This window comes from Galleria mellonella, unplaced genomic scaffold, assembly GCF_026898425.1.
Source record: "Galleria mellonella isolate WM207_F2 unplaced genomic scaffold, CSIRO_AGI_GalMel_v1 utg213, whole genome shotgun sequence".
Classification (NCBI taxonomy): Eukaryota; Metazoa; Arthropoda; class Insecta; order Lepidoptera; family Pyralidae; genus Galleria; species Galleria mellonella.
In genome coordinates this window covers 4412854-4989569 of record NW_026442039.1, presented here as the reverse complement: position 1 = coordinate 4989569, position 576716 = coordinate 4412854, and the positions used below count along the sequence as shown (strand labels likewise).

The 576716-nt window shown below is 33.2% G+C and overlaps 6 protein-coding genes across 9 annotated transcripts in view; 2 read left to right on the top strand and 4 right to left on the bottom strand.

Annotated features, from left to right (window-relative positions):
• LOC113511908 (methylcytosine dioxygenase TET) overlaps positions 1-171114 on the bottom strand; it is a 177270-nt gene extending 6156 nt beyond the window's left edge. The window contains exons 1-11 of one of the 3 annotated variants that reach the window (XM_052894489.1): positions 170898-171114; positions 154191-156069; positions 146429-146584; positions 76289-76375; positions 32340-32357; positions 11342-11530; positions 3730-3799; positions 1038-3581; positions 821-960; positions 387-615; positions 1-69 (exon numbers count right to left, since the gene is read on the bottom strand). The exon at positions 1-69 is cut by the window's left edge and continues 210 nt beyond it. In XM_052894489.1, coding sequence (XP_052750449.1) covers positions 1-69; positions 387-615; positions 821-960; positions 1038-3581; positions 3730-3799; positions 11342-11530; positions 32340-32357; positions 76289-76375; positions 146429-146584; positions 154191-155324 — 4636 coding nt within the window. In that variant the 5' untranslated portion in view covers positions 155325-156069; positions 170898-171114. The remainder of the gene's footprint in view (positions 70-386; positions 616-820; positions 961-1037; positions 3582-3729; positions 3800-11341; positions 11531-32339; positions 32358-76288; positions 76376-146428; positions 146585-154190; positions 156070-170897) is intronic. The other 2 variants (XM_052894490.1, XM_052894491.1) reach the window with 2 other exon arrangements.
• A 6261-nt stretch (positions 171115-177375) lies between these two features.
• LOC113511546 (protein spaetzle 5) lies at positions 177376-245559 on the bottom strand. Of its 2 annotated transcripts, none has more exons than XM_026895173.3 (8): positions 245326-245557; positions 224922-224998; positions 184805-184950; positions 183299-183513; positions 181876-182209; positions 180668-180841; positions 180032-180205; positions 177376-179846 (listed from the first exon to the last, which is right to left on the bottom strand). In XM_026895173.3, the coding sequence occupies exons 2-8, from the start codon at positions 224970-224972 to the stop codon at positions 179675-179677; spliced, it is 1266 nt and encodes a 421-aa protein (XP_026750974.2). In that variant the 5' UTR covers positions 224973-224998; positions 245326-245557; the 3' UTR covers positions 177376-179674. The 2 variants fall into 2 exon arrangements, with proteins under 2 accessions (XP_026750974.2, XP_031769373.2); XM_031913513.2 differs by having other exon boundaries at positions 179705-179846; positions 180032-180200; positions 245326-245559.
• Positions 245560-266781: 21222 nt separating this feature from the next.
• On the bottom strand, positions 266782-293750 carry LOC113511905 (phosphatidate cytidylyltransferase, photoreceptor-specific). The gene is made up of 10 exons (XM_052894488.1): positions 293540-293750; positions 293334-293458; positions 290951-291047; positions 290164-290340; positions 282127-282319; positions 273684-273850; positions 272830-272982; positions 271857-271985; positions 271526-271660; positions 266782-270391 (listed from the first exon to the last, which is right to left on the bottom strand). Exons 1-10 carry the CDS (start codon positions 293612-293614, stop codon positions 270299-270301), a joined length of 1344 nt encoding a protein of 447 aa, XP_052750448.1. The 5' UTR covers positions 293615-293750; the 3' UTR covers positions 266782-270298.
• Positions 293751-293876: 126 nt separating this feature from the next.
• On the top strand, positions 293877-298076 carry LOC128200591 (uncharacterized). Its single transcript, XM_052894487.1, has 2 exons — positions 293877-295422; positions 295947-298076. Exon 2 carries the CDS (start codon positions 295952-295954, stop codon positions 297821-297823), a length of 1872 nt encoding a protein of 623 aa, XP_052750447.1. The 5' UTR covers positions 293877-295422; positions 295947-295951; the 3' UTR covers positions 297824-298076.
• Positions 298077-300292: 2216 nt separating this feature from the next.
• LOC113511764 (uncharacterized) lies at positions 300293-301196 on the top strand. The gene is made up of 2 exons (XM_026895479.3): positions 300293-300361; positions 300436-301196. The coding sequence occupies exons 1-2, from the start codon at positions 300320-300322 to the stop codon at positions 301099-301101; spliced, it is 708 nt and encodes a 235-aa protein (XP_026751280.2). The 5' UTR covers positions 300293-300319; the 3' UTR covers positions 301102-301196.
• Positions 301197-302063: 867 nt separating this feature from the next.
• On the bottom strand, positions 302064-548690 carry LOC113511904 (GATA zinc finger domain-containing protein 14). Its single transcript, XM_052894486.1, has 9 exons — positions 548286-548690; positions 488872-489033; positions 405015-405210; positions 356335-356432; positions 340732-340892; positions 333724-333920; positions 307928-308155; positions 306197-306351; positions 302064-305889 (listed from the first exon to the last, which is right to left on the bottom strand). The coding sequence occupies exons 2-9, from the start codon at positions 489001-489003 to the stop codon at positions 304012-304014; spliced, it is 3045 nt and encodes a 1014-aa protein (XP_052750446.1). The 5' UTR covers positions 489004-489033; positions 548286-548690; the 3' UTR covers positions 302064-304011.
• Positions 548691-576716: the final 28026 nt, after the last annotated feature.

The following is a 576716-nucleotide window of genomic DNA, read 5'->3' as shown; positions in this document are numbered from 1 at the left end:
ATCCATTGTAGTACATGGACCAGGAGCAACCGAAACTGTAGGACGCGCCGCATGTCTCGGGATCTAATCCTGCAATGCACAGTAGGAACGTGAATTAGTTCCATTCTTATAAATACTACATTTGAATATGATTTTTGAGTATATCGGAATAAGGGTGGAAGAGGATCGTTATTAAGAGGGATTAGTGGCCTCTATGTTAGCAATATAATATTCACGTATATTCCACGCGGTCCCTATCCAACCATCGTAGTTGATTCCTGGTGAATTAGTTACAATGGACCAATAGACCATCCTCACCTATGATCACTCATTGGTATTTCGCCATTATATATCGATACTTAGGTGGAGTTTCAAGTTATCGATAGCAATAAAAGTTTATTCTTTACCTTGACAAGCACAAGTCCGGTTTTCATTTGTAGCACATCTTCTAGTAGTAGGTAAACCATATCTGTTTAATTTATGTGATAACAAAGTGTAGTCCAAATCTGCTTCCGATTGCGGGATACCCTCCCAAGCGACGAGGCACACAACTATCCAAGATGTTGCGCACTTGTGCCCATTTCTATATTTCACTACAACTAAAACTTTTTCTGTGTAGTTTGCTCGCCTTATTACCTGTAATTAAAAGTGATTAAAACGTTTTATTAGCGTTAATTAGTAAAAAAAAAAGAAACCAAATACTTATATTAAAGTATAACGAGTTAGATACAGGATTAAAGATTAAGATAGGTTTTAATACCTATAATGTAATTTATTCAATTTATTAATTCACACACTAAATAACACGTGTTAATAGAAATTTTGGGATCCATACACTCACCCACTTAGCCATAGGGCAACCCTGAGGAGATTTTCCTTCTTTGCCCGTGTAGCAGACTTTTTCTATCCTCAGCTCTTTACCAGATAACCCCGTACGGGCTTCTAGATCTTTCCTTAGATCTGCCAGAGATGAAGCAGCTCCTAAAATTTACAATTTATGTCTAAATATTTGTATCTTATATAATTTAACTTGTCTTAGAAACTTATTTAGTACTCACCTAAATGAGTATAGTAACTTCCAGGTTCTGGAGGATTCTTATCAGCTGGAAAACAATTACAATCAGGCACTTCGGTTCTAGAATTATTTCTTAACCTCTCCAAATTTTCTAAGTATTCTTTTGAATAATTGAATTGGTTTTCTTTGGGATTCTTTGCTATTGGTTCTGGTATTGGGGTGCTTGGTTTTGAAACAGTTTTCGGGTCTGCCTTATCAGCTTGTTCAGGATCATCTTCAATAATTTCGTCTTTGGTTTGAAATCCTGGACAAGCGCCGTCTCTCAAGTGTTCTGGTGGAGGTTTTTTAGTAGAACCTTGACGGCAACATGAGTACCCTACTTCATTTCGAAAAATTACTGGGCCACCGTCACCCCTGAATAAATACGGTTCATTCCTTGGTGGCTGATTGTAACAGATATTCTTGTAAATTTTGTGTCCAGGTGGAGAATGTTCTGATTTTATCTGTTCTATATAGTAAGGTGGTTTTGGATCTGCTGGAGTACTTCTACCTGAATTCGCTTTTGACTCGGACTCTTTGTTAGTGTTTATACCATTATAATTTCTATTATATTTTTGAAAGCCCATATTTTCATGTAGCCTAGGAATATGCGAATAGGTTTCTGAAGGATCCGGGGTGCGCTCGTAACCTCCAAAACTATTTTGAAAATTTTGAAAGCCTTGTGATTTCGACCCAAAGTTTTCTTGTTTTATTGTTGAAATTGGTGGTAAAGCGGTACTCTGTTGAGATCTAGCTACCATACCGTTTGGGTATTCTCTATATAAATTATTTAAGGTCTGATCATTTTGTTTTGGATATAGGTTGTGATTGACCAAATGATGGTCATTTTTTATCAACCTATCATCCTTATGATACTGGTAATTATCTGAGATTTCTAATTTTGGTATTAAAGGCGCCGACGGATGTCTAAATTTAGCATCATATGCTTCTCTGTTGTCATAAGCTTTCCTTTGTGCATTCGTATCCCTTGTTGGATTATTTATTTGTTGATTCATTTCCGATACTGGTCCAATGAGCATTTTTGATTGGAAATCTTTACTATCTTGTTGATTATAATTACTATCACTACCATATGCTTCTGCGAATTTTTGCGCTTCATATGGCGCATTTGAGTACGTGCTGAACTGACTTCTTACATCCGCGTAAGATGGTAATTTCTGAGGAGTTTTGGAAACGTTTTTTGACGAAGCGTGTTTATCATATCCTCTCGGAATATTTGTCCCCCCTTCCCATACGTGGTGGCCACCACCTCCGAATTCGTTCATGCTATATGCATGAGCGTTTTGTGAATAATTACCAGCGACAGAATATACCTGTTCGCCTAAACGGTAATTATCTCGGAGATGGTGGCTATACGATAAAAAATGACCGGTATTATTCCTGTCATCGTTGACGGAGACTACCCCGCCTTTTCTATCATCGATTACTCGAGGCGGTCCCTCCCCAGGATCCCCTTTATCTGGTGGCGTATTAGTGCCATCCCGAGTATGATTTTGTTTATTTAATATCATAGTTTTCAGTCTCGAGTTCAAATTAACCCTGTCTGATTGTGAAAACATCTGCTGATCTGATTCGTCCTGCCTCTGTTGCTGCATTTGCTGGTTTTGTAGTTGATTTTGAATTTGCTGTTGTTGATTTTGCATTTGTTGTTGTTGGTTTTGCATTTGTTGTTGTTGTTGGTTTTGCATTTGTTGTTGTTGTTTTTGCAATTGTTGTTGATTCTGCAATTGTTGATTTTGAATTTGCTGTTGCTGATTTTGAATTTGTTGCTGCTGATTTTGTAATTGTTGATTTTGTATTTGTTGCTGGTTTTGCATTTGTTGGTTCTGAATTCTTTGGTTGTGTTGCCACTGACGCTGCTGCCATTCGTTTTGATTTTGCGTTTGACCATTTTCTCTGTATTGCCCGCTATTGTAGCCGCCCGGGTACCCGCTACAATCGAGTGAAGCTCGCGGACCGTTGCTCCCCTGCAGGTACCCAGGCTCGGCGTTTCCCGAATGCTGTCCATTGGGCGTATTTTGTTCTTGTCTCTCCCCTTCGTTACTCGTATCCCCCGTGCTATTCTCTTGATTAGTATATTCTTCCGTGTGTTCTGTGGTATACTCAGTGCGTTCGTAGTTCTGTTGACTAACAGTGTACACTGGCGCCGCTGTAGTTGGCACTGAATTTTGGAATGAAGCTGCTGATGCCGGTCTAGAGTCATTACCACTTGTTGCACCAGGTGTAGGGGCTTGTTGTGCATACTGTTGCTGATATTCTGTTGTGTAATGCGGTGCTCTTGGCGATGGCACTGGTGTATATGCTCCACGGTTGGTTGAAGGTGGCCTCTGAGTAGGAACAGACTGGACTCCCGTCTGGTAGTAGGTATTGTTCGTAACATCAAACGTAGTGGCGACGTTTTGGACGGCGTATGTAGTGTTAGCTTGATAATGAGGTGACGTGGTGTATGCTGTGTGATTGCCTTGATAGTCTAACGTTGTTTGGCCAGTCTGTGTTGGAAGTTGCTGGATGAACTGATTCTGCCAACCTGTTAGCAATAAATGTTAATATACATACAGTTGTCGTCTTAGGGTATTTGTAATAAATGAATTCAATAAAACAGATTTTTAATAGGTACAAAATTTATGTGCAATGTTATTAACTGTTGATGAAATTAAGGGGATAGAGAAACGTACCTTGTGAGGGATCTGTTTGCCATGCTGATGGAAATCTGTTAGGATCGCCGGCGTAGAACGGCATGGGTGCCTGGAACAATTATAATATAAAATAAGTTTATAATGACGTACTAATTAATCACACAAGACTTATTTATACGTTTGATATTATATTCACGGAAAACGTTATTAAAGAAAGTTGAAAAGAACAAGAAAATCATGAGTTATTACTCTGTAAGAATTTTTATTGATGCTTATATATTGTTGACATACCCTAATTCATTTATTATATTAAATTTATTATTTTTTACTCGTAATTATTACTTTTTACATTTTTTGCATCACTTGTCATTAAAATTTATTGTATTCATTATTTTTATAAATAGTGCAATAAAGTGTAAATAAAATAAATAGCATAATTCTAATGATAACAATATGACAATACAACAGGGTAGGAATAAATGTACTGGTCACAATTATTCACAATTAATCGTAACCCCATAGAGTTCTTTTAGAGGTTCTATGTAGAGTCTGCAACAAGAAGTATTATTAAAAAAAAATTGTTTATTTTAACAACTAGTGGCGCCACCTAGTGTCGTAGAGTCGAATGGTCATTGTGATAGTGTCCGTAACCAAAGCTAGTCGGTCGCTCCGTGTACATAATTGTTAGCTGTTTAATACATATTTACAAATATACAATAATTATGAGGGTCTTCACTCTACAAATACGGTCGACGCTCTAAATTACAGGGACACAGTATCTTTTTCCATGAAGTTTGATGTATCTATCGAGAAATAAACAATTTCTCGTAATAAAAGAGATGCGATGCGAGGATAAATACACGCACTGCCTGCATAAATCGGTCGAGGCTACCGCACACCTTGTTATTGTATGCTGTGCTACGTCACTGTCTGTCTGTTGTAATCACATGTTGACCGAGGTCGGGCGACGATGAATGTTTTACGATTTCTAAGATATTTCAACGTCTAATGGAAGCAGTCAATACAGATATGGTTATGTCATGCGCAGAAATGAGAGCCATGTTTTAAAGATTGTTGTTAAGCATGAAAGTGGATGGATGTAAAGAAAGGGGACGTCCGAAGACAAGAATTTGTGGAAGTAAAATACGTACTGCGGCGACCCTTAATAAATGGGGAAAGGCAATGATGATAACGATGACGAAGCTGTCAGTACAGTATCAAGTGTTTATTTCATAAATTTTTACAAAGGTTGCAATCAAATATGCTTTCTTTCTATGAATATTTTAATAAAAAGGCGAGAACAAAAGATCATCGAAAGGTCGCAGTGTCACAGGTTTTTTCTAGACGGGCTTTCCCTGTCTGGAAAAAGCCCAATTCCATTAATAATGAGTATCTTAAGGTCGTATATTTAGAAGTGAAGAAAAAACAAAACGATGATGATAATGTCGAAGCAATCGATTCTGTAATAAGACTTCTTCTTTATCAGTCTTTATCCGTGCTTATATTTTTAAATCAAAAATAAGTATTACCTAAAATATTTTTTTACTTTATTCACATGAGTATAGCTGAATACAATATAGTATGACTCACGACAGTTTTCCTTCAATATAAATTAATCGTTATTATCACTAAATGTTAAAAATAATTTACATTATAAACAATTGTAAAATATTAAAAGGGAAATCTGTTCAAATAGTCAAGTCATTAAACATATTACTTTTTATTATATTTTTTTTATACAACTTAGAATGGCAAACAAGCTGACGGCCCACCTGATGGAAAGTGGTAACCGTCGCCTATAGACACGAGCAGTACTATGGACATAACAGAGTATACTGTTTCGCCTATGATACCCCCCATGCGTTGCTATTCCTGAGAACTCAGGTGTTATTCCTCTGTACCCCGTAAATTCACGCCATATCCCACCCTTCAAACTGAAACACAGCCATGCAAACACAACTGCTTCACGGTTGAAACGCGAATGGGACAGAGGTACCCAAGCAATCGACTTTTGTACAAAGTCTCCCTCTGGTATAATAATGTAATAATACATAAGCCGTAGAATACAGTAAGGCCATATATGTTAAATTACTTAAATGCAACCGCTGTGAACATTATAAGTTGAACTGAGTCGGTAATATCCTTGAAAACTATGAATGGAACGTTTAAAATAAACTCATTAAACAGTAGACTGTTTCAAGGATTATGTTTTAACTATCGGATTGATATATTGCGTTCACATTTTCTCAAAATTGTTATTAATGTCAAACGTCAAACGTCACAAAAATAACCTAAAAATAACCTTGGCAACAATTTATCTATTTATGAATTGCATATGAAGTGTCATCAATATTTGTCCAGTGTTTAGTAATTAAAAACTAATATAGACGAATTGATAGCCAACTTCCAAGGCTTTATTGCAACACATAAATTGTAGATAAAAGTTTAGTACTTACTGCAAGTTTGCAACAACCTTTGTAATTTATAAGAGCTCATATTAAATATCCAGGCGCCATAAAAACCGAATTTTTTTAATTAAAAACAAACTTCCACCGCAACAAACTGAGGCAGTTAAGAACGAAAAGCGGGTAACGAACAATTTTTTTTTTTATAACGAGTCCAAAGTACATTATTTAAATTAGTAAAGTCATGAATGTGTAGCCGTAAGGCATAATCCTTACTTTCTTACTAATGTCCTAATTAGGTTTGTTTGTTACCCCTTTGCACCTTAACGAGTTGACCAACTGTCATGAAGTTTGCTACACATGTGGTATTTGGTACGGAGAAGCACTTTTAGGAGAGGCTAGGAATACTTTTTATCCGAGCCAATTACAATATGAACTGCGCCCGTTTCTGTTTTTCGTCTTTAAACCTTCGTCCACGTGACACGAACGAAGTCGCGAGATACAAACTAGTATTACACGTAGGTATCTAACTGCAATGCATTTAGATAGTGCACCGCCAATTGCACTGCTGAACAGTGTACCATTTACGTTAATTATTTTAAAACTATTTTGGAATCTCTTCACCACAGCTCCGGGAAGTATTGAAGTTGTAGAGAAACCATTACGACGTAACCCATATAATTCTGAGATGTTTATCTGACAAAGATCATATCTTTTTTAAGTCCAATCTTCATAGAACTCTTCAGAAAGACATAGGAAGTTAGATACGACAAATTATTTTAGAAAGTATAACGTAGTTTTTTCTTTCTCATTTTGAATTCAGATGCAACGATGTGCCTGCCTATGTTAATAGTGTCTATACACTGCAGTGGAGGGTAAAATTATGGTCATACAGTCAGGCCAGTCAGCCATCATTTGATTCACTTCATTCATCACTTTATTTGAAAATGTAATAGAGCGTTATTTAAAATTTAATAGATTATTTAGAAGAACGGTAGCAAGTAAACTTCAGCAGTTAGAGAATTATTGAAAAATTATTATAATTTCTTAAAGAATGCTCCGAGCATTTGAGTTTACAAATATAAGTAATTTTATAATTTTTACTAACGTTGCACGTGTGGCTGCGTAATTAAAACTTTGTTTTGTCCTCTTAATGAGATTCTATAACAAGATTATACGTTGATTACACAATTACGAATGTAATTACCAACGACTTCGGTGCGGAATTGTGTTAAATTATGCACGCCGACTCATATTCATAATAAATAGGAATTGATTTTTGAAATAAATAGATAACGTTATATTTGTTTGTTTATTACAATTCATATTTACACAGATTTATAATCATTTATGCAATTAGAATTTGCTATTTCATTGAAACTTTCGTTTAAATTAATAATCTACAAATTTTTTTTTACATCACAAAGTTGGCAAACAAGCATATAGTCTGTCTGTTGATAAACGGTCACTGTATAGATGCCTGCAAATACTAGCGACACTAAAGAAACCTTAATATATTCTATTTGAAGAAACCCACATTGTAGTCTCTAGGGAAAACCTCGACAGGGAGCTCATTCCACAGCTTGAGCATTCGCGGGAGACAACTTCTCTGAAACCGTACTGTATGAGACCATTTAGGTTCACGCGTGCGAGAATGAATTCCCTGTCGATGGCGAGCAGTGCGATGATAGGTATAGGTATAGGTGACAGGGATCAGAATACAATCCGTTATACAAGCAGTAGATGTGTGTTCTAAGAAGGAAGGCAAAGGTCTCACCTTATACTTAAGCGATACTGCTTGTGAATTTGAGATCATCGACAATAAATCATAGCTTGTGTTTGAACCGAGTCAAGAGGACCAATCTGGTATTCACGTGTTTCAGCCCACGTGATTATTACCAACTATTTGATATATTTAATACGTCGTATATAAGTAAACTATCATATTATTGTAATAATTAATAATAATAAAAGAACAGGATGATTTACCTTACAATTTATTTAAATGATAGATATATATTTTATATCGTTCAAATAAATATAAATTTTAGCAGACATTTTGCGTATACAGTAAGTATTTGTTTTATTTTGTAATGTTTTCATTTTCACCGTTCAAACCTAATAATGTACAAACGAGCCGTATCGAAAATTCAAATAAAATTAAACACGCATACACAAACAATACTAATAAAATATATCAAGTAAATACACTATCACTAAATAATTACCATCGTATGCGATTTATTATTAACGGACATAAATAACAGAACTACTCGTAATAGTTAAGTCAGTTACATTGTTTTGTTTGTGGAGCGAATCGTAACTCATCTGTAAAGACACAAGTCGATAGTGATTATTTATTGTTCCACTTTGAACAATGTCTGGTATTTCGAATAGACTCCTTGACTTTCTATTATTTGGCATATTCAGATTACAATTTCTCTACATTAATGATTTGTTGTACTTAATTAATCAAGTAACGTATTTGGAAGAATAGAATGTTAGGATAGAACGAATAAAGTTAAATACACTACACTAGATTGACATATAGGGCACTTTTTACCATAGATTAAGGATATTCTTAATCCCTTAAAAGGTTTTCCCTTAAAAATCTCCTTAAAAGTCTACCAGAGGAAGACTTTGTACAAAAGTCGTTTGCTTGGGCACCTTTGTCTAATTCGTGTTTATACCGTGAAGCAGTTGTGTTTGCATGGCTGTGTTTCGGTTTTGAAGGGTGGGATATGGCGTGAATTTACTGGGTACAGAGGAATAACATCTGAGTCCTCAGGAATGGCAACGCATGGGGGGTATCGTGGGCGAAACAGTATACTCTGTTATGTCTATGGTTCTGCTCATGTCTATACGCGACGGTTACCACTTTCCATCAGGTGGGCCGTCAGCTTGTTTGCCATTCTAAGATGTATAAAAAAAAAAGAATCAAAATGTTCCATTATATACTTGCCTATTAATAAGGAAAGGTAAATCTTATTAACTGCAGTATGAATAAAACGGGACAAAGTAATTTATAATCCAAACTTCTACGAGTACAGTATGAAAGTAATTTTGAGTACGTCGCAGGGCAAATTGAATTTTGCACGATTTTCCTTAGCAGGATGTCTCGTCCGACGAAGTTTGATCCGCAGTGCCAATTAAATTTTCAACGGCGACTGTAATAAAAATAATATAGTAACGAACGAAAAACGTCAAGATGCATTCGACTGTTGGCAGAGTGCCTAACAAGGCCTCTAGTTGAAACAATTGAATTTGTTAGCAGTTCTCGTACTGCCGACACAAGCCGCACACTGTTGATTTAAAAAAAAATTAAACGAGGATCTACGTGATAAAGTTGGAATTCGAAAATTGAAAAATTGGCTTTTAAAAAAGTGGACGTCGTTAAAAAGAATAAATTTTATTATTTGCCAGCTGCTTTTTCTATGTGTATTTGCATTTTTGTATGTAACTTAGAATGGCAAACAAGATGACGGCCCACCTAATGGAAAATGGTAACCATCGCCTATAGACATGAGCAGAACCATAGACATAACAGAGTATGCTGTTTCGCCCATGATACCCCCCATGCGTTGCTATTCCTGAGGACTCGGGTGTTATTCCTCTGTACCCTGTAAATTCACTGCCATATCCCACCCTTCAAAACCGAAACACAGCCATGCAAACACAACTGCTTCACGGTATAAACACGAATTAGACAAAGGTGCCCAAGCAAACGACTTTTGTACAAAGTCTTCCTCTGGTAGACTTTTAAGGAGATTTTTAAGGGAAAACAACTGCTTCACGGTTGAAACACGAATGGGACAGAGGTACCCAAGCAATCGACTTTTATACAAAGTCTCCCTCTGATATATATAAATTTATTTTATAGATATTTTACATTATATTCATATTTAAATTACTAATACTCTTGAACTATAATGAGATTTGAATTTAAACATCTTAAATATTTTAATATTCGTAACGTTACTAATTATTGTTTAATATAACTTTATTTTTAATATAAATTTTAACTTATAATTTTATTAAGTAACAGCGATTGTGCAGGATTCGAGCAAATTACATCGGTTTATTGACGTTAAGTTAAACTTTATAACGTCTTACTTAGTTAAGCTATAAAATGTACCTTTGTCGAAAAATTATATAATAAATGTAAGATGGAGCCAGTTTATCCGTAATACCGTACTAACGAGCGAACGGTTAAGTGAGCCGGAAGCTTTGTAGATAACGGCAACAATAATTAGGAAAACGTAACGCACTGCGTTACGTTTTAAAACTAATTTAATTAGCGCAAAAACATGATTTCACGTTTTTATCAAGTATAATGATACAAAATTTAGAAGTAGGTACATGTTAAGGACGATCTTACTGGAAAAAGGCGGTTTTAAAACGATTTATGCGTCCAATAGAAGTGAGCACATGTAAGCGTATGCATTAGGTTAAGGATAAATATTATTGATCTATCATTGACTTACTGCATTGACATATCTAGTTCATACATAAACTAGTGACGTGCCCCTGCTTCGCACGGATGCACATTACATCACATTACATTAGAAACGTCTAAAATTATCAGTTTCTCTATAATATTATGCATGCATTTATTATACATATAAACCTTCCTCTTGAATCACTCTATCTATTAAAAAAAAAACTGCATCAAAATCCGTTGCGAAGTTTTAAAGATCTAACCATATTAGGCACAGACATACGGAAAGCGATTTTATTTTATAATATGTAGTGATAAAACAATTATTCCGTGATGGTATATATACTTAATCAAAATTCAATTGTGGATTTTAATTAGGTATACATGTATGTATTCGATGCATGTACTAAAGTTGAAGTGGCCCACTGAATGCTTTCTGCCAACTATCATTATAAGGGACTGGGAATGCAGATGTGAATGAAAAGTAGATAAGATTTAAATTGGGTGTTGAAACAGGCGACTAAGGGTATTTAAAGGGCATTTAAATGGGCAACTACTGCCCCTCAGCAGAGACCTATGTTTAGCAATGGACAGTAAACGATAGATATGATGAAATCAAAGTTTAGGCATTAGGGACTTAATTAGGCTTTTGTTTTTTCACTAATAAAAGACCAGTAATAACTTAGTTTAAAATAAAACAGACGAACAAAGTTAATCCCTAATTCTGATTTAAAAAAAAAAAAAACTATATCAATATCCAATTACAAATTCATAAAAGCCATATGTGAAGGCAGATTCTAAAACTTACCATGGGCTGACTGGGGTGCTCCTGCTTCATGCCTGGCGTGGTGGCCGGGGCAGGGCTGGGCGCGGCGGGGGCTTGCGGGGCTGGACTCGGGGACGCCGCGGCAGGCACGCCGGGGCTCAGACCGGGCACGCCGGGCACGGTCGGGGCACCAGGGACGCCGGTGCCGAGTGGTTTGCGGCCACGGTAACTCTGTAACAGGGTTGCCAGTTAGATAATAATGGATGATAAATGTGAGCGAATCATAGATTGAGTCGAGTATAACGTTCACCAACAATGCTTCTAATTGCCTTATTAGGAATACGAATTATAGGCATGAGCATTTTTATCTTTATTTTTGGATAAATGGATTACAGGTAGTAAATATATGAAGTTCCTAAGATTCGAAGAGACAACCTTAATGTTGCAAAGGAAGAGAAATATGCAGTTAATTGGCTTGAGACTGTTCTATGTGGTAACCAGGTAAGAATAGGCGGGGCAATCTTTAATAGTGGATGAATATGGGTTAATGAGATTTTTAGTGAAAATAAAAATTTTTCAAAATTAATCCTACTTAAACCGTATGGTTACAAAAGCCGTATGGTCCCGGCATAGAATGGCCTACTCCTTCCTTCCTTCCTTCCTGTGCGTATCGTAAGATAGTCGCCTCTTACGACATCCACAGCGAACTTAATAGTCGAGGGATGGGCAGCAGCGTCTCAGTCGAAACGTCACCAAAATCTAATTGCGGTTGATAATTCGCCTGTCAAGCGTGGAAACTACTGGCGAAACCCTTCTTTTGGGTGAGGCCTATGTTCAGCAGTGGGCAATAGATGGTCGATATGACGATGATGATGATGATGATGATGATACTTTACATACTGTTTCATGGTCGAAACGGCTAGTGCTATAAAATTTAATAATAACTATATTATCCCATGCAAAGCTAATTAGTAAAGCAAGATTGCTGGCCAGGTGGCGTGGTATAAGTTTTATTTCGAGATTTCTTTCTTCTTTATTACTATATTGTATTGCGTTCCCATACTGTTAATTCTCGGGATTAATTGATTATTAACGTTAAGTCAATCATAAGAATAATTTCTTATTAATTAGGCATATTTTAGGTATATTACAATACTATTAAATATTACAATAGGTGCGTTTAACGATCATAAGCGTAGTTCAAACAACATCAACATACAATCATTGCATACAAAATGGGTCACTCAGTTAACTGTAGCAAATCTATCTCGGCCTAGTTTCAAATGTACTGTAAATACACCGATAAATTTCCGGAATAAAATGAAATACTATCCGATTTGCTAGAACTAACTAGAAGTTAATAACGGTAATGCTCTATCATGCACGATAGACTTCCTTTTTCGAATCGTGCGCTCTGATTGGAAGGTGTTGGAACGCGCTTCGCAATAATTTAAAATTGGAAAGGAAATTTAAATTGTAGGAATAGATTTATAAATTATAGGTTATTATTACAGAGTAATAAGTGTTATTTGCAATAATGGTTATTCGCGTAGAAATACTGAAATACGAACATAGCTAGTAAATTATTAATATTTTTACGACAGATGAAGCAATCAAGTTCATATAGTTAATGAACCTTAAAAAACAAGTTCTTTTTTTTAAATCCTCTGCAAGAACATTAGTAATTTATTTCAAGCGTACGAAGTTTCCTTCTAGTTCATAATCATCATCATCATCATTAATTGTTCACTGCTGAACATAGCCTATGTTCTCTTTAGTTCTCTTTAGTCTAAAGAACGGTCTTGAGCCAATTCATTGATTCCCCGCAAGCTATTAGCTGTTTCTTTCTTTATCTATCTCAATAATGAAGTACCGCGGTTGTGAGTCACTGTTTATCCCAAAAGTTGACAGGTGGAAAATTATTATTAAGTCCGCATTTTGTACCATATTTTCTTATTCTCTTTGGCCAAGAAAATTATTTAAATAAATAAATATCCATTTAGTGGGGAGACGCCCTGCATTCCGTCCTCTAGTTAGAAAATGAAAAATTTTATTATCCACTCCATATGGTTTCTGATTCTGATAATAATTATATTGAGATATAAGAGTATATATTATAATATATATAGGTTCCAATTCAACTACTTCAGAATTCTGTTTACTGAGACAAATTATAAATTTGCCAATATATTTAAATAACAAAACTAATAAAAACATTGATAATGATAAATAGTGGGTGATTAACATTCATATAACGGCAATATAAGTAATAATACTATATATAACTCTAATAATGAAAGCAGCACCTAGCATTCGACGTGATGCAATAATCGAAAGAGCTGCAGTTACCTAGTAAGTTCACCTGGCACAACGAATGTTCATTGCGGTCTTAAAAAGATATTACTTTTTATAGAACAGATATTAGCAATGTTATTTCAAATTAAAGATTAATACTTCTAAAGAAATTGAATACAAAAATGATTGCGCACAACTGCAAAAAAGGACGTTCGAAATTTGAAATGTTTATTTTTTCTGGCTGCATAGCACAGCCCTGTTAATGTAATTCCGAATAATTGTAATATGGGGCCTATTGTATGCATATTTGGCCCTTTTGTGTTCAACGCACCGTAATATAGTAATTTTTCATAGTTCGATGTGGTTCGATGCATCTTTTATAATGATAATCGAAATCTTTAAATTAAATCACTTTCACAACGAGGCCGAGTCGTTTTAGTAGAGTTGTGAGACTTCCATTTCTTCGGTCTAATGCATTTTAGGTTATTTAATTCTTGCTTTTACCGAGATAATTAAATTCATTAAAAAATACTAACGCTACTTACTAATACTCGTTTAAGAGGCAACGGTTTCTAGGCCATTTTCTTTATACATTAAGATATTTAGTTTACAGGTTAAGGGCCTTACGCGCCTTCCGAAGCACTAAGTAAGGAACAATCATATCGTACATTTTGTTCTATATAAAAAAAAAAATTATGCTGCGAAAAACTAATTATTTTTAACAAATAGCCACTGTCATTCGAGAAATGTAAAGATTCTAACGATCCAAATAAGTATGAAGTTACGTCGGGACAAAGGAACTACATACACGAAACCTGAAAACGTTACACTTCTTTTTTCGGCAGTCGTGCAATGACCCAAATTTGAATTAGAAAATTTGTAGGTTGGCTGGAATTTGACCTTAGAATCCCCGGACCATAGTCAAAGGTTTTCCAATTGAACTGTCACCGGATAATTCAATCAGTAACATAGGCGTGTTTGAGGTCAGGGAGGGGTGACGTATTTAGCGCCATTTTTAAAGGGCCAGGCCCGCCCTAGGAAATAATCCTAAATATGCGAATGATCGTGCGTTGCAGGGAGTCAGTGGATGCAGGTGGTTCCGGACCGTTCCTTATGGCAGTCTATGGAGGAGGCCTATGTTCAGCAGTGGACAGATAATGGCTGAGATGATGATGATGATGTTAATGATCAATAAAAAAAATTTGCTACTACAAAATAGCAGAAAGTTTCAATACATTTATGTACAATTTTTTATAATAATTCTATGCTGATATTGCTGTGGACACTATTGGTTGTTCCCATGGCTTCACCACAAGGAATCAACAAACTTGGGAAGCTGAAATGTACAATATTATAAATTCCATACGGCGTAAGATATTGTATTGTTTTTTTTTTAAACAAGTAAGTAAATGCGCGTTCGTCTTTCAATACAAGAAATACATTTTAATGTGATTATTTCGGTTCATTACACCACAATAGTCGATAACTCAACTTCCCAGAGGCAGGTTTTAGTTTCCAGGTAAAATTATTCTATTTTAAAAAGAATAAGTTTTAAAAGCTTTATTTTAAGAAATACGATAGCGAAATATTATTTTTCATAAAATTATATTACCTCTGCAGTCGGCGCTTGGATAAAAAATAATGTTACGTAGGTATTATTAAAGTTAAACGAGCTTTTTATGTTTCGAGCTAAGTATGAAATCATATTTTATTTTAAATTCTATTTATTTTTTCTAAGATTTTTTTAATGAAAACAATGTATCTCTATTATATTTTATTTTACTGTTTACATAATAAATCATGGCGGACATCATGCAGATGTTTTTATCGACTATTTATCTACACTATTTCTATTGAAATTTTTATAAAAATTAAAATATGTTTTAGTAAAGAGGCTGTCGACTTCTCTTACGAAAGTGGCAACTTTTGAGTATACGGGAGGGAGGTTATTTATTCTGCTGGGTAAAAGAGTCAATATTCTCTTGGTGAATCTGTCATGATGAACCGACTGATTTGACTTCATCCTCGCCTGTCATCTCGCACTGGCATTCCAAGAACGCAAATTATTTATAATTCTTGCCGTTTTTGACTTGACCACTATACTTATATCTGGCCTTGCAACTTGTTATGATTTGTATTTAAAAAAAAATACGTTGTATATAAACTTGAATGGTATTGAACAGTATCGATGCCTTCATGAAAAATATCCCTTCATTTAGTAAACGTTCAATCGCGGGGAAGGTACAGAGATAGCTGTTCTTCTATGAGTCACTAAATTTACAGCGGACCTACTAATAATATTTAATTTGTCAAAATCGAGGTCAACGTAGCTAAAATTAAACTTGAGATGCATCCATTTACACGTAAATTGTTGGGCGATAATTCAAAATTTGCGCTGGACGACAAAGCGCGCCGTACATTAAAGTGCAAACAAAGACCTTTTGTTGGGCGCCAAGTCCGGCGGCCCTGTAAACTCCGCTTTTGTCCAACTTGTGCAACTGGCTTCGGACTTTATTTAATTGTTTTTGGTTGTTGTGACAAAGTCGTTAAGTGGTGATCTGTGGTTGGAGGTATTGTTTCCACCAATTTTAAGCGATTTCACTCTAAAACAAATATAGCCACCTGCGTGGTGGTAAAAACCGTTAAAATATTTGTGAGATATGTCACTTAAAGAGATTTTTTAAATAAATTTTCGATGAAGTTAAATAGCTCTCACTACATTCAATTGTAAATATTGAAATTAATAATTTTATGTGATTGACATTTGCTATTAAATATTTACGAAATAAATTTGCAGCGATTGTCAATTCCAGTACAGGGATTGAACGAAATTGTTAACTATTTTAATTTTAGCTCCCGTATTCACATTTCGCATAACACTGTAACATATACATTAAGGGTAGTCAGTACTAACGTAGGTTAAACATATTTGAATTTGGAATCCAATATAGACTATGTTCATATTAGATTCTAATTTCAAATTTAAAATTTTTAAAAATCTTTAACGACCAGTAGGTGTCAATACGATCGCTCGATCGGTGACGTGTTTGTAACGGCAGTAACGCTTTGGGCCAAGGTCGTTCCCACCTTTGATCTCTTTGGCACGGAGTCAACGCGTAAAATCCAAATTTTGTACGACTCGCGAATTAATTTCAACCGGAGTTTAGAAAATAATAACGCTATTGTTTATTTTTCCCGTTGATTTATACGGTGTATTTCACGATAATGGCATTGTGTGTTGTTTTATGTTTCATTAAATTATTATTCCGTCAGTTGTGCGTATATTTTACTGATATGTTGTGTAGTATTTTGTAAAACAAGTATGTACTCGTGTTACTGGTCGTTGTTAGTACTTCCTTAAATTTTCGGTGTATTCTTTATTAAAAAAATAAAATCGTCTGATGATTTATTCTACAGTTCGATTATTTTTTCTTATTGACAATGATTACTTTTATGTTATTATTATTTATTTTGTTTATTTTATTCCTATGGAATTACAGGGAACAAAGGTATAAACAATTTAGTACTCAGGAATGGTAACGTATGAAGGGTTTCATGGGTGATACAGTATACTCTGTCATGTCCATATTACTGCTCATGTCTATAGGCGACGGTTACCATTTACTATCAGGTGGGCCTTGTTTGCCATAAAAATAAATGTAATATAAAGAAATAATTAAGAAATGTAAAATACTTTTTGGAACAAAATAAGATTATGCGTTGAGATGCCGTTTAAAATTTAAGTTTGATTATCAACGCAGCAAAGGCAAAGGCGTTAAAGTCGTGACGGTCACGTGACGATGACGACCTAATTAGATAACGTTATCAGATAAACACACGACGCGCCCAAAAATTAATGGTGTTCAGTCAACGAGCGACGTGATGATGGGACTGAAAATGGGGCACGATAACGCTTTATAGTATGTGACGGCTCAATCACCACTGGTTAATTTATTAAAGCTGGAAGAGTGGTATGAGTACGTGACAGCACAGAAGACCTATGTAAAGAGAAGATAAGTAGAGTTTAAACTATTAATTGATCTGGAATCTAGTTGTGTGGTCTCAGCATGGAATAGGCCACTCCTTCCTTTCTCGTGGGTGTCGTAAGAGGCGGCTAAGGGAGGGCGAGAGATGGACAGCAGCGTCCTTCTTAAAATACCTCCAAAGCCTGACTGCAGTTGGCAATCCGCTTGCTAAACGTGGCAATTGGCAAAACCCCCCAAGAGGGAGGTTTATGTTCAGCAGTGGACAGTTAAAAGCTGATATGATGATGATAATTAATCAGGATAACAGTAATCGTCGGGGGGAAAGGGATTGTTAGTAATGGAGTTTGGCAGCCTTATTGCTAGCAATATGCCTTATTAGGTCGACCTCCACGTGGTTTCCCCTGGAAACCATCGTGAACATTTCTTGTTGAATTCGTCACGATGGGCTAACTAACCTACTTCATCCTCACCTATCATCCTTCACTGGTGCCCCGCCGGTGTATACCGATAGCGCGGGTGGGGTTACCATTCCATTATCATCCATTAAAAAAAAAAAAACAGTAATCGTCGTCCATAAAGGTTTGCGCAGATGAAGAATAATGCTCAAATCCCTAATAATAGAAGTGTGTTTACAAGAAAATTTTACTTAGCAACAATCAGCTTCTGCTCTGCATAAAAACACACGGGGCGGGAGTCAGAATCTAATATTCGAAATCGATTCAGGAAGAATGAATTTGGTTGTCTATAAGAGAAGAGGAAGATTTAAAAAGAATTGGATGGACCTATACTATGGATGTGACTAGAAATGGAGATGGATAAGAGAGAAAAGAATATTACGCTAACTAATAAATGGGACAAGGGCAGGAAGAAGAAAGTTGAGAATCGGCACAAAATAAACAGATATTTTTTGGGCAATTTGCGCTTAAAAATGTACATACGTTATTTGATGTTATCTAACATTTTACGTGAATGTTTTACTGAATAATGGCTAATATAAATAACAAAGAGTCCATGTACATTATTACATTACACGGTCGAGTATTGTGTGACGTAGTTCACGTGGCCGGTAGTGTAATACAAACAGAATTGACTGTACAATTTGTAGCACTCAGCGTTGCCAGATGCGATTTGTTATTTCTCCTCAAATTTCAAATATTTGTCCTCTAAAATTATAACATTTTCATCTATTTTACCCAACTACAATTAAACATTTTATCAAGTAACGTAACAGCTACAAACAATAACGAAAGATTCATTATCCATCTCTGCGCTGATTTGGCACGTTTGCTACTACTAAAAAATAAAAAATAATGTCGTAATGCCATTTAGTTTTAGTTATTTATTTTAGTTATTAACTGTCATAGATTTTATATGTCAAAAAACAAGAAGATAAGATTGATAAGAGATAAGATTAAGATTTAAGATAAATAAGATTGAGAGGAGAGAGAAGATTAAAAGAGAAGAAGACTGAGACTGTAAGATTTTCAGTTTATTAGCCTAAAATTCTGGCGAATTATACTTTCATTATTATTAACTAATATGAATATTACAAATAAATTCCTAGATTCGCTACAGTGTTTACTTTCCAAAAATTTTTCCATTTTTAAAAGACGAAAGATTTTCCTTAAAATTTGAAAAAATTACCTAAACTGGCAACCCTGACAGCACTTGTAACCCGTTGTACAAGCTGTTTAGCACGTGTACACCACGTTGGCCCGCGGCTATTTTTATACTGGCCGGGTGAGATCGTGGATCGAGAAAATACCGATTGTCAAAGTTAACACTTTTTGTTAATAAATTTCAATCTACGGCCAATAATAAAAAGAAAACAATTTAGTTTGGTTCAATTAAGTACGGCACGAAAAATTATATGAACATTTTCAAGCATATACGATATCAAATGTACCTTAGGATTATTATGAATTAATTAATGAAAATTTATTTCAATAATCCACAACATTTACATACACTTAGACTGCAATTAACATCAATATTATAAAAAAAAAATAGAAAAAAAGTTTACATTTATATATAAAGTTTAATTGAAATCGGTCAGCGTTATGGAAATGTCAAAGGATGCCAATTCAGCTTAGAGTTCATGCAGAAGCCAAAGAGTTGATTTTCAATTAGCACCTCATCACCTAGCCCGGTCTATCACGATCATAAATTAACATTTAGGGTAATATAATATGTATAAACATGCACAAAGGAATAGGTTTTTATCAGAGGGAGACTGTACAAAAGTTGATTGCTTGAGTACCTCTGTCCTATTCGTGTTTTAACCGTGAAGCAGTTGTGTTTGCATGGCTGTGTTTCGGTTTGAAGGGTGGGATATGGCGTGAATTTACAGGGTACAGAGGAATAACACCTGAGTTCTCAGGAATGGCAACACATGAGGGGTATCATGGGCGAAACAGTATACTCTGTTATGTCCATGGTACTGCTCATGTCTGTAGGCGACGGTTCCACTTTCCATCAGGTGGACCGTTAGCTTGTTTGCCATTCTAAGTTGTATAAAACAAAATGTAAATACTGTGAATTACTATAATAGACTATTAGTATTAAATAAACTAACATTGCGTTCCATAAAAAAAAAAAAAACAATTTTAATCGTGACAAAACCAGTATTTTGATTTAGAATTAAACTATTGAATTTATTCTTAATCAATTTTTTTGAGACCAATCTATAAGTATAATTCTTTCAGACAAAAAATCTAACTAAAATTTTCAAATCAATTTATAACAAACGGAGTTATAAGGTAACATTTATATATATAAAAAAATACAATCGAATTCAGAACCTCTTTTCTTTTAAGTCGATTGAAAAATCTAATCTCTGACGATGTTATGTAATAAAAATAATGGTTTTATCAAATTTTATTACAATCATATACACATTAACGTTTGTTACTATGTTTGTCATGTCTTATCGGTGTTAAGTATTTAAATAACATTATTTTATCAATGTAGCCTTAATATCTGATAACGTTCATATCAAATATATAGTTTTTTTATCGACTTCTTTAGTGCCGCCACGAGATTGCAAGAATTTGGCAAAAATTAAAAACAAATCTGTGCTTATTCTTTTTTGTTACAAAGCAGGAGTTACCATCAACAATTACCACATTAATACCACTCTTTCACGATTACTTTTTTTTAGAAATTACATAAGAGGGTAAGAGTGTAAGAGCATGTGGTGTTTGTATTATTTATTTTATATTAAAGAAAAACCAACTTTTAAAAAAATTCATAATAAAAAAAGACAGTAAAGACAAAAAGCCAATTACAGGTTTTCGCAAATAAAAACAAGATTTAACTAAATGCACATGATATCGCTAATACTTACAATCAACTAAATTTAGAGTAACATTATAGTAGTACAAACATTATAGGTAGGCAGTTATATAAAATAAAAAGTTGAAATAACACGTTCAAAGATGAATTATCAAAGAACAACTGACTCGGCACGCGTCTTGCGGATTCTATCTTAGAATTAAATAAATCTAAATCGAGATCTCTACATATTTTATTAAATTTATTACTTGCACGCCAGAGATATGAATGTTTTCCATAGTTAGTGGAAAGAAATGGAAGAAATAAGGTGGCATTTAATCTTAATGGTTTGGTTTTTTTTTTGATGGGTGAAAATGGAGTGGTAACCCCGCCTGTGCTAACGGGATACGCCGGCGGAGCACCAGTGAAGGGTGATAGATGAGAATGAAAACAGGCCAGTTAGCCCATCATGATGAATTCATAAGGAATTAACCATGATAGTTTCCAGGGAGAACCGCGATGAGGTCGACCTGGTTGGGTATATTGCTAGCAATGGGATTCTCAGTCTCCATTACTAACAATCCCTTTCCCCCTAATGGTTTGGTTGGGACACGCAGAGAGAGTTGATATAACAATCAGGACAATCGATTGAACCATTGCCAATTTTCATTAAGAATAACAAATTAGCTATTTCGCGACGGTACTTAAGAGGAAGTAGGTGGTACTTCATATATAGCTCAATATATTTACTGTAATAATAATATTTATTTATTTATATTATATTATATTGTTATGTTATACATAAAGAAGAATTACGAAAGAGATTTATCGAGCAAGAATAAATGGAGATGTCGGTAGGGGTCACCCTAGACGGACGTATGTCGACCAAATAGGCGACGTGCTGAAGAAGGGCCAAATTAAAAGTAACCGGCGAGTGTGTATGAAAAGATTGATGAATGTGGAAGAAGCGAAAGAGGTTTGTTTGATTCGAAGCATTTGGCGTTCCATTGTTTCTGCCTACCCTAATGGGAGACAGGCGTGATAGATATGAATGTATGTATGTATGTATGTTATACATACATAAGAATGGTTTTATACTTGATTATATTGCTAGTATTGTTTTCTTAACCCGGTCCAAAGGCATGCCAATTCAAACATCTTACGAGAAAATCTTTATATAAGTACTATTATTAGACATTTTCCAATAATGTGTTGGAGAAAGGAGATTGTTAGAAATGGGGACTACCAACACCATTGCTAGCAATATACCCTGCCAGTTCCATATCCTCGCGGTTCTACCTGGCAACCATCGTGTTTAATTCCAGATGAATTGATCGTGATAGGCTAACTAGCCTTTTCATCTTCAACCAACCTATATCGTTAGCGCAATCGGTGTCACCATTCCATTATCACCCATTAAAAAAGCAATGTGGTGCTTGATCAAGTCCCGTACTTTAATCTTTATATATATATATAACTTTTTTCAAAAGATAACTATTTTATTTATTTATTCTTATTTGCGCCACTTAATGATAATAAAATAGCTATACCTATATTACCTGTAGTTTTTTCCGCATTATCTCGAAATTTCTACCACTGACGAAATATAAAAAACCCTCACTTCACAAAACAAAGGAAAAACAGACTTTTTATATATTGCAATAAAAATAAGCAAGAACAATGTTAAGTAAACAGTGTAAATATTAAATTAGATAATTGCTGTCATTGTGGCAATAGTTTACCATTCAATGTTATCCAAACAATTTTGAAGGCTAAAAGCAAAAAGATAATGAATCTCATTTCCACAAAATACAAAGCCATAACACATATAAATAGCATAATTACGAGCATTTTATTCAACCATAAATAAGGCTGAATGATATTCGACTTGGTCTTGTGTTTTTTTTTGTTAAGAAAAATTTATACTTCGTCTTTGAATTAAGTATTGAATATTTGTGATGCAAATACTCTTTAAAAGGTACATTTGCCAACTGAATAATTTATAAATACATTTTCATTTATGAAAATGAAAACAAAAGTATTATAGAATTCAGAAAAATGTTGTGTCGTGCCAAAATGTTTGTTGTTCGTGGTAAATAAAAAAAATGTTCACTTTGAATTAATTAAAAACATATTTTCTTCATTTTATTTAGTCTACGTATAATTTAAGTTGTATTATATATTAGCTGCCCCGGAAAATATTATAACTGCCTATTGGGTTTGTTACTTATTGGATAAAAATATTTCATCTCTCAAGCCAATCAAGGCACAAACAATATAGGTACATTTTTAAATAGAAATATTAAAATCAGTCGAGCGATTTCGGAGATTAGCGTCAGCAAATATCGCAGTACGGGATTTTAAAATATTAAGATTACCTGATCAACTGACCTATTCAGGATCTTAATCAATATTTATGTTTCAATATTGCCAAATCTATTTTTTTCCCGGTGTGCCACGTTAACAAGTACTTTCTTTGGGGGGAAAGAGATTGTTAGTAATGGAGACTGAGAATCCCATTGCTAACAATATACCCAACCAGGTCGACCTCCTCGCGGTTCTCCCTGGAAACTATCATGGTTAATTCCTGATGAATTTATCATGATAGGCTAACTGGCCTGTTTTCATTCTCATCCATCACCCTTCACTGGTGCTCCGCCAGCGTATCCCGTTAGCGCAGGCGGAGTTACCATACCATTTTCACCCATAAAAAAAAGAAACAAGTACTTTCTGTTCTGCTCTATTACTAACTCTTCCTTTTACTTTATGATTAGCCTGCACATATTCCTATACTATTCTCTTATAGGCAATACGTTTACATTGACATCGTAAATTACATATATTATATCAATATTTCACATTCACCGATCAGTGTCCAATAAATAAATCGAGACATCGTTCACGATGATTGAAACTATTGTACTCCGATTGATCTTTAACCTTCCATGTATTATGTCGAATTGTTTGCTTCCGGGCATGCTTAACGTCTCTGTCATATCTATGTGGACAGAATTTAGAAGAGGTTTCAATGTCATAGCTGATATTATAAGCCGCACGGAATTTTATTATTTGGTTAGGATAAATAATAAACTACGGAATTTGATGGCCTTTATCTGTAGCCTCCTCATAGATATTTGTTTTTGTTGGTTTTATGTCAATAATAAAAAAATGTAATGTAACGCAAACATAACTTCGTCATATAACAAATAATATGGAATGGTTGTAAATAAAGATAGATAGATAAATCTACTAGAGGGAGACTTTGTACAAAAGTCGATTGTTTGGGTACCTCTGTCCCATTCGTGTTTCAACCGTGAAGCAATTGTGTTTGCATGGCTGTGTTTCGGTTTGAAGGGTGGGATACGGCGTGAATTTACTGGGTACAGAGGAATAACATCTGAGTCCTCAGGAATGGCAACGCATGGGGGGTATTATGGGCGAAACAGTATACTCTGTTATGTCCATGCTACTGCTCATGTCTATAGGCGACGGCATGTCTATATTACCACTTTCCATCAGGTGGGCCGTCAGCTTGTTTACCATTCTAAGTTGTATAAAAAAAAATTCAGCTAAAAATGCAGCTGTTTATTCTGATATATATAAATACAGAAGTGGGATAAGTGTATGAAAGTAAAATAAAGTATTTAAATGCGAGCGCGTTTTCAATGAAAGAATTGCTTCACAGAGTCTGTAAAAACGGACAGAGTACTGAATAAATAAGGTTTTTTTTGCAACTTAGAATGGCAAACAAGCTGACGGCCCATTTGATGGGAAGTGTTATTACTTTAATCGTCGCCGATTATCTATCTATACTTATAATAAATCTATAGATAGGTCAATTCTGTACATGAAATATATTCCCAAAATAACTATCAGCGTATACTAATTTTTGTCTGTCTGCCTGTCTGTATATTCGTTATAGAAACAAAAACTACTCGACAGATTTTAACGAAACTTGGTACAATTATTCTTTATACTCCTGGGCAGATTATAGTATACTTTTCATCACGCTACGATCAATACGAGCAGAGCAGTGAAGGTAAATGTTGGGAAAACGGGAGAGTTACTCCATTTTTAAGCTTCCGTCGCGTGTGCAGCCTTAATGGCCATTTTTTAAAATGTAAAAATGTCCACCCGTGCGAAGCCGGGACGGGCCGCTAGTATTAAATATAAGGATATATTAAATTTAAAATCTGTCCATAAAATAACACCTTACTAGTGTCTGGTATAGAAATTACGTTCTACCTAGTTCGAGGATGTTTTATGAGAAACCGAACCAGGAACAAATGACGACACCACCCACACCAGGCACAATTTACGGAAGTTCGTAGATTTGATTTATGCAAAACATATCTACCACTGCGCTATGTGGAAGTGGTCCAATTTATAACGACGGTTCTATGCATGACAGTGTACAATATAATTTAACTGCCCTCTATTTATTGCTGAATATATTTCCCTCTACGGTGGTCCCGACATAGAATAATAGGCCAACCCTTCCTTTCCCGTGGGAGTCGTAAGAGACGACTAACGGAGAACGAGGGATAGGCAGCAGCGTCCCTCTTAAAGCATCTCTAAAGCGTAACTGCGGTTGCCAATACGCCTGCCAAGTGTGGTATCTACTGGAAAAACCCCCCAAGGGGAAGGCTTATGTTCAGCAGTGGACAGTTAATGGCTGATAGACCAACAACTATGATGATGATGAAATTCCCAATGATATATCAAACAACGGTTTTGCTTTTGATTCAACTGCTTAGATTGCCCTAAGAATTTTTATTTTTAATTTTTTTTTATACCACTGAGGTGGCAAACAAGCATACGGCCTACCTGATGGCCCACCTATGAACGCCTGCAATACCAGAGGTATTACGCGCGCCTTGCCGACCCTGGAGAAACTTCTTTACCCCTCTTTTGAAGAACCCCATGCTGTAGTTTCTTGGGAAAACCTCCAGGGAGCTCATTCCATAACCTGAATGTTCGTGAGAGAAAATATCTCTGAAATATACGCTATCATACAATCTTAACTCACCTATATCACATTCGTAACCACGGAAATTATCAATTAATGATCATCAACTCAGAGTTTCCCCGTCTACTGCACAGTTAAGTAGCTCACAATACTTTTAATAGAATTTACCTTGAGATCATAGGCACTAATTGTCATGTTATATTTACCTTGTCCATTTAATACATTCAATGTCTGACAACGTACTGGTTCACCGTGGTAATAATAAATAATATGTAAGAGATAAAGTACTGCGAACTTATTTACATATAAATTGATAAATTAGATAACATTGTAAACATACAGTAACTGCTTACGGATTGTAATTTTGTATGATAGCTAGCATACGTTTCTATACTAGCTGTATCCTATGGCTTCAACCAACACATTATCAAATTTAGTTCAAATCCGTTCAATAGTTTTTGCGTCAAAGAATAACACAGGTACTCTTTCATCATCATATTTATCCATCGTTACAAACGTTCGCATTTATAATATTATTATTTCAGCCCTATACTGTCCACTTTTGGACATAAGCTTTCCCAATAAGGAAATAAGGCATTTTCTCCCACGCACAACGACTCTTTGGAATCAATTTCCACCAGCAGTATTTCCGTCCGAACCGATACGACAACATAACCTTCAAGAAAAGGCCATATTCCCTTTTAAAAGGCCGGCAGCACACCTACAATGCCGTTGGTGTTGTGGGTGACCATGGGCGGTGGTAGTCACTTACCATCAGGTGAGCCGCATGCTCGTTTGGCCCCTGTGTTGTAAAAAAAAAAGTTTGGCCAGTAGTTACCACGCTTAGCAGACGGATTGGCAACCTCAGGCTTTTAGAGATGTTTTAAGGGGAGGTGCCTCTGCCCATTCCTTAGCCGTCCCTTAGTCGCCTCTTACGACACAAACGGGAAAGGAAGGGGGTGGCCTATTCTATGCCGGGACACATACGGCGATCCTCTTAATCTTAATATAGGGAGAAATTAAAATAGCCTTCATTCCATTAAAATTATGATCAAATTATTTTGACTTAAACCTTTTATATAAGCTTTTAAATAAATTCTCTTTTCTTTATATGTACCACCGGTTTCTAATTCGTTCAACTTGAAAGAAAATAATAGAAGAATAATGTCTAAGACATTACGAATTTCGAAGTAACACCGAAGGAATTCAAACCATAGGGCAGTATAGTATGACGACACATATGGCCTGATTTATGTACCCACAGATAGGCTATGATTAAATGTAGATGGATACAAAGAGAGAAGATTAAAAAAAGATTGCGAGAAAGAAGATATTAATATTAGAACAGTGTTAAACAGGATGATTAAGTTAAGATAAGGATACGCATGCAAATACAATCGAATGCAAATAATAGGAAAATGGACGAAAAAGTAATGACATAGACTGGTCATGGTACTTCGTTATGTGGGCTGCCAGCTTATTTGCATGTTCCACTAGTATTAAATTAAAATAACGAACTATACACTAGAAATGCTTCTAAAAAAAGTTGAATAGATCATGAAATAATAGATGCATTTAGACAAGATGCATTACAATTTCTACAACATTCTAATGTTACACTATCGTCCGATAACAATAGAATAGAATGTTTATCAAATAACAATTGATTACGGCAACAATTGTTAATAATTTGCCCGAATGTTTCTAAAACATCCGTTCATCATATCCAAACATGACATTGTTGATATTGCATTGAAGGTTCAAATATGACAGTTTAAAGCCAAATAATTTGATATAGATGTTATTAAACTACTGGCACTTTCTAAAAGGCAATATTAACAGGATAAATTCTGTCTGTGTACGGCGATGATAAAAGCATAAATGGTATAGTACTCGTAGTTCTAAAACTTTGATTAGGTAATTTATAAAAGGTTTTATGTTAGACGATTATGTTTTATTTCAACGAAACATCCATCCATAATAATAATTTTATCAGATGGAGACTTTGTACAAAAGTTGTTTGCTTGGGTACCTCTGTTCCATTCGTGTTTACTGAAAAACAGTTGTGTCTGCATGGCTTTGTTTCGGTTTGGAGGGTGGGATACGGCAGTGAATTTTCAGGGTACAGAGGAACAACACCTGAGTTCTCAGGAATTGCAACGCATGGGGGTATCATGGGTGAAACAGTATACTCTGTTATGTTCATGATACTGCACATGTCTATAGGCGACGGTTACCGCTTTCCATCAAGTGGGCCGTCAGCTTGTTTGCCATTCTAAGTTGTATAAAAAAAAATTATGAGTTTGTAGATTGTTGAGTGAACCACTTTCCAGGTTACACAGCTGGAAAATGACCTCTATTTAAAAAGAGATGCATAAGACAGGGACAAGCGATGTAAGCGTATGACGTCACATACTCAGACGCAGTCCCGGAACGGCAACGTCGGACCAAATGTTTTGTAAATAGAATCTTCGAAGTCGATTGTTGAACGAGAGGTTGGAAATTGGTATACAAGAAAGAAAGAGAAAGAATCACAAGACCACAAAAACAACATAAATTGAACTTTCTTGAGGGGAATTGCGGGATTTCATTTATTGTAAGATTATTCTAGCGGAAGATTTTTTACACGATCGTATATGAATTGTTTTATAAAGAATTGCTCAGAAACATGATATTTTTAATTTTGTTTATTCCATATAATTAATAGAATTGACGCTTGATTTTCGTAGCCATCGGAATAAAGTTCGACAGTTTATTTTTAATTTGCTTGGTGTATTGAACTACAAAATTGAATGTACTAAGTTCGCCGAAGTTTGTTCAATCTTGAGGGGATTAAAATCAACAAAAAAAAAATCTTGTATAAAAGTTACTTAAATAACAGTTTAACTTATTGTAAGACGGGCAGGAAGGTAGATACCTACTTTATAGTTTTTGTATCGACGATATAATTTCAAAAATACAGGAAAATCTTATTTTTCTAAGAAAAAAAAATCTTAATCATTAATAGATACTATTTATGCAGTTGTTACGCAATATCTTCGAAAATTCTGATCCGATTTTGATAATTATTTATGCAAGTGCTAGAGTTAGTTCTCAAGTCGGTCCCTGTTACACTCGAAGTAGGTACAAATTTGTTTTTTTTTTTTTAATAATAATTTTAATGTTTTAAAGACCAATCTTTGTTAGTTTTATGCAATCACATTCCATTTACGTTCAGTTAATGTTTTGGTTCGATACCTTTAAATTAACTATATATTTTTTAATTTTCATTTGTTTCATTACGCTGCCAGTCGTGCTATATAAAAGTTAACCCTTTTAAATCTGTCTAAATAAATTATTCATAATGTTATATTTTTATTTTATGCTAAAGAAGGCAAAGACCTTTCATATCCTACCTTAATTATAGGTAGGTCTCATTTACAAAACAAATTTCTTCTTTTATACATAACTAGCTGAAGAACGCACGGAGGGTATCATGGTCGACACAGTATACTCTGTTATGTCCATGGTATTGTTCATGTTTATAGGCGACGGTTACCACTTACCATCAAGCGAGCTGTTCTTGTATATAAAAAAAAAAAAAAAAAACTAAATGTAAACGACAAAGGCTCGATTTAGCAATGAGCACGACTTTTGAATTTTTACAGATCGTATGTAATTAATTAATATAAAGAGTTGTTTGATATGTATCGTAGCTAGGACATTCAGGATTCAAAGACATGCCTACAGCCACATTTCATCATCGTACTGCTCTCCATCGGCAGGGAATCCATCCTCACACCTTACAACCAGAATGGTCTTGCATCGTGCGGTTTCAAAGGAGCTTCCTTCCGCGAACAGTCAGGTTGTGCAATAATCTTCCTGCTGGGGCTTTCGCTAGAGACTACAGCATGGGATTCTTCAAAAACCCTTTTTGAAGAGTCTTATTATAGACTTCTTAAAGTTTCTTAAAAGTCGGCAACGTGCGCGCGACATCCCTCGTGTTACAGGCGTCCATAGGCCTGATGGTAACCGCGTTTACCATCAGACGGGCTATATGCTTGTTTGACACCATAGTTATATAAAAATTTTAATCTGATTTATAAATAAACCAATTACTACAGACAAAATTACTGTCTAGTTAGTTAAAATCGTCAAGCTTGTTCGAAAGCAGAAATAAATTCCACTTAATTTTGTTATATCCAATGTTTATAGCGAGTTGGGTAAAATGTTAAACATTTATTAATACGGGAGCGATATAAAGTACGAAATTTTAATAAATAAATAAGTCGAAGGCGGCACGGGGTGGCATCGAAATCCACCCGGGGTCGTTGACCCATCGACCGCCCCCCTCCCGTTGGCATGCACCCCCATCCCCCATAGCCCCCTACGACGTAGATATCGAACTTTCGCGGATACAATGTGTCTTAAAATTAGAAATGTACATAAAAATGCAATAGGCTATTGTAACTAAGAATGACAAAATTACAGAAATGTACCGAAATTTTTTATTATGATTATTTTTTTTATTCGTTATAATGTATGCGTGGATTTCAGAAGTAGAAAAACGAATTAAATAAACCAATTTTTTTATGGCTTATTAAGATAAAACACACAAACACGTTTTTAAGTTAGATCTTTAGGAACACAACATTGAAAATCGCATCCAATATGGTGCAGTAGTTTTTGTGTGATGGTGAAACAAACATACAGGCAGATTGACAGACAATATTTTTAAAAATATTGTTTCGCTTTTTATTGCTCTTATGACCATCGCTCATGTTATTTTTTTTTTATATTTCTGATATAAAGACACTTAAAATTTTATTACATATAAGTTTTGCATAAAGAGAATATCTAACTGTACTTCAAAAACGATTCTCAATAATTGAGAGTCGTAAGAGATGTCAGAAAGAACCAGAGGGAGACTGTACAAAAATTGTTTGTTTGGGTAACTATGTCCTATTCGTGTTTCTCCCATGAAGCACTTTTTATACCTAAGTCTAAAGATACAGAATACCTTAACCCTTAAAAGCCTGATTTTTTATATCAAATTAAAAATATATAAGTGCACCCTTTACTGTGTTTACTAACGGGGAAAAATAGTAAAAAAATCAAAACGATATTTTTATATATTTATTTTGAAAAAAAAAAACATTTGGTAACATGTAAACAGCCAAATATTAAAATAAAATCGATTGTAGGCGCCCAATGCGATTTATAACCTCGGTATCAAATTTGAAACTTCAGGTATTTAAGGATTAAAATATTCTTTGTAATAATGTCAAGTAAGTAGAGTATTCAATGCGATACCAACGCCCCTATTCCTTACATCATCATCATCATATGGGGCCTTAAACGTCCACTGCTGAATATGGGGAGGTTTGCCAGTAATTGTCATGCTTGGCAGGCGGATTGACAATCGCAGTCAGGCTTTAGAGATGTTTTAGGAGGGACGCTGCTGCCCATCCCTCGCCCTCCTTAGTCGCCTCTTACGACACCCACGTTAACTGTCAACTGCTAAACATAATAACGTGATCTTTCTTCTTTATATATAATAAATTAAACATTATTCTATTAATGTCATATATGTTAAAGTTTGTAATGATGTATGTGGATGGATAGATAGATGAATGTATGTTACGCCTTCACGCAATAAATACTTGTTTTTTACACAACTTAGAATGGCAAACAAGCTGAAGGCCCACCTAATGGAAAGTGGTAACCGTCACCTATAGACATGAGCAGTACCATGGACATAACAGAGTATACTGTTTCGTCCATGATACCCCCCATGCGTTGCCATTCCTGAGGACTCAGGTGTTATTCCTCTGTACCCAGTAAATTCACGCCATATCCCATCAAACCGAAACACAGCCATGCAAACACAACTGCTTCACGGTTGAAACACGAATGGGACAGAGGTACCCAAGCAATCGACTTTTGTACAAAGTCTCTATGTGGTAATTGGTATCACTATCACATTGCAGTTTATCTTCGAGTTTACTAATTTTGCCTTTCGTAATTTACGGAAAATTTGATTGGTTTATTACTTTTTTTTTCTTAAGTCTAATTTAATACTTAATCAGATAGTAGCCAGTACGTTTTTAATAAGTGGCATATATATCTAAATATAAACATGAATAATGTGCAGTACTTGTTTATCTTTTTAAAGTAAAATATTCAATTCACAATTTCACGCACAAACTAAACGCAACGTTCAGTCATAATTAAATAAGTTTAATTAAAACTGTTTATATAGTTCAATACGAGAACAATGCTGATTAAATATCAATGCAAATATTAATAAAAGTTAAAAGTAAATAATGGCGAGCAGAAAAAAAAATTAAGAATACAGTTTATAATATATTCAAAAATGCAGAATTAAAAAGAAAAAAATGTTTAGAATACGTCAGTTGTCATTAAAAAGTTAGATATGAAAAAAAAAGCATAAAAAAAGTTAGGTAAGGTATTAAATGCAGAGGCAAGTTAATTAACAAGACAAGCGAACGGTTAGGTAGGATCTATTCATATTTACCTTGATGTCTTGTAAGACCTGTAAACAATTAAATGAAAATTAGTGAGTTTTGTAAACTAAAACTTACACTAAAACTAAAGTGTAAACTACAATTTAAGACTGTGTTCTATACAACCAGTTATTTCGGTTTAAACACTAAACTATTTAACCGATTTTGTAAACATTTGTATGGGATTATGTGTAAAAGATAATAAAAGGATTTTCCAAATCCTTCTATATTGTAGAGATTCAGCAGAAGTGGAGTTAAAAATAAATAATTATGTTACAGAACTATTTATTTATTTATGTAATAAACAGTTTGTTCATTTTTGACACTTGAACGACTCAATCAAGTGTCATAAAAAAGTTTTACACTCGTAAGCAGTATGAAGCATGAAATGGAAAATTACATATATAATATTCTTCCAGTCACGCAGAAATTCCGGGAACAGATAACTTTTATCTGAGGTTTCTATGTAAAATATTTTATTCTCTTATTTCCAATAATATTTCTAAAAAATATCTCGGTGTTTCTGGATTTGATAAGCCCTGACCGCGGTATTGGTGTTATCGGCCGGATACGCTAGTTGTCGAGCCGGGTAGATAAAAAACAAGGATAACCGATACCCGGTTTCTTTTTACTTGTTGTAGGTCAGGACTCAGATTTTCTGTAAAACTATCGGTCGATACGTTATACTTAAATGTTTATTAATACAATTTATTATGTGGTACTCAATGTTACTATTGCTTAGATACTAATCTCTGAGTTTACTAATTTACGAAAAATTTGGTTGGATTATTTTTTTTTAATATAATTTAATACCTAATCAGATAGTAGCCAGTACGCTTTTTCTAAGTGGATATAAATTGATAAAGTATTTACATCTTTGTATCATTACCATACTATTATGTATATTCAGATTTATATTTGAAAATTTAATTATTATGTACAATTTTTTATTCAACTTTCCTTTCAATATAAATTTATACAAAATATACGAAAATATTTAACTAAATGTAATCTTAAACCTTACCGTTAAAGATCTCTTTCCCTAGCGCTTACTTGAGGTAAATTTAAACTTGCAATAAGCAGAAACAAAAGAGAAGTTATTAAACATCCATATATTGACTAGTGCGTACTTTATTTTCTACCGTGACTCACTTGGGTATGTTTATAGTATGCTCGATGAATCATAAAGTATTACGATTATTACGGCCGGTATGATTTTAAAATATAAATTACCGTTGTATGATATATTCCCTGTGATTTCGTCTTTTTTAAAATACTAGATTTTGAATCTGGGACCTAGGATTTTTGGGAAATACTTTCATAGCGATGAAAAGGAATCCCATTCCTGTTTTTACCGTGAAGCAGTTATGTTTACATGGCTGTGTTTCGGTTTGAAGGGTGGGATATGGCGTGAATTTACTGGGTACAGAGGAATAACACCTGAGTCCTCAGGAATGGTAACGCATGGGGGGTATCATGGGCGAAACAGTATACTCTGTTATGTCCATGCTACTACTCATGTCTATAGGCGACGGTTACCACTTTCCATCAGGTGGACCGTCAGCTTGTTTGCCATTCTAAGTTGTATAAAAAAAAATGTAAAAAATTTCAAATTTCGGTATGTAGTGGTGATGTATCAGTCTGTCTTTTTGTATTTACCCAATATAGTGTCCTGTTCGTCCGACTGTTACGGTGTAAGAAAGACTCTGTTTTTCGCACTTAGCCTCTTATTTGGGCCGTTGTGCGTAAACTGTTACGTACGTGACTGTTACGGTGATTTGCATAAAGTACTCGCGATACAAATTAAAACTTTTGAATTTGAAAAAGTTTTGTAATTTAAATTAAATTTTTTTTCGTTTATTATTGAAAAAAATAATAATAATGTAGACTCAAAAAAAAAACGGAGATCCTTACGAACATAACAATAGAAAAAGGTATAAATTTGGCTATTAATATAAGAAAAATTTTGCTACTTCAACCTATCGACCCGTGCAAAGCCAGGGTGGATCACTAGTAATTGATATACGCGTATTGATAAAGATTTTACATGTTTATGTGTACCGAAAATATGAACTCAGAACAAAGTAAAGCGAAACTGTTTGACCTCAGGAAAATAGCTGATCCAGCACTAGCTGGAAGCTAAGATATCTCGAGGGTCGCCGACCGCAGCCCAGGGACTGACCCCACTGTAATCTACAGTGGAAAGTCGAATCGGACAGATATAACCGGTTAGGGGTAGGTCGGGGATGTTTACGGACTGTTTACGTTGAAAACTTGAAATATCACTTACGTCATGAGTAGGTTCTTTATTTTTTTTACCACGTGAATTAAGGTCACACGTCAATATATTTTTTCAAAACCAACACGAAGGCGTGTCAGAGACGCATTAAGGGTTGTTGGCATGTTTTTAATTTTTACTTAACAGTTTAACATTATAAGCAAGTTAACCAAAATGTATTTGTAAAAAAAGCTATTCTCAATCATCATAATATCAGCCGTTAAATGTTCATTGCTAAACATAAGCCTTCCCCATAAGGGGAGTTTTGCAAGTAGTTGACATGACTGGCAGGCGGATTTGGCAACTAAAGTTTAAGTTTTTAGTGATGTTGTAAGACGGAAGCTGCTGAATTAACTGTCTGCTGGAGAACGTCTCCAGCAGACAGTTAAAAGGGAAAGAGAGAGATTTTTTCCGTTAATATTTCTTTTTTAAAAAACATGTAGTTCCTATGGCATATTACTGGTTTCATTTTTACCTATTTAATATTTTATAGGAATCGAAATTTTTCGCATTAACAAAAAGAAAACGGAATAAAAAGTATTTTACTCGCATTTTAAAACGTTTCTATTCCCAGGCGGCGACATTACAGACAAATTGGGCTCGATTTGTCTTTCCGACCGTTTCATGCATAGTTACACGCACAGCCGTCACCGGGTATAGCCGGGCAAAGTTCAAGGGCCGTCTGCGGCGTGTCTACGCGTATTCCCAGCCGGGTATAACAGGGTGTATTTCACCCGGACTTGGCATCCGGATTTACAGAGCACGTACGTTGTAAGAAAGCCCTGCAAGTTCACACATCGGTTTAACGGTGTTTTTATTCTTGTAGAACTAGATCTATTAGATTTTTATAATAAAATACAATTACGGCGAACACGGGAGAAATAAAGAAATTCTGTTGCAATGCATATGTAATATGTACCTATCTATATACTAATGACATAAAGAGGAAAGATTTGAACTCTTGTATGTTTGTATATTAGTAACTCCAAAACCACCCAACCGATTTAAAAAAAAAAAACTCTTTCACATATAGAAAGCTACATTATCGGTGAGCAACAATAGACTATATATTATTTTCGAAAATTTTATTTACTCGTGCGATGTCGGGTCGGATCACTAAGGTTATAAAAGGAGAAGCTGACAGACGAAAATGCTGGGTTTAGATAGGTTTTATGCGTTTTGCATAAATCCATTATAATCTAACATGTTGCATACATGTTAGATTACAAGTAATTTCTACAAAACGACCTAAGATTGAACCATCTGATAGAAAGTGTAACGCGTGATGACATCAAAAACCACAGATAATACATAATCTATATATTAATACGTGAAGCAAAAATTTACATGTAATTTTAAAAAAACTCGCTTGCTTCTCGAACTATGCATATCTTCACGTCTCTTAAATTAAAAAAATACAACATTTGTTTTTTCTTATATAATTGCAAATTTGTATACCTCGATATATGGGGTTAATCATAGAGGACTTATCTTGTTTTACCATCCATTGTTACCTACGTATCACAATTTAAATAAATAAATAAATAAAACATAACAAAAACAATATACTGAATTAGAGATGAAGTATGATGACGTGTATGAGAGAAAACCAGTTTTATTGGTCAATGTAATAGTTTGGAGAAGAGAGTATTTATTATTTGTGTGTTTTGCCATTTCTACTATCGATCAGCTGGGCTTTGTTATTGTAATGTGAAAATATCCGAGACATCTGGTGAAAGAATATCGGAATTAGATTAAACGGAAATCCCCTAAGTGCTACGTCAGTGAGTAGGTACTATATCTAACTTTGAGGATCGAGTAAGCCGATGTCTACATTAAGGTAAATGTCCCTGTTGTGGGCGCGTGACTGCGTCAAGTTCAAGGACGGGATTCACAGGAGTGGGATATCTTACGGTTGTCTGATCTCGATCCCCTGGCCCGCCGGGAAATATGAGGCGGACGCCGGCGGGAAATGAATGAAGTCATTTGGTTCTGTTTGTAAACAAGATAGGAGTGCGCCCTTTGACTGTTACGCATTTAGGGTTGGGATGAGAGTAAGGTTTTATAGACATTGATGGATTTAATTTGTTTCTGTCATTTAAACATGGCAGATTAAAGAATTTTAATAACAATAATTACATTAAATTAAGAGAACACTTGTTATAATTTTAATCAGCAATAAATTAGTCCATTCCTAATCAACAGTTTTTTTCTGATTAGAAGCATCCTTATTTACAAGAAATTTGTAGTGTAAAAGAGTGAAATAGAAAACTAAGATTGAAAAACAGTAATATCCCAATCTTCCTCATAGACGTACATTTTTCATGTAAATGTACAGTGTAAACTAGATAATTTCTTCCGAGACCACTTACAGAACATGAATGGAATAAATTGTCGTAGAATCAGATGTCATACGGCGAATGCGTGACTGCGGCCACGCCGCGCCGTCTACCAGCGCCGACAGCATTCACGCTATTATAGGAAACCTGTTATTTGTAAACGTATGAGTACTATCTCGATATAAACACGTAACGAATAATCGTAATGTTCACATGATCACTTTTTTGTATACATTTGAAGCAATTTTAGGTACTTTCGCCCTATTTTTTTGTGATTTAATGAGAGTAATTTGAGCCAGTTATTTCTGGTGCCATTGAATTCTGCCAAATACATTAAATTAACTGTCAAATATGTCGGTATGCAGATAATAATAAAATTATTCACAACCACAAACCGGTTTTCGATCAGACGAGACCAACAAACTCTACGATGGAGCGATGTTGTCGTAATTACCACGTTTGGCAGGCAAACTGGAGGTCATCGTGATAAAGCTGTTCTTTGATATTCTATTTTTGTTAACGAGAATAGATTGCAACTTTATAAATTTGGAGTTAAGTCGCCATAGAGAGGATTAACTAATTTATCATTTTGCATCAGGAGTTAATTAAGTTAGTTAATTGTTAAGAGAGGGACTGGCAGAAAACCAGCGCTATGCAGTTGTACACATTGCACTGGGACACTCACAGCATCAGCTGAGCCAGTTCCTTTTGCACAATATGAGACACTTCTTATATATGTATTTTCTGTTGTAATTGTATTTTTCTGGCAATAAATATTTTCTATTCTATTCTAAAATCACAATCACAAGTTAACATTTAGGATGTGTTCTTAGATGATTATTTCTTATAGGATAGTAAATGACTCCTTAACGTAATTCAGTCAAACGAATTTTGAACCACTGCAGTGGAGGAACAAAGACTGGGGATAGGAGTTCTAGAGTTTCTGATCTTCTTGGTCTACTGTAGGATAAAGTCTACTGTTTTCTCCAACTACACTATGTTTTTTTGTTTCAAACTACTTATCACAAGGTTTTTTTTTGTCGTAACATGGGCAATACTACGCTCCGTCGGGCTAGCAGTCTCTTTCAGAATCCCTTCGTCTTTGTTACATGTGACATTTTTGTGTTGCTAGTTTTCAAGGGTGGCTTACCGTTTGGTAATAATTGACTGGCATCCTTGTTGAAACGACTTAAAATATTACAGTATCACATCTCTCAGTAGAAAGCCGAGTTCGTCTGCGAAAGTGCAAGAAACAATGTAGCGAGCGAGACCTACATATTACGCGGAGCCCTTATGTACTCCAGCCGGCTTGTCCGCAATTTTTATGATCACGCTTTGTTCGTGCCAGCCATTGTTCTTATTTAAAAAGCAACATAGCTAATTGCATTCATGTACCAAAATACATACGAGTATTTTCGAATGAATATAATATTTTAAATAGGCGATAAAATGAATCTGTCGAGTAACGCTCGCTCCAAAACTTTTGTAGTAATTTCCAAGACAAAGTGATTTTTCGTTTAATAATTTCTCATTTTCAACATTTTCAAGCGAAATAAACACATTACAGGTGGCTGTGCCCGTGAGAGTAGCTAATTGCAGTTGATATGACTCGTAAAGCCAATTACGGCTCTCATGAAAATGTTCTGAATTGAAATTTACGTCTCGGTGTAAAAGTTCCACGTAGACACGAATGGACGCGACTTTATTTCGTTCGTATTTTTATGGTTTCATGATCATTAATGTTGTAAGAATTATGACTTTAAAAGTTTCAAAAGTATTAAAGGTATGTAAGTACCCTTGGAAACAGCGATATCTGATATTAATTGTAATACAGTGTTATGAAAAATCAAACGCACAGTAATTATTACACGTAATTATGTACAACAAATATAATTAATATAATATACATTTAGATAATATTTCTTTATTTTAGCCATTCATTTAGATCTCCAAGGTGGATATAAGAACCATTTCTTAATTCTTAAAGTTGAAATGCAACGGATGTATTTTGAGGTCGTTACTCTATTAAACAGGAGTTATTTTATACTGCCTTAAACTATATGATATTGTCTGTTGAAAACCCTTTATTTAGTTTTTTTTTTTATTGTGACTTCTGTGTGACCGGGATATGTTTACTGGTTGGAATAAAAAGTAACTATATCCTTTTTCATCCCAAATGTATACCAAACCTAGTAATTGCTTAAGACGTTCAGGTGCTATAAGAAATAAACAAACTTACTTTCATATTTACAATATAAGTACACAAGTAGTTATGCCAATAATTGATGTCCGACGGATAATAGCCGGTCACATTTTGTTCTACATATAGTTCAATAACAAGTTTAATATAATATAACCCAAAGTAACGTATAACGTATAGATCTAAGTGAATATCCTAGGGAACATTAACTAATTTACGTCAGATAAGAGCATCCCAAATAATAAATGGCAGTAGTAAAACTGGCGTCGGCCGCATGCACTCGCTTTTAATTTATCGTCCTTAATGCTACACGGAAAAGGTATAGCGCGGACAAAAGTGAAAATTTATAGCTTTCAGCGAATTTTCCAATTATACAGACTCATGTTGGCGTGGTCGCGAAACAATATTGATTATCACGTTCATGCGAGTCCGTCTGCCGGCTGTAGATAGTTTCTTCTTGCTATGTTTAGACAGACGGATACTGCGAAGCTTTGCACGCTTATGTCCTTTGTCTTTTAATTTGAATTTGCAGTTTATACGGACTTTATTTATTTATTTCTTATGCATTCCATAATATAATTAGTAGATAACATTTCAATTATGGACCCTGTTGGGCACAGCAAGTAGGAGAGAGTGGGACAACACTTTTTTCACTTTAGAAATAGTCTAAGTCTTTATATGCGACATTTCAAGTTTCTGCAGACTATTAGGAGATTACTGCGTATATCTATCATTATCATTACATCAGCCGTTAATTACTGGACATTGATCTACTTCATAAGGGGGAGATTGTCAGTAGTTGCCACGCTTGGCAAGCGGGTTGGTAGATAACGGGAATTTTAAGAATTTACTATGTCTGTCGTTTCCTACAATGGTTTAGACCTCATTCAGAAGCCTTCTTCAGAGGTCGTTTTATGTGGCGTTTTGTGTCACAGAGCGTGTCGTCGCGCACCACGAGCTGCATCTCGTACAGCCGATATAAATGGGCATTGTTAAAAAATTAACATAAGTTTTGAAAAGAAAAACAATATCAGAAGATTTGTCTTTATTATAGAAAAAAATAAAGTCATAACAAATTATTATCGATGGTTTTTTTTATCTATAAACATCTATATTGCTGGTTGTTAGTTGATTTTTATTTTAGTCTGTATGTTATAATGCTAAAGAACAGTAGAGTTATCACATCTTTGGTTTCCGAAAGTTAACTATATGAAGACGAGAGTCGATAAGGAATAATTCAATTTGTTTTTCCAGTTCTCTTATATCCAATACAATACAATACAATGTGAGATCCACGTGTTTTTATTTACAATACTATCAAACATCGACCCGGCACTCGGTACATTACTGTGGCTCGACGAGCTCTCTATGAATGGAGGCCACCACAAGAATGACCTAAATTTTTATTCACCATGCATGTATACATACTGCGTTATAACAGATACATAACACGGAAAAACATTGAACATTTTTGCGTGTTTTGGTAGTCATCTATTATGTGGCCAGGTAACTAGGGATGGGTGAGGGGAAAGGAATTGTTAGTAATGGAGACTAAGAATCCCATTGCTAGCAATATACCCAGCAAGGTCGACCTCCTCGCGGTTCCTCCTGGAAACTATCATGATTAATTCATCATGATGGGCTAACTGGCCCGTTTTCATCCTCATCGATCACCTTTCAATGGTGCCCCGCCAGCGTATCCCGTTAGCGCAGGCGGGGTCACCATTCCATTTTCATCCAATAAAAAAAAAAAACTAGGGATGGGTTATAAGGTAAGGGATCTATTAAATACCAGTTATTATATATATATATATATATATATATATATATCGAAATGGATATATGTAGATATCCGACTGATCCGAAACGAGCGATGACCTTTTTTCTGTCACCATTGTGCAAGAGGAATCCAATATGACAGATATGGTAGCGGTAGCAATATTACTTATGCCTATTATTCATACCATACAGGAAACCCCATGATTACCCCATGCATCGCATTGTAACATATTTAGAATTCACTTCTATACCTAATAGATTCTAGAGGAAAGAGTATAAATCTGTTTTAAATACATGTAAAAGGGGATAAGGGACTGTTATTAATGGGTTCTAATAGCCCCATTGCTAACAATATCAGGTCGACCTCCACACGGTTCCCCCTGGAAACCATTGGGTTTTATTCTTGTCGAATTTTTCACAATGGGCCAACTATTTTGCCTTCATCTTCGCCTATCATTTATCACTGGTGCCCCGTCGGCATATACCGATAGCACAGGCGGAGTTACCATTCTATTTTCACCCATTAAAAAAATACATGTGAAAGACTATAATACATTTTAATGTCAAATAATATTATAACAAATTTGTTTTTGGGAAACGGGGCCACGCGATAAGTCTTATCAACAGTTTACTATACCAGTTTGTAAACATTCTAACACGATAAGGATAAATATGGGATAAGAAAACTATGAGTCAGGACGTTGCCAAGGTAAGTACGTTTTGCGGTTTTTGCGTATAGCGTGGTGTATAAAATAGAATTATATGGAGTTATTAAATATTTTTTTTACATAATCTTGTTCATGTTATGCTTATTCATTTATATAGTTAAGTTTCTTTCTATTTACATATATTATATATCCAGAGGGAGACCTTGTACAAAAGTCGATTGCTTGGGTACCTCTGTCCCATTGGTGTTTCTACCGCGAAGCAGTTGTGTTTGCATGGCTGTGTTTCGGTTTGAAGGGTGGGATATGGCGTGAATTACTGGGTACAGAGGAATAGAGGACTTTTGTACAAACTTTAATTAGACTCCCCTCCATTACTTTAATTAGATGCAAATGCAAATTTTTATCCGTATTTTCTTGCCGTGTCGTCCCGGCATAGAATATACCATCCATTCCTTTCCCGTAGGTGTCGTAAGAGGCAACTAAGAGAACTTTAATGGACGAGGGATGTGCAGCAACGTCCCTCTTAAAACATCTCCAAGACGTAACTGCGGTTGTCAACCCGCCTGCCAGGCATGGTAACTACTTGCAAAACCGCCTCAATAGAGGGAGCCAATGTTCAACAGTGGGCAATTAACGGCTGATATGAAATGGTAAATTTTCTATTTATCTACCTGATATTAAGAAGTATGAAAGAGAAGAACATATCACACCAACCTCAAATGATCTGGCATAATGACAAGATGATGATTTTGTAATCACCAGTGATAGTTATGTAATGTTAATATAATAATTAAATAAATTAGGAGCGTATTTTAATCTTTACAATCGTTGATTAATATATCCATATGTAATAAAACAATAAAAACTAATTAAGGTATTTTATTGTTTTATACTGCGTAATAATTTTAAAATTTCATATGTAATAACATTTTATCAGTCGTCTGGTAATATGTTTAAATTAATATACATAACATGAAATGTACAAATATGTATACGGTAAATAAACATATTTAGGTACAGATAAAAATTGATCGGGATAAAGTAATAAACATATGAGTAATGGAGGGAAAGGGATTGTTAGTTTATATTATTATCTGTAGTAATGGGTTCTAGCAGCCCAACTGCCAGCAATATACGCTATCAGGTCGATCTCCACGCGGTTACCTCTGGAAACCATCGTGGTTAATTCTTGTTGACTTCTTTACGATGGGCCAACTGATCTGTCTTTTCATTCTCACCTATCATCCATCATTGGTGCCCTGCCGGGGTACATCAATAGCGCAGGTGAGATATGGGTAATTGGTAGGTCACCATTCCATTTTCACACATTAAAAAAAGCATGAGTTATCATCATCTTCTTACCCTTATCCCAATCATTTGGGGTCGGCGTAATATGATTTTGTCCATATTACAAAAAGACTTGGTTTTTAGTTTTACGACCGGCCACCTGCCTGACGTCAACCCTCTTTGGGAAAAAAGCATGAGTAGTTTTATTATTATTAACATTTTTCATATAAGATTATTATGACAGTTTTCCGTTCTGCTTTACCTGTACGGAACCTGTTTCGTTCCCGTGGGAAATACGGGAAACTCCTTCTTAGTGTTTATTTATTTTGGAACGGTGATGCTATTCTGTACATAGTAGTTTCAGCTGTGTGTTGATTTGTCAGCCAGTTTCTCTATGTGGTGTGATGTGGTGTGGTTATTAGGCCTTATAATAATTAAATTGTTTTTTCAGTGTTAACATTTTTTTTTTATACAACTTAGAATGGCAAACAAATTGACGACCCACCTGATGAAAAGTGGTAACCGTCGCCTGTAGACATGAACAGTACCATGGACATAACAGAGTATTCTGTTTCGCCCATGATACCACCCATGCGTTGCCATTCCTGAGTTCGGTGTTATTCCTCTGTACCCAGTAAATTTACACGATATTCCACCCTTCAAACCGAAACACAGCCATGCAAGCACAACTGTTTCACGGTAGAAACACGAATGGGACAGAGGTACCCAAGCAATCGACTTCTGTACAAAGTCTCCCTCTGGTGATCCATTTCTTATAATTGTTTGTATCTATATATAATGTTTATAATTTATTATTATTTTTTTATTTATATATATTTATTTTCTACTGCAATCTTTTGAAGGAAACAAAGAGTATCTATCTATCTATTGTATGTTATGTAATAATGTATAAACACACAAAGACCGACTTAAATATTTAAATTAAAAACTAAAAGAACCTGTATATTGATAAAATTGTATGAGACCAATCTGTAAGTATATCTTTTTAGATAAAAAGAATATTTCAAAAATGGTTTGCAACTGATTGTGTCATGAGGTAACAACAATTAAAAAAAGAATACAACCTCCTCCATTTTAAAGTCGGTTGGAAATGAAAAGAAATACTTATTTCCGTATATACCTATAAAAAAACATTATTATTTTGTATGTTTTTAGATTTTTATCTATAGGAGTCCAAAACTAAACCTAAAATAGGTAGGTTTTTACAACACGAGAAAGATTTTTTCGAAATTCGTTGTAGGGTCTTAGGTTGTATATCTTAACTGCACGGTAAAGAATTAATATAATATTTAATGAATAGAAATTCATTAAATATTATATTAGAATTCCAGTGTTCATTAAATATTACAATTTTATTCATTAAATAATACATTCTATTCTACTCGGCTATTTATTTTCGGTTTCTTGCATACTGTATTTTGTAATGCGTAATAATGTAATGGAACCTCGTCTGCGCTATCCTATTTATTAAATATTTTATTACAATTTTAATTTCAGTTCATTAAATATTACATTTTTATTCATTAAATAATACACTTTATTCTACTAGGCTATTTATCATCTTGCATATTAATTATGTTTTTAATGCGTGATAAAGTCTACCTGATAGAATATATTGCTAGTAATGGAGTAGTGGTCGTATGGTCCCGGCGTAGAAAAAGCCATCCCTTTCTTTCCCGTGGATATCGTAAGATAAGGGACTAAGGGAGGCCGAGGGATGGGCAGCAGCGTCCCTCTTAAAACATCTATAAAGCCTAACTGCGGTTGCCAATCCGCCTGGCGAGCGTGGCAACTAACTGGCAAAACCCCCCAAGTGGGAGGCTTGTGTTCAGCAATGGATAGTTAAAAGCTGATATGATGATGATGATAATGATGAATGGAGTAGTTAGACTCCATTTCTAACAACCCTTTTCCCTTCTTGATGTTAATTACGTGACAAGTAAAAAATTAAGTATTAAACAAGTGCATATGACAGAACTTCTTTTTTCTTTCACTGCATAATAATAAATATGTCTATAGTTATTAGCCTATACTCTTAATAGAAAAAAGTCTTTATCTGAGTAGGAAGTGCCTAGATAGAGAGTACTCTATCTAGATACTTCCTATTTAGATTAGATGGAGGTATCCTTCGTTCAAATTTACTTATAAGTTGTAATATGGTACACTAGGTAAATATTTGTAGCTAAAGATCTTTATTTTTGTGAATTCCATCCATAATTTTTATTAATAGGGCCAATAAAAGGGTTATCGGTTATAAATACGAATAGCTCTCAAATATTTTTTTATACTATTATGGTAGCAAACTAGTATATGACCAATCTGATGGTAAATAGGGTTACCGTAGCTTATGAACGTCTGGAACATCAGGGAAGTCACGCGCGCGTTGCAGACCCTTAAGAAACCATATTACGCCCTTTTAAAAAATCCTATGCTGTAGGGAAAACCTCGCCAGAAAGATCATTATTATTATTATTTATAATTTACCTGTAAGTAAAGCCAGTAAATATTATGATAGTAGGAAGATACGTGAATTAGACGAACCTTTTTACTAGATTTCTTACTAGAGCAATGCAAGTGCAACTAACTACTAACTTATGACCATGGGCTTAGCTCTACATCTATCGTACTCGCGTGCCACTCGGAGTATTGACCTTTTCACTATAAGCGATTTAGCGCAATCAAACCGGTTCTGTTATTCTATCATAACATGTCAACATTTATGAAATATATATAGTTCAGCTGTTACAGTAATAATTTTAACCCACCTGTTCTCTTAGCAATTTGGTATTTGCATAAAATCCAAGGTCTCAAGTCACAAAGAAATAAAAAAAAAAAAAACACAACACTCGCGACGTACGTAGGAAAATTCGAAAATTAAACTTGCGCGGGAAATTGAACGATAGTGAAGTGCAATACACGATCGATAGTTGCAACGAGAATCGATATGTTACGTAAAACACGTTATGAACCGGCGTCGTCGCACGTGACTGCTGCCAGTGTGACGGAACGAACGCGGCAACCGCGGCTACCGCCCCCGCCGCCAGCCCCTGTCCCCGCTGGCCGCTATATACAGCGGTAAAGTACACACACACTCGTTTAAAGCAGACGTTTGATAAACAAATTAGAATTTTCAATTTTTAGGTGGTTGAGTATACTTACATTATTTTTCTTATACTGAAGTTTTAAGAATGTCTTAAAAAAGATTTTGTAAATATAAAAAAGTATAAAAAAAAATCTAATACCTACATACAAATAGCTTTTAGATACAAGAGTAAATTCAGAAAAATGTTTTTGTTTTGAAGTGAAACATCGAAGAGTAAATAAATGCACTTTATTTAGTGAGTACCCAAGTGCCTATCTACCTGTGCTCCATTTAGAAATACTTATAATTCAAAGTCAATAAAATCGAAAGTAAACTAAGGATGACGGGAGACGAGTGGTAGGTAATAAATTCGACTCTACATTTTCAATCAGACAAACCAAATAAAAAACTGATGCATTGTATTTGCGGACCGCTCTCTGTCTCTTTTTAATCAATGGACAAAAGAGCATCGTTTGAACATTCGTCCTTTTCTAGCGGCCGAGGTGAGCGCATAAGCGAACGACTGCATCGGTACACATGACCGTCGACGACCGATACCTAACTTATATTATCATAATATCGGATATTCTTACACAAATGATATTCGTGAAGCGAGAGTTAAGACATTATTTTAAATCTCATTGTTTTATTTTAAAATAATCAATAGATGATTCATATTAAACCTTATTTCATCAGATAAAAAAAAAAAAAAATGGGTGTTTATAATGAATAATTTAAGTAAAGTAAATAAAGTAGGCTGTATGGTCCCGGCATAGAATGGGCCACTTATTCCTTTCTCGTAGTGTGGCAAGAGGCGACTATCATGATGATGACGATAATAATGATGATTAAGTAAAGTAGACCTTTTATACTAATAATAGGGGCTAATTACTAAGTTTCGGATTTTGGATTTTAATTTTGGATTTTTTTAACTCCTTTCAACTACCTACCACGTTTACCTTTTACCAGAGAGAGATTTTATAGAAAAGTCGTTTGCTTGGGCACCTCTATCCAATTCGTGTTTCTACCGAGAAGCAGCTGTGATTGCTTAGCTGTGTTTCAGTTTGAAGGGTGCGATATGACAGTGAATTTACAGGAGTGAAGTACAGAGGAATAACACCTGAGACCTCAGGAATGGCAACGCATTGGGGGTATCAAGGGCGAAACAGTATACTCTGTTATATCCATGGTACTGCTCATGTCTATAGCCGACGGTTACCACTTTCCATCAGGTGGGTCGTCAGCTTGTTTGTCATTCTAAGATGCATAAGGAAAAACACCTTAGCTTTTTATTTTTGCGCTAAAGCTGTTTATTTAATGTTATGAATAAACCATGCAGATGGCAATGCAATCGCTGTGACCCACAATACCTAATTATACTCTAGTGTTGTACGCAACGAGTCGGTCGTAGGGGGGTCAATTGGGTGTCAACTGTCACCGTAAATCCATGGTATTCTTTATGTTAATAAGTTATAATCCATGGACGTGTTGTCCCATTTCGTAGTCTTATTTAAATGGTACCCATAAAATAGTTTTTACGGGTAATAATATAAAAAATAATTTTAATTTGTGTTAGTGCCAAATAGCTAACTTTATGTTTCTATCACGTTATCTGTCACTAGCTGTTACCTGTGATTTGGTTTCTATTTTTTTTAATGAATGATAATAGAATGGTAACCCCACCTGCGTTAACGGTATACTCTGGTGGCGCACCAGTGAGGGATGATTGGTGAGAATGATAAGATAGGCCAGTTAGCCCATCATGATAAATTCATTAGGAATTAACCATGATAGTTTCCAGGGGGAACCGCGAGGAGGTCGACCTGGTTGGGTTTATTACTAGCAATAGGATTCTCAGTCTTGTTCTTACCCTTCACTGGTGCTCCGCCAGCGTATCCCATTAGCGCAGGCGGAGTTACCGTTACCATACCATTTTCACCCATAAAAAAAATATCTGTTATATAATAGTTGATAATATTGCTAGATACCCACTACCCACCCTTCGTTTAATATCTTTTTTTAATATATCTTTTTTATGCCATAATTATGAGATACATATTTCTAGGTAGTGATTCTCATTATCTAGTCGTTTGGCAGCACGAATACAATTTTTCCACCGGTCGGTGCCAGGCGAAGACAGTCTTCGTGTAGCACCGTCGATTATTATCAACCGACTTAAAAAAAAGAGAAAGTTTCAAATCGATTGTATTTTTTATGATTGTTACCTTAAAACTCTGTCATTTCTAAACTGATTTGGATTTTTTTTTCTAGCTAATATTGGTACTGTTAACGTTAAAACGGGCGGTTGAATGCATAAAGCTGCGATATAAAGGTTCCTTTGTACCATTTTATTAGAAGAAAATCTAAAAGTATCAAAAATTTTGATTTTAAATAAATTTATATAGAAATATTTAAAAAAAATTTGATTAAAAACAATCGTTAAATGAACTAGTTGTAAATCATCAAAATTCTTAATTTTTAAAGTTGGTTGAAAAATTATACTAAATATTGTAATAAAGGCAACATGCAGTTACCAGTAAAGGAATAATTTGGAAAAATATCAAATGAGACAGCAAATACAACTTACTGTTCTGTTTAGATTGCAAAAAACAATGAAACTAAGCGAAAACAAATTGCAAAAAAAAAAAACAATTGCATTTGAACGTTTGAAAACAATAATCGTTTCTGTGATTTGTTACATAACATGAATAATAAACTATTTTTTTTTTATTTAACATGGAATGGAATGGATGGAAAACGATAAAAATCTTGGCATATACATGAACAGCACCGTGGACATCACAGAGTACACTATGATACCCATGGTACCCCACTTATTAATAATATTTTTAGGCATTCGTACCCCGTAATTTTAACGATCAAATCCCACCTTTTAAACTGAAAGTACCGTAATACAGCCATAGCGGCATAAACACTAGTGTGACAGAGGAAACCATGTGTACGACTTATATAAAAAATCGCCTTCTATTATTTTTAACAAAATACAAAAAAAATATATTGTATAAAACTAATTAATGGAAAATTTATTTTCATTAGGGTTTCCGTTAATGAGCAATTAGTTCGCTACGGGTTCCGTTCGTAGCGGCACGACGCGACGCGACGTAGCACAACGTAGGAGCGTTTCGTACTATGCCTCGGTACTTATGCAAAAGAGGCAAATATTTCATCGTTCCGCCGTCTATTGCAGCTTGTATTATCATAACAATTGCTGGGAGATATGTACTAAACTTTCGCAATAACAATAATGTACTTGCATTTAGAACACAAGCTGGCGAATAATAATATACTGGCCAGCAACATTTTTTTTTCGGACGAGCAAAAATTTCGAAATTCAAAATTTTAACTAAAAAAGCGGGATATTTTTTTTTTATATTTTTTATATTACATCGGAAGCACGGTATTCGTTTTAATAATATTTATTTAAAAGGAATATTCTCAGTTCATTCTTTGCAAAACAAAATGCGTGTATTCATGTGTGTTTTGTTTACATTTTTTTTTTTATTTACACGCTAAGTTGGCAAGAGCGTACGCGTAAACTGCCCATGGAGTTTATTTTTGTACCAAGGCCAAAGGAGAAAACACGTTGCTATTCAGTGAGTGAGCTTATACAAAATAATAATAATATGAACAATATTATTTTAAATGCGGTGAATTTATCTAATTTACCTAAACTAAGGCGGATAGTATTATTCAGGTGAATATGCAATTAAATGGGGCCAGTTTCAGCGCCAGTTATAAGCAGAAGGTGGTTATGTGTGTGAGGGAGACAGCAACACATGCCACTCGATATTATATTGAACAAGTTTATAACTACGTGTATTAGACGAACGAGTTGCTACAACGTTTTCTCATTTCCAGGACGAAACTTTTCTAATATTATAGTTTCATTCATATTGTCGGTAGTTTCGCGGAGTTTTCTTTCGTGGAAAATGAAACACTATTTCCATAACTATTATTTCGCTTTTATAGCTTTGTTAGTTTCTTTTCCTTCAAATAGATTTGTTAAAGTCGCAAGTTTTCTACTTTATCGTTTGGAAATTATGTTAGTTCTTATAAAGTGTTATGCTATTATATAGATTGACGGAATGTCTATGTTTAATTAAAAGTAAAAAATCGTTTGTTTGGGTACTCGCGTTTTCAACCGTAAAGCAGCAGTTGTTTCTACGATTGTAACATCTGGGTTCCGACGCATGGGGGGTATCATATTTCATGGTATTGCTTATGTCTATGGCGACGGTTACCACTATCCATTAGAATCTTAAAAACAAATTCCCGTCTCTTTCGCTTGTCTATATTTTTTATATATTTTTTTAAATTCAATAAAGATCCTTTTTTAAATAATGTAAATAAGTAATAAGCGAAAGATATTTGACAGTCAAATGTTACTAATACTGCAATGATAAATATAGTATTATAATTATACATTCAATACTAATATAATTATACATTCAACATCGTTTATCAATTGGCTCTATGAATGTGACATTTTTATTATCATTACAAATCATTATTAATAATCAAAATTTTACATTAATTTTATATTGTATATACCTTTATGATGGAATAATGGATTTGGAAAAAATATTTTCATCTAATATATGTACCCCTACAATGTAACCATATTTGTACAACCAATGATTTGATTTTAAAAAAAGAATTATATGTCGTGTAACGTGTATTAATTTTGAAGATATTTATGAAAGTAGAATAAAGATGAGGGTGAAGAGATAACAATGAGTAGATAGCTACGTAGTGATACAGTACGGGGAAGATCGAATTGAATGTAAATGTTGATTTTTAATTATGTGAAGCTCTGCAATTTATGCAGGGCGGTGTCTCAGTTTTCTATGTAAACAGTGTGAACAAGCACCATTCGCGTTCGGAGACATGCTGTAATTGTAACTGAATTTTAGAAAATAACATTTCTTACATAATTATTACATGTTCAAGTAATAATTATTAATTGAAATTTATTATTAAAGAATAATGGTAAATGAAAACATATTACGTCGACCCCAAATAATAATTGGGATAATTTTTCTAACAGTTCCATCCTAAAAATAATTTAAAAATTAAACGAGAACAAAGCAAAGCAAGAACAGTACACAGGTGGCTTGAAAAGGAACCAAGACTTTTATGTTCAATTAAAATTTAAATTAAAAATATAACTGGAATAACAAGTACAAGGTTAGGAAATAACGGCGGTGCGGCGCGGCGAGGCGCGGTCGGATAAGTTTCGTTAGAAAAAGTTCTTTTGTCGTCGAGTTAAACTTTCCTCACAATGGTCGTAATTAAAAGTTGGCGGCAATGCGCCCGGTGACAGCGGCAATCCGCCATAATCTCGCCGCCAGAGGGCGCTAGTAAAAAGGGCGCTAAACTTACCGCAGATAAACAACTTCCCGCCTGCTTTGTTGTATTTAACTTTTGGTGCGGTGTAGGATAATCTAAGTGCATTACATAAGTACATAGGTGTTATAACATAACTGCAGTAGCCAATGGTCCCTCCTCCCTGTAAACTATCGTGCTGGATTCCAGGTGTATTCGTCACGATAGCCTTTTCATCTCACTTATTATCATTCACTGATGCCCTGCCAGCGCATACTGTTAGCGTAGGCGGAGTGACCACTCCGTTGTCGTACATAAAAAAAAAAAAACTGCAATAGCCAATCCGTTTGCCAAACTGGCAAAATCCCCAAAAAAAAGGTGTTCTGTAGTGGACAGTAACGGATGATATGATGATGATGATGATGATGAAAGTTATTATACAAAAACATAGAATAATGTATTAGGTATGTATATATGAGATAATCGTTTCGAAATAATCGTCATTTAGTTTTTTTTTTTGTTATGTATATATATGTATATATATATATATATATATATATATATATATATATATATATATATATATATATATATATATATATATATATATATATATATATATATATATATAAATGAAAATAGGAAATACGATTATATTTTGACTAAATTACAAATAAACGCCTACGATATATTTTGCTGTTTGTGTGCTGTAAGTAATGCAAATAAATTATCTATCTATCTATCTATCTATCTATCTATACATACTTTCTTAACAAACTCATACTGTTGTGTTTAAACCAACAGTAAAGTATAAATCTAACAATATCATATTACAAATTGCTATTGTTTTGAGAGTGTGAGTTAGGAAGTGTTCCATTTATTTATTTATTTTTTAATAATGAGTAAACAACGATTATTATAATTTCAACTCGGGATATTAAATTTAATTACGTCGAGATACATCAACGTCGAAAAGCTTATAAATAATGAGAAGAAACTTGATTACATTTTTTTCCTTGAATTAAAATGTTTTTAATTATGTACCTTAATATTTCTGTTGGGAAAATTTCTTATTGTGTTCTTGACAAGGGTGAGTCGAGGATATGTCTATAATTATTCGTCGGTATAAGATATTTATTGTTTAAAATTTTGTTTATTTGTAACAATTTATTTATTTATTTATTCGTTTCACTAACATATATTTGTCGTGTCTGACAGACGCAAGATAAGATGCTGTAACCTGTAATGTTTATTCTCTCTTAATCTGCCCTAAGGAATCTAAAATATTAATATACCTATATAATAATAATATCTAATAATGAAATAAATTTATATAAGTTCTGCTTTCAGACGAAATTAATTAAACGATTAACTTGGCGATAATATACTACCAAATATCACTTTACAAATTAATGACCATACGATACGGAAATTAAACGCTGTACAGACGGGCGAAGGTAGATTGGCCCCCATTCTGGGGGGTAGTTGGGGCGATGGAGGAGAGAGGGGGGGAGAGGGGACGTTAGAATAGCAATCTAGGGAGTCTGGGTGGTTGAATGAAATATCTAGCGTAGCGGACTGCACATCAAGCCTGCGAAAACGCATTAGGCTTGCTGATGAGACCTAGCCTACCAAACTTACAGTGCATCATTGGACATGATTTAAGTAAATAAAAGAACTTTTTGAGTACATTTATAAATTACTAATGATCCGTCCCGGCTTCATACAGTAGATACATACATACAATTTTCGAAAATAAATATACAGTCTATGTGAAAGAATTTTTAAAATTTGTTGAATTGTTTTTGAGTGTATTCATGACAAATAAACAAACAATCAAATGTATTCTTTTTATAATATGAGTCTAGATGAATTTCTTATGTAACTTGGAATGGCAAACAAACTAGCAATCCATCTGATGGAAAGTGGCAATCGTCGCCTATAGACATGAACAGTTCCATTACAGAATACACTATGAGATGAATGAATTTAATTGACCAGTAAAATGTAAACAAAAATATTATACCTATACTTATAACTAATTTATTTATATAAAAACAGGCAGAAGTAAAAAAATATATATTTAAATGGTAAGCGGCCACTCAAAACTATTCTACCAGTGAAATTATTTATAGGAAGTAAAGCAGAATTTCTTCAGAATAAACTTCATAAAAATATATTTTCTAGTCATACCACAGACAACTGTAAAGATTATAGTCTATTATGTACTACGTAATTAGAATCGATTGCAATGATAAAATTAGTGTAGTTCAAACAATTTCGATTTAAAAAAAATATTTCATGTACGAGTATAATTCCTATATAGAAGGAGACTTTGTACAAAAGTCGATTACTTGGGTACCTCTGTCCCATTCGTGTTTCTACCGTGAAGCAGTTGTGTTTGCATGGCTGTGTTTCGGTTTGAAGGGTGGGATATGGCGTGAAGTTACAGGGTACAGAGGAATAACATCTGAGTCCTCAGGAATGGCAACGCATGGGGGGTATCATGGGCGAAACAGTATGTCCATGATACTACTCATGTCTATAGGCGACGGTTACCACTTTCCATTAGGTGGGTCGTCAGCTTGTTTGCCTTTCTAAGTTGTATAAAAAAAAGGAAAAAAAAAATACAATCGACAATACAATTGAAGACTACTTTAAGCCCATTAAAATCATTCAAACACAGAAAAACACCAAATTTCAGGAGAGACAATATTTTCATTAAAAAATCAATACTCATAACGAATCTAATAAGAATGCAAATGGATTCTGGAAGTACAAACATAATTCTATTATTAGCCGCGTCGTCTACGTGATATATTATCAAGTTAAAATTAAATTAATTTTGCCAAACCGCGCCGCCCGCTCCCGCGCCCGCGCCCGCGCCCGCGCCCGCTCCCGCTCCCGCGTCCTGCGTCGCTATTCTCTGATGCGAGTAAGTATAATATATAGAGGATGTTTAATTAAAATATCTTTAAGTGATTTACTAGAGAGCCGATAATGTTAGGTTCAAGGCTGATTTATCGATGCGTCCACATATTTATGTTCGCGATAATAATTATATGATTCATTTCTTAGTTTGTTTTGAAGATGATAAGAATCCAACGTGAATGATGGCCGAGGGAAGCACAAATCATTTTATCTATATTGTAGTAACATTCATACTATTTGTGTAGTATTTCATTGTATTTATTATAATCGTTTTAGTTAGAACGTGTCGGTATTTATTAGTTTACCCCCCACAATATAAAAAGAGGAATTACAAAAACAGAAACACCACTACTCCATTCCAATGTTCCATTATTTCTACCTACCCTAATGGGAGACGGGCGGGGGGAAAGGGATTGTTAGTAATGGAGACTAAAAATCCCATTGCTAGCAATATACCCAGCCAGGTCGACCTCCTCGCGGTTCCCCTTGTAAACTATCATGGTTAATTCCTGATGAATCCATCATGATGGGCTAACTGGCCTGTTTTCATGAAACTATCGTACTAAATTCCAAGTGTATTCGTCATGATGGGCTAATTGACCTGCCTGAAAAGGTATTCCCGGAGTTGTAATTCCATTATCATCTATTATAAAAAATAGGAGACAGGCGGAACAGATATATATGTTCAAAAACGTTCCTACAAACATTTAAAAGGCCGGCAACGCACAAGCAACTTCTCTCGTGTTACAAGTCTTCATGGGCGACGGTAGCCGCTTTCCATTAGGTGCACCGTCTGCTCGTTTGCTATTTTTCATCATGAAGTAAATTATTTGATCATGCAACTGCTTTACTGCTTTTGTTAAATTTCTTGGACACCATAAAATACTCGTATACTGTGACGCTCATAGTACCCTTCACTTGTTGAGATTCCCGAGTAACAAAGCCATATAAACAAAACTTCTTGGAATTGTATGTTACGCGATATCATCGCTAATTTTGAATAGATTTTTGTAATTAATTCTGCAATTGGCTCTATGTTGATCTTCTATGAATTTAGGCAGTCCTGAGTCCTCAGGAATGGCAACGCATGGGGGTATCATGGGCGAAACAGTATACTCTGTTATGTCCATGGTACTGCTCATGTCTATAGGCGACGATTACCACTTTACATCAGGTGGGCCGTCAGCTTGTTTGCCATTCTAAGTTGTATAAAAAAAAGGCATATTTGCAGTGTAAAAATTCCTTATTCTCTATTTAATCACGTTTGCAATGGAAGAGTATCCAAAAAGTTCAATAAGTGTAATATTAGACGTAAAAAAACAAAAGACACGCGAAAAAATATACAGGTATATACTATGCTTAGGATAAATAGAGTGTCTCTATACAAAGGCTTCGAGAAAAGCCGGTTAACTTTTTTTTTTTATACAACGTTTTTTTTTTATGGAACGCAATGTTAGTTTATTTAATACTAATAGTCTATTATAGTAATTCACAGTATTTACATTTTGTTTTATACAACTTAGAATGGCAAACAAGCTGACGGCCCACCTGATGGAAAGTGGTAACCGTCGCCTATAGACATGAGCAGTACCATGGACATAACAGAGTATACTGTTTCGCCCATGATACCCCCCATGCGTTGCCATTCCTGAGGATTTTTCTAAAGACATTCTTAAGACATTTCTAAAGCTTGACTGCGGTTTCCAATCCGCCTGCCAAGCGTGGCGACTGGCGAAATCCCCTAAAGGGAAGGCAGTGAACAGTTAAAATCTGATATGATGAGAGATATAATACGTACAATAAAGTGAATATATATATGTACAATTTTAACTTACATATATTATATTATTTTATCGAGGAATACCAACAACAACAGATATTTATAGAAGTTTTATCGGGCAAATTCGATTCATTGCAGCTCCGCCGTGCCCCGGGATACCAATTTCCACAGAGAATTAAATTTGCCTTTCACCCGGAAAAAGTTAAGCGCTGCGACGAAGACCTTAGAATAATATATATATTTTGTGTAAGAACTGTTCCTAGAGTTCGCGTGTAGTTGTTTTTTTACCTTTTTCATAAATAGAGGAGATTACAGGTAGGTATAATGTTAACGATTTTGGAAAAATAAGTGCCAAATGTAAATTTGGTGCAGTGTAGATTTTCTGAATATACAACGATGTTCTTTGAGATTTCTGGATAGGTTTTTTTTACTGCAAATATCTACAAATTAAGCACTCTGTTCTTTTCAAAGATGTATGTAGTGCTGTCACAATGAAAAATATAATATATCTGTAATATATGGGAAATACCATGTTTCATTTAAGGTTTTAATAGACTTTATTTACCTTTAATTACATAAATGATTTATCTACGTATTACACGCATAAATGTTTAAATGTTTGTAAATTGTAAAACTGCATAAACATTTAAGTACTAGAGACTTATAATTTATAAATTTATTTACGTTCGAAATTGGAGGGACACGTATGCGGGCAGGTCCAGACTGACCTATCGATCAAGAATCAGAGGGAGGAGTCAAGAGTCTGCGGAATCGGCGTACATGCATGAGTTGTAAAAGTGGATGAAGCAAGAGATATACGAGTATGTAATGATAGGGTTGTAATACTTTAATAGTCGATTTTAAGAGATTTGCCCCAAACAAAGTACAAACGACTCTATTGATAGAATTGTTTCAGTTAGGACACGTATGAGAAGGACAAAGCACGTTGCCATCTCATTCTGTCTCATGAATTTGGGAGCGATAATTATTCTATCAATAGATTCGTTTACTTTGCTTAGGGTGCTAGCTTTTTACCATAGCACGGACTATGGTAAAAATAATTTAACAAGAAAAATCCATAACATACTCGTATCACTATTGGAATAAGACTTTTTCTTTTTTTTTATACCACTGAGGTGGCAAACAAGCATACGGCCCACCTGATGGTTAGCGGTTACCGTAGCCTATGAACGCCTGCAATACCAGAGGTATTACGCGCGCGTTGCCGACCCTGAAGAAACCTCTTTACCCCCTTTTGAAGAACTTTTCTTATCAGGAATGAATACTAAACTAATATTACTATATAGGCCAGGTGGCTTGGTATACCTTGAAATCTTATTTCGAATATTGCTCTTCTTACATCGGCCTATTCTGCTTTGTTCCTTTAGTTAAAAGATCCTGAGGATATAAAGGCGTAGCGACACACTTTTACTTCGTCACATATGAAGAAAATGTAGGTCAGAGAAAGAAGAAAGAAAGAAAGAAATATTTTTAATGAAGTAAACTTAAATTTTAGTATTTTTGAAAAGTATTTTTTTATGATTCTACCAATTATTAAGAATGCAGTTTTAGGTAAAAAAAAAACGGTCAAGAAACTAAGCTATTGCTTTTTTCAAAAACTAGAAAACTAAAAGATGTATTGAACCAACGGTATAACTTTAAAAGATTAAGTTACAAGCCCGGGACAATTTGATAACATAAATATTGAAACGGCAATAAAACGCACGAAGGATTTTATGTTGCATGGAAGCATAATCCCGCTATAAAACAGATTTCAAAACGTTCCCGGGTAATCCACGATATATTAAAAGTTGTCCGTTAAGCTTCTTACGGTATATAACATCGTATATTACGTAATGGTTAATTCAAATAATTTTAGTACGAGAGAATAGAAAGGGAGAGGAAGTACTTGCTTTAGACTACTTCATGTCACATCTTGCGCTGGATTCTATCACTGTACAATAATAATGGAATGGATTAAACATAATTTTTAAGGAATGGTAACAGCGTCTTGGTATTGGTATTTAGAGGGATGATCCACTGATCATATTTTACTTTCATCAATAAAAACCACGTTATAAATATCAAAATATCCTATAAATAAATATATCTAAATTTTTGTCGTATTATGTTCTATAGTATGAGAAGATTGTTAGTTTTACATTTTGCTAACAACTTTGATCTCAACCTAGTTTTTGTTTTATGCCACTGAGTTGACAAACAAGCATACGGTCCACCTGATGGTAAGCGGCTACCGTAGCCTAATTATGTCTTTCAATAGGTCTTCAGAGTCAATAACGCGCGCGAATGCCCATGTTACGCGCGCCCATGTTACCCTGAAGAAATTTATTCTTTTTTTGGAACCCGAGGCCCTATATTTTTGGAAAAAACCTTGACAGGGAGTTCACTCCATAACCCGAGCAGACACGTTTGATTTTTCAACGATAAACTTTTATTATTATAATCACAAAACAGACAGTGTACTCACGTGAGGATCAGAATAGATCAGATGTTTACTTTACCATGAAAAATATTTAATGGTAATTATATCCAAATCTGTCGTGTTGTTGCTGCCGTAATGTAAATATTTAAATTATACATAAGTTTTTTTCTTGAACTAGATAATATGTAAATATACAGTGTCGAACTTTCTGGAAATTGACATCTGTCATGAATAATTCATATACTACTAATACATAATGTATATTTTATTATGTGGAACAATGCCGCAAAGCTTTATTTTCACTGCAGTAATGTGCTTGAATATTACTGGCTTGATTGATTTTGAAATTCTGGTGGCACATTTTATTTGGAATTAATGAATGGAGTAATTACATATAGCTTTATATTATAGATTGAATATTGAAATTGTAGAAACATATATGATATATTTAATATCTGATAATTATATTTGGCAATTTTAGATTACCATCGACTTGAGATATATATTGTTCAGTGAATTTATTGTAAAAACGATTAATTTTTTAAACTTTTAGTCGGGCTCTAAAGGACTAGTTTCCAGAGCCGTTAAAAACTTGACATGTGAGTTCAATTCGCACCTGACCTTTTTAATTTCTGTAAAAGTACAGTCGGCTGCCAAATCTTAATAAAATTAGGTTCACAGAATCCAGTTCAGATAAAATCCCTACTAATAATATAAATGTGAAAGTGAATTTGTTTGTTACTTCCTAACCAATTACTATGAAATTCCATATACAGATACTATATGGTATGGAGAAGGTTCCAGATAGTGAACATATTCTGGTCACACGGACAAAGTCGCGGGTAAAAGCTAATACATAGAATAATTGTCATCCTAATTCACGCACGCTAAATGGTAGTTCACAACTAGTGAATAATCATATGCAGTATTTTGTAGCATATCGATAGTCGATAGATGGAAAAAGGGCATGAGAACAAATGAGTCAACTGTATGCATCATTTAGTATGTGGAAAATACTAAATAACTTAGTCATTGTCAGTAATTAATCATCGTATTTTGTCACAACGAATGAATATATTTCATTTTCTAAGAATCGTTATTAATATCTACTTAGAAAGTGAGCGCGAGCACAGTATAATTAATAATATTAATTCATTATCACTATAAGTCACAGTATAAGTGATAGTGTTCTTTGTTAGTAGTACTTCAATGCAAGTACAATGATGATAGAGTAATAAAAAAGTTTCTATGGAAAATTTTTTTTCTTAAAATATCTCAGATAAATAGAATGAATTTTGTCACAAACAAACCTCTGTAGTTTTAGTTATGTTTTACTTTACAATTTGGTTTTACATGGTTGCAATAAATTAATTAATTTTAATGTTAAAAAATTGAATTTTCGAGGTTATAATATATTATATGGCGTGAATTTACTGGGTACAGAGGAATAACACCTGAGTCCTCAGGAATGGCAACGCATGGGAGGTATCATAGGCGAAACAGTATACTCTGTTATGTCCATGGTACTGCTCATGTCTATAGGCGACGGTTACCACTTTCCATCAGGTAGGCCGTCAGCTTGTTTGCCATTCTAAGTAGTATAAAAAAAAAATTACGTTTCCATAAAAGATTTTTTCTCAAAAATAAAATTTACTTCACTTGTGACATTCAGAATATGGGACTGCAACTAGTGCTAATCCTTCTGATTGGAAAACACAATATTTGTAATTGGCGAACAAACCGTTTTAGTGTCAGATCGACCAATAATAATATATAATTAAAGCGTTAACTCTTGTATCTATCCTATATTACTATCAATTGGACCTTAAGTTATGCTACTGACAGTTCCCTTCCCCTCACTTAAAAGCATTTGTCGACTATTATCTTTCTAGTGAACTTAATTCTCAATATGCTTTCATTTCCAAGAGCATATTAAAACCCGTTGCGATTCTCTTGTATTTGTACTTGTAGTGGTGTATATTTATATGTTTTTCCACGGCCATCTGTACTACAGAATGTCGGTGAGTTCAAAGCGATAGCCACAGAACATGGCGTGCAATTTATAAGCTCCGGCCACTTGTTGCCGGGATTCTTTCTTCGTGACATGATTTAAAAGTTTTCTAGCGCAACACAACTATTCAGTTCTGAAACTGAAATAAATCCGATTGAAACGGCTACAAGTATACCTTAAAAATGTTTACAACATCTGACTAGGGGGTTAGTAATAGAATTTTTAGAAATGGGGATTACGCGGTACTCCTAGAAATAATAGGGTTTAGTTCCTTAGTTAATTAGCCAGGGCTAATTTGTCACGATGGACCGATTAACGTGACTTCATCTTCATCCATAATTATCATGGCCTTAATTATCGCCAGCGCAATCAAATAATGCAGGCTGATTACAGACAATTCTGTATTAATGTATTAAAAAAATGATGCTTAGAAGCCCACCTGATAGAAAGTGGCAACCGTTACCTATAAACATGAACAGCACCATGGACAATACACTGTGGATACCCATGGTACTCCTCATATGTTATCAGTTTTGAGGACCATGCCGTTATACTTCCCTATCCTGTAATTTTACTGTAATATCCCACCCTTCAAAATGAAACACTGCCATGCTATAACACTGCTTTATAGCATAAACACGAATGGGATAGCTATTCAGGCGACTTTTTTAAAATGTCTTTCTCCAGTTACTGATCTCTAGAACAAGATTGCAATATTTCCTAATTTATATAGTCTGTTACATAGAACCAACAATATCGTGTTGGTTGGATATTAATTAACGATAAAACTCTCACATGCATTCCGTTATAATGACGATGAAATATTGGACAGATGTGGTTTAGTGCTCTGAAAACTTACATCCGTTAAAATAACTCAATAAATCTCTCTGTGACTGGTGACGGAGCAGAAATACAATTTGTCATCACGTATTTTTATTTCCAGAAAAGAAAATATAAAAATATAATATTTTTTATATTTTTATTTTTATACTACTTAGAATGACAAACAATTATTAAAAATATTTAATTATTAAATTAATTAAATCAAAAATATATTAATTTTAATTCAAATTTAATGTTCTTCATAAGAGGTAACGAGAAAAGCAAAGCATTATACGTCAGAGTTCTTAATAAAATAAATTGTAAATAAAAAATTATACCATAGATAAAATTATATCTGTTATGTATATATATATATTATTTATTATGTGTAGTTTAGTTTTTTTTTATACAACTTAGAATGGCAAACAAGCTGACGGTTCACCTGATGTAAAGTGGTAACCGTCGCCTATAGACATGAGCAGTACCATGGACATAACAGAGTATACTGTTTCGCCCATGATAACTCCCATGCGTTGCCATTCCTGAGGACTCAGGTGTTATTCCTCTGTACCCAGTAAATTCACGCCAATTAATATGTATTTAATATTTTTGTATAAATTTTGTATTTTAAACTTATACAAAAATTAATATTTATTCACTCTTGTGCCACCTACCCACTTCCATTTGTTCTCCTTTACCCAAAGGTTGTCTGTTAGAGATTGCCTTAGCGATAAGACCTCCTTTTGTATCTTTATGTCTATATTTTGATAAATTCTTAATGTTGGTGTATTTCACTTGCATTTTCATTGTATATTTTTATGTTTTTGATGCAATAAAATAAATAAATAAAGAAAATCTTAAAGAAAAATTGATCTGAGGTTTTTTGCGTAAAAGAAACCAATTTAATAGTTTTTAAAAAAATTGTCTATTTACCTGTCTGTATGTTTGTTTCGGAATCGAAATTGGATGCACATCACAATTAAAATCCCTAAATGTGTAATTTAAAAATCTGTGTAGGTTTTATCTTGACACGACATTTAGAAATGGTCATATGACCAATGGCCATATCAAATAGATCATGTACTTCTAAAATCGCCACGTGTCAAATAGCGGGCAAAAATCGAATATGTAATATTAGAAACGTTTCTATGTGGATAGGTACGTTGAATTGTCTGCGTACAGACGCCGTATCAGCATATTGGCTCGTTAGTGCATCCTTACAGAATGCAAGTATATGCATGAACTGCTAGCTCTCTAAGTGAACCTATATTGAGGAACATAGACAATGAACTAGAGCTAGTTTGCGTTTTCAATGTAAGCGTATGAATGGCGTGGCGTTAATTAAATATTATTGTAGGTACCATAGGAACAATAATTAATAGAAATAGACGAGTGTTTCTTCTACCTACATTATTTTGGCTGTATATCTTATGTAAAATAAAAATTATTATTATTCCAGCTCTTAACTGTTCACCGCTGAACATAAGCCTTTCCCATAAGGGGAGTTTTGCCAGTAGTTGCTACGGTTGGCTGGCAGGTTGGCAACCACAGTTAGGTTTCTAAAGATGTTTTAAGAGGGACGCTGCTGCCCATCCCTCGCCTTCTCTTAGTCGGTTCTTACGACACCCACGGGAAAGGAAGGGGTGGCCTATTCTATGCCGGGCCACACACGGTGAAGAATGAGTAAAATACTTTTTTTTTTATTTAAGTATTTTTATAATATTAAGCTCAGAGTAATAATATTTAGATAGAGTGTCTCACTACAAACGATCTAACGAAAAAAAAACAACTTATTAAAATGACGCACATTTTAAAAAGTCGTGTTTCATAATTTAAATTTTTAAATTAAATTTGTTTCCATTCATGTTTGAATTTATTGTTTTGTAATATCGAAACTTTTTTTTAAATTTTGCCGGTATTTATTTAAATAACTTTATTTAGCAATGAAAATACGGTACAAAACGCAGACTTAATACTAGTAGCATTCTCTACTAGTTAACCTTAACCAATATTTATATTATATACCAGTTAACCAGTATTTATCTTATTGCTAGCTGACTCGAGAGACGTTATCCTCTTAAATGCGTGAACTGTAAAACGCGCGAAGTTAAAACAGTCGTTAAGTTTTTTAAAATTGTCCAATTTCCTTAATTTTTCTTTCTATTAGAACTTGCCACAAAGTATTAGAAAACATGAAAAAATTACGAATAAAATTGGGAAATAGGGATTCGTTTAGATATATAAAAATTAGAAATGAATACTATTTTGTAAATACGCATTAAACAAAAGAAAGGTAGGTGTAAAATAAAAACTTACTAATTATTCTCTATCTACTTTCTCTTTCCTAGATAGACAATAGCTTTATAGCTAAGCTAAATACCTAGTTATATATATATATATATATATATATATATATATATATATATATATATATATATATATATATATATATATATATATATATATATATATATATATATATATATTTAATTATTAAAAGAGTGAGATAGCTGACTCCACATATCATATCCAAGTTCTAGGGTTTTGGTTGTCGCAATTATTAATTATACAATGCGCACTCGGTGCCTGCTTGCATTCTGATTCTCATTCTACATACCTGCTCGAGTACATTATTAAACTAGCTATTTCCCGCGGCCTTGCCCGCCTGAAATTGTTAGCAGTAGGTAGTTTAATAGGGAAAATGAATTATTTTTCCAAAAACATATGTGTGTATATAAAGTTAGTTTTTTTACCTCATAGCGCCTTAATCAATGATTATGAGATTTGTTTTACCTTCTGCCGTTTGTACTATATTATATATTATTTTTTTGGGCAATAAAGTTATTTAAATAAATACAAAAGGATATAAGCTACTGTTCTCAGTCAGTATATAACATATCTAGGCCACGCGGATGAAGTCGCGGGTAAAAGCTAGTAAAATATGTATAATATAATGAAATATGTAAAGTAAAATATATGTGTTAATTACATTAACTCATATATAATAATTCTGTATATAGTGTATACAAAAAATAAGAAAGAATTTTTTAAAATTCAACCCCTAAGATGGTAAAACGAGGACTGAAAGTTTGTATTGAATTTTGTTACTCTAGAGTTGGACACCTTAAATTTTAAACAAGAAATCGAATATCACACTCGAGCGAAGCCTCAGGCAAAAGTTAGTATGAGAGTTTGATTCATACGTTAAGAGTGTATACATATCTATTTAAGTAAATATATACATACGTATTTACAGAATCAATTGAATGTTATTACGTTTTGTTGCCGGCAGCTGTAATCAAAGAAACAATTTCGGAACGACTGTGAGCCGAATAAAATATTTAACGATTCCTTTATAACATTGAGACCGTCTGAAAAGTTATGAAATTTTCAAATATCTGCCGGAAATTACGGCAGCGCACGGAACTTCACATAAAGTATGTTTAATTTTTCGTGGGGCCAACGACAATCGTAAAATTTCGTTTCATTTACACGACTGTAAAAATGTTAGGTGCCCACTTAATGACCTGTACAATTTAAAGTGCATCACAGTAATTAGATTTAATAAGTTATGTTAATCTTATACTTTATAAACAACCTGTAAAATTTTTTTTTTTAATTGTAGCAAAACTACCTACTCGTCATCATCATCTTCCTACCCTTATCCTGATTATTATTTTATTTTATTGATTATTTTGTGTTAGTGTAATATGTTTTTTCCTCCATTCCTCTCTACTCGCAGTCATTTCCGCATTCACTCCTATTCCGGCCATATCATCTTTCATACAGTCTGTCCATGCATTTTTAAGTTTTCCTCTACCCTTATAACCATTCACATTCATTCTTAATACCTTTTTTAAAATATTTTGGGACCAAAATACAAAATTGACGGAGATTGTGTTATGTGATAATATTAAACAAATATTATCATTAACATTAACAGATATTATTAAACTTAATTAAACAAAAAATATAATAAAATTGAGAGCCTTCTCCTTAAGTCGCTTAAAATACAACTAATTATTATATAATTACAAATAAATATTCTTAGCATTATTTTTGTGTAAATTTTATTACAAATTAATGGCGAAACTGTATTCAATTGAATGCAATTTCGCCATTGTCGTAATATTTTGTAGTTAATGATTATGAATAAATAAATAATTATAATTATCTTGAACACAACTTTCTTTCCTGCACTAGATTACCTGATAATAATTTTCTCTCTCGCTGGTTTAGGTTAATTGGAAGACATTTCTTTTAAAAATAAGCCTAACCTCGTTAAAAAAAATGTTAAACTAATCGCTGTATTTTTTTTTAAAGGCCAATAACGAATATAAATATAGAAAATGCGCTTTAGCTAGTTCAAGGTAGTGAAAATTTCTTTAATTTTTAAATTTATTCAATTTGGCAAAAGAAATAAAAGTTGCATACAAGGGGCAATAGAATGCATTAATGAAAGTTTCAGGCAATAGTTTAGAGTAACTACCCAATAGGAGCGGGTGGCGCCACCCCGCCCAGTCTGCTCACGTTTCGCTAACTATTCAAATTGAAGCGTTAAATTAAATCCTTATTTATTAAAGTTTTTTATTATTAAATTTCGCCGTGTAACGAATGTACGTAGTTATTTTTATATCTTAAAAAAATATATAACCTTACTTTAATGTTTTGGCGCGAAGTGTATTTTATAGAAAAAAAATAATATTAAAGTGCTGGCGTATTGATCGAAGTCCGACCGACGCATGCGCTAAAAGACAAAATTTGCAATTACAAGGTTCTCTGTGCAAATTTCGCCCAAGTTTATAATTCGAAGGCGGCCTCTAGCGTCGAGTTTCCTATTCGCGGGTCTAGAGAGAGAAAGAGATGGTGCTAACTAAAATAAATTTAACTTAGGTGCGGTATTTTCGAAATTTTCATGTTTTTGCACACAGTTTAGGAGCACGCTGTAGATGTGTGTTTTTGATAAATAAATATCAATTATGGAAGTTTCTGTAATATATGAACCGACATTGGTGCTTTATTTATGACTTGTCAGAAACAAACGCTCTGGGAAAATATAAAACGCTTTTAAATTTCTCTGATTTTTTTTTATAAATAATTACTCTACCAAGTCTTAACTTCTAATTTTATATAAATAATTTTGACATCAAAGGGGATATACTTTTTTTTTTTTATTAAATAGTTTTAATTTAGGAAACAGATTTTTTCACGTCATATGTTCTCAACATTTGTTTCCTTTTTTATTACGTACATTTTTATTAAATATCATCAACAATAGGTCGTGTTCAAGGATTTTGCCGTTTGGTCAGTGCAGACACGTGCTACATTATACATATATTAATGTACATTTATCGAAAATATATACGCAATAAAATAAATTAAATTTTGCTAATTTGTGTCAGGAAATAATTTATAGGAGTTAGACATCATCATCAACGTTCGTCATTTAAATGGCAATGATTAATGACTGAACTATCTATTCCTCGTCCCCTGGTGCTCATTGACTTTCTCCATAGAGAACAATACAATAAGACAAATAATGATGACACATGCAATAGCTTTAAACTTCCTGTATCCATCTACTTTTTGCAAACATTTGAAGTTGTTGCATGAGTGTTTTGAATAATTCGTTCCCTCTTTTTCTTTCTACCCCACCTTATGTAGAAAGAAAAAGAGGAAGGAGAAAATTTTGTTAGCCTATTCCGTAATTAAATAAAGATTGCGTCGCGCAAAAAAAAAAAAACTAATTAATTGTGACGATACTAGTTATTTTAATCTAAAAACTAAACCACTGAACCGATTTTGATAAAATTTTTACTCTTACAGATAAAAAAGAATTTTCCAAATCGGTTTAGAACTGACGGAGTTATGAGGTACAAACATAAAAAAAAATATGGCCGAATTGAGTCAGAATCCTTACTTTTGAAGTAGGTCATTGTGAATATCAAGTTTTACAAAAAGAATATTAAAATTTATTATTATTATTATATTATCTAATGTTTTTTTTTTAAACGAGTATGTATCCAAAATTTTACACTGAGAAAGTGAAATGCGGTAAAACGTGGATTTCCATGTAGATAGGAAATTTTTTACAACAACTCGACGTAGTTCGAGTCGGACTTGCGCATAGAAGGTAAAGGTTCCGTACCGTTACGATTCAAATAGTCAAATATATAAAAAAAAAAAACTGTTTTCGTGTTTTTGTTTTTCATTACAATGACGTTGTGTTCGGCCATTTTTTGATTTTTGTGATATGTTTATCGTTTTATTAGACAATCTGTATTACCATTTAGTACAGATATTAACTTTAGCGCCTAATTTAATTTAGGATATGAGTAGTGGGTATTAGTAGTCCAACAAATTAAATATATCTTGAACTAATTACTAGATATTAAAATAAACGTCATAGCCGAATAAGAATCCTTCAAATTCGTGTTTAGATCATATTGGATTACTTCTTTATGTGTTTCGGAGCTAAATGCTCTCAATTTATCTCATAGAGCTACTTTTTAAGTCTTCACCTAAATATACTTGATACTAGAGGGCGCTGCTTTCCCATGAGAGATATTATGCACTATCTATTTTCAATACCTTTAACAATTTTGTCCACGACGGTCGTATGGTCAAAATTAGTAATCAGTGTGTCGAATCTCATCTAGATCTACGTATAGTCTAGTCTAGCCTTTAGGAAGTGCAACGCAAGTGCAGGCGATGGGGCGGCCACGCGGGGGCTGGGGGCCAGTCTCGTAACCATGGTAACCGCAAGATGGCGCCGGTGAAATTAGTCCGTCTGCAGGCTTTATGCGCCCGTCTTCATTATGTCGGATTTCAATTTATTCCCGAATTGAACTTTCGTGTTTAGGGTATTAGTTTTAATAAGATATTAGAAAACTGTATGGAGGTTTGCGTATAATAAATAGATCACTTTCTGTCAGGTAACTGATTCGCTAACAGGAAAAAAAGACACGGACATGACTTCTTTTCTGATGAAGCAAAGTGAACTAACATTATTCTATAACGTAACTAAACAAAATAAATATTTTTTTTATATAATTATACTTTTCTGTCAAAACGTTTGGTTTCCACAAAAGATTTGACAGAAAAGTACAAGAGAGGCAGAGATCTTAAAAATTGAGTCTCTCATCGTCAATTGGAGTTGGGACAACAACAATTTAGAAGACTTTTGATTCTTTCTTTAGACTGAATATTGTCTGTCTGATTTATTACAGGATATAGATGATATGAAATTAATACTATGTATAAAGTTATAGGATGTTTGTAATTCACTGGTGATTTTTTTTTTGATGGATGAAAATGGTATGGTTACCCCGCCTGCGCTAACGGGATACGCTGGCGGAGCACCAGTGAAGGGTGATATATGAGAATGAAAACTACAACTAACTAGCCTAACTGGCCAGTTAGCCCATCATGATGAATTCATCAGGAATTAACCATGATAGTTTCCAGGGGAAACCGCGAGGTGGTTTTACCTGGTTGGATACATTGCTAGCAATGGGATTCTCAGTCTTCATTACTAACAATCCCTTTCCCCCCTTCGCTGGCGATTATGCGTATGAGTCTTTTGGGAATAGTTTAACCGAAGTCGTATACACAAAGGCATCTCAAGTCGCGGAGCTTATAAGTAGATGGTGGTGACACACAGTAGCACCAATAGCTTGGTCTTCAAAATAGGATACCTTGTGTTTTAAGGAATAAGGCAATGAACATCTGAAGAGAACTTTGTTTCCTAAATGAACCCAACCGGGAATCGAATCTCTCGACATGGGCAAAGCAACGTGTCTACCACTGCGTGATAGGGGGCGGGGGGAGAAGGGATTTTAATAATGAAGACTACCAGTCCCATTTCTAGCAATATACACTGTCAGGTCCACCTTTACATGGTCCCCCCTGGAAACCATCGTGCTGAATTCCCCGCCTCGTCAGCGTATACCGTTAGCGCAGGCGGGGTTACCATGCCATTGTCACACATTAAAAAAATCTAGTATATGGTATATAAAATAAACATAAAGGTAGGCTGTTCGTGACTCGAAATAATTTAATTATTTCAGGTGGACCATACATATTCTTCATTAATATATAGGACACTTTTTGTCCCATTTTGCGACAAAAACCGCATGTTACAACTAGTGTACCGTATCTACTACGATAAAAGATAACAAATGTATGGTAATGCAGCAAGTATAGAGCTCGAACAAGCTTCGCTTTATCGCGCCAAACTTAAAATCGAAACCTTCGCTTCGAAACATCCGGTTACCACGGAATACGAATATGCTTACTGAGCTTTCTGGAGAAGGTATTTATATTTATTTTATATTTTAGCACAACATGTGAGCACCAAATCCTGAGCGAACACTGTCTCAGTGTTCTGTGAAGGCGATCAACCGAAAAGAGAAGGTTCCACTTGGCTGTATTCTGCCGACTCACTAAGTGCTTGTTCACACTACGTTTAAAGTATTCGAAGTTTTTTTTTTTCATTTATTTAGGAAAACTAACAGTAACAAAATAAAGAATAATACATAATATTAGTCAAAGAAAACATTGAGTAAATTTGCCACCAACACCGTTTACCACAATTTCGATTCAAATATAATACAAATAGCTTAAGCAAAGAAGAACAGTTAAAAATTACGTGAATCTTTTAGAGATTAGCTTTTTAAAAGTACTTGGTTATAAGACGAAGGAAACACGTCACGGGACAGGCCATTCGTATTTGTATTGATTTTTATATTTAAATATGATCGTTTGTCTAAAATTATTTATTATAAATCACATAGAGAAAATTTGGTTCACAAAATATGTATAAAGTAGTAATTTGGATGTTTTATATTACTCACATAATTTATCATCATGTAGTCCTGCCATAGAATAGGCCACCGTTTCCTTTTCCGTCGGTGATGAAGGGAGGGCGAGGGCAGCAGCGTCCCTCTTAAAAACATCTCCAACGCCTAATTGCGGTAGCCAATCCGCTTGCCAAGTGTGACAATTACTGGCAAAACCATCCAGGGGCTTATGTTCAGCAGTGGACAGTTAAAGGCTGCTATGATGATGATGATTATAATGATATAACTTATATTTTACACGTAGTGAACCGATTGCAAAGGCGTTACCATTCCATTTTCATTCATAAAAAATCATATATCCTGGCTTTTGATAGTTTAGTCTCTACTACTTTTTTAAGTTCAGCTTATAGTTTTTAAGTAATAGCAAACATCTTATAAACCAATTTTAGAAACCATTGAAATTCCAACTTGAAAAAAGTGACAATACACTCCAAGAGTTAAAATTGGTTTATAGAAAGTTTTAGTATAAAGTATAAATTATATTATTATTATTCTTAGTCTCTCTCATACTCACATTTATAAATAAATTAAAAAAAACAGCCTCAAAGTTTTCCCCTCTTATAATATTCAAATCCCAAAACAATACTTCGCGACAACTCCACAGAGACGGAGTTTCGTACATCCGCCGTCGTGCAACAAACGAACGCCTTTGAAAAACTTTTGTCAGCTCCAGAAAGGAGGGCCGGTGCAATCTTTCCGTATCGTCGTTAGCTGAAAATGTCTCTTTGTGTTGTTTGTGTGCATGTATTTTTTTTATGTTAACAATAAGTATATGTTAAAAATATGTTGCTAAGACCGTATCGTATATCAACTCCATTACATAAAGAGGTTTTTCTTGGATTATTTTGTTCTAGAACAGCGACTACCCATTGGCATTTTCATTATATCTGATTACTAGCTGTATCACGCGGCTTGACTCGCGTGAATCAGTATATTAAATACTCTATATCTTAAGTTAGGATATAACCTACCCGTGTACCTACCGTGTTCAAATGTTAGTATATTTTGCGTGAAAGAGTAACAAATCCATCAATGCCAATGCAATGAGCCAATGGATTTAATTAAACCGTTTCAGGAACATAGATCGCCCTACGAGAAGGTCTTTGTTTAAAGGCGGATAATTAATAACTTAAATAATAATACCACAAGTGTAAATGGACCCATAACTATAAGTTTGTGATAAATATGCGCTCATAAGGCAGGTCGTTTGCTTGCCTCCGATGGTAGCGATATCCGTGTATTGGCAAGGGCAATGTGAAAGTATCTGCGGCTAGTTGGAGCATGGACATATATAGGGTTCGATAGATAGAGCGCGAAGGTGGTGCTCAGTGCTTCGGATGGCTATTTCAGTACAGAAGATGATAATGATTATGTTTTTTTTATACCACTGAAGGTGGCAAACAAGCATACGGCTCACCGGATGGTAAGCGGTTACCGTAGCTTTTGAATGCCTGCAATACCAGGTGCATTACGCGAGCGTTGCCGACCTTGAAGACACCTCTTTACTCCCCTTTTGAAGAATCCCATGCTATAGTCTCTTGGGGAAACCTCGGCAGGGAGCTTATTCTATAACCTGACTGTTCGTGAGAGAAAACATCTCTGAAACCGCGTTGCACGCGACCATCTAGGCTGTAGGGTACGAGGGTCAACTCCCTGTCGATGGCGAGCCGTACGATCGTGGAAAGTAGCCGTGGGTATGATGACGCTGATGTCATGATATTTTATGCATTATTATATTATTTATAAATTGTTCAAAGTACATTTACTACAATTTATGGAACGATCCCCTTGATACATTTCAACCTAATCAAAGTAAGTAATATTAATATAGGTCTAGAAGTGTTATTATTTTTATATAGGGACATTATTGATTATCAATCAATTTTATTAATGTTACTATAATACTTATAAGTGCGTTTATACCTACCAAATAAATTATACGTAGAGTATCTCTATACAAATGCTTCGAAAGAGGCGGGTCAACATTTTTATACATGTGTGCGTGACAGGGTTACCAGATTAAAAATTATTACTTTAGATTAAGGTAATAAGGTGAGAATCGTAATTAAAATTTTTATTAGGATTCAATAATTATTTATAATATTTCATGCGGACTACCAGTCCTATTGCTGGCAATATAATGTATATCAAGTCGATTTCCGCGTGGTCTCCCTTCGAAACCATCGTGCTGAATTCCAGGTGGGCTAACTGACCTACCTTTTCATTCTCACCTGTCATTTCTTACTGGTGTCACGCCAGGGTATACCATTAGCGCAGGTGGGGTTACGATTCCATTGTCATCCATTAAAAAAAGTCGAATTAGATTATTCAACATGACCATACGACCACGGGATAACTACGAGATAAAACTAGCTCAAAATTTCATCGTCTCGTTTACAAGTTTGATTAAATTTATCGTATTAAGTTCGATGTCGTTGTTTCCTTGAATATAATACACAAAAGCTATTTACACTGGGAATAAGATTAAATAGTAGGTAGTGCAGTTTTATCTCCAATGGAGAAGATTTAAAAATAAAAGCAGCTTGCTCGATCCCAGAAAGTACTTTTACTAATCATGATAATGGATGGGTGCTTTTTTAAAATGCATTCCTTTTAAAATCAAAGACTACCTTTGTTTTTATTTTATTTACCGATTGGATTATATAAAGTAAACTTGTCATAAAATAATGAGTAATTTAAGATTATGTTTTATAAAAAAAAAAACAATTTTAATTATGGCAATACCAGATATTTTGATTTAAAAATTAAATTAGTGAATCGAGTTTTATAAAATTTATATAGGATTAATTTGTAAGTGAACATACTTAAATTTTTGGATAAAAATGTATTTTCCAAATCGGTTTATAATTGACGGAGTTACGAAGTTAAGTTATGAAAAATAAAATACAACCGAATTGAGATTCTTTTTTTTTAAGTCGGTTGATAATTTAAATAAAGTTCATTAACAATGAAATTATATTAACAAGGAAATTATAAAGTTTACGATTATAAAGATTATGGATTGTTCTATATATTTTTTCTGTGCTGGAACCTATTTATACTTTTGTCTTTAAAATGGTGTAAATTGTAATTTGTGCCAACACCGTGGGGTGAGGACCTGGTGATCTGTAACACAGGTTTATCTTTCTCCAGAAACCAGTTCTTCACAATACATTAACTTATGTAACCTTCAAAAATAAATCTCTTTTAAACTTCTAAACTTAAATTGGATATATTAGATGCACTACTGGTATTGGGAAGAAATAAAATATTATACCACGAAAACGAGTAGTTAGTTTTTAATACGATTTTAAAATGAATTAATACGAGGCAAAATATATTTAGGATATATTTCAGAAATTATCTGTTTTAGCACGTTTAATTTTATGTAGATGACATGGACTTCTACAATCATTGGATCGTAAACGACAGATGGCGGTCTATCAAAAGCTATTAGGCTTTTGATAGAACGCCATCTGTCGAGTTAGTTACTTTTTAATATATATATACCTGATCAATACGCATACCCAAAATCGCAAGTTACCTAATTAATTATTTATAATAGTCTCTTGTTTCAATTTATGTAAATATATTGTACCTAATCATCATCATCATTCATCATTTCGCCCATTATCTGTTCACTGCTGGACATAGGCCTTCCTCATAGACTGGCCATAAGGAATGGTCCTGAGCCACCTGCATCCACTTACTCCCTGAAATGCATTTGAGGTCGTCACTTCACCTAGTGAGGGTCGTGCGTTTGCTTGTACGGGGTCGCCACATAAGAACCTTTCTTATATTCGTTATTGTACCTCATAAAATAGTTTATTTTACTAGCTATCTCGTTAGCAGTGCAGCTATGTAAATCCGTTAAATAGCACACTTTTGATTTTGTCCGTTGCCAACTGCATTCCGTATCCATTCAGTAATTACAATGCACAATTTCGAACGCACTCGAACACTGAATGAACTACAGGTGGTACGCCGGCGGCATACGCGGAAAAATCTGCGCCACCCGCCTCCGTGGGTATACGTGATTCGTTCTAGAAATTTCCATTGCTGGCTGAATGATGAATTACGTATTAAAAAAATATATGTATTTTTTTTTTTTAAATTTTAATAGTAAAAAGTTGTTCTATTTAAAATAGTATTAAGCTGTTTGGATAAAAAAATACACCAGTGCAAAATAAGAGAAATAAAAAACCTACATTAATCACCCTGACAAGGTACATAGTAACAGACTCATCAATTTGCATAGATCTATATTTGTAAAAAGAAAATATCTTCTCTTTTCACAAATAGAGGAATAAATCACTTTTACGAGAAAGTCTTAAAGAAAGTTTTAAGTCTGCTATTGTACACACTTTTTCCACGAAAACTGTATATCTTAGATTATATAGACAGAGCATCGAGCCACAAAAACGGGTCAACTTTTTGTCAGCTAATTGTCAAATTAGCTGACTCGTTTTTTTTTTATCAGTTATCTATATGCTTACGCATAAAATGTATCTTGACATTTTATTTAATAAATAAAATGAAAAGATGCAGAATTTATAAGATAGAATAAATATAGAAGTTATAAAGGAATCATTCATAACTATATTCATCACGCAAAATTGTATGAAAAAGTTGAGCCGTTTTTCTCGAAGCATTTTTATGGAGACACTCTATCTATATAATCTAAGTTTATATACTGTACTGCATTGAAATGCAAAAGAATGTCACAGACAAACTATTTAGTGAACAAAAAACGGCGCGTAATGGATGACAAGTAATCGAATACAGTCGCATTTTGATTCACTGAATGGGGTTTGTATTTACTGTAGTGGCCGTGAACCGGACGCGACGTTACTTTATTCCTACATTCGGGAGCTGGTTTCGAAAGCGAGAGTGACCTGTTTTTGTTCATAGTAGATAGATTATAGGCACGCAAATTCACGCAACTATTAGCCCGAGGTTATGTAGTTCTGGCATAGAATAGGTCATCTCTTCCTTTCCCGTGGGTGTCGTAGGAAGCGATTAAGGAAAGGCGAGGAATGGGAAACAACGTCCCTCTTAGAACACCTCTAAAGCCTGACTGCGGTTGCCGATCCGCTTGCCAAGCGTGGCAAATACTGGTAAAACCCCCAAGGGAGGCTTATGTTGAGCGGTGGACAGTTAAAGGCTCATATGGTGATTAGCCCGAGGCAGAAGGTGGCTATGACACATTTTCTTTATATTTGGAATTAAACACGCAACTATTGGCTCTTACTAGATACTGTCCATCGTAAATTTTCTTCTTCTTTGGAATTTAATATGCAACTAATAGTGTAGACTGTAGACGATGGATAAAACAAATGTTATGTTTTATAATTTAATAGTTTGCACTTATTAAAACGATTAATTTATCTTTAAACGGTTTTGGCAAAAATTTCTTCACGTCCTTTAGGTGCTATGTCACATCTAGATTATTGTTTATTTGACGTATATACCTAATTATTTCTCGGTTCTCCTCTTAGTACTGCTATTCTTTTAAGATATTTTTTATGGTATCTATTTTATAAAGTAATCCAACAACTTTGTATTCTCAATTACTTGAATTTATCTACTTACCATATTATAAATGCACGTACTTTGTATATAAATTTTTGTATATAGGTTCAAAGTAATGTAGTTTTTTGTTAGAAATTTCGATTCATAATATTTAAATTCGTAGCAATTAAATAATTGTTAAAATGTCGGCTATTAACAACTTTGTAATTAGAATTATGGGAGATTTTCAGTTCTAAACTTAGGAAAATAAGTAGATACTAAGTACTTAATATACACTTACTTACTGCTTATGTTGTTTATTTCTTTGTTCCATGTTGCTAACCATTTGATAAATAAAATTAAGGTAAGTATGCCTCTTTTGTTTTATTATTTTGTACATGTGTTATATTTTATATAAATGTTGTTTAAAAATGTTTTGTTTCATAATTAATAGGTATCTACCGTTCTAGCTATTATAAATTAATTTGTCAAGAAACAGTTTTAGTAGTTAATAACATTAGTCAGCACAAACATTTGGTATGATAATGAAAGAAATGGAAGACAACAAGAAAGAAAGATGAGAAGGTAATGATGTACTCACGGGTGTTGTAGTCGAACGCCCTCTGCCGCGTCCTCGCCGAGACTCGCTCTTCACTGTCTGCAGAGTCCCGTCCGGCCCCAAAATAAGCTATAACAACACAGACACACCACAGACTTAACATAAAGCAAAATAAAGTAAGTAAAATAAAGAGAACGTTAACACAAAAAGGGAGAAATGAATAGACAAACATGCAATGGAATCAAGGTTAGATGGCGACAGATTAGTGTTTTAGTGATATTATACAAAATTCTAATTAGTCACGATTTAATGAGGAACGAATATAATAATTTGTTTACTTCTTGTAAAAATATCAAGTACGGATTAATATCATTGCAAAATCATCATCTTCCTACCCTTATCCCAATCATTTGGGGTCGGCGTGATATGGTTTTATCCATATTATAAAAAGATTTGGTTTTTTAGTTTTACGACCGGCCACCTGCCTGACGTCAACCTTCTTTGGGAAATATATATCATTGTAAAATAAAAATACTAATTACAAATGTCTGTGAAGCGCCATCTATACGAGTAAAAATTAAATAATATGTACAAGATTGCTTTTACTTTCAGGCGCGATGAATGTAGTTTCGCTATTCGACGATAGATGGCCATATTATTGAAGATGGCGTAGATGGCGTGACTTTCAATGTTGTGAGTGTGTTAGAAAAATGTCCCAGATCTCCAAAGTAATATACATAATTTATTTTTTACTTTTTATGTAAAAATTGATCAGTTTAACAACTTATATTTTTAATAAGTGGCTACATAAACATAGATATTTACATTAGTTATACCGGTAAGAACATTTTTAGGGTTGGTTTACACTATAGTGCATAATATAAACTTAAGTAATCTTTGGCTCTGTATATTCGTATGCAATGAATTATTAAAATAAAATATATTAATAATGTCCTGTAATGAAGTTACAATTTTGACATAATATGAAATTATATCTTTTTATCAAAATAGCAATTAACATCTTGTTAAAATCTAGGCAAGTAATATCATGATACAATATTGTTCTTTAAAATAATATAGGTATAAAATAAATCGACGAGTGGATACGTCACAAACAACTTTTGACTTAATTTATACATTAGAGTAATTATTTAAGATTTAATAGTGTAAAATACAAGATAGTCTAATGTCAACAGCCATCTGTTGTCTCTAATTCTAAAATCTAACCATTACATTTCCTAGCTCCGCTAATTAAATTGGAGAAATGTGTACATATTGAGCATGGAATAAATAAATATAGTTTCTGTTACTACGCACATGGCACGGCTCACACCTGGCGTTTTAGTTCGTTACTCCTGTTTTTGTGTTAGAACGAGCACGACATTTGTTCTGTTGCCGTTTCACTCGCACAATATTGTTGTCTCACTTCAACATTATCTATTCTTATTCAAATCGCAGGTTTTGTCATTATCTCTGCGTACAAGTTGGATAGAATAATTAATAAAAAATAAGTTTTTAAATAAGTCCGACTTTGCATCTTAATTCGTTTATACTGGTTTTATTTAGACCGTGGGGTTAGTCTGAGGAGCAGATTAATGTACGACGAATAGTAGAATAGAATAGAAGTCATAAAATTTTGGGACGTGTTGACTAATGTTGGTGAGAGATTTAATAAGACATTGAATACAACATGCGGCGGTTATTTTACAACACGCTATATAGCTGTACGTAGCTATCATATTTAACGTTTACACAACGACTTTATAATAGACAAAAAGTCCTCGGTATTTGTTTTTCATAATTTACAGTATAAGTGAAAAGAATCGTTCTCGATAGGTAGCTACTAAAAGGATTTTATATTTTTGTAATAATTGTCATAAACATGTTCCTGTAACATTTAGCAATATCTACGCTGTTAATTGTGGTGTGTATTTTATATATGTTTCGATATCATGGTAAGAATCCTAAAGATGTAAATCAAAATTTTGTATAATAATCAGATATTCAATTTAAAAAAATAGATTTAAATAACTCTGGAGAATATTGGAATACTTATAACATGATAATCTCATGAAGAATTATGAAGGTAAGATAAAAGAAAAAAGTGTAGGGTAACACCAAGATATAATTACATCAGGCAGATTAAGGAAATAAAGTCGCGTCGTATCAAGATCTACCTAAAGAGATTCTTTGAAAAGCGAAGTAAACTACAGGAGTTTTACTATTAAGAGAGCAGCTTCGAAATAATGAACTACTGAATTTATCATTACAAATAATATACTGCTCTATGAGATATATTAATCTTGTAGATAGGTGGTTATAATTAATATTACAAAGAGATATTAGTAATTATATACCTCTATTATACCTATTATACCTCTCTCATAAACCTACTTTAGATATTGAACTGTTTTTTTAACGCTTTCTGTTTTGCAAAATTTTTAATTAAAGTGACAAAACAGTGTAATAGTTAAAATTAGATTTGTAGAAAGTTTTAGTTTTTATGAATAAGTGGAAATGTCTTTATAATATTTAAAATAAATTTATAATATAATTAAGTTTGAATTGCTTTTAGTTTAGCAATTACTGGTAATATAATAAGAGTGGATAGGTATTATTGCTGGTAGCATTATTTGAAGGTGACACGAATAAATAAATACTTTTATTTTCATTGTCAAATAAGTAAATTACAGTAGATTTACTACTGAAAGTAGATAAAATCTACATAATATAGAATGGAGCTTAAGATTTATAACTTTGTTTTCCGTAGATGTAGACTAAAAGAAAGAACATTTAACTGATATAAAGTAATATATTCTTGCTGTTATGCTTTTCAAAGATAGTTTAAGTTTAAGCAATTATTTATCCTTTAGTTTTATGTTTTATCGTTTAGATATTTATGATTTGTTATAGGACTATCCATAATTATAATATTACATTGTTTTGTATTAATATTTCAATACAACATAGTTGTATAAATATTCTTGATTTTTTTCAATTGGTGTTGTTATTCTTATTGAACGAGGTAGTTAATGTATAATTTTATTCTGATATGATCTATAACCAAGATCTAAAACAAAAATAAACGGCAAACAGAGACTGAATTTATTGCGTTATAAATATGTCACACTGTTTCTTACGCAGTTACCTATTTACGTTAGTATGAAAACAAGCAGTTTCTATGTTATTTATATCTATAATGTCTTTGTAATAATTAAATAATTTTGAATTATATGTAGGCATAAAGCAAGGTTAAGTATATTATTAATCGAAAATAAAAGTAATTCAAATATACTGTAAAATGTCAAAAACGCACAGTTCAAGATTAATATGTAATTATTTGTTGTGTTGTGTGTTTAAGCTGTAACACATTGGACCTGTATATATAACAATTTTTTTATTGTGTGGTTCTGGCATAGAATAGGTCACTTATTCCTTTGCTATGGCTGTCTTAAGAGGCGACTAAGAGAATCTAATGGTCGAGGGATAGGCAGCAACTTCCCTCATAAAACATCACTAAAAGCTTACCTGCGGTTGTCAACCCGCCTACTAAGCGTGGCAACTACTGGCAAAATCCTCCTTTACAGGGGAAGCTTATGTCCAACAGTTAATGGCTGGTATGCTAATGATGATTATATAACTGGTATAATAATTTGATAAAAAATAATGATGAAATTCTTTATAACAAGAAAGAATTACCAACAATAATTATTTATAGAAGCCTTCACGGTCAGTTCGAATATGAATTTTGTAGTTTGACAGAAACAGAGACCCACTTTTTGGCTAATTTAATTTGATATTTTAGATTTTTGAAAATTATGTTTTAATTCAAGAATATGTCGTCCACAGAGATGAATAGGCAGCACGTGTTAAGTTTACGAGTGCGTACTGCGTACGGCGTGGGTGCGTAGAGGCGGGTGCTTGGATGCGTGGGCTGTTGAGGTAGGTCGCGGCTGTCACGCGATCGCCTTCACTCGATTGACCTGCCTTAATCTTATATATTAAAATTAACACTACCACATACATAAAATATATTATTCTTGTTGCAAAATCTATTCCATTTTTTATTTATTCAAACTGTTAATAGAGTACACAAAAATAGGCCAGCATCTCCTATCATGTATTTGACTTTAATTAAACGATTGAGCAGAGACAGTCACAGAGCAATAACTTATGTTTTTGATGAATTACATTCGTTGTATACTTTGTAAATTCATATTTATTTACTTTAATATGTTAATATTGTAATATAAAAAAGTTAAAATTATAATATTTATATTGAATAAAAAATAGAAGAATATCTCATTTAACGGAGCTACGATATTTAGTTGTGCCAGTAGGTACGTTTTCCATAAATGTAATGTATGTAAAAGAAATTTATTTTTCAATTTTGAAATATTATTAACGGCATGTATAGCTCATAAAAAGTCATTAAACAATTCTTCGAATGTATGTATCCATTGAAATTGTGTTGCCATGATGGATGTAAATGGCAGTTATTTAAAATCGGTTAAAGGCAGGTGCATCGCATCGCCAAAGATAATAAAGGAACGAGATAATCTCGAATGTTAATCTGTACAGTAAAAATAAAAATAACGAGGTTAATTGGATCGTATTTTGTTTAGTCTCGTGCGGTTCGTTTTTGCCCGCGAACCGTTAGTAAATTACAATGGGCTTGCGTATTTAGTGCCGCTATCCAACGACAGATGGCATGCAAAGTAATTTGCGGAACTACAGTTTGTAAGTACCTAATATATGGATGAACCAATGAAATTGTTAGTTTATTTTTATTAAAATTACTTTGATAATGACACCAATTTAAAAAATAATTCGATTCTTTAACTCTAAATTAAATCTGAGAATTATATTTACAAATTTTTAATACTTGCGTAGAAAATTTAAACTATAAATGAACTTACGAAAACTCTACAGCGATAATGTTTTCAAATAGTTATTGGAATCTCCATATGCAGATTACATTCTCGTAGTCACCATATTTTCAGTCCCCTGCCGTGAATGATTTATCGCGACGGTTTACCACGAAAATACATTTATAATTTGGAAAATAGGTTTGATATTTCTTTAGGATTCAATTTAATATTAACCCTTAAATACCTGAAGTTTCAAATTTGATACTGGGGTTATAAATCGCATTGGGCGCCTACAGTCGATTTTATTTTAATATTTGGCTGTTTACATGTTACCAAATGTTTTTTTTTAAATAAATATATAAAGATATCGTTTTGATTTTTATACTATTTTTCCCCATTAGTAAACACAGTAAAGGGTACACTTATATATTTTTTAATTTGATTTAAAAATCTGGCTTTTAAGGGTTAAAGATTTTAAGTTGTTGTAAATTTTAAGTGTAAAAGCAAATATTTGTCTATTGGTTACATGCCGATATTTTAGAATCTTCAACATAACCTTCAAGAAAAGAGTATATTCCTTTTAAAAGGCCGGCAGCACACCTGCAATGCCGCTGGTGTTGTGGGTGATCATGGGCGGCGGTAGTCACTTACCATCAGGTGAAAATGTGTTGTAAAAAAAAAAAAATTACAAGTAAAGATAACAAACCTATAATTAATATTAAAGTATATTATCTAATTTGATAACAATTTCTTACGAAATTCAAATCATCTTTATTTCAAATAGACTTGTTTACAAGCACTTTTAAATCATTACTTTTTAAATATACTGCAGGGTTCAGAAAGTTGTTACTTATTGAGAAAATCCCGAAAGAAACTCAACTCTTTTAAATCTCTGTTAACATTATGTGTATTTATTTAAATGTAATATGTCTAATTACATGGTCGTTAAAAGCCTGTGCATGATCGACTAACACCACGCACGTTTGTCATTCAAGTAATCCTTTAGTATATATTATAGGCTTTGTTCAATAAGAGTTTTTTAAATATAGTTTTAAACTTATTAAATAGCACATCCAAAACTGGTCAGACCAACAAAATGAATATCCATTGACCCATAGAATTCATTAAATAGTCCACTTAAAAATGACTCTGTCTACTCTATTACAGATTATAGTGGTGAGGATATTGAGTTCATATATTTAAATGTTATATTATACAATATATTGTATAAATTTTTGAAATTATAAGTATACAATACGGTCATCATGAATGAGTAATAACAATGACTACAGCATGGGGTTTTTCAAATAAGGGCGTAAAGAGATTTCTTCAGGATTGGCAATGTGAGCGTAATGCATCTGGTATTGCACGCGTTTATAGGTGTTTATGAAACAGAATGAATCACGAATTTATAAATCCGTCATTGTACAGCGTGATATATGTTATGTTATATGAAAACGGAGATCAAACGAGAATATATTGTACTAAATCAACATTACCAATTAATAAATATAGCCAATAAGCCCATTATGCTTTGATTCACGAGTCGACACGGCGACAAATTGTACAACATTTTTGTGAACAAACCCTTTCTTACTCCAACTCAAATATATCTAATGCTATAAATGTCAACGGAGCTTTTTATTAAGCGAGATTAAGTAATATAAGAATAATAGGTTTCCACCATGGTTTAACCGTAATCTGATAAAAATGTTAAAAGAAAAAAACAAATTGAGAGAACGTTATAATAAATATAAAAATCCTTTAGACGCGATAGAGTTAAAAATTGTGGCAAAACGAAGCGAAAAATTAATTAAATATTGTTATCGTAATTACACACAGAATATAGAGAGTAATCTAACCAGTAATCCAAAATTATTTTGGACTTATGTTAAGGCTAAGCGTGGCGGATCCAGTATATATCCAGCCAATATGACGGATGGTTCTTATACTACATCTGATCCAGGGCAAATATGCGAGTTGTTCGCTTCTTATTTCTCCTCCGTGTATGATTTAGATGATATAAATGAACATAATTCCATTCTTGTACAATTTAGAAACCAATAGTCAATGCATGATACTTCCAACCATTGAATATGATATCTTACTTAAAAAGTTATTGAACATTGACTGCAACAAGGGAATGGGACCAGATGAAATACCACCCTTATTTATCAAAGAATGCGCACGCGAGTTAGTGTACCCACTTATGTTGATTTATAGTAAATCTCTTACTACAGGAGTTTTCCCTACAAAATGGAAGATGGCAAAAGTAGTTCCAATACATAAATCGGGAGAGGATGACGCGGTAGGCAACTATCGGCCAATTTCCATTCTATCTTGGTTTGGTAAAATTTTCGAATCAATTATTTGCACTCATCTGCAGAATCATCTTGCCTTATATCTGAGTAATTGTCAACATGGTTTTACTGGTTCGCGGTCTACAAGTACAAACTTGGCATCGTTCACTGAACTCCTAATATTGATGCTGGAGAGCAGATTGATGTTATATACACAGACTTTTGCAAAGCTTTCGATAAGGTCTCTCACAAAATTATTATTTATAAACTGCGCGCCTATGGTATTACAGGATCTTTATTAGATTGGATGGCTTCATATTTAATGGAAAGGACTTTCTTTGTAGTAGTAAATGGGTTTCAATCGGCATCTTGTAAAATTACATCTGGAGTACCCCAGGGATCTCACCTGGGACCGATTCTTTTTAATCTTTTTGTAAATGATATCCTTGAGTGTTTTCTTTTCTCACAAGTATTTATGTACGCAGACGACTTAAAATTTGCTAGAATTATTAAATCCTATAACGATGTTACGCTCCTACAAAGTGATCTTGATAGGCTTATTAGTTGGTGTGATATCAATAACATGAATTTGAACCCTAAAAAATGTCGTATAATAAAATTTAGTAGAAAGCATAATTTAATATATTCACAATACCGAATCAAAAATGAAATAATTGAAGAGAGTAGAAGTATGCGTGATCTAGGTGTATTATACGACCAACAATTAACGTTTGTTCCTCACCTAAATAACATTATTAATAAAGCTTCAAGGATGCTTGGTTTTGTTATAAGAACCTGTAAAGTATTTCATAATAGTAACATTAAAATTATACTTTATAATAGCCTGGTGCGGAGTGTCTTGGAGTATTGCAGCGTGGTCTGGCGCCCACATTTTGCTACACATATATTGCGTATGGAACGTATCCAGAAGCGATTCCTATGGCACTTGGCATTTTCCACTGGCATTGCCAAAAAAATTAAATCCTACAAGGCCAGGCTGCAGTACTTTAGGATGATCTCATTAGAAAAACGCAGGAAAGTCTCTGACGCCATATTTATGTATAAACTTATAACATATAAATTACATTGTCCTCAGTTATTAAGCCTTGTAAAATTGCGAGTTTCTAGATTACCTCGTGGACCTATAACTCCGTAATACCTCCATTTAGAAGAACTGTTCTGGGTAGTAATTCTCCAATGGTAAGGTTCTGTAAGATTATAAATAGCTGCAGTGACCAGGTCGATATTAATTTTGATACTCCAATTGTTTTTGTACGAAATATCTATAAATATATAAAATGAGTCGTGCTGCTGGATCTGCTTATGGATATGGTGGCTTTAGTTGTTAGTTGTTAAGTATTTAATAATAGTTGTAAGCTATATATATTTCTCTGTACTTATTGTTATACATGTATTAATATATGCTGTGTTTGCCTATAAAAAATTGTTACACTTAGTTCTAAGCTCCATAATTGTATATATATTTACATTATTTTGTGGAAACAATTGTTGGTAAACCTAAATAAATAAATAAATAAATAAATAAATCATTTAGATTAGATTATATTGAAAATATTGCTCTGAGCCGTCCACGATCATTTTCTAGAACTTATTTCATGTTTCAAAAAAAAAAGAAATAGTTTCTGATTCTTTTTTTATAATCATTCATTTAATGTATATAATATCGAATGTTATGCAGAGCAGTTATTGGAGAGCAAATTTAATGCCGTTTTATGTAATAGGTATTTATTTTATAAATGTATTAATTTGTAATCTGTTGCCTTGCTATAAATAAATAAATAAATATATTTTTTTTTAAATTCGGAAGTATATTTTGTGACATTTTTTTTATTACATAGAGTAATTCAATTTATTAACACGTCTCTTTAGTTCAATATGAATTTTAAAAAAATAGTAGCAGAATTTATTTAAATAAGAAAATAGTAAAGAGTAAGGTTTGAACTACTCATCTGTCAGAACTTAGAACTAGGTAACGATAGTGTAGAAAACTTAATAGTTACCCAAAATAATCCTATTATAACTTATTGTAAATTAAAGCTTGTAATGTTGTATTCATATAACTTTACAAACATTCGTTTGTTACTCAATCAAACGGTTGAACCAGAGGGAGACTGTACAAAAGTCGATTGCTTGGGTACCTCTGTCCCATTCGTGTTTCAACCGTGAAGCAGTTGTGTTTGCATGGCTGTGTTTCGGTTTGAAGGGTGGGATATGGTGTGAATTTACTGGGTACAGAGGAATAACACCTGAGTCCTCAGGAATGGCAACGCATGGGGGCTATCACGGGCAAAACAGTATACTCTATTATGTCTATGGTACTGCTCATGTCTATAGGCGACGGTTACCACTTTCCATCAGGTGGGCCGTCAGCTTGTTTGCCATTCTAAATAGTATAAAAAAAAAGAACAAACTCGTTCGATATTTAATATATAAATAGAACTCCTGTCCTAGATTATCATAGAAATAACGTTATCTCAAGAAAATAGAAAGAAATATTTTTGTTCAAGTAAACATAGATTTAAGCATATATATATATATATATATATATATATATATATATATATATATATATATATATATATATATATGTATGTATGTATATATGCAGCGCCTGTTCACGAGTATGACGAATGAGCCAGCCATTATTTCGCTCAACCATGTTTTAGGTTAATAACTTGGACCATCACACTACTACCTGTTTGGACATTTTAGCAAGTATGACTTCTTTAAGGCCCCCAACCACGTCACAGCCAAATTATGTTCATTCAGTAGAATGTGTAGACACTTCAGTTACATACAGTGTTGCCTGCAGCAGGTAACGCAGCCCCAATCATTTGTTAAACATTAATCAAAGTAGGGGGCGTAGGCGACGACACGAATAAAAAGCGAACTAGATGGTACACGTCAGGGGGCGCATTTTCCCCACTACTAACATATTTTCCACGCGACATTTACACTTAAATGCATGATTTATGTGTAAACACTTTGATTTTGTATTTCATATCATGATTTTGTGACAAAATCACTAAAATAACAGTTTATGGCTGTCACATTTTATTTACTTTATTTCAAAAAGAAAAAAAATGATATTAAACTGAAATGTTTTTGCTCTAAGGACTGGTATAAACTAAATTTATGATAGACTTGGGTCTTTTTTTTTTTTGATGGGTGAAAATGGTATGGTAACCCCGCCTGCGCTAACGGGATACGCTGGTGGAGCACCAGTGAAGGGTGATAGATGAGAATGAAAACAGGCCAATTAGCCCATCATGATGAATTCATCAGGAATTAACCATGATAGTTTCCAGGGAGAACCGCGAGCGAGGAAGTCGACTTGGTTGGGTATATTGCTAGTAATAGGATTCTCAGTCTACATTACTAATAATCCCTTTCCCCCCGATGGACTTGGGTCAGAATTACAATATTTTTTAAACAATTGATTATTATATTATAATAGGTTAAGTTTTTAATGTAAAATTAAAATTTTTAAAGAAAACAATGAAATAAACAAACCTTACCGTTGGTTGGTGAGATATACCGTTACAATGTTAAGATTTGAAAATCGGCGCTAGATTTGTTCAAGCCACAACGGTTTTTACACGTCCCATTTGGGATTACAGTCGTGAACATAGTGTTATTAATATTTCTGTATTCGTTCCTTCAGAAATATAATCCAATTTACTGTGTGGAATTATTGTGTTTTTTTTTCCATTTTCACAGCGTTACTGTGCACGTTGATTAAATGTGTTCACGTGTTAAATTACTTGCCAAGTTCTCACTGGTAATTTATAGGTGAACTTGGTCGTTTCGTTTGTTAGACGACCTTAAGAGATAACCTTTTGTTTTCCTTTGTTATTTGTTAATAAAATTATTTATTAACAGAGCGTACTGAAACGGCAACGTCATTGTACAAAATGCGAATTTGTGAATTGAATTATTATTACAAAGGGTTTCCAGTTGATAAAAAAAATTCTCGGAATATTTATTCAGTTTTTTTTTTTATAAAATGTGCTTAATTTTATTTCTTTTCTATGTTATTATATAAGTGGGCATTCTTTTGTATACTACGGGAATCTTATTTTATTTATATATTTTGCAGTTAAAACTCTTAACCAGTCAAAAGTACTTTTGACTGAAAATTATTGGTTATTAGTACTTTTGACTGCAAATTTGCGATTAGGTTAGGTTTTTTTTTGATGGGTGAAAATGGTATAGTAACCCCGCCTGCCCTAACGGGATACGCTGGCGGAGCACCAGTGCAGGGTGATCGATGAGAATGAAAACAGGCCAGTTAGCCCATCATGATGAATTCATCAGGAATTAACCATGATAGTTTCCAGGGGCAACCGCGAGAAGGTCAACCTGGTTGGGTATATTGCTAGCAATGGGATTCTCAGTCTCCATTACTAACAATCCCTTCGCCCCGATTAGGTTAGGTTAGGTACTTTTAACTGTTATTTTAGTTAAAAGTACTATTGACTAGCAAAATCAGTCAAAAGTATTTTTGACTGATTTTGCTAGTCAATAGTACTTTTGACTGGTTAAGAATTTTGACTGCAATATATATAATTTTCATCTAAATTTAAGAATTTCTTAAAAATAACTTTTATCGACAATTTGTAATTCCAGTTATTGAATTGAACTTAATAAGTATTACAAGTTTTTGGCATCGCTTTTCTTCGTCTATTGGTACTTCAATAGGCATATAAAAGTCTCAATTTTAATTGATTTTCTTTACCTATCTCAATTATGAAGTACCGCGTTTGTGATTCACTGTTCATTCTAAAGATCGACTGATAGAGAATGCTACTAGCATTTTAAGTCTGCTTTTTGTACCATATTTTCTTTTGGTCAATGACCTTATTTAAATAAGATAAGATTGTGAATTATTCAAATAAATTTTCATTCATTCATTCAGTAAATAAGCCGATAAATTAGAGATAGATAAAGATCGAAAGAACAGTGGAAAGTTTTCAAATTTTTTGAAAAACTAGAAATCGAAATACTACATCATCTTCACCATTATTTTCCTACCCTTATCCCAATTTGTTTGGGATCGGAGTAATATATTTTTTTCTCAAACATGCTTGGAAATGTGAGCATTATTTTGACAATCTTTTTAGAGATAAATCAAAATTGCCGTACTGGCCAGATACATGCGGGCAGCGGCCGGCAAAAGTTGTATGAAAATCCATATCTGTCGTGTTTTGCGGCCAGATAAATTACTATGTAAACTCATATCTGTCCTGTAATTTAAATATGGAATGACCATTTACTTCGAAACATGGCTACCAAGGAGGTAACTAATAAAAGGTTTTATTTAAATTTCGAACTGGTTTGAGCCATGAGCCATGATAGCTTGGACACAACTAGGCATTGATGGACTCACGTATGTGTGCCTCGGTTACGCCTCGTCCCACATTTGCACGTTCGTCCACCAATGCCTCAGTTGCTGGCTGCTGCAGTAATGTACTATTATCCATATTACGAAAAGTTTTGGCTATATATTATACATATATACTAAAAGATTTGATTATATAGTTTAACGACGGGCCGCAATTGAAATACCACATATCTGTTGGAATATTAAATGCCGAAATAATATGGTGGTATTTTGAGTGACTTATCTGGACAGAGGTATAATATCATTCCCGTTGATTGGCAATGATTATGATTAACTATTTATTGTAAGATGCAGTGAGCCATTATCTAACTCATTATTCTTATCTCCTAATAAAATAATGTGCAAAATCAAGGATACTTAATAAAAAATCTGCCGTAGTAAGGCAATCCCTGTTAGGTAGTTGAAACCAAACCTCATTAACCCTAAATTGCTATCGATCTGCTATCACCCCAAGGTTACCTACAGGTGTTATTCGGTTAGATGTACCCCAGCGACACTCGCGGCGCGAGGGTGTCTGATAGGGAGCAAATTGGCCAGAAAAGCCTCGTTACGGTCGAATTTGATCAGATATATGCATGCTCTGTGGTTTTTTAGTGAATAAATAGTCGATAGTGTTCAAAGTTAGTAATTTATTAGCTGCGATATGTTAATCAATGTTTTTTTTTGGATGCGCGCTCGATTGGTAGACCATTAGTATTTTTAGCCATTATTCAGGCTCGCGTTTGCTTCACAGCCGCTCATGATTAAGGGTCACGAAATGATCTGGAAATTAGTCGAGCTTTCTCGATCTAATTAGACGTAAGTTTAATCGGTAGTTATTATATTAAAACTTTAGTTATTCTCTTTAATTTTTACTGCCTTATTAGTGTAGTGGTTTAACATATTCCCTTACTTTCTCTTTCTTTATCGATCTCCGCTCAACATAAACATTACGCCAGTGAGGTTCTAACAGTGTGTAAGTAATTTTTTTGTAGTTTTCATATTGTGACCGTTCGATTGTTAAGTGCGGATTACCTGAACTAATTAGATTTCTGGATGTTAAATAATTGCCCTATATTGAATCACAGCCTTAAAAAAAAATAGATAGACATTGGGGCCGATTCTGAGGCGTTAATTTTTCTAAACCTATTTCTTAACCTAATATTTCAATTTTATAATTAATTAATTAACCAATAATTTCACTATCATATACATATCATCATAGACATGAGCAGTACCGTGGACATAACAGAGTATACTGTTTCGCCCATGATAGCCCCCATGCGTTGCCATTCCTGAGGGCTCAGGTGTTATTCCTCTGTACCTACCCTGTAAATTCACGCCATATCCCACCCTTCAAACCGAAACACAGCCATGCAAACACAATTGCTTCACGGTAGAAACACGAATGGGACAGAGGTACCCATACAATCGACTTTTGTACAAAGTCTCCCTCTGGTAAGGAGACTTTGATACTTTTTTGAGTGCGTTACGTCATCATCATCATCATATCAGCTATTAACTGTCCACTGCTGAATATAGGCATCTATTTTGCCAATAGTTGCCATTTTTGGCAAGTGAGTTGGCAACCGTAGATTTGGTGATGTTGCCGCCGTTTGGAGGCTGCCCGTCACTCGACCATTTAATTTCCTTAGTCACCTCCTACGATACCCACGGGAAAGGAAGGAGTGTCTTATTCCATGTTGGGACTACACAGCAGTGCCTTACGTATTTCTGTAAAAAAGTATTTAATTTTTTTTTATCTAGTACTCTTTGTACAAGCTCTGTTTAGTGCAGGACAAGATGGCGGTATTTAATATATTTTACAATGGTATTTATTTATTATTCCTAATTACTTTACGCGGTAAACATCTACTAGCAATCGTTTAGTAAAATAACACAATTATTTGCACCTTGTAATTACTAGTTGGCGTAGTTTGCGCTATCTAATTATTTTATATACACAACTCATTATAGAAATAGCTAGTGTAATCATTCCGTATTGCCCATCGTAAAGCTATTTCACATTGCACATTTACTGGAAATTGTATCATAAAACTATGAGGCCAGAATAAACGAGAAATTAGTCAGAATAAAATGCGATAGCGTTTATATCAACAACTACATTGTCGGACATTCAATAAAACTCCAATCCAATTTGTTCGTTCAGTTGAACGGCTAAATGTAGTCAGAGCTCGATTGGCTATTGTTTAATGCGCTCGTCGAGGACGCGACCGGGTTTTTTATCCTGTCGCAACGGAAGCTCAATTCAGTGCAATCACGACCGATGCCGGCAAGCACACTCGTTGTTCGCGAAGATACTAGCGCTGCAGCGGCGAGTAGCGGAACCAAATGAAACTTTGCTCTAAACAGAGATGCGATAGCAGAACTTTGCATTAATCTAATTATATTTCTGTAAATACATTACTATGTCCAGCAGTGGACAGATAATGGCTGAAATGATGATGAAATACATTACTAGGTACTTTTTACGTTGAAGCACGATAAATGATACGGAACTAAGAGAATTAGTATGGGCAAGAAAGGTTCTTGAGACCTCAAATGCATTGCAGGGAGTTAGTGGATGCAGATGGCTTAGGACCGTTCTTTATGGCAGTCTATGGGGGAAGCCTATGTTATGATATTGTTGATATGATGACGAATTCTATGGAAGCGAAAGCGTCAACTAATAATTATTTATTATGTTGAAATTTAACATAATGTGTTTACGCGTTTTGCATACGCAATAAAACTAATAACAGAAATACAATTGATCATTTTTGTTTCTACAAAAGAAAATATTTACACATTCAAATTTCATCGCTCTAAAGTATATGTAAAGTAAAAATATATTTAATATCATAGTATGTTTGTATAAGAACAAAATTTATCATTGACTCCTACACTAGTCTGTGTCAGGTGGAAGGGATTGTTAGTAAATGAGATTAAGGGTCAAATTGCTAGCAATATACCCAACCAGGTTGACCTCCACGTGGTCCCCCCTGGAAACCATCGTGCTGAAATCCAAGTGTATGCATCACGATGGGCTAACTGACCTGCCTTTTCATCCTCACTTATCATCTCTCATCGGTGCATTGCCGATGTATACTGTAACCAAACGTGGGGTCTAACATTGTCAACTATTAGAAATAAAATAACTAGACTGTGCCTGTCCTGTAGGAAACAAGATTCGTATTATATAAATTATCATAGGCTTTCTAGAAGTACAGATAATTGTTTATTTACTAACTTATATATATATATTTCCCAAAGAGGGTTGACGTCAGACAGGTGGCCGGTCGTAAAACTAAAAAACCAAATCTTTTTATAATATGGATAAAATCATATTACGCCGACCCCAAATGATTGGGATAAGAGTAGGAAGATGATGATGAACTTATATATATATATATATATATATATATATATATATATATATATATATATATATATATATATATATATATATATAATAAGTGAATCTATGTAGATCTAGCTCGTCGTTTAATTCAGCAAATTGTACCGCCTTCCGTTGGTAAAGTGGCGGATTCTATCATGCGGCACTACTGACGCTCAGTGTAGCGTCGGATGAAAACAAAGCAGCCGATAATTCCATTTATTTATTTGATGATGTAGACGAGGATCGTATCAACCGTCGACTGACCGCTGCTGGAGACAATTCTCTGCCTATTTGAGGGGTTTAGTCGGTAGTCGCCACGCTTGGTAGGCGAGCTGGTAACTGCAGTTAGGCTTTGGTGATGTTTTAGGGACGCTGCTGCCTATCCCTCAAACGAAGTTTTCTTAGTCGCTTCTTACGATATCCACGGTAAAGGAAGGGGTGGCCTATTCTATGCCGGGACCATATGACAATTTATTTATTTATTTATTTATTTAAACGTTATTACCTATAAAAATAAAGGTTAAAAAAACTATTCTACAATCCTACTATTTGGAGGTGTAAAGGTACTTGAAGGAGTTACAGAATATTTTCTATTTTAAAAGATAATAAAGTTGATAATAGGAGTAAAACACTGTCGATTCTTCTTGTAAATTTAGGATGCTAATGGTTTTGTATTTTGAGAAATTTAAAGGAAAACTCACGATTTTTTATCCTATTAATATCATAAAAGCATAATATATTTATGTAAAGATCGATGGATGGAAGAATGGATGTTAGTTACTCTTTCACGTAAAAACTATTGAACGGGATTAAATAAAATTTGGTATGCGGGTAGGTTATATCCTAACTTAGCACATAGATTACTTTATATAGTGTTTTACGCGAGCAAAGCAGCGAGATACTGTTAGTTATGAATACTCTATTCTTCTGGATATAAGGATGCGTATATATATACGTTGCATGAATTAGTTGCACCGGCAAGAGGAAACTTAAATGAAAAGAAAATATCGTCATAGTCGTAGAATACTGACGGATCTATATATGTAATATTTGTCAGATCCGTCAGTATTCTACGACTATGACGATATACATATATACGTAAATATGAAAAAAAGTAATTTACTACTTTTTCTCATATTTATAGTTGCAACCATCATAGGTATATTGTTACTATGTATTCTCTGTGGATCTGTTTCTTGTTTCTTGTCTGTTTATTTTTTAATATTTCTTGTAATTTCTATTTCGAAGTAAATAATTGTTTACTCGTATCTATGTCAAATGACAGTGCACGTGTTTTTGTTTAAAAAAAAGTTAATCTGTACTAATAAAACAAAGAAACTCCAATAAATGGAACGTTCAAATGATTTAAATTTGGAATTCGCGTGAAAAGCTCGCGTTGATTGGCGGGTGAGTCAGTACATTGTCTCACAACTCACAATTCGATGTCTGACTCACTTGTATCCGCTACAACATAGTATTTACCGTGATTTTGTATGTACAAGAACAATAAAATTATCGCCAATATGCTAAACACACGGCGCAAACAAAATTGTATTAAATTAAAAAAAAAACTTTCAATCTTACTTTTGTAGCGTTAGTCATCGGGAAACATATTGTGAACATAGATTAAAAATAAGATATGTTGTGTCGACAGAAGTGACATCAAACAGTTTTGTACTACATTTTAGATTTATATAAATTTCAATGCTGCGAAATTAAAGCTGAAGATTTGATAGTTACCCGTAAATATGCGTGGAAGCGTATTTTTCACTAATAAATAAAAAAAGACTTATTATAATTCTATTAATATCTAATATATAAAATTCTCGTGTCGCGGTGTTTGTTACCAAACTACTCCGAAACGACTTTACCGATTTTTATGAAATTTTGTCTGAGAATCGGCCAACATCTATTTTTCATATCCCTCAATCATAAGGGTGATCCACCCCTAAATATTTATGTTTTTATTTTTTTGACAATTTTTTTATTTTTATTTGTTATGATTTAGTATTGTAAAATACATACAAATTCAAATTATCACGCTTTTACGATCAACCTCTGTTTTTAATCGCGATTTTTATATGCCGCTATAGGGTTACAAGATGGCAATCGAATATAATAATTGTAGTATGAGAAATTATCATGCATACTTCTCGAAATAATGTATATGGTAAAACAACGTTTGCCGAGTCATATTATAATATGTGAAAGTTTCTAAAAAATGGAAAGATGGTTAAATGTTTGTTATTTATTTTTTACACAAGAATTATTAAATGCATTTGATCGATAGTTAGTAGATTTTTTAATTAGTATAAAATAGCCTGCGCTATCGGTATATACTGGCGGGGCACCAGTGAGAGAAGATAGATGAGAATGAAGGCAGGTCAGTTGGCCCATCGTTCAGAATTCGACAAGAATTAACCAAGGACTAACTAAATATTGCGACTTTGCCCACATGAATCAGTACTAGTATTCTATGTGCTAAGTTAGGACCTAAACCATCCATATAAGGGGGAAAGGGGTTCTAACAGCCCCATTGCTAGCAATATACCTTATCACGTGGTCCCCTCTGGAAACCATCCTGCTGAATTCCAAGTGTATTCATCACGATGGGCTAACTGACCTGTGTTTTCATTCTCACCTATCATCCCTCACTGGTGCCCCGCCAGTGTTTACCGATAGCACAGGCGCGGTTACTATTCCATCATCACCCATTAAAAAAAAAAGTACCTCTGTCTCGCTCGTGTACATATCATGAAGCAGCTTTCATAGATATTATATGAATAGAATTATTTTCTTTAATTCCATTACCATAACAGAATTAAATAAATAAATTAATTAATTAATAATATAATTAAACAAATAATATAAATTTCAATTAGTCAATACTTAATGTTGGAAAGATTTGAAATATTTGATTGTTTGTAACGGATAAACTCGAAAACTTTCCAATCGATTTTAAAAAAATCTTTCATGTATAAAAAGCTACATTATCAGTGAATAATATAGGCTATATGTTATTTTCGAAAATTCTATTTAGACATGTGAAGCCGGGCCGGATCGCTAGTGTAAAATATTTTTTTTATAAACTGAAAATCTCTTTTTAAAGTCCTATTGCAATTTTAGACTAGAACACGTGTGCGAGTCGAACATAAACAGTTTTGAGTGAATCCTCACACGGCGAAGTTCAAGGGTCGCTCCTGACCTCGGTCACGGCCGGCCCCGGGTATTTGTGACCGTTTTATTCGGGGTCGGCGGGTCCCAGCAATTTTCCTTATACGATCTCTTTATTTTCACGCGAGGTAATGTTATGGGGACCGGGGTCGGCCGTTTTCTTTAAGGACATGACTTATGACTCTTGAACGATAATTGGAAAGTAACGATATATTCAAGTGTTCGCTTTTAAAATTTATTTTAATTATTTTAAACTGTACTACGTTTGTTATTATGTTTTTTTATTCAACTAGAATTGCAAATAACCTGACGGCCCACCTGATGGAAAGTGGTAGGTAACCGTTGCCTATAGACATGAGCAGTACTGTGACATAATAAGACACTGTTTTACCCATGATACTCCCCCATGCGTGAGAGGAAGAGAGACTGTTAGTAATATGGACTACCAGTCTCATTGCTAGCAATATACCCTGTCAGGTCGCCCTCCACGTGGCCGCCCTGGAAACTATTATACTGAATATATCTGGAATGTCTTCATCACGATAGGCTAAATGACCTACCTTTTCATTCTCACCTATCATCCCTCACTGTTGTCCCGCCAGTGCACGCCGTTAGCGCAGACTGGGCTAACATTCCATTAACATCAATAAAAAAAAACCCTCATGCGTTGCCATTTCTAAGGACTAAGGTGTAATACCTCTGTACCTTGTAAATAATTCCATTATCCAGATAACTAGATAATCAAATAGATTATAGCTTATTAAAATAACAAGAAAATAAGAGATCTGTTCATGATTCTAACTCCTAATATATTAGTTAGTTATTAGGAGGATTAGGGTAGTATATCAGTCTATGTGGAATTTTGTAATGATGAACGTAACACTAGATATTTCAAAATTTTAAGCATTTCGCTTCCTAATTCCTAAAGATCTCCTTTAAAAGAAAAACTGAACATATTTTCAAATAAATAAAAGCGAAAATGACACAAACAATTTTATATGGGGGTTTTAATTTTTTTTTTATTGTTTTTCACATCATATTTCATTGTTAAATGTGGTCAGTGCCATTGACAGAATAGCACCTTAAAAAGGATGCTAACCATTTCGACGCCAGCCTGTATATCATTCCCGCAGTCACTTTACATTTTACAATAAGACAAAGTTACAATGTAACGACACAGTTGTCGGCTGCTTACAATAGATATAAAATTACATAACCAACCGGGACAATGGCGGCGCTAAATCGCAAACTCGCAGATTTGTGGCGAAAATTACAGTAAATCAACCAACTTTATATTTAATTGTTGAAGTTGTAATAATTTTTCATTTTATACTTTACTTGTGTTTCATACAGTTAGGTGATAACGTCGCCATCGTCAGATTAGCTATTATCTGTTCACTGCTGAACTATACTGCTTATTAGGGGGGGCGGGGGCTAGTAGTTGCCTCGCTTTATAGGCGGGCTGGCAACTGACTGCAGTTTGGCTTTTAGCGACATTTTTAGACGCTGTTACTCATCCCTTTTTGGGGGCGGGGGAGAAAGTAAAGCGGACTACCAGTCCCATTGCTAACAATATATCCTGTCAGGTCGACCTCCACTGGTCTGGTCCCCCCTAGAAACCATCGTGCTGAAGTTCAGCCCCGCCAGCGTATACCGTTAGTGCAGGCGGGGTTACCATTCCATCATAAAAAACCCATCTCTTATTGTCAGAGGATCGAATCCCCTATCATCCGAAGGTAGTTTATTGAACCACTACACTATCGAAACCGTTAAAAAGTATGTATAAATACATATAATAATATACATAGTATACATATTATTTCTACAACTTATCATATATTAGTCAAGAACTAAGAGTGAATAACGTGTATGTATAATTTACATTAACATAATCATGAAAAGCAATTATTCGAAATGAGTATTTTTAATATATTATAATGTTAGTCCGAATGTCTAGACTTGGAGATAAAATTCGAGGTGAAGTATCATCGAATTCTCAGTCAATAATGTCATAGCTAATAACTCAGTCTAATATTCTATTAATAGACTGAGTTTTATGTATTGCACTGAGTTATTACGAGTAACTTTGGAAAATTAGAAATATTTGTGATCATTTGGTTTTTTAGAGTTTAATATTTTTCATTTATACTCAAATATATATATATATATATATATATATATATATATATATATATATATATTAGTAGTGTACTGAACGAGTTGGTTGCTAGGATACCAGTAAAAACTCGTGCGTCAATATTGCAAAAATTAATATTATATAGTGAAATGCAATATTTGTAAAATACATAACTGTAGTTTCATAATTAATATTAATATTATAATTTTATAAGGGTACAGTAATTATGTAGTAAATTATACGGTTTAAAACAAATTTGAAATTTATGTTTTAATTAATTCATAACATAGTGGCAACTATTGGCAAAACCTCCCTTATGGGCTTACATAATGATAGTAGATAGAGCCGTGGCTGATAGGTCCTAGCATAGAATAGGCTACCTTTTCCTTTCCTGTGGGTGTCGTAAGAGGCGACTAAGGGAGCTTATAGTGGAGGGATGGGCAGCATCGTCCTTTTTAAAACAACACCAAAAGCCAAACTGTAGTTGCCAATCCGCCTGCCAAGCGTGGCAACTACTGGTCACTCCCCTCCCCCCTTATTGGGGAGGCTATGTTTAGCAATAGATAGTTAGCGGTGGTACAACATGATGATAGTGGCGATACGTGAAAAAATATTCTAATAAATTTAAAAAACTAGGACCATCTTGTTTTCGTGGAATTTAGAGCTACGTATATAAAAGTTTAATTAGGATGTATTGTACATGGAAACATAAAAAAAATAGGTCTAAATTACAGCGAAACCCGTGTCAAATACAGTTGCGTGATTTAAAAGAAGTAAGATGGAATACAGACAGACGGAGAGAGCGACATTATTTTTTGACAAACGTCGTTCTGTCAAAATGTTTGAATGAACAGTTATTAATGGTTTGTATGGGAGAGGAAAATAGGGTTTCTATATTTTTCCGGGTATTCCTAATTTTTCTCTTCACAAGGACTTCTTTCCTTGCAAATAATCAATTAATTTAATAAATAAAACACATTTTTTTAAAAAATTATAAAGAGGAAATATTGTATTTTTTTGTTTGTAAAGGAAAAAAAATGCTTAACTGGGTTTAAAAATTCTTTTGCGTAGGCGAAAAGAAAGTTTATTTATTAGTAAGCAACATGGTCTAAATTTAATTGAAAAAAAGCCATAGAAGCCAAAGCAGATCGCTCGTATAGACTTTTTAAGATGCTCCCGATAATATACCTATAACCAATTAATTATTAGTAAATCGAACAAAGTAATGTATGTATCAATTAATTCTAGTTAATTGAAGTAACTCACTATTTATGGCCGTTCCCAACATATATCTCTGATCAATAATAGCCTATCGAGCTCTCCCTTATTTGATCGCTTTGAAGAGATAAGCATTGTTCCATATAGGTTTTTTTTATAGATTTAATACACTACATAACATGCCAATAGGGAGGAATGGGATTGTTGGTTATGAGATCTAACTGCCCCTTTGCTAGCAATACACCTTATCAGGTCGACTTCCACGCGGTTCTCCCTGGAAACCATCGTGGTTAATTCTAGTGGAGTTCGTTGCGATGGGCTAACTGACCTGCTTTCATCCTTACCTATAATCACCCAATTGCCAACAGGCAATGGAGTCTTTTTACTATTTAATAGATAAAGTGCAATTTAAATAGATAAACTTGAAATGATAACTGCGCTGTGGGTTTAAATTGGCAGGACACTAGTGGGGTATGATATAAGAGAAGCAGGTCAATTATCTCACTGTAACGAATACAAAATTAACCTCTATGGTTTCCGGGGCAAACCGCGTGATGGTCGACCTGCCAAGATATATTTTACCTAGTCAGGTAAGTGTATTATCGTTACCAACAATCTGTCCATAGGTTACCCATCCTCATTACTGCCGTGTCAATGTTTCCCACTATACATTTCAGTCTACATTTCTAATCATACACTTTTTGCTCCGTACACAGTCATTCCACTGGCAAACTCCACCGTCGCTATAATAAAACGTTCTATACTTAGAAGTAAATGAGGGGGTAAAACTTTCATGAGGAAAATTCGAAAAAGTTATGGAGCGCCGCGTCATTTCGAATACACCTTTCGTTGATTAAAAATCCTACTACATATATCGCGATAGCCGAATACTTTAGTCGGTCCGCTGAAATGTTTCCAAGTTCCTTCCCAGTAAAACGTACTAAGGAATAAGAAAAGAGTGTGTTACAGCGTGACAAATAGTTAAAAGCACTACAGAAAATGAAAGCTGTGGTTTGAATATATACCTATATAGTTAATGAACGTGTTAATTAGAGAGGTTTTAGGATTTCTATTTGTAACTAGCGGCGTACCGCGATTTCGTCTATGTGAATCAATACAGGAAGTATCTTATGTGTTATAACTACGATATAACCTACTCAAAAATCTAATTTCATTCAAATCAGCGGGTCTACAATGAAATGAAATTCCGAAATTTCGGACTCAATTCCGTGTTTTTGTTTAGACCAAAATCGGACCAATAAATGGAGTTAAACATTTCGTTCGTCATACATCCTATCATAAAAGTCCAAAGAAACAATATTTTAACATTTTTAATATTTCCAAACGGCATGTATTATGTAATTTTAACATCAAATTTCTGTTTCGTTTGGCTCCGAAATTTCGGAAAACATTTCATGGTAGGCCCTCAGTTCAGTTGTTTTTTGCGTGAAAGATTAACAAACATCCATCTATCCATTGTTACAAACTTCGTATTTATTATATTAACAGCATAAGAGATTTATCAAATATTATTATAAGTTCATTTTCTATAAAATGCGTGCTGGATTATCTTTGTGTTTCAAATATCCGATTAATTATTTAAAATTAAAAAATATATATTACTGCCGTGTAGGTCCTGACATGGAACGGGTTACCCCTTCCTTTTCCGTGGTTCCCGTAAGAGGCAACTAAGGGAGTTTATAATTGAGGCATGGGCAGCAGCGTTTTAAAACATCACTAAAAGCCACCGGGCAGCTTATGTTCAGCAATGGGATATACAAAAAAAAAAAAACTATTAGGATAAACACGTGATTAACTCTTTTCATTACTAAAGAATCATTAAACGTATTTGATTATTCTTTTGGTAATAAAAATAGTTGATAAAAATATATCTTTATATAGGTACATATAAAAATACAAACGAATCAAGATTCTAATTTCAAAAATCACATAAATATGTTAAGAAACAAATATATTGGAAATACGCATCAAACATGGCGACGATAAATAAAAATTTAAATAGAACGATTATTAGTTTCCAAGGTGAATCACTCGCAAAATCTCGCGTATTCCCGAAATACACAGGTAATATATTACACAAGGAAAAGTGTGCGAAAATTTTTCTATTTTCTTCGGAAAAAAATCCTAGCAGGCAAGTGATTTTCTCCGGTTAGAAGTGGATTGACAGCGGGAGGGGTGACATTTGCCTCTTCACATCCACTCGCACGCCGGCAGCGGAGCGGAGGGAACACCCGCGGCGACGATTACTTGTCCCTTCGCCCTATTTCCTACATATACGATCACTTCTCGATTTTTATGAGTCGCAACCCATAAAATCAGTATCTCTACAGATTTCGATTCAACAACATTTTCTATTGTTTTTTAATCTGTACAACACTTGTTAATATTTAAAAATAAAAATGTATTACAAATTATCCATAACAATAACACAATTGCCAAGAAATACATTTAAAAATAGAATAAAGACATATTTTGGACACCGTCCTTTTTACAACGTGACCGAATGCCTAAATGCCAATATTAAATAAATTATAACATATTATTTATTTATTTTTAATTGAAATAAGTGTGACAATTCTAATTTTAAATACAAACCATTCATCACCATTTTTATTTCATTGTAATTATCAAAATTATTTATATCATCATCAATCATTAAAATTTTAATAAACACGGGTAATGTGATTTTTTGGAATTTCTAAAAGGAGATAGTTCCAAATTTGATTGTAATTTTGTTATGTATTTCTTCTAATGTATATATTACATAATATTTTTACAAATGTAAATTGTTTACAAGTACATTTGTGTTAGACTCAAACTTATTCATTCGAGACTGAAGTCGGTTATTTAAAAAGAAGAAGTATGTTTTTTATGTTTACCTTATATCAGTTTTAAACAGTTATGTCAGTTTTAAAAAATTTTGAAAAATTCTTTTTTTTTTTTCTAAAAGATTATACTTACAGATTGAATTTGTAGAAATTTAATCAAAATCGATTATGTGTTTTAGATTTTAAATTAAAATAAATGGTTTAGCCACAATTGACGGTGATTTTTTTGTTAAACACTATGTTAAATTATTTATACTTATAATAAATCTATAGAGAGGTCAATTCTGTACATGAAATATATTTCTAAAACAACTATCAGGGGGTGATTAGTGATCGATACTGATGCAAAAAATGCAATCAGTAAAATTTTTGTCTGTCTGTCTGTATGTTCGTTATAGAAACAAAAACTACTCGACGGATTTTAACGGAACTTGGAACAATTATTCTTCATACTCCTGGGCAGGTTATAGTATACTTTTCATCACGCTACGATCAATAGGAGCAGAGCAGTGAAATGTTGGGAAAACGGGAGATGTTATTCCATTTTTAAACTTCCGTCGCGTGTGCAGCCTTAATGGCCACTTTTTAAAATGTAAAAATGTCTACCCGTGCGACGCAGGGACGCTAGTGTTGAATAAAATCCTATTAACCATACATAAATAACATTTTAAACAAACATGGCGGTAATTATTTACAATAGAGATCCTTCACATACGCAATATATAAATTTATTGAAGTAAGAATTTACAAAAAGCAGCGTTTACAACAAAACATAAAACGGAAGACACAATTCATAGAACAGCCACCGTAAACAAGTGTACTCCAAGGACCCGTGAAAATCTTGAACCTGACCCCGGGCCCGCGGGATTACGGACGATCCCGGAATTACGGGCGGTCCCGGGAATTACGGGCGGTCCCGGAATTACGGGACATAATGCGGGACGGCAGACGGCGAACAGACGTCACTAACACCTGCATGTACTGTATAACCGTTGTGAAAAATGTTACTGTTTTTTGCATGCTTTTTTTTTATGAGCCAATATGCAAAACTTTTTGTTTAACATTTAGCTTGTGCATATTATGGTCAAGTGTGAGTCAGATGTGCTTTTATGTGGCTGTATGCAGATGTATAAAACTTGCCATTCACAATACAATTTTGATTTTGTACGTTACATAATTCATTTTGTTACAAATAAATTAATAAAATCATATAAGTAAAAGGTTTACAGAGTTACTTTAAAGTGTAATGTATTTTTACACTATTTTACAACTTTTCTTACTGATTCGCTATATTGCCTACTTAGAAATATTTAATGAAAACAGCAAATAAAGAATTTGCTTTAATACGTATTTTTAACATCTAGTATTTTTATTAGTATCTCATTATATTTCAAAGCGCCCTAAGGGCTAGGCTGTAATAGCCTTAAAATTAAATAGAATTACCCAAAAGCAATTTGCTTACCATTACGTTACGGAGATTGCATTTTTATTGTGATTACAAATGCATCTATTTATTTGTGAATATCCAAAAGTATTTGTTAATATTTTTAATGTTGAACTCCGTATTTGGTAATTCTAAATTATAAATAGTGTGAAAAATATCTGAAAATATTTTAAATTTATAAAATCACGTGTTTGTAGTAACCAGACACGTGGTTTAAATCAATTGTACATGAATCGTGTGGAGGGTCGCGACCTTCATCCCTTCAGACCTCACCCGGGTCCGTGTATCCGGGTTTGTCCCTTCGGGTCCCGCCGTCTGGCGCGCGTCTGGGCGATGCTTTATCGAGATTAATGCTATGGTTATCTATCCCTTCAAGGTCGTAAATACACTTTGTGTGTAACTCAGGACTTTTTAGCCGATTGCCAAAAAAGGAAGTTTAAACTTTCGATGCGATGTGTAGCCTATATGGCTTGATGGATATTGATACATGGGGTGTCATTAGATTCGTCTTAATTATGGGAACGCTATAGGCATATAAAATGACAGTTTGAAATACATATGGCAGTAAATTGGCAGACAATAAAGTGTCAAAAACTTTTACAGATTTTTGTAGTTAATTTTGTCTTCGCTCCATTATTGCTGAAGTAGATAAAACATTATAATTTGACAGTGAAAATGGCCAGTATTTATTATATAGGATACAAAATATTTATGTCAAAAAAATGTCACATAATATTTTAATAATTTGTGCAAGATTTCAATCTATGTCCACTCTATTATTCTGTTACACAAATTCAATATGATTATAATTCCAAATTTAAAATATATTTTTTTCTTTTATAATTTTATAGATGTACAAGTATTTATATAATAGACTAACAGTTTGCCAGCTGCCAGTTTCTATAATAAAATGTTCCTAATTCAAATTCAAAATTAACATTTTCGTTTTATTATATTCATTTTAATATACGATAAATAAATTACAGTTTATCATTAATCGATGTTTAGTGCTTTAATATTAAATAGCAATTGGTATTAGGATAACATTTTAAGTAAGTAAATACGATATAACAGGAATCGAGACTTGTTTAAGACGAGGAAAATCGTAGCAACCGACTACGACGCGCGCGTAGCTACTTATGTATTATGGAGATATTAATACCGCCGCTAATGGATTTTAGCACTTTCATGCAATTTAATACGAAATAATAGTACCTGCCAATTGTGTATATATATAATATATGTTGTACAGTAATTTTCTCTTTATAATATAATAAGTTTTATTATTAAAATTTCGTAAGCACACATTGTATTTTAATGTAATATCTACCGGTTTGATTTACGTGTAATTAGATTGACTAGTTTTGGGATCAATTCGTGATCTTTAATCATGAACGGCGGTGACGCGATCGCGAGCTTGACTTAAACTAGCCTAGCTTCTCGATTTGATTAAATGTAAGTTAATTAAAGTAATCAGTTTTTAAAAAATATTAATATGTGTCCAAAGTCCTAGGTCGATAATCTCAATTTTTAACTTAATAAGTTTTTCTTAATGCAATGCTAAACAAGTTGACGGTCCAATTGATGTAAAGTGGTAACCATCGCCATGGGCAAACATCATACAAACAAAATACTGTACTGACTATGATATTCCTAATGCATTACCATTCTTGAGAAGTTTATTGTTATGTGTGTTATAGTAGAATCGATTATTTTAAAGTAAATTAAATTTATGTAACAATTTACAAGAACAAAACAAAATGTATAATTATATTTTAAACTTTCTCTTGTTAATACAACGTTGTCCCCAAGTAAGGGGTAATTTTGTTGCCCCATCGAATTTTATAGGCACTGCAATCTAATTATCAATACCATGGTAGCTTTAGGGGATGCTATAAAATAAAATGGAAATATTTACTAACCTACAGCCATTTAATACATTATGGAGAGTTCTATAATATTATGTAAAAGTCGAATAGAATAGACAATTTGTTTTTTTTTTTCTATATTAATATTTAGTAAGTTAACGATTTTTAACAAAAATTATTGTACATTATTGTAATGTATCGCTGTGTAGTCCCAGCATAGAATAGGCTACCTCTTCCAATGCCAATCCACCTGTCTATCATTGCAACTACTGGCAAAACCCCCTAAGGGGGAGGTTTATGTTCAGCAGTGGACAGTTAAAGGCTGATATGATGATGATGATGATTGTATGTTAATGTTGCCATATAAATAAACAATAATATTTTTATACCACTGTGGTGGCAAACAAGCATACGGCCCACCTGATGGTAAGCGGTTACCGTAGCCTATGAACGCCAGTATTCTGATTTTTTAAATTTATGTAATATAATCTTTTTTTACCTGATTATGATGGGTAAAATTATTGGCCAGGGAAAGGTCGCACGCAGAAAAAGCCTTGGCTTTTTAATATCCGGGAGTGGACGGGCATTGTGAGTGCAGCCGAATTATTCTATCTCGTAAGTGACAAAGACAGATTATGTGAACTGATGGCCAACCTTCACCAGTTTTTTTTTAATGGGTGATAATGAAATGGTAACCCCGCCGGCGCTATCGTGCTTAACTCCATCCCATCGTGACGAACTCCATTAGAATTATAATTATCACGATGATATCCAGAGGGAACCGCGCGGAGGTCGACCTGATAGGGTGTATTGCCAGCAATAGGTCAGTTCAGTCAGATCCCATTATTAACAATCCCTTTCCCCCCAACCTTCACTAGTTGGAGAGGCACTATAACAAGTCTTTTTTCGCTCTTATTCAGCGCTAAGTGAAGTAGCAGAAGCGTATGATACCGATGTATGAATTCGCTTATTATTTTAATTTTTATAATTATGCTAATTTATTTATTTTTATTTATTTATTCTTTATTGACTACTTTACAAAAAATGTCTGGTACAAAAGGCGGACTTAATACTATATAGCATTCTCTCCCAGTCAACCTTTGGCAAAACAGAAATTTAATTATGCGGTGAAAAAAATTACAACACTTACAATAGAGAACTACTGCACATTATGATTATATATATATATATATATATATATATATATATATATATATATATATATATATATATATATATATATATATTGTACAGCACTCATGAAAAAACAATAAAAAATTAGGTTAGAATTAGAATCGGTTTGTAATTGTTTGTTGAAATTATCACAGAAATATTCTCTAAATAAAAATTAGTAACAAATGAAAAAAAAATTACAATCAGTCAATTTTTTATTTGTACTGCTATTGAAAATCAGTAGATTGTCTTAAAGTTAGATTATTCATTCGTGTAAATTTTCATCAAGTTCTACATTAGTATCATTCATTTACCTGTCAAATTTAATAACATATAAATTAGGTGGTAATAGTATCTCCAAATAGATCGCGGAAGGCATGTATGGGGCGCGGGGGCTCGCAGGGGCGTCACTTTCACCCTCTCTCAAGGTCACACGGACACTGCAATAGCACATGTAAATGTGTTGGCAATACATAGGTAGTTACTGATTCGCTATTCGAATTTCGTATCTGTGTAGTGTCGTGTCAGTTGCCAGTGTTAGAGTAAAAGTACATTTATATGATGTTGGCAGTAAATCTTTGTCAGAACGTTACCTTAAATTCTACTCTTTGGCACTAGTTCTATTCTTTTAAATATAGAATATAGTCTACTACTAATCACACTAGTGAGGCAGTTTAGTAGGCGTTCTATTACGAGTTTTCCTTCTCTTATGAGAATAATGCACTTTGTTCCTTATTTTATAATGGAATAAACCACTTTGTTCAATAGTGGTGACACATTGTTCTTATTATATTTTATCATCAAAATGTAAGGTAACCGTTTTTAAGCGAAACCGTTATTTTATTTTATCTTTTTTTTTTATCTTTATTTGGTCTCCTAGCAATTGTTACGCTGATAAGATTTAATATTAAAATTACTGTCTATTTATACTTAGTGTACAATCGTTTTAAAGGAAACACAGCATGCTAATTAACAAATAAACAATAATATGGTATAACAATCTCTTGAGGTATTTAACATAGGTATTTTTTTTTTATTTAATAGTTATCTCCCTTTTCTATCAGAATGTTTTCTTAATGCTCATATATGATAAATATAAATTGATTTTTAAATCTTTCTTACTAAATCGATCATTTGACTGTGCGTATTGATTCCATTATCGTTAAATTAATATGAGATTTTGACTAAGCTTCTTGGGGGAAGTTTTATGGATAATATCCATCCTTTTGATGGTTTATGCATATGCATATGGTACTCGTGGTTCTGAAGGCAGACTTAATACTAAATAGCTTTCCCTCAAGCATCTAAGTCAATCATAGGATAAAAGACAAAACTTTGAATGTAGTATAAAACATCAATTATTGCCTCTCTCTCTCTCTCTCTGTGTGTATGTGTGTGTGTGTGTGTGTGTGTGCGCGTGTGTGTGTGTGTGTGTGTGTGTGTGTGTGTGTGTGTGTGTGTGTGTGTAAGTGTGTGTATGTTAGTGTGTGTCTTTGTAGTGTTTCCATTTACAACTAGTACTATTTATTATATCATATTATTCAGTATTAAAATAATCTAAGTACATTACTATAAGGTGTATTTTCAATTGATTAAAAGAAAAGGACATTCTCGATCCGGTTGCTTTTTATTAGTTTAGTTTTTAAATGGAAATAACTGGTTTTACCATAATTAAAGTCGTTTTATTGTGGAACAAAATCTTAAATTATAATATTTTACTATTAAATATAGGTGAATTCATTGAAATGTGAAAGGAGATAATATAAAAAAAAACATTTTATATTTCTAGCCGCTTAGAACAATGGCGAAGCAATATTTTTCTAATCTCGTATTTTATTAATGCTCCAGTAACTCGATATATCCAACGAATTCTTGGAAGAACACCGCGGGTTGTAAATTTTTTTTATAACTTGTGATAGACTACAAGAATTCATTTTATTACTCGTACCCACTTATTTGTGAAATGTTTTCAACGTTTCGTTTCATTGGAATATTTCAAATTTTCATAATGGAAACGATTATTTGCACGCGACGTGTGATGTCTATGTGATTTTCGTCCAATGTCTAGAATTAAAAAAAAATGTTTTTTTTTTAATATTCTATTGTGGTGTAGGAGGACAGTTAGGCTCTTGACTAAGTTTATTTCAAACAGGCACGAGTATAGTTCAGTTCCTACATAGAAAATAGGTAGTTAAATATACATATTTAGATTTTTTTAACCGACTTTGAAAAAAAGGGACAGGTTTTTATATCGGTGATATTCTTTCGTGTGTTTGTTACCTTATAACTCTATTAGTTATTTATCTGAAACAATATGTAACTTAGAGATTGGCTCCATAGAAATATCATAAAAATCGATCCAGTTGTTTAGTTTTTATATCAAAATACCTGGACTGCCATGATTGAAGTCGATTTTTTTTTGTACAATACAATTTTATTTAAAATTCTATTATTTATATAAATTGAGGAGTATTTATGTCTTTACATTTTTTAACTTAAAAAATTAAGCAAATACCATGTATGTGGAAATGTGAATCAATGGAACAATTTAATCCCATCATTTTTAAATGAGTTTTGAACGTTTTAAAAAATGGCTGATAAGGGAATGGTAACTCTGTTTGTACTGGGGGGAAAGATTACTAGATAGATGCTATTGCTAGATATACCTTGGGTCTGTGCACGCTGTTCTCCATAGAAACCATCGTGGTTAATTCTTGTATGTCAATTCTTGTTCGTATTGAGCCAACTGACCTGCTTTCATCCTCACATATCTCTCACTGGTGCCTCGCTTGTGTATACCGATAGTACCAGTGGGGTGGGGAAGGGTAACTGTTCCATCATCATTCATTAAAAAAAAATCACTGTTTGTACTAAAATTGAGACAGTCACGACATGAACTATCAGAGATGGAAAGACAGAGCAGAGGACTAAATTAGGAGAATTTAGGCTGAATAACAATTTCCTAAAAAAAAGCAGTTTCCCTTTAAACTTAATCTTGCTGTTTAAGTCATAGATTGTCATTTGCTTTTCTATTATAGTTAATTGTTTGATATAATATTTTATGTATTTTATATATATATATATATATATATATATATATATATATATTATGTGTAGTGTATGTGTTTATAATAGTCCAATTATTTATTTATTTATTCATTAGTACAAATATGTGTACATGGCGGACTTAATGCTAAAAGTATTCTCTCCCAGTCAACCATAGGGAAGTGTCAGAATACAAATTTATAATATATGAATAATTTATAATAATGCACCGCCTATTTATTTCTCGGTTTGTCCATTGGTTGATTGGTAGAGAACACACTCTGGTGTTATGTCCGCCAAATGTTAGTCAACATAGAATTTTACTGTGCATTAAAGTTTAAATAAATAATATCTAAAATATCTTATCTCCTATACATGTAATCTGTTGCCTTGCTATAAATAAATAAATAAATATTTAAATAATCCTAAATTTATTGAAAACGCAAAATTCTAGAACACTCGATTATAGACTAGACGCGTTCGCAATTTGTCGACTCGGCGTAATTTAGGCGGGAAATTGATTTTTTATGCCATTAAAGGCGGGAAGGCAGGAGCGGTGGGGGGAGTGAGTCACGGCGCGGGGAGGGAGGAGGTAGACACGAAAGTTATCGGATTTTCGCGCCTCACGCCGTAAGCTCTCCTATACAGCCGTCACTTTGAAGGTCAATGGCTTTATTCAGAGTTGCCAATTGCTAAATATGATACTTTTTTTTATAAAAAAAAAATAGTAAACTTTTTTCATGTGTTGTTTAAAGAAAGTTTATAACTTTGCCTTAAACAAGTAAATAAAAATTTTGTTACATTCTTGCTGTAGAATACTTTTTAGAATTAGTTGCCCCGACGAAAGGAAACATTAAATTAAAACATAAAAATAAAATAAAAACATTAAATGAAAGAAAAAAAATATTATTTTTACATGTCCTGTTCAAGACAAACTTACAATAAACAAATCGGAAGTTTTGTTATACTTTAGCTTTAAATTGTAGAAGTTTTATGAAAATTGTTAGTTTCAATACTGTTTCTATGAGCGATTCTATATTTATTCATATATGTAACTATTTATTAATTATTTAATATCTGTGTTAAAATTAAAGGTTTATCTATGTGTCTATATATGTATAACACAAGCTCGTTATCTGATATAAAGAAATTAAATAAATCTTATTTATATAGATATTTACGACATTTTAAAGATAAGATTAAAATTAAACTCAAGTTGCGTTGAGAGTAAAGTGCTAACGCTATCTTATTAAATATATATATATATATATATATATATATATACATATCGGTACTTAAAATCAAGTCCGATTGTATCGAGATAGAAGCTGTGTTCATTAGTGTTGAATGAAAAAATTTACCCTCCTATTCGTTTAATAACTTTAATTGTTCAGAATCACGAAGCTACCAACGTCTGTGTCTACGAAAGTCGATCGAATACGGAAGCGAAGCAACGAACGTAAATATACCTATATTGCAACGCTCATACAAATTCGTCTGACCCACACAACGAAACAACTACGTACAGTATTCATCAAAACAAACGCACACAACAAAGAGTCGTCTGCCGAATTACACGCACACAGTCCCAAAAGTTACGAGGAGTGAACTATCCTGAGTATGTGTTGGTGTGAGTGAATGAGAGGGAGAGTGTGACGAAATTTCACTTTCCGTTTTGGCAACGTCGCGCGTCGCGCCTCCCCGTCCACCGACATTTGAACAGGGGTGGTGCACGGCTAGTTCGTTCTGAAATCGAACTTTTACGTTTTTATAATGTTGGTAGAGATGTCGTAAATAAAGTTATGTACATTTAGGTTTAAATAAGAAAATGGATATAATATTTTATTTTTTATGGGTGTTATACTAGATATCATTCGACGAATCTAAATTTAAAATAGGTATTAAGCACAAAAAGTATTGGACAAAGTTACATTAAGTCAAGTTGTCTGCATAAAAACTAGACAATAGAAACCTCGGTATTCAAAGATTATTTAAACCCCGAACAATAAATTTTTTTGAGTACTTATATTTTGCACAATTCCTGGGGAAGGATAAATAACAAAAGAAGATAGTAGGCATGAAAAAATAAATGAAAAGTGGTTTGTAGTAAACTAACGGTACTATGTGTGGAGCATTTGAAATACTTCAAAAGCTCAGACGATTCTCGGAAGTGTCATCCTTGTGAGTGCGAGCAGTACAACACATTGTCCCGTCTTGCTCTCACGACTATCGACTCACAAAGGGACGCGAGTTGAATACTTCTCGGGCAATTTACAGTTTTATAATTCCGTCCCCGTCGCGTTAAAATTGAAACTTATTTTATGTATGATGACAATTTATCATCACATAAATTATGTGATCTATATAATAGATGCAATTGAAAATATACCTACTAAGTTGAAAATGTATCTTCCGACAGATATTAAGATTTTCAAAGGCAGGAATAACAATTAAATAATATAATTATTTTTTATTCTCTGAAAGTAACAAAACAAATACATTACTTACTAATAAAGAATTAAACACATAACTAGGCCGTATGATTCACGTTCTTTGCTTGTTTGATTTAGATAATTTTTTTTTTGTTTTAATGACAGTTCTACGCCAGTTCGCCAGCAGTCGACCGATTGAGGAAAAACCTTTTTACATTTACACTTTTAGAACAAAACGCCTTCATTACACTTGACAATGAGGTCGTGCTGAATAAATTGTTTACGATTGACTAGACAAGTCCTGAAAGTATTTGTGATGGCGAATCCATTAAGATAATGCCAAGGTCTTTGGTGAATGCGTAGTTTATAAACCTTAGAACTATACTCATAAATAGTTATGTTTCTTTGCCAAATTGCCGTACGTAACGCCATAGTTCCCGTCATAGGATGCTTTTGATATTCTAAACGTTATAAATAACAACGATTTTGTCGTAAATACAAAATCTTTAGTTACTTATTGTTATGTTAATGTTATTCAATGGATTGTTTTTTCCTTACATGACTTTTTTTAGATAATTTAAATACACGAAAAGTGTAGGTGTGTAGTATAAACGTTTTATATAAATGAAACCTATAGCAGGAAATTGGATCCCAATAGTTTACAATTCATTGTTTGCTTTTATATGTGTTAATAAATTTTACGTAGATTGTCTACAAGTTATTCAGTATCTACAGTACAAGCTCTGCTTATTTTGGAACTAGATAAATATTATATAAAAAATGTATGTAAAAAAAAAATCTTATCAACATTTCAATTTCTAGGTCTGGAAACATGAAATTTTGCACAAAGCTTAGCTTAGCTATGGTATAACGTAAGAGATGAAAACATTTAAAGTATTTTTTTTTATTGTTATAAGTTGTGGAAACAGCCAGTTTTATTATTAGTATTTATGTAACTAGAATAGTAAAGCTGATGTTAGTATTGCTAACTCTATTTACTGCAAAATTGTACAATGACTGTATGAATAACTGATACGTAATCAATGTTAATAGAAAATATATAGAGATCTATTTACTTAAGTCTTTAGTTAGAATCTATGGTTAATTAATTATCGATGAACTGATGTGTAAAAATTATGACTCAAAGATTAAATAGAATTATTTAAATCATCTATCCGTTGACTTCAAAATATATATCTAATTAAAAACCAACGAAAAGTTCTATTTTTTTTTATAAAAAATAACAAAAGAATGATATTCATTGTTTATAGTATAATTATTATTTCCTTAAAATAGGAGAATTACTGTAGGGTTGGCAACATTGGCTCTAGACTCTTATTAGGAGTATCCACGTATGAATTTTAGTATCTTGCTAGTCCTAAGTGATAGAATTCTTAATTGAATCAGATCCATCTTATTTATCAAGCAGCAACTTGCATTAAACTTTAATTTAGTGACTCTACCATTAAGGTTTATACTTCCCTATTATTTTATGAAACTTTTCAGTCGATTCTGTCGATTTTTAGTTTGAGGCTATAAGTTAATACATTTGAGTTTACGGTCTTGCTAAAATCGATTGGTTAAGCCTGCAGGCTGCGCAGGAGTCGAGTTACGGACGGATGCGGCCGCGGAAGTGGCTGGCAGGCGGACGCGCGCCATCTTGCTTTTGCTCTGCGCGCGCGCGGATGTCCCTTTGTGTTTTGAGTGCACGAGCCAGTTTTTATTGATAGCGTAAAAAAATTAATGACTCGATCAAGCTTACCCAACTTTAACTAATTTACTGTGTGCAAGTATGTCGACATTTAAATATATTTTTTACCTTATAATATCTTGTCGTTTATCTAATTTGATATACCGTATGAATTAAGAGTGAGAAAATTTTCTTTCAGTTACAACAATGAACACTTCGCACCATTACGTTTGATGCATCATACATCTGCGCAAAGGAATCACGGCAAAACAGACTCTACTGTGCAAATAATAAGATTTTTATAAGACTTTGCAAACGCTCAGTTGACATTTGACAGCTCGGATAACTGAATAAAGTTCATTGTTGCTGTGCTTATAAAAACATAAAGGGCCAGGTAAAGTTTCTTTTGTGCGCGCGCATTCGATTCGCGCAAGTTTTACGCAACAAAGGCCGTGATTTTGATGCAACCAGTATAATGTTTGATAAATTATTTGCTAATTTATTGTGCACCTGGAGATGGTATGTTAGCGAACACTTTATATAGGTGTATACTACGTAATCGGGGTTACCAGATGTGATTTTTAATGTCTCTTCAAATAAAGTTTTTTTTTTAAATTAATATGGTACTTTTACTTAAATATTTACATTACATTTTACATGATTGAACCATTTTCATTGCCTCTCCGTGGACGGATTTATATTTTCCAGTATACATAATAGCTGTGTTACGGATGACGCAACGAAACAATACACATACTAACCTTAATGTAACTTTACTGTGTAGATTGTTACATTTCGAATATGTATATCATTTTGGAAATACCTAAACTAATTTACTCAAAATTCACTATGACAATTTTTTCCCCAATATATTTACTACTTCAACTATGTATTCCATTTTTCAAACATTTTCCAAATGCCCAATTTTTATCTAGAACATTCGAAAAAATACTTAATCTGGCAACACTGAGCATATTTCTGACATTTGCAATTTTTTGCATGACATGATATTAGTCCGCAAAGTAGATGAAATTAAATTAAAACAGTAATAATATTTTTTATCTTGCAAGACCTCGTTATTTAAAGATCTGATAAAATCAGTATGTTTCACATCTCTCTCATAAACCTATGCTAAAACAACTATTATTATTAAAAAAAGCGAGTATTGTATAAACTTTATTATTTTTATGATTGGTAAATTATAATATAATACGAGTACATACTTGCTCATTACTATAAAAATAAATTAGTAAGGTTGCCTAAGACGGAACGTTTTTATGTCTAAAATGGGACTAATTATAAAAAAAGAAATTTCGTCCGGCAGTGGCGTAATTAAAGAAACGGCAACAGAGCGTTTAGCGGAGAGACGGAACGGAGAAAATGCAACGTCGCATTTTCACCCTCGACCGCTTTTCCTCGCGCGACCCTTACTTCAACCCGCGATGACTCATTCAACCTTTCAGGTTATGCTTGAGTTTGCGATACCGCGTCGTACTTTCTCGAATAATTCTAATTTTAAATTAAACAAACCAGTAACATTTTGTTATGTTTGAATTCTAAATTTGAAAATAATTTTGGTAGCTAAATACTACGCTATTAATAGTGTATTATAATAGATTAAAGATGTTTTTTCTACAAATAATTATAACTATTTTTTTTTTGAGAATTTATTTAGATTTTTTTATGACTACGTAGACTTTTTATAAAAGTTTTAATACATGTTTATTTATTATGTAAAATTTTAATTTTACTCTCCGTTTATATTTTAATGGTTTAATTAAGAGAAAGTCATCGTCGCATTAAAAAAAAATCAAATTAAAAATATTAAATTAAAAACACTGCTACACTTTTGTCTATCATTCTATTACCTTATCGTTGGTCGCCACACTGCATGTCTGTTGATTCTGAAATGGACTGTGACACTTACCTGAAACAAAGATTTATTATATTTATTTTCACATTCATCCATTCGTTATAGAAACTAATGTTGCTTTATGCAAATCATTATGTACCTATATTTAAATAATGGAATACATACTTGAAGTTATGTTGCATACTGGCCAGAGAGAATCTTATATTAGTTATGTAGGGAGACGATTCAAAAGGAAAGGTATATAAATAAATAAATTATATATAATAGTGGTATATAAACTACCTATATTTATTTATTACTGGACATATTAAAAATAAATATTTTCAGTGTAACTATAACATAATACAGGGAGTAAGTGATTTATCAACTCTGATAAGAAAATATCATGTCTTCGGGGTTGCGCAGGCGTATTGAAATGGCCAATTTTTAAAGTTACTCTATAATTAATGTTGTATAATGGAACAATTCGATAAATCCATCGTCAGGCCATAGAGCAGCTGACAAGAGCTAGCGGACGGACATATGGTATCTACTTCCTACTGATAACTTGTTACCTGCGCGCGCAGATGCGCGCCAGCCTAGCGCGTGCGCATACCCACACATACACACAAACATCATACACACATGCGCGCACTCATGTACGTCGTATATATAAAAGGTTACTTTAAAACACGTGGCAGAAAGGTCAATTAATCGATTTTCTAAATGTTGTCTCGGATGTTCACCTATACACAATAATTCGCTATAAGACATTGTAATTGACACGCGAGAGGAATAATTGAACCATAAATATGACAGCCCGTATATGAAATGTGATCAACATAATATATCAACTTTAATAGGCGTACATTTTTTTATCAATTATAGGGCTTATCAAGTTTATATTATGGATATATAAGGAAGGTCGTATTAGGTCAATGTGGTAAAACGGTATTATGGAACATTTTATATACCCGGCTTTGCACAGGGAGATAGACAGAAAGATTTAGTTTATGCATTGAGTTACTAATAATTGAATGTTTTTGAATGAAAAACGTGCATGGTGTTAATCGATCGTGCACGAGCTTTTAACGACCTTCATGCGGAATCTAGTGTTAATTGTTCGGTTCTTAAACTAGGGCTCAAACTGCGAAAACCAGTGATATGAACTTCCGCAACATAAAAGCTAGTCAAGTTAAATAATTACATTATAATTTATTTTCAAAATTTCATTACGTGATTTTTATATATATTTTTATACCATCGAGGTGGCAAACAAGCATACCGCAGCAATCAGGCCACCTGATGGTAATCAGTTACGGTAACCTATAAACGCCTGCAATACCAGGGGCATGCGGATTCTGAAGAAACCTCTTAGCCTTTTTTTTTAAAAACCTAATGCTGTAGTCTCTTGGAAAAACTTAAAAAACTATACGATTACTGAGTACTGGTCTTTTCATAAGGGAAGGATATTATTCTTAATCTAACTATAAAAATTGTATTATCTCTGAATGTGCTAATATGTACATAGCTGGTTTGCCTTAATAAATAAAAAAAAAAGTAGATTCGATAGATTGTATACTTTCGTGAAGTGGAAGTGATTGTTGGTTGGTTGGTTGGCTAACAGTTACTTCCATTCTATGAATATTCTCTGTCAAGTTCACGCTTCCTTTACGACGAACTGACTGAAATGTCTTCATCCTCACTTATCACCCTTATTGGACTTCAGAAGTGTATTGGGTATACACTACCATATAATACAATGGCATTTAAATATACTTTATATATATTGAAATACATGTATATTTTTTATGCATCTTAAAATGGCAAACAAGCTGACGGCCCACCTAATGGAAAGTGGTAACTGTTGCCTATAGACATTAGCAGTATCATGGAAATAATAGAGTATACTGTTTCGCCCATGATACCCCCCATGCGTTGCCATTCCTGAGGACTCGAGTGTTATTCCTCTGTACCCTGTAAATTCACTGTCATATCTCATACTTCAAACTGAAACACAGCCATGCAAACGTAACTGCTTCTCGGTTGAAACACGAATAGGTTAGAGGTGCCCAAGCAAACGACTTTTGTACAAAGTCTCCCTCTGGTAAATATCAATTAATTTTTAATTTTCATATTTCATATATTATTGTCACGTATATTATATATATATGAACTAGAAAACGATCATTAAAGAGACTTAATTAAGACGTCTGCCTGACGTGAAGTTACTTCATCAACTTAATCTAGATTAACACCCTCTGATATCGTACGTACCTAAGGCTCGAGACAAATCTCGAGGTTTCTAATAAAATTATTCCTCTTATCTAATTTTTAACACTTCCTTAGCGATTTTATATTATTAAATGTAGTATAAAAATATGTCTGTATAATTTTATATTTCGTCTCACAGTAAGCTTTATCTGCTCAGTTCGTAACAGTTATTAGTGAAAACTTTATCGTTTACTAACAAAGATTATACCTATATATGAGGGTCGCCATACAAATGCTTCGAAATATACATATTTCATACAATTTTGCGTGACACATAGTTATGAGTGATTCCTTTGTAACTTATATATTCATTTTGTCTTATAATTTTTAAATCTTTTTAATGCGCAATAACTAATTTTATTTATTTGATAATTAAATATAAATACGTCAAGATACATTGTGTGCGTAAGTATATAAAACACTAATAAAAAAAAACGGGGGGAAAGGGATTGTTAGCAATGGGTTTTGACAGCCCCATTGCTAGCAATATGCCCTATTAGGTCGACCTCCACGTGGTTCCCCCTGGAAACCATTGTGAACAATTCTTGTTGAATTCGTCACGTAGGTCAGTTAGACCTACTTCATCCTCAACTATCATCCTTTACTGGTGCCCCGCCGGTGTATACCGATAGCGCGGGTGGGGTTACCATTTCATTATCACCCATAAAAAAAAAAAAACGAGTCAGATAATTTATAGACATTGCTGACAAAAAGTTGACCCGTTTTTGAGACTCGAGGCTCTATCTATATAATCTAAGGTTACTATTTATTATGTAATATTTTTTTCTGTTAATTGTACTATTTGTTTCCTAAATAAAAAATGGAGATTTCAATTAAACGACAAAATTAAATCAAGAACCAATATGAGAGTAAGCCAAAATTGAATTATCAAAATCGGTTCAGAAACATCGAAGATACAGCATGACATATATATATATATATATATATATATATATATATATATATATATATATATATATATATATAAAATTTTGTTATCAAAGTATATTTTGAATAACTTAAAAATTTCACGATAAAAAATTGCATAGAATCATCAAATTCGATTTTGAATTGTCAAACTTGATAATTAAATAAAACACATTATTGAATTATGAATCTCTTTGAAGTCGTTAAAAATACATTTAAAATATAAAATGACAGAGTGCTTCATATATCGAAGACTAAAATTCGCGACGGGTGAAGTCACTCAGCGATGAAACTCCTTATAATGCAAGTCATGGAGTACCAAGGAACACAATAACTGTACTTATATATATCGACCATAGAGTTTATTTTCATATTTACGGATATTTATTTCAGAAAATTTGGCGGAGTAAAGTCGATAAATCGCATTCGTAATATATAGTGTGAGAGAGAGAGTTCGAGAGAAAGTCATGATGTAGAAATGGGACAGGGATCATTTATGTGAAAATGCCGGAAGACGAACTCATATCTTTCACATGTAGAGTACAAAAGTAGATGTTTTTATGCAACTTAGAATGGCGAACAAGCTGACGGCCCACCTGATGGAACGTGGGAACTGTCGCCTATAGACATGAGCAGTACCATGGACATAACAGAGAATACTGTTTCGCCCATGATAGCCCCCATGCGTTGCCATTCCTGAGGACTCAGGTGTTATTCCTCTGTACCCTGTAAATTCACTGGCCTATCCCACTCTTAAAAACGAAACACAGTCATACAAACACAATTGCTTCACGGTAGAAACACGAATGGGACAGAGGTGTCCAAACAAACGACTTTTGTACAAATAATAAACCTAGACTAACATATTCTGATAAAAAAATTGTATACTGTCTAGGAAGTAGTCAAGAATCTCTTGAATCGGGCTTCATGCTTGAGACGAGGTAATAAGTAGATAAAGCAAGAAATGTTAGTAAGGAGGCCGTAAGCACTTGGCATCCGATTTTCTTTGCCTAGTCCATTGTAATATTGTATTAAAAAAATAAACCCACGTAAGAATTGGATTTTTATGAAAAATAAAAAAGAGATTAATCGACTAAATCAACAAAAGATTTTATACTAAATAAAATACATTATTCAATATGATTTAAAAATTCTATAGTAGGCACATAGAACAAAGTCGCTACCTGGATGTGTTATAAAAAACAGGTCAACGAACCCGACCCAACAGCTGCTCCAATTCAATATGGCGGACATTTATGTCAAAAATTAATAAATGCAAGCCTGTTTTTGTGTGATGGATTGTGTAGAGTAGGTATAAAACAGACTTGGGCCGTTCTTCATGTTGTATGCATAGACTGGTTTAATAAAAAAAGCTTGTATTTTTTATATATAATTAAAGTATAAAACCGAATTATGCCTTTTTAATTTAGTTTATTGTATACATTGGATTACTAAAATTAGATTTTTTTTAAATGACAAATATGCATTGCTTTAGTCGAACATGTACGGGATTTCAACGACTATGTAATTTTAGATATAGTACATTTAAATAAATATACATAATGTTAATAGAGATTTAAAAGAGTAACTGTTGAGTTTCTTGCGGGCTCTTTTCAACAAATAAGAACTTTCCGAACTCTGGCATTCAAAATAAAATAATGATTTAAAAGTGCTTCTGAACAAGTTTATTTCAATAAAGATGATTTAAATTTGAATTTGGAAAAAATAAACATTAAATTCTGATATCTTTTATTTCTTCACAATACATTAACTTGTGTCACCTAGAAAAATAAATCTCTTGTAATAACTTACATTGGATACAATAAACGTACTACTGGTATTGTGAAGAAAATACCACTACTTTATTATTATTTATAATGACACAAAAAGATACTAAAAATAGGAAAAATGTTGATCGCCCATCTTATGTCGCCTATGTAGATATGAAAAATATCACGGGTAACATTTGGGTTGTTATTCCAAAAATTAAGATATATAATTATGACATGCTCTGATTTATGAGTATGCGAATTGTGAATAACCTTTCCCTTCATTATTTAAATTACTAGGTCAGTTCATATTTAAATAAGACAATGCAATTTTAAGAATGTTAACTAACTACAATTATTGTAGTTATTTTAACGATAAATTTAGTCTACGTGTAGTTATGTAACATTTAAAGGTTGTTGTCTGTGCACATTACTTTTAGATAATTTAGAAGGTAATTTAACAAAAGTTTATATGTATACTAGCGGCCCGGTACGTGCTTCGCTACGTATAAAGTGAAATAATAAAAAAAAAATTAACATCAAACTCATTTATTCAAACAAAAAAGTATTTTATTAATTGCTAGCTATTTTAAAACTTAATCCAAACATCAATAAATTAAAGTTAATATACAATTCCTTAAATACTAATTATAAGTAATCTTCCAACGCACCACACCGAGGCAGCGTACCCAAGATACTGGCAGCATTACCTTTTTGGATTGCCAAATTTATCTTTTGGGCAAAGTAGCTACTAGCTCTTGCTTCAATCCAAAACATGTAGATAAACAATATTTTTGTTTTTCCATTTTGAGCATGAATAAACACACGGCTGGGGGTACCGACTCTGGAACAGGCAACATAAAGTTGGCCATGTGAAAAACATGATTCCTCCAAATTCACACCACAAACGTTAAGTGTTTGCCCTTGGGCCTTGTTGATCATCTTCTTGGACATCACAAAATGATAAACGCCCAGGATATTACAGTCGTTTGAATTCAAATGGCGTGTCAGTTGGAATCATAGGGATATGCGGTATCAAACAAACTTCTCTTTTTGATTTATCAGTTAAGATCGTAGCTTCAATCAAATTTGGCAATATCTTTTTCACTGCCAATCTGGTGCCATTACACACTTTTGGTAGACTAATATTTCGCAATAATATAATCAAAGAACCGCACATATATACATAGTATACATTTGGACAATTCAAGACTCACCGTTTGTATGAATGCACTCAACAATATGTTTTAAAATATTAACACAAAGCAATAATTATCACTGGAAATTTGCTTTAATCGAAGCACGTCCAAAATGAAATGACCGCATGAATGACATAACAACATGCTTGTACCGTCAACATTGGATAAAAATTCAATTTGACAGTACAGTCTCCATCTTAAAAAAGTTTGAATTTGACACAAAAATCCCTATTAATAAAATGATTCGCCGTTTATTGAATTAATTTGTTACAAAAAATGTGATAAATGAAGAACCGCTAGATCGATTTTGTGCAAACTTCACATAAACTATCTACTAAATAGTCCGAACAAAGCCTAAACATTTGGTTTGGATAGGTGAGCCCGTTCTTGAGTTATAAAATTACAATGAAAAGTGGCATTAATTTATATATATATATATATATATATATATATATACATGCATACATACATACATATATATATATATACATACATACATACATACATACATACATACATATATATATATATATATATATATATATATATATATATATATATATATATATATATATATATATATATAGATGAATGCTTTTAATTTATAGTGAATTGTAGTTGAATTAATATTTATTTATTTATATTTATCTGTATGGTAAGTACGAGAGTGAGAGAGAGAGAGAGAAGTATGAGATATGTGATACCTCGTAGAGATATCGCAATTTATATAATATTGATATAATAGTTGTTAAGAAATGATTTTGCATGGGTAACGCTGTCCCATTCACATTTTTGCCGTCAAGGAATTATGCCCTGTTTCCTTCCAAGGGCTATGTTTTTCGTAAATTATAGCATATTGAGATTTAACATCATAGTTTTAAGGAATACCAATCGATGCGTGTACCATGGGTGTAGAGTGTATTCTAAATGTTCATAGACAATAAATGGAGGTATTACATATTTTCCATTAGGTGGATCACTATTCTAAGTTATATAAAAATAATCTTAAATAAAATACTAAAACTTAGCATACCATAAATAAAAAAAAAAGTTTTGTATCTATGGTTAAAAGGTTTTTTTTTAATCATATATAAAAGCGACAGATGTGTATCTAATGTCTACATCGCGCGCCCATGGTGCATATACGGTTGTAATAATTATAATTAAGTGGTGGTGTTAAAAAAAAATCCAATATGAAAATATGAGTCACTGGTTCATTGTCTATGCTGTTATTATTTATGGTACTGTATTCGTTACGGATATGCTTATTTATTATGGTCTAATGGTTTAACTTATTTGTAGATTGATGTCTAGTGATAAAAAAATAATATATTTATGGGCATATAGTTGTTATGTATTTTGACTTTTCTGATTTTGGCCTCAAAATTGTGTTAAAAGATCTATAAAAAAATATTTAAATAATATTTATATTTTAATAATATATATAAAGATTTACATATTGTATATTAAATTTAAATAAAAAAATAAAATCTAATCTAGAACCGCCTTTTTTCTAAAAAGTTAAAAATATTATAGGTTAGATTATAATACCTGTAAAAATAGTGATAAGTGTAGATATAACAACTCAAAGAAATTTTTTATCTTTAAATATACATATATATTTTTAAATTTTTTAATGTTATATTGGATTAAGTAATATTTTGTTATTATTTCTTCTTGTATCTAAGAATATAATATCTATAATTTTAAACTATTATTTTAAAATATAAAATATACTTCATAACTGTAATATAAATGTATATATATTATTCTTTAAATGATGCATTAAACAGTGAATACATATATAACAACTTAAAAAAATAAAAAAAATTGAGATTAATAAATAATGAAGACGAGAGTTTCGAATTGTGAAATATACAGTCTGTAACCAAGTGTTTCCCAGGGCATTGTCGATGAAAAAAAAAATACTCTATGGTATAAATCAAATAAAGGTGGTTCGGTATAGCATTACAATGTTTGAGCGAGGCGCAGCGGAAGCCCGCGCTGGGATCCGGACTGGAATCATAAATTATACTTTACAGTTCCCGCCGGTGTCTAGTTACTGCAGTTGTCACGTAATTACGATTATCGTTCGGGACGTGTCGATTTCTGAACGATGTTTCATAAGACATGACAGTTTTTGAACGGCTTCCAAAGTAGAGAACCTCCTAATTTTATTTTTCTGAGTCTTTTATTTTTTTGTGGCTATGTTTTATTTTTGTTAATGAGTTTTACGGCCCTGGATACAACATTTTTAAAGCCTATCTTCAACGTGTCTATGTGTATAGTAAGTCCTTTTTAAAAGATCGGCAGCACACCTGCAATGCCGTAGGTGTTGTGGGTGACCATGGGCGGCGGTAGTCACTTACCATCAGGTGAGCCGCATGCTCGTTTGCCTCCTGTGTTGTAAAAAAAAGAAAGAAAAAAAAGTATTTTTCTTTGCAGAGCATGAAAAAGAACATCGTAACCTTTTATTACAACATAATTTATGTTGTAAAGTAAAATGTATAAAACTAAATAATTTGCAAGATTAGATTTTGTTATAATTAAATTCGTTTTTTTTTTATAGAGCGAAATGTACTTGTGTTAAATATAAAGAATATTTTTAAACAAAGATGAATGGAACAGTCTTTGGTTGGTTTGAATGTTGATAAGATCCGGATAAACTCATATATATACATCACTATGTATATGAGCAAACATTTCGCTTGATTGCTTATTTAAAAACTTAGGATGTTGCGTGGTAATGAATTATCAATATAGAATATTAACAATAAATTTTTATATAAACGTATAAATTACATTATGTCCAGTCTCTAATTTTTCCGACTACTTGTAGTACTCAAAAGATAAATAACTACAATTACATTAATTTTAGATCATCGTCATCATCATCATATCAGCTCTTAACTGTCCACTGCTGAACATAAGCCTCCCCCTTAGGGGGTTTTGCCAGTACCACGCTCGGCAGGCGGATTGGCAACCGCAGTTAGGCTTTGTAGATGTTTTAAGAGAGACGCTGTTGCCCATCCCTCGCCCTCCCTTAGTCACCTCTTATGATACCCACGGGAAAGGAAGGGGTGGCCTAGTCTATGTAGGGTCCATATACAGCAAGTTATAAATGCCATCCTATAGTTTTGAAATCAATTAATCATAAGACCATTACATGTAGTATAACTCTTACTACATAGTTATTATATGTAGTATAACTATTTATGCAAACTAGTGCCTCCCGGCCCTATTGCATAAAAAACTGCAATTCACCTATCACTACTTAGGTCACACAATAAACTTGGCGAAACCCTCACCAGTTTAGCAAGGGCTCCTGCGTTTCTCAATTGCTCAGAAAAATTGCAATATATAGGGTAGTACTAGGAAACTTTGCAGGTCATAGAAGACTGGTTGCTCCTGAAAGGGTACGGGAAGGCTTGAAGCAGTGAGGTCGTTAGCCTGACGTTGATTGTTCGATGAGTGGCGCAATGAGTCACTTGTTCCTATATGTAAATAAACAGGGGAATATGTGGGGAAGCAGGATATAGCGCTTGGAATTAGCGCTGGATGGCGTTCGTTTCTTGGCCTGGAGACGTTGACAATTCTTTTATGAAATTGTGCAATACAGGCCACTACAATTTTGTTTATAAAAATATTATATATATATATATATATATATATATATTCTTTATTGCACTTGTAAGTTACATATACATATATTATGCTTACAAAATTGAAACTCTATTATTCCGTTCTGTTTACCCTTCACACATACCATAAGGATTTCAGTATACTTACTCCTTGTTGTATAAATACTTTAAAGAAATTAAAAAATACTGATTAAAAAATAAAATGAATTCATTATTAAATATTACTGATAGGTGATATAAATTAGTAATAATAACATTCTAAGTATATCTTAAAAGGTATTATGATTATAAATTTAAATTTATATATAAATAATATATACCTATCTAAGGTACCTATATAGAATAGAGAAATAGCATTGTTATGATAGATAATTGTTGCATTTTTTAGTCTTAGGTGTTTTTAAATCGTTAACTTTTATTTTTTGAGAAGATTTATGATAATTTTCCAAGTAAATACTAATCTTATTCATAAAAAGAAACCTCTATAAATCTATTTTAGCTATTGATGTGTTTTGTCTGTCTGTCTTTTTTGTACTAAATTCCCAATTTGAAAGTAAGTGATATAACAGTGTAATAAACAAAATAGGTTTGTAAAAGATTGTAGCTTTTATAAATAGAAAGGTAATATAAAATAAATAATATAATAATAATATAAATAGAAGATATATTAAAATGAAGACAGCAATTTAAGTAAAAATATAGGTACACAAATTATATAAAATTATTTAGAAATTTCATTGATAATTAAATTTTAATTTCTTCATTTAGAATGAGTCATATCGGTATTCCTTACAATATGTAGTTATTATCATTTAAAATTAGACTGCGGTTTTTATCGTCCACGAATATAAGTTAAAACTTCGCACCGTTTTTATATTTTTTTTCCCTTCCAATTAAAATCTTTATGGCTGTAAGTCAGTAGAGTGATATACATACATACAGTGTATGTGTATATTGCATTTTTCTAGCACATTTAAACTAGGGAATGCGTTCAGTAGGTTACGCGTTCCCGCCCCTAGGTTCGTTTACGCCTTCCACCTCCAGGTATATTATGTACTAATCCTAAACCTAGTTGCGTAACATGACTTCCAAAGGTTTTTTTTTTTATGTTTTTAATAATTATTATTATCCATTTTATGTGTACACGTTTTAAGAATTGAAATAAAAGATAAATGAGAAGATTAAATATATAAAATATGAAAACAATAACATTAGATTAGTAAAATAAAAAAAAATGTATAAATAAATATCCAAATAATATTATAAATACGAAAGTTTGTGAGGATGAATGTATGAATGTTTGTTACTTGTTTAAGCATAAACTACTGAGCGGATTAGATTGAAAATTGGTACACGGATAGATTATATACTTAGCGTACAGAATATTTTATTTACTAACTAGCGGCCCGTCCCGGCATCGCACGGGTGGACATCTTTACTTTTTAAAAAGTGCCTATTAAGGCTGCACACGCGACTAAAGCTTAAAAATGGAGTAATTTCTCCCGTTTTCCCAACATTTCCCTTTACTGCTCTGCTCCTATTGATCGTAGCGTGATGAAAAGTATACTATAACCTGCCCAGGATTATGAAGAATAATTTTACCAAGTTTCGTTAAAATCCGTCGAGTAGTTTTTGTTTCTATAACGAACATACAGACAGACAGAAAAAAAAATATACTGATTGCATTTTTAGCATCAGTATCGATCACTAATCACCCCCTGATAGTTATTTTGGAAATATATTTCATGTACAGAATTGACCTCTCTATAGATTTTTTATAAGTATAGATTTATGTGAGCGAAGCCGCGGATTACAGTTAGTAAATAATAAATCATATAAGCACAAGTTTTTTCATAATGAGATTTTTAAAATATTAATTTTTCTAATACTTTATTATAGTGTACAATATATTTACAATGCATTTATTATCTAATATTTGTACATTTATAAGAGATAGATTCATTTAGCTTACATTTATCATACAGTCTTAGTACAGAGTTTTGAGTTATCATTCTTTTGCATCGGTATATGTTATTGCCTTTATAAATATAATCCAATGTGTTGTGTGTTGGATTGAAATAGAAAATGAGTAGTGACATATTGTATTCTTACCTCGTCACAATAAATAAAGGAATACAGTACTATGATATATTTTATTTAGATGGAAAAAAAAGAACGGAGGTCGCGAAGAGTTCAGATTTGTAGGTTACGCGTACGATCGCGATCCGGCAGCGGCGGCATGTGGGCGGGGCGGGTGCCTCTCGTCACATAGACGCATATGAAGCTTAAACACGCTTATGTGTTATCCAGGAAAAGTCTACATTTAACTACCATCGGTATACCATATGTATCCATATAACTTACTTTTTTATTATTTACAGGTTAACTTTTTTATTATTGCGTGTGTGATTAGGGATACCAGAGGGCCTACCATGAAATTTTTTCGGAAATTTCGGGGACGAACGAAATAGAAAATTGATGTTAAAATTACATAATACATGCCGTTTAAAATATTAAAAAATATTAAAATATCGTTCCTCTGGTCTATTAGGATAGGATTTATGATGAATGAAACGTTAAGCTCCATTTACTGGGTCGATTTCGGTACGAACAATAACACGAAATTAAGCCCGAAAATTCGGAATTTTATTTCATGGTAGGCCCCCAGATCAGAAATATATGTAGTACGGTTCGATTGAAAAATAAAAATAACACAATATTGTTATGTGTATATTTTAAAAATTGAATAAGCGACGGAGGAGGGGGGGGGAAGGGAGCACCGTGATCCATAATCGATGCTAGTTTTCGCTGAATATTTTAATTGTTATTTAATAGTAAAATATTTTGTTTAACACATGTTTATTTAATGTAAAATATGTTTTTTTATTACATGAGAAAAGATAGTTATCAATTTATATATATTTTTATATTACTTGTAACACTGAAAGCAAACCCACTTTTAAAAAGATGCATAAATTAAAAGTTAGTATTGGCTCCATCTTGAAGTGTATGATCTAGATAAGAGAAGGAAGAGAATGTAAACAAAGTCATATTAAGTTGTCAAGAAACGTAGTACAATACGAAAGAGAAATAGAATTTTAGATTAGATAGATATAAAGAAGTCTAAAAAAAATTAACTAACTAACCTTAACAAATAGGAGGACGGCAAAGGGTCTCTCATATTGATTACAGTTACTTCAGAGCGGAAGACCCAAAAGATGGATGAACTGCGTGAAAGAACATCATAATCTTGTTTTATGCTTTCCCATCAATCTTGTTTGTGGCATGATAAGTGACTGAGTCAAGATTGGAATGGAATGCAAAAATATGCTGTGCCAACTCTGAATAAAGGGGAAACGTCTCCAAGTAACTCGAAAAACAATATTCAGCTTTTTGTGCTATTATCCACGAGCATATTCTATTATTAATTGTTCTTCTTGCAAAAATTTGTATAAAATCATGGCTGTATTTAAAAAAAAATGTCTTCATCTGTTAATGTCATTCGCCAGGTATATGTACGGCTTAATAAGGTATCATAACAACGCCAGTTATTCGAATATTTAATTTAATCATCGCTTTTGACGTCGTTTTCTGGATCAACTGTTTTTTAATCCAATTGATAGTGACTCCGTAATTTCTTTTTTCAGTCTTTTTTTGATAGGTGATAATGGAATGGTAACCCCGCCTGCGCTATCGGTATACGCTGGCGGGGTACCAGTGAGAGGTGATGGGTGAGGATGAAATATGTCAGTTAGCCCATAGTGACGAATTCATAAAGAATTAACCAATTTGGTTGCCAGAGAGTATCGCGTAACTATAATAAGTTTACTACTGTAATTTTGTGAAGGAAATAACAAATAGGATCTATCTATCTATCTATATATATATATAAGTAGCCTATGTCGTTCCTCATCTATGGGATGAGGAACGACATAGGCTACTTTTTATACCCGGTCAATAAACATATCCCGGTCGCACGGATGAAAATCTAGGTAGAAGCTAATAATGACTTGTAGAGTATGCTACTAGCATTATCATCCGCCTGTTGTATCTTATTTTATTTAGTCAATAAAGTTACTTAAATAAATAAAAATAAATAAATAAAAGCTAATTATTCTTAAAACTGCTTGTATCAATATATAATTTCTAAATAAAAAAAAATATGTAACAAAAATCACAAACTATTACTATAAGTTTTAAAGACCCATATTTTTATGAGGAAAATTGTAGCCTGCCTGAAACTCTGTTATTTTACTATTCCAATTCACGTTATGTACTGTAACGCGTGCAGAATTAGATCTCTCTGACGTAGGGTTGGAGGGAAGGGGCTGTGTGGTGGGCAAAAGGGGGCGCCGGGTGCTTTCACGCTGCACGACTCCGACGCGTGTCAGTGGGGAAGTCTCTAATGAACTGTATGAACTAGTGTACCTAGCAGTTGCGTAAATATGTACTCGTACTATACTTAGACTTAAAAGTTTATATATGCCTACACATTCTAGAAAGGATTAGTGAAGTTAGTGTTTGTTGATAAATATTACCCACGACTGTTTATAATCTTTGAGTAAAGTTTATTTCTTCTTGTCTTTGGATAGATCTAATAATTTACGTATTCATGTCGAGAATTCTACGTGATAAGCGTGATATGTATTCTGTTTCTAAAAGTACAGTTTGTAGTCACTAATAACATAAATATAAACAAAAATATTTTTTAATGAATGTAGTAGCGAGAGAGGTTTGCTTAGATCGAAGCATTTGGCGTTCTATTGTTTCTGCCTACCCTAATGGGGGACAGGCGTGACAGATATGTATGTATGTATGTATTTTTATTTCAAATAAACTTAATTATGGTATAATAAACTCTTGAGGTAGTTGACATATTTTTATATAAATGTATGAAATTAATTTTTAGGTGTATGAACTGAAAATTCTGAGGTATGATCTTTAAATTCCTGTAAAATAATATATGTAAACAATATATTCATTGTCAGGATTTCAGAGACATAGGACAAGTATTTTTACTATGCTGTCACCAAAGATCATTAAAACATTATTTGCAAATATACATATATATATATATATATATATATATATATATATATATATATATATATATATATATATATATATATTTTTTTTTTTATGAAATATTCACCTCAGAATTAACTGTGCTAATTTTCTGCACATGGTCAATTTTTTAGAAGTCATAAGAGCATGCCACTAAAAGGAGTACTAAAGTGACATATTGGCAGATTGGTCCAACTGAATTTTCATCGTGCAATTAAAAAAAAACTTTTTTTATATCTAGTTTTTGAAGCTGTAAAGAGAACTACGTATTATCAAAGTTCGCGATAAGATAAATGTCACGTACCAAATTGTAATAGTAGCAGTAACGGTTTTTCTACATGTGGAAAGGCAAAGGTAGAATGTCATACAGCCTAATTTTCTAGGTACCAAGTTGTTTTTTTTTTCATACTCGATATTTTTTTAAATAGTGTTAAAAGCTCTTAAGTCGCAGGTCGCAGCGCAAAGGGCTCAGGGCGCGGAACTTATGCGTGGGCACGCACGATTTTGCCGCCGCGTTGCTCCCGTGCCGTGCCACCCTACCGCACATCACACATTACGCATCATTATAGTTCTAGAGGTGGGATGTGGACAAATATTATTTTATGTTCGCCACAGTACAGAGTAACATGTCAAAATAATTGGGGCGTTCTTGAGGCACCTGTTACGTTTGAATGACATTTATTTTCTTCCGCACATTCGTTAGCTAGGCGTCAAGAGTGAGTATCCTTAGCGGGGTTTCTATTGTTTCTTTTATTTTTGGAATAATAGTACACGCTTGTATGGATTTATTTCTGATATAATCGGTATCTGAATTATGTCCCATTCGCGTTTTTGCCGTGAAGCAGTTGTATTTGCATGACTGCGTTCCGGTTTGAAGCATGGGATATGGCAGTGAAATTGTAGGGTACATAGATATAATAACTCAGTTCCTCAGGAACGGTAACGCATGAAGGATATTATAGATGACACAGTAAACTCTTCTATGTCCACGCTTTTGTTCATCTTGTCATTGTAAGTTGCATAAAAAATCTGTATTATGTATGGAGAAATGAAAGATGTATGTGAATTAGGATAAGATAATTTTTGGAGAAGCATATGATCAGTATTAGACAACAATAATGGCATTATCTAAATATTGTAAAATGATATATAAAAATATGTTTTATACACCTTTGTTTAAGATCGAAATTGCTAATTCTGTCGAAGCATGAAACATAACAATTGGTAACCAATTTCTTCAACAACATTCGGCACGAAAGCAATAAAAATAATATATTATTAGATCTGTCCCGAGCATACTCAAAAATTCCATTTTAATAATAATAAAATGCAATGCAAGTCCAGTTTCGTGTTTAATGCATGGCAAGGGTGCACGAACGCACCCCTCACGCACTTGCACACATACACACTCCACATACGCACCACATATACACATACACGTAGATACACCAAAATTGTGCCGCTATTGGTTAGGAAATCGCGCATGTGTGTGTAAGTGTTTGACTGTGGAAAGAGGTCGTATGTATGCAGTTATTTATACCTACCGCGCGGCCGCGTGTTCTAGGCTCTATGAATTAGTTGCGTGCAATGGGGTAGTCTTTACTAGGAAAAAGTATTGATTTGTTGCAGTGGCTCAGCGCGAAGCTTTCGCAAATGCGTTCTGAATCATGTTCTTAGAATAATTACGTGACTGTAGAATAAAAATATATAAGTACGTACATGACATTTGACGTTTAAACATTTTCGAACGATCTTACCATTGTCAGAATATAGTAGCCGCCATTTTGATTAACACATCTAATATTAATATGTATATATTGCACGCTGACAAAAAAACATTTATATTTATTTATTTCTTATAGCATTCCATAACGTGGGTAGATATTAAAACAACTCTAATTATGGACCCTGTTTTACAGCAAGTAGGAGAGAGGAGGACAATCTTTTTATAGTTTAGAAATAATTAATAAGTTTATTACAATATTAATTAATCATTAAAATTGTTTTTACGTATTGTACGTGTTTTCTGTATTATTCACTATTTAAATATTCGTATGTATTTTATTTCGTATATAATATATTCATGTAATTGTTTATTATCAATAACCTCTTTAAGTTTAAAACTATAAGTTTAAAGTTTAAGTTATTAAACTCCATATGTAAATAGTTAATTGAAAAAATTATAAATTGGATACTGAAAAAATTATACACTGGATCTGGGAAATTTGAATCAAATTACGTACATAATTGTAAAATATTGAAATATGGCATATTGTTTCTTAACTATTTTTTAGATTTGTTTGGTATTTGATATTCCTTTTATAGTATGTTCTATATTCTACAATATGTATGTAGATAAGTTATATACAAAATAGGTAAACGAAATCAGATATGGTAACTAAATAGGTAGGTAAGTTGATTATATTTTAAACGAATGATTTGCTTAGACGCACCAAACAATATTAGATGTTAATCCAAAAAATAAGCATATCATAAAAATTATAATAAGTATATTATTTAAATATCTTGATAATGTGTAAATGTCTCGTACAGATAAATGCACACATAAACCGGTCTTGTGTAACCGTCAACTTTTTTGTTACATCAATGAACGCGAGGCCTTTAATTCTCTATTATAAATTTTATTTATCAACGGTCCAAAGCTTTTTCATTTTGTTTGTACGGCGGCCATGTTTAAGTTCTTTTTATGGTCGTAATATTTAGCTTTAGCCATAAGTATAATTTTTATTTATTCTGTTATCATTCTTTATTTTTATTATTATTTAATCTATGACTAAGTATCCGAAAGTATTTTAAATTTTTTTTTATATAATGCCAGCTTGTTAGAATATTTAATATTCTATATTAATTAAAAACTTCAGTATCACTATGAATATAAAAAGCAACTTTATTGTCTATGTTCTGAATCTATTGTTGTATTGCTAAATAAATACAGTCGCTAAATGAAAGCACAATTCAGAAACAGCATAATGGGTTGTTGCGTTGTAAAAGTGGAAAAAAATATATATCTAAATTCTAAACATTATATTCATATGAAAAAGAGTTTTGATTATAAAAGGTTTGTGTACGGTTCGCAAAGCAAAATGTTCCGTCGTAGTTGTTTATAATTTAGTATTTTATTGTGCAAAATCTAAATAATAATATAATAAAATATAATTGTAGAACTGAGTCTAGTGATTGAATCGGAAACTTGTTCAAAGTAATCCTTATATTACCCTCATAGGGTTGAATTTAATAAAAGAAGATCGAAAAGCAGGTAGTCTTTATACAGACCGCAATACTGGTATGGGAGTCAAGTAATTTAGTTTTAAATTTATCTAATATTTATTATTGACTGACTAATTATGAGATCGCTGTTTTATTTGTCTATAATGTGAAACCAACCTTAAAACCTGGGGTAAGCTTGCTAGAAGGAAAGAAAAAAAGAAAGAAATATTTATATATCTAGTAGTAAATAACTATTGCTAGCAATGTAGGGTATATTGCTAGCAATGGTTGGGTTAACCTCTACACTGTCTCCCTGGAAATCATAGTTAATTTCTAGTGAATTTACCACGATGCTCTAACCGATGTTACCTTATAAGATAATTTGTCTTTGTTAGTTACGTTTAGTATATAATTATTATTATTGTAATATACTATATCTTATTATTATTATTAATTTAATAATTTTTAATATTAATTAATAGTAAAAGAAAATTAAAAGAATAACCGTCGAGTTTTTTCACAATATATAACAAGCCTGTGAAACTAACGTAGAATCATAAAAAGTTGTATAAATTTACTTAAATACTTTTTTTTTATTTTAAAATTTGATTAAAAATATAAAACAATAAAGTTTGTTACATATTTAGTGCACACACGTCATATCGAACAAGCGGCAAGGATACATCGTTTAATACGTCAATTCGTGTTGCCCGTTACATCAGCTGATAGCACAAAAAGCACGGCCTAACATCTGCCGGCCCGTGAATCACCGGCCCTTGGCGCGTGCCGCTCCGAAAAAAAAAAAGGAAAAAAAATCAAAAGTGTAAACTCCCGCCAACCGTTATAATCGCCGCCGCACTGTGGGTGGACGCAATGCTAAGGACCTCGTATATTTGGATTTATCCATAGATTTGCGGTTTCTTATACTGCTATTATATTTGTTACCTTTTTAAAAAAAAATATTTTGTTATACATGCTAAATGACATAAGACATTTTCGATTATATAGTTTTACTTATTCTCAATTTTAAACCGACATAAAAACGAAATAGAATCGCAATTCGGTTGTATTTTTTATGTTTATTACCTCACAACTCCGTCAGTTGTAAACCAATTTGGAAAAACCTTTTTTTACTTAAAGAGATATACTTACAGATTGGTTCCATAGAAATTTTATTAAAATCGGTTCAGCAGTTTAGTATTTATATTAAAATAACTGGTTTTTCCATAACTGAAGCCGATTCTTTTTATGGAACTCAATCTTAATTATATTAGATGATAAATATAACAATTTATTTTAATTTTTTTGACGTATTTAAGATTATTTTTAAGGAGGGCCTTGACCCTTAAAAATGTGCATGCATGTCTTTGAGCATATCTGATAACTTTACTCTCGTTCTGGGGTGGGCATAAAATAATTTTAGAGGGTGGGCACGGACCATCTGTCTCTCCTCCCCTTTAAATACGACCATGTTTCATTTATTACGTCAGAATTGGCGTAACATTCTATAATGTGGTTATGTAATTAAATGATGTATTGGAGAAGGGATTGTTAGTAATGGAGACTGAGAATCCCATTGCTAGCAATATACCCGATCAGGTCGACCTCCTCGCGGTTCTCCCTGGAAACTATCATGGTTAATTCCTAATGAATTCATCATGATGGGCTAACTAGCCTGTTTTCATTCTCATCTATCACCCTTCACTGGTGCTCGGCCAGCGTATCCCGTTAGCGCAAGCGGGGTTACCATACCATTTTCACCCATCAAAAAAAAAAAAAATATGTATCTATAAAAAATAATTTATTGAAAATGTTACCTACAATAAATAAAAAATAAATGCTGTTCTTTATATATTACTTGTGTACTTTTACTTATTCTTTGTGTATTACTTGAAAATTGATAAACCGATTTGTCCAAGGTCCATTTCCTAGAAATGGTATTTGAACAAAACGACTTTTATTTGGCTGTTTTCCTTACTAATATTATAAATGTGAAAGTGAATTTGTTTGTTACCATAAAGCGCTTTAGCGGCTTGATCAATTATTATAAAATTTGGTATACACGTACTCTACAGGCTGGAGAAGGATATAAGGTAATTTTTATCCCGGCAAGTAAACATATCCAAAATCTAAGAACTAGTATAATAATGACGATTCTCTATCTAAATCGTAAAGACATGAAGATTTTATAAAGGTATTGTTAGTTAAATAGGTAGCACAATAAAATGCTTGAAGTCATAAGTGGTTTGTATTTTTTGGTATAGAAAATTTTAAGAAGTAACAGCTATTCTATAGGATTGTTAGAGGCAGAGACTATGTGACAGTTTGAATTATACTTTTTAACTAGTTCAATTGTTGCCATGCTTAATAATTATATAATTATAAATAAAAAATACAAAATACTTTATGGTCAAATTGTCATGAACAGGTATTATACCTACTTCCATAGTTTAGTAGAGACTATAGATATAGACCAGAGGGAGACTTTGTACAAAAGTCGATTGCTGTCCCATTCATGTTTCAACCGTCAAGCAGTTTTTTTTTTTTTTTTTTTTTTTTTTATAGAACTTAGAATGGCAAACAAGCTGACGGCCCACCTGATGGAAAGTGGTAACCGCCGCCCATAGACACGAGCAGTACCATGGACATAACAGAGTATACTGTTTCGCCCATGATACCCCCCATGCGTTGCCATTCCTGAGGACTCAGGTGTTATTCCTCTGTACCCAGTAAATTCACGCCATATCCCACCCTTCAAACCGAAACACAGCCATGCAAACACAACTGCTTCACGGTTGAAACACGAATGGGACAGAGGTACCCAAGCAAGTTGCGTTTGCATGGCTGTGTTTCGGTTTGAAGGAAGAGATATGGCGTAAATTTACTGGGTACAGAGAAATAACACCTGAGTCCTCAGGAATGGTATCGCATGGGGGGTATCATGGGTGAAACAGTATACTCTGTTATGTCCATGGTACTGCTCATGTCTATAGGCGACGGTTACCACTTTACATCAGGTGGGCCGTCAGCTTGTTGGCCATTCTAAGTTGTATAAAAAAAAAAGATTGTACATATAGCAAGCTTTTTATTCAGCTTCTGGCTTGAAGTATTCATGTAGTTTTACATACAATTTGATAAGTATGCGAATTCCAGTCCGCAACAAGGTTGCTTTGTAAGTCCATAAATTTCCATTGTTATTCGTTTGTAAGCAACAATATAAAGTTTTTGTGGTACTGTATTACAATAAATATGTAGAAAAAATGTAATAACGCAGGTCGTAGACATGTAAAGACAGAACTATTGATAACGAGAACTCTGAGATAAATTATTACCTTAGCTAATAATTCATATGTACTTCAAGATTTGACTTTATTTCTTTTATACCACTGAGGTGGCAAACAAGCAGACGGCCCACCTGATGGTAATTGGTTACCATAGCCTATGAACACCTGCAATACTATTACGCGTGCGTTACCGACTTTGAAGAAACCTCTTTACCCCCCTTTTGAAGAACCCCATGCTGTAGTCTCTTGGGAAAACCTCGGCAGGGAGCTCATTCCATAACCTGAGTGTTCGTGGGAGGAAACATCTCTGAAACCGCGTTGTACGCGACCATTGACGCTGTAGGACATGAGGATTCATCCTCATGTCCTAGAGCCTCTTGACCCTGTCGATGGCGAGCTGTACGATGGTAGAAAGTGACTTCACACAGTTAAATTTTGCTCCAGACAAAAAAGGAACAATCAACTTCAAATGTAGCAAAATTAGTTATTCTGATTTAAAAACTAAACTACTGAAGTGATTTTATTAAAATTTCTATAAGACCAATCTGTAAGTATATCTTTTAAATTAATAAAAGTCCAAATTGCTTTACAATTGACACAGTTATATAACAAATACAAAAAAAAAATACAACCGAATTGAGAACCTTTTTCTTTTAAAGTCGGTTGAAAATAGCATTTTCTAATATAATGTTTTATGGCTCTGGATGCAAGTTCTTTATTTAAAAAAAAAACAACATCTTATGTAGTGTTGCCATATCGTAAAGTACTTACAAACTGCTTAATATTCTTTGTGTTAGCATAATAAATAGACGTTCAATACTATTTGAATAGTATTAATTATAACGAAAATTTTTTTTTTTTATACAACTTAGAATGGCAAACAAGCTGACGGGCCACCTGATGAAAAGTGGTAACCGTCGCCTATAGACATGAGCAGTACCATGGACATAACAGAGTATACTGTTTCGCCCATGATACCCCCCATGCGTTGCTTATGGGGAGTATTAAGTATAATATGGGGAGATTGTACAAAAATAATCATTAAAATTGATTTAGAACTGTCAGAGTTATCGTGTAATATATCTACTTACACAATAGCAAGATAATCTTCGATTCGTTTAAGAGTTTAATAAACGTAATAAATATTTTGTAGCCTTAATTGGCGTGGAAAAAAACACGATTAAAGTAAATATATTAAATGGTCGAAAACAAAAAAGCCATTGAAATCAGCGATAAAAGCAAGCGAGATTTATAATCGTGTTTCTTGGTAATGTTTATTGCTCGATTGTTTGCGAGAATTCAAAGGAAAACACTATTATTCCCTTAGCGAGACAATTTTTGGCATAGATTTCACTTTTCCGTGAGTGTGTCATGAAAAACTTATTTCTCTGGCGTTAATAAATAAGCATTTATGTTGACTCTTCTACTATTTGAACATTAGTAAATGTTTATACTTTTTTTAACCGACTTCGTAAAAGGAGGAAATTTTCAATTCGATTTAATTTGTTATGTTTGTTACTTCAGAATTCTGCCATTTATATATTGTTATGGACAATTTTTTTTTAATTTGAAGGACATATTTTAAAGGATAGATTAATTCCACAGAAATTTCATCAAAATCGGATTAATAGTTTGATTTTGAAACAAAATAACTGGTTCATGATAGTGATTATACGAAAAATATATATTAGTATTAGAATAGGTCAATAGAAATAGGTCAATGTTAATTTAGTTTTGCTACAATTGCAATCGATATTTTTTTTTGTGCGGTAAATCTTCTTGTATAGGGTATATAAATTCTGGCAAAAATAACCGTGTAGTATATTTACATATAATTTTAAACAGAAATCACACACCAGAACATAGTAAAGTTTGAAATATATTTTCTCTATATAATAAATACATATGTATCTTGAGAAGGAGAGCTTTAGTTATTTTTACTTTTTCTTCTTTTTTTTTTTAGATACTTGCAACATTAGAGAAATTGCAGATGAGTTGTTGGCCTTTTATGAAGGAACGGAATGCTCTTTTCAACCGACTTCAAAAAAAGGAGGTTCTCAATTCGGTTTCATTTTTTTATGTTTGTTACCTCATAACTATGTCAGTTATAAACCGATTTGGAAAAAACTTTTTTGTTCGAAAGGATGTACTGCAAGTAATTAGTCCTATTGCTTTTTTTTTTAAATTAGTTAAGTAGTTTAGTTTTTATATCCAAATAACCGGTTATGCAAAAAAATTAAGCCAGTTTCTTTCGTGGAACACAATTTTGAATTATATAATTTTTACTCTATGTTAAATTTTGTAGAAGTATGATTCGTTTGTTTGTAGGTATGTAAAACAACTAACTGCAATATTTTTCACGAACATTTTTGTATCACTGTCCGTGGTTTAGTCGGTTGAAACTTTTTTTAGGGGACACAGGGGTAAACGAGCATGCGGTCCACCTGATGGTAAGTGACTACCGCTACCCATGATTACCGCCAACACCAGAGGCCTTGCAGGTAAGCTGAATACATTTGTAGGACGTTATAGTTTGTATGAATAAGAGGGTTTATATTTTACTAAATATATTATTACCGTCTACCTACGTATCTTTTATTTTATACAACTTAGAATGGCAAACAAGCTGACGGCTCACCTGATGGAAAGTGGTAACCGTCGCCTATAGACATGAGCAGTACCATGGACATTACAGAGTATACTATATATACTCTGTAATGTCCATCCAATAGTTTAGTTTTTAGTTAAAAATAACTGGTTTTATCACAATTGAAGTAGATTTATTTTGTGGGAAACATTCTTTTTACTGATCAATAGACTCTTAGAACTATTAAACAATGATCCATATAAGTTATTTTGCTCATTGGCGTCCGAATGTTTTCGCATGAACTGTACAGTCATTGCTAAATAAAAATCTTTTCGTCATTCTAACATAAAATAGATTATGAATCAGATTCATACAAAGCTGTCTACTTATAAATTAGAACTTTCAATAGAATATAAATTACCACTTACCAGAGGGAGACTTTGTACAAAAGTCGTTTGCTTGGGTACCTCTGTCCCATTCGTGTTTCAACCGTAAAGTAGTTGTATTTGCATGGCTGTGTTTCGGTTTGAAGGGTGGGATATGGCGTGAATTTACTGGGTACAGAGGAATAACATCTGAGTCTTCAGGAATGGAAATGCATGGGGGGTATCATGGGCGAAACAATAGGTATGTTATGTCCATGGTACTGCTCATGTCTATAGGCGACGGTTGTCACTTTCCATCAGGTGGGCCGTCAGCTTCTTTGCCATTCTAAGTCGTATAAAAAAAGACTACAAATATTTGCTCTCACCAGTTTTTAAGTTAGACCTTCAGGAATACAAAAGTGGAAATCGTATTCAATTGGATTCAATAGTTTTTGCGTGATGCCATTAAAAACATACAGACAGACAGAATTTATTGTGCCTATTAAAACTCTTTACATTTATTATTTTAATATCTTCCATGTACATATATTATTCAGTTAAAATACTATTAATTATATTAGTAAGATGTCATTATAAATAATTACATGAACAGAATACGAAATTACAGTATTATTCACGTAGTAAGCCTTATATGAGCTTTAAATTAACTTTTTCATTGTATTAGGCCATATTTCTGAAATTAAAATTTACTGGCTGACGCATAGCGTTCCCTTATAGCTACCGGTATTTCCGGGTCTGTTTTATAACCCGGCAAGGTAAAAAAAAAGTAACATTTATCTAATTTGACTTATATTATCAAATTTATAGACATATAATGAACTAACTTTTGTTTTGTCGTTTGTACTTTTAGATTGTATATTAACATTTTACCGCACGGTTTTAATGTTTCACGTCAAACATCCAAATCTCTGCAGTAGTTTTCCGCCTTATTTGCACACGATTTATTTAAATATTTTGTTCTGTTTTGTAGATGTTGAGTTAATGTTATAAAAATATATATAATATATTTGTCTGGAAGAGATTGCTTAGAGTACTACGAGGTCAGTTAATTAATGTAGGTACACTGGCATATCTCATCTTTGGTAACAATATTTAGTCAATTTTATTTTTATTTTTATTAATTTGTATGGACTTTTTTCCTATTCGGATATGCCTTGAGCTAAAATACGAGTACATATAAATTTCTGGTCTAATTTGGCAGTAAAATAATGTGACAGTTACTAAGGCAAGTTTAGAGCCAAGTTAAAAATTAACTTTGTTTTATCTGTTGAACTCTGAACCCACATTGCCAAATAACGACCCGAGATATACACCTTTTACCTAACAATAGGCACAATCAGATCGATCGATAAAATCCTAGAGGCGTTGCTTTCGAGCAGCGCCCTCTGATTGGATCGTAAAACTCACGCAGCTGGCGCGCACGTTGCGTCGACTCGTGCGCAGATAATGTGGGCGACATATGAATCGTACAATATAAATAATGCCTTCGGTGGGGGAAAAAAATAAGAAAATAGTGACGGGTGTCCAAATAATAAAGGTTTCCTTTTCACGGACAGCTGAAATGAAGCCGGTAATATGTTTCATCGGTTAATACACATACTTGACCGTGAAACGTCATGTTTTCATGACGAGAATAAGAAATGTCACCTGTTTTTTTTTTAATAAATCATAATACACATGAATGCAAATTTATGTATACGCACTATAAAATATTATCAGAATATGTTACTGAATATAAAAATCAGTTAAATATTTGGATAAAATAATAAAAAATAAAGCTATTATACGTCTGCTCAATTCCTTTTTTCATATTTTCATTTTTTTTTTATATTTTCTTGGCATCTTAATATCACTACGACTAAATAACACTTCTAAATTATACAAGGATAATTATTACACGTTACAAGTTTGCATCACTGATATTATTATTTTTTGAAATTATTTTTTGTCTAAAACTGTTTCTTACTGACAAATGTTATTACAATTTTTATCAAGGTTAGTTTTATAGTTTATCAGAAGTCCGTGAATGAGGATCTATCTATCTATCCATTTAAGAGCTGCGCTCTTGTCGGTGGAGCTCTTGCCACTCACTACGATTTTCAGCGAGTCTCTTCACCTCTTGATACGACACGACACCAACTCCTTCCTTGAACTGCCTGATGTAACTATGTCTCGGTCTCCCTCTCCCCTTCTTCCTTCTATCTTACCTTCTATTATAATGTTCATAAGTTCGTCGTGTCGTATCAAGTGTCCTAACATTTTTTCCCTTCTGTCCTCAATAGTTTTAATAATTTGTCGTTTTGCCTTAACCCTAAGCAGGACCTCCTCATTGCAGTGAATGAGGATAATAAGACAGAAACCTTTTTTTTTTACAATTTACAGATTTTTATCTCTATTCTTAGATCTGACAATATGTTAATTAAGAAGTAGGTGTTATTACAAAATGAATATAATTTGAATAAAGAAATATATATTTTTAGTATCAAATTAATAGGTAAATCAAATTTACTTTTATTTTTAGTAACGAAAATAATATTTGCCTATACTACGGGTTCTATCAATATTATAATTGTTATAAATATTACGAAATCTAAAAATACAAGTAGATACCAAAGAACCGTGTGATATTTCCTTTAAAAAAAGTTAGAAAACTTTGGGAAGGTAGGTACTCGAGTTAATTTACGGTTACAACTTACCGGCTGCGAAGTAACTTGAGCAAATTAGTTTTAAAACAAGCACCGTAAAGCTTAGCTTAGGGGAATCGGGTGCTCTCCGTTTCAGCGTTCATGTTCAGGAGTTATCATTACTTAATAACCACTTTACCGTTCTTATTATGTAGATATAATCTGAAGTTGTAACAATGACCCGCACATAGAGGTTTGCTATGTTTATTGCCAACATTATAAATATAGTTCTAGATTTTTTTCATATGGCAACCTTCTTGTTATCTTGTGTAATTTTAAAATATAGTTTGACTTCATAGTTTTATCTCTACAAGTGGTATAGATTAATCAACAATTCACTGCAGCCTATTTCTACAATATTATCAAAGCTTATAGTTTAAAATCTACAAGTTATACGGATAGGTTATATCCTAGCATAGTACATAGGATACTTTATGTATTGGTAAAGTAATTATAGAGTATTAAATAAGTGGAAATAAAATAAAAATTGAGCACGAAATTTTATGTGTATATTTTTATTTTTATTTATCATCTCTCTCTATAAATCTTATAAAATACATAAAAACATAGAAGTAGTAATGTAAGTTTATTTAATATTAAAATTAAATAACTGTGCTAAATTTTAAGAGGCAATTAGATAGACAGACAATAGAAATAGGCCAGTTCCAGTCTTAGAGACATCGAGTAAACTGACTATAGGTTAGTAGTTAGTTAATATTAAAAATTATTCCTATCACGAGGATTATCATCTTTTAAATAACGATAAGCTATTATAAACTTTAGATACCTATTAACTAAGCTCAGTTTGATTTTTTTCTAAGTAGGTATAATAAGTATAAATGACAAATGACTTAGTAAAAAAATGTTGCTATTGTATAAAAAGAACTCAATTTTTTGTTTGTGGCAGTTAAAAAACCATTAGCTTATATCATCTTTCTCACATTTTATTCTAATTTTTACTTTCATATAATTATATTCGTCCTTGTCTTTCTCGATATAGATAATAGGGATATAGATATACAAAGCTGTAGAAACAGAAGAGTGCAAGCGATCTTTTCACGGGCTATTAAATTTGCTGTTATACTTTTTTATTACTATTTTATGGTAATCACTAGTCTTTCGTTTTGTTTTGGTATAGGAATTTGCGTATTTATAGGTGTGAATCTGTGTTTTCTGTTTATTTGCATTTATATAACGAATACTAGCAAATAAATTTAATAGTTACGAAGTGACATGAAATATGTATTTATGTATAAATAAAAAGGCGAGTACTGAATAAAATATGAAAGTAAAATAATATTATTTTATGATTTCACACAACTTTGTCACACAAAGGAAGTGATAACTTTATACATACATATATATCTGTCACGCCTGCGTCCCATTAGGGTAGGCAGAAACAATAGGACATCTAAACGTCAACAATAACTTCAAACGTGACAAAATTAATTTTAAATATACATTGAAGGTAAATATATCGTATGTAAAAAGAATTATGAAAATTGTTAATTGAAGTCGAATTACGCAAACACGAACTTTCCGAAGTCGGTTGTAAATTTGAAATCGGCTGATAAATATGAAGCAGTCACTTACAAGGAAGTTTCACGTAACCAGAAGTCAAAATATCACGACAACGCAACTCAACAAAATGGCGGTAATGTATGCGATAGAATAAATTAATGCAAATGACACATACATAAAGCAAAACGAGCTATTTGCGTCATTCACAAATCGATTCAAGATTTTTTTTTTTATACGAACACATCTGATTTTGTCTGTATATATAAAATATTATTCGAATGAAACTGAAAGGCGACATTCTTCTCACTCGCCGAGTTTATGCAAATAACTAAATTTGATATAAATTTTTAAGTTACAATAAAAAAGAAAAACGTGTCAAAAATACCATCACGTTTTTGCTTATGCGTATGTCTGAACCGATTTTGATAATGTTTTGTAATTTATAAGTGTTGTCTTAAATTAATTTTGTCATAATTTATAGCTGTTTTTTTTCGGTCAATCTTAAATGATAGAATATAAATAATAAGAATTATTACCGTTTTAAATTATTGAGGCATTTTTAAATTGAACATAAATATGATTGATTTATTTAACTTTGCTTTTACTGGTAAGCTACATTTAATTCATGTGTATTAGGTACCATTAAAAAGCAACCAACAGAAAGGATGACATTTTAAGGAAGTCTACTCGCTAAATTACTTCTAAAACTTCCATAACACGAAGCAAACATTTAAGTTACAGGGGAAAAGATAAGATAATAAAATAATTACATGCATAAAAGTAGAGAAAGTATGTATTGAACAGAGTCAATTGGAGGAAAATATCTATATTTTACTATTTAGTACTCACTACTTAAGATGGATGGATAGAATGTAAAATACTTTATGTACTGATGTACGCAAGCAAAGCCGCGGGAAGCAACCAGTGAAACACAATTTAGTTGGCTCTGAATCACGAGGTAAATTGAAAAGAAACTGAGTCCTTTCACCTCGTTTTTTATAACATTCAATAAAAAAATAATATATTATTTTTTTAATATAGAGAACTAAAGACAAACTCAGACAATATATGTGACTGGAATATTTATATGACGACATATTTCTGAATCTAGCTCGATATTTGCTTGTAGGCTGAAATTTAATTATACATATATATGCATACCATATTTACGTGTCTTTCTAGAATGTCTCCTTTTACTACTAACATTCGCCTGCGATTTCGCAGGTGTGGATTTTGGAAGCGGGGGATCTCTACCAGAAAATGGAATTCTAAATTCTCGGTTTCAATTTCGTGTTTTTCTTTATATCGAAATTGGCCCACTAAATGGAACTTAACATTTCGTTTGTCATAAATCTTACTGTACTAGTTCCAAGAACGTTATTTTAACTTATTAAACATTTTTAAACGGTATGTTTTATGTGATTTTAACATCAAATTTGTGTTTCGTTCGACCCCGAAATTTCGAAATTGAAAATATTTTATGGTAGGCCTTCTGTTACTAAAACATGTAATTAAGACCTTCGAATATACAAATGTGAAAACCGCATCTAATCTGTTGCAGTATTATTAGGTATATAGAAAATTAATAATACTGCAAAAAATAAATTTATAAATACATTTAAAATAATTGTTATGACTTCTATCACGTATCAATTTTGCTTAAATTATAATAACAGAGATGGTCAAGTTACAATTATATTATATGTATATATATACATATGTAGATACTAGAAAGTAAATAAAACATCAGAAGATATTTATATAACAAACAGTGGAAATTTCATTGAAATTTCCGTTGTTTGAATGAAATGAAATTGAATTGAAATTTAAATCACATTGTTAATGTCACGTGTGCCTACTGAATATATTTTGGTGATTTTATTCAGCAACAATTAATAATCGATTTAATTTTATATTAATAACTAATTTACATATTAATGTGTAAAATACATTCTTTAGTACTTTATATGTAAAGAGGCTAGTAATTTGGGTTCACCTGATAGCATAGGATGCTTTTCGACGGTTAGTCGTAAAAAATAATAATATTCTAAATAATATGGACAAAACATTACAGTAAATACAGAAAAGAGAGCCTAGTTTTTAGATTATTCCAAATACAATTAAAAAAGTAGTTGGTCATAAATTCTTAAGCATTGAGGTAAACAATGTTTATTTATGAAACAGAGTTAAAGAGATAGGTAAATTAGGGTAAGTAAAATAGGTAAATTCTATGATTGTGCAATGATCTTTATATAGCACAGTAAATTATTTTGTAGGAAGAAGTGTAATGCAGGGTTGGTAACTAATATATAAATATGAATCAATTGTTGTTCGTTAGTCTCGCTAAAACTCGAAAACGGCTTGAACGATTTGAATATGTTTTTTTTTCTGTTTTATTCACTATAATATAGAAGTGGTTTAAAAAAATTGGAGAGACCCTAAAGATCAGTCGAAAAATCTAAAAATCAAATAGGTATTTTATATGGGAATTGTTGTTTCAGATTACTTTTAATAGATGGCGTTGTAAGTGATACGAAGTTCACCGAGTCATCAAGTACTTATAAAAAAGTTATAATTCCAAACTTTTCAGTCAACAAAATAACGATATCACAATAAAATGTCTAATAAATTGCGCTACGTATGTAGTAGCCATTTTAACGTTTTTTGTATCAGATATTTAATATCTATAGTTTATGAAACACGAAATCGAAATTCGAATTCAATATAAAAAATTTAAAAATGGAATACTGTCAAAACGTACCTTTTTCTCGGTCAGTTTCTCACACCTCCTCTGTTTGCATATCTGATGCGACTTGTCGTTGCGACATGGCGCACAGTCTCCGCAATTATCCTTGCGCTGGCAGCCTATGCACTCGCCGCATCGCTTCCTCTTCTTTTTAGTCTGTGACGCAAAGAACTGGATTAAAGTTATTTTGTTAATTTAATAGCATCACAAAACGATACCCAAAAGTACCTAGTTTCCAATTTCAAAATTCATATTTAGACATTAACAAAATAATTTCACGCAATGTTTTTTTTTTCAAGATAAAAAGTAACGTAGCATGCATACGGTGAGATGTTTTATAGACACATTAGAGAGATATAGATATACTATTTATTGTTTTCTCCAAAAGATTATTATAAGAATACACCATTACTAGAAATAATCCGCTGAGAAAACAATTTAGATTTAAAATATTTAAATTTAAAATGTGAAATCCTGCATATATAAATAAATCTTTGCTTTTTACCAGATAATATTTTGCTGCACAAAGAAAAACAGCGTTAACATAGGAATTAATTGTTTAGAAAAACAATTATTAAATTCGATTCAAAGTTAAGAGATAGTGTCGATTCTGAGACGTATTTCTCTAAACATTTTTTTTTTAAATTAGATATTTAGTTTTGTATGAAAGCGGAATCTTAATTCTAAGAACTAAATTTTGTATATTAATGCCCATAGAATAGTATTATTATTATATATATATATATATATATATATATATATATATATATATATATATATATATATATATATATATATATATATATATCATCATCATCATATCCCTTAACTGCCCACTGTTGAACATAAGCCTCCCCCTTGTCGCTTCTTACGACACCCACGGGAAAGGAATGTGTGGCCCATTCTAGATAGCCCGTGCTGAAACCACACGGTAATATAAATATAAGCAAATTGAAGACCTGCGCTTTTTAGATGTTACTTAAATCATAAGAAATATCATAGCAGAATATAAACTAGCAAATTAAACAACAAAACAACTTCAACTAAAATTCGACTCGACTTTAAAGGTTCGTTCACGTTTTTATGTTCAAACTTTATTTTCTTATTAAATATTAAAAGAAAGATAATTTATATATTAAAAACTGTTTTTATAAAAGCTCTACTGAATACAATACTGAAGAATGATGAAGAGAATGACTGAAGATAATAACGAACTTTGTTAGTTATGAACGATGAAATAATGTTAATGGATTACTTTGTAGATTTATATGTACTATATTTTATACCATAAAGGTGGCAAACAAATATACAGCCCGTTTCATGGCGAAAGCTCACTGAAAAAACTTTAATACGCTTTTTTTAACAACTCCATACTGTAAGATACGTATTTGATTTTGGATTAGACAGCATTTAGTAGTAGCTTCGAAAGCTTTAAAAAATAAAACCCCATAATTGGATCAAAAGTACATGATTAGCTCCATTCATTTCTTACATCAGAAACTTCTAGAAACTCGCTATAAATGAGTGTTGAAAATAGCTTAACATTTTTTTTTCTAATTATAAATTTGAAATATTAAATTTCATCTGAATTTTTTAGGGTTTAAAACAATTTTAAAAGGTGCTATTAAAATTTTATTAATTGGTGATTTTTAGTTCCAAAGTTTGAATATTTATTATTTAATCAGGCATAATGCAGGAGAGGTTTGAATGTAATTTGACAATTTGAAGTACTATGTTCTTAATTAATACTGTTTTTTTTTTAAGTATTTCTAAGTGACTTCTTATGTATTATATTTCTTTTATAAATTAAAACTGTAGTGTAAGAGTATTGATCATAATAAAAACATTCAATTAACGGCCAGACAACAATTTGGGTACATACTGCAGTCATTTTAATGACTCGTCTCGGTTGTGCGCCGGCGCATTCAATCGGAGCGACTGACTGCATTCTACTTGCAACTCTTTGACTTGAACTCTTTCTTGTCCTTGACCATAATTGATGTAGTTGTAGTCGAATAAATAAGAATCGAGATTTCGTTTCCCTGCTTTCATTTTTTTTAATAAAAAAACTAACGTGCATGTTTCTATTGCACTAGTAGAATTTAAAACTTTAGTCTCCTAAGATACTAATGATTTATATTTCAACCGTAATTTCATTAATTTGTTTAAGGTCGTAACCATTTACCTTTAGGAATACAATTATGAAAATCACATCTAATTTAGTGCAATTTTGTTCTTATTAAGACGTACATTTTTCTTACATATTTCACATATACAGATATCGGTAAGTTATAATTTGTATTATAAGATGACAAGTATTTTCTAATTGCATTCAATAAAAATTTAGACGTGTAAATTACGAAGTTTACATACCTAAGTGAAAGATATTGTAACACGAATGTAACCATGCTATGTAACAAGTAAGGGAAAAGAGTTAATTTCATGCAAGCTTTTATATTTATGCATTATTTTACGGAATTTGAATAAGTTTCCGCCTGCAAAATGTGTAGGTAACAGCTGTGACGCAGCAAGAGGAGTGTTGTACTCGTACCGCCATTTTTATGGTGTAATTTCATTCGTGCATGCCTCGGTTATCTTCGGTTGCAATCGGAACCAACCGATCGTAGTCCCGGCCAACAGCTGACGAAAATTTTAAAACAGAACGTAAACTGTTTTTGTTTAGAAAAAAAAAGAGGATAGAAACATTTTTTAACGGCAGACGCGTTTTTTTGTCTATGCTAGCCTATTGCCTCTAAAAAACATACACATTTTTAAAGTTTGGTGTTAACTAGCTCTTATAATCTTTCTAATTTAATGAATTACTTTATCTACGAGACCTCTTAACAAATATTACAGATGGATGTATTATAGTTAATTCTTTTTTTTTAATAGCCATAGATTACAAATTAACTATGTTTCATACTTACAAAAAGTATTTAGTTTTAGTAAAGGTTTTCAACCCTTGCACGATGTAAAAAGGAGGGGTGTTATGTCTCTATGGGTATATTCTTTAGCATAGTAGATCGTATAACGAACCCATTTAGGTTCTTTTTATAGTGAATTGCAATTAGGATTGTAATCAGTATGTTGTAACATTAGTAGCATACCTCTTAGAAATTTGGCGATACGATAAATATTATTTAGCTAATCATTTAAAAAAAAAACAGTGTAAATATTATATTATTATTATTAAGTTTTAATTACTTATTATGTAAATTTCATGATTTTTTTTTTCATTTATATAGCACAAACAGTCATTACATTTATAATTAGGTATTTACTATATAAAAGTTAGGTGTATTTTTTAAATTATAAACAATTATAGTGATAGTAAAAAATACTTATCTGTAAAAATACATATAACTTGCTAATTATCATTACTTTTTCGTATAACACTACTTTACGATTCGATTGATCACTAAATAAAAAAGAATGTACAATTTATTTCTCGAATAAAATAAAACAAAAATTATATAAATATTTTTTACACAACTAAGAATGGCAAACAAGCTGATGGAAAATGGTTACCGTCGCCTTACACATGTACACACTAAATGTCACATTATTATATTTTATTGCAGTGTAGATTATAATATTCGTATCTATAGGTAATACTAATTATTAATTTTATACAACGATCTGATAAAAATACTGGTAATAAGTAACATAAGAAAAAAAAAAGAATCAAAATCTCTAAGCTTAAGCAGGCTCACAGATGTCTTTAATATCGACTAATGAAACTAATGAGAATGACATTCAAATATTTAAAAATAGAACACTTGATAAATTCCTGTAAAGGTGTACACGTATATTACCATCTGTGTAGTATGAAAAATAGTATTAGTGTTGAAACACAAGCATTTACTCTTAAATAGGCTATTATTATCCCGACAAAAAAATAACAGATAATTAGATAAGGTATGCTTAATTAAATAATACATTGGTCGCATTTGACTGTAATTATTTGGAATTATATTTACTAAAGGATTTTTTTTCAATTTAATCTTTAAGGGGTATAAAAATGTCGTGTCACGGTTTTTTGGTCGCACTTTTCCGAAATGCTGGCCATCTACTTAGGTACCTCTTCTCCATTCGTGTTTCTGGATGTATGGAAAAGATATAATGGTGTGATATATTATATATATTTTTTATAGTTTTACATATTAATATGATTTGTTATATGTGTCTACAGAAAATATTATTGAACTATAGTTTTGCCCACTTACCCTTGTTACATTGTTCTAGGAATTACCATGGTTTTCCCTAACGCTGACTCATTCGTATGGGTAGCTGGCATTATTATGTATATCATTAATCTATGACTATCAACACAGAATATATTTCAATGATTATTCTGTTTACATGTTACAAAAGGAATGAACCTACTCCATTTTATTACATGACACATGACAAGTAATCCATATTTTTAAATATTAATTAACTTATAATAAATATTGTATGTTTAAATGACTTCAATAAGAAAGTTTCCAGTTCATCAATATTTTTGTGTTTATCTTACGCAAAATCTACGACTATTAACATAGAATATACTTCAATGATTATTCTGTTTTAAGTATAATTCTTTGAAGGGAACAACAGTTTTCGTTCATTCATTCAACAATTATTCTGTTTATATGTTGCAAAAGGAATGAACCTACTCCATTACATGACACATGACAGATAATCGCTATTTCGAATTATTACTTATTTTATAATAAATATTGTATGTTTAACCGACTTTAATAAAGAGGTTTTCAGTTTAACAATATTTTTGTATTGATCTTGTACTAGTATTGTTAGAATTGATTACTTTTTTTTTATTGAATGCATTTATAAGTAACTTTAATTAAATATGTAACTTATATAAACATAATTTATGCCTTTACAAGGGAATACTGATTTTCTACAATTGATGTTTTTATTACTACATTATAAAATATTAAATCTAATATTTTTTTAATCAATAGATTTTTAATTAAACAGGCACTTACAATTAAATATGTAATTAAAATAAATATAATTTATAATTCACATAATTAAAGCTTGTTTTCCACAAAAAAAAACCGACTTTAATTGTGGCAAAATTAGTTATTTTGATTTCAACTCTGAACTACTGAAACGATTTCGATAAAATTTTCATGCGATTAATCTGTAAGTGTTTTCTTTCAAATAAAAAAAAGAAAAATATACAACCAAACTGAAAACGTCATTTATGTTGAAGTTAAGTAGTTGAAGAAAGTAAATTATTTAATATAATCAACATAGTTCGAACCATATTTCTTAGTGTAATTGTAGTTGTTCCGTTACTGTGACTAGAGTTGGACTATTTATATTGTTTCCGTTAAACATTATAGATATGCAATTCGTAGTTTAATCGATTTCAGCAATTATTTTTTTTTCAATTACCAACTCGATTAACTGATCGACATTTGCTTGTTTAATCAACTAATGTTAAAAATAGCCAATTTATCCACCACCACCGGCATCCTATCCACTGTTTTGAGTTATTTAAATTCAAAAGATCTTCGTAAATTGTAGAAGCCTAAATTGAAATTGAAATTTAGAAAATATCATTGCAAGTAAATATTTTATTAAGAACTACCTACTTATATTAAATTACTTTCATTATTTATTTTAATATTTACTTTTATCATTTATAAGATTAACCAATCAACTAAATTAATAAACAACAATCAAGATCATTAAACTCGGGAACTTTTTGTCGTAAAATATATGTAAATACAATATAAATAGAAAAAATCTAAAGCAATTTTTATTGAATTAATTCGATGTTGTTATAAGAACGCTATGACTCTGCCAACATTTTTATTTTTATTATATCTATTTTATTGTATTAATGAATAACAAAATAATAATACCAACTTCGTTTAAATTTTACAAATGTCGAGAAATTTATTTGATCTTTTCAAAGAGTATAAATTATTTTAAATTTACATAATTTTAAGTTTCTTTAAAGTTATTTTTTCTGTAATACATCAATATTAATATTAAAGAGAGTTTATATTTATAAAAAATATACCATAACGATTTATATAACGAGCTCGTAAGTTAAATACATTAAATTAATTCTTCTATAATATAAACACCTTTAACAAATCTAATTATTAATGAAGTTGAATTCAGATAAATATGTGGTGTATAACTTTAACTACTCTATCTAGGATTACAGTTGTCATTGACTTATTTTTTTCTTTCTTTTTTGTACGAGTATAACTTAGACTGTTAAACGAGCTAACGGCCCACCTAATGGAAGTGGTAACCATCGCCTATAGACATAAATATATGGACATAACAGACTATACTGTGCCACCCATGATACCCCTCCTGCGCTGTACTTTCTAAGGACTAAAGTGTTATGCCTCTGTATTCTGTTATTTGCGTGGCGACTAAGAGAGGGTGAGGGATAGGCAGCAGCGTTCCTCTTAATCTTCAAAGCATAACTGTGGTTGCCAATCTGTCTGCCAAGCGTGGCAACTACTGGCAAAACCCTCCTAGAGGGAACCATATGTAATGTGATGACAAATATGTGATATATAAAAATATGTGATGATGATGACCCTGTTATTTCATTGCCATATTCCACTCTTCGAACCGAAACACATATTATTATATTATCTTATGTTTTATTAATATTTTAAACGCTTGATAATTTAATTACATATTTTTTTTATTGCAACTGGCTGCAAAATGTCTTAGTGTCTAAACAATAGTAAAAATAACGTTGAAAGACGGTAATTAGAGAGGCGCGCATAGACACGTAGTGCCAGCTGCTCGCAAAGGTGTTCGCTCGTGTTATTAGACTAGGAAACGTTGACATTTATTGTACAAGAATGCTGTCCCAGTATGGACCTTTCCCAGGTCTTAGATGGGTTTTTTATCACAACCCGGTTACAATTATAAAGTATAGTATGAAAAATGCTACAAAGAAATACCTAGCATCACAAAATAGAGGCATTCTATTCAAGTTTGCCTATGGTTGGTGTTGTTTTTATAATCTTGTGTAATTAGATACAATTGACACTGGAGAGTGGAATAGTAACAGAAATTACATTATAACATCAAATAACGTGATCACTAATTAAACGAGAATAAACGATAATGTGGAAAGCTTCAAAACTGCCGCCTAATTGCACTCGCTGTTAAATTTGAATGAAAGTCATAAAATTTTCTAAGCAGGACACGCGTAAATCGCCCGACTTTAATTTGTGTTTTAAACGGGAGAGGAAGTTAATTTATTGGTGGAGCAAGAGAATCGGCTAACTATTAAATTTATAGCCGCGAAGACAGAGAGTTCGGCCATTTCGAAACTCGGGAGCGGGAATAAAAACTGCTCCCCGAATAATAAAAGGTGGAATTACGGCGAAAGTTTCTCTTTTTCGGGATTTCTCGTATATCCACTTTCTACGGGCTGTAGTCGGATGAAATTCTGAGAATTCTCATATCTTTCGTCGAATATTCAGTCAGCTTTTCACGATTCCCCGGAGTCTTGTTTACGCAATTCTCCGATTCGCAGAAAGGGAGATTAGTTGTTGTGTCTGATTTTATATTGTTGCTTTTGAGTGTGCTCCATTATACTGTGTGTTGTTTCAAAATTAATTCCAATTAATATATTACAATATAATATTAAAATGGACATCGCAGCAAGAAAGTCATTTATATGATTCATCAAGAGAAGTCGAGTCGAATTAATGAAAAGTAAAAACATCGTTATTCTAATAAATAAGGCCAATTAGTAAATACATAATGGAGATCTTACCTGTTTTTCACTGGATATGTCGTCGAGCTCCATGGGCCCGGTTGCCATGGGCGGTGCTCCGTGCATTGGTGATTTGAAGCCAGCTGTAGAAGACACCGCAGCAACCTGTCCACTGCTTTCTGAGCCTACTTCCATATTGGATCCATCTGACTCAGAACTATTTGCACGCATTTTCCGCCGTTCTTTCTTTCTAAAATCAGATCTCGTCGGCGAAGAACCGCTACCGAAACCGTTTTTCTTTTCATATCCGTTATCTATTAACATTGGATTCTGGAAATTGCTATGATGTAACCCATTAGGAGTGTACTTATCCTGTAAAGCTTTAACATCAAACGGTTCATTTTTTAACACGTGCACAACCGTCGGGCTTTGTATATTCTGTAATAAACTCCCATTCTGATGAATAATTGTCCCATTTTGGTGTAATATACCATTTTGTGTTGGAAATGCATTTATTGTGGCGATGTTTGGTTGGTACAGTTGTATATGTCTATCGTCGATATAAGTCTGACCGGCTGGAGCAAGTTCCCTCGCTTGAAGTGGCGCGGGGATAATTGGATAACTTCTAGCATTTACAGCCGTTAGAGTATGGAATGTGGTTGCATTGACAGGTGATAACGTTGTAAGTGTCGTTGACAAGGGAGTTACTTGCGCTAATGTTGTTAAATGCGCTGGTGACGACGGCGTGGTTAGTTGCGTGAGTTGGGTTAACTGACTAGGACTCGCGCTAGGCGTCGGACTGGCTGTGACCGGCACTGGGGTTACGCTTGGCAGACCCGTTTCGGGGATCACAGTTGTTTCTGGAAATGTTTGGAATTGGCTTTGGAAGGACGGCAGCTTGTTGGGTATTGGCTGCAATGTGACCGGTTGGTAGTCAAGTGAGGCGGAGAATCCCGCTCGTAGGATAGCGTCTTTTGAGTTCAGCGGCATCGACTCCCATGGTCTATATTGTGGTTGACTGGCTATAACAGAGACAGTGTCGCCTGTCCGTTCATAGTACTCCCAGCCTGGATCGAGGAGGCGGCCGTCAGCTGTCAGTATGCGTTGTTCGTTGTCTGCCATCTCGCCGAATGTGGAAAACGGCGGCAGGTGCGCGCTCTCCGCGCCTGCCTCGCTGCTGAGCGTTTCGCTCATGACGTTTTGCCACGACGATGCCTCATCGCGTTCATCTCTTATGCTTTATACAAAAATAAGCTCTACTAAGTCTATTGTTGTACTGAACACTCGGAACTGCACTGGAACTTATTAATTTGTACTCTATGACCTGGCTCCGACAATTTGTTATAGTCCGCGATACTTTATTATAGCACTTAATTTATGGTTATACGGCACACTGGTTTACACTACACTAATCACAATATCTTCGTTTGCCCACTAAGAAATAAATAATGTAAAAAATCCTTTATAACAGGCAGTTAAACTTACACAAGTCTTACGAACTATGGGTTTATAAAAATCTTTGGCTGACTTTTTAGAAAATGCTCGAGGAATTGTTTCGTTATCAATGTATGCAACGATCGATAAAATATTTTGTGCACTCGTTTAACGATTTCTATTATTTTGGAACGTTTAAATACTGGTCGTTGATAGATTTCTTAATCTTTCGCTCGTTTGAAGGCTTCTTTTTATTGTAAATACCGATCACTCAGACTTAAATTAATTTGTACTGTTTGGGAGTAGCGTATACTATTTACGATTTAGCTTTGTTAACGTTAAAAGGTTAAAAAAATAGTGCTTATATTTAGATTTTCGAAACGAAAGATATGACTGGAGGCTTTGGTTTGAGGATTTCGTGGCTTTTGGTTGTTTATTTTCTTCTTCAGTTGCGATGACTTGTGTGGAGGTCTCAGTAGATGTTATCCGTACGGCCTGGACCAATCTGTAAAAGAAAAATAAATATTAGAAAATATTTATAAATTGTCAAAAAAATCGAAAAATAAATCTTTGGGACTCAGTGGATAGGGCTTGTGTTCTTAATATTCAGTATATAATACAAAGATGCACTATGAATTTTAGAAATCCCTTTTTAAATCAATAGATAAACCTAGTTCTTATACAATTTATGGACACTATGTATACATTGTGCAAAGTTCAAGATCTGTACAATATTCTTGGCTGTCGTGAACTTTCTGTATAAGAAGAAAGGTAAAAGGGAAAGTGTAAGGAAATTGTAGAGTTATGGGTAGACTTGGACATGTTTACTGCGATGTCGGCGGCGCATGCGTACGCGAATGTTTTGAATCGAGCGCGAATCGATGGCGCAAATAATCGACCATCGCGAATTATTCGCATTTGTTTGTTGTTTTCGGTTTGCAAATGTATTATTGCATATTGTTTGCAAATGTAATGTGTTTTGCAATGTGAAACAAAATTGTTTTGTACAACAAAGAAATGTTTATGTGACTAATTATATTTTAATTTCACTATTTTAGTCACAACGGACGGTGAAGGAAATTGTTGGAGTGGAGGTCGTGTACAGACAAACGCTCTGTGGGTTGATTTCTCTCATGACAGATAGGTAGAGAAGTTTGAGAAGCAAAATGGATACAAAAAAAAAAAAAAAAAAAACAGAAGGCGGAATTGGATAATAATAAAAGTAATGTTGAAAGAAACCTTAACATTAGCAGTAGATCGGAATAGAAATAATGTAATAATGAATCTATTTTTATGTAACACTTTTGGTTGTCAGGCATTCGGTAAAAAATAGATAAAGTATCGTTCATGCATTTCCAAACTTAATGACTTGAAGCTTTCAGTTACATTACTCAGTAACTTGCCATATCAACATGCAAACAAGCTGTTTAGCAACAGAATTCATTGGTTACACACTGCTGGCTACCTGTACAAGCGACTTTACTGTTCTCGTTTGACTTTTAAATTTATATTTTTTTTTTATTATTAAGAAATTTAAAGATGTATCACATCATCAACATAAACATTGACATTCCGATTAAAATTAAATTAAAAAGGGAAATTATGGAGAAGTATAGTTTACGCAAAATAACCCATAATCTGCGGTCGCAAAATCCATTATCGCTTGATGCCGCATCCAATGCCAGTCGAGTAGGCATCGCAAATCGGTCGTGCCATTACAGGCAGTAGATAAAGAGTTCAGGCGATAATCACGTTGTTCATAACGTTGTGACGTCACGCCTACCTCGACCTGACCTGGTTATACTGTGCGTAGTATGTCTAGCTGGTTGGTTGGTTGTAAATTATATTTATAAGCGCAGAAAAAATTATATATTATTTATTTTTTATTGCACAATAAAATTTGTACAAATGCCGAGCTTAATGCCGCATGCAACATTCTCTACTAGCTGTTTGGTAAAAACAGAAAGCGTTTGAAGGCAGTGGCGGTGAAGATACATGACATAAAAATATATATTTATCTATTAATATAAATTAACATAATAATAAATATAATATCGAATAGTAATATGTTTAAATTCAAATCAACTTTAGTCAAATAAAATTGTTTACAAGCAATTTTAAATTGCCATTCTTTTTTTAAATTTACTGCAAGGTTTGGAACGTTGTTATCTGTTGAGAAGAGCCCGCAAGAAACTCAACAGTACTCTTTTTAAATAGTGTTTTTAAAAACAGTCTGCGGAATAGATAAAAAAAATACTCATACATAAAGGATACAATGAAATTAAGTTACATAATTAATAACTACAACTAAACAAATCTTAAAAACAATTACGGTATAAACCATCAAAATTGGGAAGCTTCAAAACTTGATGGCTACTCTAGATATTTTGATACTTCGTAACATGGTAGCAGCACGGATCATATACGAGAGTAAACATAGTCTATTATTAGAAAGGTACGCTAATAGTAAAGCTACGCTCTATTTCGGTTGTACTATTTTAGGGGTAACTATTTTTGTGATGTTACAATTTGAAACTGTGTCTTTTCCCATTGATCGATATGCGATAAGGCAGCTTTCATAGACAACATTTTTACTTAAAATTTTTTGTAGGTAAATAATGGGACTAGAAATAAATTTGATAATCCATTCCTATGCCCATTATTTTTACATATATATAATATTATAAAGAGCTAACATTAGATTATTTTATATATCTTTTATTATAGAAAGCAGTATTATCAGCATAAGTAACATAGGCCATATATTATTAAAAAAAAATTTGAGTTCTCTACGAAAAGTATAATAACTTAAAATGCCTATTAAAGTTAATATAAAATACTAATTTATCTTTCTATTTATTTGCTCATATGAAGCCGGGATGGATCGCTAGTCATATATATTTTGTTATTCTGTAGTATAGATGACATTATTGTCTATAAAAAGCCATGCTTGAAGCTTATCTAAAAATAATACAACAATTCCCCACAACAATAAATAGTAACTGTCTATCAAGGAATTTATATATATAACCTTCTTATTTATAGGTGAAACGAAACGTATCCAATGAAAAAGAAAATAAAAGATTCTATATTTAAATATTATTCATGAATGGAATGAATCACGTGTTTCTGCAGATATGATAGATCTAAATACGAATCTATTATTGAATTGACATTTTTTACCAGTCGTGTTCTTGTCATATTTTACCAAGTATAATTATAAATGCTAAGTATATTTTATTTATATCGAATCGATATCGTTTGCAGGACTTGTGACGTCAACACAGTGCTTTATTTAATAACACGGTTGGAATGTAGTCGTTTGTCAAAAAAGAATGTTTCAATTTCAGCTAAATTAAGAGCGTACGTACACAGCACTAATATATATATAATATACACAAAACATAAGTACAGATAGTATGATGATCCGTCTGCCAAGACCTTTTTCTTCGGAACGCGTGGAGGTATCATATACTCAGGTTTGCAATTTCTTAAAGTAATGAAAAACTCAAGCTTTTAAATCGACGCAATCAAAATACGACTGTTTATGTTCCATTTGTATCACATATTTTTACAATTGTAAAGGGAATTAAAACCTATAGGGTACTTCTCGTTGACTTAGAATTATAAAATTTAGCAAGAAGCAATTTGCAAAAGCACAAGTAAAGGAAAAAATCCGAAAACCATAAATTAGTAAAAAAAAAAATTACCTTGAATTAAAAAAAAAATAACAGGGTAACATAACACCTCAGTCCTGAGATGAATTTGACACTTTCTTTGAAATTGAACATAAGAGTAAGATATAAAACAGTTTAATAGCTAAAATACGTTTATGAGAGGGATATTCAAACATTATTAATATTAAAATTATAAATAACATCAGTGTTTATACATTTATTTTAAATGTATAAAAACTATATATTTTAAGTGTATATGGTTCCAGTGCTACTTCGCTACCAAAGGTTCTACCATGAAAAGTTTTTTTGAAATTTCCAGGCCGAACAAAAGAAAAATTTTATATACAAGTAAATGGAAATGTTAAAATCCGGTCTTTTAGACTTTTAGGGTTATAATGAACAAAACGTTAAGCTCCATTCACTAGGTCAATTTCGGTATAAACGAAAACACGTCAATGAATCCGAAAATTTAGAATTTCATGTCATGATCGACCCCCACTTGATCACTTCGACTCGATCGATCACTTTTAAATGATTATTGAGAGTTAGGTAAAATTTAATACTATGTTTGAAGTTTTTGACAGGCAATAATAACAGAGATTTCTAATTCGACTGAACGAAACTACTACAACATTTTTTAATTGTCACACTAAGGTAGAGGCATCCTGAATAATTACAATAAGACTTTTTTCATGAAGGTTTAAATAAAAAACGTATTTACCAATGTAACTCTTTTTTTCTGGAACGTATTGAATATTGAATTGAAAAATTATGCAATTACCGTCTACGAACACCTTACGAACGAACCTTATTCATAAAAACTAAGACGTTGCACAAACCTATTTAAACTATTAGAGTGTTTGGTCACTGTCTTTCAAATTGAGAAATTAACGCAAAAGAAAGGAGCAAAATATTTCAATAACTAAAATAAGTTTATAAGAGGTTTGACATTTTATGAATAGGGGGTAATTCTGCACAACAAAAACATTTACAATTGGAATGTTTTTATCACCACATTTATCCCTTTATTCATAAAAACGTCAATGTTTTCATAAAATCTATTTTAGTTATAGAATTATTTTGTATTATTTCTTTGTGCTAAATTCCCAATTTAAAAAGCGACAAAATTTTGGAATAGTTAAAATAGGTTTGTACAGTAGAATCTCAATTATCCGGATATTCGATTATCCGGACAAGACAGGACCAATCGGTTCTCATACAGTTGTGACAACCGAAGCGCATTAGGGACTTGGCCGCAATGAAAAGGTGTGATTCATTACGTTAAAAATTAATAACTAATTATTCCTAACCAAAATTTTAAATCACATTGGTATTATGTAATCTATTATTTCTATAGCTCGTATTTTTTATATACTATATTGTCTAAATGATACATGTACGATAAAACCCTTTACATAATAAAAAAAATATTAAAATTTAATTATTGTTTGATTTGACTTTGAAATTGATTATCCGGATTTTTTATTATACGGAATTCTTTTTTTATTCGAATAATTGAGATTCTACTCTAGAATGTTTTAATTTTTATGACTAAGGGTGTTAATATATAAAGATCATCCAAGTTCAAGGTTGCATAGGATTGATTGATATCCATAACGTCTGGCTCGACTCAACATCAAAAGATGTCTTTTGTTTAGTTTACAAACAGGGACTTTAATTGCAATGAGCTTGTTTTCATTTTTTTTTTTTTCTCGAATACCTTCACAGATTTTCGTTTCGAAAAAGTTTCAGAATCAGTAAATATGTTATGTCTTTTTTGGCAGCAAAACGTTTTTATTTAATATTATTTACATAAATAATATAGTAAAATTATAACTAGATGATGTTTAATAAATATTTAAGAAAAATTAAAAAGTGCCCTTAACAGGAGCAATCAAAGCTAAAACTGCATTTTTAAATCTTCGCTAGTCTGTCGGTCTTTTCCTTTTTGTTCATGCAAAAACTGCGACATCACATTGAATGTGATTTTTATAATTGTGTTCTTGAAGGTATAAATTAAAATATGATGTATGCTTTATTTTGATATGTCTGATCTTGATATGTAAGTCGGCAATTATCTCATTAAACTAACCCCATTACTAAGGATGTTAAAAGAAGATAGGTATTGTTTAATTATATAGTTATACATTTTGGCTACATTATATTTCGAGTTTTTACTTCTTGCAGTGATATACTGAGTGCTGTTCCTATACCAGTTTATTTCTTTGAATTAAAATAATATACCAATATCGACCATAAAAACTTCAAATCAACAATCACGGCGTAAAACTCTTTGTGGAGTTGCACAAAGAACGCCCGTAAAAAAATTAAAAAGCTTCGGAACGGAACGCAACTTCAACTCTTGTGTGCGTGGACTTAGCGCTTTGCGTATATGCATTGCAAGGATTCGTCTGAAGCATCAATGTGTTGGTGCAGTTGTGGGCGTGTGCGTGGAACGCGATTGTATCTGGGTCTCGGTTGTCAAGGGCAACCGTACAACCGCTGCAGCGAAAGCGTTGCGCTTTCAGCTCTGCGCTGTAATTATACGGCTTATTTTTAGAATCGGATGTTGTCGCTTTTTTGTGCAGAGAAGCTCGGTGCAGCGCGTTCTGTTTAGATGACGTTTGGAAATCTTTGAATTTTGTAAACTTGAATGAATGGAATTTAGTCCTTACGATTATTGTTATGAAAAATGTTCCTTTTTTCATTATGTGCTATTTATTAAGTGAAAACTATCACAAATAAAAGTCCCTTAGTGTAGTTTTTATTCGTATTGGAATTCATATTAAATTTAACATAAATTATATGGAACAGCCATAATAATCTATCGTTGTTACAAAAATTGATTATTTATTTATTTATTTATAGCAAGGCAACAGATTACAAATTAATACATTTATAAAATAAATATTACATAAAACGGCATTAAATTTGCACTCCAATAACTGCTCTGCATAACATTCGATATTATATACATTAAAAGAATGACGGCTATAAATTTAAAGTAACAAATTGACAGCCTTAATGTAACATTGCAAGGATTGTTGGATTATACTGGGCAAATTTTATAAACATTGTTGAAATAACCAGGGAAAGAACAAATTTTATTTATTTATTTATGGGTTTGGTAGGTTATAGCTTCTCACATATACAAATGTTTATATGAGTTTTCTTACCTTAAATTCTGAAATTTCGTAATAGTGTATTTTTTCATGTTTTCAAGTTCATTCATGCATTTTTTTTATTCAGTATTATGCATGAATAGTTAATTATTATTAAGTTATTATAGCTGTGACCTCTTTAAAAAAATAATAAATAAATAAATAAATAAATTTTCCTTTTACCAAATACCGTAGTAAGTAGTCTTGAGTTAAAATTTAGTAAATTTGCAGATAAATTTTTAATTTAAGTATACTTTTCTCATTTAATTCTGTATTATTGTCATTTGTCTGAATTCTGATTGGAATTGAATTTTATTCATTATTAATACCAATATATCTAATAACTGTATCCTCCTTATTATCAATCAACAATTTTGTTATTTTTTTATAGCCATACACAACTATTACATCCGGCGCCTAGGTATAATACCTGCCGGAAGCCGATATCTCTGTCGCGGTGATCACTCTGATAACAATCACTGATAACGTATCGATCACTTCGTGCGATACACTCAGAAGCTTTAAAGCATGCTATTGATTTGTATTTATATTTTAAGATGGAGGGAGACTTTGTACAAAAGTCGATTGCTTGGGTACCTCTGTCCCATTCGTGTTTCAACCGTGAAGCAGTTGTGTTTGCATGGCTGTGTTTCGGTTTGAAGGGTGGGATATGGCGTGAATTTACTGGGTACAGAGGAATAACACCTGAGTCCTCAGGAATGGCAACACATGGGGCGTAACATGGGTGAAACAGTATACTCTATTATGTCCATGGTACTGCTCATGTCTATAGGCGACGGTTACCACTTTCCATCGGGTGGGCCATCAGCTTGTTTACCATTCTAAGTTGTATAAAAAAAAAAATATTGAGGAAAATAAAGTATTAAATAAAATCTTCTACAGTGAATAAAAATCTTGATTAGAATAGGCATGGTAAATAAATTGATATGTTATTCATAGTTGCCATGTTAGTAATAATATTCAGAATACAGTAATGTACTTACAATACAAGTACTTTCAAAATGGCCGGGAGGACTATAGCGACATTGATGTTTTTATACGATCTGGCTCGAAAAACTATTATATTCATATACTCTCAGAGCAGCACCAGAGGTTCAGGTTTTCTATTGAATGCGCGCGTTGCGGTGTTTTTCCGTATGTGCTAAGTACAAATATAATACTGTAATTAATATATGTATATTATATATATATATATATATATATATATATATATATATATATATTGTTAATTATATTTATATAGTCATCAAATTTTTTTGCTAGTAAAAGTCTTTCAACTGTAATTAAATTGTATTTCAAACTATTATTTAATGATAATGTGTCTCCAAACCATATCATTAGAAGCATAATTATATTACCTGTCTCAAAATCCTAAATACACTTGATAAAAAAAAAATTAATTATAATTTGGAAATTGATTTATTGTTTTCCGCAGATCGTTTACAGATTTTCATCCATATCACTTTAAGCTCAAAGTCAAATAGACTCTATCTCATGATCAATAGGAATGAGATTGACGAAATCCGCTAATGGCATTAACACCGATGTTTTGTGTGAAATATTGATGATCAGTCCAGTAGTGTCGTGAGTATTGTTTTGAATAAAAATACTTCATACTCAAACGTACTCGACGTTTGTAATCGTCACAAAATTAGGTTTTGTCTGAGCACTCGAATTATACTTGATTATCCAAATGTAGTCAGTTTTTAATCTCAAATAAGATATTGGGTAGTTATTTAATTTATCAGATATTTTTGCACTAAGTCTCATGAACCAGCTATCATCGTGCTAGTATCGCTATATAGTACCATCGTGCGTAAGAGCATGATTAATCCAAATCTTCCGAGGCTATTCGCTCTCTTGCAGGCGAAAAGGCGGTCATGATTATTTTATAATCTACTTCCTTTGCTCTACCACGATCCCAAATTTATATTTGCGATTAAACTTGGTTTAATGGAGTGTTTATTTATTAAATTTTAAACATTGATTTGATTAAGGAAGGAATAGATACAATTGTTTCTAATCTTAATGTGTAATGGTAATTCTTTTCTTTTAACCCAGCAGTTTGAATTTATTATCTATTATAGAATATGGTACTTAAATAATAATTTTCTATTCATTTTAATTTCAAGCAATTATAAATTAGATTAAATTATCAAATTTTAGTCAGCCAATTATAACATGAACATTTCTGATTAATACAATAACACGACGGTTAGATTTTAGCACTATAATTATTCTTAAGCTAACTGGAGTTCAAAGTATTTATTTATATTTGCATAAGTTGGATACTGTATAAACTTGTATTTATCAAATAGTATACAAAACGTTTCTCACAGTTCTGCGTTCTAGATGACTGTAATGTTCAGCTTAATGATAACGTGCACAGGATACGTGCATCAGCGTGATTGCCGGTAAAGCGACTGATGCCGATTCAATTCCAGGCTATTATTTCATAAACTGTTAACCAATTGTTATTCCTATGTCTGTTATTTGAATTCATGTGAAATTACTAGATTTCTTTTTCTTCTTTTCTTTTCAATATTTAATTATACTTTTATTATATTAATAAAATGTAATATAATGTGAATTAATTTTATTATTAGTTTTACAAAAGTTTTAAAATATTTAAATATCGCAGTTAAAAAACAACAGCATAAATTTGATAAATCTAATATCAAAGTACATTAGAATGATAAGGTCTCGCGAGTATCCCGATATAGAGTTACGTCCCATCCTATTCAGGCACTCGAATCGAGTTGAATAGCGCCGCAGATGTGGCGTTTTTTACAACCATCTTTCCCACACTACCACTTTTTCTGATGCCTTAATACATCGACACAGGCCACGGTGCACTTTCTCGAAAGACTTGCCGCGCAATTTTATAACTTATATCTTGGTTATACGGCGTCTGTCTATGAAACAATATGGAGTTCAAAAGCAAATTTATGTTGGTCGATACAGTTTTGTAAAGATTTTTTGTGTACACGTCTGTCTGTGCTATCGGATGCGACATCGGAAATTGAATATTTTTTGTACTTGCACCTATGAGATAGAATTGTTTGAAGGAAGTCACATGTGTATAACGCTGATTGTATGATTTACTATTGTTTCCTCTTTAAACGCTCACTTTGCTTAACTACCAAGTTCACAACGCTCGGGAGCATCATTTGTTCATTGACTTTCATTTGACAAAGGACTATATGCATCAAAATCTCTATCAAAGGAAAACGAATATAAAACTTTATAAATACTCTTAAATCGATAAATTTTAAAGTTAAATTCTTCATACTTAATTTTCTATAAATTCATTATGTTGTTACCTGGAAGTTAAAATAGACTCTTGCAAAATCTCCGATTCAAATTTTAATAATATTCAAACATTTTCAGATTAGTAGAAAATAAGACGTGCATTGAAAGCGTGCATTCACCGGCGCGACTTTATTGAAGCTAAATAAAATATTCCCCACAATTAGATTTTCACCAAAACTTTATTCTTCTGCAGCGTAGGTATTTACTCTACTTTAAACTTTTACCTAGACGAAAGTAAGAGTTTGCACATACAGCTATTGACGTTATGAAAACTGTAAGCGTCTTTTGAGTTTACTTTGAAGCAATAAGAACGGGATTATCCCACAGAGAAAGTATGAATCAACTTAAGATATTACTTGCGGCAATAATAGGGATATTGGAAAGTACAGGCGGCTTAAACGTTAGATCTTCAGGTTTAGATTTAGGCGTCATATAAAATAAAAGCACAGATAAAAGTGGAATTGGATTTTAGAACTAATCTAACTTCTTAAGTGTCTGGAATCTGCTCATAATTCGTAAAAAGTTTCACAAGTCAATTTAAAATTCTCGAATTCCGGAAGAAGCGAAAATAAAATTTCTGTTACCAATTGAAAAAAAAAAAATTATTGTATTTAATCCAGTTAATAATGAGAAAAATAATATGCAAAATGTTACTAAACCAGAAAAAGAGGAAACGTAACTGGCCCGTTCAACTAAAAAGGAAGCGTATGGTATTGCACAATCCGTAGCGTTGCTCTCGTTATGTACCAACAGTTAGCTGGGATGAAATTGGCCAATTTGTTTATTTGTTTTCATTGGCCTCACTGAACTTGACTCCCCATTATCGCATTCACGGGAGGAAGGCGTATTATTTATTCGATTATTCCGTGGGACCGCGCCGGCTCGTCTTCGACATCAACTTGCCAAGTATTAATGTCAAATATTTGATTTCTGTAGAGCTAATCAAATTATAATATTTTAATAATTCTCAATGTGAAAGTTTATATTCATATTTCCTTATCTTGTTATCTTGACATTCGACTTCAAAAGTAAAGTTACAGCGATAATTGAAGCAATATTAAAATTACCAATCAACAAACTGAATTTGTTGATGTTTCTATTACAAGATTGAATTCTACGCAGTGGAAACAAATTGTAAAACATAACTTCTGTTTATATTTTTATTATTATTAGATTATAATTTGCGAATATAGGTTCTAAAATAGGCAAAAAATAATCAGGAATCAATACTGAAAAATTATAAATGCATTTTTTATACGACGCAAAGAAATTTATGTATATAATTACATAATTTTTCTTTATTTCTTATTGTATTTAACAATGTGGTTGGTAGATACCAAAATAACTTCAATTGTAAACCCTATTGGGCACAACAAGCAGGAGAGAAGAGGACAATCTTATTTTACTTTATAAATAGTTAATATATATAATGATATAACTTAGTAATCCATTGATTACATTTTCTTCTATTTATTTACATACATATATAGATATTTTAAACACGTTAGTTGGTAAATTAACATACCTAATGAATACAAAAGCTTCTTGATTATGGGTAAAGTTTAATTCGCAGACTGTGACAGAGTGAGTAAAATAATAACAACATGTTAGTATGTGGCATAAGATTATTAATACATGCTACATTATTATAATAAATGAATTATTGATGACGATTCTTCTGTAAATAATATTTATGTTTTCATAGAGACATATTACACTATTAACTCAAAAGAAACATACCGAAATCAATTAAGCACAATTGCATTTAATTTGCATGCCATTTTTTTACCATAAAGTAAGTGTAACAAAACTTAAACGATACAGTTTTTTTTTAATGGACGATAATGGAATGGTAACCTCGTCTGCGCTACGGTATACGCTGGCGAGGCACCAGTGAGGGACGATAGGTGAGAATGAATAGGCAGGTCAGTTAGCCCACCGTGATCAATACACCTGAAGTTCAGCACGATGATTTTCAGGGGGACCACGTGGAAGTGGACCTGACAAGATATTGGTAGTAATGGAACTAGTAGTTCTCATTACTAACAATACCTTCCCCCCAATGATACAGTTATTACATACCTATAGAAAATTAATATTAAAATGATATTAGAGAGTTCAGACAAAAGAAAACATTACAAGTGATATATTCGAGAAGATTTTGAACTTGGCAAGAGTTCGTTGTCAATAAATAATTTTTGTACTCTTAATATTATGTTGAGACTTTATTAAAAGTAAACGTTTTATCTTTATTACATTTAATAACTTTTTTCTCAAACATGCTTGGAAATGTGAGCATTATTTTGACAATCTTCTTCGAGATAAGTCAAAATTGCCGTACTGGCCAGCTACATGCGGGCAGCGGCCGGTAAAAGTTGTATGAAAATCCATATCTGTCGTGTTTTGCGGCCAGATAAATTACTATGTAAACTCATATCTGTCCTGTAATTTAAAAATGGAATGACCTTTTACTTCGAAACATGGCTACCAATGAGGTAACTAATAATTTAAGAATTCTCTAAAGAGCTTACTTTTCATTATAATCATTTTTGCTTATGGTCTCTCTTTATGTCTTTAGTACTTATATCCACATGATCTTATGTATTTAATAGTGTAATATACGCCTTATGAATACATTTTACAATTGAGTCCTATTTAGAATACAGTGATCAGAATATCCTTTTGTAATTCTCTTGTAGATTTACAATTATTATTTTTATAACAGTATTGTGCATACTCGAATTTTGTAATACTACAGTTGATATATGTAGTTAGATTTAGAAAACTATCGAGATTACATAAAAGATTTAAATAAACTATTAGATTACTAGAACTCCTGTTCGCGTTATATCTTTCGGCAGCTGTAACCAACAACATAATCCGTGTTGCAGTAAGTTTGGCCTATTTCTTCAGTATCGGGCAATAACTAATGCAACAATACAATGTAGAGCGTATTCACCTAATAATATAGAATATTACTCTCTATATTGGCTGAAATCCAAACCAATGTCAATTCTAAAGTACTAAACTTCGATTCGAACTCAGCGTTTGATATTTTAGTAACAATAAGTCAAGAATTTCGTCCGAGAATAATATTGAAGAAGTCAAATTCTTGTGAAGTACCGAAAAGCAGTTGTGTTTGCATGATTGTCTTTCGGTTTGAAGGGTGGAATATGACAGTGAATTTACAGGATACAGAATAACACCTGAGTCTTCAGGAATGACAATGCAGGAGGGGTATCAAAGGCGAAACAGTATACTCTGTTATGTCCATGGTACTGCTCATGTCTATAGGCGATGGTTACCACTTTCCATCAGGTGGGCCGTCAGCTTGTTTGCCGATGCTTGTTTGTTTTCAAATGCAATGAGGTGTTCATGAGGTATGGTTTCTAGTGTAATATTACAAAAGGTATCTAGCTGTAATAAATATTAAGTATGAGAATTTAGCTCTATCATCATAGCAAATGTAAGTACTTAGCTAACATATTGTATACAGGTCTCACATATTATGCAGTTACGATAGAACTGCAATTCGAACTGGAATGTTGAAACTGTAAAGTTTTCTGTATGTGCACGATCAGTAACATGTACACAGAGACAACTTTCAAATTCTTTTTTTGAAGTTATAAGTTACATAGGGGTCTGTAAGGTCCGTCCTCGCTTTTGGATACGGGCGACGAACCTGTCGACTTTAGTGGAAAGAATAGTGAATATTGAAGGAGCCAAACTAAACGTCAATAACAACAATCGAAAGATTTTCCTGTTATCTCATTGTATATATACTATATTTATCATTACAATTCGATCTGTAGAATGAATCGTAACATTTTATATTTACGTGAGGCCTGCGTGTTAGATAACAAGGTACAATACAAGGTACAGTAAAGACAGTTTTTTTTTTATACAACTTAGAATGGCAAACAAGCTGACGGCCCATTTGATAGAAAGTGGTAACCGTCGCCTATAGACATGACCAGTACCATGGACATAACAGAGTATACTGTTTCGCCCATGATACCCCCCATGCGTTGCCATTCCTGAGGACTCAGATGTTATTCCTCTGTACCCTGTAAATTCACGCAATATCCCACCCTTCAAACCGAAACACAGCCATGCAAACACAACTGCTTCGCGGTTTCAATTCTATAATTTGTATATTTACCTTTTAATTGACAAAGATATAGATATAATCGAACGTTCGATTCGTTACGAGTAAGATACACACTACAACAAATCGTTATATGCTGTACAATTCGAATTATGACTATAAACTAAGCGTAAAGTATGTAACAGAAAATTGTAAAATTTTCTATAAAAATACTTTACGATTCATCGCTGCATTACCAACTATACAGTTAAAAAGTTATGTTGTAGTGAATGTAACCAGCATTAGATATAATATAGAACATAGGAGCTTAACATAGCAGTTTAACCCCTTATTTACAATAACTACAAACTTGTTACCTATTTTAACTATTCAATTAGTTAGTCTCTTTTTTTAAAGGAAATTTCTAACATACAAAACATAGTTATAGTCAAAATTGGTTTGTAAACAACTTTAGTTTTCTTAAATAATGTAACTTTGGGATAGAAATTTGTAATAGACAAAAGAAAGCGCGAATGTTACGTTTCGTTTCACCAATGAAAATTGTGCTGTTTCCGTTTCGAATTCGCTCATATGTATAATTAAAGGGCTAAATTACGTGACATCATGCACATCACCGTCAATGGCAGGCCGATGCGTCATCGCGAAATGCCATCTCTTTGACGCTATCCCCTATTTCCCGCTCCACTTTGACACAGAAGAGTGACGTTCACGGAACGCGCCCTTCTCTTACTATCTGTCTATATAGTTCCTGTAATAGTTTCGTACGCTCGTACTTATCTGTACATCTGTATATCTATGGCCTCATCGTCAACACGATGTAGTTGTCATATGCGTAGCAGGAAAATGGGGATCGATTTGCGAAAGCTGCACACAACGAAAGCATTAGCGGAAGCACGCGAACGCACCGGACCTCGCTTCACGGTCTGCTGCCATCGCTCTATATCTATACCTCTAACAAAACAATCCACAAAAACCAAAAGCTTCCACTATTAACTGTACACTTGCACATACGAAAGCTCGCACGAAACTTTGGAATTGAGCCGCGAACTTGTACCTTCTCTGGTCGCTCGATCCATCCGCGCCTCCTTTTTTTCTTCGTACCGCTGCCTCGGAAACACAAAACGGTTCGAAGGACGCAAGCGAAAAATAAACAAAAAGGGAATAAGAGTTCGCGATCGCGTCAGTTGTGCGCGTGTCGCGTCGCGCGGTGCTAGGAGCGCGCGCGTAAAAACGCGACGGCGGTCGGCGGCTGACTGGCGCGCGCGTCGGCCGACGCAGCTGCCGCGGCGGCCAATGGCGGCCGGTCACGTGACGCGCCCCGCGCCCCGCGCCCGCACACGCTTGTTTACAAATAATAATAATAGAGCCGGTGGCGCCGCCTCTACACCGCGGCCGGCCGCCGCGCGGCTACGCGCTACGAGCTACGCACAGCTGTCGCTGCATTTGGCGGGATTCGATTCGAAGCACATTCGCTCAAAGCTTCGATCTGTTTTTGGTGCTTTCGCGTCGGCGTTCTATCGATCGGCACGCAACGCAACCTTGCAGCCGTCCGTTAGATTCTTTCGCTTTTGTAGTAATTAGTCGGAATTCATTTCCACATTATCTTCCGACTACCGTCATAATTTTATCTATCCGAATACGAGTACATTCGACAATTAACAAGTCTTATATTTGTGCTGTTAATTACTTGAAAATGATTAAAAAAGGGTTGACGGTAATAACTGGTAATGAAATTGTTTCGCAATTTTTGCGGAGGGTGCGACATTCCCCATTTGGCGACAGGTTGATGTTTCCGATTGTTTTGCGTTCAGGATGTAAGGTGCAAGAGGGTTTGAACCCCAGTTCATGTAGTACACCATAGCACACTCCCCTCGACCTAAATCTGTGATCTGAGGAGCCCCATGGACTCAGTACGGGCCGGGACACTTGACAGTCAGCTTTAATTGATCCCCTTTCCTATTAACTTCACACCTTAATATTGTCCCAGTTATAATGAAGGTGAACCACGAAAAGGTGCCTGTTTAAAATGGCCCAATATATTTTTTGACTTTTTTAAACGAACTTAAAATATTGTTATTTAGATACCTGTTTATATATAAATAAATAAATTTCAAATTCAAGTTATCTTTATGCAAATAGATTTATTTATATTTTTTTTTGTGAGTGGCGACCACGTACAGACAAAAGCAGTGTAGGACGACTGGCCACTCGATGTAGTGACGACCTCAAATGCATTGTAGGGAGTCAGTGGATGCAGGTGATAGTCTATGGGGAGGCCTATGTTCCGCGGTGGATAAATAATGAGATGATGACGAGATGATTATAAACTCTTTTAAATCATCATTTTTTATGTTTCTACCGCATAAAATAATTATGCTCACTGCTATTATCACGAATGAGGTAATAAGATGTATTAGTTGAACGTAACCTTGATTAGCCCATATTCCGTCGAGCATAACTTGAATCTAACTTGGAAAGGGGCGAGCCTACCGTCATTATAAGTGTTAATCAACGCTCAGTGAGAAAAATTTAAATTAACACATAAAGTTAAATCGTCGGTCTGCTTTCAACTCACGATCATGTTGGTACAATTGTGAATGTCATTTATTAACCGACTTCAAAAAGAATGAGATTATCATATTTTTTTTATGTTTGTTACCTCACAATTCCGTTATTTCTAAATCCATTTGGAAAATTCTTTTTTTATCTGATAGGATATTTTTACAAATTGGTCCCATAGAAGTTTTATGAAAATCGGTCCAGTAGTTTAGTTTTTAAATCATAATAACTGAGTATGTCACAATTAAAACCGGTTTCTTTTTTAAAATACAATCTCAGTTTTTTTTTTTCGGAAATAACAAATTATTATTAAGAGGGACCATACAGTCTAAATTATCGTATTGCTAATTTTGCATCACCTACTTACATATATTAAGTTTGTGTTCCATAAAAAAAGCTGATGTTTGGTCCCGGCATAGGGTGGCCACTTCTTCCTTTCTCGTGGGTGCTGTAAGAAGCGACTGGAACTTGACGGTCGAAGGACGAGCAGCTGCGTCTCTCTTAAAACATGACTAAAGCCTAACTGCGGTTGTCAACCAGTCTGCCAAGCGTGGCAAATACTGGCAAACCCCCCCATTAGAGGGAGGCCTGTGTTCAGCATGGGCTCGGTGTAGTGATATCAAAAATAAAAACTGTTCTTAACATATTTTTTAATTTCTGTTAAAAATCCGAATTGAAATTAAGTCGGAATCAGAGAGTTTAGATTTTATTTATTTATTTATTTATTCTTTATTGTACACAAAAAAATTACAACATATAATATATATAAAATAAAAATGTACAACTCTGTAAGAGTTCTCTTCCAGCAAACCCTGAGTGGAAAGGAGCATTAATTACTAGCGGGCAGTATGCGTACAATAATAATAGAAGGAAACATTATAGATGTTTCTATTAAAAAAAAATATATGTTGACATATATAAGTAACTCATACAATTAAAATCAAAATACATACATATCTGTATACAATAATACATATACATATATATGTTTTTATATAGATGATTCATTTCATATATATTGTTTTTTTTAATTCTTTGATATAAAATTTCTAGTAGCTAAGAAACTGGCACGATTAAATGTATAATATAGTACGGATAAAGTACAGTATGGACACAGTATATGGTAGAGTACCAGTATAGTATAGCATCTATACAAAATTTAATAGTCAGTAAGACGTAAAATTCAAATTAAATTAAAATAAAAACGTCCTTATGACGACTTCATAAACATCATATTACGACTTTTACTTGTTAGTACCAAAGATAGCGTTCCTTTTCATTATTTCTTTAGTTATATTAGTCCTTTTTTCTTTATCATATGCATTATTTATTCGAACTACATGATATTGCAAGTAAATAATTATGACAGAGGGAGACTTTGTACAAAAGTCGATTGCTTGGGTACCTCTGTCCCATTCGTGTTTCAACCGTGAAGCAACTGTGTTTGCATGGCTGTGTTTCGGTTTGAAGGGTGGGATATGGCGTGAATTTACTGGGTACAGAGGAATAACACCTGAGTCCTCGGGAATGGTAACACATGGGAGATATCATGGGCGAAACAGTATACTCTGTTATGTATATGGTACTGCTCGTGTCTATAGGCGACGGTTACCACTTTCCATCAGGTGGGCCGTTAGCTTGTTTGCCGTTCTAAGTTGTATAAAAAAAATAAAATAAATAATTAATTATACATAGAAACAGAACTTAATTCTAAATATAGTTACAGTACGATGTCACTGTAAAATTATCTTGTATATAAAAATTTGAAACGAGTAACTGTTGAGTTTCTTGCGGATTTTTTTCAATAGATAACAACATCCCGAATCCAGCAGTACAGTCATAAAAGAATTGACGTTTTAAAGGAGCTTGTAAACAAGTCAATTTGAGTATACGAGTAGATCTATTCTATTCTATTCTGTGCAATTATCTTCTAGAAGAAGAGTGTGGAATAAAAACAATTTTCGCCATATTAGTATTAATGGTATTGATCATGTAATTAAACATTATATATTACTATTTAGTTATGTAGTAATTGTATAGTAAATTTGGTATTTTTTTTTATATAATCTTTTACTTAATCTAACTTAGTCTTATCCCCTATTTGGCATTGTAATTTTACTGCAGCTTTGAAATTAGAACTGGACTAAAACGGATTCAATGACATAACATAGTGATACAGGGGAAAGGGATTATTAGTAATGGAGTCTAACTGACCCATTGCCAGCAATACACCCTATCAGGTCGACCTCCACGTGGTTCCACCTGGAAACTATCGTGGTTAGTTCTAGTGAAATTCGTTACGATGTGCTAACTGACCTGCTTTCATCGTCACCTATCATCGCTCACTGGTGCCCCGCCAGCGTATACCGATAGCGCAGGCGGGGTTACTATTCTATTATCATCCAATAAAAAAAAAACATAGTAATACGTTCCGTTACACACTTTTTCTTCTCCGCGCACGTTTTAACATAATCAAATATTATGCCTAATAAATGCAACATTTTGGTTGAAATTTAAGACAATATTATTCTTGATATAGCGTGTGTGATACGTGAAAGTGAAATGGAACGCCTGGCGGTTTTCTGAAATAGAAAAAGCAATTCTGAGAAAAACGAATATTTCATCCCGATCGCACCCCTTACCACTGTGACTCATCAGAATTTCACTGCCAGCGCCACCCAGTATTACTCATTCTCTGTTTAGTTGTAACATCATTATTTATCAAATTCATTATAATCGGACATCTGGCTCTATTATTATATTAATTACATTTTGAAACTTTTATAGTTATATATAATTATAGTTGTTTTGGATGATATATTAAATTTTTTGATAATAGAAAATCTCCTTCGAGATTAAAAATAAAAATTGAAAAGATTGCAATGCGTGCAAAACTGCAAACGGCGTTCTTGCATCGCACCGCGCCAATTTCATTGCTACAAAAGTGCGTAATATCGATTACTGGCTCCCTTACCCCATCCTCCGTCTCGCTCGCGCGACGCACACAGCCACCGCGGAAGTGAGAAAAGCGTAAATCGGAACGCACCGCGGATGCTACGACTTTACGCGGGGCCAGTAGACGCTATTTTAATGTTTTAGTTTGACATAGGCCATTTCGGTCGCGGCGTACGCGTCCCCCGCTGTCGTCGTCATGACAACCGATCTGTCACACGCACAGAACATAAAACGCAAGCATTGATTTTTTCCCTGCTTCCTCTTTTACTTTTACGCGTGTCGAGCGACTTTTTGCTTGAATTTTTATTTTTAAAAGCGCGAGTTTCGCCGCTTCTCCGTAAGTGCTCCCCGCTTTATTGACGACACTTTCAATTGTCCAATTGAAATTTAATTAACGAAAATATATATTTTTATATTTTATTTTATATGTCACTCTGTATTGTATTCTTAGTGATCAATAAAATAAGCAAGTGTTATATTTCGACAAATTAATTATGAGAAGTTGTAGAATAATTAAAAAGTTTTTTAATTTTTACTTTTGTTGACATTCTGTGGTCACCTATTTGAGATAGAATTGCTTTTATTTTTTATTTTTTTTTTTTTAATTTAGAATCGTATTTATTTTAATTTAAAAAAAAAACTAAATGAGTATTATGGATAATGACAATACAAACATTATTGTTGGTTACATAAAAAAGATCAAGTTTCAAGCCTAAGGGAAAATTTGTTAAGGTAGGCCCAGTAAGCCCAAGGGTGCGGGTCTAAGGGTTGAATTTTCTATCCCTCACAGATGTGGCGATTTTCACCCTCTCACTCTCTCGTTAACTCAATAAGAGGAAAATATGTTGTCTCGGAGGGCGCTATCGAGATTAATCGCGATTTTTGCAAAGATTTATTGCTTTCCGTACAAATTATATTATGTATTAAAAATATATTTTTTTTTTAAATGCGTCACTGGCCAAAGACAAAATATACAGTCAAGGAAAGACTATAGTATTTACATGTAACGATTCATATTTTCGTCCCATTACCGGGTAGTTGATATTGATTGACCAGGTCAAAATGCTAAATTCCCTATTTACTAAATGTATGCTTTGTATGATATAACAGTGAATTTACAGGGTACAAAGGAATAACACCTGAGTCCTCAGGCATAGCAACGCATGGGGGGTATCATGGGCGAAACAGTATACTCTGTTATGTCCATGGTACTGCTCATGTCTATAGGCGACGGTTACCACTTTCCATAAGGTGGGCCGTCAGCTTGTTTGCCATCCTAAGTTGTATAAAAAAAATTACCATCAATATTAGTGTTCCAGGGGTTTATTTTTTGTATTTTTTTTTATGAATGATAATATTGGGGTAATCCCCACTGCGCTATAGATTTATGTTGGCAGGACATCAAGTAGGGATGATAGGTAAGGATGAAGTGAGGACATTTGGCCCATCGTGACGAATTCACAATGAAGTAATGAGGAGAAACCACGAAGAGGGACATGGTACACCCTTTTTAGTGGACCTCTTTCTTCTCTATTGCAATCAATATTGATGATTGATGGCAAAGGAGTTGATGATCCTTATTCCTAATACTCCCTTCCCCCTAATGTTCCAGAGGGAATTGCGTAGATGTCAACCTGACGGAGTATATTGCTAGAAATAGGACTATGGGGTTTACCCGTGACTAAAAATCAGAGGGGGAAGGGATTGTTAGTAATGGGAGTCTAACGTCTCCATTACTACTAATATAGGGTATATTCAGGTCAGGTTAATCGTGATTTCCCCTGGAAGCCATCTTGGTAAATTCTTGTAGAATTCGTCACGATGGACTAACTGACTTGCTTTCATCCTCACCTATTATTCCTCACTGCTGTCACGCCAGTATATGCCAAGAGCGCAGGCGGGGTAACCATTGCATTATCACTCTTCAAAAAAAACTTTTTGAGGGGGTTATCCTGCGTCGTTTGTCGATACGAGGTCGCCACATTTATTGGGATCGGTGAAAATAAAAACGAATACAATAAATTATAATTTTCATCAATTTATTACTTTAGGAATAAACGTTACAATTATGTATTAAATAACTAACAACCACTTGTACCTAATATTTACATAGTCACAACTATACTAGTATTAATACTTGGTTAAATGTTTAGTGCCAAATCTAATTTTGTTACTTTACAATTATAATACTCTGCCTAGGACAATTGCGGTTAGCGTTATGTAGATACGAAACAATGTAGAGACACGTCGCCGGTGATTATAAAAAAAAAAAACTAAATATATTTTATGGTACTTTTTTGATTACGGTTTTTTTAAACTGAATGATACAAATTTATATCTTCATTTGCTTCGGGCTTCGGTGGCTGTAGTAAAGCAATGTTGGAGATCTTTGTAAATAACAACAACAACAAGGCATCTCATTGCCCACCAGATGGTGTGGGCGGGCGAGGTACGGGCCTCGGGGCGTACCCCACTACCCCGGCTTCAACTCCGGAGGCAACAACCTCCGGGTCACTGGGTATCAAGCCGACATATACTGCTGGTCTGTGTATGTCGGCGTGGCGCTTTTTTGTAAATAATAAAGGCGGTCTCTTGACATCAGAGGGTGACACAAGCAATAGTTCTGATTATAATAGGCAAATCATTGTTATCATCATCATCATAACGGGAATGACGTCGTGTCTCAACATTGTTGACAAAAAAGTATTTGTCTGATTTGCAATACCAGGCCCTTATGGAGAATAGCCATTAATTAATTTTAACTTAATTATCATTTCACACTACTTACTTCACCGTCATCACATTCTTGTACAGACATGTCATTAATCGTATATATTCACTATCAAAATAGACAGTCTCACACAATATGGATGAACTCTGAGCAATCATAGTCCATAGTACGAGATCTTTATTAAATTCTTAGCCTCGGTACAGTTTTACTACAGAGTGGCTGGTGTGAGTTGTACAAAGATTTACGTTACGATTGCTTTCCCATAAGTTGATACGAAAGGGAGAGGAGATAGATTCCTCGTCATTGCTAGAAGTCTTTAACAGATCGACTTCCACGCGGAGACGCCCGGAAAACGTCGTGGTTAATTCCTGGTAAATTCGTCACCATTGTATTATAATGGCGCAGTCAATATTACCTATTCATGTTTAGAAACCAAAGTTTCCGCAACTATCCGCTAGAGGCGCTGTTTTGTTGTCATTACAAATTATCGACAAAAAAGTAAGGCAGTTATATCGTAAATATTTGTACAAACTCATACTGCTCTCACACTGTATTCTAGTAGGATTAGGTATACTTTATAGTTTAACATTAGTTAGAGCTTGTGAAGTTGTGAGTTCAAGTTATGGATTGTAGTTCAGCAGTGTTTATTATGATAAACACAATAAACCTCGCGGTATGTACGGGGATGCTGCGGGGAAAGATACCTGTCCCGTGGGATCATGCATTTTAGATTTTTTTCATTCAATAAATATAATGATTCAGTATTTAGTTCATTGTAATATTGAATATTGTTTTCTTTTATTAAACCAAGTTTAATAAAAAGTTTAAAAATCAACAATTAATAAAGAAATCTCAGATACTTTTTTTTATGCATAGCATTATACAATGAAAAAATAATCCTATTTTGATTACGTATAAAAGAATTCTGCAATACGAAAAAGTGCCTGTTATTTTAAACATACATTATATTTTTGATAAATTCTCAGGCACTTAAATTTAATACTTAATAATTATACTTATAATTACAAAAATAAAAATAATGATATCACCCAGTGACGCCATCTATTATCGCATAGTAGGCACTAGCAGCCAAAAGTGAAAAATGATTTGTAGTTAGATATAATAAAATTTACTTATATTAATAGATTTAAAAAAAAAACGTCGCTGTATATAGCGACAACTTTGTTTTTGTCAGTAATATTTATTCTTTAATATCAATTAAATTCTTTACTAGCCTTATTAATGGCTAATGTAATAATTCGGAATATTATAAAAATAAACAAAGATCGCAAGTTAAAAGAATACGTTGAAATAAACAAAAAAATTTTTATAGAAAACAGAAATGTTATGACATCATGAATGTAAACTTAAAACTATGAAGGCAGTGTTATAAGGGGAAAAGCTGGCAAAATATAATGTTGTTTACTATTATAAGGTCTTTTTAATGTTTCTTGGTATTAAAGTCAATTATAGTAATATAGTGCCATCTAATGATTAATAGCATGAACATATAACAGTTTTATTTGTTTTAATACCTTATAATTCAATCACACATTATTCATTTATATAACAATATTAATTCATATTTAGTTATTAGCTATAATAGTGCATTGGCAACAGCTAGGTATCCAAAATATGTCAGTGTAAAGATTTTGTCCGCTTGCTTCTAGTGCCACCAAACGTTTTTGGATATATTTTTGTTCACATCTAGAACTGTATCCCGATGGTAGCGAGCACAAACCACTGCAATCTGTTGATCTGTATAATAAGAATGAAAAGTATATTAGAGTTATAATTAAAAATTTAACTTTTAGAACTAAATATCAGTATTAATAGTTATTCTATTCGACGCTAGATGGCGCACAGACAGATATCTTTAGTTTCGTGGATTTTAATTGTATTAAAATAAAATAAATATCTTTAATAAATAAAAATATACTCACGTGCAGATTTCAGCGCGCACCAGTTGCGTCATATTGTCGGGCATGTTGACGACGTAGCGCCAGTTGCCCTTGTTGTTGAGAGCTGCTCGGGGAGTGATGTATTCGGTCCGTACTCGGCATAGTTCTTGAGTATTTGCCGCTTGACGTCGGGGGCGCTCTGCTGAAGTCTCTGCACTAATACAAAATGATAATAGACATTTCAAGAAAGTTGAAATTTAAATATTTGACCTGAGTGCCTAGCGAGAGTTGCACAAAGATTTTCTGAAACATGATTGATTTTATTATTTAGTTGGTCACTGAATAAAATTGGACACGAAATACTAGATGGCGCTAGAATTCATTTTCTCCCGCGAATGCTCAGGCGCAGGTTTCCTTTCAACGTTTTCCTTACTGACTACAGTAGTGGGTTTTCATAAAGGGTATTTTAAGGTTTCTCCAAAATTGGCAACGCGCACTTGACACCTCTAGTGATGCAGAAGCCCATATGCTATAGTGAACGTTTATCATCAGACGGGCTGTATGCTTATTATGTAAGATAGCAAACCTATCTTCGTGGTATAAAAGAATATATTTCAGAGGTATTGTTACATGTGACCTAGTCACAATTATTGTTATTAATATACTGTTATAATTTACCTAGCCAACCCCAAAGCTATTCTGAGTGCTTCAGCTCCAGTGAGGGTCCTCTTCGCGGATTCTTTCACCAACTCAGCGTTGCGTCGCCGCCGTGTGCGGTGGACAGTCGACGAGCGGGTCGGAAAAGTCACGGAACGTTGCACTGTCACGTCTGAGCGAGACGGAGATATGTATCTGGATAGAAGCGAAAAGGAAAATAATCATGAGTCATAAAATATAAAAATAAATTATTTATTGACCGCATTACAAAAATGTTTGGTACAAAAGGCGGACTTTATGCTATATAGCATTCTCTCCCAGTCAACCTTTGGCAAAACAGAAATGTAATTATGCGGCGAATAAATTGAAAATTGTTAGAGATAATCACTTACAGACGTATATAGATTGACTTAATAATATAACAACACATACAATATGATTGAATCGAAGCATTTGGCATTCCATTGTTTCTGCCTACCCTAATGGGAGACAGACGTGACTGTAACATATGTATATATACAATATGGAACTACTGCATATTATGATTACATAAATATACTTACATGAATACATTAAACAAATATTATTTACATATAAAAATATATATTATAAAAACAAACAAACATCTTTATCGAATAAAACTTTGTACAAGTGGCCATATGGCATTTTGTATCAGCTAACCATTAGGTAAGAACAGAAAGCGTATGAAGGGCAGATGTGGTGCAAATATGTGACATAATTACATATATATAAATTTGACGTATGTATATTGGATGTAGACTCCCAGAGGGAGACTTTGTACAAAAGTCGATTGCTTGGGTACCTCTGTCCCATTCGTGTTTCAACCGTGAAGCAACTGTGTTTGCATGGCTGTGTTTCGGTTTGAAGGGTGGGATATGGCGTGAGTTTACTGGGTACGGAGGATAACATCTGAGTCCTCAGGAATGGCAACGCATGGGGGTATCATGGGCGAAACAGTATACTCTGTTATGTCCATGGCACTGCTCATGTCTATAAGCGACGGTTATCACCTTCCATCAGGTGGGCCGTCAGCTTGTTTGCCATTCTAAGTTGTATAAAAAAAATGTAGTTGGCAATATTGATTGTAAAATATATTTATTATTGTTATTCTAATATTGAATACTTCTAATATTGAATTTAGAACTTTTTTCTATGATCATGCATAATTTCAGACGCAATGTACATTGTTTATTTACTAGTATACTCACTTCCACCATTCGCTGGGGTTATAGTGTGTGACTCCGCTGGAAGCCTGCCGAAACCAATCGGTCGAGTCGTAATTCGGGTAAGCATTATTATTTGGAGTGCTATAGCCGTTTTGATTGAATCCGAAATTTTGATTAATAGCCGTCTGCCTGTAGACTTTCTTGTCGTAATTGTTCTCGAACTGGTTGTGAGTAGGGTTCCAGAACCCTGGTGATGAGGTGTGGTAGCCGTGGAACCCGAATTTCGTGAAGTTCGATGATTGGAATGTGTTGATGTTGTATGGGGAGGGGTCTGCCGGCGATGGTGGTTGCAGGGGTGTTTTTTGCGAGAAAATATCTGAAAAAAATATATTATAAATAAATTAATATAACTATTTAGTAGCTACAATTTCTGTTTTTTTTTAATTTTTATTATCGCTTGCTATAAAGAATATTGTATTCCACAAAAAAACCGATTTCAATTGTGACAAAACCAGTTATTTTGATTTGAAAACTAAATTACTGAACCGATTTTGATGAAATTTTTATGGGACAAATCTGTAAGTATTTTATTTCACATATAAAAGATTTTTTTCAATGTGAGGAGTTCTGAGGTAACAAATATAAAAAATACAAGCAAATTGAGAACCCCCTCTTTTTTGAAGTCGGTTGAAAAAGATAATGTTTATTTCTAGCTCATATTTCTGTTCCACTTGTATCCCTATCATGAAGAACTTTATTTATTTATAAAAAACAGGTTGTCGTGCAATTGTTCTTACATTTATCTAGGTTGGTTGAATGGATGATAATGGAATGATGACCCCGCCTGTGCTGTCGGTACACGCTGGCGAGGCACCAATGAGGGATGATTGGTGAAGATGAAAAGGCAGGTCAGTTAGCCCATCGTGACGAATTCAACGATAAATTAGTCACGATGGTTTCCAGGGGGAACAGCATGGAGGTCGACATGGTAGGGTACATTGATGACAATGGGAACTAACCTCCCCATTACTAACAATACCTTCCCCCCATTCATCTAACTTTGGAGGATAGTACATATTACAATAAAACTACAGAATTCGGAAGCGTAACACCATAGTCCTCAGCAATGGTAACACAACTAGAATGCACAGAGAAATAACAACTGAGTCCTCAGGAATGGCAAAGCATGGGGGGTATCATGGGCGAAACAGTACACGCTGTTATGTCCATGGTACTGCTCATGTCTATAGGCGACGGTTACCACTTTCCATCAGGTGGTTCTTTTAGCTTGTTTGTCATTCTAAGTTGTATAAAAAACGAGCATTTTAGTTTATTCTGTGAAGTGGATAGTGCTTTTCATTACTATAGGTGGCCGTTACCACTTTTTATCGAAAATTTTCTCATTGAGAACTTTGACTAATGCTTATTTAAACCTTTTTTCTGTAGACAAGTTTATTAAACTAACCATGGTTAAATCTGGTGTGATACTTCGTATTAAAATTCTTCTGGTATATCCCATCGTTGACCAACGAGATCTGGTCCACGTGTGGGAGCGAATTGGGCCCATAACCGTATGGGTAGTCAACTTTTTTATTAGAGTTGAAGTCATCGCGACTCTCGTCTGATAGAAGAGTCCGGATGTCATACTGTCCAGCTTCTATTAATTGCCGGATCACGTGTCTGAAAATAAATTGTATAATATGTTATTTGTATGATCCGTTAACTGTCCACTGCTGAACATAGCCTCCCCCATAAGGGGAGATTTGCCAGTTGCCACGCTTGGCAAGCGGGCTGGCAATTGCAGTTAGACTTTGATGATGTTTTAAGAGAAACGCTGCTGCCTATCTCTTTACCATTAAATTCCTATAGTCGCCTGTTAGGACACTCACGGAGAAGGAAGGGGTGGCCTAATCTATGTTGGGACCACACAGCAATATGTTAGTTATAACTACATTTGTGTAAGTACTTTATAATTATATGAGAATAAATAAGTGTATTAATATATAATGGGTGATAATGGAATGGTAAACCCACCTACACTACTGGGATACTTTGGCGGGGCACCAGTGGAGGATGATAGATAAGGATAGAAGAAGTTAGCTAGCCTATCCTGACAAATTTCACAAGAGTTAACCGATACAGTTTACAGGGGGAACTATATGAGGGTCGACTTGATAGATCCCCATTATTAACCATCCCATCCCCCAGTATAAATATATTTTATTAAATTTATTATTAATAGTATGTATCATAGCATGTTGCAATTTGAGGGATGGTATATGTCAGTGAAATTGCAGTGTACGGTGGCATAACATCATCATCATCATCACATCAGCCGTTAACTGTCTATTGTTGGACATGGGTCTCCTCCCATAGACTGTCTTGAAGAATGGTTTCAAGTTATCGACATTTATGCATTGCAATACATTTAAGTTCGTCGTTCCATGTAGTGGGGGTTGTCCTAAACTGCGTTTGCCTATACGATGTTGCCATTCAAGATCCTTTCTTCTACATCGGTTGTTTTTTTTTTATACCACTGAGGTGGCAAACAAGCATACGGCCCACCTGACGGTAAGTGGTTACCGTAGCCTATGAACGCCTGCAATACCAGAGGTATTCCGCGTGCTTTGCCGACCCTGAAGAAACCTCTTTTGAAGAACCTTCGAGCTATGTGATCAGCTTGTTGCCATCTCAGCTTATATATCTTATGGGCTATGTCGGTTTTTTGTATTTTTCGGTACCACATCGCACAAGTGTGGTATAGAAGTATAGAAGCCAATAGAAGCAAGTGGAAGGAAAGTCAATGGCACTCCATTGGCATCATAGTGTATTCTGTAATGTCCAAGTTACTGTTCATGTCTATAGGCGACAGTCACCGCTTTCCATGAGGTGGGCCGTCAGCTCGTTTCCTATTCTCGAATGTAATATAAGCTTCTTGTTTTTTTAGCGTTCTAATTTTGAGATAACTCACTCAGGGTACGGATCAGGATATAAGCAGTAGGTGAGGCCGGGCTGCGCGCACGCAGGCGCCCGGCCCGGTGGCGCAGGTTCAAACCCACAGTTTTGTCCGTAAGGGCAGCTGTATCCATCACCGCCACGTGTAGTAGTCCATATTAACTGAAATAAAAAAAATGATAAAATAATATAATACTATTTTTCTATGAGTATAACGCTTGATAGGAATCAATTAAGACATAATAAGAGAGAGGACATAGTAATAAGTAGAGTGAATTCCATTCGATGGATCGAACCTGCATTTAAATATCAGAGGAGTTAAAAGAAGTAGTAAAGAAGTGAAGTTATTAGCGATTCCGAATATGAGGTGTCAGAAGGCCGAAGAATTCATCATCTAGTGAAAATTATGAAAATTTGGAAATTTAACATGGCGGCCGAGCTAGGGGCGATTAAATTTTTGAACAAATTATCGGGATATTTTCAAATTTAATTAAGGGATACATGGCAATCCAGTAAACTCGAGCGCTAAGTATTGCCAGCATTAAAAAATCTTCCGATTTTTTTTGGAAGTTTGAAGAGATTCTCCAAAAGGTGAGAAAAAGATTTTTTTTCACATTTCAAATGAAATCAAGGACTAATGTGATTATATTTGAAGCTACCCCCTTTGGGTATATTTTTTTGACTGACTTGAAGATTTTAAAAGTAGGCTATAACAATTATAGAAATTGAATTTTATTTATTTATTTAACTTTTTATTACCCCAAAAAAATTACATATAAACAATTTAACTGAAATACAGTAGCATGGGGTACAGATCAAAATATACATATAAAGGTACAAAAAGCGGTCTATTATTAATTTATTATTAATTTTCCACATATTTCTATAATATAGAAAAGGAGATACGTAAGTTGTAAAAAGATTACAATAATTTTATAAATTTTGGTTAAGAGGAATTTGTTGTTAACCGTCGAGGTAATTGACATAATTATAATCTCTTTAAGACTAGTGTTACTGTATGTGCCTATTTTTATCTTTTAAGCCTACACTGTGTAAGGAAACAAACATACTGCCAATTTTCATTATTTTATCAACTACATAATTGTCTTATTGTTATTATTATACTGTCCATTCTTGTGCCATAGATAAATGTCACATAAAATTGGATTTAAAAAAAAAGTATCTAATTTATATATTATAATTACACCAATATAAAAATTCTATCTAAAAAATTTCTAATTAGCACACTGTTTTGCGTTTTTCCGAGACATTATTACAATTTTTCTCTTCATAAGAACGTTCCTCGGGCTTCAACAATTGTTAGTAAAAAAATTCTTAATTGGTTCTTAAGTTATGCATATATTTAGTATCATATTTATTTTTATTTATAAACATTGGATTGAAACGTCGGTATATAATTTCGTTTCGCATTTGCTGATTTGCATTTCGTAATAGGTACCTCTGCTACGTGGTTTCTCTATAAGTTTATTGCAGGACAAAATGTTCTATACATTTGGACGTTTGAGGTTGCTTCATCTAATGAATGGAAGGATTTATCACCAGCCATTCATAGCTAATGTTACATAATATGGTGTCGGTGGCTCAACTTATAATACCAAGTCATAAAACATTAATATTATCTTAGACATACAGCTAATCTGGTAGAATTACTAGAAGGAGACTTTGTACAAAAGTCGATTGCTTGGGTACCTCTGTCCCATTCGTGTTTCTACCGTGAAGCAGTTGTGTTTGCATGGCAGTGTTTCGGTTTGAAGGGTGGGATATGGCGTGAATTTACTGGGTACAGAGGAATAACATCCAAGTCCTCAGGAATGGTAACGTCCATAGTACTAACAATCCTTTCCTATTGTGAGTATATTTGATATTTGCTCAAGGCCCAAATTTATGACTAGTACTTAATAAATTATTCTGAATATTAAATGTAACAGATGGTATGAAACGTCGCGAACACAGCTCGCAGTGAGAATTTGAGCTGTTTAATCAATCATACTTGTTGTTAATGACTCTATTCAGATTGTGTTACAACATACATACATACACACAGGTTGTTATGCAAATAGTGATTATAATTTCTCTTTCACATCCTCTGCATAATCCTCTATGATGTTATCTATCCTGAGATTATGTAGATGGAGCAGCGAGTGTTAAAAAACGGGAGAGGGAAACATTATCAGAGGGAGACTTTGTACAAAAGTCGTTTGCTTGAGCACCTCTATCCTTTGCAGTTGTGTTTGCATGGCTGTGTTTCAGTTTGAAAGGTGAGATATGGCAGTGAATTTACAGGGTACAGAAGAATAGCACCTGAGTCAAGACTGGCAACACATGGGGGATATCATGGGCGAAACAGTATATTCTGTTATGTCCATGGTACTGCTCTTGTCTAAGTTACCACTTTCCATCAGGTGGGCCGTCAGCTTGTTTGCCATTCTAAGTTGTATAAAAAAAAAACAATCTGTCGTGTTCTTTGAGACAAAAAAATAATTTTCCAAATCAGTTTATAACTGACGAAGTTGAGGCGACAAACATAAAAAAGACACAACCGTAATTAGCACCTCCTTCTTTTGGAGTCGGTTAAAAATGAAACTAAGATAAAGACGTCAGCATAGAAATAAAAAGTACTATTTTATCCAATGACATCAGTAAACTCTTTTAGAATTTTTCACTTTTGCTTTTATTGTTACGTAAATGGATAATCGTGTAGCGTTCATGTCATAGTTTAGATGAATCAAACCGCCTCACTTGTAAGCGAAACACGTAATGGAAAGTGGCGGCCGCTAATCTAACTCGCTCGTGGAATCGAACGGGTACTCAGTATACAGTGGGAAAATTTGTTCTTTTACTGTTACGTAATGAAAGGAAGTTTAGAATATATTATAGGAGGAATTATATCGAAAAGTCTTAGATCGGTTCCTTCTAAAAATATGATGTCTATGTAAAATTATATTGTTTTCATTCTATGACGTCCATTTTATAAAAATATAAGAAAATATTAACATATGAAACAGATGTACCCAGTCAATTCACGCCATATCCAACCCTTCAAACCGATATACAGCCATGCAAACACAACTGCTTCACGGTTGAAACACGAATGGGACAGAGGCACCTAAGCAATCGACTTTTGTACAAAGTCTCCCTCTGGTCCCACAGAAATTTTATCAAAATCGGTTGAGTAGTTTAGATTTGAAAACAAAATAACTGGTTTTGTCTCAATTGAACTCAGTTTTTTTTTTTGTGTAATACAATTTTAAATTACATGATTTTCAATCTATGGTAAATCTTGTAGTAGTATGATTCGTTTGGATGTTTGAAGTACTAGTATATAATATTATATTCTCTGTGTTTGTAGATATGTGAGATGGTTAACTGTATTAGAGAGATACATATGGCAAGTAGAGATACATGACTTTGGAATACATGGAATTTTTATAGATTTATTTATTTATTTATTCCTTAGTACAAATATGTGTACATGGCGGACTTAATGCTAAAAGCATTCTCTCCCAGTCAACTATAGGGAAGTGTCAGAATACTCGAATGCGAATAATTAATTTTTATTTTTATATTTTATGCACGAAAAGTTATTAATTCACTCTTGCGCCACCTGCCCATTTCTATCTGTTCTCCTTTAACCAAAGGTTGTCTGTAAGAGATTACCCTAGCGATAAAATCGCGTTTTGTACCTTTATGTGTATATTTTAATCTGTATTTATGTTACTGTATTTCACTTGAATTATTCACTTGTCATTGTATATTTTTATTTATGGTGCAATAAAGAGTTAAATAAATAAATAAATCTTTATTTGTATAATTTTATTTTTTATTTTACTATAACAGGGAAACATACAATACCTAAAACATATAAATAGTAAACACAATCATAACATAAATCAGTGAAGTTTCCACAATAAACCAAACAAAATAAACGAGAACAGATGACTAACATAAAAAAGGAATATACAAAAAAAAATACAAAAAAAGGAAAAGAATTATTCAATAAGTATTAACAATTTAAACAAATTTTTTTCCTGTCCTTCTCAAACGAAGTTTGCCCGAAGTTCTTCTCTACCATGGTATAAAATAGACTATTCTATAGAGAATGAAACAAAAGTCTAAAAAAAGCATATTTATCGCAAACGTCAAACACACGAAACTGTGTCAACATCATCGTACTCATATTAATTGCCCATTGCTGAACATAAGCCTGCCTCTTGGGCGGTTTTTTTTTGATGGGTGAAAATGGTATGGTAACTCCGCCTGCGCTAACGGGTTACGCTGGCGGAGCACCAGTGAAGGGTGATAGATGAGAATGAAAACAGACCAGTTAGTCCATCATGATGAATTCATCAGGGATTAACCATGATAGTTTCCAGGGAGAACCGCGAGGAGGTCGACCTGGTTGGGTATATTGCTAGCAATGGGATTCTCAGTCTCCATTACTAACAATCCCTTTCCCCCACCTCTTGGGCGGTTTTGCCAGTAGGCGCCACGCTTGGCAGGCGGATTGGCAACCGCAATCAGGCTTTAGAGATATTTTAAGTGGGACGCTGCTGCTCATCTCTCGCCCTTACTTAGTCACCTCTTACGACACCCACGGGAAAAGAAGGGGTGGTCTATTCTATGCTGGGACCACATGGCTGTACAAAACTCTGTATAATTGTTTAATCTTGTATTTGGGATTAAAAAGGACATTTGTTGTAGACTATGAGTTACCTGCATAATTTTTTTTTGTAAAACAAATATTAAGTTATATTTTAATAGGTGAAAATTGAATGGTAACCCCATCTGCGCTATCGGTATACGATATAGGTGGGGTACTAGAGAGAGAGAGAGAGATGATACGTGAGTATGAATGTAGGTTAGTTGGCTTATCATGACGAATTTAACAAGAATTAACCATGACAATTTCCAGGGAAAACCGCGTGGAAGTTAGCCTAATAGGATATATTACTAGCAATGGGGCTGTTAGACCCCTTTACTAACAAACCCTTTCCTCCCTATAAATATTGAGTTAGAAGATAACATGTTAATTATGTAAAAAATGTTATAACTTTAAAATTTATTTTCGACGGTACGGCACATTGTGTTAAGGCGGGAACTCGTCCTTAACTATGTTTAACTTTTTTTTACTTCATTTTTAATAAGGCACAGATAAGGTCGCTATTAATCTATGTCAGATCAATGTGGTGCAAGGCCAGAGCAATAGCTGATGAGGTGTCGACAAACTACAATTGACACCTTGGCAATTGGCACAGGCCTGTTAGTTTGATATGCATGTGATTATGCCACAATGGACACTAATACTCGACATTAGACGATTTCGTGTCAAGATCTTCATTTAGAAGGTTATATGGGTTGTATAGTCGGCGACAAAATTTGTTGAATATATCCGAACTTTCAAATCTCTTGTACACTGTTGTACATTTAGCTAATTGGGATCTTTTAAGTTATTTATTAAGCGATTTATTATTATGCGTGTATTTATGCAATAGTTTTGTTACGTGTGATTTACAGTACAAAATCCATCAGAGGGAGATTTTGTACAAAAGTAGTTTGCTTGGAGACCTCTGTCCCATTCGTGTTACTACCGTGAAGCAGTTGTGTTTGCATGGCTATATTTCGGTTTTAAGGGTTGAATATAGCAGTGAATTTATAGGGTACTGAGGTATAATGTATAGAGGAATAACATCCAAGTTCTCAGAAATGGCAACGCATGGGGGTTATCTTGGGCGAAACAGTATACTCTGTTATGTCCATGGTACTTACTGCTTATGTCAAAAAAATACATTATATAGTGTAATGTGTTTATCAATTTTACTGTGTAAATCTACTGTAATGTAACTAACTACATCTGTAATCACTACATCAACGAGAAAGTCAACTAATAGTGATGGGTAAAAAATGTTTAATACCAACATTTCCACATTGCATCACATATCTATCGTAATGACAACGTAACCAACTTGCCGACTACGTACATACTTCCGATTTTTTCTTCAGATAATCATCTTGTTCCTTTCTTTGTAAATTGTGACTACTGTTATTGGATAATATCAAGAAGTGGGGGGAAAGGTATTGTTAGTAATTAAAACATCACCAAAAAGCCAATTGCCGTTGCTAGCTCGTCTGCCAAGCGGGGTACCTACTGGCAAAACCCTTTAATAGGAAAAGGCCTATGTTTATCAGAGGACGATTAATAGTTTTTTATATGGGTGAAGATAGAATGGTAACCCCACCTGCGCTATCGGCACCAGTGAGAGATGATAGGTGAGGATGAAAGCAGATCAGTCAGCCCATTATGACGAATTCAGCGAGAACTAATCACAATTGTTTCCAGGAGGAACCGCGTGGAGGTCGACTTAATAGGGTACATTGCTAACTATGGGGTTATTACACCCCATTACTAACAATCCCTTTCCCCCCAATGGTTGATATAATGATGATGGTCATCCCGTCTAATAAATCGAAATAGCCATACAAGCGCAACTACTTCATGGTTGAAATAGAAACGGGACAGAGGTATCCATGCACTTTTATACAAAATCTCCGTCTGCTTATTATGTTTATTTATTTATTTATTTTTTAATGCACAATAAAATTTGTACAAATGGTGAGCTTAATAATAATGCAGCATTCTCTACCAGGTAACTCTTAGGAAAAAACGAAAATCGTTTTAGGTGGCGAACATATTATACAGAAAATTACGTTTACCTATTAACATAAATTGACATAATAATAATAAATATGGAATATATACAAAATACATATATATCGTATAGGGAGATCAAAGATATGGCTGATATAAAATGTATGAGTTATTCGTACATGCACCGACAAGAGGAAACTCTTAAATGAAAATATATACGTATGTATATATATATATATATATATATATATATATATATATATATATATATATATATATATATATATATATAGCAAAATGAAAATATTTTATAATTATGTAATGATGCCACCTCATTCTTCATTACGCAGAAAGAGTGAGAGAACATTGCAAAATATGTAATTGTTTAGAGACGCGAAACACTCATATTATGTGGTTCAAGGGTACCGCGCAACTATTCTTTTGTTATTATATAACAGTAAGTCTGCCTGCCCGCTCTAGTTTTGTTTAATCAATGGACTTAATAATGATCTCGTCTAGTTCCTGTAGATCCAGTTTTCACGAAAACAAGTACATTATTATGTCAATAAAAAGTTTACACTGAGTAAACACACTGTCTATGGTCTAAACAAACTTTGGTTAAACAAAAATATGGATTTTGTATACTTAACTAAAATTAAGAAGATAAGGGATTGTTAGTAATGCATAGCAATATACCCCATCAGGTTGATTTCTACGCGGTCCTTCCTGGAAACCATCTTGGTTAATTCTTGTGAAATTTGTCAACTGTTAAAGTTTTCATTCTCATATATCATTCCTCACTGGTGCTCCGCCAGCGTGTAACGATAGCGCAGGCGAAATTACAATTCTGTTGTAACCCATTAAAAAAATAATTAATGTTAAGGTACTGCGCTTGTTTTCTTTTTTTTTTATACTACTTAGAATGGCAAACAAGCTGACGGCCCACCTGATGTAAAGTGGTAACCGTCACCTATAGACATGAGCAGTACCATGGACATAACAGAGTATACTATATCGGCGATACCCCCTCCTGAGGACTCAGGTGTTATTCCTCTGTACCCAGTAAATTCACGCCATATCCCACCCTTCAAACCGAAACACAGCCATGTAAACACAACTGGTTCACGGTTGAAACACGAATGGGACAGAGGTACCCAAGCAATCGACTTTTGTACAAAGTCTCCCTTTGGAAAAATAATTTCTCTTATAAATAACATTTAATTTTAATGCAAAATCTATATTTATAATTTTTGTACTTGTAAAGTGGTCTTAAGTAATAAAAGTATTCAATATTCATTTGAACCGGTACTTAATTATTAGAACTAATGTTATATATTTTAAATAATGACTCATCACATTAAAATAATATAATTAACACGATGCTATAAAGAAAAAAAACTAAAAAGCTGACTTTAATGAAGTGTATCAATTAGTAATTATTATATGTCATATATATTTGTGTAAAAAAAATATTGCATACATAAGTATATTGTATATTGTAATACTAAATTAACTAATTAAAAATCCACTTATGTATAAAATTGAAAACGTTCAAAATTGGTTAATAAATTAGAATAAATAAATTATAAAAAATCTAATAAATTAAGCCCTTAATGAAAATAACAATTTAATCGGTCATAAATTTTTGTATATGTTACGTTATTATTGTATGTATTTATTATTAAACGCTACTTTAGTCATTATATTTTAGTTAAATATGTTTGTTTCTAGGATATAGAGTTTAGGCTTTAACCGACTTCAAAAAAAAGTAGATTCTCAATTCGGTTGTATATTATTTTTGTCCATATACCAATCCATAGATATCCATAATAGAGAATAGAAGAGGCGAAATGCTGAGCCACCTTATACGACATGACGATTTTTTTAAGAGCATAGTAGAAGGAAAGATAGAGGGCAAAAGAGGAAGAGGAAGACCGAGGAATAACTACATGGGGCAGATAAAGGAAACACTAGGTGTCATGCCGTATAGGGAGATAAAGGATATGGCCTGGGATAGAGCTGGCTGGAGAAAAATGCATGAATTAGTTGCACCGACAAGAGGAAACTCTTAAATGAAAAGAAAAAAAAGACCAATCCATAGGTCGCTGGTTCATATCCGGCTCAAAGAACCACAAACGCGTGTTAGAATCAAAATGCGCTGAAATTGCTTTAATTAATTTATTTATTCTGCAAGAATGAGAAATTCATAGTGGCCCGTATGAAAGTTGGTGGAGGAAGTGCGCGGAAACACATCGCCGTGTTGCAATGCTATATTAATCAGTGTTTCCATATACAAAATTTACATTCTTAGTTTATGGTTTTAGAATAAAAAATATTTTATATTAAGATATAATATTGGATTCTAACAGTTACCTCATAACATAACATAAAAGTTGTAAATTCTTTTTTTATAGTGAAAGGACATGATTATAGGATTAGTCCCATTGTAATTTTATCAAAATCGATTCAACAGTTTAGTTTTTAAATCAGAATAACTGGTTTTAATACAACTGAAGTCGGTTTTTATTTGTGGAACACAATTTAATAATTAATAGTATTTTATCCCCCTTCTTTCGAAATTTTCGAGATAAATTCTTAATTAGAAAAAGAAAGTTACAATGGACAGGCAGTTACATAGTTTATCATCAGACAAACTGAATGCTTATTTGCCACCTTTGTGGTATAAAAAAAAGTAATATAATAAAAAGAAGACATATAAAACAAAACAGGCTTTTTATAGAGTTTATGTTCTTATTAATAGCAGAGTATGACTATTAAACGTTTGCGTAAAAAAATTATTATGTCACTATTTGTCACCTAGTGTTTATTCCACATTCAAACGGGTTGCAACTTCTTCAGAATTTCCTTAAATGGTTAATATTCTTGCCAAACTAGTTGCGATTCTATTATGTTACAAGTATAGAAAGTAGCCGAAAATGTGCAATAAACACAGATCTAAGTGAAATCTGGAGATAACATCGTGGCATAATCGGCATGCCAAGTGTATCCTGGGTACGTGTTGCGCATGCGCCAACTGGTTATACATTCGGCCACGCTGCGGTTTGAAATTTTTTAACACACTACTTATGTTTTTTTTTTCAATGGATGAAAATGGTATGGTAACCCCGCCTCCGCTAACGGGATACGCTGACGGAGCACCAGTGAAGGGTGATAGATGAGAATGAAAACAGGCCAGTTAGCCCATCATGATGAATTCATCAGGAATTAACCATGATAGTTTTCAGGGAGAACCGCGAGGAGGTCAACCTTGTTGGGTATATTGCTAGCAATGGGATTCTCAGTCTCTATTACTAACAATCCCTTTCCCCCCACACTCCTTATGTTTACTGCTGCGTTTTAAGGATGAATTATGTTATCGTTGGCTAAATCATCTTATAGTCCCCCGTATCCCGTCCCGTCCAGCGTATCCCGTTAGCGCAGGCGGGGTTACAATACCATTTTCACCCATCAAAAAAAAGGCTAACTGTTGTTGCTGATCTACCCGCCAAGTATGGCAACTACTGGCAAACCACCTCAATAGGAGGCCTATGTTTAGCAGAGGACAGTTAATGGCTGATATAATGATGATGATGGCGAAGGTGAAGACGTAAAAATAACAATTAGGAAAAACAAATAAAAATTATTATTAGTTTAATACAAAGATGTTTTTGCATCGACATAATAACTAATCATTCGATAGTGTGTGTGGGTAGGTATCGAACATGTCAGGGTTGCTACTTGAATTACACTTCAAGTAAAATAACAAAAAAAAATACATTACTTTTGAAATAGGAAACACAAAATTGCAATTACGAGAATAATCACGAATCGCCGTGTGGTCCCGGCATAGAATGAGCCACCCCTTTCTTTCCCATTGGTGTCGTAAGAGGCGATTACGGGGACTTAATGGTCGAAAGATTCTTTAAACATCACCAAAGCCTAACTGCGGTTGCGAACCTGCCTGCCAAGCGTGGCAACTACTGGCAAAACCTCTCAATAAGGGCTATATTCAGCAGTGAACAGTTAACGGCTAATATGACACAATAAAGACAGCAGGAAAAAACTGGACAAGTATTGCTATAGATAAGGAGAAGTGGAAAAAGATGGGGGAGGCTTTTACCCTTGGGGACCACTGAAGTGGATAAAATAAGCTATAATAATAATAATAATAAATGATGATGATGATTAATGACAAATGTTAAAATTTGAGTTTTTTTTTATGCCACGAAGGTGGCAGGTAGAGTAGCGGTGGTGAGAGCTCAGTCAAAGAAGACTCTTGACTAGAAACCGAAGGTTATTATATTATTTACTCGAAATCCAATCTTAAAGCAATAAGCAATCTCAATAGTTCAGATTATTCAAATTCTTGTTTGATTTTAATTAAAATGATAATATAATATAAAAAATTATAATATAAATGAAGTATTTCGAGTTCCAAAAAAAAAAAAACGCTATATACACTGAATATATATACTGAACAAACATTTCACTTAAATAATATCATTCATTAGATAAGATACACTGTCTTTTTAAGAAAAAAAAATGTATATAAATTATATTAGTGCCAATAATTTGAATTATTATTATTCGAAAAGCTAACTTAGACTTATGTTAATTATATAAGATATAAACTAATAAATAGCGTATAAAAAATAAATAATGGACATATGTCGACTAAACAGGCGAGGTGCTGAAGAAGGGCCAAATTAAAAGTACCCGTAACCGGCGAGCGTGTATGAAAAGATCGATGAATGTGGAGGAAGCGAAAGAGGTTTGTTTGAATCGAAGCATTTGGCGTTCCATTGTTTCTGCCTACCCGAGGGATACTTTGTACAAAAGTCGATTGCTTGGGTACCTCTGTCCCATTCGTGTTTCAACCATGAAGCAGTTGTGTTTGCATGGCTGTGTTTCGGTTTGAAGTGTGGGATATGGCGTGAATTTACAGGGTAGGTACAGAGGAATAACATCTGAGTCCTCAGGAATGGCAACGCATGGGGAGTATCATGGACGAAAAAATATACTCTATTATGTATACCACTAATAATATACCACTTTCCATCAGGTGGGCCGTCAGCTTGTTTGCCATTCTAAGTTGTATAAAAAAATACCCTAATTGGAGACCGGCGTGACGGATATGTATGTATGTATGTAGAAAAATAAATAAAGCATAATTAAGCGATGAGACATTAATGGTTTGCATCGATATAAAATAAATCGATCTAGAGTTCGTGTGGGCATGTATCGATTGTGTCAGGGTTGCTACTTGAATTGCAAACAAGCAAGCAAAAAAATGGCAAACAAGCTGACGGCCCACCTGATGGAAAGTGGTAACCGTTGCCTATAGACATGAGCAGTACCATGGACATAACAGAGTATACTGTTTCGCCCATGATACCCCCCATGCGTTGCCATTCCTGAGGACTCAGGTATTATTCCTCTGTACCCAGTAATTTCACGCCTTATCCCACCCTTCAAACCGAAACACAGCCATGCAAACACAACTGCTTCACGGTTGAAACACGAATGGGACAGAGGTACCCAAGCAATCGACTTTGTACAAAGTCTCCCTCTAGAAAATAAAATAACAAAATAATTAGATGAGCTATTTTTGATGCATGATGTACCTACTTGCTATTAGACATTATGTAGTTTTTTATACATAATTTGTCATAATTATGTCAAGTTCGTACAAGTCACGAAATCTAATAGAGAAAATAATCTAGCGTCTAGCAAAAGTATCATAATTGGTTACCTCGATATAAAAAATATATATATATATATATATATATATATATATATATATATATATATATATATATATATATATATATATATATATATATATATATATAGTATTTTTACTGACTGGCATAACGTGTAGTCTACGTATATTAATGCTTTTAATGAATTGATTAAGATTTATCTAAATTATATGAGTGTTGTAGGCTAGGTAATGATATTGTAAATTAATACAAATTTTCCCATGTAAAGCAAAATATCGATCTTTTAAATTTAATGAATGAAAATTAAAGGTCAAATTATTGGTTTTATTAAAATCAATCGTTTGAATGTCGATTTTCGATCTCGATTTTTACAGTGCATGTTAAAAATAGTAAATCTACCTAGTGAAGATAATAAAAAAAAACACAGAAAATAAAGTATTATATGGAAAGGAATATATCAATCAGTTGATTTTTTCTATTCACCAATCTTAAATAAATATCGATCCAAAAAAAATTAAGATCGAATTGAAAACGTCATTCGTTTGGGTTATCGTATTAAGCTTGAATATCTTGATATAACTAGGTATATATGTTCACCATAAATTGTCAAACTTACAAATCTTTGTTAGCCTGGTTTTCTTAGCACCTATTTGGTTTTAATTCGATTTAGTTTTTTGTTTGTATTTGTTACCTCGTAACTGCGTCTTTTATAAACCAATTTGGAATAGTTTAATTTTTAATTCAGAATAACTGGTTTTGACACAATAGAAGTCGATGTTTTTTTTTGTTTTTTTTTTCTGTGAAACAAATTCTTACATTATGATGAGTGTCACGTCCATTTGTTTTTATTCTGTGAACGTAATTATTTGGGTGGACTCAAAATATTTCCTGATCAATATGTTACAATACGTATGACAAGAAACACGACCTCGTCTGTCAATCGTCACCTCCACTCAATACTTGCTTACTACAAGTACATACTTGTTGGCATGCCGAGTTGTTTTTGGATTAATTGGACCGAATGTATCAGAGACAATAAAAAACATACGATGAAGTTTTTTGTCGACAGTTCATTGAATCGTGAGTGTCGACATTTATTAAATTATTGAGCTCAGAATGTAGGTAATATAAGAAAGTACATAACTCTTCTGAGTTATACACAATTAGTACATAAAACTGTGTGTAATTCAGGATATTCTTTATGTAACTTTAATATGTTTTTTACTATATTTTTTTATATACAACATAGAATGGCAAACAAGCTGACGGCCCACCTGATGGAAAGTGGTAATCGTCACCTATTAACATGAGTAGTATCATGGACATCGATTGTTTCGTCCATGATACCCCCCATGCGTTGCCATTCCTGAGGACTCAGGTGTTATACCTCTGTACCCTGTAAATTCACGCCATATCCCACCCTTCAAACCGAAACACAACCATGCAAACACAACTACTTTACAGTTGAAACACGAATGGGACAGAGGTACCCAAGTAAACGACTTTACTACTACGCAACGGATTTTGATGCAGTTTTTTTTATTTTGAAACACTGATATGTTTAGAGGTTTCTAATGTAATGTGTTGTAATGTGCACCCGTGTGAAGCCGGGGCGGGTCGCTAGTTATTAATAATATAGTGTGCCCAAATATTTATTTATTTATTTTACACTTTATTGCACCAAGTAAAAAAAAAAATAACAAATACAGAAAATAATAATGCTAAGCAATCTCTTCCAGACAACTTTTGGGTAGAGGACATATAGAGAGGACATGTAGAGGAGAATAGTGCGCGGGTGTTTCCCTGGAGCCTTGAAGTCCGGCAGACTGTGCTTCTGTCAGGTTGGTTTATCATATCTCTTTCTTAAGACGGGATATATAAATAACAATAATAACGTTTTTTTAATTAAGTAAACTTAATTTTTCATACTACAAAGTTAGCAAACAAGCATACATAGACGGGCTGTTTTATGATAAACGATCACTGTAGCCTATGGACGCCAGCAACACTAGGGGCGTCACGTGCGTGTTGCCGATCCTAAGAAAAAAATATAAAATACCCTATTTGAAGAACCCCATAGTGTAGTCTCTAGGGAAAACCTCGGCAAGCAGCTCATTTCATAGCCTGAACTAAAACTCCTTTGAAACCGCACTGTACTTGACCTTTCAATTGGGTTCAAGCATGTGAGAATAAATTCCTTGTCGACGGCGAGCAGTGCGTTGATAAAAGGTAATTATAAGCATTTTTTAATTTAAAATACAAATAGTCTTTGGTATGGAAAAGTAAATAAGTTACTTTTTATTCCAGTCACGCGGATGAAGTCATGTATAACCACGGGTTAGTCATAAAAATAACTTGCCTAAATACTTGAAACATTACTTTCGCTCGCAATAGTCCAACCTCGATCCGAATGCATGTCATTAAGTGACAATAGAGCGCCTGTGTCATTAATTGTTTGTACGGCCCACGGACGAGCATGACATTCCTCGTTTACACTTACCCGACATCGTAAAAGAGGAATCGTGTTTCGGCTGTGGCCTTGCGTAACATCCTTTACAATGCATGCATTTTTGGTAACCTTTCGTCACCTTTTTAGGCATTGCCGTGTACCTACTCAAACGGACAAATTGTTTGGATGGTTATTGACTTTCCCTTTTTCAAACAATGCACTGTTATATTTACTAATATTTGTAATTTATCTGCTGGTTTAAATATGAGCTTTATTCATATTCAATACTAAAGATTATATTAAAATGGGATTAAATTAAGATGGGTCAGTAAAGCGCACGTGACACCCCTGGTATTGCAGGCGTCCATAGGCTACAGTGACCGTTTACCATCAGACAGGTTATATTCTTGTTTACTACCTTCATAATATAAAAAATAAATAAATAAAAAAAGAGCGTAACAATAATATTTTTGTTTATTATTAGAAATAAGTGTTATTAGTAAATGCAGTATCTTTTTTTTTTATATCACGAAGGTAGCAAACAAGCTGTATGTTATATGTATAAAAAAAGATTTTCAGTAATTTTGCAAAATCTAGAAGAAATTGGACATACTAATATTAATTTGTAACTATAATAATTTAATGACTGTTTGTACCAATATAAAATAGAATAAAAATATAATTTAAAAATAATTTAACAAACTAAATGTAAAAAAAAATACGTATACAAATAATTTGTCTGTAATTCTAGGTAAATTAGTCAACATTCATAAGTGATATAAACACAACAATGTGTTTAATAGAAAATACCATAAAACCAGACACGTTTAACAAAATTGCCTGCAAAAATCGAACAATAAAACAATGCTCTTGTAAAGATTGTTTGCAAAATGCTCTTAGTATATTTAATTTACACATACATATATAGGCACTAAAAGAAATAATGAATTAGTAAAAGAATAGTTAGGATTTCAATATCGTTCTTTGGATTACTATCAGGCTGGATGTATGTTTATTTATTAGATACGTAAACTGTCCAGTTACAGTTGGTTAATTCGATTAGCAATCAAACTTTTTGCTATTGTCTCAACATTGCCACGCCCAGTTGATTCAATTTGAATTGTGATAAAAAATAAACAAAGACGACATGTTGATCGATATCGGTTTATATCTGTGGTATAATTATGTCATACGCTGGCTGTTGTTTTATCCGGGTACAATTAGACGAGGTCAATGTCTCTTTACACTGTCATATAATACGTTCAATTTATTTTATACTTTACTAGTAAAATAAATAATCTGTGCTCACGATTTCTTTCAAGTGACTATATTATGTAGGTTAGGGGTAAAAGGAATTGTTAGTTACTATCAGTTCGACCTCCATGCGGTTCCTTCTGGAAACTATCGTGGTTAATTATTGTTGTATTCATCATGATGGGAAAACTGCTCTGTTGTCATCCTTATCTGTCATCCCTCATTGGTGGGGGGCACCACAGCGCATACCGATAGTGAATGCTGGGTTACCATTCCATTATCATTTGTTGTGTAGGTTATATAATATTAAATAGAGCTGATATATTATTTGTCTAGATCAGGGGTCGGCAACCAGCGGCCCGTGAGCCACATACGTCTCTGGATGTGAAGTTGTGGCTCTTTAGTTCCATACGCAAATATTAGATATTAAAAAAAAAATTAAAATCGTTCTGAATCTATTAACGAGAATTACTCATCAAACTTTATTTATACAAGTACTAGTAATAGTAGGCAAAAGGTTGCCGACTTCTGGTCTAGATAATTATCACGAAATTACAAGGACATCCTTCTTTAATATCGCCACAGAATTTCAATAAATATATATATGCATAAACTCATATTATTAAATATTGTTTTCATGAGTAAAAGTAAAAAGTTTAACAAAAACAACATTTTAAGAAATATATACAAAATAAAATTTATTTATATAAAGATTTATACAATAGAAAAAGAATTATTGAGATCTAAGACTAAGCCGTCAAACATATCAAAAGTGCTATCGTATTTTGCATAATTTCTTTATTAAACAATTATAATAAAAATACAATGAGTATATTATTTTATAATAAATACTTTAATGTTTAATTATTAAGTAATTATTATTATTTAATTATGTTTTATTGTTCATTTATTTTTTTGTTTATTTGATCATAGCATTACAACGCCAAATATATTATTTTCTGTTATTCTTGTCTTCGGTTGATTGGTAGATAACGCCATCTGGTGTTAAGTTCTTCTTTTACATTGTTTATGTGTATTAAAGTTCTATAAATTAATGAAGAATAAAATAGGTTTTCGATAGTACGGAACTTTGAAATGTTGGTCCAACCCAATTGATCATGTTTTTGGCTACTTACTAATTCATGATATCAAGTCATTGTCAACAATCATGACAGGTTCTATTGTGTTGTTCATATATACACACACATATATATAATGATCTGATTGTGTGTCTGTTTGATTGGAACGCCTTATTTTTAGAGCAATGACCACAAGGAAATCCGGCAGTTGCGCTGGTATTTATGATAATAATTGCCATGTCTATGAATTATAATATTATCATACCGACTCGACCGTGTGTTTTGCTATAGTTAATTATGTAATTTGAGATCGCGTACACGAGAAGACGTGATCATTTTGGCAATCGTTTCAACTTATCGTACTATTGTATTTTGAACATTTTCGTGTAAAAAAAAATGTAAAAAGAACTAAATATTTTGTCATGAAGATATTATTTAAAATCCTTACTAATATTATTAATGGAAAAATTTGTTTGTTTGTATGTTATTTTTAGCTTTTGCTGTAATTTATTATGTAATTTGAGATCGTATAAAAGAAAAGATGTGATCATTTCTGCAATAGTTTCAACTCATTGTCCTATTGTATTTTGAACGTTTTCGTGTAATTATGTGTAAAAAGAACTTAGTACTTTGTTATGAAGACATAATTTATAATCCTTATTATTTTATAAATGGGAAGATTTGTTTATTTAAGAATTATTTTTAGCTTTTGTTGTAATTTAAGTTCGTGTATACGAAAAGATATGATCATTTTGCCAATCGTTACAACTCATCATTCTCTTGTATTATGAACATTTTCATGTAATTTTTGTGTAAACAGGATTTAGTATTTTGTCATGAAGACATTGTTTGCAGTTCGTACTATAATATTCATAAGAGAGTATGTTTGTTTATTAGCTTTTGCTGCAGTTAATTACGTAATTAATATCAATCACTAAAAGAAATTATTTTAATTCCTTAGGTAAAATAGTACCTACGTCTGATAGTTTCAGATATTATAATATCCTTATACACAAAACCTCAATGTATAAAAGAACAGTCTTAAAATTCTATTTAAGTATTATATACCTATGTTACGTATTAATTTATACATAATATGTTTAATGACCGAGATAAAAAGCAACCTATGTCTTTCTTCGACCCATATACTCCGTATATACTAAATTTTATAGTGATTGATCAAGCTGTTAAGGCGTAGTACCTTATAGGTAATAAACAAACTCACTTTCACATTTATAAAATTAGTAAGAATTTTAAGACTTTTTCCTAAAAAAAAAAAAAACTATTATAGTATTGAAAAAATTTGTATGAAATCACAATGAGAGTACTTATACTCTTTTAATAAAAAAAGAACGATCAAATTAGATACATAAAAATACACTCAAAAATTCCGCTCATTTCGAAGTCGGTTCAGAAGCCGACAGTCCGAAATAGTTAATTAATTCCTAATTGATCACACGTCTCATTTGAATAAAACGTGTTAATCTCAGAGCTCTGATTACACAGAACTCGGTTTAAAAACCAGATTCATAAAATCCGAATTGTGATCTAATAATATCCAAATTACACACCTGCAGTCTTGTTTTGTATACAATGTTAATTTGTTATTATTATTATACACTTGGTTATTTTAATCAAACAGATGGCCTCTCGTAACAAACCTGATGGTTACTCATATTATCCTGTGAGTTCAAAGCAAGTAACAGGTCGTATATACTTATTAACATAATGTCTCAAAGTTTAATTAATTTTCTTTCAATATAAATATTTAAGATTGTAATTATTTATAACGCCTTTACTTACGTTTTGATTCGCGGATGCGCGACTAATTTCGAACTCAATGGGACCCCTTATTCATGAGCACAATTTACGGTTGTGTCGAGAGTAGCATTGAACAATCAATACGCTGTTGAATGCATTAGTGAATAAGGGCTTGTTTTGAGTGTAACTCACGATAGTTATTATTCAGCAATATTTAGGATGTTAACTGTGACAATATTTATAAAAATAATACAAAAAAAAACATTAAACACGTATAGGAATAAGCGACTAAGGGAGAGCGAGGGATGGGCAGCAGCGTCCTTCTTTAACAATCTCTAAAGCCTAAATGCGGTTGCCAATTCGCCTGCTAAGTTACTGGCAACCCCCCCCCCCCCTCAAGGGGGAGGCTTATGTTCAGCAGTGTAAAGTTAAAGGCTGATATGACCATGATGATAAAATAATAAATGTTTGTATGATAAAAGAATAAACGGATAGTGTTTTTTAATATTTCCTGCAAAAAAAAGTTGAACGGATTTAAATAAAATTTGGTACACGGGTAGGTTATATCCTTAACTTAGTACACAGAATACCTTATATACCGATTCATGCAGTGGAAGCAGTGGACACAGCTAGTATCTAATATGTACAGTCTGATATAACTTATAAAAAATATCTTAAATTATCATAAAGCCAATAAAATGCATTAAATAATAGATATTATATATATTTTTTTTATTTTTTTTATACAACATAGAATGGCAAACAAGGTGACGGCCCACCTGATGGAAAGTGATAACCGTCGCCTATAGACATGAGCAGTACTATGGACATAACAGAGTATACTGTTTCGCCCATGATACCTCCTATGCGTTGCCATTCCTGAGGACTCAGGTGTTATTCCTCTGTACCCAGTAAATTCACGCCATATCCCACCCTTCAAACCGAAACACAGCCATGCAAACACAACTGCTTCACGGTTGAAACACGAATGGTACAGAGGTACCCAAGCAATCGACTTTTGTACAAAGTCTCCCTCTGGTAAATAATAATAATAATACATGTCACATTGCACCTCCAGTTAGAATACCCAAGCATCATCATCATTCTGCTCTTAACCCAGTTATAATATTAAGTTTTTATCCGCCATTCCTATCAACTCGCATCTTTCACACAGTCCATCCATGTCTTTTTAGGCCTCCCTCTGCCCTTATAGCCATCCACATTCGTTCTTAATATCTTTTTTAACACATGCTCATCATCCCTGTGCATCAAGTGTCCATACTAGGAGAGACGCCGACTCCTTAACTTTTCTGTCACTGGCGTTACTTTTATACTTCCTCTGATTCCTTAGATTATGCTAGAATACCCACGCACGTTTCTTAAATTGTTTCGATCGGGAATCGAACCTGGGACCTCATTTACGCAACGTAACGTGTCAACCGCTGCACTAGCGAGGTCTTCAAAGTTTAATAACGTGTTGAAAGACTATTAGAGAGTTACTGCGGTGTAACATTATAAATCTGTTTGTTACGGAAATTTCTTATCAATCCATTTTAACTGGTTGAGTTTAAGTAATACATTTTAAATGGTTTTCGAATGTATATTATAAGTTTCATTTAAATAATCGACACGTAAATCAGACAATTTTTTTAAAACTATATGATGCTTTGATATCGGGATAATTCTTTTGGTTCTAAACTTACTATTATTATAAATGTGGTAGTAAGTTGGTTTGTTAACACACATACATGCCCCCCCCCATGTATGTGTGTTAACAAATAGTTATGAGTGATTCCTTTATAACTTCTATATATATTTTGTCTTGTAAATTTTGCACCTTTTTAATGCGCAAAAAGTAATTTTATTTATTAAATAATACATCAAGATACATTGTGTGTATAATATAGAACAATAATAAAAAAAACCCTGTATTATTAGGTTAGTGAACCTTATCCAATTACGCGAACATAGTTGCAAATAAAACCTAGTTTCTAATGATTAGAGTTAATGAACATTTCTTGACTCTTATCAATTATCAATAAGAGCCAAGAATTGTTTAAGATTTTTTTTTTTATAAATAATGTAATATATCTCGGGATTTTATCCACGTGAGTCAGTATATACTTGTAAAGTATTTTATGTGTTAAGTTAGTATATAATCCACCTGTATACTAGTATTGAATTCCTTTCAAATCTGTTCCGTAGTTTAAGCGTGAATAAGTAACAAACATCTGAACATTCAAACTTCTTTATAAACTTTCACATTTATAATACAATATTAGCAGGTTTTATTTGGTAAACAGCATTAAAGCAATAATGCGCCATAAACATATAAAATTCTATTTTTAGTTGAAAAGATCAACAGCCGTGGGTTTTGTTCGTGTATTCATTTTATTTGTATCTGCTTTCCTTAATTGGAGGTAGACTCGTAAAATAGATTGGAATGTTGGAATTACAGCATTTCGCCGAAATATTTGTGACACTGAATTCATTATGTAATATGTATAATAATAGATTTGGGTAGCGTTATTATACAGTTATGCGTGTGCAGTCTAGACATAGTAATATTATAATGTTAATAAAAAAATAATAAATTATAAATATCAAACGATTTCTCAGATTACAATCTATACGTATTAAAATTATAATATATTAATTTTAGTCATTAGGTACAATATATATATATATATATATATATATATATATATATATATATATATATATATATATATATATATATATATATATATATATATAATATAAAGGAGGTCCTGGGTTCGATTCCCAATCAAGACAATTTAAGATACACACTCCACTGAATTGGTTTTTTTTAATAGACGAAGATGGAATGATAACCACGCCTGCTCTGTCGGATTATGCTGACGGGGTTCTAATGAAAGGCGACAGGTGAGGATGAAGGCAGATTAGTTTGTCCATAGCGACCAATTGAACAAGAATTAACCATTATGGTTTCCAGGGGGAACCGCGTGGAGGTCAACCTGATAGGGTGTGTTGCTAGCAAAGGAGCTGTTAAATCTCATTACTAACAATCCCTTTCCCTCCTTACTGAATTGGTTTGCGTCTAGATATTTTGGATTGTGCCTATTATCTGGTTCCTCATAGCGCAGGGTATTACAGCTTGTAGTTCAGGCGAATGGTGTAATTGTGTACTGTATATTGCTCTTATTAATATTGTTATGGTATATAAAAGTTATTTTTACTATCCTACAGGATAAGCAAAGGCCACTAAACTCTATTTGATAGGCTTCCATTCTCAAGATATCTCCCTTCCTTCTACTTTGTGAAATGAAAAAAAAAAACAATTATTTAGTATTACCTAATTTTAAAACTATTGGCAATTAAAATTAAAATACATATGTATATGTAAAAATTATGCTTATCGAAAATGGGAAACTGTGTTTTAATTTTATGGATATAAATTTTTTTATAGAACTCTTAAGTACTCTTCGAACTCTTTGATTAGTGTCACTGGCTGGTTAGAAATAAGTACATAATTTTGTAGTTTGCACATTGTTATAAAAGCGTTTTTTGTTTATAATTTTGCTTTTAGCTATGTATTTTTGTATATCTTATTTTATTCTTATGATTTTTCATTACACAGAATATTATAAAAGTATTTATGTATCAAGTACTTATATCATGTACAGATACAATACGAGTACACCTGGCCGTTCATAAATATTTAAATTAAGAATATAAGGTTTTTAAAACATTTGACTTTTCTGGCGGGAAATTCTATTTTGTGCTTGGTCACAAATTGAAAATCGAACTTTGTGATTTATAGTGGAACGTGAATGTAATTTTATATGATAAAAAAAATGCAGAATATAATAAAAGTACTTATATATCAAGTTCCTATATCATGTATGGCTACAATATATGTACCTGGTCGTTCATAAATATTTAAATTAAGAATATAAGGTTTTCTGACGAGAAATTCTGTTTGGTGCTTGTCACAAATTGAAAATCGTACTTTGTGATTTATAGTGAAACGCGTGAAAGTACTACAAAAATTACATTAAATCTTAATTAATCAAAAATTGATCACAGTAAGTACCTTAGGAGTTTATAAAGAGTGTCTCCATATAAATTCTTGACCAAAAACATCAAGTCAACTTTTTGTTTTTGATTACCTGATTACAAATTATTACTTTAAATTAAGATAAGTGGGTAAAGGTTACATAATATGTCTTTACTATTATTTATTTAGTTCTTTATAATATTTAATTTTATTTATATACTAGCAGACCGTCCCGGCGTCGCACGGATGGACATTTTTAACATTTCCCGTCACTGCTCTGCTCCTATTGATCGTAGCGTGATAAAAAGTATACTATAACCTGCCCAGGAGTATGAAGAATAATTGTACTAAGTTTCGTTAAAATCCGTCGAGTAGTTTTTGTTTCTATAACGAACATACAGACAGACAGACAGACAAAAAAATTTTACTGATTGCATTTTTGGCATCAGTATCGATCACTAATCACCCCCTGATAGTTATTTTGGAAATATATTTCATGTACAGAATTGACCTCTCTACAGATTTATTATAAGTATACAGTACAGATTTATTATTTATATTTTTTTTATTATTAAATTCACCCCATTTCTTGATTCAATTTCAATTTTGATTCCATTACGAAGTTTTTTTGCAATATTTCCATATTGGAAAATGGTAATTCTTTATTGTATAAAATCATGTTTTCGCCATGAAGTCCCGACATAGAATGGACCACACTTTCCTTTCTCGTGTGTATCGTAAGTGGCACATAAGAGAACTTAATGGTCGAGGGATGGGAAGCAGCATCCGTCTTAAAACACCATTAAAGCCTAACTCCTCTATGCAGTTGGTAATAGTCGCTATCCATAAGGTGGACTGTCTGCTCGTTTGCCTCCCTAAAAAACAAAAAAACTATTGGCAAAAGCCCCCAATTAGTAAAGGTCTATGTTTAGTAATGAGCAGTTAACGGCTGGTACGACATGATGATAGAACACTGTTTAAAAAAATATCAATTCAACTAATTTGACAGTTGTTAATTTAATGTTGACCTGTTTTTGACACGCGATGCTCCAACCTTAAATTATATAGATAGACTAGCTGACTCGGTAAACGTTGTTTTACCAAATACATTATTTCGAGAACTAGACATGAAAATTTCTCGTACAACAGTTATTATGTTCGATTGCCATCTTGAAACCCTATTGCGGAATATAAAAATTGCGCTTAAAAAACAGGGGTTGATCGTAAAAGGGTGAAAATTTTAAGTTGTATGTATTTTTCAATGATAAAACATATTTAAATAGAATAAAAAAAAAATTGTCAAAAAAAAATTTTTAGGGGTGGATCACCCTTATCATTGAGGGTTATAAAAAATAGATGTTGGCCGATTCTCAGACCTACCGAATATGCACACAAAATTTCATGAAAATTAGTAAAGCCGTTTCGGAGGAGTTTGGTAACAAACACTGTGACACGAGAATTTTATATATTAAGTTTGTCTCCATACAAATGCTTCGAGATAAACAGGTGAACTGTTTCATATAATTTTATAACTTCTATATTTATTTTGCACCTTTTTAATGCGCAAAAAGTAATTTTATTTATTAAATAATACATCAAGATACATTGTGTGCATAATATAGAACAGTAAAAGAAAAACGAGTCAGCTAATTTAAATAAAAACAGTTAGTTGACAAAAAGTTGACCCGTTTTTGAAGCTAATATAATATATAATCTAAGGCTCCAGCTATATGATCTAAGATTAGGAGATAAACAAGACAAATTTAAATACGACCGTAAGTAGCTACTTGGCGCCAGTGTTGCGATATTTAATTTCCATTTAATAGCCTTTCTGGGTCAAATACGGTTATAATATTATTATCAGCTGGTGACTTTATTCGCATATACATACGTGTTGTTGATACAGAATTTAGAAATACTTGTTTACAAGCTTTTAAATCATCAAGTTTTTAATTGACATCAAAAAGAATGTTCTCAATTTACTTGTGTTTTTTCTTTTATGTTTCGTTACTTCATAACTCAGTCATTTATAAACCGATTTAGAAAATTATTTTTTTATCTGAAAGGAAATACTTACAGATTGCTCTCACAGAAATTTTATCAAAGTCGGGTTTAAAAGTTTTTTAAAGTTTAGTTTTTATATCAAAATAATTAGTTTTGCCACAATTAAAGTCTGTTTTTTTCTAAATATATCATTTATACGCACGAAGCGCCCTGCGTCTCCTTTCATCATGCGTACGACCAAGGAGTGGAACTCTCTCCCTGTTTATGTCTTTTCATCCAAATAAAATCTGCACCAATTTAATGCTAATGTGAATAGACTATTCGTGGGTCGGCGAGCCCCATGTTAGACCACATAACATCGCTTTCCATCAGTGAAGTTTTGATTAATCGCGGGACCCATCAACAGTAAAACAAAATATGTAGTGAGAATTATTAGGGTACTTGTCACGTTGACCTCAACGTGGCTCCCTCGTGTTAAATTTCTTACGAATTAATTACGATGGGTTAACTGACCTGACTTCATACTCATATTTCTTCCCTCGCTGGTACTCCGCCAGCATTAATTGTTATAATAAAATAAATAAATAAAAATATTTTTGCACTGCCGTCTGAGTGACGTCGATTACGTAAACAGTTGGCGGTCGATGCACGTCTCAGACGAAAGTAATTAATCTAACATCATAGATTTATTGTATTTCCGATGATATATTTTATGAAATTATTTACATTAATTTTATTTCATAACATGTAGAATTTAATAGTAAGATAATTTATGATTTAGCTTCGCAAAAATGGCGACCTCATTCGTGACAAAATTACTGTGAGACTAACAAGGCAGTAAACTTTATTCGTTGTTAAAAGTATTGTCTAAATCGATTCAGAATTTAGCGATAACTCACTCTCCCTTAAAAAATACAAGTGATCTAACCAGTTCCATTTGGAAGTTGGTTGAAAAATGAGTTACTATTACCCCAAAAACGATGATCAGCGGGTTGTAAAAAATTTATAACTATTTCATGTTTTCAAACTTACCAATTTCTTTTATGACTACATTATATTAAATTATAGTGAAGGTACAGAGGTGTAAAATTTTAGTTCCCAAAAATAGTAACACATTAGGTGAATCATAGATGGCACAGTGCGTGTTGTCTTAGGTGTAGTGATCTTCGAATGACGATTACTATTTACCATTACTAACTGTTAACTAGTTCTTAAAATTTAAAAAGGAACTTTTTAGCTATTTTAAAAAGTTTTATATATTTTTATGCAAATTAGAATGTCAAACAAGCTGACGGTCTTTCTCGTGAAAAGTGGTAATGGCCTACAGACATGAACAGTGGGCATAACAGAGTATACCGTGTCCTATGATACCCTTCTTGCGATGCCAATCCTGAGGATAAAGGCGTTATGCCTCTGTTTCTTGTAATTTATTTGCTATTTTTACATTTATATGATTAGTTTTAATTACTATACTGAACTTATAATGCTTAACTTCTATATTGTTACAATATATAAATGCAATCATCATCTTCCTACCCTTATCCCAATTATTATTCGGGGTTGACGTAATATGTTTTTATCCATATTACAAAAAGATTTGGCTTATAGTTTTACGACAGGCTGCCTGCCTGACGTCAAATGCCTAAATGCAATAAATGATTAAATTGTTGTTCAGTTGCATATGAACTGATTGCTATTTTAATCTGCATAAAAATTTTGATAAAAGAATTTTTTTTTTAATATATTTAGAATAGTCTCTTTATATATTTTTCTTGTAAATAGTATTTAATAGAACTGACTAATATGTATATTTAGACAAATGTTCAACATGAGAATCTGGTATTACAAAAGACAAATGTAATTTTACATAAGCACTATTATTGTCTGAGTGTAATGACCTGCAGCAGACGTTGGGTCATCGCATAATTTTATGAAATACTTAATAGGTTAAAAGATACCCATCTAAATAAAGGAAAAACAAGTTGTTTACGAAAAAAATTGTTGTTCTTAATTAGCGTACGTCCGATAGATGTACGAGTATTATTATGTGACTTCCAAACGAGGGAAGACCTCAATTAGTCTATTTTTAGTAGGTACATATATTACGTGGTTATGTTGTCAATTGTGAACCGTTTTTTATTGTTCTTTTTGAAATTGATAGGGTTTTTTAATGAAAATTAGAAAGGCAAACAAGCTGACGGAGATGGATCTCCATCTGATGGAGAGTGGTAACCGTCACCTATAAACATGTGCGACTAAAACCTCTGAAACCGCAGTGCGGTTTGATACAAAATGATAAAAGGTAGATATGGGCATGATTTCGAACAATTCTTCAGTACACAATCTTTACAGTTTGTCTAACCAGCGTTCTAATTGTTGCATTAGTAAAATCCCAAGGTTCGATGAGCGAATAAAATGATCCATACAAATGGCGATTTAAAAAAGGTTATTCGTGCAATAAAACAAACATTATAAACGGTGTTTCATACACATTTCATACACTTACAAGCCCGCTTGTGCAATTGACGCTTCAATGAGCATTGGATAGTGAAGTGTGTGCATGTTGAAATAAATATAATTGAAATGTTTGTAGATTCTTGAATCCGAAAAGTTTATTTTTTGTAACCTTGAGATTATAGTTATGCGCTTTTTACCTAAATACAACAAATCAAAAGAAGGTTACGATGTTAGATAGTATAATATTGAACGCGTGTTTGATGTAGTCAGATTGTTCAAGTTTTTTTTATGTTACTCGGAATGGCGAAGAATCGGACGAAAAGTGATAATGATTGTTAAAGGCATGACAAGAATCATGGCGTCAACAAATAAATTTTATTGCTAACCATTTATGTATTTATTTATTCTTTATTGATTATATTACAAGAAATTTCTGGTAAAGGTGGATTTAATGCTATACTTATAGCATTCTATCCCAATCAAACTTTGGCAAAATAAATGTAAATGTACGGTGAAAAATTGAAAATTGTTGTAGAGGGAGACTTTGTACAAAAGTTGATTGCTTGGGTACCTCTGTCCCATTCGTGTTTCAACCGTGAAGCAGTTGTGTTTGCATGGCTGTGTTTCGGTTTGAAGGGTGGGATATAGCGTGAATTTACTGGATACAGAGGAATAACACCTGAGTCCTCAGGAATGGCAACGCATGGGGGTATCATGAGCGAAACAGTATACTCTGTTATGTCCATGGTACTGCTCATGTCTATAGGCGACGGTTACCACTTTCCATCAGGTGGGCCGTCAGCTTGTTTGCCATTCTAAGTTGTATAAAAAAAAAAAGATAAATAATTTCACGTACTTGAACATAAATAATTATATATACGTATTCATGAGTTCATCCGCGTGGTCCCGGCATAGAATAGGCCACCCCTTCCTTTTCCGTGGGTGTCGTAAGAGGCGACTAAGGGAAGACGAGGTATAGGCAGCAGCGTCCCTCTTAAAACATCTACTGGCAAAACCCCATAAGGGGGAAATTTATGTTCAGCAGTGGACTATTAAGGGCTAATATGATGATGATGATTCATGAGTTACCACTGTCGAGGATTGAGGTAATTGTCAAAATTAACATTTTTCATATATTTATCATTATAGATTTCAAAATTAACTTTTTTCATTTATTCATAATTATAGATTTTCGTAGAAAAATTAAAAGATAAATGAATAATAACAAAAATATATGAGATCACATCAACAGACAGTATTTTGATTCAAAATTAATATTAATAAATAAATAAGATTATAAATAAAAAGAAATAGCATATTTGTAAACAGGTATTATGCGTTCGTGCCTTGAAATTTCACTGCTATATCCTGCCTCGTTGTTTGGTGGCTGAGTAATAAATATAGAATGTAGATATTGAATTAGGCGCATAAGAAAAGAATATAAAAAGAAAAATAATTTATTAAATATATCTTTAAATTTCTTTCTTTTAACCCATTCGTGTTTCTACCGTGAAGCAATTGTCTTTGCATGGCTGTGTTTGGTTTGAAGGGTGGGATATGGCAGTGAATTTACAGGGTATAGAGGAATAACCCCCGAGTCCTCAGGAATGGCAACGCATGGGAGTATCATGAACGAAACAGTATACTCTATTATGTCCATGGTACTGCTCATGTCTATAGGTTACCACTTTACATCGGGTGGGCCGTCAGCTTGTTTGCCATCCTAAGTTGCAAAAAAAATCATGTAACTGTTGAAGATAACATAGATAAATTTGTTATGTGCTATTCAAAATAAATTATATTGCTAATGGAAACATTTATCAATTTATATACCTTCATCCTTATTATTATAATTACTAAGTATATATATTATATATTTTACAAATTTTTCTTGATAAAATAGCTTTAGTTTACTTGAATCTAAAATATGATTATAGATATATTCTATTTAATCCATAATTAAGGGGATATATATCAATAACTTCTGTTCTACTTCGATAATATTGTAAAACTGTCATTATGACACTGTAATATTCAACTAGCTATAACCAAGTCGTTGTACTTCCTAATGTATGGTTGAATGCATTGATAACTAACTCATTCCTCATATTTTCAAACGAGTATATACGGCTTATGCCTTATGTTAACAGAAAAGGCCTTCTTTTCCCGTGTGTATTGTAAGAAGCGACTAAGAGGACTAAATTGTTAAGGAATGGACAGTAACGTCCCTCTTAAAATGTTACTAAAGCCTAACTGCATTTGGCAACTGCCTGTCAAACGTAACAACTACTAGCACAACCCTCCTTATAGTGGAGGCTTTTATTCAGCAGTAAACTGAAAAGGATTTGATTTAAAACGTAACCTACTGAAGCGATTTTAATAAAATTTCTATAGTATACCAATCTGTAAATGTATCTTTTGAGATAAAAAAAATATCCAAATCGGTTCACAAGTGACGGAGTTATGAGGTAACAAACATAAAAAAATATAACTGACATCTTTTTTAAGCTGATTGAAAAAAAAATCTGACGACACAAAGTAACATTAAAATAAAGTAATTTTGACAAAAGATGACTCTGTTCTACTACCGAATAATAATATTTGGGTCTTGTGTATGTCAGCGATTATTAGCATAATAATAAACATATTGCAGGACAATAGTTGGTGACCTTGTAGCTTATTTCAGCCACGAGTGTGAGTGAAAGAAAATGTTTGGTATTTCCGTTCATGTTTCTAGTCTTACTGCACAATTGTTTCTGAGAAATTATGAGGTAATGCATACAATACTTTAAAAGGCAGTTCTCATGGATTGGTGTCCTCATTTATTTTAATATTTTTTTTTATACAACTTAGAATGGCAAACAAGCTGACGGCCCACCTGATGGAAAGTGGTAACCGTCGCCTATAGACATGAGCAGTACCATGGACATAACAGAGTATACTGTTTCGCCCATGATACCCCCCATGTGTTGCCATTCCTGAGGACTCAAGTGTTATTCCTCTGTACGCTGTAAATTCACGCCATATCCCACCCTTCAAACCGAAACACAGATTTAGAAGATATGGCATGGGATAAAGCTACTTGGAGGAATATGCATGATAATTTAAAAGTTTCCTCTTGTCGGTGCAACATTAGTTGCACAAACTTTTAAATTACAGATAACCCATGATAATTTTCCCGAATTATTTCGACGTTTTGATCAGGTTACACCGCCCGTGGTCACGTGTGGTGTTAATTTAAAATTTCAGCTAATTTTCTAGAACCACATTGTGATCTTACTATTTTATCATTATCATATACATCTCGGCTATTATCTGTCCACTGCTGTACATGGACCTCCTCCATGGACTGCCATAAGGAACGACCCAGAGTCACCTGCATCCACTATATTGTGTTGAACCTTAAATCAATTTAATAATCGTAATTTCATAATGCATCGGTAGGAATTGACTCACTCCGGGTATATATACACTTGCATAGATCACGAGAATTTTTGTCTAGTGGAATAGAATATATTGAAACACATGTACTACCTTAGATTATATAGATGGAACGTCTCCATAGAAAGCGTTATATATATGTGTCACCGTAAGATTGTAAATACCGTTAGATTACAACGTATCTCGCGAGATTGTAAACTGTCGAAAGATTGTAAACCGTCGCATACTGCTTACAATTTGACACTTTATTTTTCGGTAGATTATACTATCTATCGAAGTGAAGCTGTTAACAGTTTTCAGGCTCGATGCTCTATCTATATAATCTAAGGCTACTACATATATGTTTGTCAAAGTAAACGGTTTGCATAAAAGAAATTTCGATTTACGGTCACAAAGTGCTTTTTAATTGCTCAGACTTATATAGAATATATAGAACTAGTTATAAATAGGTAAAGTTGTATTGTTTCAAAAGTTCGCTAGCAAGTCCTCCTCACCTCTGCCCTTGACACTGTTTCAGTCGTGGCACGTTACGGAAATAACACAGACTTGTCACCCAGAGTTGCCAGATGCATTATTTTATTTCTACTCAAATTATAATTTTTTTTTTTTTTATAATTATGTAATTCATTTGATTGTATGAATTCAGTTGTTAATTTACGTGTGTTATAAATGACTCAATGCGTTTATCTATCTATCTAGTTAACAAAATATGTTTCTCTTTATTTATACTTCTCTTTAAGTCAGTAATAAACTTGTATTCGTTATATCTGCGTTTAAACGTTTAAAATAAAGTAACCATTATACGAATGACGATCTTCTGTTACTAAATATGTATAATAATAATAATTGTTTATTCGGTAAACATTGTTACACTTACAAAAAGTTTCATACAGAGTAAAATATCATGTATTGGAAGTGAAACTGTCAGGTACCGTTTGCCGAAATAGATCTCGCTCAGCGTAATGCTGTAGTCGAGAAGCTACAGCGCCGATTTTTAGCAGAAGTCCTTTGGGTACATGTATATAGTAGAATATGCTAGGTTATATAAAATAGATCAAAACTGTCAAATTATTTAACCGTCCATTTTATTTTTCTTTAAAAATTTTTCCAACAATTTTATTTCTCCAAAACTTAAGCAACACAAATTACTTTACCCCAAATTGCAAAAAGATACCTTATCTGGCAACACAATTGTCGCCATGTCCTTTACGCCCATCATCTATCATCCCCTCCACAAGTACGTAGGTACTCTGGCGTGTAAGTAGTAAAATTTACTTCGATATTTCGTTAATTTTTCTTGCAACATTATCCAAATAAAACATGTTGCGAATCCAACATTCTTTAAAGTTTCTTTCAACTTCTATGATTGGTTTAAATACTTTCGACTGCAGTGATTTGGCTATATTTTTAGGCGACTTCAAAAAAGGAGATTTTTTTTTAATGGATGATAATGGAATGGTAACTCCATCCGCGCTATCCGTATACACCGGCGGGGTACCAGTGAAGGATGATAGGTGAGGATCAAGTAGGTCAGTTAGCCCATCGTGACGAATTCAACAAGAATTGTTCACGATGGTTTCCAAGAGGAACCACGTGGACCTGATAGAAAAAAGGAGGTTCCCAATTCAGTTATATTTTTTTATGTTTGTTAACTCATTATTCCGTCAACTCAATATCGATTTGGAAAATTCTATTTTTTCTCAAAGGATATACTTACATTTTAATGTAACATAATAATTAGACTTATAGATTAGTAATATAGACATTTTATCAAAATCAATTCAGAAGATTAGTTTATAATTCAAATTATCGTTTTGTGGAACACAATCTTAGATATTTAAAATACAGTAATATTTAACATGCCCGCCTGATGGTAAACAGTAACCGGAACTTTTATAATTCTAGAAGACTCACTTGCTTGTTGCCTTGCCTATTTTCAAAGGGAAAAAGTATCGTTAGCAATAGGGTCTGACTGTTTCATTAATTCAGCACGATGGTTTCCAAGAAGAACCAAGTAGAACTTAACCTAACTGAGTATATTGCTATTAGTGAGACTGGTAGTTCACATTACTAACAATCCCTTCCCTCCATAGAGCGTGGTGGTCCACTTCAAACTCACTATTCACATAAAATGCAAGCAAACTGGTTTATATTTAATGGTAGAATGTATAATAGTTTCAAAGTCGTTGTATATTATAATAAGTTTGAGTCATATTTCCAAATACAAATCTTATGCAATGGCCAAAAATCATAATTATAAAAGTCAGATCTCAAATTGGTAGTTGATTTAAATACGCGAACACTTTCTCACGGTCGAGATAATAAATCAAAGATTTTGACCAATACAGAAAGTTCTAACTATTATTGTTTATATAATAATGTCTAAAATTACAAGTAAACTTTTTTGGGTGGCAAATAGTATATATATATACATAGTATAGTCTATCCTATAGAATGCGACTACTGCAACCGGTGTTGCCAGAACTAGTTATAAAAATCCTTAATTATAGTAACTTACTAATTTACGTGTACTACCATGTCCTAAACAGAATATGTAATTTTGTATCTTGTTTTCTTTTGGTAAATAACCTATTTTCACACATTAAACAAATATGTCTTAAAAAAAGTATATCAATTACGACATGTATTGATTTTTTAATGATAAATAACATAGTCTCTCCGATAGAACGCGGCTACCAAAATCAGTGTTGCCAGGATTTAACTTATAAAAATCTTAACTCTCAGTAACTTAAGATATGGTAGTAAATAATCGGAGTATGTAACGATAGGTAATTTTGTACCATGTCTCTCTTTTAGTACATTACCTACTTCCAAATATGAAACAAAAATTTTAAAAAGTATTTAAAAAAAAATTAAGTAACATATGTTGTTTCTCAAATACTTTAAGTTGAAAACATTAATATAACGTACAATAATTTCTTCATTTTTTTAAATAATGCAGGTTCTAAGAAAAACACTGTTTTTAATGTCACAAAATTAATATTGAATCGCAAAGATAGTAAAGTCTTAAATAATAAGTAGATTAAAAAAAAATCTGTTTAGAATTCATAAAAAGCCTCTCCTTTCAAAACTAACCAGTTTTGTGTCTCTACATAGAAAAAAAAATGATATCTTAATTATTTTATACTATTATGGTGGCAAATAAGCATACGGCCCATCTGATGCTAAGCGCTATCATCATTTCTGACGATACATTATGTGACTCTTTGTTATATGGTATATTTATTTCAACATATTGAAATAATAGTCTCGTTAAGGCGATCCTCGTATTTAGATCGCTACAGCCGGATGCACCTTCTCTCTGATCCATACTAGGTACTACTGGTGTCTTACTAGAGAAACTTCACGGTTCATTGACCTTACCCTAAACATTAATAACATCAGAATGCAGCCTCACCAAATATACCTCGATGGAAATTTCGGTAGCGGATGTCTTTTACTAAGAAAACAAACAATTTCAATTATCGATTGTTATTCGTACATTGCTCGGTGGAGAACAGTTTCAAGTACAACCTTTCACAATTTCCGCGTAATGGTTAACGCGAATCGCGCGAATTTGTATTTATGAATGAACTCGCTCGTGGGTGGCGCTTGCATAATAGGCACGCGCGCGACTTTTTTGGACGCGACGTGACGCCGCTGTTTGCAATCGGCGAAGCTAATATAGTTTATAGCATGCCAATTAATAAGTAGACTACAGTGAGTCAACTGCCCTCTTGATATACTAACACGCATGTATTGTAAATACTAGACATTTATGAGTGACTCATACACCAGAATTGACGGTGCAAATTCTCAATTTATATGAACACCAAAAGTATTACTATAATGCAAAAGTTATTTATTGATAAGTTATTAAACACTGGAACACACTCCCGATTGATATAAGATCTACACTAAGCAAGCTAGCTTTTAAATACAAATTGGGCACCTATTTCTTAGAAAAATCACTTTCCCTTAAAGCTTCTCCTGCTGGTTACTCTGTTTGAGTCATAGATTACTATTTGCTCTTCTATTGCAGTTGTTTTATTTAATTGTTATATAAAGTAATATTTTATGTATTTATTGTATATATATGTATATATATATTTAATATATTATGTGTAAGTTTATATTATATGAATTTATCAAGTAATGCTTTATTTTTCCTCTATTCAAATATGCACCGCTTACGTATTTCTCGGTTTACCTAACGGTTGACTGGTAGAGAACACCGTCTGGTGTTAAGTCCACCAAATGTATATAGAATTTTACTGTGCATTAAAGATTAAATAAATAAAATAACCAATCCCTTATACATTAAATACAACCTGCAGTATCTGTTACTGACTATAGGCCAGTAGCAGTATTGTCGGCATTTGGTAAGTTACTTGAGTCGTTTTTACATCGTCATATCACTCAACAAATTAGGAGTGTACTTGCAAACGCTCAGCATGGCTTTAGAGAGGGACGTTTCACTACCAGTAATCTGATGTCATTCTGGACGTACGCAAATGGGACTGTTGATTCCGGATCTCAGGTTGATGTGGTTTCCTTTGACTATAAAAAGGCTTTTGATATGGTAGATAATGATGTGCTTAAAGAGTTAGCTTTTATTGGTTTTTACCCCATCATTATTGCACTTTTTGCTTCTTACTTGAGTGATCGGAAGCAATATATTCCGTATCGTGGCCATAATTCTGAACCTTATATATAATATTTTACTTATTCCGGCGTGAGCCAAGATTCCAATCTTGAACCGTTGCTAGAGTAAGTAAAAACAGCACAATGTCTACTTTTCGCTGATGATTTCAAATTTATTCTTAAAAGCTAATAGCAATTCTGATTGCAAACTTCTTCAATAAGATATTGATCGGGTGCAATACTGGAACGTTAAAATGGCTTTACGTTTAATAGAGATAAATGTTGGGTTTTGTCACTTAGTAAAGTCTGGATATTTCCAAAAGGCTCTTTGTGTATTTATGTACTATTACAATCTTATTCTTGAATCCAGTGTGTTATCTTATCCTTTAGTTACATATGAGGTCAACTAAGTCGTTGCACTTCAACTCATTGAGACCTTTCGTATTTTCCCCTGCCTTACACCATACCATCATTTACCTTTACGATATTTCGCTGTATAAATATCTATAATCATCTAGCTCCAACAAAGCTGTTCCCAGTAAACTCACACGCATACTAGTGTTCCATGGATGCCGATTAATCACTGCACAATTTTCACAGTCTATCAGAGGATCCAGTGTGTTTATTTCAACATATGCAATTGAATAAATAAATAAATTAAACATTGTTATTTAACATACGAATATCCAATGTTTCTTGGAAGGAGAAATTATTAGCGACTCAAATGAATCCATAATCATGTAAAGAATGTTTCATGGCGCGACAAACCTTGCTAATTGCTATACACTTTGACCCGTGTTCTTTTGCAGAAGTGTGTGTCAATATTGGCATAGTGGTGTCAAGTGCGCGCTCGTGGCTCTGACGCAACGCTCCCGCAATACGAAACGAATAAACCGTTAAATGAGTACACATAGCTGCACGACAAATGTATGGGAATCAACGGAATGGGAGTGACGATTCATATGGAATTAGAAATTGCAATCACTCTAGTGATGTACTTGTACATAGATAATTAAATTGTACCACAAAAAAATTATCGTCGATTGCGAGAAAAACCAATTATTTTAATTTAAAAATTAAACTACTAGACCGATTTCGATAAAATTTCTATGGGACCAATTTGGAAGTATATGCTTTCAGATGCGAAGAGAATTTTTCAAATCGGTTTATAACTGACGGAGTTATGAGGTAACAAACGTAAAAAAACATGCAACTGAATTGATAACGTCCTTTCTTTTGAAATAAGGAAAAGGAAAAATGTTTCTGTACTAGTTGTGCTTATGTTTACAATGAAATCATAATATATGGTTCATATCCTCTCAGTCCTCAAGAATAGTAACGTTTGACAGACACTAGGGTCGATTATGAGAACTATTTCTATAATTATAATTTCAGTTCGTTATCATAGCCAAAATCTTTGTCATAGGGACCAATATAAACTAATTTTCTAATACTTTTATTGTAATTTTAGTTAACGATAGTGCGTAAAATAGTAATTTCGTAAAATAATCAATTTAAAATATTGAGTTAAGGGATAGATTAGAGACATGGCGTCTGAGAATTGACTAATGTCGAGCAGCAAAATATATATATATGTGTGTGTGTGTGTGTGTGTGTGTGTGTGTGTGTGTGTGTGTGTGTGTGTGTGTGTGTGTGTGTGTGTGTGTGTGTGTGTGTGTCTGATTGTACCTATTAAGCATACGAGTACTTCATAATGTATTTATTAATGTATGTTCTACTAACTTTGTAATTATTGTATCGTATTTATAAAAAATGGCAATAAGCAAATATTATTATTATAATTGCTAGTTTCTATCCACGATAAGGATTGCCTTTTGTAAACTTCGCATCAATAATTTACTGTATTTATTATTTTTATAACTAATGTAATAAAGTGTAAATCCTATTAATATAATAAATGCAAAAGTTTATAACGATGGATGAATGGATGGATGTTTCTTACTCTCTCACGCATAAGCTACTAAACGGATTTGAATAAAATTTTGGTATATGAGTGGGTTATATCCTAACTTAGTACATAGGATACTTATGTACTGATTCACCAGGATGGAGCCACAGGATACAGCAAGTAAATAAATAAATCAAAACTTACGATTATATTATTTAGAATTTAATATAATATTAAATTGGCATGAATCGAAGGTAGATTTGATAGCATTTCTTTTCTCACTTAGAGAGTAGAGCTTTTACTTTTGTTGCAAATATTTTTTAGCGTTCTAATTTCTGGTATTATTCAATGAAATATCCACTTTAATTATGAAATGTAATTTATTTAAAAACGTTTGCTTGGTTACCTCTGTCCCATTCGTGTTTATGCCGTAAAGCATTTGTGTTTGTAAGGCTGTTTCCGAATGAGATATGACAGTGAAATTACAAGGTACAGCGGCGTAACACCTTAGTCCTAAAGAATGGTAACGCATGACGGGTATCATGGGCGACACAGTATACTTTTTAATGTCCGTGATACTGTTCAGGTCTATAGGCGACGGTTACCACTTTCCATCAGGTGGGCCGTCAGCCTGTTTGGCATTCTAAGTTGCATTAAACAAATATTGACATAAACGTATCGAAAATCATCAGTGGCCTATTTCTATGTTTTTTTTTTTAATGTGTGATAATGGCATGGTAACCCTGCCTGCGCTGTCGGTATACGCTGGCGGAGCACAAATAAGGGATGATAGATGATTATGAAAGCAGGTCAGTTAGCCCATTGTGACGAATTCTGCTAGAATTAACCACAAAGGTTTCCGAGAAGGATCTCGTGGAGTTCGGCCTAATAGGGTGTATTGCTGGCAATGGGTTAGTTGGACCCCATTACGAACAATCCCTTTCCCCCTCTTATCAATATGTTAAGCAACGTTCGCTTAATATCTTAATATATTTTTGATCGTGTACATTATGAATATAAGTAAGTTTACTAAATGCTAATGGGGCACTGTATAAAATGGCGGAGCGTTTGTAATAATGGCGTATAATTTGTCTATAATTCGTTATGCTCTCCCGCAGTGTGAACTCCGACTTATTATGTTTTTTGTTACACCAAGTGGCGCCTGTAGTCTATATACATATAGTAAAGTTGTAACTAGACTGTGTATATTATTTATTATTATTTACTTTATTCTCGGCTTATTTGCCGGTTTTCTCAGACAACCCGTCCCAAAAACCTTTGGAAAAAAGAAAGCTGAGATCCCAACCCCTTTTATTGCCATATATGTGTATGCAAATTATTAATATTATATTATATTATTATTAAATCAGTTGTTAACTGACCACTGCTAAACATAGCTCATATTGGTGATTTTTGTGAGTAGTTGCCACGCTTAGCAGGCGGGTTGACAATCGCAGTTAGTTTTTGATTGATGTTTTAAGAGGAACGCAGTTATCCTTCTTTCGACAGTGGAAATTTCTATCATAACATTGAATGCCCAAAAATTATATAGAAGAACAAGTTGACTTTAAGTCTATCGTGTCTGGATACCTTTTTAATGTGCATTGCAGAAAAAAAAACGTAGCTGTCAATTATTTTTTAACCATTTTTTCTTTAATTTTGAACATGAGTTATATCACCTTGATTTATTTCATCAATAAAAAAAATTATACAAGGAAGGGTTAAGATCCCTTAGTTGTCTTTACGATACTCACGGGAACGGAAGGGCTTTGTTGATGCGGTACTCACTTGCCAGCAAGCGAGTACCGCTACGATTTAAGTAGATGGAAAGAAAGAGTTGGTCCATTCTATGCCGGAACCCCACGGCATACTGTATATATACTAGAGGATATATAAAAAAAAATAGAGGGGCTTAATGAGATAAATAGAAGAATTTTTTTAATCTGTCTGTCTATATGCTTGTACAGGCATCACGAAAAAACTACTACATCAAATTAGATATTATAATCATACAATTTTTCATACTTGTGTTCGTGAATGTTCGTTGCCCTTAGAAATTTACTTGATACGCCATTTAAAAGTAGTTTAAAATCCACATGTATAAAGTTGCGGTCAAAAACTAGTATATAATTATAGATCTAATTTCGATTGGTTTGTCACAAAAGTATCTAAATATTTTAATAAAAACTATTTTTATAAGTAAGGATTAGTCGAGTTACCCTGAAGATAATTTTTTAAATAAATCATTATTAAAAAAAAGTTTATATTCACCGTAACGGCGACATTCTATAAATATCTCTGACCATTCTATTAAGATTTATAGCCGTAGGTATATTTATTTATTTATATTATTAAGACTAAAGAAAAAAAAACGTTACGCTCAACTGCATTCTTTAATACTACGACGAATTACATTTTATATTGGATTTATCGGTTTGAAGGGAGGAATAACACCTGAATCCTCAGGAATGGCAACGCATGAGAGGTATAATGGGCGAAACAGTATAATCTGTTATGGCCATGGTACCGCTCATGTCTATAGGCAACGGTTACTACTTTCCATTAGGTGGACCGTCAGCTTGTTTGCCATTCTATGTTGCATAAAAAAACCTACGTTTTAATCTATATTTCAATATATAGATTTATACCTATTGTAGTCTATTAATGGCTACTAATTCTAGTATAATAGTAGGCTGTACTCACCAATAAGAATGTTCTAAAATGTAAACTGTATCGTTTCATTTTACTGGCCATTTGAATTTCAAATTGCGCCAACACTTCTGTAACAAAAATTTTAAAGGATTATTAAAGATATTTAAATGACATGTAACATTTTAACTAAATTAATAATTAATTATATATAAATCAAATTAAAAATAAACTCTATTAGAGTAGACGTATATGCACATACGTAACATTGTTTCACAAAAAAACCCGACTTCAATTGTGGCTAAACTAGTTATTTAGATTTAAAACTAAACGACTGAACCGATTTTGATAAAATTTCTATGACAAAAATCTGTAAGTATATCCTTTCAGATAAAAAATAATTATTCAACTCGGTTTATAAATAACGGAGTTAAGAGGCAATCAAATACAACTGAATTGAGGATCTTCTTTTTTTATGTCTGTTTAAAAGATTATAAAGGATAACACTTTAGATAAAGGAGCAATTATCTTTTTAATCAAATAATAAATAAGTTTTATTTGAGTAAGCTTATTCATATATAAAAGATATTTTAAAATATATATTTTTTGATTCAATTGTAATTTCAAAACCTTATCTGTTTAAATGAAATTTGAAGAAACTCAAATTTACTTACATTAAAAAAGATTTGAAAAGATAAGTATTTATTAAAATGTAATGTTTAAAATAACATGGTTTGGTCATTAAACGCCCGTACGTGATTAACTAACATCAAATACGTGTCAAAGCTGAGTGGAGCCATTTCAGTGCATTTTTGGATGTAAAAATGATTATTTTATGTTTATTTTTAATTATGGTAAATTAAGTTTAATTATATGTACATTTTATTTGCTCATTTTTTTTCTCGTTTGTTGTTTATATTGTATTTTTTACATTGCACTGAATAAAATATTTTTCTTTCTTTCTTTCTTTCTTTCAAACAATGTCATCTGTATAATCGTTTTGAGTTTATTTATATCATTTTAAAATACTATAACATATTTTATTATAATTTGCATATTTTGTGTGGTTTTTGTAAAAATAAGTAGACCACTTACAAAAGAAAAATAATAGTAGGTGCCAATAAAAAATTTCAGTACTAAAAGACTCAATTTTAAAATTAATCTTAAAAATGTATGATGTTAAATAATTTATATTTTTTTTTTCTGAATTTAATTATGCTCAATCACGAACTAGAACACTACCTGACTATCATATGGTTGTCTAAAATATTATTTATTTATGTAGAAAGATACGCTTTCGACTTCGTATCTTTGTACTTTATCCGCTTTCATTAAAAAAATAAAATAGCTCTTATCTAGGAGGGAAGGAAACTCTGTTAGTAATGAGGTTTTATAGCTCTATTTCTAACAATTACGTCGACCTCTACGATACGGTCGTTCTTCACGAATTAAAGTCGTAATCATCACGGTGTACCAACTGGTGGGTTACTCTTGAAATAAATTCCAATAGATCGATATTAAAATTGAGACGTTTCTCTCTCTCTCTCTCTTTCGAATTGCAGTACTAACAACATAATAGTTTCATATTGTTCTGATACATGGATATTATCTTATTTTATATTCGCATATGGGGTCAGCTAAGCTGTTGCACGTCGACCCATTAGGATCTTTTGTGCTTCCCCCTGCCTTATACCATCATTTCATAGATCCTTTGTGTTACCTTAACGATATCCCGCGGTTTAAGATATCTGTAGTCCCTTGCCTCTGGATAAGCCGTTCCCAGTAGACTCATACGCATACTTGCCAACGAATCGCAGTTGCACATCAAGTGTTCCATGGATTTACATGGATATTAGTATAACTTGTCAATGTAAACTACTGTAAACCGACTCCAACTATAACTTAATTCTTAACTGTTATCTCATGAGTACAGTACAAAATTAACATTGATAGTAGATTGGATTTATATCGAATTTTAATTCAAGAGTAGGTATGCGGATCTTCCATCTTCACCTATCATCTGGCACAGGTACCCAAGCCAGCGTTTACCAATAACGCAAGCGATGTAACCATATCATTTTCACCCATTAAAAGAAGGCCCTGAACCTTGTTTAGTAACGTCTAATTATTACAATAAATTCAAGTTAAGGGCGCAGTAAAACTTTTGACACTGTTACGAAATCGAAGCGCGACCTTTAGGGCTAATCCACTGTACTGCATGTGGAACACGTATCGCTACGTAATAGTTAAACAGTAAAACATAACTTACTAAATCGACACGACCGTGCGAAGGTTAAATTTCACATCCTTCAAATTTAAATTGTACATAGAGTAGGTAAGAATTGTAGACTGTGTTCTTTGTTTTTTTTTTTATATATATTTTTATTTAACTGGAAATAACAAACAGGCCGACAGTTCACACCTGATCGGAGGTGATAACAGTCGCCTATTAGTGATTAATGATTATTTATTAATGATTAGAACCATGATTATTATACTATGCTGCCCACAGTACCCGTCACGCTTTTTAGGATATTATGTATACCTGTAATTTCACTGATATATGACATACTAGTGTTTACCTGCGACTTCGTCCGTATAACCAGTATATGTTTACTAAAACTTGTTAGTTAGTTATATACCAATAAAAAGTAGTATATGTTTTTCTCATGACTTTAGCTGGGGGGGGGGGGGGGCATTGAGGGGCAAAGCTCTACCATAAAATGAAAGGCCCCAAGAAAATTAGATTCGCTTTTTCGAAGTCACTTAATTATAGCTTCTCTACTACTACTACAATTCTACCAAAAAATTCTTTGGACCTATTCTAAACATGGGTCTAGCTACGGCCCTGGTCTTTTTCCATGCTATATAACATTAGTATAGTATGAAATTTGACATACTTCAAATTTCATAGTATTTGGTTAAGGCATTAAGACGCTAAGATGTAATAAATAAGCAAAGTCGCTTTCACATTTATAATATTAATAATAATACCAGTAAAGTACGAATTGAGATACCTTATAACAGATATTATCAAATAATGAGATTGAATTAATCGAAATTACTAATTTCATAGAACAAAATTTACGTATGTACTTTATAAGAATGTATTCAGGGGAAACACGGTGGGAATATTGTGTGACGTCAATCAGTGTTCGTGGTGTCTTAACCACGTCGATTGTTATCTCACAATGTTTGGTATAAGCTAATGCAAGCGTCTCTCATAGCGCATACGTTAGCATTATAATTTAAACATTAAATAAATCATTTAATCTTCGCCGTCGTGAATCCTTATTAATGTTATAAATGTGAAAGTGAATTTCTTTGTTACTTCTTAACGTTTTAACGACTGAATCAATCGCTATGAGTAATTTATATATACCATATGAGATAAAAAAGGACATAGAGATAGCTTTAATTATAAGAAATAGGTTTATTTTTATAACCGCCACACGGATGAAGTCACAGGTAAAAGCTTAACTTAAATTAGTCTCACAAAAAAATTAAGTGCAATAATTTGGTTTTATAATGCTGGCCTATAAAAACGACGTAAGATCGGCAATATCTGTATTATCTCATAATAAAAAAAAAAACGATATTCTTGTTTTAAAAACTAAATCTATAACAATTTTTAAAAATACCAAATATTTGCAAATGCCTCTATGATATTTCCGGTAAAACTAACACCGCATCGTTTTCGGCCGTGAGCCAAAGTTCACCAAATCGACATTATCAATAGATTCCATTATGCAATGAACGGAATCCATGTCTGGGGGTCAAGGTTCATATATTTCATTTGTAGTGTATGCTAATTTACTCAGCAGTTTTGTTATACCTTCGTTTAATATCACTCACATAGGTAAAACAATTTTTGTTGCTATGAGGAAACGCTATCCTGAGTTTGTTTGTTAATTTATACAATTTGTCTTAAATGGAAAATGTTAACGACACAAAATTGTCTATAAATCAATATTTTACTATTATAATAAAATTTGTAACTGGACGATGTCTTTAAATAGAAAATATTTTTAATAATCTGTATCAACATCAACAAATTGCTCCTATCAAGCGATTACCAGACGGAGACTTTGTACGAAAGTCGATTGCTTGGGTACCTCTGTCCCATTCGTGTTTCAATCGTGAAGTAGTTGTGTTTGCATGGCTGTGTTTCGGTTTGAAGGGTGGGATATGGCGTGAATTTACTGGGTACAGAGGAATAACGCCTGAGTCCTCAGGAGTGGCAACGCATGGGGGGTATCATGGGCGAAACAGTACACTCTGTTACGTCTTTGGCACTGCTCATGTCTACAGGCGACGGTTACCACTTTCCATCAGGTGGATCGTCAGCTTGTTTGCCATTCTAAGTTGTATAAAAAAATATAAAAAAAAAAATAAAAAAAAACAAAATTTCTTAAAACTTTGTCTGTTTGTCTGTCTAAATGTTTGTTCGGATATGACACAAAAACTTAAAACACTTTTACATAGATGATTAGGTAATTCTACGAATTACTCATTCGAATACAAGCCTGTATTGTGTAATTCAGAAATGCGATTTAGCTATGGTGATACATTAAAAGTTTAGCTGATGATAGATTATTTAAGATATTTGAAAATATTTTAAGCTATTATTTTTAAAACTTATGTTAATTTTTAACGATGTCTATATATTTCATCATATCTTTTTTTTAATGGATGAAGGTGGAATGGTACACGCTGGTAGGGTACCAGTGATGAGTGACAAGTGAGGATGAAGGTAGGTTAGTTAGCCTATAGTGACCAATTGAATAAGGATTAACCACTATGGTTTCCAAGGAGAACTGCGTGGAGGTCGACCTAATAGGGGGTATTGCTAGCAATAGGGCTGTTAAATCTCATTACTAACAATCCCTTTCCCCCTATATCATTATATCAGCCATTAATTGTCTACAGTTGGACAAAGACCTCCTCCATAAAAGGGTTTTTCTAATAGTTGACATACTTGACAGACGGGTTAGCAACCATAGGCTTTGGTGATGGTCTAAGAAGGGCATTGCTGCCCATCTGTCGGCTATTAAACCTTAGTAGTTTCTTACTACATCCACGGGTATGGAAGGGGTAACCCATTCTATGCCGGGATTTATTAACGTAAAAACAATTGGATAACATACAAATATCTATAGGCGACGGTTACCACTTCTCATCAGGTGGACTGTCAGTTAGTTTGTCATTTTAGGTTGCATAAAAAAAAACTGCTGAATCTAGAATTTTGTAAATTTTGCAGGAAGGTTTATATAGCGTCGTTTAATAGTAAGAAAGGAATTTTGTATATTTTGCCCCTAAGAAGGTACTTTTTTTTATACAACTTAGAATGGCAAACAACCTGACGACCCATCTGATGGAAAGTGGTAACCGTCGCCTATAGACATGAGCAGTACCATGGACATAACAGAGTATACTGTTTTGCTCATGATACCTGCCATGCGTTGCCATTCCTGAGGACTCACGTATCCCATTCTTCTAACCGAAACACAGCAATACAGAAGAAATGTAGGAGTAACATTTAAACGGCTCAGAGCAAGAGGGTTAAAATCGTTTCGAGTTCATTTTTTAATTGCCCCCCTCAACTATCAAATTGCCTTAAGCTGTTTACGTAAAAATTGGTATTCTTTATTTATGTACTTATAAAATAATTTATTTTGGATTAATTTATTTTTCCATACATATACATATCTGTCACGCCTGTCTCCCATTAGGGTAGGAAGAAACAATGGAACGTTTATATAGCGTCGTTTAATAGTAAGAAAGGAATTTTGTATATTTTGCCCCTAAGAAGGTATTTTTTTTATACAACTTAGAATAGCAAACAACCTGACGACCCACCTGATGGAAAGTGGTAACCGTCGCTTATAGACATGAGCAGTACTGTTTCGCCCATGATATCTCCCATGCGTTGCCATTCTTGAGGATTCAGGTGTTATTCCTTTGTACCCTGTAAATTCACGCCATATCCCACCCTTCAAACCGAAACACAGCCATGCAAACACAACTACTTCACGGTAGAAACACGAATGGGACAGAGGTACCCAAGCAATCGATTTTTGTACAAAGTCTCCCTCTGGTAAAATTTGTATGGCATTTCATCACCTTATAAATTATATATGTGAAATTTTACAGAACAAGAAATCCAATATCACACGCGAGCGAAGCCGCTGATAAAAGCTAGTATAAAATTATTGGATAAATAACAATGTTAAGTACACGTAACATTATATAATACCATAATACACTTGCCGTCTGTGAGAAATATTCACCATTGTAACAGCATAATGCCGTTTAGCGTCTTCTTATTAGGAAACCTTGTGGGGAATTATAGCTATTGTCTCAACTTTATGGCCCAAATAAAAGTGGTACCATTATCTGCGCCGATATTATACATTGATAAATGTTTTTGTCTATTTTTAAGGTCATGGCTAAAAGAACTTTTTTATTTATTACATCTGTATATTGTAATTCAAATATTGAAGTTAAATAAAACGAATTGTATCTCGTAGTTTTGCTCATTGTCGTTTTATCTGTGTATTAAATTTAACTTAATTTCCAATCTGTGATGGTGTCGCGAACAAATTTTCAAATTTAAAAAATAGAATATATAAACTTATATATAATTACAGGCACAGGAAAAAGGAGGTTTGAGGTTTGTTTGAATCGAAGCATTTGGCGTTCCATTGTTTCTTCCTACCCTAATGGGAGACAGGCGTGACAGATATGTATATGTATGGAAAAATAAATTAATCCAAAATAAATTATTAAATAAAGAATACCAATTTTTACGTAAACAGCTTAAGGCAATTTGATAGTTGAGGGGGGCAATTAAAAAATGAACTCGAAACGATTTTAACCCTCTTGCTCTGAGCCGTTTAAATGTTACTCCTACATTTCTTCTGTATTGCTGTGTTTCGGTTAGAAGAATGGGATACGTGAGTCCTCAGGGAATGGCTACGCATGGCAGGTATCATGAGCAAAACAGTATAATCTGTTATGTCCATGGTACTGCTCATGTCTATAGGCGACAGTTACCACTTTCCATCAGGTAGGCCGTCAGCTTGTTTGCCATTCTAAGTTGCATAAAAAAACATATATACGTGTATTAAAGACGTAAATACGCAAGTCTCAAAAGAGCATTAAAAAACTAGTTTTAATGTATGATGAAATTATTTCACTAGCCCAGAATATGTGAAGTGTCGTGAAATATACAAGTGTAGTGTAGTGATACAAGTCCCCAGTGACATCAAAACTTTCTCGAATCTAATTTCATGTCACGTTTACTTACATAACACTAACTTTATTTAATAACTATACAGGTAAATTTTATTTCACAAAAAATAGCAAACTACATTTTAATGAAATTCCTATGGAGCCAATCTGAAAATCTATTTTATCTTTATTAATACCTAAGTCTAAAAATAGCCTGTAGATTTTAAAACATTAACAAATCCTACTGATGTCTTTATTTTTTTTTTATACCTCAGAGATGATAAACAAGCATACAGCCCGTCTGATAGTAAACGGTCATTGAAGTCTGTAATACTAGGGGTATCATGTGCTTGTTACTGAGCCTGAAGACACCTTAATATACACTTATTTAAAAACCCTATTCTATAGTCTCTAGGACGATGTTTCCCAACGCGGGGCCCACGCTCCATAGGTGGGCAATTTGATAGTTGAGGGGGGCAATTAAAAAATGGTCTTGAAACGATTTTAACCCTCTTGCTCTGAGCCATTTAAATGCTACGAGTTGATATCGGTGCCAAATTTAACAAAAAAAGTAAATAAAAAAAAAGTGCTGTAAATATTTATTAGGTATAATTTTGTTTGACGTTACTAAAATACATATTAACTGGACGATTAGAGTCGTCAAGTAAACTGTGTCCAGAAAAATTATGGAGCCATAAGAATTTTTAAAATATTCAAATAGGGCATGACACAAAAAATCTTGGGAAAATGCTCTAGGGAAAACCTCGGCATTGGAATTCATTCTACAGTTTAAGCATTCACGGAACAAAATTCCTCTAAAACCGCACTGTACATGACCATTTAAATATTATTTAGGTCAATTTCTAGGTCTACAATAAATTATTACCCGGTCCCTAAAGCGATAATTTTAACACTGTATCGTAAAGCGACGGCAACATTCACAAGAGCTTGATTTATATGCTTTAAAGTTTATTATTATAGCACATAATAATATTGTTGCGTTGGTTGGCAACTCAATTTTAAACTCGACGTGATCTACTCGATTGTAATACATACTTTATGGTGATGTCATATTGTCTAAGGTAAGTGACTAATACCATAATTTATAGAACTCTCCGTATAGATAGATAGAGAAAGATATCTATCTATCTTTACAAATGGATAGAAATTGTATATACAATTTTAACAGTCGTACTTAAGATAACACAAAAAACGCCTACTTCAATCGTGGCAAAAAAAGTGTTCGCGACATTATTTGTATATATCGTAATTTATAGTTGTTAAGTCCCTAGTTAATCGTTTCTGTATTCTGTTATTTTATATAGATTTACATAGATTTAAGATAGTGTAAGTTAAATAAAGTATTCCTTTGCGTGTTGTCGTTATTACCTACGAATAGAAATTGTAACAATAAATAGAATTAAGAAATTGTAAATTGAAATAAAATAAATAAATAGACGCTATAGAGTACCGATCTGAAGAGACACGCGTCTCGTTCATTTTCGCCCCGTCCCGCTCGCACAGATCGCTATCGCGAGTTGGAAACATTATCGTGCGAGCGGGCGGGTATAAAGATAGGCCGCCTCCCGTCGAGCGGCATTCGCTTCCGGGCAGCGACGCACTACACTCGAGAAGAAATAGGACAAGAAGAAAAAATACTCTCTTCAGACGGTACCGGAGGCTTCAGAATAGTAATCCCTGTGTTTCACTCCAGCCTGAACCAACGCCCCTACAGTCCACGCTCACCGAACGGCAGTCCACACCGTTCATCGTGGTCCTTCGAGAAGCCGGATTGCTGGAGGAACACCGTTGGTACATCGAGAAGCCGGATCGCTGGAGGAAGACCATTCTGAAGCCGGATCGCTGAAATGCCGACTACGAGAAACATGAAGTCGTCGCAACAAAAAATCGCCGTCACCGAAGCCACAACGTCCGCCGCCACCACGTCGACTACGGCCGCCGGAACGCTGTCCGTCGCTGCCACGCCGTCCGTTGCTGCCACCACGTCGTCTGCGGCTGTCAGAATGCCTTCTGTCGCTGCCACGTCGTCTACCGCCGCCACCACATCGACTACGAACACGTCCGGCGATACGACGACCACAGGAGCCACGGAGACTACCGAAGCCACAGGAACGACAGAGGAGACAGCAAGGAAGAAGGAACCGAAGCACGGCACGGCACGCACGGTTCGCACCACGGCCTCGCAGAAGAAGAAGGCTCTGGCCAAGGCACGGGAGGAGCTACTTCGAAAGGAGGTGGAATTGGCCGCCGCACGTGTCGCCGCCCTGGAAGCCGAATCAGAGGACGACGAGGAAGTAGAAGACGACGACGCTACCGTCAGAAGAGAACGAACGTCGGATTGGGTTCATCGAAGCACGCTAGCACTCACGATGGAGCCGCATGTACCAGAGATAGAAGAAGTCACCGGCAAGCGTCAGGGGTTCGTCCCATCGAGACCCGTTGAAGAGGATTCGAGAGCGCCGCCGCCACAGCCGAGCAGCGACGCACTTCACCGGGACCACGCACGCCACGTTGACCCACATGCCGCCATTCCTACGATAGCAGCAGCGATGCAGTCGATGAAGAAAGAAGAACCGGTGCTGAAGGTGGGCATCGATTGTAATGAGTTTGCGATCGCCATGCAGATGGCCGCTCGCAACATACTGCCCTCCACAGCGTCAAGAGTCACCGAGTTGCCAGTCTTCAATGGATCGTCGAGCGAGTGGTTACCATGGAAGATGGCCTATGAAGAGAGCGCAAGTCAACTCACAGAACAAGAGAACCTAGCAAGACTGCGCAGAAGCTTGAAGGGGGCCGCAAAGGACGCGGCACGCTCCCTATTCGTCGGGTCTACGACCGCAGAAGAAGTAATGAAGATGTTAGCCGCGAGGTTCGGCCGCCCTGGAGCACTCGTCACAGCCGAACTGAACAAACTCCGCGCGCTACCACGACTCTCGGACAACGCAAGAGACGTCTGCCTCTTCGCAAGCAAGGTGCAGAACGTCGTCGCCACGATACGAGCGCTGAACAAGAGTCACTACCTATACAACGAAGAAATAGTGAGAAACGTCACAGAGAAGATGCCGTCGGTACTACGCTTCAAGTACTACGATTTCGCCAACGACCAACCGGAGGGACAACCGGACCTCATAACACTCTCTCAGTTCCTGCAAAGGACCGCCGCACGATGTGGAAACTTCGCCCCCGCCGAGGAGATACCGTCCGAAGACCGGCGGGAGTCCGCTCCTAGGAAGACGGCGAAGACATACACGACGCAGGAGAAACCCGCTACACCACCGTGCCCGATGTGTCGACGAGAGGGACACGCTCCATCGGACTGCAAGACGATGAAGGAAGCGGACACATCGGCGAGATGGGAGTTAGCGAAGACTCATAGGCTGTGTTTCCGTTGCCTCAAAGTGAGAAGATTTCGCCACGCCTGCAAGAGCAAGAGATGTGGAGTAGATGAGTGCACGCAGACTCATCACCCTCTGCTGCACACCACGCGACAACAGCCGGAGAATGAAGTAACAACACACGTCGTCGAGGACAAGTCCGCCGCAGTCACCGCATCGGCAAGGGAAAACGACAAGATCGCGTTCCTGAAGATCCTGCCGATACGAGTCACCGGTCCCACGGGAACGTGCGACACCTACGCGCTACTGGACGACGGGTCGACTTGCACCATCATCGAGACGACGGTGGCGGAGCGAATCGGTGCTACGGGTCCCCCCGCACCATTCTACATGGAAGGTGTGGCCGGGGCGCGGATCAACGCAGCTCAATCGACGCGTGTTCACTTCAAGATCCGCGGGCGGAATTCACAAGAATACACAGTGGGGGCACGGACGATGGACAGACTGCAGTTATCACCGCAGTCGGTACCACGCAGCGTCATCAAGGGCTGTCCACATCTGCGGGACATAGAGAGGGAATTGGTCTACGAAGAGGGCAAACCGACGGTACTGCTGGGGCAAGACAACTGGCACCTACTGCTGGCCCACGAAGTCAGAAGAGGATCCGACACGCAGCCGGTCGCATCACTCACCGACCTGGGATGGGTACTGCACGGTACGAGTCGCGGCAGGACAAGACAGCAGGTGCACAGAATCAGCCACATAGTGACGACACATGAAGAAGAACAATCGATGGAAGAAATGATGAAGCAACATTTCGCGCTCGAATCGCTGGGAATCGCACCGAAGAGGTCTTACAATGAAGAGGAACGTCGCGCCCTACGCGTTTTAGAGGAGAAAACTCGTCCGTTACCGGCGGGAGGATACGAGACGGGGTTATTATGGAAGAAGGACGACCCTGTGCCGCCGGACAACTACGACTCGACGATGCGACGTCTCCGACCGGTCGAAAGGAAATTCGACAAAAACGAAGAACAGTGGCCGCGTGAAGATAGTTCAAGCGACGATAGTCAAGCGGAAACGGGAGAAGAACGCGTACACAAGCTACAGAACGCGACGCAGTTATCCATAGCATTACCCGATCCGTCACGTTTTTCTAATTGGTTGAAACTTGTTCGCAGTTCAGCACGGGTGTTGCAGTTCATCGACCTCCTGCGACCGACCAGTCAACGCTGTACCGCCATCCGAAAAAGAAACAAGAAGAAAGAGAGCGCCGACCCCACTTGGACCCGCACGAAGAAAGTCGATAGAGAGAAGACGAAGATGAAAATCAAGAACAGCAATAGTCCATCTGTGTGTTTCATCCCCATAGACACACACTACCTAGATCGCGCGCGACGACTATGGATTCGCGCGATGCAACAAGAGGCGTTCGGCGACGAAATCGCAGCATTAAAACATGGAAAACAGCTGCCGTCATCCAGTCGACTCATACAGCTGTCAGTCGTCATAGACAACGACGACATTCTGCGACTTCGATCGAGAATAGCAGCCGCCGCCGATTTGTCAGCCGAGCAACGAGAGCCCCCCATCGTCGACGGAAACCACGCCTGGGTGCGCCTATACATCGCATGGGTGCATCGGAAACTTCACCACGGCGGCTTCGAGATCACCACGAACGAGGTGCGACAACACTTGTGGGTGTTGCGCCTACGACACGCCGTCCGCAGTGAACTGAAGAGGTGTCAGCTGTGCCGCCTACGAAGAGCAAGACCGGCGCAGCCATCAACGGGCAACCATCCACAGAGCAGGCTGGCGCATCATCAACGACCGTTCACGTTCACCGGCCTAGACTACTTCGGGCCTATGACCGTGACAGTGGGCCGCACTCACCAGAAACGATACGGAGTGCTCTTCACCTGCCTAACGACGCGCGCAGTCCACCTAGAAATCGCCGGCAGCCTCAGCACGGACTCCGCCATAATGGCCCTGCGGCGCTTCATAAGCCGCAGAGGGTGTCCCACTGAGCTATGGTCCGACCAAGGCACCAACCTCAAAGGTGCTGACGTCGAACTGAAGAAAGCAGCCGAGGAAGCCATCCAAGAAGAGTCATCAGTCCATTTCATCCGGTGGCGCTACATTCCCCCGAGCGCACCCTTCATGGGAGGTGCGTGGGAACGGCTGGTGCGTAGCGTGAAGACCGCACTAGCCGCCACGTTGAACGAGCGGGCCCCCAAGGAAGAGGTCCTCCACACTCTGCTGGTCGAGGTCGAGCACACCCTCAATAGTCGACCGCTAACCCACGTGTCAACATCGGCAGACGACGACAGCGCCCTAACCCCCAATCACTTCATATTGGGCGGTCCATCGCGCATCCCACTGCCAGGCAGCTTCACAGAGAGCGACGCGGCGGGACACAAGGAGTGGCGTGCCAGCCAGAGGCTAGCTGATTGCTTCTGGAACCGGTGGGTGAAGGAGTACCTACCCGAGTTGCAACACCGGCGGGAGCCCCGAGCTACACACGGAGCCATCAAAATGGACGACCTGGTCCTGATAGCTGATGGGACCTTGCCTCGCAACACGTGGCCGCGAGGCGTGGTGGTGGCGACCTACCCTGGACCAGACGGCGAGGTTCGAGCGGTCGACGTGCGGACGAACAAGGGCATCCTACGGCGACCCACTAAGAAGCTGATCATACTGCCCACATCGACATCGAGCGACGCGAACACGAGTTAACTCCAGCTACGAGAGCTGCGGCGGGAGATTATGTTCGCGACATTATTTGTATATATCGTAATTTATAGTTGTTAAGTCCCTAGTTAATCGTTTCTGTATTCTGTTATTTTATATAGATTTACATAGATTTAAGATAAGTAAGTTAAATAAAGTATTCCTTTGCGTGTTGTCGTTATTACCTACGAATAGAAATTGTAACAATAAATAGAATTAAGAAATTGTAAATTGAAATAAAATAAATAAATAGACGCTATAGAGTACCGATCTGAAGAGACACGCGTCTCGTTCATTTTCGCCCCGTCCCGCTCGCACAGATCGCTATCGCGAGTTGGAAACATTATCGTGCGAGCGGGCGGGTATAAAGATAGGCCGCCTCCCGTCGAGCGGCATTCGCTTCCGGGCAGCGACGCACTACACTCGAGAAGAAATAGGACAAGAAGAAAAAATACTCTCTTCAGACGGTACCGGAGGCTTCAGAATAGTAATCCCTGTGTTTCACTCCAGCCTGAACCAACGCCCCTACAGTCCACGCTCACCGAACGGCAGTCCACACCGTTCAAAAAGGTTATTTTGATTTAAAAACTAAATAACTAAACCAATATTGATAAATTTTCAATGCGCCAATCTCCAAATATATATCCTTTCAGATAAAAAAAGAATTATTCACATCTGTTTGCAGTTGACGGAGGTCTGAAGTAATAAACATAAAAAATTACTGTGGTTCCGGTTCATACTATAGTATGAACTAGATATTATCTTGCAGAAAATCCATATCACTGGTTATTTGATTAGAATTATTTTCTTTAATTCCATTACCATTAACTCTAAATTTAATTTTAATTCTATGACTGCCAATATTTGAAGATTAACCACCACTATTATTACTAGAAGTTCCACAACCTACCTTACCTATATTAGCGATCTTCGACAGCTATTTTGTTCGCACACGTTTTTCTTTCTTTTCAGCGTTGTAAGTGATGATTAAGAGAGCCTTATGATATAGGGATTCGATAATAGCTCTTCAAACATCACCAAAGTCTAACTGCGGTTGCCAATTCGCCTGAAAAGCGTGGCGACTACTGGCAAAACTTTCTTTATAGAGAAGACCTATGTTCACCAGTAGACTATTAAGGGCTGGTATAATAATAATGTATTTTTTATACAACTTAGAATAGCAAACAAGTTGATGCCCTACCTGATAGAAAGTGGTAACCGTCGCCTATAGACATGAGCAGTACCATGGACATAACAGAGTATACTGTTTCGCCCATGATACTCCCCATGCGTTGCCATTTCTGAGGACTTAGATATTATTTCTCTGTACCCTGTAAATTCACTGCCATACCCCACCCTTCAAACTGAAACACAGCCATGCAAACACAACTGTTTCACGGTAAAAACACGAGAGAACAACACCAACAGAGGTGCCTAAGCCAAGGGCTTTTGTTCAAAGTCTCCCTCTGTATATAACAATAATGGGTATGACACAATATTGTTCCGATGATGCCATAAACCTCGCTATAATAAAAAGTAGATATTGCCCACAAAAAAAAGATAATGTTCCGTTATTTTGTATAATTACGTATCTGATGCTTGTACCACCACATACAAGTGAATCAGGGCAATTAGGCTTTTTTTACATGTAACTCAGACCGTGTAAAGTATAGAAATTATCCAATTTGTTATTGTTAAAGGCCGTATATTTTTTCTATTTGAGGTAGGCACAGATCGTAACATGTGGAAGGTATCACAGTATATTCCGTGATGCCATTGACGCTGTCTGTAGACGATAGTGACCAGTTTCTACCAGGTAGGCCGTCAGTTTGATTACCATTCAAAGTTGCATAAAAAATCATTGAAGGGAACAATAACGAGTTTTCATTCATTCATTCATTCATTCTATCATTAATTAATTAATTCATTCATTCATTCATTCATAAGAAAATACATAGGAATCTTATCCGTTTATAAATCTTTTAAATTGTAATAGGGATTGTTAAAAAATATGCATATTAAGTTTGCATTATATAATGGCGTAGCGTTTGCAACAATATCAAATAAATTCCGCTCCACAGACGACATAACGAGGTATACACCACGATTTGTACCTTTCGTAGATCGTTATCCAGCACAGAGCTGGCCTTTTGAACTCTTAGCATTTCCTTTTATTTGTCAGTTTAGTTTCACTAAACCAACCGGGAACTACTGGTATTTTATTTAAATTACGATATTTAACTCTCGTTATATTGAAGTCAAACTATTGTGACTTCAAATTACATTAGCTGTGATTACAAATCAATAATTTTGTATTTCTTATAATTTATATATAAAAAACAATTTTTTTTATGGGTGAAAATGGTAAGGTAACCCCGCCTGCGCTATCGGGATACGCTGGCGGATCACCAGTGAAGGGTGGTAGATGAAAATGAAAACAGGGCAGTTAGCCCATCATGATGAATTCATCAGGAATTAACCATAATAGTATCCAGGGAGAACCGCGAGGAGGTCGACCTGGTTGGGTATATTGCTAGCAATGGGATTCTCAGTCTCCATTACTAATCATCAGGATCACTAAGGATCAGGATAAAAAGTACCCTATAGTATAAGTCCATCTCATTTAGTACGTATACAAGAAATTTTATAGTGATTGGCTAAGCTACTAAGGCGCTGCTTGAACGCGTTGAACTCTTTTATTTGATTGTACGAGTTTACTTTTAATTCATATTTTTACTATTAAATTAAAAGTACTTTCACAGTTTAAGTTGTTGAATTTATAATTTAAGTGTGAGGTATTTTTTAAAATTAGGGTATGATGAGGCTGACATATCCTTATAGGATAAAAGCCTCTAAATAAAAAAGATTAAAAAATCATGTAACATATAGTTTACCACAATGACTGATATTTATCGCGATTGAAAAACAGTATATGTATACAACAAATACAAATTGTATTCCATACTTGTTTTAGCTTTTACCCGTGACTTCGTCCGCGTGAGCTACAAATTAATACTACTACTATGTGAATTACTACTGATTAAGATAAAAAGCAACCTATATCCTTCTGCACTCCATATAATACGTGTATACCAAATTTCATGGTAATTAGTTAAGCTACAAACAAACCAACAAACTTACTTTCACATTTAAAATATTAAATGATTATTTATAGGCTCGCAATAATAATAGTTCAGTTGGAAAATGCTTAAGTGTGATCAGGAATCTTAGTATTAAATATCGCCCTAGATCTTTGAATTTTATAATCTACGTTAGACGTCTATTTATATACTAACGTAAATGGAAAAGTTTGTCTGTTTGAACGTGTTAATCTCTAGAACTATCAGCCGAAAATAAAAATATATTTGCTTTTGCTGTTATTGAAAGTGATAAATATAGAGGAAGACAGTATGTAAAAGTTCTAACGAGCGCTAACATTTTTACCTAGATATTTTCGTATAGCTAACGGCTTTGTACGCGTTGAACTCTTTTGTTTGACGGTACGAGACTTCTTTTAACTTTTAATTCACGTTTTACTAATAAATTAAAAGAACTTTCTACAGTTTATTTTCTTGAATTTATAATCCAAGTAACGTGTAGTTTACTACAATAATTGTTATTTTTTGTGATAGACTATACATTAATACTAACAATAAATATCGTAACTCCCGTGTTTTTTTTTTTGATATGCCAAGTGCTAGGAATAATATTTCATTAAACAATCCAATTTTAAGAATGTATTGGTCTTATAATAATATTGTAAGTGCCAAAATGGTGTAAAAATTAATGTATTTGGTCAGAAGTTCAGAAATTTTCGTCACGACGTATGCGTATTATTTTACTCTATAGTAAGCAAAATAATCTCTTTTATTATACATAAATGGCCGTGTGGTCCCTGCTTAAAATAGGCTACCCCTTCCTTTCCCGTGGGTGTCGTAAGAGGCGACTAAGGGAGGGGCAGTAACATACCTCTTAAAACAACTCCAAACCCTAACCGTTGTTTCCAATCCGCCTGCTAAGCGTGGAAACTACTGGCAAAACCCCCAAAGGCCTGTAAAAGCCTAATATGATGATTATAATGATGACTGTCCAATGAAGAAAATGAAACATTAAATTAAACATAAAAAAAATCTATTTTTATTTATTCCACTATTGGACATCAGCAGACATGTCAATTATTCATTTCTTAACGTTTCCATTAAGTTGTGTTGAAACAAATTATGCGTATAAGCGATATCACAGTTCCGGATGTCAATTTAATTTTTTTGTCCACTTTTAAACTATTTCTAACAAGTCACCAACAAAAAGGTATCATAATAAATGCAGGTTAAGTATGCGTGACCGAATCAAATTTAAAATTAAATAAATAATATTTGAAGTGGACCGTTTATAGTCGGATACACGCGGATACAGAGCCAGTATAATGTTAATTACCGTGCGATCTCTTATCGTACGTAAAAACCAACGAATCCACTACAAAGTAGACATGGGGAATGTGGATAACAATCCGATATCTATATATTGGGTTTCTCTGGATATTGATAGGGGAAAAAGGTCTTCAGCATATATCATATGGTCCATATCATTCAGATATTTATTTTCGAATATATTAAAAGTATGTTATCCAATTTTATTTTTTGGATAACAGAGGGCCTACCATGAAATGTCTTCCGAAATTTCGGGTCGGACGAAACGCAAATTTGATCTATAATTACATAATACAATTCGTTTAAAATTACATAATAGTTTTTAAAATATTTAATATACTAAAATATTGTTCCTAATAGGCGACGTGCTGAAGAAGGACCAAATCAAAAGTACCCGTAACCGGCGAGCGTGTATGAAAAGATTGATGAATGTGAAAGAAGCGAAAGAGGTTTGTTTGAATCGAAGCATTTGGCGTTCCATTGTTTCTGCCTGCCCTAATGGGAGACACGCGTGACAGATATGTATATGTATGGATGTAGGACGAACAAAACATTAAGCTTCATTTACTGGGCCAATTTCAGTATGAACGAAAACACGAAATTGAGTTCGAAAATTCGAATTTCATTTCATGGTAGACCCCCACGTTTTTAACATATTCGTTACTGGACATATAGATATTGTAACTAAAATATATAGATATTGTTATAAATTATCCACCTCTTAATTACCATGCGATCTCTTATCATACGTAAAAACCGACGAATCCTCTATAAAGTGTAATCTATGAGCCGTGCCACTGAACCTTACTAAATGTTTACTATACAGGATTTCCGACGCGTCGAGGCGAATGTTGCAAGTGTCTGCAACAATTCCCTTGAATTTTATCGTAGATATTATATACAAACAAACAAATAAATCTTTTCTGTTTATAATATTAGTATATAGACTCGCGTTCCGCCCCGGCTTTACACTAGTAGATAGAAAGATAAAGTAGTAAATAAATTTTCGATACCTTGGATTATATTATTGTAATTTTTGTAGATATTATTTTTCTTGAAAATAATATATAATCTGTATTATTAATTGATAATTTGGCTTTCTATAGGTGAAAGAAATTTTAAAACCAATTGAGGAGTTTTGGGTTTAATACACTTACTAAATTTGTACACTTTTAGTAACTAGGAAGAGAATCTTTGCCAATTCTGAATCTATTTTAATACTTAATTATATTTGCGATTGTTAGAGTTTTCTATTACTGGGATCTCATGAGCTGAGCACTTACGTTGTCTCCTGACTTTCCTTCACTTCTTGTATACTGCAGTCATACCAATTGTCTAGATGAGATACTGTTAATTGTATCCAAATATAATCAACGAAGAAGTTGAACTTGTATTACAAGTTCAACTTATCAACAGGTGTTCAATACATGTTTAGACCACTAAAGTAATACAAAAACGTGTCTGACATCTGTCTGTGTCAAAACAAAATTAAGTTTATCTTTTTAAAAATAACAAAATTGTGTTTAATAAAATTGACTTCAATTCTGGCAAAACCATTTATTTTTGTTTTAAAAACTAGTGAATCGATTTTGATATTTTTTTATGAGACCAATCTGAAAGTGTATTTTTTCAGATAAAAGAATATTTTTTCAAATACGTTTATTTAAGAGTTATGAGGTAACAAATATAAAAGAAATATACCACCGAATTGGTATCCTCCTCCTTTTGTTGAAGTCGGTAGAAAATTATTTCAAATAATAAATTTCATTGCAAATAAACACACACCCAGAATAACAACATCATTAAAATGTTTAATTACGTAGACAGAGTTTGGTTAAACACTGTTTAAATAGTGTTTTACATTATTCTTGTATTAAGACTCAACATGTTTGGTACAAATAAGCCATACTCTCGCTCATTCTAAACATAGCGTGAAATGTCAAAAAACCTCCCAAAAAACGGAACGGTTTGCGAAAGTATCATTACTGGTTTAGTAATCATGTTGATTTCTGGTTTAAATTGACATTTGAAATATTTACATCTTACTCAACTTTGCTGATGTCGAGAAAATTATATTTATTTAGCTTCACAGGAAGTAATTATTGGTTTTGACATATTACAATGTTACAAAAATTGCCATGTAACTTATTCCGTATTCGTGGTAATAGGTATACGTATATATCACGCTTGTCTCCAATTGGGGTAAGCAGATACAATGTTTAGATATGTACATTATTTATAGATTGTTTATGTTACATATTTTTATATATAATAATCGTATTATGATTAATTGTTATTTTGAAACATTTATATAATTATTTATTATTTATAGATATACTGTCATTTTACAAAATGTCATTTTGGTTTAACTGTAACAAAATTCATAAACATATGACTAAAATCACAGAACAGTTACATTAGAAGATTTTTTAACTGTTATCCAAACAAAAATTGAATTTAAAAGACGAGTTTCTCTAATTTAATTTAGTTTTTGGCGTTTGTTATAATAAAAAAATACTAAAAGAAATATTTTAATTGTCAAATTTTTTGTATAGATTACATTCGAACTTACTACCACTACAGACCTTTTTGAATAAGTAGTGTAAACCTCTAGGTCACGATGTTTTAAAAAATCAGTGATCCTTCAATTTATTCTATATTTAAATTAATAATTTTTAAAAATAAACAAAATGTTTAATTAAACAAACCTACCGTAAAAACACTGGCACTTAAGAAAATACCCAAATAAAGAATAAAACAAAATTAATTCAAAACTGGAACACTTCGTAAACGTCTCGCACGGACCTCACGAAATCAAACTTGTCGACGGTAAACGGTTTTCGTTGCATCGCTGCATGTAGTGCGGTGATACGACGCGTATGCGTTGCGTCGCGGCGCGTTCGATACTGAAGTCAGCTGGCCGGCCGGCCGAACGTGTGCTAATCGCACAAATACACCACGCATAATCAGTCGGGATTGCTATTGAGCTGTTAATAAGAAAAAAAATATAAATTATAGAAATAAAGGTTAAGTTTAGTAACATAAAGGATAAGATAGTCCAATAGTAAAAAAATAAAAATGTCTTTTCCGTTCTTTTCTTTTCAACAATCCCAAAATATTAGAGAGAATGCAGATTAGGATTGACTTTTGATGATCTTTATAAATTAGTATCAATAAGTAAACTTATAGATGCATAGAATGTAAGATCATGACAAAGTTCGAAAATTAGTCCCGAGTCGTTAGCCCAAATTATGGATTGGTCGATTCAATGGAAACATGGACACATGGAAAAGCATAGCTATTATTCATTGTCATGTTTTCATTGTTATGCTTGTTTATTTTATTGTGAATATTAGTTGATAACAGTAGTCAGTTACTAGTTAACAATACACAGATGAAATGCAAAAAATAATATAAAGGATACTCGCATTAAATAAATCTTGTTTTCGATTCTCCGTCGAAAACTTTATGATTTTTTTTTATAACACAGAGAACAAACCAGCATGTGGCTCATCTGACGGTAAGTGACTTTTTTAATTTACTCACATTATGAGTTATTTATTTCTTTATATATTTATTGCCAATGTTTCATACTACAGAGTATCCTAGCTTGATGATCTGACAATTCGTGTAATTGTATCTCATATTAAGTAAAAATTTACTAGCCTTTTAAAATTTACCAAAAATCAAACTGCGGTTGCCAACCCGCCTGCTGAACGTGACAATTACTGGCAAAACCTCTCTTATGGGGGAGCTTCTCTATGTTTAGCATTGGACAGTTAATGTCTGACACACTAACAAAACACACTAAAGTAATTTCTGTCACACTAACACCACTTTCACTGCGACACACCTGACATAACCGAATCAACCTACTTACAAGGCAAAGAAAGCAATGCCTTAGGTGACATATTGTTGTCCAAACACGGTTTATCTTCTTCCGCCTCCTTCGCACACACACGAAAACCAGTTAGTGATGGTGCGATAGATATATTTAGAGAAAAGTGGTCAGATTCGGTGATCACCCAATAAATCGTCAGTTAATCAAATTCTGTGGATAGTGTTGAATTCTCGATATCTATTACGAAATTAAACCTTTTCATGATAAAAATAAGATTTTATTTCGGTCGATAATTTAGTAAACAACTATTCACAAGCTATAAGATTATAGAAGATTATGATTTATCACCTGTTATGTCAACGTAAAATTTTGCTCAACAGCGTAATATGTATAAAATTGTATTACGTGCAAGAGTCATCTCAAATACGCAGAACGGAAAACGTTAATAGACTTGTTTATTTTTTATTATAAATTCATAATCACTTTAAAAATACTTCTACTTTTATTTACTATTTTATTTTTTACCAGAGGGAGACCTTGTACAAAAGTCGATTGCTTGGGTACCTCTGTCCTATTCGTGTTTCAACCGTAAAGCAGTTGTGTTTGCATGGCTGTGTTTCGGTTTGAAGGGTGGTATATGGTGTGAATGTACTGGGTACAGAGGAATAACACCTAAGTCCTCAGGAATGTCAACGCATGAGGGGTATCATGGGCGAAACAGTATACTCTGTTGTGTCCATGGTACTAATCATATCTATAGGCGACGGTTACTACTTTCCATCCGGTGGGCTGTCAGCTTGTTTGCCATTCTAAGTTGTATAAAAAAAAAAATTAATATTAATTTACATTTTCAAAATGTATAATACCTACTTAGATTTTTAACGGACTTCAAAAAAAGAAGGTTCACATTTCGATTGATTTTGTTTTATATTTGGTACCTCTTGACTCTATCATTTCTAAACCGATTTGGAAATTTTTTATTACCTTACAAATTGGTCTCATGGAAATTTAATCAAAATCGATTCAGTAATTTAATTTTTAGACCAAAATAATTGGTTTTGTCGGAATTAAAGTTTTTTTTTTTTTATGGGACACAGTCTTTTTTATTTTCCGTGTAACTATAAATATGACGTATTCTTGTCACAGTTTATTATGTATGTAGTTTAAAACAAAATATGATGGAATGAATGTACAAACATGTTTATTGAATAGTAGTCGGCTAATAAAGGCTTTGCTTGAGTAGTTAGATTTTTTTAAAATAAAATAATAGCTTATTCAATGATAGTGTAGCTTACTACAGATGAAAGAATTATTAAAATCGGTCGATCAATTTGTGAGTTTATCCATTATAAATAAATAATCAAATCTTTACTTTTTCTAATGTTAGTAAGGATAAAAATCATATGTAAATGTCTAGGCGTGGAGTTCCTGGCGTAGAATAGGTCACCCATTCCTTTCCCGTGGGTGTCCCGTTACTAAAAACTTTTCAACTAATTTTCCGCTAAAAAAAACGACTATAAAACAAATTATATTATTCCGGGGGGAAATGGATTGTTAGTAACGGGGTCAAATAGCCCCATTACTCGTACTATTAATATTCCCTAATCGACCTATTAGTTCCCCCTGGAAACCATCATGTTTAATTCTAGTTGAATTCGTTAGGATGGACTAACTGACCTGTTTTCATCCTCATCTGTTATCTCTCACTGGTGCCTCGCCAGTGTACAATACCATTATCACCCATTAAAATATATATATATATATTATTCCAAATTATGACGGAAGGCTCCAAACCAATTCAAGAAATCCAATGTGGTAGGAGACACCCTGCCACATTGGATAATATTAATACTCGACAAAATGTTATAGAGTAGATTGTAGAGTAGTACCTAGTTGTAAGTACATACTCTTTATTGCTCACAAAATAGAAGTATACATAAAACATTTATAGTATTTTTTTTTTATACAACTTAGAATGGCAAACAAACTGACGGCCCACTTGATGGAAAGTGGTAACCGTCGCCTATAGACATTAGCAGTACCATGGACATAACAGAGTATACTGTTTCGCCCATGATACCCCCCATTCGTTGCCATTCCTGAGGACTCAGGTGTTATTCCTCTGTACCCAGATTTCTACCATTATGCAAAGAAGGGTTAAGATAGAATCAATTGAAAGCAATTTTCATGACAATTTTATGGCCGGTTTTTTTGGATATTCACAACTTTCTTTTTGTATCTGTCTGCATATTAACATACCGATAGATAGAATGCGGTCTGTTTGTAAATTTCATTTGAGATAAGTAGTGATTTATTATTAGTAATTTAAAAAAAGTTACTAAGTCTTTTATGGGAATGGGCATTAAATGTTATAATATAACATTTAATGTATAAGATACCGAAGGATATTTTTTATTTACATTTTAATAAGTTTAAATCTGTTATTAAAAAATCTCTTATTGAACAAAGCCTATAAACGATTATTTGAATGACAAATGTATATGGTGTTGTTAGTGACCTTGTAATTCGACAAATTGTACATTTAAGTGAATACATATAATATTAACAAAGATTTAAAAGAGTAACTGTTGATTTTCTTGCAGGCTATTCTAAACAGGTAACAGTTTTTCGAACTCTGATTTAAAAAAAAAACGTTTTGAAAGTGCTTATAAATAAGTCTATTTGAATAAAGATGATTTGAATTGAATTTAAAGTTTTGTCAATTGTTTCTTTTTTTTTTAATTCGGTATGAAGGATGAGACATGGAAGTAGAATTATTAAGCTGTATCCAGCCTACAGCTCGTGTGAAATTAAACAGTGAACTAATTTCTAGATGTTCATATATAATTAAAGTCACGCTATAGTCATTATAAATTATTTATTTACTTAACTCTTTATTGTACCAGAAATATAAAAATATACAATGACAATGACATTATCTTTAAAAAAAAACGTTGATGCTCACTTTTTTCCTTTATCCAAACAATAAGTACCATATATTATTCACAATTTCGTGTATAGTTTATTTTATAAATGTATATTTGCAATTTATATATATTTATTGGTTTATATATGTAATTTTAGTATGTATATATATCAATAATTACTAGTACCGCATTCGATTATTCCGACACTTCCCTATGGTTGACTGAGAGAGAATACTTTTAGCATTAAGTCCGGCATATACACATAATTTTTATACAACACATAATTAATTGTTCACTATTGAACATAGGCCCCATAACAGGAGGTAGGCCTGTACTTGCAACGCATGGCAGTTGGTTTGGCAATCACAGTTAGGCTCTTGATGACGTTTTAAGAGGAACGCTGCCACCCATCCCTCGACCATTACATTTTCTTAGTCGCCTCTTACGACACTCAAAGGGGTGACCCATTCTATGGCAGGACCACACGATAACAAGTGAAAATTATTAGCTAACAATTATCGTACTGGTCAGGCGACTTGTGGAGTACGGTAAGTAGAGAAGTATGGTAATTTTGATTGAAATTATCACAAAAATACTCTTTAAATGAAATTAGTAGCGAATTGAAACATTTAATCAATTAGTCGATTTTTAATTTATACTACTATCGAACATCATCAGACTCGTCACTTTGCCTTTTTTACCATTGAAGGGCCCCGCAATTGATCACGATCGCACCTGATGGAAAGCGATGATGTGGTCTTAGATGGAGCGCCCAAGTCTACAAAAAACTTATTCACGTCTCTATAAATTAATCAAAATTATTCGTTTGTCATTCGCCATGTGGTTCCGACATAGAATAGGCCACCCCCGTGAGTGTCGTAAGAAGCGACTAAGGGAGGCCGAGAGATAGGCAGCAACGTCCCTCTTAAGACATTTCCAAAGTCTAACTGCGCCTGTCAATCCGCCTGTCAACCGTGGCAGCTACTGGCAAAACCGACACAGACTTATGTTCAGCAGTGGACAGTTAAAGGCTGATATTATCATATCGAAATATTATATATACGATGGTCCGTTTATTTACATTTCCATTAAGTTCAATTGAAACAGACTGTATTGTACTTTGTTCCCTTAGTCTCTTCTACAATACATATACAATACATCCTGAAAATGACCTTTTTTACATATAACTTTTCGTATGTAACTTTTATTTGTTATAATATGTAATAGTAGACAAGTAAACATCTAACGCAAACGACCTTACGCAACTTGCTTACTGAGTTATTTGTTATTTTGTTAAGTTATTGTCGCCCCATGAACAAACAGAGAAAGCTGTTGTGTCAAAGGTCCCACACAGTACGTCAAAGTTTGTTGTTCGACGACAGTATGATACTAATTAAAATAATTACCATGCATTGTGTTCTCATCGGGGCTCTCTTCGCTGTTGTGATGATCTGTATTTTAATCTCGTTTATTACATTTTAAAATTAGAACGAAATAGAGAAAAAAAAAGAAAAAATTAACATTAGCGTTTTTCATTTTTTTATTAGTTACACTTACTTCTAGTGCCAAATATTGTATGATGTGCAAAAGAGGGACTAGCTGAAAACCAGCGCTATGCAGCTGTATACATTGCACTGGGACACTCGCAGCATCAGCTGAGCCAGTTTCTTTTGCACAATATGAGACACTTATTATATATGTAATATTTTTGTATTTTCTTTTATGATATGTGTTTTTCTGGAAATAAATATTTTCTATTTTATTCTAAATAGCTACGATCTTTTTTCTTTCTAAAGAAGGATAAAGAATCCAAAGGCTTTCTGGAAGAGATTGCTTCAGCGATAAGACCGCATTTTGTACTTCATAAGTATAATATGGATTTATCTTTGTATTATTCTTTAAGTACTGTAATAAAGAGTAAATAAATAAATAAAGAGATAGAAGAAAATATATAGAACTTATTCGAAGTCTGAGAACTTGTTCAAGTCATAACAGAATTTGAACTTAAAACCCAGAATATGAGTAAGTACGTACGAAAATTGAAAAAAGAATCTACAAACAATATGCCAAATTAAATTCGACGACTTCAGTGACTTAAAATATCGCTTTATCTTTCGATGATCGCGGGTTCGATACTCATACAATACAAATATTTGTATTTTTTTTATAATACAGGGAAAAACGAGCACGTGGCTCATCTGACGGTAACTGACTACCGATGAGCACCCGTAACACCAGAGGAATTGCAGGTGTGCTGCAAGCCTTTTAAAAAAGAATATACTCTTAAGATTGATATGTCCTATCCATTCGAAAATACTGTTGCTGGAAATTTATTTGGAAGAAAGTGGCTTGAAGAATAAATGGTGGAAGACTGCCACTTATCCAGATGGTTGAGACGGAATTTTAGTTTATGGCGGATTGTACGGTGGTGACATTCAGCAGCAGGTACCAATCTAAATATTCCCTATGATACATTTAATAAAAGACGCTTAAAGATATAATATCTCTACGCAGTTCTACTGTATAATTTATTGTTTTTAAGACTATGTCTCTCAGTTTTCTAGTATAAATTAAGCAGACCATGTACTAATACTTAATAATAATAATAATAATAATAATAGGCTCTGCTTAATTTGCGACTAGATGGCATAATCTATCCAAAATTATTTATTAATTTATAAATATAGAATATTTATAACAAATTTATAAAAATAGATCATCGCACTGTTGTAAATAGCAGGATGCAGTAATAAAAAATATATGTATTTTTGATATAAAATATTAAGTTTAGTCAAAAGATACAAGACACGTTTAATGAAAATCTAACATAGAATAAACATAAAAATAATATATTGTTCTAAAAAACCTCAGTGTCAACAGCCAGTATCAAAACTCCAACAGGCACCGCTCGTCCTACGAGACTCACAGGCTTGAGTCTAAAGTGTCACGTACAGTGCGGTTTCAAAGAAAATGCCGCGGTTTTTCCTAGAGACAACAGTATGGCGTTCTTAAAAAAGTGTATATTAATATTTTATTACGTTCAGTAACGCGCACGTGACACCCCTAGTATTACAGGCGTCTATATGTTACAGTGACCGTTTATTTATTTATTTTTATTTATTTAACACTTTATTGCACCAACATAACATGATTTGTTAAAACAATTTTCAATACGATAGTGTAGTACAAAAGGCGGTCTTATTGCTACACAACCTTTGGGTAGAAAGGATTAAAGCATAAGTAGGTAGGTGGCGCGTTAAAAAAGATAGATTTGTAAAAAATAATATTTGTGACAGCATAGTCATATACATATACATACATAAATAAACACATACAACCAAACATATACATATATATACATATACATACACATATAAATATATATACATACATATATATATATACGTAAATACATACAAATATACCATATTAATAAAAATATATATAACACACATAAAACTGGAAATACGTAGTACTAAGTGATTATAAGGATAGGTAGTGGGCTTTAACTAAGTTTTTAAAAATGGGCAACGATTGAGCGCACCGTATAGGGGTAGGGAGTGAGTTCCACAAACGAACTGCTTGCACGGAAAAGGATTTGGAGTAGAAAGAGGAAGAATGGATAGGAATTATGAGTTGGAGGTTATCAGTACTATGTAAAGAATAAGAATTAGAATTGCTCTCTCCAAGAAACATAAAACGTTCTTTTAAATAATGGCTGGATTAAAGAGAATCTAAAGAAGGGAAAGGATGTGCCAGTTACGACGAAGACGGATAGAGAGCAGTGTACGATATTTACATGGTCATATCGAAGTCCAAATATGAACCGTATACATAAATTTTGAAGACGCTCAAGTTTATTTAACTGCTCTTCAGTGACATTTGAATAACAGGAATCGGCGTAGTCAAGGATGGGGAGGAGCAATGTATGAGCAAGCGCAATTTTGGTATCCATAGGAAGAACCTTACGCAACCTGTAAAAAAAACATCCTCCTGCTATCTCATCTGAACCAGGATAAAGTACTATAAAACAAATGCCGAGATTTTTAACGCGGTCGAGTTTAACTTCATTCCATTAAAAACTACAAAAGGAAGGTATTCAAAGCCATTCTGGAAATGTGGGCTACCTATGATTATAACCTATTTACAGCAAGACCATAGGATTTGCTCCAGACAGATATACGTTCAAGGTGTTTATTGTATTTACTGCAACAGAAATATTAATAAGAGGAGCCCGGCAGTAAATTTGAAGGTCGTCTGCATAAAGATGGTAGGAAGACCGAAGCTGAGACCATCAGACAGATTTACCAACAGACAGGCTGTATGCTTGTTTGTTAACTTTGTGATATAAAAAAAAAATATGATATCATTAACAAAACATAATACGTAAATGAAGTATGCAGATGTGTATTTATTATATAGATAAATGTCACAGTAAATCAGGTATTCTCTCTGCGTACCCTAACTTGATAATAAAAATAAGTAATACATTTTTTATTTTACATTTGGATTTTAAAATAGGAAACAAGTAATGCAAAATAAAATATTTATAATAAAAATTGTCCACAATAACGCCTCTGCAATAATCAAAGAATTAAAAATGTGTGAGTAAAAATATTTACAAGGTTTCGACTGTCAAACGCACACATGCGCACACTGCTATTAGATATCAAATTTAAATACAACGATTCGTTCTTGGACAAGTTGCATCCCTGATTACGAACATGGTGCTACTTAAGTGTTCTTATGAATGCCACTTATAAGCTCAACTGTCTTGGACTTTTTTTTTTACAACTTAGAATGGCAAACAAGCTGACGGTCTACCTGATGGAAAGTGGTAACCGTCGCCTATAGACATGAGCAGTTCTGTGGACATCACAGAGTATACTGTTTCGCCCATGATACCTCCCATGCGTTGCCATTCTTGAGGACTCAGGTGTTGTTCCTCTGTACCAAGTAAATTCACGCCATATCCCATCTTTCAAACCGAAACACAGACATGCAAACATAGCTGCTTCACGGTTGAAACACGAATGGGACAGAGGTACCCAAGCAATCGACTTTTGTACAAAGTCTCCCTCTGGTACTGCTGTCGTTTCGCTACTAAAGATATTTCGTTACAAACACAAATAGAGCTTAATAATAATAATAAATAAATTAAGAATAACAAATTGTTCGAATTGATACTTGTTGCTGATTTTCACCACCATACAACCCGTCATAAATTAAAGTTTCATCCCAACCATCTGGACAAGTGACGGTCTTCCACCGTGCGTTTTTCAAGTAACTTTCTTCCACGCACAATCACTCTTTGGAATCAACTTCCAGCAACAGTATTTCCAAACCGATATGACATCATAACCTTCAAAAAAGAGCATATTCCTTTTTAAAAGGCCGGCAGCGCACCTGCAATGCCTTTGGTGTTGTGGGTGATCATAGGCGTTTGCCCCTTGTGTTAGTCATATGGTCTCATCACCACTCAGGTGAAACATAGCATATATACTTAAAGTTTCACATGTGTCTACTGATTCCACAATGTTTGAGGTCGCCGCTCAATCTAATGTTGTAAAAAAAAAGAGGGGAAGATTTTACATACAATAATATAAACCACATATTAATTACACTAAATATATAAAATCTATAAATATACAAATATAAAACATAAAAAAAATATAAGTACTCATAGATATTTCAAAGAGCTTATCTCTTAAGAGATTTCTTTCGGGCAAAGAGATTGTTGCATTGCAGTAATAATAAATTAATTAATAATAAATTATTAGCTAATGAAGATCTAATAACCCTATTATTAGCAATATAAGGTTAAAAAATTGGAATATATATATATATATATATATATATATATATATATATATATATATATATATATATATATATATTATATTATTATATATATATTGCAACACATAAAAAAATAAGTAAATATAAATATATATATATATATATATATATATATATATATATATATATATATATATATATAATTTGTTACGAGGCCTGCTTTCATTCTCACCTATCATCCCTTACTAGTACCTCGCCAACGTATACCTATAGCGTTAGGTTACCATTATCATCCATAAAAAAGACATTTCAAGTTCTGTTATCCAGATAAGAGTATATATAAATTTCAGGCCTTGAAATATAAGTCGGTCAGTAATCATAAAACAAGACTTATTTCATTAAATTACGTAAACACGTTACAAACAAAATGACAATCCACTTAATAATTGATAAATCGTTTATCAGCGATTTATTTTAACATTAATCGAAACGTATTTATTGATCTAAAAGGTTTTTAATAGTAAAAGTGTTTAGAAGATATTTAACCTAGTTAATGTGTATCATAAAATGTGTAATGGTTCGATAGTATGTAATCATTTTTACTTTATTATATCGATTAGTGTTATTCTATGGATAAATTGAATTTATTGCTTCACATAGTTTGTGGGTTTTATATATTACACAAGATATAGTTAGGACACGAGTAACGAATTTTTATATAAGTGCAATAATTTGTATGTGATTTTATATACTTGAATTTGGCACGGCAAAAATTTATAAATACATATTTGTAGGTCTGTTTATATAATTATTTATATCGACGATATAGAATACCTATAACCACATAATGTGTATAAAATGACGTAGACTCTCTCACTAGGTTTTTTATTTCTATTATTTCGTATAAGTTTTAAAAATATTTTATTCAAATTTGTAATTAAGATTACAAAATTAATTAAATATAAGCACTTTTTATAATGGATCAAATTAAAAACGTTTTTTATCCACTTTGAAAGGGATGAAGTTGATAATAATTTGACTGCACTTTTGTGTATATGTCACGCAATAAAATTTTGCAACCAACTCCTTTAACGAGCATACAACGAGAGTAACTTAATAGTACGGTAATATCCTTATGAGAAGTAATCCAAACCCAACAATAGGACAGGTTTTTTTTTAATGGTGACCCATTCCATTTTCATCCAATAAAAAATAAACGACGGACCCCGTATACATATTTTAATGTGTGTAATAAACTAAACAAATACAAACCTGTCTTATTGGGGGGGAAAGGGATTGTTAGTAATGGAGACTGAGAATTCCATTGCTAGCAATATACCCAACCAGGTCGACCTCCTCCCGGTTCTCCCTGGAAACTATCATGATTGATTTCTGATGAATTCATCATGATGGGCTAACTGGCCTGTTTTCATTCTCATCTATCACTCTTCACTGGTGCTCCGCCAGCGTATCCCGTTAGCGCAGTCGGGGTAACCATATCATTTTCACCCATCAAAAAAAAAATATATTTCAGATTGTCACTCCATCTAGTGGGGGGAGGGGTAATGAATGAACATAGATATATAAAATAACCATAAGCAATAATGGGTTACAATTATTGCAATTAAAATGCTATATAAAGTAATAATGATCTAAATATATATAACATAATCTAGCTATTTATTTTTAACACTATTATTGCGGTGCCAAGATAAAAAAATTTTGACACAAAATTATTCACAAGCTAATCTATCCGTGTTGGTTTTTCCAAATACACTTTCACTGAATATTTCATCATTGCCAGTATCTCTCAGTACACACAAGTTATCTTTTAATCATAATTATGTATTCACACAGTGATCTTTGTGCTATTTACTGAAAGTAGGCGCTCCGGTTTCTTTTATCTACCAATAAAAGTCTGTAAAAGGAGTTATTGCTGTCTCTTTTCATTTAAATCACAGCCGTTCTGCTGTGTCGTGAATTATAAATGTCATCTTTGCAATAGTAATGTGTAGATCCATTGTTTTTTAATTTATTAACCTTTATTATTAAATCATCGTCATCATCATTTCAGCCATTATCCGTCCACTGCTGGACATAAGCGTCCCCCATTGACATTACAGTTCCCCCAAAGACATTATCTATATGATCTAAATTTAAACTATAGTATTTTATTACATTCGCTTTTTTGGCTTTCGTTAGGTATATGAAAACAAAAGTTAATTTATGTTAAAACTTAATTGTTTTTTTTAGCATTAATAGACATATGTATAATATCATAATATTTATTCTATATATAAATACTATATATCATAATTATTCTTTGTAGTATGCAAATTAGATAATTAAATTAAATAAGCTAAGGATATGCTGAAATATTATACTTAAGTAAATATTTATTTATACACATGTCTCAGATATAACATTTTTTTATATTAATTACCTAGATTTTTTTTTACAACACAGGGGCAAACGAGCATGCGGCACACTTGATGGTAAGTGACTACCGCCGCCCATGGTCACCCACAACACCAACGGCATTGCAGGTGTGCTGCCGGCCTTTTAAAAAGGAATATGCTCTTTTCTTGAAGGTTATGTTGTCGTATCGGTTCGGAAATACTGCTGCTGGATTTTAGAAAGTGAAGATATTTTAGGTTGTAGATATATTTTTTACGAATGTATTATTTTTAGGGTTCATGTATGTATGTTTCTTTATTTCACGATTTGGAATGAACATATGAAATTCCGATATATAGGTAATATTACATTAATATTAAATAAATAATAACTACGGTATATTATATTGTTCCCAGCGACTATATTTTTTTTAATTCAATATGGCGGCTATATAGCACTATTTTCAAATATAAAAAAGACAAATTTAGGCAGGATACTCTTTTTTTTAATTACAAAAACATGTTATTCGTGTCGTATGATCCTTTGGAGATGCGTACACCATACACCATATAATACAAGATCCACGGTTGCGCAAGCGCCGCGTGGGAACTTCGCGAATGTTCCTAGACTAGTCTGTATGTAAAAAGCATTCGTCGCGCCGGAACTCGCTTCCGAGTTTATGTAAATACATGTATACACTATATTTACCTATGCACCGTTACTAATATTGATTTCGATTATGCAAATAACATAAACTTTGTTCCACAAAAAATAGCATAACCATTCCGAATATACTCCCGTGTAGTTCTTTTTTTTGTGCAACTTAGAATGGCAAACAAGCTGATGGCCCACCTGATGGAAAATTGTAACCGTCACCTATAGACATAAGCAGTACAATGAATATAACAGAGTATTCTGTATCGCCCATGATACCCCCCATGCGTTGCCATTTCTGAGGACTCAGATGTTATTTCTCTGTACCCTGTAAATTCACGCCATATCCCACCCTTTAAACCGAAACACATCCATGCAAACACAATTGCTTCGCGGTAGAAACACGAATGGGACAGAGGTTTGGGCACCTCTGCAAACGACTTTTGTACAAAGTCTCCTTCTGGTGAGTTCTCAGCACAGAATAGGCCAGCCTTTCCTTTCCCGTGGGTGTCGTAAGAAGCGACTAAGAGAGGACGAGAAATAGGCAGCAGCGTCCCTCTTAAAACATCTCCGAAGACTAACTGCGGTTGCAAATCTGCCTGCCAAAGTGGCAACTACTGATAAAACCCCCCAAAGGGGAGGCTTATGTTCAACAGTGGATAGCTAAATATAATCCAAATAAAAACATAGAACTAATAAGGGAATAAATGCGATCCATTACAAAAGAAATAGCAAAATCGACTCAAACGCACCCCACGTTATTCTAGTGGTTACCATACCTGCGGAAGTGCTTATAAGCGCTTATTTAGTCTTGTCCAGGTTTCTCAATGTGTTTATGATGTCATAGATATGGTAGCTCTTACGGCAAGTTACTTATGGGACAGGCAGAGAGAACCAAGTGCCAGTATTCTTATATACATATACGACAACTCTTGCTTTTGACACTTTCATAATTCATACATGCACGCCTGTTCCGGAGATTCTAGGCATCATCGTCAAGTGGAAGTCGACCTATTTTATTATAACTATTTATACTTGCCGTGTAATCCTGGCATAGAATAGCCCACCCCTTCCTTTCCTGAGTGTCGTAAGAAGCGACTAAGGTAACTAAATGGTCGAGATGGACAGCAGCGTCCCTCTTAGAACATAACCAAAAACCTAACTGCGGTTGGCAACCCGCCTGCCCACTATTGGCGAAATCTCCCTCATGGGGGGGGGGGGGGGCTTATGTTTACCACTGGATAGTTAATGACTAATATGATAATAATAATGATTTATACTCAGTACATACAACGCGATTCCCCTGGAAACCATCGTGGTTAATTCATGTGGAATTCGTTACTATGGGATAACTGACCTGCTCTGGGGGAAAAGGGATTGTTAGTAATGGATACTGAGAATCCCATTGCTAGCAATATACCCAACCATGTCGACCTCCTCGCGGTTCCCCCTGGAAACTATCATGGTCAATTCCTGATGAATTCGTCATGATGGGCTAACTGGCCTGTTTTCATTCTCATTGATCACCCATCAATGATGCTCCGCCAGCGTATCCCGTTAGCGCAGGCGGGGTTACCATACCATTTACACCCATCAAAAAAAAAACTGACCTGCTCTCATTCTCACCTATCATCACTCACTAGTGCCCCAGCAGCGTATACCGATAGTAAAGGCGGGGTTACCATTCCATTATCACCCATTAAAAAAAGTACATTGTATCAAGCCAATGATTTATAACTATTTTTTATTATTCACTATGATGAGGTAAATTATAATAAAGCACATACTACTTTTTAGGTACCCAGCGGAACCCGGCAGTCGAAACGTGGGAAGTTACTTGGTAACAATTTAGACAATTTGACACGTATGTCCTTCATTTATTGGAAATAATAGGAAAGACGCATTATTGTATTAGAGAAGACATCAACTAACCATTGTTCGATAAATCCTTGATAACACAATAAACAGGATGCCTCTGTCATAGATACCGTAACGAAGTGATATCTTTTGCAAAAGCCTTGGAAGATTATAAGGGAAAAATTCGTATACACGAATTAGATACTTTTATAATAACTAGCTCTATCACGTGACATCGCCTGCGTGAATCAGTATATAAAGTCCAAGAATCCTGTGTAAGTTAGGATATAATGTATTCGTGCACAAAATTTTATTTAAATCCCATTAATCTTGGGGAGGGATTGTTAGTAATGTGGACAACCAGTCCATTGCTAGCAATATACCTTGACAGGTCGACCTCCACGTGATTCCTCCCTGGAAATCATTCTGCTGTTATTTTTTTAAAGGGTTTTAATGGAATGGTAACCCCACCCGGGCTATCGGTATACACCGGCGGGGCACTAGTGAAGGATGATAGGTGAGGATTTTTTTTTTATACATTCTGCTGAGTGTTAGGTGTATTCATCACGATGGACTTACTGAGCTGTCTTTTCATTCTCACTTATCATCCGTCACTCGTATCCCGTCAGCGTTTCAAATAAACATCCATATTGTAAACTTTTTAGCTTTACAATATTAGTAGTATTAAATATGTAGAATAAAAAAAAAAAACACAAAAGTTAGGATCCATTTATTTATTTCAATACAATTAGACACGTAACCAATAAATAATTTATTGAAAACATTTACTACTAAATTACTCATTACAATTAGGTACGAATATTTACATGTCGAAATATACCTCTCATTGGTGACATTTTAAAACATTCTTAATAAGAGATATTTCACGGCATGCTCAATAATCAATATAATCTATAAGATCTTTTTTACATAATAGTATTTATTATTTGTGACCTAATTAATACATATACATAAATCGTTTTGCAAATTTGTTCGTATTTTTTTTTCTATTTCAAGTGATAAAATAAGCTTCATCTTTTTTATACCGTATTACCAACACAACAAGAATGGTAATCCATTTTTGCTGAAAGCTTCCAATAATAAATCAAATGTAACTTAATGATTTATATAATTATCTTACATTTAAAACATCAATACTTCAATATTAATACAATGCAGCAACATACATGATATGAATAATATGTGTAAAGTCAAATTCTGTGTAAATTCATGAAGACATAATTTCAATAGAACTATTTTAAGAATTCAGTTAGAGAACGGCAAGACGATGCTATTATGAAACACCAGTGTTCATTTTAGGCCTTATTTCAATTCGCCATAGTCAACCTTTAAGATTTTGTAAATTGATTTAGGTACATTCGAATTGAGATCAAATTAGAGATGTATCTAACCAGGAGTCGAGTCCAGTCTCTAATATTATGTAAATACACAAATTATTGAGTACTCAATTAATAGAATTCGGAGACACGACATTCGAATATAGAGGGTCTACCGTGAAATGAAATTCTGGATTTTACGACTCAATTTTATCTACGTTCATACCGAAATCGATCCAGTAAATAGGCCTAATATTGCGTTCGTCATAAATCTTAGCAAAAGTTCAAAGAATCGATATTTTAACATTTTTAAACGATACGTATTATGTAATTTTAACATCAAATTTGTGTTTCGTTTGGCCCGAAATTTCGGTTATTCGAGTACGAGTAACCGTACTTGTCCTACTCATCGGACTCGAGTCAGGATTCGATTGTTTTTTAAACAAATAATAAAATATTCGAATACAAAAAAAAAATATCGACTAGGGGCCTCACTAGAGAAATCAAATCACATTTACATCGAATGAACATTAAATACTATAATGATAACTTCTATTCGATTTGATCCCTATTCGATAGCATCGAAAGTCAATTTGCGGTTTGGAATGTATATCGTTATTTTTTACACTTTTTTCTCATTTACACATTTTATTCATACAACTAGACATTTCATAAAAAATTCTAACGGGAAATAAACTTATATATTATACAATATTATAAACGTCAATGGTTTTGTCCTATGGCAAATAAATATTCAATATAATAAAGGCATCCGATAAAATTATTTGGTCAACAACATGATCTGGTCAGGACTATCCTTAACAGGTTTTTTAGTCTTTACCAGAGGGAGACTTTGTACAAAAGTCGTTTGCTTGGGCACCTCTGACACATTCGTGTTTCTACCTTGAAGCAGTTGTTTGCATGGTTGTGTTTCGATTTGAAGGGTGGGATATGGCAGTGAATTTACAGGCTACAGAGAAATAACACCTCAGGAATAGCAATGCAAGGGGGGTAATATGGACGAAACAGAAAATACTCTGTTATGTCTATGGTACTGCTCATATCTATAGGCGACGGTTACCACTTTACGTCAGATAGGTCATCAGTTTGTTTGCCATTCTAAGGTGCATAAAAAAAAAGTTTTTTGTTAGATATAAATATGAAAGCTATATTTTTTTACGTGAAATGAAAAATAAGATCTTTGCATGTCAATAAAGGTTGCAAGCATTCGACGAACCGTATATTTTAACTGCCTTGCACATACATCGCTTAAAAAATTTAATATGTCAAGTTTTGGTAGACCATCGAACAGACCTCACAAATATCTTGCTCATTAAACAAACGCTCAATTTCATATAAATTTACTCACAATTATTTCGTTTTTATTTTTACAATTGTAATGTAAAAATGCAAGCGTAAGCGTTCTTATTTTTACACACTGTAAACCATATAACGGAGGAGATTTATTGTTGAAATTCTTAGTTACATATTAGATTGTTTTTGTTTTACTCTACTACTTTAATTATATTCATCGGAATCATTCGCGTGTAATGTTACGTGTGTGTGTGTGTGTGTGTGTATAACTCCAATATTATAATTTATACAACATTACAAATGAACAGCCTCAATGAATACTTTATAAGATTGCGTTGAACAAACAATAAAAAATTGTGGCAATTTTTTATACCACTTTTTTACCACCCACCTGGACTGTAAGCGGTTACCGTAGAGTCAATCAAATTCAGTTATTTTCATTTTACAATTGTTAATTTTAGTTTCAAAACTAACTAAATTAATTACTGAACGGATTTTGATATAAAAAATGTGGCAATTTTTTATACCACTTTTTTACCACCCACCTGACTGTAAGCGGTTACCGTAGAGTCAATCAAATTCAGTTATTTTCATTTTACAATTGTTAATTTTAGTTTCAAAATTAAATTAACTACTGAACGGATTTTGGTAAAATTTCTACAGGACCAAACTGTAAGTAAATCCCTTTCAGACAAAAAAAAAAAATGAATTGAGAACCTGCTTCTTTAAAATCAGTCGAAAACGTAACATTACACGCGAATGATCGCTGTCTATACTCACCCTAAGGACGACAACGATCCATCGTCAAATAAACATCTAATTTAATTTACGCTGGCAACAACCAGTGACACAGTGTAGTACATTTACAACAGCTTAACACTGATTTATCACTATTATATCAAAATACAGTCAGAATCAAAATATTTATTAGGTACCCCTATAGCGCACTTACAAATTATTGTATTTTTTTTTCAATGCCTACGAGATTTAAAGTTTCCTAAACTCTGTTTTAAATACAAGTACCAATTAAAGTACTTGCTGTCTGAAAGTAGATTTTTTTTTACTTTATAAACATTATAGACACTTCATACACGTCGCAATATGAAACTACTTTTCTATGTATATTTTTTATTATTATTTTATCAATACTGTAATGAATTATTATTTTGATTCTGACTGTACGTATTCCAATCAACGCTATAATCTATAAATGTAAATTTTACACAAAATAAGATTTACATTTACAGACATTGTTCCTACGAAAAGCACAATTTATATACACTACACTTTTATAATTTTTGTAAAGTATTTTATGTATTATAAATTACTGAGAAATAATACTCAAAACAATAACTATTATTATCGTTTAATAATATAAGCAATGTATTTGTTAATCGTTATTAGGAGATTGTATATATATTAATATAATTCCCTGTTATAATATGTTCATACAAAAAACATGTGTAGAAAAAGAATCTGGGCCCTCTTAGACAATATACAAGCTAATCTATAAAGAGAATCGTTATCGCTATCAAGCCCATGAGCTAGAATGAGACGGTGATATGCGCTGTCTTGCTCTTTCTTGTATGAGCGTTGACCGAAACGATACTATTGATAGATTCGTTAGTACCTTGTCTAGAGGACGTGATCACTAAACGAAATAAACTAAAATTATAACTCATGGTTTAACATTATTTGGATTGAAAGTTATTTTTCGTCTTGAGACAGAAAAATGTAGGGCTCTACCCAGTTTATTTCAAGAAAACTGACAGTTTTATATCTGTATTGCAACTAACCAATATGAATGATTCTATTTCAAAGTGGCCATTTTAGACGTTTAATTACACATATCTAAATATATATATTTGTATATTTTCAGAGTTATTTGTTTCTTTCAGCAATACTTATAACATCAGCTTGATATGTGAATTGTTGAAATCAAATAATAAAAATATTTATAAATCCTCTAAACTGAAATAATTTTTAATATACAATTTTACATATAAGATATAATAGTAGGATTATTACTATTATATCTATTTCGATAGAACCTGTAAACTGAACGTTTACCAATCTGTTGTACAGGTGGCCCAAAAGTCCTTAGAAAAGTAAAATTTGAATTAAACGAAAACAGCGCGCGTGAGCGGTGCAGGGGAAGCGGGAGCAGTAACTTCGGTTTCTGGGAATTTAGTCACGATGGAGCGTTTCACCGGAGCGGACCGTGCGTTTTGTGTGCGCGAGTTTTATCAAAACAACAATTCGGCAACCGTTGCGAGGCGTAAATTTCGAGAACACAAAGGTTTACACAACTTTGATGACACCCCAGCTCTCCAAACGATTAAGAATTGGGTTGCTAAGTTCGAGGAGACCGGTTCGACGTTAGATAAACCGCGGTTGGGTCGCCCAAGGACATCACGTACGGAACAAAACATCGACACAGTGGCACAATCTATTCGTGAAAATCGTACACAGTCAACTCGTAAGCGTTCCAGTGCATTAAACGTATCCAGGACATCGTTACAACGGATTTTGAAGAAAGATTTACTTATGCACCCTTACAAAATTCAGTTGGTGCAAGAATTAAAAGAAACTGATGCTATTCAGAGAGTGAATTATGCTAATGAAATGTTTAATCGGTTTACTTCAATAACATAATGTTCTCTGATGAGGCACACTTCCACATTAACGGACATGTTAGTAAACAAAATTGCCGCTATTGGAGCCCGATTAATCCAAAACTTAAGCACCAGAAGCCCTTACATAGCCCTAAAGTTACAGTTTGGGCCGCTATGTCAGCCCATGGCATCATAGGGCCTTACTTTTTTGAGGACGGCAGAGGGCGTGCTGTTACTGTTATTTCGGAGCGATATGTGGCCATGATCGAGGAGTTTTTCACACAAAAATTGCAAAACTTTCCAGGCTTTAATGCCCGAACATGGTTTCAACAGGATGGAGCAACTTCCCACACCTCCAATACTGCTATGCCCGTTATCCGTCAACTTTTTCCAAACAAAGTTATCTCTAAGAGAGGAGACATTTCCTGGCCACCACGTAGCCCGGATCTGACTCCAATGGATTTTTTTCTGTGGGGCTACCTTAAGGTACTTTACGTTACTTTAAGTTACTTTAGCCTTAAGGCTAAAGTGTACGACTCTAACCCGCGGTCAATTAATGACCTAAAAGAAAACATCCGTAGAGAAATGGCAATTTCAGAAGGCGTTCATCGACAATTTCAGAAGGCGTTTGCAAGCCGTGACTGTAACGGATTACATTTGGACGACGTTATTTACAAAAAATAATTCCCGTTTTTCTAGCTATATTTACAAATAAAAATATTATTCATAGTGTAATTAGTTTTATTTTAATTAATTTTTTTCATTACTAAGGACTTATGGGCCACCTTGTATAATAGGTTAATATAGCATAGTTAAATTATATATCCACATTATATAATTTAACTATAACATAGTAACTATACATTTACTATATTATAGTTAAATGACTACATTATTATTAAATACGTACTACTGTAAACAAAACATCAGATACGTAATTTGCTATTAAAGAAAAAAAAAAAAAAAACTAAACGCAACTAGCGAACGTGTAAATATTAAACGCAAAGCGCAAACTTAACGTGAGATATAACAACTTATAATCACAATAAATCATCACCAAACTTAACGAATACATAATTATAACTAAACGAAAGATCCAAGTGAAATAATAATATGAGAACATATCGTGTACAAGCTTAGTCGAAACCCATAAGTGAACGAAACGAGAGATGATGCCTAATTCTTCATTGAGGAAGATCGGGAATTCGGAATGCAGAATTTATATACTTGTTTAAAATTAAACAATTATTTAGGCTCACGCCATTTGAAGACAGCGTTTTAAGGCAGTAACGTAAGAATACGTCAAAATAATATTCTAGCGGAAAAATCACGAAAGGCTGTATAGTTTCAGAACAATTGTCACTGAATTTTGAATTGTTATACCCATTCCGTTCCAACATATAGTTGGGAGTGAAAGCTTTTAAATAAAAAAAAAAAAAAAACACGCTCACGACTACAATATCAGATAGAATAGTGTTTTATTTAACGATATATTTAAGCTTCTTTGAGTCAAGTAAGTCTGTGTTAATATTATTATTCATAGATTTATTATAGTACCCGCAGTATTGATTAGTTAGAACGAGACAGCATTATAAGCAATACACGGAAGTGTGAGCAAGATCGGAACTACTTTTTGTCTTACTTTTGCCTGGTGCATACTTTTATTTTTGGGTGATTCAAGTTATTTTCCACGTCTTAAGCATTGTTTGTATTACCCGTTCAAATTAGATAGGTACGTCACTTTTATATATCGCGAATAAGAAAGTGCATTTTTTGTTCGTTCGTTTATTCAGTGACGTCATACTATTACTATTTCACAATGCATACGCTGATAACATTTCTATGGCATTCTCTTTTTACGTTATTGTTTATTTTAAAAATTTTGCTACGTGGCAACTATATGTTATTTCTATCTATGGTAAACAATTATTTACCTAATTTCCCTTCACCCCCAACCTTAAACCCAAAACCTTACTCAATCTATGAGTATCTATTTTAACATAACCGATTAACTATAGTGCAATGCAACCAAATGCAGTGTCGATAAAAATATAATAATATTATATTATATATCCTAAATATTTAATACAATTTCGATATAAATGATTAAAAATTCAAATAAACATATTAACTAGCCACAAATTCTATTACTATTCGAATTCGCTCTTTGTGAATAAGAATGTAGTCATAAAAAAGAATCGCATCACAATAATATGAAATAAATGCCTAATACATACACAATTAAAAAAAAAAAAGATAAAAAAAATCACATCGCAAGCCTAAAAATTCTAGGCAATAATAATATACATTTATTAAATGCTTGGAAGCTATACTTTTTACTATTTTATGACTCAACCACAATCTTGTTTTATTCGAGAAAACCATAATTTTCTTTTTAAAAATCACTTTTTAATCAGTCGGCGTTTAAAAATGGAAAGCAGCTATTTTAACAGAAATTCCATAATCTATACCAGATGTTGCTGTCAGCGTGATATATTTGGAAAGCTTTATTTTTTTAAAACTATTTAATACATATTCTACGCCCAGTCATCACAGGCTGCGCATTAAAGCAGTACAAGTTTTTGACATATTACTAAAAACATTCGAGGAAACTAAACGCATCTTATTACCTAAACATTACAATTACGAGTACTAAATAAAATACTTAATATTAATTCGAAATATATTCTGTGTCACAGAGTACACTGAGGACTTATAATTTGTAATTCTCAAGATCCGTAATTATTAATTTTATAATTAACAAAAACGTTAAACATTCAACACATAAACCTATTTTAGAAATCTGAAACAAATTTCTTAGGGCCGACACAAACGACCGCGCGAACGATTGCCCCGCACGGCACCATATATATACCTAACTCCTACCTACTAACTTCTAAATTCGTTCAACCCTACAAGAACGCGCGATATCGTGCGGTTATCGCGCTTCTACACAATCTATCGATTTGCTTCTGTCATGTCAACGCAACGATCGCGCGTCGCCGTGCGTTGCCGCGAGGACATGTGCCCGTTTATAATTTGAAAAAAAAAGAGACAATAATTTTCTTAAACAGGTCTACTATTGGAGGTTTTACGTTTATATGAATAAGACGATAACAGTAGTTTATTTAATTATTAACAGTAGTTTAGTTAATTTGCTAGTATTTATTTAAATAAATATTTGTTTTTGATCGTATTTTTTATAAATGTAAAGGCATACGCACAGGTTCGTTATCAGATTTTTACAATCAATAATATCGATATTTCAATTGGATAACTATTAGTCATACAGAAATATATTGCCATAAGTATTATATGAATTACAACCAACAATACAAGAATAACAATACATCAATTACCCGCGCGATAGCCTTAATATTATTTAAATCACTATTTTAATACGTTTATTATAAACATAAAATTAAACTACATTCCGATATTTCTTGGGATGATTTATAAATCATAATTGTATTCTATATCGTATCGATATATATCAGTACGGATCATTTGCCTCGAATAATTCTTTGGTGGGTTTGTTATTTTCTTGTTTTGTAATTCGCTTATTAGGAGGTATTATAACAATATTTTAATGGACGTAACACAATATTAATATATCGGGGCAAATGATTTTACATAGGACTAGAACATTTTATTAATTCATTTATATACAATACTCGAGAAAAATAAACAATAACAAAAATAACAATTGACTGCTTAATCGTTTTCATTTACCAAATGACTCCTCTTATCACGATATCGTACGATTGTACCGTTACGATATAATACAATAAAACGTATGCAATTATATGGAGAGGTTAATTTTACTATCCTGCGAAGTAAATTATAAATATTTAATTAATAATAAAACAACTAAGTTGCGGTGTGGTCCAGCTATAGAATGGACTACCTTTTCCTTTCCTGTGGGTCTCATAAGAGGCGACAAAAAGAACTCAATTGTCGAGGGATCGGCAGCAGAGTTCTTAAACATCACCAAAGCCTAACTGCAGTTACCAAGTGTAGCAACTATTGGCAAAACATCCCTTATGGGAGATATCTATTATCAGCAGTGGACAGTTAATGACTGATAACATGATGTTGATGATGATGATGATGATGATGATGATAAAAGCAACTTAGTAATGTCTATTATATTTTATAATTATTGAATTATTTGTTCTCGAGCATTGTACAAACGATATGTTATAATACGTTAGAATACCACCACACTTGACGGACAAAACGCTATCCGCTACAACAGTCGACGGCTATATCGTCATGTTTCAGAGATCATATTATTGTATATATTACGTTAATTTTCATATCACTATGGCGACGCCAGCGGTGGACTAAGGTTTTGGGCTAAAATATTACACTCCCTATCACTCATACAAATCATCAAAAATTCCCCAATTCCAATTGACACCCTGTATATTTGTTATTATATCTAACGCTGCTGACACACTGACGCCATATAAATTCGACCATCACAAGTAATCATTTATTTGTATTATTATTATTATTTACTTTACACTATGGTGCAAGTCTTATTGTTCTGTTGTTTCTAACATGTAAATACTGTTTGCATCTCACTCTATCTCAAAGCGATTCCCTATAATATTATCTCTTTCTGTATTGTATCAAATCTGACTAATAATTCGCGGCGTTGGCACGTTAACAACGTAATATGCACTGCTAATACCCATTCGTCGTCATAATTCGGGATGTAACGCCCATAAACAGTCCACCGGTGGTCAACATCTTAAAAATACAACCAGATTTACAAAAGGAAGTTCAATATACTTGGCACTGACCGCATCGAGAAACGGTAGACAATTCCGTAGTCACTGCGTCGCGGCGGTTTATCAGTCAAGTGTGAACTCACACATTAGGTATGTAGTCAATTGTCTATGAGTAAATAGGTTACCTTGTGTTCGTTTAACGCGTCTAAGGTACCATGTTGAGGATATTCCTGTTCTCGAGAGACTCCTTGAGTGCGTAGAAGAGTTGCAACTGCTGTTCCGGTTTGAGATTGTAGACCTGAAATGGGAGATATTAAGTTTAATTTATGCATGAATGTGCAAGTTTCGTAAAAGAGCAATAAGGTTTCTTTTTTTATTTTATACAACTTAGAATGGCAAACAAGCTGATGGCCCACCTGATGGAAAGTGGTAACCGTCGCCTATAGACATGAGCAGTACCATGGACATAACAGAATATACTGTTTCGCCCATGATACCCCCTATGCGTTGCCATTCCTGAGGACTAAGGTATTATTGGTCTGTACCCAGTAAATTCACGTCGTATCCCACCCTTCAAACTGAAACACAGCCATGCAAACACAACTGCTTTCTCATTGTGATTATTTCTTGTAATTATTTATATTTATAATAAGTTCACTATTGTAATCTTTTGGAGGAAACAATAAAGAGTATTTATCTATCTATCTATCTCCCCGTAAAAAGGATTTTGCCAGTAGTTGACAAACGGGTCGGTAACCACAAATAGGTTTTTGGCAACAAACGTTGTTGCCCATCCCTCAACCGATTACATTGTTTTAGTCGCTTCTTACGACACACACGGAAAAGGAAAGGGTGGAACATTCTATGTCGGCACTGTACTGCAATTAACAACTTATATCTAGAATAATTAAAATGTATTTACACAATACATTAGTCAATTATAGATCAATCTATACTACAAATAACAATATAAAATGTATGGAGTTTGAAGGGGATATGGCAATATGGTGAAATTGTTAAGTAATGGAGATTGAGAATACCATTGCTAGCAATATACCCAACCAGGTCGACCTCCTCGCGGTTCTCCCTGGAAACTATCGTGATTAATTTCTGATGAATTCATCATGATGGGCTAACTAGCCTGTTTTCATCCTCATCGATCACCCTTCACTGGTGCCCCGCCAGTGTATTCCATTAGCGCAGGCGGGGTTAACACTCCATTTTCATCCAATAAAAAAAAACCTCAGTCCTCAGGAATGGCAATGCACGAGATATACCGTGTGTAACATAGTATGTATTTTGTAATGTCCACGGTGCAGTTCATGTCTATAGGCGACGGTTACCATTTTTTACAATGGTTTAAGTCATCTTGTTTGCCATTTTAAATACCATAAAAAATATTCATAGGACTTTCTATATATGGAATGTTTACCTGTTGCAGTAATTTCTGCGGAGTGGCTGTCCTTATGAAACTGGTGATGTAGACGTTGACGAAGGTGGCCATCAGGAACTGGCAGTCGAAACGGTCCATGATGCCGCCGTGGCCGGGGATCACATCGCCGAAGTCCTGCCAAACATGAACAAAAGGGTCACAAGAACTGTCAAAATGTATACCTCGAATATATCACAATATAATCAATAAAATCAACATAACGACACCAGTTGACAAATGCTTTCAAATTACAATCAATTCATTATATAATTTAATTAGGGATTTTACTCGTGATTTTATTATTTTTTTATTATTGATATTATTAACTCACCTTAATCTTAAAAGCCCGTTTGAATCCAGATGCAAAGAAGCCGCCGAAAGGTCCGATGACTGAGCTGAATATGCTCAAAGCGAGCGAGTGAATCATAAACGGGTACATGTTGAGTTTCTCCATTCCAAACTGAAAAAAAAAAAACGTCAAAACTGTCGTAAATTGTAGTTGTAAGTATGTAGTTTAAAAAAGGATCGTTTACGAACGTTCATGCGCTTCGTAAACGATCCCTAGTATTGTCATTTTTGACGTTTGTTTTATGACATCTCTTGTCTGACACTTTTTGTATTTCACGTCAGTTGATTAAATAAAGGACAGTGATTAAGTATTCGAGTTCTTTTAATATTAAACTGAAACGCAATTGGGGAAGCAAGAAAATACGTAACAAAAACGTACGTGTACACACACACACGCACACGCACACGCACACGCACGCACGCACACACGTACTCAGCATTTTACATAGTTTTCCTTATTTATTTATTTATTTTATTTTTTGGTAAATAAAGTGTACTAATAAATAGGTAATCGCACTCATCCAAGATACAGGTCTGGCCTAGTTTGGGGACTGATGGTAATGCAGATATTTCCTCGTTGTATATAAATTGTAAAAATTGTAAATTGTACCTTATGCAACTATATCTTTCTTAAATAAAAATATTATTATTATTAAAAAAAATTGTTTCGAGTCTAGATAATCATTACCACATGGCTTATAATATACATAAGCCATTAGGTGAGAGTATACTTTTTCGCCCATGATACCCCCATGCGTTGTCATTCCTGAGGACTCAGATGTTATTCCTTTGTACCCTGTAAATTCACGCCATATCCCATCCCTCAAACCGAAACACAGCCATACACCACAACTACTTTACGGTAGAAACACGAATGGGACAGAGGTACCCAAGCAATCGACTTTTGTACAAAGTCTCCCTCTGTAAAGTGTAAATAAATAAAGAATAGAACTTACGACTTTCATGACCGGCTGCACGAACTGGGGCGGCGTGTATTCTTGGAGACGGAACAGCAGTGACGGTTCGCAGTCCATGGTCATGCGGCCGAGAGATTCCGAGTACTCGATCGGGCACACCAGGTACGGGTATTGTGACATCAGGTAGGACAGCTGGAAATTAATAATAATAATATTTTTCTAGTAAACTTAATTATCTTATTTTTAGCTGTACAGCTTTTACCCTCAAATATTCTATAGTTTTTTTTTTCAGCTTCTCAAAGATACCTCACCTCTAAGGGATAAGTCCGCAATTGTATATTAAATCTTTTTAATGTGCCTAATTTAAAGTATGTATAATAAAGATTTTACAATATAATATAATACAAGCATTTTTAAATAACTATATATTTTATGATTTTATATATTTATTTTTTTATTTATCTACACTTTATTGTACACACGGATAATACATAAAAATATGGCAGGTGTAAGTAAATGTACAAAAGCGAGCTTAACTCTAAACGATTTTTTTCCAGCAAACCCAAAGTGGAAAGGAGCATCAATGTTTTACCGAATGAATATTTTACACAGCGCCATCTAGTGTTAAATAAAGCAGAGCTTGTACTATGGGTACAAATTTTTTTTAATACATACATATTAAACATAGATAATATATTAAAATATATTAATTTCAATGATTTTGCACATTCACTTTTAAAACAGATATTAAGTATATATATATATATATATATATATATATATATATATATATATATATATATATATATATACCATATTGTCCATGGTCCATTTATGTTAATAGACAACGGTCAGCTTTTTTCGCTATTTCAAGTTGTAATAAAGTTACTTACAACAAGACCGAAGACAACTGTAGAGAAACCGCCTCCGATGAACCCTTCCCAGGTTTTCTTGGGGCTCAGCTTGATCAGAGGTGTTTTCCCGAAGAAGAAACCAAACACGTAGGCCATGACGTCATTGCAGATTATCATGGACACGGGCACGATGAACCAAATCAGACCTGGAATGAGAGTATTTCACTGAACTAGGATTCTTTTACTTTTCTTTAGTAACTGATGACGAATGTTTTATCCATCAAATCAAATGCAACAGTCTGTTATCTTACAGAAGTCCAATATATATTACTGGTAGGTAGTAATAGCGGTGATCGATCTTCAAGTGTTGGCAGTCGCACACATACTAATGGTAGCGGAATTGAATAAAATAATTTAATTCTAATCAAATAACCATTGGAATGAGAAATTAACTTGGTTGGCTGAACAAGACTTTGGTTTGGGTGACTTTGTACAAAAGTCGATTGCTTTGGTACCTCTGTCCCATTCGTGTTTCAACCGTGAAGCAGTTGTTTGCATGGCTGTGTTTCGGTTTGAAGGGTGGGATATGGCGTGAATTTACTGGGTACAGAGGAATAACACCTGAATCCTCAGGAATGGCAACGCATGGGGGGTATCATGGGCAAAACAGTATACTCTGTTATGTCCATGATACTGCACATGTCTATAGGCGACGGTTACCACTTTCCATCAGGTGGGCCGTCAGGTTTGCCATTCTAAGTTGTATAAAAAAAAAACAATGGAAGGGAGGGCTAGGGACTATATATATATATATATATATATATATATATATATATATATATATATATATATATATATATATATATATATATATATATATATATATATATATATATATATATATATATATATATATATATATATATGGAATCGAGTTTAGTAACCCCATTGCTAGCAGTATACCCTGTCAGGTTAATCTTCTCGTGAACCCCCTGGAAATCATCGTGAATAATTTGTCATGATGGGCTAATTAATCTGAATTCATTCTCGCTTACTTTCCTTCACAAGTATCCCGCTAGTATGATAACACGATTTTTTTAGGGGTGATAATGGAATGATAGCTCCACCAGCGTCATTCGTATATACTGACGAGGCACCGATAAAATATCACGGGCGAGGACGAATCTGTCTGTCGGCATATCGTGACAAGTTCAACAATCATTAAAAATGATAATTTTCAAGGTAAACCACGTGGAGGTAGACCTGATAGGGTATAAATGTTAGCAATGAGGCTTTTAAACCCCCATTACTAACAGTCCTTTTCTCCCTGATGGGACGACAAAAAAACTACTAAAGTAGATTAGTAATAGTAGGATTATCCTGTTCTAGTCCAAAGGAACAATCTAGCAATAAGAATTAAAATATTTTATATATTATACTTAAATAATGCATTTATTTTAATTTTTGGATTTACTTCGGAGTGAAGGTGAAGGTATATATGTAAATACATTTGACTCTCTTCCTCCCCGTGTTTTGTTCATCCATCCCCATGATTTTTGATTCATCCCCATAATTCCTCCCCGTAAGGAATCATGCGTAAAGGTTATAGAGAAAAAAATAGTTACGATTTTGAAAAGCCTTAACATTTCTTTTTATAAATTGTTTAATAAAAACTAACAAGGCATCGCACTATTTTATAGTAAACAATTATATAATAATGCAATATAAAATATGGCATCAACAATATTGTCTCAAGTATGAAACATTAAATTAACGCCATTAAGATAATAACCGGCCCCGATATTATTGAGAGACCATTTATTTTAATAATAAAAGTAAGTTACAAGATTGTAAGATTTATTTATTTACACTTTATTGCACCATTTATAAAAATAACAAACACAGTAAACCTACAATGATAAGTGATACAAAAGGCAGCCTTATTGCTAAGCAATTTCTTCTACACTTCCCTTGGATAGAGGAGATTGAGAAAAAAGACAAAAGGTAGGTGGCGTACTATTATGTATATTTTATATGTATATTTTAATCTGTATTTATGTTACTGTATTTCACTTGAATTATGCACTTGTCATTGTATATTTTTATTTATGTTGCAATAAAGAGTTAAATAAATAAATATGTATAAAGTAATATATATATATATATATATATATATATATATATATATATATATATATATATATATATATATATATATATATATATATATATATATATATATATATATATATATATATATATATATATATATATATATATATATATATATATATATATATATATATATATATATATATATATATATATATATATATATATATGTATGTTGATATATATATATCAACATACACATATTTAATAGCACACGAAGACAAAAAAGAACACCGAAAAATAGTACTAAAGAAAGAGATAGTACTTAACAGTGTTAAAATTACATTTATCATATGATCTATATATTTAACATATATTTTAAAAGAGAGGAGCAATATCTGTAATATTTAGAGAGTTCATATATGTTATTTTACCTTTTCTATCATAAACTATAACAGAAAAGATAAACTCACATACCAGAGGGAGACTTTGTACAAAAGTCGATTGCTTAGGTACCTCTGTCCCATTCGTGTTTCTACCGTGAAGCTGTTGTGTTTGCATGGCTGTATTTCGGTTTGAAGGGTGGGATATGGCGTAAATTTACAGGGTACAGAGATATAACACCTGAGTCCTCAGGAATGGCAACGCATGGGGTATCATGGGCGAAACAGTACTGCTCATGTCTATAGGCGACGGTTACCACTTTCTTTCAGGTAAGCCGTCAGCTTGTTTGCCGTTCTAAATTGTATAAAAAAATATAAACCAAATAAAAAAAAATCTGGAAATAAGTTGGTACTAATTGAAAAAAAAAAAACACTATTATTATTTTAAAATAAAAATGTCTGTGCTAATACTGTTTATTCGTTAAAAGCATCCATTTATTTAGCATACAATGTGAAACTCTGTTACATAAAATATTTAGAAATTCAAATTAGTTTTGTAGCGACCTATTCCGATGAAAAACATGGTTAAATTTAAATAAAAAAACAACAATATTCAGGTAATCATCACCTGCCTGTCTAAGACCGCTTTTAAATAAATTGCGTGGTTCAATCACTCAAGAATGCATATTACTGGAAGTGATTAGATCGAATGATACATTATTATTTGGTAAAATTGATATAATTATTGAATAAAGTTTAATTTGATTATAATTAGATTGCATTTCTAAAAAACCGACTTAAAAATCAGTTATTTTGTTTTAAAACTACTATTGAACCGATTCTATTAAAAATTCTATGAGACCTATAAATATCTATAAGTTTTAGATAAAATTAAAAGAATTTTCCAAATCAGTTTACAACAAACGGAGTTCTGAGATAACAAACAAAAAAAAAATACAACTAAACTGAAATGACATGGTACTGCTCATGTCGCCTATAGACATGAGCAGTACCATGGACATAACAGAGTATATGACGATAGTAGTAACGCAGTCATCTACATTTTCAAATTAATGTACTTAGAACAACAATTGGCACGCACTAGAGTACTAGAGTGAATTAAACATGTTTCATTTCAAATATAATACAATGTAACCATGATATATCCAAGAATACTTTTGTAATATTAAATAATACACACTCCAGCTGTATAGCTGGCTGGATAAAGATCAAACGCTTCTAAAAATATTCTTGTGTAAACACAAAACTCAGCTCTCGGACGTGCATGTTTTTACCTCCAAACGGTTATGTACCAAATAGCTCATATGTCGAAGGCTCTGGAAAGCCGACCTAATTGGAAAATAAACCAATGCGTCACGCAGCCCGATGGGATTACGTTTTATTGTTAGATATCAATTTATTCACTGCGATTTAATCAGAGTACGATTTTGATTCTTTGTTGATAATAAAAGATTAATGTCATCCATTAATTCGTCAGTCAATACAAACAAAGGTGTAGGAAAGATAATGAAAATACGACAAATAACTAGGTAGTTCCGAATAAAGAAAGACAATGTACAAGAATGGAATAAAGCATTAAAAAAGTTTTTTTTTTTTTTAAATATCATCATCATTAGGATCATTATTAGGAAGTTTTTATATTAATTAAATTAAACAGCTTTTCAAAAGTAACATTCTACCAGAAGGAGATTTTGTATAAAAGTCGATTGCTTGGGTACCTCTGTCTCATTCGTGTTTCTACCGTGAATCAGTTGTGTTTGCATGGCTGTGTTTCGGTTTGAAGGATGGGATATGACGTGAATTTACAGAGTGCAGAGGAATAACACCTGAGTCCTCAGGAATGGCAACGCATGGGGGGTATCATTGGCGAAAAAGAATACTGTGTTATGTCCATGGTACTGCTCATGTATATAGGTGACGGTTACCACTTTCCATCAGGTGGGCCGTCAGATTGTTTGCCATTCTAAGTTGTATATATATAAAAAAAAACAGGTAATGGCCTAGCAATTTGTTAATAAGTATAGATTAACAATAGCATCCTGTGCAAAGGCGAATAGGCAGTTACAAAACACGCTATTGCTAAATAGATACTGTGTGTAATGAAATCTATGCATATCCAATCGTTTTTCATATTATGCATGCATTTCAAAATATAGTATTGAAAAATTATTTTTTTAAAATACAATTTGATATCTTGTCATTAAAACCATTCTATTACCATTACAAATACTAAAGTTTACGAGGAATGTATGTATGGATGTATTTTTATTACTCTTTCACGCAAAAAAATACTGTACAGAGGGTCTACTACGAAATGTTTTCCGAAATTTCGGAGGCGAATGAAACACGAATTTGATGTTAAAATTACATAATACTTATCGTTTAAAAACATTAAAATATTATTCCTTTGGACTTTTATGGTAGGATTTGTGACGAACGAACGAAAACACGAAATTGAGTCTGAAACTTCGGAATGTCATTTCATGGTAGGCCCCCTGATTACAATAAAATTTAGTACTCGGATGGGTCATAACCCTAACTTAAAACACTGGATCTTTTACATAACAATTCACGTGGACAAAGTCGCGGGATTGCGACACAATAAAATTGCGCAGGATAGATCGCAAAACAGACATATAAAGTCAAAAAAGAAGAATGTAAATATCGGGACGGAAGACCTTTCATGATCTGATAGACTGAAGACTGTCGGAGAGAAGAGTCAAGTCTCCGAAACCAGAATATATGAGAAAAGTTATAAAGATGGTTAAAACAAGAGATGTATGTAAAAATAGAGGTCTTTGGCATTATATTTCAGAACTATTTTTCCCACGCAATTGACTTATGCTGATAAGAGATTAGATAAGTTTATGGCGTCTCGAGTGTCAATATTAAGTATAGATAAAATTGTTTCAATGTAGCAAAAACGTCTTTATTAAAGACGATATAAGATTTTATTTCGAAACTAGAAAATTTTGCATTTTTCACGCCTAAAATACTATGGCTGAACTAAGATATCCTCCAATACCTTATATTAGATATCGTAGAAACCTTATAGTTTAGACTAAAAAACAACAAAACAGGTATTGTTATTTTACGGCTTTAGAGCCAACTTTTTTTATCGTTGTGCGTTAATCAATAAAAAAAAAAATTAAACCATCTCTTTAATTAACAGGTTGTCACACAGCAATATATCAGATGTGAATTCGTAACATTTTTAGCGGATTCGCCACATGCCACATAGAAACATGTGTAATCTATTCGTGTCGGCTTCCCTACGTAACATAGGGTAGAAACAGGATATGGCCTATGCAAAGGCGACAAGCGATATTAAATTTATAGACGGTATCGTCTTATTTATTTAATACCTATAAACCTATTTTAACGATTATAACTACATATATATGTATGTTAATAGCATATAATGTAGGCATAGCATGTTTGGTCACTTTATTTTAAAGTATAATAATACACACATTTAACGTATAGTATTATAACAATAAAATGAAAAGGATAAATAAAACCTAGATTTGGCGTTTTTAGTAATAAATTGATGAATTTTATATTATATCCTGTTTAAAAATTTTGGGACGGGAATAAAATATCATGTTCATTTAAAGTTATTAAAGAGATATAGTTATGATAGATATATATCCTATGACAAATATATATGTATATATTTATATGACATTATACAGAGTTATTAATAAAGAGTTATTAAATTTCACGCAAACAGCAGATGAGCAGTGAAAATGCAACACATAACCGTCAACTAGAGGGAGACTTTGTACAAAAGTGTTTGCATGGCTGTGTTTCGGTTTGAAGGATGGGATATAGCGTGAATTTACTGGGTACAGAGGAATAAAACCCGAGTCCTCAGGAATGGCAACGCATGGAGGGTATCATGGGCGAAACAGTATACTCTGTTATGTCCATGGTACTGCTCGTATCTATAGGCGACGGTTACCACTTTCCATCAGGTGGGTCGTTAGCTTGTTTGCCATTAGAAGTTGTATAAAAAGAAAAAAGAAAGATATATGTGTGGAAGTTATAACAACAGTTGGTTATAATAGATATTCGCCTACTCTACAACATCATTACAACATTTATAGCAAAAACCATTATGTTTCTATTTACCATGACCACAAATTTAATTTAATTGCACAAATAATTTATATCCGTTCGAAAAATGCCCATAGATCCGTATTTAAGACGACTTTTCCGGCATCATTTTTTAAATAATTAAAAGACGAGTAAATAGATATTTACAATTAATAATTATAATAATTTAAAAGAAAAAAAAAATAAATTTCACTGTGTATGCGTTTGGAATTCATAATTGGCCAATTTTCTTTATTTATACTAAGAACTAGGTCTACGTTCTCGCGCCCTCCTGTCGCTTAAATCCTGTTTTATTTATATTTGTCCTAGTTAGAAACCGCTTTGAAGGGCTTCTCGCCCGTGACAATGTAGTTGTGACATAAATACGGCCGGCAAGAATATACTGATAAGCATTGTCACACTCGTCGAGGGACTTATAACGATGTACTATTTACGTGTACAGATTGTGTTCACTTTATGTATTGTCTGATATATGTAACTATTAAACACGTAATGTATTGTACAATTTTATGATCATAGCATAAATAAAAAGCTCTGTTTTTATATAAATTAGTTTTAAATACTTATTAAAGTAATACACAAATAGAATTAAAATACATAGGAGGCGCTTCTGAAAAATGGCAACTTTTTATTTTTTTCTTATTTAATATTTATTCGCATAATTTTAATAACAAGTGACTACAGACTTTTTTTAATGGATGATAATGTAATGGTAACCACACACGTGCTAACGGTATACGCTGACGGGGTATCAGTAAGGGATGATATAAAAGGCAGATCAGTTGCCCATCGTGATGAATACACCAGGAATTTAGCACGATGGTTTCCAAGGGAGGCCACGTAGAGGTCGACCTGCCGGGGTACATTACCAGCAATGGGACTGGTAGTCCACATTACTAACAATTCCTTCCACCCAGTGGCTATGGTCTGGTAACAATGTCGCTAAACAAGTCACATTAATACATATCATCTTCTTGCTGCTGTGAAAAATAAGCACCCGAAGCACTATCAAAATAAACTACGCGTGCAAGAATTAAATAACTATTAGAGATTTATGCTGTATCAAATCGCAGTTTAAGTCAACTAAGACGCTTAAGCCATCTCCCATCATCTAAGTCATCTCCCAATCGCGAACCCAATCGAAAAAAAAAACAATGTCGCTGATCTGAAAACTGTTTATACAAACGGATCCTGGAGTGAGAACCGCGTCTAAGCATAATGTGATGCGATCTCTAGCAAAATGAATAGAACAATTTGGGAAAGACTGGTGGGAATGTTTAAATGCATACTATTTTATACAGTTCTGTGCTTAGAATCGTATAAAATAGTCTTTAAAGAGTTCTACGTCAATTAGTGCATTACTGTGGGCAGACGACGATGATTATTTTGAATCTATTTTCGCGGCAGAGCCCTAACTACAGGTAATTTAAAAGCTATGGCCTTTCAGAGTAGACAGAGATCCAAATATTAAAAATCACTATCCTTACTAAAATTTTTCTTCAATAAATTTTATAAAATTTCTAATGCCAGTTTTGGTCTACCCAGGTGCCTGCATTCTTCCACTTTCACATCGTATACCTTCGTCATCCTTTTTTTTCATATGCTTTTTTTTACTTATACAATAATGCTGGTACTTTATGCAGAATATAACTATAAAAATAAATAGGTAAGTTTACAATGGTAAATTGACGTCAATTTATAAATAATTCACCCATATAAGCGTGAATGAGTAACTTACTCCACATATTTCTGATCCTTCGAGCCGGATCTAACCAACAACTTATGAATTATTTTGTTGTGTAGTTTATCCAACCTACACACTATATTATAAAATTACCATTACTCACCTTCGAATATATTTTGTATGATGAGATAGCTCTGGGTGACGACGATGAGGAGAGCAACGTGGGTCCAGGCGAAAAGGCTGAACTGTCGCATGTAATACCGCTTCACAAGCGACAGTACGAACCACACGAATCCAACGCAGTACAGGCAGAACGATATGAAGCGATGATACGTCACCAGAAATCGGAGGTAATCCTGTAAAAACGGTGTAAGGTTAAAAATAATGAATAATACTTTTTATTGCGAAACACAAAGATTTTATAACAAGAAATAAGGCAGAGTCAACAATGTGCAGCCTTATCAATACAGAGCAATTACTTTTGGGTTAACTGTTATGGAGCGTAATTAATGTCATTAAATATTTGCTCCAGATATAAAAATAACAATTAAAAAGATTAATATTTATCTTGTTGATAGTTGACACTTAATGGAATTTCGAGTATATAATTTACTAGCGGTCCGCTCCGGCTTCGCATGGCATTTTTTGGAAATAAATAAATATCTCATGTTACTCGCTGATAATATAGCTTTCAATAGAAAAAAAAATAAGTTAATTATTTTTTGAGTTTACAAACAACATAATCTGTTCTCTTTCTAACATTAGTTTAGACGTAAAAAGTGCTGATCTATTATTTAAAAAAAAAGTCGGTGCTTCTTCGATAACTATATATTAGATATATATATATATATATATATATATATATATATATATATATATATATATATATATATATATATATATATATATATATATATATATATATATATATATATATATATATATATATATATATATATATATATTATATATCTCTGATCGGATTCTTTATTTCGATATTATTGCATATATATTGCATGACCAATATCGAATATAAATATTATTTAACCAATATATAGATATTACAAGTACATATATAATTAAGAAAATATATATATATATATATATATATATATATATATATATATATATATATATATATATATATATATATATATATATATATATATGTGGCAAGCGTATCCAACAACGGAATAGTCGTTGAATCTATGACATCGAATAAGACAGCAACATCCGATGTCTCAATACACACGGATTCGCTCACGATTACGATTCCATTTATGAATTCGATTGTCACTTTTCTAGGAGGGCTGAACAGAAATAAACATTCTTTATTTTTTTAATGGATGACAATGAAATGGTAGACCCCGTCCACGCTAACGGTGTACACCGACGGAGGACCAGCGAGAGATGATAAGTGAGAATGAGAAGACAAGTCGTGATGAAATACACCCAGAATTCGGCACGATGATTTCCAAGGAGGACCACGTGAAGGTTAACCTGCTAGCAATTGGGCCCTTAGTCTCTATTACTAACAATTCCTTCCCCACATTCCTTATTGACAATTGTACAAAAGCAATGACGCTTTAGAGAGCGAATAGAACAAGGATACATATCATTGCTTCATTGTTACAACAATAGTAATTACTAAACATAAGTATAGGAAATAATGAAACATTCATTTATTTTTTCAACAGCGCGATGAAGTTTAGAAGGACACCGACTGACGGTAATTATGTGGTGAAGTCAAGTGGAATATTATAACATTACGTATACGATAAACACTTGTGCCTGCTTTGTATAGTAATAATTAATTATTGAACAGCGGGTATACTCTTGAATCTAATATAAATATCATTGTCCACGAAATCAAGCGGTGGCGTTATTCAATAAGCTGCCTAAGGAATTAAAGTTACTGAATGATTTAAATATCTTTAGGACAAAGTTGAAGTCGTTACTGCTAGAAAGGTGTTTGTACTCAAATGACGAATTCTAATTATAGTAAATTTGAATATATATATTGTTTATGTTAAGAGATGACTGTAATATTTGTATTATGCTTAATTTAATTTATATTTTATGTACTGTATGAAATTATTGTATCTACTATGACATTCAAATACAAAATTTTGTTTATGAATAAATAAAAAAATTAAAAATATCAATACAATCTATTGGGGATAATTGGGCATTTCATTCAGATGCTGATCTAGTCGGCTGGGTCACATCTGGGTGAATTGCTTAATTAAATCAATTTGTTTTTCTTTTTACTAACATAGTTTGTAAGAAAATTGTTACTAACAAAATTGGACCGCATTGTAGTCTGGATAATAAAGTTTTATTATTATTATTGCCAATGATAATTTTATACTGCTCTCATGAAACATTGGGATCGGTTTACAATAGTTTGCATTGACAAGTAACACTTATATGCATCTATCAGAACAATATGTCGCTAGTACTGCAATTCGACAGTGCGAAACGTCTTAATTCCAATACCGACCTATTGGAATTTATTTCAAGAGTAACCCTACAGGTCAGAAATATAGATAATTTTATACTTTTCATACTAAGTCGATCACGTGATCGCGTTGATTGTATGAAAGGTTCCATTTTATATTGTCCGTAGATATGTGACGTGATTGCCTAATGGAATTAGAACGAAAAATATTTTATGTGTTATTATAGGATATATTGTATATAGCATTAATGTACCAAATTATTTTTTAATTAAAATAAAATAAAATTTTATTTAAATTTTATTTAAATAAAGCGTGCTTGCCAAGCGTGGCAACTAATGGTAAAATCCCTCTAATAGGCGAGACCTATGTTTAGATGTGGAGAATTAACGGCTGATAAAATGATGATGACGAATTAAGTACTTCAATATGTATATATGAGGGGAAAGGGATTATTAGTAATGGGGTCTAAATGATCCATTGCCAGCAATACACCCTATCAGGTCGATCTCCACATGGTTCCCCTGGAAACCATCGTGGTTAATTTTAGTGAAATTTGTCACGATGGGCTAATAGGTGAGGATGAAAGCAGCTCGCTTTGCATGATACTTACACCCTCACTGATGTCCTGCCGGCGTATCATATATACCGATAGCGCAGGCGGGGTTACCATTCTATCATTAGCTATTAAAAAATATGTATATGTGTATATATAAATATACAATATAATATACAACATGGCCGTACTTTTATTAATGCTTGCATTTACTTTACCAGAGGGAGACTTTGTACAAAAGTCGATTGCTTGGGTACCTCTGTCCCATTCGTGTTTCAACCGTGAAGCAGTTGTGTTTGCATAGCTGTATTCCGGTTTGAAGGGTGGGACATGGTGTGAATTTACTGGGTACAGAGGAATAATACCCGAGTCCTCAGGAATGGCAACGCCTGGGGGGTATCATGGGCTAAGCAGTATACTCTGTTATGTCCATGGTACTGCTCATGTCTATAAGCGACGGTTACTACTTTCCATCAGGTGGGCCGTCAGCTTGCTTGCCATTCTAAGTTGTATAAAAAAAAAATTATCGTGTCATTAATGAATGTCGATTCATCATGATTAATTTGTTATTCTATTATATTATTATAATATCACCTGATTTTTAACATTCCACAGAAAAATGTATCGAATTTAGATAATTATATTGAGTATGCGTCGCGCAGTGAAAAGTGAATCATTCATGACAAATATTTTTTTTCATTTTTATCAATGATAATACAGTATTATAATCGGCTTTACTCACGTATTATTAATTGTTGTTTATTAGTAATAAAAAAAAGTCATAGACAAGTGTCTATGACATTATTTTTGTCTAGGTCGAGGAAACTGATTGGTTCTGTCTGCCTCGTGAAGAATCTAATATGATCACACAACGGGTAGAAAACCCTGAAATTATCTCTCAATTTCCACTGCTCAACCTAGGCCTCGGGGAAAGGGATTGTTGGCAAAGGAGTTTGACAGCCCCATTGCTAGCAATATGCCCTATTAGGTCGGCCTCCACGTGGTTCCCTCTGGAAACCATCGTGAACAATTCTTGTTGAAATCGTCACAATAGGCTAACTAACCTACTTCATCCTCACCTATCATCCTTCACTGGTGTCCCGCTGGTGTATACCGATAGCGCGGGTGGGGTTACCATTCCATTATCACCCATTAAAAAGAACCTAGGCCTTCCCAATAAACCCTCTTCCCCCCTTATTGGCAATAGTTGCCACGCTTGGTTGTAATAGTTGTTTAAGAAACTTCTTAAAATATCACCAAATCCTAACTACGGTTGCCAGAGGGGAAAGGGATTGTTAGTAACGGAGACTGAGAATCCCATTGCTAGCAATATACCCAACCAGGTCGACCTCCTCGCGGTTCCCCCTGTAAACTATCAAGGTTAATTCCTGATGAATTCATAATGATGGGCTAACTGGCCTGTTTTCATTATCATCGATCACCCTTCACTAATGCTCCGCCAGCGTATCCCGTTAGCACGGGTGGGGTTACCATTCCATTTTCACCCACCAAAAAAACTATGGTTGCCAACCTGCCTGTAAAGCGTGGCAACTACTTGCAAAACCTCACCTCCTAGACGAACACCTGATATGACGATGACCACTTATCATACCATAAAATTATAATATTTATACACTATCTCTATCTTCATAGAAAAAACTTGAGATTAAACCAAATAAATAAACTGCAAATTTACTATTACATAAGTATAGTATTCAGTATTCCAATAGCAAAAAATATATTAATATTCCCTAAAAAAACAAGATATGATGATGACGGTGATGATGATGATATGTAGTATATAAATCGACAGCGGTTACAATTCAGTAATCTATTATATAACAAATAATATTATACAACATATACTATATAAAAAAAATTAGTGTTTTATCGTGTTATCAAACAATGATACAGAATTATTTCAATATATATGTTGCAGGCAAAACTCTTAACCAGTCAAAAGTACTATTGACTAGCAAAATCGATCAAATGTACTTTTGACTGTATGCTTCAGTCAATAATAATTTTGACTAAAATAACAGTTAAAAGTACCTAACCTAACCTTACCGCAAATTTGCGGGGAGAAAGGGATTGTTAGTAACGGAGTTTGACAGCCCTATTGCCAGCAATATGCCCTAATAGGTCTACCTCCACGTGGTTCCCCCTGGAAACCACCGTGAACAATTCTTGTTGAATTTGTCGCGATAGGCTAACTGAACTGCTTCATCCTCACCTATCATCCTTCACTGGTACCCCGCCGGTGTATTCCGATAGCGCGGGTGGGGTTACCATTCCATTATCACCCATTAAAAAAATAAAAAAAAACCTCCACGTGGATCCCCCTGGAAACCGTCGTGAACAACTCTTGTTGAATTCGTCACGATGGGCTAACTGACCTGCTTCATCCTCACCTATCATCCTACACTGGTACCCCGCCGGTGTATTCCGATAGCGCGGGTGTGGTTACCATTCCATTATCACCCATGAATAAAACCGCAAATTTGCAGTTTGACCAACCTATTCAGTCAAAAGTATTTTTGATTGATTTTGCTACTCAATAGTACTTTTGACTGGTTAAGAGTTTTGACTGCAACATATATATCGTATGATTTTTATCAATGAACTTGCGAACTTGGGCCGACACACGTGCACTGGTTGAACCGTGTACGAGATCGTTTTACTATTTCAAAGATAGCTCGATTTATATTCGTACATATAGCGTGGAACGAAACAGGTATAACAAGTCGCTATCCAGCGATAATATTAGTCGAATCAAACAACTTTCACAATTAACATATTTAGAAATCCTTTTTTTTTTATACAACTTAGAATGGCAAACAAGCTGACAGTCCACCTGATGGAAAGTGGTAACCGTCGCCTAAAGACATGAGCAGTACCATGGACATAACAGAGTATACTGTTTCGCACATGATACCCCCCATGCGTTGCCATTCCTTGCCTGCCTGCCAACTCAGGTGTTATTCCTCTGTACCCAGTAAATTCACGCCATATCCCACCCTTCAAACCGAAACACAGCCATGCAAACACAGCTGCTTCACGGTTGAAACACGAATGGGACAGAGGTACCCAAGCAATCGACTTTTGTACAAAGTCTCCTTACTAATATAGCTCGTATAAAGATTTTTGCGTGCCACTTCCTACGTGGGGATTACAGAACTAGGAAATAAGGATAGGGAATATATTTCCAATTATATTTTAGTTACAGTATCTATATACTGGTACAATAACGAAAATGTAAAAGACTTATCCAAAAAATAAAATTCGAAAATTGATATCCAACCGATATGGGCGATATGGAAATGAGTGACGAGATTTTTCCGGCCAGAAATGTCAAGAGAAACCCAATATATAGATATCGGATCGGTATCCATACTTACATACATATTTCCAACTAGAAAAACGAAAGAAATAAACCACATTTAGATAGCTAAACATAGGAAAACTATTTCCAATTTGGTGCAATAGTTTTTGCCTGATGCCGGAACTAATACGCAGACAAAATTTCTAAAAAATATTTTGTCTTCTATTACTTTTATTAGCATGTTTACATAAATTTTTCTTTAATATCTCCCATGTACATAGATCGTCAAGTTACAGTTTATTAAATTGGACAACAAGAATTATACTTTTTAATGTATAATATTATATATTTAATATATTTATATGTTGTACGGTTTGTACCCTTGAACATTCTATAGTTTTCTTTCAGTTTTTTAAAATACTACTGTAAGAGATGCCTTTATAAGTCCGCCATTGTATATTTTATCTTTTAATGACTCCAATGTAAATTATGTATAATAATAATTTTACAAAGAAATATATTACTTATATAATAAATTATATTAGATAATACAATTTATTATATAAAATATGAAAGCGAGTCTGTTATTTGTTACTTCTTAGAGCTTTAACGCTAAACCAATTGCATAAAATTCGGTAAACACATAGTATTTAGAGAATTAGAATGGAGAGACACAGACTGCGTTTTACCCTCGATCAATATTAAGTCACGCTGAAAGTCACGGGTTAAACCACACCACAAATCAACGAATAGTATTTGATACCCGAACCCGAAGAACAGGCTTAAAATCAAACGAACCGGGTCGTTTCGCCGCAATAAGGCACGGGGTGGCTCGTGTGTAAAAACGAGTATGTTAAATATTTTTTCAGCTGTCAGTTTATCGATTAATTTATCGATTTAGTTTGAAAGATACAATTTTGCTGCTGTTTAATTTAGATTTAATAATTTAATATTGCTGCCGTCTAATAGTGGGTAAAATACGATATTACGAATACAGCAGCAATTATCGCTCGAGTGATAAAAATCATAAAAAAATATGTATGTTGTCAGATTAGCAATTGATTGGCTCAAGAGGGTTTATTTAACATTGATTTTTGAATACTTATTAAGGATTTTGTTAATGATTTATATAGATACGCACAGATTGATAATAGGGTACCCAGGAATTTTGGTTTGTATATTTTTTTTATTTTACTAAGTTGTAACTTTACTTTTTTATACGATAATACTAACATATATCTATCTATAAGGGTGTGGTCCTGGCATAGAATGGGCCGCCCCTTCTTTTCCCGTGGGTGTAGTAAGAGGCGACTAAGGGAAGGCGAGGTATGGCCAGTAGAGTCCCTCTTAAAAAATCTCTAAATGCAAACTGCGGTTGCCAATCTGCCTGATAAGCATGTCAACTACTAGCAAAACTCCCCAAGGGGGAAGCTTGTGTTCAACAGTAAACGGTTAAGGGTTGACTCGATGATGATATCTTTTAACATATAAAAAAGATCGCCTATAGATGGCGCTCAGCGGGCCGAGATACGCAGTCAGACTCGTATTTGCGTCACAATCACTCATGACTAAGAATCACGATTTGATTCCGAAACTAGTCCAGCTTTTTCGATCTTCGATCGAATTATACGTAAGTTAAACTGGTACTTATTAAAATAAAATGTGTGCTTACGAAACTTTTAACAATATAGATACAAAACACACAGCAACTTTTAGATGTCTATTCCAGGATCACAATATTAACTGACTACCCCATTAAAGATTATAGTCGTGAACATATTGTTTCTTTCATTAAACATTTACCACTTTTTGAAAAATAGATCTTATTTTAGGTTGCCTTTAGAGAAATCTGAATAAACTTACCGTTCTATTAATAACGACGCCAAAATAATCAATCAGATTCTCTCCATAGAAGAAGTAGTTGGAAGTTAGCAAGAAATACCAGGAGAGTGAACGGAACCATGGAAGACCATGGATCCGGTATACAGCGTAGCCAATGTTGATGATCTCTTCAAAACACTTCACTTGAACACATAAAACCTAAAACAAACAGTAACATGTTAAGGTTTCTTCAGGTCTGTCAACAAGCATGCGACACTCCTGATGTTGCAACAGTCTATGGGCTATGGGAACTGTTTAGAAGGGCTGTATGCTTCTTTGGAACTTTTATAAAAGAAAAAAAAAAAAAGTTGTCAATACTTTGCGAGTACATGAAATTGAATATGAAAATTTTTCAAAATACAATAACTTTATTTATTCTGTTTCTCTGTCCTAAAAATGGAAGTATTTTCAGTTATATAAATACATATTTATATAACTGAATATTATATAAATAAATATATATTTATTTCTCTCACAAAGTAACAACAATAAAACTTACAGTTACATAGGTTACAATTTAAAACAATCTTTGTGAGAGACAGGTTTCAGTACTAGGATAACCCGTCTTATAGATCACCAATACCAAAGGTAACTAATGAGATACTTGATTGATGTTAAATTTAATTAAAAAAAAATATAAATGGAACAAATAAATAGGATATGCCTAGTTTTAATTTAAAACAAAAGAGTATTTAATCCTATATTATAAATACAATGAAACCACAAAATATGTTATTAAAAAAATAGAAAAATAATATATATGACTTACTGTTATCATCAAAGCTAACGGCCCTCCATAAATCAGGAGACAAAAAGCCGCAATCATCAACCAGGTGAAGATACCCCGAATCACCCAATTTCTCCATCTACATTTAAAAATAATAATGGTAATAAAGTTAAACTACAAATATTTCTTTTTGTACTCATAATAATTTTTTAAAATGTAATGCAAAACATTTACATGTAAATAATGTCATAAACATTCTAGAGTACCATAAAACCTTATATGACACCATTACAGGTAAACTGTGGTATTACTTACCTGTAATCGAGCTGTATAGGATGTCACAGTATATTCTGAGATGACTATCCTGCTGCTCATATCTATAAGAGACATGCCCAACTTTTCATCAGGTGGGCTGTCAGCATACATTTTAATTCATTAAAAAAAAATTAAAAGTGTGTATCTAATAACAAAAGTAATATACATATTTTTTTAGTAACTTAGAATGGCAAACAAGCTGACAGCTTACTTGATGGAAAGTGGTAATCTTCCACTCTAGACATGAACAGTTCCAAAGACACAATATACTGTAATTGTGATTAATACTTAATTGCATATTTCAACATCAACTTGTACTCAATAAAGTAATGAAAATATATGCTTGTCACTTGTTACAAATGTTATTTGAATAAAATAAAGAATGTGTTTGCATTTTAAATAAATTTTCCATCTACACAACCATTTATGTTTAACAAAGAACACAGTTACATATCATTAATATGTGTATATTAATTAACAGTATCAAGACTAAAAATATACACAAATATTATTTTAGAATAAATTTAAATACATTTCCTTACATTAAGGAAGTGTATCTGAACTGACTAAACTTAGGTATCTTATGAAATAAGTTTATATATATTGTAAAATATATAATTAAGAAATAAGTTGCTGATGTAATATTTTATAACAAAACTACAAAACAAAGATATTATCATGTTTTTTAACCCTGATTTTTTAAATCAAATAAAAAAATATATGTGTACCCTTTACTGTGTTTACTAATGGGGAAAAATAGTATAAAAATCAAAACAATAGTTTTATATATTTATTTTGAAAAAAACTTTTGGTAACATGTAAACAGCCAAATATTAAAATAAAATCAATTGTAGGCGTCCAATGCGATTTATAACCCCGGTATCAAATTTGAAACTTCAGGTATTTAAGGATTAATATATAAAATTTATGAATATTTAGATGTATTTACTAAATCCTTATTAATATTATTTGTTTATTACCACTTACCACCCTAAGCAATCCTCATGGAATTTCATCACCATCATCATATCAGCTTTTAACTGTCCACTGGTGAACATAAGCCTCCCTCTTAAGGGGTTTTGCCAGTAATTGTCATGCTTGACAGACAGATTAATGTAAAAATAATGTAATTGCAGTTAGGGTTTAGATGTGTTTTAAGAGAAATGCTGCTAGCCATCCTTTGCCCTCCCTTAGTTGCTTCATACAACACCCATGGGAAAGGAAGGGGTGGCCTAATGTCGGGACCACACAGCTATGAAATTATACACATATAGTATATGGGATAAACAAGGGCATAGGCTACTTTTTACCCTGGTTCAATGAACATAACTCAGTCAAGTGAATGAAGTTACAGGTAAAAGTTAATCAGACATAAAAACATAAAAGTTGGATTGATATACAAGAATATGTATTTCATTTGAAAGAAGAGTCAAAAGCGACCAGAACTGGTATGCATGGATGAGATGAATTATGAAATTATATGAGACAAGAGATACATGTAAAGATAATAAGACATATGGCACTTAGTTCTTTCTGTGCATCTTGTAAAGGATTTGGTATTATGTCAGAAAGTTAAGTATTGACTTGACTTGACTTTCTGACATGACTTGAATAATTGTATTTATTTGCATAAACATAGGTATTTAGTTACCTATTGAAATGAAAGAAAAATTTGGTTACCTAGTTAATTATTACAGGATTTTTTCCTGGTAATCTATATTAGTAATATAATATAAAGTGGAAGAGTTTGTTTGTTTGAACATTTTAATCTTCAAACCAGTTGGATTAGAATTTTTTTTGCATTTGACAATTCATTTCTTGAGGAAAGATGTAAGCTAATGAACATCATGTCAAGACCACAGGCGAAACCACAAAATACAGTTAGTGCTATAATAAAATTTCATTTGCACGAAACATCCACATAAAGCCAAATGTGAAATTTTAATTTGTCAGAAAACATAATTTTTATTAAATCAAAATTTAATAATTATTGTTAATAAATAAAATCGTAATAATTAATGGAATCACTAAAGATAATATGTGCAAGTACGTTAAAAGATATAGTAGTCAACTAACCTAGAAAACAAAGCTAAAAACAAAATAAATTTACCTAGAAGATAATCCGGACAACGCCGAGTCAAGAATTTCAGGTGTTTTATCCGTTCCCTGTGGCAAGTTTTTTGCCATTTCATCCACATATTTCTCTTCTAAGACCTTCTCTTCTTCTGAATCCACCTAACAAGATACACAAAAATATTATTTTTAATCACGAAAGCGAACAGGTTACAACTAAGAATAAACAAAAAACATTTTTACATGATCGGATTCTCCAGCAGTTTCCGCTTTTTCAGTCCCGTCGCCTTCTCCACGACGGTGTCTTAAATCACTCATGGTTGCAAAAGTGAAAAACACGAAAACACGACAGTCGAACTACAGTTTATTCACAATTTAAGTTATTGTATGAATTTATTATTAACAATCCATAAATGCCAAAAATAGACGGTGTTTTACAACAACTTGTCAAATGAAAAATCAATACGGATTTTTTTTTTTTTACAATTAAGATTAGTGTTGCTATATAATAATAATTCGTTTGGTAGAAAATATTAAAATGGTATTGATCAAATATTATTTTTAAGGTCAAATGTATACAGATGGGCAAAGCACCGGGTTTAAACCCGGTGCTTTGGTAAAAACCCAATAAACACCCATAAACTCCCATAATCACCCAAAAAAATAGGTTTTTACGTATTTTTTTGAAAATATGTAAGTAATACCAATAAATTATTTTTATAAATTGTATTGATCAATTCTACAATATTAAATAAAACGTTAACTAATAATATTTCAGGAAATTTTAAAAATCTATATATAATAAAATGAAAGTAATTAATTTTCAGTGTTTTCATGTTGCAGTTGATCAACATGTTGGCCTTTTGCTTCCCGTAGATACTTTAAAATTTCTTCATAACACCTCGTTCGCACACATGGCCGTATATATTTAAATTCTTGAGCCACTAACAGTCCGAAATACTCATTTCTTTTATCCTCTTCTCCATAAATTAAGCATTTAGAACAGTTTGTTTCTTCTTTCAGTAAATTTTCTTTTACTTTATCCTCGTTTTTTTCTTTGTTGCGACGACGCTGGGTAAATCATCTGGACACTGGGTCTCACTATCGCCAAATATATTTGGAGATCGGCTTCGGCTACGGCTTGGCAGACATTTTTTTCTTTCTACAATTTTAAATTAAATTTATTAGAATAAATGCTTCGAACACACGCGATCTAAGTACCTTTTGTGTTTATTATACCTTACCTACCTAGGTATAAAAAGAGTACTTACGTAGATTTTCTTTTATTAACTGTTTTATACGAAGATCTTGATCTCTCAAATTAGCATCCATTTTACTTCCAGTGATTATCAACTAAATTAATAATCCACAAAGTATTAAATAACGTTTTTATGAAATATTTAGCACAAAAACAATACCCTTTAAATATCGATCGTCAGTAACTGTGGCTGACTTACCTATATTCTAGCAAGCAGGACTGCCAGATGTGAAGGGGAAATCCCCAATAAATTGTTGCATGTGACTAATGATGTGAGCATGTTCGTTTCATAATAAAAATGTTGCCAGGTAACCAAAAAGTCGTATGTTTTTGTGCGAATTACGATCATAATCTTTACGATCGTACATTAAAAAATAGACAAATAATAGTATGAGTACGATTTAAATCGTATATCTGTCAACCCTGCTAGCAAGACAGCGACAAAATCACGTTGCATAACAATGTAGCCCAAGCTTATATCTTATGAAATATACGGAAGAGATACGGACTTAGAAAAAACAGAAATGTTGTTCTTTGTGGAAGTCATTGATGAAATTCTATGTATTTTAGCCCGCAAACTTTCTTCAAACAAAAACAGCGCCATCTAGTATCGAGTTCTGTAATTATCTCTTTGTTTATGGATTTGAAGTAAGACCGCCACGCATGCAATACATTATGACTGGGGATTCCCCTATTCGTCGACGCTGAATATGAGGCGACGACAATCACTGTCAAACGTGTTCACTATTACTCTGACTCTGGTAACGTGACTTCCTGGTAACGTGTTAGGTAGGAAAAGCAGTAAAAAAGTGCATATTAAGGGAGCAGATTTGAAATAATATTTATACTTAACAAGAAATAATTAAAGGTAAGTGGATTTTTGAATGATACAATTATATCATGATCACTTAACAATTTTAACTTAAAATTAGATGTATTATTACAAGCTTTTATTTAGCTTGCGTTATGTAAATAAAAGTATGTAGGTATGTTCGTATGTTGATGCAATTATCCTCAATCCTCAACCGACTGGGATAAAATTTTCCATACACGTTTATTTTGGATGATAGTGCATAGTTAGCTGAGAGTCGTCATTGGATAATAATGGTGGATAGCCTAAGATGTGTACTAGATATTTATTTTTAACATAATATGCGTAAGTACCTAATCGAATTAAAGAAGTTGCTGAGAAAAATACAGAACAATACGATAATAAACTAGCGTCTGCGTTTAATCCTCCGAGGAGATGTAATTTTACAAAGGTTTTTTGTATTTATTTTATTATTTTTTTAATAAATTTATTGTAAATAACAAGAAATAATCATTGTAAAAAAATAGGCACTCTATTGTTGAATTTTCGTCAGACCAACTAATCATCGTTCATTTTTTTAGGTTCAATGGGGAGACCTAAAGATTTACGCATATGGGAGCACTACCGTACTTTACCAAACAAGTCTGTTTCTTGCAAGCTTTGTAATAAGGTCTACAAATTCAGTAATGCTGCCAAAATGCTTCAACATCTTATCACTTGTCCAAAATCTCCAGAAACATTAAAAGACTCTATGAAACTTATAAAAGATAGCTCGTCCAAAACCAAAATGTCTGGACTGTCAGAGATAGAGACAAATGATTCTTTTATAAGCCCCTCGTCGTCTGCTAACACTACAATAAATGCTGAGTTTCAAGACACCGATGATCATATAAAAACAGAATTAGCGAGAGCTATATTTGTAACAGGGACGCCATTATCGATGGTGCAACATCCTTTATGGATACAATTTTTCGAAAAATTGCAACCAAAATTTAAAATACCTTCACGTAAAGCTTTAGCGACAAAATACTTAGATAAAATATATAGAGAAATGCGTTTTGAGTTAAATGAGGAACTAAATGCTTGTAGTTACTTACACCTTCAGTGCGATGGCTGGTCTAATTTAAGAAATGAAGGAATAATAAACTTTCTTATATCAAAACCTCAACCTGCATACGTTAAAAGTTTGAATACAGAAAGTAATCCTCACACTAGTGAATACCTTAGCCAAGAAGTTGAAAAAGTAATGAAAGTGTATGGAGCAAATAAGTTTCTTGTACTTATTGGCGATAACGCTAGAAATATACAAAAGGCATTCGAATTAACAAAACTCAAATATCCACATGTTGTTCCTCTCGGTTGCTGTGCACATATCCTTAACTTGTTGTGCCAAGATATTGTAAAGATACAAGAAGTAACTGTGTTTATTATGCAAGCCATAAATATAATAAAAACTGTTAAAAGGAGTCAACGATTAAGTTCCTTGTTGATAAAATCAAGGCAGGGTGAAGATTCTACACAAACACTAAAATTGCCTTGTGCTACAAGATGGGGAAGTCATGTTACTTCGTTAAAAAGTTTGAAAGCAAATAAGATAGCTTTGCAAATATTAACAGTTAGAGAAGATGTGGTAATTTCAAGAGATATTAAAGATTTAATTCTAAGTGATGATTTCTGGACGAAGACAGGGGAATGTATAAGTATTTTGGAACCAGTCACTGAAAGCATATTTTACTTAGAGAGCGACCAGAATCGTTTGCATCGCACATACATTACATTTAGAGATGTACAAGCTAAGATACGTTTTGCATTAAATGAGATTTCGACATTGAGCGAAGAAAGCAAACAGCAGATTCTAACATCAGTATCTTCAAGATGCAATATGGCAATGAGGCCAATACATTTTGCAGCATATATTCTAGACCCCAGGACTCTAGGAGTCGAACTTACTCAAGAGGAAGAACTTAAGGGTATGGAGTTTATCTACAATTTAAGCCAACACTTAAGTTTGTCAAATGTAATGGCAGATTTGGCGTGTTATAAAGCTAAAGAAAACTTTTGGGCCAGAGGATTTGTATGGAGCTCATTAGATAGCATTGAGCCCCTAATATGGTGGAAAGGTATTTGTGGTTCCACTGAGTTAAGCAAAGTAGCGATTCGTATTCTATCAGCTCCCTGTACTTCGGCAGCCACTGAGCGTTCCTTTAGTATCCAAGGCTACATACATAATAACAAAAGAAATCGACTTACAACTGAAAGAACTGAAAAAATTTCATTCATTTGTTATAACTGGAATCTTAAACATAAAGCTGAATGCGAGGACATTCAGTTTAATGAAGAAAATACCTTAGAAGCTTTCATTGAGCAAGTAAATGAACATAACAGTTTAGACGAAATAGAGCCTATCGAACCTATACAATTCATCGCTTGTAATAACTCTGAATCTGACAGTGATTGACTGTAGTTTTACATTTTACTTTCATCTCTTTCTTAATAAACTCAAAATCAAATTAAAAGTTTTTTATTCTGTAGGCTGCATAATAATATTGTCTATGTCCAGTATAGTGGACGTCTTGCGGCTGAGATGACGATGATGAAGTACAAAATCATAAACACCCAAAAATTTGGGTGTTTATGGGGTTTAAACCCAATAAACCCAAAACACCCGGTTTTTACCCACCAGACTTTAAACCCACCCAGGTGGATTGCCCATCTCTACAAATGTATAATCTTAAACTATATTTAATTAATAAAAAGTCATATAAACCCTTCAAGATATCTTTTATTAAATGTAAATTTATTGTATCATAAGACCGTTCTCTATGTCTTCTAAATCCTTTACATTTTAATTGGAGCAACTACAAGTAATTCAAAAATAAAATAATCAATAGTTAATACCAGAAATTTTAATTTTAACCAATTTGATAAGTTTTGGTTTTATTAAAAAATTTGCAAAATTTATGACTAAATCCTAAACTACGTCCATAAAGTTATTTTCTGTGAACTTATGTAACAGATATCTTGTAATTTTTATTTGATTGATTTTAAATTCGCCAGAAAAGAATGTATGATGTGAATATGACTTGAAAACAAATAAATATGTATATATTTTAGATTATATATATACTCTCCATACAAATGCTTCAGCAAAACAGGTCTATTTTATTGTTCATGTGCGTGTGAATAAAGTTACTGTATAGTCACTACTCAGTATATAGGAGAAATTATATTGTATGGTTAAATTGAAAAATAAACTCGGTGCACTAATAATTATATAATGCAATGTATGCATGTATAAAAATTATATCAAAATTAAACATTTTTTACGTAATCATAGAATGATTAGAAATATTTTGTACAAGAATTGGAAGAAAAACTTATATAATTTAAATCTTAATATTTTTCTGAATGAACTGAATTAAAATTATATCAAGTATGTATATTTTTGCCACTTAAATTTCATATAAATAAATTCAAAACAGTTATATACACACATTTACACCATACCTACACACATTAATGTAACCATTGTCTTTTCTTGTTTTTTTTGTGTTTATATTTCTAGTTTGTCAGTACGTAATACCACACCATATATACATCATAAAAAATTGTGCTTATCGCAATTGCAGAAAAAAATAACGTCTCTACAGATGATAATGTGTCCGTCTGTAGTTACGATTAGCGTAGAATTTGGGTGCTGACATGTATTTGAGAGTGGTTGAACTCAAATCACAACGGGCGGCAGATAGTGTCCATACAGTACTTTAGTACTATATGTTTAAGGAATGAATGATGAAATGAAGCAGATTAATTCCGTTATTTTATAGATTATGGTAACATTTGTTTTAAAACGTACTATTACGATAATTACGTAAGCTCTTTTTCTGGCAATGCAAACGAGAAAATGGGATTAAGCTTAGCATTTTTTATTCCTTTTATTCCATTATACACATAGGTATAGTTTTATGAGTTCATAGTTTAACACCCCTAGATTATTCACATTTCTATTAGCGATATAACTAATAGAAATATCTAAATAAAATATGATTGACATAAGCAATCAAAATTAATTTTCAAACCTCAAGCAATCATGTATCAAATTCATAAATTTGGATCTTTGTACTAGCAACATCATCAACGTAACAATATCATACTTATAGAATAAAATTATTGTTAGACGAAATCTGTACGTGGAAACTATTTAAAAAAAATTGATATAATAATTCTATTATAAAAAAATAGTTTTTGAGATAAAAGGAATAAGTTTTAATGCGATATGTTTAAAATTGACTCAGAAATGGTGCGAAATTCAATTATGGATGAATCATCTAGGATGATAATAGAATGGTATCCCGTTTGCGCTAATAGTATACGCTGATAGGCCACCAGTAAAGGATGATAGGCGAGAATGAAAAAGCAGGTCAGTTAGCCCATCGTGACGAATTCTATTAGAATTAACCATGATGTTTTCAAGGGGGAACCGCGTGGAGGTCAACTCGACAGAGTATATTGTTGGCCATGAGACTGATAGTTCGCATTACTAACAATTTCTTCCCTAGAAAATGGTGAAGATAGACAATCCCTTCCTCCCCACTGAAATTTGGGGTGGGGGAGAGATTGTTAATATTGGAGGCTAAGGGCCCCATTGCTAGCAATATACCCAACCAGGTCGACTTCTACGTGGTCCCCGCTGGAAACCATCGATTGTGCTGAATTCCAATTATATTCATCGCGATGGGTTAACTGACCTGTCTTTTCATCCTCACCTATCATCACTCACTGGTGTCCTGACAGTGTATACAAATAGCGCAAGCGGGGATACCATTCCATCATCACCCATTAAAAAAACCTATAGCAGTTAACGTAGATAATTTTTATCTTATCTTGGTAGAAATAATTAGAAAATTACTATTTAGTATGGCAACATTCTTCTATTCTGTCAAACAACGTAAACATGGCGAGTGATTCAGATGATTTCGACAAGAATATTGAAAATGTTAGTGTTTTGTATGGAATTTTTTATAATTCTATAATTTTTGTTTTTGTATTAATGGAACATAATATTTTCAGTTAAAATCTACAGTAAGAAAGTCCTTCGCTCGCTTATATGCAGCTCTAAAAGCCAGAGAATTGAAGACGTTGAGGCAACTAGACGCTATACGTAAACAATGCCAAGATGATAAAGACTTAAAAAGGAATTGTGTTCAAAACGTACAAGTATGTTACGCCAATGAGTCCACGTTATTAAATAGTATAAGTAATTACGGTGTAATCGATTTTGAAAAGCTTAATTTTGATAGTAATACTTTTACATTAGAAGACTATGTTAGTCCTAACGACGATCACATGTATTCATATAAAACTATTGAAGAATTGACGAAGGATGAGGATATTAATGAGCTAGAGGCTATAGAAGAAGCTGCTCTTAAGGAAGTGACTAGAACAGAGAATTGTGTTTGCTACGTCCAAATAAAGGCAGGAGATGTATCGAAAAAATTTAGAAACTTAGATTCAATTGTGTCCCCTTTAAAATCCTGTGATGTTAGTGTAAATAGTACAGAGAATGATGAAGTGGATAGTTCTGAAAATGTTGGGGAGGATGAGAAGAGTGATTGTTCAGAGGAAGTGAAAAAAATAAACCCGACTGATGATTGGTTAAATACAATTAAGAGTCACACAGAGACCGAGCCAGTCCAAGCAGATGCTATGGAGCACAGTACTATTACTTGCTCTTAGCAATTACTTAGTTTAATGTTTATATCAGTTTTACCAGAATTTTGTTACTTAAGTCAAATGGAATAAAGTTTTATATTTTACTTAAAAAATAATAATTTTATTAATTCTTTTGTAGGCATTGATGTCTGATTTATGAATACAATGATGAAAATGAATTCTAATTGGGATGATTTTTAGATTATTAATAAAATATGTAATTATTTTATTTATGTACATCTAGATATTTCTTGTCTGATTTCTCATAGCATGCTTCAGGTTTTCTAGTTTCAGAACTAAGTGTATAATTATTGTGGTTACAGAACCACAGTCTAACAGTTAGCCACAGGGCTAACTGTTAAAGTAACCTGGTCTAACAGGGTAGAAACGGAAAGTTAAAAGTTTTATAATCCTGTTTGAATTTAAAAGACTTATATTAATATATCAATAACTATATTTCAAAGGCCATTATAGAAATTTCTAAAGTATTTAGTATCTAGATTGTCATTAAAGAAAAAGAGAAATTTGATGCAATTTAATGTTATATTTTAATGGGATGCAGTACTTCCAGTAATGCATTTACATTGCAACCACTCAAGGTGGATGGTAATCACCTGACCATCAGGTGATTCACGTATTCTTTTACCCCTGTCTTAAAAAAAAAAAGGTTATTCCTCTATTTATAAAGGAATGGGGATGTTTTATTGGGTGTATGTGTGCAGGTATTCATATTCAGATAACATTAATTTAGAAAGACAATGATATTTTTCTGGTTTTTGACATGTTTGTGCAGTATAGATCAAGAGTGTAAATACCATCATTCTTCATCTACATAGGTCCTTACATGTGCACTCTTTTGTCAATCGCATTTTTTGTTAACGTTTGCTAAATATAGTTTAATAAATATAATAATTGCTGTTTTTAACAGCAACAATGTATACGAGGGTAATTAAATACTACAGTGAATGGTAAATAAAACAAAAATATAAAGCATCAACTTATATTGTTAATACATTTTTACATTAATGGCGTTACTAAACACTTAAAGTATATGCATTGATGACTTTCGATACGTTCTCTAATGAATAAATACCCTTTTACATACCAGAGCACAGTTTTTAACGGATCTCCATACCAATTACCGCTGTCTGGTTCACACCGTACGTAATACTATGGTTTTATATATGGCACTTAAACATGACATACATTTTACAAACATTCCTATAAATTCCCATTTGTGGATGGAATATGTTAGCGGAGATAGGTAGGTATGTATCCTAGTTTGTACTCAACTTTTTTCACTGGAAATTATGATGGCACAAAAAGTAGTGCGGGGTGCATAAAAGATTCAGTTTGTCAGGTCTACTAATGGGAGAAGAATGTGTATCTTGGGCACCTTAAGCAGTAGACGAGTGTATACAATAATATACATGAAAAGGCATACATAAGGCGTGGACATTATTACTGGCTGACTTAAAAATCGCTTTGTTACGATATGTAATTTTTTTTACGTAGAGAAATAAGTTACTTGTATCAAATTGGACTTAAACTACAAGTAAAGAACATTTTATAAATAAGTAGGTATCAAAATACAATTAAAAAATCCCGTGTATATACGTGACATGACAATGACGTCTCGAGTACGATGTTTGGTTTTTTAAACTGAATTTAAAGTACTTTTGAAGGACCATTTTTACATTTCTTACCCTGGGGTCCGGAGTGTTGTAACCAACAGAGAAAGGCTCCAAAATTCAACATTAAGCTCTACAGTTATGTTTTTAAAAATCGTGTATAATGTAATTAAAAATTTGCTAAAAAACTTTTTTTTCTAAATTGATTCGAATTTGGTCGTTTAGGCTGACCCCAAATGTATGAGCATCGGCAGTTTACTTCCCATAACATAGGGTATCTTACTAGTATAATAAAACTGTAATTGGACGATATCTGTAAAAGAGACATACATATTTAAGAAAAATTTATATAACCGGTCTTAAAAAGACAGAAGGTGAAGAAACAATTTTTAGGAATTCTATCCGTTTTTTGTCCGCCTGATGATGATTACGGCTTTACACAAAAGCAGCACCAAATTGGCTGCGGTTTCTACAGTTGTATGCATGACGATCTATCTTAAAAATTGGATTTATTTTGATACACTATTTAAAAGTGATCTATTTATTGATTTTCCTATTTTGGAAATCCATGCGTACAAAGTAGCGGATGGAATAAGCTAGTCTTATACATAGCAATAAAATTATAGTAGTGATTAGGTATACGGTGCGTCGGATAGTAAGCAGTGAATGTAGTTTAATTAGTTCAATTCTATACTATCCTATGTGTTTTACATAGATATTACTTTGAATTATATTCAGTAGTTAGGCTAGAATTGTACGACGGCCTCTTTAAGTTCAGGCAGACATTTATTTGCCATTAAGTTGTGCCCAAGAAAGTCTTTGAAATTGGTTACAATATCTAAACATTTATTATTTATATTCTAGTGAAATGGGATATTAGATATGGCTACACAATTCGAAAAGTGATCTTGTCACGATCGTTTTAGGCACTATATTTCCATACATTAGGCCACTCCTCCATAATTTGGTATGGTCTTTATTGTCACATTACAATTAAAGTGAGCTACAAACTATGAATTTTCTGAATATGTATTACGGATAACATGTTTTATGCATATCACTACATATTCCTATATTGGTATTTTCGATGATAAGTTAGTAATGACAAACAAATTATTTAGAAGGATACAATGATATTAGGAGATAACTCGATAAGTTGGGAGTATAAAATCTTATCGATTACAAGATTCGAACTAATATGTAATAAAGAATGTTATATAATAGTTATGAATAAGTTATACAACTACCTTAAATTGTACAAGGTTAACGCTACTATTGTACATTTAAACATATATTATAAGTACTATACAAGGCCAAAATCCGTACAAACGGCCGCGACTTCGCGATTGTTTCGTTTTTCAGTATTATTTGCAGCCATATTAAGCTCTACTAGTGTATCAACACTATTTATACTGACCCCTTTTAATATTTTCTGAGCTGCTAAACTAGTAAAATTAAAGCTTAAGTCACTTAAGCTTGGGAAATTATAAAAATCTTGATTATCTTTCTTGCTATCTTGGCTTAAACTATACCTCTTTTGTTTATTTTCCAAACTGTTAATTTTCTCTGTAGATGTGTTAATATCTTTTATTGGCTCTTGGTTTTTTAACGCCAAATTCGGTTCTGATCCTAATACTGTCGGTTTCTGGTCTATCGCTTTCGTTAATAGATTCGCTATGGAATCGGAGCTCATCCTGTTGTTTACATTCGGTAGACCATTCAACATTTGCAATGCCGCTGCTTTCTTCAATAAGTCTACACTTTTTAACTCACTATTCGAATTTATATTTGTTTGTATTCCGCTGTTTGCTGATGACAATGCATTCTTTTGGTATCTTAAACTACCCAAAGATCCTATGATGTTATCATAACTTTTGGTAGGAGTGGATGGGTTACTATTGGTAGTCGTTTCCAAATTGTGTATGTTGTTATGTATTGCTGGTGAAGTTGGATTGGAGGCGACCTCGTTAGTATTATTCAACTGATTCTTGTATATAAAACTGTTGTTATTAGTTGCTCCACCTATTTGCAAAGAAAGTTTACGATTATTATTCATACCCGTATCGTTTATTGAATTCTTATTAAATTTATTTTCTTGTACTTTAATGGGCTCAGGCTCTTGGTAAGCTTGTTTATTTTTTTCAACACAAACGTCAAAAGATGTTTCAGTAGGATTTTTTGCTGTATGATTGTTGGCACCGTTTTGAGATACTGACACAACTTGCCTGTCATCATTTATAATGTAAATATTGCTTCCGTTACTGGTGTCAGTTACTTTACCATTTTCAAATGTGATAACAGATCTGACAGGTGAATTTTGTACATAAACTTTGGTGTTAGTGCCACCACCACTTTGCGACATGGTATTCGTGGTAACTTTTAGTGTGATCGAATTGTTAGAATTAGAGCTTGCTAGCATAGTAGTCGAAGGGTTTTCTGCTTTGGATCCCAGGGCTTTATGCAGAGGGGTTGCGGTTTTTTTGGGTGTGGGTGGACAGTTTTTTGGTGTACTTTTGGGTGACGTGCTTTTATTGTTTTTTACCGTTTCTCCACCTACCATAGGTGGTTTATTTCTATATTTGTGGAGGCTTTTCGGCGAGCTCTGTAGACTCTGTACTTTCACGAGAGATTGAGCTCTGCTTAGGCCTGGTGTTCCATTAGTGTTGTTATGACTAGGTGAAGGTTTTAATGTGCGATCTGATATGTGCGATTCTAGACTTGAATGACCACTACTACCGCTCGTATGATAGCTCCTCTTCATTGGTGAATTTTGATCAGTATGGCCGTTTTTGTTGATGTCTTTTCTCGGTGTACGATGCGTGATTGTGCTTTCTAAACTCGAGGGACCACTAGTGGACATTATATGATCGGAATAGTCCATCCTCCTTAGGCTACCATTTGGGCTCTCTCTTAATTTTGGTTCGCTGTTTCGTTGTGGTGATCCAAAGTGATCTAAAATGGTCTTGTTTGTAGAGCTTCTACTTAATGTTGACCGCGGCAGACTTCCTGAACTGGGACTGGATTGCCTGACCGGCGAGTGATCGTAATGGACGGAGCCAGCTAGGCCTGATTCGGTGGATAGGTGCCTCTTGTGACGACGTGGCAGTGTCGAAGATCGATTACTAATTTCAGAACCGTCATAATACGATGACACGAAAGATGTCTGACTCTGCAAGGACTCCTGTAACAAAAAGAAATATGTATCTTAATAACTAGCCTTGTGAGTAGTTAGGTACCCTATATTTGCCTTCATGTACTTGACTTATTGTATGATGTACATGCCAAATTTCATTTATTCATATTCATTAATATAATTAAGGCACCAATAATATACAAATAATTCACTTTCACGTTTGTTATATCATTAAGGATAAATATAGTGTAATTGACAGTTGTTTTCAATAAAAATTGTTTCGAAATCTTCAACTTTAGGTAAAATTTGTTAATATTTACATCGATTGAAAATAGGTATGAATCTCATGTAATACCTTTGAGTTGGTCTGTGTAGCGACGCAATGCAGATGCACCGCTTTAGAATTAAACCACTCGGTGGGCGGGAACTGCGCAGAGAAGGTGCTCATCGCTCGAGTCTGCTTGCTGCGGCCGCTTCGTCTGAATAAGCGGGACAACAGGGACACTTTCTCTGCAAAAAGAATTTATGTGATTATGTATAACTAGATAAAAAAAAAAACAAGTACTATCAAACAAGATTTATTAGACAAGGCATTAGGCAAGAGCATTACCAAAAACCTAAATAGCTAATATAAAATTAATTGAATATAACGTAAAATTCAGAAATCTCAGTTTCAAACCGATTAAGAAGCCGAAGTACACGTTTCTACATCACTAGATCATTTTATCTGAAAAAAACTAAATCACAACAAAATCCTTAAATTAGAATAATCAGTAAAAGAACTAATTTTAGTACCAACATTCAATAGTAAATTAAAACTACTTAGTAAATTTAGGATACAATATTATAATTTTGGTGATATTTATCTATTATACCTACATACCTAAGTGTCATATATCTGAGGATCTGCTTTTTTTTTTTTTTTATAATACCAGATCAAAATGACCACACCACTTTTATTAGTAAGCGGGTAGTTGGGACCAAAAATGAATATCACCAACTCAGTAATTGGCTAACACAGTGTGTGTTAATCTCACTTTGTCTGCCTGCGTATGTGCTTATTTACATCCCGCTTGAAATACCTGAGGGAGACTTTGTACAAAAGTCGATTGCTTGGCTACCTTTGTCTCATTCGTGTTTCAACCGTAAAGCAGTTGTGTTTGCATGGCTGTGTTTTGGTTTGAAGGGTGGGATATGGTGTGAATTTACTGGGTACGGAGGATAACACCTGAGTCCTCAGGAATGGCAACGCATGGGGGGTACCATGGGCGAAACAGTATAGTCTGTTATGTTCATGGTACTGCTCATGTCTATAGGCGACGGTTACCACTTTCCATCAGGTGGGCCGTCAGCTTCTTTACCATTCTAAATTGTATATAAAAAAAAACCTGGAGATTGTAAAAAAAGGTGGACGGGGAGAGAATTTCATATTTAATAACGCAGCAGATAGGTATCGTAACCTAATAACGCGACAGATATACCTTACAATAAATACTTACTGTTTGGGGTGTACTAAAGTAGCCTTCATGTGTGATTTATAGCTACAAACCCAGGGCAAATCCAGGGCAGCACGATCAGTCTTACTACAGAGTGAAACATTCACCAGTTTAGTAGTCCAAATTCTTTTTGGTTTTTTAAAGCTGAAAGATTTTGTGTGACGATGAAATCAAGGGTAGCTGTTATAAGCAAGTAAACTTTGTGGCATATTTATATTTAGGAAAGTTTTATAAAATCGTCAGCTACATTACCTACTTCCATCACGAAACAGTATTTCGGCATTATTTAAGATACATTATTAGTGCAAGCATTGTTGCAAAGGTATAATAATATCTTTAGGGTAGAGGTATATAAATATCTTTAATCTTTGGATTAGGACAAGCTAACAATTAAGAAGTGCCATGGAGATCACAGCATATTCCTTGATCTTTCTAAGCAACTTTCATGTTTACAAGGGAAGTCTTTTGATTATTTCGTCAGATGGGCTATTCAAACTTTTGAGCATTTCTGGTGAGCTACAAATAATGGAAAAGAACCATGGATTTAGATGCATCGATGTACAGTACTTGCTAGGTAGTATTTTACTCACTAGGTGACGCGGATTCGACGCTCGGCGGGTAATCGGTGGATGACGAGCTGTCAGTCGTGTTGGCGTGCTTGTGGTGTAGGCTGCGGGTGGAGGCGCACCGCTGCAGGTACTTGCTGGAGGAGCCGAAGATCCGTAGCGAGTGGCGGCGGTCCAACGACCGTGGCGCTGGGAAGGACGCGCTGCGACGTTTATTCGGTCGTCCGTAGAGTATCTTGTCGTTCGGGTTACCTGAAAACGTGGAAAATATATCTATTATTAATAAAAGTTATAATTGCCATATAATCACACTCATTGGAATATTTAAGTTTTTTTTCCAGGGTAGTCCATTTTTCCCCTTAATAAGGTGTATCTTTCAACTACACTTTTGCGCAAAGCTCGAAAGCGTCGCTTGAAATCTAGGATGGGTGTTATAAAATTTGGAGTGCCTCCTCCTCCCACCTGAATACGCTTACGATCACACCAATCGCCAGGTCCTCAAGCTTCAATTCCTTGTATTATGATGAATCATACAACGAATATAGAAATAGAATAGAAATTTATTATTTGACAAAAACACAAAGTTACAAACACAAGATACAATGGGCCCCACACTAGGGGAACTTGTATCGTGGGCACCCGACAAAGATTAATTAACAAATCACAATTTGTTATAATAAAAACTACATGGTGGGCGGGTATTAATATTAAAAAAAAACAGAATATAAAATTGACATAGTGATCAGACCATTGCTGATCAGGCAATCTCGTAAAATTGTAACGTTAGTAAAATCAATAATACAGAGACACATCTCGGACATTAATAACTTTGTAATAGCAATCGATTTAAAAATGCTGATGGAAGGAATTTTCGCTCATCACTCGTAATGTGACATGTTATATCAAATACTACCAATAATTGGAGTCTTTTTCCATCATAATTAAATACAAAAACAATACAAAAAATAAAATACCAAAAATTATGTTTCAATACAAAAACCTCGGCTAATACTATCAGAGGTACTGTATTTGGGTTACCACCTGTATAGAGTTAACTATAGACGTCACGACAGAATTTATATTTTTTAAATTATAGGTTTCCATATCGTAAACCTTGAAGATCAAGTGGGTTTTATTTAAAACTACCCACACGTTCATTAAGCAAGTACGAACCTATTTGCACCTTTATGTGTGAAGTAGGTTGGCTGTACACCTATATTTGTAACTTGATGTGGAAATAAAACCGTATAGTAATACCTTAGCTACCTCCTGCTGAAAGCTACGTTTAAATTAATGCAAATATGCATTTTCCATTAAGCTAAGTAGATTCGAAGCATATGTCCCTGTTTATTACGTGGAACAATAAACATGGAGAGTAATAGCCGACCGTCAACAGCTGTTACAAATAAGTTACACATCATAACGATATTTACGTTCCATGTTCAACGAAACTCGGTAAATTATATCGCTTGAGTAACATTGATCTTGGGTATAAATTTATATACATTTATTAATGTATATAAAAAATATATAAATATTTTTTATATACATTGCCACCTGATGGAAAGTGGCAACCGTCGCCCATAGACATGAGCAGTACCATGGACATAACAGAGTAGACTGTTTCGCTCATGATACCTACCATGCGTTGCCATTCCTGAGGACTCAGATGTTATTCCTCTGTACCCAGTAAATCATTTAAAGCATATAAAATAATGTTTAATATGCAGTAGTGCTCCATTGAACCTATCTTGTGTGATTTGTACGTCATTCACATCTGTAACAATTTTCAATTTATTCACTGCATAATTTCATTTATTTTTTGTCATAGATAGTCTGGGAGAGAATGCTATATAGTATGAAGCCCGGCTTTTATACTATATATATATATATATATATATAAGCTTGGTAATTATTTAAATATTATTTAATGTATTTATACAAGAACCTACTTGTTTATAAGTTATTTATGATTCTTTAATCAATTGTAATATGTTATTATTTAAATAACTTTTAATTTTAATAGGTAAATACAGAGGGGAAAAGGGTAGAAGTAATGGGTCCTAACAGCCCATTGCTAACAATACTTCTTATCAGGTCGACCTTTACGCGGTTTCTCCTGGAAACCATTGTGGTTAATCCTCTATGATTTCTTCACGATGAGCTAACTGACCTGCTTTCATTTTTACTTATCATTTATCACTGGTGCCCCGCCAGCGTATACCGATAATGCAGGCAGGCAGGACCATTCCATTTGTATCCATTAAAAAATAAAAAAAAAAACAAGTAAGTACAAATACTTTGTCTGACAGTAGTCCAACAGTCTTCGGAAGTAATGGTGAAAGAAATGTAGGTATATAAGAACAGAGACAGTCCCTGGTTACATACATACTTCCTGTCTTACGCATGTAACAATTACCTATCAATTATTAAAGATTATGTCCCACAAAAAATCGGCTTCAATTGTGACAAAACCAGTAATTTTTATCTAAAAATTAAACTACCATGTCGATGTTGATATAACTTCTATGGCAACCAATCTGTAAGTATATCCTTTCAAATAAAAAAAGACTTCGAAATTGGCTTGGAACTAACGGAGTTACGAGGTAACAAACATAAAAAAAACAACCGAATTAAGAAAAAGAAATATAAAGAGCGACAGCCAGACGCAAGTGAATTCATTGTTTAGTTTATATTATTATATATGTATAATAGTTTATTATATTAATTAAATTTCTTCTTGTATACCATTCAAACTATTTTTATTTACATTGGCATTTCAAAAGCATTCGTTAAATTTGTGCTGACAACACTAAATCAAAACAAAACACGCCAAAACTATACTACATATGACACCGATGAACGCACGCGCATCGAAACAGTGACGCACAAAGAATCTGCACCAGTTGCACGTATAAATCTGTCGTTCACTTGACAGGAAATAAATATACAGCAAATTGCCGATAAATGAAGTCAACGAAATGCATCTCGTTTCTCGATGTAATCTAAATGTATTACAAGTAGGTACATTTCAATTTCTATTCAGAATTCAAAGAGTATTTAATACTTAGTTTCAAAAATGTTAAGCCACACGATGAATGAATGAATGAATGAATGAATGACAACTTTATTTGCCTGAATACAGATATTACATACATTAAAAGTATATAATGTTAAAAAAAGACTACATTCAACCGTGTAGTGCATAATTATTTAATTTGGTACTTGCTTTCAAAATTTTACATTAAAATAGTCTTCAAGTGAATAAGAAATATTTCTCAGTAAGCGGATATATTATAGCTTTACTTATATTATAAATATGAAAGTGTGTGTGCTTGTTACCTCTCAGCGCCTTAACAGCTTTACTGAATTCATTTAAAAATGAAAAATGAAATCATTTCAATACTACTCGTACCAACGCAACATCGTGAAAATATTTACAAACAACTATTATAAATTCTGTCCTATAGATATACTCCTTGAGTATGTTTCAATAGAGTATTATTATGTAAAATATCTTGCCAATATGGGATTTGCTATCTGCAGCGCTTAAGCTTATGGAATATTAAAAGGATTACCAGTATTAAGAAACGGCTAGTTCGTGTCAGGAATGCCATCTAGATGTATATCTAAATCAACCGACACGGGATCGGAATTCCACGCCATTAGCATACCACTGGTCTAGGGTTGGCACAACTGGAACATTTGTAATAGTAATTTAACACAGGAATTGGCTCGAGACTTTCCTGTTTCAACTTAGAATGGGATACAGACGGCCGACCTGATTGAACGTGATACCCGTGGTCTACAGATATGAATGCTATAATATCCTTCATGTGTTGTCATTCTTAGAGACTACAGTATTATGTCTCTATATTCTGTAACTTTACTATATTCCACCCTTAGATTATATAGATAGTCTCCATACAAATGCTTCGCGAACAGCGAGTCAACTTTTTCAAACAATTTTGCGTGATAACTATATGAATGTTTCCTATGTAACTTCTATATTTAGTTTGTTTTATAATTTTTGCATCTTTTTAATACGTAAAAACTTATATTATTTATTAAATAATTAAACATAGATACGCCAAAGTACATTGTGTGCGTAAGTATATAGAACACTGATATAAAAACGAGTCAGGTAAATTGACAATTAGCTGAGAAAAAGTTGACCCGTTTTTGAGGCTCGACGCTTTATATATATAATCTAAGATTCTACCCTTAAAACTGAAATACAGCCATACGAATATAGATGCTCAAATACAGGTGCTTCACTTTAGAAACACGAGTAGGACAGAGGTGCTCATGCAAACGACATTTGTACAAGGCCACTCTTTGATAAAATCTCTGTCTACTCTCTGCCATTTTATAAATTAATGAGGAATTTTGCAGAGATATACGATCTATAAACAATTCTTAGTATCAGGAGATAACAGGCACTATCCGGAGAGACCGCAGGAATAATCTAATAATTATGTTAGTTTTGTATATATTTTTCTATGCCCTGATCTGAACGAGTCTTATAGGCATGGGTAATATGGATATTTATTTATTTATAGGAATACCAACAGTATATTGCATTATAACATATATAACAAACATTAAATACAATACAATATTAATGCACATGCCTTTTAAAGGTATTCACAGCATTGCTTTAAGATAATTATACAGTATGAAATGAAGTAAACAATTTTAAGAATTAGATAATACTAGATTACTGTTCGGATAGACGGATATTGTTCCGATATCTATTATTGGGTTCTTCTGGATATTGATGGCAGCAAAAATCATCACCAATTTGGATATCGCCCATATTTATCGGATATCTATTTTCGAATATGTTAAAAGTCTGTTATTCATTATTATTTTTTGGATAACCAACTTTTAACGTATTCGTTATTAGCATAGCATATATAAAAACCGATCAATTGTGTAATTACGCAAATGTGAAAACGATTCATGGCTTAACATAGATATAAATTTGATTATGTATTGACTGTAATTCAACTGTACGTTTTCCAAAAAAAAAAATACATATATAAATTAGACTAGTATATGGATATAACTAAAATATATAGATATTGCTATATATTACCCATCCCTAGTCTTATGCTTGCATTTACACAGAAATAAACTAGAATGTGTATTTTAAGTGCACCTTTGCAGTTATTTCCAATTTCAATTGTGTTACTACAATAATAGGCGACCACATACGAATTTGTAATATATATGTTTTGTCTTGACTTATTTCCAAAAAACAGCAATATTCATAATATTAATACTAGATTTAAAGACAAACTTGCTGTCCCCAAGTATCGTTTAGAAAAAGTTAATAGGTCTTTTATGGGAATAGGTATAAAAATTTACAATAAGATACCAAAGGATATGTTGGAATTACCCTATAAATAAATTCAAAACATCTGTTAAATCATATTTACTGAGCAAAGCCTATTACTCACTAAACGATTATTGAATGACGATGTGCATTGAATAGTTGTTCATGCACTGAATTTTCATTTAATGTTAGACATAGACACCTATATAAATATACTTTGTAAATAAACTGGATTTAAAAAAAAAAGTAATTCAATTGAGTTTCTTGCCAGTTCTTCTCAATTGGATCTATATACCGAACTGGACGGTAGGGTAAATATAAAATTATAATGTACAAATTTGACGTTCATAAGCGGCTAAAATGTCCTACATGAATAAATGATTTTTGAATTTGAATTTGAATTTGTTTATTAATATAATAATGTTTGTCAATTATAGTTATATAAAAATATATATACCTGTACAAGATGATATAGGCAAGTAACTATATTTTCACTAATTCATAAAGTTCTTGAGGAAAACAAAGTAAATACTCGACAAGTAAGTAAGCTTTTCATTTTAGCTGGTTTATGTAAAAGCTCATACGTTATGTGAATGTAGGAACCGCAACGAGATTGCACAGATAAAATACATAGTCGCGCCATGCGGAAAATGGCGCAATAAATTTTATGGCATATGCACCGGCAGCGATGGACGGCTATTAGCGACAAATATCACCATTAACAATAAAATATTGTCTGCTACATGTCAATTTCAACCTAAAGCTGTCTGAATCTTATTTGTCAAGAACTATCTTTATTAATCTAGCGTACAAGTCCTGCCAAAGAGACAGTCACGTCTCACGTTCTGTTAACAGTCGCTACTATATGAGCGGAATGTGAGCACATTTGCATGCCTGCAAGTGTACAATTTCTGGATGTGGATCTATGCAACGCTATGGAAAAGATCTAAAAATCTGTTGCCATTGAATTTTGAATCTTATGCTCTGGTAATAAGAATTTTCAGTTGAAAATTTAAGAGAATATTTAGATTGCGATTTGGCGATCAACAGTTAAGATAGGAACGTCGAACGATGCCGCGAGTTCCTTGGGTCAGATTCGAGTACTTTATTCTGTTGTTATGATTATTTTGCTAACAAGATGGCGGTATACGATTAGTACTTACCTACTTTGGACATTTGAAAGTGCATCTGGTTTTAGAATGGATTAGCTGTAACACCTACATGCGACTTAAATTAAGTCTACCACAGTATTATACATAATTTCTTGTTTTTTAATACTTTATTGTACACACTTATTATACATAATAATATGACAGTGGTAATCAAATGTACAAAGGCGAGCTTAACTCTAAAAGAGTTCTCTTCCAGCAAACTAAAGTGGAAAGGAGCATCAATGTCAGCGAATAGAGTAGTTCTTTCGTTATCCTAATTGTAATAAATATTTTATTGAAAGTAACGATCGTCCTGAATATGACGAGCATCTTTTTGATGCAACGTTACTTTGCATAAATGAGGCTTTATCTTTTATTTTTCCCATTTTTTAAATAAAAATAAGGACCTGTCTCATGTTTTTCTTGCTTAGTGTGGAATCAGACTGCGTCAATGGTATTTATAATTATTAGAACAGGTTTAATATAAATAATAAAATGAATAAACCATAACTTTCAGAGCCCAAACTATTGAGAATTGTCTTCCGAATAAGTAAACTTTTTTTATAAAGAAATATATTTGCATAATATAATGTATTGGAAATAACTTAGTTAAATTAGAGGAAATTAATTAAATATGAGAACTTGATTCTAATATACTTGCACTAAATAAGCATATATGAAAATGTTTATTTCATTTACAAATTGATTTTGTTACATCAATGCACCGCCATTTACTCTCCCTGTTTAGCGTAACGGTTGACTGGTAGAGAATGCCATCAGGCATTAAGTCCGCCCTGTGGACATAATTTAATGCGTGCTGAAATATAAAAAAATAAATAATATTCTATCTTTCCTTGAAAACTTGATTCAGAATTGATTATAACGCTCTGACATTCTAGATTCTTCTTGATTCTGGCAGAGAAAATTACCTTCTTAGCTTACATAAAAAAGACTTAAAAACCTGCATTACATCATTGGTTAACTATATAAACATTAACTTCAAATTACTCTGTATAAATAGTAGACGAAAACAAATATCGTTTCAAATACATCGGAAATAGATTACATATGCAGTGCTCCTGGATGTGGTTTGACGCATGCGCTCTGCATTTCATGTATGCATCGGAGTGTTGGCCGTTTGACCTATATTTTAGTCACATCCGTTGCATTAAAAATAACTTATTAATTAAAACATTAATTAATCTCGAGCGGTCCTAGCCTAGTTCTCACTAACGATGCTTTCAGCTTTCGTAATGAATTTTATGAGTTATAAAATTTGTAATTTTTAAGCAACTTTCAAAAATAGAAGACAATAGCACCAACATTAGGAGTAAAGTCTATTGATTGATAAAAGAATAAACTAAACTGGTGACTGAAATTAGTATCAGTAATGGAGAAGCTGAGAAGCAGTCATTTGTTGTGAGATGAACATGTGATGGGCAGGGAAATAGAGAATGAGGAAAGAAAGGTATTACGTATAAATGTGGATGGTTTTTTTTATGGGTGAAAATGGCATAGTAACCCCGCCTGCGCTAACGGGATACGCTGGCGGAGCACCAGTGAAGGGTGATTGATGAGGATGAAAACAGGCCAGTTAGCTCATCATGATGAATTCATTAGGAATTAACCATGATAGTTTCCAGGGGGAACCGCGAGGAGGTTGACCTGGTTGGGTATATTGCTAGCAATGTGGTTCTCAGTCTCCATCACTAACAATCTTTTTCCCCCCAACGTGGATGGTTATATGCACAGAGGTAAACCCAGAAGGAGATGGATGGACTATGTGAAAGATGATATGGCCAGAAAGGGAGTGACTAGTGAAATGACTTCAAATAGAGATGAATAGAAAAAAAAATACATTACACCGACCCCAACTAGATATGGATAGAAAGAGGAAAAATTTATGAAGATATTGCGTTATATTAAAATAAAAAAGTATAGCGATTTAAAACCTCCTAATAATTTAAAAAAAAGTTCGACTTCGTTTGACCTCTATTGAAATTCTTTTTAATCTGTGTTTATATACAGTTATCAGAGTTTAATATATATACAATAGAAAGTAGGTAAATAAATGCATTAAACGATTATATACTAATATACATACATACATATATAATACAACCTACTTAATACAGAAACGGTATCCACATTGTTAATATATTTATCGTTCAATTTTATCCATTTTTTAATATTTCGATACCGTATAAAAAAATATTTTATCTGATATACTCGTAAGTATGCAATAGGATACTTATAATAACAAATATATTGTAATAAATTTTTTATAAAATATTTATCTAAAATATTTATCGAATATATTCCTCTTCCTTTCCCGTGGGTGTCGTAAGAGTCTTGTGGGTCACCTGACAATGACCTGCCTTTTCATTTCACATATAATCCCGTCATTGGTGCCTCGCCAACGTATACCGTTAGCTCAGGCGGGGTTACAATTACATTGTCATCCATTAAAAACAAAAATATTAAATAGGTATGTAAATCAATATTTTTTATTATCTCATTCCTCGGATTCATTTTTATTCTTCTTAGTATGAAGAAATTGTTTCAATTTATATGCAAATGTACACGAAAATAGTTATTGGGCCATTTATTTCAACAGCTAAGATGACATCACTTTTAAGACTCAATGTACCGCATCAAACAAGAAATATATTCTATACACGACTTTGAATCCTTCTCATCCTTCTAAAAATGCAGTTACGAGTGATGCCGTGTGGTTACAATTTCTTAGTTCAATGTCCGAAATTCGTTCAATATTTGCGGCACGTAAAAAAACAAGATTTAAAAAAGACTGCATGCAAGCAACTCGTTTGTCGTAATGTGATTTAAAAAGTAGTTTATTATTATTGCTTATCTTGTATCGTGTTGCAGAAAATGTTAATTATAAAAAAAAAATCAGGGTCTTTTTATAAAAATTCCAAGTAAAAAATAATATTGTTAAAATATTGAGACTAAACTGTAAAATCTTTTTAAGATTATCTGAAATGTGCCACTAAGTATCAGCGGGTGTTTATTTTGTTAATTTTAAGAGAAAATATGAAAGGGCCACTGTCCTTTTTTAATTGTATACTAACATTTATATCAATACACGCCAGATCAACGTAGATAGATATAGGTATCTACGTATATTAAGAGATTCAAATTTCCGGTTATAAAATAGAAAAATTGACTATTTAGTCGAATACTAAAATATCTTATTGGATAATTTATATTAATAAATGCCACATCCAAATTTAATACTTTACTTGAAACTGGTACGAAAGCAACAGAATATAAGGTTCAATTTACATTTAATTTTGAGTGTGAACATCATCTATACTTGTTTCATCGATGCAATTTCGTGCGAGCGTCAAAAAATGTTTAGGATATCGTACGAGATGTTCCTGCTCTTTGATCTCGGCTGTCTTCCACTCAAATTATACTCAAAGTGGAATAAAAAAGTCAATTTGAGATGGAAATAGTATAACATGGATTTGTTTAAAGCATTTCCGTCACAATACTACAAAACTGTATAATACGTACGTATACAATAGATTTTTTTTTTCTAAAAATAGTTTCTGTTTTATGTTTTGAATTATGTTCTATCATACTCCACTGTACATATATATAATATTGTATCATTTGCCGTGTGGTCCTAGCATATATTGGGCCACCACTTACTTTCCTGTGGATGTACTGCTACAACACAGGGGGCAAACGAGCATGCAACTCACCTGATGGTAAGTGACTACCGGCGCCCATGGTCACCCACAACACTAACGGCATTGCAGGTGTGCTGCCGGCCTTTTAAAAAGGAATATGCTCTTTACTTGAAGATTATGTTGTCGTATCGGTTCGGAAATACTGCTGCTGGCAGTTGATTCCAAAGAGTAGTTGTGCGTGGAATAAAGTGCCTTGAAAAATGCACAGTGGAAGACAGCCACTCGTCCAGATGATTGGGATGAAATTTAAGTTTATGGCGGGTTGTACGATGGTGAAAATCAGCAGCAGGTATCAATCCGAGCAATTCCTCAGAACACTCCCCATGATAAATTCGGTGACGAGATGAAACACCCAATGATGAGGTGTTATTAAACCGAATGAAGCTTTAAATGAAAAACAATGTAATATAATGTTATTTAAATACATTCGAGCACTATAGAGTTTGTATAACGTCTCATAAGGCGTCCCCGAGTGTCTATTTTAGCCACAAAGGAGGTGGTGTACCCATCGCTGTCAATTTCATAACTTGTGTTACAATCAAGGCCGGTCGGCTAATTTCACACACCAGCGACCGTCTAATTTGAGGGAAACACGCTCTTCCAAAATTGTGCAGCCATTACTACGATGATTGGCACTTTTTACTGCTGCTTTTTATAAAAACAATAGTTGCCGTAAATTGATAAATAACTTTGTAAGCGTACTCGTACTGAAGAAGCGTGAAGTAGTATGAAGGTTAATGGTTTTTATGGAAAAAAATGGACTGGTAAGCAAGCAGGGTGCTTGCCCTATCGGTTTAGTTAGCGGAGTATCAGTGAAGAATAAAATCGTCGAGTTACTTGGCCAATAGCGACAAATTCATCAGAAATTAGCAGTGTGTTCCTAGCATAGAATGATTCACCCCTTCCATACTCGTAAGTGTCGTAAGGGACGATTAAGAGAATCAATGGTCAAGGGATGGGCAGCAGCGTTGGTTTTAATATTACGAAAGCCTTACTGCAGATAACAACCCGCCTGTCAAGTGGCTACTATTGGTAAAACTCCTCTTATGGGGATATTCAGCAGTGGACTGAAAACGCCTGATATAATAATAATAAGAGAGCCAAGATGGTGTTTTTAATTAATGTTAAAGTGATGGTAATCCCACCCACGCTACTATAATCGGTATAATCTAGTGAAACACCAGTGAAGGATGATAAGTGATGATGAAGTCAGATCCGATGAAAAGTTAGATCGCATCGCTAGTCTTAGTCTAGAAGGTTAGTGTTGAAGGAATTGAATTAATGTGTTTGTTTTTATCGATACTTTCTATATTGAATATCATATCGATTTGGAGAAAAAATATTTGACGTTTGGGTGAAAACAAATTCTCATTTAGCAACCTTGATCCTTAATGCTGTAGGCGTCCAACGATTACCGTTTACCATTAGCAGAAGTATTATATGTTTGCTTGTTGTTTTTATTTTCTATAAAAACGTCATCAATATTATTTTTTCCTACTTTAATTAGCACGAACACATTTCACGCTATGTATTTATGCATATATTGGTACAATGTTACTGTCACACATCAAACCCACGCTTAGGATAGTCAGACTTTCTTAAGATTTTACTTTCACATAACATTAAATACATATTACAAAATCATATATTTTGCACTAAGTGAGCCTACAAACTAAACAAAACAAACAATACAACAAAGCTGGTCTAAACAATAGTTTAGGTCAGCTTTGTTCATCCTCCAGCTTAGATAGATAGATTTCCGAACCGATACGACAACATAACCTTCATATTCATTTTTAAAAGGCCGGCAGCACACCTGCAATGCCGTAGGTGTTGTGGGTGACCATGGGCGGCGGTAGTCACTTACCATCAGGTGAGCCGCATGCTCGTTTGCCCCCTGTGTTGTAAAAAAAAAAATAGATCGACTTAGATAAATAAACAGAATTTGTAGCTGCACAGCTTAGGCTCAAACATAGATATAACAATCCTAAATACACATAATATTTTTTCCCAAATAAAAGTACCTAAAATTAAAGTAATTTGATAGCTGTCGTGACAGGATATGTGTGTAATTAATTATCATATATTTAAATGTTATATTCCTAAAAAATGAAAAATAAAAAATGTGTCAGGGGTGTTGTTCTCTAGAAATCTGTCCGATTCTAGAATAAGGCCATACGGGTATGCGACCCAGCCTCCCGAGCCACTGTAGTGTCCCAGTCCTTTCCGCAACTGCAGTGTCCCCCCCCTTTCCTTTCCCACATAAGTCCCTTATTCCTCTCATTTACTAATTTCCTTTACGCATTTCCAACGTTCTCTTCCTTTTTCCCTCAATCTTTTCCTTCAAACCGTAGGTAGCGAAAACCACCAACAAATGTATTCCCAAAGAGGGTTGACGACAGGCAGGCGGCAGGTCGTAACACTATAAGCCAAATCCTTTAGTAATATGGATAAAACCATATTACGCCGATCACAAATAATAATTAGGATAAGGATAGAAAGATGATGATGATGATTCCTAAAATAATTTGAAAGAAAATTTCGTCTTATGTGACAAACATGAATCGATTTTTGAGGTTAGAATTGAGTATATAATTTAACAGAACGCGCTCTCATTATAATGTTTTATTTACTTATTATTTTAATTATATAAAATTTAATTATAATATTTTAAATAAAACAAAACAGCCCAGGAATATAAATTATATTAGTGGGGTTTAATTGTAATCCGAGGAATAAGGGAGGAAATGGATTATCAGTAATGGAGTTTAACAGCTCTAATGCTAGCGATATATCTCGACTTCCACGCAGTTTCCCCTGGAAATCATCGTGCTTAATTATTGATGAATTCGTCATGACGTGCTAATGAACCTGCTTTTTATCCTCACCTGTCAATTCTCACTGGTACACCACCAGTGTATATTGATACATTAGAAAAAAAAAAAAACTATAGATTACAATACAACCAGGAAGAAGACAATATTTTCAGTAATAGTGGCAACCTTCTGGTAGATGTTCAAAGGTCAAATACAAATATAGTGATAATTATTTTTGTAATACCCATTGTTTATAACGCATTAGGCTTACGTCTTACTTCCTACTTACACGGTAGTCGGTGACATTAAAAAAAGAACACAAAAAGTGTCGATAAAAAAAAATTTTAGATCTCTATCAGAATGTGGAGTCTCTAATAAAGAGCACTTGTGATATTTGTCTTCCACTGAATACAGTTAAATAAACTGACATAACAACAATAATAAAAATTTAAAAAACGTAATATATAAATATAAATAAAAATGGTAAAGAATATTGTTTTATTAATATATATTGAAGTTTTAATCAGTTGTATATATTTTTAAGTATATTATTCCTTACAACAAATAAATATATAAAATCAAATTTATTTATTTAATAATAAAGAAAGATAAATCAAATTATATATATATATATATATATATATATATATATATATATATATATATATATATATATATATATATTCATTTTTTTTTTTCTGTACCCTGTTACAGAAAATTTATTAACTCACTCTGTATTTGTCGTTTTCGACAATTTTTTATGTTATAGAAAGAAGGTGTGTTTAGGCTTAGCCATATTACATGAATAGTAATAATTACTTATTACAATAATTTAAGGGAACGATTTGACGCTTAGCATATCCGTCACTTCAAATTTATTGATACTAATAAATAATACATATAAAAATGACTTCTGTTGATAGTATCAATGTCCTTTTTTTTTTGTGAAAATTAAATACTATTATAATGTGTTTTTTATCGATTTTTAGAAAATGATAGACACTTTTTCTTTTTTAAATTTCTGTGACTTAAAATTCAAATAAATTAATTTTTTTTTAATTCAAATAAATTAATTTTAAACACACAAATTGTAGTTCATGGATCGAATTTTAATATATATTATTTTCAGATTATTTACTGTTGCTCTAATCCGGGAATGACATTTTTAAAATGATCTTCTAAGGGATGTAGCGCCTTAACTCTGCAAGAATTCTCTTCTAGTAAACCCGAAGTGGAAAGGAGCACCAATGTCTACGGATGTATATTTTATATACTTTATATTCGACGCCATTTATATTTTAGCGATTTATAAAGTAACATTTTGAAGTTTGTAGCTACTTTTAATTATGCACTTATCTAACATAACCGAATTAGCTGTCTTGGAAATATAAATTACATATTCATTGAATGTAATCATTGCTGTCCAACACCATATTTATTTATCTAAATCGTGATAAATCATCAACTAATAGTTACATACAATTCTTCATTCACGTATCATTCATCTTTCGTTCTCGCATGCTCGATTTAACAAGTCAGTGCATCAATGATTCGTTAGTAATACTCTTCGTTGATTATATATCGTATTTCTTAATGAATAAGGTTCAAATATATTTGTACATTAACTTAATGATTTTTGTGTTAGACTATACGCGTGAGTTGCAATCTGGTAAGTCATTGCAACAAATTATAAAATAATTTTACACACTTTCATTTCTTTTTCACTTTCCTCTTTGGACCACATTTGGATAATCATCGATATCGGAAGATCAAGTGAAAATTTGTAATGTTATTTTATTAATTTGATCTTAGATTTAATCTACTTATCTCGTAGTCATAGATGTTGTTAAAGGCCGAATGACTTATGCTCATACCAGAATTGTCTGGCGCCAGAATGGGAATGCAGCTTCACAAAGGCATGTCTATACGAAGCTTCGTTCTTATGAACATTTTATAATAGTCACACCCCTCTCTGGAATATAATTTTAAATACGTCAATGCTAGTAGTATCTAATACCTAAAAACAATGAGTTAGGTAGCTGCGTGTATTGTTTGCTTCAAGAGACTTCAGTATGGGTTTCTTCAATAATTAAATATTGTATCCCACAAAAAAGACTTCAAAAATGACAAAACTAGTTATTTTGATCTAAAGACTAAAGCACTGAACCAATTTTGATAAAATATCTATGGGACCAAACTGTTAACTATATGCTTTCATATAAAAAAATAATTTTACAAATCGGTTTAGAACTAACGGAGTTGTGAAGAAACATAAAAACATACAATGGAATAGAGATCCTCCCTTTTATATGCAACTTAGAATGGCAAACAAGCTGATAGCCTGATGGAAAGTAGTAACCGTCACCTATAGACATGAGCAGTAGCATGGGCATAAAAGAGTATACTGTTTCGCCTATGATACCCCCCATGCGTTGCCATTCCTGAGGACTTAAACGTTATTTCTCTGCACCCTCTAAATATAAATTCACCGCCATATCCCATCCTTCAAATCGAAACACAGCCATGCAAACACAACTGCTTCACGGTTGTAACACGAAAAACGACAGAGATGTCCAAGCAAACGACTTTTGTACGAAGTCTCCCTCTGGTAATTCCTTCCAACTTCGATTCGCTGGGATTTTTTTTTTTATATTTTTTTTTTCATTCAAAGTTCGTTCAGTAGTATTTGCGTGAAAAAGTTACAAACATCCAACTTTCGCATTTATCACTATTATTATTAAGAGGATGTTTTTCAATAGTCAGGTAGATAGGTCTAAAAAGGATTTAGTTAGACCCAGTAGTTTAACTATTCAGGTCGATTATAACGTAGGCTGTAATCCACTTAGGCGTAGACATTATCGAGCGGCTAAACTGGGCTAATACAATTCACATTTCGGCACTAAAGTTACATCACATCGCGTGTGCCGATTCCGTGATAAAGTTTATTTAATGTTGGTAGCAGTTTAGATGCATAGGTGAATTAATGTTAGCAATTTCGCGTAGAACTTTTACGTTCAGCACATATTGACGTGGTAGATATAAATCTGTAGATGAACCCCATAAAAGGTTTTGTAAAGCAATACAAACATATGTAAATCTTTCTATTAATATTTATGTTTGTAAATAAGCACATGTATATGATATATTTTTTGGATTAAACAAGTATATTTTATGCAATACAAGTAGATTTTTGTTCTACAGAAAAAAATGGTGAATTCAATTATTATAAAATAAATAATAAACGGATATTGCAGGATTATTATAGAAGAAATAAAACACATCCATAGACGAGGACGTTTTTCATAGACACATTCAATTTAAAATAATTTGAATTTAGAACGTGTAATTGTTTAGTCTATAAAACGCGATATATTCCCTATTTTTGAATTGTTTTTAATTTTTTATGTTTACCTAAACCCGATTTTTTGTATAACAGAATATAGAATTGCTCGCAATCAAACGTATTTTTAACCAATTATTCTATAATAAAACAAGTAGTCTTTTATCATATCACACAACGCCATCTAGGCCCAAATTAAGTATCACTTGTATCTACTGTGAGCACTAGACAACTGAGTACCTAAAATTTCTATGGGAAAAACAACTAAGTACGAATAGTTACAAGCATTCAATGCCACAGGAAATAGCTGCCTAGTTAAGTAATAAAAATAAATAACAATACTACCTTCTCTATAATCTTCACAGAAAACAACACAAAATAAATCTAAATCACTTCATCTCGTGGCACGTTGCAAACAGTGGAGGCCTTGAAGGCGTTAACGGATCAATAATTTAATCAAATCAACAGATAAATGGCAAATAGAATAAATTGTTACTGCGTAATGTATAAACGAGCCGGCGAAATCATAGCTTTGATTGGCCCGACCCGCCTCTGATGATTCTATGATTTATTTCAATGATAGTTACCATATTTATGTGGGTAAATGTGTTGCAGTTGGTACTATTCGTGTGAAGGTAACGCCCTCTGGCGTCAAGGAGTTTCTGCTGCCGTTTTGTTATACACGTAGGTCTTTCCTGTGCCTTACTAAACGATAGGTTTACCTATCCTTCGATGTACAAAACAAGTGACAATCGTTTATTAAACGACATATATATGAGTTTGAAAAATTTTGAGATAAAAACCTGGGACACCGGTTAATCGTTAGCCGATTAAGTTGTTTCTACTGCGATGTAGTAAATTCATGCTGGAAGACCTTGGTGGAGTGAATAACGGTTTATAATACTTCACTTTCCATCGATTAAATCGACATATTTCTTTGGTAATTTGACTTCTAGTGGTTGTTTTTGAAGATTTCAAGTTAACAGAAAATGGATCTATTAATTGTATTACTTTTAAATTTCTCTTTAGCTCCCTTTTTTACTATTACTCTTTCTATTGTTACGACATGCTCAGACGCAACTTTAATTACTTTTCTTCATCCTGTGGTTAGATAGATAGATAGATAGACAATTTATTTACATTACTTACAGCACACAAATTACAATAAAAAAAAACATACACGTAATACACAGCAAAAGAGACAAAAGAATAAAAATAAAAAAAACACAAATAAAAAAAAAAATACAAAAACAAAATACATAATCTAACAATCTCCTTTGTTACCATTCCTTCATGCGTGTGCCATAGTAACACAAAATGGTCACAGCTCAGTTTATTGCTTATATATTTATTGGTTACCTGGAAGAGATCCCTATTTAGCGATAAGTCTGTCCATTGTTGCTTCTTTACCTTGCTTTTTGTAATTATGGTTCGGTTTGTATAGATACTTTTTTGAGGGGAGCAATAGTTTTTATTCATTCATTCATTAATTCGTTTAGATATATATCTAATTTGATCGACTGACATAAACTAAGTCAGCCGGCCAGAATTTCTCCACTCTTCCTCTTAAGGTTTTCTCGCCGTGGAAAGTGATACTGCTCAGGAAAGGCTCAGATGGCACTTTCCACAGCGACACCTACAATTCGACAGTAACGACTGGTTAATGGCCGGTCGTTAACGTTCACTCCACTATCGATTTTCATTTATTGATTAACGATTTGTTTGCTTTTTCATACTTTATGATTTATAATATAATTTAGTTGTTACCAGCGACTTCGTCCGTGTGACTGGGATATTATTATTATTTTTTAACTTTTATTGCACCAGAAATTTAAAAATAGACAATGCCATATAAACAATTCAAATAAAATACAGTAACATAAAGTACAAATTAAAATACAGACATAAAGATACAAAAGGCGATCTTATCGCTAGGGCAATCTCTTACAGAGAACCTTCGCTTAAAGGACCATAGGATAGATTGGATATGTTTATGGACAGGGATAAAAAGTATCCTCCTCCATTCCATATAGTACGTGTATACCAAATTTCATAATGACTGGTTAAGGTGCTATAAACCAACAAACAACCAGACACACTCTCACATTAGTGGATATAGATATGGATTAGGATATTAATAATATTAATAATCATATTATATTAAGACGACAATATTGATGATCAGTTAGAAAAATTTTTTTGATGCATGATCAGTAGATTTTACTTCGACAAAATTAGAGACTTTGTCGTGACAAAATCGATTACGTAGTAACCTCTCTAATAAAACAAATTAAATGCAACAATGAATGTTGACATATTTCATAGATACATAAGATTCAATTTGAAATTAGAACGCAGAGTTATATGTTAGTTGATTGTCAGTAACAAATAGGATTTTGCTCCGTAAAGGACAGCAGCTTCAGTTTTGGTAAATTAAAAATGAGACCAACACAAGAGAGTTAACTGTAGCCTATGCAGAAAAAAATATATTAAAATCGGTTCAAAATTCAAATTCTTATTCTCTACTATATTCCTCTATTAAAACATGTATGCTTTAGTCAACAAAAATAAATAAATAACGGCTGAAGTGTAAAATAACTGTAAAACAGGGCCGTACCAAGATCCAAATTTAAGGTAAGGCATTTTTATTCTCGTGTTAATTTCATATTAATTTTGTGATGATTTAAACCTTACTCTGGTACATCCATATTTGTAACTGCAGCTAATAACATTAACCAACTAAACCAAATACTGTCTCTAGGATACTATTGGACTATGTGGATAAAAAAAGCCCATCTTTCATTGGTTCCAAGAAGTTGAAACATTTACTTTCAGTTTCGTCCACTTATAAGGTATTGAGCAATCTGAAGTAGAACATTGTCCACTTACGTTTCCTTTTTCGTTTCCGTGTACTAAATACAGACACGTTGAACGGTCCACTCGATGGGTTCAAGATCACTTTTATATCAAAAGAACGAGTCGAATAAATCTATATGCGCACATTTAGAATTAAGGCTTCTCGCACACAAGGCGATAAAAACACTATAATATATTTGTAGGTATACTTATAGTAAAAAGACGTATATAATATATAATAACGTACGTACTTATGTATTTTTGGATATTTATATTGTATATTAGATAATACATCTACTTATATGAAGTAGAGTAGCTTTAATTTCATTGAAATTTATCTATTTATACATTTTATACGTTGCCTACGAAGGTAATTTCAAAAGCAAGGAAAGGGATTGTTAGCAATGGAGTTTGACAGCCCCATTACTAGCAATATACCCTATCAGGTCAACCTCCACATGGTTTTCTCTGGAAACCATCGTGAACAATTCTCGTTGAATTCGTCACGATGGGCTAACTGACCTGTTTCATCCTCATCTATCATCCATCACTGGTGCCCAGCCGGTGTATACCGATAGTGCGGGTGGGGTCACTATTTCATTATCACCTATAAATAAATCCCAAAAGTACCTACAAACCTATATATACACTTAGTTATGTATATATTTCTTCTTAATCTCTACATTAACATACGCATCTCAATTGCAAGAAATGGTCTTTTATCTTTCGCATTAACGGCTTAATATTCGGTTCCATTAGGATGACAGGTTTTTATATGTGTTTTATCTTTAAATTTGGCAGGTATATGGTAATCACTGTGCCTGAGATTTGTCACTGTTTTATATAATCAACGCTAATTGTGCACTTGACGTACTAATTTATATTGAGATCGTTCTTATGTTATTATGTCATTAAAAATGCGAAACTTCTTTACATCGTTCTTAATTAATGCATAAAACTTGTTTATGTATGGATTTGACATTTAGTACTTACCTAAACAACAAGGAAAATGAATCAATACATTTTATTACTCAAAAAAAAAAAAAAAACAACTTCTATCGTAACCAAATACATCAATAAATTATGATATATTTCAGATATATCAAATTAAAAATATTTAAATTTATATTTCGAAATTGTATACTTACAAATAAAGTTTGCTGCCAGACATAGAATTTTTTTCTACGTATAAAAACGGCAGCTTCAATTATCATAAAATATTATTGGACCAAAACCTGAATCAATAAATTGTAAAAGTAAAGTAAGTACAAAAAACACTATCCTATTAGTGGGATTAAATCATAGAACAATCCGAATGTAATATAATTTCTCTCTGTCCTTTTTTACTAATAGAACTAAGTATAGGAACTTTTTAGCCATATCTCTTCTACTAGTAGAACTAAATTGTAGAATTATACAGATAGAATGAAAAATAAAGACAAGTTCGTTAGCTCTATTTGGAAGTAGCTTCAAAGCCAACAATTTGATTCAATACTTTGCTATACTTAGTATTGCATAGACAACAAAGCAATGTGTTACGTTTCTATGTGTACGATGAGCCTACAAAATACTAGTCACTATCCATCACCTTATTTGACAACAGTCGCATCAATATCAGTTTATTTTTTTCACTAAAGGTATTTGCGAAAGAGCAACGTTCATATATGACACTTGACACATTGCATTAAAAGCTACAATCGACTGTCAGCAAATGTATGTGATCAGATTGATTTGTAAAGTTTCCTATGGATGGCTTTGCGGACTTTCCAATGATCTCGTTACTTACATAGTAGTTTATGTTACTTTTAAAGTTCCATATAAGCTTTAATGCAACGGAATAAAGTGCATTTTGGTGAACGAAACGATTCGGACAGCGTGAAGGGTAGAAAATATATATCACTGTAAAATTGATGTATTGCTTTGGTATTATTTAGGTTTTTGTGTCATAACTAGATGCATAATTCACAAGTTGATATTTTATAACCAAGAATTGCGGGTTAAAGCGACCATTACATAGTTTTTATCGACGATTTGCCTGTTGGTCGTAAAAACTAGCGGCTCAACACAAAGTGTTCTCAATTTCCTTTTCACAAATAATAAATTTATTTAAATATCATGGCCAATCACTCGTTTGTGGTCGCTCGATCATATCTAATCTTTTAAGCCAATAAGAACGAATCTGAACAATCGAAGCTGCGTTATTGTAAAAATTCGAGCCGAACAACGGATGTATATCTGTATTTCACAATTATACCGTTAAGATAGTTTCCTAAAATAAATTGTTGGAGTCACGAACTCCCGTGCGACCGCTGTGACCTTTCGAGGTCCCTCTTTCACGGATAAGGAAATAATCCGATGTCATTTTACTGAAAAAAAAAACGAAGTTCTGTTATGTTTAACTGTACTTATTTAATTTTGATTCTAACTCTAATAACGAAGTGAATTATGAAAGAGGGTGCAATACGAAATGTTTGTTAGGATGGAGACCTATAGCACCCGGTACACTCTGCCTACCCTATGTGTAATGTGGCGTGAAGATAAAACCGTTGCTTTTTATTGAGAGATATTTATATTTAAGCGTTTACATTTTAAATCTAATTTAGCATATTATATATTATTCTAAGTTACCTAATAAAATTGAACACGATCTCTAGTCGCAGCTGAACGCAATGTTAAATAAACATTAGTCATAAATAGTTAATAAACAGAATTTTAGTTCAGAATTTTAGTTGTTGTGTAAAAAAAAACGCCGATTTTAACAAAATTAATAATACTAGTAATGTCACCATTATTATCTTAAAACAAATAGTATAGTTATTTAAATATTTAAAATATTAGAAGTCGGGGGGGGGGGGGAAGGGATTGTTAGTAATGGAGACTGAGAATCCCATTGCTAGCAATATACCTAACCAGGTCGACCTCCTCGTAATTCCCCCTGGAAACTATCATGTTTAATTCCTGATGAATTCATCATGATGGGCTAACCGGCCTGTTTTCATTCTTATCTATCACCCTTCACTGGTGCTCCGCCAGCGTATCCCGTTAGCGCAGGCGGGGTTACCATACCATTTTCACCCATTAAAAAAAAAATTAGAAGTACCTATTATGCATAGAGATATGTATAATCTTTTCAGGTGTATTAGGTATCATTTAAATATGTTATATTGTCTAATATCAATGTTATTCTCGTATTGTATCTGTAACTATTTTTCTACTTTTTTTTTTTAATTAGCTATTATTATTTTTTGTCACCACCAATTCACAATTTCTATCCGATATTCAAAGGTTGACTGGAAGAGATCCCTTTTATGGGATAAATCCGCCTTTGTACTAATTTTTTTCTTAAGAACTGTGCATTCTATAATTTAATATTGTACTGTACAATAAAGTTTTATAAACAAACAAACACATCGATTAATAACTAGATATTTCGCAGATATAAATAAATATTTTCGTTTCAAAAATCGTGTGTCTATATAAGTAGGCTTTGCTTCCAATAAAGCAGGATTTTTTACCTAACTAATCTACTCTAAAGATCCGTTTTTATCGTAAAATTCAAATTAAAATAATTTTAAACGCATTGCTCTGTCTAGACGTGTCGATTGGATGATTGGTTAAAAAAGTGGTGATTCAGAATTTTAGTTCTCGTGTAAAATCTCTTTCTGATATTTTTCCACTTCTATAGATCTTCAGTATTAAAGAGGAAATCTTGGGAACTTATTTATTTATTATCCATATATAATTTTTATTAAAATAGGCGCGATTATAAGCATTTTAAAATCGCCATTTTTTATTTATGCAGGGTTCGGGAAGTTGTTATCTGTTGAGAAGAACCCGCAAGAAAGCAAACAGTTACGCTTTTAAATCTCTGTTAATATTGTATGTATTTATTGAAATATACTTTATCTAAAATTATATGGTTGATTTATAGTTGATTGTTTAATTATATTAGCTCAATTCTATGAAAACTGTATAATATTATGCAACGTTGTGCTGCAGTGTAAGTAGGGGCCCAGACTTTGCGGCGAGTATCTGGGCCACTGCAGGCCTGCCCTACATTCCTTTATTGTTTTGTTTTTCATCTACATGGAAGTGAGTTACGTAGGGGATGAGGTCTAAATCTAACAGCTTAAGAATGTATAGACACGAGACATATTCTTAGAACTTTATTTAGAAATAGAAAATTTTTATTGAAATAGACTTGTTTAAGGGGGAAAAGGATTGTTAGCAATGAAGTTTGACAGCCCCATTGCTAGCAATATAAGGTATATTGCTAGCAATGGGGCTAGGTCGACCTCCACGAGGTTCCCCCTGGAAACCATCGTAAATAATTCTCGTTGAATTCGTCACGATGGGCTAACTGACCTACTTCATCCTCACCTATCATTCTTCACTGGTGCCTCGCCGGTATATACTGATAGCGCGGGTGGGGTTACATTATCATCCATTTAAAAAAAATAGACTTGTTTACAAGAACTTTTTAGTCGTAAATTTTTTAAGATAATATACCTGGGTTTGGGATGTTATTATCTGTTGAGAAGTACCCGTAAGAAACTCAACAGTTACTCATTTCAAATTATTATGTACAAGACAATTTTGTATTTGCATGGGTACTCTAGACTGTAATTAGAATTAAGTTCTATTTATACATGCTATAAAATTTAAAATAAACAAGCAAACATGAGCAGACCACTCTCTACAAGCAGTACCCATTCACGAGTATGACCAATTAGCCAGCCATCATTGGGCTCAACCATATTTTGGGGAACTCACCGACCTGGCCCATTACGACGTCACCAGTCTGTACCTTATAATGGGCATGACTAGCTTCAAGTTAGTTATATGTTTTTATACATTCACTCTTAATATAGATGTTTTGGTACAATTGTATAAAACGTAACATCTAATCAGGGCCTACAATACACAGATCACAGATAGTATTTTATAAATCATGTCGTTAATTAAATTATATATATATATATATATATATATATATATATATATATATATATATATATATATATATATATATATATATATATATATATATATATATATATACATATATATACATATATATACATATATATATATGGAATTGTGATAAGTTACTACGAATTTACGCACGTAAGTTACATGACCTGGCTGTTAGAAAAATTTTATGTCATTGTCCTTTTATAGAATTTAAAATGGCAAACAAGCTGACGGCCCACCTGATGGTAGAAGTGGTAACCTATAGACATGAACAGTACATAATATATACAAAGAGTTATCAAATTATTTTGAAAAATTATGCAAAAACTTTCTATTTTACATACCTACTATTTTTGTTCTCTATGTTTCAAAATGTTACTTCACTGTTGACAAGAGATGTCACTAGTGAACAGAATTAAGTGTACACCATTCCTTAACGTTTTTTTTTTTCGTAATTATAGCTTTATATTTTACAAATATAGTAAACGAGTAATGTCAGATTTTAAAATACAGACTCTATGTTTAACCTACATACGACTAGAACATTTGTCGTTCCACTTTGGCTTACTTGCGGATTTTTCAATAAAAACGCGACGACTTCGCGGAATAGCAATTTCATAATTTCAAAAATACTACTCAATCGCAACTCTGTTCAATTCTAAGAAAATGTAAAATTAAGCTTAAGTAGTCTTGAGTTCAATTTTACTTACATTGTTGTAACAAATAATCGTGGTAAAAACACGTTTATTATGTATATTAAATATTGATTATAATTATTCAATACTAACTGTAACCCGTAGCTTTGCACGCGTAAATTATAACGAGTATTAAGTACCAATCACCATCATCATCATACATACATACATACATATCTGTCACGCCTGTCTCCCATTAGGGTAGGCAGAAACAATGGAACGCCAAATGCTTCGATTCAAACAAACCTCTTTCGCTTCTTCCACATTCATCAATCTTTTCATACACGCTCGCCGGTTACGGGTATTTTTAATCTGGCCCTTCTTTAGCACGTCGCCTATTTGGTCAACATATGTCCGTCTAGGGCGGCCCCTACTGATATCTCCATTCATTCTTGCTCGATAAATCTCTTTCGTAATTATTCTCTCATCCATCCTCTCCAAATGACCAAACCGCGATTTTTGTCACTACATCGTCTTTCAGTCCACACTTCTCTATAATCACACTGTTTCTTACTCTATCTTTTAATGTAATACCACACATACTTCTCAAAGCTCATCATCATATCAGACGTTAATTGTACAGTGTACACTGATGAACATAATACTCCCCCTTGTGGGGTTCTGCCAGTAGTTGCCACGCTTGGCAGATATGTTGGCAACTGCAGTTAAGCTTTGGTGATGTTTTAAGGACGCTGCTGCCCATCCCTCGACTTTTAAAATCTTTTAGTCGCCTCTTACGACACATACGGAAAAGGAAGAGGAAAGAGATACCGTGGAAATAGCAATATATACTCTATTTTTAAAGTCATACACATGAATTTTGAAAAAATCTTCGTCTGATCTGATTTACCTTGAGAACGCTTACTTTATTGTAGACAATTGGATAATATTATGCACGTTACTTATAAAGAGTTCAGTTTCAACTTACCACCACAAATGACGTCAGCTAAATTAGTCTGCACACATTGATGCGTCACGGCGCCGTCTCGAACCGTGGTGATCTCCCCGTACAGCTGATGCAGGGCCTCCTGGTCCGACATGAGGATGGTCCGAGGGGACGGACAGTCTTCTTCATGATTACTGGTGTGACGCCGCGAGGATGACCTTGACCGGGAACGTCGGCGTCTGACAGATAAACATTAGTATTTAGTAGGGATGAGTAATATATAGCAATATTTATATATTGTACAAAAGTCGTTTGCTTGGGTACCTCTGTCCCATTCGTGTTTCAACTGTGAAGCAGTTGTGTTTGCATGGCTGTGTTTCGGTTTATAAGGGTGGGATTTGGCGTGAATTTACTGGGTACAGAGGAATAACACCTGAATCCTCAGGAAAGGCAACACATGGGTGGTATCATGGGCGAAACAGTATACTATGTTATGTCCATGGTACTGCTCATGTCTATTGGCAATGGTTACCACTTTCCATTAGGTGGGCCGTCAGCTTGTTTGCCATTCTAAGTTGTATAAAAAAAAATTTTTATATCATTAAGGTGGCAAGTGACACAGACCCCCATGTGGCATCACAGAAAATTCAAGCACAATTAGATCAAGTTGATTATTGGTTGGATAAATGGCGAATAAAATGCAGTACAGAGAAATCCCACCACATTACATTCACATTAAGAAAGGGAGATGCAACACCGCTGCAAATGAAGGGACAAAATCTACCAAAAGTAACAAGTGTTAAATATCTGGGAATGCACCTGGACAGAAGACTCACTTGGGCAAAACATATTAAGACTAAGAGAACTCAGGCAAACCTGGAATGCAAAAATCTATCATGGCTAATAGGAAGAAATTCAACACTATCATTAAACAACCGAAATGTATAATTTTTTCCGCCATCGATGTTCAGAGAAACCCAATATATAGATACCGGAGCGGTATCGATATAGCTCATGCCTAGTATTTAGTCTACTAATCATGAAAAAGGATTCGCCTAATTTCGGTTCAATTTCAACGAAACAAATATAGAGTGAAGTAGAAATTTATTTAAATTAGTAGTTTACTTAGGATAGAAATTACACGAAGAAAACATTCAAAAACGAAAAACAAAAAAAAAACTGTGTTTATCAGTGTTATACCTGTAATATATATGTAAAATTGATTACGGTTACTTCTAAACGTCTTTTCTGGCGATAAATTTAAATATTCACGTCAATTCTTGTCATTATGATACATTCCATTTAATATTTCGTATATTTTACTAGTGACCTGTCCCAGCTTCGTACATGTAGTTAGTGTAGAGATTACTATTTTTTTTTTTAATAAAATATATGCCATGTTACTAATTTATAATGTAGTTATCTATAGATGAAAGAAGTTTTAAAATTAATTATTATTTGAGTTTAATCATTATAAACAAAAAATTAAATCTTTTCTCTTCATAATTTTATAGTTTACATATAAAATAAAGTTATAATAGAAAACAAATTCTATTTTCATAATAAAATGTACACATAAATATAAATAATAATATGTATAAAATAATATTAGATAGATAGATAGATACTCTTTATTGTTTTCTTCAAAAGATTACAATAGTAAACTTATTATAAATATAAATAATTACAGGAAATAATCACAATGAGAAAACAATGGGCGACCTTATCGCTAAGAGCGATCTCTTCCAGGCAACCTTTGGATGGAGAGGAGTAATTATAAACAATTTGGTGGGAGGCACGATGAAAATTTTTGTTATTTATCTCTCTCAATATTAAAATATAATGGAGTATAATGCTATATTCCACCGTCTATCTAAATATTTTCCAACAAATATTCTCCAAAAACATATGTGTAATTTAATATAATGATCATAAATAATCAAAGACTTATCTGTACATTCTAATGCATTTTTTTATCGTTAATAACTTTTTTTGCAATGTATTTCACATTTTAGACGCCGCTCTTTTTGATCAATATGGCACTTTGTTTCATTGAAATAAAGTTGAATTTCATACTCGGATTGTTGCAATTTTAATCCAATAACCGGATCTTTGGTCGCCAAAGTGGCGTCAGCATTTTTTTTTAATATTTCTTCTTCATCAGAAGAGCGTGATGTTTTTTCTTGTATACTGATTTTAGGGATATATAATCACATAGATGTGGTTCAGTGATTTAACCATTATATTATTGGATAATACTATAGAATTTGCCCGTGTGGTTGTGGCCGTGGTCCCAGCATAGAATGGACTACCCCTTCCTATCCCGTGGGTGTCGTAAGAGCCGATAAAGGAGGGCTAGGGATGGGCAGCAGCGTCCCTCTTAAGACATCTCTAAAACCTGACGGCGGTTGCCAATCCGCCAACCAAGCATGGCAACTACCCCCAAAGGGGGAGGCTTATGTTCAGCAGTAAACAGTTAAAGGCTGATATGATGATGGCTATAGAATTGGAACCTATATCTAGAGCTATATATGTAAAGAACATTTTGGATTATATTTACTCGTATCTTAGTTGTTCAACGATTAGACATTCTATTCTATTGTAAAACTTAGCGTGTGCAGTGAAAGTTAGTATAATCATCATCATCGTCATCATCATATCAGCTGTCTACTGTTGACTGCTGAATATACTAGGGTATATATATATAGGTTTCACCTAAAAGAAGGGTTTTGCTAGTACTTTACAACCTTGGTTGGCGGATTGGCAACAGCAGTTACCTTTGCTGATGTTCTAAGAGGGACGTTGTTGCCCATCCCTCGACCATGAAGTACCTTTAGTCGTCTCTTGCGACAACCACGGGTAAGAAAGGGGTGGCCTATTTTATGGGTGACTTTAATTTTCTTTTTCCTCTTTTCGACGAGTCTTTTTTAAATAAGAAACTACTTTAAAAGATTCTAGTTTTAAAATTTCATTTCAACACACACAAGCAGTGTTTTAAACACATAGACAAGGTTACAATAAATACAATACATACTATCAATATCAATCAAGATGCTGAGAATATAATTAATAGATAACTATGATAAAACCGATAAAGTACGATTGCAAAACGTCCATTTTGAAATCACACCTACAGTGGGTAATTAACGAGTAAGTAAATGGATGAAAAATGAGTTTTTGAGGTACTGGAATTTGGAAGGACAAGACAAGCGTGTCAAGTGCACCTACATGCGCTTGTAACACCTACATTATGACAATTATTGCAATTCAACACGCAATATTAATAAATTAAGCAGCTCAATAATTTGTTTACAATACTTTAACGATACTGTGTTGTAATAATACAAAATAAAATACAAATTATACTGTTTCTAAAATATGAGCAAAAGTGGTAATTTTCTTTATAATGTTTGACACGAAGTAGCGATTTGTTTGTTGTTTAAAGTAAACAATGGCAATGAGTTTTTTTTTTTTTACATATTATTTAAATGACTATATGTATATTACTGATGATTCTAAAATTATGAATAAATTAAGCTTTTCCAATTAATTTTAAAATGGAATTTTAATTTGTTTTTGGCGATCCTATGGAAAGCCGTTGAAAAGACACATTTTCCAAGATTCTCTGTTGTCCATTTTATTACTGCTGCAGATTTCAGTCACACTTCTTATTCTTATGCCATTAAACATTATATAATGCCACAATAATACATACATTATTTATAACAGAAATATATAAAATCGTGTCTCCTATTTAAAAAAAAACTCGCACAAATAAATACTTTATAGGGGGGAAAGCGATTGTTAGCAATGGAGTTTGACAGCCCGATTGCTAGCAATATGCCTTATTAGGTCGACCTCCACGTGGTTCCCCTTGGAAACCATCGTGAACAATTCTTGTTGAATTCGTCACGATGGGCTAACCGACCTACTTCATCCTCACCTATCATCCTTCACTGGTGCCCCATTGGTGTATACCGATAGCGCAGGTGGGGTTACCATTCCATTATCATCCATTAAAAAAAATACTTTATAACAATATACAAATACAAAATAGATTTCACTATGTTTAGGCCTGTTTCTAGGAAAGAAAGATACTAATCTACTGTTACAGCCTTCATTTGTAATGGTATATTAACTTACCTAGACTCACTATCATCTATCACCACACATTGTCATCAGCGTGTACCGATAACGCCGGTTTTTTTTATAGATGATAATGGAATGGTAACCCCGCCTGCGCTAACGGTATACGCTGGCGGGGCACCAGTGATAGATGATAGGTGAGGATGAAAGCAGGTTAGTTATCCCATTGTGACGAACTTCACAAGAATTTACCATGATGGTTTTCAGGGGGAACCGCGTGAAGGTCGACCTGATGAGGTATATTGCTAGCAATGGGGTTATTAGACCCCATTATTAACAATTCTTTTCCTACCGACAACACCGGGGTTAACATTTCATTTTCATCGTAAAAAATAATAGTACCTAAAAATTATGTTACATATTGAAGTCAACCACCAGCAGAAGGGGGAAAGGAATTGTTAGCAATGGCGTTTGATAGCCCCATTGCTAGCAATATGCTCTATCAGGTCAACCTCCACATGGTTCTCTCTGGAAACCATCGTGAACAATTCTCGTTGAATTCTTCACGATGGGCTAACTGACCTGCTTCATCCTCATCTATCATCCTTCACTGGTGCCCCGCTGGTGTATACCAAAAGCGCGGGTGGGGTTACTATTTTATTATCACCCATAAAAAAAAAACACCACCAGAGAATTGGGTTTATTTATAGTAGTAACTACTTACAAAGCCATACCACAACGTCAATTATTCACGCGTCATTTCGTAGCCAAATCGGTGCCGCCATTTTGAGTAAACGCGCGCAATGTCAAGTTTAGTGCCAAAAATGGTAAGTTTACTCATCAGTATGCTGGGTGCGTGCGTTTGCACAACATGTCCAAAGAGTCCGCACACGGCGACATCTCGAAATGGCGTTGTGAATCATCCATCTAAAGATTTTATACATATGGAACGCGCGATGTGTGAACCGACTTGTTGACTTGAAATAATCTTGTACTGTTTGATTACATTATTAAGCTGTGGCCAGACATGTGTAATGTAATATATCGTGTAATGTAATACAATCAACGCTATAAACGTTAAGTGTAAAGATAAACTTAGGGCAAAGAGCAATGACTAAGAGTTATAGGACATAATATCAGTTCAGATGAAAAAAAAAAAACAAAATACAAAATTGTTTTTGAATGCAGTCAACCAATAAAACATAATGGTCCATAGTTACACTCAACAAACAATAAAGTAGAATAAGAACAAAAAATTACTCAATTCGTCTATATTCCTCTATAAAGTCGTCCCGACAGTCGTGGTGATCCGCTGTCAAAATTTATAAGGGCGATTGCAATGTTTGTTCACATTGTTTGTGTTACATTACGCGTTACAGATTACACTTGTCTGCTCGCAGCTTTATAACACATCGACACGAATTCATCAAATGATTAAAATAGAAAGTATGTTTTATGATTGGCAATATAGCTGTAATTAGAATAACCAAATATAGACCTTAGGTATATTTGAATAAAATCATCAGATGCCTGTTGAAGATTGTGGTAATAGATGATATTATAGATTATTGATGGCGATGTAACACTGGCCTTATTTAATTAATGTAACCCTTCTAATGATTCATAATGGACAATACCCATAAAGTTAGCATAAATTCTGCGTCCATAATTACTATGAATAATTATCATTTACTTATCTAATTGTAAAGTCAGTTTCATATTTAGATTCAAGTTTTTACGCGTCAGTATGTGTATTATTTATAATAAAATAAATTGATTTACTAAATAACTAACTGTATGAAATTAGAGATTTTCAAAGACAGGAGTATTTTATGCGAAATAAACCAATAGTAAGAAGAATAATTCATATAATCTATACTAAATATTAGTTACAACGGTATACTTAGTTATAAAAGTTATACAATAGTAACATAATATAGAGGAAAGACCTAATTTTTTATTCGTAATGAGTTAATTAAAAAAATACTTGACCGATTATTTTAATTCTTTCGCCTATGAAAAGTTATTACAATATATATTACAAGTTACATATATATTATAAGTTATTACAACTATATCAGTGAGTGACTTGAGCTGTATTTATTAAAAAATGAAATTAAAGCCATTTTACAATAGAAAAAGAAAAAGATGTGTACTGGCTTTATTTTAACACAAAGGAAGTAACCAGCGGGTCTACCATGAAATGAAATTCCGAAATTTCGGACTGAATTTCGTGTTTTTGTTTATACCAAAATCGGACCAATAAATGGAGTATAACATTTTGTTCGTCATACATCCTATCATAAAAGTCAAAAGGAACAATATTTTAACATTTTTAATATTTCCAAACGGCATGTATTATGTAATTTTAACATCAAATTTCTGTTTCGTTTGGCTCCGAAATTTCGAAAAACAGTTCATAGTAGGCCCTCAGATAATATAAATAATGTTAAATAACTGAACGAAGAGAGAAAAAGTAGAAATCTTTTCTAAACAGCATAAATAATCGATAAGTATGAGTGACAAATATACCAATAAATTGTAAATGATTTGGACATTTTCAATCAACACACAAAAGTACAAAAGTCGTTTTCTTAGGCACCTCTGTCCTATTTTTGTTTCTACCGTGAAGTAATTGTGTTTGCATGGCTGTGTTTCGGTTTGAAGGGTGGGATATGGCAGTGAATTTTCAGGGTACACAAGATTAATACCTGAGTCCTCAGGAATGGCAACGCATGGGAGATATCATGGGCGAAACAGTATACTGTGTTATGTCCATGGTACTACTCGTGTCTATAGGCGACGGTTACCACTTTCCATCAGGTGGATCGTCAGCTTGTTTGCCATTCTAAGTTGCATAAAAAAAACATATTTTATATATTTTCTTTTTATTTCTATACATTTTTTTACCTAGACCATCAGAATATTTAGACCTATGTCTTTAAAGGCCATGAAAATACTTACTCAGGTGTGACTATGAAGAAACCTCTCGACGTCTGATAGATCTTCCGCTCCTGCATCAGCTGCGCCAAGGTGTCGTACACGACCTCTTGGGATGGTGTTTGCATCGAGGGAAATTTTGCAGACAGCGATGTTCGTACACTTTCTAAAGTTGCGGATTGACCCTGAGAACAAAAATAAATGGGATTAAGCAAAATAAATACTACGCAATAAGTAATACCTTATTTACAGGAGGGACCGCGAGGTGGTCGACCTGACAGGTAATATTAGTAGTGTTAGGGCTAAAAGTTTCCATTACTAACAATTCCTACCCCTATTCAATATTACTTAGTAGAAAAGGAAGGGATTGTTAGTAATGCGGACTATCAGTCTCATTGCTAGCAATATACCCTGGTGGTTTTTTTTGATGGGTGAAAATGGTATGGTAACCCCGCCTGCACTAACGGGATACGCTGGCGGAGCACCAGTGAAGGGTGATAGATGAGAATGAAAACAGGCCAGTTAGCTCATCATGATGAATTCATCAGGAATTAACCATGGTAGTTTCCAGGGAGAACCGCGAGGAGGTCGACCTGGTTGGATATATTACTAGCAATGGGATTCTCAGTCTCCATTACTAACAATCCCGTTCCCCCCAGCGTATACTATTAGCGCAGGCGGGGTCCCATTTTTTTTTAATGGATGGAAATAGCATGGCAACCTCGTCTGTACTATCAATGTACATTGGCGGTGTACTGGAGGATGAAAAGGCAGGTCAGTTAGCCCATCGTGACTAATTCAACGACCAATTTGTCACGATAGTTTCCAGGAGGAACCGCATGGAGGTCGACCTGATAGGGTATATTGATAGCAATGGGGACTAACCTCTCCATTACTAACAATCCCTTCCCACCATCCATAAAAAAAACATATTACTTAGTAAAAACGGACTTTCGAAAAATAATTTCTAATTCAATTAAATTACTTAATTAAGGAAATTGAAGATATATCATACAACATGTTTAAACGGACGTATTTTATTAAAATAACACCATTATACTACTTTCTTTAATGTAAAAAAAACCTTCTAGTGTAATAACCAGTATTTATTTAGTCCAATTTATTGATTATTATTATTTGTACTCAGATTGACACATCGAAGGCAAAACGTGTCATTTTACATACCTAAGTAGATAATGTTTGAACACGTGTATTTTTTTTATACGACTTAGTATGGCAAACAAGCTGACGGCCCACCTGATGGAAAGTGGTAACCGTCGCCTATAGACATGAGCAGTACCATGGACATAACAGAGTATACTGTTTCGCCCATGATACCCCCCATGCGTTGCCATTCCTGAGGACTCAGGTGTTATTCCTCTGTACCCAGTAAATTCACGCCATATCCCACCCTTTAAACTGAAACACAGCCATGCAAACACAACTGCTTCACGGTTGAAACACGAATGGGACAGAGGTACCCAAGCAATCGACTTTTGTACAATATAATTTATAATCTATATATTACAGTTACAATATCTATATATCGGCCTAGTAACGAATGTATTAAATCTCAATTATCTAATATATAATACTGAAATAAAGTACCCGATTGAGAAGAATACAGATAACTGGTATGGGCGATATCATAACAGATGATGACCTTTTTACCTCCATCATTGTTAAGAGGAATCCTATATATAGATATCGGAGCGGTACCGATATTATCCAACCCTATTTTACATTAAATTCTAACAGTGGTATTTGGGGGGAAGGGATTGTTAGTAATAGAGAGGTTAATCCTCATTGCTATTGTAAGTTGTAAAAAAAAATATTACCCATCTGTAGTATAAAAGCCTTAGATGCCAATTAACTATTAAACATATTTCCAAAACTTGACATTAAGGTTACATATGCAATTATAGTTGTTTTAAATCATAAAAAGATAGGGATCATCACGCCTTACATCTGTCAAAGCGGAACATAAAAACTTGATGTGTACGGGTATGTTCCATTGACAGTGGTCCAACCAAAATAGATGCGAACAAAAGGCCGATTTCTATCTTAGAGCCTTGGAATATTCAACCCAAATGTATACAAAACACTGTGAACTATGCCATTGGTCATCAATCAACCAAATCTAGATCTACGATCGATGTCTTCATCCGAATTTGTCTCGATCTCGACCTTCTTTGATATAAACCATATGACATTGAATTCGGACCCAAGATAAGTATCATGTTTACGTTATGGAAGAAACATGGGTATCTAATGAGAGAATGGAAAACACGCAATTCACTAGCGGTCGGTTTTTGTTTCGAAAATCATTAATAAGAAAGGAAAGGAAAGGAAAGGCATTATTAGATTGATAATAATAACTTTTTTTGAGACTTTAATGTTTGGTGATGGTACTTTTTATGTGGCTGAGAAAGGAATGGGAACCCTGCCTGCACTATCAATATACGCTGACGAGACACCAGTGAGAGTTGATAGATGATCAAAGTAGTCCATCGTGACGAATTCCACAAGAATTAACCACTATAGTTTCCAGGGGGAACCACTTGGAGATCAATCTGATAGGATATATTGCTAGCAATGAAGCTGTTAGATCCCATTACCTACAATCCTCCCCGCCCTCCTCCTACACGGTGATAGTACTTTTTTTTAATAGATGATAATGGCATGGTAACCCCACCCGCGCTATCGGTATACACCGGCGGGGCACCAGTGAAGGATGATAGGTGAGGATGAAATAGGTCAGTTAGCCCATTGTGACGAATTCAACAAGAATTGTTCACGATGGATTTCAGGGGGAACCACGTGGAGGTCGACCTAATAAGGCATATTGCTAGCAATGGGGCTGTCAAACTCTATTGCTAACAATCCCTTTGCCCCCGCCAGAGAAGAGTTAGTTTAGAGTAGCCTTTTATGATCGGATTAACCGTATGCTATCAGAGAGGAATTCAATGTCTTCGGAATTAGAGCGTATGGGATATGATTAATGTTTACATGAGATATGATGAAAGTGGATGAAGCAAGAGATGTTAACATGTAAGGTTAGATGCCTTTGCCAGACGTTTATCTGTATGTAATTAATATAATAAAAAAAATAATAATTATAATTCATTATTCATTATCAACGGTTTATACTTGTATCACTAAATCACATTTCTTAGTTAGCTACGTAATAAGTATTCAATAAAATTGTTTCTTACACATATTTTTTATGATAAAATAAGACAAAAGTGTCGTATAGTGCAGTACACAATTATATCTGGGATTCTGCCACTATGATAATTATATTATAAAAAGAAATATAAAAATCTGTTAGAAATTTCATTTTTTTTTATGATACTTAGAATGGCTGTTTGCCATGACTGACAGACTATTTGATTGAAAATGGTTACCGTCGTCTATAGAAATGGACAGCACTATAAACATAACAGAATAGTAATAATAATAGATTTTTTTTTCAATATGTTTAATTATGAACATGTTTAAATAATTTCTAAACATGTCTTATATAAATGAGTACAATGCACAGCAGGTATCTAGCTATGTACCTAAACTAAAAGTAAGACAGTTGAGTTATTAAATAAATGATATTATGTAAATGTAAATGGGTCTAATGCATACGAGGTCTGTCCGGAAAGTTCGTATAAAAGTGTTCTGGAATGCGAGAAAGAGGAGTGGGGAGGCCAGGTAAGCGCAGGACCCCTTCCTTATGTCCCTAACAATGCTTCAGTTCTGGTCTGACCGCCGTGCGGTGCGAACTGGCTTGTCACGCCATCTGTGAAGTTACCTCTTAACGAAACCCCGTCGGCATGGAGCCCGCTTCCGTTGAAGAGCAGCGCGTCGTAATCAAGTTTCTCTCGAAACTCGGCAAGAATGGCCGTGAAAGCAAAGAGTGGAAGACATCCGTCCCGCTCAAATGTCAAGACAATGTTGATTGTTTTTTTCGATGTTCGGGGGATTGTCCATCAAGAATTCGTCCCTCCAGGCCAGACAGTTGATGGAAAATTCTACGTCGATGTGCTCAGACGCCTCAAAGCTCGTGTGGCACGAGTTCGTCCAGAATTGGCGCGAGAGGGGCGTTGGATTCTTAACCACGACAATGCCCCTGCCCACACCTCTCTTGTTGTCCGTGAGTTTTTGAGTAAAAATTCCATTACGGTGACCGAACACCCCCCCTATTCGCCGGATTTGGCCCCGTGTGACTTCTTCTTGTTCCCAAAAACCAAATTGGTACTTCGGGGGCGGCATTTGGGGGACATAAATGAGATAAAAAAAGCTACGACGGGGCAGCTGAGAAACCTACAACCAGAGGACTTTCAAGGAGCCTTCTCACAGTGGAAACGGCGTTGGCACAAGTGCATTATGTCACAGGGGGAGTACTTTGAAGGGGATAAAATTGATTTACCTGAATAATTGTAAAATAAAATTTTTAAAAAACTTTTATACGTACTTTCCGGACAAACCTCGTATAGTGTTCATAGAAACGAGTTCTAAGATCATATAATTTTATAACATGTCTCAAAATGAATGATTATAACACCATATCCAGTGTCATATGGCACAATTTAAAATAATCAATCGATAAGTATCTATAGATAAATTTGCAACATTTAAATGACCTTCAGGATACAGCGTATAGCATATATTAATGGGCAGGTGTTGTGAAATGACCGCTTTATGTGTAAGCATTCAATAAGAGACTGTATAACTAGATTTACTTGTATGGGCTAGGGCTAGGGCCGTAAAATTATTATATTTATTAATTATAAACTTCAATTAAATAATTTTTTTTTATACCACTGAGGTGGCAAACAAGCATACGGCCCACCTGATGGTAAGTGGTTACCGTAGCCTATGAACACCTGCAATACCAGACGTATTATGCGTGCGTTGCCAACCCTGAAGAAACCTCTTTACCCCCCTTTTGAAGAACCCCATGCTGTAGTCTCTTGGGAAAACCTAGGCAGGGAGCTCATTCCACAACCTGAGTGTTGTGGAAATTTGAGTTTGTACAATTAAAAATTATATATATCTTTGAACCTGTGAATATATAAGCTGAACCAAAACTAAATTTCCAAAACTTCTGTACGCCTTTGAAAGAATGAATGAAAAAAAATTATTGGCTTTATACAATATAAGAAATAAGCAAGGCAATTTGACTATATTAGTCGCTCAAAAAGATTAGCTCAAGAATTTAATGAATATTATAAAGTATCAAAATACTTTTATTTTTATGCAACTTAGAATGGCAAACAAGCTGACGGCCCACCTGATGGAAAGTGGTAACCGTCGCCTATAGACATGAGCAGTACCATGGACATAACAGAGTACACTGTTTCGCCCATGATACCCCCCATGCGTTGCCATTCCTGAGGCCTTAGGTATTATTTCTCTATACCCTGTAGTACTTTTAGTACTACTGGAAGTACCTACATACTGAATAATTAGATACTTCAAAAGATGCCATAAAATTGTGTTACACGTTGCAACAATAGCTAAATGCATTCATTATCATAATTCGTTTTATTATCCAGTTTTTATATTTCTAAAGATAAAATAATATTGCTATAATATTTTACGACCCTTTTAACCTGAATGTTTAGAATGGAATATTACAATATTACTTACTCATTACTCAATAACTTTGTCAATATAAGGTAAGCAAGGATCTAAATTGCTTCCATGGGGGGAAAAAGGATTGTTAGCAATGGAGTTTGACAGCCCCATTGCTAGCAATATGCCCTATTAGGTCGAACTTCACGTGGTTTTCCATGGAAACCATCGTGAATAATTCTTGTTGATTTCGTCACGATGGGCTAACTAACCTACTTCATCCTCATTTATCATCCATCACTCTCTCTAGTGTATACCGATAAGTACAGGCGGGGTAACTATTCTATTACCATTCATTAAAAAAGAAAAATTGCTTCCATGGGGGGAAGAGATTGTTAGTAATGGAAACTAATTGTCCCATTGCTAGCACGCCCTGTCAGGTCTACCTCCTCGCGGTTCCCCCTGGAAACCATCGTGATTGGTTTGTTGATGAATTCGTCACAATTTGGCCAACTGACCTGCTTCACTGGTACTATCTGTCATCCCTCCCAGGTGCCCCGCTAGTGTATACCAATAGCGCAGGCAGGGTTATCATTCCATTATCATCCATTAAAAAAAAAAACTGTTTTCCATTATATTATACTTCTAATATTTCTAAATGCAATGTTGTGTTAAAAATAGGTTTCATTATTTGAATTATCTAAGATTTCGCTATCGAAAATCAACCACAGCATAATTTAAATCATTCAATAATATCAAATACGTAAACTCGCTCGAGGGCTCGGTCAAACCAGTTGTGACTTACTGGAACTAACCACATTGCGAACGTTAGTTATTAGATCGCAATAATTAATTCAAAACTTATGAGTGCAGCTTTTCTATTATTTGTGTCGCAAGATAATTTTTTTTATTAACTTTCTATAGGAAGTGGGCGTAGGAGATTTAAGTTCAATGTCTCATGTCGTAGTATTTGTGCGAATATTATTCACACGCACACATTGATACGATGTCTGTAGGGTTGCACGTTACGTTTCTTTCACTGATTAGATTTTAGACGAGGGTTTATATATAAAAAATATGTTTAAAAAGATAATTTAGTTTTATTAGTAGTATCTATTTGAACAATAGTTAATATAATAGGAGGGAGGGAGGGAGACTTTGTACAAATGTCATTTGCTTGGGCTCTGTCCCATTCGTGTTTTTACCGTGAAGCAGTTCTGTCTGCATGACTGTTTCGGTTTGAAGGGTGGGATATGGCAGTGAATTTCCTAGATACAGAGAAATAACGCCTGAGTCCTTAGGAATGGCAACGCATTGCGGGCATCATGGGCGAAACAGTCTAATCTGTTATGTCCATACCGCTATTCATGTCATTTGCCATTCTAAGTTGTATAAAAAAAAAGTAGCCAGAACGCCTAGATAAGAACTATAAGAATAGATAGATAGATAGAGACTCTTTATTGTTTCCTCCGAAAAATTACAATAGTCAACTTATTATAGATACAAACAATTACAAGAAATGATGACAGTGGGAAAACAATGGGTGACCTTATCACTAAAAGCGATCTCTTCCAGGTAACCTTTGGAGAGGAGTGATTATAAACAGTTTGTTCGAAGGCACGTTAAAAATTATGTTTTTAAAAGCATATAGAAATGTAATCCATGCAATAATGTTATTATATATCCCTACTTATTTATTAATAAATTTATTTTCCAAATCAATATTTAAAGCTTGTTACTTAGATTGGTCTATCTGATACATGATTTACGCAAAGCAATGCGCCTACCATACACCACGGAGGTCATTCTATTTAAACAATACATATTACTGTTGGTATCAGACACTTGCATAGAGTACTTAGGGACATATTGCTCAAAAATCAACATACAAGCTACATGTAATGCTTATGCAAATAAATCTATTTAAAAGTCCAGCCCACTTCTGATATTTAGGTGGACCTGTAGCGCGGCATTCTACTACTAGTACCTTGCACAACACTTGCACCATTGACAAATTATCAGGGCAGCCAACTCGATTGTTTACAACGACTTAATCGATTGATCACTCGGTTTAATTACACGCCGATTGGGTGTAGTAATAATGAGTGATTGTTTGCGATTGAACCGCGATGAATGAATCGAACAATGTTTAATGATACATTTGACCGCGACAGAAGTAAATAATCGGAAAAAACCGCCATTGATAACGTTTCTAAAATGTCGAATTTCCAAAAAAGATAATTTATCAAAAACCCTAATTTTCAATTGTGGGTACTACTTTTCTTAAATAACTAATTTCGTACATTTATTATTTTCATTTGTATGAAATTAATATAATATCACAGTTTCTAGAAGAAAGACAGCAGAATGGTAATTGAAAAATTAAGGAGTATAATCTTTAAATGACTGAGGTAAAGGGATTGTTAGTAATGGAGACTGAGAATCCTATTGCTAGCAATATACCCAACCAGGTCGACCTCCTCGCGGTTCTCCCTGGAAACTATCATGGTTAATTCCTGATGAATTTATCATGATGGGCTAACTGGCCTGTTTTCATTCTCATCTATCACCCTTCACTGGTGCTCCGCCAGCGTATTCCGTTAGTGCAGGCGGGGTTACTATACCATTTTCATCCATCAAAAAATCTTTAAATGACTTAATATATATATTTATAATGTGTTAATACAATATTTACGTCTGTATTTGTGATCCGTAAAAATCCGTAAAGTAAAAAGTTATAAATAAAACTACATTTTGCAAGTCATTAAAACAATGTGGCTAAATATGTGATTCTATATTATAAAATTAAGATCTATTTCAACCATATTTATGTAAACTTAAGACAATTTGTTTTTGTTGCATCAGCCGTTAACTGTCCCCATACACACACACACACACACACACACAAACACAGCCTCCCCCACAAAGGTGGTTGCTAGTAGTTGCCACGCTTGGCAACTGTGTTGGCAACTGCAGTCTGGCCTTTGGTGATGTTTTAAAAGGGATGCTGCTGCCCATCCTTCTACTATAAGCTCCCCTAGTCGCCTCTTACGGGAAAGAAAGAAGTGGTTTATTGTATGCCGGGAGCTACACGGCAATTTATTCTTGCTACAAACAAAATAGCAAATTACAAATAAATAGGTTTTTTTTTGTACAACTTAGAATGGCAAACAAGCTGACGACCCACCTGATGGAAAGTGGTAACCGTCGCCTATAGACATGAGCAGTACCATGGACATAACAGAGTATACTGTTTCGCACATGAGACCCCCCATGCGTTGCCATTCCTGAGGACTCAAGTGTTATTCCTCTGTACCCAGTAAATTCTCGCTATATCCCACCCTTCAAACCGAAACACAGCTATGCAAACACAACTGCTTCACGGTAGAAACACGAATAGGACCCAAGAGATATAGAGGTACCCAAGGAATCGACTTTTGTACAGTCTCCCTCTGGTATAACTTGAAATACTAAAAAAAAGCGAACCACTTAAGATAGACATCTCAAATTGAATAGGTATTCAAATTTCGTAATTACTCAGCGTGTAAATGGCATTTCGCTTAGATTATTAAAAAGTTATTAGTCATTAATATAGGTATATGCTTGACAGCGGTCGATTTAATAATGTGCTGATTACAACTATGTATGTATGACCTCACAGTTCAAGCGCTCGAGAATGTTTTGGCAAAAAGACGAGTAGGTATCAAGAGTTCTCAGGTCATCTGTGAGACGTTAGTTATAGACTTTAGCGGATGCGTACACGCGTGTTATTAGATGGCCTGTCTCACTATTATCCCCATATTTATAAAAATGTTAAACCCCTCATAAATCTATTTTTAACTGACTTCAAAAAGGAGGTATTTTGTATCTCTGTTTACTGTATAGATAATCAGGTAGTATTATTTTATTGTTACCCTATTCCCTTTTGCTACAACAGAATATCAGTGCTTTGCTCTTTTGAGGGCGAAGCAATAACTTGACTTGTGACCATTTTATATTGTTATGACACACGCACAGAAGGAAAAATTGTACTTGGTTTTATGTATTTTTTTTAATCATTTCTCTTATTTCTTTTTTTATGTATATCTGTATCTGTTATAATTTGTGTGCTGTAAGTGTCGTAAATATGCAATGTATGCAAATAAATTATCTATCTATCTATCTACAGATTGGTTCCATAGAAATTTCATCAAAATCAGTTTAGTAGATTAATTTTTACATAATAATAATTGCTTTTGCTACAGTCTTTGCTAAAGTCGGTATTTTTTTTGTGGAGCATAATCTTCATTATAGCTATATTTTTTTGCACTAAATTCCCAATTTGGAAAAATGACCATACGTTTTATTAGTTAAGGTAGATTCGTAGGACATTTTAGTTCTTATGAATAACAGGAATAGTGTTATTATTATAAATGTGGAAATTTATAAACATGTTTAGAAGTTTATTATCCAATGACATTTAAATGAATGAATCGAAATGAACGAAAATTAGTTCAAAGACGAATTCCATGTTAAAAATTAGTTATTATAAAAAAATTGATCTTTTATGCTCTAATTCAAATATATTTTAACACTGATGTAAATATATAAGTGAATATTAAAAAAAAATTCACATGTATATCTGTACATATTCCATGTACTTTAACAAATTGAAAATAAATAGGTACCTACCTACAGTAGTATCTATCTACATTACAAAAATCATTCTAATTTTACTAAATTGCAGGGTTAAATTAATTAAATAAATTCATGCGAGTACTATGTATGTTAATAAAATTAGAGAAATAAGCAGGTATCCTTCTATAATGTACTTTAAAAAAAAGTGCTTGAAAATTCTTTGTTTTAAACTTGACCAATCGAATATTATAGGCTAAATTTATTACTTATTTATGAAGAATATGCAAACATGTCACTTTGATAATCTATTTGGTTCATTATTTAAACATTTTTTGATTGGTTTATTTCCGATTGGAAATATTTATTTCATTTTCCATAAGCGAAATTCAACAGTAGGCATGCTTTCTATTTTTTTAATAAAGTTCTAAGGCATATTGAATATTATTTTTAAAAATTAATATTATTTATCTTGAAGAAGAATTGCAACGTCAAATATAGTTAATTAAATATCTTTTGTCCACTTAAACATATGTACATGTATAAAACATATCAAATAATTTATATTTAAAAATTATAATGAAAGACGAGAATAAAACTTGGACCATAAATTGTAAAATATCTGAGAAAACAGGTTCGCAGATTCCAAACGAGTATAAAGTTTATTCTTTTTTGCATTTCATGGCCAAGAGTCATCGTGCCAGTATTTCCAGTATTAGGATTATTTTGGGCGGAGCCGAAACCAATATGCAAATTGTACTGATTTATTTCGGTATTCGATTCAGTTGCAAACTGTAGTTTGCACGAATTCTGCATAATGTGATTATTGATAACTTTCAAACTCCTGCTGCGTAAATAAAAATATTTTAATAAAATATTGGATCGACTTGAAAATTACTTCCTTTTTTACGTAATTTTAAAATCACTATCTATTTATTGCGCCAATATTACAAGATTTGTTGAAGGATATTCAATAAGCATAGTGTGTTACAAGAGGCGGTCTTATTGCTAAGCAATCTTTTCCAGACAACCTGTAAGTAGAAGGTATAGAAGATATATATCTTTAATTCACAATTTCAATTAGACACTTAAAGGTTGACTGGAAATAATCCCTTTTGTGGGATAAGTCCGCCATTGCTCTCATTCTTTTACTTAATAAATTTATGTAAATTATGTGTTTAAATATTCGTAAACAGCTTTCGATCTTTACAAAATTATAGGTATTAAAACAAAACAAAAAGATAAAACAAAAGAAGAAAATTAAAGATAAATTATAAAAGTAGATTAAGATGACTATAATATCACGTAGCAAATATGACTACACTTAATTTATTTTTCTTTTTTAAATTTAAATTTAGTATAGGATATGTTCTAAATAATTTTTACATTATGCCTTATATTGGTAGGCCAGGGCTTTGTAGCTGGAAGTTCATCTGATTTATTATGGAATAGTACTGGATTACACAAATTATTCGGCCATAGACATTACTTTTTATTATAGTTTCACTTTTCCCATCGTGATTCTTGCTCGAATAGACAACGTTTGCTGTGGAAATCACACAGATTAATATGCAAAGCATATCTACTAATTTGTAACGAGCCCTTTGATAATATATTACTCTGAGTTTAATGACAGCAATTAATATGAATTGATCACGTAGAAACGATAATTTTATAACTGTGTAAAAGTTTAAATAATGTTGTTATGCAATTTCTCTTTTATTTTATTTGTATGAAGATGTTACTGACAGCAATAAGTGATAATTAGCAAATGTAAATAAAATAAAATGAATAACATTAATCAAAATAATCTTTAAGTAACATATTATGCCTATCCTACACCTGAGACCTCAGGAATGGCAACGCATTGGGAGTATCATGGACGAAACAGTATACTCTGTTATGTCCATGGTACTGCTCATATCTATAGGCGACGGTTACCACTTTCGATCAGGTGGGTCGTCAGATTGTTTGCCTTTCTAAATTGTATAAAAAAAATTATATAATTTGGAAAAAGTAAGACAATGATGTTACTAGCATCAACAAGTGTCTATCTAACACGAAAGTGATAAGGACAAATTCTACTGATGTTCATTTCTAAGAAATAACCAAAAGAGACTTGGGGCTGGATGTTTTGGGTGGTGCACCTTGACGTTCTTTGTCTGAATCCTTATAACACACCCTGTGTTCGAGCTTGAAGCTGTAATTCATGTGATTATCTGACATTTTTTATTTAAGCTAAGTCAATCTAAGTAATATAATATAATTGTAACTTTATAGTGTCTGTACATTATATAAATATAATATAAAAAAAAATAATACGAGTGATTAATAATGTGTATAAGACCAATAGAAAACAGATCTATATTTTTTATAAATACTCTCTATCCGTCTGTCTGTTGTCTCTCTGTCTGTCTGTTCGTTTGTATGTTTGTTTAGGAATCACGTAAAAACTATTCCAAATTGGATATCGTTTTAACGTTCCCGAGAAAAATTCGATATATGTTTCATCTTGATATGGTAATAATATCAAGAATTGTAATTATAATATTAATTATTAATTTCTATAATTAGTCTATTTCATGGGTTTTCTTACTTTTTAAATCCACGCCTACAAAGTAGCGAGAAAAAAGCTAGTTTATAATAACATTTAGTAGCAAACCAGACTGACGGTCAGAACCCTTTCGCAGCGCCATCTATCGGGTCCAATTGTCAATTTAAACAATCCAGGAATCCATTCAAAAAACACTCAAAAAATAAATTATCACAATGATTTAACATTTTAGGAGAAGATAAAGATAATAAAAAGAATCAAGCGTATTTTAGAAGGAAGTAAAGGTAACAAAACATTCAAGAACTAAATATGATTATAAAAAAAATAAAAAAGCAAATATTGTACTATGGGGCACCAAGAAGTTCTCAGGTTGATATATATGACGACAAGTACTTGCATTATACAAACAATATATTATTGATTAATTATATATATATATATATATTTTTTTTTCTTTATTGCACTTGTAAGTTACATATAAAATAATCTATATATATATATATTTATAAATTTTGTGAGCAAGGGTGGACTTATCTCTGACAGAGATCTCTTCCAGTCACCCCAGTACAGTAAGAAAGCATTTCGTTAGCGGGCAGCTGAAGTGCTACAACTATTAATACATAAACAAATATACAGTTAAATAAAATATTAAAATATATAATAAAATATTACATAAATACATACACTATAAATACATATAATACCTACCTATTTATATAATAAATGTTAAAATAAATGAATATACTACTTACATTAGAAATTTCGTTTTATGATTTTAAGATTTGACAGTTCAATTAGAAAAATACAAAAAAAAATTACTCAAGGGAAAGAAAATGCGATTTCAACCTCTTCTTGAAAGATTATTATGTTGGTTTATGCCAAATGCCTAAGAAAAATGATCGAGTACAGTGTAGTTTCATTAAGTCTACAATACTTGACTTTATGCACACAAATCCACGACATTCAGCACTTATACATATATGTCTCATTTTCCTCCATCTACCATCTAAGAGCAGCGATGGTATCACTCAAAAATACTGTTCTCACAAACATAAAACAAACTGGCACGCTCGTGATCTAAGAGTTAGGCGAAATGTCGATTTACTTATTTATCAAAATCATAACGTCTTAACATCATCACGACTCTTCCATATTGGTCGAGCGCGCCGCTTCTTCCAAATGTTTGTATTCAATATTTACAACGTTACCACAATGACAAGCAGATTTTTTTTTATATATCTACACTACAGCAGTGATTCCTAAAATGTATTATTCTGAAAAATATTACTATTTTAAAGAAAAATTACCAGCATTTCGCTGTTTTGTTTTGGAAAGTTGTTATCTGTTGAGAAGAGCCCGCAAGAAACTTAACAGTTACTCTTTTAAATCTCTGTTAACATTATGTGTATTTATTTAAATGTACTATCCAATTACACGTAAGTTAAACCGGTATTAGGTATCATTTAAATGTGTTATGTTGTCCAGTATCAATATGCTCGTAATGTAACCGTAATATTTTTTTTTTATTTTTTTTATTAGCTTTTATTTTTTTTTGTCTCCACCAATTTTATCAGACATTCAGAGGTTGACTGAAAGAACCCCCTTTTATGAGATGAGTCTGCCATTACACTCATTATTTTCTTAAGATCTCTAGGTATATCTTACAATTTAAAACTACTTGTACAATAAAATATCACAAACCAAAAAATAAACAAATTTATCTTTCAATTTTTCGTATTATAAGTGTTAACTGCTCTGGTAGGAGAGAAGGGCAGTGACAATAAATAGATATAATTATTAGAGAGGCTTACCAGTATAATTTCCTTGACAAGAAGTGTACAAGTACTCGAACAAGTAAGAAAACAAAAAAGTTATCAAAAAGACATATTCAAAATATAAAATATAAAAAGGTAAACTTATATAAAAAGAAATAATAAGTTTGCGAATAAAAAAATACGAACTGACCTGAAAAGTTTAGAACCACTGGTCTATACGTAACATTGTAACGGAATACAGTTATGTATTTTACGTATTTCCAATGTGAGTGAAAGTATGCTCGTTAAAAAAATTCGGATACGTATGTATCTCTTTGAATCAATTGTAACTCGGCCTGATTCACAAATGCATTGTTTCTAGAAAATGGCGTATTTGGTACAAATGTGCGAACCAATGTGTACCGTATAATGAACTTGCATACAATAGTCATTATGCCATTAACATTTTAAAATATTAAAATACCACTCGTCAAGTTAGTATGGGAAGCTAATCATTTCCTCGTTTAATAACTCAAATCTCTTTGGGAGAAAAAATCATTATAATTTATAGAACATTCGCTTCAAATGATCCTATGGCAATGCATGGGGGGTATCATTGGCGAAACAGTATACTCTGTTATGCCCATGCTACTGCTTTTGTCTATAGGTGACGGTTACCACTTTCCATCAGGTGGGCCGTCAACTTGTTTGCCATTCTAAGTTGCATAAAAAAACCAGTGTAAGGCGCAATGTAGGACGACCCCCCATTAAATGGAGTGACAACCTCAAATGCATTGCAGGAAGTCAGTAGATGCGAGTAGCTCAGGACTGTTCCTTATGGCATTCTATGGAGAGGCCTATATCCAGCATTGGTCGGATAATGGCATAAAATGACGAGTCTCTCAAAAAAGGTTGCTGATTCAATAGTAGTAATTACTTATTTTTCTAGAATGCTCCACTAGTTTCGAAACCATCCTGGATTCTTAATAACGAGATATCATGATGCGAGCGCAATCTTTATTTTTGCAATACATTTAAAATAAGTCTATCGCTGTACATATTTTTAATAACCTAATATTTATATTAAAAGTTAATCTACAAAAGCATATAAATAAATAAATTGAACACTTTATTTACTTGGGTTGTCAAGTCCATAATGCAATCGCATAATGCTTCCGGTAGCGGCGTAAACTGCCCTTGATAAGCAGGCGTTACTATGCAATCTTCGATATCACCTGTGAACAAAAATAACACCTTATTAAAATAACAGTTAGTCAACAAAATTTAACTAATATTAATTATTTATTACGTACTTATTTTCACTAGTATAATACAATCCTTACCAGAGGGAGACTGTACAAAAGACGATTGCTTGGGTACCTCTGTCCCATTCGTGTTTCAACCGTGAAGCAGTTGTGTTTGCATGGCTGTGTTTCGGTTTGAAGGTTGGGATAAAGCATGAATTTACTGGGTACAGAGGAATAACACCTGAGTCCTCAGAATGGCAACGCATGGGGGTATCATGGGCGAAACAGTATACTTTGTTATTTTTATGGTACTGCTCATGTCTATAGGCGACGGTTACCATTTTCCATCAGGTGGGCCGTCAGCTTGTTTGCCATTCTAAGTTATATAAAAAAATAGTAATATATAATATTGTAAATGTGAAAGTAAGTTTGTTTGTTACCTTATAGCGTCTTAACGGCTTAACCAATCTCTAAGAAATTGTGGTATATACATACTATATGGGATGGAACAACAAACATGATATATCCTGCTCACGCAGACACAGTTGCTGGTAAAAGCTAGTATTTAAGACTATTTCAAAAAGGAAAATTACAATCTTAACAAAAAAAAAAAAAAATAGAATCTTTACTGTTATCGGAGTTAGAAGTATTTTTTATTTTAAATAAATTTCATTATTTTTCCCGAATTTTTCGATTATTATATATTTTTAAAATGGCAATTAAATAAAATACTATGTGATGTTTCTTTTATTTTAACAATTTAAGTGATTTATTATAAAATAAAAATAAAAACTTTTTTACATCTCTTATAATTTTAATCCGTAATAATTATCATTTTATAGGTCATTTCCACATCGTGATTAGACGAAGCGCGTGGAAATTCCGACAGGCACGTACCCAGGGGAATTAGTGGGCGCCCATAAATTGCGTCGCATAATGCAGTCGCTGCGGATGAATCCCCGGGGCGCGTCGCGGCCCGTGCCGTTGGCTACCGTCCAAACAACAGTCTATGTTATTAGCGGAAAGCGAGCCAGTTTTTATTTGTGACTATATTTTTAGTAGTTTGTCGATGACCACAAGTTTGCCAATTCCCTGTAGGTTTTAATAGTATTTTTTTTCTTATGGTTACAAAGTTACTTTTTTTTATTTTACCATGACATGTGACCACACCATAGTGAGCTAACACAAAGATAATATAGTCCATGAATACGATCAACCGAAAGGAGAATAATTTTACTTTCAACGATTGATCACACTATGTCAGCAATTTAAGCGCTTTTTCATGTTACATTTTAAAGATCCGAGGTTGTAGGATGCAGGAAACACGTCTCGAAAAAGGACATTCCACATTGTTATAGTACCATTCGCGTAAGAGTTGGCAAACTTATTTGTACGCGAGGACGGGCGGTCGATTGAGAATGAATGTAGTCACTGGAACATCGATCACAAATGGTCGCGTACAACGTGGTTTCAGAGATGTTTTCTCCCACGAACACTCAGGTTACGGAATGAGCTTCCTGCCGAGGTTTTTCCAAGAGACTACAGCGTGGGGTTCTTCAAAAGACGGGTAAAGAGGTTTCTTCAGGGTCGGCAACGCGCGCGTAATACCTCTGGTATTGCAGGCGTTCATAGGCTACGGTAATCGCTTACCATCAGGTGGGCCGTATGCTTGTTTGCCACCTCAGTGGTATAAAAAAAATCCTTGTAATGCGATATCAATAATTACACATTATTACATATGCCCCTTATTATTCTCATATTATTTGATATTCAGAGGCATGTTTTGATTCATTTTCTTCTTTAAATAAACAGCAATTAAATATTACAAGATAAATAATTACTAAATCACATCATATGGAAATATAAGTAAACATTTATTCAATATTTAAATAGTATAAATACATATTTTCTTGACTAAAAGATCCAAAATACTTACTCCTTTATATAAACAAAAATTTTCCATAAACCTGTTTCAACTATTAAGATGTTTTGTCACTTTTTTCACACTAAGAATTTAGAAAAGAAAACGACAAAACCTTGAAGTGTTTTGTTAAAACATCTTTATGAGACGTTTGTTGTTTTTATGAATTAGAGAGGGTTAAATTTATATTTGTCGCTTCTCGTTTATGACATGGACTTACATTTCAACCAAGTAGGTGCAAATAAACGTAAATAGTTACCGTGTGTAGACGTATCTCCTTCATTCTAATATTTGCGATGAGTGTGTTATAATCCAACTGTAGATACCCTTTTGTTCTATTGCGGAAATATAAATATTTACTCATACATGACCTCATATGCGTAAATTTTTACTATTTTTTTTTATGGATGATAATAGTAACCCCGCCTGCGGTATCGGTATACGCTGACGAGGCACTAGTGAGAGATAGGTGAGAATGAAATGGCAGGTCAGTTAGCCTATTGTAATGTAACCGGAATTCAGCACGATGGTTCCTAGAGGTAACCACGTAGAAGTCGATCTGACGGGATATATTACTAGCAATAGTATTGGTAGTCAGCGTTACTAACAATACCTCCCCCCCAACGTACTAATATTACAATTGTAAAAATAAGTTTGTTCATTTGTTGCCACTTAGCGCCTTAATCACTCACAAAGAAAATTGGTTCACACATATTATATTGGATATAGAAGGATATAGGCTACTTTATACGTAGCTCAGTTAAAATATACGCAGACGAAGTCACGGGTAAAAGCTAGTTTGTTTACATAAAGCTGTAAATTATGTGTAATGAATGCAACGCGCTATCAGAGAGCGCAGGCGAGCGCTGTGGTCAGCGGTTGCAAACAATAGGCGAATGCTATGAATACTGTGGGGTAAAGTCATCTAGCAATAATTAAAAGGAGAACAACTTCCCTGTCCTTCTATTAAGGTCATGTAACATAGATCAAATTATTGTTGTAAGCATTTTAGCATTTATAAATTAAATTTTTATTTTTCATTATTATAGCCGTTAGCTATCCACTGCTGGACATGTCTTTCCCATAAGGGGAGTTTTGCCAGTAGTTGCTACGCTTGGTAGGCTGATTGCAGTTAGGCTTTTAGAGATATTTTAAGAGGGATGCTGCTGTTTATCTCTCGTCCTCCCTTAGTCGCCTCTTACGACACCCACGGGATAGGAAGGGGTGGCCCATTCTATGCCTGGGTACTCACAGCGATAAATTTAATAATATTAATAAATAATAAATAAATTATTATTAAATAAATGTAACTACATGAGACAGATAGGGGAAACATTAGATGTCATGTCGTATAGGGAGATTAAAGATATGGCCTGGAATAGAACTTGCCGGAAGAGAACGCATCAATCAATTTGCCTTGACAAGAGGAAACTCTTAAATGGAAAGAAGAAGAAATAATAATAAATAATCCTTACTAATATGAAATTGTGTTTGTCTGTTTGTTATCTGTTATCGGCTTAACCAATTACAACGACATTTGTTATGTTCATGTACTATAGGTGATGAGATATTATACGCTAATTTTTATACTGGTCAGTGCACATATAACACGCTCACGAGACGAAGTCGCGGGTAAAAGCTAATTTATTTATAAATTCAACTATTATTTTTTAAAATAATACTAAAAAGAAAATTATAAAATTAAATATTTGCCGTCTACATTTGTGGATTACGAAAAGTACCATTTCCTTCGTCCGTGTTATGACTGTCCTCTGGGATAAGAGTGCGCTTACCTTCTGGTAGGCCGTATGCTTGTTCGCCACCTCAGTGGTATAAAAAAAGATAATGTTATTGGTATTATTAAAGTCATTATAAATGTATGTAATGTTCATGACAATTTTTATAGGCGATAGTCACCTCTTTCTTTCGGGCATTTCAGGGTGCAAAAAAATTAAACAAAAAAAACACATTATTTGCCCAGGTATTTTACTTGTAAAAAAAGGAGTTTATGCAGACACGAGTATTATGAAAAAAAAAAAAAACAATAAAATATACATAATAAAATGCGGACTCTAAGATAAAATACTATAAATCGCGGAAGACATACTTCTATGTGCTGTCTATACCATCGATGTATATTTATTGGGACAAAAAAGTACGCTGAGCTTTGTTCTCGCATAAGCAGGGCCGTATTTTCACTTGCGGAACAAAACTATTATACCCACAAATTAAATTGTCCATTGATAAAATCTCGACAGTTCATTAGATAAGCGCTTATTATAATTTAATAATATATATATTATAGGTAAGCTGTAAATAGTTATATAATTGACAAAATACAAGATAAAGCTCTAGGTTCTGGTTTTAAATTGGCAACGCGAATTTATATTGTGTCTTTGTCTCGCTAAATTTAATGCTATTCATTATTAATGAACCTGATACAGTATCCGGAAGAAATCGCCATTTTTTTACACCGCATTCCGAGGTAGTGGCACTTTAACAAATGGACGATAAAATGCCAAGTGTTATGTTGATTTAAGTGCTAAATATAGGTTCAAGGAATGTATTGAATGGGAATTTAAGATCTTAAAGGGAAGCCACGTCTAAATTTCTTGTAACTATTGAAATAATTAAGTGCAAATATTAATTAAAGAATTTATTGTCAAAAATAAATAGATATTTTTCTATTCATTGATCTAGTTTAGTATATTAAGCTAGATACTAGGCTAAGCCATAAAAAAGAAAAGTAGCATGTTTATCTTTTGTCAAAAAGTAGGAAAACTTTTAAGTTGTTTAGTAAACTATGTTAACACCTAAGTTATAATAAATATAAATACCAACGAAAGTAATTATTGAAATGGTATAACTAATTACTTTCGAAAGTACCATAGTGTAATGTTGATTTTTTTAATCCCAGAAACTATTTTGAATATATATTTTAAATATTTCGTATTTATTATGGGATCATGCTGTGTGCATATGTTGAAGAAATTTTACTTGAACAATAAATACATTGATGTACCTATATATTATAAGCTCAAATCTGTAAACTTCTGTCATTATGCACCAATCTTGGATTATATAAACAGAGTGTCTCCTTAGAAATGCTTCGAGAAAAACGTGTCAACTTTTTTATACAATTTTGCGTAATAAATAGTTGTAAGTGACTCCTTTATAACTCCTATATTTATTTTGTCTTATAATTTTTGCATCTTTTTAATGTGTTAACACTCATTTTATTTATTAAATAATATATCGAAATACATTTTATGCATAAGTATATAGAACACTGATAAAAATAAGAGTCAGCTAATTGTTAAATTAGCCGACTAAAAAGTTGACCCGTTTTTGTAAATAAATAAATATATAATAAATAAATTGTAAATAAAGAAATATAATAAAAAGGAATTTTGAATTTAAATTTAGATCTGTTCAATTAATAATCAATATAAATAAATATTAATCTGAATAAATATTCCGTCTATATGTTACTAGATTATTGTTTCAGTCTTACATAAATATTGTAATGAGAACGCTGACTGCTCCAACACTTTATGGTCAGCGGCAACAGTTACAAATTACGAATCTATCACAGATAGTGTTGAGAAATATATTAGACTAGCTTGTATAATGTGGATAGATTGAATTAGTAAATTTATTTTAATATTAAAATTTATTCCAACATTAATTTTGTTCTCCATTAGCTGATACGAAAGTCATCATGTTCAAATTCCAATTATTTTTTTTACAATATTCAGATAACGTTATATTAGGTTTTTTTTTTATTACAGAATATGTTTCATTATTTGTCTTCAGCCATAGACATTATTTAATTTTAATATAAATTATAAAAAATTGTTTTAACCACATTTTCATGTAGTATTTTTATAATTATGTAAAAACAAGTAAAGCTTAATGCTTTTTATTTTTATTTCATTTTATTTTATTTATGTTTCATAGACCATATGATCTAAATAAATAAATAATAATAAATAAGCATTATAAATTTAGAGTAGTTTGCTATCGAATCCTAATCCATATTTCCTTGATAAAAATGTACGAAATAAAAAAAGATTAGGTACCGAATGCACAGATTACTGAATTATATACGAGACAAAATAATATTAATAATGATTTACAAGATTTTATTTTTATTGATAAAAAATATCAATGCAAACAGGCAAGGTACCTAATAGATGTAGGCACTTTCCGTTTTACAACAAACTATAGGCCGAGAGCTAATAACAGTACGAGTATAATATTTACTATTACAAAAAAAAACTATTATTAGGGAATAATATGAATATTTTTAATCTTAATCTGCTTTCAGTATACTTTTGTACTTTGTCCTTTATACCATTTTATTGGTCAATAAAGTTTGAATAAATAAACAAATAGTGTGCTTTTTAACATTTACAAAATCGTTGAAAAAAAGCAATAGTATTTTATGAAAACAAATTTAAGACTCTTTCAAGTGACAAAAGATTTATGAAATACAAAAATCCAATTGCGTAACTATATCATGAAATTTCTTTATATAATAATTGAATAAAACTTAGCAGATTTTTATACATTTTATCATTATAATTCTGGTTTAAATCGTAGAATTGAGGTCGCCTAGCTAGGTCACAATAGATTACACCAATTTTTTTCAAGAGATTTCATAACCCAAGCATCTATATATACTAAAATGTTGCTAGCTCTCGGACTACATTGCATAGTTTGATTGTAGTCCAAGCATGTTGTCCTAAGTAAATTGTGCGTGTAATGTTTACCTCAGTGCACAAAACAAGAGTCAATTAATTTGAATCGCTTCCTACAATGCAACGCGCCGAGTATGGAAAACCTATCAAGTTACAGCACAAATAAAATATATGTAGGTATGTTTGCGTTTCTCTATGTACTGTGGTAACTAACTAGAGGCCGGTTATTGAATTTCTGATTGCTGTAATACTTCTGTTAGTTACAAAGTAAATAATCATAACATCTACATAGGTATATATAGTCTACGATAACATGGCACGCGTCTCTAAAATACAAAGAATTAAAAATGGACAAGTAAAAATATATTTATTCATTTATTTAAACTTTAATACATAGTAAAGTTCTATGTACTTTTGATGGTCTTTACACCAGACGGTGTTATCTAGGGTGTAGTCTATTTTTTAAAAAAATATGTACTTGTGTTATTATTTATTTATTTATACTTTATTGCACCATTTATAGAATAGTAAGCACATTTTTAACTGTAATGAGAAATGATACAAAAGCCGGCCTTATCGCTAAGCAATCTCTTCCAGACAACCTTTGGGTAGAGGACATTGAGAAAAGAAAGAAAAACAAAGGGTAGGTAGCGCACTGTTATATATAAACAAATATAAATGTACCTCTTATTTTTATAAAAAAAGGAATAAAGGATTTTAAAGGGTATTTACTATGGGGATATTTCAAAACTCAATTAATAGCAAGCTATTGCTTTTAAATTTCATTTTCCACTGTGAACACGATAAAATCACGAGTGTAACCATTTTACATAATACAAAATCACAATATAAATATCTCAACTGAAACAAACGAGTAAATTTGTTTGGGATTTTATTACCTACATATTACTAACCGGGTGTATTAGTCTTGCCTGCAGCTAAATAAGGAAATTGGACACAAACATGTTTTATAAATAATGATTTACTTTATATTAAATTCAATAAATGTAATAAAATATTTATTTGAGTGTTATTTTTAAATAATACTAACTAATTCAGCAGACGTAGGGGGAAGGGATTGTTAGTAATGCGAAATACTAGTCTCGTTTCTAGCTATATATCCTGTCAAGTCGACCTCACGTGGTCCCTCCTGAAAACCATTGCACTCAATTTCAGGTGTATTCATCATGATGGGCTAATTGACTTGCCTTTTCATTCTCACTTATCATCCTTCACTGTTGCCCCGCCAGCGTATACCGTTAGAGCAGGCGGGGTTACCATTCTATTATCATTCTTAAAAAAAAATAGGCAAACGTCGCGATATAAACGGCCACATCTCTGTAATTCTCACATTTACAAATTTCATTAAAATCGGTTGAGTGGTTTCGAAGATTTTTTATAAAGATTATTTAAATCTTAAAAATATGGACTTATTTTATTTTTAATCAGTTTTTAGAAAAGTGGTTTAATGTGTTTTATATGTATTATCAGAGATAGTACAATCAACCAGTGAAATTGAACTTTTTGTCCAAAAAAACACAAATTGAAAAAGGAATACAAAAAAATTATAGGTCATATTGTACAATATATTTAAATTCACAGCTGCGACATTCCTTTAAAAGGTGATAATGCCTTGTTTGTCACAATTTCTTTCTAATGTTACCTTTAGAAAAATAAGTATGTGTATTAACATTAGTTAAAACACAATGCCAGGTCATTAAACCTGTAATGCGCGAATAAAGTTGCCTAACCGGTTTCTAAGTAGAAGCTTCATTCGTCAGAATGTTTGGTCTATAAAAATAAAAAAATAAAAAAAAAACAAAACTGCTGGCAGTATAATATTTATGTACTTTTCTTTGTGTGTTAGACATTATGTTTAAAGTGTGCCCGTCACACACTGAATTTTAAATAGGGTTGTCACAAATTTATAGCATGTTATAAAATTATTTTCAAGCGACTTCAAAAAGAAAGTTTTAAATTCGGTTGTAATTTTTAGTTTATATAAACAACAATAACACTATAATAAATATTACGGTTATTATATATATCCGTTTATAACACTGTAATGAGTGATATTAAGATAAAAGAGCACAAATAATTAAAATAAGATATGGTAATAGAAATCGTGAAATAGTTGTGTTTATATGACTGTGTTTTGGTTTGTAGGGTGGGATATGGCAGTGAATTTGCAGGATACAGAGGAATAACACCTCAGTCCTCAGGGATGGCAACGCATGGAGTGTCGTGAACATGAGCAGTACCATGGACTGCTCATGTTTATAGGCGACGGTTATCACTTTCCATCAGGCAGGCCGTCAGCTTGTTTGTTATTTTAAGTTGCATAAAAAAAATAGAAATAACATTTTATAAATTCAAATATAAAATGTTATTTGTATATTATTATATAAAATTTATTCATATTGTTATTTACAGTTATATAGTATTTATTATTTACTGATGCTTTGGATGGGCGTATTGAGGGTCTGTGAAGCTATATACAGTTTTTCATATTTTTATTAACAAAGACCAAAGAAATGAACTTAATTTTAAATAGCATTTTCACTCAAATAATCATAGGAAGAAACAGAAAAGTTATATTATATTGAGATTATGTAATATAACTATCTAATCATTATTTATTTGTATTAAATATGGATTATATCTAAATTCAAAATTATTTGGCGATAAGGCCGCCTTTTGTATCACTTCTCATTAATATTTACTCTTTTTGTTATTTTGTACTTACGTATCTTTGTACTTAGTGCAGTAAAGTGTAAAATAAATAAAATAATTAAATATTTGAAATCCTACGCTTACGTTTGAATATATGTTAAAATGGTCTGCACCGTGTCATTTTTAAAACTATAGTTTTCTCATATAGATTCTTTATAGAACTTCGTGTGATCTCTCTTATCATTAATCATTATTTTATTGGTCCAAATCAAAATAAAGAAGTGTTCACGACTACCCCGCAGCGATGAGGTTTACCAGACCGAAACCAAACATGTTACGCGATACGAGCCGGCTGACTTTCAACGCATTCCAATAATTCGACAATTCGCGCAATCAATCTACGGTGACTAATCTAGAAATTTAGGCATAGCTTTAAATTATATTAACCAACTGTCTTAACAAGTTCTTAATTCAAATATTATACACCTATGTGTACGTAAGATATTTGAATTAAGAACTTCTTTGTTAAAGAACTTGGAATGATAAAAATGCTGAAGGTCGACTGGATGGAAAGTGACAACTATCACATATAGATATGACTAGAACAATACATATCTTATTTACAGTCTGATCACAGACATACATGAATACTATAAATATTTTTTTTTTTACAACACAGGGGGTAAACGAGCATGCGGCTCACCTGGTGGTAAGTGACTACCGCCGCCCATGATCACCTACAACACTAACGGCATTGCAGGTGTGCTGCTGGCCTTTTAAAAAGGAATAATAAGGAAAAATTAACATAAAGTGTCTTTAATAACACTGATAGATAGAAAAACAATATTTTTTTTGACATTTTGTTCATGTATTTGTCTGTCTGTATATTTGTTCCAGCATTACGCTAAAACTACAGCGTCAAATTGGATGCAATTTTTACAGTGGTGTTCCTGGAGGTTTAATGTAAAATCTTAATATGTCATCTGAAAGTAGCCTATTTATTGGTTTTCCTACTTCTTAAATCCACTTATACGATATAACAGGAAAACAGCAAGTAAATAAATATTGTAATACATAAAAACGGTAGCTTTAATAGTGACGACAGGTACATGAGGGCAATACGAACAAAAAGAATGATCAAAAAGTCAATAATCATCATTATTGATGATGATATCGCATAACGTACACATAATAAAGTACAGACAAATTGAGGGCGTCCTCCTTTTTTTACATTAAAAAAAAAATCAATATAATATCTAGACAATTGTTATTTACGTTTTCACCAGAAATATTCGTTTACGATTCGTTACAGAACCTACAACCATATAGGCTGCGTTTCGACCGTTAACCTGAATGTTACCGCAGATTCTTTTCTGTACACTTACGGCCAAGTTAACAGTCTCCATTTTGCAAATGCTGTAATAAAGATGGCCGCAAGTATGCAAGTAGGTGTTATTGGCGCCGAATGGCATTCGCATTGTTCGTTTGGCGGCAAGTGGAATGTGTGGGATGGGCCAAGGTTATTGCAGAACAGGGATGGCTCTGAGTTGATGCGAGTATCATATTTTATTTAATATAGAATTTTATTAATTTATTTTTAAATTATTACAAAAAAGTTTATTAACTCTTTAACTTGATATTTCTGAATATGACTTTTTGTATTGGTCTGGATGTTTTTTTATGTTTAATATATATATATATATATATATATATATATATATATATATATATATATATATATATAAATATATATATATATATGTATATATATATATGTATATATATATATATATATATGTATTATAAATATGTAAACTCTGCTTAGTGTGGGACTAGATGGCGCTGTGTAATATGGCAAGAAAAAAACTAATTATATGGAAAAATCTCCAGAATTAGCTGTATATGTATATAAATGGTTCTTGAGTAATCTTACATACATAGCATTTTTAAATAACTAGTCGACATGAAACTAATTTATGGATATTATAACAATAGTAAGAATTTTATATAAAACTTACAAGTCTTTTAAATTTTATTTGGCCACATTCTAATGCCATATTCGTAGTAGTAGCAGGCGATAAACTCTTATTATTTGCAGTAGCAAATAAGGTAGTAACCTTTACTTACTTAAGAAAACTCAGTAACAGAAACTATTGTTATTATTTTATTTTATTATAAATCATTATATAGTATTTTAGGAAATATGATGTACTATTTATTTTAATTACAGCTATATATAACATTTCATGTAGTATAAGTAGATAAAACAGTTAAGTTAAATAAATTAGAAGTAACGCGGAACTATACTAAAAATCTCGTCCTCAAAAAATAAATTGGGGCGATCATGGAATACATCAAGACTGTGAACCTTCTGCTAATAATTATAAATACATACTTAGTAATCTTATCACAAACACGTGTAAATCTAAGGTGGTTCTACGAGGAGGAACTTTTAAGAAGACGTATGCCGTTATTCTATTATTTACCTAGTTTAAGGTTGAGTTAATAGATTATGGATATTTTATCTTTGGACAAACAAACATGTCATTTTTATAAGTCGTTTTATTATAGATGAAACATATGTGAGGTATAAAACATAGTTTTGGGATTTCTGTTTCATATAAAAATAATTTTTAATCGGAATAAAATATATACCGAGGATTGACCCTCGTAGACTTAAGAGCTTGGAAAGGTTAGCATCATTTTAAGGGAGTATTACAACAGGCTACGGTAACCGCTTACCATCAGATGGGCCGTACGCTTGTTTACCACCTTAGTGGTATAAAAAAAAAGTAAATCTGAATATTTTTCTCAAAGGAAATAATCTCTCATAGATCGATAAATAACAAATAATTTTGGGCCTCTCATACTATTACAACCAACTGATAAATTAGTATAGAAAGCTTAAAAATTTTAATTTTTTAAATTATTTATACACAAATTTGTGTCCTACTATATTATAAAGCATGAGTAAATTCATTGCTTTCCTTACGGCTAACTACTTCATTTCCACATTGTAAAGGTAAAATTTTATCTGAGAATAAAATGTACAACGCCTCCACAGACCATTAAAGCAACATACTGATATCATGTCAAGCAAAAAAAAAAAAATGTATGACACATTATTTCATTTTGCACGATTAAAAATAAAATTGATGCATATCTATGTCGCCTGTCTGCCAGTGCCTTGAGTTCACAATACGAGTACAACAAAAACATAATACATAAAATATGTTTTCTCTGAAAATTCTTCGAAATGTAAGTTATAAAGGCAATCGGTTAGTTTCCATTGTTTAAATCTAACATTACCACGTGGGCAGTTACTGTGGTTCGTAAATACTTCACTGTACAGCTGGCCTCGATGTAAAGTAAAATTACTTTTGGATCTCCTTTTTTGTGGCCACGAGTGTACTGTAGGCGCATCTAGCTTTTAGTTGCAAACATCATTTGAGAATACATAGTTGATGAACCCACTCAATATTTTTATCCACTATTGAGTGATATCATGTCGATTACCAGACGGTGTTCGTGGTTAATTCTAGATGTTATCGCCACAATGAACTAACTGATCTAACATTATCTTCATCCTATCATCTTGCACTGAAACTCCTCCTATGTAAACCAGGTGTGGTAATATTTCATTTTTATATTAAAAAAGAACTACATATGTACTGAAAGCAATGTAACATGTAGGTATATGTACAAATAAGTATATTAACAAGCTAATAATCATCATATCATATCAGCTTTTAATTGTCCACTGCTCATATGCCAACATAAGCCACCTCGTAGGAGGGGGGGGGGGGGGTCCAGTAGTTGCCACGCTTGACAGGTGGATTTTCAACCGCAGTTAGGCTTTAGAGATGTTTTGAGAGAAACGCTGCATCTTAATTTTAATTTAATTCTCTTAATCGCCTCTTCCGACACCCTCGGGAAAGGAAGGGGTGGCCTACTCTATGCTGGGACCACCTGGGAAAGTTGATAATAACGATACATATTTCAAGATTATAACAAGAGTCTTTTGTTTCATTAAATAATGATTTTAAACTAGATATGATACGATAAGCAATTTGCAAGCAAAACACAATATTAATTATAATTAAGTAACAGGTACCTGACCTGTTACTTAATTATAATTTTCTAAACCAAAAAAAATGATGACGAAATACAAAATTAATCTTTTTGATGTATTATTATAAGCATTTGTTGCGGTGAATTATCAAAATTGGTAATACTTATTAATTTAATTAACCACAAGCTTTATAAGGTTACCGATATACTTGGCCAAGGTCTCCAGGTCAAGTTGAAGTCACGTAAAATAGTATTGTCATTATTAAAATATAAAATTATTATAAATTTGTACAATTTTAAATATATGAGAGATGAAATTGTAGAAGGAACGAGAGTTTGGATATTTTTCCAAATGACTTTAAGAAAAAGAAAATATTTTTTTAGAACATATAATATTCTATGTATAATTGTCAAAATGTGTCTGTAAAGTAAGTTTCTTAAAAAAGTTAATAATTATCGTAAAATAATTTTCGAATCATTCGTACCGAGACTCTATGCTAAAGAATATAAGGTACACTAGGCACTAGGCATGGGTAATATGGATACCGATCCGATATCTATATATTGGGTTCCTCAGAACATTAATGAAGGAAAAAAGCTTATCACCCATTTTTTACCAGACTTTGTACAAAACTCGATTGCTTGGGTACCTCTATCCCATTCGTGTTTCTACCGTGAATTTTGAAGGTTTTAAGGGTGGTTTGAAGGGTGGGGTATGGCGTGAAATTACAGGGTACAGAGGAATAACATCTGAGTCCTCAGGAATGGCAACGCATGGGGGATATCATGTTATGTCCATGGTACTGCTCATGTCTATAGACGACGGTTACCACTTTCCATCAGGTGGGCCGTCAGCTTGTTTGCCATTCTAAGCTGTATAAAAAAAAATCCGTCCCTCCAGAAATTATTAATTGATTTATTCAGCCCCGTTTGTTATTTAAATGGCAACATTAGTTACATAAACAGTAAGCTTGTTGATGCCGAATGCAGTCATCGTAATGAGATGTAATTATCATGTGATTATGGCGCCAAAGTGTGGGTCTGTGGTAGGCATTGATTTATGTGAGAAACTCCGTACCGTAGTACCTGCTTACTTGAATACGTATTCAAGATTTATTTAAGAGGTTTTCCCAAGAGAATTTTCAATCTACTTGTTTTTCATTTGAATTTATCTTCCCGAATTTTAAATATTTTTGCAATCTATTCAGTTCACTACTATATTATGGGGGACAGGGATTGTTAGTAATGGATACTGAGAATCCCATTACTAACAATATACCCAACCAGGTCGACCTCCTCGCGGTTCCCCCTGGAAACTATTATGGCTCATTCCTGATAAATTCATCATGATGGACTAACTGACCTGTTTTCATTTTTATCAATCACACTTCACTGGTGCTCTGTATCCCGTGTCCCGTTAGCGCAGGCGAGATTACCGTTCCATTTTCACCCATAAAAAAAATAACTTTTTTTTATACAACTTAGAATGACAAACAAGCTGACAGCTCACCTGATAGAAAGTGGTAACCGTCGCCTATAGACATGAGCAGTACCATGGACATAACAGAGTATACTGTTTCGCCCATGATACCCCCATGCGTTGCCATTTCTGAGGACTTAGGTGTTATTCATCTGTATCTAGTAAATTAACGCCATATCCCACCCTTCAAACCGAAACACAGCCATGCAAACACAACTGCTTCACGGTTGAAACATGAATGGGACAGAGGTCCCAATGGGAATGATATACGGGAACTATATAGAAGCGGGCAACGTCGCGGGAAACGGCCAGTCATACATACAATCTGTATTTAATGTTCTTAAACGTTTTGTTGCAAAGTTGTCTTGTGCATATAATAAATAAATTCATAAAAAGTGAGTTCCTTGCCCGCATCTCGCTGAAGGCGTGGTTGGCGCTTGACCGTAGTGTTGTTATTTCATTTTTGGCATAATAATAATTCAGTAGCATGTCTAGACTTAATGAAATAGTGGTTGTATTATCACTAATCCCAATCACGCAACTTTAGCACTAATAAATTCAGTCTTCACCCACAACTGGCGTGCACGCAATACTGGGTGCTTTAAAACGATTAATACAAAACTTGACTAACTTACGCGATGCAGATAGAAATTCCCGATGAAAATTACCAACTTCAGAATTTAACTGTACTCATTTGCATTTTGTGTCACAACTTAATAAAGGGTTTTAGATGGTGGAAATTATAACTTTGTAGATTGGCGTTGAATAACTAGAAATGTTCAATTTATAATAGAGCAGCGGTAATTGACGAGTTTTCCAACGTAAGTTAAGGTAAAAACTATCTATATTCTATTTATATATTTATATTATAATTTTATATATATATATATATATATATATATATATATATATATATATATATATATATAATAGATATAGTTTTTTTTTTTTATTTAAATAAGTTTATTGGCCAATTAAAAGTGCCATACTTTAAAAGTGCAAAAGGCGTACTTAATACGTAGCTCCCCTGGAGACTATCGTTTATTAGGTTACTTCCTAGGTTCGTTCCTTTCCTACGCCACGATAGGTTCACTGAACCAACTTCATTCCCATTTATCATCATTTACCTGTATACCATTCTATTATCATTTCATAAAAAAAAAAACCACTAATTTAGATATTATAGTCGTAATCATATTTTTATATAAAAGACACTATGAATAATACAAAATTCTTCTTACTAAAGACCTAAATCTGCATTAAATGAAACGGCATATTGAGGTTGCATCGTACAAAAAATCGATTTAATGATTCGCTCTCCAATAGCCGAGATCTCTGAACGATTGTACAAGTATATTGAAGAGACTTGCTCGGCTAGCTTTGATAGTTGACAGCTGTCTAAGTAATCAGAAAGGCTATAAAGTGGCACAATTATATAGACTTATAGAAAACTAGCTTTTATCCGCGACTTTTTTCGAATGTCCCGGATATATTAGTAATAATAGGATGTTCATCGTGCCTCCAATCAAACAGTTTATAATTACTCCTTTCCATCCAAAGGTTGCCTGGAAGAGATCGCTTTTAGCGATAAGGTCACCCATTGTTTTCTTATTGTGATTATTTCTTGTAATTGTTTATATTTATAATAGGTTTACTGTTGTAATCTTTTGGAGGAAACAATAAAGAGTCTCTATCTATCTATCTATTTATATTTACTGGCCAGGAAAAAATAAATAAATACTCTTTAGAGTTTCCTCCAAAAGATTAAACAATTACAAGAAAATAATAATCTAAATCTCTCCATTACACGTACGTACGTGTATGCCACATTTCATAGTGCTTGGTTAAATCGTTAAGACGCTATGAGGTAATATAAAACAAACTAGGGGAAGGGACTGTTAGTATTGAAGTTCTAACAGATCCATTGCTAGCAATATACTTTGTCAGGTCGACCTTCACTTGTTTCCTCCTGGATACCATCTTGTGGGATTCGTCACAATAGGCTAACGGATCTCTTTCATCCTCATCTATCATCCTTCACTGGTTCCCCACCAGCGTATACCGGTAACGTAGGCAGTGTTACCATTTCATTATCAACCATAAAAAAAACCTCACTTCCACATATATAATATTAGTAAAGAAGTAAAGATAAACCATTGTATAGTCACGTAAATGTAGCTTTCTTCTGATAAACGTTTCTTATCACAGCTACAATTTGTTTTTTATTCGACTGTATTCCAACGGCACGAGCAATCAGGTATCGTATCAAGTATTGTGAGTATATCAAGCAAGTTACTTTTTTCGATAGTATTTCAATGCCGTAAAAATCTCTAGTCTGTTTTATGAGTGTATCAATTTCATGCCTTTTTAATGCGAAATTTGATTCAGATTATAAATTTAATAAATCGATTGCTATTGTGTTCGAATTATAAGACATGAAGAAAACAAATCTAGTAGATTCATCTTTGTTCAGTATATATATATATATATATATATATATATATATATATATATATATATATATAATATGCATTTATATTCAATCGAATAGTAAATAAGAATCTTATATTTATATATACAGTTGGTTTTTTTTTTTGATGCGTGCAAATGGTATGGTAGCCCCGCCTGCGCTAACGGGATACGCTGGCGGAGCACCAGTGAAGGGTGATAGATGAGAATGAAAATAGGCCAGTTAGCACATCATGATGAATTCATCAGGAATTAACCATGACAGTTCGACAGAGGTCGACCTGGTTGGGTATATTGCTAGCAATGGGATTTTCAGTCTCCATTACTAACAATCCCTTCCCCCCCTGTACAGTTGGTTGACGGTTGTTTAATTTTCCTTGCTCGTTGGCTTCAAATGAAAATCGAGTTGTAAACAAATTGCGTCAAATTGCTCATGACTAATATTACAATGGGTTTAGTTGCCTAATAGGACAATAGAATAACTAGGCTATGCGTATTCTAAGTATAAAATTGCTTCTAGCTTTTATGAAAAGTATATCTCGTTCTACTTGGAACTATAAACATGATAGTTTATATATATACTTATCTAATATATAGGTATTCGTATAATCAGAAGAAATTTATTTATAAATAAATTTTAAATAATGTTTGTATTTCCATTTAATTAGATTTTTTTAATACTTTTTATTTGATTTGATGTGTTTACAACAGTATACTTCAAATTGTATACTTAATTAATTAATATCAAAAACATAAAAATAAATTTCAAAGCCAATTTAATATTATGATTTTACTAAAAGTATTAAAAATATATCTTAAAATAGATTTTTTTTATTCTAATGTAATTACCAACAAACGTTACATTAAAACTAGATATTACTGGGGGGAAAGGGATTGTGAGCAATGGAGTTTGACAGTCCCATTGCTAGCAATATGCCTTATTAGGTCGACCTTCACGTGGTTCCCCTGGAAACCATCGTGAACAATTCTTGTTGAATTCGTCACGATGGGCTAACTGACCTACTTCATCCTCGCCTATCATCCTTCACTGGTGCCCCGCCGGTGTATACCGATAGCGCGGGTGGGGTTACCACTCCATTATTATCTATTAAAAAAAAAACTTATTTATTACTTTTAAATTAAATATTATCATAATATATATTTATTACAATTTTCTTTTTATGCAACTTAGAATGGCAAACAACTTGACGGCCCACCTGATGAAAAGCGGTAACTGTCGCCTATAGACACGAGCAGTATCATGAACATAACAAAGTATACTGTTTCCCCCCATGTGTTGCCATTTCTGAGGACTCAGAAATGTCCTCTGTACCCTGTAAATTCACTGCTAATCTCACCCTTCAAACCGAAACACGGCAAACACAACTGCTTCATGGTAAAAACACGAATGGGACAGAAGTGCCCAAGCAAACGACTTTTGTGCAGTCTCCCACTGATATATTTTATCATTATAATTAAAATAAAAACTCTTAAAATTCTTAAAATTATTTCAAATTTATAAAAGTAATAATATAGGTCCTTGTGGCCGCGTAGGAAGATGTTTTTTTTTAATATATAATATACATAATAATATATATGTATGGATAGTACATAAAAGTATAAAAGTACTATTATTCTGTACAACATTCACTTTTACCGCTACACTCGCTACTGCAGTAGATCTTCATTATTATAAGTAAATGTCAGGGAAACATAACTTTATTTATTGCAAATATGTATAGATACCATTGAATAACAAAACGTAAATCTCATAATATTAATGAAGGCGTAAATCTTGCGTCAATCCTATAGAAAACGATCAGTAAAGTCTCAAGACAATACACGAACGTAAAATTTTATGAAAGACGCTTTGGAAAGTAAAATGTCTTGAACTTATTGATGAAATGTCAAAATATAAGAGCGTTATACTAGTAAGGATTTGCGTAATATTATAACAGGCGGTGAGTTTATTGAATTATCTTATAATCCTTTAGCAATAATGTTATGGGATTATAAAATAATTGGGTCTAATTCGACTCTTACGACACCCACGGGTAAGGAAGGGATGGCCTATTCTATGCCGGGACCACACTCATATTAATTTTCTATCTTCATTTGATTGACGTCATTCTTTTTCTTTTGTGCTAAAAATCTTAACTTATTCTTTTTTTTATACAACTTAGAATGGCAAACAAGCTGACGGCCCACCTGATGGAAAGTGGTAACCGTCGCCTATAGACATGAGCAGTACAATGGACATAACAGAGTATACTGTTTCGTCCATGATACCCCCATGCGTTGCCATTCCTGAGGACTCAGGTGTTATTCCTCTGTACCCAGTAAATTCACGCCACTTATTTATTTGAAAGTATCTACAGAGTGTAATTGAGGAAGATTCCCAACTACGGGTACACTTTTTTAAAACTGAATTATTTTCCCTCAGGGATAGTAATCAAAGAATGGAAATATTTTTTTACTATTTTATATTATATTAATCACGTTAATTAAATTATTAATAAATATTAGATACTCCGCTGTATACCGCAGCTTTGCTCATGTAAAGCTAAGAAGAACCTTGTGTGTATGAGTATAAGATACTACCTTTTACCAACCACCGCGTGACCAAGATATATTCAGAGACTAGAATGAAAAAGCCCTATGTTCTTCTCCATCCATATAGTACGTATATACCGTATTTAATAATAAATAATTAATGCGTTAAAGCGCCAAGAGGTAACAAACAAACTCACTTTCACATTATACAATATTAGTAAGTAATCTATGTATTTGCGTAGCAAATTTCCTTCAAATTCGTTGAATTGTTCAAGCGTGATTGAATAACAAACATGTAAATATTCAAACATTTACCACCTTTCACTTTAATTTCAATATTAAAATATCTCCTCTATCCAAAGGTTGTCTGGAGGAGATTGTTTAGTAATAAGGCCGCCTTTTGTATCATTTCCCATTAATATTTACTGTATTTATTTTGTTTTTCACTTGGTGCAATAAAGTGTAAAATAAAAAATAAAAAAATATTTTTAAAATAAATTCCTTCTTGTTATTTAGGATTTGATTCAAATAGACTAGTTTCTAAGCTCTTTTAAATCGTATTTTTTTTATGATTCTACTGCTAAATTCGAAATATTTTTTTATACCACAATGCTGAAAAGCATACAGCCCGTCTGATAGTAAACGGTCACTATAGTCTATGAACGCCTGCAACATTAGGCGTGTCACGTGCGTGTTGCAAACCCTGGAGAAATCTTAATATACCCTTTTTGAAGAACCACATATTGTAATCTTTAGGGATCTGCTATTTTTATTATCAATATGATTGTTATCCATCTAGAGGAACTCGCTAAAATCTCAACATATACAAATTACTCTGATTTATACTAAGCGATTTATTCATCAAGCTGTTTACAGTGTATCCATTGTAATCAAGACGAGTCATTATCTTGGCGATTAAGAATACATCACTGAAATCGTCTCCATCCTGCAACAACAAGGTTTCGTATCGTATTATGATTTGTCTACTATGTTCGTGTAATTATTTAGATTGTTGTATTGTTTATTAAATACTTGTAATGCCTTGACTGACGTTAGAATGACTAAGAACAAATTAACTTTATAAACTGTTTTTATTATGATGACATTTTGTTTGGTTTACATTCTTTAATCGGTTGTAATCTGTATGAGCTTCTGCAAAAGGACGGGTTAAGATTGTAGTATATTTTGTTTCAAGTGAGCTGGTAAGTTCTTTTAAATAATATTATTACTGATAGTGAATCAACACTTACTTTTCAATTTTTATTTATTAAAATCTAAATAAACTTTGTTTAAGTAAGCATGCAAAAAAGAGTTTTTAAATCGTCATTTATTGTGATTTTACTATAGTTTCAGAAAGTAATTTGAATAGAAGATACAACAATAAAACTCAATAGTTAATTCTTTTTTCGAATGTATGTTAATTAAATACTGTTTTTTATTTATTTGATTACACCTATATATAAAAAATTAAATAAAATTTTAATTTTTGTTTTACAATGTATATAATATGTTCCAGAGAATTGAAATTTGTGTCTCTTGCTACAAACTAAATCTAATCTTCAAAAGAGGTTGTCTAACAAAAATTACTTATCTAGAGTTTATTTAAAGAAATACTTTTAGCTGCTTTTGAATTCGTATCGAAAACAGAATTAGAAGGTCTTAGAATCAACACATGCCTGTAATCCCTCCTAAAGTTAGATACTTTCCATTCCATCAGTAAGTACAAACAATAAACACCTCGGACAAAGTTCAAATTGTGATCACATCCGAAAACGGATAATGAACAACAAACAGACCTTTTTCGATCGCCCGCAGCTGTTTGATTAGACACAAACACACACAGATAGAAAGTGTCGATGACCAGTAAACAAAAACTGCGACAAAGACACCGACGCCCGAGGTAGAGAAATTGATTTGAATTTGTCTCGTTAACAACGAAGCTCATTAGACCACCATCACGACCTTTCCCACGTTAGGTGACTGTGATGTGGGCGCAAAATTGAAGAAAAGTGAAATTATCGATGTTGCGTAACATGAATTTTCTCGATCATCTAGAATGACGATTTTGGAATATATGAATTAATTCACAGCGATTTGAATGGGACCCAGTGACGGTATCAGAAGATCGAGACGTGACGAGACTTCGTGAAATGATATCGTGATGGTGCATCGTGAGCCGATTGTCGGGGGGCCTTATTAAAATATACAGATGGTCGCCCCTAAAGAACTCCAACCTGGGGACAATAGCTTTACTTTCGTTTCAGCCTTTATCAACAAGGTCAACGTGCTTGATAAAGTGGACCGTTGTTCCAGTGTTCTTGAGCGGAGCTGCGATGGTTAGCGGTTTGCTTCTGTAAGTTCAGTAACCGAGGTCGAGGTAATGGTCTGGGAATATATGAATCATTTCTAACAAAGAACCATATTAATTATATTACCACAATGCATTTTTGTGTTCTGGCTTGTCTCATTGCCGAAAAATTTATAAATTTCTGGTCAGTTTTTTTACTTAACACAAACAGCGTAAGTTTAATAATGAAATTTTATTAAATTTCATTTCACTTAGCAAATTCACTACACTGTATCTTTATATTCAGTATAAGAAATTGTCACAATCATAACAAAAATAAATATGCTTACGACTTTAATTCCAAATGGGGTTGATTAGTGACATCTCTTACTATTACGACGAAAATCAAACTTAAGAACAGTTAATTAAATTGAAACTTTTGTTAACAAAATTGCGGATATTCACTAATATACTATATTTTAATTATTATAATGATTAAAATTAGTTTAAAGTAAACTAAACCTTATGAAAATGATTTAAAGTTAAATATTCAACCAGAGAACAAATTGTGAGATAACAGATAAGAAAGATGTGGTAACCCAGGTCGTATCGTATACTTATAATGTAACAATTACTGATATTATACTGTGAAAATTATTGATCAAATATTTTTCGACTTCTTTATTGACAAATATAATCAAAAACGGTGACATCATTTAAACAATTTACGAGTACATTTGAAAAAATAGAAGTGTATTTATTAGTGCAATCAATGGCGTATGAAATGAGAAGAATGAGAATTCAATGAAAGCAATATATATATATATATATATATATATATATATATATATATATATATATATATATATATATATATATATAAATTTAATGAATATAAGCCAAGTGTGTGAATATGGCATGCTCATTATACTTTAGGATTAGAAACTATGACTGTAAGTGGGAATTGGAGCAAGATAGTCGATGCCATTGTTGGAGCGAGAGGAACTTTATCATTTTTTATAGCTTAATAGAAACTTCCTATTTTTTATTGGTCGACTCTTACTTTCTTTATAACGTAATGAAAATATATTTTCCTTGACTAATTTCAGACGATCTCAATATTCAAATGTACTCGTAAATTGGAATAGTTCATTTGATATTGAATTAAAACTAGGTCATTTGAATACGTTAAAGTGAATACACTGTAATGAGTATCAAATTGGAATCGACATTTTTATTGTTTATTTGCTTGTCGTTGAACGAGTAAGGCGGATATAATGCTGATAGAGTAAATTAGAGTTTTTACTTTAAGATAATTGAATTTGTTTCTCTGTTGTTTTTCAAGAATAAGGTATTAATAGCTGCATAGTAAATATTTTTTTTAAATAATTTGGCATGGTATACAGCTGACTATTCACTCGGTAGAAAGTGTAAACCATGAAGCAGCCCCATGTATATTATATAATAATCTGTGACCTCTATGAGAACGAAAAGAAAATTCTAAAAGTAAATTACTAAAACGTTAATATTAAATCAAAACACTTTCTAAATATGAATCCAGTTTAATTTATTGAAAAGAAATTTAAAATTAAACAAATATAAGATACGGTTGAAATTTTAATTGAACGGCGAATCGACCGATCCAACAAATTAATTGATTAGTATCAAACTGGATTATGTATAATCAAATGTTAAAATCTCTAATTAAACACCAATAACATATTCAATAAAGGAAATGATAACGAGTTTGTTCAATTATAAGAGTCATTAAGTATGAGAATGAGGTAACTGTGACAAGAAATTTCAATGCCAAGGTTTCATACGAAACCGGTGGTTCGTTCATTGTGCAATATTAGATACATACAGTGAAATGGCGTGGATACCTGGACTATTATGATAGTAACAAAGGAATGACTAGTCTTGTGTAGACTCCGTTCGCACTGTTACGGTGAGGAAATCTAGATAGTTGCATGTCTAACGCAATTGCTGTGATTATTTTTTTTTCTTTAATGCACTGTGGTGGATTGTAGATAATCATTTAATTTAACTCAACGATTTCCTACAAGTAAGCTTTCATTTTACCTATTACACACGCTTCTTTATACGTTGGGAAAATAGGATATTGATTGTTTGTAATTATTATAACTAATATAAACAAAATAAATTGATTATGAACAGTGAAATGTAACAAATGATTGAATAAAGAAATTAAAATATTCAACTTTTTACTTACGATGAAGATTGTGGAGAAAGAATTAAATTGATAATTAATATACATCGTTACCACGCAATTATAATCAAGATTCAAAAGGTCAAAAGTAAGGATAAGGAGAAGTGAAATGGCAATAGAATGTGCATGGCTCAGGGAAATATATAAAATAGCAAAGACGAAAGATTCCTTAATGATAATGACGTATGGGAAATCGCAGCTTAGAGCACAAGATGGAGCACCGCCAATAAATATCTTGCTAGAGATAGAAGTTCAAGAAAGTCTTTATAAAAATATCGGGGAGACCTATGATACAGATGACAAAATATTATAAATGGATTATCTGAATGGAGTTATTCAATCTGCTGTAAAAGTACTTAACAGTACCAGTATAATAAGCATAAAATGTAAAAGATTAAAAAACATTGCAAAAGATAACACAAACTTATAATTAAACGTAAGAGATCCCATAAATATTGTCAACTGGTCAGTCGCTTAGAAACTTGATTAACCACCACATTCCAAGATCCTAAGGATCTTCGCTTCCACCGTTATTAATCACCATACCAAGCAACTTTGGCTCCATTACAATCTAGTTCCTCTTCACAGTATTCCTTAGTACATTGCATTATGCTAAATAGTTCTCGCTATCTAACTCACCTTATAAAGACTAAAATGTACAAATTTAACCAAAGTCAATTACGTATCGGGCTTGATTGCCTTAAAATAAATTTTATAGTAGAATGGGGAATATTCTCAGTTTTAAGAATTAAAACCAAAAAGTTCTGTTTACGTTACCTGGAATAAATGATACATTGAGTTATTTAATACTTCTTTTTGTATATGTATGCAGTGGCAAATAAAATTTATCTAAAATAATTACGTTTACGTGCACGCAAAAGTTTATTGAAATATTTTTGCAGCGTAATGTTTCAAATTTTAATTTTAAACATTACGCTAACGAAACATAATGTGTACCGTGTAGAAACTCAAACTTCCTGACAAATCTAACAACAGAAGTTAATTCACATCTCAGACAACAGACAAATAGGCGAGATAGAAAATCAGATACAATTGTTAACAGTTAATTGCACTACATGTATGTAAGATCTAGACAAAGGAGGGTACGGGTCAACGAATGAGTTAACGGTTTGCGGATGTCAACCAACAAACCCGTTTGATTCCAACAAACGTTGTGGTAACCACAAAATAAGTTTTGACGACAAAACTTCGATAGTGTCACTTTTAGAACTATATACATCCTATAAAGTGTAACAACACGTCGCAAATATTTTAGATAGTGCCAATTTCATTGTTGGGTCGAAAACGTGTTATGGTTATGACACGAAATTTCTTTATTTCGTGAATAAAATATCTGAGCATGACTATATAATTGATAATGATCCAGTCTAGGATTTTTATACTTAAATATAAGTAACCCACTTACTATTACCAAGTACCTACGTGAATAAATTTAGATCTGATATTATTACTAAGTACTCTGACAAAGAATAAAAAATTTTCCAAAATACATAGCACCACATATATGGAGTGTTTTATATGTAATAAATATAAAAACAGTTAATATACTACTATCATTAAAGTTCTTTTAACAAGATCGTCGTGAATAGATGCCTCATATAAAGAATATCTGAATGAGGCTTCAAATTATAAGAACAAAATTGATTGACCCATAAAATTTTAATATTGATACATCTTTTAAATAACTTTATCTACATATCATACCCTGACAAAAACATTTACAAGAAAGATGCATAATACCATCATCATTCGTATTCATTCCAACTACAATGGCATATTATACTGTCAGGGGCATCGCTTATGCCGCATGTGTATCTTAATCATGTGAACTCACTTTTGCTTTCTTTTGGAACTGCTACTCAAATTTCACATTCACTTTCATCAAAATCGATCACAGCTGTATCGCGGATGCATCGTTTTATTGATAACATCAAGATTATTTAAATACACGTCATTATCATCACATTATTCGTTCGGCTGTTTGATGTTAATAACTACTTTATTGCCTAGCAATAAAGTTCATACCACCATTGATAGATTTGCCATCGGCTGATTTGCTATCTTTGCGCACGTTATTGTTGGCACACGTGTCTGCTTATGTCCGATCTGTCACAACAATGTCACACTGTCGTGACAATCGTTGACTAGAGAAAATCTATGAGAACATGTTTTCTCGTTTTACATCTACTACATTTAAATACTTATAGGACAGGAAAAGGCTATGTGATCGAGGGAAAGCTAATATAAATACGGATTCTGAATTCAAATCAATGCTAACTCAATGCAGGAAATATGTTATGAGTGATTTGGAAATGTCAAATACCTGTCAAACTGTCTACAATTTTATTTGTATGCAAAATTAAAAGGAAACTACGCGGGTTTGCTCATGCGCAATGTATTTTGCGCGATTTGTATGAGAATTTCCAACAACCATTTAGTGTCTGCATCAAACGAGAAATATCTATATAAAATAGTATCTTGATATATTAGCTAGTGTTTAGTTCAAGCATCAATATAGGGATTATAATCATGCATTTACAATAGTGTATATTTATCTTCACGCTACGACTCTTGTAGATTAGGTAGACAGAAACGATTGCCAAAGGCGTCTATTTTCAACCGACTTCAAAAAGAAGAAGTTTCTCAATTCGGTTGTACTTTTTTTATTTATTTCATTTATATACTTTAGTGTATTCGCTATTAATATAAATAATAGGTTATATTTTTTTTAATAATTGCTATCTCATAACTCTGTAAATTATGAACTGATTTGAAAAATTCTTTTTTTTTTTATCTGACAGGATATACTTACAGATTAGTTTTGTAGAAATTTTATCAGAATCGATCCAGTAGTTTAGTTTTTAAATCAAAATAACTAATTACCACAACTGAAGTATTTTTTTGTCGAACATAATTTAATTTTTATATTTAATTGTTATATAAATATAAATTATAATAAAGATTAAAAAAATAATGTTGTTTATCCAATTTTTATATTGGATATTTATTAACTTACTGCTGATAGTAAAATCATGTTTAATTTGCGTGAATATATTTATCCAAGAAGAAACGGAACAGACTTTTTTTTCACACGAAATAATCAAGATTGCATTAATGTACTTGTCCAAATGTTAAGAGAACTAGCATAATGCGAGCCCAAGTAATATCCAGTTAAATTGCAAGTAACTCATGAAGGGTGTTATTGAGGTTACTGTTTAATCATCTTCGTATCTCTAGGTAACGGCACAGATAATATAATACTATTGATAACGGTAATCAATTATCATTAAATAAAAATCCATTTTGTGTGCCATTTTCAGTCGTATAATATAATAAATCGTATTATATGAGTAGTTTTATAAATAATGAAAGTTTTATACTCCCAAGAAAATAAAGAGATATTAAATAACCCGAAAACTGCAAATGAAAGTACGTTAAGAAAATACTTAGTCATGTCTTTATTGATTTTTTTTTTGTATACCGTGTAATCAGAATCTGTAGGTCAATCGAGAATCTATAGGCACCACTTGCAATAGTCATTAATAAAACTTCATTCCACTTGCCTGTTAATCGAAGCCAATGGTTTTAATGTCTTATTAACGTTGGAGATTCAATGAACAATAAATTTTAACTAACAAAAGAACTCATTTAAGCGAGCCTATTGGGTCGACATTCTCTCACAATTATCAGATTCCATGGATACAGCCGTAACTGAATTCCATACAATTACTTGAACTTTCTCGTGTACAGATCGCTTTCAATAGGTGTGTTTGGAGTAAAAGCCAGGGTCATATGTGATCATGTCGTGACGGTTTCCTACCTTTATGGACCTAAGTATACTGTTAAAGGTAATTTTCAGTATTCAGGCTAAAAGCTCCACTCAGATTTAGGAACAGTTTTATTGAATAAACATCTCAAAAGAACGTTTAAGGTTTTTCTTGAACTCGTTAACTTTTATGTCTTAATAAGTGTCTTGTGTTTATCGAATGATTTTATTTAAACGTATCTGAATGCCAATAAATTTCTTACCATTAACGTAAATATCAAGGGCGACTTATCAGAATCTCTACAGAGACTTGTACAATTTCACATTCTTTTCATTTCTAGATTTAATCTCTTCATTAATTGCTCCATATTTAATAACTTCAGTGTGATCTTCATTTATTTTTTTAATATTATCTAATAGATAGCGTGAAAGTTTTGAACATCATAAAACTACTTTTGTTACACACAATGTAGTCTATTAAAGAAAGTTTCACTAGTTAACTCACATTGGGTAACAACCTGATCATATTGCCTATGTAATTTCATTCATACAACATCCAATGAAATGCTTAATTGAACACCACGTCTGGTCCCCTTATCTGGACTCTTTCAATCACCTATCACAGTTAATACGTCCAAACGAGACAAAGGCATCAACTAATTTGCTTGTCAGTACAAAATAATCAACATTGATCTACGTTGACTGCATGCTTACAATACTGTTTCTGATTTTAAATGAAAATCAACCTTAACACTGCAGCATAGAGATGAAACATTATTTTCGTACCATATGATGTGTACTTTAGTACCGAAATTGGCTGCAATGAAATTTCAACCAACACATTATCAGCTTAAGGCTATTTTTAAATGTATTTTTAGTATGAGCTTCCTCGATCGGAAGAGTATGTATGTCAAATGGGAACCAATTTGAGGTTTGAGTCTGTACGGCGCCGATTGCCCGAGGTGCAACTCATTAAGTACACTTTCGCTACTCTTGTAGCGGCGTGCGTTACTTATTCTTTTATCTATAAGATGCTGTTGCACAGCAGTTTTTTATCAAATTTTAATATATATTACAAATTAAAGCAAACAATATAATATGTTTACCAGAATTCTAAAATTGTCATAATTGATGATTAAAAAAAATTATAAAACCTATAATTGTCGATTTCAAATTTATGTCTGGTCTGTGGTCTGAGATTATTAAATAATTTAATCTCAGGTTAAAAATAAATACTGCAATAATAAATAATTAGTACATTAATTACTTTACTTCTTTTTTCATCTTGGAGTATAATGTAACAAGTAGTTAATTTCGATTTGCGTTATATCGCGTCTGTGTCATGTTGGTTTCATTCCTTCCATTCTTTTACAGCTACCGGTGAACATTGATGGGAACAAGTTCACACGTATGGCCGTCCAAGCGTAATTTCCGTTTGTAAATTAATATTTGAGTCGCAGAAAGTCATTGGTGGTGTCATATGACAGATAGATAGATAGACCGATACGATTTCACTAAGGTCAGTTCCGTTGGAGATTTGTTTGTTGATAAATATAATAATTTATATATTTCCGGACTGATTATAATTAACTTTATAATTACAACAAAATTTTTTAAGTAAATTATATCACTAAATGTATATGCGTATATATATATATATATGATAATGAGTAGGGATATATGTTTACATTATTACATGTATCACATCTCCATATTTAGAAATAATAATAGAATTTTCATCTTGCCTCCAATCAAATTGTTTATAATTACTTCTTTCCATCCAAAGGTTACTTGGATCGTTTTTAGCAATAAGGTCGCCCATTGTTTTCTCATTGCGATTATTTATTGTAATTGTTTATATTTATAATAAGTTTACTATTGTAATCTTATGGAGGAAACAATAAAGAGTATCCATCTATCTATCTAAATCTTTGAGAAATTTTGACTATAATCTAGTTTTTATTCTCAGCTTTTGCGGCAATATCAATTGTAATAGAATTTACAGACGAGTAACAATTTTCGACTTGCTACATTCATAAACTTAGAAGATTCGATGCGTTACAAACGCGAGTGTTTTTGTTATTATCGAGGTCATAGTAGTGTAAAAATGCTTTTAATACTACAAATCAATTTGTGGCAGACTATTTTTAGATTCTTAGAAATCGTTTTTTTTTATGCAACTTAGAATGGCAAACAAGCTGACGGCCCACCTGATGGAAAGTGGTAACCGTCGCCTATAGACATAAGCAGTACCATGGACATAACATAGTATACTGTTTCGCCCATGATACCCCCTATGCGTTGCCATTCCTGAGGACTCAGGTGTTATTCCTCTGTACCCAGTAAATTCACGCCATGTCCCACCCTTCAAACCGAAACACAGCCATGCAAACACAACTGCTGCACGGTTTAAACACGAATGGGACAGAGGTAGGAGAGGTACCCAAGCAATCGACTTTTGTACAAAGTTTCCCTCTGGTAAAATCGTTTCAAAATTTCAAACAATTGCTAATATTACCAAATATAATAATACAAAACGCTGCATATCATCATCATCATCATCACATCGACCTTTAACTGTCCACTGGTGAACATAAGCCTCCCCCTCGGGGAGTTTTGCTAGTAGTTGCCATGCTTGGCAGGCGGATTGACAATCATAGTGCTTTAGAGATGTTTTAAGAGAGACGCTGCTGTCCATCCCTCGCCCTTCTTTAGTCGCCTCTTACGACACCCATAAGAAAGGAAGGGGTGGCTTATTCTATGCCCGGACCACACGGTCATTGCATATGTATATCCAAATTGTAATTACTATTCGATCACATAAGACAAATGCAACTGACCCTGCATCTACCATTGATGCTTTTGTAGACGATACATTTGTATTGTTAATAATATAATAAGCGGGGGGAAGGGATCGTTAGTAATCCGGGCTACCCTGTAGCAATATACCTTGTCAGGTCGACCTTCAAGCGGTTCCCCCTGGATACCATCGTGCTGAGTTCCAGGTGTATTCATCACGATGGGCTGACTGACCTGCCTTTTTCATTATTCACTTATCATCCCTCACTGGTGCCCCGCCAGCATATACCGTTAGCGCAGGCGGGGTTATCACTCCATTCATCATCCATTCAAAAAAAAAAATAAGCGACTAAACGCTGATAGTAAGTTTAAATAAATACTAATGACTTAAACTTAATAAAACATAAGAAAATTATGTAATGTTATTAATATTTTCTATCATAACTCTAAGCTATTTTTTTTTCTCTAAGAAAACAAGCAATGAGTCCAATTTATATTTTAACAATTATCAAAGCGGGGATCACCTAATGTCATAATTAATACTATATATATATCTTTAAAGAGCAATCATTGCATTCCAGGTGACAGTCTTCTGGTTGCGCGGTCCCAGCATAGAATGGGCCACCCCTTGCTTTCCCGTAGGTGTCTTAAGAGGCAACTAAGGGAATTTAATGGTTAAAAGGTGGGCAGCCTCACTCTTAAAATAACCCCAAAGCCTAACTGCGATAGCCAACCCGCCTGCCAAACGTGGCAACTACTAGCAAAACCTTCCTTGTGAATGAAGGAGGGTTATGTTCTGCAGAGGACAGATTAAAGCTGATATGATGAAAATGATAATGACCTTTTGCAAAATTAGATTGTTTACAGATAATCAAAGAGTCACAGGTAGTCGAATCGTTCTTTCTGCAAGTCTCACAATTTAAATAAACCTTTTACATCAATGAAGCAATTATTTCCCAAACTTTTGCCCAAGTATTTAAAAAATCACCGATCGTATTTTCTTTTTTTTCAAATTATCAATGTAGTTTATGTAACTGTAAAAAAAAAAATTCCAACTCAAAATATTGTAGACAACTCTAAACAGACTAATAAACTACTAGGTATAGTTTATTAAAGTTATATAAATTAGTCAAACTCGATCTTGATCTCTAATGCAAACAAAAATAACCTGGTGTGGTCTTTTACCCTTAAAAACTTTTAATTAATCCACTTATATAAACTCGTAATACTTTTGAAAAATAATTAAGTATCTCTAGAACCGATACGTACCAGGAAAGAATTGGATATGGACAAAGTAATAATTGCATTGTAAAGAGGCATCTATGGCACTGGGTTCTCCCTGTTTATCCTCTAAGATATGCGAGATGAAAAACTTCCTTTTGAACTATTGAGTTGACAATTTATTGGAATAAATTGTAAACTCAACCATATAATTTGACCTACCGCTTTCACTCTCCAATTTCCGGGTTTGTTGGTGACAAAAAACGTACATTCCCTTATAGGGGTTCTAAGTGAAAGGTCGACTTTGTTCTAGCGACCTTTTGTGATTTGAATAGCATATATGGAGACTCCCATGAGCTTAGAGCTTTAACGTTCACATGAAATAGTGGTTTAATTGTATTAAGATAAGACAGACAACTGTCTTAAACGAGAATTGTCGGTAAGTACAACCTACCGACAATTCTCGTTATAACAAGAATTAATGTAAAAATTACACGAAGAGGTCCATCCTAATGTACCATTCTCTAAACCTATCTCTGAAGTAGAATCTGTCTGTGTAAATAGTTTATCGAAACTATTGCTGAATGCAAAAAGTAAATTTAAAGTAAACAGTTAGGATCAGAGTTATTTTAAATTTATAGCTTCATGCCGATTCTTAAACGTGATTTTTTAATGGAACTTTTTTATAACAAAATAATATTATATAATTGGTATCAAAATTTGATATTACTACTATAACCAAAAATTAAACTATCCAGTTAAAATGTTAAATCTTTAAAGATAGAAGACAGCTAGATAGAAGCAGAAGATATCTTTATTATATTTACCAGAATTAAACAGAGTTATCCATTTAGGCGTCTTCGTACAAATACTTTCGAACGTTGGTACATGGACCAATAAATCACGTGATTATTATTGATTTCTTTTAAGCAACTTGATTAAAAATCTACAGTGATTCAAAAGTTTCGTCTTGCTAAGTTTAGCAACGAACAACTGGTTCCTATTAATTCTATTAATATTATCAATGCGAAAATTTGTAATGATAGATGGATACTTGTTACTTTTTTACGAAAAAGCTACTGAATGAATACAGCACATTTGGTATTTGGCTTAGATTATATCCTAACTTAGCACATAAAGTACTTCATGTACATATTCATACTAATTGGGTAAAGTTAAGAATACAGCTAGTATAACTAACTAAACTAGCAAGCTAATATTGGAAATGTTTATGGGCCTACAGTAGCCTCTTACGTGTGGCTTACACAGAATAACAAAGCTATAGCAGTAAATAAACTGCCATAGCATAATGCTGAGTGCTGATCACGTTGGTAACTAATTGTTACAAATTAATATTATTTTCTTTTTTGTTGTTTAAATGGAATTCGATGTCAATAAAGCTTTCTTTCTTTCTTCTTTCCTTTTTTCTTACTATCATAACAATCATATGCTTCATTATCGATGTTGCGTATAAAAAAAATGTAATAGACACTCGTCAATAAGTGCGAGTGTTTCAAACAGAAGTGTTCATGCGTATCTGTATGCGTATTATCAATTATTGCTTTCCACTATTTTTTCTATTGAACGACCTCTGTAGCGCCATAGAAGGCACGTAGCATATAAAAAGATGTGGTAAGTGGATGTAGTTCGATTTTTAAAAAAACTTCACTAAATTGGTCATTTTTGAACACGAGTGAACTGGTACATTTATGTGGTATTTAATATTCTTTTATTTTTATTTATTGTAGAACAGTAATAATATATAAAGAAATATAACAGTGTATAGTAAATGTACAAAGGGGAGTTTAACTTTACAAGAGTTCAATTCTAGCAAATTCAAAGTGGAATGGAGCATCAATGTTAGCAACAATTACTTGTTGTTATTAGTGATATTTCAATTTATAACCCAGTAATAGCCTGTTCCAGTTTTATTTAAAAATAAAACCCCTGCAATGCAGAAGAAGTTAAATATTAGGTCGCTGATAATGCAGCTTTCTGAAGATGAAATAATTTTTTAAATTGGTTAAGTTGTTGATTTTATCGATTATAAACATACAAAAAATCAAATATTTTCTCTTAATATTAATTTAGATATACATATTGCAAACTGCAGACAAGTTTTTTTTTATGTATGATAATGTAATGTTAACCTCGCCTGCGCTAACGGTATACTCTGGCAGGTGAGGGATGATAGGTGAGAATGAAAAGGCAGGTCAGTTAGTCCACCGTGATGAATAAACCTAGACTTTAGCACTATAGTTTCCGGGGTGTAACACGTGGAGGTCGTCCTAATAACATTACAACCAACAATCCGTACCCTACAAACAAGTTAACTACATGTACATAGTAAAGACGGAATGAAAATGTGAAAGAGAATTCATAATATTAATTGTATCAACATTTCTGTCTGCAGTGCTTTATTTAAACAGAATATATCTAATAGTTTTGTTTTATTTGTCGGTGATAGTTAATTAAAATTGACCGTCTAAATATTCTATTGTATGTATTTAATAATATTTCCTTGTTGTATTGTTAGTTTCCTGTAGATATCTTAGGTAACAAACGGATACAGTTTGATATTTATTGTATTCGATTATTTCTACATAGATAATTATTGTGAAATTACGAGGTTTGAAGGTATAATGTTCTAGTCTTTAAATACATAGTGTCTATATACAAATGCTTCGAGAAAAGCGGGTCAACTTTTTTCTACAATTTTGCGTGATAATTATAAGTGTTTCCTTTATAACTTCTATATTTAGTTTGTTTTATAATTTTTGCACCTTTTTAATACGTAAAAACTTAGTTTATCTATTAAATAATTAATTATAGATACACCAAGGTACATTATGTGCGTAAGTTATTTAGTTATTATCTCAAACTAATATTGTTGTTATTCATATCCATTATTATTGTTACCTATATTTTTAAATAATATTTATCATTTGTAGTTTAACCTTCATTTGTATATTTTCTGTAATTCCTTAAATTTATATAAGAAATTTAACTATGTAAAGTACGATAGACTGACCTTCGTAACACAGGATTTTCCTAACATGGAGGCCAGAGACACTTGCTGTGAATCAATATGTAATGTATACGTATCCTGTAATTGCATCTGTATACTTTTGTTGTTGAATAAATTATTATTATTAAAAAAAAAGTATATAGAACACTGATAAAAAACGAAAGAACAAAAAGGTGATCCGTATTTGAGACTCGATGCTTTATCTATATAATCTAAGGATCTAGTCTACAGGAATAGCAACGTATGAGGGGTACCATGGACGTAACAATATTTTCTTCGATTACCATGGTACTGTTCATCTTATTTCATGGGAGAAAAGTGTGACAGATATGTATATATATATGTTCATGTTATCATTTTTTTGTATTAGGTATGTAATATTATACTCGTACTTACAAATTATAACCCGATATTAAAAATACTTTGTAAAATGTTTTGAAAAGTCTTTTTAATCGTAATTTAAAATGATGTACACATTTTCAAAATAATTTAAGTTTGTCGAAATTTAAGTAGATTTTTATTCTTTTAATAATCTTTATTAACCGTAATGTAAAATATAACCGTGTGGTCCCGGCATAGAATAGACCATTCCTTCCTTTCCTGTGGGTGTCCTAAGAGGCGACTAAGGGAATTTAATGGATAAATAAAAACTAACTACAACAACAACATCACTTTACGTGCTTATAGTAAGAGTTGTATCTTCCATCATCAGCTCAGCAACTTGAAATGATAACTACAAGATGCAAATATCTAAATTTGAAAAATTTGATAAAATATGAAACACACACATGTGCCTATGAACTTTGCGGGTTGCCCTTGATTTCCTTGGGTTTTCATCATCAAATCGTAACTTGGTGACAATGGGAATGCCTTAGAAGTATACAATTTCAAATAAAAAAGAATTTTTAAATTAATGCATACGGTCGAACATAACCACCTCCTTTTTTGAAGATGGTTAAAAGTCAAATATATTTTTCTTAAAACTAACATAAAGTGGAAGCGTGGGAAAGCACCAGACACCAGAATAAACAGTTCAATGTACAAACATTATGTACTTCCCTAAAACGTGGTCTCGACCCATGATGCCATTTGAACATTATGATATGCAAATAAAAACCCACAGTGACATCACTCGTACTTTCTATTGCTATTAATGGCGGCAGTTATGTAGTAATGCATCTTCATTTGTCTCTCATAATACCAGGTTGCACGTGTTACCACCATTTTCAAAGGCAAACATAATTAAATGGAAAAGCGAACTTGACTCGACGTATAAATTATAATCGTGTCTGCCCACTAATCGAATAATCTTTCTATTACCGACATATTTAAATGTATATATTGTAAACTATTATAATAAGTATTATAAGTTCACTTCTTAATTCTTTGTGGCCATCTCAAAAGGCCGGCGTATAGATATATATTGTGTTAAACGTAATTATGTACTTTCCCTGCGTTTCACTTACACATGTGTATATTAATATGCTGTTTATAGCTATAGATACAAATAAATGTTTTTAGAAGTACATTGCACCCAAAAAATAAAAACCAATAGACGTGATTAATATACCATTTTTTTTTAATTGGCCCTGTGGTCCCTGCATAGAATAGGCCACCCCTTCCTATCCCGTGGGTGTCGTAAGAACCGATTTAGGGAGGCCGAGGGATGGGCAGCAGCGTCCCTCTTAAAACATCTCTAAAGCCTAACTGCGGTAACCAATTCGCCTGCCAAGCGTGGTAACTACTGGCAAAATCTTCCCTTATGGGGAGGCTTAGGCCCTTATTCCCAGTGAACAGTTAAGGGCTGACATGATGATGATGAATATTACTAGTAATAATAATAATAGGCCACCCCTTCCTTCCCGTTCCCGTGGGTGTCATAAGAAGCGACTAAGGGAGTTTATTCTCGAGCAGCAGCAGCGTCTCCCTTAAAACATCACCAAAAGTCAAACTGTGGTTGCCACCCCACCCACCCACCCACCAAACCTTATAACTACTGGCGAAATCCCCATTGTGGGAAGACTATGTTCAGCAGTCAACAGATAAAGGCTGATAGAATATTAAGACTAATAGATCTAGCGTACATTAAAAAAAAATCTTGTATAATATAAATACATGTTGAAATATAGTCTCGATGTCTTTAGTATAGAATCACACTTTACTTATCCAGCGAGGTGTGATTTTATACAGCCTTTTATTAACTACAAAGAGTTGCCATAAATTTAAAACTGGTGTTGCAATTGAGTACGACAAAAAAATCACTCGAAGCTGACTTCAAAATCTTACTTACTTCGCTTTACTTAATTTTCTTACTTCACAATTGACAGCTTCATTAATAGGATAATTTATTTTACAATTATGAATTTTTAAACAGTATATATAATAAAATATAGGTAACAATATACAGAGCGATATATAAAATCGCGTCTGGCTACATTGCTAACCATAGAACACCTGTCGCACTCAACGTCCGGCTTAAAAGTGTATTATAATTTCACTTTCAGCTATGAAGCAAGTAATTTCATCTATTACCTAGATTGGTAACACGGCAAACCAGTTATTTTATGTTTCATGGTGATAAAAAGGCAAAAATGTCTCGGATCTACTATCTATAACAAAAGTGAGAGAGAACTAACGATAACCATAGCTGCAACCTTGTTTCGGAAATGAACGCAAATAGCTGCAAAACAATTGTTAATAATGTAAAAGTATATATGAAATAAACTGTCTTTTATTCCTATTTTTATTATTATTTTTAAGCTACTTAGAATGGAAAACAAGTTGTCGACCCACTTGATGTAAAGTGGTAACTGTCGCCTATAGATATGAGCTGTACCATGGACATAACAGAGTATACTGTTTTGCCTATGATACCCCCATGCGTTGCCACTTAAGTATTATTTCTCTATACCCTGTAAATTCACTGCCATGTCTCACCCATCAAACTGAAACACAGCCATGCAAACACAACTGCTTTACGGCAGAAACACGAATGGGACAGAGGTGTCCAAGCAAACGAGTTTTGTACAAAGTCTCCCTCTGGTGGTGAGATAATTATTCAAGATTGTCACAGTTTTTGTGCCGAATGGTTAATACTAGGCTTGGAGTAACGATCTAATAATTTGCCTGAAGACGCCTCGATCAGAGGTGAAACACGTATCGCAAAACGTGCGCAAACAAAATGGCAGTCGGAGATTAATTGTGGAACTTCTGGTAGTAATAGTGGTGGTCAATCTTAGAGCGTTGACAGTCTTACGTATATTAATGGTAATGGAATTCTTAGAAAAAATTGCAAATAAAAGTACCCGTAACCGGCGAGCGTGTATGAAAAGATTGATGAATGTAGAAGAAACGAAAGAGGTTTGTTTGAATCGAAGCATTTGGCGTTCCATTGTTTCTGCCTACCCTAATGGGAGACAGGCGTGACAGATATGTATATATGTATGTATGTATGGAATTCTTCCTACTCTTATCCCAATTATTGTATGGGGTCGACGTAAAATGTTTTTTATCCATATTACAAACAGATTTGGCTTATTTTTACGACTGACCGCCTGTCTGACGTCAATCCTCTTTTGTAGCGGAATTAAACAAAATAATTCTAATCTAATAACCAGCATTACTTATAATTTTATTATAAGGAAGCATTTATGAAGAAAGCTAATGATTACAAGTGGAACATTTTACGACAGTAATCGTATTCTATTTCTATAATTTAAACGTGCAGCTTTAGGCGTCAAACCGATAATGGGTGGCAAATCACAAATTACAAGGCATCGAGCACCCTTGGCAACTAGTAACGTCACTTTTAAAACGGCCATTTGCATTACAAAACTGCATATCAACAAACGTAGCAATTATACGTAGTAACTCTTGTGTTTGACTGGTGTACAGGTTGAAATGGAAACCGTTTGCATCCTTTTATGGGACTGGTATAACGGAATGTTGATTTTTCCAAATAAACATGGGTCGAATAATGAAAAAAAAAACTCTAATTAGTATTGCAAGCTTTTTGATATTTTCATATCCATGTTTCCAAAATCGAATTGAAAAAATATTTCTTATCTAAAAGGATATACTTACAGATTAGTCTCATAAAAGTTTTATCAAAGTAGGTGCAGTAGTTCAGTTTATAAATAAATATGATTGGAGGGCGAGGGATGGGCAGCAGCGTCCCTCTTAAAACATCTCTAAAGCCTAACTGCGGTTGCCAATCCGCCTGCGAAGCGTGGCAACTACTGGCAAGACTCTCCAACGGGAGGCTTATGTTTAGCAATGGACCATTAAGGACTGCTGTGATGATGATGATGATAATAAATATATATTTTTGATAAAAAATTTCCTCAAAACTCTATGTATATAATCATAGAAATATGTGAAATGAATATTAAAGACATTTATTAACTCTGATAAATTCCAAGATAATTCTCAATATATACATATTTTTTTATACAACTTAGAACGGCAAACAAGCTGACGGTCCACCTGATGGAAAGTGGTAACCGTCGCCAATAGACATGAGCAGTACCATGGACATAACAGAGTATACTGTTTCGGCCATGATACCCCCAATACGTTGCCATTCCTGAGGACTCAGGTGTTATTCCTCTGTACCCAGTAAATTCACACCATATCCCACCCTTCAAACCGAAACACAGTCATGCAAACACAGCTGCTTCACGGTTGAAACACGAATGGGACAGAGGTACCTAAGCAATCGACTTTTGTACAAAGTCTCCCTCTGGTATATATTATGTTAGTTACGTAATAAAATCCACGTACGAGTATGAAGCCGAGAGAATCATGCCCTAATAATTACGATCTATATCCGATATGTCATGTATAAATTCGACTGTGCATTGCAAATAGCCAATCTTACTTATCGACCGATCATTACATATTATACAATGAATATAAATGTTACACGTTGATAGCAGATAATAAATTAATGGTATACATATTGCACGATTGTGCATGATGCTATTATGTAAAGTATTGTCGAGTGGAATTGTTTGTACTAAGTAACAGGAGAAGCATTTTTTTTTACAACACAGGGGGCAGGGGGAGAAGGGATTGTTAGTAATGCGGATTATCAGTTCCATTGCTAATAATATACCCTAACAGGTCGACCTCCCCGTGGTCTCCCCTGGAAACCATCGCGCTGAATTCCAAGTGTATGCATCACGATGGGCTAACTGACCTGCCTTTTCATCCTCACCTATCATCAACCACTGGTGCCCCGCCAGCGTATACCGTTAGCGCAAGCGGGGTTACCATTCCATTATCATCCATTAAAAAAAAAACACAGGGGGCAAACGAGCATGCGGCTCACCAGATGGTAAGTGACTACCGCCGCCCATGATCACCCACAACACCAGCGGCATTGCAGGTGTGCTGCCGGTTGGCATTCTTACATATCTGTATTCCGGTTTGAAGGGTGAAATATGGCAGTGAAATGATATGAGCAAAATTATTTCAGATTCATCACCATGGCCAAAAAGTCGACACATAGCACCACTAATGTTGCGGGACTCCGTTGACTACAAAGACCGCTTATCATCAGGCAGATTTTTTAATTGTGTAATGTATGTACCAGAGGGGGACTTTGTATAAAATTCGTCGGCTCGAATACCTCTATCCCGTTCGTATTACTGTAGTAAAGCAGTTGCGCTTCTATGACTGTTTTTTGGTTTAAAAGTTGGGATATGGCAATGAAACCTGTAATTGCATCCACGTACGGCCTTTTGAAGGTGTCAGCTTATTTGTTATTTTAAGTTGCATAAAAAAAATTATGTTAAATCCAGTTATAGTATTAAAGAATTGTCTCCGAGCAAGAGCATAGGTTGAAAAAAAAGATTATCAAATTGTACATACAAATTGTACATCACGTGATTATCATTACACGTAACAACATTGTTTTTATTATATGTATATACATTATAGTAATGGAAGAGAAAAACATATTACGCCGATTCCAAACAATAATTGGAATAAGGGTAGGTAGGTCTCATATAAATCCTTTAATTTCTTTTTAAATATTAATTTAAAATAATTTATAAATAAGTCGTATAGTTTAAAAACATTAAAATATATCTAAAATATTAATATTAACAGTATAAACATAATTTATGAATTTAATAAACCCAGATTGCAGTGATATAAGTGAAGTAAGCACCATTCAGTGAAACATTCTTTAAATTGTGACACCGGACCCTAGTTTTCTCTGATTTATTCGCTGTTTAGAACTTTAAACGCCCTTTATCGAATCATAACTTATAAAATACAGAGAAAAGGTGGCGAACATAACAAGACTGCGAACATACTGGGCGAGATTTACTAGAACGGGTATAATGGATTAATGGAAACCACCGTCCCACCCGCTAAGTTACTATGCATAGTAATGATGATAAATCTCACTGGCAACCAGTGACTGTGCACCCGGTAGCTTTTTATTTTTTTTCTTTATAGTTTAAACCAGGAATTCTTCAAGTTGATTATGAAAGGGTGTTTAAAATTTGCTCCTTGCAATTTGTATTTGGAATTTGTTCTTTTTAATTATTAGCTTTAGTGTTTTTTTTTTTTTTTTATTATTGTTAAATATTTCTAGTTTCACATCGCTGAAGCGGACGTCAGAAAATCAGCACTGTATATATGCGTCTCGTTGAGTACATATATAGCAACAGCTGAGGCAGCTACTATTACCTAATATATAATTCTTTCTTTGTGTGTGTCTATTCGTGTGTTTATTCTATACCAATTTTATTTAGATTAAAGGTGAATTTTTTTATTGTAATAAAATCTTATATTGTTTATATTTTAGCTAGAAACTAGCCTAACCCACAGAAAACTTACATTTAATACTCGTATTTAACACTGTAAATATCACAATCAATTTTACTTTTAAATTAACTTTTAACTGTCTGATAGTTTGTAAACACCTATGAATTAATCATTAACATATTAATAACTGCTAAAAAATACATTTACGGTCATACTTTTAAAATGCAACGAGCGTTTTACTTTAAATGTGATATTACGAAATAAGCGACCTCTTATAAAGTTAATGATAGGTTTTTGGTTTTTATTCAAGACATAATAATGATCTGATAAATACAAATTATGAGTATACTTACCATAATCAGGTATCGAACTTAACATTCGTATGGAGTTTTATTATATAAAGTACATAATTGTTCACTTTCTTTCATATTAAAAATGTATAATGATTGTAAAAAAAAAAATTTTTGTTCTCCTATATCTTTATAGGCATTTTATTGCTGAAGTACATAAATTAAATTAAATATAAATAGATAATTATAATCAATATTAACACTTTAAAGTTAAATTTATTTTTAATTTTTTAAATTTATATTTAATTTTAAATAAATGCGATAGTTTGTGAGGATAGATAGAGTTTTGTTCTTTCTGGCTTTCATGAATTTTTTTATGCAACTTAGAATGGCTATCAAGATGACGGCCCACCTGATAGAAAGTAGTAACTGTCGCGTATAGACATGAGTAGTACCATGAATATATGTAACAGAGTATACTGTTTCACCCATGATAACCCCCATGTATTGCCATTCCTGAGGACTCAGGTTTTATTCCTCTGTACCCTGTAAATTCACTGCCATATCACACCCTTCAAACCGAAACATAGCCATGCAAATACAACTGCTTCACAGTAAAAACACGAATAATTATTGTAAATTTATTTTTAATCTTAAATATACGCGATAGTTTGTAAGGATAGACGGATCTTTGTTATCTTTGTCTTTCACGAAAAAACTATTGAAAGTATTTGAATCATATATATTTATGCACGTATTAGTTTTATTAAACCGAATTAAAACAGAAAGGGGTTAATCATTAACCTTAAAATTTGGTGTACACATTATATAGGATGGAGAAGAATATAGGCTGCACAGGTAGTATGTGAATGTGAAAGGGACTCCATTTTCCGCACTTAGCCTCTCATTTGGGCCATTGTGTGCTGCACAGGTAGTAATATAATAATGTATTTTATAACTAGCGGCCCGTCCCGGCGTCGCACGGGTGGACATTTTTACATTTTAAAAAGTGGCCATTAAGGCTGCACTCGCGACGGAAGCTTAAAAATGGAGTAACTTCTCCCGTTTTCCCAACATTTCGCTTCACTGCTCTGCTCCTATTGATTGTAGCATGATGAAAAGTATACTATATGGGCAGGTGCCCAGGAGTATGCAAAAATGTTACTGATTGCATTTTTAACATCAGTATCGATCACTAATCACCCCCTGATAGTTATTTTGGAAATATATTTCATGTACAGAATTGACCTCTCTACAGATTTATTATAAGTATAGATATATTCAATTATAATATTATTTAATTTTGATTTTTATTAACCTAGAAAAGAAACGGAAAGATACACATTTACATTATTTTTTTCAAATTCAGCAAGTCTTCACCGTGGTGTGTGTCCATTCTTTATTTAAACTAATGACTAATTCACGACAATTCTCGACACTTTCTTCCCGGACCGTCCTTTGTTACGTTACGTTTCCGTAAAATCCTGCCATTTGTCAAAATCTACGACGCGTTCGTGTATGTTTATCGCTTTGTTTGACCAAGTGCTTGTCAGAAATGAATTTATCTGTTATTCGTGACAATGACAATCGCGAAAGATGAATTATTGTGACATATTGTGAGTAAGTAGACATTGGAACGTGATGCCGGCAGATTTAACTTTCGTGCTGGAATTTTATTTTGCATTTTTATTCGACTGCCAAAGAAAGTTAGGTTATGTTTTTTTTAGATGTAGTGGTACGGGGATAGGTATAACGTTTATACCAAATCTAAATCCCGTGATTAGTACATATAAAATTTAGCTTAAAAGGTAAATCGAACTTTGAGAATAATATTTTTTAACTGATCATACTAAATCGATCACGTAGTTTAAATTAATTAAATGCACAAAAGAATGGTTTTTTTTTCATGCTATGCTTATCGTAGAAAGCTGTAAACTTTCTTGAATACTATCATATAATTTATATGTAAATATATTTATAACTTCGACGTAAAGCTTAGAATAGTCTGGAATAAAAATAATGATCATATCTTCTATCAAAAACTTAAAAATGTTTAATTTTAGAATTTTTAAATCAATATTTTTGTGACGTTCTCACACTCCATTGTCCCTCATTCATTATAAGATAATGCATTTTAATATATTATTAAATTAAATATAAATTAAATAATCATACCTACATACGATGAAATATGTGTTTAAAAGTGGATACAAATAAGGGCAAGAGAATGCCCAAAAGATGGATAGCAGTGTGAAAGCGATATTATTAATGCTTGTGGCATGACAAGTGGGGTAACTGAATCAAGATCATTCAAAATGAAAGGCAAAACGTGTATTTTGATACTGGTAGTTGTTGACTTTTGGTGGAATTTCAGAGTTATGTGTAAAAAATGTCAATGCTTCTCTCTGATATATTTATTTTACTAAGAAAGCTTGTAAGAAAACTATAAATAATATTTTATCACTGCAAATTTCTCTGTTACTTAAAACGAATATACATGAAAACTAAGCTTGTAAACGTGTTGAAAACAGTACTAATAAAAATATTTATTATTAGCCAATCCCCTGCCAGGACTTTGTTCCAGAAAAATAGACATTTCTGTCGTGACAATCAATGGTGGCAATATTAGCATGTGGCTAAAAAAGAATAAATTTTAACGACTACAAAAATCTGCGCATTTTTTTTACAACACAGGGGGCAAACGAGCATGCGGCTCTCCTGATGGTAAGTGACTATCGCCGCCCATGGTCACTTACAACACCTACGGCATTGCAGGTATCATATATTATAGGTATATATTTATTTAATAGAAAATTTGCACGTTAATCTCTTAGATTAAATAAAAAAATACACCCTCATTCCAGCAAGTAAAGTGCTCGTTGCATTTATCGTATTTTAGTAAACCTACCTAACCTAACAATTGGGGGGAAGGGGTTGTTAGTAATGGGAATTAGTAATCCCATTGCTATCAATATATCCTGGCAGGTACTTCCTCGCGGTCCTCCCTGGAAACTATCGTGCTTAATTCCTTGCAAATTCATCACGATGGTCTAACTGATCTGCTTTTTCATCCTCACTTATCATCCTTACCGTCCCATTGTCATCCATAACAAAAACCTAATTATTAAGTACATACATACCAAGACATACTTAGATGTATGTATGTAAACGTGATCAATGTCACATCAGTATGTCATTAAAAATATGAATGACACATATTGACGTACGCACACATAAATTAAGTGTACTTATGGAGATGCATCATTATTTTTTTTTATTACAATACACTTCATTAATAATGTATGATCTGCAAAATCAATGTCATCCATTTATATAATAGTGTTTAGATATCTCACACCACGTAACATAACAATACGTATAATAAAATATTATGCATAACTTGCCAACTATGTATGTATGTATGTTAATACATTAATTATAATTCAGATTATGATAAGGCTAATCTGTATAGATCCCAATTTGAGAGTCAAGAATTTTAAACTCGTGATGAGAGTGTGGCTTACTGCTTTGAATGTGACATAAAATTGTAATTCCATGATTTTTTTAATGGGTGATAATGGAATGGCTAAATCTTTTTGCAATATGGAATAAAACATTACGCCGACCCCATATAATAATTGGGATAAGGGTAGGAAGATGATGGGTGATAATGGAATGGTAACTCCGCCCGTGCTATCGGTATACACTGGCGGGCCACCAGTGAGAGATAGGTTAGGATGAAGCAGCTCAGTTATGGATCGTGATGAAATCAATAAGAATTGTTCATGATGGTTTCCAGAGGGAATCACGTGGAGATAAACCTAATAGGGTATATTGTTAGCAATGAGACTGTCAAACTCCATTGCTAACAATCACTTTCTCCCTTCCAATGGTGATTTGAAAAATACTGTTGTTTAATTTTAACAGTACTAATAGATTAGCGCCTTTTGTTTTTTTTTTTTATACAACTTAGAGTGGCAATCAAGCTGACGGCCCACCTGATGGAAAGTGGTAACCGTCGCCTATAGACATGAGCAGTACCATGGACACAACAGAGTATATTAGAGTAGAGGTCGAATGTATGTACATAGAATTAAAAAAAAAAAAACGCTAAATACGTGAAATAGAACATATCCAGATTTTTTTATTTTTTATTTTTTGTTTATCTATTTGTCTGTTTGTTGTTGAAACTGTTGGGTCGATTTAAATGAATATTTCCATGGTGGCACCTTATATCCCCAGATACTTTTTATTAAGGAAAATTAAAGAGTTCCCATAGGATAGTTATAAAAACTATAGTAACTTATACAGCTTAGTACACAACCTACTTAAGTAAAGTCATTTCGATCTAAGACAAAGACTAAGAACGACACGTCATTTATTAATTTTGGTTCAGTATTCCTAGATATCGCCGTGTCGATCCCGGCATAAAATGGGCCACCCCTTCCTTTCCAACTAAAAGCCTAACTGCGGTTGCCAACCCGTTTGCCACGAGTGGTAATTAGATAGATAGATAGATAGATAATTTATTTGCATTACTTACAGCACACAAATTACAACATACATTGATATACAAAAAAAGCGAGATAATATAAATGATAAAAAAAATACACAAAGCTAAATACAATTTTCGTTTGTGAGTGTGCCATAGCAATACAAAATGGCCACAACTCAGTTTATTGCTTCGCCCTCAAAAGAGCAAAGCACTGATATTCTGTTGCTACCAAAGGGAATAGGGTAACAATAAAACAATATTACCAGATTATCCGTACAATAAAAAAAGATAGATATACAGTAAACAGACAGATATGACAGTTTATCTAGCAGACAAATGGAACATAGAGGTAACTTGCAAGAATGTCTAACTTTTGCCTACTATTGACAACACTCCCATTATGGGGAAGGCTTATGTTCAGCAGTGGATACTTAAGGGCTTAAGGGCAGGACATAATAATTTTTAGACATAATAAGTAGGTAGGTGTATACATCGATACATACTAAACAGAAATAACAAATACCTCGCGGACAAAGTTGCAGGCAACTATTAAGTAGTAAATAACAATAATTTACAAAAATACTATTAAAATTGAAAAAAAAAAACTAAAAGATCTCATAATAAACGTAGAGCAATTACAATTGCATAGTAACTGGCGGCCGTCCTTGCAAGGCCGGACGGTGCAACGGTGGGCGTCTTGTTTGCGTAGGTGAATGTACTGGGTACACTGTAAACTTTAATACTGTTCAATAGTGAAATAGCCTTTAACTGGTTTCGTAGTTTTGGTACTGATTTAAGATATAAAACGTTATGTTTGATACCAAGGTGGAGCAAAACATTTTTAATACTAGCTTTTGCCTGCGACCTCGTCCACATGACCTGGGCAGACAATAAGTAGCCTATGTTCTTTTTCATCCTATATAATATATATGCTGTTACTATGCACTGCTGAACATAGGTCTTTTCCTATTGGGGGGTTTGCTAGTAGTTGCCATGCTTGGCGGGTAAATTGGCAGCTGCAGTTAGCCTTTGATATTTTATGAGGGACACTTCTGCCCATCCCTTGACCATAAAGTACCCTTACTTGCCTTTTACGACACCCACAGGAAAGAAAGGAGTGGCCTGTTCTATGCCGGGACCACGCGGCATATAAATAAAATATCATATCTACTGTGTATCAAATTTCATTGAAACCGTTTAATGGTTTTTGCTTAAAAAAGTATTATATATCTATCCATACATGGATGTATGTACTTACAAACTCGCAACAATATAGTATATATGTGTATACCATAATCGATGGTAATTGATATAGCCGTTAAAGTGCCAAGAGGTAAGAAACGATCAAAGAAAACTCAGTTTTACATTTATAATATTAGTAATGATTTTTCTTTAATACACAAATTATATATATTTACTGAATTTACGTGAATTTACTGGGTACAGAGGAATAACACCCGAGTCTTCAGGAATGACAACGCATGGGGGGGATCATCGGCGAACCAGTATACTCTGTTATGTCCCTGGTACTGCTCATATCTATAGGCAACGGTTACCACTTTCCATCAGGTGAGTCTTCAGCTTGTTTGCCATTCTAAGTTATATAAAAAAAATATTATTCTAGCATAAAATAGCTATTTGATAATAAAGTCTGATATAAATATAGCTAGCTAACGACTAGTCCAAGTTTCATCCGGATTTTGAAAATAAAATAGATACAATGAATGAATCATTCTTTTAATATAAAACTATTATTATATAAGTACCTCATTTATGTACTTACCCAATCCGCATATCAAGTATGTAGGCGGGGGCTTCAGCACCGACCGAGCGTACGCCCCGCGAACCGTCTCCAGAGCCCTGGGTGCTCCGGCCACCAGTAGTACTCCCGGGGACACGTACCCAGCATACCTCAGCTCCGTCGTGGCGGCCGCCAGAGCTCCAGCCCACCAGCATTTTGCGTTCGCTGCTAGGAAACTCTGTGGAAAAAATAAAAAAAGTTCTTATTAAAAAGAATATAAATTTAAGGGAAGAATGACGTTAATTCTTTAATTATTTAATTCTGACATCTTCCGTGACGCAATGGTATGTATACTGTTTTGCGTAAGGAGACGCCAAGTTCGATTCTCGGTCGGGCCAAATTTTTTCTAAATAAGCTTGTGTCTGAGTGTTCTGATTTGTATCCTCAGGTGTTTATTGGCTGATTTTTCATAGTGCAGGATTTTTTTATGAAACTTAGAATAGCAATCAAGTTAACGGCCCACCTAATGGAAAATGGTAACCGTTGCCTATAGACATGAGCAGTACCATGAACATAACGGACTATACTGTTTCGCCCATGATACTTCCCATGCGTGGCCATTCCTAAAAACTCGAGTGTTATTCATCTGTACCAATTCACTGCCATATCCCACCCTTCAAACCGAAACACAGCCATGCAAACACAACTGCTTTGCGATAAAAACACGAATGAGACAGAGATGCCCAAGCAAAAGACTTTTGTACAAAGTTCTTTATTTGAAATTTCAAATAACATAAAATCCAATTGGCGGTGTGTTTTTTATCACTTCATTACATTCCTATTTACCAAAAAAAAAAAAAAACAGTTGGAATTATGATTATTAAATGTGAAAGGAGGAAATTATGATAGGATTGATGCAATTGCATCTGCAACACCAAACGTTAGATACAGATTTTATAAATGTGTGTACATCACCATGCTTATCAAGCGTGGGCTCGACTGACTTGGCAATAATAATATTTCTGTTCAGTGATAAGTGCTATGAGAGGTGGAGGTCAAACATAGCGTGTAATATGACTATAAATCTATTTATTAACGAGCATTACAAATCAACAATTTCTATTTTCCCTCGAGAACGTTAGTTTAAGCATATAGTTATTATGTATGCACTATTTTCAGCGGATTTTAAAAATAGTTTTAAAGTTTCGCGTTGTTTTATTATCGCTTAAAGCCTCGATTATATATTTGAAAAATTTAAAAAAATTACAAAATACTTGTATAGTAGGAATTACGAGTATATTTGCTGACTGTGCTTGTCGTTTCCTACAATTGTCCAACTTATCCTGAATCTTCTTAAAAATTAAGGTATAAAAAAGTCTTTAATTAGTATTTTTTTTTCTATATGTATAAAATGTACGTTATTTTTAGTAACTTTAATCAAATTTAATTAATTATTTATAATGTTTACTCTTGCATAAAAAGACTACCATAATTAGCGAAAGTTTTTTACATCAATCATAATAATTTTATTAACATTGTACATAATATGTGTATACTAAATTTTATAGTCATTAGTTAAGCTGTTTAGGTGCTATAACGTAAGAAACAAACTCATTTCCACATTTATAAGAGTATGACATAAAATACTCATTTTTTTTTTTTATTTCTTAAGCTATGTTTATTTAGAAAGAAATTTCCGTTTCACTAATAAAATACTTTCTTCAAAGGATGCTAATAATTTAAATTTCACCTCAACAATGCGTTATATTTTAAATTGAGACGGAACGAGTCTCGCCTCTATGTTAGATAATACAGATATTTACAGAATGTGCTCAGCCAAGTGTGAACCGGCCGAGTGTTTCAAGAATTACAATGGTAAGAGTTCACAAATGACCCAGAACGCACGGCCTAGTAATTGTGAGGTCTTTTGAGTTGAGGCGGTACACTACTTAGACACTCGTACAATGCTCTTGTAATTAAATAATTTTATTGAAGTTGGTAAATTAAATTAGAGAGAAATCTATCCTTCATATTTTATTTTTGCAAAGTTGAATCTGTATGCAGACACAATATTGCGTTCGAAATTCAAAAATATTTAGGTTAAGGACCTGCAATCCTCTTTCTACGACCAGGAGATTTTGTATAACTCCTTGAGTTATAACATGAGATGTTATGCCGAACTGAAACAATTGGCATAAGGCTAGGAAGATAATGATGGTAATAATGTACTATGTTTTCTGTACTAGTCGTTTCTGCTGTTGCTGCTGTTAAGCATTTAAGCTCATATGACCCATTCGTGGTTCAACCGTAAAGCAGTTTTGTTTGCATGGCTGTGTTTCGGTTTGAAGGGTGGGATATGGCGTGAATTTACTGGGTACGGAGGAATAACACCTGAGTCCTCAGGAATGGCAATGCATGGGGGTATCATGGGCGAAACAGTATACTATGTTATGTCCATGGTACTACTCATGTCTATAGGCGACAGTTACCACTTTCCATCAGGTGGGCCGTTAGCTTGTTTGCTATTCTAAGTTGTATAAAAAAAATGTCTGCATCGATTTGAAAGGTGTGATATAGCAGTGAAATTACAAAATGTAAAATAACACTCCAGTCCTCAGAAATGGTAATGCTTGCGAGGAATTGCGGGCATTCCAAGGTATTACGTGATAACTATGATACTGTTTATATGTGACAGTTACCACTTTCCATGAACTGAACTGTCAGTTGCTTTGCCATTCCTAGTCTAAGTTGCATTGTTTACCAAAAGATGATTTTGTGTAAAGTTCTCTACTAAGGAACCTATGTCCTACTTGTGATCTGCCTCCTAACAACTGTGCTTGCATGGCTATTTTAATTTAAAAGACCAAATATGACAATGAAATTGCGAAATAGAAAGGAAGGAGTATTATGGGGTCATACAAATTGTATCTGTGATTTATATTTTCCATCAGGGATGGTCGTCAATTGGTTTGCATTCCGAATTGCATAATAAAATTAAAATCGTTTTTAATTTCAGTTAATTATTATTTTTAGTATTTTGTAAGTTGATATTTTATCTAATCTATTAAATGCCAGTATCCACTTATATCCTGTTTCTTATATACCAGGAATATTAAATCCAAGATTTTCTCATATTATTAATTTCATCACATAAAACGTTGTCTTCATTAGCAGTAAATTTCATACATTAAACGCCTACATTAGTTGGTTCCAAGATACAAATTACAAATGTGTATTTTAGAAATACATATCTATTTCTGCAATAAGTTTTATTGTAGACATAATTTAACTCTGGCCAGCTACTTGTTCATTTAAAAGGTATAATAGATAAAAGGGAAAAAATATTTTAGTAAACAAAGTTAATAACCAATAGCTATAACAATTTAAAAGTGTGTTCAGCAAAAAAAAAGGCAATATTAGTCAAGATCAACGTGAGGAAGATTGCACATTCCTTGTATTCGATGCAACAAAATGCCATAAGAATTGTCGATGGTCTCAGAATCACTAGTGATATCAAATAAAACAAGAATAAGAATAACTTTATTTCCTTATACAAAATCTGGGAAAAAACTGTGCTTCTGCAGCTATTCTCTGTGTATTCTAATACTTGTATCTTGGACTGTGCTTAGAGAAATTGTTAAACATTATGCCCACCGGCTCCATGGCATTTTCTACTATCGCGACATTAAAAGAGAGTTCATACCCATACCTCAGTCCTGATGGTAGTTTAATGAATGAGCTTCCACCTCTGGTTTTTCCAAGATTCTACAGTATGGGGTTCTTCAAAAAAGGGGTAACAAGTTTTTTTGCAGGTTTAGCAACATACGCGTTACGGGCTTAGCGTTACGGGCAATTATAAACTTGTTTGCTACGACCTAGTAGTATAAAAAATACCTATTTAATTTATTTATTTATAACATCAGATAAGTTTCCAATTATAACGATAGTCAAATAATGACTATTTTAAAAATAATCTGATCTCTTTAAGCTCGTTTCGTAATTCGGGCGGTGTTCATTTCAGGACGCAAAGTGCATAGTTTTGCAAGCGGCCGAAATGCCAAGAGCTCTTTGATCTGGTCAAGGACTACGGACGTAATTCGAACGGATCAGCTTTCCGACGTGAAATGACCTGAGTGATCGAAAAGGCATATGTTGAAAATATGACAACTGCATTTTATTTTAATTACTAGTTTTTTCTCGCAACTTTGTCCGCGTGATCTAAATAAAAAGTAACCTTATATCCTTATCCATCTTAAATACATATCTACATACATAATTGGCCAAACTGTTAAGATGTAACAAATAAGCAAAAATAAGCTTACATCCATATTTACACCAATAGTAAGAAATGATTTCATTTATAAATGTTGCTAGAAGTATAGAGTTACAAAATTAATAATAGAGTAATTATAATTTAAGATTTCGTTCTAAAATACAAATAAAACTTCAATTACAATAATAAATATGAGATAAATGATCACAATGATCAATTCACAATTTATGATACTTGCAATACCAAGCAAAATAATGACCCACCTGATAGAAATAATAATGGGTTTTCATCATAAACAACACCATATGAGATCAACATCAAGGTAAGCCCTATTGATTGCAAACAGCAAATCCTTATATTTTTTTAGATGACTCAAAAATTCAAATGAACTCAAACACTGCCTCGTGGATCATACAGTTCATAATGGCGGTGTTTATTGATAGACAGAATCATTAACAAGTACATAACTCCTAAGAGAAAACTAGTTTGGACTATAAAGAGTAAATTACTAGAATAATAACTACAGAATATTATGCAGATTAGAATTTTCCATGGCGTAAATCAAATAAGTTTTGAGAAAGTAGACGAGAAGCGTCGGCTGTGTTGACTAGACGGATGCGTTATGGTGTAAAGAGAAAATAATTAGTAGGTACGTTTGATTACACAAGGTTATAAAAACTCGTGTTTAGGATAGGGCGCGCTGTTATAGCCGGAAAATATAATTTTATTATACAACAAATAGGATTTGTCTCCGCAAAAAATGTACACTTCAATAGCGAAGTAATTAAGATGAGAACAATACGGGAGCAAAATCTATTGATTGCAAAGAATACTTATCAAATTTGGTTTAACTTGTGTAAAAATATCACGTAACATAAAATATACATATGAATGCAGGATCTTCTTTGTTATAGTAGATTAAAATACAACAATTTATTGGACAGCTATCTTTTAATATTATAAAAAAAAAATTATAAGTCTACCTTAAATAGTATAAGTCTCTAACTATTATGTCCAATACGCTTACCAAAGAACAGTATTCGATATTTAAAACATTAAATAGTTTCTATTATATATTTTTACAATTGTCTTTATTTTAAATATACATAATTAACTGATTTTTAAAATGATTATTTGTATTTAAATACGCTATCGGGGCTTAACGCGATGAAAAAGTTTTGCAGGTAGCGTCGGTAATAAAGAAGCAGCTATGTAGGTATTATTTATTTACAAAAATTTTTCATCGAATTTTCCAATATTAAGTCCCGATAGTGTATTTAAATATCTATAAACAACGCAAAAGTTTAAAATTAACTACGATTATTTATTTGTTTTGAGCACGTCGAGATACATAAAAAAATGTTTAAAATTTTTTAACGTTAGAAATGTCCTTTTGCCAAAACGAGACAAAACCAAATTAAACCTTTCACTTTATAATTCTGCTGCAGCCTTTGCCCATTTATGTTTTAATTATATATAAAGATTTTATTTTATTATATACCTATATAAATTTTAACTCATGTTCGCATCCCTAATGTAAACTACCATTGCCTCACAGTATACTATCACAACAACGTCGACGATACGTTTCAAAACATGTCCAAGTTTTTGCCGTACGATGCCGTCATTCACCTGGTGAGTCGTGATCAATAAAATAAAGTGTAATTTGCAATAAACCATTTATCCTCAAACTGTTACACAATTTATAAGTATTTTAACGAGCTCCTGTGTTTAATAATATTTGATTCTAAGATTATGATACTATAAATTTTTTTAACGAGATTTTTTAAAAACTTTGAATGATGATCAATTAAAGTAGATTCATAGAAAACTAAAATATATATCGTAGATATAAATTCCTAATACCTTATCTATTATAAACTTTGCATTTGAAGCTTTAAATTTACTTTAATAAACACTAGCTATTCTTATACATACAGTATTATCATGTCAGCCGTTACCTGTCCACTGCTGAACATAGGCCTATATAAAGTATACTATGTATTAGTTACAATATGCCTGTACACCAAATTTTATTCAAATCTGTTCAGCCATTTAAAGTTTTTTTTTATATACCATTGAGGTGGCAAACAAGCATACGGGCCACCTGATGGTAAGCGGTTACCTTAGCCTATGAACGCGTACAATACCAGCGGTATTACGCGCGCGTTGCCGACCCTGAAGAAATCTCTATACCACCCTTTTAAAGAACCCCATGCTGTAGTCACTTGGGAAAACCTCGACAGGGAGCTCATTCCATAACCTGAATGTTCGTGGGAGAAAACATCATTATATAAACGTAATTTTAACATTTAAACATCTTGTTATCAACAACTTTAATTATCGCTTAAAACATCAATGAAATAATACATCTATATACTTAGAAAATATTATAATGATATAACTATGTGTGTTGAATACATACACAGCAAATATTTAATAATAACGGAATCAAATTACAAAAAAGAGGTATTTTCTTGCATAATGTCGATCAAAAGTTTATTGAACTAATAATATAAGCAATAAAAATACCGAAACTTTTTAAAGAATTATTTTTAACACACGTCTGAACATACAAGTCACGTTGTACCACCACCGTTTGATGTCATATACCATTTCCCAGTAACATGACCTCGGGATGATGTCATTTCTGACTTTAAAGCTTCATTTTGGACGTGAACAGGTAATAGAACCTTGCTTTTTAATGTTATACATGTATCAACAAGAATTTTATGCGGTGAATCATTTTGGATAACAGGACACGCCTAAAGTTCTGGTATTGAGCGTGCAAAATTATTCTCTATTACGTCAGAATAGAATAATTCTACCTTGTGAATATCGTTGATAGATGAGCTCAATGGTACAATTAAAAGAAAAAAGAAAAAAATTGCTAATAAATTAAATAAATATTTTTATTTATTATTAATATTTTTATTTAACACTTTATTGCATCAAAATTACAGGACTTGTTGAAGAATTTTCGATAAGTATAGTGTAGTACAAAAAGCGGTCTTATTGTTAAACAATCTCTTCTAGACAACTTTTGGGTAGAAAAAATTGAAGAATAAATAGGTAGATGGCGCGTTAAAAAATAGATCTGTGTAAATAATATAAAACTAATAAATGTCTGTGTAAATAAGCGCAATTATATACATACACAAATATGAATATATATAATTGTATATAAATACATATAAATACACAATTCGAGGAAGCTCTACTAGTTTCGGAACCATTCGGGACCCTTAATCTTAAGTGGTTGTGAAGTGAGCGCAATTAATAAATAAGTATGCATTAATAAAAATCCTATAACACAAAGTCACACCAATCGCCTAATCCTGAGGGTCCAATATTCTGTGTTATGTTATGATTAATCAGGCAATAAACATCTAAGTAACTCACAGTACCCATACCTGATCTAATTAGAGAAAAGGGATTTTTAGTAATAGGATCTGACAACCCCATTGCTAGCAATATACCATATCAGGTCAACTTTTACGCGTATCCCTCTGGAAACCATCGTGATTAATTCTTGTGGAATTTGTCACGATGGGTTAATTGATACGCTATCATCTCTCACTAGTACCTCGCTAACATATACGGATAGCGCTAGTGGGGCTACCATTCCATTTACACCCATTAAAAAAATCCGAGCTAATTAAAAAAATTCGTTTTTTATGTTGGCCCGACCGGGAATTGAACACGGAACCTCCCATATGTAAAGTAACGTGCCCACAATTACGACACAAAGGCTGTCAAAAAGAAATTTGCTAAGAATTTAAATGTGGATCGCTTTGAAAATCTGGATAGCTATGTCGCTAAACAGAGTGCCCAGTCCTTAGCTTCGTTTAAAGGACAAGTCAAATCGCATTTTCTTTCACTGTAGTTACTCTTTTCCTTTCTTCTGCAATATTTTACTGGATATTTTAATTGTATGTACTATGTATATCTAATATATAAAATTCTCGTGTCGCGGTGTTTGTACCCAAACTCCTCCCAAACTGCTTTACTGATTTTTATGAAATTTTGTATGCTTATCGAGTAGGTCTGAGAATCGGCCAACATCTATTTTTCATACCCCTCAATGATAAGGATAACCTACCCCTATATATATTTTTTTTTATTTTTTTAACAATTTTTTTTTATTTTTATTTTATTATGATTTAGCATTGAAAAATACATACAAATTCAAGTTTCCACGCTTATACGATCCACCCCTATTTTTATATCGCGATTTCTATATGTCGCAATAGGGTTGCAAGACGACAATCGAATATAATAATTGTAGTACGATAAATTTTCATGTATAGTTCTAAAAATAATGTATATGGTAAAACAACGTTTGCCGAGTTAGCTAGTATTTATATGTGTATATATATGCAGTATATATTATTTGTTATAAAATATAGCAGTTTTTTAATTTTTGAAACTTTTTCCATTCGATATTACATATACTATCTTAAATATCACATCTTAACATACAATAATCTGTAAACCGGTTCAAATATCAAATAGTCATAAATGAATATATTATTTCCCCATAATTATTCAATGACAAACAATACACAGCTATGATCCGATTAAATAAATCCTATTGAACGAGATTCGATCTGACCTTTACAACTATTTTAAGTGACATTAAAAAAGGTAGTTTTCATTTTGTATTTTTGTATATGTTACACCATATATTAGCGAATTTGAATTAAATTCTAAATTTATAAAATATACGAAAAAAAGCCGATCAAATGTGTGTCTAACTTGCGCAACAAGGGTCCTGTACAAAATCATCAAGTTTTAGTGAAATAACTACAAATTTACGGTTTTCGGATTTTTTCCTTTACTTGTGCTACATGACATTGCTTCTTGCCAAATTTCATAATTCTAGGTCAACAGGAAGTACCCAATAGGTTTTGATTCAAAATGCAAATTTCAAAATACGCGATATAAATGGAACATGAGCGGCAATATCTTTTGATTACATTGATTTAGAAGCTTGATTCTGCCACTGCTGTAAGAGATTGTAGACTTGAGTATATGATATTAATTTCGACTTGGCACTTCCTCGCGTTCCTAAGAAAAAGGGTGTTGACAGACGGAAGGATGGACAACGAAGTAATCCTATAAGGGTTTCGTTTTTTTCTTTGAAGGTACGTAACTCTAAAAAAAAGAAAATAAATGTTTTTTTTTTCAAAGAATACCTTACTATTTGAACCACTAGATTTGCTGACGAGTCGTTTAGATTATTTGTCAAAGGAATTGTATCACACAAGTTTTTTAGATTAAAACTTTTTTAATCTTGATACAGATTCGAATACGGATTAAAATAGATTATTGTACCCACCTAGGCCAATATAATACAATGACAGGATGATGAAATGACGAAGATGTAACATGTACTAATCTGTGTGTTTCTTTTCCAAATATTCTCTCTCTCTCTCTCTCTCTCTCTCTCTCTCTCTCTCTATATATATATATATATATATATAAACTTTAATGCACAGTAAAATTCTATGTATATGTGTCTCGTTTTATTCCAGTTTAAAGTAACACAATATTACATCAATTTTCTTGAAGCATATCAAATTGCAAGTGCACATAATGAAATCATTACTAAGGAAGACAACCCTCACACGGGAACCGCTACCAGACCGTAACGTTCACAAGTCACATTGTATATCTTTAAGTACACATATGTATGCATAGTAATGCAAATTGTTGCAAAAGAAAAAAGACGTGTATACAGAAAAATGAAACGTCAATTTATAAGTGAAATGAAATGAGATTTATTCGTAAAAACATAATTGTAATTTGTTAAGTTTACAAATATTAATATTATAGTTTTAAAAGGGTACAGTAGTTGTGGTTTTTGAACTGGACTCCGAAATAGATTAATATAGTACCTGTGTTAAGGGGCCACAACACATAAGTAGACATGCATTTAGAATAAAAAGGCGTATCTAAATCTATGTTTAAATATTTTGTACTTCATCGGTGTGTTTCAATCTCGTGAGATGAGTAATATATAATAATAAATGGAAATAATTTTTAATTAGAATTCCAGTTTAATATATAATATTATATAATTAAACTAATTATAAATTACTATAATTAAACTATTTACTTTTTCAATATAAGTTGTCTGCAACTATTTTTTGCAAGAAATATAAATTCAAGTGCATTATAATTTATTCTGTTCCATAACGTTGGAGCGTGTCATTTAAAAGCTAACACTTGTAACAACACACGACTCTGTAGCTTTTATTTTTTAGGGTTTCTGATGCAGTATTTTCTTGAGTGCTTTGAAATTGACGCCTTAGAAAATATAGATATTTCAATCTTAAATACACATACACGCATACACACACACACATACATGCACACACACGCACACGCACACAAGCTCTACTTAGTTTGGGACAAGGTGGCGCTGTGTATTATTTAATTATTTATTTATTTATATTACTCAAGCGACTGTTACAGTACTCTGCCGCTAGTTACACATCGTAAAGCAGATTTATAAGACTATAACCCACTTGCCAGTTTTAATAGCACTTAAATTGAATTTATGAGCAACATTTTTCCCCGGCCAAATAGCGACCACAGGAAATGTTGCTGACATTGTTTTGATTAGTACTCTGAACTTAATGTATAATGCAGTTTTCATGTAATTTTTATTAATATATAGCCAAAGTGAAATAAAATATTATTTACTTATTTATTTCACTAAATAAAGGGTTTTAGGTAAATTTCTTAATGTTTATATATCACCAAATCCAAAAGCAAAATGTTTTAAGTGTAAATCTAGCTATCATCATAAAACTCTATGTGTGAATTCAAAATATTCGATATCTGTAAAAATTATTAAAAATAATGGTTTTTACATATACATAGACGAGGAATTGGATTAATAGACTTATAGAGGCTAGATTCTTAAAACATTATTTAAATTTTGTATTGCATAGTTATGGTATACCAGTTACACTAATATTACAAAAAAAAATATAAATTTTTTTGTTTGTAATGGAAATAATTAGAAAATACTTAACTATTAAATTCCTTTACCCATATAAAACTACATTATCCAGTAAGAAACATAGACTGTATTTAATATTAAGGAAAAAAAAATAGATTTTTCTACACTATCTACCCATACAAAGCTGAGATACGTCGCTAATCTATTCTTATTTATAAATAAATAAACAATCTACCTACAATATAGTACGTGTCGTAATAAAATACTCGTCCATACAACCCATACAAATACAAACAAGTTATAAATAAACAAGTCAAACCTATACAATTATCACACGATAGAATCTAATTTTATTATGTTTGCTGCACATAAACTTTAGCCCTTAATCCAGGCTTTCTCCTATCCTGAACATCATTCATAAATAGGCGCTAGGTGAAAACAACATACAAACAATCACCAATGCTTGGAGTCAGGAAATGTAATGTGTATTAACAGTATCATCAGTTATTAGATATTAGAAATAACTGCGGAAGTAAACGAGTTTGTAATATTTAAATGATATGGCTGTTTAGTTTTGAACTATGTTATTAAGCGATTTCGAAACGAGAATATTCTCAATTTATTGATTATTTGTTGCTATGTTACTGGAGGATGTGATGTAGTTACTATTTTCTCGATAATTTTAAATCGATTTTGATATACATTTCGTGTTTCAACCGTGAAGCAGTTGTGTTTGCATGGCTGTGTTTCGGTGAAGGGCGTTATATGGCGTGAATTTACAGGGTACAGAGGAATAACACCTGAGTCCTCAGGAATGGCATCGCGTGGGGGGTATCATGGGCGAAACAGTATACTCTGTTATGTTCATGGTACTGCTCATGTCTTTACGTGACGGTTACCGCTTTCCATCAGGTGGGCCGTCAGCTTGTTTGCCATTCTAAGTTGTATAAAAAAAGCTCGATTTTAAACAATTGACATATACGTATCATTATTATTACAGCCTGCCACTGTCCACTGTTGAACATAGATTACTCTTATGAGTGGGCTTCTGCGAATAGTTGCCATGGTTGGCACGCGGGTTGGCAATCGTAGTTAGTTAGTTACTTTGGTTGTGTTTTAAGAGGAACGCTGCTGCAAATCCTACGATCAATAAAATCACACAATAGAATGACGAAATAATTTAAATTATCTCGTCGTTTCGACAAGATTTTCATTAACCATTTGTGTGATATGGGACAAGAGTGCGTAGAAGAAACTAATTCTACCACAGAAGCGGAGACATGACAGCGGTACATTTTTTTTTAATGGTTGAAGATGGAATGGTAACCAGTGAAAGGGGCACCAGTGAAAGGTAATAGGTGAGGATGAAGGCAGGTCAATTGACCCATAATGACAAATTGAACAAGAATTAACCACTATGGTTTCCAGGAGGATCAACGTAGAGGTCGACCTGATATACCTATATATATATAGATATATATATACATATATAGTAATATACCTTATATTACTAACAATAAAGCTGTTAAATCTTATTATTAACAATCCCTCCCCCCATGCTATATTAGTCTACAAAAGACCATGCCCGGTGTAACATAGTCGAATCATCGAGACAATTCAGGTAAACAACCATAGTTTAATAATTGCGTTAATTCCCATTTCCAATAAAACATATCCCAATCACGTGGACAAAGTCGCGAGTAAAGACTAGTATATGTATAATATATGGAAAAAAATCAAACCTATTAAAAATGTTTCGGGTCAATAAACCATCAATTATTGTCTATTAAGCATCTCTCCTAACTCGTTTAACTCGGCGACAAGAGATTGTTCTTCTTACATCACACATTGCATAGACGTGACAGCGCGGGACACTTAATAAAATTAGAACGCTCGAGTAAATATCAACAATACGGTTGATTGTTATAAATGAACACTATTGCGCAATATCATTGTCAATAATATTGAATATTGGAACAATGTCCCGCTTTTAAGCTGTATTGGCACCGGTGACAACTTCATACAAAAAAAAAAAAACGAATGTTCTGGAACTTTCTCGGAAATTGCCTTATTATTGAACAAAAACAATGCATATATCAGTCGGTCTATTTTTAAAAGAAAACTTTACAATTACTTGTTGAGTCAAGTTTATGTATTATATGTGTATTTCCTATGTATTATGTGTATGTGTATAATTATTTTAATATGATACAAAAATTACATCTTTTTCGCCACCACTGCCCTTCATAGGTTTTCTATTTTTACCTAATGGTTAACTGGTAGACGATAGTATATGGCATTAAACTGGCCACTTGTACAAAGTTTTATTGTGCAATAAAAAATAAATAAATATCCGCTCTTTTCAGTCCTCTACCTACGATATAATACGTCAGCAATATTACCAATACAATAAAGGAAATTGGCGGACAGTAATAATTTTTTTATTCCCAACACGAATGTAATTTAAATTTCTGAATCATTTTATTTATTCATCATTTCCAACACAGCAGTAACGTTTAAAATCATTTTGAAAAATATATTGATTATTTTAACTACTCATATTCATACTCAGTAAAAAAAAACTTTATTTTCTACCATAAACACAATTTACTAATTATATATATATAATTATATATATATATATATATATATATATATATATATATATATATATATATATATATATATATATATATATATATATATATATAATGAATATATAATTCACAACAATTCGATTTGATTGTCGTAATTTGACTCTATTACAATCACAACAAATATGACCCTAATATGAATAAATTAAGGTTTATTATTCAGAGATTACTATTGTGACCTTTTGAGTATTCCAATAATGTTTTGATTGAATTATGGTATATTAATGTGGTTAGTAACGGTTGTCTTGTTCCATTTAACAATGTGATTAATTTTATAAATAAATATCCCAGAATGAACTAATGATTATATCTGTTAAAGTGTCGTAATAATGTTGCTAGGTATTGATATATGTATTCTCTAATCATATATTAATGTGAAAGTATTTTTTATTTATGTTACGTGACTGCCAGTACTTGGTCGAGCTTTGTATACATTTATTATTATTGTTTCAATACTTATTCGATACACAATACATTTATGTGCCGTACCCAAAAGCCTCGTAGGGTTTATCTAGATATTAGCGATCAGGTATTATATTGATAAGTATAATTTATGTTACTTAGATTGCAACTTAGAGGGAGACTTTGCACAAAAGTCGTTTGCTTGGCCACCTCTGTCTCATTCGTGTTTCTACCATGAAGCAGTTGTGTTTGCATGGCTGTGTTTCGGTTTAAAGGGTGGGATATAGCAGTGAATTTATAGGATATAGAGGAATAATAGCTAAGCCCTCAGGAATGGCAACACATGGAAGGTATCAAGAGTGAAACAGTATACTCTGTTATGTCCATGGTACTGCTCATGTCTATAGGCGACAGTTACCACTTTCCATCAGGTGGGCTGTCAGCTTATTTGCCATTCTATGTTGTATAAAAAAAACGAAGTTTATTATAAATTGAGTTTATGACCTCAAATGTTTCAAAATGTTATAAATAATATTTATTTCTAATTTGAACTAAAATTTTCTAGCGTTTTTCTTGTACGTCGTCTGTAGTTCTATGGACAGTTTATTTAAATAATAAGAAATAAACTACTTGGTGACTCTTGCCTCATACTTAGACAGATTATACTACTACTAATATTTTTTAATATCCCAGATATTGTACTAGTCTATAGGCGACGGTTACCATTTTCTATCAGGTGATCCGTCAGCTTGTTTGCCATTCTAAGTATCATATTATAAAAATAAGGTTTTATTTTAGATTTTCCATCTTGTACTGGTATACAGTAGTTTGTTCACATAAATTCTATTCTATATTCGTTATTGTATATAGACTCTTGATATCTAAGCTGTTATAGTCTTTACTCCATCATGCAGTGAAAGTGATCACTCAATGAAACTTTATCAATGGCAGTGTGAATGGAATGGATAGAGAACTTGACGAAAGGTATTCACACCATAGTTGTATCAAAGAATTCTCTATAGAATTATTCGACTCGAGTCAATGCAACGGAAGCTGCATTTTCACTACATAAAAGGTTGGGCCAAACTGGGGACAGCTAGACAATTATGGGACAAAAATGTTATCACTTTAATCCTTATTTAATTGATATATTACTTAATTAAACTTTAATGCACAGTGTAATTAACTGTATGTACATTTGGCGGACTTAACATCAGATGGTATTCTCTACCAGTCAACCATAAGGCAAACAGAGAAATCTTAATAAACATTGTAAATGTGAAAGAGTACACTTTTTAGGAAAATTGCGCGGACGGAGGAGTATGAAATTTGACACACTCATAGTTTATATAGAGAAGGAATGCAGAATGCTAATATTTTTTTTAAATTACGCATAAAAAATACTATAAATCAATAAAAAAAAATTTACATACACTACCATGTATTTGACACACACACACGCATATACCTATACTCTTTTGTTTATTCTTAAAGTCTATGGTCAAATTGATTATAAATTAATATTATTTGTCTATAGTCTTACTGAATGGTAAACATAACCATAATAAATTCATTTATTACAATATATGGTATGGTCGAATTTTCACCACTAGTAAATAAAATTATGTAATTTTCAAATGAGTTCAAAAGAGATGAGATTTTCGTTTAATCTGGTTTATATGAGTGTATGTTACGCAATATCTTCGTCAGTTCTGAATTCTAATAATCTATTTTGTAATTATGCGCAGGAAAATTTACTTATAGTTTCGATTCCGCGTTTAAATTAAACATTATATATACATCTAATTTCGTAAGCTCGCCTGTTGTACGATTTTGTGTAAAATAATTTATGACAATGTAATATTTGAGTACAATAAAGTATAAGTAAATAATTCATTTTTCATACACACATTAGATTTAAAATACAATATATAAGAGGGACTGTACAAAGTCTTCCTCTGGTGAGGGAGACTTTGTACAAAAATCGATACCTCTGTCCCATTCGTGTTTCTACCGTGAAGCAGTTGTGTTTGCATAGCTGTGTTTCGGTTTGAAGGGTGGGATATGGCGTGAATTTACAGGGTACAGAGGAATAACATCTGAGTCCTCAGGAATGGCAACGCATGGGGGGTATTATGGGCGAAACAGTATACTCTGTTATGCCCATGGTACTGCTCATGTCTATAGGCGACGGTTACCACTTTCCATCAAGTGGGCCGTCAGCTTGTTTGCCATTCTAAGTTGTATAAAAAAAATATAAAGTGTCTATTGGTGTCTTATATTTATTTTAAAAAGAATGTCAGTCAATATTAATTTTAAAGGTAATGGTAAACAAACTGAAGCCCACCTGATAGAAAGTGGTAACCGTTGTCTAAAAACATAAACAATACCATGAACAAAGAGTATCAGTGCTACGAGTATGAACAATAAATATCGCAGAATATATTGTGTCGCTCACAGGCATACTTCTTGGTGTTAACATTCCCTACTTTCCAAAACATGGGACTGAGTACTTATTTTCGTCATACTATAATAATTTGCCGTGTGGTCCTGATATAGAATATAAAAAATGCCACGCCTGGTAGGCGGTTTGACAACTGCAGTTAGGCTTTAGTGACGTGTTAAGAGGGACGCCACTGCCCATCCCTCGCCTTGCTTTAGTCGCCTTTTACTACACCCACGGGAAAGGAGAGCCCATTCTATTTCGGGACCACACGACGAAACCTTGTATAATATAAATAAAATTATATTATGCCAACATCATGATTGAGATAAGACCAGTTCATGGCAGTTCTCGTTTCTATAAAATTCTAGACTATTCTAAACTTAATGTTGATATTGTACAGCGTGATATAGATGTCAATAAAATGATCTATAATTGTTTAACGAAAACCTTTTGTAACAAGGTCAGAATGTCAAGCCGACGGTAATACATAATGTGATCCAGCGAGAACAGGGTTGCCAACCTCTCTTTTTAAAATTACATATATTAATAACATTTCATCAACTTATTGGGATGCAATGAATATTTTACTTTGTTGATAACAAATTAAAGTCCCTTTTGCTTTAATTTATATTATATTAAACAAGTACAAAGATGAACCCTTGGCTCACATTATTTTTAATAATTACTATTATCACTGTATTTATGAGTGCAATAAATAAAAATATTATTTATTTAATTAATATTATTTCCCCATTATGATTTTTCAAAACAAGTAACAACAGTGAAATAAAATCACAACTATTGCCATAATCATCATCATCATCATCTTCCTACCCTTATCCCAATAATTATTGGGGGTCGGTGTAATATGTTTTTATACATATTACTATTGCCATAATATCAAACACAATTATTTATTTAACGATTTTGTGATATATCAAAACGTATCGGCTTTGAACATTTAGATTTTTTAATAGAATTTAATTTGAATTTGGAATAAATTATTATATGTAACTAAAAGGAGAATTTATCTCACAGTCTTAAGAAAACTACTAATAGAGATTACTACCAATTATTTCGGTAAATGGCAACCCTAACTAAGACATAATGGGTGCGGTAAGAAAGCATAGCTATTTCCTACTGATATAATTGATACTATTCACTGGATGCCTCGAATGGTCAGAGGTTATAGGTTATGTAACAAATCGATGTAACTACACTGTTATCGTGATACACGGACAAGTTGGATGTCGAACTATTTTATAGATGAAAATATCAATTGTCAAATCAAATCTAGAACCAAACTAGAGGAGCTTTGTATAAAAGTCGATTGCCAAGCAAGAAAAGTACCTCTGACCCACTCGTGTTTCTACCGTGAAACAGTTGTGTCTGCATGGCTGTGTTTCAGTTTGGAGGGTGGGATGTGGCAGTAAATTTACAGGGTACAGAGGATTAACACCTTAGTCTTCAGGAATGGCAACGTATATAGGCGACGGTTTTCGTTAGCTGGATCGTCAGCATGTTAGCCATTCTAAGTTGCATAAAAAAAAAGAAAAAGAATTTAAACTAAAGCAAATAAAAAAAGTTGTGATATATTTTGCATAAGATAAATAAAGCTTAATCTTAAATAATACTGTACTGTTTTTTTTTTGTTTGTTTGTTGTCATATATGATTAGGGATGAATTTTTTCTTGTAGTTAAATTGTTTCAATTCTCTCAATAAATATTTTTCGATAATTTTGAAAGGTGCGTTTAAAGTATTAACAAGTTTTTAATTAATTTATTTCTTAAGATACTTCATTCATATATTGTTATATTCAGAAACATTATATTAGAAATATTAATTACTTATGTAATAAAATATATTTGAATAATGAATGTTTATTTTATAAAAAATCAAGAATTGATTGTAACACGTCATTCGTGTTCTTACTAAAAAAAATTTTCTCCCAAAATATTTATATTTGCGCAGTCAAACTAAAAATAATGTACTATAATAAAATAATAGTGACTCATCTGATATAATGTCTGAGTATGTCAATCATAAACACATTGTGTCACACAAATTTGTGTGTAAGTAAGTAATCAGTCCGCGTGTCGGTTCTAAAAGAAAATCCATCAAGTTGACGCAAGTGTATTCTTGTTAAGTTACGACGTTACACGTGTCAATAAATACTGATCAACATAATACGTATTGACCTAACAAAAGATAGGTTAATTTATATATCGCTGCGAAACATTCGGACGATTCATCTCTCTTACCGTTTGATGTGTGATTTATTGATAATGGATGCGAATTAAATTTGACGTGAGTGACACTTGTGGCGTAACTACAACGTATTTATAGTATTTTATAATAATAAAACATTGGCCCAGCTACTGATCGAGGGGAAGGGGGCAATAAACTTTATGGCGATTGTAGCGTTTATTTTCTGCACGTTTTTTTAAAGTAATTGCATAATATACTGTAAGGTATAGAATTTTCAGAAAGGTCAGTTACTCTCCTCTACATCTTCCCCCCCGTTCACCTACATGGTCATCATATAACCAAATGAATAGGAGTAGTAAGTAATTATATAATCATATTTGTCATCTTCAGTGTATAATTTTCCAAAGTAATTGGTAGCAAAATTAACATGTAATGACACTAACATGGGAGTAAATATATATATATATATATATATATATATATATATATATATATATATATCTCAATTATTAATTCCACAATATTATCCAATAAATAATTAAGTACCATGTCTCATTATTAGATATCAATAAATTGGTTAAAAATGTTCAAAATAGTCAGTAAAGTTAGTATGACAAAGTTCTAAACATGGTAGTAATATATAAAAAAATAGTTTAATGCACACAAATATAATTTTATAATACAAAATTACGCAATTTACCCATTAAGTCGGTAATGGATTCTTAAACGTTTTACGTTATGTTCACGCTGACTCCTCTAGTTTTATATTTATTAGACAAACTGGAACCTTGTCTACTGTTAATATAAGAGTGAAAATCTAATAATAAATAACATAACTACGATATTAGGATTGAATAATTTATGTAAAATGCTTATCGAAAACTGACTCACTTACGTACATAGAAAATGTTTGCTTTTTTTATGTAAATACGTATTAGATGTGTACCTGTAACAATAAATGATAATTTATTATTTTAAGTATCATACATAATTTAAAATTAAATTCAATTTAAGTACTTAATTGTAAATTTTTTACATATTTGTTTACAGGCTTGACAGATACACTATAATGCCTTTTATAATTCTCAGGCGATTCCACTTCTATAAATCTACATTTTTCCATAGGATGGTTTTTTTTTTAATAGATGATAATGGAATGACAAACCCACGCGCGCTATCGGTATACACAGACGGGGCACCAGTGAAGGATGATAGGTGAGGATGAAGCAGGTCAGTTAGCCCATCGTGACAAATTCAACAAGAATTGTTCACAATAGTTTCCAGGGGAACCACGTGGAGGTCGCCTAATAAGGCATATTGACAGCAATGGGGCCGTCAAACTCCATTGCTAACAATCCTTTTCCCCCCTTTATGGGATGGTTAAGGAATGGTAACTCCGCCTGCGCTATCGGTATACGCTGGCGGGGCACCAGTGAGAGATGATAGGTGAGAATGAAAACAGGTCAGCTAACCTATTCTGACGAAATTTAAAAAAATAATCACGATAGTTTCTACAGGAAACCGCGTGTAGGTCAACCTGACAAGCTAAATTTCTCCATTTATTAACTCATAGGAACGACAACAGCATATTGCATTATGACATATATAACAAACTTTAAAAATAATTCAATATTAATTATGTATATGCATATTAAAGATATTCCATGCATTTATTATTATTATTATTATTCAGCCGTTAACTGTCCACTGCTAAACAATATGCCTTTACCATAAGGGGAGTTTTTCTAGTAGATGTCACGTTCAGCAAGCAAGATTGGCTTTCCTTTTTAAAAGGCCGGCAGCACACCTGCAATGCTGTTGGTGTTGTGGGTGACTATGAGCGGCGGTAGTCACTTACCATCAGGTGAGCCGCATGCTCGTTTGCCCCCTGTGTTGTAAAAACAAAAGGTTGGCAACAACTGTTCATTTTGTTTTAAGAGCGCTGCTGCCCATCCCTCGACCTATAACTTCCCTTAGTCACCTCTTACGACACTCGCCATAAAGGAAGAGATGGCCCATTTTATACCGGGACCCCATGCCAAGGAAAACATACTATCTAAATATTATTGACGTAACACAAGAGCAAAATTGTATTCGAACAGCAAACTTTCTCGCGCATAGATCACGGTTCGCCTCTCTCAGTAGCTGTATGCAACAGCAATTGATTAGAGAGACCAGTTAAAATTTACATTTAAAATCGGAACGTTTTACATGAGGTCCGGTTTTATCGACGCTAAGCGAGCTTAGTATGCAATTTGTCAAACACCCACACATAGTGTTGATAATAGCTGACAGAGATTAAAACACTGAACGTTACGTGACAAACGTGCTTTAATAATAAGATTTATTTATTTATTTTTTATTTATTATTATTCATTAGTACATATATGTGTACGTGGCGGACTTAATGCTAAAAGCATTCTCTCCCAATCAACCATAGGGAAGTATCAGAATATATATATAGGAGAGAGAATTTATATTAAATTTAAAAATTATTTTATTAATTTATAAAAATTTGCTTATTTACTAAGCATTATATTAACTAGTATTTATTTCAGAACAGGCACTTGGTGTATTTTTAAACGATTTTAAAAAAGTTTTCGATTCGATCGCAATTTTTTGTATGTACTCACATTACGATTACCGTTTAGAAACTAAATTAAATTATTGTTTCTTTTATCAAAACAATTTGCTTTCAAAATCTACATTAATGTTGTTAAAATGTAGTCCCATTTGTTTTTTATAAAAAAATATGACCATTTATTACAATACCTGCAAATAAGTTAACAGATTAACAGATTAACTTTTTTTTTTTTTTTTTTTTTTTTTTTTTTTTTTTTTTTTTTTTTTGTGGGTAGCTGTGTAGCACTAACTATCAAAAATTGTTGCTCTGGACTATTATTTTATTTAAATTCAAAATAATACTTATTATTGTTATATTTTATGTTTAAAGTATAAATTTAGTAGTTGTCTACCTGCAGTGGTGATATCTCCGTCTATTTTTAATCCTAAGATACCAATATTTTTATTTTAAATGGAGTCTGTACAACAGTCCTTGGAACAAATGATGGTGAACTTTAACACTAGGATGGCAGCATTTCAAGACAAATTAGATAAGGCCAGTGCTGCTCCCGTCACTATAGGTTCATTATCTACGGATTTTGCACAATTTAAGTCTCTTATGGCAGAGTCATTGAACAATCTTCAACAGCAGGTACATATCATCGCACAACAACAGGATCGTTTGGAGATGCATAGTCGTCGCAAAATCCTATTGCTGCATGGGGTTCGTGAGAATAGTGAATGTGGCTTATCCATGCTAGTCTCCAGCCTTCTCACTAAGAAACTTAAGATGCCAATTTCGCCAGAAGATATAAGCAGGATCCATCGTATTAGTCGTTTGTCACAAGGGAAACTCCGGCCTATTTTAGTCAAATTTCGTTGTGCTGATGTGAGAGACAAGATTTGGTCTGCAAAAACCGAACTTAAAAATAGCGGAATTACATTGTCCGAGTTTCTTACAAAAGCAAGACACGACGCTTTTATGAAGGCACGGAAACACTTTGGTATCACGAAATGCTGGACACGAAATGGCATCGTGGTTATCATTGGTTCGGATGGTAAGAGGCATCGTGTTAGTTCCATTGCTGAAGTTGACCAACTTATTAACCTGTCGCCAATTGCTGTTGAAGACGTTGTATCCGTGTCAGCGGACTCCTTGGCCGTCTCGAAGACCATGGATTTGGCTGGTACGGGTTCCTCGCGTTCCAAGCGTGTCATGAAGAAGTGAGCTGTTGTGCAGATTATTGTGATGGTTTTGGTGGCAATATTCTTGTTGTGGGTATATTATAATTTCTTTTTTTTTTTTTTTTTTACAAACTTATATAAGGTAAACTGTTCATCAATTATTGTAATCTTTACGGGGTATGTTAAAAAATTTTATAAAAACTCTCATTATATTATGACATTTATAACTTTCAAAATTATGTTTTGGTTTGTTTTCTTTGACAACTCATTCAGAATAACAGATATGATAGATTAGATTGACAGTTCCTCAACATAGATAGAATACATGTATTTTTATTTATTTATTTTTTTTTTAATTAGATGGGTAACAATATAATCATACTACTGTTGGGGGCTCGAATGTAGCAAGTTTATATCTATTCAGCTATCTAAATAAGTTTGGCTGTCCTTACGCTGTATTCTTCTGTATCTACACGTATTATTATATTTGCTAATTTAATGTTGCCGCCAATGCCAAAACAAAAACAATTTACTGTTTTACTTTTTTTATATTAATACTGTTTTTTTTTTTATTGTGGATTTTATCCAAATATTTTTTTTTTCCCTTTTTTTAGTCAATTTCGTAGTCCACTACTGGCAGGTAGATGAATTGAAGTTTTTCTATTTGTATAAAGAATTTTTTTTTTGTGTTTATATATTTATATATATATATTAGTATTGTCTTATACACATACATGGTTTCAGAATCCGATTCTGATGATACATTTCTATCCGTTTCTTCTTCTAGCAATGTAAGTTTTCATAGTTTGCCTACTCCTTTAGAAGAAATCTTAAAAACTAATTTTTCTTCTCATCCTAAAAACTTTAACACCGTTCACATAAATGCCCAAAGTATTCCTGCACATTATTCGGACTTGCTATCTACATTTAATGTAAATAACCTCCGTGGCATATTTATCTCGGAGTCATGGTTGAAGCCCTGCCTTCCATCTACTTCCTATTCCTTACCCGGTTTTAATTTAATTCGTTGTGATCGCACCGGAAGGGTTGGTGGTGGTGTTGCTGTATACCTTCGTTCTGATATCCCTTACGCTATTATTAACTCTTCTTTAACGACAAATTCTTCCTGCAATTTTGAACACCTTTTCCTTGAAATAACTCTCTGTCATACCAAGGTTCTACTAGGAGTTTTCTATAGTCCATCTTCCACTACTGATTATTTTTCCTCTTTTGAAAGCCTCTTAGAGAACCTAATCCCGTCCTATAATCACACTATTATTATGGGGGACTTTAATACTTGCCTTCTTAAAAATGACCTGCGTGCGAATCGTCTTAAGTCTCTGGCCCATGCTTGCAATCTAGAGATCCTGCCCCTCCAAGCCACCCATTTCTTTCCTAACTGTAATCCTTCCTTACTTGATTTGATTTTAGTCTCCTCTCCTGACCATGTTGCGAAACATGGCCAATATCCTGCAGATGCATTTTCCTTCCATAACCTCATTTATCTGTCTTATAAAATACGTCCTCCCAAAGTTAAACGGAAAATCCTTATGCAGCGCAATTTTGGTGCTATTGATATTGACCGTTTACGTCACGATGCTGCGGATTGTGATTGGTCGAGTATCGGTACAGCAGCAAATATTAATGATCAGGTAGAATTATTTAATAAATTAATTTTAGATCTGTACGATAAACATGCTCCCATCCGCCCGGTCAGGGTTAAGCATTTACCTGCACCTTGGCTTACAGACAAGATCAAGTCCATAATCCACAAAAAAAATATTGCTAAAACTAAATATAAGTCGGATCCGGACAGACATCGTAATGAGTACATCAATACTAGAAATCTCTGCAACAGGGTGTGTAGGGAGGCTCAACGACGCCACATTCATAAATCCGTAGAAAATGGTGATGCAGCAAAAGTTTGGAAATTTCTTAAGTCATTAGGGGTTGGTAAGAGTCATAACGATAATCCTGGTAATCTTGATGTTGAGTGTCTTAATAATCATTTTTGTACTTCTACTGTCATGGACAGCAATGTAAAATCTAAGACATTGCACTATCTTTCATCCACTATCGCCCCTAATTGTACTCCTTTTATTTTTGATCAGTTGACCGATTGTGATGTTGAAAAGAGTTTACGGTCTATATCGTCAAACGCCATTGGCACCGATAGCATTAGTCGTAATATGATTTTACCTATCCTTGATATCCTTTTACCCACCATTACCTTACTTTTCAACAATTCCCTGTCCTCCGGTTTCTTTCCTTCAGCTTGGAAAGCAGCTTTCATAATCCCTCTACCAAAAAAGAAACTTCCTTCCTCGTTCTCAGATTACCGTCCAATTTCTATACTCCCTTTTCTATCCAAAGCCTTAGAACGCCTTGTCCAACAAAAACTTAACTTTTACCTATCAAGAAACAATCTCTTAAATCCTCTTCAATCTGGATTCCGTCCTGGTCATAGTACGACTACTGCTCTTATTAAAATTTCTGACGATATCCGTTTTGGCATGGAGAATTCTCAATTAACGGTCTTAACATTATTGGACTTTAGCAATGCCTTTAATACTGTTGATTTTGATATTTTGTTAGGATTGCTAACCTCTCTCAACATATCTCCAACGGCAATTGACTGGTTTCGTAGTTACCTGTTTGGACGTCGGCAACGTATTCGCATTGATGACGTTTTATCTTCTTGGTGCCATACGTCAGCTGGCGTGCCGCAGGGTGGCGTCTTATCTCCTCTTCTATTTGCCTTATTTATTAGCACTATCACTTCGAAACTTCAATCTTCCTACCACCTTTATGCAGATGATTTACAGATTTACTCTTTAGCCCCTCTGGTTGATATCTCTTTAGCAATATCTACTGTTAACGCCGATCTGGAATGTATATCTGCCTGGAGTAAATCTCATGGTCTTGTTATAAACCCCTTGAAGACACAAGCAATTATTATTGGGAGTCCCATACTTATTTCCAAAATTTCCTCGACCAGTCTTCCGCCTGTGGTTTTTGATGGGGTTATGATAGATTACCAGAAAAAAGTAAAAAATCTTGGCATTATTTTTGATAACACTTTGTCATGGTCTCCACAAATCTCGGAGGTCAGTAAAAAAATGTTTGCTGCAACTTTTGCCTTAAATAGACTACGTAATTTCCTCCCAGTTAACACCAAAATTGCGCTCGCACACACCTTACTCCTACCCATTCTTGATTATGCCGACTCATGTTATTTAGACCTCACCGAAGAGCAATTAAACAAGCTTGAGCGTCTCCAAAATTTATGTATCCGCTTCATATTTGGTCTTCGCAAATATGATCACATTTCTCAATTTCGTACTCAACTCAAGTGGCTCTCTATCCGTTTTCGTCGTAATCTGCATATCCTGTCTCTTCTTTACACAATCCTTTTTAATCCTGCTGCTCCTGATTATCTAAAAGACCGATTCTTGTTTCTCAGTGAGGCTAATGATCATACTTTACGCAGTGTCAATAACCTCCGACTTAAATTTCCCACTCATTCTTCTTCCTTTTATTCTAGATCCTTTACTGTTCAGGCAGTTCGTCTATGGAACTCACTACCTACCTCTATTCGGTGCGCTCAAACTCTTACTAGCTTCAAAACCTCTGTTAAATCTTACTACCTCTCACTTTAGTACTATTTTCCTGTGTTCTCTCTTCGTTTTCCTTCATCATTTTTTTCTGTTGTATGTATGCTGTTAAGTATGTGTATGTTATGTATATATTTAATTGTGTATATATTATATATGTATGTGTATGTATGTATGTATGTTATGTATATATTTAATTGTGTATATATTATATATGTATGTGTATATATGTATGTATGTATTTATATATGTTTGTATATGATAATATTTATATAATAGTGCGCCACCTACTCTTTGTCTTTTTCTCAATGTCCTCTACCCAAAGGTTGTCTGGAAGAGATTGCTTAGCGATAAGGCCGCCTTTTGTATCACTTCTCATTAATATTTACTGTATTTGTTATTTCTCTTTTTACTTGGTGCAATAAAGTGTAAATAAATAAATAAATAAATAAATAGTGGTAATTATCGCCTATAGACATTAAAAGGACCATAAACTATATACAATATACTGTGACAACTATATGTTAGAGGACTAGTATATTATACCTCTCTACTTTTTTGTGCAAACTCTAAGTATCTCTTGTCTGCAACTATCTTACTCTATTGTAGTAAAGAGTTCCTTTTAGCAATAAATGTTTGGGACAAATCAGCTAGATTGAACCAATCGGACTGATAACGCGTTATTGCGGTGGAACCAATCAGCTCCGTACACTATTTATCTCTCCTGACAGCTCTGGAGAGTCGAAAGTAGTCCTTCCAATATTATCAATGTATTCTAAGAATCCCTTTGTGGGTTCTAAACGTTAGTTACGTTACAGTAAAATTTAGTATTAAATTTAAATACCATTTTATTAAGATATTTTTCAGTAGCTATTTCCCGCCGTTTCACTCGCATGAGTCAGTATATATCATAAGTCTTAAATTAAGGTATAATCTATACGTGCACCGAGTTTTATTCAATTATGTTTAGTCGTTTAAATTTGATTGAGTGGCTAATATACAAATACATTTTACAAACTTTTACGTTTATAATACAATAATAGATAATTATTGGAATTTACCAAAAACATAGATCATCGAAAACTAAAAGTACGAAATCCCAGCCCAAGAAAATATATTAATAAGTATGCTTTACCTACTTATAAGTGATATAACATATATTCGATGATATAGTATAATATAATAAAAAATATTTAAAAGAAAACTATATGAATTGGTAAGCAAATGAGAGTTTTATAATGTTAAAGAATTCCTGAAATACTAAGTGACATCAGAGTATTTAATTATATTTATTTATTGTTTTATTATTATTATTGTTAACTAATATCAATTGTTTACATGATACCCCCCATGCGTTGCCATTTCTGAGGACTCAGATGTTATTCCTCCGTACCCAGTAAATTCACACCATATCCCACACTTCAAACCGAAACACAGCCATGCAAACACAACTGCTTCACGGTAGAAACACGAATGGGACAAAGGTACCCAAGCAATCGACTTTTGTACAAAGTCTCCCTCTGGTATAAACTATTAAAAAAACATTATCAAAATTCTAAATAGTAATCTCATAAGTTTCAAACGCAATCTACTCTACAAATGGCTGGCACTAAATCTAAAGAGAGTCGTCGCCAGAGAAGGATCGTATTGATTGCAAACGGCAAGACAATAATATAACTCAGACCTCTTGACAGTGTCCGCAGTACGACAAACCTTATTACACCACCCTGTATATATGCTGAGCTATAGACAATAGTGGACATGCCGTATTAGCTACTAGCGAAAATCAGTACGACTTTATTCAAATTGAACCAATTCAATTTTCTTCGTAAATTTTTAATGATTGAAAAGAATAATTTCCAAATGGTTTTTTTCCATAAAAAAAGACTTTTATAAATGTCTTAAATCGTGAATCGAAAAAATATTATTCAGATATCCTAGTGAAATAAATGTGAAAGTATCTAAAAAGATATTTAAACATTTTAATGTTTATGTATCTGTTACTTAATCACGCTTAAATTAATATAAAATAACTCTAAAAACTCTTTGACGAATTCTTTACTAAAATAAACTGAGAATAGAAACCTAAACCACATATATACGAGACAATATGTCTAACATTCACCTTGTACTTTCACCCGACTGCTGAAAGACGTGATTAATATTTTTCGGATGTAAGAATATAGGATATGGAGAATATTTTCGGGTATAATAATGTCCAAATCTTTGCTACAACGGATATAACTAAATGATATGTTGTTAAATTCGACTTAATTGTGGAAGTGCTTTATGACAACACAATAAAATAAATATGGCGGCTATAAACTTGGAAAAGCGTTCGAAATTTAACACTTCATTTTGTATTGTAACTTTGTCACGTTTCCTTGTTTCATTTTATATTGACAACATATTATACAGTACGGTTTACGGTTTGAGACATTTATTTCTCTAAAGATTTGTATATGAATCACTAAAATGGCAAATTAAAAACTATGAACATCTTAATATCTACTGTTAGCGAGCGCAATTTATCAAACATCAACTAAAAATAAAACATCATGCGAAACTACCTTCATTTTATAAAAATCATACAATGCAATGCGACTCAATACAAGGTAGTTTATAATGTAAAGATAGTGTCTCCAATCTTCGGTTAATTGATATATTATAGTTATTATAGGTATTTTTTATGCAACTTAGAATGGCAAACAAGCAGACGGCCCACCTGATGGAAAGTGGTAACCGTCATCTATAGACGTGGACATAACATTACGTTTACTGTTTCACCTATGATATCCCCCATGTGTTGCAATTCCTGAAGACTCAGGTATTATTCCTCAATACTTATGTAGGTATGATTGTAAGAAGCAAATACATTTTTGTAATTTCAACTAAAACCTCAAAGATATTATAATATTAATGAACTGGTTTTTCTTAAAAGATGTTTTAAATTTTAAATTGTTTTAGATTTATAAATTGTTCATTTATTTATTTGTATAATATAGATTGTAGTTACAGTTTTCTCTGTTATTGCATAACAACATATCTTTTTTTTTATACGACTTAGAATGGCAGACAAACTGACGACCCACCTGATAGAAAGTAGTAACCGTTGCCTATAGACATGAGCAGTACCATGGGCATAACAGAGTATACTGTTTCGCCCATGATACCCCCATGCGTTGCCATTCCTGAGAACTCAGGTGTTATTCCTCTGTACCCAGTAAATTCACGCCATATACCACCCTTCAAACCGAAACACGACCATGCAAACACAGCTGCTTTACGATTGAAACACGAATGGGACAGAGGTACGCAAGCAATCGACTTTTGTACAAAGTCTCCCTCTGGTATCTTTAAAGCAAAAGGATACTAAATTCTGAAATATAGGACTTATTACCTAGCTGGGAAGTCAAGAATTTCATAATTTATTTAATACATAATTTGTCAATAAAGAGAAAGTACAATAATCATAGCTTTACTTAAGCGGCTTAATTATGCACTTATAGATAAATCAGCGAGTAGAAGGGTAAATTGAAAATCTAATTTACTCTTTTTACAAATCAATTTACACTTACCAAAATGTATTGTGACCTAATAGCATTTTAATTACTGCTGCCGTAGCTCTATTGTAAAATTAAAAAAATTGGCACATCCATACTTAGCATTTCCTCTCCACTTAAGTCGACCTTTGGATCTAGGCCAAATTAGTTTGAGATCTCATCCCCTCACGATTTAAATAAAAGTCCATTACAAATGCACCAGTAAAGAGAATTCGGGAGGTCACAATAAACTGGACACCATGTTTAGGGGACCACCCGTCTGTCAAATACACAACTCTTAAGTGAGTAATGCGTGCTCCCCCGGAATTTGTCGAGTTTTTGTCTACGACGATTCTAAGTATAGTGATTGATTTTCAAGTCACTCAGGAATTCCTGGGAGGGTTAAAACCATATGAATCAACACGAATCACATGATTCACTTCGTATAACCCTCCGAAGAAAATATACTGGTTCACTAATATTACATTCCTATTGCGAGAGACGTATTAAACTCGGCGAGTTATATGTATAAAAATGTATTCCTAGATTCGTATAAATCAAGTTCTTAATCCCTCTATATTAAATCCAATAATTATATTCAATAGCTTAAATTATTTTCATATATCGACTAGAGGGAGACTTTGTACAAAAGTCGATTGCTTGGGTACCTTTGTCCCATTCGTGTTTCTACCGTGAAGCAGTTGTGTTTGCATGGCTGTGTTTCGGTTTGAAGTGTGGGATATGGTGTGAATTTACTGGGTACGGAGGAATAACATCTGAGTCCTCAGAAATGGCAACGCATGGGGGGTATCATGTAAACAATTGATATTAGTTAACAATAATAATAATAAAACAATAAATAAATATAATTAAATACTCTGATGTCACTTAGTATTTCAGGAATTCTTTAACATTATAAAACTCTCATTTGCTTACCAATTCATATAGTTTTCTTTTAAATATTTTTTATTATATTATACTATATCATCGAATATATGTTATATCACTTATAAGTAGGTAAAGCATACTTATTAATATATTTTCTTGGGCTGGGATTTCGTACTTTTAGTTTTCGATGATCTATGTTTTTGGTAAATTCCAATAATTATCTATTATTGTATTATAAACGTAAAAGTTTGTAAAATGTATTTGTATATTAGCCACTCAATCAAATTTAAACGACTAAACATATTTGAATAAAACTCGGTGCACGTATAGATTATACCTTAATTTAAGACTTATGATATATACTGACTCATGCGAGTGAAACGGCGGGAAATAGCTACTGAAAAATATCTTAATAAAATGGTATTTAAATTTAATACTAAATTTTACTGTAACGTAACTAACATTCGTGTTTCTACCGTGAAGCAGTTGTGTTTGCATGGTTGTGTTTCGGTTTGAAGGGTGGGATATGGCGTGAATTAGTACCCAGTAGGGTACAGAGGAATAACACCTGAGTCCTCAGGATTGGCAACGGCTTGGGGGTATCATGGGCTAAACAGTATACTCTATCATGTCCATGGTACTGCTCATCTCTATAGGCGACGGTTACCATTTTCCATCAAGTGGGCCGTCAGCTTGTTTGCCATTCTAAGTTGTGTGAAAAAAAGAGCACTAACAGTAATGAATTATAATTAAATTCATTATAAAATTTATAATATTAATTATGTTTTTTTTTCTGATATATAATTATAAAATATGAAAAACTTAAAGTACCTGTAATCATATCTGCTGAAAAGAATACATAATTAAAAGAAATGTTTCAAAGATTTGTTAATACGAGTACTTTCACAACAGATTTATTATCTGTATATTTTTGTTTGACATCAAGTGTGAATGCCGTGTAATGTAATGCACAATGTCGGCTGCTTTATTAATACGTTGTAAATGTTGACGTATGCAAATAAAGATTTGTACTTTCTTTGCAATCGAATGGTAAGCTTAAAGGGCCTTTGTAAAGTTAGCGCATAAATGAATATTCAACCACATTAATACTTTTCGAAGTGAAATTAAATTTTTGTCTGTCAAAAATCGTAAGTACGAAAGTACTTACACTATTGATTTAAAATAGGTCGTATATATTTAACTGTAATTATTCTCAACACTTTGTTTACGAAACTATATCATTGCATAATAATGTATAAACTATTTAGAAAACTCTACATTACATTAATAGAGAAGCTACATTCACCCTGAGTAACATAGACTATATTTATTGCTAGAAAAGATTATGGATCCTTACTAAACTCCTTACCTTTAGTAACGTAACTCAAGGCGTAAAAAAATGCTATAAAATATCTTTCGTCGCGTGCGCTGCGGAAACTATCGGTGATAGAACAAAAGTAAGTTCTACAATATTGAAGAAAATATCAATAACTACAAAAAACTTCGTGATTCTGTATGTCCAACTGTTATCGTTATGTTACAATAACCATTTTTTTATGTTGTAAAAATGTCCAATGGCCGTTAGAGTAATATAATAGTAAAACAAAATGTTAGCCACTGTCTAGAGATTGTTAACTATCCACGTTGTCGCATCGGCTACGTACTATGAAAGCATTTTATAGCATACCATAAACATTCGCAAACAACTTAAACTTGATTCAGACCGTTTACAATGTCATTCGCAACTATGTTGCCAAATAATAGTATTATCGTTGGTTTGTTTATTATGCAGTTCAAATTGTTAGCATTCGTTATTATTTACCAGAGGAAGACTTTGTACAAAAGTCGATTGCTTGGGTACCTCTGTCCCATTCGTGTTTCTACCGTGAAACAGTTGTGTTTGCATGGCTGTGTTTCGGTTTGAAGGATAGGATATGGCGTGAATTTACAGGATACGGAGGAATAACACCTGAGTCCTCAGGAATGGCAACGCATGGGGGTTATCATGGGCGAAACAGTATGCGTGTGTACTGTTATGTCCATGGTACTGCTCATGTCTATAGACGACGGTTATCACTTTCCATCAGGTGGGCCGTCAGCTTTTCAAATTGATTTTAAAATTTAAGTCGAAATTTGAAAATCTATGCACATGCTATCTACCATCATACCACAGGATTAAAGGTTAAAGGTAAGATAAAAAAAGGGCAATAAAATCAGCAAATTGCTATTTCTAAGATTTCACAATAAAATTAATCTTAACGTGGAAAGCGTCAAGTCGTTAAGCCGTCGCCGGTCAGACTTGTTATCTTTAAAGCACAGCTCTTACATTAATACTCTAGGATAGGGGCGAATTCCAGAGTTTTGACGATCTTTGAGTTTCTGGAATATTTTAGTATATATCTGTGTTCTAATGATGATCATGTAGTTGATCATACTTACTCGAATCATACATTAAACTTTGGAGTATATATAACACTTTAAAAAGGTAACGAGTATCTTTATTTTTTTTTATTGTTGCCATTCCTTCGTTCGAAATTGGAACGCATTTTTTTTTATAATTGATATACTCTAGTAGGCATGAGTGATGATAAATGAGGATGAAAGCAGGTCAGTAAGCTCATTGTGATAGTTTCAGTAAGAATTAATCATTATAGTTACTAAAAATAACCACGTGGAGGTCGACCTGGTATACCCTATATTGTTGGTAATAATGTTGTTATGTTCATTAGTAACAATTCTTTCCCCCTAACGTAATGCATCTATCTATGTACCAAATTTCATTCAGATTAGTTCAGCTACTAAAACGCCATTAAAAAATAAAGAAAAAAAATTGAAGTATTTTTATAAAATTTTTACTTTTATAATATTAATACAATTGATTTATAAAACGTCAATAATCAACCCTATTTCTTTACAATAAAGTTCAACATTTTTAAACGTGTGTTTGTTTTAACACCCATACAATAGAGTCCATTGAATGGACGTACTAGCGATCTGTGGACACAACGATCCTTTTACTTCGCTCTTTCACTTGAAAATAACGGAAGGCGGAAAACAATTGTGTGGTTATTGGAAAAGCTGGGGAATTTAAAATTAAAAGCTTTTGTTCGACTCAAAATAATAAGAAAACCTTTGTATTTCTTGAAAAGAGAATTATTTGGACCGCTGAGAAAGGAAATTATTTAGAAAACTGGACAGACACTGAATATTGTGTATTGTGTCCTGCCCGCGATTTTGGTTAAATAATATTTATATTTTTTTTTAACAACAAACAAGATGACGGTCCACCTGATGGAAAGTGGTAACCGTCGCCTATAGACATGAGCAGTACTATGGACATAACAGAGTATACTGTTTCGCCCATGATACCCCCCCCCCCCCCATGTGTTGCTTCAAACTGAAACACAGCCATGCAAACACAACTGCTTCACAGTAAAAACACGAATGGGACAGCAGTACCCAAGCAATCGACTTTTGTACAAAGCATCCCTCTGGTGATATTATATATAATTATATATTTTAATTGAAATTATATATCATTTGATTTAGTTTTTCTCTTTTAAAGTAGGAAAAGTCATTATATATGTTTAATAAAATATTTTAATGTACAATCAAACTAAATAGTACCTAAATAGTGAATGAATCATGAAATTATTGAAAGAATCTTTAACGTTGCCTTCATCTGTCTACCCCATAAGCTGCTTGGCGTGAAGATTGATAACATCGTTATTATTCCAGCTCCATTGACTTCCTGCAATGTATTTGAGGTCATTACTTCATCTATTGGGGGTCATCCTACAGTGTTTGCCCATACAAGAAAAGAATGTATATCTACCCTCTAAATATGTCATTAGTTTCGATAATCATAAGGCGTTTAACACAAAGTCACTTGGTTGCTTGTAATTTGACAAGTCAGCACATTAAACTGTAGACAGAGACAGAAGCTGGCGTAAACGTGGAGTCTAAGTTTTATTGATTTTACAATAATATTTGTAAAATGTAAATTTAATAAATACATATTAGCATAGCATTTTATTTTTAAATATTTTAATTAATAATATACTTTATTTACATTTCTTAATAAAATAGACAATAGATTCTCTACTATTTATACTCGTCAATTGTAAAGTAGATAATTTTTTTTTTGAGAAATCAGTTCAGAGTATAATAAGGCTGATATGACTGAAGAAGGTAAAAGCCCTTACAATTAAAAAAAATACACTTTTTTATTACTATTAGCAATAGTTGGCAATCAAGGTTTTCCAAAAGACTATAGCATGAAGTTCTTAAAAAAAATGTTAAAAAGGGTTCTTCAGAGCCGGCAACGCGCGAGTAAAACTCCTGGTTCACAAGCGTTCATTTGCGATAATCGTTTACCATCAAATGCGCCGTATGCTTCTTTGCCACCTTAATAATATAAAACAAATCAAAGTTCTCTCTATTTTTATTTACAGTACAAGATGTAGAGTGCATACTCTTTTTCTTTTATTATTAATAATATCAAAAACTTTACGAATAAATAAAATGTCTTTCACATTTTACATTGTATATTCCAATCATCAATATACTTTTTTTATCAATTTTGACAACTGGCTGATATAAATTCGAATTTCTCTCACATATTATTTACACTGCAGTCTGTAACAAAAACACTTTTTTTCGTTAATTTTGCGAACAGGTTACATTCAATGGAATTTACGCTACTTTCATCAGTATCAAACCTATTTTTATATTAAAATTATCCATAGCTTGATATTAAATCGCATTTTAACTTATACTCTTTCGAACCGCATATTTTATGTTTTTTTAAGAAAAGAGATTTTAAAACAATCATTTAGGTTTCGTCTTGCTATTTCAACACATTTACACCGGTCCGGTCCCGGCGTAAGATAGGCTAGTCCTTCTTATCCCGTGAGTGTCGTAAGAGGCGACTAAGGAAGAGATGAGCAGTAGCGTCCCTCTTAAAACATCTCCAAAGCCTAACTGCGATTACCAATTCGTCTACCAAGTATGGCAACTACTGGAAAAACCCCCAAGGGGGAGGTTTATGTTCAGCAGTGGACAATTAAAGGCTGATATGATAATGATGATGACACCAGCTGTGGTCACAAATAGCCTGATGAGACGCTATCATGTTTCTACTTCCAAAGCAGCAGTATTTTTTTCTATCCACTCACTCATGACACTAATTGTGTTACTATACTAAGGATTTCTGCGCACAATACTAACTGTGTCTTTATTCGATGCATAGAAAATAATCCTGATTCGAAAGAACAACATGACCAAGCCCAAAATCAGTCTGCTGTAACCATGGCCGTTATAATCTGGTCGAAACATTGAGACAATCCAGGTAAACTATCATAGTTTACTTAAATAATTGCGTTAATTCCAGTCTCTTAGCCCTTTCAGACCTGAAGGATACGGGCGTAAGTTGTAACTTTAAAAAGTTCTAAAACTGCGCACAATTCATTTTTACGCACGAATCTGAAGTAACATGATAGTGAGATTCTAAACTAGCCAATAAGAAATCATTTTAGCGGTTAGGTGGTGCAGTAATCTCGTGCGTGCCGGCAAGATGGCTTGGCTCCAAAACACGAAAATATATTTAATCTGAAGGAAAAAAAATCTTGGGTCTGAAAGGGTTAGAACATATAAATCGCAATTCTTATACGTTTTATACCACACCCTCAACACAAGCGTAGTCTGCCATCGCATTGAGTGACGCTGTTAATTACAAAAGATTCCAGCAAAATGTCAAGACGTGACGTTCAGTTTAGGGGAGTGACTGGGTGAGAACGACGTTGCGTACTGAAGTCTAAAATTTAATAGTCGTGTTTTGACGCCGTTGTTTAATAGAATATTCTATACCATCTGGTCTCAGGTAGAACGGGTCACCTCTTCCTTTCACGTGGGTGACGTAAAAAGTGATTATACGAAATGAACACATTTTTGTAATAATTGGTATACTCTAATGGGCTAGTAATTGCCGTGTGGTCCCGGCATAAAATAGGCCTTTCTTTTCCCGTGGGTGTCGTAAGAGACGGTTGAGAGAGGGCGAGGGATGGGCAGCAACGTCCCTCTTAAAACATCTCCAAAATCTAATTGAGATTTGCAATTCGTTTCCCAAGCGTGGCAAATACTGGAAAATATCCCAATACTATGTTCAGCAGTAGACAAACAACGGCTGATGTGATGATGATGAACACTTATTCAGTACGCTGTTTATTCTTTTTCATCGATAACCATGCATAGACTGCTATAGAGTTAATAAAAAATTACCATCTCAGACAGGTTTCAGACTGTAACCAAATTTTATCTCAAAATGTAAGCACTGAAGATTCATTATTTATTTTATGCTTATACCGAAGATTTTTTACTATTTCTGTGTTTTTCAATGGTTGACTGGTAAAGGACATAATAATAACATTATGCATTAAAATTTAAATAAATAAAAAAATATACAGGCGAATTGAATACCCTTATTCTTTTGATAATTGCTTACGAATAAGCAAATTGACACTGATTCAGTTTCTATTACTTCACATTCAATATGAAACTGTTCAATATTGAATTATTTAAAATTAAATTGTTCATTATAAGATGACACTCAACGACCTTGTTCACAAACATTGAACAACACGTCTGGGGACGTGGCGCCTTTTCCGCTCTTTTGTTCAGAACGAGCCTTTGAATTTAGATTCGGTCTATGAATGAAATCGAATGAATGATACCCGGCGCCGTCTATTGGACCGCACGTGACTTCGTTATACGTCTGTAAAGTTTTGATTGAATTGTAACCGATTTAAAGTTTTTATTCTTTATTTGAAATATTTTATAAATAGAATTTACGATACGCTAATAAAAGTTTGAACTTCATTATTTTGTAAGGTACTAGAATTTAAAATTAAATTAAGAGTTTACAGTTAAAATTGAAACGTCTAATTTAGTAAAAATAATATGGGATAAACAGTTTGCTTTGTCTTACAACGAAAATTTGTTTGCACATAGTTTCAATTGAGTGTAATTGGCTTTCTTTAAAATGTTTATTGTTTATTTTAATAGAATTTATAACATTCTAATAAGTTTGAATTTCGTAATTTCACATGACGATTTTATTTAAAAGTATTATTATTATACTTGTCCATTTTATATACTGGGATTTCAGAAATTTAAGGGTCGAATATAAAAATAAAAATAACGCATACACGCACACGCACATGCACTCACGCACGCACACACACACATACACACACACACAGACACACACATACACACACACACTCGCATACACATTTAATTTTCATATTCTATATGTTGCACACTACTACATAAAAAATTTATAGTTTTAAATAAAATAATAAATGTGTGTATAATTTAATTAAGTATATGCTAGTGATGAATGATGTTAAACTTGGTTTCACAAAGTAAGAGAACACTGATGCCTATTGCACAGATGTAAAACCTAGTTTAGGCTTACAGGGCTACACTTTACAAGGCGTCTGAAAGAAATTTCAGTTTAGCGATAAGACCGCCTACCGTTGCATATTTATCTTACATTTGTATAATTAAGTTTTGTTAATATTATTCTTTTTGTTTGTGCACATATTGTTAATCTTTATAACTAGTATAATCTGTAATTTATAAACTCAATAAACGCTATTATTATTATAAAAAAAAATTGTAAAATACCAATATGAAATTGTCAGAATCCTTTATTTTGCTAATATATTCATTTTAATCCTAAAAATGAAATATAAAATTATGTGATAGAGGTGACGATAAATGATAACGATGCCGTATTTTTTTTTTCAATTTAAAAACCATTTTAACTTAAAGAATTACTTAAAACATGTGAATAAGGTATAGGCAAAATAGTAATTCCTCTTTTCTCTTTTTTCTGTGGAACAAGTTTACTCATAAAAGTCTATTATATCCACTTGGAAGCACAGATAATATAATACTATACTAGTAGTTAGAGCAGACTTTACTCTTTTAAAATGTAGCGAGGAAATATTGCGTTACAATGTGATATAAAACATTTTAAGACAGCAACTTTAAAGCTATTACGGGTATCTTGTCTGCGATCGACCACCCCAGTGTTGGGCGGTACAGTCGGCGGCGCGGCGCAGGAAACATTAATTCCAACTGATGTTTCAATTAACTTCACGTATTCATAAATCGCGCCGTACAATTGTGTACTAATTACATTATGTAATTGGTGAATTATCTTTAAAATGAAATATTTAATCTTGAGTGATAATTTAATCGTCCAAGTAGACGTAGTCTTTTCTTGATTGTGCATTGTTTCAACCCCAATTTCAATATTCCAATTTTTTTATTTTAGAAATCAAGATGAATGAATGTTATTACTAATTATACTCGTATAATAAACATGGATTTAGAATATATTTAAAAAAACTTATCTACTATAGGTAATAAACAGTTGTCGAACATAAATCCATCTTGTAACCGCATTGTACGTAGATTCAAGGAAGCCTTCATTTTATTTATAGCTGAACTTATTATTATCATACTTTAAATGTGAATAGACTGAACGTCCTTTGACCAATTTTTATTATTACTATTTCTCTATTATTCTCTTACTTTTAAACTTATTAAGTAGGTACTACGCAATAATGATCCCCTAAATTCTACGTATTTAAATATAACTAACAATAAGTTTATGAATGAAATGAAATTAAAAAATTTCTCTCCTGTTGTAGGTATGTCTGCTGTTAAATATGTATATGTTTATGTATATATTTGTATATACATACGAGTATATATTTGTCTTTTTTCTCAATGCCCTCTTACCTAAACGGTTGTGTAGAAGAGATTGCTTAACTATAAAACCCCTTTTGGAACACTTCACATTAACATTCACTGTAAATATTTATATATATTTATATATTTATTATTTTTATAAATGATGCAATAAAGTGTAAAATAAATAAATAAAAGCTAAAATACAGCAAACATAGTCTAATGACCATCTAGTAAGATATATTTAATTATACAGTAATTTTATTTGCAATCATTCCAAGTTATATAAATGTATGACTAGATACTAATGCATATTTAAATAGATCTTAAGTTTATTTGAGTTATAATGTGTATGTATATAAGTAAATGCCGTAGGGTGGCTATCTAGAAAGGTATATGTTGTTAATAGACATCTGACCACTCCTTTACTAGGCGGAGTTATGCAGGGGCAGTTCTTTTACATCATTATAAACGAATGTTCATTAACATTTTTTTTTATACCACTTAGAATAGCAAACAAGCTGACGGCCCACCTGATGGAAAGTGATAACCGTCGCCTATAGACATGAGCAGTACCATGGACATAACAGAGTATACTGTTTCGCCCATGATACCCCCATACGTTGCCATTCCTGAGGACTCAGGTGTTATTCCTCTGTACCTAGTAAATTCACGCCATATCCTACCCTTCAAACCGAAACACAGCTATGCAAACACAACTGCTTCACGGTTGAAACACGAATAGGACAGAGGTACCCAAGCAATCGACTTTTGTACAAAGTCTCCCTCTAGTAAATAAACTAATTGCGACATCACCATCATTATAAGAAACCATAAATGTGCTACTTACTGCTTTTATATGTATTTTTTCCTTTATAGAGGGAATTAAGCTTACTCTTACCACACTACCTAGACGGTCTGATAATGTTTTTTTTTTTCCAATTTTTACTATTTCATTGATGTATTTTATTTTCTTAGATTCTATAGATACATCGATATCAAAATTTACTGCAATTGCCATCTTACCTGCCAAATGTGGCAACTAGTTACAAAACCTCCATTATGGGCAAGGCCTATGTTCAACAGTGAACGGTTAACAGCTGATATGTTGATGATGATGATGATATTACTAACAAATCATAACCGTCAAGAAAAGAGCATACTCCTTCTTAAAAGGTCAACAGCACACCTGCAATGTATCTGGCGATGTGGGCGATCTGCAATGTTCGCTTGCAATGATCTGGATCTGCAATGCATCATGGGCGGCAATAGTCACTTACCATCAAGTGAACCGCATGTTCGTTTACCTCTGTGTCATTAAAAAAAAGATAAAATGTAGCTTTCTATGGCTATAAAGAAATTTTTTAATAGGTTAACTGTTTTTATACTTTATAAATCACAAAAACTAAAAGAATCAAAAACACTTTATAATAATAGTTTAGATAATGCTGCTCTCTTTCCCAAACTATCTCTTAGTACACGTATCATCTAATTTACGACAATTCATTTAGTAAACATTACAAGAGCGTATATATATATATATATACAAAGTCAACAAATTACTGGAAAGTAACAAAAATTAGTCGGTAGTGAAGAAAGTGTTAACCCATAGACAAAACACACGGTTCTATAAAAAGGTTAATGCATACGTTTGCGTGCAATAGTGTGACGTATCATTATGGCGGCGCCGCGGGGTGTGAGCAGCAAAGGTTAACTTTCAAACTTAGTTCCGTCTTGGTTATGACCATTTTTAGAGTTCCGTGGTCAAATGGTAAAGAACGAAACTGTCAAAATTTCACTGTGATTATCCATTCATTTATAATTTAATTTGGAACTGAAAAACGCCTCAATGACTCTTGAGTGGTTTTTACATAAATTTGGAATTGTAACTTTCCGAATACCTTACTTATTACCATCTATGATACTAGCACGTGATCATAAAATCACGATAGCAGTACCTAGCTACTTGATCAATACATTTAACATAAGATACCTAAACCAAATACTTCAAAACAAAAACAAAGCCTATTCTTTCCTATCCCAAAAGTGAAAATAACATTGTATAATATTACCCATATTTAATTTAATTTCCTACACTTATTATGCCATCCGCATCCCATCAGCGGTTTACTGTCTACTGGTAAACATAGGCCTCCCCATAAGGGGGTTTTGCTAGTAGTTGCCTCGCTTGGCAGACGGGTTAGCAACCGCAGTTAGGCTTTGATAATGTTTTAAAAGGAATGATGTTTATCCCTCGCTGCTGTCCATGCCTTGGGTATTAAATTCCCTTAGTTGCCTCTTACAACACCCACGGAAAAGTAAGGGAGGGCAATTCTATACCGGGACTACACAACACTTAATAAATCATAGTGAACCCAGAAAAGTTTGTTTAAGTTGACGCGGACTACTTTTTTTTCAATCAAGTGCCCCTTTTACATTGAGTCCTGAATCTTTTATATCTACTGCTCAAATGGAATTGCGTATTAATGTTCTAGCAAGAGATTATTAGATAGACCAGGTTGTTAGTAAGGGGCAAACGAACATGCGGCTCACATAATATTATGTGGCTACCACAGCCCATAAACACCTGGATTTGCAGCTGTACTGTCGATTAAAGAAGAATATACTTATTTCTTTAAGGTTATCGGTTATCGAATACCAGAATTTAACATGTTCAGTTACATTTTACAATTGTTATATGTATAAAAATCAAAGAGTTTTATAACACTTATTTGTTATTTTACTATAGAACCCTAGTTGACAAAGGTCAAATTATATTATGCACTTTTTATACTTCCTCAAAAATAACATGGTTCAAACGATACATCCTCCATCACTAGCAATAGCGTACGTAATTTACATTCTTAATGATAGTATATGAACGCATAAGTTTGTTCTTTCATTTTCGATAATTTATGAACGTAACTTTATTTGTTAAGTAAGTTCATATAAATACTAATATGAACGTTAAGTGTGCAATACCCAACAAAGGCGAAGGGGAGGGATTGTTAGTAGTGGAGACCCTATTGCTAGCAATATACCCAACTAAGTCGACCTCCCCGTGGTCTCCCTGGAAATCCATGTGTATTCATCACGATGGGCTAACTGACATGCTTTTTTCATTCTCATCTGTCATCCGTCACTGGTGCTCCGTCAGCGTATACCGTTAGCGCAGGCGGGGTTACCATTCCATTATTATCCATTAAAAAAAATACCCATCAAACAATTTTGACACAAGTCTATTTTGCTAAACAAAAAACAGTGATTAAATAAATATTGACTAGTCTGTTTTATAGTTTGGTCGCCGTGTGATTCTAACATAGAATATGCCACCCCTACATTTCCCGTGGGTGTCCTAAGAGGCAACTAAGGAAACTTGATAGTCGAGGGATGGGTAGCAGCGTCCCTCTTAAAACATCATTAAAAGTGTAACTGCGGTAGCCAACCCACCTGCCAAGCGTGGCAACTACTGGCAAAACTCTCCTTCTGGAGAACGTCATTTTATTATGTTCGGTAATGGACAGTTAACGGCTGGTATGATGATGATGATTTTATAGTTTAAATTAATAAAACATTTGATAAATAAAAAAACTAGATGTTTACAATTTAAATTATTTTAATTAAGAACAAGCAATTGAAGAATTATCAAGTTAAAATTTGCAAAGGTATCATGTAATATGTACAAAAACAAAAAATTCAATTTGTATTTTTTGTAACAAAAAATTAACTGTTTTTCGAAGTCGCTTGTGTCCATTCATACCGAATCGGAGAGGAAAACAGATTTAGTTCGCGTATAAAACAGACTCTTAAATAATTGAAATAAGGTTTATTTTTAGGCTTACTTTTCTGCTTTATACATCCTTTAGGCAATATAGGTTAATACTACATATATATTGATTTTATATAGGTACTTGATTTAAATATTAATTTAAAGTTATTAATGCAATATGCAATCAATTCTCTTAACAGTAAATATTATGATATCATACAATATTATTACATACAAAATACATTAAAACACTGATAAAAGAGATAAAACCTATCGAATGACAATAAACCTTTATTTTTAAGAACCTTGTAAAAGTTTATTGCAAGCGACCTGTCGCTGTGGTAATAAAATTTAAAAATACCTTTACAGTTATTTTCATACGGTTATATCGAATCATTAATTCAACTGTATTGATCATTATCTTAAAATAATTTAATTTGTTTAATTGCATTCATTTCTAATAACCAATTCGTAAAAAAGTATACATGTCTGTACATATGTATAACGGGAATTTTATGAAGTTACAGCGTTTGTCGTTTCCGACTTTATCCGGAAGTCTTTTTCAGGAGGCGTACTGCGCTTTACTTCACGGCGTCTCATCTCACACTCGAAGTGTATTTTTATATTATAATAGGTACAAGATACTGACTATGCTCGGGACTTCTTTCAGTTTATAATAAGTTTAGATCTATAAGAATCAATCTCTATTAAATCATCAATTCTCTATTATTATTATTCAATAAATAGTGTTGACGAACGGCCGATGCAAACTCCTTGCTTTATACCACATACTTTTTTATACACATTTACTTTTAAAATGTTATATTTTACAATTTCGATTATATATTTTTTTTAACATTGTCTTCCCTTGCTTGTTTGCTGTATTTGATATTTTCTCTGCTAAAATCCGTGTCTTCATCATTTATCACCTCATTTTAGTCTACCACTCTCTAATAGATAATTTTAAAACAATAAAAATATAACCACTTTGAGGGGTAATTTTTAAATCTATGCGTAACCCGCTGACGCATACAGTTGTAAACGTAGTAACCGCTTTATTTAAAAACTGTTAACACTCTATGTCATTTCTTTTCATTTATTGTCTATGGTAACACTTAATGTATTGACACACCTTTTTTGCTATATCTCTTATTACGTTGCACCCTACCTATAATGCAGTATAAGAACCCTACTTTTATTTATGCCAAATCCCACTGACTCTGCACTAATGGTTTTTATAAAATGGCATAACATTTGTTTGCGTGGGGGGAAAGGGATTGTTAGTAATGGAGACTGAGAATTCTATTGCTAGCAATATACCCGACCAGGTCGATCTCTTCGCGGTTCCCCCTGGAAACTATTATGGTTAATTCCTGATGAATTCATCATGATGGGCTAACTGGCCTGTTTTTATTCTCATCTATCACCCTTCACTGGTGCTCCGCCAGCGTATCCCGTTGGCGCAGACGGGGTTACCATACCATTTTCACCCATCTTAAAAAAAAACATTTGTTTGCGGAAAAACGCAAATAAAATTAATTTCCACTACCAGGCAACCAGCAAGCAAAGGCATTACATCGCTCTACATAATTACTAATTAGTCCTAAGTTACTAGAACATTAGCTTCCACGTTTGAGCCTGAGATAATTCAGACAAAGCTCATTTAATGATGTCACAGTCGCGAGATTGTATGCAATTATGCGATGTAATTTATCGCAAGTTTTCCCGCAGCGTGTCGTGACTTGCCCTGCACTTTCTATCACCACTGTCCCAGGTGGATTATGGTCTTGTGAAGGCAATTTAAAAGTTGCGAGTTTAATATCATGTCGCAGCCTAAGTGCCTTCATTGTACAACCAATCAACCTTCACGCTAAGACCCTAACGGGTCGACACAGAGAGAACGTAGTTCCAAAAGTCTTTCATTCCTACACCAGTTTTTATTGACACGTAGATTCTAAGAAAATATCAGTTCAAAATTCAAATAACTGCGAAAGTTTGTAATGTTGAATTAATGACTAAACTAAACTACTGAACGGATTTGAATGAAATGGCTAGGTTAACTTAGCTCGTAAGATACCTAATATACTAATTCATGCAGGTAAATCCGCAGGATGCAACTAGTAAATAATAACGTTAAAATATATTTAATATCTACAAAACGCTATCATTTAAAAGAGGACGAATGAATGAACCTTAAGAATACTTACTACTTATTACTTTTTTTTTTTTTTGGAATACCATTTTAGTGGGTCTACGAATAAACAAAGTTAATACTTTTTTTAACTTTTCTAATATAAGGCAATAAAATTGTTATTTCCAAAAATATAAATTACAAATGGACTTAAAATTTTCAATGACTTCAGAGTTTTCCTATTATTTAATTAAGGTACTCAAAGTACTGTTTTACCTAGTACATACACTTTTAGAACAATCTATTTATCCTGCCACATCATGTTTACCAATTATAATTATTTACTAATATATCAAAGAAATATGCAGCAGCATTATGAAAACACCACCAAAAGCCAAACTGCGGTTGCCAACCCACTTACCAAGTGCGGCAACTACTGGCAAAATCTCGTTAATGGTAAACTGCTCTAAGGAAAGGCCCCTTTCCTTATGGTAGTCTATGGGGAAACCTATATTCAGTAGCAGACAGATAACGGCTGATTTATTAATGATAATGATACCTAATGCTTGAAACTTTAAATCATCTAAGATTTTTCTTTCATTTTTTTTTATAAAATTACATAATTAAAAAGAAAACAAAGTATCCAGTTCAAGGAATTCTGCATGCAACATGAAATTGATCTGTTGTTTACGTTCGCAAAAACTTGTGCAAGAGGTTTGCGAGATGTGAGTCAACGTACGAGTACATACATCGAGCCGGTCCCACTGGCATACAGAAGTCATTGATACGTGACCTGCAATTAGGTAAACCTTATAAATAGTAACTACTATAAATGTAAGCTACAGAAAAGAAACGAGAATATTATAAAACATTACTTTTTTCTTTTCTGCTCTAAAAAGCTGTATCTTATGTATAAATATCTTACGCGACTACAAAAAGGGAGTTTAGAATTTGTTTGTGTTTTTTTTACGTTTGTTACCTCTCACCTCACTGTCAGTTCTAAACTGTTATAGTTTTTTTTTTTTTTATCTGAAACGACATCATACTTACGCATGTCTCATAGAAATTTTTACAATTTTTTTTATACAACTTAGAATGGCAAACAAGCTGACGGCCCACCTGATAGAAAGTGGTAACCGTCGCAGTACACAGTACATAAGCAGTACCATGGACATAACAGAGTATACTGTTTCGCCCATGATACCCCCCATGCGTTGCAATTCCTGAGGACTCAGATGTTAATCCTCTGTACCCTGTAAATTCACGCCATATCCCTTTCAAATCGAAACATAGCTATGCAAACACAACTGCTTCACGGTTGAATATATATATATATATATATATATATATATATATATATATATATATATATATATATATATATATATATGAGGGATGGGCAGCAGTGTCCCTCTTAAAACAAAATCAAAGGCTAACTGCGGTTGTCAATCCGCCTGCCAAGTATGGTAACTACTGCCATAACCCCCCAATATATATATATATATATATATATATATATATATATATATATATATATATATATATATATATATATATATATATATATATATATATATATATAATCAGAAATAGTAATATTCTACAAAAGTAGCCTATAAATCTTCACGTCTATATAAATTAGAACTTGAACTACTCTGTATAGAGATCTAGCTAATATCAATTTTACGAAGCTAATAAGTAAAACCGTATTAAATAATCTAGAAAGGTATTTAAATTTATAGTCATCGTTTGTCCTTGAGTAACACACAACATTTGCATTCGACGTGTACAACACAGACGTGTTATTATGCATTATATAATAGTATAATTCAATGCCACATTATTGTCCTTCAACAGTTGACATACTTTCCGAAATAAAATCACTTCTTCATTGGAAATTCTTTACTTATTATTCAAATTGTCTGTATGGATATGAAGGATAGATTAGGAAGAATGAGGTCATCATTAAATGTCGTTAACTGTCCACTGTTAACCTAAGCCTCCCCTTTGGAGGGGTTTTGCTGGTAGTTACCACGCTTGGCAGACGAGTTGACAATCGCAGTAAGGCTTTTAGTGACAGTTTAAGAGGAACGCTGCGGCCCATTCCTCGATCATTAAGTACTTTTGTCACCTCTTACGACACCATCGACCATTTGACCGTTTACCACCAAGCGAGCTGTATGCTTGTTTGCCACGTTTATGGTATAAAAACAAAAACGTCCATATGTTTGTCAAAGTTAAATTACCGAAAAAAAGAGAAGAAAATTATGTAACCGATCCACATCTATACTTATAATAAATCTGTGGAGAGGTCAATTCTGTACATGAAATATATTTCGAAAATAACTATCAGAGGGTGATTAGTGATCGATACTGATACAAAAAATGCAATCAGTAACATTTTTGTCTTTCTATATGTTCGTTATAGAAACAAAAATTACTCGACGAATTTTAACGAAACTTGTTACAATTATTCTAATACTCCTGGGCAAGTTATAGTATACTTTTCATCACGCTACGATCAGTAGGAGCAGAGCAGTAAAGTGAAATGTGTCTGTTACATCAAAACCTCTGAACCGTGAGGAAGGACATAGGCTACTTATTTTACGAAAAACGACGGAAACGCGGACGAAGTCGCGGGCAACAGCTAGTATTTTAATAAAATAGGTGTTATCTGGCAGAAGTCCAAATCACTAGTTATTTGATTAGCATTATTTTATTTAATTCCGCTACCATTAGTATCCCTAATACCACATTATCTTTTTACATACATATATACATATCTGTCACGCCTGTCCCCCATTAAGGTAGGCAGAAACAATGGAACGCCAAATGCTTCGATTCAAACAAACCTCTATCTTTTTAATAATATATATTCTTTTTAATTATAATTTTACCGCAGGCAAGAGTTTTTCTCTTTTCCTCTCTTACATAATTATATTTACAATCGGTTAAGTTTACTTTTTGCAGTTCGACTATCATGCAAATACGTGACAGTTGCAACGTTGCGTATAACATTACAGATAATATAAATTATTACGATAATATATCATAAACGACAAGTCGATATTGGTTTTGTTAAATTATATTTGCCGCCGTCAATACGAAAACCGGTCGGCTTCGACGTGGTGATTTATTTACTTTGATACCGTTTAGATAAAACTGTAGACGAGTTACGTTGCGAGAGCACTCATATGTATAATGCCTTATTTTTAATTAATTGGGCATTGTATGTTTCAAATTTCAGAATTATTAATATTTGATAAATTTTGAAATAAATGAAATAGATTTTGTAAGAGATAACGAAAGATAAGATGAGAAAGTGAGTGCAGAGGCAATGGAATAAATGGAAAGATTTCTGAAAGAAAAGAGAGATGAATATATCAATGGAGATAAGATACTATAAGAGGCGATAATCGTAACATACTCTTCCATGCTTTGGTTTGCAATATACATACTTAATTACGCAAAAAAATGTAATCAAAATGCATACTACTACTACATACATGACTACTATATGTTATAAAAAAGATGCATAGTAAAATCGACACTATTCCAAACTAAATAATAAACATTGTCCCATTAGTGTTTCAACCGTGAAGCAGTTGTGTTTGCATAGCTGTGTTTCGGTTTGAAGGGTGGGATGTGGCGTGAATGTACTGGGTACAGAGGAATAACACCTGAGTCCTCAGGAATGGCAACGCATGAGGGGTATCATGGGCGAAATAGTATACTCTGTTATGTCCATGGTACTGCTCATGTCTATAGGCGACGGTTACCACTTTCTATCAGGTGGGCTTGTTTGCCATTCTAAGTTGTATAAAAAAAACCTTTTCATGCCTATTCGTTTTCTTATTGATCTAATTTTAATAAATTTTATTACACAGATTAAGCCTCAGAGAAGGACATATATAAATTTTTTGGATATGAAATAGTATAAAAGTTTATATAGGGAATTAGTAATAGCTCAAGTAAGCAATATAAAACTCATTTCAATGCAGACGAAGTTGCGGGCATCAGCTAGTCGTATATAAAAATATGCGTTAATTAAGTATACCATATACGTACATACAATTACATTATTATTTGGTATGTAGGATATTACAGCTAAATCTAAACTCGACTAGACTAGACATGAGAAGGGTGGTGTTAACAGTGATATAACAAAATGATGAACGATCTACGATTGTCGTATACTTACGATATTACTGATTATTGTATCAATTTCCTAGACGGATGTAGAAAGCACGGCGGGATGTTGTTAATTGACTTGATGAATATGTCTATTGCTTGTTACTATTAGATTTATGATGATTTTGTCATTGTCAGTTACGTATTTGTCGAGTTAAATAATAGTGTTATAATATATCTGTTATGATTTGTGCAAATTTTTTATCTTTAACTATTTAAATATATTTCATTAGAAACATTTATTTAGATAGGTATAAAAATAAGGTAAGATTAAATAAATATGTAATAAAAGTGTGATTTAAATTCATGAAAACGTGGATATATCCATATATTTATATTAATAAAACTGAAATTCTGTTCCTTATTATTATTAATTTTTTTATTGTTAAATATGTATTTTTAATTATGCGGAAAATAAAGCACGAAACAAATATTTCTTTCTTTCTTCCTCGTATTTGTTGAAGACTTAAAATCTGATAATTAATTTTCTCATAGTTTTATTCCTAAAAATACATAATAAATGTAACTAATATAGAACATTATAATAGTGCATTTCTTAGGAAATGCCCTATTATGCCACCTATAGTCATGAACAGTACCATGAACATAACAGAGTATACTGCTTCGCCCACGATAACCGCCATGCGTTGCCATTATGGAGGACTCATGTGTTATGCCTCTGTACCCAGTAAATTCACTGCCATAACACTGCCACCCTTCAAAGCGAAACGCAGCTATACAAACATAACTGCTTCACGTATTTCATTTATCATTTATTTTTTGTATCATTTATATTGTTACATACAAAACGAGGCTGTAAATACATAAGTTTTACAGTATTTTTCCTTTCACCCCATTCTGACTGAACTTAATTCTTGAATTATCCAAAAACGGAAGCTATTTAAGAACAACCGATAAGGATCACACAAAGAGGTGAATACAATTGTATATAATGTACAAGAGTTGATGTGAACAAATGCTATTGTTAAATATCTGAATTCCCATGCACCTAACCTAACCTCGTGTGAATGGTATTGTCTGATGTTAACGAACTAACTGTAGTCCTGCAGACGTGTAATAAACATAAATTATGTTACTTTTAATCTTTCTAATAGAGGCAAAGACAACTCCTTATACAGCCAATTTTCTAATTACTTCACATTTTGTATTGTCAAAGGGCCATATAACGTAGTATTTGGTTTATATCGTAATCTCGCCGCTTTGGCGTGATAGAATGACCAATAAAATTTCACAAGAAACGAGCTATCAAAATAAAAAAGAATTTTTCAAATCCAACTGGTAGTTCCAAAGGTTTTTTATTTTCCTATAATATGCAACTTAAAATGGCAATCAAGCTGACGACTCACCTGATGGAAAGTGGTAACCATTGCCTATAGTCATGAACAAAACCATCCATGGACATAACACAGTATACTGTTTCGCTCATGATACTGATGTTATACCTCTGTATCCTGTAAATTCACTGCCATATCCCACCCTTCAAACCGAAACACAGCCAAGCAAACAAAACTGCGTCACGGTAGAAATACGAATGGGACAGAAGTATCCGAGCAAACGACTTTTGTACAAAGTCTCCCTATGGTATTACGAATAGATTGCTGTAATCTAACAAACTTTTTTTTTGTTTTTTTTTTCATACAACTTAAAATGGCAAACAAACTAACGGCCTACCTAATGGAAAGTGGTAACCGTCACCTATAGACTTGAGCAGTACCATGGACATAACAGAGTATACTGTTTCGCCCATGATACCCCCATGCGTTGCCATTCCTGAGGACTCGGGTGTTATTCCTCTGTACCCAGTCTTCTGCTTCAGATTCTTCAAATTCTTCTGCTTTATTATAATATGTATGTAGTATAAATAGTATTCCTCAAAAGTGCATTGACACCTAATCACTGAGTGTAACTAATTCAAGCTTATTGAGTAAATGTTTATGTTTCCACTGACAGACTCGGAGATTCGATGCAACAACAAATTGTTAGATAAATACAGATCTATTTTTTCATCAAGTATAATTAGAATAGGCAAGCAACGTTTAAAAGCAAACTTGTTTATAAATGCCGTGTGTAATTCGATAACAGTGAATGCTCCGTGATGCCCCTAATACTTTCTTGAAGACTTAATTGTTATATTTTTTTTTATACCACTGAGGTGGCAAACAAACATACGGCCCACCTGGTGGTAAGTGGTTACCATAGCCTATTTTTTTTTTTTATATTATTAATTAAATAAATTGTTATTATTATTTTTAAATTATGAACACCTGCAATACCAGAGGTATTACGCGTGCGTTGCCGACCCTGAAGAAACCTCTTTACCCCCCTTTTGAAGTACCCCATGCTGTAGTCTCTTGGGAAAACCTCGGCAGGGAGCTCATTCCACAACCTGAGTGTTCGTATATATATCTTCATATCGTAATACTAGAAATGCATTTTTGCATTTTTAACAAGACTGCCTACTTAAACCAGTAACACCCATCATCATCATCATCTCAGCCATTATCCGTCCACTCCTGAACATAGGCCTCCCCCATAGACTGCCTTAAGAAACAGTCCTGAGCCATCTGCATCCACTGAGCCCCTGCAATGCATTTCAGGTCATCACTCCATCTAGTGGGGGGTCCTACAAACTCCTATACATAGAAGTAATCTATATATAAATACCGTACTATAAAAACATGTTCAGTTACTATTATCAGATAATTATAACTTATCCTCCATCTAGTGGGAGGTCGTCCTACACTGCATTTGCCCGTACGGGATCACCACTCAAGAACCAATCACACTAAACAATGCTAATTACAGTTATGCGAGATAATATTTGTTTTATTTCATAGACTTTTGTATTTTAAACAATGTTCCACCAATTTAAGTACCTATACGTAACATGCCTCGGAGAGTAAGTCTCAAGAACAGTAAATTCATCAATCAGCCTTTCTGAATTTGCGTGCAAACATCACACATCCAGGTCGAACTAAATTACGACGACCCAAAAAGCCCCAAATTAATCCACGTCCACAAACGATTATCACCATTTTTCTAAACAACGGAAGTGTCATAATCGAACGTACCATTACTAGCAACATATCCGTGGTTTACTGTTGCATACGCCAATTAAAACAATTTTACATCGTAACAGAAGTAAGTAAGACATCTGATTGTTTGTCAGAAAAAGTCTCGTCGCCAAAAAAGGTTGGTTTGTTTAATTCAAATTAAACTTTATTGTAAAACATGAGAGTGGATTTTTGGTCTGCGGTATTTCAAATATCACGTGACAGTAAGACATTATGTTAATATTACGTTCTTCGACTATTCGCTCATCTTTCGTGATGTCAGCGTACGATGCTACAAAAAATGAATTCAAATCTAACAAATTGTTATTTAACATACACTGTTTTGTAAGTAGCAATATGTATTCTAATAAATTAACTAAAAAATAAACATTAACCGCAATTTTAGGGGGGAAAAGGGATTGTTAGTAATGGAGACTAAGAATCCCATTGCTAGCAATATATCCAACCAGGTCAACCTCCTCGCGGTTCCCCCTGGAAACTATCATGATTAATTCCTGATGAATTCATCATGATGGGCTAACTGGCCTGTTTTCATCCTCATCGATCACCCTTCACTGATGCCGCCAGCGTATCCCATTAGCGCAGGCGGGGTTACCAGTCTATTTTCATCCAATAAAAAAAATTACCGCAATTTTATTTGTAATATAGTTTTTATCTATTGCTTTATTCATAGTACTTATATATATTTATTATTGTCCCTATAGTCCCGATATAGAATGTGCTACCTCTTCCTTTCCCATAGATGGCGTAAGAGGCGACTACGGGAACTTATGATTGAGGGATAGGCGACAGCGTTCCTCTTAAAACATCACCAAAAGCTTAACTACAGTTGCCAACATCTCAACGAGGAAGTTCTGAAAGATGTTCAGCAGTGGACAGACAACGACTGATATAATTTTACATAAAGAACCACATTTTACAATCGGTTCAGAAATTTGTAATTAACAATAATAATTTTAAACACTATACAAAATAAATACCACACGTTCCTGATCATCTTCAAATAAAGTCTTTATTATTTTTAATGCTATTATATACTTACATACTTAGTACCCACAAAAAATCAGCAAAAAGATTATTAAGGAGTGCTTGCTTTGCTTATTACGAACGTTGTATGACTTATAAAATACACTAATAATATTGCAATATATATGTTACCGTTGAATCTAAAATTAATAATGTGATGTACTCATTAAAGTTTAGACTGCAAGTCCCTCCGCTCCAGCCACTCCTCTGGGTGACGTTCGGGTGGGTGGTCGTGTGAGTCGCATTGAGACATATTACTATTTATTATTACCTACACCTACCTACCATACCAGGAGGACAGCACAATTATCTTTATTAAATTTAATTATATAATAACATCATAGTCCTCAATAATGACAAGCCACGAAAGATACTATGAGCACAGTGTAGGTATTCTATATTTTGCATGGTGTTGTTCATGTCTATAGGCGACGGTTACCACTTTCCATCAGATAGACTGTCAGCTGTTTGTCATTGTAAGTAACATAAAAACAAAAAAAAAAAACAGAGGGATACTTTATACAAAAGTCGTTCGCTTGAGCACGTCTGTCCCATTCGTATTTCTACCGTGAAGCAGTTGTGTTTGGATGGCTGTATTTTAGTTTGAGGGGTGGGATATGGCAGTGAATTTACAGGGTACAGAGGAATAACACCAGTCCCCAGGAATGACAACGCATGGGGGTATCATGGGCGAAACAGTATACTCTGTTATGTCCATGATACTGCTCATGTCTATAGACGACAGTTACCGCTTTACATCAGATGGGCCGTCAGCTTGTTTGCCTTTCTAAGTTGCATAAAAAAAACCTACAAGACTCACCGTAAGGATTTGTGCCCTTCCAATCAATCTATCACTAGTTTCAATCAATTTTGTCTCTAATATCTGTCATATTTGTTTCTTGGCACGTTTTATTTTTTGTGATAAGATCTAATATTTCATTTTCATGAACAAAGTAATTGCTTGCCACCAAGGTTTGAACTATCACGATAATCTTTATTAAAATATAAACTGTAATGTCACAGGTGAATGCAATATTAGCCTTCGCCAACTGCAATACTGTTTAGACAATATTTAAACCTGTACAAATAAGATAACAAGTGGTTAACAGGAACTCTTTGACAGGTACGCTGTGAATGCAATGGAATTCAGTTTAACACATTAATGTTGTTATTATTAAGTTAAAACTGGTAGATATCGACCTAAATACTGGCATTGTTTAGATAAGAGTATTGTGTTGCGATTTATCGATTGTAGATTGCATTTTAAGTGTCAAATTAAATGCTAAGAATGCTTATGAAGTAATAATCGAGCTATTATTAAATAATGTTTAATTGAAACATTAAAATAGGTTCCCTATTTAACTGAACTTTAAGCGGTATCTGATTTTACATACATTAAATGTAGATACATAAATCTTTATTAAGCTAATAAGGACTAATATATTATGTCGTGTTTCAACCGTAAAACAGTTGTTTGCATGGCTGTGTTTCGGTTTGAAGGATGGGATATGGCGTGAATTTACTGGGTACAGAGGAATAACACCCGAATCCTCAGGAATGGCAACGCAGGGATGGTATCATGGGCGAAACAGTATACTCTGTTATGTCCATGGTACTGCTCATGTCTATAGGCGACGGTTATCACTTTCCATCAGGTGGGCCGTCAGCTTGTTTGCCATTCTAAGTTGAATAAAAAGGAAAAAAAGGCTGTATCTATATAATCTAAGATTGCAACTTAGTTCATATGAAAAGGAATTGATAATATCGAATTCATCTTCAGAAACAAAATGAAATAACGGTCAGTCGATGCGGTAATTAGCAAAAAAATTAAACCGGTAACAATGCTCGTATACCGTTCTTTGCGCTTAAATAAAAAATGCTTGGCTTTGAATTAATTATCATGCAGTGTAACGTATATAATGTTACGTATATATATATTATCGCATAATGGCAGCGTACAGCCAGCGTTCGAGATATTATTGTTACAAAGGTCATTTTTAACAATACAATTTTATTTTCAGTACTTTTACTTTTTGAATATTATTGATGTACCTAATGTTTGAGTTTTTATAGACGTTAATATAGAGGAATCAGTTTAAATCTAGAAAGTCGATATGAGGTGGCGAATAAGTGTCATTATTTCGATAGATTAATTTTAAAAATATGTTTGTGAATTTTTAAAAGTGATATTTCTATAAAAAGAGACTATAGTTTTGACATTTTTGATTAGTATAAAAATATTTTTTTTTTGGTCGTCTAGATTCGCGTTGCATAAATATAGTTGGACCTGTTTCACCCATGATACCCCCCCCCCCCCCATGTGTTGCCATTCCTGAGGACTCAGGTGTTATTCCTCCGTGCCCAGTAAATTCACGCCATATCCCACTCTTCAAACCGAAACACAGCCATGCAAACACAACTGCTTTACGGTTGGAACACGAATGGGACAGAGGTACCCAAGCAATCGACTTTTGTACAAAGTCTCCCTCCTCAAAAAGGCTCAATTTTTTGTCAGCTAATTGTCACATTAGCTGACATGTTTTTTATCAGTATTCTATATATTTACGCATAAAATGTACCTTAATGTATTATTTAAAAAATAAAAAAACGTGTTTACGCATTAAAAAGATGCAGAATTTATAATGCAACAAAATAATTATAGAAGTTATAAAGGAATCACTCATAACTATTTATCACGCAAAATTGTATGAAAAAGTTGACTCGAACTATTTCTATGGAGACTATCTATATAATCTAAGGTTGCAATATTAAGAATGTCTTTTCTTCCTTTTAGTTACTCCAAATAAATTCTTACTAAATACGTATTATAAATTGAATTTATTTGTTCGTTTCAATGTTCTTAGCCCCTTAATAGCTTAACTATTCTTTATAAATTAATTATTTACAGGTACTGTATTAGACAGAGAAAGATATAGGCTCCTTTATATCTCGGTCAATAAACATATCCCAGTTATACGAACGAAGCCATGGTAACCGCCACTTTACCCATCGCTTTATAAAAGTATACAAATAACTCTACAAATTTTCACAATTGTAATATTAAATGAGATTCATCAAAGAAGAAACCGCGGACATTTGCTCGTTCTTAGTAAGGTTGAGTTTTTAAGGTCACTCCACAATAGCATGTAACAATAATTAATTAGGTAAATCTATTTGGTCGTGGTATGACCTGAATGACCGCCACAAAGGTCAACTAAGTGTGTGACTCATGTATATTTGGATCTAAGCGATTGTTATGTAAAATAATTTAAAATAATTGGATAATAAATTGTGTCTTAAGGAAATATCTAAACTGACATTAATAATGGTGGAAAATGTTTAATAAAACATAAGACATATTTTATTTTGGTTAATAAAGTTATTTAAATAATAAACAAATAATGTGCGTGTGTGACACAAATATACTGGCCGCAATGAATTCCTTTTTCAAACGATTACATTTGAGCTACATTGCGATAAAAAAGGAGAGAGATTAGTCAAGAGAAAGGAATGAAGGAAAGAATGGTAATATTGTGTACTCTAATTATATAAAATAACTCTAATTCACTACATGAAAACAATATAGTATAGTTTTCAGAAGTCACAGGGATGTCTACAGTGCTATTATTTACTTAAGTAGTAAACTATAGAACCAATTTTGGTGAAAATTCTATAAAACAAATCTGTAAGTATACCCTTCCAAATAAAAAAATAATTTTCAAAATCTGTTCACAACTGACGGAATTATGAGGCAACAAACATTAAAAAAAATACAACCGAATTCAAAACTTCCCTTTTCTTGAAGTCGGTTGCAAAATAAAATATACTACATAATAAGAATATAATTAAAACGTATTCTAGGTATTCTGCATTCCTAGATATGTACTGACAGTCTTAAATCCCGCCTTAAAGCGGCGGCATCTTCACTAACAACAAACAATAACAATAACAGAAGGCAAACGTCCCGGGTGCGTTGTATGGATTATACTTTAACTCATCTTTCAATTTTAAATCAAATTTTATTGAAAAGTCTTATACCTGCAGTAGTCGGTTACATAGGTTATACCAAATATAATCTACCATGTCACGTCAAATGATATAAGTCTATCTTCACGCTAGTTTTTTACAGGAAAGACCGAGAAAACGGAGTGCAACAGACCTACCTTACCAACATCTCTTGCTTCATACACTTTCACAAAGCGTCTCATACACACACGTATACACACATACACACTACTTCCGGACACACGGTCTGTCTGTACATCAAAACATTGAATAATCGTAAGTAATCTTCGCTTCGGGGTATAGTAGATAAAGTTATTATTATATGTAGATATTAGTGGCAAAGATGATAAATTGTTGTCTAAACTATAGGTTAATAGGGCACTGTGTATATTTGAATATCAATATAAGTTACTGTAGTACTCGATATTCGATGTATACAAAGATGGCTAGCCGAAGGTTTTATATTTAATTTACTTAAGTAAAAATACGGTCAAATTAAGAAACATAAGGACTATTTGTGTAAAACAATGAAAAACAGCCATCTGTCATCACAAAATTTTTACATTTAGAACAATAGTAGAATTAGGCTAGTGTGATATTTCATGATTTTAGCGTTACGATATAATAGGAAAGCAAAATATTTATATTAGATGCACTAATGGAGATGCAATTTTCAAGCACGTCCACGATATCATTACGGAAAATTAAAAGCGTCTTCATCCCTCCATCTAAATGCAAATACAATTGCATACATTTTGTTCTTTTATTATATCGTCACGGTAAAATCATACATCGCTATTATCGCTATAATTCAATATCCTAATAACTTTAATTTTATTATAAAAGTGTCCATTACTTGTTGATATATTATGCTAATAGTATGCAGGTAGTATTTTGGATGAGAAGGACATGGGTTTCTTTCAATTCCGGTCAATAAGTGACGTTGACGAAATTGCGGAAAAAAATTGTTCTAGTATTTAACTAGCTTTTATCCATAGCTTTTTCCTCGCAACCGAGATGTATTAATAAGGTGATAATATCAATATTGATTGGTTGAATTGCCAAATAATAACAAACGAACTCACATTTATATTTATTATAATTAAGAACTGTAACTGCTTATCTACAAAAAATTTCACTTTATTACCGCATATTTAGATTTCTGTTTTGCCAAAGGTTGACTGGGAAAGAACGCTTTATAGCGTTAAGTCCGTCTTTTGTATCAGAATTTTTCTATAATGTGGTTAATAAAGAATAAATAAAATAAATAAATAAAAAAATGTAACAAACCCCTTGACCACACTGAACCAACTAATCAAATCACGCCACGACCCACACGACCTAAAAGATTTTATTAATAAGTATTTAATAAATAGGAGAATGCACGCGAGTCAAACACACCGACCGGGTCAAAAGTGTACGCAAGGTTACAGGTCAAACTTACATACCGACAGAAGCAAGCTATTTATAATTAGATAATACGTGTTTTATCTACAGGGTTAATCGTAATTGATATGCCGAATCGTAATCTAGTGACAGTATTCACGTAACTAATCAACTTTCCCCGAGAAGCGTAGTCGAAATCTGAAAATATTTTATGTTTTTAAAGAAACGGGAATAACGCGTTCATTTAGGTAATACAAACCTTTATTATCTTGACTTTTCTATAAGGTTACATTAGCTGTGATCACGAGTTAATTCCTGTCCCCTTTAAAACATACAACATGCAACACGAAAGTTTAAAATTGATACTGAAAATATTTTTTCCACGCTTATATTTGGACCCTTCTTTTTCCAGTCAGTTTTTGGTCGTAAATGGCGACTAAGGCGATAAAATGCTCGAGAGAGTGTTTTAAAAGGACGCTGCTGCTTAACCCTTGACCATTGGGGGGAAAGATTGTTAGTAATAGCGTCTAACTGACCTATTGCCAGCAATACACCCTACCTCCACGTGGTTCCCCATGGAAATCATCGTGGTTAATTCTAGTGGAATTCGTCACAATGGGCTGCTAACTGACCTGCTTTCATCGTCACCTATCATCGCTTACTGGGGTTCCTATTCCATTATCATCCATTAAAAAAAAAACCCTCGACTATTAAGTTCCCTTAGTTGCCTCTAACAACGAAGGAGTGGCCCATTTTATGCTGGTAACTTATTTGATGTAGTTTACAGTGATAGATATTGTTATCAACATTATTGTTTTCTGGAAAGCAATTTTTTTTTAAAAAGAGCTAAGTCTGATTTTTATTTAGTTGTACCTATCGAAGATCAATAAATAGGACAATGTGTATTACAGATTATTCACCCGTATCATTTATAAGGTTATAGAAATGTGGGTAATTAGTCTCAGGGTTGACACATCTATTTAGATAATTATGTAAAAAAGCTCCATTCGCACCATTTCGCTTCATAAATTGTTAATCTTTTTTTTTATAGTTCCTCATAATGGTAAATAAGCTGACGGCCCTGCTGATAGAAAATAGTACCCGTCCCCTTCAGATATGAATAGTACGATAGACATTACGGAATCCTTATTAATATTATAAACGTGAATGTTTGTTTATTTGTTACATTATAGCACCTTAACAGCTTAACTAAACACTATGAAATTATATATATATATATATATATATATATATATATATATATATATATATATATATATATATATATATATATATATATATATATATATATATATATATATATATTTTTATAATTACTCCTCTCCAACCAAAGGTTGCCTCGAAGAGATCGCTTTTAGCGATAAGGTCGCCCATTGTTTTCTTATTGTGATTATTTCTTGTAATTGTTTATATCTAGAATAAGTTTACTATTGTAATCTTTTGGAGGAAACAATAAAGAGTATCTATCTATTTATATGGAATGGAAAAGGTGAATGATGGAAAATGGATTTTTTATCCCGGCCAGTAAACATATCCTGGTCACGCGAATGTAGTCCTTGAATTTAGTACTATTATCAAAAAATATTAATGTTTGAAAAGGTGTTTTACCATCATCATCACGTCAGCCCTTAACTGTCCACTGCTGAACATAAGCCTCCTTCTTGAGGAGTTTTGCTAATAGTTACCACGCGGGGGGAAGGGATTGTTAGTAATGGGGACGTTAGTCCCCATTGCTATTAATATACCCCACCAGGTCAACCTCCACGCGGTTCTCCCTAGTGACTAATTTATCGTTAAAATCGTCACGATAGGCTGATTAACTGACCTGCCTTTTCATCTTCATCAATCATCCCTCACTGGTGTCCCGCCGGTGTATACCGATAGCGCGGGCAGGATCAGAATTTCATTGTCATCCATTAAAAAAAAATAGTTGCCACACTTGACAGATGGATTGACAACCGCAGTCAGGCTTTAGAGGTGTTTTAGAGGGACGTTGCTGCCCATCCCTCGCCCTCCCTTAGTCGGCTCTTACGACAAAGGGTGTTTGTTTATATCTAAATCACGCTTAATTGGCTAACCAGAGTTTGTTGAAATTTGGTACACATACCATTAAAGTATATTATTAAATTGACATAAAAAAAAATTATCGTAATTAGCTGACCAGATGAAATCACCTGTTTAAATTTTTCAGCTGAACTTTATAGTTTTTCCAACTGTATTATTTTTCTTTTAAACTTTATTACCCTTTTTTATCCTTGTATTACAAGAAATACAACGAAAATAGAAATTATTCAAATCGACCAAGCCGTTTTTTAGTTTTAGCGAGACTAGCGAATAGCGATTAATTTTTATATATACAAATTTACACAGGAAAAGATATTATAGAAAGTTTGAAACAAAAAAAAATATATAATATATCACAATTCTAAAAACAAATGGCGCCGCTTCGTCCATATATTCGTACATTAAAAAATGATAAAAATGAAATTGATAAAATGCAAATTCTGAATCAATTTCAATTAACGTCAACAAAAAGTTTATTCACTTTGGAAAACTAATATTTCTTTCATTATATTATTATGTAAATAAGTGAAACTTGTAAATAAATTATTCCATAGTCTTTCTAAAATAAAATTATTATTCCAATATCCGTTATATCTATACATATTTACATTATAACAAAGTCATATATATATATATATATATATATATATATATATATATATATATATATATATATATATATATATATATATATATATATATTTCAAATTATTCTCTATTTGTGCGTTTGTCCGCTTGCCTACTCTAATTGTAATGCATATTTTACAGTATATTAAGCTAAACATGGGTTAACATGTAAAAAGTATATAAAATTACCAGAGGGAGACTTTGTACAAAAGTCGGGTGCTTGGGTACCTCTGTCCCATTCGTGTTTCAACTGTGAAGCAGTTGTGTTTGCAAGGCTGTGTTTCGGTTTGAAGGCGTAATGGTATATGGCGTAAATTTACTGGGAACAGCGGAATAACACATGAGTCCTCAGGAATGGCTACGCATAGAGGGTATCATGCGCGAAACAGTATACTTTGTTATGTCCATGGTACTGCTCATGTCTATAGGCGACGGTTATCACTTTCCATCAGGTGGATCGTCAGCTTGTTTGCCATTCTAAAATGTATTAAAAAAAAAGATTAATCCGAATAGGGGTCAAAAGATTATTTTTTCAAAATTTTCCTCTTCTATATTATAGATGGTGTTAAACATAATAAGGTAAAAATTTTTGTATTAATTACATCTACCTTTGACAAAATGTGTTATATCTTTACTACAAACAGAAAAGGTTTGTTTGTTTGTAATGGATAAATTCAAAACTATTCAACTGATTTAAAAAATTCCTGCACTTATAGAAAACTACATTTTCAGCAAATAACATAGGTTATAGGTATATAAAATTCTATCAACCCATGCAAAGCCGTGCCGAATCGCTAGTGTAAAATATAACTCTCAAACAAGTATATATATCAACAACTATATACACTCAAACAAGGTAACGGACACACCTAGTTATGAATTTAGATATCGCATAAGCAAATAGTGTTTCTTTTTATTCCGTAACAATATAAAATCACATCGTGGGTGGTAACTACATATACAGATCTCTTTTCTGATAACTTTCATACATTTACCGAGTCTATAGGTCATTCTATATATGGACAATCATAAACAAAATATTAAATAGTAGCTTTTACTCTTGCTTCGCATCACCCACACACGCAGTTTTGAAATGTACGTAAAATAAAAGTAACGTATCTAGTGAGTCACAGAGTCAAACGACTTCTTCTTCGATTTCCACTCCTATCGGAGGTTTTTTTTTCAATAGATGATAGAGAAATGATAATTCCGCCTGTATTAACGGTATATGCTGGCGAGGCACCAGTGAAGGATGATAGGTGAGGAGGCAGGGCAGTTAGAGCAGGTCGGTTAGCCCACCGTGATGAATACAGCTGGAATTCAGGACGATAGTTTCCAGAGAAAACCACATGGAGATCGACCTGATAGGGTATATTGCTAGCAAGGGGACTGATTATCCGCATTACTGACAATCCCTTTAACTTGTGACGCCCATAACATCCGTCATACGATGATGCTGCCAAAGATTAGGTTATAAATCAAATTAGCCGCTTTATATTTAAGAACTTTTTTAAAGATAAATCTACCAAATGTTTTTAACTGTTTTCCAGCTGCTACCTTAACTTCTATTTAACTAGGAAGTGAGGCTATCAGCATATTTTCCATTTCCAATTGTATAGAAAATCATTCACTAATTCCCTGCAATGCATTTAAGGTCGTCACTCCATCTGGTGAGGAGTCGTCCTACAATGCGTTTACCCATACGGGAACTCTACTCTAGAACCTTTCCTTCCCATCAGTTGTCCATTCTTTGAGCTATCTGACCAGCCCATTGCCACTTAAGCTTGCTTAAAATATATGAATATTCGAAAATAAGTAAAGACAACAATTTCATTTGTACAATTTATGAGTACATATATAAGTACAATATTAATAACAAACATTACATAACACTCTCATACATTAGCCAAGATAATGTCATTTTCGAAATTCTCATTTCACATTATACAATCATCTCGCTGGCATTTCAAGTGAACTAGTCGACAAAGCAATTAAAAACTTTAGTACGATTCTCACACGTGTCCTTTCAATATATCACACTTAATTAAATACGGAACTCAAAACAAACTTTCGCTGTACAATATTAAGCAACAATACCATTCGATAATGAGTGACAACATTCCGAATGTCCTCGCCTCAGGTGCAAAGCTCCATAACTTATAATTCTAATGATTGGCCACTATTATGTTCGCTTCTTCAATGTGGTGCGTGAATGTCAGACTTTAAGAGATATGCCAATTAAAAATTTAAATCACTTTTTAGAGATGCAGCTTAGAAATTTAGTCATAAATTGAAATAATACGCTTATACTACTATCCTACAAATGTAAAGATGTTTTGATATTTGTTATTAAGTGATACTTAAGCGGATTTTAATGAATGGCGGATCAAACAGAACGACTAATCATAAATATTTACTTTTTATTCTAAAGCTGAATCCCAAATTAAATAAACAAAAAAGTAAATTATTTCTAAGAAAATGTATTGAAATCTGGGTCATATTTTGTTTGAGGTAAAAGTAAAAAAGTTTCTAGTATCAGTAAGTAGTCATATATTAAAAAGTTATAAAAATTAACAAAACGATATAGGTTATCATTTATATCATGTACGTATAAGGACTGCTGTTGGTATATCTACTCCATTTTCAAAGTTGATCTTTTTTTTTATACAATATAGAATGGCAAACAAGCTGACGGCCCACCTGATGGAAAGTGGTAACCGTCGCCTATAGACATGAGCAGTACCCTGGACATAACAGAGTATACTATTACGCCCATGATAGCCCCCCATGCGTTGCTATTCCTGAGGACTATATCAGATATTATAGCCATTTAGGTTAAATAAGGTTTGGTTTGGATTAGGTATATTATAACAGTTTTCATGAATATGAAGTTTGTCACAGTCATTGTATCCAGTTCTTTTCAGCTAAAATTTCATTCCGAACTGAACGGTAGATTAAAAAAAAACCATGTACAAAAACACTTCTAATTAGGTTTACTCAAATAACAATTATTTTATTGTATATATTTATTTATTTTGTCATGTGGTCCCGGTATAGATTGACCCATCCCTTTCTTTACCATGGGTATCGTAAGAGACGGCTAAGGAAACTTAATGGTCATAATAGAGCGTCTTTCTTAAAACATCGTCAAAGTCTAACTACGGTTGTGAATACACTTGCCAAACTTAGCAACTACCAGCAACTGCCCCTTCTTTTGGGAAAGGCCTATGTTCAGTAGTGGACAGTGGATTTATTTAAAAAATACAAGTACTTTATTATCTATTATAATATCTAGAATGAAACAATATTTTGCGAAGATGTCATTACATTGTGGTAGACTTACATTTACAGTAATGAAGCTAAATAAACATTATTATACTGCCTTAAGCCCTTTAGAGATGTAATACTTATATTTTCTAACGTTCCCTTCGAACACGTGTCTCTACATCTAAAAAGTCTGATCATTAAGTATGTGTTTAAATTTAAAAATTATTTACTGTGACACTTGATGTGCAACTGCGATTCGTTGGCAAGTATGCGTATGAGTCTACTGGGAACGGCTTATCCAGAGCCAGGAGACTACTTAAACCGCGGGATATCGTTAGGGTAACACATAGAATGTATGAAATGATGGTATAAGGCAGGGAGAAGCACAAAAGATCCGTATGGGTCAACGTGCAATGGCTTAGCTGACCCCATATGCGAAAATAAGATAAGATACTGTGACACTTTACTGTGTGACTTAATGTAGCATACTTATTCGATAATTGAGTTACATTACGTGTTGACATTTACTACGTGCTTATAATTTCGTTTCGTTAATTAAACAAATTTAATGCAAAATGGAGGCTATAAATTATTTTTATTTTTTAGTCACGTTGATAACTAATTAGCTAGAAATAAACCGAATAAACTGTATATTTTTATTTATTATTCACAAAAAAATTAACCCAGTTCAGTTTTAATAAATTTGTAAGTTACGTCATTTTAGCTATATTAAGTTAAGATTCATTTAAAAGTTTTTTTTTTTCACTTTACTATGTGGTTAAGATTAAAAATTACCAGTAAATGTAATATAGGTAATGAGAAAAAGTATAAATCCGTTTCAAATGTCATTAAACTATGTAACTACGTTACATAATCTAGCCACTAATAAACTAGATTATTAAAACTGAGAATTAATATTATTTTATAATACTTAAAATTTGACATTTTACATACGGCCAACCTGATGGAAAGTAGCAATCGTCATTTGTAGACGTGAATAGTACCATGAGTATTTATGATGATTTCAACCGTTAACTGTCAACCACTGAACATAAGCCTCTCTCTATTGAGGGGTTTAGTAGTTGCCATACTTGGCAGGCGGGTTGGCAACCGCAGTTTTTTTTTATACAACTTAGAATGGCAAACAAGCTGACGGTCCACCTGATGGAAAGTGGTAACCGTCGCCTATAGACATGAGCAGTACCATGGACGTAACAGTTAGTTAGTTAGTTAGTTAGGCCTTGATATTGTTTTAATAAGGACACTGTTGTCTATTCTTTGACCATTTAATTCCCTTAGTCGTACGACATCCATAGAAAAGGAAAGGGTCGCCTATTTTAGGTCAAGATCATACGGTCAAAGTATATTATGCGTTACCATTCCTGTGGTGGGAGACAGTGATGGCATATTTTCATAATTTATAATTTCACTGCCATATCTCGTATTAAGATGTCCATAAAAGGTCAAATCATAAAAAATAAGAAACACTGATATTAGGAAGAAAACCAAAATAACAGATGTTCTTCAGTATAGTATGAAATAGAAGTGGAGATGGGCAGGTCATATAGTGAGGTACATAGATAAAAGGTGGACTCTCCAAACAACAAAATGGCGAGGTTCAACAGGAAAAAGAAATGTTGGAAGACAAAGAAAAAGATGGGTAGATGACATAATAAAGACAGCAGGAAAAAACTGGACAAGTATTGCTGCAGATAAGGAGAAGTGGAAAAAGATGGAGGAGGCTTTTACCCTTGGGGACCACTGAAGTGGATAAAAAGCTATAATAAAAAAAAGAATAATAATAAAGGTCAAATAAACTCATAAAAGCATAAACCGCTGTCGCACAAGCGCCCCCACTCTGCCAATCGTGATATAATTATCAAATAACAAAAAGACAGTCTAAAACATACGAAGCAACAAAGAAAGTTATAATTTCAGATCATAACCCGACCTATGACCAATGTCAAAGCGGTTTAAAAAGAAAATAACGATATTACTGAGACCGCTTCTTACATAATACCTTTCTCCGCCAAGATCTTCGTGTCAGTGGGGTCCCACTAAGTGATTATGATTAATAACCTAACAAATACTGTAAGATTGTTTTATTAAAAAACAATATCTCGTGCCAATCACGTCAGTAGGGGAAGCATGCGCGCACCCGGTAGGTAACTAATGTTCTGGTAATGACAGCTCTGTAATATTAACACGATTAAACAAAATTTAAATGTTTAGATTAAACTTCTAATTATACAAATTCGACTGTATTTCTTTGTAACTTTATTTTTTTATGCAACTTAAAATAGTAAACAAGCTGACGGCCCACCTTATACTCTACGTGCCCAATAGAGCAGGCATCCCGCCACCCGTTTCAAATAGCGAGGACGGGACAACTGAACAAATGCATCTCCAACTATAAAAAAAAAGAAAAAAATAGAAAAAAAGTGAAAGCCGTGGCCTATAGATATGAACCGTACTACGTGTATAACAGAGTATACTGTGTCGTCTATGATACCCCCCTCCAGTGTGTTACCATTCCAGAAGACTAAGATGCTATGTCTTTGTACCCAATAATTTCATTGGCACATTACATCCTTCAAACCAAAACACGGACACGCAAATACAACTGCTTCACGGCAGAAACACGAATGAGATTGAGAGGTACCCAAGAAAACGACTTTTTCCCTCTCTTTCATGATTAAAGTGGTGGATTTTCTTTCCGGAGCAAAAAAAACTGCATTGGGGGGGAAGAAAAATCTATTTATGGAAACAATTCAAAGCAGGAGTTACTTGCAGTCAACTTTGAGACAATAATGACCATAATAGCTATTTTCTCATTTAGAATAATCATTCAGACTATGTGGCACTTATTATTTACTGATAAATAAAGTATCAATGCCCTTCCTTTTCCATGGGTGTCGTTAGAATTGACTAAATGAACTTAATGGTCGAAAAATGGGCAGTAACTGCCGTCTTAAAATATCACCAAAGCTTAACCACGGTTGACAACTCATGTGCCAAGCGTGGCAACAACTGGTAAATCCCCCTAATGGAGAAGACCTATGTTCAGCAGTGGACAATTAGATGTGATACGAGGATGAAGAAAATATTAACTAAATATTTTTATCGTAAACAAATATGCGACCAAATATATAGCAAATATACGTCATTCTGAAGCAAGTATTTTTTTTATGGGTGAAAATGGTATGGTAACCCCGCCTGCGCTAACGGGATACGCTGGCGGAGCACCAGTGAAGGGTGATAGATGAGAATGAAAACAGGCCAGTTAGCCCATCATGATCAATTCATCAGGAATGAACCGCGAGGATATCGACCTGGTTGGGTATATTGCTAGCAATGGGATTCTCAGTCTCCATTACTAACAATCCCTTTCCCCCCTGAAGCAAGTATTAGTATAGACATAATTAGTACTAAGCTCATGTTTTTGATAGAATATCTATCCTAGTAATAATACTTCGCTATATCAGTAAAATTATTTTTTAAACCTGCATCCTTTTATTTATATTTAAAATTATTTTAGACTTACAATTAACTTACTTTCGTTACACGAACAATAACATTATTTATCTATTAGCTATATCCCGCGATCCGTGTTCATCAGTACATAAGGTATCCTAGTAGTACATATACTAAGTTAGGATAAAACCTACCCGCGAACCAAATTTCATTTAACGGACTTTTTTTTATACAGCTTAGAATGGCAAACAAGCTGATGGCCCACCTGTTGGAAAGTGGTAACCGTCGCCTATGGACATGAGCAGTACCATGGACATAACAGAGTATACTGTTTCGCCCATGATACCCCCCATGCGTTGCCATTCCTGAGGACTCAGGTGTTATTCCTCCGTACCCAGTTAATTCACGCCATACCCCACCCTTCAAACCGAAACACAACCAAGCAAACACAACTGTTTTACGGTTGAAACACGAATGGGACAGAGGTACCCAACTTTTGTACAAAGTCTCCCTCTGGTAATTTCCCTCTGGATTTAAAGTTCAATACTTTTTGCATAAAAAATATCAATTCTTTTCCTTTCAAACTTTCGCATTTATAATATTAATAGAATATTTGTTAACAGTACACTTGAATAATTAAAGATTGTGTCCCACAAAAAAGAACCGACTTCAATTGTAATAAAACCAGTTATTTTGATTTAAAAACTAAACGACTAAACCGATTTTGAAAAAAAAATCTGTAGGACCATACAATAGGAATAATACATCTGTAGTGTCTTGTTTCAGATAGAAAAATAATTTTGTAGAACATTTTAGAACTGACGGAGTTATAAACTAACAAACATTAACAAAAATACAACTGAATTGAGAACTTTCTTTTTTTTGAAGTCAGTTTAAAATATATCAAAATTCTGTGTCCCACAAAAAAAATTAATACACGTCAAGTACCTAACGAGTAGCTATAACCACCTAGAGTGCCATAATTACAAATAAAGGCAAATTAAAATTCAATAAAAAAAAAAATTAACAGCGATGTTCGATAAACGGACAGACAAACAATTTATCTATTGGTAATTCAGCTAATAATTGCTTCGATAACAGTTAATTTTCTATACGAAAGAATCGTGACCAAACAACATGAGTACTTTCTATTCAATCCGAGTACGAACTGTGTTTAATTGACCGTTTTGATCTCATGTTATGAGATTTGTTATTCAACATTTAATAATTATGTTTTTAAATAGTAATAATTGTAAGTCGCATGTTAATTATTATTGATGTTTACCGCCTTGTTGACTAATTGGTCAAATCGGTAGGCAATTGACTAAGTTATAATTAACTGATAATAGTAACTGAACATGTTTTTATAGTACGGTATTTATATATAAATTACTTCTATGTATAGGAGTTTGTAGGACCCCCCACTAGATGGAGTGATGATGCAGATGGCTCAGGATCGTTTCTTATGACAGTCTATGGGGAAGGCCTATGTCCAACAGTGTACGAATAATGGCTGAAATAACAATGATAGGAATTTAAAATAATGAATTTTACTTTTTTAAGTGACAGTATTTTTTACTGATATTGAAGATTGTACCAAGGGCTATCTCCTTTAGTGATCTACCCGGTTCTAATGTAAGAGCACAAAGATATGCAACGCCAGCCTTCCTAACCAGTATTCCCTCCGTAACCGCAGTATTCCCTTTCTTTTTTCCCCATAAATCCTTCATCCTTGTTTTACCAACTCTCTTTACTCGCTCTAAAGTCTCCCTCTGTTTACTTCGATACTTTCCTTCGTATTGTAGATAGTGAATATCACAAACAAATGCATTCCCAAATAGGATTGACGTCAAGCAAATAGCCGGTCGTAAATGTAAAAGCTAAAACCTTGGGTAATATGAATAAAAACATAATATGTCAACTCCAAATAATGGAGATAAGAGTATGAAGATGATTGAAGTTTGTTGCTGCGTGGGGAGATTATTGATGGTGTTTGTTTGTTTCCTTTTTTTTTATACAACCTAGAATGGCAAACAAGCTGACGGCCCACCTGATGTAAAGTGGTAAATGTCGCCTATAGACATGAGCAGTACCATGGACATAACAGAGTATACTGTTTCGCCCATGATACCCCCCATGCGTTGCCATTCCTAAGGACTCAGATGTTATTCCTCTGTACCCAGTAAATTCACGCCATATCCCACCCTTCAAACCGAAACACAGCCATTCAAACACAACTGCTTCACGGTTGAAACACGAATGGGACAGAGGTACCTAAGCATTCGACTTTTGTACAAAGTCTACCTCTGGTAAAAGCCCTTGATACATTAACAATCTAATCCATTGTCATAAGATTTCATATAAGTATTGTACCACACATCAAAACCTTTGATGACCACAAAGATTGATTTGTTTTGTTCTAGTTTGAAGGATATATGCGAAATTTAATACGTAGGCAGGTTATGTCCTCTTAATACATAGGATTTTTTTTAATTTTAGCCGTTAACTGTTCACTGCTACACATAAGCCTTCCCCATAAGAGGAGTTTTGTCAGTAGTTGTCACGCTTAGCAGGCGGGTTGGTTGTCAACCCGCAGTTAGGCTTTAAAAGGTGTTTTAAAAAGGACGCTGCTGCCCATCTCTCGCCCTCCTTTAGTCGCTCTTACGACACCCACGGGAAAGGTAGAGGTGACCCATTCTATGCCGAGGCACATACGACGATACATAGGATTATTATGTTCTAATACAAGCAAGCGAAGCCGCAATAAATAGCTAGTAGTCAATGTTATTATTATGTAAAATTTGTGAATAAACAAAACAATTATTTTAAAATTTATTTTTAATTTTATATTATTAATTTAAAGTTATTAGTTACAGATTTTAAATTATAAAGTCTGTAAGGAATAATTCTTTACATCCATTCATGTTATTTTCTACATTTATTAGTCTTTGAAGTGGCTGACTTATTTATTTTATATTTGAAAAGCCACGCCATAAACATTGACAAAACTTGAATAACACAGCCAGCTATTTCTTGCTTTCTTTGATGTAACATTAAATGTTATTTATTTGCATCAAGCTAAACAAAGAATGTCAGATGCATACGCCGAAAGCTATTGAGGAAGGAAAAACAATTAAGTTTTGATTTAACGACACTTGCAATGGAAACTAATTAAAAACGGTCAAACACAAGTCGAAGTCCCGCATCGAGGGTTCCGTGTATTAAGATAGCCCTATTTTGTTAAAACATAATCTCATAACGCATTGTGCCAGCCAACCCAATTATAAGTTAATCTCAGTTATTGTAGGAGCTTCACACTTTGATTTCATCACCCCATTCACATACACACACACACACACACATCCAAAAACTAAATTTGATGACCTTCATAGCACAGGGTGGGCACGTTACTTTGCGTAAATGAGATCCCGTGTTCGATTCCCGGTCGGTTCAATTTAGAAAACAAACTTTTCTGTATTGGCTCAGGTCTGAGTGTTTTGAGTGTGGCTCCAGATATTAGTTGGATAACGAAGCCTTATTCCTAATGACAAATGGTATCATACCTTGAGGAGCAATTATTTGGTGTAATTTTGTAATACTCACATATTATAAAATAAAGAAAAAATTAGTAAGAAATTACAAATAGTAATATTACTTCATTATATTACTTTGCCAAGCGTAGCACAACTACTGGCAAAATTTCCCTTATTGAAAGACCTATGTTCAGTGGACAATTAAGGATTGATAAAACAAAATAAAAAATTATAAAAATATTACTTTATGTAAATAACATATAAAATTTAAAACCTACGAGAATCATACCTCTTGCCTACTCTACAACATCAGGGGAAGGGATCATTAGTAATGCGGGCTACCAGTCCCATTGCTAGCAATATACCCTTTCAGGTCGACCTTCACGCTGTTCCTCCTGGAAACAATCGTCCTAAGTTCCAGGTGTATTCATTACGATGGGCTGACTGACCTGCTTTTTTCATTATTCACCTATCATCCCTCACTGGTGTCCCGCTAGCGTATACCGTTAGCGCAAGCGGGGTTACCACTCTATTATCATCCATTAAAAAAAAACTGGCTACAAAAAGAAGGAAGTACTCTATTTGGTTTTACTGTCTTTAACATCTTTAATCTTATAACAGTATAATCTTATATATAATATCCATTAGATATAGACAGATTTTAAAAAAATCTTTTGGCATCTGAAAGTATATACTTACAAATTGGTCCCATGGAAATTTTATCAAAATCAGTTTTTTTTTTATACAACTTAGAATGGCGAACAAGCTGACGGCCCGCCTGATGGAAAGTGGTAACCGTCGCCTATAGACATAAGCAGTACCATGGAAATAACAGTTTTTTTTTTACAACACAGGGGGCAAACGAGCATGCGGCTCACCTGATAGTAAGTGACTACCGCCGCCCATGGTCACTCACAACACCTACGGCATTGCAGGTGTGCTGCCGGCCTTTTAAAAAGGAATATGCTCTATGAAAATAAGAGTATACTGTTTCGCCCATGATACCCCCCATGCATTGCCATTCCTGAGGACTCAGGTGTTATTCCTATGTACCCAGTAAATTCACACCATATCCCACCCTTCAAACCGAAACACATCCATGCAAACACAACTGCTTAACGGTTGAAATACGAATGGTACAGAGGTACCCAAGCAATCGACTTTTGTATTTTAAATCAAAATAATTGTCAATTTTATATGGCAATCATTTTTATTCCAGTCTATAGAAATACACACTATTTAGTGTATATGTATGAGACCCTAAAAGTATAATGGCAATAATCAATATGAATCTGTACTAGTACAAACTATTACATTTTGTATGAAAGTTTTTATTATGCGATAACGAGCTCCCATTACACGTAGAAAGGGCCTCGTATGTTTACGTAACAAACATGGTTTTTATTGTCCAGCCCACATTAAAGATTTCAGATATATAGTATACATGCAACGAGCGATATAAGTTGTAAACTTTGAACACGACCATTGTTCATCACTAAACATGTTCCTATCGCAATTATAAATCTACACTTCTCTTCCGAATGTCTATTTAGGATAAAAAATCGATTGTTAATTAATCGATAGCATCGATCGAGTGTGTCGTAGCATCACTCGAATCGCCGGAGGAAGAGTGTAATAATACGTTACATCAATCGTGATAATTTTTATTGCTCTAACAATAATGTACCCTTAACGTGTTTATTCGCCGCTCTGGGCTAAACCAATAACTATTCGATTTGAATCTATCGTTTCCGATGTTATCATATTTCGTAATCGCATTTGTAATCTTCCATCGCATCTGGACATTTCAGATTGTATCGAATGCGGAATTATGCCGAATGGTACCACGAAAGTGATTATGATAGATCGCGGCATTGACAAATTGTGATTATACTCATTACTAACGGATCGAATTTCAATTATTTTGCCGCATAATACGTTGGTAGTTCACATCTCTATTGTACTAAGTTGAGACGTCAGTTTTTTGGCCATTCTCTTGAGGACGAGAATGTATGTCACTTAGTATTGTTACATTCTATGTTGTATAAAAAAATAGTCAAACTGGAAGAACGAATAACTTTGAACAAGTTTTCTGATTGTTATAATAGAAAATCATTTCATTCTTAAAAGTAAACTTAATTTTAATCATTTTATACATATATACATACATACTTGTGAGACACAACATTAGGAAATATATAAAAAAAATCATCATCCAGTGTTATTCTAGATGATGTAAGGATTCTAACTATATTCTATATAATGTCTTTCAACATTGAAATGTGCTATGCATGATTTAATGACTCTTTTTTATAACCAAAAACACTTTTAATAAAAATATAATTTAATGAGGCAAGACTTCATCACAAGAAGTCGAAACTACATTCTAAACAACAACAAGAAAAAATGTAATGTAATATATTCTGTGATTATTATTATTAATATTTGTGCCTAATATTGGCAACGCTGTTAATATGACATCCTGTTGGATGTCATTATTAATTTAGCCTTAATTGAACCCTAAAAATATTAAACACTTTTTTGACAGTCTTGTAAGTTTATACTCGTATAAATACTTTAAAGATATAAAGACGAAAATAGGTAATGTAACCGTAATCTTTTGTAAACAATTCGATGACATGTCATACACGACCTATTACGTGTCTCATTCAGTTTACATTTTGATAACGGTTACCGAGACTATTTTAATAAAAAAGAGGCTTAATACAATAATCCGGAATTGACTAGAAAAAATCGGAACGTTCCGGTTTATTTACAACTTTGCCATAGAAATACACGTAATGACCAAAAGTTCTCACGCGTAATCATCGTAGTCTACAATCTTTTATCGCGATATCAACGCGCCACACAATACCGTATTAAACACGGTTAATTTAACTGAAACTATGACAAATTAATCTCGAATATGGACAATAAATACAAATTCGCTTTGAGCAAGATGGTAATCGAATATATTATTGTATCTCGTAATATAATGATTTATAAGCACGTCTACATACTTATAGTATATATAATACTTGCTCCGTCCTGCTGGAACCATGTTCTTTGGTTATAACCAGGAAACTTTTGCAGTTCAGGCACGAAGAAGTTGTCTAACATCTCCACATAACCAAAACACATGTCACCTTTCTTTTGAGATTCCCAATATATAACTGCATAACGAGAAGTTCATGAAATCCTCACTATCCAGTTATATAATGTTTCTATTCTATTCTATTCTATTCTATTCATATATTGTGGTTAATAATGAACATACATTTTAAAAATAATTATTACACAAATAGGTGTTTGTACGATCGATCTAATCTATCATCAAAACAAACATTAATTAAAAAAAAAATATTGTTATTTACAAATTAGTAATACTATTATCTCAATCTTTCAATGTCAAACAAATTACTTGGCTAACGAGAAATTTATTAACCAACCCGGTTCGTTCTCGTTAACGTAAAATTATACAATTCATCAGAAAAAAAATGAATGACACAAGATCATGGAACGATGAAGAAAACCTTGTCCTTGTCGAAAGAAAGCTATGATAATTATGTGATGTAACGATCAACTATCGTACTAATTAATTGCTAAATACGCATAACAAGATTTGCAACACCTCTCAAGTTCACAATATCATTAGTGTTGAAATAATTTACAATATTTTTTAGGGTTCTGTACCTAAAAAGGAAAAATGGAACCCTTTTAGGATCACTTTGTTGTCCGTCCGTCTGTTTGTCTATTAAGATTCTTTTTTGCTTGGACGCATACAGGTCAAGCTGAAATTAACATCAAATACAATCCCATAAAGCTGTAAAAAAGTCAAACTTCAATAGAATAAAATTAGTCAACACAATAAAAATATGGCCATTTTTAGCATATATTTTGACAATTTCAAAGAATCAGAACCTACAGAGTACTACCCGTTAACCTAGAATCGTAAAATTTTGCAAGAAACATTATACAGCACAAGTGAACTGAAAAATCCAAAAACTGTAAATTTATAGTTATATCACAAAAAATTCTAAAAATTCTACCTAATGTAGAATTAATTTACTTAAAGAATTGTCTTCTTAGTCAATGCAAAAAGGAAAAACTACGCAATATAAAATCTTATACTAAGCCGCCTGCTCGACGTATATTAGGCTATATCCTCTCCTAATAAGAAGAAATCCATACGCAATTGTGGGGTATTCAATTTCAGTACTTCACAATATATATCTAACATTAGTAAACTTATTATAAATAATAATATAAATAAATATATACGGACAAATCACACAGATTGAGCTACCCCAAAATAAGTTCAAGACTTGTGTTATGGGATACTAACTCAACGATACTATATTTATAATAGATACATATATAGATAAACATACAAGACCCAGGCCAATCAGGAAAAGATCGTTTTCCATCATGACCTGGCCGGGGATCGAACCCGGGGCCTCCACGTCGCAAGCAGGCGTGTTGACCGTTGCGCCACGGAGGACAACTTAACTTATTAAACTATCCTTAGTAACATTATAATGATGAAAGTGAGTTTCTTTGTTTGTTTGTTACCTCGTTGCGCCTTAACGTACTATTTAAAATATAGATGAACATAGGCTACTTTTAATCCCGGTCACGTGGAATAAGTTTTTTTATGCAACTTAAAATAGCAAACACGGCCCACCTGATGGAAAGTGTAACCGCCTATAGACATGAGCAGTACCATGGACATAACAGAGTATACTATTTCACCCATGATACCCCCCATGCATTGCCATTCCTGGGGAGTCAGATGTTATTCCTCTGTATCTTCTAAATTCATTGCTATATCCTATCCTTCAAACCGAAACAGCCATGCAAACCCAACTGCTTCATGGTAGAAACACGAATGGGACAGAGGTGTCCAAGCAAACGACTTTTCTACAAAGTCTCCCTCTGGTAAACTTGAAATCATAATATAAGGAGATCAAAGGCTGTCTCACTATTAGTTATTGGAAGTAAATTCCCCATAAACCTACATCTGTCATAGTGAAATCCACCATATGACATTACAAAACGGATATGTAGACAGCTAACAAACAATTCAGGCGATGTGCGAAACGAAACATCTTTTGTAACCATTCCTTTTGAAGATAAAGTGTGGAAACAAAACGCTGTATTTCATTTAACAAGTAGCTATTAGACGTTGTATAGATCCTCTAAATTAGGCAATATGCCATTGTACTCAGAATGGCTATAAATGTGACATATTAACTTTTTAAATGTAGGGTAATGTGAAGGATGACACAAAAGGATTTTATGATTCGAACAAATATGGTAATTATACAAAATGATATCACGATGCTAGAAGTTAGTCTCTTTCTACTCCGTGTATGTGGTAGCGAAAACGTAACTATCAACTACGAGGCTAACGAGGCTTTTACAAATTTAATAGAAAGAAATGAATAATAAAGTCCTATATGCTTATATACATCGTTTGCTTCATCCACTTCCAGAAATCATCTCCGTTACAGATTACTAGGTGCTTGTCAGAATTTTACCCACGTGAATCAGTATATAAAATAACCTATGTTATATTATATACTGATTCACGTGTTATATATGTTAGGATTTTAACTATTTGTGCCGTTTGCCGTAACTACCGTTTAACCATTTGAGCGTGACTGAGTAACAAACATATAAACATCCAAATATCTTTACAAACTTTCACATATTAATATAGAATTAAGTACTAAATGAATGAACGAATGAAAACTCTTTATTGTTCCCTTCAAAGAATGATACAAATTATAAAGATTAACAATATGTACATAAACAAACTGAATTTATAATTTATTCAATACAAGCAGTTTACCGCGGTTTTACGCACATAAAGTATAAAATGTATTTAAAGTATGTTAGTAGGATTTCATTTACTTCATTTAATTAATAACCCTTAAATGTACAACCATATACCAGAGGGGGGAAGAGATTGTTAGAAAACATACATTATGAGTTTTTAAACTAACATGATTATTCGACCTATTTTGTTATTATGGGAAGTCTTTTTCAACTGACTTTAAAGAAGGGGGAGGGGGTTCCAGTTGTATTCATCACAATGGGCTAACTGACCTATCTTTTCATCCTCACCTATCATCCCTCACTGGTGCCCCGCCAGCGTATACCATTAGCACAGGCATTGCTACCATTCCGTTACCATATATTAAAAAAATACATACCAGATACAAGCTAGCTAGCTTTACAATAGCATAGTAACAAAAACTATTATATTTAGTAATGTACACAGTGTGTCGAGAGTTGGGTAATATCAATTGTAAAATAGCAAGAACAATGATAGTAAATAACAGCTTGACAAGAAGAAGCCGGATGATTTATAAAGCACCTCCATTTGACCTGTGACCAGCTCTGTGGCTGCACTTTCTATTCTGTATTTCCAAGATCGAGTTACATTCGTTTGTTCACGTATCACATCTATTTGTAAGGGATTACGCAGTAGCACTCGTGTTTAAATCTTGATAAATTTGCTTGTACATTAGCTTACTAAATAAGTCTTCTATATTATCAAGCCACGGTAACTACTAACAAAATAATAATTATATTTATATTATTAATAAATAACTAAATAAAATTATTTATTTATTGAACTTTAATATACTTAGAAAGTGTATTTAAATAAACCTATTTACAAACACTTTTAAATCGTCAATTTTTTTTTAATCTACTGCAGGGTTCAGAAAGTTGTTATCTGTTGAGAAGAGCCCGCAAGAAACTCAACAGTTCCACTTTTAAATCTCTGTTAACTTTATGAGTATTTATTTAAATGTGTTATTTATAAAATTATATAGTCATTTAAAGCCCATGCATGATCGACTAACACCATGCACATTTGTCATTCGAGTCATCGTTAAGTATGTAATAGGCTTTGTTCAATAAGTGTTTTTTAATTACAGTTTTAAACTTAATAAAAGGTAAATCCAAAATAATGCCACATGGTGTTATCTACCAGTCGACCGTAGACAAGAATAAATTAATAAATATTTTCTATGTTACAAGCTTTTATTTAACTTGCTTTGTACTCGTATGTTACTGTGTAATCCCAGCATAGAATAGGCCACCCTTTCCTTTCCCGTATGTATGCCTAAGAAAATTTAATGGTCAAGGGATGGGCAGCAGCGTCCTGCTTCAAACATCACCAAAGCCTAATTACAGTTGCCAACCCGCAAGCCAATTGTGGCCAGTTAACAGTTGGTATGATAATGATAATGATACGTCTTTGCGTTCAAAATTTGCAATCTATTTTTCACCATTTTCTGGTGTCCGATTATTATGAAATTTAGATAACTTATATAGGTTAAGATAGAGGGCAAAAGAGGAAGAGGAAGACCGAGGATTAACTACATGGGACGGATAAAGGAAACACTAGGCATCATGTCGTATAGGGAGATAAAGGATATGGCCTGGAATAGAGCTGGCTGGAGGAACATGCATGAATTAGTTGCACCGACAAGAGGAAACTCTTAAATGAAAAGAAGATATAGGTTTGATAACAATACAATATTACCATAAAGATGATCTAATGATGAAGATGGAAAGTAGCCATAGAATAAATAAATCCATCGTGTTAGGTCATATGATATTATAACAAAAACTATAATCCTGAGTAGTGCCAAAAGTCCTGGAACCTGTAGGTTATAATTTTTTTTTTTTTTTATTTTATTTCTTTAACTTATTTGTTTTATTTCAGTCCGCTTGATCGCGATATGTTCACTGACTTAGATAAAAAATAAACTATATCCATTTCCATCCCTTTGTTATGTATTATACTAAATTTCATAGTGGTTGGTCAAGCCGTTAATACACTAAAAGGTAACAAACAAACTCACTTTCACATTAAAAATATAAGTAAGGATTTTTTTTAATGGATGATAATGGAATGGTAACCCCACCCGCGCCATCGGCATACACCGGCTGGGCACCAGTGAAGGATGATAGGTGAGTTGTTCACGATAGTTTCCAGGGGGAACCACGTGGAGGTCGACCTAATAAGGCATATTGCTAGCAATGGGGCCGTCAAACTCCATTGCTTACAATTCCTTTCCCCCCTATAACTAAGGATTACTTTCAAATAAAGATATACATTCACACCGATACACTTATTCCAAACATAAGTTTTCACTACGTACAATAAGACGGCAATGGTCAAGCGATATCGTAAATTGATCTCACACGGTATAGAATTGTAACTTGTAATTCACACTTCAATAGTGCAAATGTGTAAAGTCGCAACCAGTTCGTGCTGATTTGCAGGCGTCTATGCACTCAATTAGGGTCTTGTGCATTGGTGCAAGGCTGAAGACCAAGCGAGAAATAAAAAATATTAGCATACTAGCTTTTTGCTCGCTACTTCGTACATGTAGATTTCAAAAGTAGAAAAACTAATGAAAATCACTGTTTCTGCATGGTGTATCAAGATTAAAACATATACCAGTTTTTAAGTTAGATCTTTAGGTATATATTGAACATTGTGTCATGGATTTATATATATAATTATTGAAAAATACCTTCACTTTATTGTAAACCAAAAAGTTTTCGTTTTAATCTACTCGATCGAAGATGGACGAGTAAGGATATAATTCTATCGTGTTTTTTTATACTACTGAGGTGGCAAACAAACAACCCACCTGTTAGTAAGCGGTTGCCATAGCCTATGAACGCCTGCAATGTCGTCACGTAGGCAGTACCGACCTTGAAGAAATTTCTTTACTTTTTGTAGAACCCCATGCTGTGCACTATTGGAAAATCCTCCACGGGGAGCTCATTTCGTAAACTGAGCAAATCTACTGGTCTTATTAAAACCCCACATATTAATTTGATCTAAAGTCTAAGTCTAACTAGACGATGTCTGTATTTGAGAGATATTTGTAACTACAGTGTTATTATATTATATTAGTAAGACAAGTTTAATTAACAGATCACTGCGGTTTGGTCATTCGTTATGACCCTGTATAAGTATATACCTTGTATAAGTATATAACTTATACAATAAAAGGTATAATGTGCATAAAATAACAGCAAGTAAATATAAATAACAACGCAGAATTTAAAACGGGTGTAACTACCATATAAGTCTTTTTTTTTCCAGAAAATATGTAAGTTTACACCTGCAGAAAACAGGAGTGAATGGCTAGTAGCGTATAAATTAACCCTTCTTTCCATGATTTTTTATTGGTGAAATAAATCAAGCTGATATAATTCATGTTCAAAATTAAAGAAAAATGATTAAAAATTAAATTTGACAGTTATGTTTTTGCAATGGACATTTAAAAGGACATTTAACACGATCAACTTAAAGTGAACTTGGTCTCTTATATAATTATTGGGTATTCAATGTTATGATGGAAATCTCCATCATCATGCAAAGAAGGGTTAATAATACTCCTAACGCTTAATCTTTTTATTTAAACCACACGACATGTCTACACATGAATAATTTATTCGGTCAGCTCGATTTAAACCAATATAGCAAAATGCACAAGTCAAACACTCTTTAATTATTAAATAGTTTATTTCAGTTCTTTGATCTCTGATACCACAGATAAAGTACTCGTAACGTTTACTATTCTCCAAACGATACGCTCTGTAATTAACGTTATTTATTATTGTATACTGAAGCATCTGATTGTAGTTTTAAGTGAATGCCCCTCAAATGGTTAAATTTAAACATGTTTAGAAGTTAGAGACGTAATTTTAATAAATGTTAGTTTTAAGTGATTTCACAAATAGGATTCTTTCAGTTCGTCTTATTATTGTATTTCTAATAACTCTGAAGCGGGTTTGCTGATTCTTTTTACATTTGATAGCGTTTATTCACGTGTTAATAGTAAAAAAGATTTAGAACCAAAATTACATAACAGACGATCTTATATGCCGTTACTAGAATGTCGTTGTTAAGGTATAAAAAACTATTCACCTCATGATAAAAAGAAGCATGGGGTTCTTCAAAAAAGGGCTATAGAGGTTTCTTCAGGGTCGGCAACGGACGCGTAATGTCTCTGGTGTTGCAGGCTACGGTAACCACTTACCATCAGGTGGGCCGTATGTTTATTTACCACCTCAGTGGTATAAAAAAAAATAAGTCGTTGACAAACAACTACAATATAATCTTAATATATAAAAATCCGTATCACAATGTTCGTTTATGCTAACCTCCGAAACCGCTCGACCGATTTTGATGAAATTTTGTAAATATACATTTACAAGAATTTAGATCCAACTTGAGAGATTACGATAATAATAATGAACCCAATAGATGGTGGTAGGAGAGCGAAAAACCTTTGACAAGTTAACTAGTATAATGTGAAAATATTTAAAAAAATACCAAGAACCGCTCTTAAAGACATGTAATCTAAATATCATTGGTCATCGAGTTATGTGCATGCGTGCATGCTCAGCTGCAGCGTAGATAAAATAATAAAGGTTGCAGCATTGCATGCGTCGTAAAATCATGTTTAATTTGTTGCGAACACTCGGCCACTGGACAGGAGTACTTCTTTGTATACTCGTTTTATCGTTTACTTCTATATTTAATTACTTTAGCGTCTGTTTAGTACTTTTAAATTTAATCGCATTCTTTTATACGTTGACGCAAAACATTTTTTTTTTAATTTATAAGTTACGTTGCCATCACTACTTCGTCAGGTCTACTCTACACAGTTCCTCAGGAAACGATTGTGTTTATATATTATGTATTTATATTAGTAATTGGTCAAAGATTATGGAACTTCTATACAAATTAAAAAACATAAGAATCAAATCATGGCTCATGGGCATATTCATAATTATAGAAAACAGTAACTCCTTTCCAACAGATGAACCGTCAACTTGTTTCTCATTGTATATAGGTATAAGATAAAAAAAAAAAAACAAAAACATCCACGTGGTCCATTGATAGCAAAAGGAATTTTCAACGTAAAGTCTCATGTTAACCGTAATCACGGGCATAGCAACTAAGTTGAATAAGCCTAGATAATACAAAAACAGAACTTTAATACGTATGAGTCAATAAATAAATTATGTATCTAAATCAGAACAGTCTCGGACATGTGTCAGGTCAACTTTTCACTTGCTTGATTTCGAGGCAGCTTTCAAGCATTCACTATGGTTACCCCTATTTTATTAATTTTCAAGGTAACAACATTTTAAACATATTTCAATAATTTATATATTATTAAAATAATCCATATATATAACAACGGTATTCTCTTATATTTTTATAAGAATATGATGTAATGAATCCACATAATTTTAATATATAAAAAAAACATAGATGGTACGTAGCAAATTCGGAAAGTGTCATCTTTTGTGATACAGTTTTGGATGTTATTTGTAAATATAATAATGAAATTAAATTAAATACGCGAATTATTACGCAATGTGATATTTTTTTTATACCTCGACAATGAGTCAACATAATATTTTCTTTAAACATCTTTACTCTTATTTCATTAATAATATATTCATTTATTTATACTATACTATACACAACTTATTCCACTATTATAATCAAAATTAGAAAAATATATTAATTTTATTTTTATTACAGAAACAACAATAACTTAATTAAAATTTAAAATAGGAACACAAATTTAAAAACTGACCTGTAATAATATCCAGTGTCTGCATCCAGAAATCATCAAGTACATTCCCGCGCTTGGTAAGGTTTTTACTAAAGTAACAAACTACTTACATTCCACCATTTAAATTTAAATTGCGAACACAAATTGAAATATTAGGACTGACCTGAAATAGTAGATATCCAGAGTCATACATCCAGAAGTCGTCAGGCGCATTCCCGGGCTTGGTGAGGTGGATCGCGAGGCAACGCTGCAGGATGAGCTGGCAGCGCTGCCCCCCCGCGCCGCGGCCGCTCATGCCTCACGCGGGGCCGGGCGGCGGCATGCTCTGCACACAAACATAACAGTTGAATCATACGAAACATTAAAACAGAATCAATGCAGAAAACGATTCTAATTTTTCGCCTTGTGATCCTGGCTAAGAGAGTCTTATGGTCAAGGGATGTGTAGCAGTGTCTTTCTTAAAACGTCATCAAAGTCTGTGGTTGCTAACCCACTTGCCAGGGAGAAAGGGATTGTTAGTAATGGGGTCAAATAGTCCCATTACTAGCAAAATACCCTATCAGGTCGACCTCCACTTGGTACCCCGTGGTAACTATCGTGATTGATTGATTACTGAATTTGTTACGATGGGCTAACTGACCTGTTTTCATCTTCACCTATCACCTCTCACAGGTGCCTCGCCAGTGTATACTGATAGCGCAGGCGGGGTTACCATATCATTATCACCCATTATAAAAAAAAAAAACACTTGCCAAGTGTAGCAACTACTGGCAAACCCCTCTTATAGGAGAAGCTTATGGTCAGCAACTTTTGCTTACCGAAGAGTCGCAACGTCGTTTATCAATTTTCAAACATAAAGAGTTTTCAATGTTTGTGATTGATTATTTAAGTGTTCTGCCTATGAAATAAAATGTTAATCATATAATAAGTTGCATATAAATTTACCATTAAAAACTTTGCACCTACGAGTACTTCATATTATTTTTCGGAATTTTTTAAATAAGTAGTTACATATTTGCCATCAAAATCCAACTTTTTAGTGACAACTTAATGTTTAAAGTTTTAGTCGTAGGCAGAGCACTTTTTAAATAATTAATAAAAAATATTGAAAATTATTCAATTGTTTTTTAAAAGTTGACAGATAATTGCGTCGTTGTCACGCTTCGTTATGAACGCTCTTTAACATCTTGACAAAATTATGGACAATAAACATGCAGAAGTATACATGTATTCTGTTTTAATATATCTAATAAAATTAATATGTCAATTAATGGATTTATTTTATTTGTACTATCATTGGAAATCAGCTGATTGTATGATAAAATTTTGGAGCTTTTTCTTTTTTTTACCACTGAGGTGGCAAACAAGCATACGGCCCACCTGATGGTAAGCGGTTACCGTAGCCTATGAACGCCTGCAATACCAAAGGTATTACGCGCGCGTTGCCGACCCTGAAGAAACCTCTTTACCCCCCTTTTGAAGAACCCCATACTGTAATCTCTTGGGAAAACCGCGCGATGAGGATTAGGTGCAATCAAATAGCGATCTTATGGTATACAAGCATAATTAATATTCTGATATAACGCCACACCACACATGCAGGAGATACAAAGGGTACTGACACTAATACAATAGGTTACAGCAATATTTTTCTAGCTTCCCGTACATACCATAGCAACAAGCTTTTCGCCTGTAAATCATTTGTTAAAAAGACAGGGTTGCTACAGGCTAATTATTTGTTTGTTTATATTTTTGTTAAGTTCTATTAAAACAGGTCCTTTTTATAGAAAATTAACACTCTACAAGTCATGCGGTTTCTATATTTATTAATGATAGGTAAATATTAATTATTAGATTATTATCATCGCTCTGGCCAGCCGGTGTGGTATAGAGATTTATTTTAAGATTACCTAAAGCAAAGTCCCATTACTTGACTCACACTATGACAATCGTAGAGATAAGTGTAACACCTTGTTTTACTTCGTCGCCACAATAATTGGCCTCTAGCAATGAATAAAAATAATGCTCCAATTTTAATCGCTTGACTTTGAAAAAGGAATAAAAGTAACGTTCACTTGTTTTTTTTTTAATATTTTTAGCACTCGTCATGGACACTACTGATATGTCCTGCTTCCTACGTGAAAGTTTTAAAAGATATTTAAAATCATGATTGGCGCTTGGTGGAACTTTGAATACATATTAATATTATTAGAAAAACATTTATACTCTTCTATAAATTATTATAATTATTTATGACAATTACCGTTTTTATCTTGTTTTTATCTTTCCTTTCAGGGCATTTTTAATTTATTATATTTATTTTATTTATTATTTTTTTACTTGGTGCAATAAAGTGTAAAATAAATAAATAACAAATAAATTCATTGTTACATTTATAATATTAGTAATTAACAAAGTCGAGTTATTTAAAGAAAGATGTCAAATTCTTGTAACTATTCTTTCCTTAGAAGAGTCGTATCTAAATTTAGAACAATACCAGACAAAACTCGTTTGAAGAAGCTTGAGTTAACACAATACCGGACCCTTGACATGACATTTTGGGAACAAGGTAACTGAATTCGTTACCTTTACGCATTGAAGATTATAGAAAACAATTAACTTGCGATTATAATACGGTACCAATAACAATTAACATTACAAATAGAAATTTCTATAAAGAATACCGTTAAATTGTTGTTATACAAGGTTATGTTTACTCCAAGTGGACGGACCACTTGATGGAAAATAGGCGTGGGTATTATGGATACTGATCGGATATCTATATATTGGGTATCGGTTATCGATATTCGTAAATATATTGTCGGATATCTATTTTCGAATGTGTTAAAAGTCTGTTATCGAATATTATTTTTTGAATAACAGACTTTTTTTTTAAATGGGTAATAATGAAATGGTAACGGTATACACTTGCAGGGCACCAGTGAAGGATGATAGGTAACGATAAAAGCAGATCAGTTAGCCCATCGTGATGAATTTCACTAGAATTGACCACGATGGTTTCCAGGGGAATCGCGTGGAGATAGACCTAATAGGGTGTATTGCTAGCGATGGGTCAGTTAGATCCTATTACTAGCAATCCCTTTCCCCCAATAACATACTTTTAACATATTCTTTATTGAACCAGTATATAGATCCATCTATCCTATTTAAGAGCTGCGCTCTTGTCGGTGAAGATCTTGCCATTCACTACGATTTTCAACGAGTCTCTTCACCTCTCGATACGACACGACACCAACTCCTTCCTTAATCTGCTTGATGTATGTGACTATGTCTCGGTCTCCCTCTTATCCTCCTTCCTTCTATCTTACTTTCTATTATAATGTTCATAAGTTCGTCATGTCGTATCAAGTGTCCCAACATTTTTCTCCTTCTGTCCTCAATCAGTATATTGATATTGTAACTAAAATATATAGATATTGCTATATATGTATATTACCCACCCCTAATGTAAAGTATTAATTGTCAATTATAAACATGGTAGGTACTCCTCGTGCGTTGCTAATCGCTATCTCTGAGAACTAAGGTATAATACCTCCAAACAATAATTTCATAGCTATGTCTCATCTATTAAACCGAAACATGCAAGTATAGCTTCTTGGCGATAGAAACACGAATACGGTAAAGAGAATCCACAGAGAGTGGCGCCCTCTACTGTCAAATATTTTTAAATCGCTCTGTGTAACGTATTATTGAATATGAACGCCACTATCGTAACTTACTCGACGATGGCTGTAGATGCCTTCAGAAAAACAAAGCAAGATATTATCATCTTTTGAATTGAAAAAATTAAAAAATTTTGGCTGATATTTAAACTAACTTTGGAAGTCCTGGACCACAGTTAAGTATTGCCCGAGTTATTACAGCTTAAACGTTAAGTTACAAGTAGATAATAGGTAGTTATGAAATCATCAAGATATCAAATTAAGCTATTAAAAATAGCTAACTGTAGTTAACAAATAACTCAGTTATTATTTACTAATAAAACAGCACAACGTAATCGAACAGCCGGAATATTTATTAACATAACAACAAATCTCCTTCCTGACAAATTAAATCAACAAAAGTTATGTAACATAATGTCAGTTGCATTGTATTAATTCACTTGCAACTTATCCTATAAGCTATTAAACAGTTACCTTACAATTCAACATTATATCTTCATTATTGTTATGCGAAATGTGTTCTTATTACTTGGTATTAAGTATGAATATTTAGATGACTGAGATGCTAAATGTTGAGTGAGGTATAATCACCGATTATGGATATACACAGCCACTACTCTACAGTAAAACGATGTTGATTTATATAATTACTATTCTTCCGCCATGACGTTCACAGGCGTTAATGATTATAGAGAAATATTGTGCAGAGTAATTACAGATAAACTAGAAGAATGCAAAAATTGCTAAAGTAGATTATAATAGGAATATTAACATAGTGTAAGGTATTGTTTTAATTTTTACACTGTGGTAATAATTTTTATACTATTTCTGAAAAAGTTTTTTTTTTTGTTTAATTTTTAAACTCTATAATAAAAATATATCTTGTACATCAGGAGAGACCAACTTGACTAGACGCAAGATCTATTATTTCCTGACATACCCAGGGGTATCTACCAATTACATACTTCTTGAAATCACAAAGGAAACAACATAAATTAGTACACAATTATGTAGTATTGTAGTTTTTTTTTTTCATGTTTTTAAGAGGCAAAATATAAAAATGAAAATTATTCTTAGTAACTACTTATTTATATTAGTGTGAGCATTGCGTTTGAACATCTTCCGCTAGATTACCAAAATATTGTATTTTTTGCCTTGCCACTATCAACTGGACTCCGTTGGCCACCTCTGTGCTATATAATTGTGAGAGATTTGAAAGTTATATTGTTATAAACCGTTTTTAAAATGGAAAAAGTTCTCTCTTAAAAATAATTATCCATTTACATTTCTTAATTAATTTTCATTTTCAGTAAATTTTTGTTCTGTGTGTTTTCATTTATACACTTGGCTTAATATTTTTCTGAACTATTAATTTGTGAAATTTCATATCAATGGTTATTTAATTAGAATTATTTTGTTTAATTCCACTACCATTAGTATGTGTGTAATTGCTAACACTAGAAGATTGTCTACTATTGTTATTACCAAAAATTCTGCAACTTCCCATATTAGCATCAATCTCCGACCGTCATTTCGTCCACGTACGTTTTGGGGCACGTAGCTCACACCTCTAAATATATGGATACGTTATATATCAGCGAAAACAAACGTCCACTTATGATGTAAAACGTAATACATCCGTGGTCAGTTACACAATGCCAGAATTGGCTTTGATGCCGTTATAATAGCGTACAATAGGTCCAGTGTGGCACGGCCTTAATTCTCAAAATGGTTGTACTGTAATTTTTATAATGAACACGCGATCTCATAAACGTAGTATTTTAGATATTTGTTTCATTTATTGTAATAGATATTTCATTTCCCATGCCATAATTATAACGGTTGAAAGCCTCCTATTCCATAAAACTTTGAAAATTTTCTAAGTAATCCATCTGTAGCAGTCTTTCCCAAAGTGGGCGATAACATCCCCTTGTGGGCGCTGCAGGCCTAAAGGGGGGCGGTAACAGATCTAGAAAAAAAATTGGGGCGTTGTGTAGAGGCTTGGGGGATGATTTGTATTTTGAGGTAATAGTGATTTTTAAGTAGGTGAAAAAATGGGGGCGCTAGAAAATAATTTATTCTCAAAGTGGGCAGTAGACAAAATAAGTTTGGGAACCCCTGATCTATAGGAAAGCCGCACAGGGAAGCAATGTCAAATATATAAAATAATAAAAATTTAATATATAAAATATAAATCAGCCGTGTGGTCCTGGCATAGAATGGACCCACCCCTTCCTTAGCTGTGTCGTAAAATGCTACTAAGGGAACTTAATGGTCAAGGGAGGGGAACAGCAGCGTTCCTCTTAAAACATCACTAAAAGTCCTAACTGCGGTTGCCAAACCACCTGCCAAGCATCGTAACTACTGGTAAAACCCCGCCTTATGGAGAAACCTATGTTCAGCATTGGATAGATAATATATAAAAAATAAAACAAAATATAATTAAGTTTTAATCAAAAACATGGCTTTAACCGTTGCAAAGCAATGTGCTTACCTCGGAAATCGTCAATTTGTGACAGAAATATTATATATATTTTTTACCTATATCTTTTTCTTATGCTTGTTACCTCATAACTCCGTCATAAGTCGATTAGCCGATTAATAAGTCGATTTTGTTTTTTTTTTTTTAAATCAGTTAAGTAATTTAATTTTTTAATCAAACTAACTAGTTCTGCTACAATTGAAGCTGTTTAGTCCACACAATTATAAATTATTTAATAATATACGTTTGGTATTTTGGTTCCCTATTAAACCGTATTAAAGGCCTAGGAATAACTACATGGGACAGATAAAAGAAACACTAGGTGTCATGTCGTATTTATTACTATTACTGCATGGCTTATACTATACGATGACACTACTACACTAGGTGTCATGTCGTAAAGGGAGTTCAAGGATATGGCCTGAGATAGCACTGGCTGGAAAAAGATGCATGAATTAGTTGCACCGACAAGAGGAAACTCTTAAATGAAAAGGAAGATTAAACCTTACCTTTTAGTACAATTTTTACTTGGCTATAAATCAGTACATAACAGCGATACCTAGCCATAAAACTTCATAGTTTTTCATCGCAACACTAACTTTCACGGCGCTTCTTATTTATGGACATTTTATAGTCAACTCAAAGTAGTTACTATTAAACGGTAACAGTTACACTATAGTACGCGTTTTAAATATAAAAGTAACTGATGAATTTTATTGTAAGCAATATTTATTTTAAGCAATGTACATATATACTTAAAACCGTCCTGAATAAAAATAACAAAGACATGTACTAGAATAACGCATGAATGAAATAGAATATTATTAAAAAAAGTTCATATAGATAAATAGAGACACGTTAATATACACTGAAAAGACCTTTTTCGATTTTCATGTAGTCCATTTTTTTAACATCGATTTTGTCACACTGATCTGTGACTTTCCAATTCGAATCGACTCAAAATATTGATGTTACTGCGCCAGTACAAAAACCTAATATCTTAGTTCAGTCCATAATAAAACCCTTAAAATTGCACGCCAAAGACACAAGCATTTTTTTGCAGGTACAATATCATTATTTATAAACTTATGTTCAGTTTTTTAAGGAACTACGAGGTCTGTCCGGAAAGTTCGTATAAAAGTGGTCTGGAATGCGAGAAAGAGGAGTGGGGAGGCCAGGTAAGCGCAGGACCCCTTCCTTATGTCCCTAACAATGCTTCAGTTCTGGTCTGACCGCCGTGCGGTGCGAACTGGCTTGTCACGCCATCTGTGAAGTTACCTCTTAACGAAACCCCGTCGGCATGGAGCCCGCTTCCGTTGAAGAGCAGCGCGTCGTAATCAAGTTTCTCTCGAAACTCGGCAAGAATGGCCGTGAAATTTTTGCCGATCTAATTCGATAAGACATCCGGGGAACCACGAACAAAAAAATCAAGAAAATCCCGCTCAAATGTCAAGACAATGTTGATTGTTTTTTTCGATGTTCGGGGGATTGTCCATCAAGAATTCGTCCCTCCAGGCCAGACAGTTGATGGAAAATTCTACGTCGATGTGCTCAGACGCCTCAAAGCTCGTGTGGCACGAGTTCGTCCAGAATTGGCGCGAGAGGGGCGTTGGATTCTTCACCACGACAATGCCCCTGCCCACACCTCTCTTGTTGTCCGTGAGTTTTTGAGTAAAAATTCCATTACGGTGACCGAACACCCCCCCTATTCGCCGGATTTGGCCCCGTGTGACTTCTTCTTGTTCCCAAAAACCAAATTGGTACTTCGGGGGCGGCATTTGGGGGACATAAATGAGATAAAAAAAGCTACGACGGGGCAGCTGAGAAACCTACAACCAGAGGACTTTCAAGGAGCCTTCTCACAGTGGAAACGGCGTTGGCACAAGTGCATTATGTCACAGGGGAGTACTTTGAAGGGGATAAAAGTGATTTACCTGAATAATTGTAAAATAAAATTTTTAAAAAACTTTTATACGTACTTTCCGGACAAACCTCGTATAATGTGAATTTTATAAATTTACTATGTTTTTCGTTTCCGACAATTGTTTCAACACTGTTACTGCATACGAAAAAAAACATTGATGCATTGATGCTCCTTTCCACTTTGAGTTTACTGGAAAATAACTCTTACAATGTTAAACTAGTCTTTAGGTACATTTGCTTTCCACTTTTTTTTGTATATGTATTATTATTGTGTACAATAAAATATAAGTAATTAAAATTGGCCGTATGATCCCGGCATAGAATAACCTACCCCTTCTATTACCGTGGATGTCATGGCGATTAAGAAAGCACGAGAAATAAGCAGCAACAGCCTTCTTAAAACATTTCTAAAGCTTAACTGCAATTGCCAATCCGACTGCCAAGCGTGGCAACTACTAGCAAAATCCTCCAAGAAGGAGGCATATGTTGAGCAGTGGACGGTTAAAGGCTAATAATAAAATAAATAGAAATAAAGAAGTTGTTGTCTAAAACAACAATCGTGTACGCAGGCCTTAAATCGAACAATAATAAATCAGCATTGTGGGCGACAAACTGAGAATAGACGAGGCAAGAAACTTGTATACATTTATTTTAGAGGACCTTATTCGCTATCTGTCTTCTAGGAATGTAAACAGGTGGAAATTTATATGGACTGACATTTCTAATTCAATGCTATTTCGAGTGACATAAATTTGAACACCTGCTCCATTCAAATGGTTAGTAGGTTGGGCAAATTTGAGACACGTAAATTATAGTATAGGTATGAAAATGTTCAACTTTCATTACTTATACTATAAGCTGGTTGTATCTCACGACTTTACTTGTCTCAATTAAAATACAAACTACATATATGTTAATCTAAGACATGGCTTATCTGTGTACTCTTGTACATAGATAAGCCATGTAGTAATAGTGAAGTCAACGTAATTCAAATAGATTTAATAAAATACATACAAACATCCAAACTTTCACATTTATAATATTTGTAAGTTGTGAATATGCGTTTGTTTGTTTATTACAAATTTAATGTCTTAACGGCTTAACCAATTATCATAAAATTTTACATAATATATATAGTAATTTGATAAGGGTACTTTTTAAATTATACAATACTAAAATACCTACTTTTTTTTTATACAACTTAGAATGGCAAATAAGCTGACGGCCCACTTAATGGAAAGTGGTAACCATCGCCTATAGACATGAGCAGTACCATGGATATAACAGAGTATACTGTTTCGCCCATGATACTCCCCATGCGTAGCCATTCCTGAGGACTCAGATGTTATTCCTCTATACCCTGTAAATTCACTGCCATATCCCACCCTTCAAACCGAAACAGCCATGCAAACACAACTGCTTCACGGTATAAACACGAATGGGACAGAAGTACCCAAGCAATCGACTTTTGTACAAAGTCTCCCTCTGGTAAACCTTGACACTACAAACTACTTCTATAAAAAAAATATTCCAGTGTAATAAACCTTAAAAAAATGGACATGTGGCAACCCTAATTACTATTTGTATGACATAAATTCAGTAGGTGTGTATTAGTTGAACTCGCAAGTACATACTCATCGTACGAGATTTGAAAAAAAAAACAGTCCATATATAAACCTACATAGAACAATTAATGCGTGGGTGAAGCTATTATTTAAAAAAAAATCATGTCAGTTTACCGTATTCACAATCACGCGTGTACCTCTTATAACACCCGTTACATATTCTTTAGGTTTAGTTGGTCTAGTTCTTCTTTAGGTTAACACATTTGGGGTTCCGCACAACAAGGTATGAATCGAAACCTACATAGGATTTACTTTGTCATCTTTTTGTTTTATACGACTTAGAATGGCAAACAAGCTGATGACTCACCTGATGGAAAGTGGTAACCGTCGCCTATAGACATGAGCAGTACCATGGACATAACAGAATATACTGTTTCGCCCATGATACACCCCATGCGTTGCCATTCCTGAGGACTCAGGTGTTATTCCTCTGTACCCAGTAAATTCACGCTATATCCCACCCTTCAAACTGAAACACAGCCATGCAAATACAACTGCTTCACGGTAGAAAGACGATCATCTCTTTTGCTACCCTTCAAAATAGTTTATTGATTCCTCCAAATTAAGTAAAGAGAACATGATAATATTGTTGATTATTGAGTTTCTAACATATATTTACAAAAATATGTGCCTTTATTGTATATAATAATATTCGAGAACAAAAATTATGTTTTCTCCCAAACCAAATCTTATCGTATCAGTCGTTATCTGTCCAATGCGCAACTTACTCCCCCCCCCCCCCTCCTTCCCGCCTCCCACCATAGACTGCCATAAGAAACGGTATTGAACTACTTGCATCTACTGACTCCCTACAATGCACTTAAGGTCATCACTCCATCTAGTGAGCCCACCCACCAACAACCAAATTTTATATTTTCAGTTAATCTTGAATCTATAAAATATTATATTTTAATAAAACGTGCAGGTTAAATATTCTAAATTTTAACTTCCATTTATTGTATATTATACGAACTACGGAACCCACAGAATATGAGTACTGCTCACACACGTGTCTTAATTTTTTAAAACACTAGAAACGTCAAACAGTATACAAATATTGATCCTGCTGATGATTATTGACAATTGATGGAACTTGAATGTCAAATTTAATGGCTATGCTTGTTTTCCATAGTTCTCGAAGCGATCACCGCTTGCGCTTGCATTTTTATGACATCAATTAATCAAGTTAAGCAAAGCTTTTTATGATGAATTTTTATAGTGAAACGGTAACCCTCCCTGCGCTAACGGTATACGCTAGCGGGGCACCAGTGAGGGATGATAGGTGAGGATGAAAGCACCTCAGTTGCTTTGTATGCCATTCAGTTACTCTTAAAAAACTAGACGGACTTAAATAAAAATTGGTCGACAGGTAGATTGTATCCTATACTAAGAGATAGTACTTCATCCTTTTACACGCAAAACCGCTAATAACAAATTGTTAATTTTTTTTTATGAAACTTAGAATGGCAAACAAGCTGACGGCCCACCTTATGGAAAGTGGTAACCGTCGCCTATAGACATGAGCACTACCATGCACATAACAGAGTATATTGTTTCGCCCATGATACCACCCATGCGTTGCTATTCCCGAGAACTCAGATGTTATTCCTCTATACCCTGTAAATTCACTGCCATATCCCACCCTTCAAACCGAAACAGCCATGCAAACACAACTGCTACATCTACTTTCATTTACGAAAGATGTCTTACCTTACTTCCTCTAGTAGATAAACTTAAATCTTATCTTTAGTGATCATTAACATCATACTATGAAGAGATATTTATAATTAATTAAACTACCATAATGTCACTGGCGAAAGTCAGTAAACTGTATGGTACTATCATAATTATAAACTCGGAGATAAATCTTTGATGTATACTTAAGCTGCCCGTATATAACTGATATAAAGTCATGTAACGAGATAAAGCGTTGGATAATATTCTTACTCTACAGGCCATAATGTGACATGGCACGTCTGTCATAATGCCGGTAAGTATATACTCGTAATTACAGTAATTACCGACCTTCGGTGTCACGTGCACGACGTGTTCATTAATGCAAGCTTTTCGTTTTAGCATGAGCAACGTGATCGGTTCCCGTGGAACTTCACGGGCACTACACTACTCGACAAGCACTTGTTTGTACGAGTATCAATTATTCATAGTAACAATTTATCGTTTCCCGCAACGTTGTTCTCACTTTTTACTATATATTTCCCGTATATCACTCCTATTTGAACCCTCAATAAATTTGATCTTATATTGTATTATATACTTAAATGATAATTACGTACCCAATACTCGTACCTTTATAAAGTTTCAGCCAATTCAACTGTTATTTTATAACATTTTATATGTGATTCTTTAGATTGATATAACTTTTTTTATTTGTAAACCGATTTAAATAAAACAAACACTTAATATTAAGTGAAGTAAACCGCAACGTGTTAGTGAAAATTGTATTCAAATAGATTAAGCCGTTTTTGAGATTAGCGTGCACAAACGTAAACAAACAGACAAAAATTTTAAAAATGATTTGTATTCTACTGCGTTCATAAAGCTCTCTATAGAAGTGTTTCGTATTTATCTTCCATATACAGACAGCGACCTGTTACGATTTTATTATATATATTGACGTATTCGGCTCATGTCTCATCAAGAAAATGCAATTTGTTGGTAAACGCCGCCAGAGGGAGACTTCGTAGAATAGTCATCTGCATTAATCCCAGTTATATTTTCTGCCATGAAATAGCTGTGAAATAGCTGCTATGTATATCGATTGGAAGAGTGGGATATGGCAGTGAAATTATAGGGTACGGAGATATTACATTATTGTTCTCACTGTCTGTCCACTCCTAAACATAAGGCCCTCTTTAGGGGATTTTGCCAGTAGTCGCCACGCTTGGCAGGCAGATTGGCAACCGCAGTTAGGCTTTAAAAATATTTTAAGAGGGACGCTGCTACCTATTCCTCGCCCTCACTTAGTCGTCTCTTATGACACCCACGGGAACGAAAGGGATGGCCTATTCTATGCCGAGACCACACAGCCATATCAGGTGTATATTATTTAAAAATAATATAATTTAAAAAAGTAGTATTAGTAAGTACAAAGTAACATTTGTATCACATAATCTGAAAAAGGAATTTGAGCCATATCAACTCGGTTTCGGTTCTAAAGGTGGGTGTGAAGCAGCCATACACTCTCTCCGCACATACATTACCCAATCCACTAACGATATTTTGCTAAAGGTGGATGTTAAGAATGCCTTTAATTCACTTAGTAGGGACGCCCTGTTAACTCAAATTAAACAAAAAATTCCTCAAATTTACAATTTCCTTTGGCAATGTTATAGCGAACCTACTAAACTTATGTATCTAAATAATACTTTACTCTCGGCTGTTGGTTGTCAACAGGGCGACCCTCTGGGACCTGCCATTTTTAGCCTAGGAATTAACCCAATTATTCGGCTTCTAAATTCGAAATTCAATGTGTGGTATTTAGACGACGGTACCCTAGGAGGAAGTGTAAACACCGTATTCGATGACCTTCATATCCTAATACAAGAATTCAAACATATTGGGCTTGAACTAAATTTTTCCAAATGTGAACTCTTTATTCCAGATAATCTGTCTAATAAAGATGAAGTAATTTCTAAATTTAACACCCTGGCTCCAAATATCAAAATTTTAAATAAAAGTTCACTTCACCTCCTGGGGTCACCAATTTTTTATGATTCTTTCCCCACCTTTGTCGAAAACAAAATTAGTAAGTTCTGTTCAAACTCCAACCGCCTCCTAAATATCAACACCCACATTGCATATAATATTATTCGATACTGCCTTTTTGTACCCAATTTTACTCACGTTCTTCGTAGTACACCCTTTTGGAAATATCCAGATCTCACCGCAAAATTTGATGAAAAAATAAAATGCATTCTGAGCTCACTCTTTAATATTACTTTCGAAGACCGTATTTGGACTCAGGCCTCTTTGCCTATCAGGCATGGGGGCCTGGGAATCCGTCAAATCTCCCATATCTCTCTACCAGCTTTTCTGTCATCAGCACACGGTACGCAGAATCTCGTGAAAAAAATACTAACACCTTTTTTCGGTGATTTCGAGATAGCTTACCTGCCTGAGGCTAGAAAAGCTTGGTCTCTGGCTTGTCCCCACGTACCTTCTCCCATAAATCCCAAAATCCAGAGGCAATGGGATGAGCCCATTAATGATCTATACAGAACTTCGTTACTGGACTCATCCCAGAACTCCGCTGAAAGCGCCCGTCTACTCGCGGTGTCCAAGTGGGAATCTGGCCTATGGCTACACACAATTCCCTCACCTCATATCGGAACATTATTGGATAACACAACGTTTAGACTCTCAATCTCTCTCAGATTGGGGGCCAAAACGAATGCTCCCCACCACTGCAGGTGTGGGGACAACGTCAGTGCCTTGGGACACCATGGCCTATCTTGCCTCAAGAGTGCTGGGCGCTTGCTGCGCCACTCTGCTATTAATGACATTCTCCGTCGGGCTCTTGTCACCGCAGGCGTGCCTGCCATTCTAGAACCTCCTGGTTTGATACGTGACGACGGCAAGAGACCTGACGGTATGTCCTTGGTACCTTGGAAGATGGGACGTCCGCTTGTATGGGACTTCACCTGCGTCGACACGGTGGCGCCGTCTCACCTTCCAAGTACGTCCAAGAGGGCTGGTGCCGCCGCAACACACCAGGAGACTATCAAGCGCCGTAAATATTCATCCCTTGGAAATGGATATATATTTGCGGCGTTTGGAGTTGAAACTCTGGGTCCGTGGGGCCCCGAGGCAATGAAGCTTTTCAAAGAGATTTCACGCCGGCTGGTGGAAACCTCTGGTGACCAGAAGGCTGGCCTATACTTTGGTCAACGCATTTCCATTGCTATTCAGCGTGGAAATGCAGCAAGTATCCTAGGCACCCTACCAGCTGGCAGTGATCTCACAGAAATTTTTTATCTGTAAATAATTTTTAAAATTTTTAATTACTTTTTCTTGTTATTTGTAAATAAATATTTAGGATAATATTTCAACTAGTAATGTAAAATTAATTATAAATTAAATATAATTTACATATATAAATATTTAAAAAAAGGCAGGCAGATATATCATTTTTTCAGCATAATTTTAAATTTAGGTGTTATATTAAAGTTTTTTGAAAATAAAAATATTCATTTTATATTGACTACATTCACATCTGGCCAATAAGTTTCTAATAAACATACGAAACGTACAACCTCATTTGACATATCATTATGCAAATTCAAGTCCTTGGCCATTGAAATTCTGCAAGGTGACATAACGGGCCAAGTTTGACCATGCCACCGGGGGCGTCGAGACCATACACGGCTTATTCAGGCCATATTAAGTCAATTAGGATTATTGCCATGAAATAACGGGCCTTATTTGCATTAACGTTATGTTTAGGACACAAAATGGCGGTATGCTTCGTCGGAGAGGTATTTGAACTGTTTCTATTTATTGCCTCTTATGTTATAACGCATTTATTGGGTAAGTCTAGAATTTTTATGGATATGTAAATTGGTTATACATATATTATAAATTGGTTATACATATATTAATAATACGTATTCATAAAAAGCATATCTGAAATGTTAGATCACCGCTGAATTGCCTATAAATAGTAGATTCCAAAAGAAATAGTCAAGACAAAATGCCTTTTAAGATTTCTGTATTTCTATTTAAATAAATAACTTTACTACTAACTTATTGTATACAATACTATTACTACTCAGGTGTAGGAGTCACCAACTGGTGTCAAAAATTCCTAAGTCATTTCATTATAAACGAAGGCCTCGGATCTAAAGAGACTGTTAATAATAAGAGAGGCAACAGACACCTTTCAAGGACACGACCTTCAGTAATGAAATGGACGAAGAGAGAGAGACAGAGTAATAGGGTCAAATAGTCCCAATCTACTTCATCAGGTCAACTTCCACGCGGTTCCTACTGGAAACCATCGTGGTTAATTCTTGTTAAATCCATTAGAATAAGCCAACTGATCTGCTTTCGTGTTCACCTATCACTATCTCTCACTGGAGTCCTTCCAGCGTATACCAACAATGCAGGTAAGGTTATTCATTGAAAAAACATAAACCTCTGACGTAGCTTACCACACGACTTTAAATGCCGTTCGAAGTACGAAGCAAATAACGATCATATTATTATATATAAATGATCCAAATATGAAATGAAAATATAAAAAATAATATAATGTAATAAATAAAATAAAAATATATGAAAATTAAGGAGCTTCTCAATTCGGTTGTGTTTTTTTAATGTTTGTTACTTCATCAGTACAATGATATGGAAAAATCCTCTTTTATCTGAAAGGATATACATACACATTGGTCCCATCAAAATTTTATCAAAATCGGTTGAGTAGTTTAGGTTTTAAAACAAAATAACTGGATTTATCACAATTGAAGTACTTTTTTTTTGTGGGACACAATCTTAATTATAAACAATGAGCACAATATTTTACTTATCAATTTGTGGTTTCAACTTTTAATTAAACTATTAATTGTACTTATAAATCTTTATAAATTTTAATAAAAAAAGATTGTAAGAGACTTGAATATAGAAAAAAATCTCCCCCACGTCAAAATCAGCGAATTCCGTTGCGACCCCAGGAACATCAACGTTTTATTAAATTCCCTGGTACCTCACAGAGTAAAGATAATAAATTTATTTCACGCTGACTAAAAGATTTGTCTGTTCTATAACATAGTAAAATCACAAGTATTATGATACTTTTTTTATGGATGATAATGGAATGGTAAGTAAAGGTGTACGCTGGTGGGGCACCAGTGAGAAATGATTGGTGAAGGTGAAAAGGCAAGTCAGTTAGCCCATCGTGACGAATTTAACTATAAATTAGTCACGATGGTTTCCAGGAGGAATCGCGTGGAGGTCGACCTGATAAGGTATATTGATAGCAATGGGGACTAACCTCCCTATTACTAACAATTCCTTCCCCCAGTATTATGATACTAGCCTTTACCACGCAAATTGTATGAAAAAGTTGACTTGCTTTAATCAAAGCTTTTGTATGGAGATACTCTATTTAATAGCATGCTAAACTTAAACTCGATTATAACTTTTGGTTAAAAAATCCCTAATTAAGACTGTAATAATACTGGAAATTGAGTTGTTTTAATGACTGATGACTATAAATTGTCACGATTTAAAAGAATAAATTTCTTTAATAATCTCGACAATTTCCAGTTATCAATCATTAAAACAACTCAATTTGGCAACAAAGAAGTAAAACAATGCGGCAGGAAGGATCTTAGTGCCAAGGCTGCTTCCTTTAACTACATTCCATCCTCATAAATGTCCGAGAATAACTTACAGCGCAATTTCTTAGTTGGCAACACTATTTTTCTTGATGTAATCTTAAATTTATAGTAGTGAAATATTTGCGAGCATTCAAGTGGACGCGACTCTGTGTAGCCTCTGTACTCAATGTTTATATAAAGTTCATTTTATATATAAATAGAAGGTCGTAACGGGAAATAATTTAAATATTATATATTTAATAGAATAATATAATTTATAAAATCAAGCCCCGAAAACGATTCCATCGATGGATTGGTTTTACACTTATTTGTTTATTAGTTCATTAAGTTACTGTAATCTATGAATACTCAAAATACCAGATATACTTTTTAAGCGACAATGCGACATTCGCGACATATCAACAGTTATTCTAATGTCTTATCTCATTTTTCAAACTAGAACTTAGCAAATATCCTACTTGACGGTTGTCTCTGTCACTATTAAAAAAAACGATTTAAAAATGTATTGTATTTTGTGTGTAGCAACACTACATAACGGTTTCCCGTGTTATTACTCTTCTGATACTTATTTACGTATTTAATACATTTATTAGCACAATAAATTATAAAAATATATTAATGTATTATTTTTAACATTTATTATTACCTATTTAGACGTCTTTGCACACAGTTTTGATTAGTAGTTGTTTTCCACAACTGTTTCGTATTACCGTTGCAACTAGTTGAATTGTATGCAACCAGTTCAATAAATTGTACGACGCTATTAATATTTATTTATTATATTAATCGTGTTGGTTGCATAGAGTTATTTTCCAAATTCGTCAATATAGCGGCAGTGCCGACTCTTAATTATGTTAACGTTATGATTACTACGCTAATAAATTAATCGTTGTATTTGTGTAAAATATACAAATGTATACAATATTTAAATAAATAATTTATCCATTTCTATTTATGTCATATTCCTTCATCCATTAAACTCATTATCGTTTAATATGAATTTCGAAAGAGTAAAATCTCTCCTATCTTCTTCTTTCTCTCTCTAATAGAAATGTACCTACAGTAGCATAATTGTATCATTTATTTATTTAAAAAAACCAACAGCGGTTTACAAATAAAATTAACAAACATTTTATAACAAAGTAGTATGGCCAATAACAGGTTTTTCTAAATTAAATTCTGTAAATTATGTAGTCGACGATTGTTTTTTTTTTTTTTTAAATGGATGATAATGGAATGGTAACCCCACCTGCGCTATCGGTATACATCGGCAGGGCACCAGTGAAGGATGATAGGTGAGGATGAAGCAGGTCAGTTAGCCCGTCGTGACGAATTTAACAAGAATTGTTCACGATGGTTTCCAGGGGAACCACGTGGAGGTCGACCTAATAAGGTATATTGCTAGCAATGGGGCTGTCAAACTCCATTGCTAAAAATCCTTTTCCCCCCAGTTGACGATTGTTAAAGGAAAAGCTGAAAAAATATTTCTATTGATATTCTAAATAAATGGAAAATGCATAATTAATATACATAAGAATTAATTTGTAAGTGGAAAATTAACAATCCAAGTAATAAATCATTGCATAAGTATTGGTGGTTTTTGTTTACACAACTTTTGTGTATTCAAGTGGCCACTTACTGCGATTTGCGTAATAACTGTATGTTCGCACGATATTGCGACCATTAAAAATTTGTAAGTGAAATGTTTTGTGGTGAGAAAGAAACATGGAGCATCTTGTACCACTTAATATACTCATATATATTCAATTCTCGTGTCTGATTTTGTCGAGCATCGAAATTGAGTGAATCGTGTAGAATTTGTAATAGATTAGTAGTGTAAACATGTTCATATTATACAAAGCAGGGTTAAGCATTTTTTAAATATTTTCAAATATACAGGTATGAAGTACAGGCCAAGTGGTCTCTACTTTATATTCAATATAAGTATATTGGTTTTTTTTTTGCAAATTAGAATAGCAAACAAGCTGACGGCCCACCTGATAGAAAGTGGTAACCGTCGTCTATAGACATAAGCAGTGCCATGGACATAACAGAGTATACTGTTTCGCCCATGATACCCCCCATGCGTTGCCATTCCTGAGGACTCAGGTGTTATTCATCTGTATCCTGTAATTTCACTGCCATATCCTTTCAAACCAAAACACAGCCACGCAAACACAACCGACTTTTGTACAAAATCTCTCTCTGATTGTTTTTAGTTATTGTTTATAATTTTTCTATTCTTATCTTATAAGTAAAATCGAAATCCAAAATATTTTTATTTGTTTTTTTTTTATATTTATCCGTTAAAATAACAAAATCGATTCGTAAATCTAAAGACGCTAACAAAAATATATAATAGGTATTAGCTAAATGTGTTCCATGTAACGTGTGAAAAAATTACCATATATATATCTACATATTACTCAAATAGGCAATCAGGGTATCTACTAAATTTTATTCAAATCTATTTCGTTGTTTAAGTGAAATTGAGTAACAAACATACCAACATCTTTACAAACTTTCATTACGTGAGGTGATTGAAATTTGGAACCCCTCACTCTTGGTGAAATGTGGTAAGATCCTCACCCCATTACGTGAGATTGTAAATAATTAAATATGTTGGTATAATTTGCTTTATTTGCTTATTGCAATAAAATAAGAAAATCGGAAATATATATTTTTTTTTTATTTTTTTATACAAAATATAAATTGATTAATCTGCAAATAATTAAAAAAGTTGATGTTTTTTTTCAATTATTTCCATTGCAATATGTGTGCGCCAATGACATCAAAAACTTAGATTATGTAGATAGAGCATCGAGTCTCAAAAACAGGTCAATTAGATGACTCGTTTTTTGATTATTCCTATGTATTTACGCACACAATGTATCTTGATATATCTATATTTAATTATTTTATAAATAAAATGATTATTTACACATTAAATAGGTACAGAAATTATAAGACAAAATAAATATAGAAATTATAAAGGAATCACTCATAACTATTTATCGCGTAAAATTGTATGAAAAAGTTGACCGGCTTTTCTCGAAGCATTTGTATGGAGTTACTGTATTAATATAATCTAATTTCAAAAAGTATTCCAAATTCAAATCTATAGCATTAGTAATTGTCGAGATATAATGCTGTGATAACCATAAGAGTCTCTTTGTAGCTTTTTGGTACAAAACACTAAAAACTAGATAATTAAATAATTCTCAAGGTAGACAAATGTTAAGCCAATGCGTATTTTATTTATCTCGCCTAAAATATACAAACTATTGAGATAAAACGCTAACACACTTGATGTCTATTTTCATTTAGACATAAATAAACTCTTGTTTCTAAACAATGTTATTTTATTCGTTATAAATATGTGGAGTGCTGTTTTCAGGGGAAACGGAATGGCTCTTCCCTACCATTCTTTTAATAAAACAAGCAGTTTGATTGAAAAAATATGGACAGTTAATTTAGGTATTGTATTCACTGCAATACGATTGCAGTGAATACAATATACCTACATATAATAACAATATGAGTAATAAATAAATCTAAAGTACCATGCAGTGCATAAAGTGCAATGTTGAACATTAGTGTTCAATCTGTGAGAACAATTTCCCGCCACAATGTAAGTAAAACCTGCTTTGGTAATTAAAAAAAAAAATCGCGCGACATGACTCACTCGACCTGTCGACGGAAGCATCGATTGTCAAGGTCGCATAATCGCAGGCGACGACGCGCGACCAACCATTGTTTCAAGTACACCCATTGTAGGTAGTTTTTACCACATTTACTATTAAAGGAAACCCTTTATCAAACGTTTTAAATGAACAACGTTACGGGAATGGCGCTGAGCGTTTAAATGTGATTATTCGTTATCAAATACTCATTACATTTTTTCTTTTTAGTAACAATATAAAAACAGAACGCAATTTTTTTCTACTACATTGTCTTATTTCCGTATCTGGCAACATAGAAAATATATAAATTACTTTAATTTTTGCCAAATATTTCCTTCCGCCAAGTAAATGATATTTTGAAATATTATATAACAAGTGTTTTCTACCACTATATAAATTTATTAAAACTACATTTTTTATTTTACACACAAGAAGTTTTAACTAATGTCTGTTTGTGTAAATATAAATAAATACAAGTGCTCTTCGGTAAACTTGTATATTATTTAGCTTAAAGATCCTACAACCAAGCTATAAATTCATTAAAAAAATATTACACAAACGTCATTTTTAATGTATCGTATTATTTGTCATCTGTCAATTGCGATTAGATGGGTAACATGCTCGTTTGCCTCTTGTGTTATATTTGGTGTTATAAAAAAAATTTGATATTCCATTTGGACTCTTTAAGATATCTGCGAACGAATCCATAGGTGTTTATATTTATTAATTTATTTATATTTTACTAGTATTAAAAGTAAAAATAAATTAACTTTCCTACGAGTTTCTCTTGACTGCATGTTTTAGTCGAGTTATTATACATAATTATTATTAATGCGATCGTCAATTATCAGCCATAATGGCTAGTCCCGGCACGACCAATGGCATAGATAAAGATACATCACAGCTTGGTTATATACTATCCTTAATCTATGAGTACTATCTATTATATACTACTTGTCATTGCCGCAATATTTTAAAGGCTATCGGTAAGACAGCAAACCTCTCGTATACAAAACATTTTTTTTTATAATCTAAACTTTTTTTAACAAACTTTTTTTGTAAGAACTCTAAATTGATATTTAGCCGGAATTAAATAAATTAAACAAATTATTCGCCGTGTAAGTTCCGGCATAGAATGGGCCACCCCTTCCTTTCCCGTGGGTGTTGTAAAAAGTGACTAAGGGTAATGGTCGAGGGATGGGCAGCAGCGTTCCTCTTAAAACATCACTAAAAGCCTAATCGTGGTTGCCAACCCGCCTGCCAACCGTGATAAGTCCTCTTGAGTTTTGCCAGTAGTTTTTTTTTTATACAACTTAGAATGGCAAACAAGCTGACGGCCCACCTGATGGAAAGTGGTAACCGTCGCCTATAGACATGAGCAGTACCATGGACATAACAGAGTATATTGTTACGCCCATGATACCCCCCCTGCGTTGCCATTCCTGAGGACTCAGGTATTATTCCTCTGTACCCAGTAAATTCACACCATATCCCACCCTTCAAACCGAAACACAGCCATGCCAACACAACTGCTTCACAGTTGAAACACGAATGGGACATAGGTACCCAAGCAATCGACTTTTGTACAAGGTCTCCCTCTTAGCGTAGTAGTTGCTAGGGAAGACTTATGAGGGATGCCTATTGCACCCAATTAACTAACAATGGAAATTATTAAAAAAATTAAAAAAATCTAGGTATAATACTATCCGTACATGAACAGCATTTAAATCCGTTGGTAATGCGGTAGCATGTTGTTCCGCAGTGTCGCTAAATCGCTTGTTAACAGCGCTTTTGTAGGAAGTACCTTTACTGTTACATCACACTGAATAACTATGCGCGCGACTTTGTTTACGTCGACGTAGACAAGAAACCAAGAGCCCTAATTTCCTTTTAAAAAGTGATCAGTAATTAGTATTTACTTGATACGCACTTATTTAATTCAGTCTGAGAATTCGAAATATCTGTAAAGATTCACCAAAATAACTTTAATAGGTTTTATAAGTGATAAAAAAATAATTACTAAAAACATTATAATGAACATACCTATTATATATGCATCAGAAATTCTCAAATATCTATGTCAAGAAAACCAAAAGATTTATTGGTAATTTAATATTTTGTAATACACAAAAACAATTAACTTCAGTCGTAGTAAAAAAAGATTGATTTAAGAAATAAACTACTAAACCGATTTTGATAAAATTTCTACGGAACTAATCTGAAAGTATATTCTTTAAAATAAAAAAAATAATTTTTCAAATCGGTTTATAAATAACGGAATTATGAGACAAAGAACATAAAAATAATAACCTAATCGAGAAGATCCTCCTTTTTTTAAGTCGGTTAATGAGAATCTTATTACAACAGTGAGTAATTATAAAATCTAAAAAGCTACCAGATCTAATAATCGATATTTTATTTCTTATAATGTAAACATTCAAAAAGTTTTGGAATGACACACAACGGTGCAAGTGAAGCAAAAATAAAACAGTAAAAATATGGTTGTTAAATAATAATGATATAAAGTTATTGCCCATAAAAATGTACAATTAAGAGCTACATTAATATCAAAGTTTAATACATAAGTATGTAACAGGATTGTTTATACTCAATTTAAAACTGATTTGCAGTTATTTGCGCCTATTTATTACAAATTAGTTAGAAAAAAAATATTCCATCCGTATTTTTAAATAAATTGTAAATATTCGAAAACCCTAACTAGTCGGATGTGATTATATTCCTTTCTAGCGGTGCAGTGGCTTACATAAAAATCCGTGGGCTTATCAGAAGCGTGAGGGGCAACCGGTGCAAGGTCAGACCGCACTGCAGAGCGCGGTAGGGTTGTCAACTTGCTATTTAGTCAATTTCTCATATACCTTTTTTTATGCTACTTAAAATGGCAAACAAGCTGACAGCCTACCTAATCGAAAGTAGTAACCGTCGCCTATAGGCATGAGCAACACAATAGACATAACAGAGTATACTGTTTCACTCATGATACCCCGATGCGTTGCTATTCCTGAAGCCTCAGGTATTTATTTATTTATTTCTTATTGCATTCCATACTGTGGTTAGTAGATAACATTTAAAACTTCAATTATGGACCCTGTTGGGCACAGCAAGTAGAAGAAAGGAGGAGAACCCCTTTCTTCCTCTATACCTTGCAAATTCACTGCCATATCTCACCCTTCAAACCGAAACATAGCCATACAAACAAAACCGTTTACGGTAGAAATACAAATAGGACAGAAATACCCAAACAAACGACTTTTGTACAAAGTCTTCCTCTGGTATACCCACAATAATATACATAAATATCCTTTCATATTGCATTACATTCATCCCTTGCGTCTTGCACTTCTTACACTTATCTAAGTTTCGTACATGGACGTCGGTATAGTTATTTATATTATACTTAATCTATAAATTCATCATTTTATAATAAATATTCAACACGCATTCATTCATACTAAATCGATCATTATTCGTTTAATTGTAGATATGAATGTGTTAAAGTTCAGCCATATTTTAATCTTATTATAATATTATAAATGTGAAAGTTTATATAGAGATGCTTCGACGCCGATAATCGATTTTACTCGATTAGACATAAATAGCTAAATATACAGTATAGAGGTAAAATATGATGAGTTAATTTTTATACATATCAATACTGTATATTTATTTATTTAAAATAATTATAACATTATGACAGTAAAAACCAAATCAATGTTATAACCCTAGTGCTTGCAAACAAAATTATATGAATGGTATTTAACTCGACTCCAGATATTTCTAAGCCAGTCCTAATGTCTTTGGTAGGCTACTACTAATAACATCAATGATGCTTAATGAGTAATATTAGTAATATATGTACTGTGCAAATTAAGACAGTTATATGCATTTAAATACTTGTATTATATATTTTCATTAACATTGGGATAGCAACCCTAATTTCAGATGTGCAGACGGGGGTATCGATCGCAGCTCGCAGTCTGCAACGCACACACACACATACAAACGTACGGAACCTTTATAGCTCCCGATTAGTATATATTCTCGACACGTAACTAAGAACTTTATAATGTAACAAATTGCTTCTTCAATATGCAGTGGAATTGAATAAAATGCTTTTACAATTTGAAAAGTACAATAATATTAGTTGAAATTTGTTATATGAAAATTGAATACTTTCTTCTTAAATTTTAACTTTCATAAAATTTTTGATCTTATTTTATTTTCTCAGGAATACTTAAATGTGAATTTTAATGTGAATTTGAAATAATAAAGTAAATAATAATAATAAATTGCCGCATAATTACAGCAATAGTCAATGTAGTTTGGACCTTAAATTAAGACCCAAATGTTATATGAACAAATTTAAAAAACTACAACTCAGTAACCATGTCGATCCTTATACTTTTCTGGATGCCCTAATATTGATTTCTGAAATAAAAAAAAAAAGTACAATATATATTTCATTTCATTATGGACGAAAGAATATCGGATCCGGAACCATGTTTCAACGCAATAGACTACGGAGGTCAGCAGTATATGACATAAATATTTTCACCTACATAGCGCACATATCTTGTCAGTAGGGTAGTACCGCATTAAGACAGTAGTTTCACTTGATCTCTTACCCCTTAAACCGGAAAAGTAACGCGAGCCATCATAGAATGGTTGTATGGTATATAGGCAAGAAACTAATAAGGTAGCCACTTCCATTTTTAAAGTTCATGCATAAACATAATTTCTAGATAGGATTATCTGATAACCGTATCAGGAAGCTTCCAGTCGCTCAACAAGCTTCATGCATCAATCAGCGACTTGGAGAGACTGATTGAATTATCAATCATTCATCCTAACATAGAATAAATCATAGTGAGAAACACGATGAATCCTGTGCTTGGAGTTTTCTACGTGACAAAATCAGAAACACAGACATCCGCAGAAGAACCAATATATCCGAATAAATATATATCTAAAATAATATCAGAACCTTGGAGAATCGATAGCACGGGCAGGATTGCCATTCCATTATCATCTATTATCTTTACCAGAGAGAGACTTTCTATGAAAGTCATTTGCTTAGGTATCCCTGTCCCATTCGTGTTCCTACCGTGAAGTAGTTGCATACCTGTGTTTCGGTTTCAAGGGTGGAATATAGCAGTGAATTTACAGGGTACAGAGGAACAACACCTGAGTCCTCAGACATGTCGACGCATGGGGGGTATCATGGGCGAAACAGTATACTCTGTTTTGTCCTCGGTATTGGTCATGTCTATAGGCGACGATTACCACTTTCCATCAGGTGGACCGTCAGCTTGTTTGCTATTCTCAGTTGCATAAAAAAATCATTTTTTTCCAAAAAACATGTGCGTCCCTAATAAAATCAGTATTCATGACTGGCTTGAACGTTATTCTAGTTACATAAAGACTTAATTTACGCGAACAAAATTCACCCACTGCGAAAAGTGCATCGCCTGTAAATTAATATGTACATTTCGTGTTTGACAAATGGCTGTATTGTGTAAAAATAACGACTAATCGTGTCGTAACAATTATAGTGCAATATAAAGGGCCCCATGCTGAGACACAACGAGGGGTAACAAAGGGTGGATACTGTAATAGCTGTCAAGGTCGGTTACAGTAAATGTAGTATTTTTAGCACGATAAAATATCAGTACAAGTATACTTTAGTATGCTAGAGATTTTGTATCACTTGCCTGAGAAAGTCTTTTATTCACTAACTGTAATGTAGCTTTGCCTACACAGACAAGGTAAAATAAATATACATGTGTACAGTATATAGTCCATCTGTGTACCAAATTTCATTAAAATCTGTTTAGCTACTTAACTGTTATTAAAATTAAACACCCATGTATTAAAAAATCCGCATTCATAACATTAATGGGATTTTTACCATACGGTTTACTACAATAGCAACAATTGACAAATAATAGAAAATTCACATACATACATAGGTACATACTTTCAAATAAAAAAGGAATGTTCCAAATCGATTTATAAATTATATAAACCGAATTCAGAATCCCCTCGTTTTTTAGGTTGAAAAATACCTTACATATATTTAGATACCTAATATGTTAATCTATTCATATAATTAAATTAATTTACAGACAAATATTTGTTTTATCTGCATAATCGAACAAGCTACCGAGCGTATATTTATTCATAATCAAGGTCTGTGTCAAAATAACGGATTTCCTATAAAACAAGTTGCATTTGAATATTGCAACTCCTATATATAGAAACGACAACACGAACCTCTTATGTACGTATAGACATAAATAATTCAATCTGATAAGTGTTAATTTTCATGTAGCGATAAATAGAAGCCGCTGCTAACTTATATACCATCTTCATCATGTCAGCCGTTAACTGTCCACTGCTGAACATAGGCCTCCCCATAAAGAGGTTTTTTCCAGTTGTTGCCATGCTTGGCTGGAGGATTGGCAACTGCAGTTAGACTTTGGTAATGTTTTAAAAGGGACGCTACCATCTCTCGACTATTTAGTTCTTTTAGTCGCCTCTTACGACACCCACGGATAAGATAGTGGTGATCCATTCTATGATGGGACCACACAGTGATAAAAGTTTCAAATAGAAAAGCAGGTTACCATACTTGGCAACCGGGTTAGCAACCGCAGTTAGGCTTTGGTGATATTTTAAGAGGGACGCTGCTGTCCATATTTCGACCGTGTAACTCCTTTAGTCAACTCTTACGATACCCACGGGTAAAGAAGGAGTGGCCCATTCTATGCCGGAACCACATGGCCACAGATAATATAATACTATGCACATGGCTGACTCGTATATATTTTCTAGTATATCCTATTATTTTTAATATAAACTCAAAATTTGGTAACGACACATGGATGTTTATTAGTCTTTCACGTAAAAACTACTGGACGAATTTCAATAAAAATTATTACACGGATAGGTTATATTTTAGCTTAGCACATAAGGTACTTGGTCTGAAATAATGAGGATAATAACGACATAAGATACTTTATATATTGATTCACGCCGGTGAAGCCGTGGGATATAGTTATATCAGGAATACATACATAATACTAGCATTAAATTCATATGATTTTATAGAACAATTATAATATGAAATTTTGTACTTATTTTGATTTTACTTTGGAAAAATACAACGAATTAGTGCAAAAATAAATAGGACCAACATGGGAGTATACTGTATTGAATAAACAAAGGAGTCAAATTCGAATTAAAAATTATCTTTATTCCAATACACTTGTTTACAAATTCTTAAAACGTCGTAATATACACAAAAATACAGACGAATCGAAAACTCGCATTCTATTTCATTCCATAATTTAATTTCTAGTTTTTGTTATTAAATAAAAATGTCTAATTACAGATTACACGAGTTTATTTCTGAACAAAATTAATTAATCCATCGTACTCCAAGGATTTGTCAATCAATAAAACAAAACTGACACACCATAAATACAAGTTATTTAGAAATGTAATGCAATATTAATGAATCTAACCGTGATTTCTAAATGCTAACAATCCAGTAATTCTTAAGCGAACACACAAAAATATACACTTCTTAAGAGAACAACTACATAGAAAGATATTTGCATATGTATTGTGTATTTGAAAAAAGAGGTACATAAATTAACTAGCTATATCCCACAGCTTCTCCTACATAAATCAGTACATTAAATATCCTATGTACAAGTTTAGTACATAACCTATCCATGTACTAAATTTCATTCAAATCCGTTTAATAGTTTTTACGTGAAAGATTAACAAATCATCCATCTATCCTTACAAACTTTCGCATTTATATTAATAGAAATAAATACTGTGACTACAAAACCTTCACAACACAAGGGTCTGCACTTAGTGATGCTTCCGCCCTTTGATATTCATGGTTCATGGTGGTCGCTTTCTCCATTTAAAACACATTAATTTTTCACAGCTATAAACGGAAGTCTTACCACAATAGTATGGTTCCGTTTTGCTAGCATAATTCTGGTCAGGTTAGTGTAGGTACAGGGTTAGTGTAGAGCATGTATTTCGATTTATTTTCTACTCCTCCATTGTTGTGTTATACTTTCTTCTTATAGAGACTTCTTAAGATATATCCTATAGAAGGAATATGTCAATATTGTATTTCTACTTTGTCATCACAATACAATACATCATCAATACACCTATCATCAGTAAATCCTATAAATGTAATAAATGTAAAAGTTTGGATCGATGTATGAATGGATATTTATTATTCTTTCACCCAAAAACTACTGAACAGATTTGAATAAAATTTGATACACGAGTAGGTTATATTCTAACTTAGCATATAGAAAACTTTATTTACTTACTAATCCACACGCACGAAACTGCGTAATAAAGCTACTTTTAAATGTAAAATTTACTAATTATTTCAATACTATCTAGTCAGATTCACTATGAGTTTAAAATTAGAATTTAAATCGATATTGTCATTATAATTTTCAAATAAATTCCATTTTCTTTCTAAATTTGAAAGCACTTTCTAAATAAAAACTGTTTATACTTAGATAGATTAAGAGTTCTGTAATTTAATAAAATTATTCTAATCACGACTCAAACTTATAATATACATAATTCACTTATAAAACAATAAAAGCTAAAGATTTCTCTCGACTTTACGGTCATAATTTTATTGCCAGATAATTTTTTGTTGACAAGACCCTCCACAATTCGTGTGAGGGTCAAAACAATTAAGTACTTGTCAACACTTAGATTTACAATGACGTTACCTATATAATATCCGTAAAAATCATCTCAAGAACATCGTCACGGCTGTCATTGAATGACGTGATACTTTGACAGTCATTTGCGGAACTCGCGTAAGAACACCGTGTTTTGTATTTGTACATAGTTTTTATTTGTCCCTCTTAACAGGTATGTAATTAACATTTCCTAAGGAAGTCGTGTTGTTGTGTTGTTGTCGTGCTGTTGGAAGGTAGTTGTGAGGACACAGTCTTTATCATACAAAGATATTACTTAGGCTCATAAAGCATAACCGCATGCGTACGGAGTCAGTTCCAAAATGTCTTTTTAAGGTTCCGTACAAAAATCCTTATAATACGACTTTATCTATCCGTCCATCTTACTGTCTCATCGTTAAATCTCAACAACTCCTACCGGATTTGAAATTTGGAATAGTCTTTACAAACCATTAGTCCACACATATTGTAATGGAAATAAATGAAAAAATATTTTTAATTTCTTTGTTAAGAAGTCCAAAATGGCTACTCAAAATTTCAAAATTAAATTACTAGTCCAAGTAGAGTATCATATAAAATTACTTAAATTGTAAATTTTAAAGGTTGTTTTTATTTATTTTTATGCTTCGTAGTTTTTATTTATTATGTAAAATGTGAGAAAAAAGCAACGACGAGTATACAACATATTCAAATATTTATTAACTAAAAAAACAGACACTATTTTAGAAACAATTTACTTGTCTGATACTCTTTTTTTGTTCTTTTCTTTTTTTATCTTTAATTATTTTATTTGTAATGGAAACTCTGTCAATTCGTCCGTCCTCTATCCAAAGGTCTGGAAGAGATTTCTTAACGGTATGGTCGCCATTTGTATCACTTCTCATTAATATTAACTGTATTTACTATTTATTTTATAAATGGTGCAATAAAGTGTAAAATAAATAAATAAATCCATTTCCCCCCTTCCAAAATAGCTTAAATTGATGTAATGTATTTAGTAAACAAATAAAAAGTCACGTGCAAAGAAACGTACTAAGGATTAAGAATCTTGACTATTATTTGCAAAAATAATGTTTCAACCTAAACTCATACAGTACTAAGTTTTATCTTTTGTTTTATACCCTTGTCTAATAACGCCTTGAGATGCCATCCAAACCAGTTCTGACATTTTAAACGTAATTAACATTAGCAGGTTCTATGCGACAACATAATATTATGTTACAAATGGATAAGATGACCTTTAGATGGTCCGAGCCTCGACTATAGACATGTGACAGAAGGGTTGACAAGGCCAAGATATGTGATGTCAAAGATGACACCTCATACGGCTACAACTGTCAATTGCGGTTTGCGTTTACTCGATTATGTTGGCAACCTTGGACCGTTCTACAACAGTAATACGATATAATTTTGATATCAAGTTTCTAGATTACGTTATAAGTATAATATAAATAATATTCATCATTCATGACAGAATTATCATCGTACCTTTGATCAGACTGTTTATAATAACTCCTCTGTATCCAAAGGTTGCTTAGAAAAATGGCTTTTAGCGATAATTGCCCATTGTTTTGTAATTGTGATTATTTCTTGGAGTTGTTTGTATTTGTAATAAATTTACTGTTGTACTCTTTTAGAGGAAACAATAAAGAATATCCATCTGTCTAATATTTAATGAAATAAATATTCAAACTTTGTCTGTATTTGTATGGGCGCTGGTAGATAACATAGGTAACAAATAAAGCTTTCGCTTGATAATACTGAAATCAACACAATGGTGTCAATTCTATGATGCCATTTCTGTAAATGTATCTCTAATATTAAAATTTTAATTTATAATCACAGAGAAATCTTTTTTGCATGAACTAATCTTCTAATAGATTTAAATCAAAACTATTTTAATTTTAGTTTATGATGGTCTATAAAACAGAAAATTATCAAATTAAAGTTATCCTTTAATTTGATAATTGCTGATGATAATTGCAAGCTGAAGTGACAATAGGCTGGTTACATAGCTCGAAGAACTAATAACCAATATGGAAGAAATATTCTTGAGTGACGAGCCCGTACGGGCAAATGCAGTCTAGGACGACTCTCCACTAGATGGAGTGACGATCTCAAATACATTAAAGGGAGTCAGTGGATACAGGTGGCTCAGAACCGTTCCTTATGCCAGTGTATGGGGGATGTTCAGCAGTGGACAGAAAAAGGCTCATATGATAATGATGATAAATTAAATCATTAGGTTAAGTGATTAATTTAGAGAAATGACGCGTCAGAATAGGTCTCAATAACTAATCTAATTGGGTGTCAATCAAATAAATTTTGCTCCTCATAAACATAATCTCTATTATTAAATAAATCCCAAAATTATTACTTACATCTATCTATGTGTATATCTATACATCTAGTACCACCAATATACCTATATAGATATTAATATATAGATAACGGCATAATTGACAATTTCAGTTCAGACTTTATGACTTTGTGTAAAATACCCACAAAAAATCAAAACAATTGTGAGTCTTTTTTGGAAATCATGTAAAAAAAATCATTTTACATTTGTTATGCAAATACGACGGGAGTGTGTTGTGTTGCCATTAGTAGTCTAAAATTGTCGTCTTGAGATAAAACTTATGCCGTCTGAGAGTTCTAGCACTTTCTGAGGTGGCACCGTGTAATTAGAAACAAAACAGACACGGAACTAAATGTTCTTTCAAACTTAAGCACCGTCTTACCCCTATACCTACTCGTATGCCTATTTTAATGTAAATTCTTTCACTCCTGAAATTACAATATAAACCTGATTATTTAATATTCGAAGTTTATTTATTTATTCTTTAATGCACAATAAAACTTTGTACAAGTGGCAAGCTTAACGCCATATGGCATTCTCTACCAGCTAACCATTAGGTAAGAAAGCGTATGAAGGGCAGATATGGTGATAAATATATGATATAATTGTTGTAATATACTGAAATAATAATACATAGGAACATTACTTTTAATGTTAACATAACAATATACATACATATATAATAATATATATACATACGCCTATAGAAGATAAAATATATACGCCTACAAAAGCTAAATACACTTCGAACAATTTTGTATCTCTTCAAACGATTTCAAACCTCTCTCACATTATAATGATTTATTGACATTTATCAGAAAATGTCCCTATCAGAAGTCGCATTTGCCAATACAAACATCAAAATACAGTATTCCCGTCCCTCGAAGCTGTATTCTAATGAGATAGGAGATTTGAGTGATACAGAGACTTGGTGAAAGTAAAAGGACAGCCAGCACATCAGCAGAGCCTAGGGCCTGAGTGGTGGTCCAAGTCATAAGTTAAAGGCTTCTAGCAATGTTAATAAATGATAAGTCATATAAAAGTTAAAAAAACAATAAAATGTCCATTTTAGTCATCATCTGATATCAATCAATTCAATATAGCAAAGTATTCAAAATTTACATTTTTATATAAAAAGCATCTCTTGTCAACACTAGTGATGATTCTACTTCAGCTGATGGTGAAGTTACTAAAACTTGAAACAAAATCAGTTTCAAAATAAGACATACCTAAGTATGTCAACAAGACAAAAGGATGTAGATCTTTAAAAAAATTTAAGCAAAACCAAAGCAAAAATATATGGATTATGTATTCTAGCCACATAAAGTAACAAACTATACATTTCGTTGGATACAATATGGTTATTTGCATGTCATTCACACTCGGATTTCAATTATGTTAAGTAATGCATAATACTCACGGCTTTAAGTGAAATTTAAATTATTGTTGTCTATAATTTATACATTTTTTTTTTGTATTCTACTATAATTTATTATTTGTTATTCTTTGAAATTTAAATTATTATAATTAGGATTTTTTTTATACAACTTAGAATGTCAAACAAGCTGACGGCCCACCTGATGGAAAGTGGTAACCGTCGCCCATAGACATGAGCAGTATCATGGACATAACAAAGTATACTGTTTCGCCCATGATACCCTCCATGTGTTACCATTCCCGAGGACTCAGGTGTTATTCCTGGGTACCCAGTAAATTCACGCCATATCCCACCCTTCAAACCGAAACACAGCCATGCAAACACAACTGCTTCACGGTTGAAACACGAATGGGTCAGAGGTACGCAAGCAATCGACTTTTGTACAAAGTCTCCCTCTGGGAAACATATTTGTTGTTATTATTAATTTGTTGCTGTCATTATTTCATACTAACTTTTACCTGTGACTTTGTGTGCGTGACCGTACATTCACGAAACAAGATAAGAGGTTTATATCCTTCTCCTCATATAGTACTCCTAATATTAACACTCGTGAAGATGTTAATAATTGATTAATTTAATTACAAATCCAATAACCGCTCATCACTTACACCCATTCTTAGAATTAACGTTTCCCTTGGACTCTTGAGTTTGCATATCGGTGGAAAGCGAACAGTACCTTATTCTCGTTAAGATTTCGTGCATGTGAACTGAATCGTAAAACATTTCTGCCCATTGGCTACTGCTGGTTGAATTGGTAAGTTCTCTGCGCACTACATCGTAATGAATCGGAGTTCCAAAGGTGATTTTAAATTAGAAATTGGTACAGTTTCTTAAAATGTGTGTCGATTTTGTGCATGACAGTGTACATACAGACTAAATGTGATTGTAAATTTAGATAATGTTATAATTTCTATTTATTTTGATGTCTATAACTTTATTGCAAAAATTGGCAACGTGTGAGTGTGTCTTCTGACATTGCAAGTGGTTTTGGGTTGTGATAGCTGCTTACCATTAGACGAACGTATGCAAAATTGTCAGCCTATTGTATAAAAAATTGTTTTATTTTTATAATTAATCTATTTGAATCAGATGAATAAAAGAATCAGGAATCATATCACATTTCGACACCTTTTTCGAACTATTCTAACGCTGTTGGTAGCAGATGGCCTTTACAACTTCACTGAAGATAAAGGGGTCGACACATTTTGCGTGCTTAATTTATTGAATAAAAGTATACTAAGAAAGAAGCACTCATAATGTGTCTTGGAAATACAAGTATGTCCGAGTTTTTTTTTGTATACAACTTAGAATGGCAAAGAAGCTGAAGGCCCACCAGATGGAAAGTGGTAACCGTCGCTTATAGACATGAGCAGTACCATGGACATAACAGACCATACTGTTTCGCCCATGACACCCCCCATGCGTTGCCATTCCTGAGGACTCAGGTGTTATTCCTCTGTACCCAGTAAATTCACGCCATATCCCACCCTTCAAACCGAAACACAGGCATGCAGACACAACTGCTTTACGGTTGAAACACGAATGGAACAGAGGTACACAAGCAATCGACTTTTGTACAAAAAAATATCAATAAAACAAGCTTTTGTGATGTATTATCTATCTAAAGCGCTTTATCATATTTGTTTGTCGACTCAATAATCAACTTTCATCAAGTGTTATTTATCAGGCCGTCCGTAGATATACTATCTATTTATACATGCATGTCATTTTGTTTTTCTTTGTTACGTCTCAACGTGTTACAGATAATGTCAGACTATATCCCCTAGATATGTGCTATCACTTCTCAGATCTCGGAGCATCCGCAAACTCCTCTAATCTGACTTCAAGTGCGATTAACATTTGTTTAGTCATAGAAGAATTGTCTATTATCTTTGTAGATTTTGTCCATATATTAATTCGTATTAAACTTGTTTTTTCTTTTAATAATAATAAAACACATATTGATAACATGTTTTTGGGATATTTGTAACTCGATCTGCTTAATGAAGGATTTACTTAAATTTCAGTCAAAGGTAATAAGTAATTTAATGCACATCATTTATATCACAATATTAAATATATTGCTGTAGTTTTCAATAGTATTTGTTTGTTTAATTTTATTTATATTTGTTTAATTTAGTATTGTCTAATTTTGTGTTTCGTTTACTTATATTTTATTTTGTGTAAATTCTAGTGGCTACCAAATTACTATTTAAGTATATAATTATGTATTATTTTAGCTGTTTGTTTGCCTTAAATAAATAAATAAAATGATCAACCACTCAGGGAATGTACTTTCAGTCTTCATATCTACGAATAGGAAAAAGAAAGGTCACTTGACTCCTACTGATTATTCTTCTACATGAATCTAGTTCTTACGTAATGAATCAAAATGGAACTTACGTACAATGATGACAGTGGAAGGAATAAACAAACTTTAATTGTATATAGCTAGTTTTATATACAATAAGAAATACAGATAATAATAGATATAAAATACACTACACAAAATATATTTTTAGTTACGCGATTTAGCTAGCTATTTTCCTGTAATTCTACTAATGTTTTGACAAAATGGCCATCTTATTTACTTACTTATTTATCACAAGATACAAACATAGATTAAATTTAATTTAATTATTAGTTAATTAGGTGAACAAAAGTCTAAAACATTGCCATCTTGTTACCAACATATACGTGTTTAAATTTAGTTTTCATATAATTAAGATTCTCATATATATATATATATATATATATATATATATATATATATATATATATATATATATATATATATATATATATATATATATCTACTCCTCCATAATGACATAGAGAGTAAAGGCCGGTCTCTGGTAACGCAGCACCTCTAACCAAGCTTGTGTATCAGTTAATAAGCAAATTTCATAATGACTAATTAGGCCATTGAATTGTTAAGGGGTAAGAAACAAAGTGTTTTTCACTATTAATAAATATAAGAATTCTCGTAAATTTATTTACAATAAACAAACAAAATAAAGTAAGTCACGAGCAAAAATTAAGTAATCAACAACTTTGTAAATAAATTAAACATACTTTTCTCCCGTCTTCAATAGGAATTGTTCAAGGCTTTGTTTTTATTGTATTATATTGCAAAATATTTATCGTACATAATTCATGCTATACATATATACATTAAAAGATTTAATATACAATGGCGGACTTATCAAATAAAGGGATCTCTTACAGTAAACCTTTGAGAAGCTGAAAGAAAACTGTAGAATGTACAAGGGTAATAATTTTACTTGTTATATTAAAACTGATTTAAAGACATATCAAGAGATAGCCGGTTTTAGTGATAGTTTATGATAAACATTTTAATTACTGCCATATGCGGCCGCGAGTTGGTACCACGCGGCTCTGTATTGCTTACACAGCTGAACGTATAAGGACAGACGGACTTACACACTTTCATTTTATACTGGTAAAACGTCAGCGGTGTTATTCAAAGATGTAATATACTTTTAGTTAATGACAATCGGCATTGTACATCATATCTGTCGATTAAGATTTTTTTTTTTACATTTTTTATTATTAAGTTTTATATATTAGATAGTTGTATTGGTGAGCGAGGGATGGACAGCAGCGTCTCTTTTAAAACATCACCAAACGCCAAACTACGGTTGCCAATCAGCCTGCCAAGCGTGGCAAAGTAAACTCCTGTAAAAAATGGTAAACTGCCATAAGAAACGCTTCTTCTTCTTATGGCATTTTATAGGGTAAGCCCTATGTTCAGCAGTGGACAGATAATGGCTGAAATTATGAATCTTTAGCTGTACTATTTTTACCCTCAAGCATTCTATAGTTTTCTTTTAGTTTCTCAAAAGTTGACTATAAGAGATATTTATGGAATAAGTCTGTCGTTGTATATTTTTTTAAGATGTCAAATATTAATCTTTAATATATCATTGTACATGTTTAAGTATAAAGAATTTATAGTACAACACAACACCAATACAGTATTATATTATTAAGCGACCTCCCAAAAGTGATTTCCTTGTTTGGCCAGTCCGATAGCGATGTCGCTAACTTACATCGTCAACACTAAATGAACAACCACTCTTTGGAATCAACTTCCAGCAGCAGTATTTCCAAACCGATACGACAACATAACCTTCAAGAAAAGAGCATATTCCTTTTTAAAAGGCCGGCAGCACACCTGCAATGCCGCTGGTATTGTGGGTAACCATGGGCGGCGGTAACCATCAGGTGAGCCGCATGCACGTTTGCCCCCTGTGTTAAAAAGAAATACTAAAAAAAACAAAAATCAAACACAATTGTGTCAAAACCAGTCATTTCAATTTAAAAACTAAACTACTGGACAGATTTTGATAAAATTTCTACGCGACCAATCTATAAGTATATCTTTTCACATAAACAAAAATTATGCAAATCGGTTTACAACTGTCGTAGTTATGAGGTAACAAATATAAAAAAAAATATGAATTGAGAACCTTCTCTCTTTTTTGAAGTCGGTTAAAAAATTAAAAAGAAAACTAATATTCTTATTTCAAAACCAGACGTTTCAAAAACATACGTATTCGTGCACTCGTGCGCACGCAAGTGGTGACATTGAGTAATGTTATCATTGCTCGTCCCATATTGGTAAATTACTTGCACAATTTGTTTAATTCTAGAGTGCTAGGTGTGTTCGTGTAGCCACTTCAACAATTAACTATTTTATTATGTAAAACATAAATATATATTTGCAGTAAACCTTTTTTTTTTATTTCTGTTTACATACTAACTCGAGAGACGCTTGTACGTCGCACGAAAGCTTAAGGACCAGGCAAATGCTTTAAATATACTTGTTTGTGTTGTATTTAAATGGCAGAATAAATACATTGAAGATCGTTGAGAAAAACTTATCACCTGACATTATAAAAGAGGTAAGTATATGAGAATTAATGAAAGACTGATGTTACATTAATTCGTTATAACATCACTGAAGTTCTAATATTGCGTATGCCAAAATTTTGCATTTTATGAGAGTGAAAAAAAAAAAAAAAAAAAATATATATATATATATAAGTTTTAATATAGGCATTTTCATAAATGTTTGAAATAAATATGTGATATGTGTATTTTAAAGATTTATCCGCACTTCTTTTAGCAATCAAATCAAATTAAAATAAAACTGAAAAATATAACTTACGCGCTGTTAAAGCCTCGAAGCTTCAATGTCGTTTTGGCGAATTATTACAACATCAGTGTTTTATTAATTCCTATATATACTAGAAATATATTTATAGCATAAACACATTTGGCTATTTATTCAAGGTGGACGAGAAAAAACGTATCCGTTGTTTTTAAATGTAATTAGATACTGGATGAATTAGTACGCCGAAATCCATCCACAGAGGACCAAAAAACTAAAATATGCTCTAGCCTCTAGTCTATTAGTACAATGAGATTGACAACAATATTAAAGAGAAACCTTTTTTTCTAAAAATAAATTAAATATGTAAAATTATGCAACTATTAAATATTTTACGATTACATTAATAATGAACATATAGTTAGTTTCAATAGAACTTAGTAAAAATGTAATCAAACATATAATATAATTAACCCGACCCGACAGTCTGATGATATCCAATAGCAGTGCAGCAGCAAATCAACTAATGTATTGAAAATTTCGATTTGGTAATGTTGATTCGAAAACTTGGTTTCCTTTTTAAATTTAATTGAAACAAACCATATAGTGTTTTATATGAGATCAAGACAAGATGCCACATTTTAATAAGTAATAACAAATTAACTTATACATTGTTTCTCATGAATATAGTAGTATTCAAGTGATATCTCAAAACCCATGGAATGGATTGTAGCTGTTCTTTAAACGTTTTAACTCGAAGCGGAACTTCGCATAAAATTATCCGCGCTTGTTTCAATAAACATAACCATTACGGTTAACGATAGCCATCGCGAATATTCTCACATCGATATCGAGATTTACGATTTAGACTATCTAGGGTTGTCACTGCGTTCTTTAATTAAATACTCTATTCAAAGACATAGCTAAGAATAAAAGAAACTCTTTAGTATCGTAGTGAAAAATATAATAAACATTAGGTTGAAAAGTTTAATTCCGATTAATTCTGTACATTCCACAATTCTCTCCGTGGTACAACTATGAATGCATTCAGTCCGAAAAATACAAGTATAAATCCTGTCATATCAAGCTACCGGAAAGATACATTTTTTATACTAATAATTCGAAATAAGAGAAATTTATTATCAATATAATATTTGTAACTTCGTTCAAGATACATATCGAGATTTGCAACCCGTTAACTTAATACATGTTGAACTGTAGACAAAATAGGTGACAACCCTATGGCTATTAGATAATCCATGTCAATGGAAGCCGACAATCTGCCCAATTAGATGAAATCGCGCAACAATCGAGGAAACAAACGAGTAATATGGGCCGATAATACACTTACATGGAGCGAAAGTTCGGTCTGGTACTGTCAACAAAGTTAGACACATTTGCAGTAATGGCCGGCTATCATTGCTTTTGCAATTTGCTGACCGTTGAATATTTATATGTATATAAGACGCGGGATGATTGGAATAAATCTTATTTATGTACATTCTTTATTACACTTGTAAGTTACATATAAAATAATCTATTTATAAATGTTGTGAGCAAGGGCGGACTTATCTCTGACAGAGATCTCTTCCAGTCAACCCAGTACAGTAAGAAAGCATTTCGTTAGCGGGCAGCTGAAATGCTACAACTATTAATACGTAAACAAATATACAGTTAAATAAATATTAAAATATATAATAAAATATTACATAAATTCATGCACTATAAATACATATGATATCTACCTACTTATATAATAAATGTTAAAATAAATGAATATACTACTTATATTAAAAATTTAGTTACATACGATAATGTTAAACCAAAAGGAAAATATTGTAGATTTTCCCAAGCATAGACTATTTTCTCAAACTCCCATGAGAATTTCCAGTATTTCTTTCTGAAAATGAGTACGTGAATCTCTGTATACGTATTTCCATTTGTATTGGTGATGAATTCGTGGTCATTTAGAGAGTGATGTATGCTTTTACATATGTATTTAAATGCAAAAAATAAACACAAAAATAAATTTAATTACAACAAAATAATAATAATGTAAAATAATATATTTCGGTCAGAGAAGTCTGCCTATCCCGCGCGACACTTGCATGAAACTTGAAAAAATAAGAAAAGTGGAAAATATAAAATTTAAGCTTATCCTAATCTTTAAAATCCCAATTCAAAACATAAACAAAAAATGAAACGATTTTAAAATATGTTCAACAATATTCAAAATTCGAACAAATTTTTTTAATAACAAACACTGCGTCGCACCTGTCCACTTCTTATAAATTAATACTAATTACTTATACTTTCCAAATTGATGTACAATTTCACACACCATAAAGATATGTGGTGTAAGAAATTATAACATTCCATATACGCTCACACCTACCTCGCTGGAGCTCCATTAAATTCTGACGAGAGTCGATTAGAGCGTATACCTACTGCTGTTTTCCCTCTGTATCTAGTGCGTTATATCATACGATCAATTATTCACTAACTGCTCAGCACAAAATACCTATTAATACAAATGAATTGTTTGATTACAAAACGTTATGCAACAAATTCACTTAATCTAATTGCTACACTTTTAGGGTACTGCTCTTTATTATGTGCCATTAAAACTGTTAAAAGATTCAATTTTAATAATTTAAATTTAAATTATGCTATAATCTCATGAATATATGTAAAGATGAAACGGCGATGTACTAAGATGTGGGGCGAATTAAAAATTTCAATATAATTAGGCGTCTAGAGATACACAAAATCTCTAGACGCCTAACCAAGGAAATTCTTCGAAATGCGATTGGAATTTGCTCCTGTGGTGCTCAAGGTAAAATATAGAGTAATTTCAAGGTAAGTTCAAGGAAAAACAAATGCTTTTGAAACAGAATTATTTAGGATTTATAATAAATATATATTTTTTACAGATCTATTTCTTTTAACGCGCCACCTACCTACTTATGCTTTAATTCCTTCTACCCAAAGGTTGTGTGGAAGAGATTGCTTAGCAATTAAACCATCTTTTGTACTACACTATACATATTAAAAATTGTTTAACGAATCCTGTTATGTTGGTGCAATAAAGTGTTAAAAGTAAATAAATAAATACTTTTCACAGAATATTTAGGAATATACTAATATAAAGTTTTTGAATTAATTTAAAAATTAGTCCATGTCATAATTAAAGTGGATTATAATATAACTTATATACAATCTAAATAAGCGAAGCAAGAAAACGGTACATCTGTACTGTAGTCAAGTAGGACGCCTAAAAAGGAGATATAACCGGAAAGAAAGCTTTAGAATATTAAGCACTGATGAGTTCATTGTTTTAATCCACAGATAAAAATATAAGTAATATATTAATAGCCAGTCTTTCGTATTTATAACACGGAGCCTCACTGGAAATAAACCATATGTCCATATGACAGCAATAAGTTGCGATGTTTTATTCTTTTATATTCTTTTTGGCAAATTACGTCTAATGTAAATTCAAAAGATAGTATGGGACATTGTTAGAGAACGTACATATTAACTTTTTTAATACTACTAATATTTTAAAAGTAAATATAGGTAAAGATATTTAGATATTTGTTAGTCAATTATGCTTAAACAACTAATATACTTGTAGTTTTTTTTTTTTTATATTTATACTACTTTGGTGGCAAACAAGCATACGGCCCGTCTGATCGTAAACGGGGTTATATCGTGATTTAAATACAAAACATTTTCTATAGTGCTCACGCGAAAAAAGCCGCAGGACAAAACAGCTAATATTAAATTAATCTTAGTAATATTTGTTTCAACCAAAACAAAATGATACTAAACGATTACTAAAGTAGTAATACAGAACGAAGTAACCATGAATCTCTGATGAATGAACAAAGTAATCTTACTAACAAACAAACTATTATTATTATTATTATACACGATTTATTTTGTTAACGGAACCCCCGCGTGGCGCAGTCCGCTCTCACATTGAACTTTTTAATCTATTTCTGGCAATTCACATCGGGCCGATCATCGCTCAAACAAATGAAAGTGTCATTGTTAATGTAAGAAAAGCAACCGGATACTATGCGCGTTTGCCTATTTGTATGACATGTGTAGATTGTACCAGCATTTTATATGCGACGTCGACTCGTCAACTGTTTAATTGAATTCTTGATTTACATTTTTTTTTTCTGTTTTTGTTAAGTTTGTAATAAAAATTCACGGATGTGTCGATATGAGTTTGAAAATTTTTGTTTCCAGGCCGATAATTTCTTATTAATTATTGTAATTTTTTTAATTTTCTTCACCGTATACACTCAGAAAACTTTTACAGAGACATGAACACGAGGAATTGAATGTACGAGTACTTCTGTTCAAAATTCGAATTATCAATAAGACTTATTCACAAGCACTTTTAAATCGTCATTTTTTTTTATTTATTGCAGGGTTCGGAAGGTTTTGTTTATATATATATATATATATATATATATATATATATATATATATATATATATATATATATATATATATATATATATATATATATATTTAAGTTCACATATTCTGAACTTATATTCTTATGAACTGTGTTGAAAAAATTTAGTAAACTGAGTTTCATATTTACATGCCAGATTCCCGAAATTTCTGTCTCATAGTATTTAACTTATCTTCTATAATAGTCGTACTCTATTACTTTTTTCAAACCTACTTGTCCCGATAAATGATACCACGTATTACAGAAAAGTATTTAATAATGCAATCTTTTTTTTATACCACGAAAGTGGCAAGCAAGCGTACAGCCGGTCTGATAGTAAACTTATAGACGCCTTCTCGGAAAAAACATTAATACATCCTTTTAGAAGAACCCCATGCTGCGGTCTCTCAGGACAATTTCGGAGCTCATTTCACAGCCTGAGAATTCTACTCCGAAAGAAAACTCCTTTAAAACCAGCTAGCTTCTTCCATAAGACAATGTAGGTTCCAAAATGTATAACGACAATTTAATAATTTTTTATATTTATTATTTCTTTTTGTCACTTTTTAATTCACCGTTACCCATACTATAAGCGACGCATCTGTTGATTCGAAAGGAAATTTGTTTTTTTATTCACAGTTCGTCGAGTCTCAGTTTTCGTAATTAAAAAATGGGAAACAAAAGAATGCGAACAATGTTTTCACACAATGGGCTGTTATTTTTTGCTCGTCTGACAGTTATTGGATAGTGATAATTACGTTCAGGGAATCTTATATTAGTGCTTAAATCATCATCATCATATAGTTCATGAAGATATATCTTTTTAATTTATGTTAATTTTTTATTCGATGTCTATATACATAACTCATGGGAAGTTAATGAAGTCACTATGTTTATATAGATAGTACATATAAATAAGTAATCACAAGATAAACGTCAAGAATAAATGACAAAAGATTATCTATTCAAATTAAACTTATATTTAACATTTATTTGTTTTAATATTATATAAATAGAAGTAAAAAAAAATTCTAAGGAAAAACATAGGTAATTAAGTATATTTCATCACATGCTAATATTCTTAAAAACTTCTCTAGGTTTCTCTACATTCACACAACTTGTAGATTATTTTTTCTAAGCTGCCAATACGAATTAATATACACTTTTTGTCATAGAAACTCACTTTTTTACTTATATAGACTAAGACAATGCCTAAGATTTTTCAATTTCAAATAAATATTATTTGAAATAAATATACTGAATACGTATTATTTGAAATTTATAATCTATGTATCCAGTCATGTGCATATCACGTAATGCCATCCGAAATACACCCAGAACTCAAGCAAGATCGCGTAAGCTTAAACACAAATCGATCCCAACATTCTTAAAGCGAGGGGGAAGCAAATCCACTCGGATAATCGGATCGAGGCAGATTGTGGTGACTGGCAGAATCCGACAGCCTTTAATATTACTGACATTGGGAATTTATTAAACACTCTCTTAAATCAGGTGCATGTGAAGTATTGGCGTTTGAAATGATTTTGTTATTATGTTTAATATTACTTAAATTGTTCAATGTACTAATAAATTTTAAACTTTCAAAATATAGTTGTAATAATAATAATAATAATAATAAATTTATTTCTTTATACAAAGGTAGTTAGTTACATTACAGGGTTTGGTATCTCCTGTTAAGCAAAGATTGCTTGTGTTAGGAGAAATCGCTCTTTCATAACAATAGATAAATTTCATAATCATTACAATTTACTTTTTTTTTTAATCAGCATTAAAAATTTTACTTTGTTTTACTTTTATACAATAATACTAAAAAATTTACATATCATAAAAAAGAAAAAGTGTCTATTTATGATAATAAATGTGTTGTCTTCTCCAAATTTCATTTTTTTTTCTTTTCGTAAAAACTGAATTCGACGAATTTTAGAAAAAAGTTTATCATGTGCATTATAGATTATTTTGAGATGTTAATGGTACTGTTAAAGTCTATAGGCGACGTTTACCACTTTCCATCAGATGATCTGTCAGCTTGTTTGCCATTCCAAGTATCATAAAACAAAATTACCTTCGGTCCAAACATTTTAAAACAACACACTTACCAAACGAATAACATTTAATTTTTATTTTTTATAGATGCTATCGCTGTTTTTCAAACATGCAAATTTATTTTATTACGAGCACACATCAATTACATAAACATTATATGTCTTTATAAGATCGTTCCTAACGTTTATCTAGAAAGAAAGATCTGACTTTTGCTTCGATTAACAGCACTGTATTAACATTAAGTAACAATTTTAATTTGACAGCAGCAATGCTAAAGTGCATTTCTAAAAATCAACTTCAAAGAAAATTTCTCCCCGTAAACAGATAAATCTCAGGTATTAGCTTTTAACCAATGCTTAATAGTCAATGTGGTGCTCGGATTGTATCGTAAGCACGTAGTTTTGTGTAACTACAGAGCAGCAGTATTCAATTTTCAATGCACACAAATCGAACATTTAATGATATACCGTAGTACTAGGCATAAGTTTGTCCCTTTATACCTGATGCTGTGATTGTAACAGATTTTTATGTTTCTCTGATTCTAATTTTTCAGCGTCACTACCATAAAGTCTTTGGCTTGGTTATGTTTTAAGAGGGACGCTGCTACCCATTCCGCGACTATTAAGTTACCCTTAATCGCCTCTTACGACACCCACTAGAAAAAGAGGGATAGCTTACTCTATGTTAAGACCGCACAACAATCTAAAGATAAAAGTCTATAATCAGTACACCATATCTGTGACCATACTAATGACATACAAACCCGAAATGTGGACGAAATGTAGTTGTTCAACAAGTGATGGAAAGAACTTTTTGGATCCCTGAGGTGTCTATCTCAAAATTAAGGGTAAAATAAGCATACTAGTGTATTCTGTAATGTTCATGGGGCTGTTCATGTCTATACGCAATAGTTACCACTTTCCAAGAGATGGGCCATAAGCTTATTTAGTATTCCAAGTACCATAAAAAAAATAAAGAGTTTAAAGTGGCAATGTAGTCCATTACCTCATATTATTGTCATATCTGCGATAAAACCGACAGCCGTTGGAATGTCTACTCCAACGACTATTGTATTCTAGAGAGGAGAACCGCGAATTGGGAAACGTAGTGCAAAAAGATGGCCAGATAGAGCGACGACAGCATGTAGGGTAACTGGTTATAACTAGAAACGAAAGTCCGAAAATCGCGCTCAATGCCTTGAAAGATGCCTGTGTCTAGAAGTGAACTGTAGTGTTTTGATGATAATGATGATGGCGATGATGATTCCAAATATACTTACATTACAGATTTATCGTATATTAAAATTTAAATCTATAAATGTAACGGATAATACGAGTAGATCTAAATATAGACGGAGAAAGGAAATCACTAGATTGTGGTAAACAGACGCTCGGGGCAAAGCCGAGTGGAACTAATATTGATATTCGATACAATGCATCGTTATGGTTTTCTATGAGATTTAATCTGCCCATAACATATTAGAGTAACTATATAACTGAAATAGTATTATTGATATTGTGTTTGAATTAAAATATATATCTTAGTATTTCCTGCGTCGATATATACGTATTGTGCATAGTAAAATATGAATTGAATATCAACTATCATAAATTTTGTGTTACTGCGGCACACTCACGAATAATTATGTTCCCTCTTTTATGTACTTTCTTTTAGATTTTTATTTTTATGTATGTTTTGTTTTATTTACTCATGTCTATAGGCGACGGCTTGCACTTTCCATCAGGTGGGCCGTCAGCTTGTTTGCCATTCTAAGTTGAATAAAAAAAATATTTTTTAAGTGTGTACCAATATCTAACGTTGTGTGCTGTAAGTGATACAAGTAAATTATCTATCTATCTATAATATTATTTTTAAAATGTATGCAAATTTTTAACGATGTCTATATACATATATGGGATTGGAAACAATTATCGGAAACGACAAAAACAATAAGTTCATAAAGTTCCCGTTATACATCATATCGTATCGTGTCAGCCGTTAACTGCCTATTGCTAAACATAGGCCTTCTCCATAAAGAGAGTTTTGCCAATAGTTGCCACGCTTGGCAGGCAGGTTCGCTATCGCAATTAGGTTTTGGTGGTATTTTAAGAAGGACACTGCTGCCCATCCCTTGACCATTACGTTCCCTTAATTCGCCTCTTACGATATCCACGGGAAAAGAAGGGATGGCCCATTGTATGCCATGATCACACGGCAAATACATACATATATCCCGTTATTCGTATATATAGACATTATTACAATATTTTTTAAAATACTTGTACTTTGTTCTACTGTATTAAAATGTTTTTATTATTTAAAATTTAATAATTATTTAAAAAAAACATTCATTTATTTTATTAATTTTTTGAGGGAAGCTTACAGTTATAGTAACTTAATAATTAATAATTAACTTAATTATAATAGTCAATATAATGAGATTCAATCGAGAAGTCAAAACACAAAGAACTGAATATTGGCAAATATACCTAATTTATACTAATACCTTAATATATAAATAAAATAATCTTTATAACCTTGGTAAACCAAGGGTACGAAGTAATAAATAACTCAGCAATAACATGTTTGTATAGTAAATACAGTTATATATGAAATAAATAATTGAAGATTGAAAGATAAAGATGGTGGTAATCTTGAATCAAGGTTGACACTGTGATGTCAATATTAACAAATATATTCTTTTCGTGTAAGGTTGTAACTAAACAAATATTAGTGATTAAGTAATATATTATACAAGAAGCACAGAAGCAAATTTGTATTTGGTGTATTAAAAAAGCAATAACAAATAATATTCAGTATATATTAATTGAAGTGGTTATTTACTATAAACGTTCAACATACAATCTGACTACAATATAAAACTTTATTTATATATCTTGAAACATGGAAGTATAAAGAATAATCTTTAAGTCAGCAAATTTCTTACGACTTTGTCAATTACGGCTAATTCTTTTATGCTAGATTCACAGTTTGATAAAATGTAACAAAATAATTTAATAGTTAAAATAGGTTTATAATAAGGTTTAATTTTTACGAATAAGGGGGTATATCTAACTCTCTAATAGTATTATTGAGAGAAAATATTAATTTGTTTATACCGGATAAACTAAAAACCACTTAACAGATTTACAAAACTCTTTCACCTTTTTGTAGATGCTACAGCTGCATTATCATCAAATAATATAGGTTATTAATAATTTTCAAAACAAATAACGTTTCCTACGAACATTACGATAGGGTAATCCAAAGAATCAAAAATATGCCAATTAAAGCTACCATAAAATCCTAATTTATCTTTCTATCTTATATACTTCACTATAAACAAAGAGAATTATTTTCGAAAATTCTATCTAGCTGTGCAAAACCAGACCAAGTTACTAGTACTTAATAAAACAAATTAGAATAATTAAAAACATTATTATTAATTATATATATAAATTAGTTGGGACATCACATTCTTCCCTCACAAATAAATAAGGTATGGGGAAAGGGATTGTTAGTATGGGAGACTGAGAATCCCATTGCTAGCAATATACCCAACCAGGTCGACCTCCTCGCGGTTCTCCCTGGAAACTATCATGGTTAATTCCTGATGAATTCATCATGATGGGCTAACTGACCTGTTTTCATTCTCATCTATCACCCTTCACTGGTGCTCCGCCAGCGTATCCCGTTAGCGCAGGCGGGGTTACCATACCATTTTCACCCATTAAAAAAAAAATAAGGTTGTTTATACAAAAATAATACTGAGTAATTATAATTAATTAAACACATAATAACCACTTATTAAATCTTTATTATCATATCAGCCTTTAACTGCAAACGAGCATGCGGCTCACCTGATGGTAAGTGACTACTGCCGCCCATGATCACCCACAACACCAGCGGCATTGCAGGTGTGCTGCCGGCCTTTTAAAAAGTAATGTGCTCTTTTCTTGAAGGTTATGTTGTCGTATCGGTTCGGAAATACTGCTGCTGGAAGTTGATTCCAAAGAGTGGTTGTGCGTGGAAGAACTTATAAAAGGCGAGCACAACATTCAGAATTCGACTAACGTACTTTAACTGGTAATAATAAAAAAAAATGCACACATCCAATAAATCGTCATAGTCGTAGAATACTGACGGATCTATATATGTAATATTTGTCAGATCCGTCAGTATTCTACGACTATGACGAAATGTGCATTACATAAGAAAAATAAATTTAACCGAATTATTACCAAGTATAGTCAGATGATAATAAGATAACAATGCGTTCGTATAGGTGTTTGTAAAACGACCTTGATATTGAAACGACAAGTCAAAAATGAAAGTGAATCGGATTTCTTTTCTCTTTAAGCCGTTACGTCTATCGGGTGACTTAACTAATTCCAAATTCACCGGTGCATTTTATCTCGTAAACAAGTTTTATCAAGAATGAAATTAGCGGCGTCGAGATAGAAATCTATGAAATTGATAGTAGATAGATAGATAGATAATTTATTTGTATTTATATCTATACATATAACAGTAAAAAATGCATATACAAAAGTAACATTTTTGTTCGTGTGTACAATAACTCAGTGGGCAATAACTCAGGGGGCAATAACTCAGTTTATTGCTTTGCCCTCAAAAAGGCAAAACACTGATTTTCCTGTTTCAGCCGAAACACCAGATGAGAATTTCCCTGGCGAAGAAAATAAAAAATTGTAGTCAATTTCAAATAGTTTACAAACCGGTGTATTGCACTAACACATTTAGATAAGATCTGGACAGATAAGTAATTTTTTATACTCACCGTCTTGTCACAAAAAAAAATTAAACTTGCGATATAGACAGGTGTTCAAGATATGTTTAAACGACTTACTACAAAAGTGTATCTAACAACTGTTTATGTCTAAAAAAACAGAAAGTTTACATTATTAAAAATAAAAGGTGTTTAAAACAATAAAGTTTTTTTTTATAATAATCTATACATTTTGGGGCAATAATTTAAACAATACACTGAATAAACAATATTTAATTACTGAGACATAGTTTTTTTTAAACACTGTTTAACAGTTAGTGGCAAAACCGTCATTTTTTATTAATATCAACTTTAACAAGTATTGCCATCCATACAGTTTTCTTGTTTTAACAATCAATCTAATTAGCAAGGAATAATTTATCAAATTATAGAAATATAATATACCATATTTACGTGAAAAATTATTGACATAAAATGATATAAATAAATAAATATAACAATATATTTTGACTGTAATAATAACTAGACTGATTTCTTGTACTTTAGAATATTCTGCTAGTTTCGTAACCATCTGGGATCGTTGATAGTCAATTCAGATATTATTACAATTAATTTGTACTATGAAATAATATGTACTTATGAAAAATTTAACAATATACAGAAAAGTGATTCTAAAAGTTTTAAAACATATACCAGATAAAAATTATAGACTATATTTTTATACTTATTCCTATGTTTTCAAGATGTATCTTAATAATAAAAATAATAAGACATATAATATAATACCATTCATTTTTTAAACATATGTGTGTGTGTATATATATATACCGTATGCCCTTAAAAAGACTTCCGCATGAAGTCAAAACAATTGTCGGAAACGACATAATAAATTTATAAAACTTCTATTATACATATATATATATATAGAGACATTTCTATCTTGTTATTGTTTAAAACTCAACAATAACAAGTATAACAATGATACATTAAGTTTACGCTATCAATCCAATTGACTGATCATAACTTGGAAGTGTTGCAATCATAGAAACTAGCTCGTGTTATTTCTCCGTAACCTATCATCTGTGTCTGGCGCCCAGGGATCAAACCATTGTTGCTGATACCTGCAAACTTAGCACAAAACAATAAGCATTGTGTTGCACTCTCGGCTTTCATTCAAACGACCTTGCCAGCTCGTTGACTTGTCATCGCCGTCTCCGACAAGCTGCTGTGCCACCGTTATTGGGTCAATTTTCGAAATTGTGACGTAACAAATCGATAAAATAAATTAGTCGCAATATTAACCCTTGTATTGGTTTAGTAAATGCTTTAACCAATTGTAGGTCTATTTTAATTGGATAGTAGTAAGTTAATTTACTATTTAGGTTAACAATATATGATATTAAATATAAATTATTTTTTTTATACCACTGCGGTGACAAACAAGGATACAGCCCACCTAATGATAAGCAGTTACTGTATCCTAGGAGTATTAGACGCACGTTGCTGACCCTGAAAAACCTTAATGTACTCTTATAAGATAGAGCATTAGCTACCCTTTTTAAAACATCGCTAAAAACCTAACTGCGTTTACCAATCCGCCTGATAAGCGTGCTGGTAAAACTCCCCTTATGGTAAATTCTTATGATCAGCAGTGGACAGTTACAGAGTAGAATAATTAAAATAATGTTCTTTTAAAAACTAGTGCAAGTTTTTTATTTGAATACAATAACAGTAAAATCTTGATAAATGAACTAATTCTCAATACATCTCAATTAGTACACTTTTTTTTTATACAACTTAGAATGGCAAACAAGCTGACGGCCCACCTGATGGAAAGTGGTAATCGTCGCCTATAGACATAAGTAGTACCATGGACATAATAGAGTGTACTGTTTCGCCCATGATACCCCCATGCGTTGCCATTCCTGAGGACTCAGATCTTATTTCTCTGTACCCTGTAAATTCACGCCATATCCCACCCTTCAAACCGAAACACAGCCATGCAAACACAACTGCTTAACGGTAGAAACACGAATGGGACAGAGGTACCCAAGCAATCGACTTTTGTACAAAGTCTCCCTCTCTACTAAAATGTTTTAAACAAATTGTATGTAAAAATATGTTTACAACTGTAATTCTAGATGAGGTTGTTAAAAATATTTTACCTATTGAAGGTAACTCCGCTTATCCGCATTTCAATGCTCCATTTTACTCGATACAAATTTCCAAATTCCATTTTTACTAACTCGTAATCAAACAATTAACCTAATATCACTAATCACTACAAACTGGGGCAAGCAAGCTATAAAACACATCAGTTGAAGCATACTCAATTTCTTGGAGTAGAAAATGCGCAAAAGTACAAAGTACAAACGAGATTTGTATACATATCACATTATTCCCCCATCCCCTGACCTTCTTACACCAGGTATCGCGGTCAGGAACGTGTTAATCAAGTTACGGACGAAAACCGAAATATAATTGAAGCACCGCATTGAATGGAAACTCGATGGGAACAATAGAACAGAAGTGCATTAACAATTAACGGTTGCACGGTGCATAATTTACAAATTAAGGTACTAAATTACCCTGATCCTAATTGGACGAATTGAGTCAAGTGCCTTCCTCCCCGGTCACCGTTGGTAAGGTCGATAGGTAATCGAAAAATTAATGTCATGAACAAGTCATCAAATAATGAGAAGTCATTGTTAATGATAACCATTAATCATTTTCCTAATAAAAATAAAAGAAGATTGTTAATTTCAAATTTTCAAATTGTTTACACATATTTAAATATCGGTAATAAAGAAGCAGATATGTAAGTACTATTTACCTGCAAAAAAACCAGTGGCGCTTCAGAAGTGTCGACAGAAGTGAATACTTAAACATTTACGTGTGTATTTTCGAGTCGTCAGAGATGACGGTTATGGTAACAATGTCGCCAATTGAATTATTATATCTTAACATGCATATGTATCTATGTACGTATATACATAATATATATACTAATAAATACCTACATGCAAAGGTGTCGGTTACAGTAACAAATCTCAAAAAAGCCCAATGCGCCCAAATAAATTTTTACTCATACTTCAAAAATGTTTTTTCATCACGTTATTTTCAAATAGTATATTTAAAATAAAAGAAGATTGCTAAAAAGTGTCCTATCTAAAATATATATCTGATATATTAAATATTATAAACTATATAAGATATTAAACCTATGTGTATGTCGTAATTTAACTTCTTTCTTATTGAACTTATAAGCTTTTTTCATAAATAAGCGTACTGTTATAATTATAATAGTTATTATCGGAGTCTTATGTTTTAAATTATTAATAAAATTACTACGACTAATCTAAAATATTAATGTTATATATTTGTTATTATAAAAAGATATAAATCTTATTCTTTAGTTTTCAAATCGAACAAGACATAAAAGTAAATACGTTTGCACGAAAACTGTTTGTTTATAAAATATGCTGGTTCTTGATGAATATAAAATTATTTATTAATTATATTTAATTGTAAATCATGTCTATAGGCGACTGGTTACCACTTTCCATCAGGTGGGCCGTCAGCTTGTTTGCCATTCTAAGTTGTATAAAAAAAAAGTAAAAATGCCGTTTGTTGACTTGATGTGATATATATTTTGTTTTAATTCATTTGTTTATCAATTTTCTTATTTATAATAAACTACATCTATCAATGTATGTACATATGTAAAGAGGTTCATATTGAACACTGTTATTTTTAATCACAACGACAAAACTATGCTACAACGATTATCAGAAAATATTTACGGAATATGTACCCGTATAGTTTATACTAATATAAATCATTACCATGATTGTTTGAATGGAGAGGAGTAATTATAAACAATTTGGTGGGAGGCACGATAAAGTTCCAGAATTTTGTCAATAATATTCAAAAGTCAAGTATTTGCACTTCATACTTTCTCTAATTATCCGATTTGATCTTGATTCAACTTTAAAACTGATCATCAATCAAATCGCCGCAATGTTCAAAGAATAAAGACCTCGACATAATTTTTCAAAATCCTATAACACGTACTCATTCATACCCAATCCCCTTCAATAGACTGTAAACAGATGTTGTTTGTCCGTCGGTCAATATTTACTAACTATTCAAAATGGAACCACAAGCGAAGTAACGAAGGCCACACAAGTTGAATACACACATAATTCACTGTAAAGTCAAATGGTAATGAATATATGTTCTCAAAAGAAGTTGCTGTCTATTATTCTTTTCTCATTGATTCCTTCCTTTTATAAGGTCTTTCAATTATAAATAATATTAACCTCCATTTTCAGCTTAATGCACATTTGCTTTGGTCTGATCCTGAAGGTTAGTATTACAGCTGAAATAATTATAGTCATTATGTACATCAAATTGTGTAATCTACTTCGTATTATTATATATTGACAGATATTTATGACTTTAATGAGCAATCGCATCACGATAGTGTTACGAAGTCAAGGTGGTAAAATAAATAAAAATCTAATATATTTGAAGGTTGACATTATGTGTGAAGTTATAGCGAATGATTTGTCGATTCATGATCTCAGTGACGATGACGATGACGATGTAATAAGTACCAATAAAGTTGACAATTGGTATACGTTTCTCAACGTGTACATATATGATTTACAGGTACATTTTAAGCACAAGGTCGGCTAATATTTGATCCACTCGCGTGACACATTTCAATTAAATACGATAATACTAATATTATATTCAGCTTTCAAACAACTTGTCAAATGTTGCATCATATAATTAATTTGGCAATACCAAAGGTAGTCGTGCTTTCAATTAACATAACGGCATCCACTGATTCTAAAATAACTTTTTGCATATGCTTTTGTTTAATGTTCCCATGTCCGTGACCCCTTAATTATAACTGTTAACATAACGCATGCGCAACATACGATGGCGGTATACAATACCTAATACTACGAAAGTCGACTACTTAAAAACCAACTGTGAAATTTCATGCAGGTGCTTCGATATATCAATAGATCTCGACATTCGTGACATTAACCTGATACATGTTATAGATTACATCACACGCAGTAATCATGTCAGATTGACATAAAAATCTATGATAGGAAGTCAGATAATCGCGTGAAATCTAGAGTATTACTATAAATAAAGCAAATGTTGTTAACGCATGACTAGCGGGCCTGCTATCGTGCTAACATGAAACATATCAATACATGTTTGGGTATTTTATAGCATATGTAAAATTCAACCTACCATTCGAGACGAAATAGCTTTGTGCGATGCATAATTTTTATGTTCTCTAATGTCATTATCACCATGACGTGACCAAATTAACTGTATAGAAAACTTACTCTTTGAACGTTATGTGTGTGTTTAATAATAATTTGAAGTGAGAGTTATAGTACTGTTATGAACTGTTATACAACAATAGATCTTAAAACTTTTCTCTGTGAATATTCGTGGCTAGAATGTGTAAGAGAGAGGAAAAGTCTCTACGAATAATGCAGATAAATATATATTTTGCGCTAGGTTTCTTACGGGGTGAACAGAGAGAATAGAACGAACACTATGCTTAATTGCTTTGTTCGTGCACTTTTATAATTCATCTCAAACAATTGCAGTTTTGCAGTTAACACAAGTATATGCAGGTTTTCATTTCTTTCAGTGTTCAATTAATAATCAATCAATCAAATATAATGTAAAACTTTATAAACCCTTGCCTTAAGGTGTCATTTATTGATTTATTCAATAAATTTATTACATTTATTTTTATATTTCGTTTTCAAAATGATAGTAATCTCTAGTACAATCAGACAAGTAATAGAATTATTATTCAGTGTTCTTTCATTTTCATTTTTCGAATTATTCAATTTTTAATTGTTAGCAGACGACTGCCATTTTTCATCTGATGTTCAATTATTTGCCATTCCCTTTAGTAATGAATAAAAATACTTATTTGTACGATGTAATATACTCATAACTTTATATAAACTGCGAAGTCTATGTTAGTGAAAAGTAACAAGCTATTGCATTAAATCAAACAACTGGATTGAATAGAGAACTGCATTCCTAAAATTCTAGAGCAATCAAAGACTACACGCTATTTAAAGGACATTGTTATCTATACTATTGATCAGTCATCTATCAATCAACCAGGATCTGGTTTTGAAATATACGAAACCTAACCAGAGTGTGCTGAAAATGTTTTCAATGTCTATATTTTAAGATTTAATTGCTGTAAATTTAGAAATATACAGCAATAAAATAAATTGAAATAAAATAAGTTTAATGCCAATATAAAAAAATTGTGATGGATCACATTTTTTTTTTATATTGACTTTAAACCGGAAACAAATTGTTTTTAATTTGCCAAATCGAATTTAGTTACAAAAAGGTTAGTTACTATCTAAGTAAAGAAACACATAGATTTTCTGAAATAAAATATTCCAATACATGAAGAGTCGATCGTGAATTTAAAATATTCCAATCAGAAAGTAATCGTGTATAATGATTTTTTATAACATTGGTAAAGGTTTAATCGCATTAATGAAGCAGTGAAAAATTGATAGCAATCACGTGTGCATAATATAATACGTATGTAGATAAAGTGAAACTGCGTTTTAATGAAGTAAAAATAGTAGTAGCATATTCACAGTTATTGTTCAACGTTAATTTTCAAAGTTGTTAGTATTTTATAAATTTAGTGATTAGTAATGATGAAATTTGTCTGTTTTACACTTCAAACATTGATCAAATTGTAATAGATTTACGTGATCTCAAAGACCATTATAGTGATTTCAATAAATTTTAAAATAGATCTTTTATCGAAGCATTTAATCAACCTCTTTAAATTGACTCTGTCCCAAATGATATCTATAAATTTAACGTATACTGTATATATTCAAATTAATGATGTGATTTAGGAAATAAGAAAACCAAACAAGAAATAAATATGCAAAAATTTAGCTATATTTAGAAAAATAAAGAGAAACGTGCAATAGGAAGGAGAAGAGAAAAATTGTTTGTTTGTTCATCATTATATTCATATAACCGTGTGATCCCGACATTAAAAATGACTTATATATGACATAGAAATAGAAATGTGAGATGTGACTGAGAAAACTTGATCTTCGAAGTATGGGCAACAGCATCTCCCTCAAAATATCATCAAAACCCTAACTGTGGTTGCTAACCCGTCTGCTAACCATAACCAACAGACAAAACCCCCAATTGTAGAAGGCTTATGTTCAGTAGTATGATGAGAAAATACGTGAAATAAACTAAAACATAAATACAAAAATGTAACGCGGATATTGAATCATTCAAGGAGTTTTTGTAACTCTATTATGCCTCATAATAGAACTCGACCTTCTGATATATTTTGGTTACTTAACAATAAACGTAACATCGTTTACACAATTTACATGAGCATGTAAATTATATTTTCAAACAGGAGATCTTTAAATCATTTAGATAGGTTCAGTTAATTTATATCAAGAGCAACGTATTTATTTAGATGTTCGTAAATTATTTACAATAGTGTTTCACTTTTGTTTAATTATAATTAACAATATTTTAAACATACTGTAATGAAACCGCTACACGTAAATACATTAAGACAATAAGTAATTTGCATAAACAAGTGAGAGAGTTTTGCCGAAAAAGTTGATCTTTCTATTTTCTGCGTCAATTTCTTTATTCATTATTAGAGAAGTTTGTTTATTGTCGATTTAAAAAGAACTGTTATTTATTTTTTAAATGCAAAGAATATGCAAATACGAGTACGTGAATCCTAAGTGAGTATTGCGGGCCCATATAAGGATTACCAAAACAATTGAAAATGTTGTTCAATCAATATGCCGTAATGCAATATTTTTCCAAAATGTAGCAAATTATTATAATACTTAAATTATTATTAATATTCGCTTCTTACGACACAAACATATACTATATAATATACGAAGGGAGGGCGAGGGATTGACAGCAACGTCCTTCTTAAAACTTCTCTAAAGCCTACCTACGGTTGTTAATCCGTCTGCCATTTGTGGCAAGTACTGGCAAAACCCCTCGAAGAGGAGGCTTATAAGCAGTGGATAGTTAAAGGCTGATATGATGATTATGATGAATATAGTGTATGATATCACACATCTTAAAAGAAAAGTAAAAAATAGTAGCTTGATTAATGTTGTATTAATGAAAGGGGTTTTTTTTTTGTATTTGATAGTTATGAGTTTTTGTATTTGATAGTTTGTAGATATGAGGGTTTACGTCAGACAGGCGGCCGGTCGTAAAACTAAGCCAAATCTTTTTGTAACATGAATAAAAAACATATTACGCCGACCCCATATAATAATTGGGATACGGGTAGAAAGAAAAAGAAGCTCTTGTACAAGAAGAGTTTACTCTAAATTTAAAATATGAATAAAAAGGCTTAAAAGTAAATTACTATCCTAAGGAAGTTCTTTTGCTTAATTTTTCAAACAGTATTTATTAACTATGGTCGTTTTCCGAATTGTTTACTAAGCTAGAATATCTAAGTTGGTTTTTGTACCTCTCTAATTCAATAAACGGTGACGCACGACTGCATCGTGCTAACATTCTATCCATTTCATGTAATTCAGATTCTATTGATAAAACACGAGTCTACTCACCAATCTTTTAAGAGTATTATGAAATATATAAAAAAAAATCAGATAATTAAGTAACATGAGTTAATTGAATTCTTTAACCTAATTCAATTCAGCAGAACAATGTGAAATACGTACAGCCTTTGCAGTTGAAACGTTACATTATTCAAGAACAATACAAAACTACAGTTATGAAATGAAATCATAAGCGATCTTGAATCTGATACGTATAAAGTAAGTATTAGATTGTTGATCGAGGGCAATACCAAAAAAAGACCGAAAAAGACTCGCCGGGGTCTACTAGATCAAGCAAAGTTCAAAACGTTTGTGGCTCAGTGAGTGTTAACAATAATTTCTCTGCAAACAAAAATGGAAGAAAGCCACATTACTTACGCTCGGTGTCGAGAGCGAATTTGGCTTCAAAGTAAAAAATAATAAAGTTAGCGGCGCAATGTTTTTTTCTGACACAAAGCGCTCAATAGTCGTTTTTTGGTTTGGTTTTTGCACATCTGTTCTGTTGGGAATAGATTCAGAGTGTACACATGGAACTTTCGATTGATGCCAGACACGACCCAAAAGGTGACCGATATTAGCTTTTAGCAATTGTGCCTCTTTTGAATTTCACTTTATTTATCAATTAAATCGTAATTTCAAGTGACTACGCCTAAATGACTTTACATTTAGCAAGAATCATTGAAAATTGATTTAAGTAACTTAGCAATTTAGGAGCCTTGTGCAAAATGTTTAACGACATTTCCCAATTACAACACTCTTTACCATTGACAAAAATTACATTTTCATTATTTTCTGTCGACGTAACAACAAATGTATTACAAAGAGGTTTTGCTGATTAGGTACTCTAAGTGGACAGAGCTATTGTTTACTAAGTGACCGACATATTTTTTGCAGTTATGCATTGAATTTGATCGTTTATTTGAAATATTGGTTTACTTTTTATAATGCCAAGGGCAAGGATTGTTTGAATATTCAACCATCCGTATCTTAAACGGATAACCGCAACCATGTTATCTAAAAATTTTCTTTGCTTGCATTATTATCAGATGGAACAGCTTTTATTTTTCAGTTCGTCAATGTTCATATTTTTTGTTCAAATTTTACATGATGGTCTTTTATGTAATTTTTTTTGTTAATATTATCGGTCGATATATTTATACTTACTGATACTTTTAAAAGCACTGTTACTCAGCAGCCGACCTTAAGAACTGACAGAAAGTCCAGTCCTCGTCCTTATACCGATAAAGGGCAGACAGTGAATATCCAGTCACTCACACTGAACACACCACTCTGAAAATCAAGTTAGCACTTCACGAAAGTCCTGCCACGGCGGGGTCCGTGTCTAAACCCGTTCTGGAGGATACCGAATTCCGGTTTTAGGAAAGGTCACATTAACGTTTATCGGGAAAAAAGTAGACAGTTCCACTTCAACAATGTTTGGGTTGAAAGGAAAGTCTTTAAAGAAAGTTTCGTGTGTAAACTTTTTTCGCGATGTCGGCGTTAGATGTCGCGGCGCCGCGCAGTACACGCGTCGCGGCCGGCGGCTCGGTGCAGACTAGTGCGGCTGTTCAATTTTAACCAGTGTGCAGTCGAAGCCTCTTCGTAGTCACACTGCGATTCGTGTGTGTGCTCAGCTTGCAGATTACTCTACCAATACACTAATGCGACCCGTTCCAGTTTTGAAAACAGTCTCCACTGCCACCCGTTCAAGCGGTTTTCTTTTAGATTTTACAGTGAATTACCGATGGAAATCAAACATATCGATTGGTCTATCAATGAAAGTGTATAATGTATACGAGGGCGAGATATCAGGTTCTGGAGCTTTGCTCATTTATTGTTATGGGCTTGCAGTCGGGTGCATAGTTTTATGAAATTGGCTTTTTGTTCGATACGTCTGGCCGGTCCTGATCCCAGAGGGAAGGTATTTTATTTAAAAGGGCGTCGAGTGTACTCAACAATAATGTAATTATCAGTAATTTACAATTTACTGTTAATTTATAATGATGTAATTTGTTGTTACTTATTTCTTTCTTTTTTAGTTAATAATTATCCTTTGTTGACATGCCGCCAGATATTTTAACATGAGTACATACATACGTTAATATGCATTAAACTTAATAGACGATGGTCCAAAAAGGTGGGATAGATCATGTAAATTATAATATGGGTAGAAGGGGACTAAATACAAGGATGTTTATAAATAGAGACTTTGTACAAAAGTCGATTGCTTGGGTACCTCTATCCCATTTGTGTTTTAACCGTGAAACAGTCTTATTTGCATAGCTGTGTTTCGGTTTGAAGGGTGGGATATGGCGTGAATGGAATGGAATGGCAACGCATGGGGGGTATCATGGGCGAAACAGTATACTCTGTTATGTCTATGGTACTGCCCATGTCTATAGGCGACGGTTACCACTTTCCATCAGGTGGGCCGTTAGCTTGTTTGTCATTCTAAGTTGTATAAAAAAAAACACATTATACACTTCGATCGAAATTGGTACTGTGCATTAGGTTCATCCTATTAGAGATATTAATTTGATAGTTGAATTCTGAAATCTCCATGTTAGTATGGAAAACTCAAAATACAATTCTTGTCACTTTGAGAAATATTATTAAACTGGTAAAAACACTCCCTTAAAAGGACATTATCTAATATATAAAATTCTCGTGTCACGGTGTTTGTTACCAAACTCCTCCGAAACGGCTTTACCGATTTTCATGAAATTTTGTGTGCATATTCGGTAGGTCTGAGAATCGGCCAACATCTATTTTTTATACCCCTCAATGTTAAGGGTGACCCACCCCTAAAATTTTTTTAATTATTTTTTTGACAATTTTTTTTGTTTTTATTTAAATGTGATTTAGCATTAAAAAATACATACAACTTTAAATTTTCATCGTTTTACGATCAATCCGTATTTAAATCGCGATTTTTATATTTCGCAATAAGTGGTAAAACAACGTTTACGGGGTCAGCTAGTAATATATAATATTTATAATTAATTTTACCCTGTATACTTAACAACAAATCTATAGTAATAAAGAATACTGAACTGAAGATCTCGCAGTCTCACGTAATATCTAAAATATGGTCCACCCAGAAGTTAATGCATGGTATTTACTAATAATCCAGTAACAAAATGAATGTATTTCGAAGCTCGCAATATATGAACAAGTATGAATAATTAATGGAAGATTTCATTAACATAACAATAGCAAACACAGACATACTAACAATTTCTCGCGGTTTCATCTATCCTTTTCTCTTTCTCTATCCACGTCCATAACTTATAATTTCTCGCCAATTCTAAATACCTACACTTGATTTTAAGATCTCCTAATAAATTGATACTGAGGCGAAAGGGATTGTTAGTAATGGAGACTGAGAATCCCATTGCTAGCAATATGCCCAAATAGGTCGACCTCCTCGCGGTTCTCCCTGGAAACCAATGTGAATAATTCTTGTTGAATTCATCATGATGGGCTAACTAGCCTGTTTTCATTCTCATCTATCACCCTTCACTGGTGCTCCGCCAGCGAATCCCGTTAGCGCAGGCGGGGTTACCATTCCATTTTCACCTATAAAAAAATAATGAATAAAATAAATGGATACTATAGTACTTTGCTTCAGTCCCTATTCTCAAGTCATTACGAAATGTTCCAATATTCGCACGCTCCCTTCTCCTTATTTCGCACGATTAACATTTGCCTGCTGATAGCCTGGTATTTATGGTTAACTTAATAGAGACATAAATAAACTTCACTTTACACTGAAGTCGACATGCGACCCTAACATTAAGTCATTATAACCAGAACGGACAACTAGCGCCGCCTGCCGGCATTATGCATCAATAATTTTACATTTTATTCGACAAACAATTTGACAGTACGTAAGAAATTGATCTACTGCTACTAACATAGGAATTCCCTGTCAATTACAATAGGAATCATAAAAATTAAAGCAAAATTAACGAAGGTATCGTGTAACATATACTCTAAAAAAGTGAACACAGTCAAGTTTCTGTGAATTTTGTTTTATGTGAATTAGAAAATTATTGTAGATAATTCATTTTTACATACACGTAATGTTTAGTATTAGTCACCCACTTAATTACGATATATTTTGCAAATAACTTAAATAAATAGAAAAAGAATGAACAAGTCATGATGAAATATTTTTTATAAGAGTCCTATAGATACTAAATCGACACTTAGAAAATGCTAAATACAAGTAACTGCAATTTCTGTAAACATAATTGTCGTTTTGCTAATTAACTTGCGACACCACACACGGGTACGCACACCGCCGAGCATTATGTAACTTGTACGATAGGGCAACCAGATAAAAGCTTGTTATTTCCTGGATATATTCTGAAGAGATTCGATTGAAGTTGAAAATTAAATTCCGACTACAACTGATGGTATAACAATTTTAAATTCGTTTTTTTTTTTCTATATTTAATTTTATGTAAGTTATTATCAAAAAAATTGTAACATTGCCAATTTCTAATACTTACGTTTATAGTCCACCACTGGCTACAATCCGAATTCCTTTAAGTCTGTAAAATTTTAAGACTTTTCCGAATTTCCCAACTGTCTGGCAACCCTAAGTGACGACAACGTGCTCAAAGGTTGTTCGTTGTTAAACAATCGCTCGTTCGTTCTCAGGTAATCGCGTTCGCGTGTTAATTGCTGAAAGCACATCATTACACATTACCGTGGCGTTCAGTTAGTTTGGAACATTTTAATTTTTTAATAGTCCATGGCTGTTTATTTGTCTAAGTAAATTTTGATAACCACTCATTGAATGATATCGAACTTTACTTTGTATAACCACGTTGTAATTTTTTTATTACAAATTTTTTTTATAAAAGATTTTAAGAACTTTTTTATTGACTCCTTTTTGAAATATTTGAATTAGGCAAAAACTTCTCGAAGAAATCAACTACGAGTGAGATGAACTTAATGATCGAAGGATGGACAACAGCGTTCCTCTTAAAACATCACCAAAGCCTAACTGTGATTGCCATATCGCCTGACAAGTGTCGCAACTACTGGTAAAACCTTATGGGGGAGGCCCATAATCAACAGTACAGCAAACATAAAAAAATTACAATATAAAGTCTTCAAATGTGGGCAAAGAGTATAGTGTCCCTAATATTTCGTTATTATGCACAACATTATCGATATTATCATGTACTTTAATACTAGAACAATACTCAGGGATCACACTATTGTTCGCCATCACATTTAGCCGTGTGTCTCGCACAGTGTAAGAACAAACTAATTGCCTTGAGGTTATCTTCCAAAGCAATTAGGCACCGAGTTCCTTATTGTGCAAACATAAAATATTTGCATCTCTCTGCCATTTTGATTTTATTGTATTACATTTGTGTCAATTTAATAGGCCATTCCATTGGATCGATGTAATGTTTTACAGATTTTACCAAATGGCATAGGAAATGCCACTTCAAATTTATATAATTGTAGCAAATATGAAAAACGAAACTACTCCTTTGTGACATTTTAGATGATTTTCACGAGCGCATAGGAAAGTCTCTTAAGAATAAGCAGCGTTCTCTAAAAACAAGGAAGCTCATTAAATTCTTTGGTAATCAGGTACTATATACATATTTATAAAATTAAAATAAAAGTATTATTTAAGTTATAACTTGTATTAATAAAATGTGCCACTAAAAGAAATGCTAATTGCCAACTTTTAATTCTTTTGCAGTTATCTAACTGCAAAAGAGTTAAAAGAGTTAAAACTACCTGTTTTTCATCTCAACTCGAAATCTTGTCTAAAATTGAAATTTTAGGAAAAAAAGAAAAACGTCTTCTCTACAACTAATCTTGTCTTTTTTTAATTAGATTTTTAGCCCCTAACTGAAAACCGAGTTAGAAACACAGCTGCTACACAGCAAATTGATAGAACAGTGTTCTGGATAACCAAGTCAGGTGAGCCTAATTGCTAAGGTAAATTTTGTGTGACCCTATATTTACTTGTTTAGGTTTTACCAGTGTGACTATTGGGAAAACCTAAATAACTTTCCTATCACAGTTCCGAGAAATGATCTTGTAGTTGCGGTGGACTATCGACCCAAGTCACTGGCAATAATAACCTTCTATCTCTTGCAATCACATTTATATGATTATTAATATAATTCTTAATTTTTTTTTTATTTTCTTTAAAAGGTATTCACAACAGGTTACAAACAAAAACATTATAAACATTTATATAAAAATAATAGTATGAACTAGATTGAGACCCAGACAAGTGTACACACAGCATGGTTAAAGCAGTTGGCAAACAATGTTAAATTATAAATTATATAAAGAAAGCATATGAATGTAGTAAATAACAATGAAGTACATGCAAATAATAAATAATAAAAAAATGGGCATGTGAAAGAGATTTGATGGCTGATTGTAAAATGTTTTTGAAGGCATTCAGACATGAGTAAAAGATATCAATTTGAGGACATTTAGCAGAAATTTCAATAAAAATATGACATACGAATGAGTGGATTATAATACGACGTATTATTCTTATAAACGCAGAGTGCAAATGTTTTAGAACCCCGTGTAACAGTTCTTATATTGATAGTCAATATATATACAAATATACTGTATAAACCAAGTTAGTCGAAGTGACGGCGGTAGCTTCGCCCCTACCATTTCGTCTGATTCTAACATGCTCGGTGAAATATGGGCATATCGAATGTCACTACCTCAGAGAGAAAGGGTTTGTTAGTCATAAGGTCCAGCTGCCCCATTGCTAGCAATATCAGGGGATATTGCTAGTAATGGAGCAATCGACTTCCATACGGTTCTCCCTAAACACTACTATAAATGAATGAATGAAAACTCCTCTTCAAAGAATGAAGCAAATTATAAAAGCAGAGAGTAATGCGGACTACCAATCCCATTGCTAGCAATATACCCTATCAGGTCGACCTCCACTTGATCCCCCCTGGAAACCATTCTTCTTTTTCATTCTCACCTACCATCTCTTACTGGTGCTTCGCCAACGTATACCATTAGTATAGGCGAGGTAAACACTCCATTGTCACCTATTAAAAACATATGTATACAATATGTATAACAATAAGCGCCAGCAAAGTCGCTATTAAATTTTAACCTTTAACCGTTAGAATATTAAAAAGAGTGACAATCCCATCAGGGATTAGAATTGTAAGCGGATTTAATAAATGTATTTTATTTTAAAATAGTCTACAAACACCTTTAGACTTGACGTAACATTTCCTAAAATAATTATCACCGTTGGATTTATTTATTTATACCGAGTAATAACAGTAACAGTGTTAATTTATATTTTCTTCAAATAGTTAATAATAAGGTTATAACTGTCCGACGCTATACACAGATCATGTTACACAAACATTATAATTTAGGGCGATCGCAAACGGAAAATGTAAATAACTTGAAGTATTTATGCACGGGACAGTAACGTAACCCAGTTGTAATTTGCTTCTATGGCGAATCGTACCTACTAACTCACAATATCGCTGCTTGATTGACTAGGGCTGCCGTTTATTTTTCATGGATGAAAACGGCATGGCAAGGGGGGAGAAGGGATTGTTAGTAATGGGGATAGGTAGCCCCATTGCTAGCTTGACCTCTCCTCCCGGCTATCCCTGGAAACCACCATAAGTAATTCTTGTTGCATTCGTCACGATGGGCTAGCTGACCTGCTTCCATCCACATCTATCATCTGTCACTGGTGTCCCGCTACCGTTTCAAACCGAAACACAGCCATGCAAACACAACTGTTTCACGGTTGAAACACGAATGGGACAGAGGTACCCAAGCGATCGACTTTTGTATAAAGTCTTCCTCTGTTAATATATGGGGAATTCGATACGATAGGTCAACTAACCTGTCTTCATCACGCCACACTTACTCTCATCTATCATTCCTTACTAGTAATCTTTTATCGTGTGGTCCCGGCATAGATTGGGCTGCCCCTTTCATTCGAAAGAGGTGACTAAGGGAACTAAATGGTCGAAGGATGGGCAGCAGCATCCATTTTAAAACATCGCAAGCCAAGCATGGCAATTACTGGAAAAATAAATAGGTTTCTCCTATAAGGGGAATTTATCATTTGGAGTGCTCTAAAGAATTGTTCGGATTGATACCTGCTGCTGATTTTCACCATCGTATAACCCGCCATAAACTAAAGTTTCATCCCAATCATCTGGACGAATGGCGGTCTTTCACCGTGCTTTTTTCAAGGCACTTTCTTCCACGCACAACCACTCTTTGGAATCAACTTCCAGCAGCAGTATTTCCAAATCGATTCGACATCATAACCTTCAAGAAAAGAGCATATTCCTTTTTAAAAGGCCTGCAGCACACCTGCAATGCCTTTGGTGTTATGGGTGATATGTCATGGGCAGCGGTAGTCACTTACCATCAGGTGAACCGTATGCTCGTATGCCCCCTATGTTGTAAAAAAAAACCTATGTTCAGCAATGGACAATTAACAGCTGATATAATAACATACAAAGTGAGAAAGCTTATGTTGCAACAATGACAACCCTACCTACTGGCAATATACTCTAAACAATCATTATGACTTCACATCTCATCGTTTCACTAGGAAACAAGGCTGCGATAAACCCGTCAAGCTATAGACGACAGAAAACAATGCTGAAGTAGACTTTCGCTCGGTTTCTCAGCTTTGTGGAAACAATATCGAGTGTACGTCATAATTCAAAGTTGCAATCTTAGTGCATTAGTAAGGTCGATATCTTGAGTGGCAGGCGACCGGGCGCCGCGCCTTACCACCGCGAGTACAAAGCGCCATTACCATAACTATTGGTTTTTATATCAGTTCTCACGTGAAATAATACATCGTCTTTTAGCAGGGTAATTGTTAATAACAATAATCTGCCGGGGGTTACTTGCCATCTCCTCTCCTTAAGAGGGGTGAAAAAAATTTTTGTAAAATTTAAAAAATAATAATATTTATTTAAAAAGATACAGTTGCATAAGGTACAATTTACAATTTTTACAATTTATATTCAACGAGGAAATATCTGCATTACCATCAGTCCCCAAACTAGGCCAGACCTGTATCTTGGGGACTATGAGTGCGATTACCTATTTAGTACACTTTATTTACAAAAAAAATAAACAAATAAATAAGGAAAATATGATATGTTATTAGATGCCTTGTATTATATTATTATAATGGCTATGTAGTCCTGGTATAGAATATGCCACCCCTTCCTTTCCCATGAGCATCGTGAGCCGATTAAGGGAGGGCGATGGATGGGCAGCAGCGTCCCTCTTAAACATCTCTAAAGTCTGACTGCGGTTGCCAATCCGCCTGCCAAGCGTGGCAACTTCTGACATAACCCCCAAGGGGGAGGCTTATATTCAGCTGTGGACAGTTAAAGGCTGATATTATGATGATGACGAATGCCTTAACACAAAAGGTTTATTATTTTTCAAAAATGACTATACCGTGAAAAACACAAAAATCTGATTCTCTGTTGCCATTCATAAATAAGCGTCTTTAAGTTTATTATGAATTTTTATTTTCATCACTAAGGCTACACGTCGCTTTTCATTTACTTCAGCTACAAATTTATATTTTACAGCGATATAAAAGATATTCATATCGTAATAATCTTGAAGTGGCCTATTTTGTTAGGTTTCGTACGCATAAAGTTATTACTTCTGAAAAACATGCATTTTGTAGCTAAGTAACGGGCAGAAAATACTAGCTTTTTAAGTTTTAAAGCTAACTTAATAAGTACGTGAACCAATAGTAGGGTCCATAGGTCCTGTTCCCATGAGGCGAGACTATCGGCCACAGTTCAAGTCGTGACCGCGTTGCGCTGACCTTTGTCAACCGATCATAGACCAACATCCAGATACGAAACATCAACAAGCAAATGAGCTGTTCTCGTCAAGCGTCACCCTTGCAGCAACTTTATGTTTAACTGATTGTGTTCTCGACTTTGTTCATCTTAATTTATTTTGGTATCCGAGATAAAATGTACGTTGCAGTTGACTGGAACCTCTTCTTTCTTATTCTAGACAACTGGTTCTCTCTGGTTATCTCTTATTACAGTTCTTTATCTTTCCTAAAGATATCTCTTATATATCGTGAGATATAATAATTTTTTATCACAATTCATATTTTTGCCTAATCTCATGATTTGAGACATTTGTTTAAGTTCTTTTGTATCTTTACTTGGCGAAATCTGACAATTTTCGAAAACAAAAAATTGCCATGTTTCATTGTATTTGTCTTATTTGCAAATTTATATTTTACTATTTAAATGCATCGGTATTTCGCTAATTATTTCCAAAATAATAGCTAATAAATTTGAATATATTCCGAAAGAACATCAAAATAACAACAAATTAAAAGCCTCTTTACTGGAAAAATTCCCCTTAGATCCAAGTCCATAAATTAAGGATAGCTAGGAATAAAGATCTAAGAATTATGAAAATTTCAATTTTAGAATTAACCATAGACAACACTGCGAATAAATCACTCTATGAACCATAGACAAAAATCAATATAAACAAACAATGTCATGGCTGTTCTACAGCATCGTATTCGTTTACAATTGCTTTTACATTGTAGTATTCAAAACATTATCTTCAACAAACAATAGTTTACAAAGTGCATCATTAATCTTCGTGCAGTAGTTAAAATGTATCCTACAATCCGGGATTTCTCTATCAGTGTACCAAATTTCGTTAAAATTTATTTAGACATCTCAGCGTGATTGACAAATAAATATACAATTATTTTTACAAACTTTCAAATTTGTAACATTAATGGAACGAGCAAAAAATACATAAAAATTGGCAATGTAAGTTTATAAATTATTTTAGGAATGAATTTGATTATTTTTAATCCTGAACATCCGTCTTCAAACTTCTATTATAACTACATATTCTTTAGCCTCTCCAGTTTCTTATATCATATCCATGGATATCCATGTGATCACATTTACCAATAGTTGCCACGCTTGACAAGCCTGTTAGCAACCGCATTTTAACTTTTGGATCACCAAAAGCTAAACCGGGGTTACCAACACGGTGAAGTGGTTAAGGAATGAATAGCAGTCCCTCTTAAGACATCAGATTTAAAGGATTTATTTTAAGGGAGATGTTTTATAAAGGACTCTGCTACCCACACCTCTACCTTAGTCGCCTCCTACGATATCCACGGAAAAGAAAACGATGGTCCTTTCTAAGTCGGGATCACACGGCAATAAGAGCGGGATGTAACAGTGAAATTGCCACATACAAAATCAATATCATATACCTTAGAAATAGTAACGCGTGAGGTGATACGCCTCACGTGTATAGTATAGTATAGTATACATATGTGAATCATCAGTGATGTGAAGCCCACGGTGCTGTTCAAGATGATTACCATTTCCCATCAAGTGGGCCGTTGGCTTGTTAGCTACTCTAAGTATCATAGAAGGATAACACTATATAGTTTCGTAAATTACACCAAAACAACATAAATTATAATCTTTGAATGGTTAACGAGAAACTTTGTCCGCTTCAGATTCGCTATAAATAGTTTATCGTAAATGCATTCCATTCGCCCTATTGCGGAACTGTGGTCGGCTGAACACATTTAATCTAATAGGTGTTGTGATTATGTATTATAAATATTGGTATTTAATTTTATGAAGATCCAATGGCTTCGTGAGAGATAATAAATATTAAAATTATATTCTGTATTACGATGGACTCGTAAGAACAAGGTCATCTATAAAATACGATCAAAGCACACCTCGGACCATAGAATATGAATAATAAGTACCTGTATGTAGGGCGAGCACTATTACTGTCATTATTATATAAGCAAATAACGTCTATAAATACCCTCATTTGTATGTATATGAACCGAGCGCGATAGCTCATTTTCAACCGACTTTAAAAAGAAGGCACTTAATTCGGTTGCATTTTTATGTTTGTTACCTCATAACTCCGTTAATTATTAACCGATTTGAAAGATTCTTTTTATCTGAATATAGTATATTGTATATCCAATACTTACAGATTAGACCCATAGAAATTTTATCAAAATGGATCATTAGATAAGTTTTAAAATCAATATTTTTAATCAGAATTAAAATCAATATTTTAAGTACACTTACTAAGAAAAATGGATCCAATTTGTCTAAAATAAAATAAAATTTATATAACTGATTTTGCCCTAATTGAAGTCTGCTTGTTTTAATAAAATACAATTTAAATTATGAAATAGCAATATTAAGAAATAATAACTATAATAAATGCATCCTGCTTTGATCCTACCATGACCACGTTCTGTTGCAACGTACATCGAAACACTGGCAATAAAAATCAGGTATGTAGGTAGATACTATTGACCTGTAATCGCGTCGCATTAAATCCCGATCATGAATTTAAAGTATGCCTACAATATTATTATGATGCTTTCATTGGCCTCTTGCGCCATTCTGAGAATGAAAAGTGGTAATACATTTTATACTCAGTCCACCATGCGTCACCACACATAAAAAATATAGGCAATAGTAACAATAAAATGTAAAACTTTAATGTTATGCGACTACCATAACGTACAATACAATAGCGATTGTGCAACGGTGAGACGTCGACGGCACAGTCCAACGAGATCGGATCAAAGTAAGCTCTGTTAACTTTGATATTATCCCAGATTGACATAACTGTCAAAACATTTTACACGGTACACATCGTTGCATGTTTGAAGTCAAAACAAATCTATATAATAAAAATAAATATTAAAGTTTGTATAATAATAATCTTCTTTTTAAAGAATTTACAGGGTATAGAGGAATAACATCTGAGTCCTCAGGAATGGCAACGCATGGGGGGTATCATGGGCGAAACAGTATACTCTGTTATGTCCACGGTACTGCTCATGTCTATAGGCGACGGCTACCAAATTCCATCAGGTGGGCCGTCAGCTTGTTTGCCATTCTAATTTGTATAAAAAAAAGAACATTAACAAACATTTACCAGAGGGAGACTTTGTACAAAAGTCGATTGCTTGGGTATCTCTGTCCCATTCGTGTTTCAACCGTAAAGTTGTGTTTGCATGGCTGTGTTTCGGTTTGAAGGGTGGGATATGGCGTCAATTTACTGGGTACGGAGCAATAACATCTGAGTCCTCAGAAATGGCAACGCATGGGGGGTATCATGGGCGAAACAGTATACTCTGTTATGTCCATGGTACTGCTCATGTCTATAGGCAACGGCTACCACTTTCCATCAGGTGGGCCGTCAGCTTGTTTGCCATTCTAATTTGTATAAAAAAATTTAAAAAAAAATTAGGGGCGATACAGTACTCTTATGTCCATGGTACTATTCATGTCTATAGGCGACGATTACCACTTTTATCAGGTGGGCCGTCAAAACGTTTGCCGTTCTAAGTTGTATAAAAAATAACAATAATAACCATATTATTGTTTTTATATATCTGTTCTCCTTTACCAAAAGTTGTCTGTAAGAGATTGCCCTGGCGATAAGATATAAACATTTAAATGTCTTTACAAACATTCGCATTGAAAATATTCATTTATAGAACTAGTCGTATACTGCGGGAGCTGTAATTAAAAATATAGGTCATTTGTATACCACTGTCTACCATCTGTATAGTACTGCAATGTTTATTTTTGAATAAGCATTAGGTACTTTAATTGTACGGTTATTACCCTTATACATTCTATAGTTTTCTTTTAGCTTCACAAATGTTGACTGTAAGAGATCCCTTTATGGGATAAGTCCGCCGTTGTATATTAAATCATTTCTTAATTTGAATTATGTACAATAAAAATTTTACATTACAAAAAAATACTTTATGCATTTAGCATATTGCTGAATGCATAAAGTAAAATCATAAAATTGTATATGTTATATATTATATATAGTTTATTTAAATACTAATACATAATAAATATATAGCCAATCACATTATATTACAATTATTCGTGTTCGTTTTATTTTTACATTCTATTTTACTTTAAACAACTCGCGTCTCATTATTATAGAATAGAGCAATCATAAATAATTCAAATTACTATTATGAAATTACTAATCCTTGTGTTTTTAATTATCTGTAAAATAATTAACCGTCTGTGTCAGCGTGTGCGCGTGTCAGTGTCACCCTGCGCATGCGCAGTGAAACGTCCGGACAAGGCGAACCGCCTGCACTTGCCACGCTAGGGTGACAATGTTTCATGGTTTAGACATACATATTAAAATTACTAAAATATTTAATTGAAAAAAGGTGAAGAGCAAAAAATATATGTTTTATAGAGTAGTTAAAGATCTCTAAAATTCATATGTATATATGACTAGGTGTAAAACATATAATGTTGATTATGGGGGTTGATGAAAAGATATAGAAAACAAAGAATGGACAGCAACAGTATATTTTGTTAAGGAAGACAATAGTAAATAGAAGAATAGAAAAGATGTAATAGGTATAAAAAAAAATTATAAAAACAAAATATAAACGATTTCATAATAAATGATAAGATATGAATCAATTGGCAAAATCAAATATGATAATAAGAATATATATTTTTCAAAGGCTGTAACCATTTTTTTTTTACAACACAGGGGGCAAACGAGCATGCGGCTCACCTGATGGTAAGTGACTACCACCGCCCATGGTCACCCACAACACCTACGGCATTGCAGGTGTGCTGCCGGCCTTTTAAAAAGGAATATGCTCTTTTCTTGAAGGTTATGTTGTCGTATCGGTTCGAAAATACTGCTGCTGGAAGTTGATTCCAAAGAGTGGTTGTGCGTGGAAGAAAGTGCCTTGAAAAAACGCACGGTGCAGGACCGCCACTCGTCCAGATGGTTGGGATGAAATTTTAGTTTATGGCGGGTTGTACGATGGTGAAAATCTGCAGCAGATATCAATCCGAACAATTCTTCAGAGCACTCCCCATGATAAATTCGGTAGAAGATGCACAGAGATGCAACATCTCTACACAGTTTCAGTGGGTCGAGCCGGACAGTAAGACGCCGAAGAACCATTTCCTATGGACATAAATTTACTCTACGAAAATAAAAAAAAAATAATGTAAAATTATTGTTTTGGCAACTATTGTTCTTATTAAGAAACTTCTTATTAATTCTTCTTAAGTATCTCCCATGTCCGCCATGTGATCCCAGCATAGAATGGGTCACCCTTTCCTTTCCCGTTGGTGTCGTAAGAGGCGACTAAAGGAGGGCGAGGGATGGACAGCAGCGTTCCTCTTAAAACATCTCCATAACCTAATTGCGGTAACCAATACGCCTGCCAAGCATGGCAACTACTGGCAAAACCTCTCAAGAGGGAGACTTATGTTCAGCAGTGGACAATTAAAAGCTGATGTGGTATAATGATGATCTCTCGTGTAACAAAACGTCATTTAGTTACAATTATTTTTATTAGTAAGATAATATTGATAAAATAATAATATTGTAAAATAATTAACAAGATCGTACTCTCCAAAATAATTTTATAAAGTCTAATTCATGTTTAATAGTTGATGGAGAATGCGTATGCATTAAGCCTACATTTTACTGTACCTTTATACTACGTTTTATGGGTGCATAAAGATAAAATAAAAAAAAACCTTAATAAAAATACACATACTGCAAGAATTCGAACAAAATTAATATGAAAACACGGTAGTAAGCTATATTATTTATAAGAAGAAAAGTCAAAATCAGAATTGTGCACGATATCACTTATATGACACTCAAAAAACACAGCTGACTTGAGAACCTTTTCATTTAAAAACTTGGTAATTGTATTGTAATACCGTCAAAATCTAATTACTTACCAATGTTATAAATGAAGAAGTGAGTTTATTCGTTTGCTACTTGACGCCTTAACGGTTTAACCAATCTTTACGAAATTTTGTATACAAGTACTATGCAAGATAGAAAAATAAATAGCCTATTTTTTATCCCAATTACGTAGACGAAATCAATGGTAAAAATGTGTTAGTAAATTTGAATTAATCCTATCAAAAACTAAATTTATTGTCAACCTACACAAGCCACGTGACAGGTTTAGTAGGTCGGTGATCACTCCAAGCTGCCCTTATGAGTGCCTACAATCAACCGGCCTGCAAATAGGTAGCTAGGTAAATATTATTAGATCAAACTGCTAATGGGAAAGTATTAGAATTTTCTATAACTGGTATAGGTACTTACCTATGCCCATTAACTGCATGATAGTTGTCTATATATTAAGGAGGTCATTGTAAGACCGTATACCATTTCTTATATTGTATGAAAGTGAGTTTGTTTGTTATTTGCAGGCTGTGTGTTCACTGTTTTGTCGATTATGTCAATAATTCTGGGAATATGTAGTCCAACCTGTCTTTTTCGTTTTATTTCTTCTATTTTTTTTTCTCTTCGTTGTTTTGTTTTATTTTGGTTTCGTTTGTCTATTCTTTTCAATTCTTTCGTCTTTTCTGTCATCTATTTATTTATTTCTTTTTATATGTAGTTTTGATGAACTTTACAGATTTACCAATGCTCTCACCGAAGACCAAAAATAGAGCATTATAAGAAAAATAATAATAATAATAATAACAAGAAAATCTAATTATACTATAAAAATAAACGTTAAGAATGCAATTTTGCGTAATACGTTACCGCTGTAACTGTAGTACACTAAAAAAAGTTATCTTGGATCCTTAGATTATATAGATAGAGTCTCTAACTTTTTTTTATACAACTTAGAATGGCAAACAAGCTGACGGCCCACCTGATGGAAAGTGGTAACCGTCGCCTATAGACATGAGCAGTACCATGGACATAACAGAGTGTACTGTTTCGCCCATGATACCCCCCATGCGTTGCCATTCCTGAGGACTCAGGTATTATTTCTCTGTACCCTGTAAATTCACGCCATATCCCACCCTTCAAACCGAAACACAGCCATACAAACACAGCTGCTTCACGGTAGAAATACGAATGGGACAGAGGTACCCAAGCAATCGACTTTTGTACAAAGTCTCCCTCTGGTAAAGTAGAGTGTATGACTACAGTAAAAGACCAACTTTATTCAAAGCTAAATGGTACTTCTTGTATTCAGTGCTATTCGTTTATCATTTATTTATAATTTGGCAACTTTACTTTTTACCCATTAAACAGTAAGACACTAACTACTTTTTGAGTTAGTCTCAAAATTTTACACTCGTGTACATTTGTTATCAATGAACCAACAAACAGAGGTTAAGTTAAGTCAATTTGTTAAGTTACCGAAACGGGTTCTGACGGCACACTGCCCCATTCATGTCTTACCTGTGAATGTTAAAAGCAGTGCAAATAAAAATCTCTATAGCCATCTCTTTCTAATGGTTTACACACCCCATTAAGTTGAACATGAAATATTTAGACTTTATTATAATTATCTATTAGAAATCCATGTGGTCCCGACATGGAGTAGGCCCCTCTCCTTCCTTTCCCGTGGATGCCATAGGAGATAACTAAAGGTCCCTAAACTTCTAGGAACGAGCAGCAGCGTCCCTCTTAAAACTCACCAAAGCCTAACTTTGATTGCCTATCCGCCTGCCAAGCGTGGCAACTTCTGACAAAACCCTCTTCGATGGGGGAAGCCTATGTTCAGCAGTAGACGATCAACGGCTGATATGATAATGTTTTTTTTTTTATACAACTTAGAATGGCAAACAATCTGCCGGGCCACCTGATGTAAAGTGGTGACCTATAGATATGAGCAGTACCATGGACATAACACAGTATACTGTTTCGCCCATGACACCCCCCATGCGCTGCCACTCCTGAGGACTCAGATGTTATTCCTCTGTACCCTGTAAATTCACCATGGTCACCCACAACACCTACGGCATTGCAGACGTGCTGCCGGCCGTTTAAAAAGGAATATACTCTTTTCTTGAAGGTCATGTTGTGGTATCGGTTCGGAAATACTGCTACTGGAAGTTGATTCCAAAGAGTGGTTGTGCGTGAGAGAAAGTGCCTTGTAATACGCACGGTGGAGGACCGCCACTCGTCCAGATGGTTGGAATGAAATTTTAGTTTATGGCGGGTTGTGTTTGCACCGCAATATTAACACTAAAGATAGACAACTTACATGGCCGTAGCTAGGGGAGTATTTAGGGGCAACGCCTTACCTTATAAAGCTAAGCTAACCTTAAAATGAAAGACCCGAAGAAAATTAGACAGATTTACTTTTTTAGTCACTTAATTATGGCTTCTGCACTACCAAAAAGTTATTTTGCCCTACCTTAAACATGGGTCTAGATACGGTCCTGGCAAAATATCATTTTAATCAGGTAACTATTAGTGAGTTTTCTTATTAGATCATTACAAATCAAATTTCTTCCGCGTCAGCGTTCATTATATAGACTAAGCTATTTGGTTTTCATATACAAGTATTCATCGAAACATACCTAATTATAACATAAAGGGGGGAAAGGGATTATTAGTAATGGAGACTGAGAATCCCATTGCTAGCAATATATCCAACCAGGTCGACCTCCTCGCGGTTCTCCCTGGAAACTATCATGGTTAATTCCTGATGAATTCATCATGATGGGCTAACTGGCCTGTTTTCATTCTCATCGATCACCCTTCACTGGTGCCCCGCCGGTGTATACCGATAGCGAGGGTGGGGTTGCCATTCCATTATCACCCATTAAAAAAAAACTATGACATAACGGCAAACGGTCAGTATTTATGATGATAAATGATGTTGTATATATATGCACGCACAAACTTATACAATGTATTATTATATATCACCTCAGACCTACTAAACATACTCATTAAGAAACATTTTTCAGTTCAAATCTACTTTATGTAGACGCAATAAGATTCAGTTGTATTTAATTACTTCATACGAGTGGTAAAATATAATTATGTGTATTATGTAAGATTACCAGAATATAAACTGTACCGTCTTCAATTACTGAATATTAATTTATATATAAAATACATAAGTGAACTACGACAGATTTGTCATTTTGATAGACCAAAAATTTTTAAAACAAAATTATCAAATAATTAATCAAAAAATCGTTAATTCAGAACATTCGATATTCCTTTATCTGTTTTTTTTTTGTTTGTTTTTATTTTATTTATACATGTTGGTAGTATTTATATACTTATTTATTTGTGTAGGTGTTTATATGTATGTATGTATGTATATGTATATGTATGTATGTATATGTATGTGTGCATATATGTATATATATATATATATATATATGTATGTATGTATGTATGTATGTATGTATATGTATATATATGAATATAATAGTGAGTAGGGATATATATTTACATTATTACATGTATTAAATCTCCATATTTACTAATAATAGAATCTTCATATAATTACTCCTCTCCATCCAAAGGTGGCCTGGAAGAGATCGCTTTTAGCGATAAGGTCACCCATTGTTTTCTCATTGTGATTATTTCTTGTAATTGTTTATATTTATAATAGATTTATTGTTGTAATCTTTTGGAGGAAACAATAAAGAGTATCTATCTATCTATCCATCTATCTGTCTCTACCAAAAAGATTGAGTAAGAATCTCAGTCAACTGACTCTTGTATGATATTAGAAATACAAAAAAAAATTCCAACATCAAAATAAATTGTTCATAAAAAAAATCTTTTGGCTACTTATGCACGTATAATTTTATTGCCATAGTACGTGACATGCCTGATAGTATTCGAAACGAAGATATTGAATTGAAATTATGACAAACTCGACATATTTTCCCAAAAAAAAAACATGAACGAAAATCTCCAAAAAATACAATACAGTCATAACTATAACTAACGTCGCTATATGGGTATTTTTTCACAATTTTGAGGTTAAAATTTTGTATTCGCCAAATTTTGGAGAATATTGTTGCTAAAATATTTAGAAAAAAACATTATTTTAGTTTTTTAACTATGGAGAAATTTGGGTAATACTTCTGACAGATTTGTATTTATAAATCGTGAAGTAGTATATAAAATAATCGAATTTAGCACTTATAAAAGTACCTAGTTCCATGATATGAAGTCAGCATAGAGAAAGGCTTTTTTGTACTTCACATAATGATTACAAACATGAAATAAGTTTGTGATTAAGTAAAAGTTAAGAATGTCGTAATAATAAAAAAAAATTAGATATAGGTAGAAATAACGTATCTGACAACCCTGATTATAACCTACATTTAGATTAATTTCTATTTCTCACATTAATTCAAATTCACACTCCAAAGTGATTGCTATTATATCACACATTAATTCCTTGCTCAATCATCGGGGACACAAGTTATAATCTACATAAATTTCGCCTTGAGCGAAGGAATGGAACCTCTTAATCATGGGACATTTTTCACAATTTCATCTGCTCAAAACATTTATCGAGGTGTTATTATGGCTCATAACAGTATATACTAAATAATATGGTACATAATATTAAATATAATTCGTTGGTTATATTAAAAGTACAGTCAGATATAGAAGAATAAAAGAAAGAAAGGAATATTTTTGAGTAAACTTAAATTTAAGTATTTTTGAATAGACATATTTTGGGGGGAAAGGGATTGTTAGTAATGGAGACTATGAATCCCATTGCTAGCTATATACCCAACCAGGTCGACCTCCTCGCGGTTCTCCCTGGAAACTATCATGATTAATTCCAGATGAATTCATCATGATGGGCTAACTGGCCTGTTTTCATTCTCATCGATTACCCTTCACTGGTGCTCCGCCAGCGTATCCCGTTAGCGCAGGCGGGGTTATCATTCCATTATGATCTAATAAAAAAAATAGGCATATTTTATTATTCTACCGCCCATTTGGAATGCAATTTTAGCCAAGAGGAACGGATAAGGCTCTCTCTCAACTTACTTTTTTAGACCTCACTAAATATATCACAGTATTTTAAAGAGGAAATATTTAATTGTTTGTAATAGATAAATACAAAAACTACTTAAATTATTTAAAAAAAACACCTAGAGAAAACTACATTATCAGTGTAATATAACCTAATATCATTTAATAAAATCTCCTATGAAAATTACAATAATGTAACACGAGGTAGTAAAAATTTGTCAATTATATTCTTTTTATTATTATTTTTAATAAGGAATTTCGCGACTGACTCTTGGCCACAACAGAATATCAGTGTTTTGCTCTTTTGATGGCAAAGCAATAAACTGAGTTGTGACCATTTTGTGTTACTATGGCACACGCATGAAGGAAAGAAAAGATAGAAAATTGTTGGTTTATATATTTTGCTTTTTGTTTTTCTTTTTTTTTTATTTTGTTGTTTTTTTTTAATTTTTATTCTTTTATCTCTTTTACTGTGTATTATGTGTATGTTTGTATTGTAATTTGTGTGCTGTAAGTAATGTAAATAATTTTCTATCTATCTATCTGTATACCCGTGCGAAGCAGGACAGTTAAAAGTCTACGATTAAAAAGAAACCAATGCCTTTTTTATGTGACGAAATTAACAAAAAATAATATATCATCAAACACCATTCTAAATTTATTTTGTCTGTCTGTCTGTATTCCAGCACCACGCAAAAACTAGTGCAGCAAATTGGATGCAGTTTCGAAAATTAAAGTCTGGTGTAGGTTTTATCGGGATACGTAATCTAGAAGTAATCTATTTCATTAGTTATCCTGCTTCTAAAAACCACGCGCACTATGTAAAGAGCAATAAAACTATTCACATATATTGATGTAAAAGTTTAAAAATAAAAAAGAGTATTATAAAAAAAAATATTATTAACATTTGTATAATAATGCGCCACCTACCCTTATTTCCTCTACTCAAAGGTTATCTGGAAAACATCGCTTAGCGATAAGACCACCCTTTGAATCACTTTACATTTAAATTCACTGTTTTTAATTAGTGTAATAAAGTGTAAATATCATTGTAGTAGTAGAGGAAAAAAAGAAATCATTTACTTATTTTACTTCGATTAACTGCACCTTAAGAACGACATATTTGGGTACAAGACCCGTATTATGGCATATTATGCGAGGTGTCCACACAAATTTCTCACTATCCGTACTGTACAATTATAATAGAATTAACAAATTGCGTGTATGTCCGCACATTCGAAAACTATTGATGTTACACGCGTTACGTGAATGGATTATGTCAGGTGAAGTGCCAATTATCGAGGGTTTAGTGTTCCTACAATAGTACATGTCACAATTTCATGATTAAATCAATAAATTACAACACATTATCCTACCTAGGGTAATAGTAGTAGGTAGGAAGTAGGTAGTAGGTAGGAAGTAAGGTCTAACTTGAAGTTATTATGTACATCCGATCAATATATATACTGTTAATATATCCACAGCTCATCATCTCTAATGCCTACAGCTCGCGCTTAGCGAACCAAAGCGCGCAATCAGGCTCACGCTCGCGTCACAGTCGCTTATGATTAAGGATCTCGAATTGGTCCCGCAACTAGTTGAACTGTTTAACTAATCGTGACAGTTTTAATTATTCTTTTTAACTTTTGCTATTGTTGCCATGCTTAATATTTAAAAATAAAAATTATAAAACTATTTTATAGTCAATTGTTTTGAACGAAGATCTATATATAAGAAAGCAACTATTATAAGTTATGATAAGTAAGTGACTACCGCCGCCCATGATCACCCACAACACCAACGGTTGACCCGCTTTTCTCGAAGTATTTGTATGAAGACAGAGTATAATTCCTTTTTAAAAGGCCGCACACTTACAATGCCGCTGGTGTCGTGGGTTAATAATGGGCGGCGGTAGTCACTAACCATCAGGTGAGCCGCATACTCGTTTACCCCCTGTGTTATAAAAAAACAACTAATACCATATGAAAAAATGAAACTAGTGAAAGGTTTGTACTAATGTTACACGTAACCCAATTAAAAAAATGGGCACTTCCATATACAAACAAACTTATTACAGTACACTGCGGAGCGTCCAAAATCAATTAATCAAATATCTAATACATACTCTTTACATACATATATTGATGTTGCAACTTTGCCTTATACATTTTAGTAAGAAATAATCGGCCACTTCTTCCGCGACGCTGCTTCGATAAAATAACATTCTATTTGACTGTTCATCATTAATCCATTAATTTAATGCGATACTGGCAGTTACAGAGACGCGTAATAACTAGGTGTAATCACATAATCATTATTAACTAATAGTTTTACATTTGGAATGATACGTTTCATTTATAAAAGTTAAAGAACTGACGGTAAACGTATTTGAAACTGTTGCATATTTACCAGATATTAAACATTTTACCTTCCTGGTGTGTATTATGCAATATACAAGATAGTCAACGTCATCACATCAGATGTTAACTGTCCATTGACAAATATAAGCCTCTCCCATAAGAAGGGATTTTCATGGAGATGCCACGCTTGCGGTGCCCAGCAACGGTTACTGGCCCAACGGATATCCAATATAATAATATTTAAATAAAGAACCCGACAAAAATAAATACAGATATCTGACTGAAATAGCTAAGTTCGCCATCAATGTAGATCCAGAGGTTTTTTTTTTTTGATAGGTGAAAATGGTATGGTAACCCCGCCTGCGCTAGTGAGATACGCTGGCGGAGCACCAGTGAAACCATCTATCAGATGAGAATGAAAACAGGCCAGTTAGCCCATCATGATGAATTCATCAGGAATTAACCATGATAGTTTCCAGGGAAAACCACGAGGAGGTCGACCTGGTTGGGTAAATTGCTAACAATGGGATTCTCAGTCTCCATTACTAACAATCCTTTTCCCCCTGTAGATCCAGAGTAGAGTTGGGTATTACATAGCAATACATATATATTGTAATTACAGTATCTATATATTGGCCTAATAAACGTATATATTAAATATCAGTTAGCTAATATATAATATTGAAATGTAGCACTCGATCCAAATTAATATACCTATTCGACCAGTGTGGGCGATTTCAAAATGGATGACAATCTTTCTCATCATCAAGGTCCAGAGAAACCCAATACCTATATAGATATCGGAGGCGTACCGATTTTACCCATCCCTAGTCCAAAAGAACCTAATATATTAGTTATAGAAATACTAATATGACCATGCCTATATTTCTCTTGTGACATTATAACTTCTCCCCTTTCATAAAAGACATTTATACCTAAGCAATAGTTTAACTTTCCCATGTCTCTAATATCAAATGTCATTTAATCGTTTCTTTACTTCGCAAAATAGCTTTTCGTTTTTTTATGATATTCTTTATTAATTCCATATTTGTTTTCTTTTTAACAATTGAAGTCTTTTTTTTATACAACTTAGAATGGCAAACAAGCTAACGGCCCACCTGATGGAAAGTGGTAACCGTCGCCTATAGACATGAGCAGTACCATGGGCATAACAGAGTATACTGTTTCGCCCATGTTACCCCCATGCGTTGCCATTCCTGAGGACTCAGGTGTTATTCCTCTGTACCCAGTAAATTCACGCCATATCTCACCCTTCAAACTGAAACACAGCCATGCAAACACAACTGCTTCACGGTTGAAACACGAATGGGACAGAGGTACCCAAGCAATCGACTTTTGTACAAAATCTTAAATTATTATTTACAATCTCAGTGAGGTGACGAAATAGCCCTGAAGTGTTTATTCTGCAATTAGCTCTGTTTACAGACAAGCATTTTAAACTATCCTCCAGACAGATTATTGACGTTTCTATAACAGTACATACAGCACAGTAATGATTAATGAGAATGGTTGTAACTAATAGATTTACTTATTATTAATTTTGACGTTGCATCTAAAATGATCTTTATATGTTCATTATTTTTCTACAATTACATAATACTCGTATTAAACAGTTAACGTAGATCATTTATCATCTAGATGGAGTCAATTGCTATAAAAAAATGCTAAAAAAACACAGTATAAAATTTAATTTTTAAAAGGATATGGACTACTTTTTAGCCTAATCACTAGTATCAATTTTGCTGTGACGCAAAGCGTCAAACGTTCCCTGAAGAAGGCTTTTGGATGAAGTCGAAAAAATTGTCAAAAACGACAAAAACAGAGTGAGTTAATAAATATTCTGTTATAGTTATAATATATATATATATATATATATATATATATATATATATATATATATATATATATATATATATATATATATATATATATATATATAAAAGAAATAAGAATACGATGGAGGAAAAAAAAGGGAGTCTTACATGCAACTCTGAAGTATTAGAAAATTTGTCCTTCCTCCCTAAATTTATTTTATACAACTTCGAATGGCAAGCAATCTGACGGCCCACCTGATGGAAAGCGGTAACCGTCGCCTATAAACATGAGCAGTACCATGGACATAACAAAGTATACTGTTTCGTCCATGATACCCCCATGCATTGCCATTCCTAAGGACCCAAATGTTATTCCTCTCTACCCAGTAAATTCACGCCATATCCCACCCTTCAAACCGCAACGCAATCATGCAAACACAACTGCTTCACGGTTGAAACACGAATGGACCAGAGGTACCCAAGCAATCGACTTTTGTACAAAGTCTACCTCTGGTATCCCTCCCTTCCTAAATAGTATTACCCCCTCTTTTTTCTTTTATTAAATAATGTAGAATTATTATTGTCATTTTATTACAAAGAAGAATAAGCCATCAAATTATAGTTTTGAACACATATGTTAACAGCACTATTACATTCTTTACGGAACACCACTAATGTGACCCATAGGTTTTTAGCCACTTTTTCGTCTATTACGACCCCAATTTCATCATCATAACAAAATGTCATTTCAATTCATGATAACAATAAATCGGTCATTGTGTTGACTAATTCATAACTACATAGAGACAGTCATCGACAGTTGTCAATAGCCATAATCACTATGCCATGACCAGTTTAGTGAGAACCGATTTTGGTTGACATTCTATAGGCATATTTCCTGTCTACGATACATTGAAAGCTTTTAACAAACACATGACAGTTCAAATTATAATGGACGTCAGCTTATGTGCAATATGGCAGTATTGACAAATTATTATATTATATATAAACAAGCAATTCACCCCAGGTTTGCATAGCTAGTACAAATAGTTTATCATTAAATAATAAATTTAGTGTCCGAAGAAAATTTAGCAAATAATATAAGTATGCATGTGGGGGGGGGGAAGTAATGTGAACTACCAGACCCGTTGCTGGCAATATACCCTGTCAGGTCGACCTCCACGTCGGTCCCCCCTAGAAACCATCGTAGAACCACCAAACCAACCAACCATTGAACTCCAGGTGTATTCATCACTGATCTGCTTTTTTTCGTTCTCACTTATCATTCCTCACTGGTGCTCTGCCAGCGTATATAGTTAGCGCAGGCGAGGTGATTAATCCATTGTCATCCATTAAAAAAAACTATACATATGTACCTATAAAGCACTGGTATTATCAAATAGAATGTAATACACCATTTTTCTGTCGAAAAAGATACTTACTTAGTTATATTATACAAAATATTAAATAAAATTACTAATTACATGTATCTCAAATATTGTTTAGAAAAAAAAAGATATTTTACACAGATTGTAAATGTTACTTTTTTAAATAACTCTTAAAACCAAACTTTCACAAACCAAAGATTCACCAGAGGGAGACTTTGTACAAAAGTCGATTGCTTGGGTACCTCTGTTCCATTCGTGTTTCAACCGTGAAGCAGTTGTGTTTGCATGGCTGCGTTTCGGTTTGAAGGGTCGGATATGGCGTGAATTTTCCTGGGTACAGAGGAATAACACCTGAGTCCTCAGGAATGGCAACGCATGGGGAGTATCATGGGCGAGACAGTATATTCTGTTATGTCCATAGTACTGCTAATGTTTATAGGCGACGGTTACCACTTTCCATCAGGTGGACCGTCAGCTTGTTTGCCATTCTAAGTTATATAAAAAAAAATCTATACAAGTCCCAAAACATTTTATATCGAAGAATTTTGATAAGGTAAACAACATATAATTGTAAACAATCGACAATAATATTTTATTACTTGTGGTGTATCAAATTAAATTCGTTATGGTTGGTCTCAATTTACCATAACCATGACAACCCGTTTTTTTTTTTGATGGGTGAAAATGGTATGGTAACTCCGCCTGCGGTAACAAGATACGCTGGCAGAGCACCAGTGAAGGGTAATAGATGAGAATGAAAATAGGCCAGTCAGCCCATCATGAAGAATTCATCAGGAATTAACCATGATAGTTTCCAGGGAGAACCGCGAGGAGGTCGACCTGGTTGCTAGTAATAGGATTCTCAGTCTCCATTACTAACAATCCCTTTCCCCCCATGACAACCCGTTAATGTCCCAATACTGTGGACGGTTCTCTCCTCATAAGTAATGTATATTGTCACACTATACTCCAGTGGCCAGTGGGCTTGGTATAGGATTTATTTAGATTTTTTTCTCATCTTAAACTGGTGTGTTATTACTCTGTGTATCCCTCAATGGCTTATTACGAAATCCTGGGGACAAAAGGGACCAACCACCCACATATATTATTATTATTATTTCTGTCCACTGATAAGCCTTCCCTTGATAAGTGGAGTTTTACCAGTAGTTTCCACACCTGGCAGGCAGGTTTTTTAATCAATGATAATGGAACGGTAACCCCACCCGTGCTATCGGTATACACTGGCAAGGCACCAGTAGAAGATGATAGGTGAGAATGAATGCAGGTCAGTTGGCCCACCATGATGAATTCGACAAAAATTAACCATGATGGTTTCCAGGGGAAACCGCGCGCAGGTCTACCTAAGAAGGTATATTGCTAGTAATGGAGCTATAAGACCTCATTACTAACAATCCCTTTCTCCCCTAGCAGGCAGGTTGGCAACTGCAGTTAGGCCTTATATACATATTAAACCCGCTTATTAAATAATAATTCCTACTAGTACTATAAATGTAAAAATTTGTTTGTTTTGTGAGTTGTTTGTTATGTCTTGACTCCTTAACACCTCAATAATCATCATGAAATATGACAAACACATATTATACGAAATGGAAAAAGATATCTATCTATTTACTCAGGATACCGAAGTTGCAGGTGAAAGCCTGTACTTAAGTAAGGAATATAAAAAGTAAAATCCATTTTTAATAGCAATTATATATATGGTAACTGGACAACGGAAATTTGGTGATGGTAAAGGAAATATTATACCCATGTAGGTCGACCTCCGCGCGGTTCCCCGTGGAAACTATCGTAGTTAATTATTGTTGAATTCGTCACGATGGGCCTACCGACCTGCTTTCATTCTCATGTCATCACTGCATATACCAATAGCGCAGGCGGAGTTACCACATTACCATTCCGTTTTCAACCGTTCAAAAAAAATGTAACAAACGTAAATTTAATTAACTTACTATGTTTGTCGTTGCAAGGTGAGACGCTGAAACTGAAAGCTGAAGTATTCGCCCTACATAAACCTTCAGATGAAGTCGAAACAATTGTCGAAAATTTTAAACACAATAAATTAAATAGATACTCTTTATTGTTTCCTCCAAAAAATTACAATAGTAAACTTATTACAGATACAAACATTTACAAGAAATGATCACAGTGAAAAACAATGGGCGACCTTATCGTTGAAAGCGATCTCTTCCAGGCAACATTTGGATGGAGAGGAGTAATTATAAACAGTTTGAGCGGAGGCACAATAAAAATTCTATCATTTCTAAATATGGAAATAAATACCTGCTCATTATGAATGAATCCAAAATGGGGATATCCCCAAAAGAACTAAAGTCACATACACATATAAGACATAGCCTGACAGGTAAACAAACCAAAGTGGTAATGGGCTTGTCACATAGCTCGAAAAACCGATAACGAAGGAATGAAAAGGCATGGGGGGTGTAATAGCCGAAACAGTAAACCCTGTTATGTTCATGGTACTGCTCAAGTCTATAGGAAACGGTTACCGCTCCCCATCAAATGAGCCGTCAGCTTGTTTGCCATTCTAAGTTGCATAAAAAAACCGATGGGGAAGAAAAGTTCTTTAGTGGTGACCCCGTACGAATAAAGACTAAAATAATGATGGAATGATAAAGTTTTTTTTTGGTGGATGAAAATGGTATGGTAACCCCGCCTACGCTAACGGGATACGCTGGCAGAGCACCAGTGAAGGGTGATAGATGAGAATGAAAACAGGCCAGTTAGCCCATCATGATGAATTCATCAGGAATTAATCATGATAGTTTCCAGGGGGAACCACGAGGAGGTCGACTTGGTTGGGTATATTGCTAGCAATGGGATTCTCAGTCTTCATTACTAACAATCCCTTTCCCCCCAACGGAATAATAAAGTTAATTAAATTCTCGTTGTCCAGTTATTTATAAACGTTTACAACAACCAACCTTTTTTTTTACATATAGTAAATTAATATACGGGCAGATTAATTTCAATGTATATATATATGTATATATATATATATACATATATATACATATATATATATATATATATATATATATATATATATATATATATATATATATATATATA

Excerpts from the sequence above, each read along its gene's own strand:
- LOC113511546 (XM_026895173.3), bottom strand. The coding sequence starts at position 224,972 with ATGGCCAGTAAAATGAAACGATACAGTTTACATTTTAGAACATTCTTA. Across the intron at positions 180,842-181,875 it reads AACCCCAGCGAATGGTGGAA|ATACATATCTCCGTCTCGCT; the intron begins GTGAGTATACTA and ends GCTTCTATCCAG. Across the intron at positions 180,206-180,667 it reads ATAGCTTTGGGGTTGGCTAG|TGCAGAGACTTCAGCAGAGC; the intron begins GTAAATTATAAC and ends ATTTTGTATTAG.
- LOC113511764 (XM_026895479.3), top strand. The coding sequence starts at position 300,320 with ATGGCGAGTGATTCAGATGATTTCGACAAGAATATTGAAAAT. Across the intron at positions 300,362-300,435 it reads TCGACAAGAATATTGAAAAT|TTAAAATCTACAGTAAGAAA; the intron begins GTTAGTGTTTTG and ends TAATATTTTCAG.
- LOC113511905 (XM_052894488.1), bottom strand. The coding sequence starts at position 293,614 with ATGAGTGATTTAAGACACCGTCGTGGAGAAGGCGACGGGACTGAAAAA. Across the intron at positions 290,341-290,950 it reads CGTTAGCTTTGATGATAACA|GTTTTATGTGTTCAAGTGAA; the intron begins GTAAGTCATATA and ends TGTTTGTTTTAG. Across the intron at positions 271,986-272,829 it reads TGCAGCCGGTCATGAAAGTC|TTTGGAATGGAGAAACTCAA; the intron begins GTAAGTTCTATT and ends TTTTTTTTTCAG.
- LOC128200591 (XM_052894487.1), top strand. The coding sequence starts at position 295,952 with ATGGGGAGACCTAAAGATTTACGCATATGGGAGCACTACCGTACTTTA.
- LOC113511904 (XM_052894486.1), bottom strand. The coding sequence starts at position 489,003 with ATGAGCGGCCGCGGCGCGGGGGGGCAGCGCTGCCAGCTCATCCTGCAG. Across the intron at positions 340,893-356,334 it reads TTATGGACTTGACAACCCAA|GGTCAATCCGCAACTTTAGA; the intron begins GTAAATAAAGTG and ends TTTTGTTCTCAG. Across the intron at positions 306,352-307,927 it reads CGTCGAATCCGCGTCACCTA|AGAAAGTGTCCCTGTTGTCC; the intron begins GTGAGTAAAATA and ends TTCTTTTTGCAG.